This window comes from Pipra filicauda, unplaced genomic scaffold (assembly GCF_003945595.2).
Source record: "Pipra filicauda isolate LSUMZ 115617 unplaced genomic scaffold, ASM394559v2 scaffold286_size1242794_pilon, whole genome shotgun sequence".
NCBI lineage: Eukaryota > Metazoa > Chordata > Aves > Passeriformes > Pipridae > Pipra > Pipra filicauda.
In genome coordinates this window covers 294,236-839,171 of record NW_024104405.1, presented here as the reverse complement: position 1 = coordinate 839,171, position 544,936 = coordinate 294,236, and the positions used below count along the sequence as shown (strand labels likewise).

The window sequence follows — 544,936 nt, the reverse complement described above, 5'->3', positions numbered from 1 at the left end:
GTGCTCTGCTTTGATAGTTTGGGATATTTCTGTAAACCTGTTTGATTGAGAACATTTAATGGAACTCTGATACATAACATTATTGTAATGAGGTTTCTGTTATATCTGGGTCTCAGTCACTTTAGAGATGGCACTCTGGTTTTTAGTTCCATTTCATCCTTTGGTTCTCAAATAAAACCAGCAGACACAGGACAGCTCCAAATGATCTCAGAAGAACAGTCTGGAATGCTTTTTTAAAGTTCAGAAGAGGTTTCTTGTTTTAGCTATAGAATGAGGAGATTTAAATGCAAATTTAAGGCCTTTGTTTCAACCACAGAGGGTGAAAATTTTGATGACTGAAAGAAAGAAATATATCAATGCTGTATTCAAATTTTGAATGAAGGTTGCTCTTGCCCACTCCCACGCCTGATTCTGCAGGTGTGACCCTTCTCCATCACTGAAAACAGTTTAATTCCAATGAATTCAGTGGGAGTCAAGGTTACCTATCACCTTCCAGAAAGTTCTAAAGATCTTCTAGAAGTGAAGTCTTGCTTATACACAGGTGTGAGCAGTCTAGGCTGCATAAGATAAATCCTATTATTTGTAGTCAGCATTGAAAATCTGCAGAAATTTCTAACTTCTGTAGATATCTGGGCAGCTGCAAAAACAGATACATTGACAAAACAATTTGCTGCCTCCAGTTCTCCATCTCTCTCCCTCTGATTGCCTCAGAAAACCCCCTCTTTTTTATTGCACAAGGGGTGAAATCAACCTCCTGGTTCTGTTTGGGAATTTTGTCCAACCCAAACAGTGAACTCGCAACTGAAGAGGTTTCAGAACTCAGCCTCTCTGCTTTATGGTAGCACACGACAGATTTGGTTTAGCAAAGTGCAATGATTTGATATTATGATATATGATATTATGATGCAGAAAATGAACATGAAAACGTGTACTTTGCAACAGATCCTTCCACAGGTGGAATCCTGGGGTTAAATATATATATAAATATATATAATTACCACAGCAAAACAATCACATTCCAGCTGATTCTGCTGCTGCAGAGAGGCTGCTCTTTGGGCCCTTATAAGGATTTTTGATGAAGTTGAGCTCAGTTCGTATGTAACTGGCTCATTTCCAAAATATTTGCAAGTACTGATACCTGGTTTTTGAGGTCCAGAAGGTTACATTTGCCTTGCATGCTAATATCCTATTTCAGGTATCTCAGCTGTTTCCAAAGGCAGCTACTTTGTATTCCTGTCTCCCTCCAAAACTTCCCACAGAAGTCTCTTTTTATAACCCTCTCTGTTCTGCATCAACTCACCCCGACCAGCAGTTAGAACACTAAACTTGGTACCAACTGGCTTTCAAACAGTTTATTTAAAAACCAGGTAGGGATTTCATGTTTCAAACATCAGAAAAACAAACAAGCAGAAAATATTCTACCCCAAAATATCCTAACTAAACCCCTCGGTTCAGTGATGCCCACCCTGCCAGCCATTAGCTCATTATAGCACAACAACATATTTAAAGATTTTTGTAATTACTCAAAGGAGAGTCTACAAACGTATTAAGGATTTTTGTAATTACTTAAAGGAGAAACCTTCTGATGATCACGCACTGCAACACCCAGTAGTGCAGTATCACTGATCAATGGCAGTAATTTGATTAAATAAAGAGTTTACAGTGAGACACAGCAGAATAAACTTTGGAACAATGAGAATCCCTGGGAGAAGTAATCTAAGATTTTCTGTAAACACTGATTTTAGTCCTATGAAATTATTTTACAAGGAATCATCTTGATTCTTTTTATGCTCCTGAGTTTTTGTCTTTATTATCTGAATGCTTAAGCCTTGCTCTTGCCAGCATGAACCAGGAGATCAGAAGAAAGGGCACTCAAGCCCTCACAAGGGGAAGAGAAACCAGGCCATTTTCTGCCTACTTCATGGTGACAAATTCATTTAATTAGTCCAATTTATTTTATTTGACACAATAAGTCAATTTTTTTTTTTTGACACAATAAGCCACGAGTGAGTTAAACAGAGTGCCACGAAGCTGGGTTTGGGAAATGATTGTCACCCTCATGTCCTCCCTGAGGATAGTCCCACATTCTCCTTTTCCAGGGTCCCAGTGCTGTCAGTCAGCAATCCCACCTGGGATTTTCCATGTGTTATACTACATAACCCCCTAAACAACCCCCCTTTTCTTTGAAAAGAACACACAAATGTGCAGCTTATCTTAAATAAGCCTTGCAGTATGGAAACCATGAGGTGTACAGACTGGCTTTTCTTAAGCAGAGGACAGGTACTGCGAAATAGTGGAGTAAATCATCGGTCTTTTTATATTAATTGGATTATTTGGGAAGTCTCCTTGAACAAACACGTAAGGCTTTCAGAGCAGGGTCCACAATATCGTCGTGGAAGTGCCCAAGGGCAGGTTGGATAAACTTGGAGCAACCCGGTCTAGTGGAAGGTGTCCCTGCCCACAGAGGGTGGGTGGAATGAGACGGTCTCTGAGGGCCCTTCCAACACAAACCATTCCATGATTCTCTATGATGCCACGGGGGATACTCCCCTCAACCCTGCCCGTGGTGTCCCTGGCGCTGGAACGCGCTCCTGGGGGACAGAGGTGACAAGTTACCTGCTGGGGTGGCGGCGGACGCGGAGCTCGGAGCGGGGTCCCCCTGAGGCGCGGAGGGGCACGAGGCTCGGGGGTGGTGAGGCGGCCGCAGGGAGGTGCCCTGAGGGGCGGAGGGGTACGAGGGGCGGTGACGCGGCCCCGGGGCGGTGCGTGAGGGCGGAGGGGTTACTGCGGGCACGGCTCCGCAAAATCCCTGGATAATCAGCACGGGAAGGGACCCTCAGCCCAGCCCGCTGCCCAGGCAGGCGCAGGTGACACAGGGATGTGTCCAGCTGGGTTTGGGATGTCTCCGCAGAGGGAGAATCCACGCCTTCCCTGCATGGCCTGTTCCAGAGCTCTGCTGCCCTCAAAGAAGTTCTTCCTCGTGTCGAGGTGAAGCTTCTGGTGTTCTAGTTTATGGCCTTTTGTGTGTGTATTGGCTGCGAGGTGTGTTACAAATGCACCTGTAACTTCACAAACACTCTGAAAGTCGCTTTGAAGTGATTTGCGTTACAAGTGACATTGAAGCTCTTGGTTGTGCCCTCTCAGAATCAAAATGCAGTTTAATGCTCGTTTCAGTGAAAAGCCTGAAGACTTGATGTGGCACTTAGTGCCATGGTCTAGTAACCATAGCAGTAGTGGATCAAGGGTTGGACTTGACGATCTCAGAGGTCCTCTCCAACCCTGCTGATTCTACGATTCCATGGCTTGGTTGTCTCCCAAAGCCTGCATTTCCAACATTATGTTTGTTTTTGCTTACAAAGGTGGACAGCGTTCCTCAAAATGCTGTTTTTCTAGTTCAGCAGGTCCATACCTTTCAGGCCACGTGTTTTTCTCCCTGATTCCCACCGTGTCCTCTGCATCCTGGGATAAAATTGCTCCAGAGCCTTTGGTGGCTCATGTGGGCTTTGCTCAGTAAGGCAGGACTGGCTTCTCCAGGAAACCTGTGAATATGCACAGTCATAAATATGTTCTTAGTACAGTTGTTTAGTAATAACTTCATTGTTGTTATTGTTGTTGTTTAGTGATAACCCCGGTAGGGTTGTACAGTGACAGGGCAAAGCTCCAAGGGGCTCAGTGTCTGTGAGACCTGGGCTAAAAATGAATATTTTCCACAATGAAACATTAAACAGAGGAAAAGCAGGGTAGTGATGAGAAGCTGGAGGGGTTGGGCAAGCCAGGTGTGACCCAACAAATTTATTTATAGGAGAATTGTTTCACATAACCTTTTTGGCACTTGTTTCACATAACCTTTTTGAATCTTACTTGAAGTAACATCATTCCTTATATCTTAATTACCTGTCATTTCTACTGTAAATGAAGTTTTGGGGGGTGATTATGCACTAACTACAAGGGATTTGTTTCTATAAATACCCTGATAGAAGACTCATTGTTACAATTCCAAGTGGAGCCACAGCTTCTGTTTTAACAGAACCATTTGTCAATATAGTTTCTAAGGATTTACTCATCCCTGAGGTAAACTGGAAGCAAATTGACTGGTGTTTTGGTTTTTTGGGGGGATCTTTTTTGTTTGTTTGGGTTTTTTTTACCCATTTTTAATGCATCTATATTAGGGTTGCAGGGGTAACTGTCTCCACACCTGGCCAACACCAATGCTCTCATGCAACCTCTAAGTGTAGGCAAGGTCTTAGTCCTCCATCCTAAATTTTCACTGTGTACCTGTGCCAGTTATGAAATTAGTCAAAACACATTGTTCTGGAGAGCTGAATGGACCTCCTTTCGATGGAAATGGGAATTTTGGACCGATTTGTTTGACAGCACAATTTCTAATTGCAAAGTGTAGTGAGAAATTTTTTAAGGAAGGAGGAGAAAACGTTTAAAGCTGAAAGCTCATGTTTCTTGTGGTTTCCCAAACAGTTGTGGCTTCATTATCAGCTGTTTGTTAGTCAAAGAGAGTTGTTAAAAAAGAAAACAAAACTTCTTTGTGGGAATTGTTGCTCTTTTGCTTTAACATTTGGAAAATATTCCTCGATATTATATTGAGAAATGTTATATTTCTTCAGTGTTGATAAGTTGTTTGAATTTAGAGGATCCAGATATGTCAACTGAAATCCATTCAGATCCTGAGCCAGACATAGATGCAATATGTCAGTTGCTTTAAAAAGAGGTTTAAAGATAGTGTAAGTGGGCTTTCCTCTAACTAATATTCCTAGTTCATTCTCAAGGTGGGAAAATCAGGTAAATAAGTACTTTAGCATGGTATGAACAGTGCTAAGAACAGCCCTTGTTCAGGTCCTGGCTGCTCCCACTGGGAATCATCCCCAACAAAATGATAACACGAACCAAGGCCTGGATAGCACCTGTGAACTAAGAACACCCCGTGTGTCGATGGGGAAGTGCCTGGTGGTTTTAGCTTAGTCTGTGAACTTAGTCTTAGTCTAGACCATGGTGGATCCCTGCTGGAAGAGCTTGGCATGGGCTGGTGCCACATGGTTCCTGCTGCGAGCCCTGTGGCTGTCACCTCATCCAGAGGCAGGGCTTTATCCCAGTCCTGCCCCATAGCTCCTGCTCATCCAGAGGCAGGGCTTTATCCCAGTCCTACCCCATAGCTCCTGCTCATCCAGAGGCAGGGCTTTATCCCAGTCCTACCCCATAGCTCCTGCTCATCCAGAGGCAGGGCTTTATCCCAGTCTTACCACATAGCTCCTGCTCATCCAGAGGCAGAGCTTTATCCCAGTCTTACCACATAGCTCCTGCTCATCCAGAGGCAGAGCTTTATCCCAGTCTTACCACATAGCTCCTGCTCATCCAGAGGCAGGGCTTTATCCCAGTCTTACCCCATATCTCCTGCCCCAAATGCCTCGTAATAGAATAGGCCCTCTGTGCTCCCAAGCAGCCACAGTGCCCTATAGAGACTCACATGTTCTCCTGATTATCCAGCACACTTAAACTTTTTGAGTTATAAGGGTGACCCCAGCCAGTTGGCTGAAAAAATACATTTGACATCATTGAAAATGTATGCTGCTGCTGAAGCATGGATTTTAATTTGAGGAAAACGTCGGCCGTAATCTAGCATACATTAAAAAATATATCTTTTTATTTCCATATGGGTCACGTTAAGGAAAATATTAAAAAGAAAAAAAAAAAAAAGCCAACCCCTATTATATGAAGTCTCATTAAAGCAGCCTGGAAAAGTTTAGCCAATTTACAGGCTATACATCTTAATCTCCCCAAATTACAGGAACGATAGGAAAACGGGTGGTTGAGAGGGAAAGCGGGCCCAGCAGAACCTGGCTGAGGGCCAAACAATGGATCAAGTAGCCCTTGCTTTCACTTGACTGCTACCCCTTGTTATTTAAAGAAAAGAAAGGATTTTCAAAGAAAGGCCTGGAAACGGCAAGGCATGGGATGTACTTCCTTCTCCGGATGGAAACTAAGACCCAAAGCTTGGCTATTTTAACATGGTGCTTTGCCCCAGCTCTCCAGTGCCTGGAGAGTGAGATTTCTGAGAACTCCTGAGAGAAAACAAAGCATCTGCAACTCTATTCTTTCTATTCTGGGGTAAAATGGGAACGGGGGAGGCAGCGTGGCACACTGGGAGGATGGCACCCATGGATATCTTCCTTGTAGCTCAGGGAGAGAATGGAATAGCTGCACATTTTCTGCTTGTTTGACTTTTTGGCTACGCATGAAATGTTTTTTTTCTTCTTCTGTGGTTGTTAGCAGGAAGGTGGTTTAAGTACTGATTGTACCATCTTGGATGGTGTCTGCAGGGAAAAGGGTGGAATGGGTGTGGAGATGCTAAAGGATGCAGAGGCAAAAGGCAGGAAGCAGTGAGGTATGGAATGGCAGAGAGGTCATTTGTCATCACTAAATTCAGTGCTGTGTGTGTGTAAAACTGTCCAGTCACTGCTTTTGCTGCTGTTGCCCTGTGTTACAGGGCTTTACTCCAAACACAGAGGGTCTGTCAAGGGAGCATGGAGAAGTTGGGCATAAAGACTGCTGCCCCATGCACTGATCTGAGAGACCAGACACTGCAGAAAGCAATAAAAAGAGGTGAAGCGTCCAGATGTGAATTAGTGGATGTGTTAAGAGCCAGCAAAACCAAACCTGATTAGCAGAAAGAGGAGGAGAGAAGCTACAAGATCTTAAGTGTTTGCAAATCATCCTGCTCTTAGCTCAAGCCAAGGCTGGGCTAGTGCTTACATCCGTGAGGAGAGTGGGGTATAACTGCTGCAAAGGTACTGGCTGGTCAAAAAAAGACACGCTGTTTCTGTGGTATTTTCAGTGAATAAGAACTTGCCAGTGCAGCTCAGACCAGAGCTGTACGTCAGAAATCAGCGGTGCTTCCCCCTGTGGGTAGGATTGTAGCTGACCAACCGTATCTCCTGTTTCTGTGGTACCTAAAAAGCAAAGTGGCAAGCTGGCTGGCTACCTGGGTAGATGGAGGTGCTCACTGTTCACCTCCCTGATGGATGTGTCTGTGCCCACATGAACCTGCTGTGCATTTATGTATTTATTAGGCAAATTATAGATGACTGACAAAGCAGTTCTGGACTTTTTTGAGAAGACTTTATCTCACTGAACCATCTAGTTCATGCTTTTAGATCAGGGTATCTACTGCAGGGGGAGTTGCTGGGGGTAGGGTTTTTTTCCTGTGCTCTGGTAGGGACACTGTGCTATTCCATGGGCTGGAGCTTGACATTTCCTGTTCCTGCTTTCCTATTCCTCAAGCCCTCTGGCCAGGGATTGCCCCATCACTACTGTAACAACCAAAGGGAGGGGTTACAGTGTTTGTGTGGCCAGCTCTGGCTTGTTGGAGGAGTTTCCTGCCGACTTGTTTGCTCCAGGAAACCTGGAGCTTGGCAAAGGGGCGGCTTTCTCCTGGATTTGGGAGTGATTTCTGCGTGTGTGTACCACTGTGTTTGCCATGTCCTGCCTATTCCTTCTTTTGCATAAGCACTTGGAAACATTTCCCCGCGGGGGCTGAGGCATTTTGTGTGCCTTCCCCGTGAAATGGGTGCATGTGGGAATGTTAATATGGGCGTGTCTTGGAGGCAAGTTTATTAACACAGCCAGAGATAATGGCCCTGGCAATATTTTGAAGCATCCTGCTCCATTAAATGATAGACTTTGTGGAGACAAAGAGATTAGGGAGAGCAAGGGAGATTATTTCACAGAGCAAAAATATCACTGTAATTTGCTGGTCTTAAAAACTTTGCAGAATTCGGTGGGAAAAATTAGAGGCCTTAAATATGCTGAAGTTTCTACAGTTGGACTTGATGACTGACTCGCTCCACCTTCCCAGTTAGTGTCCAGGAAAGCACAAAACAACATATGTTTGTACACTCATATTATTAAAAATATTTCTCAGTGATCAGTGGCATATTTTGAAAAAAAAACAAAAAACAAAAAACAAAAACAATTCTTGGCTTTGTAGAGGTCTGATGGGATAAGTAAATAGTGCATATTTTCTCCTGATTAATTTTATTTTTTCCATCCCTACTTTTGTTCATGGTTTGTCTGCAAACAGACCGTGGAACATCCCAACCACTCAGCATTTATGAATTCCTTTCATCATCTTAAATGCAAATACTTCAGGGCAGGGCCAGGACTTCTTATGTGTTCCCACCATGCTTTAATACCGCAGTGTCTCAGTCTGGATTGCATTTGGTTCTCTGGGCAATGCTTTTCCTGTGTATAGTAATTTATTTTCAATAGAGAATTTTGGGCCACTTTACCTGTTCCTCATGTACTCCATCCTCTCGCAATTTCTTTGTTGGAGTAAACGTCTAAAATTTTCCCAGCATTCCCATTGGATTTTCATGACTTCCCTCCAGCTGTTCCAGCTGTTCATATTCCCATTCCACAGCTCTGCTGTGGGCTCAGTGCCTCTCCTTTGAACCAACTCCTAACACCTCTCAGGGAGGGTACAGACGTCAGAGATTCCTACTGGTTTAATTTGCTTTTAATAGTTCTTTTTACTTCCCATTTCCATTCCTCCAAATGTACCTCAGGTAGCTGACAGATGCATAAATCTTGTCAAGGTCTTCTGGCAGAAGGAGTAAATATACTTATTAATTAATTAACGTCTTCATTGAAAAGCATCACCTCTGTGATGTATTTCTCTGAGCTGATCATGATACCATCTTCCATGTGTTTTCTTCTGTCTTAACTTCCTTTTGCTGTTTTATTGTGTTGGGTGTTTTTTGTTTTTTTCTTTTATTATCTTTTAAAGAGCATTTTTAGACAGCCTACAATTGAGTGGCTAAATGGTTGAGAGAGATGCTAGGGAGTAGAAAGTCTCTGAAATTCCCCCTGAAACACTTCAAGCCCATTCTCAGACACGGAGCTTCTGGGATGCAGCCTTCCTGCTGTGGGATTTGGCTGAGGTGGTCACCAATCCAGAGCTTCTCTTGTCACATGGGGAATCCCAGTGAATGCAGGTGTGGGAGCTGGCTGATGGCACTGCCATTTCCAGAATAAATCTGCATTTAGGCTTCCTGAACTACCCCTGGTGTTTTATGCAACTCTCAGATGGCACAATTACCTTCTGGTAATTATGACTGATATCACTGACATTTACCCTCTCTGATATTTGAGTGCCTTGTGCACCAGAGCTTGAGGTGGGAAGTTCAGTGGTACTTCCCTTGTCTGTGCTGGCCCCAAAGATCCCTTAGAAAGTGCATTTTACAAATAGACCATAATGGATGAAATGCTGATCATTCCTAAAAATCAGTGAGGCTGGATAGCTGTCAAACTGGTGTTTGAAAGGTTCCAGCCATGAGTCAGATTAAGGGAGAACCAGGACAGTGCTGTCTGCACAACATTTGGAATTTACAGGAACTGAGGAACTAGAATGGGAACAGAAGTGATGTCACTTGTGACTTCTGTTAAACTTTGAACCTGTTTCTGGGATCTGCTCATAGACATTCAAAAAAACAACATTAAAGGATTCCTTTAAAAAAAAAATCTTTTACTTAGAGGAATGTGGAAGAGCAGTAGCTCGAGTTAATATTTATTTTATGAAATTCTCGAGAGTCAAATCTAACCCACAGAAGGTAAAGCACAGCCACAGGAGCAGGAACGTGATGGAAGAGGAAGGAAGCACACACCCCCACACACACTGGCTGGTGTTGCATTGGTGGTTGTACATCAGCAGGTTTGAAGGAATGGATTCAAGCCTGGGACTTGGGAAGCACAGTGTCTGATCCAGCTCCATGGATGGCATGGCACAAATCCCATTACTTTTTTACTTTCCATTCTTCCAGCACTGGAGCAGACACTTCCCAAAGCATTTGGTTGTTCAAAAACAAGAGAGAACTCTTACATACTAGTTAGAGTCTTGTTACTTTAAACTCCCCATACTCCTTTTTGGAAGGGCCTTTAAAGCTCTTTGGCTGTACTATGGAGCTTTTTCTGTGTGTAGGAATCTTTGAAGAACAGGTGATTGTTAATTGAGCACTAATTGTTAACCTCGTGCAGGTGTTCTTTGTTCACACCGTGAGTGTGTGGGAGCAGCAAGGGACTGTAAGAATGCAGAGATGAGCTACACCAAGGACCTTTAGTTTTCTGTTTCTATTTCTTCATCACTCTAAAGGGAACCCTTTATTCCAGAGTGTTGGTCCTTACAGGTACAGCTCTCGTGTTTTATTTTACTTGGAGCTCCTGAAATCTTTTCCCTATACTAAACACCACAGCAAGGCATTCCAGGCTACACCTCTATTTATGATTGTGTGCTTGAGTATTTAGGAAACAAGGACTGTAAAAACTGGTGTGTGAATGTATATAGATACATGAATATATGTTATATGTATACTATAAATGGGGAAAGTTTGAAGTCTTAGAATTCTTTCTTCTATATGTTATATTTGCTGCTAATTAGGGATAAATACCCTGTACCCTGCATGAAATTCCAGACACTGTTTAATGGGAATCTTGGCTGTTCTCTGCAACTAAAAGTTGAAACCTGCTGTTTGGATGCAGAACCCATTTCCTGGGGCAGCCTTTCCCCAGGGTGGAAAGTTTAAAAAGATTTTGCTGGCTGCCCAGGGCTGGAAGAACTGTCGTGCTCTCCTGAGGCAGCTCTGCCTCTCGTGTGGGAAGGAGGTTCATCCAAGTTCCCCAAGATGGGCCTGTGTCTTTTGGAGTACAGACACAGATAACATCCCAACGTGGCTGTGCTGACACTGAGGTTGTTCTCCTCCACCATGGAGATGAATGTAGGTCATTTGGGCACAGCCCAGTAGCACACTGGCAGGAAGGAAACAGGGAACCATTTGCTTGTGATTGTATCTTTACTTCTCCTGTAGAGGTACCACAGGCAAATGGAGGGTGTTTAAGGCTGGTATCTTGATAAGATCTGGTCTGATTTCTGCTCTGCTGCTGTGTGGTTTGCAGCCCTGATGACTTTGCTGCTGGGTGGAGCATTGTGACTGCTGGCAAAGGGGCACAGGGGGGGTGCTGGACCTCTTGGTAGGCTCTGCTTCTGTCTGACAAGGGTGTGCCACGTTCCCTGGGCCCTCTCTCCACAAACTGATCATTCATCAAAATAGAAAGTTTTAAGTGATCCTGACCTTGAGAGGTCTTAGAGCTACTCTTCCCACTTGTGATTGTACCTCCTGACTTGCCTTTGGCATCATTACAACCACTTGAAGGCACGTGTGGAACTGAGAGATCTGTATTTGGCTTTTCTGGTCATTATGCTCTTCCCTGCCTGCTGGTCTATCTAACCAGCTCTTCTTTTTAGTCAAGAGAGGGATGAAAGAAGAAAAAAAATCCAGTTCTGAAAAATGACTGTGTACTCAGCCCTGAGGAATCCCCTTTGATGCTAAAAATACAATGCAGTGGTTGCGAGAGAAAAGAATTTCCATATCGCGTTTTCAGCTCTTCTGATTTTGAAGAACTTATCTCGCCTCTTTTCCCACCAGTCGTTATTTATTAAAAATAATTGATATGGTCAGCATTAAAACCAGAATTCAAAGCATCTTTCAGTGGACTTCTGCCTTGAACATGTGGGCACTTTTGAAAGTGTGACCCTGTCAATACATCCCGTGCCCTTCTCTGAAGCTTTTCCTTCTCTAGAACGTGAAGTATTCTAGGGGGAGAAGATACCACTGTACATGTTTGCACAGTGCCCAGCAATCCCAGACTCACCCTCAGAGCTCTGGAAGCTGCTGTCACGTTGCTGTACATCCCTCTTGGGAACTGAACCTTTCCCAGGCCTCGCAGGCAAGTTTGTGCAGATCAAACGTGCCCTTGGACACCGTTCCCCTCCGAAGCCCTTGGACAGCCCTTGCAGTGTCCCCAGACTGGCAGGGCTTCTGGGGCCAGCGTGGAATGGAGACAAAGGCAGGGAACAACAGACCCACCTTAGCTAGTGCTGCAGGAAAGCAGGTAGGGAATGTCTTTGTGCTGTGCTAGTGCTGGGAAGTTGGCACAAGGAGTCAGGCACACAGCTCCTGGGAGCTCCTGGAAAGCAAGAGGAGTGAGTTTGCTTTCTTCCTTCCCTTCTTCTCTGTTTTTGTCAAAGTTTAAGTTGATTCTCTCTTCTACTCTCTTGCCCCCCTTCCCCCTCTGCTCCCTAAGCCTGCTTTTGATTTGGTTTTATTGGCTAGTGAAAGGAATCATTTACTAGTCAAGGGCCAAGCAGTGACAAAGGAATGCAGGTAAATTAGTTTCAGTTCCTATTTCTCCCCGTCTTCCTCCTTTGGAATTTGAGCTTTAGAAAATTAAGTCCTTTTAGCCATACCGCCCCCCTCTTTTTTTTTCTAAAAGGATTTCCCCCCCCCAACCTCTCTTTCAAGAACTTCGTTTTTGTAACTAAGAAACCCCCCATTAAAGTACCTTAAATGTCAAGGTGTACAACACATTCAATGAAATCCAACTGAAATGCATTTTAAAAAGAAACCCAAAGAAACCCAAAATGCTTTTTGCACTCACCTTAAAAATGCAGAAATAAACTGAGAGTGCCATAAAGCTCGTTTTAATGAATAACTATGTACACACTGGCAAGTTTTACATGCACATATATCATGCTTCAAATGCTAAAATATAGTTAAAGTTTAAACGTTTTGCAGAAGAAAATATGCAAAAGAACTTGCAGAGAATCAACGTGGAGAAAACTTGTATGTTCAGTCTTTCATCACCGAGTATTCTTGAAGTATTAAGCACTAAACTAATAGCAGTAGCATTCAAACTGTCCTTTTTTTTCTCCTTTTTTTTTGCTTTTTTCCCTTTGCAGTTTGCCTTCTTTCAGACAAAATGCTTCAAATGTACCTGGATATTTCACCAACTGTGCTCTGACACAAAAATCTTTAGAGACTGAGGCCTTCTTGTTGCATCTCATTGGTATTCTTGGTAAATAACATAATCCCAAATGCTCTGTGATCTTAAATAGTACAAGGCACTGTGGCATTAATTGCTAGCTATTCCTGTTAGTTATTTCCAGGCTCTTAACATGGAAATAAAACCATGTTTTGTCTTCTTTTGTTTTCTAACACAGCAAAAAAAGTTGCTTATTCAGTCTTTTCGCTGCCTTCGTAATTAGATACATTTTGTGTTTATGCCTGCACAACACAAACCTGAAATAGAAAAGAACTCAGTTCTGCCTAAACAACAATAAGGTTTTGGACAGCAGCTGGAAGAGGCCAGGAAATGTAAGTTAAGTCTGATATTCCCCACTTGCCTCACTCCATTGTGAGTACGTTTTGTGGGGAAAGCACACAATGATGAGAGAGGTAAGTCAGTCCTAACACTGCATTTCCTGGCCTTTGTTGGTTTGTGTCACAGCCTTAAAAAATTGTCTTTAATTTCCTCACAAAGGGGGCAAATACATTTTCCAGAATGGTGTATTATATACAAACATAATTTATCTGTCCAGTCAGAACATCAGCTATCGGGGGAGCAGAACCTGAACTGGAGAAGAATTTCTTAGGGAAATCTCTCCTGTATTTTCCAGCTGTATTTAAGTGAAGCTGCTTCAGTTTGTGATTTCCAACTGGTACTTAAATAACTGTGAGGGACCAAAGAATTCCTCCTGCCAGTGGAGCAGAACCTTTCACTAAACACCCGCTAAAGGTGGTTTTCCAAATGATTTCTAGGCTTCGGTGGGAGTCTGCTTGTGCTTGATTTAGAGCCACTGAGCCAGCTTCTTTTCTCCTGGCAGATTTAGGAAGTACAGACCTTGCTGGGAAGTTGTGAGATCAGCTGGAATGAGATCTGTTGTCTCTTTAGCAGAACAACCCTTAGTTTGGATCCAGGGGCCGTCGTAGCGACTGGAAGTCGTGCACCAGAAATGCAGCTCCTGGTTGTGTCAGCACTGAAGGATGGGATGCTTATTCCTTGCTTGGTGTGAAAGGAAAACGTAGATTGTGCTCTCAAAATGAGTAAAGTTTGTGTATATTCATAACCACACAGCTGACAAATTGTGGAGGCTTTTATCTGCCATGGCTGGGTTTTTTCTACTTCATGACTGTGTCAACAGAGACCGAAATACTTTCACATGTGTTTTAACTCTTCACATCCTATACAAGGCAGACACCTCTACTGATTAGATAAATATACTATACAGATATTAAACCCTGTTTAAAGTTCTACAGATTCTTTACAAGCATCACTGCAAGCACAAATGGATGTTTGTGCACTGAGCAGGTTCATACCAAGGGTGTACGATATTTATACAAGTTTCCACTGGAAGACATTATTATTATTAGTAGTAGTAGTAGTATTATGCAGCTGTTTGGTATGCTTTGTATAAGCATTTTGAAATACCAAAATGAAAAATATTAATTAATGCCTATTAAAAGATTTTCTTTAAGTACATACAGAGGAGAAAACATCAGAAATATCGAAATCGCAAAATATTCAAGTGACTTAAGAATTCCTGAGCCTGGTGTTCTCTTTACCATTGGAAATAAATATATGTGTGCCAGTAATCTAAAACTTAAACAGTCAGTCATATTTCCTGCTGCAGTGAACTTTTGTCTAGTTTTCCCTGAAATGTTTGCTTGGGAAGGAAGTGTTTACACAAGGTTAAGGAAAACAGTGAAGGCAATAACAGCGAAATTATATAACAAACAGCAAAAACTGTGCGATGTGTTGGCTCAAATGTGTATTAATTATACATCTTAAAATGTAATAACACGTAACAAATGTATAACGACATTATAATTGAAGTCTTTCTGCCTCTATAGCAATTGTTACCAGATAAACAAAAGACTTGGGATCAACAGATCTTCACGTCTCAAAAATATACTGATCAGTTTTCTGGTTCGTCCCCCCCGAGGCACTTTGCATAAACTGGATCCTCATAGTCTACCACACTTTAGATCTCTGTATTACTCAGGAAAACAACTGAATTTCACAGCGTTGAGCCGCAGCTGAAACAGGCAGTTCTGTATTAAAAGTGTTTAGGTCGGAGTGTGGCTCCTGGGTTTTTACTCAGTGCGTTTTAAAAACGATTCTATACAAATAGGACGGATTTTACTTTGCGCGGTGAAAGCTTTCCCCGCTCGAGTGCCATCCTGCTAAAGATAAGAGTTTAAAATATTTTCGGCAAGTCTGTAGCGATGAGGGTTAAGCCATCGGGGGAAAAAACCGAGCGGTTTTTTGGGGCTCTTTGCGCTAATTCGGCTGCTCCGCCGCGTGCCGGCGCCTCCAGGGGCCGCTGTGACACCACGAACCTGGGAGGGCTCCTCGGGCCAGCCAAACACCCAACCTCGGGATCCTTTTTGGCTTCAGATGTTCCAAACCAGGATTCCAGCAAAGGAAATGAAAAAGGGAAACTAAACGAGCTTTTATTCCTCCCCCCCCCCCGCCCTTTCTCTCTCTCTGGTTTCTATTTGTAAGACTTTATTTCTACAACAAGCACAAACCACTAGAAAGGCACAAAACAAAATATGAATTTTTCCTTCTTTTTCTTTTCTTTTTTTTTTTTTTCACTGTAAACCTCTGTAAAAACAATGAAAAAAATTCTGGACTATATTAGATGGTATGTTTCTTGTTTCTTGTTTTTTTATTATTATTCTTTCTCCCCCCCCCTTTTTTTCCCCCCCTTTTCCCCCCATTTTTTTTCCTCCCCCTTTTCTTCCCTTTTCTGTTATGTTCACTGAGCTGTTTGCACTTTAATTTTGGAGGAGGAGGAAAAGAGGAAATAATGCTTTGTAGAAATACACAGTAATTACCAGTTGGACTAAACTAGAGGCAGCAACTGATGGCATGAAATGGTTACTTTTTATGTCAAAATACTTCCAAGCAGGGCAGAAAGTTGTACTGGATTTGGTAGTAAGAAATCTATCAGAAATTATAGACTTCTAAAGAAGGAAAGAACATGTAATATTCAAAAGAAAAATGACATTTGTTTTATGATAAAGATTTAATTTTAAGCCTCCATCAAACATTATCTTAGATTCTGAAAACAAATAATAAATTATATAAAAGAACTATAGTTGATGGATACATTTAATTAGAGTTTATTTACCGTGGGCTGTATAAACACTTTTGTTTCTATAAGGGGGAGGATTTGTATCTGCAAGTTCTGTCTCGAACATTTCAAGCTAAAAACAAATGTTTTAAGAAAAGGAACTAACATAAAACAGCCCAGTGTTGGCTTTTGTGTCTTTGTAAATGTCTGTGGCGGTTTCTTCTTGTCTGAGGGGAAAGAGCCATTCATTAAATTAAAAGTGAACCAGTTAAACTGGACCTTTCATTGAAGAAAGTCTCCCAGTGATCCGTGCTTTATTTGGTGGATTGTCTTACAACACAAATAAACCGAGGGGTTTTTTATCTGGGGATCTAAAAATACTAGAAAGAAAGGAAATCCAAAGCAAGGCAGAAAATACTAGGAAATAATTTCCTATTAAACAGACCCTCTGCCTCCATGTATCTCAAATCATGAAAGTACACAAGAGAGAAGGGCTCATATTCCTTTTTCTCTGGGGTTAAAAGCCAGTGACAGAGGAAATGGAATTCAAAGGTACCGTCAATGTTTGCAGTGTTCAAAAATAGACAGAAAGGAACATGCACTGAAAATGCACCACGACTGCTCTGACAGCACGCTGCTGAATGCAGATGATGGTGCTGCCTCCAAACCCCAGTGCAACAGGACCCTCTGTGCACAAATATACTTACAAATGCAGAGATATTCAGGGCAGAGTCAAAATATATATATTTTTTTTTTTTTTCCTAGCAAAATTCTTGGGTATTTATTTAGATGCCCGTTTTGGCTGACTTAAAACAAATTCACACTTGACATTCTCTTTTTCTTTTCCAATCCTATGCATGGCTTTACCAACCCTGCTTAGGGACATTGTGTGATAACAGGCAACAAAGAAACCAGTATAGTTTGGAAGAACAATTACTGTGAAAAATGCAAGATAATTTAAGAAGTATTTTTCCTTGTTTTGTTTTTTTTTTCTGCTGCAATTGAAATCTTGGTGGTTTTATCAATTATTTTATTATTTTTTATTTTTGTGAGATATTTACGGGGAGTATTTTCAAGATTAAACTTTTTTATCCTTGTGTGGCTAATGAAAAATGAGCAGAGTGAGGTACTCTGAGGTGCAGGGCCGAGATTCAGGATAAAATGGAGTCTTGTGCACTGAAATTGCAGGATTAAATTTTGGAAGGCTACCGGTGTGGCTTGACATAATTTGTGTTTCTGGAGGGTGAAACTCAGATGCTCTAAAGGGCTCCAAAAACGTCCTGACAAGTTTGTTGATGCTCGTGCTGCTGAGCACCCAAAAGGCACTAATTCTTCTACACGTTCTGTACAGGCACCTACATTTATGTACATGCACTTCCACAAATTTTATCTTCTGTGAGCACTAAAAATAGCTTTGCCTTTTATCTTTGCTTGCCAGCAGAGTCCATACATAAATACAGCACATCTCAGAACGTCTCTTTTGCGCCCACAACGAGCCTCTAATTAATTCTGCCTATAATTCCATAACATTTATTATTAATAAGTATTAATACAATTAAAAAAACCCAAACAGAGCCATTCTCAGGATTATGACTCTGACCCAGAATATCCGGGATGGAAAAATGTACAGAGATGATAACTGCATTTCTTGTTTTCTTGGCATAAAAACGGAACAAAACTAAATGAAATGAGGCAAATTGTCACCAGGCTGTTGTAACAACCAGATCACTGTATTGTGCATGTGATTTTTATTTTTAGTGATATAGTTATGATTTTACTCATGGTGCAAAAAGTATTTGCCACTAAAGCCTACTTTTGTGAGTAGTGTGCCCAAATTTAAATATATATATATATATTAACAGATAGTTGTGATAGAAAGATTTGGAAGTTTAACCCCTGGTGGTTTCCTGGACATTCCTCTTGGGCAGGGCAGAGGGAACCAGCTGGGAAGGGCTGCCTGACCCAGAGAGGGAGCAGTGAAGTGTGTGGGGGAGAATTTGGTGATAAAAGCACAGGGAAAAGGGAAAATATCTGTTCTCTTTTTCTCCCCAGAAGTCTGTGATGTGTCATTCTGGGAGCAGTAATGTGAATTTTCTTGTCTCTGTAGGTCTTCTCCAAACAACAGGGGTGTGGAGTTGTGCAGGGCCCTGCCTGGAGCTGCTCAGCATCCCGGGAGCCGCTGCTGCCTCCGAGCTCCTCCCTGAGCAGGTACTGTGGGATGGGATGATATGGGATACCTTCTGTCACTCACTGCTAAAACACAGCTCCTTCCAGGAGAAAACACAGCAGCTCTGAACTGGGACAATTCAACAATTGTTCAAAAACGTGCTTCTCCATCTTTTATGGGACTTGTAAGACTGCAGCAGTGAAGCAGGGAAAGATAATCTGTGCTAAAAATCAACTTATAAAACGAGTTCACACTCGTGGCTTACCTTGAAAATTCAGTGGAGGTTGGAAGTTAAACTAATACTTACCAGGCCTGATTCAAAAGGATTTGGTTTGTCTGACACCAAAACAAAGTATGTTTCTGACTTGCTGTTTGGCAATAGGGGAGCACATTTTCTGAAGGCTTTACTTCTCACCTGGGCAAATAAATAAGGATTCAAAATATTTTTTCCACCCAGGGCGCATCAGATAAGTTCTGCTCCTTCCAAAAATGTGGCTGCTTAGCCATTGTGAAAATCTGGCAAAATGGAGCAGAGTGCAAGTGGGTTCACTGGTGACAAAACAGCAGTCCTGGGCTGCCAAGGGCTCCTTTTTTCCAAGCTGTGATCACTTGGAATCCATGGCCTATAACTGTCAGTGTGGGCTACCATCTATCTGATTCATCCCAAACGTTGTTTATAGATGGAAAGGAACTTTGTGCTCTGCCTCTTTGCCCAGGATTTCCGGGCATTCAGCAGCCTGGCTGGAACTGCAGTTGTGCTGTGGCTGCTGGATGTTCCCAGGTGAGGGAGAGGCAGCTGCTCCCGGCGGGATGTGCCACCCTGCACAGGGCTCTGAGCAGGCAGAGGGAGCCCAGCACCCTCACAGTCCTTGCCAAGACACTGCATGTTGCTGTCTAGAAGCCCTTTCTGTCCAACAGTACAGTTGGACCAGGTCACAGCAGCAGTAAGAGAAAATTTCCAAATGCTTTGCACACTTGAACTTCAGACAGTTTCCTGCTCCTAATTAAAGCTGCAGAGTGGGAGTGCACGGATCCTCTCCTGGCACATGAGTGTTACTTTCTGACTGATACACATGAGAGGCGTTTGGGGCAGCTTAATAATAGCTGTGCTTTGAAGAAATGTTTGGTTTATACAGTTAAAAAGGAAAAATTGGTTGGGGTTGTAAAGGCCTAAAGGGCATAATCTGCACTATCTGATCTATTTGCCTTCCGAGCTACTGCACTGAAGCACAAAACAGCCACTTGATTTCTTAAGCACCTGAAGAGGAGGAGAGGCAGGGGCTTGAGGGTGGAGGAGAAGGGAGCAAACAAACCCCGCTCAGGGCTGGCACAACAGAAGTTCCATTGTTTTAATTTACAAACATTTAACACATGGAAAAGCTGCCCTTCTCCCCAGCATTTCCATTAACACGTTGAAATTGCAGTTGTTGGAAATCTTGGTACAGGTAAAAATATTCTTTTCATAAGCTCTCGGAGAAGAGTGAGGGAAGTAAAATAAGAAACAAAAACCTTTTTTTCCCCCCGATTTCCCCACCCCCTTTTGGCAAAGTCACCTAAAACTGGGGGGATTAACTATTATGAATCAATAGGAGGCACTTTTGAAAGAGGAAGCATTGCTATCCAGATTTGAGGGAAATGAAGTGTTTATTGGAACAAAAATATCCTCTTTGTTCAAATGTTACTTCATTGAACTGTGTATTCCCTTCTGAAGAGCATGAAAAGCAATTGAAGAAAATGTTTTATGCCACTCTTCCTTTCTTTTACCACTCACATCTTTTGTCTTCCTTTAACCTCCTGTTCTCTGTGTCCATCTTTCCCATTAAATCACTAACTGATGTTTTTCTAATTAATGCCAGTTTAATTTCATGTGTAATGACGCTGTGTCTGTGTGGGGAGTTTGATTTCTTTTTGTGACTCTGGCCTGACCACTGAGATTAGCAGCATCTGTACAAAGCTGAGAAGTCCCTTGGGGCACCAAGCAACACTTCCAACTCCCTTTTTTTCACAAAATCAAAGTGACTGGCATGCAGGATTAATAGAAAGTATCTCTCCATAAAATGACTGTTTGCTTTACAGCTTTCTGAATCGCTTCATACTTATTCACTTTCTTTCAAATTATTGAAGATGATAGAGTTAGGTACAACATTATTATAACATAGCTGCAAATTAAGCTGGAAAAACTGTTTTTAAGAAAAAGGATGACATAATGCTGGCAAATCATGTCTATCAATATTCCATAAGCATTTATATAATTATACTAGTTGTTGGAAACCACTAAAAAATGTTGCATGCGAATATATTTCAGCTTGTGGGTTGATTACAAACAGTTTTCAGAGACTTTTTTCCTTGAGTATTCACAACTTTTCATGCAGGGGGGTCATCTAGACCACATGATGCTCTTTGTGTCCTCTCATATTTCTCCCACTCATATTATTCCTTTCTTGTCTATTGGTTTTTCCAGTGGGATTGAAAAGAAAGTGTCACGTTCAGGTGTGTGATGAACTCTGTCCCTCATAGTTGAGCTCTTGGTGACTTTATGGCTCCTCCTGTCGTGGTAATTAAGTTTATCCTCTGCTGGCACCATCCTGCATCCTCTAGGTGAACACAGAAAATTAAGGAGCATCCTCACAGTTTTCCTGTGAGATTATTCATTGAAGCAGAAAGTATTTAGGGGACAGTTTAATTTTGAGGTTTGTTTTTTACTCCAGGAGAAAGATTTGCAATGTGATTATGTCTTTCTGCATGGTAACGTGCAGGAGCAGGATGCAGATGAGAGTGTTTAAAGGGAAACTAAGAAAACACACATACTTTGAGACATGTACATGCCTCTTACATGACTTCCACCCATTGCTTCATACAACCACTATTTACATTTGGAGCTAGTGGTTTCTTAAATGCTCAGAGCCTACAATTGAGCCCAGATTTCCAAAAGTGCTTGGCACCCAGCAGTTCTCACTGAGACATTTTTATGGCCAGATAATCAAAATTGCTCAGCATGATGGCAGCTGGGGAGTTTTGAAAATCTAGCCACTTATTTTAATGCCCAAGTGGAGGCTGGGTTCTTCAGGAAAGCTGGTTCATATCTTGTAGTTCCAGTGACTGTGCATCAATCCTGTAAGTACATTTTTTTTTCTCTCATGGCCATACAGTCTATCATATATGTGCCCACTTAAAAACCTGCCCACTCATTCTTCCATATAGATCGTAACTACATCAGTTACACAGCATTTCAAAAGTTGTGGGTACCACAGGAATGAAGCAAAAGTTCAAATGAAAATCAGATCCAGCAATTACAGGATTTTTTCTACAAGCGTTTTTCTTTCAGGCTTGACTTGAAGTGAAATAAAGACAAGAGACACCCGTTTCCAGCTTAGGAAGCAAACAAAACCAAATTGTAGAGGGTGAGAGTTGCTTATCTGAGCTGCTTTTTATAAAGCAGCTTGACAGCTGAAAAGAAAAACACTGGGGTAACTTGTAAAGTGAATAAGTTTAGCTCTTACATTTGCAATTTTCCACTCAGTGTTCCCTGTCCTACTGAGCTGAGAAAGTGGGGAGTGTGTAATGTGCCAGTAATAATAGTGAGCATTTCCTTTGTAGCCTGAAGGCATTAATAGCTCCCCCAACACCCCTGTGGGGCAGGGAAATGGTGTGATTGCCACCTCGCCTCTGGCACAGCAAACACACCAGCAGAGGTTAAAGCTGAGGTTTGCCAGGAGAACTGCTGGCTGTGTTGTTCCTCTCTCGTTTCTTCTCACAGTTGCAGAACCACCTCTTAGTGTCCCAAGAGATGTGGCTCCCCTGCATTACCCAGGGACCTGATCCTGACCAATAAACAAGAAAGGAAATCCTTTCTTGGGACAAGAAAGGATTGTCAGGAGTGTTTTGTGATGGTCAGGGTGCTTCACAACTGCCCACAAAAGGTTTGTTTTGCTCAGGTGATCGTTAGACGTGGAGGGCAACTCCTGTACTTCCGAGAATTTCAAATAAGCCCAATTAATGGCAGTCTCTGTGCCTCAGAAAATCACTTGGCAGTAGGCACGGGGAAGGGCAGAATGTCTCCCGTGCTGGAGGAGGGTGTGTGGATGCAGAGCCAGCACAAGCCAGGACTGAGACAGAAGCGGGGGATTTTGGGGGACCTGTGTCACGTGAACCTCCTCGTTCCCCCCACTGGCACAGCTGCCAGGAGCTCAGCAATCCCCCTGGGAGACGACCTGGCTCCTGGGAGTCCTGGAACAGGCAGCCCCTGTTTGGGAGGGTCTGATCTCTGTGGAGGAGGCTCGGTGTTCCAGCTCAGGTTCCTCACCCAAGCAGAATGCCTTAACTTGGACCTTTGAGTGAAAATCAGCTTCCAGTGTGTTCACCCTGTCAGTTCTACCCAGCTCTTGTTGAACAGCACAGCTCTTCACTCCCTGCATCTGCAAACTGGCCCTGGTTTTGCTAAAGGTTGAGCAGAACTGGCTTTTCAAAAGCACTCAGGTCATTTTTCCTACCCTTCGTACCCAGGAGTGGCAGAGATGCTTTTATGAGTTGGAGTCCCATTAAAAATCAGCAGATGGAAGCCCAGCTCTTTGAGTATAATCAGGTACCTACTTCTTGCTGATTCGTGGATTTATAAATATGTTTAATGTATTGGACTGTGGCATGTCTGAATTAACAGTTAGAGAGGCTTTACCATCCCTTCACACCCAGCTTTCCTTGCCATGTGCACTTTGTGCCTCAGAGCTTGACCACCAGTTCTTCTTTTAGGAAGCCCTGAAAGCACTGTGGAATAGTGTTTACAGGGTCTGGGACACATTTTCCTGGGAAACCCCTGGCCTTGGGGTTGTCCCACGCTCTTTATTCTTACCCCACAAAACATATTTGTCCACTGTCCTCTCTCAACTGCTTGTAAGCAGCAAATCTGGGAGACAAGCCTGGGGAGAGGTGGACTGTTCACAAACCTGTATCTAAAAACTTCATTTGGGTACTAAAGAGCAATAATGTGAGTAACTGCAGGGAAGAGGTAGCCGAGAGGTGACTTATGTGGTGTGGATTGATGAATTCAAAAGGAATTGGTCTTTTCATTACTTTGCTACTTTTGAAAATATAAATCTTTCCTTCAAACAAAAGGAACTTAAGCTTTCAGACAGGGAGGTTTCTGACTGACTGGAGGCATTATGACATTAACTGGTTGCAAGTTCATTCTGCTGCTGGATCAGCTTCCTTAAATGGTCTTGTGAAGAAACCTTTGCCAAAAATCGTGTTCGAGGCTGGCTGAACGTGGTGGCAAATGAACTCTTTCATCTGCTTTCTTCCAGTAACAAGTGCCAGCTTAAAAGGAGGGTGCTGAAAAGGGCAAAATAAATGTTATGTCAGTACACTTATTTTTAATAGCATTACTGGTAGTGACTGGCACTACAGTGTGTTAAAATCCTTTGTGCTATTTGCTGCAGGAGGTCCAGAAAACCAGTATTCGTGTCTGCATAATTTGTGGCAGCATCTGATATTCTGAATAATAGGAGCCTCCAGGTCTCCATCCCTACCTCTGTGCAAAAAACCCCAAACAAATAGTGTTGTTTATTTGACAGGTAAACACACTGATGACTGGCAATTGCTGTCATTAAAAGAAGACCTCAAACAGTGGCCACTTCCTTGGGGGGTCATTGAAAATCCATTGGCAACTGCACACAGCTTAAATTTACAGCTTGAGCTCCTGCTCTTGCCTTGTGCCTCCTTTTGCAAAGTTATTCACTCTCCTTTTGCAGAGTAATTCACTTTCTTATCTGAGCTGTTTAATTCCCCAGTGGGATGGAAGGCAGGCAACAGCTCCTGGTGCAAACAGTGGTCCAGTGATATCATCCACCTTAATGCATTTACTTCCAGCTCCCCTTGCACTGTTGTCCTGTTCTCTGCCTTTTCCTACTGGCAGTTTCAGTGAGAAGACAAAGTTAGGTTACGAGGTTGCAGCTGAAGCCCCAAGCTCAGATCTTTCAGTGTAAAACTTTCACGTGATTTCAGTGGAGAATCTGTCTCCTGTGCAGGTTTCATGCAGTGTTCAGCCTGCAAAAGGAATGATTTAATTGCCCTGCGGGGTATGCAGACCAAATAAAATTAAGTCCACAGACCAAACAAAATTAAGTCCACACGAGCTACTGTCATCTCTTTTGGCTTGACAAGAAAAGGTGATGTTAGTTTTGCATCTGCCTCAGTGTTATTAAATCTTTCAGTACTGAGGGTGTGTCATATTCTGGAATTTCATTAAAACCTTATTGTTAAGTAAAGGGTCAGATTGCTGGTCTTGATCATTGAAGAGAATAGCCTGAAAGAGTGTTCCCTAAGTATGACAATGGCTGAGGAAAGAGAAAGCAAAGGAGAACAGTCCCCACTTTGTTCTTTTGGAATCTGAAGGTACTGGTTACTTTTCATTTATTTGTCTCTTAATTTTTAAGATCCTGTGACTGACTTTCCTGGAATTGTCAATTTACACACTGGTTTTGCAAATATGGGAAGGGGCTGTTCCTAATTCTCTAGATGCTTAAATTTGAGCAGGGTCCTGCTGGGAAGTTAGTGATGGACACCCTGGCTCTCAGAGGTTCAGTCTGGGAGCAGATTTGTGTTCTGGAGAACGTAGACATTCCCTCTGTTATAGCTTCTACACTCAGTAAATGAACACAAGGAGAAGGACATCCAGGATTTAAAACACTTGGTGAGGGAACGACAACTGTGTGGTTGTTTTATTGTGTCTTCCTCATTTTTCAAGCTACTACATAATCCTTGGTGGAAACCCCAAATGAATTTGTGTGATTAATTAATGGCTTGGTTCCTTACCAGGTATGATTTGTTGTTAATGGAGCTATAATAGGGCTGTGTTGATTTGTACCATGAATCCAACTCTTTGAAGTAAAGAACTATAAAGTATTAAGTATTCTCCGTGGGTGCGTAGAACTAAGTACTGTCCAAGAGGGTTGTGTGTGTTACATAAGTTAGAATTTATTTTTCTGAGCCCTCACCTTCTTTGGGGTGTGTTGTAAAGAGAAGGTCTGGGAAATTCCCTTCCTACCCCACCTCAAAATGTTCAGCAGTTCTTTCTGTGCTTTGTGGTGAGTGTTGTACTGGGAACAAATCAACCAGGTTTATGTCTGTATTTTTTTTTTCTTTCCCTAAATGGTTCAAAAATGTCACTTTAGGCTTTTCATTGTCAAGGTTTTATTTGAACCAACAAGGAGAACAGGCAAGTTCATCAACCAAGAAGCTCAGCCCCCTTGGCTGAAGCCCCTCCTGGGCTTCAGACAAATTTGAAGCAGCCTAGATCTGCAGTTGTAGCCTGGCTCAATCCCTGGTTGAAGGGAACCCTGAGGTACCTGGAGCTTGGAATGAGCCAGTAACTGGATGCTTTTGCTGTTTATCTGAACTGACCCTTGAATTTAAAGCTCGAGGAAAACCCAAGATGAGAAATACAAGGATCAGTCACTGGAATTAGGACTCCCATTCCTTCCCACATAGGTCTCTGTAATTCCCTTTGTTCCTCTCTGTATTCTCTGGGCAGCCTGTTTCACTCTAAATCACCACACTTCTCTGTGTCTTACCTGTCACTGGTAGGATGGAATTTGTTACCTGTTGCTGTTAAACTGGCTGTTCTTCTCAGCTGGCAATTTAAGAGCCCTGAAATGCTGTTTGAAATGGATGCATTTCAAATGTGTTGTATCAGTTCTACTCACTGTCAGTTAATACTCTGGTCCCCCCACTAAAAACAAACCAGCCAACCCTTCTCAACAGAACTATTAAAACATGTACTAAAACTAAAATAATTCTTTGAAACTGAGGCTCTAATGTTCCAATCTGGATTGCAGTTTTACAGGGAGAATGAAACCCTCGGGTGAAGGGGGTTTATAATCCAGCTCCACAGTTCACAGGGCACTACTCTGAGTGGCAACAGCTGTAATTAGGAGATTCAGTGGGTCTGAATTGTTCTGTGATTTTATTCTCTAGTAGGCTTTATAAACACACAGGGATGCAATAAAATATGAAATGATCCTAGAAGTGAGAGTACTGGAGACTTTCAGTTTAGAGGGGGTCTCTAAATACATTGATAGTGTACTTGAAAACTCAAATTCAGGGATCTGATACAAAGCAGGCAATAAGCAGAGGGCACAGAACTGTGCTACTTTATCCTTCACAGGCTTTGGTTGAGCTTTGCATCCTTGATATTGCCCATGGAAGGCTTGGAAAACTGAATGGCAGGGAGAGGGCAGTGGTACAGGAGTTCCTGGCTGTTGGACAAGAAGTAGTTACCATCTACAGGGGTCATCTGAGTTTTGCAAGAGTCCACAGCTGATGTAGTTCTTAAAAATGATTTCTGTAACCAAACTGAAAGTAACTTGAGCTTGGCTTTGGCAATTACTGGCTCTGCTGTCCATCTGAAGGGGGCAGGGAAGGAAGTAGGTGCTCAGCTGTTTGTTCTCCTTAGAAAAGAGACTCTGGTGTTGGTGTAATCAGTAGAACACTTGGCCTTCCCTTCCCCCTGCATCAGGACCACTTTTCCCTTGCAAAGCTTTTATATAGAGCACAAGGACCTATAAATAAAAGGGAGCTTATAAATAAATACAGCTGGGAGCCGACAAAGGCTTCTGACAAATGATGTTTATTGAATTTCTCACGTGTGGTCCAGTTTGAATCCAACCACGGGGCTTTGCTAAGTTTCTGAAAGTATATTTTGTGCCCAAGCCCGTGTTGGGCAGACCAGGGAGCTCTGGCTGGCTGGGGAAAGGACAGGAATGGGTGAAAAGAAGAGGTTTTAGTGAAGTTTATGGTACTAACGTTAGACAAATCAACCCAAGATCTGCTGCCTGTTGGTTGTGTGAGAGGGTTGATGAGAGAAAACAATCATATTACACACTCCTCTCAGGAGTTAATCCTGGTGTCATTGTCCTGGAAACACAGGAATCCACCCCTGGATTTAAGTACATTTTGTTGTAGCCTTCCAAACCCGTAGCCAGTGATGTAGGCAGGTCTGGCCTGCTGTGGGAGGTGCTGGGTGGACGAGGGCACAGAGAGCCCTGCTCCCGAGGAGCTCGGAGTGTTCCCCTGGAGCAGGAATTCCAGGCCTGCTGGGGGCATGGAGCTCGTTGGGTCTCACCCCGAGCCACCATGGGAGCTCTAGTCAGGTAAATTGACAAAGCATTAATTACTTCAAAGGAGAGCTAATGAGGCAATAAACCACAAGGGTGAAGCTCCAATGGTTTATGGTACCATTAGTAGACTGAAATGGAATTATAATTAGAGCAGGGCAAACGATTCATAGTCCACAATTTATCCAATGGATTTAGTGCTTGTTTCTGCTCATGAATTATGCACAAGGAGACATATTTTAGGAATGTATTCATTGTTTGAAATTGCTCAGCAGCCACTTTATGTGGAGGTGTTCCTGCCAATATGAGTAGCCTTGTACAGTTTGCATCTGGTTTCTCTTTGCTTGGGGGGCTTTGGGGATGTATTTGTGCTCTGTAGTGGGTCACTGATATACTGTGGTGTTTCTACTTCCTGGAATGTTACAGAAAAGCATGTTAATTGTTCTGGGATATTAGCAGTTACCTAAATTTGCTGGAAAAACCTTTCTTGATCTTCAGGGATGGGGTTTTTTTTGCTTGAGGAATGGTCCTTTTGCAAATAACTCAGCAGTAGAGAAGGAAATTCAGCAATACTTAATCAAACATCCATCCCCCAAAATGGATAAAACTTGTGTGTCCAAACAGAATGTTGTTCAGAAATGATGAAACAGGCTCAGGAGAGCTTTGTTCCACTGCTTAGATCTCGACTTAAGTGCAGAATAATTCAAACATTTGTTGAGTGACAGTCTTATCTCAAGCTTTGAGGTGGTGTGGGGCTGAGCTCATAAAATTCCTCTTGGAGCTCTTCCAGTTTGCATAAAATACTCGCATAATATAAGGAATGATCCTCTGTTGTGTGATATCTTTCCTGTCCCTGCTGTCATTAACTTGGAAGTATTTATACAGGGGAACAATGTTGCTGGGAGGGATCTGATGTTTGGAATTGGCTGTGTATACTCACGGATGCTCCTTGTCCCTGCAGGCTGTGTTTGTGCCCCCATCTTGCTGTGCACATCTAGTGTGTAACAGGCTTTGTTGATGACATCCAGCTCCCTTTCAGACCAAAAAATATAGGGATGCTTCTGAGTGTACAGTCCCTAAACTATCCATTAAGACTCTCTGGTGTGTCAACCTGTCAGTCAAAATGTCTCGGGGCCTCTCTGCTTTCCATTTCCCTGGTCTCTTCTGTGAAGACCCATTCAGAAGAGGCAGAATTAAGCCACAAACCTTTATCTTCTTCTAAAGCTGCTGCATCCACCAGCCTGGTAATCGAGCCTTTCCTTCTTCTCTCAGGTGATTGACAAGCTCAGTGTCTTGCAGTGCTTTGTGCTGCCCCGTGCTTGTCTGGCTCCACGTTTGTCTTCCTGAATAAATCATGAATTCTCCTTTTTGTATGACATGTTAAGCCCATGATTTAAGAGCTTCAACATATAGCTCTTGTTTGTTCTTGCTTTTGTTAATAACTAATCATGAATTATCCATGAATGGGCTAATTAAGGCATTAACCATATATTATATACCAACCAAAGAATGAGATCTTTCAGAGACATCTATGTAGGTAGGAACTTCTTGGAATATCCCTGGGCTAGGGATGTCTGCATGTATTAGGGAAGATCTTCCAAATTCTGGCCTGCAGGGTAATCACAGCATAGCTCAAAAATCAAAACAAGTCATACACAGAACAAATGCCTTGTAGGGAAAAAGCTCAGGATCCCAAAAGATGCAAATGGTGAAATACAGATCAGGAATTTTGTAACATCCTTTCAGAGAGGTCCAATATTATTGGAATTGATTTTTGATTTTCATGTAAAACTTCCTATGAAGCTCAGGTAGAATGAAACGAGGAATAGAAAGACTCACAGCCCGTGTGCTGTGAGATTGTTTTCTGGATTCTAATATTATGAGTTTATTAAAAGGGAGACAGAGAGAGAGATTTCATAACAGTTTGTGTTGTTTTATACCCTGGATACCTGCTGACACTGTTCTGCAGGTTAGGATTTCTGTTAGCAGTGATGAAAACCATTAGTGTGGAGGAGAAATGAACAGCAGCTCAAGGAAAGAGCCTTGCAGGTGGCCAAGGTAGAGCCTGAGGCAATGGTCCAAATATCCCAGAACCAGGACTGAGGGATGCTGATGCCAGGAATGCCCTGGGTGACATCAGCAGTGATTCCCCAGTGTTCTTAAATAAGCTGGGTCAGACTAATTCTGGTTCTGTTGCCACAGTGGGCCTCGTTGGTTCTGTTGGTCTTCCCTTATCTCTCTCCAGAAGTCTGCAGCACCCCCTCAGCCTGCCCTCATCCCAAAACATCTTCCCAAGTAGCCAATACCTGCTGGGCCTCAGAATGGCCCTACAAAATCCACTCTCTGGGTCCTGCAGTGGTTCTGAGGCTCAAAGGTTTGTGCTGCCCAGCTCCCCACCAGCAGCTCTGCTCTGTCCCCACTGCGAACTCTCTGTCTGATGTTGTGCATGACCCAGCAAAACCCAGCTCTGAGTCAGTGCACAGCAAAATAACAAAGTTGTCATTTAGATGTTTGAATTAAAAAGATCGTGGAGACTGTTTCTACCAAATGACTTTTCCATCAAATATTAATAGACTTGGCTGGTTGGGGTTTTTTTCAGAAGAAAAAAAATCCAAGAGACATAAATCTATATTAAAGACTAAGTGCCTACCAAATGGAACTTTATGCACATTTGCTGTGGTTTCTCGCTTTCTTTTTACTCAAGTGTTACAGAGGAAAGTCAGCAAAACCCACAAAATTGTTATTTTCTCTCTTCCATCTTTTAGCCCCGAAATTTTCGTTCGAACGCTGCTGTTTTCCACGGCATGGATTTCTGAGTGCCTGCTAAAGCACAGATGACATGATCCATGATGAAAGCCAAAGGGTTAATCTTCCAGGGACTCAAGACTAATGGCCCAGTAATGCTCACCCAAGAGGGAATTGTTGTGGCTGTTTCAGAGCTCAGTCCTGGTCACTTTATAATAATTTGGAGATTTCCACCAGAACTTAGGTGGCAGTAGGAGCAGCTTTTAATGAGGGACAGCAGTGCTGAAGGTGGATGTCTTGTACCTTGGATCAAAACCCTGCTCCTACCTCTCCTTCATCTGCTCCTGAAGCCTCCTGTTGCAAATCTGTACGTGGCAGAAATTCAGAAGGGACTTTTATCCCTTTCACTGTGGCCTTGAGTTTTCATTAGAGCTGCTCCTTGCAGCTCCCCCTCCTCAGTCCTGATCACTATTTAGGTGCAGATTACTTTTGGGGGCATACATGTATGTGGTACCCAAGTACTTGTGTATACACGTATATTTACAGAGATGTATGCCTTATATAGACACAAATATATATTTATATGCATCCAGACAAGTCATGGGAAGTATAAATGTCCATGATTTGTGAGCAGTGCATGGGGGAGTCCGTGCAGGTGCCGTGTGTCCCGCAGGTAAACAGGGGCAGGTATTGGATTCCTCGCTCAGATTTTTGTTGCTGTGAGAATTCTGACTTGCATCAAACTCTTCTGTGCAAATGGTTTGGATTTGGGGACTCCCCCCCTGGCTAATGTGCCCTACCAGTCTCCCTCTTATTGAAAGAGAGAGGAAGAAAGATGGAAGGCAGGAGAGGGAGCGGTGTAAAGGTCAGGCAGCATTGCAGCCCGACGCCAAGATTTATAACCCTCCAAATTCTCCCTCTCTGGGGCAGCATGTCTTTACAGACTCACATTATCTCTATTAATACCAGCCACAAGGTCATTACTCAGGCACTGAGCCTTCCTCCAGCATAAATATTTATACAAGGCTGACCTGCGGCTGCTGCGTTTGCCTTTTATTTGATTTCTGCCGCCTTTTGTGTCTGTCAGATAATGTCTTTAGCTGCTCTGTCTGGGACATGCAGAGGAGCCGGGGAGGGGTGAGGAAAGGAGGGAAAGACAAAGAGGGGCAGGGAGATACAGAGGATCATTTGATATGATCCCCATCGATGGGCACATAATAAACCCTTTATTTCACGCCAGCTGAGGATTTTTAAGAAGTTTGTGTTTTGCAATGAGATGGCGAAACTTGGGACAATTTCCTTTTATCTGCTCAAGGAGTGCAAGAGTCTTTTATGTATCAATGTTGCTTTTGCTGGAGGTTAATGGGATTTTAGAAGCCCATTCCAGAGAACAAGCTGGGGATGGTTTGTGTGTAGGCATACAAGTGAATAAATAAATATGCCATCTCATGTGACTTCAGGGATGTGCATCTCTGCTCACCTTAACACACTAACACTGCTCTGCACCTTGTTTCTTAGCCTCTGAGAGGCAGGTGCAGACACCTGTAGTGGCTGAAGGGGAGTGGAAATTCCTGTGCTTCTTGGGAACACGTGTTCCATGGGCAAGGACAGTCTTGGTGTGTGTGCTGTGGATTGTGCTTGTCCTCTGGCACAGCTCCATCTGCCAGTGGTCAGGGATGTATGAGGAGTTTGGGGACAGGAATGGAAGACTGAGACAAGTGTGGTGCATGCCAAGGACTGGATGAAGTTTCCAAGTGTGATAAAAACAAGGGAGCTGAAGGGAAGAATCCCAAGTTTAACCATGTGCTCAAATGTATAATGGCACAACCTGTCTGACTTCCAGAAGGACTGGATGTTCAGTGGCATCTGTAACTGCTGCCATGTCCCTGTCCCTCCAGGGAGGGCACCCCGTGCAGTGGTGGGGGAGATTCCCACTCTGAAACCAGGGAGCTTTACTGCAGGAGCAGTCTAGTGCTGCCTCAGCATCCGCACTTTTGAGTAACTTTAAGCCTGGTAATTTTGTTTAATTAATTTTGCTTTCCCCCAGTTCCATTAGCAGACTATAGCTGGGAGCTAGGATAGCAAATGTGCAGTCCCCTGTCATGGGCTTTTTGTTGTTGTTGAAGAAACACTGTTCAGTGTTTGCACAGGATTCCCCACAGTACCCTTGAAAATAGTAAAAGAAAAAAAGTAAAATTAGACTAACTTAAATATGGCCTTCAGATATGTTTTATCTACTTTCTGAAAGATTCCTTAATTTTCTTCTTTACTCCTTTGGAGAGTTTGATAAATTTAAGTTTTGCCTTCCTTCAGGATGCAAATCCTGCTCGTGCCACCGTGTCAGTGCTGATGGGGAGTCTCAGTGCAGAGGAGAGTGAGGGTCTGTCCTTAAACTAGCACGTTGTCTTTTGTCATTACTGTAAGTGAGGATTTTGGAGCTTGAATCCCACACAAACATCCCTCTGTGTGGTCTTGGTCTTCCAGCCTGACTGAGTTGCCTGAATTAATCACCTGGATGTATTTCTGAGAGACTCCTGGGTTTTACTGTGTGCAGCTGCCCACCCCCCCACCCCCCCGAATACAAAGGTCTTCAAGTCTTTGAACTGTTTTGTCAGTGCTGGGGAAGTGGCTTCTTTCCAGGATCTCTTCTTTTCCTTGCCCCACCTGAGGATATTTTCCCTTCATACCAGTGGTTCAATAATACTGAATTTGCACAGGAGCAAAGCTGCCTCTTTGGCCTGAGAGAAGGTCACAGTTTTAAAATTAAAACTCAAAAAACAGCAACAAAAAATAGACCAAAACCTGCCCCAATCTGGTCTCATTTTTGTAGCTTGTTTTTTTCTATAGAAGAGGAGGTTCATGAATGTCTCTGACCAAACAGAGTTTTCAGCTGCTTCCCCAAAAACAAGCGTGCATGGCTTGTTGGAAACAGCCTGGATCCTCTCAGATTCCCCCACAGAAGCATTGGCCAGGTGAAGCTGAGGATCACTGACTGCTTGAATCCTAAACCAGGGAAAATATGGAATGCAAGAGTGTTCTTGTTTTTCCTCACGCACTAGGTGAGAGTATAACTGAAGCTGTAGATGTGGTCTCAGAGGCAACCACTTTGTGAAAGAACAGCAGAAACCATTTGTGCTTCAAGTAAGTCTTTTTATGATAAATATATATATTTACATAGTGATATATACATGCATGTATACCACACACAACAGAAATAATCTAATTTGCACAGTGATACCTCCACACTTTTCAGCAACTTCTGCAAATTAAATTCCCTTCCTTGCTGCCCCAATGAAGAAGAGGAATAAAAAATACCTGGTGTTGTTCTCACTGCTGGTGGGTACAAGCTGCCTAGGGTGGCAAAGGGAATGGCTGGGCAGGGTTTAGGATGGGTGTGAGAGGGAAAGGCAGTTGGATTCTGCAGATGGTGGAGGGAACACAGGGATTTAATGATGCTCGGAGTGGCTCTCTGCCTCCCTGGGGTCACTGATGCTTAGTTTCTGTAGGTGAACTGATATTAGTGAAGAAAAAGGGTGAGGGGCTGTTCTGGCATCTCCCCTCAGGCCCTGCACCAGCACGAGTTGAGGCAGCTCTGTTCTGTGGTGCTTCATGGCCACACCTCTCCTTCCCCACCTGGCAGATGGAGCAGTGGGGAAGGGAATTCCACAGGGGAATGGAGGGAGGGGAGTTGTGTGGCAGTTCCACTGAAATTAGAGAATTTGAGAGGGGTGGGGAGTGTACAGTGTCCATGTTACAGCCTGTCCCCTCTTACCCATTGGGATATTGAATACTCTTAAGCTGTCTTCACACTTTCCTTTTTTGGTTGCTCCTGTCAAAACAAAAACCTACATCCTGAGTATGAAAACAGAAGTTCCTGTTGAGAAGCTTCAGCTGGAGCTGTGGGAATTCTGCAGCTGAGACAGTTTGTGTTGTGTGTATGTGCAAGCACATGGAAAGATCCCTCCCTTCCTCGTTCATGAGGATCTGCACTGATGCAGGTGGAAGAATTGATATTAAAGCTAAGGGAAAGAAAAAAAAGAAAAGGGTGGATCCATTCCTTTTTGGAATTTGCATAGCATTTCCATACCAGCCTGTGAAACAATAGTGGTCACTCCTGCTCAGGGACATAAATTTTAGCAAAAACTATTTGAGTAATGATCAGCAGTGAAGCAATCCAAATAAATGTGATTTAAATTGTCCTTTTGGGGCTTGAGGATTAAAAATGAGAGAGGTGAACAAGGATGGCTCCTCCCTGTCAGAACTACTGCACCAGTTTGGCTGGGTTGAGATTTCAAACAGGTGATTTCACGCAGTGTTAAAAATGTGATCTTGTAATAAGGATCACAGACCTGTGAAAGGAAGGGGCTGTGCCAGCCTCAGATAGACAGCAGGGAACCCATCCCGTGTGCAGCTAGGCAAGGTTCCATCACCTGGCAACTTTACGTGGAGCTGACAGGGAGTTACTTCTTATTTTGATACAGACACTGCATCTTAGAGAAGATGGGAAAGTCCAATTTCCTGCTTTTTGATCTTAGAACTTCATAAAGCAAAGCCATGAAAGGTGATTGCAATATTTCCTGTGCAACATTTCTCGTTGAAAAATTCCAGATCTTTTGGTTAAAGGGAAGAAGTCTTAAAATTGTTAAAACTTATTCTTTGCCCAGGATCTTTTACTTGCTTCAGCTGATCAGCAAAACCATATTTCAGTGCTTCCTTTAGCACCGAGTGACTCTTTTCTTTTTGATTTTTTTTTTTTACTAGTTTACATTTTTTCACAACTTCAATTTTTCATCTTTTATTAAGATGGGTGGAATAACCCCCCCTGCCAATTATTCCCAGTGTGACAAACAGTTTACTGTCTTCCCTTTGGTTTGCCTCAGTAAGGTCACATCAGACTTTCCTTGGCTGTCTGTCCGGGTTCATATATTCTGAAATGGCTGTGGTTGTGCTCAGGGAACGTGTCACAGCACCAAAGAAGTGAGGTGAAATACTGAGTTGGGCTGGTGTGCACTGATCTCTTTGCTTGGTAATGCACGAGCACACACTCACACACACACTGAGCTTTCCTTTGAGACTCTCTGTGTGCTCACTTGTGCCCACCCAGCATGTTTGTCCTTTGAGTTTGGCACAGCAACTCTTCAATTCCCTCTTTTCTTTTCTTTTATGAGCATTTTTCCCATTTTATGTTATTTATCTCTAAAACCTGGAACTGCTCTTCCTAGGCCAACCTGGGGTTCTTTACAAGAAATGGTAGTAATTCATTCTGGAGCTCTTTGTTCTGGTTATCTTGTCTGCTTTTATTCCAGTGATTTAAGCAAGTTCTGGGAATCCTTCCCTGTCTGAGAGCGTGTTAACAGACACTTTGCAATCAGAGAGCCCTTGTCCCATGGAACAGTTGTAAATGGGGAAAAAACGTATTTCTTATCCCTATTCCATTTTTAAATTGCACTATGGATCTGGAACTCTGGGGGCCAGTGAGATCAGTGGAGGATTTAGAGAGCCTGGAAAAGCGGCTGCATCTTGCAAGACCAAGTTTTTACTGACTAAAGAGTAAAGGCTCTTGACCACCAGATTCCAATCCTAGCATTCTGTCTTTGGCTGTGCAGTAGCACAGTGCAAATGTGTGATTTGAGGCTGTGGTGTCTGAGGAGCTGCTTTCCAAGCAGCAGTTCTCCTTTGAGAGGCAGTGAAGGAAGCAGCTGTGGGTGTAATTTCCCAGAACAGGTTGGCATGAGGTGAATGTGGAAGAGTCTTTAGGTGATTTCAGTTCTGGTTCACTCACACAGTTCTCAGCCAGTGATTGAGGCTGCCAAGTGACTCCCACCATCTCTCCCCCTGAGCAGATGTGGACTTTAAATCTCTGCAGAAGGAGTTCACACTGAATGTGCTGCCAACACGTTGTACCTTGACTTGGAGAGCCCTGTGGAGTTCTGTGGAGTAAAAAGCTTCCTTAACTGCATCTCTGGGAGGTTCCTGCTTGGCTGAGATTCCTGGGTTTCAGGTGGTGAGCGTCACTGTTACTTATTTTTTCTTTCTTTTTTTTTAATATATATTGACAATACACAGCATCCAAGCCTGTTAGTAACACAGACCTGCATAAATCTGCTGCTGATTTTTATCTTGACTGGTAAAGTCCATCTGCAACTGGCCAGAACAAAGTCAAGGTGGAAGCAAATATTTTAACTGCATCTGGGTCATTTTTATTAGAAAGTGGTGCTTGGGAACTGGAGTGGTGGGCAGGCACTAAGAACTTACACCCTTCAAAACAGCAGCATCGCTCCCAAGTCCCTGTGCAATGGAGCAATTCCAGTGCCTGTATGATGAGAACTAACAGTGACTTGTGAGCCAGGAAACACGAGTTCTTAACTTGCCTGTGGTCATGCAGCACATTGATTTCCCCTCTCGGTGTCTCAGTGGTTTCATATGGAATGTGGTGCTAAGGACACTTACCTGGCCCTGGGAAGCTCCCTCTGGTCTGTACCTGTTTAGCAGTGTTGTGGCTGCACAGCATGGTCTGCTCTTAACTGCTTTGCCTCTGTGTGTGTAATAACAGGGAAAACACAGACAGGGAAAAGAACCATGAACACATTGAGAATCGTGAAAGAAAGCCTTGCTGTGTGGTGGTGAAGTGGAACGTGGACGTTTTGACACTTAATGGTTTAAACGAGAAAATGAAACCATCCATTTTTTTATTGCTTTGCTTTTTTGAAAGTGTGACAACTGCAGTCCGTTTCAGGTATAAAATCTTAAAATAAATCCCTCAGAGGCACCAAATAAAGCAATTTTCTTGCTCTAAACTCCACTCCTGACTCTGGTGTAATGTGAACCACATGCAGTTGCTGATGTGTATGTGAGTGCACATTATGTGTTCCTGTATGAGTTGGGAGGTGGTGCATTTTAAAATTACATATGAAGGATGCTGAGCTTGTGTGAACAGGACAGGCCTTTATGGCTTTGAGCTTGAGTTCTGAAGTGAGCCATGCAGGAAATAAAGGTTTGAGCAGCAGTTCTATTCAGTTCACCCATTTGGTGGATGATGCAGAGTGATCTCTTAGAAGAACAACTCAAGTTGTAGGAAGATTCTAATGAAGAAGTGTTGAATTAAGACAAAACCATGAAACAGAACATAGAATCTGTAATTGCTGCAAAGTGCTTGCTCATTTGGTGAGAAATTCTGTTCTCTGCAAGCATTTTAAGCTGCTACTTTAGCAACCCAAAATGAGCACTTCTTGGTGGGCCTGATTATGCGAGTGAGCAAAGGATGATATTCTAGAAATAGTGTAGTATTCTAGATAGTTTTCTAGAAATAGAAATAGCACAGGACTTGGCCATCAGGATTTCCTGCTGTTTCTACTCCCCTACACAATTTAAAGTGCTAGACCAAATGTTTCTGAGGATCAAAGTTCAAGCAGTGTTTTACATGAGCTACAGGGTGGGTTTCAGTGGAAGTTCTCTCTAGCACTGATGTGAACCAAGCTGACTTCCTGGCATTTCTGTAGTTCAGGGATCCTCTCCATGATCTGGGATAAGTGTATTTGCAGGATTACAGGGGGGTTAAGGAGTTGAACAGCAAATGCTGAGAAGATTAGAAGAGGAAAGAGCTGATAGGGAAGGTGCTGATACTGTAATAATTAATTTAGCTGAGTAACTGGGGAAAGGCCGTGTGGGAGGGAAGGCTCAAGTGCCCATTGCCTGCATCTCCATCTCCCAGGGAAGGCAGCTGTGGAAGCTGCAGGGCCAGGTCCTGAAATGGAGAGCACGGACACAACCGCCTGCACAGGTCCTTCCCCTGCTTTGGGAGCAGCTCGTTCTCACAGTCAGAGGCTGGGTCTAAAACAGTGCCAGTCCCTGCTGTCCCTTACGCTGAAATACCATCTTTGCTCAATTACTGGAAAGTCCCCCCCACCCCAGGGAGCCACGGAGCCGTAATGGAGTTGAACACAAACATTTGCTGTGTTTAAAAACCCTGGTGTAACATTGCTGTGCAACTTGGGACGTGTCAGTTCCTGTAAACGCTCCGAGCCCGAGCCCAACAGTGCAGAAAGCGCTGGAAGAACCCGTTGTGGGAGCGAGGTTTACCAACCTCTTCAATGTTTCATGCTGGCTCCAGTGATCTCCGTGGCTCCCTGGTTCTGCCAGGGCTCCCAGCTCCCCGGTTGTGACATCTCCGCTGATGCGCTCAGACAGAGGGAATATGCAAAAGGCCGGCTGCGGCTCCGCGCTCAGGAGATGTCAGCTCCGATGCACGTCAGGCGGGGGAGCAGCAATTAAGGCTCCAGCAGAGTCTCTGCTCCAGCTCCAGGCACACTGGGGGAGGAGAGGAGAGAGGAAGAAGGTATAAAGGAGAAGTAAGATAATGCAAAGCCGGGGGAGAGAAGGAGAGAGGGAGCAAAAGGTTGAGAGGGGGGAAGAAAGGGAAACTACAACGTGGAAGAATGGGAGATGAGAGCAGCATGGGAGAAAAACTACGAGAATGTCCTAGAAGGGGAGTGATGAAGAGAGGGGAAGCAGGAAGGAAATAAAGGAGTGAACATGTGACTTGGAGAGGTGAAAGAATGAGGAGGTGACAGAATGAGACAGCTGGCAAAGGCAAACAATGAAATAGGAAGGTGAGGGCAACTCGTGTGCTTGTAGCTGTTTGCTGCTGGCTGGTGGGAAGGGAAGCACATTGTCCCAGTCCACCAACTGTGGTGCTGGAGAATCCCTTTATTCCTGCCTTCCAGTGAGCTACCAGTGTAAAACAGCTGCTGTTTCACAGTTGTGTCTCAGTGGGGAAGAGCATCTTTACAGAACTGAGAGGTACATGGGCAGGAGAGAAGGAGAATGACTGCAGTGCTGTCCATGTGTGCCTGGAGAAATCATCTCTGCAAGGCACAAATGCCTTCAGTGCCTTAAACCAAGGCACATCCCAGTCAGGCCCAACTGTGTGCACAAAGGACACTGTGTGTAAGAGGTGGAGCAGGGAAAAGATTTGTGTGTTCAGCACAGAGGATGCTCTTAAAGAGGTGAAGGATTTGCACGTGGCAGTAACACATAATACCTGTCATTCTCCTCTAGGGTCACGGGGCAGCACAGTCACAGAATGCAGCAAATTTATGATTCTGATTTCTTTCTCCTGGGAGATGATGTTGCCTGTGCCTCACAAAACTTTCCCAGTGCAGCTGTGCAGAGCAGTGGCACTCAAGTATTTTGAACTTTAAGCCCCAGTTCAGAAGTGCTCATGACACCAAATGCTAACATAACCTTTAGGCTTTCTTTTGATTTCTTAACTCCAGTTTTGTCACAACACTGTCTTGTAATCTTTATTTAGTAACTTCTGGTCTAGAGGTATGACCCTACTGATGATCACAGTACCAGCACACAGGAAGAAGCAGGCTGTGGGGTTCTGTTCTGCCCTGTGTATCTCACTTTCAGCCTGTCTCAAAGAGTTACTATAGGTTCCTTTATAATTAACAGAGAGGACCATTGAACTACTTTCAAAACCAATTCATCAGATACATCCAAGAGCCCAGTTTGACAATGGCTAGCTCAGAATTAATGCTTAAAATTAAGACTTGGAAGACAAGGCAACTTCTATCTCACCTGCTGTGCCATGAAAAAAGTCTTATTAAGTTACTAGAACAGACACAGGGACCAGCCCCTTGGGAAACTAAAGTACTGCAAGATTTTGAGATTACAGCTGAATCAGGGCTTGAATGTGCTTTATGAACCCCAAATGTTTTCTTACTTAATAGCATTACTAGATCTTTTCTATCTTTCCAATTACGGTGCTTGAACACAAAGGGGGTTCATTTCTTGCAGCTGTTAGTTCTCTGTCTAGCTTTGTTTGGGGTTCTCTTGCCTTCTCCCTGCTGCTTGGCATCATCATGACTTTCTCTTTTATAGGAACTCTGGTGAACTCGGATCTTCTGTTTTGTAGCTGTTTTGAACTTCTGTGCTTGAGCCGAGCACTGGATCCTCCATTCTTTGTCTTCATCTATTTTTATATATATCATTACTATCTTGAGGAATCCAGTGTCTTTGTCCCATAATTCTATTTCAATAGCTGATCTAGGAATGGGTGAAAGGTCATAGGTCATGACCATCACTTGGGATAAAATCATGGAATCGTTTAGGTTGGAAACCACCTTTAAGATCACTGACATTAGTAGCTCACTCTTCCTTTGCCCATTCTGAATTCCTGCCTGGCCAAAAGAAACCAGCTTCTCAAAGACTTTTTTCCAGAGTCTCTCAGCGAACCAGCTATTAAACCTTGAAATACAGCTTGGAACATAAACTATGATGGGATTATTAAACCTACAAGGTTTAGCTGCAAAGAGCGGGGCCGTTGCCAGAGCTCCGTGCTCCAGCTTATTAATAGTTCCTAAATTGGGGTGAGAGCTGGCAGAGGGCAAGCGGGGAGCGGGATGGAGAGAAGCACAGCCCTTGTGCACTCCGGATCCTTGGGAGTGTTTTATTTTCCCCATCTGGATTCCCCCGCCGAGCAGCGGGCCGGGCGCTGCGCCGCGCGCGGTGCCAGACACAGCTAACTAGGAGTCAGGAGTCAGCCCGGTGACGTTTGGCATCGCTGGCCTCTTTGTGCCCAGTGCTTTAGTGCCAAGAGTAATTGTGATTTACACCCCTTTGCCCCTTTGGTGGCAAAATGGTTTTGATTAAGTGCATACCACGTTTATTAAGTCTTGCACAACCGAGCGCGGGGTCTCGGCTGGGACGCCGTAAAAGGCAGCGAGATTTACACATCTCGCTGCAGGATTCATTTAATCTCTTGGGGATTTACTGACCTTCAATTAGAACTGTTAAGTACTGTTTACTTGGTACCTAAATCATGTAAGGCCCAGCCGGAGTTGCCTTTTTTTTTGTTTGTTTGTTTTCATTAGTAACGTTGTGATTAGATGTGGGAAGAGAAGGGAAAAGGCCCAAACACTGTGGATGCAGTGAATATACGCCCTAAGGAGAAAGACTTTGAAGGTTTTAAATCAAAATGCTGAACAAACCAAACTCATTTTTCCTTAATGATCTCTGATATGAGGCCATCGGTTCAACTGAAAGGCAAAAAGTGACTTTATGGGAGTCATGCACATACTGAAGGACACCTTCCCTTTCTTTGCATTCACCTCATCCAGTGTCTGTGGATTTAATGGAAGGACAATTTTTAATTTCAGAGAACTTCCAGATACGTGTTGAAAGGACTTTTTAGGTTGACCATGGAAAATTTATCTGCTTTGCTGCCTGAAGTCACTGGAGTTATCTCCAGTTAAGGAACTTTTCACAAGTGAACCAAGTAAAAGCAGTCATTTTGGGAAGTAGGATTGCTCTTATTCAGTGTTCCTAGAATATCATCCCAATCACTTCAGAAAGCCTCCTGTGGTTCTAAGGAAAATATCTTCTCTCCTTCGTCATCAAATACTTAGAACTTTGAGATGGCATAGAGTGTTAAAAATGCAAATTAAGTTTACTTGAGTCCTTATTACAGAGCAAAAATGTCAGTATTTCAGGTCTAAGCTACCACTGAGTGATGTGCCCTTCCGGCTGATCATCATCACAGTCAGAAAGGGAGGTGAAAGATGTATTTGTGAATGGAGCTCTGGTTAATGGAGAGATTTTTCTAAAAAAAAATCTTTGTAAATAGCTTCTGGTCTTCCAGAACACGGTGTTTTTAATAATTGGCTGGAAAATGTTGGCAGATGATGAGCATCTGGGTGTGAATACTCAAAGTTCAGAAGTGAACTGATTTGGTGTAAGTTTTGTTGGGCAGGTTGATCATGTGACATCTTTCCTGTGCCCTGACTAGAGGAACACACAGAGCAGCACTGAGGACCTGTTTGCTAGGATGAAAGTGGAGTTTGACAATCTGAAAATCCCTTCTCCACAAGTCTTCTCTAAATGTTTCTTTAGAACTTGGCTGCTTCTGAGATTTTTCCTGCCAAGAAACTGGTCGGCTGGACTGCTCGTGGAAAGTGAACCCCAAAGGAATGGGAACACAGGCAAAATGAGTTCATGGGTTGGAGAACAGAGAACGTGGAGCATTCGATCAGCTCTCATTAGCAGCTCGGGCCTCTTGCTTCCTCCTGACTACTCAAATTAATAACCCAGCTCTCCATCCTGGTGCTTTCTCTGGCCTGATGTCAAGAGCAAGGGAATGAGGTGTGGAGGGGGTCAAGGAAACAGTGAAATGGCACATGCCCTCTTAATTCAAGGTGTAGAAAATTCACTTGAGGCCTGAATCAGAAACTGAACTCACATCTCCTGTCACAGCCAGAGCTCTACAGCATCTGAACCAGAGCTCTTGGAGAGAATTCGCAGGTTTTGGTTGCTGAGCTTAGTCAAATCAATCACTTGTTTTTAAGGTGCATCAGTTTAAACCAGGTGTGAATTTTGGATTGTGATTTTTACACGATTTCATCTGTTTAGGGACCTGTGTGCACTCAGTGGTAAATAACTGAAGGAAAGGAAAAGGTCCTTTAAAGTGTTTTCCATACTGGTGGCATTAGTCAGCCCAAGGCCAGTGTGAAATTAAAAGGCAAAGAAAGGTGGTAGAGGAGGTCTCAACATGACCATGTTTTTCACCTTTCTCTCTAGTTTAAAAAAAAAAAAAAAGTAGTATGTATTTTCTGTTCTTACAACAGCATCACCTCCTTGTGTTCTGGTGACTTTCTTTGGTTGGGTGAACATGGAATTGTCCCTCCTGGAGCTCTGGTTTTACTGAGCCTCCTCTAAGTTGGGACTAGTTTTGCAAGTGCTATGCTGTAAACATGTGGAAGTTTATAAAAGACTGTAGTGGTGCACAGCAGAGTGCTGCCAGGTGTATAATGCTGGGAATTGTCCCCTTGGAATGAAGTGGAAGCAAAGCGTATCCAAGAAGTTCAGCAGTTCCCAGTACTTTGGATGCCTCACTTACAGTATCCTAAATTTTACGTGGCTTGGTTTGCACGTTTTCTTTGTGTGGAAATACTACACCCCACTGCCATGGCTCTCGTGATTTTGTTTTCAAACTGGGACCTTTAAAGCCCAAGCTGCAGGTCCACAGGGGCTTTCTGGAGTCCCAGATCCAGCACACATCATAGTGGTTTTTGACCAAGCCTTAAATAAGTCTCTAGACTTATAACGGGCCAGAACAAATGCTCAGGTCCAAATTGGTTTGAATGCTTGAGGTGCTTGTGGCTGTCTCTGTTTTGGTGGTTGTGGTGTTGATCAAGGACTAGGGAATAGGTGGGTGCAGTTTGATGCCCTGGTGGTGAAGATAAACAAGCTTAGGGGTATTTGAGAAAGCAGTGTGGCAACGATTTCAACAACTGGGTTTCTTTACCCACTTTCAAGCAAAAGGCAGAGGGTAGTTGCAGGACAGGGCCCTGCCACCCTGCTGAGATGACACCCTGCCACCCACCCCCGATGACAGCAGGGCCCTCTGTCCTGTGGTGGCTGCTTGAGATAGGCCAGGCAGTCCTACAGCCCCCGAAAAGCCGCTGCTCGTTGATGAATAGGAGGTGCTAATCTCCTTCTTCCTAAGAGACCTCTTTGTCAGAAGTGTTGGGATTTAATTGGCTTGTTCACACTTTCTCCAGCAGACTCTGACTTCTAACACTTCCTCCACACCCCGCCCCCACTCCCTGGTTCATGGTGTCAGCAGGGCTGGAAGTGTTTTAATTCCTTTACAGACAGTCCTCCTCCACACCAACTGCACGACTGGGTGCACTGCTGGGCTTGGTGTGCTGGGAGTTGTTAATCCAAAAGGGCAGTTGGTTTTTTTTTTTGTCTGGAAGGATTTAGTCCATTGCCCTTGAACACTTGCAGGGAGTGAAGCATTTTCTGTGACCAAACCAAATTCTTGACCGGCGGTGGAACAAACAAATTAACTTGTACTGAATCCATTTTTTCTTTCCTTATTCTTGCTCAAATCTATACTAGCCTGACTTGTCTTTACATATAACAATTGTAACAGCACTCATGGTGCCACTGAGAGATTCAGGCTCCGCTGTGCTGGGTGGTGGGCACAGACCTGATGGAAACCAGGCTTCTTCTCTATAAAGAATTTGTCCTCTGAATAAAGGTGAATCAGAGCATAATGAATGAGAAAGAACTACTTGTTCTCCCACTCGATAGAGAAACTGAGTCACAGAGAGGTTTAAATACATTTTTTGTTCCTGTTAACTCAGTGTCCCAGGAGCTTCAGAGTCTTCTGAGCCCTCTGTACGTATCAGGAACTTCAGGACAGCAGGGTCTGTTCTGGGATCAGCTGTTGCCAGAGGATAGGGCTGGACAGAATCACTTTTGCTCTTATTCCTTCTCCCTACCTTGCCTTTATGGTCTTGGAGCTTCCTGGGACAGGAACTTTCTAAGTGTTTGCACAGTGCTTACTGTATGGCACACTCAGGCTTTTGTGATCCCACTGAACAATAACACCAGTAGCAAAACTCAACTTGCTGGTGCAGGAAATCAGGGGGAAATGAGAAATTAGACACCAGTGTGGGCTTAGGCAACACCTGTTGAATTTCTGATGCTTTTTGTTTGGATGACATATTCCCTCTCACTCTTCCATTTTGTGTTTGTGCAGCGTCAGCCACCTTAGAGATTCTGAGAGCAGGTGCTGCTGGAAGGGCCTCGGGGGTAGGAATGAAATGGGGGTTGTGGTCAGACTGATATCAAGAAGAGAGGAGGTAAGAATTCAGAGAATGGCCCTATGAAAATTAAGATGGGAAAGATGCAGGGCCAGAGCAAAATCAGGTTTGGGGAGAGGAACCAACACAGATGTGGCAGATCCAGTCATTAAGGGCCAGAAGGAGAACTAAAAGTGAGATGGTCACAGTGCTGCTCAGAGCTACTGGAAAGATTTACCTCTGTGACTCTTTGAGGAACATTCACTAATTGCACCAGAGGTCTGGAATGCCTGGGAGGACTGTTACACCACCCTGGCAGTAGTGTGTCCATGTGTAGTCCTTGCACTCTGTTTTAGAGCTGAGAGCCTCTGCAAAGTCTGTGTCGCTCCTAAATCATTGTTCCAAAGAAAGTAGGGGGCTGCTTTTTCTTTTTGTTTTGGTTGGTTGAGTCACGGCCAACAAATAGAAAACTCATTCCATGGTTATCTGAAAGACGATGTCACATACAATGGCAATTAGAAATATTTCCAAAATTAAACCTCCAAAGGAGGAAGTGAATTACAATGCAGGCAACCTCTGACCCTGGAGAATCATAATGGCTTCCTGGATTTGGAGATATTATGAGCTAAAGCCAGAGAGGTACTGCTGCTGGGTCGTAATAAGTGTTAAAATTAGAACACAATGTGGTAACCTTGGGTGTGTCTTTCTGATCTGAATTCTCCTCCCACCCACACCTCTGTTGAATAACGATGTGTTTTGAAAGGCCTGTGTCTGGCTGCCTCAATGTCTCGGCACCCGCCCCGCGTCCATCAGCTGTGCTGGTTATCACTCTGCCAGACCGTGGGCTGCAGGCCAACAAAGTACAACACCACTTGTTTACCCCACAGTGTGGGAACAAGTCTACAGAGCAAAGGCAGCTACTGTGCTGGGGGCCAAGGAAATCAGATGTGGGTGCACATGAGCTCTCCATCTCTGAGAAGGCTTCATCTCAGTTTTATTTTGAGGTTTTAGCTCACTTTCTGGGCCTAGACCAGCATGCTCATCCCTTTGGGAAACAGGGATCTTCTTGTTGCATACACCCCCGGCACAGGCTTATTATTTCTCCAACAGCAGTACCCAGAGGGGGCTGGTCTCACTGTGCCAGGAGTAAAAGACAGCTCCAGAAAAGAAAAAAATTACAGTCTAAACAGACAAGGCAGACAGCAGGTCTCTCCTGGGCAGAGTGACAGAGATAAGCCGGCCTAGGAAATGTTAGGACATTTAAAATCTTTTCCTGTTCTCTCTCACAGAAGAAAGAACATTATATTTGGCTACATACACGAATCCAGATTTAAAAATAGCTGGGTTCCTTCCTGACTGAGGGAGAAAGACAGAAATGACTCAAATTTATTAGCCGCCTAGCAAGCTTGCATTGAATTTTTGCTTGTCAGGACTCCCCCAAGTAATTGTGTTTTTATATACAAGTTGGTTGGGGGAGTGTTTCACGGGCAAACACCTTGATTTATGCGTGGACATGCAGGAGAAAAACAAGCCCAATGTTTGTGCGAGTAAATTCCAGCCACATGAACATTTGAGAAGTGAAACCAAGGGGGCAGAATTGTCATTAGACTGATTTGGGAGCCGGATTTAGTTGAAGGGCAACATTTTAAAAGCACCTAAGTGACATGGGAGCCTCGGGGCAAGTCTTCCCCAGGTGGGGCTTGTTAGGGGGAATGTGGTATCCCGCTAATGCAGCCGGGCTGCCGCTGGATGCCGGCACTGCCGGGCTGCGGGCTGGATTTAGCAGCTTAGGGACCTCTGCCCCGGGAGCTGCGCCGGGGTATTGCCTTTCACTGTTACCATTTTTAAAGGTGACTGAGGCGTGAGCACTGGATTTACAAACGTATTAAGGTGCCGATCTTCCACTGAAGACAACCGAAGGCGGGAGCTTTCAATGCCTTTTTGGAGGGTCTGAGCCTCGGGGCCAGATTTGTGGAGCTGGAGAGATATTTGAAATGCCTGGTGATCTTTACAAAAGCACCAAATGAGTTAGACCTGTCCCCTCTTGATTTCAAAGTGACTGGCTAGCAGAGATAAGGAGGTTGGTCCAAGATCTGTGTCTTAAGCTGCCTGTATGGCTTAGTTGAGTTGATCTTTAGGAGAGCACAACTTACCTTGAAGCCCAGCTCAGTCTTGCTGAAGGTCAGAGTGTTGTGGGTATTTCTGAAAACGCTGCCTGCCAAAATTATGAGCAAACAGAAGGGGTTTGCTGCAGTGAAACTGTTGACCTGCTTGAAATCCACGGTGCTCTGCGTATGCTTTACTTTTGTTATGCAAGAACCAAACCCAACGTGCCAGAGGCAAACGGGATTCCTGCATTTCCCCTTGGAGTACAAGGGATTTAGCAGTGGGACAAGGTGTTCAACATAGAAAAACGGGGAGAAGCAAAAGCAGCAAGGTGCTTGTGGAGAAAGAGTAAAGGGAGCAGCATCATAATGGATTGGGGAAAAGGAGAAAGGAAGGGAAAAAACATGGTCAGAGTAATTTGTGCAAGATATTCCTTGTCTTTGCCTGTAACTGAAGGCTTTGAGGACAAGGGATAATGTTCCTCATGCTTTTAAAGCTGTGTAAGAATCTCCAGGTCTGTGCTACTGGGCAAGGAGGTTTCCTACCGTCAGACTCGATGGCTGGATTTACTGTGCAGCCAGGGAAGCTCCAGCAGCACCACTGCCAGTCGAGCAAGCAGCCAAACCACTCAAGTTCTCTTCCCCCGTTGCTGTTGCCATCACAGTCACAGCTGGCCCTGGAGCCTGTTCTGCTCTTCTGAAAGGATGTTAACAGGAGAATGGATCTGCTATTCTTCCTGACAGCAGGGGGAAAGAAAGCAAGATTTTTAACAGGCTTTCCTCATGTCCAGCTCGAGGAAAGAAAAGATTCGGCTCTTGGTCTTGCCCCTGTGGCCTGGCTGTCTTAGATCTGATTGCTAGAGAACTGTTGCAACAGATCCTCAGCTAGTATGGAAAATCCCATCTCCTGATAGGGCTGCTGAGCAGTTAAAACCAAAAAGGCTGTGAAGAATGTTGCAGAGAATATTCCATCGTGCAGTGAAGTGGTGACAAAGGCTTGCTTCAAACTGAAAGGGATGTGGGTGAGATTTAGACTGGTCTCCTCCCCTCAGGTGGGTCTCTGAGGGGGACAGTGTGGGCCGAGTAGTCCCCAAGCTCCCTTAACTCCCCTGGGATTACCCGGTGGTCAGCAGCAGTCAGGGCAGGGAGGAGGGCAGGGCACGTCCCCCTGACCCGCCGGAGCCATCGTGCTGTGCCAGCCTGTCCGTGGCTGTCGCTGGCAGGGCAGGGGCAGCTCGGAGGGGCAGGGCTGCCTCACCTGCCTGCAGGGCCGAGGGGAGGGCAGAGCCTGCGGTGGCTTCCTGACACATCCTGCTCTTCCCCGTGCCAGCGAGGGCGTCGGAGTGAAAGAGAGCCCAGCAGACAGGGCTGAGTGACGGGTGCCACTCAGCTGGCTGCAGGGGCTGCAGAGGGAAGGAAAACAACTCCTTCGTGTCCCCATGTGTCCCCCTCCCACATCCCCAGCTAGGGAGCCACCCCAGGGCTTGCTCCTGGTGCAAGCAGCCGCTTGGTACATTCTCTTCCTTTCAAGTCCCTCCTCAACACAGACCTGTTTTGCTCCTGTTTCCCCCTTTAGCTGCTTGCTACAATGTCCATATTATTATTTCTCAGTTGAGCCTTGAAATACTCCTCCCGCGAGTGCTCGCGGGCTCATTTCCACACAATAAGGGCAGTTAGCAATTTCTTCCCATCCCCATCTGCTACCTGCCTGCTCTGGGGGACTCAGTGAATAGCAAGAGGCAGTTCTGCTGGATGCCTCTGACAATTTCTATTAAGGAGAGCTGAGAGCGTATCAATTAAATAAATATATTATATAGACACGGGCAGCCTTTAGGATTTGCTTCTATTTTCTGCAGTACTCCTTGATGTCATGCCTCGAAGACATCTTACCTCGGGGAGCAGCAGCTGCCAGCAGGATGAGCTGCTTTGGGTCAAGGGAGCCTCAGCTCCTGTGAGAGGATGAGTGGAGCTGAAGGAAGAAGGGAAGTGGCAGAGAAAAGATCCCCCTTGGGTACTGGGTAACAGATATTGGCTCGGACTTGGGAAAGAGCGTAGAGGAACCAGGCTAAATTTAAACAGATAAAGAGGCAGATAAAAGGAAACCAAGCAAAGCGTTAAGGTTTCTGAAGCTAAAAACCAGGCTAGTCTGCAGCAACCCACAGCATTTCCCCAGCAGTTCCAAGCAGGCTGGGTAAAGCACTGGAGGAGGAGCACTCTGGGCTGCCCTTGTGGGCTCTTCTGGCCAGGGCAAGTCACTGAGCTGTGGGGAGGCTTTGGGCAGGTTCTTGTGTAGTCCAGAGGGTGCATGAACTTGGTTAGCTTGGAGCACTCATCTGTGAGAGGAGGCAGGGGGGTTGGGTTGGTAAAGCTGCCAATCTCAGGCTCTTTACAAGAGAAAACTGTCTGAGCTCCTCCTGTGAGTTGCCAAAGCCAGTTCATGGTGTGATAGGAAAGCCTGGGAAGGTGCACAAGGAGACAGAGGTACATGCTGAGGTGAGAGCTGCTTATAACCATGGGTGCTGCCTCAGGAGGGAGGAAAGGGGACAGCACTGAGATACCAGAGGCTGGAATTGCAGTTGTTCAGCTCAGATCAGGTGTCTGATACCTTTTAAAGTCATCCCATCGAGGTGGAGCCTCGAAATAGCACCACTTGATGTCTTAGGCTAATTGTGCAAATGGGGAACCTGGAAGGATGAGGCAACAGCTTCTGATAAGCTTGACTGCTGGAGGTCTTGTCAGCTCCCTCAGAGGCTGGCAGGACTGGCACATCAGGAGGTTTGCTTCTTCTGCAGCTGCAAAGAAGGAATTTGGAGGCTCTTTTCCATCCCTGTTATTTCACCCAAGGAGGGCCTTGCAGAGCTCAACCTGTAACCTCACCTGGTCAGTGTGAAAGAGGATGGGGAAGGTTTTTGCTTGAAGGCTCTGGAAGCATCAGCATTCTATTCACTAAAAAGGTGATATTCAAGCCCATTTCTCTCTCCCTGAAAAGCCAACTCCTGCTCTCCTAGTTTCTGATCAAAGCACAAGCATGAACAGGAACAACATCCTGTGTGATTCCAGACCTCAGGATGGTATCTGATTGTTGCTGGGCCAGAAGTGAAGATACTTATCTGACATTAGCAACTCAAAAGCTTAGAGTTGTCCCATAGCCCTCTCTGCTTTTGGCCTCTCAGGTGATAGCAGAGGCAGGTATTGCCTTTTCCCTGGGGGCTTTAACTGTTTGTGTGGTTGTGGACCTGCCCCTGCAGTGTTGCAACCCCAATGACCCCAGGGCTGGTCTGCACAAGCACCTCAGCTTTCAGAACAGCTTTGATTGCAACTCAAATATCACACTGCTGGGTTGGCTTTGGAGTAAAATGTAGGGAATTATTGTTTAAGAACACTAAGTATGGGATTTTCCTGGTGCCTCATCCTTTGTGAATACAGCACAGGGCAGGGATATGGCCTGGTTCACTGTGCCACGTGGGATCAGAGCAGGTATCTGAGAGCTTCCTCCACATTTGCGCTTCACCAAAGTATTCGTCAATAAGGGTGTTTATTGCCTCAGATTTTGAGGCTTATCCTTCCAGATGTGGCAGACAGGCTTATTCAGAGGCACATTCCCAGCTGCTGGGGCCACTTTCATCCTGTGAGGCAGCAGAAATTGTGCTCACTGATAAGAGACGTCCTTTTTCCATCCAAACTCTTCTAAGTTCACAGGAGTGATCTGTTGTGGTCAAAGTGAAATGGAAATAGTTGAACTGGTGATAGCTGAGCTTTGTTAAGGTTCTAATGATCATAAACTTCACAATAATATGTTAATATAGACATAACTACACTTGCTCTGTGCCCTAGGTCTGTGTCTGAGTTACCCAGATTGTGTAATGTCTGATATCATTATAACATCTATTTTTTCTCGATGTCTGAGTTGTGTCCTATCAGTTGGATGGACTCAGTAATTTCTTTTTAACAACTCCTGTTTTTCATAAGTTTCTTCAAAGGAGATTAAAAAGAGGAAAAAAACCCAAACCCAAAAACTTGAGTGGATAAGGCAAGTAGGAGCCATAAACAGGGATAGAAGAGAAAAGTCATAAATCTAAAGTAGTTTTACAGGTTGAATCTTTGCCTTTTGGATCTTAGTTTGTATTGCCCAGTGTGTTACAAAGAAGAGCAGATATTTTTGTTTGACTGAAAACAAGAGAGAGGTGTTTGCATGATTCTTACGTGCTTTTCTTTGGTGTTAGTCCTAAGGCTGGATTTTTCATGGATGAAGCTTTCTTTAAAACTGTAGGGAAAAAGGAAAGTTGTTCTCCTACTGCCTCTGCTGCTCCATCCCTTTCCCTCCTTCCCCCTCCTTTCCTCTTGGGTTCCTTGCCTTTCATGTCTTTGTTTGACATCTAGGAAAGAATCATGAGGTGCTGAATATTATTAACTTCTAAACACCTAAGAAATCAGTAGGAAATCGCAAACATTTTGGCCCCCTGACAGTCTCCGTAAATGACCTGTCCGAAATCCCTCCCCTTCTGAGATGAAAAGAGGGAGCCAGGCAGAACGGAGGAGAGAACCGGGAGAGCCAGGGAGTGAGAGGGATACACAAAATAAATGAGAAATATGATTAACTTACTTCCTTGGCTGGGTCTACAGCTGGTTCTGGGTATTTAATAAACAGGTTGACACTCCAGGTTCCCCTCATTAGGTGATCACTAAGGTCTGGGCTGTCATAAATCAAAGGGCCAGGTTATCAAGGCCTGTGATCTTTAACTGTACAGGGGCGCCCAACTGTCTGCCATAATGAGGGCTGGGGAGCACAAGCTGTAAGGAATTAACCAGAGGCACTTCATACCCTGCACAGGCACCAGCACTGCCCTGGCTGAGCAGGGGCTGCCCAGGCACCGCTCCGGGCTCACACTTTGTGCCTCACATCAGCACCGAGGTGTGGGGGGAGAAGTTAAATGCACCGGGGTGCAAACGTGGCTGGGAGAGGGAGAGGAGTCATCCCAGCCTATGGGCTCCTGGATGGGAGCCACTTCTCTTCATTTGCTTCAGGGAGGACACACAGCACAGCCCAGTCTGCTCCCTGTGTGCCATCCCAGCACTGGGCTGGTGCTGCAGAACCTCTGTGTGCTCTGCAGCTGTCGTGGTTCAAACCCGGCCAGGAACCCAGCCCCAGCAGCACTGGGGAGAGGACTGGGAGGGTAAAAGCTTGAAAACTCAGGGCTTGAGATAAAGGCGGCTTAACAGGGAAAGCAAATGTCGCACATACAAGGCAAAGAAAAACAAAGAATTCATTCCCTGCTTCCCATGGGCAGCAGGTACTCACCCACCTGCAGGAGGGCACGGCCCCATCCCACGGAGCTCCACGTTAGAGGGTGGGAATCCACACAGTTCCAGAGGAGAGCAGTGCCTGTGGACTTGAGCAGTGCTCTGCAGCAGGTGGGGTGGCTCTGCTGGTAGCACCATCCATGGAACAGGAGATGCTGTCAGTGCATCTTTGGCTGCTCATGAGGGCTGGGGACACTTGCAGTGGGGTGTGTGTGAGGAACACATCGGTGGGCCAGGGAAGAGGCTGAGTTATGCTTGTTTTCCAAGTGATCTCCTGAGCTGGGCCTCAGTACTGCCTCCTCCCTTGGACAAGAGGATGATTCCCCATGGAAGAAAGACTGTGGGAGATGAGCTGGCAGAGAGATGACTGCTGTTTTCAGGGATTGAATGCCCCTGGAGCCTCATCCCAGCAAACATGGATTCACTGAAGCAGCTGTACACCTTGTCACATCCTGTGTGAAGGCCCACATCTACCTGTCTCCCAGATATTCAGCTGATAGCACAAGTGATGTCCCTGCAGTTAAGCTGTGGCTGAAATCCCTCCAGGGGCTCAGAAAGCACAGCCCCAGCTCTGCTGCTGCCACTCCAGGGCATTCCATGACTATTTATAATGGTCTGTGTGGGTTTAGTCCTTTACAGACTGTAATGCAGCTCAGTGCCAGGGGGAGGAAGATGCAGCACTAGAGCAGGACGTGCTGCCCCTTGGCCATCAGACCGAGGTTCGTGTCAGGCTGTGAGGTGGAAGCGTCTGGTTCACAACAGTGAGTTCAGGGTGTTCTCCCGCCTCTTTCTCCTCCTGTTTCCCTCAGCTGTATCACATACCAGCCTCTGTTCTGTCTTTAAGCACAGGAGCATCTCTGTTGTGAAAAATCAACTGAAGCTGTGCTTGTAAAGAGCAAGAATTGTGAAATAGTCTCTTAATCCACGTGCACGTTTTTTTAATGCTGCCTCTGATTTCAGTCAGTCCTCTACAGATTTTGGAGGAGGTCAGACACAGATCTTCAGATGTTTGCATAACAAATGTTTTCAGCTTGTCAGATTTACATTTTGACAACAGAATCAAGTGCCTGAAGTTTCAGAAAGGCTCAGCACCTGATCTGCAGTCAGTGTAGTTTGTCCTTTTGAAAACTATGTTCTTCCTCATAACCATATCCAACTTACCCAGCTGGAGGCTCACACTGGAATTTTTTGAAGTGCTTACTCATTTTAGGATTATGAAGAGAGGTTTTACAAATGGCAGATGGCTAATTTAATGCCTTCTTGAGAAAGCTGGTAGGAGTAGGATGCTGAAATGCCCTCTCTGACTCCAAAAATCACTCCATAGGCCCTCTATCATTTGAGTGATTTTGAAAGTGCCATTCTAATCCTAATCTTTGCTCATCTCTGTCTTTACACTTGGACATAACCCTCATTGTTGTGGTAGCTTTTCTTGGATAGTCCATTTTCTAAGCCCCTTCTCCAGTGATAAACATTCCAAAGGTGTATTGAAATAAAAAAATCTGTGTGAAAAGCATTTATGTTACACCTAATGTAGGTATATCGTGAATTTGGCCCTGTATAGTCAGGTTATTGTATACACAGTCTATATTATTAATCACTGGATTTTGTGTCAAGACTTGAGGCTCTTGAATTTCAACCTAAGGATATGAGTTACCAACCCAACCAAACAAGTGAAAATCTTCTAAGTTATTGCAGGAAATTGCCATCACTACCAATTTGTAAGGAGTTTCCTGTGTTCTTGTTAACCAGTTCCTTTCTGTACCACATATTAAGGCAAAACACAAAATCCTCTTGGGCAGTGTTTGCTGTCCCATCAAAGTCATGGCCAGTGTGGTGCATGTCAGTGTTCCCCACCCTTGGAGAGAAGGTTTCTTATCTTCAGATATTAGGGAATAACCACCTTGCTCAGTATGTTCACCCTGTCCTGTTTTCACCCAGTGAAACGCAGGGATAGTTTGGATTTGAGTGTGAGGGCATACTAAAGGAATCAAAAGTTAAGAGTTTCTTTGAAGTCCTTGTGTTTTCTACTTAGCAAACCACTGAAACTTCATCTCAAAACACCCATTTTTTCTAGGCTGCTGCTAACTCAGTGAGGTGCTGCCACAGATGTTTCAGCTCATTTTGTTTCCCCTGATTTTATGTGAAACAACTTTGTATTTTTTCTGATCAAGACCTGTGTTGTGGAGAGCATTCCTGCTCAGAGGGCTCCTAATCCTGCTGATCCAGTGGCAGAAGGATGATGTGAGTCAGCAGAGGTCCCTGTGAGCAGGGAGGGCCGTTGCTCTGAAGGGGTCACCGAGTGACAGTGTTCACACCAGGCTGACTGGGTCTTCTCTGGGCCCAGTCAGCCTGTTTGCTTCTGGAACTCCACACTTCCAGTTCCAGGGTTGCACAGCTGAGCTCAGAGTCTGTGAACTGTGTTTGAAAAGCTGGGGAGTTCTCCTCACTAAATGCATGCAGCAATGGGGTAAAAACCCAAATCTGCCAACATTGTCCTTTGTAAAGGGCGAGTAAAGATGAGTTGAATGCAACAGCTACTTATAACACTCAAAAAAATCCCCAAAGCCAATTTTTGGCATGGCATGACTGTTCCTTCTAATGAAAAAGAAAATAAAAAGCACAAAGCACCCCAACTAAGTAATCTTCTTGCATTGCTTATTGAGTATTGTAACAGTGGGGGAAAAAAAAGACCTTCTGATGTCCTGAGTGGAGTCCCAGACTTGGGCATTGGCTGTTATGCAGGGGTGGGTTATTGGCTCATTCTCCTGCCACTTGCAGAGTAACAAACTGCTGGATGAAATCAGTTTGTTGTGGTACAACATCCATCTGGGCAGAAGGAGAGGAGGGTTTTACCTCAGGCTTAGAGACAGCTCAGCTGTCTCACAGGAGGGACTGGAATATTCGGAATCTGTGTTTTGGCTGAGCTGGAAGGCAGGCCAGGCTACAAATGAAGGTTCTGTAAATCTAAATGGAGGAAAACTAGTGGGAGAAAAGGATTTGTAGGGCTCCAGAAGACATGGACTGTGATTTGAAGCACTGGCAGAGCTCTAGGTCCCCATATTCTGCCATGACTGCTTTTCTTTCTCAGCTTTTCCCTCCTAACTCTGTCAGTGTCCCACTCCCTGGTGATTCTACAAAGCTCTGGATTTAGTTGAATTCAGTGCAGCAGAGTGAGTTGGATGGTTTGAGGCACAGTTTAATCCTTTGTTTCTGTAAGGTACTAACGAGCTGTTTCCAAATCCTCTGGTGCCGCTGCACAGTAATTTCTTGGCAACTTCTCTGCTGAAAGACAGAGCTCAGGTGATATAATTACATGTGATATAATTAACACCAGGCTAAGTGCTACTTAAGCACCTGGTATTGTTTATGTGATTCTGAGTTATGCAGACCTGACTGTGAATTTTACCATGAGTAAGCACATGTCACCATCATATTAGACCAGCAAACCTCACTGTGAGAAGGCCCCTAAACCTGCCTTCTTTAAATGATTTATTCTTCCTATCTTGGAACTTCGTTGTTTTTCCCAACTTAGGACCTGAACTGATGAAAGTTTCATTTCAGCTGCAGCTGTTGCTATTGTTACAGTTTTTAAAATTATATAAAGGTTGCTGAATGGTCATTCATGGAGGCTGGAGGCTTAGTGTGAGCAGAAGAACGTGGTAAGGTGTCTGGCATTTGACATCTGCACCAGGCTTCAGGTTTCTAGACTTTTCCTCCTCTTTATAGATGTTCTCAGGAATATTTGTCAAAGAATTCCCCAGTCTGTCTTATGCTGTCTTGCCTTATTTTTTAATGGAACTCATTTGAGTAGTTCAACTGATTAGAAAGATGTTCTTAGTGGGACTAAACACTTGCTGGGGGAGCCAAAGGCGTGGGTCCTGCCAGTTCTGCTCTTGAGGGGGCTGAACAGGGGAACAAAGTGAAAAAGGGGAATTCATGGTCAGGATACTGTGGTTATTTAATAACTGTAGAAGTATTTTATACACCTTCTGACAGTTCACCCAGAGGCTTTTCTAAGCTCAGTGTTTGCTCAAGTTCTATTTGTAAGGAAAGTTAGAGAGCAAGTGGGAAAGAAATGAAGAACAAACCAGAAACTTATTTCAACATATTTAACTTGTTACTCGTTTCTTGATGTCCCCTACTGGAAAGGAAATAGGGGGAACCTTGGAAACCCAAGCATTTTTGGCTGTAGTTAAGTTAGGAGCACCCTGGTGAATTATTTTTCCCTTCTCCAGTCAGGGCTGTGGCTTGAACTGCAGATCAAAGAAGAGCAGCACTTTGGTTAATCTGGCATAAAAATCTACTTTACCCCAAAGAGACAAGAAGAAAAAGAAATTGTGGCCCAGGCTCCATGGCAACTGTGAGTTAGGTTGTTCAAATGCTTGGTAACTGTAACAGTTAAAAAAAAATAGTACCTGGGGAGATACATTGCTACCATATTGGAGAGGACACTGCATCCCAAGCCAGGGTTGTTTCCTGCTCTTCCAGGGAGTGTTTGTAGCAGTGTATGGATAAGCTTCCATCCTGTTTTCCTCACAGTATTGCAAAAAGTAAAAGGTGACCAGTGATGTGACTGCAGGCCAGCTTCAGAAAACGTGTGCTGAGGGTGCAAGGGGGGCTTTTCTCCTTTGAGCCTGCTCTGCTTCACATGGCACCTTTACATCCATGGAGCCGGGGAGATGTGAGCGGGCAGGGCACCGTCTGTGGGGGGTTTGAGCACAGAGCAGACAGTGCCTGCTCGTGACACTGAGACAGAACACTGTGTGAGGAGCAAATGCTGCCCTGTGACCCTGTGTGGGGCTGTGGGTCCTGTGCTGTCACACACAAAACCCACTGCAGGCTTTGAGGGGGGACTTGAAAGCCGACCCAGGATTCCTGAGTCTCTATTCCTGGTGAATCCCATAAGTCTGCATCTTGCTCATCAGACCAAAACCTTGACTGCCTGCTGCTGTGTGATCTGGGATTATCAGGGTGTTGGTTCAGGCCAGTCCAAGCAGGGAATTTACCCAGAGTGTGGGTCTGTCTGGTCAGAGCACAGCTGCCACAGCCAGGGTCGCAGTCGGGATGCTCCTGATTATTCCTCTGTCTTTCACCACACAGGTTTTTTACCTGCCTGGTACAGTTACACCAATCACCCAGCCCTTGCTCAACTTTTACCACAAAGTGATTATTTATCTGCAAGCCTAAGTGCTGAGGTACCAAGCTGCTCCTTTTCAGAGCTGGACAAACACTTACAGGGCAGTAGAAATCCCTAGAATGATTTTATGGCCATTACTTTGGCCCTTGTGCTGCTCATGTCTGTGAGTGTGTGCTCAGGCTATCCTGTGGCAAAGGTCTCTAAAGTCCCTCTTTGAAGGGAATCCTCTTTCCTGCCTATGTAGCTGGATCATTTTATTGCTTAGTTCTCTTTTTAATTCGTGACATTAAGGTAATAACAAACCCAAATATTGTTGCCATCAGCAAAGCTGGTAACGTTTTGTTCTACCACCAAGTGGCCAGAGGAAAAAAGGAATGTCAGTCTTCTTTATAACCACTGCTTATCCACTGCAAAAGAAGAGTCATGTCCTGTTCACTTTTGGATGGAAATTAACACAGTTCCATCGATCTTTTCTCTTCATCCATGTCTTTGAACCTTCTTCTCATTCCTGGTGGTCTCTTGTCCACCTAGAGCTGTGTTACAGTGAGGTGGCCAAAGCTGGATATCTTGGCTTAACTTGAGGCTTAACTACTGGGAGGATGACATTCCATTTTTCACCTGTCAGGACATTCTGGGATAAGATGTTTTCCTCCTCCTTCTCCTTGTTTTGGTGACATCAATTCGTAGATCAAAGTTCCATTTGCATTGTTGAAGCTCCTTCTGTGAATATTGCCGATAACTGTTTGTATCTGTTTGAATTTGTTTATTATAGATTGAATTTTTGCCTCTCTGTTTTGTTCCATCTGGACACAATTGATCTTTTTCCCAATTTATTGGGATTGTTGACTCCTGATGACCTGGCAGAATGGTGGCAGTGGATCTCCAGGGGCTGTCTGTGCCAGTGAAGCTGGAGCTGCTGTGGTTCCCCTGTGGAGCTGCATACGAGGAGTTTGACAGCAAATTGCTGTTAATTTAAGAGGATTTTCTAGATAGTTGTACACCAAATTGTGGTGATTTTAATCTACATTTGATTTCCCTTCTGTGCTCTGAAAACATTATGTGGGCAAGGATTAAAAGCACTGCTTTGTTACTTTACTTTTCAAGGCAAATCACCCTAATGCTTCCCCCTAATCACGGGGACTGTTACCCCATTAGATGCAACATAGTAAATGGAACATAATTTGTTCCTGGCCATTCTGTATTGACAGATTTTCATCATTCCACCCCCTCCCAGTTACTTGTAAAATGGTTGTTTAATTCATTTTTCTTTTTGCGTGTTCTACATGTTGCAGCTGAGTAACTTGTAGTTTGCCGAGTTGTGCTTTTAAAGATGGGCCCTTTGTTTGCCTTCTGTTTGTCCAGAACCTTCCAGAATTACACCAAAGTTAATACTAGTTATTCACAATTAACTATTACAGCTACTTTTGAACTCTTTAGGGCAGACTTTATCAGCCCTACGTGCTTGGTTGTGTTCCATTTAAGTAGCTCAGAGTGGCTTCAAATGTGGCTTCCACGGGGTCAGAATTTTTGGTGTTCTCTCCCCAGACCCCATTTTTACAGGAAGGTGCCTGCTGCCATTCCCAGTTCCTGGCTGTATGGGCATGTGCATAGGATCTGCTCCACAGCTTGGATAATTTATGATGTTTCCTTTTCTCTCCGGGGAAGGAGGATTTAGCACACAGCCCCAGTTGGGCTGTACTGACAGAAGTGTCATTTAACCTGCTTTGTCTTTGTTCTGGACTGTGTCTTTCTCTTGGTAGGAGAAATTACCTTGAGTCACCATTAATCTTTTAGTGAATTTGGAAGTGAAGAAGGCATCGATGACTTTCTCATTTTTTTCCTCTCTGCTTTTTATGTGTGGTGTGTGCAATTTGTTTTGCAGTTCTGTCCCAAATTTTTTTCCCTTCCTCATATGCTCTTCCTTGGTATAAACTTGTGTGTTGCTATTTCCATGTTAGTGTTTTGTTGTTTGTTTTTTTTTGCTTAATTAACATCAGAGCCATTCCATTCCATTCCACTCCACTCCATTCCACTCCACTCCATTCCATTCCATTCCATTCCATTCCATTCCATTCCATTCCATTCCATTCCATTCCATTCCATCCATTGCCCTTCTGTCACTTTGCTCCTGTACTCTTTGTATAGTCTGTCCAGTAGGTTCCAGCTTTACATTGCTTCCCATTGGAAGTCTGTCCAAGAGACCAATTCCCTCAGCTTGCTGTTTGTAGTCCAGTGTCCAATCTTACCATTTCTCTTAGAGGTGATGATTCTCTTTCATCCAAGGGACCTTCTGGTTGCAGTTTTCAGCCAGTTCTCTCCTGGTAGGAAGGAAGATGTTGAAGGCAGCTGATGATGGGGTTCAGCTGATGGAGGTTCAGCTCCTCCACATTCTGCAATAAATGCTGTTCCTGCCACACTTTCAGAGTGGGCTGAACAGCCTGTGACTGGCAGTGGTGCTTTTCTTGTGGCTCAGCAGCTCATTTTCCACGAGCTCTGGATGACTCCTGTTACTGTGTGGAAGTTTCGAACCGTGCTGTTTGCCTTTTCCTGCCTCCGACTAAACACAGGATTTTGAATTCCCAGACACTCAACCTAAGTTGACAGTGGGAATCATATTTACAAAAGAAAAAAGTCTGCCTGAGCTGCCAAGTGCTGTTTTGGTCCCCCCATGTCTGTGATCTCTGCTGTTGGTGAACAAACTTGGGTTTGGATTCGCATAAAACCCCCAAGAACGTGGTGTGTGACCTGAGCCTCTCAGCCCCAGGAGAGCAGGGAGGATTTGCTCTGTGAACAAAACTAGTCACTGTTCTGTGGGGTGAAGGGCTTTGCACATCCACTCAGAGAGCAGGAACAGCAGCATATGAGTGACATGCCCAACTACACACAGCGTGGAACCAAAGAGCTGAACCGAGCCGTTCCCAAATGCTCCCCGGTCTGAACACAGGCAGGTAAAATCTCCAGCAAAAGGCACGGATTGAGGGCAGTGGGGCTGCTTTAATGCTCTGTGGAACAAAAAAGGGCTAAATTTGCAGCCATCCCTGAGGAATTATCTGTGAGCGCTATCTGCAAATAATAATTTAATCAGCTTATTTGGCTGCCCGTGGTCACAAAGCTGTAATTGATTAAAAATGATCCTTGTTGTAACAAAATAAGGGCGCACGATAAAAAACGAGATTCTGAGGTGGTTCTAATGTGCCCTGCTCTGGCAATACGATAAGGAGCAATTCTGTAGAAAACCAAAGCATCTCACAGCAAAAGGTTTGGGGGCTGTTACAGAGAAGTCTTTTTTCAGACTTTAGAGTGGTTTAGACTGAATTTGGACTTCTTTTTTCTTTCTGGTTTTTTTCTTCTCTCTTTTCTTTCTTTTTTTTTTTTTTTTTCTTTTCCTTTCAGTGTATTCATGTTTCCTCAGGAGCTGAATGGGGGAGAGGAACTTCTTTCAAAGGCTCCATGGCCCGTTTCCAATTCTGATAGATAAAGTCAACCCGCTTGGCCCCACCAAGAGGAAATAGGATGCTGCCCCTTTAAGCAGGCTGTAAGGAGTATGGAATTACGGCTAACTTGGTTTGGAGCCTTTGTGTAAGGCTTTCAGGAAGAGATAAACCATTAATCATGCACAATTACTCTGACCTTGCATGAACTAAAGCCTCTCTGAACACATAAGATTACGGTCCCGGGGGACCTTGAGACACTGACACGATCAGCTCGGGCCGAGGGCACGGAAACGGCTGCACAAAATGGCTGAAAGCTTGGCCTTCCCTGCCTTCCCTTCAACCAGAGCCTTGCTGCCCACCCGGGACAGGGATTCCTCTCTCCTGCAGTGCAGACAAAGGGGAAGGCCTTTCCCTTGTGCCAGGGTTGAAGGAATGCACTCACAGAATGTGAGTGGAAGGGATGGCGGCGCTTCAGAGAATAAATTACGTTTGGGGTTTGATCAGATGGCTTTTAAAACTTACTGAGGTGGAGCATTCACACCTATTTCTGCTGTCTCCCTCTGGGGGACCCTCTTTTTCTCTGGGGTTGCTACAGCTCATAGTCCAAGTGTGGTCAGTGGCAGAGATTCTTAGGTAGCTCTGCAGTGCAATTCAGTTTTGTTGGCATTATTACTTTCCTGGTAACATCCTCACCTGTTCTAAATAGACTCTAGGTGATCATTTTTCAGACCTTAGTCTTGTTTAGGATTTCTTTCACCTCTTAAACTCCTTAAACAACCACGTCTCACACGCCTGCTCTGATATACTTTGCCCTGTCTCTTCTTTTCCCCTCCTCCTGGCACTAGCAGCAACATGTAAAATAACATTAATAATGATGATGATAAATCAGCAATTAAGTATTCACTCATTAAGTAATTATTGATTCTAGCTTGTGATTTTTCAAAATTAGGGTGAGCTAAAAGTGCACATGAACAGAAGCTCAGCTGACTGACTCAGTGAAATGCAGTTCCTTGTTTGTTTGACCCCCACAGCTTCATTCACTTACCAAATTTATACTGCTGGAAATATTTGTTTACATATGGGATCATTTGATGTTGTTATTTACTGAAGTGCAGCATCTGTTTTGAACTAATTTTACATTGCTATGACTGTCTTTTCTCCTTTCTCACAAAGGAGTAATTGTATGTGTGCATTTGGATCTGCACAGAGAGAAAGTCATGCTGATTTAACTTAGTTACAACAGTTAGTAAGTAGCACTTACATGAGTAGTAGAAGATTTGTGTGTGAAGCCTTGCAGAGCACTTCTAATAACCCCAGTTTACATCTTTAAAAGATTAAATACCTTTTAAAAACAAGCGGTCTTTGTGTTTGAAAAACTGGAAAAAGGGTTTCTTTTTAGCATCTTGATTTTATACCTGCCTGTGAGCCATCTCTGTTATGAGGAAGGCTGACATGAACAGGAATTCTGCTGGTTTAGCCTACATTTTTCTGCAAAAAGATTCATATTTTTACCCAAGCCTTTCCCTGTGTACCTCTCAGTTGGCACAGGCTGCTGCCCCTTCCTTCACTCTATGTGTGACAAAGACTTGGAAAAACTAATCTTGCATGGACTGTACTAATCAGCATTTTAAGGTTCCAGTGATAGAATGTTCTTTCCACTGAAGCAGCGAATTTCTGTTCTTTCAGAGTTGTGGTTTTAAGAAGACGGAGGTGGCTCATCCTGCGTTAAAAGACAGGACAGGGGATTCCAAACCAAAACATGTGCCCAGTTCTGACCAGTGCCTCTGTGCTGCTCTGGAAGAGGATGGGTAAGTCCAAAAGCAATAAATATGCTTTTCATAGACTGAATGTTGCAGAGAAGGTGTATTAGGAACTTCTTTAAAAGGGATTTAGAAGGTAGAACCATGACATCACAGAAGACCCTGAGTTGGAAGGGACCCACAAGGACCATTGGAATCCACAGGTACAGGGGTAAGGAATTATTTTAACAGGTCACATCTCTGGCAGGAATGCCAGACCTGCTGCATCAGGTCATCAGTCACTCTTGAGCTACTGAAGGCAAGAAAAATGCTTCTATAAGGAAAATTTCTTTAGATTGTTTGCTGCAAACCTTCTGCACAGTGTTCCTGAGCTGTGATCATAGTCACTGTTATAGACTGGGGATGGTAAGAGCTGATTTGGGGTTCTGCCAGAAGGGTATTAAAAGGCTCCCTGTGCCACAAGGCATGGAGGATGAGAGCCTGGTTTGAGGGAGCTGTCCAGTACTAGCTGGAGAAGACAGACACTGTGCTGCTCTTCTCCCTGGATATTTTATTAAGTTCTTTTCCCCCTCTCTTTTACATTTTCCCCTAACACATTCTAGAAGTACTGCCAATGGCTAAAGGGCTGTTGGCTCTAAGAAATATTCAGAGAAAGTAAACTCATTGAGAAAAACAAAATGAAAAAACCCTCTCAGGCAAACTAAAGTGGAAATTTAATGAAGAGCATAGAAATGAATAGAAGGAGGGGGGAGCATCTAAGGGGAAAAATACCATTTAGCTGCCATCAGCCAAAATATAACAGCCTGTAAGGGCAAGTTGGTTTTGTCATCACTAAAGCCAGATGTTTCTGAACGTTGCACTTGCTTCAGGAAAAGAGATACTGGCAACAGAAAAGCAAGATGTGACTGACTGGGTGAGCCAGTCGGGAATAGGTGAGCATAGGATGTGGTTGATCCATGATCACACGGAGAGTGCAAACTGAGACTGCATGTCTGGCTCAGGGCAGTCTGCATGCCAGCCCTGAGACACTGCTTTTGGTAATGCTGGGTTTGCAAATGGGGAAGGAGGATTCCTTTCCCTGCAGGAGTTTTGAGCAGTCCATGTTTTGCAGGATTTCAGGCCACCCGAAGGTGTTGGTCCCTTGTGGTGTTGGATGTGTTAATCAGTGGAATTGTCTCTGGCTGAAGGGTGGTGCTAAGGCACAGACTTGCCCTGATTGTGGTGCTGGGGGGCCACAACTGCCCAGGGCACTCTTGGGCAACTTGGATGCACAGCCAGTTCTCAGAGAAGCATGGAATCTTAACCCTGCTCCTCTTTTAGGAATGGGCTGTGGAGGGGATGGGAATTAGTTGTGAGGGGGAAAAAGCAGGAGCTTGGTATTAGGAGGGGATGAGGGGGGCCTGTGCTGAACCACATTTCACTGCTTCAAAAAAAAGGTGGATTCTCATCTGATGTAGCCCAGCTCCAGTCAGGAGTGAAGCAGCTGAAGTTGATGTCAGGGTTGAATCAAAATCAAGCCTGAAGGGAGCGATATCATTCCCACATTGTTTTTCTGCTCTGTTTTTAGTCCTGTTGCACCTCATTGTGACCGAAGGTGTGGAAAGCTCCATTGTAAGAGGGTTTAAGAATGGATCAGTTTGCCATTTGAAGGGAGAAGCCCACTGCTTTGTGGTTGCAGTGCTGTATCTACACTGCAGTGCTGTCAGTACAGCTGTGGAGCTGTTCCTGAGGCAGCTGCTAACAAGCTTTGGTACTGTTTGTGCTGCCAGAACCACAATATAATCCTTACAGGCCTGCAGCTTCATCCTCTCCAAAAATATTACAGACTCTGCCTCTCCCTCTTGCCATACTGCAAGGACCACTGCTGCTCACTCCCTTAAAACCACCTCAGCCACGTGTAATCAACCTATTCATCCTTTGGACTGAAAAGTGGGGATATTTTCTTTAGTTTTAGATTTGATTTTTTCAAAACTCTGAAAACCCGATCAAACAGATCCTGCAACTCCTGAACCCATCCTGCTTTTGCCATTCCCCATTTGAAATCCGAATTGTTTGTGTGGGTCAGGGGGATAAAAATGAGGAGAGAGACACACTCAGGCAGCACAGATCTGTGTAGCTTCCCTGCTGCTGCCAGCCCAGGTGACTCAGACCAGTGGAAGAGCTGGCTGAGGGCTGTTCCACACTAATAGGGAAGAGAGAACTCGAGGGGTTAAGGGCAAGAGCATCCCTTTTATAATTAGGACAGATCAGAAGTGGAGCAAAATGTTCTTGCAGCTGAATCAGCTGCCCTCTAACCAGCCTGGAGTCTGGAGCTGGGGCCTGATGGACACTTGTACAGAATGCAATTTAATCTGTAATGGCTGAGGAGGACTCCTCAAAGTCTGCGGCAAATGGCAATTATTGTCCCTTTTTGTCACATCCCCCCCAACCAAAACAAAAAAAAGAGGAAAATTAATGAAAATAACAACAGGGAAGCATCCTAACTAGCATGCCCTGCCTCCCCCTTTCTCTTTAAAAATCCTCTGCAATGTAGTGCCTGAAATGAGCTGCCCAGTATAATAAAATCTCTGGAGCACCAATGTGAAAGCAGAATTCCTCCCCCACACACATGCACACACCCCCTTCTCCCTAATGAGCAGGGAGACGCCAGCTCGGGGGCTGCAGCCAGTGTTAAATTAGCAGAGAAGGCCATCGAAGTGGGCTGACTCCAGCCTAAACTGCCTTAAGTGTCTGTTTATTAAATCACACCAGCGCTTAGAGTCTGCCCTGCTGCCACATCAGAGCTGTCTGCACACAGACAAACCCTGGGCAGTCCCGGGGGATCCTGGGCCAACTGGATCCTGGTGGTAATAAAGGCAGGGAGAGGGAGGAGGGAGCAGCCCCTCACCAACAGCCCCTCCTTAGGCTCCATTGGGTGTCATTCTTCAAGAGCAGGAAAACCTCTATTTAGGGTCTCTGTTTGCATTTCTGACATTGGAACCTGGACCTCTTGAAGCTGTGAAGTTGTCTTCCTCTCTCCTTGGTGCACAACAAGTCATGGCAGGCATTTGCTTGCTAAACTGGTGTGTGTGAGCCTTGGAGAGCAGCTTCCCTGGGCCAGCTCCTACTGGGAAGCGTGGCCTGCAGTTTAAACCCTCCTGAGCTGCAGTGTGAGCAGGTTGGCAATGCCTCACGATTTTCTATCAGAATTCCCTGGTGTCAGTCTATCTAAGGCTTTGGAAATAGAAAAATGCACTGTTCAAGCCTCAAACCATCATATTAAGGCAGGGGAAAAAATCAAAATGCTTCTGTATCTTTGCACGGTGGGAGGTGCAGTGAGGGTTTGATTCTGGAGGGGATTTCAACATTCACTGCAAAGCACTAATATTGCATATTCTGCAGTTAGGGCAGGCAGGAGAGAGATATCCCAGCTGTAAACCTTGTTCTGTCAATCAGGAGACATCACCACTATAGCTGCTACTTCTGAAACAAGTTGCTCACCAACAGCCCTACTGCTGTCCCTTCTTTCTCAAGGAATAGTTTTTAAATACAATTGGAACCAGAGCTGCTGGTTTGTGACCCCTACTGCTTATTTTCCCCATGGGTCTGTCTTGCTCTCTACCCTACACTTCCAAGGCAAGTCTTCTCTCTGCATAAATCCATGGAGAGGAGTCTTGGGGAGAAATGGGATAACCTTTCCATCCCATAAGGAAGCCTAGAATGAAGTTTTGGAAAAGTGTCTGAAACAGTCCAAGTTTGTTCTTGTGAATTCCATGGGTTAGCTGAACAGCTCTTAAATTTGCCATCCTTCCACTTAGCCCTGATCTTTCTCTGCAGTAAGATTTTTAACCTTCAAACAAGTTTTCCCCCGCGTGTTGTCAGGTCGGGAAGTTGGGTGTACAACACGCAGCTCCAGTCGTGTTTATTTTAACAAACTGGCGATACTTCCATGCTTGTGTCCCCTGCTCAGCCTGCAGGTTTGTGTCTTCCATGAGGGGTTTTTGCTGCTCCTAGGCTTCCATTGTGCAGCCCAGATGGCCATCCTGTGAAAGCAGGTTAGGAGTCGTGGTCAAGCATCCTTCTGTGAGGTGGCCCATTGACACTGGAGAAGAGCAGCGGTTGTTGAGCTAATTTGTATGAGGAAGGAGCCATGTAAAGTTTAATATGAAGTGGTTGGTTTAGCTGGCAGAAAGGGAGAGGTGGGCTGTTTTCCATTTCCCTTCAAAATGTCAAACACTAATAGTCTCTTCCGCTCATCCCGAGATTGCCAAATAATTGACTCCCGCCTACAGCAAAAACCTCCCCGATCCACAGGGCAGGAAGCTGATGACAGCAATTGCCTGAACGTGTCCAAATTAGCCAACCCCTTGCAACCCCAGCAGGGTCAGCAGTGGCAACCCAGAGGTCGTGGGGCAGCAGGAGATGGAGGCTGAAGATTGCCCTGCTTCCTCTGCCCTCTCATGCCTCCAGGACATAGCAAGGACATGAGGGATTCCCAGCCGGAGCAGCCGGCACCTGAACTGCATGTCCAACAGAGAGGTGTTTATTCAGAAGATCTGCTCTGAGTTAGCCAAAACAGGGCTTTGGGGGAGAGCAGGGGAAGTGCCTGGCCCTGGAAGAGGCAGCAGAGCACGTGTGTGTGTGGGGTGACCCGGTGTCACACGGCCCCTGCCGTGTTTTCTCCAGGGTTTCCTTGCTTTGCTGCTCGGGACTGACCTGTTTACAACTCGCTGGGGTCCGGCCCAGTGCTGGATTGTTTTTTCTGTGCCTTCATTTGCTCTTCTGCAGCTGTGCAAGCGACTGCAGGAAAACTTAGGGACAGAGAGAGACATACACAGGGAGAGGAGCCAGAGAAGGGTGTCCACCAAGCTGTTCCTGAGTTGGGAGCCTCATCAACACATCCAGTGAGGTGTGCTGGGCTGTTTGCTTTTATAGAGTGATGGAAATAAAGCAGCAAAGAACCTCTGGCCCCGTTCCCCTCTCTCCTGTCTTTGAAAGGACTGCAGTGTGCCTGTGACTTCCTGAAAGCACCTCAAGCATCCAAGTGTTGTGGCCTTTTCATAAGATTATTTTAGGACTCGGAGAGAGGACAGAGGGAGAGAGAGGGAAGCATTGTCTCAGAGCTGCCAAGCAATGCCTCTGTTGTTACAGGCAGGATGAGAAAGTTTTAAGAGCGGGCTCTTTGTGTGCTAGGCTGTATTCCTGCGTGTGTTTCCTTCCCAAAGCCGAGGAGCTGGGGCTGGGGAGCCTGCCCTGACAGCTCCCTGAGTGTGCTGCTGCAGGTCAGGACCTCTGCCCAGGGAGGGAGCACTGCCCGTGGGCCTCCCACGTCTGCGCACGGAAAGCCTGGCTGGGCGCTCTGTCACACTCTGACAAAGGTCACTCTTACATCCCGTCTTCTGAAAGGTCACAGCATGACCCCAGGTGCAGGAGAAGAGGAGGAGGGAGAAGGCAGCTTTCTTCCTTATTTTTATTTGTCTTTAATTCGTTACTTCTGCCTGAAAAGATATACTTTACCTTTGCTCTTGTGCTGCCCCCTCTCTCGACCCACACTGGCACCTTCTCTTCCTAAATGCTACTGCATAAGCCTTCCCTTTAGAGGTTTCACTGGCTGGCTACTGGATTTTCTCCTCTTTCTCCACTCTGTTCTCTCTGCAGAGCTGTAGCTGTTACCCCTCAATGAATAAGCAAACACTTCCAACCTTGCTGTGCCCTCCAGATGTAAAACTGAGCACAGTTTGCCACCACAGCTTGTGTAAGATGCACACAAACTACTCACTACACAGGTAGTTTTTCCCCCAAGGGCTGGGAAGGGGGGAAAGCAACAATCCTTTTCTGACTTATCCTGCTGTACTGTGGTAAATGGATACATCTCCTGACGGGAAAACTCCCTTCCCTTGCTCCTTTCTGTCAGTGAGACAGGGAGGGGGGTGAGGGCCAGATCCTCAGGTGTCACACCCTGTGCTGCAGAGTTGTTTCCCAAACTAGGATTTACTGAACCAGCCAGAGGATGACAATAATTTGCTTTTCTTGACTTAAAGAAGGCCCAGTGCTTAACGAGACATTTATGTTCAACCACCCATATGGCTTCAATTCAGAACTGATGTCTTTCACTGCTGGATCATCCTCCCAGTGTGATTTGAAGTTTTTTCTTGTCACAGAAATTGCAGCAGCAATAGAATTATTTTCTGCATTTCAGGTGCTGTTGGCAGGGATAAATACAGGAGGTTTCTCTGTCTGCTCATTTTAATAATTCTTTTCCTAAGGACTGGACTGTGTCCCCAAAGACAGAGGTGCTGGACGTGATTCTCTGTGAGGGTGGTGGAAACAGGGGAGATGAAGTTTTAGAGACACAGTTGACTTTGTGAGGGTGATAACTCGATACAAGTCATTTGCAGCATTCACTCTCCACACAGAATTTCCTTAAGATGTTTAAGTAGAGATATAAAGAGTTAGAAACATGGAAGAGTCACTTTTCAGAGAACTGACTGTAACTATTGTGTAGGAGACAGCCTGTCCCTGGCTGGTCTTTGAAAAACAGATAACCAAGTTTTCCCTTTGCAATAAAATGTAGTCATGTACATCTGTCTTAGATACCTGCAAGGGCTCTTACTGCTCACATAGTTGGGTCATGTCTCACAGTATGTTTTTTAGGACAGTGTTCCTTTAATAGAGGTACTTGCTGTGAGCCCAAAATAAATAAGTAGCCGAAGACTGTCTTACTTTCAGTAGTGTAAATACCTTAAAAAAATCCACATCTAATTCCCAGGATCTCAGAGGAAATTCATGCAGCTTGCAGACTGCCCACCAGGCCAGTCTACCTGTTCCCTGACCTTTAACTAACCAGATCAATAGAATTCTTGTATATTGGCCAGACCATAGAAAAGTCAAAATCTGTGGAGAAGCAGTGAATTGTATAAGGTCAAAAACCAGGTCATGGTCGAGCTGGGAATGCTGATGAACTGGGCTACCTGTTGAGGAAAGAAAGGAGGAAACAGCCATGAGATGAAGAGTACCCAAAGCTGGTTTTCCAGGTTCCCAGTGAGAAAGGAGACTGTTCCACTAATTGGGTCTTAAAAGGTCTTTTCTATTCTGTTTAAATTCTTATAATATGCCCCTCACCAAGATGTGAGAGTGTCTGTCTAAGGATGTCTCTCTTTTCATCCTTTTCAGCTGTGTTTGTTTTCCTCTCTCCCCTTACCCATTCTTTGCAAGTTCATGAAGAGCATTCAGACCCCACGAGGGGGTCTCTACAGATCCCCTAAGAAGATTAAGCTCTCTGAATATTTCATGCCCCTGATTGACAGTTCTTGAGGACCTCTTGTAAGCCTGGCGCCCGTATTCTTGTTCAAAAAAAAAAGAGAGAGGGAGAGGGAGACAAGAAAATCACATCCACAGAAAAAAAATTGATCCTATGGGCCCGACCTCTGCTGACAGAAGGCACTTCACGGAGGCAGCTCCTCCCGGACATCTCCCCCTCCTTCCCCTCCCCACCAGTGAAATAAAAGGAAAGTAATGGGATTTTAAGAGGCAAGGAGCAGCCAGAGGAGGAGGTGGCTGTGCCCCCTCCGCCGTGATTTGGCTCATGGCCCCTCAAGAGCCATTGTGCCTCGGTCCCTGACTCATTCTGCACCGTGCCTGCCCTTCCCTAACGAGCTGGCCCTCATTAGGGCTGAGCTGGGAGCCAGCCCTGCGCTCTCCGTTCCGCCCCATTAAGGGTTTGCCCCTGGTTGACAGCGGGGAAAGGGAGCCGGCGACCTGTAAATCCTCATCAGGCTGTTCAGAGCCTCCCTTCCCCCTTAATCACCCCGGAATAGGCAGCTGAGAAGTTTCTCCTTTATTTAGAGAGGCAGGGCCGAGGAGATCCACTCACGGGCTGGGTTTAGGAGACATTCCTTGGTGGAAACAGGAGGGTGAGGATGAGGGGGAGAAAGGCAGGAACAAGCAGCAGGAACAAGCAGCTCCAAGCCCTTCCTGCAGCTGGAGCACAGGGAGATCATTTGCTGCTGTGTTTGCTGCAGACACCAGTGTCACACTGCAATGTCCCATGTGCTTCTGAGCTGGTGCTGGGGCAGTAAGTGGGGTGCACAGAGTCTGTTCTTGTAGCCAGGTGACATTTAGTGTGGGAGCTGTTAAACTTACCTGAGAATTGTAAATCTCACTAGGGATAGTAGCTGTAACTACAGAAACACTGACTGAAAGGCCCCCATGCAGCCAACTGCTGTCTGTTGGCTCAGAGGGTCACTTGGGGTTCTCAGGATCTGCCTCTCCTGCTTTTGGGGCTTGTTTGAGATATAGGTGTAGATTTCTTGGTGTGACTTATCCAAACTTGGGCTCATAGGCCTTTTCTTCAGCTCATTTTCGGACCAAAGAGGAGCAACTTAGAGGAGGATGCTGCCAGGGCACGTTGCAGTTCTGCCAACAAGCGTGTGACAGGAGAGAGAGGAGAGGGAGCTCAGCCCTTCTCATTTTGAAAGAGCTGGGAACAGCCATGGTTTTGACTTCCCCTGTTTTCTGAGAGTAAATTAAGGTCATAATTCAGAGCTTTGTTTGGAGCTGCTCCTGAGGCAGAACAGGCTGGGTAGGGGAGGAGTGAGAGAGCCATGTCAGTACTGAACACAGTTCCCCACAGTGCTTGGTGAGAGCAACATCTTTTCACGGCTTCAGCACATCTGCACCTCTCAGAGTGAGGGTTCCTTGCCTTCTTTGAACTCGGCAGTGGTTGTGGTTATTGCTCTCTTACTCCAGATTGAAAATTTATTTCCGTGATGTTGTTTACAAGCTGTTTTTGAGCCCAGAGCATGCAGAGGGAAGGACATACCCACTGCTCTGAAACAGGGATCTGTTGGCTGTTACTGTGAAGGAAGCCATTAATCTATGGGAACACTGACTTTGTCCAAGATCCCTGTTTTACTTATCCCTCGGTGGGCTTGTAGAAGTCCAGAACTAACCAAAGAGCAGGGAGTATCAGTCATCTCAGATCACTGACAGGTTTAGTCAAACAGACAGGACCTGCCTAAACACCTTACAGAATTTTACCCAGGCATTTCAGGCAGGGAGCAGTCGAGTTTAGGCCACAGGAAGTCAACCTTCTGCTTTTATCCTTGTAGTGCAGGGAGGGCTAGTGAGGAATCCCTGAAGTCCTGCATTCCCCATGGTGTTCACTCATCAAGAAAGGCAGATGCTCAGGTGGGAGCACATGAACCTGATGGTCCCGACAGTGTTGGTTCTGGACTCACATTATTTAGGATGGTTGGAGGGAAGGACAGAAAAAGGAAAGCAGATAAGTTAGAGGCCTCTGTGCAGAAATTGGCACAGCTTCCTGTTGGGAAGTTCATGGGAATCATCCCTGGTGCTGGGGGTACTCCCCAAACGTGGTGCAAAGGGATTATGGCCCTGCAGGTCGATGGAATGGTCATTGCTGAGGGATTAGGAGACTCGACCAACCTTTGCAGTACTCTAATCTTTTCCATGCTCGAGACCCCAGAGTTGTTGGACTCAGCTTAAAGTTTCCTCACAGATGTTAGACTTGCCTTCTCAGCCTGGCTGATCTGCAGCCTAACACAGATCTCTGTTAAACCTGAACATCTTTTGAGGGGAGGTTCAGTGTTTCTGTGTGAGGTACAGCTGGGCCCTCCAGTAGCACTTTGGACCATGTGAGAAGGGGACTCTTTGAGATACATGTAGGATGCTACATGTCAGAAGCATAGACAATTTTATAAAGCATCTGTTGAGCCAGCAAGTTATCCAGTAAGATAACCTTTTTAAAGTCAAGTATTATTTTTAACAACTGACTGATGTCCTGTTTCTTTGCAGTACCACCTTGGTGGAATGCCAGTGCCATTCCTCAGTAGCATTTATTCTGCCAGTGTTCTCTGGATGGGGTGTGCAGCTGATCTTGCAGCTCATTATTTTGGTTTGGGGGCAAAAGCAGAGCCCCTGGGTGTTGATAACCATCATAGAAAAGATTTGTATGCAAAAAGAATCAAAGGAAGTGTAAGCTCTTAATTAGTCTCTCGCCACTGGTATTAAACTTTATAAAGGCTCGACTGTTAGGGCACAATCTTGTCACCCTCAGTCTAGTCCTTGTCATTTGTCACTCCTGGCACTGCCAGGTGGAGTTCAGGGTCCCACCCTGTGCCCTGCCTGTGTGCTGGGAATGCTGGGCAGACAGCAAACCATTCCAGGACTGTGCCAGGGGCTTGGAGGAACTTAATCCTCTCCCACTGAAATGAAATGATGGGACATGGACTAGACTTTAATCTTAACTGTAGCCACTGATATGAAGTGGAAAAAATTAGGCAGACTTCCTGGTCAGGAAGAATGAATCCTAGGTCTGGGAACTTTTTTCCTAAGTTTTGAAAGAGGAAGAACCATACCCACAGTTTTCCTGCAGTGGGTACAATCTCTACAGACAAACCCCTAGATCTGAGGTCAGGTTTAATCCAGGTCTGCAGTACAAGGATTTTTCTGTCTGGTTCCTTAAAAGCCCTTCCTCTACTCAGCTGCTTTGTCAGGCTGAGCAGAGCAGCTGAGAATGACAGAGCCTGGAGACAAAGCTGCCCCTGAGTCATTCCCAGCTCTGCCATGGTTTGCCCAGTCTCTCTCATGGACACGGAGAAGGAGCTTTTCAAAAGTGACTGAATGCCTACCATCCTCTCATCACTCCTCTTTCAATTCCAGATGAGCACCAAATAAAGCAGGGGAGGCTGAAGGTCATTTTCTTGATGGCAATCTACTGGCAGATTTGTGCTTCTCATCAACCACACTATTTCATCTGTAAAAAGAGATATTTTTTGTTGTTGGAAGGAGTCTGCTCTCGTTTGGGACTGATGGTGTGTATTCAATGCCCAGCTTTCAGGTATCTCCCTGCATTGATAAGAGTAGGAGGCTCTTCACATGTGCTGTTCTCCTGCTCTGAGTGCTCTGGAGAAGCCTGTTTGCCTCCCTCTTCTGTCTGCACAGAGACTTGAGGGAGAAATCCTTTCCTTGACTTAGATAGCTGGGGTATAAATAAGCAGGCAGTGAAAACATCCCTCAGTTCTACAAACTCCTTTGCTTCAGGAGGACTCCAAAGGTCCTCATGTGCTGGGGTGCTGCGATGGTCAAGAAAGTTCTGTGTCTTTTTCCAGGAGCAATTTCTACCTCTTATATTAAGCACAGTGCTATATACAGCTTGTTGATAATATCACATTTTTCTGGTCTGGTCTTTGCACAGAAAAATATTTACAAAGACCTGCCTCATCTTCTGTTTCTGGACACCTGATATGGTTCAACATATTGCTCTGCACAGCATCCCGAGCTCCCTACAGGACTGGGGAATAATACAAGTTGGAAGGGACTTTTGGAGGTCATACATCCAAGCACTGCTCAGAGAAGAGGGGAACAGCACTTCAGAATCCTGCTACCTACCCATACAAGTCTCTCTTCCCATCAGGGTTTCCAGGAGTCAGAACTGCTGCATCCTGCCAGCCCTCCCTGCTGGAGGGGGTTTCTGAACTGAATGTGGCCAAAGGAGGCTGTGTGACCTCTGTGGGACAGAGCTGGGCTGGGTTTGCTGGGGGGGTGTCTCAAAATTCAAATTCATGTCACCCATCCAAGTGGAAAACTGCACAAAGCTGCAGTGCTGTGTGTGTTTAAAAATGATTATCACAGTAACAGAAAACTAAGGGTTTTCATAAGGTAATGGAAAATCTAGGTTCCCTTTTGGAATGCTTATCCAGGTTCAAAACCAGAGTGGAATTTGTACTTGTTTTTTAGGGTTCTGGAATTTCTGGATAACTTTTTCCATTTTAATTTGTGGTTGGGAATAGAACCAGAAAGACCAAGATACCTCACAATTTATTCAAGCTTTTGGAGTTGTGAGCAGAAGTAAAAATGTCCTAGAAATCTCACACAAGCTCCCAATTTCCTCAAAGGTCTGGAGCCCAGTCTGGCAGAGTTGGGAAGCTCCAAAGAGATCTGTGTGAGTGGGGCCCTGTAAAGGCAGGATCAGGGTCTTTAATACTTTCTCCCCATCAGGTTGCACTTGTTGTTCCACGGGGTCCAAGCAGGTTGGGAGAATCACTGCCTTCGCCTTCCCTCACACAAGAGATTTTTCACTGAATGTTGTCACAGGTCTTTGAGAAAGTGAAGATATCACCAGAGAGAAACACTGGCCTTTTCATCCAAAACTGAGTTTTTTCTATAAGGAAAGGGATCACAATTATATTTGCAGAGGCTGCATTTTGCCTTGAATAAGCTGGCTAAAATCTGGAGCTGAAATCCATAGACATTTTCTTTTGGGTAGAGAGAGAGATTCTTCTTAAATCTATTTTGCCAGTAGCGAGAGCTGTACACGTGCTGTGACCCAGCGTGCTGCCCAGTGGAGGTGTTTGGAAGCACGTGGGGAGGAAGGAGTTAAGGATTCTGCTCCATGAGCCATCCACAGCAGGGAATGACCCAGTTTAAAAGGGTTAACAGTATTTGGTTTTTCAGAACTATTTGTTATATCAAGTTAGTGCAGCAGAGGTCACACAGGTCACTGTGCCTCCCCCTTCCCTTTCCATCCCCAGCCCCTGCTCCACTCCTTGTTTCTCCTCTAATCTGATGACCTCAGACACAGCTCTTTCCTTATGATGTTCTTGACAGCATCTTCAGACAATGTGCAGCTCGACGCCAGTTGTCTTTCCCCTTTTCTCCTGTCCCTCAGGAGAAAACCTGGGATGCTAAAAGGCACTTTGTGCAGTGGGGAAAAAGCCTCAGCAATTTGTTCTGTGGTTTTTGGACAAGAGCAGCTCAGAGAACAGTTCTCCCTGTATGTGCCCTGTACACATGGCTGTCTTTCCTCCCCGTGTGTGTATTTGTCTCTTTCTGCTTTGGTTTTTGTTTTTTGTTTGATGGTTTGGTTTGGGTGTTTTGTTGTTTATTTTTTGTGTGAGTGTGATTAAATCCTCATTTATTTGTTGTACCTTCTCGTCTCTTCCATCAGGATTGCTGAGTGTATCTTGCTGAACTTCTGAGCAGATGCTTTTTTGGGAGTACAAGTTAACACGTTACTGTGTTTGCAAATGGGAATGGGAAGGTTTGGCTGGAATTTGCCCATGGGTTTAGTAACCAAATGAGGTCAGATTTGCCATTGTAACTGTGAGAGTTGAGTACAGAAAACCTTCCTGAGAGGGTTCCCCTCTGTCACCTGCCAACTGAAGCTTGTCTTAGATTTTGGTCAGATTATGGCCTATTTTCAAAGGTACTGAAGGTCCACTGAAAAGGAGAACCTCAGGTGCTTGGTGTCCTTTGAAAATCAGACTAGAATCAGGTGATAACCATTATACTTCTATATTTTTTCATCTTACCAGCATCACTGTGTTAACTTTGTCATACCATCCATGAGGAATAGGATATAAAACACCCTATCTGATATGAAACAGGGAAAAGTCTCATTTTCCTGCTTCCTCAGCTGCTTGTTGCTGTTTCTCATTTTCCTCCACCTGTGCCCTCCATCCAATCAGCTGGGGTTTTTTTAAAGAATTTTTAAAAGAATGTTCCTTGCTTCTTATTTTCTTCTTTTGCTCAATATGCAGCCAGAGCTTGAGGAGTTCCACGTGCTCTTGGGGGTCAGCTCAGTAAGGGTGGAATGGACTGTTTTTCTTCCTCTGCTATGGTTGGACTGGTCTCTGAGGAATGTGCTTTGCCTTCCTTAGGATGGGGGTACTCTAGTCCTGGATGTCCTTAATCTCCTGAGGGAAGTGAATGGCCACCAACAAGCAACTGCTGGTGATGGTAAAGCTGTTCCTTGCAGCCTTCCCAGAGCTGGGGAGCTGCCAGACCTCAGTGTTTCTAACAGATCTGAGGGATCAGTGAGAAAAAATGCCTGTGCATCTTTGCTTGAATTGAAAAGCAAATTGCAACTCAAGTGTGCGTGTGTGGCTTGCCTTTGCTTTGTGGTCATGTTCAAGTACATAAGGGCTATTAGTGTGAATGTTAATTAGAAAGCAAAGTTTAAGCCTGTGTCTTCTCTTAGAACTTTTTTGGACTACAGAAAGAAATCCAAGATTTTTAGTTCAGTCACCACAAATTGATGTATCTGGAAAGCAGACTATATTCAGAGTTTCATGTAACTGGCAAAAGCAAGGTTCAATTAATACATTTTATTGCCAGCTTTTCCAATTCACAACTTGCCTCTCTGTTGACATCACAAAGTCCCTTTCCCAGTGGCACGAGCAGTGACACTGGTGTAGCAATGGAAATGGTTATTTTGAGTTGCATTGCTTTGCTGGAGGAGCCATAAAAAATGTTGGCTAATGACCTTCTTCAGCTGAGCAACTGCTGAACCTATTGGAAGAAAAGGTGCTGAAGTTTCACCTTTTCTAACCTTGGGTGGAACATTCCTGATGTTTCCATTACCCAGGATAGTGCAGCTCTCGAAGGCAGTAACTCTCATGTTTCAGAGCTTTGCTCTGGACTCTCTGGGAGGGTTCCAAATCTTTGCTCCAGCACCTGCCCAGGTGCTTCAGGATTTCTAGAGAGTCATGGAGTTGCTGTGTCATTTATTATGCAGTTCTCTCTGCATCTCACCATTGGCCTCGGGACCATGGGTTTTTGGAAGCACAAATGTGATGGAGAAAAGGAGTATCTGGAGGCATGAAACACTTTCAAGTGTTGTGGGTTTTTTTGTTGTTTTGTTGGAGTTTTGTCCTTAAAGAAAAAGGCAGGACCCTCGCCTGTCATTGCAGCATTTGTCTTACCCCCCAAGCCATCCAGGCTGAAGGACACTATTGTAACAGGGCCATTCCAAGTAAGGAAGATGTCCAGTTTGTGCAGCGGGGGTGGGAGAGCATCAAAACAGGAATGGGAATTGGCAGCAGGAGCTCGGAAAGGCCAGAAGTTTCCAGCTCCGAAAGACAGCGGGAGAGGAAGTCAGTGAGTGCAAAAGGATTCCCTCTCTCCCCACCTCTCAGCCCCCACCCTCTGTCCTTCCTCCACACCCCACCCGGGGAGATGGGAGAAGAAACTTGGCAAGCCATCTTGTCGCCAATCAATCTGTGGTGTAACAATTAGCACTTAAGCAGCACTCACGCTAAACACAGGCTCAGAAAACACTTAAAAAGGAAAAGAAAAAACACACACACACACACCAAAAACGCAACAAACCAACAAACCCCAAACCCCAACACAACAACAAGAGGGGAAAGCTGGAACAGATCAATGCCACGCCAACCAGGAGGCACCTAATACCCCATTATTGACGGGGGCGCTCAGCAATTAGGCAGCCCCACCGCAGGAACGCACCCCCCCGCTGCCCAGCGCGTCCCCCCAGAGGTGTTTGATGACAGCTTCATTTGTTAGCGTGATCCCAATAGCTGCCGGCGCCGGCATCCTTTCCATTACGGGAGAGTGCGAGGGGAGCCGGGGCTGGGGCCGCTCCCCCCGCGCCCCCGGCCTGCGGTAACAGAATCCAGTAGACACGGAGTCTGTCTGTGCGCTGGCTAAATTGATTGTAATGGCTTTCTTAACGTGCTGAAAGAGCCGACTGTTTTCTCGCCTCTAAGAAAGGCTGGAGGAAGGAGGGAAGTGACTCCAGCGGCTGCGGCGCAGTGGATGAAAGTAAACTTTTGTTTAGTAAAGCCCGGCCGACTGCAGACTGTCTCTGGCCTTTCAGCCGGCTCTCAGCGACGCTGCGCTTCACGAGAAAGGAGAGGGGGCAGAAAACAAACTGTCAGCTTCCTGCCTTGGCTCTCGCTCCCATAATAACCCCGCTGGTCTGGCTGCGCTTCCCAGAAGCTCGCTGGAAGCCTCTTAATGGCGTGGAGTCTGTTTGCAGAAGGTGCCTGTAGGATGAGGCTTTCCAGGGGAGTTTGGGCACGTGTAGGGCGGGGCGTGTGCGCTTTCAGATGCTCGGCTAGGCTGAGCCTTACCTCAGAAAGGTGTGCCGTGCTTAGGAGAAGCTAAGCCAAGCCTGGAGAAGATAGGGCCTCCTGAAGAGTGTCCAAACAGCATCTGCTATTGATAAACTGGTGTTTATCTGGAAGGCCAGGAGCCATCCTGGGACCTCCCAGGTGGAGAGATGTGTCCCCTGTCAGACTGTGTGTGCAGTTGGATCAAACCCTCCGTCACTCACTCAGACCTGCTCGTCAGGGCAAACCCAGCAGGTGCCACTCGGGGGCTGGAGGTGCCCACTGAGCTGTTCTGAGGTGTGTGCAGCCTGTCCTGCTGCTCCTCACTGCACTGCTGCCTAGAGGAGCTGGGATCTGCCCGAGGAAAGCAGTGCTGGGAGCTGCCCAGAGTAACCGGGCCACTTTTATCCTTGGAGAATTGTGTAGTAGCTGAGCAGCCTTTGGCAACAAAGTAAACCAGCTAACACACAGGTATTTAGGCTTTCCTGGGAGGCAGTGTATGTTGTCATAGCTCTGTTCAGGTCGTGTGGGCCATCCCCACCCCAGCATGTGGGGCTGGGGGACCAGTCTCACTCCTCAGTTACTCATCACTAGAGATACGCTTTGGGTCCCTCTTCTCTTTCCATGGAATGACTCTCCTTGAGATACCACGGACCAGTAGATACCACAAAGGATGAGAAGGCCCAAACACCAGGGGTGCATTGTTAGGGCAGAGCAAAAGGGTCGAGGTTGGGTGTTGCAGTGCTGTCACTCAGGTTGCAGGTGGTCCCACACCTTCACACCCTTGCCCGGCTCAGAACTTGTATTTATCTTCAGTTCTTGTGAGTAGAGAAAGAGGCTGCAAAGTCCAACTGCTCGTGCTGCTGTAACCAGAAGCTGCTCTCTGCTTCTGACCAGGAGGCTTTAAGATGATGCCAGATGGGGCCACTAAAGCTGTGCAAACAATAGGGAGCACATAGGGGAGTCTGTTAATGGGTTTCTTTTGGAAGCATCAGCTGGAGCTGCTGAATGGGGCACATGACCTATTAAAAAAAGCCACTTGAGAAATGTATGACTGCTGAAACGATGGGATTTTTTTACCTTCCCTGTCTATGCCAAGCCACTAAGGGTCTGGCATGCTGGATGCTCACACACTTGTGTTTGCAGCACTTGCCAGTACACTTCATGGCTCGTGCTCTAAAGCTCTGAGACCCACGGGCTGGATGAAGTGTCCCAACCACATCGGGGAAGCCACATTTAAGGAGGTGGCTTCCACAAAAGTGTTGTGTGATTACCACTTCTGGGAAGGGGGAGCCTGCTGTTAGTGCAGATTCTTTCCATGGTCACAAACCAACATTTTACATGGGGAACAAGCAGCACAGTCAGAGTTGGCTGACAGAAGGCTGTGAGTGCAGAAGTTCCTCAGTCCTGAGTTCGGGGGGGGGAAGGGGGGGGTTGTGCTCAGGGATTGTGGGATCGCTTGGCAAAGCTGTGGGTTTGACATGAGGATCAGCTACTGATTCACTTTTTGAAGGCAAATGCCTCTACCTGCAGTGGCCAGAGGAAAAATGGTGTGATGGAGAAGTGATGTTAAAACAGAAAATACAGATATGCTCCTTAGCAGAATCCAGGTCTTAAATTGCTCCAGACTGTGAAAGTATTTTCAGTTGATCTTTTTTTAAAGAATGCTCCTACTTTCAGTTGATCTTTTTTGGAAGAATACTCCAACACCCTGGCTTGAGTCTGAGCACAGGGAGCTGATGACTCAGGGGAGGATCAATTCCGTGGTGGGCACTGTGTGCTACTTCACTGGATTGGGCTTGAAAGAGGAGAATTTCCTGAGAAAATGTCAAACACTAATTTCTCAATTGAGATTTGACTCACTCTGCTTGATACTTTACTATTTGGAGCACAGTCTTATGATTTTATGATGGGCAGGTGAGTCATTTTACAGTGCCATTCAAACAAGGTGGAAACTGCAGGAGAATGGTTGAATCTTCATTCCCATGAGGATGTAAGGCTTGTTCTTTTCAGGTGACCCTCTCCTGAATGCTGCTGTTGTATTTATTTCATAGATAGTGCAATAGAAAGGAGTTGATCTTGCTGTGATAAAGGAAATGAGAATAGAATCTGCCTTGGAGAACAGCTTTAGGAAAAGTGAATGAAACATTACATTTATGTGCATCTGTGCACAATACTGGAATAACCATGGGAGAGGAAGGGGAAAGAAAGGACCAGCAAGAGCAGGGCTGTTCTATAGGGGAAAAGGAGATGGGAGCTGAGGGCAACCAGGGCAACAGGCAGGGACAGTGCCCTCAGTGAGCAGGGTACAGTCCCACAGCACCGGGGCACTGATGGCAGGGTCGGTGACATCAACACCTTCCATTCACAGCCTGATTTGCACAGAGAAAGGCAAGGGGTGAATCACGTCTGAGGTCCAGCCAGGAAGCCCAGCCAGTGAATCAGGATCAGCAAAGGACAGGCAGGACACAGGTATTTGTGTGTCACAGCTCAGGCAAGAGCTGGGGGCCTGAGCTTACCTGGACCTGCAGGACCATGGAGTGGAGGTACCTGGACAGTGTTCCCAGGTCAGGCTGTCAGGGCTTGGAAGTTGGTGCCTGCATCTCTGCAGTGATGCCTCAGTCCACTTCTGCACAAACCGAGCTAAAGACCAGTTTGAAGTGGCATGAGACACTCAACCAGTCTGCTGGAGACACAAAAGGGAGTGTGTGGTTTGAACTGGGAGCGTGTTTTGCCAAATTCTCAGGAATTCAGTGACAGATCATTAAACTTGGAGACAAACTTGGAATATTTCACGTGGCAAAATCAAATCTCCCTTCAGAGTAGTGGTGCTTTACATTGGCATGGCAGACAGAAAATTTCACTGTGCCAGAACCTCCTGAAACATAGATTTGTCTCACTTCAAAGGTGTTTTCTGGAGTCTTTGTAAGCAGCAGAAAAGGAAACTTCCCATGTGTCATCATTTCTCCTTACTTTTGGTGTGTGGCTGTAGCCAAAGGAGGGAAGAAAATCTGGTCTAGTTCCTAAATCTCCGAAAGGGGGGGATATGCCATCCTGCAAGTCCTTCAGGTTCTTTGCCTGGGAGCCTTTCCCATCTGATAGGAAACCTCTCCTGAAGGAAAATCAACTTGAAGTGTTTTCCCTCCCATTTGCCACCTTCCAACTTTGGTTGCTGAGAGGAGACGAGAAAGGCTTTTAACACCATCCAGTGACCCAGCCCTAAGTACAGTCTCCTGGATTTGATCTAGCTGGGGAGACAGGAGGTCAGCTCCAGGGGCCAGGAAAAGTGAGAGAAACCATGTCACCAGGCTGCTCCCGCCGTGCCGGAGTGCTGAATGATGAGCGTGTGACACGGGAGAAGGAGCGAGGGTGCTCACCTGGAAAATGTTGTGGGGAGCCTGTCATGGGTGTTTAAGTGCTGACAAGATGTGTCTGAGATATCCTTGCAGTGCATTTAGGATAAGAGTAACCTTTCTCGTGGTTCCTGACTCGGAAGGGAAGTTGCTGCCCCGGTTCACGGAGGGGGAACGAGGAGCAGCTTGATGGGGGGACTGAAGTTCAGTGTGGAGCAGTGCTGCTTTCCTTGTGTAAGGGCTGAAAGGGCAGGGGATGGTGATTTAATCCTGCCATCATCCCTTAATCCATAGGTCTGATCCCCAATCAAGTGAAACCAGCAAAAACTGCCTTTGCCCAAACAGGTTTTGCAGCAGGCTCTGCTTCAGGAGCATCTCAGATCAGTAAATCCTTGCGTATCCAGTAGTCTCTTCTCTCTGAGTAAAATATCCATGGGATGAAGCAGCTGCCTTACCTGTGTGCCTTTCAGTGGTCAGGTGTACCCTGTGTTACCTCCAGGGATGTCACAGGTCAGGTTGGAGATGGCATTGGGCAAATCTGATGTCCTGCTGTAGTAGCTGCTGTGCCAACATGTGACAGAAAAACCAGACCAGCTCCAGGTTTTATAACGTAGAGCACAGGCCCTTCCAGGGGCTGTGATGGTGTCTGTGGGGCAGGGAAGTCTCATCCAGACTAAACTGTTCTCTTTGTGGTTGTAGAAATGGTGCAGCAGTGGTGACATGAATACAGTGCAGAGCTGCTGGTGCTGCTGAGGAGCTTTTGCCCTGGTATCCCAGTGAGCCTCTTCCAGGTCAGCCCCATCCCTGCACTCTGCTCAGCTTTGGAAATGGCCAGGAATGTGCCAAGGGATTATTTGGCCTGACAGTTAAGAACCAAAGTCATGCTAGAAGTTTCTAGTCATGTCAAGGAAAGGAGTTTGCTTTTGGAACTTCTTTTTGTGTAGTACTTTGTAATTGTCTTAAATAAAGACTCACTGGGTCTTAGAATGTACTGTCAGCAAACACACATGCACTATGGAACAAGAAGTGTCTTTTGAAGAGGTAACCTGTTTAATAGTTCTGGCATCAGTTTAGGTTGTAAGATGAACTGACTTCCTTGCAGTTCTCCTACTTAGGATACGATAAAAAGAAACAGAACAAGATCCCGAGCTGCAGCAGGTCTTTTCCAGTGATGTGCCATCAACACTTCAGTGACATCAAGGTTAAAAATTGACATTTTCTACTAGTTATATGAGGGCAGAAATTTGAATCCGTTGTTGTTTCATGTCCTTTGTTTCTCACACCATTAATTGCTTGACTTCTGTCCCTCTGCAAGAGTCAGCGGGGAGAGCTCGGTAATGTTTAGCCCTTGAGCCTGACCTTCCAATCCCTGCAAAGTCCAGAGGAGAGGAAAGAGTTGTAACTGAATTTAATTGGGGTCGTCTTTGCCCATCAGCCTCTTCCTCCTCAGCACCTGGGGGGTTGGAGCTGGGGCCCTGCTAAGTGGTGGAGAGGAGAAGATTTCTCCACGTCAGAGCCGGGCAGCTGTCACTGCGGGTTACTGGGCAGGCAGGAGATGGTGCCTGCAGGAAACAGAGATGGTTCCCACCTGTCCAGAGCTAATGAGGATGTTTCTGATGTCAGTAAATGTTTCCTGATCACAACAAAGGGCCTGTAATCTTCACAACCCACTCAGGAACAATAGGCAAGGAGAAGAGGTGGAAGACAGCAGTGGAGGAGTTGGGGATTAGGATGAAGATGAGACATGGAAGAATAGAGAGGAAAGGGAGAGATTTGAAGAAGGGAAGAGAAAAGACAGGGAAAGAGCTAAGGAAGGAAAAGAGAAAGTAGAACACGTGTCAGAAAGAGAGGAAACCAGGATGTCTGGGTGGTGCAGGGAGGAAATGGAGAAATAGATGGAAGGGCCTGAGGTGAGAGGTGTTGAGAGCACACTGGAGATAGACCAGAAGAAACAGAGCTACAGGAATATGGAAGAAAGCACTAACAGGTGGAGAGATGTGCTTAACCAACACATCCTTTGCACAGAAAAGTTTGAGAAGCCCAGAGTGATTGAAGGATGGGACAGAGTTTATAAGAGGAATCTTGGCCATAGAGAAGTTAATGGAAAACAGAAGGAGAAAGTGTTTCTTACTTACAAAATTTTTAATCCTACTCTTGAAGTATCTATTGACTGAAGGGAAAAAATAAGACACCTACTTCCAGTTAGAAGATGGGAAAAGAAGTGCAAATGGGCAGGAAGCCTGAGCCAGGCACTGTGTGATAGGTGCTGGTGGAAGGACTTAGAGGATGGATGTGCCCAAACCACACCCTGGGAGTGGGGTAGGAGTGAGAGTCAGGCAGCTCTTGGACTGCTGGAGATGGAGATGAGGGGCTTGGACTTTGCCTGCTTGTTACACTTGGCCTTGGGTGTCCACTGTCACACGTATCCTCTGTCTAAAGTCTGACAATATTTTTCCAAGAGGAGTTTGGAGGCAGCAGAGCCATTTTGAAAGTCTGGCCTGGGAGCTGAAATGGCTCTTTTTTTGTAGGAATGGAGCCAATATCTGCACTCTGTCAGTCTTGGACTCTGGGCAGGTGTCTCTGCTCTCAGAGGACACCATTAATACAAAGGCAATTTTACAGCTATAAATGCATGTGTGAATATATCATATTATGTGATATATATATATATTTTAGATAGGATATAATGGAGAATTTGGTCCAAATAACTCTGAAAATCACCATTTGACTGTGTGACTAAGCAGAGCACACACTGTGTGTTCAGTCACACAGTTCAACTTCTTCAGTCACTGACCAAAACAAATGTACCTAATTCATTTTGGTTTGTTAATTTACAATCTAAACATCAGGAACTTTCGGCTATTACAGCAGGTGTGTGGTTTGAAGTGGTATTTTTTAACAAATATTATGGTAAAGTTGGGACAATACTGGCATATTAGTAGGATCTGTAAGTCATTTCAGGAAATTCCCAGAATTCCCAAGGCTCTCTGGAAGGTAGGAGACCTGCAGAGAGTGTTTGTTGGCAGTTTCTTCTTTCTTACTCACAGTGTTTCTTACTCGTGGCTGAAATGCTTAAGCAGAATTTTAAGAGCAGAAATGTCTATTAGGCTCATGTAAGCTGACCAAAAATGTAACGCAGGGAATGAACTTCCCTCAGCAATTCCACATCAATCTCACCATTTCCTTCTTGCCAGCACCTCAAGGAAAATCCTCAGTTTTGAAATACAGCAAAGGAGAATCCATTTTAAGTATTGCACAAACGATGAACATCAACTCCTGGGTGCCCTGCTGGGGCAGCAGCTCCCACCTGGGACTTACAGGTAGAAACCAGGAGCTGATGCAGGAGATTTATCTGGGAATGTGTAGCACTTCAGTAGCTGCAGGAATAAAACTCTGGCTTTATACCCCTTAAAACTGTGATTTATTCTCACAGCCACTCCCTACTCCTTTATCCTTTAACATGAGAAGCACCAACAGGTCCTGCTCACACATTTTTGCCAAAATAAGGTTTGGGGTTATTTTTTTCCTCTCCCAATAGTAATATATTTTACTGTCAACACTTTTCTATGTGCTGATATTGCTTTAAATTCTATGAAAAAAAATCTTCCTTTGGAAAATCGATTCTTCCCTTTCTCGGTATCATGTTTAGAAGTTCTTAAGTGTTTTCCACGTTTCTGTTGGTTTTAAGTTGCAGTGCTTGGAATAACTGTGATACATGTTGCCTTGAGGGTGTGATTTATCTCATGGTGGCCCAGCTGATGATCCTCTGCTGTCTGAGGAGATCAGCAGCTCCAGAGCACCACTCAGTTCATCTTAAAATAGGTGTCAAAGCAGAAATGACTCCTATTCAGAGTCACACTGTCCTGTTAAAAACAGGAAGACACTTGAATCTACACAAGAAGGACAAATATTTACAGTGGTGCTAAGTAGCTGTTGTCCTTCACGAGTTTAAAAATAAAATGAAAGCAGAGAGTATCCCATCAAAGTACGTCCTGTTGTAGCACAGGGAGCAGCGTGGAGTTATGAAACTGTGTACAAAAGGTGCAGGATTTAAGAAGGGAATTTTAAATTAACTGGGAACACATGTAAATTTTCTTTTTCTGTATTAAAAATTATGGAATTGCAGTCTCATTAGATAAATAAAACTGTTCAAGTAGAGCTGTGCAGTGCTGCAGTGGCACAGAGGAGTAACTCCAGTGAGGTCTGCCAGTTCTCCTCCTCGTGTCCCAGCATCTGCCACTGGCTGGGAGCAGGGATGGGAACCCACCAGCTCGTTTCCTAATCCAGTTTAGTTCCGAGCTCAGGACACGTTATTAGTGTTCATCCCCCCCCAAGAGCCGGTGCTCCCCTGTGAAATGCCAGTGGGTCGGATCCAGGCAGGGTTTTTCCTGGAGCTGTCCTGCCATGTGACAGTCCCAGCTGAGCCCTGCCGAGGTCAAAGCCACACAGCCCCGGAGTTTCAGACCCTAAAACTTCCAAACAAAGACAGTGGGGTCTTTCCTGCCCAGCCCCTTCTGCTGCCTTTGCCTGCCCTCCCCCGTGTCCCTCGGAAGGAGCGCGCTGATGGAAGTGGACAACACAGGGAGTCAATGCCGGGGTATGGGAGAGCCGGGAGGAGGTTGCCTGGAGCAGCAGAGAGGACACAATTACTGCAACCACCGTCCAACCAACCCCAGCCAGGAGACTCCACTTAATCTAATTGAGTGTGAAGGCAGGCTGGAGACACAGGACCCGCTCCTGCAGCCCCCCCTGCCACAATAGAGACACTATTGGCTGCTAATTGGCGCCAGTGGGCTGGTGCTAATTGTGCTGATGTCTTGGGCTGAGGACAGGCATGTGAGGGATGGAGGGGTCTGCTGGGAATAGGAGGAGGGGAGAGCCAGGGAGACAGTGGTCATAAAAGTTGGAACAGGGCTTTAATTTCATATCAAATATTTAAGTAAGTGAGTGGAAGATCTGTGAACTCTCTTTGTGGTAACCCACAAAAGGCCTTGGGGAATAGCACCCCCCAGTCTGAAGGGCTCTGCTCCTCTTCCTCCTTAGCTTGGTTTAATTAATTGTGAGAATTGCTAACGAGCCTTTATTCCTCTTCATACCTTCTCTGCTTTCTGCCATTGCTGCTTCTTCATTCTTTAATTCAAAGGTCCAGCTTTTCCAAGTCCAGGGCCGTCAAATATTTAGTGGCCTTTGTGGCAGGGAAATTTTGGCTGAAGAGAGTGACAGCTCAGGCTGTGATTGTGTTCATCACCCTCAAACTGGACAAGGTCTGATTGGTGCAAGCAAGGCCAGGATGAGCACTGGGGACTTTGTGGTGTCTCCTTGTCAAGGTCCAGCCAGGCTTCTGGAGGTGCAGGTTCACATGTACCAGGTGTTGGCAAGACTTTCTCACATGGCAAGTGTTGGTGTGTTAAATGCACAGATACACACGGAAAAGTTAAACCAGCTCTTTGTGCTCCCAGTGTGGGTATGACTGTGGTTGTGTGGGTATGTGGGAGTCGTGTGTTCCACATGGGCCCTTCCTTTTCCCACCTCAGACAGAATGCACTCCATCTGCAGGGTAAGATACTTATTTTCTCACTTTCTTGTAGCCAAAATCTGTGTGCTGACCCTCTTGCAGCTCCTTGTGCCCACAGTTGGTGCTGGGGCTGAACACTGTCTGAGATCTGCCTGCAGGGGTGCTGAGTGGGTGCTCTCCAGCCTCTGTAGGTGAAATCAGAGTGGTCATTTTGGTAGGAAGCTCCTAAAGTGTGTGTGTGGGGTGAGGTGAGGGCAGAAAGCTGGGATTGGAAGCACTGATCATTCCTGCCTTTCAGGTGCCTTTGGCAAAGTGTGTCTGTCCTCTGTTGTTTCCGTGCTAGGACTTAGTTGTGATAACCAGACAGATAAAAGTCACATTTCTTGCTCTAGAGAAGTGCAGATTTTAGCTTTATCCCAAGGTAGAGCTGTCCCCGTGCCCTGCCCTGCAGGAGGAGCAGGGCTGCTGTTGGCAGTGGCAGTAAAGCCCACAGTTGGGTTTGCAGGAGGTAGGTTAACTTTGGTGTTTTAGCTATTTGATCTAGGCTGATCATATTCCAATTATAGCATTTTTCCTGCTGACTCTGCCAAAGTTCTCAGCCTTCATCTGTCCAGGTCCTGAAGAGCAGCTCTTTGTCCCAGCACAAGTTGCTCTTCCAGAACTCTTCGTTGTTGGCTTGGGCATTTCCCCCCCAAATCCTTTGTTCTCTTTGTGCTCCCAGAGAATTCTGCTGCCATTCAATTTATCCTTCTAGGATGCAGATTGACAAGGGCAGAGAATGACACCCTACAATGTATCTGTATTATAAATAACTTGTTATTTAAAAATACATCCATATATCAATTTTTAGGTGCCTTTGATTTGGAGAGACCTGGAACCTCGTGATGCAGTTTTGTGACTGATTTAACTCAGTGTGATGTGGGGAGCAGGGCCCATCCACAGGTACCTGGGATGGGGGTTCCTCTCATCTTGTTTGAATAACCTCAAGGAATTATGAGTCACCTTTGAAAACAAGTCTTATTCCACTGAAAGCAATTATTTTCTTTCTTAGTTTGCCATTAGTTTTCAACATGATCAGGGGTTTAATGTGGATCATTCCTTCCCAAAGGAGAGGAAGGAAAGGTGTGATTAGGAGAGTGACAGAGAGCAATGACTGGTATCTTATTTTTATTAGAAATCACAAGATGTTCCTGCCCCCAGTTCCTCTTGAAAATGGACCATAATTGTAGAAATCACTTGGGCCTTGCAGTGCTGCACCAAACAATGCATAAATAGCTTTAGAATTAGTATCCTTGAGCTGCTGTAATTGTGTTACATGTCACACAAATGTAACACAGTGATGACTTGTCTGGCCTCGAGGCACTAGTGCTATAAAATGTTCAGTATTAAATAATAATTACAAAAAGTACTTTAATAGGTTCTCTGGGTAGGATGTTCCGAGTTCATAATATAACTCACAGGCCACTGAATTCAGATAACAATTTTAACCTGAAATTAAATTTTAATGTACTGATATCTAGGCAATTTTAAGCTTTTTATAAATTATCACAATGTGCAGATTCTTGGGTGAAAGGCTTAGGCATCCAAAGTTCTCTGCCTCTTTCTTCCTCTCAAAATGTAAGCCCAGAACTGATGGATGAGGCCTTTAAACTCCTTTGACAGCCCGTCACTTTGGCTAAGGCAGGCACAGAGTGAGCGAAAGCTCTGCAGTGATTTGTTTCAAAACCTGAGTTCCAAATCCCAGGCTCACGAACAATCAGTTCTGTCTTACAGTCAAAACACTCCCACCTCTTCCCTGCAGACACCAGCCCCTGGAATATGGCATCCTTAGGATAGCCTGTAAGCTTGGGAGGGAATGAAACCATTGGAGGGCAGGGATATATTGGGCCAGACTTGTACCAGCTACAGAAAGATGCTGTACATGGCTTTTCTCAGTTCAGTTTTCCCCTTCAGAGGAGTTGTTCATGGCTTGTGAGGGTTCATCAGATCCTTTTCTCAGATGATGTGACATTTACTCCAGGGCTGCTGATGGATCCTACAGGGTGTACAAAGTATCTTTAGCACCAGGGCTTGAATTCTGCTTATTAAATGTTGTTTTCCTTGTCCCTCTGCAGTGCAGTGCTGAGACACCCAGGCTGGCTCCTAAAAACTGCAGTGGCCTGGTTGGTGGAAGCCCTTCTAAGACTGTGCTCATGTTCTTTCCTTCCTTTCCCTTCCTTCCTTCTATTGTGAGTTTTTGTGCTTTCCCCTGAGTCAGCACTGGGGATCTTAGAGAGGGGCAGTAAATCAGCTCCCTGATCCAGCTGAGAGCTCAGATACCTCCTTTTTTTTCTGTCTTTTTTGTTTTCCTAGTTTTGCTCTGCTGATTTGCAGATCAGAGAGCTGAGCTGGCTGGTTGGGCAGTGGTAGGATCATTAGTGCTGATGGAAAAAAAGCAACAGGAACATGTAGTTAGGAGCTCTGAGACTGTCCCTTTGTGGCCTTTGTTTGGCTTGATCCAGCCATAAACTTAATCCCAGAAATGCAGTTTGGTTTAATCCAAATCCCCCCTGCTCGACCACAGCATGGGGATCATGTCACAGAGGGCTGGGCTCACTGAGCTCAGTTGGAGGTGAATTGATCTCTCCCATAATCTGTTGTAAAACTGAGATTGTGTGACTAAAAGAGCATCACTTAGGATGTGCTGAGAGGGGTCTCCTTGCTCCATGGCACCTGGATCTGAGTCAGGAAACATCTCCTGCCAGTGGGCTCATGAAGTGCTTCCAGCTGGGCACGGACTGGTGCTTTGCTGAGTAGGACTGGACACGCCGTTACCTGTCAGATGGAACATCAGGCTGAATGTCTGTAGAGCTGTGGGGCCCTGGGCAGGGGCTCTGTGGCACTTCTGTCCTCTGTCAGCTGCCAAGTGTAGCACAAGAGACAGCCCAGAGCTCATAATTCACATCTTCAGGCACGAAACTCCCCTTTGGCATCGTGCTGAGCCTGCGTTGAACCTTTGAGTCTGTCTGACTGTGCTTTAGGAAAAGAGAATATCTGAAAAGCTTCCTCCAGTTCAGCCCAGGGGCTGTGTGGGGTTATATCTGTGAGAAAACAGATGGCACACTTCACTGTTCTCTGAATTGGGAAAGCAAGAAAAGCTGCCACTCTGAGGGATTCAAGTACCAGCAACTGCTTCCTCACTTTTAATGAGTTAATTCCTCAGAACAAAACAATCCCGAGTCTCTGCTCACTTCAGCAGGCTTGAAATTGGGGCTTCAAGCAGAGGACAAGGTGGTTTCTTCTCTGTGTATTGTCTTCAATAGGTCAGTGCCAAGTGTGGGAAACTGAAGAACTGAACATTTCTGTCAATGTGGGTCTTATTTTATTTCCTTCAGAGGTTTTCTACATTTTATGTTGCAGCTCTGCTTTGAAAGGCAACTGTGACCAAAGAATAAAGGGGAAAACCCAATTCCTCTGGCTTAAATTGCAGAATACTTTTCCTTTAAAGCCTCTCCCTCCATCCCAAGCCTTCCCTCTCTGCACACACATTTTAAGTGAACTCATTGGTGCTGAAAGAGATTGGTTTGACAGGGCTGATGATTCACACCTTCTGTTCAGCTTCCTACTCCAAACCAGCCCAGGCTGAAAAAGGAGAGGTCAACTGCTTTAAGTAAGGCTGTGATTGCAGTAATTTTGACAGGGTAGGAAGTATCTGAATCCAGGACCTTGCTCTTCCATTATCCAGTGGAAAAATTTGCTCCCTGTGTGTTTTGTTGTGTGTGGTTTGGGTGAGACACTCGATGTAGACCTCAAAATGTGTCCTGAAGTCATGTCTGGCTTCCCTTTTAGACAAACCAGTTCTCACCGAGACACTCAGGCTGTGTGATATCACTGCTGTGAAGGCTCACTTTCCCTGCACTGCAATAAGATAATTTTTACATGGTGAGTAGCTATTAATTACTGCTGCTTTAGTGGCAGTGCACAAAAACACTCTCACTGAAAGCTGGAGTGCTAAACGTGGGCGAATATTAATGGCCGAGGAGCTCGCTGGGATGGAAGGACTGAGGTTTGCTGAGTGTCTCTGCAAAGCAATAAAATGAAAATGCATCTTTGTACTCAGGGCACGGAACAGCACAACAAACACAACTGTACATGCAAGGCCACTCAGCCCAGCTGATGGATGGACAGTCCCTGCTGGCCACGCTGAACGTTTTCCTTCTGGAGGCACAGACACCAAAGTGTATCTTTGGACCACTGGATGTGGAAATGGGGCTTTCACAGAAATCAGTGTCTGTGTGCACCAAATCCCAGCCAGCCGTGTCCATCGCTGTGCCTGCCCACAGAGATGCTGAGGCCACGTGCAGCACACGGGGCACGGCACGCACAGCGTTCCCTTCCTTCCTCGGCATAAAAACTCCCATCGATTTTTCCTCTTCATGCTTCCGTTCCCAGCCCCGGCTAACAACTGCCACTGCTGTTCCTCGTCAATATTTGATGAGCAGGGCGAGGTGCAATGGAGAAGCCCTGTGAGTTTCTCCTTCTAAATGGTCTCCGTGAGGGTTGAGGTTTTTGTGGCTGATGTTTATTTTCTCCGTCTGTTTTACTCGGTTGGTTCAGGCCCTGAAGGTGACTGCTGCTAAAAGATAGGATAGAGACAGGGCATCTCCCTTCCCCCCTGCCCCTTTCCCTGTTCATGCCTTTATCTCCCTGTTTGCACTCCTGAGTGGGCTCATGGATGATTTTGTGGGGTTTTGAGTTTTTAGATCCTCTGTGAGATTCAGCAGCAGCGAAAGGTCAAGCGACACTTGTCTGTGTGTAGTCAACATAACTTCTCCTTAAGTTTTTCCCAGGCTTTATCCAGCTAAGTGTTCTCAGGAAATGAGCTCTCATTTTGAAAATTATCTTTCAACTCACAGAATTAATGACTATCCTAGTACCTTCCTAAATTGTGCCTAAAAAAAGAGTCACTCCAGAACAGAGTGGCATGCCTTCAGGCCATATCTCTGAGTTATAACTCTTCATTTATTCCTCACTTGCTGTAAAAAAGAAGTTTCCATAGTACCTAAGAGAGAATCTTCTTTTTCTTGTGCCTAAGCAGCTATTAAAATTTACTCTGTGGGTGTGAGCTTAAGTCAAAATAAGGTCAAAGGCTCATTCATTACTAAAATGAGAATTCAGTGCTTTGCTTAAAACAGCATTTCTGAAAATACTTTTCATTCCAGAGAGCTAATTAGAGTTTACAAGGATGGAGTCCTTGAGTGCCATTACCTAGAGAGCAGTACCAGAAACACGAGAGTCACCACTGCAGTGGTGAGAATATCTGAGCAGCAAACAAGGCCCCGCTCACAAACGCAGCAGAGGGAGGGTGTGAACCTTGGCACATTGGGAATGCTGGGCTACCCCCATGGGGAAGGAGGCTGCCAGCTCTCCAGCTCGGCATTTGCCACCTGATTCCTGGGTTGGGGAGCACAGGCACTCAGGTCCTTGGTGCAGTCCAGTGCCAGCTGCTGGCATGAGCTGGGATGTGCCGGTGGCATCCCAGCAAACCCTGACAGATCCTGTGCAACAAGGTGGTGCTGGGAGTCACTTCCTGAGTGCCAACATGAGGGAGAAACACCCCCAGCAGTGTCACTGTGCCTCACAAACCTGTGGATCTCTTTGCAGCGTAGCTGGTGTCAGGATGAAGGAGGAGAGGGAACAACCCCACCATCCTTCCCTGAGATTCAGGCTGCAAGGGCTCCTTGCAAGGAGCTGGAGGTTCACCAGTTGGGTTAGATGTAGGTGTAGGCATCAGGATCCCGTCTTATGGGATTAGAACTGCTGAAGGAGGAACTTGCAAGTCTAAAAAACCCCTTGTTTTTGCTGTACCAACAATAGGAGTGACTGACAGGTCACTCAGAGACCCGTGCAAGCCTCATAATCACATGAGGCAAAACAGAGTAGGGGGAGTAATTTTTCAGAATTATTGCAGTGAACATGCCTTGTTCCTGTGCCAGTTTAATTCTGATCTTGAATTGTAAGCTCTGTGTAAATAAAATGCAACCTGGAAATTGGGGAAGACAGGAATGAGAAAAGGACAGATGGACTTTCCTCTTCAGTCCCTCTGTATTGCTGGAATATGTTCTTTGTTCTTACAGCTGAGCAAATTCTACAGAGAAACTGGAAGATGAAGCTAAAAGATAATTGTTTTCCTTGGTCACATATCACAATGGGATGATGTTAGCAGTCATTATTCCTGGATTTCTAATGTCCCTTCACCTCCCTGGGGTGCAGGGGTATCCTGGGAGTCCCTGCATTGCTCTGGGGCTGCAGTGGGACTGGCTCTGACCATGGGATCTGTTTTCTTTCCAAAGATGAAAGTTGAGTGTCTTCCTGTACCTTACATTACATGCTCCCCAAAGCTTCTAGAGGGTTTCAGATATTTTTTTTTCCTGTTGGAGAGAATAATTTTTATATCACTCTCCTAAGGTCTAGTAGATTACAGTTCAAAAATGTCTTTAATTTCTTTTTCTGTGTCTCCCCTCCCCCCCATATTTTATGTCACTATAGTGGTGGAGAAAGCAGGAAAAGGCATCAGTTCCTGTGGAGGTGACTCATAATTCATCTCTTCCTCAGATGCAGGGGTTTGGATGATGAGTTAGGGAAATGGGATGAACAGCAGATACCCAGCAGAGCTCAGTGCCCGTTCAGTGCAGCAAAATAGGGGTCAGTGTGTTTGATGATGGATTTCTGTTTCTTTGCCCTCCCAAATAAGCTTTCTGTGTCAGTTAAAACTCCCTCCTTGGCTGCTGAGCTCTTGGAAACCCAGATGAGCTCTTTGGAAAAACGTGGCCCCCTGGACTCGAGTGATGAACCCCCAGGTGCTGTGTGGTGCTGGCAGGGAGCACAGCAGTGGGACAGAGGGGCCTGCAGCTGCCCTTGCAAGGCAGGCAGGTTCTTTCCAACGGTTTGGTGATGGTTTTGCAGCCTTTGTCCAAATTTCCAAGTGATGTAGGGACCCTTTGGAAGGGCAAACACTTTGCTGTGGTTGTATAGGACTCTTCAAACGAAAAGCGTAAGAGAATTCCCAGTCACAGGTCTGGGAGTTCTGGGTAGGACTTTTCCACGTGGGTTTTTGTGCTCAGCCCTCCAGCAAGCGTGTGGTCTGATCTGTTAAGGGAAACCAGTGTATCATTCTTCAGTTTGTGGCAAAAGAATATAAATCAGGGGGAAGATAGTTTGTATTAAGCAAAACACTTTTTTGCATCATTTTAATGCTGTTTTTTTCATCTGGGAGTGGCATAAAATCGGAAAGTTATATAAGTCTGGGCTCTTTTGAGAGATGTGGTGGCTTCCCTTCAAATACAAATACCTGGGGATGTCTCAGAGTTTCACGATTGTGTTCCTGTGGGGGCAGAGTTCAAACCTCTCCTTGTTCTGTGCTGTGCTCTGACCGTAAGAACTGCTTTTGAAATGAGCATTCAAAGGCATCTGGAGGACAGTGTGAGGATCCAGGTAAGTCACTGAAACATCTGCAAAGGTGTAGGAGGCAAGAGAAACCATGAGCACGTGGCCAGCGACACCACGTGCCTTCTAAATGTGTCACTAAATCAGCTGCAAAACAAGCAGCAGGAGAGAGAAGGGCAGAGCTGGGCAGAGCTCTTGGGATGGCAGCTTTTCCTGGGCAAGGCATAAATTTGGGCTTGTCTGATGTGTGCCGTGAAGTGCTGCTGGGGGGAGGGAAAGCAGGGATTCTGTGTCTCAGAATGCAACTCTTGCCAAGTTCCTGGGATGCTCCCGGGGTGACACAAGGCTAAGCAAGAATGCAGAACTCCTGGGTGTTGTTTGATTTGTTTGGGCAATTTTTAGGTTTCTTAGTTTGCTTTTATTTTTTTTTAATTTTTTTTTCCCTTTTCCTGGAGAGCACCATTTTTAACTCTCATCTGTTGCCCTCCTTCTTGTGTTGGTGATTTTGGGGTTGCTGGTGTCCGGCATTCTGGCTCTGGGTTCATCTGGAAACCCTTCATCCAGCACAGGACAGTTGGCTGTACTCATTTCACATCTACACATGTTGACAAATCTGATTATCCATCTGCTGTACATCTCACAGAAAAGCTGTAGCTGAGTCCTTGGAATTCAGTGGCAGGACTCAGGAGTTTCAGAGGCTTTGAAGTTGGCAGTGCCTGTGAAGTGTCCTGGCTGATTGTTCTTGTCCCGTGCTGTCCTTTACCCTGTGCTGGTGCTGCAAGTTTTGGGAGAGCCAAGTGTGGTTGAACGTGGCTGCTTCTGATTTACTGATCTGATACCCCTGATTAGAGCTGCTGACTGCTCTGCCCATCCCTGGGAAACCTAAGGAATGTGCCAACAGCCTGGGACAGCTCTTTAATCCTCCAGCCTCAGTTTAGGATTCACAGCTGCTTGTTGACCAAAGAGCTTTGGGAGGTCTGCAGGCCCTTCTCCTCACAACTGCTGTCACCCTTTTTCCTTCTGAGTCTCTTTTAGTAGTGATCAAGCCACTGGTTTTCTCCCTGTGAAGTGAATGTGAAGTCTGTGGGCAGTGTGAAGTCCCTGGACAATGCTGGGAGCAGATGTCCATGTGGGATCAGTCCCACTACGGGGCCAGCTTAACAAAGAGAATTATGTCATCTCTAACATACACCTTTCCCTGTTCCTTGAGCCCTAGGTCTGGTTTGGGTAGATACACACTTTATTCTTCTCCTTAGTCTTGCCTCTAAAACCTCCAGCAAGTGCAGCTCGTGGGCAGCACATGGGCATGTTTTTGTGGGCCCTGGTTCCCCTCCTGGGCACGGTGCCCAGAGCCCATTCCCAGTGACACCAATCCAGCTCTGTCTTCCAAATGGCTCAGCAAACCACATCCTTTCCCTGAGAGAAAAATGATCTCTCTTCATTTGTAATATCTTTCCTGAAATGTGCTGTACAATCATGTCTCTGAAATATATGAGGCGACAGAGCAACTATATTGAAAAATAGCACATACTTGGCCAGTTGTACTAATAAGTAAAATATACAGGTCTGAATATGACAACTGTATGTGTTGAAATATATTGGAAACATATTTGGATCGTTCCACGTAGACTGAAACATTGAAAGCTGGCCAAAAATTTAAGTCTGTGTTTTATATATTATACATTTTAAAAGCATTTTCACAAATAGATAGCAAGGAACCTTGCTACGAAGATGTGGGAAATACTAACCAGGCTTGATTTTTTCCTGATGGCAGGCAGTGATCATGGATGCTGTGTCATTACAGACACTGTGGGAAGAGTTAACGTGGCTGCTGGCTCATAATTTGTGTGCTGGGCCCAGCACGGGGTTCATTGATCTTCACAGAGACCACTCAGGAGCGGTGGAGTCCAACAGGAACGGCTCCCTCGGCAGTGCTGGTGCTGATTGAAGTCCCAGCATTTCTTCCTCTGCAGTCTCCTTGGATTAGCCTGGGAATGGACAGGGAGTGGGAGTGAGAGTGGTTCTGACAGCTCTGAGGTGGAGTTGCTTGCAGTTTGTAAAGAAATGAGAGGTTTCTGGAGTCTGAGTATTCAAACAGTGAGTCCTGGAGAAGGGACAGGACCCTTAGAGAGTGCAGTTGTCCTGGCCTTTCCATGAAAGCAGGCATCTCCATTTACTGTAGGCTCCTGCTGGCATTCCAAAGCGTTCTCTAGAGAAGCCCAGAGATGTCTGGATGCCCTCAGTCCTCTGGGAAGTGCCCTTCTGAGCATGGCAAATACCTGTGGTTAGGGCAGGGGTGCTGGCACAGCGCAGCTGGGATTCCCCCGTCCTTTGTGTTTGCTGGGTTTGCTGTGGTGCCCTGCTTTGAATACCCCAGTAAATGCACAACGACTATAAATAGTGGATATAGCCCTCCAAATCAGCACTACCACATTCTGTCCCTAAAACCAGCAATTGCCCTTTTCTGGAATGTTGCCAGAGTCTAAATTATCCTTTACACCTTTGGGTGTATTTTTACATCTGGGGGCAGGAGACCCTGATGTTTTGCCATGGACAATCCAGGGTTTTCTCTTCTTCCCTGTGTGCTGTAGCAGCAATTAGATCCCCAGTGGAGATGGAAGGTCCAGCAGGAGCTGGGTGCACACACCGTGTCCTCAGGACATGCACTGGCTGTGTGTCGCTGGGTAGGGTGGGGATGCTTTGCTGATGTGTTGCCAGGGAAACCGTGTTTGTGATGACGGCAATTAAAGGCAAATTAGTGTCCTCAGTTTAGAGACCAGTGTTCTAGAGATGGTAAAAAGGCACAGAGGCTGTTTGAAGACTTGTGAGAGAACTTGTTCTGTTTGAGTGTTGGTGGTAGGAACCATCAAGGCTTGGCTTCCTCATCCAAGTTAGAGCGAGTTGAGGGAGGAGGAGGAGAGCAGTTTGAAAGGAAGAGCACTGTCCCCCGAGCTGACCTTCCTGCCTGGTCTGCAGGTGAATGGAATTTATCCTGATGCTTAAAATTGGCCAGTTCCTTTGTTAGGAAAAACATTAAAGGCAACTTGGGGTCCTCAGTCTGGCTCACTGTGTAAATAAATCATCGTCTCAAAGAGGAGTCACGAATCCCGTGATCCTGTTGACCAGGTGAACGTATTCCTGCCAACTACACAATACAGAGTTTGTGCAAACATTCGTTTGTGTGCAGAAAGGTGGAGAGAGACCAGCCCGAGACAGAACTGAAAGCCAAATACATCAGGGGTCCTGCCACGAGGTGGGTTAGGAGTGTCAACACGGGAGTCGTGGCTGTTTTACCCTTCTGGGATCCCTCGTGCCCTGGAGATGAGCTGCTCCCAGCGGTTGTTCTGCGAGCATCAGCCCGGGTAGAGCTGGAAGCACCTCAACATCTCACAGCCCTAATGAAAACAAGGAGCAAACCAGAATTCTCCCGAAAAATAAACAAGCCCACTTTCCTGACCTCTCCCTGACCTCCCAATGAGGTGCTAATTACTCGAGGATTAGCACCTCTTCTGTATCACAATGCACCCAGCCAAGGAGCAGGAGGCGACAATACTCGGCACAAAATGCAAATCCAGAAGAATTAGTCCAAGGGCAAGAGACAAGTCCCAAAGTTAAGGACAGAGAAACCTTCTCCACTGTGAGTTCAACCTGTTGTGTGAAAAAAAAAGTTCCAATTTAGTGGTTTTTGGAGGAATTAGGCAAGAATGTGATCTTCGCCCCCCCTTCATGTTTTTGACTTCACAGCTCAATAGAGATTATTTTTTCAGAGAGTGGCTGCAGTGAGAGCAATATCAAAACAGGCTTATTAAAAATTAATTGCACCAGCAGAGGTATCTTTATGTATCTGTATCTGCGTTGAAATACCATCCCCGTTACACCCCATGCAGTGGCAGACTGATAAGCTGGAATGAAAACTCCGTGAATTAGTGCTTGCAAAGGAAGCCCCGGCAGAGACCCCTGCGGTTCAGGGGTGATGTCCTGCCAGGCTGAGGCACCGGGAGCTCATGAGCTGTGTGAGACGGTCTCACAAGGTTGTATTTGTCACATGGAAGGGCACGGCACTTGAAAGGGTTTGGGATGGGCTGCTCTTGTTCTCTGATTAGGCATTAAGAGCACAAAAATCCTCTGGTCACACTGGACATGCCCTCTCCTGCGTGGGGTTGCACTCTTGGCTTCACTATCTCATGGCTTCCAAACCCTACAGAAGCCCTGCTGAGCAGGGAGGGTTCAGAGCTGCCCTGGGATGTGTTCCCCAGGCACAGCAAGTTTTTATTTGTGTACTGCTGAGGAGTGAGATCCTGATGGACAAAACCTGCACACCCCAGGGAACTGCTCCTTGGGAGTACTGGAAACCCAGAAGATCTTGGTGCCTGTTTGGTTTGATTTCTGAGAATCAGCCCATGTTTGGGTCTCAAACACAAGGATCCTGTGGTTATCTAGAAATCTGCTGCCTTGTGGGGATTATGTGAAGTGATAAAGTCTTTATGTGGTGGCTGCTCATCCCTGGTTGGGCATTTTCACCTGTTTGGTCCTGTATGGGATGAGAAATGAATTGCTCTGGTACAAGGCATCTGGTACCAAGCTTTGCACTGGTGTTTTTATTTCTGGTAGAAAACATAGTTCTCATTAAAATTTTGCTCTCGGAAATAATTTAAACGATAAATCAGATTTTTAGGAGCTGACTCCAAAGATGCTGCTGGCATCCTTTTGGCAGCAAAGGTACAAAGAAGGGAGATCCCTGGTAGGCAGCAAATGCCATTGCTGCTGCTGCTGTTGGAGTATCAACAAAGCACATTGTACTTGCAGTGCATGTTAGAAGGAAAGGCTCTTCTTTCACCTCTCACCTGTCCTCATTCAACAATTGCTTCTCTGCACAAGAGAACACTTAGGTGTTCTTTGGTATAATTATACTGGTATCTCTTCATTTGTGCAGGTAACTTCATTGTAAAAGGGAGTGATTTAGGCTGTTTCCTAACACCAATGGAAACTTTGCCCTAGGGGAAGAGGTGAGAGATACAGGGAGACCGGAACAGCCCAACATCTGGTGGCCAAGGTGCTCCAAGTGCCTTTGCTGGGTGAGACTGGTAGATGAGCAAAAGCCCCCTGGGAGAGAACTGGCCCAGCTGTCTCCTAAAATAGGTGACAGCCCAGTACTTTTTGGGGGGAGAGAAGACAAACTGTAAACTGGAGTCTCCCGGAGCTCAAGGACCTCTCCCAGGCAGCAGCTCATTAACTGTTGTGGTTTGGTTTTTTCCTGAGTGGAAGTTCACTCCTGAACCCAAGAACGCTGTTCCCACCACATTTTCCTCAATGGCACTGCACTCTCGGGAGAGGGGAAGTTCCTGGTGTGGATAATTGGCTTTTCCAGTGGAAGATCTTCTCATCAGTGAATTCCTGACCAGCTCTCCACTGCTTTGCCTCTACCAGCTTCCTCAGCTGAAGTTCTTAGGTGTGAATGTGAGGGCTTATACAGCAGTTCAGGAGAGCTCTCTTGGGATGAAATTTGTCCTCTTCACCTCAAGTCACACTTTTCAGAGCTGTTCCTTGCCTTGTTCGTGGCAGTTTGTCCTCTGCTCTTCCCTTCCCTGGGTGCAAATCACCATGTCTCTGTTGACTCCAGCACTGCAGAGGAGCTGTGGTTGCAATTCCTTGGCTCCGTGGCACAGCCCTGTCAGTGCCTGGTGTCATTTCCCGGTGGGAGAATTACCTCCCAGGTTTTCAGATGGGCCAAGAGGCTCCCTGTCCACATTGTTCTCCTGCAGAGGATATGTGCAGTATGGGGCCAAGGTGACACAGTCAGGATCTCCTCGGTGTAGTGTCTGAGTGGAGCCTCAGAATAATACCCAGATCACTATCTCCAGCTTATCCTAAACATGCCTGCCTCCTTTTACAGTTTTTGTTGCAGAGTATTGTTGCCAGGATGGATTTATGCTGGGCCATTTCCCACTCCAGCTGCGTCATTACAATCATTGTCATGAGAACACAAAAGCAGAGACTGAATGCCTTGTGCCTTCCGACAAATATATTTGTCCCGTTGCCCTGTGGTGACCTTTGCAGTGCCATGTGGCTCGATCTGCTGGTGGCTACTGAAGCCAAGACTTCCTGATGCTTGATTACCAGGGATCCTCAAAGGCCAGGGCCACTCCTTGCTGTCTCAAATAGCCTGGCTTGAATTTGTAAAGCAAAGCTGCCAAGCCAAGACCAGTTCCTAGAGGACAGGAATCAAGTCGTGTGCCCACAGCAGTTTAGACCTAAATAGGTATTTTTTTTGTTCTTTGTCAGAGTCTTGTGCCCACCCCTTTCCATGCACAGATCTTCTCTCTCCACCAGAAGGCACTGTTGGACAGGGCACAGACCGGGGGGTACAGTCACTCTCTGGGGTGAGGTCACCAGGGTCCCCTCCCAGTGCCTCAGTTTCCCCATCTGCCCATGGTTGGTGCTCTGGGAAATGTTGACCGACGTGGTGCAGAGCAACTGGATGTTATTAAACCACCAAAGGAGTCGGTCAAACCATATCCGTGCTTTAGGAGAGCGAGATCAAACCGGATGCCTCCAGGCTCCTCTGCATGACACAGAGCCACAGAAGGTGAAGAAACTGTTTCTGCATTATTTCATTGGTTTCCCATTGTTCTGTGCCCCGCTCTCATCTCCAGCCTCCTGTGACGTTTTGCCATGGGGCTCGAAGGAAAACAACGGCCCCGTGCTAATTTTATAAGCTGATGTGGCTGTAACATGCAGCATGTGGGGTCGGTGCAGAGCCTCAGACACAGCCTGGCAGGGCAGGCTGTGCTGCTGAACCCCGCCTGTCGTGTTGGTACCAGTCAGAGACCCCTTTTTGCAGCAGAGAGTGGATAATCATCTGCTGCTCGTGGGTGATGGATCCCACAGCAATCAGGTTCCCGCCATCCCTGTGCTGATGCTTTGCTGGGTCCTCTGAGCCTCTCCTCGGACAGGAGAAAGGTCTTTGCCTTTCATGTGGTCTGTTTGCAAGGCTCTGTGTGGTACAAGGTGGTTTTCTCTACTGCTCATAGAATAATCTGAAGAAACTCTTCGAGAAGAGTGGCAGTTCCTGCTGGAGTTCTGTGCTCTGCAGGAAGAATGTACGATTTCCTACCAGTCTGTGCACCCACCTGCAGCCTGGGTCTTGTCTCAAGGTTATGGATCTCCAACCTGCCTGTCCCCCTGAAGGTGTCCTGAGAGCAGGGAAAGCCTCCCTGGTTACCACTTCCATTGTGTCCAGGGGAGCTGGGATAAGGCTGCAAAGCCTCCAAATCATTTACGTTCTGTTGTTCTTAATGTGACATCAGCCTGAAGTGCGGGTCTCCAGCTGGCTGAGCATTGCACTCTGCCACTCATTCCTTCATGAGGGATGGACAGGAGGCTGTGGTGCCTTTTCCCAGCTCCCCAGGGGCTGCACACCCACCCTGGCAATGACATGTATCCCTGTGTGAAAGGATCCCTTCCCTTTCTTCTGGCCAGGGCTTTGGGCCTCTCTCAGGTGCTGTGTTTCTCTTCCTTTTCCCTCATTGTCTTGTGTTTCTATCCTGCTCATTTCTAACCTTTTCCCAACACAGATCTCCTAAAACAATGGTTGAAGTGACCTGGCCTAGGCCTCACTTCTATTTGAGACCAACCCAGTGAGGAAGAAGTTCTTGAATGGGAAATAATTTCATATCTGGACCCCACTCCGAGACTCAAATCAAGAAACAAGCTTTAGGATCCCTGTCTTCTGTGCCATGAACAGGGACACTCTGGTACTTTGTGCTCATCACCTCTGTGATTCCTGGCTGTCACTGCTGCTTGTTGCTGGCATCTGATGGAGCAGAACCAAAGATTTCAGGAAATGATGTGAACACAAAATTCTCCCTTCGCATCTCAAGCTCCAACAATCTCATCTCTTCCTTCCAGCCCTCGGGTACATTAAATGGTTTGGCCTAATGAAGCTCTCTGATCTGAAAATCACTAAAATCTCAATGACCTCCTGTGGCAATGGGTAATATTTAAAAGCCTTATGTGCCTGCAGAGGCTCCTTGTCTCTCTTTTGGGTTAATAGTTAAAAATTCATGGTTGTTTTTCAAAACCTAAATTGCTTTACTCTCTGCAAATGATTCCCCTTTCAATTCAAAATCAAACCTTTGTCTAGACTCAGCAGACTCTTGGCTAATAGCTCTGGCAGGCAAAGATACCAACACTTTATCAAGATATTCACTTTCTGCCCCAAACTCACTCAGCTCAATTTCCCGCGGTGGTTTTTGTTTTCTCTCTCGTGGCGGCAGAAGAGTGTTTAGCTAATTGGGTTAAGGAGCCTTAGATGTTCCTTGGCTCTCCACAGAGTGTTTCTTTTTTAGCAGTGCCAATTTCCTTAACAAATGTATTTCATTGTGTGGCGCATTTGATCCTCATATCCGGAACTGTGTGTGAATCCTGAATCCTGAACCACCCCGGAGCCGCCTCTCCAGCTGCCGTGGGCCCGCCTGCAGCTATGCCGAGGCTCCACTGCCTCGGAAAGGGACCTCAGGATTCTTCTAAAGACAGGAGAGTGTACTTAAAGATAAAACAATGCATCTCCTTCAAGTCCATGGTTGTGCTCCCCCCATGGAGCTGCTCCTGAGGCTCCTTGGCCCTCACCCACAGCGGGTCTGTGCCGAGGTTTTCTGGAGTCGTCTCCCAGTTGTCTGTAGAGAACGACCTTCCCCTCCTCTCAAGGTTCAGAGGAGCCCAGCAGTGACTCCCAAGCTTCTGCACTCAAATTTTGAGCTTGGGAAACACGTGTGGGTGTCAAGCTGGGAGTTTTGAAAGCCTGGCTGTGGATGTCAGCAGTGCCCGGCCTAGGCAGAAATAGTTTGTCATGGATAAGATCTTGGCTAAAATTATTTTATTAGAGGAACGGCTTTTATCTGAGATTTTCTGTCTGTGTTTAGGGTCTGACTCTCGTGGGTAGAGGCCTCTTGGTACCTAAAGGAAGCCTTAAAGGGGCATGCTCAGGTCTCAGTGAGCACTCAGTTTAAAACTCTTCTATTTTTGCATCTCCTCAAGAGACTTATTGTGAGCTAGGCAGATATTCAGGGTCCAATTTGCCTTACTGCTAAACCCCTGCTGCAAGTAGTACCAGAGAGACTTGAAGTCTTACTTACACTTGAAATCTCTTTTATTTTACTGCCAACATGGTATAAAGGAGCCTTAGCGTAAATGTGAAGCAAACCTTCAGTCTTTGTTGTAGTACTGGGTCGTATAAAGGTTTGGTTACACAGTGTTTTGTTCTCACACAGGGAAACCTCCACTGGAACTGGAAATTGCTGTGCAGCCTTAATCCTGACACAGCTGCCTGTGCTGCTGGAGGAGTAAACAAAATAATACTTAGCATGTATAAATATTTTATTTGCATGCTGAAGCATCCTAAAACTGTATTTCTCAGCCCACCCAAGGTGAAAATAAATACTGGTTTCTAGATAGGGAAGCCGAGGGAAAGGAAAAAAAATTAATTACTCTGTATCACAAACCATTTTAACCACCATCACAATTTTAACAAACCATCCCAAACACGAGATAGAGCTGAGAGTAGTGACTGCTCTATGTGTTTCTGGCAATCCTTTCTTCCACAACACTGCAGGTATAAGCATTGCTGTTTCCATATTGGAATGTGCTTCTGGGAAAAAGAGGACTAGCTTTGGGTAGGACAACTGCTTTCTATGATTTTCTTTCAGGATTAAAGTGGGCAGCTTCCTCCTGACTGCTGATAATCACTTATGGCTAAAAATAGCCACATGTTAAAATGTGCAAACGTGGTTCAAATGGAAACAGAGCATGATGTGGGATTTTTGAGTGGTCTGTGATTGGAACGAAATCAAATGTTAAATGAGCGTCACGAGTATTCAGTTGTGGTGAAGGTTGGTTTGGTTTTGTGTTAAGGGCAGAAGGGTGGGCAAACAGCACCTGCTGTGCTGCACAGGGACCCCTTCCCACCTGGCCACACAGTCCTGGCTCCAAACTGGGCACTGACTTCCAGCAGAGCAGGCTGCAGGAACTTCCCACACAGTCACAGGGCCATCCTGGCCTTTCAGCTGTGCAGCACTGAAAACCACAAGCCTTTGAAAGTGTAAATCAGGCTTTCCCAAATGGAGACTGGCTTAAAATGATGAGATTTGAAAAAAAAAAAAAAAAAAGAAGACATCTAAAAACACATTTGTTGTTTTTACATTTGCCTCCTGATTTTTCCTCCTGCTGGGTCATTTGTCTTCAATCTGTTCCCTGAAACCGTGACCATTAGAAACTCTTTTATTTATTTCCTGATGAAATTTGACAGTCTTGTGCAACCACATCAGTCCAGACACCAAATACTGTGAGGAAGAGAAGGAGGGAAGAACCAACACTGAATTGAAGTATAAAGTTGTATAATTCAGTGCTCCGGGGAGTTCTTTTTTTACTCCCCAGACCCAAATATTGCCTTCCCTCACTCTTCCCAGACAGGGGGAAGGTAAGCCTGGAGTGGGAAGGGAAATGGCATCTTTTCAGACTTCTCATATTCAAACCTTTGGGGCAAATCAGTCCAAATGAATGTGGTTGAGGTTCCCTGGTCCTCACTGGGTGTTTGAGGGAGGGTTTCAGTGGACAGCCCTCGCCAAAGATGAAGTTAGAGACAAGAAGCAGCACGGTCCTGGTGCCTCTGGCACCTCCTTTCCCCAGGTGCAGGCCTTTAGTTATCAGAGCTTTCACAGCTTAGCAGAGCCAGGCCTGGGAGGGAGCTCCTGGTGGGAACTGAAGCAGCGCTTGGTGCAACCAGAGCAGATGGCAAAGGTAATTTGTACCATCTTTATTTCCCTCTGCTCCGGATTCACTAGTCCCTCTAAAGGCAGAAAAGCTTCTTTTCAGGCTGCAAGAGGTCTGTGTGATGTGGAGGTGAGTGCAGGGATTCAGTACTACCCAAGTGTCACCTTTTTGGGAGGACTCCCTGTTGGAATTCATGGAAGAGCTGTTGTGGGTCACAGAGGGAGGGATGAGGACTGTACTGGGAACAATGAAGCCCTAAAGGCTCATGTTCACTGCAGGATTAGCTTCTGCCTTGTGTGTTGGAGCATGAGCTCCACTCACACAGGAGAACTCCCCGCTCAGACGTAGGAATGCCTTTATTCCAAGGGTTGGATCCAAGAGGAGCTGCTGGGGTCTGGTTAGTGCACCTCCAGCCACTAATCCTGTGTGATCACAGGATCACACCCTGTGATCCTGACTCAAGGTGTCTCCATTTGAGCTCTCCCACAGCTTCTCTTTGGGTGTGATGGGAAATCCTCCTGTGTGTGCCTGGGAAGGAATCCCTGGAGCAGCCCCTCTGTGCCCAGAGTGATGGTGTTTGTCAGGCAAGCGAGCTTCAGATGCAGTAGCTGGAATATGAGGTGATGTAACTGCTCATCCTTATGGTTCAGGAGGAGTAATTTGAGGTAGGCAGATGAAGTGCACTGTGCAGCTGAGGTGTTCCTTTAAAAACCTTCCTTGAACTCAGGAGTGATGCCCAGTAGAAGCCCCACGGCCCTTTCAAAAGGCATATTATTGTTGTGTGCAGGATCAGTAGACAAGGAAGAATCTCGCAATACAGGAGCTTTGTAAGATGTGCTAGTGGTTTGAGGGTATCATCCACATCTAATTCTGAGATGGAGCTGAACTCCTCAAGTAATTCAACATGGAAAATTCGCTGGGAGAAGCGTGGAGCAGAGGAGGTGGGAGTCCCAGGGCGGGGATGCTGCTAACACCCAGCAGTAACCGGTTACCCTGCTTGGCAACCCCCTTGCTGCTCTAGGTAAATGGAAATGACTTCATTATTTGTTTGTCCCTTGTCCCAGTGCCTTTTATTTTTAAGCCTGCCTAACGCAAACCGCAGCCCCTGGGGAGCTTAACGAGGGTCTAAGTGGCACCACCGTTCCCCGCTAACAATGGGCTTTTGTTGTTCACACTTTCCCTATCAGAGTGTCCCGGAGGAACGTCCTTGCTTAGGGGAGACTATATTGTGATGTTATGACCTCAGAGAGGGGTGGGAGAGGAAGGGAGGGTTCAGGTGTATCTTTAACTTACTTGAATAACTTTCTTCTCGTCGTGTTTTCTTCCCACCAGGATCTTTAATAACTGCTCCGAGGGGGCTGCCTCGGGGCTATAAATAGCGGCGCGTTATCACCCGCCTGTATTGTGTGCGAGCGCTAATTTCTGTGCTGGGCTTGAACTTGTTGACTTGTGCTGCTCGGTGTCAGGAAATGTTGGGTGGGAAAGGATTAAAGAGCCTATTGATGTGACTCGGAATCTCGGGCCAGGAAGGCTGGTTGTATCATCTTAGATCTAGAGACTGCCGTGTTGATATCCAGCTTTGGCTTTTTTTTTTTTTTTTTTTTTTTTAATAGAGTGGCTTTAGTCAGCTCCCTGTTCCTCCCTCCCACCCCCCCATGGCAAGCACACTGACTCCGGCACTCCAGGCCGGAGTCTCCAAGGAGGAAGTAGACCCTGTAGGCGAATTTCCTGGTATTATGCCATTTTAACAACCTCTCTCTTGATTTAGGTGTTGCAGGCTGGCTAAGAATATTCCTTGACACTTGAAAGGGACCTTTATTGTTTTCTTAATTTGTGAAGAATTGCCTTTTTTTTGTGTGTGTGTGTGTATGTGTGTGTGTCTCTCCAAACTTTTCTTTGTAGGGTCAGACTGGAGCCATGTTATTGTTGTTAAATTTAGATCTGAGACTATATTAAGTCCTCTGGCAGTCTGCCCCAGCGCTTTCACTTCTTAAAACAGGAAGGCAGGCCTTGGCCTACTTGTGCTCATGTACTTAAAAAGGGTGAGAAGAAGACTTTTTACACTGCTGGGAAATAAATAGAAAACTGCACGGTGTGTGTACAACCACTGTTTGCTGGAGCCAACAGGGAATTTCAAAGGATTAAGCTCCTTGAGCCTCACAGTTCTTCAGCAGAATTAGGCATGTAAGAGCCTTTTGGGAAAGTTTGTCCCCAAAATAATTCTGTCACATCAAGAAAGTCTCGAAAGGCAGTAGGTGGGTGATGGAGTGAGCCCCCTAAAGGTCTGAGGGATGGCTGGGTACAGGATGGTTGGGTACCAGGGCTCTCAGCTCCTGCCTGCACTTGGGGCAAGACCCTTGGGGAGGGTCTCCTTGGAAAGGTGCCCACCGTGACAAACAGGTGAAACAATTCCAAAAAATATCCAAAGTGCAGAAAAATCAGTGTTTGGGGAGGAAGGAATTGCTGTGTGCTGTCAAACCCCCTGAAGTTCTATCTCTGACTTTATGTAGTGACTTAATGTGGGACTTGGAAAAATTATTAGGGATTTGTCTCTGCTCCTGTGGTTGTGCTGTTTGGCACCCAGATGTGAACAGCAGTGTCAGCCTGCCCCCCATCCCAACACTCACACAGAAACATGGTGCCCATGGTGCTGCTTCTGTGTTTTCCTTCTGCATCAGGGAGAACATCCCACAGTTCTGTTTGACAAACTGCCTCAGGATCCTTTTCCTGGTAAACGTGGAGCAGCTGTGGGAAGGCACCAGAGGACCATCAGCACCTGAATGATCTTTTCTTTGTTCTCAAAGCAAAGTGGATACACTCCATGATGAGTGAAAACATTGCTGAGCTTCTAAATAATTCTCTCTCAGCTGGGTGAGGTAGTCCAAGCTGAAGGCAATTCCAAAACAGATGATGTGTGGTACAAATAGTAAAATGTAACTTCCTTGATTGTTTTTTGTGCACCTCAGAGAAGGTAACCTGGCTTCTAAGATTCCCAGGATTCCTGTGGAAGGGAGAGGTGAGGGAATGCTCAACACTTCAGGAATAATGACTAACCCAGGTTACAGAGTCTGGGTTTGTGATGTCTGGCATCCGAGTTTGGAAGCTGCATTTGGGGTGAAAACAGATTAAAATATCTGTCCATGTTTGTAAAGAACAACTTGAAATATTAATCCCTAAACCAAAAAAAAAATAAATGGTGGGAAAGGGAGAAAGCATGACTACATTAATAACTTTAAATTTTCCTGTTTAGTTTTAACCTCTCTCAGAATTTTTGAGCACACTTGGTCGACTCTTGCCCTTTTTTAGGGATGGCCCAGCCAGAACAAAAGGCAATATTGCAGCCCCTGCAGTTTGTTCTTTTATGGAACTGTGGCTGGATGTGCACAGATGGCTCAGTGGGCTGCAGGGCTCTGCTCCCCTCGAGTTTTGACTCTTTCCCTGTGCCATTTCTGTAGCTAATCCTTCCTATCAGCAGACAGCCAGGAGCCAGCAGTCCATTGAAAAGGGAACCAGGCTGAGGACAGGCTGCTGAGAGGAGGAGAAAAACTGTTCCTTTGAGGACTCTATAGATTTTATTTTTTTTTCTCTGTGTAAAAGCATTCTTATTCTGATATATATGATGGGGGTGGGGGGCCACAAACTGCGATAAAAATACCTCTGAGCTTCACCAAGGCTCTTTCTACCTTTTCATAATTCAGGAGCCTGTCAATCACAGCCAAAGCAGAGGCTGGCAGAGGAGGATGTGTGAGGATGTGTGGGGAGGGCTGGGGACGGGCAGAGACAGCAAATACCACTGTCCTCCAGCCTGCTGACAGCCCTGCTTCTCAGGATACCACTGCAAAGGGGTGGGCAGGAGCAAGTGGCCCCTTCTGTGGGACTGCAAATACTTCACTGAGTTCCTGGTTAGGTGCAGCTGGTCCTGGAAAGGTCCAGGTTCTGTCTGTGGGTCCCAGTCCCGTGTTCAGTGACACACTGGTGCGTGTGCAGAGCTGAGTAATTGGGTTTATCAGCACAGACGTGCTCAGCACGAGCTCCTCCAGCACATGGGAGAAACTTGCTCAGGCAAGGGCTGTCTTTGACTGCCTGTTTTGGAGCTGCACAAAACTGAAATCGAAAGGTCCCAAGCCCCACCTCTTGCACAGCGTCTCAGCTCTTCCAATTTTGTGGCAGGTGAAACACAGGAGAGGAGGAATTCAGTTGGGCAATCAGTCCAGAACACCCTGAGCAGTCATTTCAAGGAAGGGATGGTCAGAGCAAGCCAAGGCTTAGTAAGAAGTCAGCAGGGTCTGGAGGATTGCTGGAATTGTCAGTAATAATGACAGCATGGAAGAGAAAGGAATTGGAGGCTCTTGGGCTGAAGTGCCATTCCTTCTCTTCTAGGAAGGCTTATAGCAAGGGATACTGTGAAAAGATGCTATTAAAATAATATTCTCCTCTTTTCCAAAGGAAAACCTTGTGATGTTGCTGAATAATCTGGTTGGTTTTGCTTTTGTGTGTGTGGCTTTTTTCCCCCCTTCAAATCAATGCAGCTTTCCTTAGTTTCAAACAGTTCTTCACCCAAAAGGAAAACTGCAGTGCCAGAACTGAGTGTCTTTTCCCTGGGTCCAGTCCTGCCTGCTCTTATCTTCTGGCTCCTGCAGGAAGGCCAACAATAAACCAGGACTCAGAATTCTTTAGTTTGCACAATCTCCCTGACAAACACTTAGATGAGCGACAAGAAAACCTGAAAGAGTGTAAAAAGCTCAGGCTTTCTGATCCTCTCAATCTCCAGATGGATTCAGGATTGTTTTAGTTGAGCTGACTTTGGAATTGTATTACTCAGGGCAGTTGGGAGGGGAGGTGAATAGGTGGAAAGGTTATTTCTGTTTGTACACGGGATCTAAATTCCCCAGATCCATTTTCTAAGGATTTTCCTTCTTTATCTTTAGTTTCTCCTGGCCCTAAATTCCCCTGCTGCCTAACTGGCTGCTGCCTTCTGTCTGAGCATCGTGGGATGCTCTGGAATGACATGCAGCCTGTGTTACTGTCATTACCTTGGCCTGGAGCCTGCAAGCTTTGCAAGGCAGAGCAGTCAGTTATTTAGTGCCTTCCTTCCAGAGACAGAAGAGGTGGAATCTGTGATCAGTCTTTTCTAGTGTCTTAGATACTTTTAACTCGCTGCCTTCTCGTTTACCCCGTGGCCAGTGTTGTCTGAGCAGACATTCCACTCCTCTTAAGTCACAATTTTTGCCTCTCTGTCCTTTGCTGTTTGTGTCTCGCTCACCTGGCGGGGCCGTGGCACGTTGTTGCAGTTTGCTGAGCAAGGTGTTGCAATTTGATGAGTGTGTTGGTGTCCAAACAGACAATAAATCGATTGCTGTTGGAGCCAGGCCTGGGGATGTTGCCTGAGCAAACAGGCTCTGGCTCCATCTGCCAGAGCACACCTGTCTCCTCAAACACAGGGGTTTGCTCTCTGTGGAGCCAAGTCCCTTATCCATGTCCCTTCCCAGGAAGGGACAGGTGTCCCCTGGGCAGGCCCCAGTGCCTGTTATCAGCCCCCTGGCTGTTCCACAGGGGTGTGCTCGGGAGCAGAGGAAGGAAGGTAGAGAGTCACAGATACTGAGCCACGGCCGAAAAGCCCAGATCAGTGGACAAGATGTCTGAGGCACACGATGCTTATCTGCTGCAGTGGGTGGAGGAGGAAAGGGCATCCCTTATCTCTTCTCTAGTTCCCAGCCCGCTCTGGCTGCTTAAGGAGGCTCGCTGGAGTCTTCCCACATTCCTGTACCTTCGGGTTCCTGCTGGACAGGAAACGGCTGCTGCTCCAGCCCCCATTACATCTCAGCTGGTAGTGTCATTTAGGGCCAGATTCCCAGAATCCCCGGGCTTTGGGCTGGAGGGGGGGAGCGGAGGGGTGGAGGGGACCCGGCGCTTGGTCGGTGACCCCCGTGCCAAAACACCTCCCTGGGAAAACAACAAAGGCATTGAAACCTGCCTAATTTCTTGAGCAGTTGGTGAGCCTGGCCCGCATCCTTAGGCACTTTGGGAAATAAAACTGACCCTCTGGGAAGAACTGGAGAGCTACAATATGTGTAAGGCTTAAATAGTACAAAAGGGTAACCACTCTTCAGCACTGCAGGATGAGACTGACCATTCCATTATTGTTTTATCTCTGAAAGGACCCTGGCAATAGAACATTTATAGGTCAGATTTCTACTTGTGCAGACGCTCTTGTGCATTCCTTTGGTTTCAGGTGCAGGAAGGTAACAAAGGCTGCAGGGTGAATGAAAACAGAGAGATACAGGTGACACCTCAGTGACACCACCCATGAGCTGCCGACAGGGCTTGCAGTCTTTTAGGTCTGACATTTAGTCCTGTTGAAAGTGATGCTCCTGCCAGTGGATGTGGTGGCACTGTTAGAAGAACGTTTCCTGAATTAAAATGTATGTTTTTTGGTTCGTTTAGATCAGTAGAGTGTTTGCTGCTGCAGGTAACATTAATTGTTCAGTGTTTTGATTTAGGCAATCTCTTGAAAACTATTGATACCTAACACAGTTAACAGGATAAAATTAGATTTCTTCTTTTCTCGCCACCCAAGTTCTTGAACGTTTTCCTCCTGACCATGCTCTGCTTAAAACACTATTTTAGTATATGTTATTTCTGAAAAGCTGTTAGAGGTGCTCAGAGTAGGTGTCACCTTGCACTGGGATTATTAGAAAATAAAAATCTTCAAAGTGTCCCGAGGACCTGAAGGAACTGAGATGCTTAAAACTTTGGGTCGTAGTCCCATCTCTTGGCATCAATATGATTTAATTTAACTCACCAGGGTTACTAATCATTTTGCTGATGATAAAAGGGGAATCAACCATGTGCTAATGTGAACCTATTTACATGCACAAAGCTGAGTTGGAAACCTCATTATCCTGCTCTGGTATTGTTGTGTTGGTCACCAGTGCCCAGCCATTCTCAGAGACTCACAGGATGGTTTGGGTTGGGAGGGACCTTAAAACCCATCCAGTGTCACCCCCTGCCATGGGCAGGGACACCTCCCACTAGCCCAGGTTGCTCCAAACCCCGTCCAACCTGGCCTTGGACACTTCCAGGGATCCAGGGGCAGCCACAACTTCTCTGGGCAACCCGTGCCAGGTCTATTCTCCATCTCTTTTGGGGGGTGTGTGTGTGTCCAGTCTGAGTTGGCAGAGCCAGCATGTGATACTTGTGATTTGAGATCATTATCACATATTTAAAATTTCATTTTTCTTGAATCAGTTCTGGTGGACTTGATAGACAAAGACCCTTCTATACCTCGTACAGTGCTACCTTCTGCCTGTTGCCCCCCAGACCTGTAAGAGGTGAACTTGTTGGCAACCCAGACTAGTGCACAGGTTTCCCATCTTTGTAGCTACAACCCCACTGAGGTATTTAAGCCTGGATGCACGTGGGGAACAAGCTGTCCAGAGGATGTGGTCCCTGGACATGGGATCTGTCCCCACTGGTGACCTTCAGCAAATCTCTTACTTGTGCCCCTCTGTTTCCTTTGGTGTCCTTTGCACCTCTCTGCGGGCTTGTGGAACACCCAGGACAGTGAGATTTGCCATCAGCTGCAGGTTCAAGGTGCCAGTGATACGTAAATCAGTACTGACAGGAACTTCCTCAAAAGTGACTCGGTGACAGAAAAGGGTTGTTGCCTGTAGGCTGAGCTACTGTGCTGGGAAGAGACTTCTCTGAGCTGCTGGGAAATGCATCATCTTCCCTGTCCCTAGAAAGGCTGCCTCTAAGAAAAACAGAACCAGGAGCCTGCAAGCAGAGAGAATCCCAGGAGCAAGCAGCAGAGAATCCCAGCAGAGTTTCCATTGCAGGGAGAATCCCAGCAGAGTTTCCATTGCAGGGAGAATCCCAGCAGAGTTTCCATTGCAGGGAGAATCCCAGCAGAGTTTCCATTGCAGGGAGAATCCCAGCAGAGTTTCCATTGCAGGGAGAATCCCAGCAGAGTTTCCATTGCAGGGAGAATCCCAGCAGAGTTTCCATTGCAGGGAGAATCCCAGCAGAGTTTCCAAAGTGGAGCTTTGCTCTGTTGACTGGAGGGTTGTGGTAGCTCAAGGCTGTCACTTGTGGTGACCAGTGTGAGCAGTGTGTGGTGTGGGCAGTGGCCTGCAGCTGGAAACCAGCCAGCAGCTGTAACAGATGGTTTTCTCTCATTCTTTCTAATGAGTTGCTGGGGTTCTTTTTGCCCAGTCTTTGAAATTAATGTCATGTTCTAATACAAATCTCAGGTGAGGTGTTTCTAGACCTTTTCACCATGGGATTTTATATTCCTGCAGGTGTGTTGCAGTCTTCCATGGTCATCACTTACTTCTCAACCTTCTTGAAACCCATGTGAATGGAATCAGAGGTTATTTGCCTGGTCCTCATGGTTAAAACCTCAGAGTATCCTGGGTCTTATGTTCAGTTAATAATTTTTAACAACTCTATCTGCATGCAGGGGACACTTAGAGCCACAAATTGAGAATCCTGTTGGAAAGTATTTGGATAATTGTGGAGCTGGAAGGTCTTATAGACAAAACAAGTAGTGTGGAGAAAGACAAATAGGTCCAGAATCTGAACCTCTTTTGGAACTCTGCCCCTGTTATGACAGTTTCCTTTTAGTTGCCATTAAGACTACTAAAAATTCCAAACAAAATATGTGGAGGGAGACATGAAATGCAGATGCTGTGAACTGAGCTCGTGCAGTTGGATTGCTGTTTCTGTCAGTACCATTTGACTGTCTCAGTGAGGGAGATTGGCATGCCTGTGTTGTCCATCCTGCACGTGGATATAATTAACATTCTATTGCACCCTCGTCCTCCCCGTGACCTTGGTGAGGTTCCAGTTCTGGACTCGCCTGTCTATTGTCTGACACTGCCTTACATCTTCAAATACATCCTTCCTTCCTGTGGGAAGGAGAAGCTCTTGAGGCCAAGTGTGTGGCTCCTCCTGTGCTAATTGGTGTCTTGGTCTTCGTGGAAATTCCAAAATGACCTAGAATTCATTTTCCAGGCCCGTTTTCCTACCCGAGTTCTTCGATATCTTTAATTTGCTGACCTCTCTCACACCTTCCATCACATCCACTACCTGATTCACACCCTGTCAGAACATGGTTTGGGCAGGGTCACACTTCCCTGTGTTGGGTAATCCTGGATTCAGGTCTGTAGGAAAGCTAAAGGATTCAAAACCTCTTCAAATGGGGGTCACACATGAACAATCCAGGCAGGGCAGCTGTCAGTGGCCTGGTTTGTGTGTGTTTCAACAGAGAGAGCTCTTTGAAGAGCATGTTTTCCTCTCTTTTGTGCATAAATGCTCTCTTTCTTTAGAGGGTTAAGGGAGGAACTGGTGGTTGAGGGGGGTGATGGCAAAGAGGTGAGAGTACAAATGAAGAACAAAATCCTATATTCATTTATGTTCTTGAGTTAATGTGGTTGCTTGGATATTGCAGACTGCAGTCAGTGCCATTAGGGTACTGAAAGTACCAGACTGGTTGGAAAAAAGAGAATTCTATCAAAATGACCCTCCCAGGAAAATGAATCTCATTTGAAATGAATATTTTTTTCTAGGAAGTATCTCTTTTGTTCATAAAAGTATCAGTGTCTCTGTTGGAGGGCAATTTTTATTTATTTGTAGGGCAATTTATTTATAGGGCCCCCTATGCCCGTGGAGCAGCTCCAGTGGGATTGCCCAGGATCCATGAGCTTGGATGAACAGCTCTGCTGCACAGATCCTCTCGTGAGGGTCACTCTTTCCAAGTGAAGCAATAGTACAATCTCCCTTTTTTCCCCCTCGCTGCTTGTTTGCATGAAATTTTAGAGGAACTGAGTGTTTTGGGGCTCCTGTGCTTGTCTGTTCAAACAGGCATTGAATGGGCACAGTGGTTTGGGAATTGCTGCTGGAGAGGGAACAGAGTCCCATGCCTGGGATGAAAGTAATTACTACTGTATTTTAGGCTGAACTGAATGAATGGGTTGCCCAAATACCCTTGTTGAACCACTCACTTGTCACTCCCAAGGCTTTTCAATTTTAGAGACCCAACACTTCATTCTAATTGACAAAGTTTCAATGACAGACTCCAAACCAGAAGCAAAGCATTCAAAACAGGGAAAATGCAGGAGGCTCCGGAGGTCATTCATATATCAGAGGGTCTGGACATCACTCATCTGGAAAGAATTCAAAATGTTGCCATACGTTTCTTTTGTCAAATGTTTGTCATGATATATCACAAATATTTAAATATTGGAAAATTGGCCAATTTCCATGGTATTTAAAATATATTACATTGTACCATGTGAGCTGAATTGTAGGGAAACCAGCCAATTTTCTAAATTATTTCTAAAATCTTCAGTGCCTTATGATGTACACATACCATAACATGCCTAATAAATATATATTTATGCAGTATGGTTAGGGAAACATATACCCCTAAATGTGTGTGTGTTATATATGTATATATAAGTGGAATATATATTGTTTTTCCTTTAGAGTTCCTTTATTTATTCACTGAACACACAGATGACCCTCCAGATGCATGCCAGAAATACAGGGTTGTTTAGCCCTTAATGATGATGTTAGTAATGTGAGTAAAAAAACCCCTGAATTTTAGAATCAAAAGTCATTGCTGACATGGCCTGAGAGCAGCAGAGCTCTGCTTGTGCATGTACTGGGATGTGGGGGTGACGTGTCACTTCCCAACTTTTTAAATATGATTTCTGGAGCTTTAGTAAGCAGAATATCAGTCTTCAGGCTTCAGGAGGAGGAGTTGACAGGCTGATCTGATCCTGCCAACATACTGGCTTTTGATAGCTGAATAGTTTTGTAATGTAAGCTGTTATAAAGGAGGTTAGAGTTAGCTTTTAACTTGGTGGGTGTCCATTTTTCACACTTGGAGCTTATGGAGCTCCCCATTGTATTTATTGGGCAAAGCCTTTTGAGTTTTACTGAACCACTGTGGGGAAAAATGGATTCAGTGATGGGCACTGAACAGGCTCTGCAGGGTTTGGTCCCAGCCCCAAGGCTGCCAGAGCTCCAGGAGTGTTTGGACAAAGCTCCCAGGGACAGAGCGGGATTGTTGGGGTGTCTGTGCAGGACCAGGAGCTGGGCTGGATGTGTGTCCCTTCCAGCTCGGGTTATTCCAGGATTCTATGACAAATTCCCAAGTGGTACTATCCATTCTTGCTTCATCTTGGCTTTCTGTGAGAGCAGACACATCTTGAAAGGATAGGAGTGAAGAAGGGAGACTTGGGAGGTGTTTTACACTCGTGGAAAGGAGGTGGTGAGTGTGAGTGTCAGTGTGGGCACATGGACATGTGTAAGGGTGAATGGCCAGTGTGGCCCGCTGATAACTCTGATGTGCAAAGGGTCTCCTGTAAAACTTCAAGGGGAGTTCCAGACACTGATCAAGGGCAATCTGTATCCCTAAATTCGCCTTCTGACCCGTTCCTCTTGACTCGTTAATCCGCAGTAATTTAAATTTATGTCCTGTGCCTTCAAATATTGTCCTCCCCCCTGCTCTCCGGGCATCTCTCGCAGTCTGCCCTGTGAAACATCCCAGCTTGGTTTCATTGGGTGGAACATTCCCTTTCCTCTTGCACCCTCTCTCCCTGGCAGGAGTGACCTGCCCCTGCAGCACGTTTTTCCACGTCTCCTGTTCTCCCCCTCCCTGGGAGAAGCCGGTGAGCTGCAGGTCCGTGGCACCGCTCCGGGAGCGCGTTGGCAGGCACATGAAGCAGATTCTCCAGTCACCCTTAACGCCGACAGTGAGATTTATTATCGCCACTGCTCTTGGGGAAATGAGCCCGGGGAATTAATTTATGGTGTTTTGAAATGCTGTTGTCTTATCGAGGCGCTGCTTGCTCATAGCCAACCTCCCTGTTACCTTTGGCCACAGGGACTGCGTGTTTAACGTGGGCTTTATCGGGGGCAATTAAAAGGGCACAAGCGAACACAGTCACACTCTGGGCCCTTTATGGGGTTTGATCCTTGTACAGCAGGAGTGACCCCCTCCAGCTCACCTTCTCTCTCAACATTGTATCTGGGAGGGGAGATAAATTCACAGTTAATAAAGATAAGGCTGGAAAACTCCCTCTGTGAACTTGTGAACAGCTCACAAGTTGCAGTTGGGTTTGTAACAGCAGGATCTCGTAATTCCGTGAACCAAAAGGAACCACCGTGCAGGGAACAAGAGTTGGGAGATCTGAAATACCTTGTTTTCACTGTACTGGACAGAAAGATTTAAAGGGTTATGGTCCTCTGCATGAGCATACTATTGATAAAGTCCTTTCATTTCCCGTGGTACGCACGGCAACCTTTGTGATTCTTCAGCATTTCTGTGTAATGGTGCTCTTGGCAGGGAGGCTGTTGTGGGCACATTGCTTATCCAAGCATCCAAGGCGGTGTTGAAGATGCAGTGGTGACTTTTGCCCTTCTGTCTCCTGCATTATTCATGTTTGTATTATCATTAATTAATGATTTATGGAGCCCATTTTGCAAACCACAAACCCATTTACGGCAGGATAAAGCAGTGTGTATGTAAAACATGCACACACACACACAGGTGCTTTACTCTGTGCAAAGATCCCACTTTTGGGATGGAGACTGGCAGGAGTTACAAAAATGTACAGAAGTTACTTAGCCAGAAAGCAGAGAGTCCTGTATCCCAAAGAGTTGGAGAAGGATCATGGATAAGTCGAACCTAATTATTCTGAGTTGTATTTAAACATCAGCTTCTCTTGCAGAGTTTGACCCAGTCTCTTTACTGCACAAAATGGCACAACATCAAGTGGATATTCCCCTTGCAGGGAGTTCCATCTCCAGTGCCTGGCCAGGATGTTGAGGGGGTTATTTCATCCCGGTAAAGGAGCTATATGTGCAAGATACAGTGCTTTTCTCCTGTGAAATTAGACACCCCCAGTTAAACAACTGGGGTTTTCTATCAAACCACACATCTAGAGGTCCCCAAAGGGCTTGTTTTCCCACAGTTCCTGCAACACCTCTCACCGTGTTTCTCTCCTTTCATCCCAACTCACACATACAGTTGTTTGGCTGGAAAGGTGCTCCAGGAGCTCTTCTTGAACTTCCTTTTTCTTTGAATCATAGCTCACAGCTGGTTGGATCTGTGTGTATTTTGAAGGGTTCTGTGTTGCCCATCACTATCATGTGATGGCATCAAACAAAGTTTGAGTGAAAATCCAGCTGATCTTGAAAACATACAGTATGAGAAACTCTGAGGGGGTGACTATGGTCACTTGTTCTTCATCCAAACAGGTTGTGTCCCTGTCATGGACAAAATGTACCGGGCACTCTTCGCCGTAAACACGAACTTTTAGGTCTTCGTGTATCGGTATAAGGATAAACATCCTCGCCTGTATTTAAACCTACATCTTCCTCTCTCAATCAGATAATGCAGTGACAATTGTGTGGGGATTTTTTTTGTTTGTTTATTTTGATTCTGCGGTGTGGAGCCCTCGTGGGGGGGTTGGCTCAGGATGGGATCTCTCAGTCCCTGGCGCATCGCGCGCAGGTTACATCAGCGCCGCTGAAAGCTCCCTCTGTAGCTGTGCCACACAGGTTTACCCCCGTGCCCATAAAACCACATCCACCAGGGACCTCATCAATGCAAATACACTCAAGGGCAGCTAATGAGGATTTTAATTTAGCTTTAAATGCCTTTGGTGCTGGGTAGGCCTTTACAGCACCAGACGGGGAACTCTCCGAAGCTCTGGCGGCTTTCACCATAAATGTCACCGCGCCGTATTTATTATTTGTTTTAGCTGCGTTTCTAATGACCAAAAAAACCTCGTTCCTCGGATTACACCGATGCTGTGTGTTACTTCCCAGCACCCTGGTTTGTTTAAATACAGTGCAAAATGCAGGAGCTGGCCAGAAATAATTTTCCCTTATGAGACCAATGTGCGAGTGGGGGAGAACCGAAAAACATCTTCGGAAAGACTCTGAGGGAGACCCTGGGAAGGTCCTGACTTCACTGGGTGACAGGATTTTATGGAGGTGTGGGCTGAGGTGTTACAGGTACCTGTGATCATCTATCAGCATGGATCCTTTGGAGCACTTTCCCCAGGGTTACTCGATGAAGAACGTTTTGCTGTGTGTAGCTGAGCCAAAGTTGTAAGATTAAGGTTTGTCTTGCCAATGTTTTATAACTGCCCAGACCTTTGCAGGCAGCGATTACTTATTAATGCTGCTGTTATACTGAGCGTCACCTTTCCTTCTAATTCCTTCAGTCCTCAGTGAGTCGTTACAGACTTCAGAGCTGACTTCAACCTTTCTCGAGGCCTGTGTTTGCCAGACCCTATCAATGGGAGATTTATTGCCCTGAGGTGGTATTTTCCAGCCTTGGTCCAGAACTGGTCTCTTTTATGACAGGGTAGGGGCAGACTTTTCATAGGCTCACAGTCTTGGTGCTTGTTTGAGGTTTGAGGCACCTGTCTCAGGGTGTTACATGTTCACATTACGAGGGAGTTCTGGTGCTGCTCCTCCTCTTCTTTTTCCCTTTTTCTGGTTTTCTCTCCCTCCCCCTAACCTGCCATGTTCTCTCACACCCTTTCCAGAGTCCCCTTTGCACCATCTTTTCCAGCTGATCTCCTACCCTTGGAGTGCCCAGAAATTCCAGCTTTTCTTCGCCTTTTCTCCCTCTGCAGTCCTCTCCTTCCACAACCTCTGTCTCTTCACCATTTTCCACAGCCCCCAGTTTCTGTAACCCAGTTTGTCCTGCATGAAAAATTTATATCTGGTCATATTCTGAGATCTAGCGAAAAATAATCTCAAGTTCACCAGCTGGCTGTGATTTAAGGCTGCAGTATCTTATGCGTTGTATAATTTTTTTAAATCAGAGGGAGAAAACCAAGATCCCCAAAGCCCTTTTGTCCAGCCCCTGGGATGCTGGTGTGTACCATCCCATGTCAGTGCTCAGTCCCACAGTAGTAGGACATGATGTGCTGGGCAAAGGGGCCTGATGGATTGCTGGGATAATTGTTCTTTGCTGTATTCCTCCAGCTAGTTTGGGATTTGTAGTGCAAGCTTCCAGGAGTTTGTTTGCACAGCTGGAAACCTGCTTTGGCCAGCATGATTCCTCCATTTATATTGTCCTGCTGACTGACATGTTTGGTGGCTGCGGTGAGGTGCCCCTCAGATCTTCCACCGGTGCCTGGCCTTGCTGTCAGAACTGCACCAGCCCTTCAGTTTTGTGGCCATACTCAGCAGAGACCAAGGATTAGCCCATTCCTCTGCATAAGCTTTGTGTACAGACAGAAATGAGGTGAAAATCCTCCTTCTGGCTTTTCTTAATAGAGTTTGCAACACCTGCCTTCACTCGGGTGACAGGACCAAGTGTCCAGTGAACATGAGAAATACCCTTCTGTGGATACACATTCAGGCACTATTAAAAGCTCACTACTAAGAGCCTGTGCTCCAAATTGCAGCTTTCTCAGCTGTTTAGGTGAGAGCTGTTTTGAGCTGTTAGGGTGGTTCCTACACCCGAAACACTTCCCTGCTTGACAGCTGCTCTGTGGCCTATATAGAAAATGAGTCAGAAGTCTCAGTTTGATCATTACAGGTCTCACAACTATATCACAGAATCCACTCCCAGAGTTTGACAGCCTGGAAGGAGATGCTTTAGATTTGGATTAATTCCTCTTGGAGTGTCAGAAACAGGCCTGCAATGCCAGGCAGAGGTGGAGAACCAGAGACTTGGCAGGGAAAGCTTTCCCTTCCCAGGCACGTACGTTCTGTTTGAAGGCCTGAAATGAAAGCAAGTTTTTCCAGCCCTTTACAACTCGGAGAAATCCCTCCCTCTGTCCCACCTTCCAGCATGAAATAGTTTCCTTCCCAACACCTGTTTGAGCCCGACACAGGAGCCTGTGTGTCGACCCGTCCGGGGAGACACAGCGGGCTGGCAGGAGCCACCTCCCAACGCCCCGGCAGTTAACACTTCAGCCCGGAGTGAAAGCAGCTGGTTTGCTCCGTGCCTCATAAAACCCTGAACAAACTTTTACACATTTGTGCTGAGAGGAGCGAGAGATATTCCTTATCCGCCTCCCTGCCCCTCCGCAGCACGGCCCAGCGATTCCGGCCGGGCCCGTCGTTATCAGGGCAGCACTGAGGAGGAGTGTGAACACCGACAGGGGCTGGGATGGGCACTGCAGTAATAACCAGCAGGTTATTGCAGGGCCGTGGCGCCGGCGGGGCTGTACCGGCGTTTCCGTGGCCCTGCTGGGGCACAGGGCCCTCGCTGCAGTCAGGTGGCTCCTCACGCCCACGTGGGGATGAGTAAACAGCACCCAGCAAACACCACCCAACGCGCACATCGATCCCAGCCCGCGCCGTCGCCGTCCCGCCTTTATGGTGGGGAGCTGAACTTTCCCCCGCCGCTCGTCTGCCCCGTCTCCCGCTCTTATTTTCACTGTCAAAACACAAAGCGAGGCGATAGCTGTGGAGCCCGTGTTGGAGTCTTGCTCCTCATGGCCTGTGCGTCCTCCCCAAAATATTTCACGTGATGGTTTCCATCCCTTTAAAGGGTCCTTGTAGAAACTCACTGTCCTGCTCTGCTGAAAATCAGAGCCTGTGTTACCAGATGTGTGAAGACAAGGAATTCAACTTCCAGGCCAAGGTTGTCTTTGCTACTCCAGCTGTAAGAACTGTGGTTCCAAGTCAAGTATCTTGCAGCACAGTAACCACGGGGAGATGAGAAACATGGGAATTTAATATATCAAGTTGTTTTGGTTTGGGGTTTTTTTCATGTGTTGTGATACCAAGATGTGCAGAGAGTTAAGGGCAGAGCTGGAGGCAGGATTGGGTTGTCTGATCTTGGGAGAATATATTTAAAGATTGAGGGACATTAGATGACTGAATTCTCTATTTCTTTGACAACCTCTTCTTGAAAGAGTCATCTCTTTTCATTTAAAACACCACACTGTTTAAATTTCTAATGCTAATTAAAGATGTCACTTGTTATGTTTTCAAGAACCTTCTTTTAATGCTGTCAGCTGGTGTATGTTCAGAGTTGGGTTTACTGAGAAGATTGAAATAAAGCAGTTGTTCTTAGAAAAGGATGCAGGAAGAATCTCCTCACAGAAATGAGGAGGGATGCTCAGACAGTAGGGCTGTGGGGGTGTGATCCAAAACCCTGGAAATGCAAAACCTTCTCATGAAAGCTGGGAAAGTTTGACTCTAGTTCTGGTCAGGGTGAGGTAGATCTGGCTTTGTTATCCAGAGCATTTCTCCATCCCAGGAGTATTACTGTGTGCTGATAGTGTAAGAGATGGGAATGACAGATGATTCAAAACAAAAGGCAGTGCTTAACTCAGACATCAATTGCCCTTCCCTTGGTTGTAGGAAGTGCTTTACTAAATGGTGCTTCTAAATACACTTTCTGATTTTTCTGTAGACTCCAATGTTCTCAGGAATTCTGAATAGATCTGAGATACTGAGTTCTGACAATCTTCAGTAACTAGGAATGCTCCATTAGCTAATTGCTCAGTGACAGTGACCTTTCTAAGTCCACATGACAACCACATAAATGCCACCCTACTGCTTCCTGATTAACTTTATAAGCCATTTGCTGTATAACTTTAGTCCTCAGCTAACAGCACCTTTGGCTTCATGTGACTTTGTGTGTCACAGCTGGTCCAGGAGGCTTTGCTTGTTTAGAGTCACCAGGGAATGTCAGCCACCTTTATGGGAAATACCCGAGGAATTTCTTCAGGGAACCCAACCAACACTGACTGCTGCTCCAGCAGTGCCATGGGGTGTTCCTTAACACCCTGCCCATGACCTGGCAATGGAGCAGACTGTTCTAGATGTAGATATGAGGTCAAAATTGATGAGCAGAAGAGGAAATATGGGCTGGACTGACTGGTATTGTCCAGAACTCTGTTGCTTGGCTGGCTTGGTGTCAGGAGCAGGGTGGCCTGAGGCAATCACAGAGAAACCTGGAGTGTGTGAACTGTTGTCCCTCTGTTGCAAGTATTTCCAAGTCTCAGTGGTTTAAGTGTAGAGTCAGGCAGTGCAACAGAAGGGCCCCAGGCTCTGATCCTCACTCTCACTTTTCATGCACCTCTGTGATTTGGGGTGATCAGAATTTCCCGTGTTGGGTTAGTCCCGAGGCCCGTCTAGGCTGGTATCTAATCATGGATCTCTTGGAAGAGAGTATAAAGACAGGACAATTATAACTGGTCCATCCTAGCTCCCTGATCTTGGTAGCCAAGATATCAGAAGAGTTTGAAGTCCTGTGCTGAAATGCAATAGCAGTGACCTAAATAGTGGAAAACCAACTTAATCAAACTGGGCCTTGTTGTGAGGGCAGTTGATGCTTCAGGTCTTTTAAGAGTTTTCCTTCCTCTTCAAGCCATTGTGTTTCCCTTTTGACAGCATCTTGAATAAACCTCTGCTATTTTTTTTTTTTTTAATTTTCTTACTATTTTTAATTTTACTGTGTCCGGGACTCTACTTAAGTATTTACCCAGCTGATTTATGCCTAGGCCAGATATGTAAGCTGTGAGATAACACATCTCCAAGGTTTGTTATCCTTCCCTCCTGTAGTTTAGTTAAAGATATATGGGCCATGTCGTGGAGTCAGGATTTAACCCACCAGCTCTGGGTGAGAGTTTGAACACCATTGAGTGCCTCAGCCCTTTTCTTCTGATCTGAAGATAAGGAGGAGGTTAAATAACTAGAGACAGTCTGGATGGAGATCACAACTATGGCTCATGTGGGTGTGGCCCATAAACTTTTATGATAGTCTTAGATACTGCTTAGAGGTTTGTGGCTATCTCATCTTGGATCTTCCAGGACCTGCCTTTCACAGGGAGAGATGCAGTTGCAAGTGGCTGTGTTGTGAAAATCCTTAATAATCCCAGGTTTATGCAGAGGGTTTATGCTTTGGGCTTTGCTCTTGTATCTGTGGAGCTTTCAGTAGAGCCAGGAGACAAATGAATGCTGGCAGTCTTAGAAGAAGAAAAGTCCTCTCTGTTTATGGTCTCACGCTGTGCTTGTTATCACACGACTTGTGATGTCCTGGTCACTGCCTACACCCCCCCAAAGCACTCATCATCCAGGGGACAAAGCTCAAGGAAGAATTAAGCATGTAGGATGGAAAGCCTGATAGCTTCATCGAGCATTGAATCAGAATAAATCTAGAGAGAGTGGGAGAAAGAGAGGCTCAGCAAGTTATTGGTGAGGAAAAAAGACAACAGTTTTAACTGAGCAGTTTTCTTATTGTTTCTCTTCTGATATCTTCTACTTCTTCTGTTTTTTTAGGCCCCTCTCTAGTCCAGTCTTGCTCAAGCTCCTGCAAGGAGCAGTTTTATCTGCCCAGTGTAAAGCATGGTTTAATCCTGACAACTAGATTTTTAAGACTGCTTAATTAGATGTTTCCTTCTCACCCTATGGCAAAGTTAAGTTGCAGGTGCCATTGTAAAGGCTGCTTGGGAGTAACTGTCATCCCAGTGACAAGGACTGTGATCATACTGGGGTTTTTTTCCTAGTTCTTTCATGTGTCCTGTGTCAGGCATTTGCACAGAGCAGATTGTCTGGGCCTGTGTTTCCTCACTCTCTTGTGCCGTGTTGCTCCACACTCAGCACTCAGAGTTGTTTTAAATTTGGTGATGGTTGATTTATGGTGAGATGTGTTATGGTATAACCAAAAGCAGCGTAGGCTCTGGGGTATGAACCTGGTGCTGTTCCCTCTGAAGTTGATAATAATAATAATCCTGATGACTGGCTGAAAAAAACCATGCAACTGTTCTGCCACCCCAGAGCCTTTTCCTTCTGGCAACATCTCTGTGGACTTCAGCACAGAAAAATTATGTTCTCTATCTCTTTGCCCTTTTTATTCTCCTGGGTTCTTTCTCTTTTACTTCTTATGCCTCATTTGCTCCACTGTTCTGAATCATAAATAGTTCTGGTAGTGAAACACATCTACTGGGGGGATGTATGGCTATCCTTGCAGTTCTTGTTCCTTTGATGTATTCTTTGAATCTGTTATGTCTTCCTCTGAGCCTGAAGAGATGTGACAAGACAAGTAATACAGCTGGTAAATATTTTAGCATCCCACTTTGAGCACTTGAGACAAGTCTGTTAATGTTCTCAGTGTCGTTGAGCCATTTTCACATGGATAATGCCGTGTCTTCAGTGCTCAGAAGGGTCTGAACTCTCTAACAGCAGCTCAGATTTTGGGTGAGGAACACTTGAATCTCTGTCCCTGACTTTGTTTGGATGCCTGGCCCCGGAGTCCTGCCTTGCTGAGCTGCTGCCTGGCTTCCCAGTGCTGCTGAGGGAAGAGAAAACGACTGTTCCTGTGTGTGCTTGAGGAAGTTCATCTTGCATCAGAGAGCCAGGTGGCCCAAGGTTTTGGTCACAGCTTAAGAAGCTTTACACTTGACTGATTTTTGGGTAGGACCAGTGCAGTGTAGGGCTCCCATTCTGCTGCAGCCTTTGCTGCACAAACTTACATTTCAGTCCCTCAATTCAGTTGAAACAGCAATGATTGGACTTAACCCATAATTCCAGATTCACAGTCATTACCCAAGAGGTTTGAAGGTGATGCAGCCTCTCCAGGTGTGCAGTTCTTGGGGCAGGATGGACCTGCAGGGGTGATGGACTGTTAGTGATGGCCCCAGGAGGAGTGTGGCTCTGTCACACCATCAGACATAAGTGACATACTCTGGCAGAGCAAAAGCAGAGATCTGACTTAGCTGAGCCAGATCCTGAGCTGGTCTAAAGCCATTACAGCTTAACCTCACTGGTGACATGCCCTGACTGAAGGTTCTGTCAGACATTCAGTGGTGATAATCCTGGACTTCTACAGTGTTCTGAAACATTTCTGTCGAATTTAACAGGAATGCAATGGCCAAACTTTTCAGTTCAAGGCTAACAGTTAAATATGTAAATGACCCAGAGAAATAAGTGGGCAGTGTTCTTTGTCCTAAACTTTTAAAATTCCCTCTGTAGAATAATTCAGCAAGAACATAAATAAGAGGTCAATGACAGGAACATGAATCCATACCATAGTTTTTGCTCTTGGCAAGTTTATGCTTTGCTCTTCTGTCTGTATGTCTTTGCTGCTGCTGTACTTGGCAATGCCAGTCTGAATAGCACAGTGAGCCTGTGGCTGGGATTTTCAGTGTTCTTAATTTGTTAGTGCTGAGCTGACAGAGGGATTTGTACCTTTGGAGTCCATACTTACCTTTGAAAAGCTCCCTGTGAAGTGCAGCTGTCAGGTCTCCACACAAATTTTGGGTAACTGTGCAAATGTCTCCTCACTGGCTTAAACCACTCCAAAATGTGAAGTTATTACAGTAGCAACGAGAAGCCATAGCTAAGCTCAAGTCCCTGTGATATCCTCCTAGAATGAGTGATGGCCTCAAAAATGGAAAAATCCCATTTTAAAATGAGACAAAAGTAAGATTCTTACAGCCATTTCACGGATAGGAAGCCTGAGGAACAGTCACGTCCTTGATGTCACAGAGCTGAAATTGGTCTCTGTGTCCAGTTTAAGGCTTTTTCCTCTTGCTGACTTATTCCTTCCCAGAACTGCTGGTGTGTTACACATTTGGCTCTCATTTGACTCGTTCTGACAGAACACTGTGTGCTACTTCTAAAAGCCTCCAGGGCTTGGGGCCTTTGGAACCTCATCCCTCCTGGGGACTGGCAGTGCCAGCCATGCTGGTCCCTGGGGCAGTGCTGGGGAATATTGCAAAGGGGTGTAAAGAGGGTGTAACTGGTCTGTTTGTGTGATGTACGTGGTGGAGGGCAAAAGAAAAGGGCTGGAATTAATATTCCCACTCAGGAATGTCTCCTACTCTCCACCTTTCTTCTGTCCCCACTGTTGGTCCATTAGAGGCAGCTGCTTCTAGTCAGTATTCCCAGTGAGATGTTGATGTACATGTCAATTCATGACAGAATTTTTCTTCAGGGCAGAAAATCTTTTGCAGGAAAGGTGGAATTTTAAGGGTTCTGGACTGGAAAAAAGAAAGAATGAAATAAAAAAAAAGGCCATAAAATCTTACTTGAGTGACTGAGAAAAGGAAATCTGGTTAGAGAAGGCACACTCTGGGCTGGGGAGATTCTTCATGTGCTTCTGAAATCACATTTCCCAGAGACTGTGGCAGACATTGTGACATTGAATTTCATTTTCCTTTACATTTGTATACCAAAAATAAACCCTGCCCAAGTCATTCAGCGTCTTCTTGACGTTTAGAAGCAGTCAGGATGACAACAGCTACTGGTCAGAATTGTCAGAATCAAGCCTCATTATCACAGCTTGCAGTACTTGACCTGATGCCCTGGCCAGGAGGAGACATTCAATAGGGTGCCAGATTCCCTTTGAATTAAGATCTTGCATATGGAATTCGTGCTTCCTAGAAAGATGCTCTTCCTACTCATAGATATTATCAGGGTACTGCTGTTACTGAGGTAAAGTGGGTGATGAGCTGGGCACCTCCAGTTCTCTGTACTCCAAAAGCCTTAAAGGGTAACCAGGGTCACAGAATATATTCTTTCCTTTGTGAGAGAGGGTTCAAATGAATGAGGAGTGTGGCAATGTCTGAGCAGGTTTTGCAGAGCCTTTCTCTGAGAACAGGTTTGCAGAGAAGCTCCACACTTGTATTTTTGCAGATGGGAAAAGGCTTGATTTTCAGCATTGCTTAGTTTTAGCAGCGTGGACACATATTCCCATGACCAATGTGAGCTGAAGATTTAACAAACCTAAACTGGAGTGCAGCTTTATGCTCCTTGTTCTTCCACATTTTTTGTGTCCTAGTGCAGGGAACAGAGGAGTGAATTGAAAGCTAAACAGCAGCAAAACCCCAAAGTGGGATATAAATGAATGGGAAATACGGTCCTTGCAGGAACAGCCAGAGGGCATCCTCTGAGGAATGCAGAAGATACTCAGTCCCATATGGAAATTTGAGGCTTAGTAGGTGTTCAGATGGCTCATTCCTGGTGGAATCAATGGAAGTGAATCATCTGGAAGCTTGTGAAGACCTCGTGGACCAATGAATTCTCCTGTCCAGCCTCAGTGTCCACTGTAAGCTGGTGGTATCCAAGGACTGGTCAGTGCTCTGTTACTGGGACCGGCCCCTCGAGGATTCCAAGAGCCTGGACATCGTGTCCATGGTCAGTGCCTGCCTTCCTTGCCTTCTTCCTTCCTTCCTTCCTTTCATCCCTCTGTCCATCCCCTCCTGCTAAATCTGATCAGGACCTCAGACAACATCTTGGTACATCTTTCCTCCAAACTCCTTGTCCATTTTTTCTGTCGAAATCGGATTTGTTACCAAGTTTTTAGTTAAAACTACTTCAGGTGCTCTCAGCCCTCTAAATTGGGAGTGAAATGTTTGAAAATACTTGTAGGAAGGCAGAACAGATGTCACAGAACTTTGGACTTCCATATATAAATCTTTTATCAAGGTCTTCAGAGCTGTCCAGATGTAATCGGGATCTTGTGGTTTTGAGAATCCTGAATATTTCTGTGGGAAAATTCTTCATTTTCTATGCGCCCTGGGTTTTCATCAGCACAAAGAGAAGCTAAAAAGATGTCGTTTTAAAAATACTGGCATATCTAGATTTTTATCAAGCCTCCCTAAAAAAGGAGAGGGTTTGGCTAAAAACTCTATACAAAGAAGATAAATCTTATATCAGTGCACAGCTTAAAAAAAAAAGTCATTATTTTTAACCAAACATAAAATACATGCCTTTTTATTTTTATGAGTTTGTTTTGGTTGTTTTCTTTTTACATCAAAAAATAAACTATGGACTAGCATGGGAAGCAATAAATCTGGGTGTGTCAGCAGTAAGTGCTCTAACAAGTTCACATTGCAGAGTGGTATGAGATTCCTCTGGGAACATATATTTTTATATACATGTCAGAGGTCTAAAAATAGGTTACTAGAATTAACTATAGCGTTAGAAGAGAGGAAAGGGGGTTTCCAATTTGTTTTATTGTTCTGTTTTGAAATGAGAAATCAAAATCTGAATGGGAAAAAGGGGTTTTATAAAAAAAAAAAAAAAAAAAAAAAAAAAAAAGCAGTCACAGAAAATGAGGCAGATTAGACTGGGATTAGTGGAACTAAGACTGCTGGACTGATCCATAGGGAATGCTTTATGTTCCTCTGGAATGGCTGGTGGTCTTTCCATTTGCTTTAGGCAGAGCTGTGTCAAACCCAGCAGTGCCAAGGGGTGGTTTTCCCTTCAGAGTGGGCAGGAGATGATGGGTCATGGAATGGTTTGGTATCTGCTCTTCCCGGATGGCTGTGCCTTGGATGGTGAGATAGGATCCAAACTTCCAGTGAGATAACGTGGATGTTTAGCCCGTTGGATCTGTGGCCTGCAAAGCATTTCCGAGGGTGGCTCTGCTGGTGCTGCTCCCCCAGCCTGGAGATGGTGCTCGAGGGCTCAGACACACGAGGCCAGAGGTGCTGTGCTGCTCTGACAGCTCTCAGGGCCCGGTTTCCCATCCCTGGTGAAGCTGGGGGTCACTCTCAGGTCCAGCAGCCCTGGGCACAGGTCGTGTGCCGTGGGGAGCTTTGGGGAGTCCCCGTCCCCATCCTCGCCGTGTTCCCGCGGCTGGAGCGGGACGGCCCCGGTTTGCGTGTGCTGAGGTTCCATCCCGGGGCAGTGGCTTTGAAGCACAGCTCTGGGATGGGATTTGGGCAAGGGGACAGGAGTTCCTTGCACGAGTTCCAGTGGAAAACAGGAAACGGGCAGGGTGGTGCCTCCTGTCCATGCCAGACTTCGGGCAAGCGGCTCTTTCCTCACGCTAACGCTTAACCTTGCCTTTGATATTTATGTTTCCTTGAGGTGCAGCAGGGTGAGGAGGCTCCATCTGAAAAGCAGCACGTTTGGGGGGCTGAACACATGTACCCACACCTGGGTGCACGTGCACCTTCACTCACTGGAGGCAGGAGAAATGGCCAAGTCCTCTGCATAACTGCTCTGTGGATGAATGGAAGACTGATTTTGAAACAGATTGTCTGTCTTATTTATAATAGCCTAATCAGGCAGATCAAGAGAGCCTTTTTACTTGTGTTTTCTAATCAGAACATACCACAAGGTCTGTTTGCTTATCTCTTAAACGTCTGCTCTCCAAACAGAACATTCAGAATCTTTGCAGTGGCAAAGGTGAAGTCCTCAAGCCCTGTCATCAGAGAGAGGGCTCAGGAAGATTTGGAAAATGGTGGTGTCATTCTGTGGCAGTCCCTCAGTGAAGTGCTGGGGAGGTGGATGTGGCTCCTCTCTTTGCCAGCACTGGCCTGCACCAGAGGGTGGGATGTGCAGTGGTGGGTGACCCCCACCTCACCCTGAATGGTGTGTGGGACAAAGACATGGTGGGAGACTCCTGTAACTTCAGGAATGGTGGGGAATGTTCAGGTTGGAAGGAGGAATACAGTTACCAGCTTCACTGAGGATGGACCCTGCATTAGCTTTACCTTGCTGTCATGGGTGGAGTCAGTTCTTTCTAATTTTATCTTCCTTCTGCATGTTCTGGCAACGAACCTGCTTTTCAAGAAACTGGACCGGGACAGACCAGCTCTTTTTTTTGTTAAGAAATGGACAGAACAGATCTGTGTGTGTGTGAGTGAAGAAGAGGCAAGTGTTCACTTAATTACCTTTCAGCTCCACACAGCACATGTCTGTGGTGTATAAATAGCATGAAGAGTTAAGCCTCCTTAGTCCTTCTTCTTCCCTTGTACGCTGACTGAGTGATGACTGCGGTGACTCCCCTCAAACAAACACCTCTCCCCCTCCTCCCCTGTGCAGAGATTCTTCTCCTTCCCTTTCTTTTTTTGCCAAGATAAACTGTGTGTGTAAATTGGATGAGCACTGAGTACATTAAGCGGGAGGGGGTGGAACAAAAATAAGACCCTAATTAATAGTTTTGTAACCGAGGGAATGAGAGGAGAATAATTCGAGGAATAACAAGAACAGCTTTCCAATCTGTTACTTGCTGTGTGTTTGTGCATGTAGTTGTACACTAAAATAATTCCAGCTGTCCTTCCTTCTTTTAATAATGGTTCATTGCTTTCCCGTTGTGGGGCCATATTTGGACAAACATTAACCAGATCAAAGCCTAATGGATAGTTATGATGGCTCTGATTCAGCAAAGCACTTAAGCAGGGTTTCATTGTAACTTCAATGGGACATGCTTTGACTTCAGCAAGATATAAGCATTGCTCCAGCCAGTGACAGGAGAAATGCCTGGGTGGCTTGCTGTGTTAAAACTTGAAGGTAAAATGAGTTCTCGTTCTAAAGAAGGATAATGGAGTGTTCTTCCTGCACTCCTGAATCGTGGCCATGCCCATCAGTGTTTTAACAGCTGCAGTACTAGAGCCAGAGGAGGTTGTGGAAACCAAGAATTCCAGTCAAAGCAATGAAGGACAGAGGAGCAGCACAAAGGAAGAATGGGAATGTGCCCATGGAGCAGGGCCTCAGACCTGGCAGTGAGCATTACAGCAATGTCCCCAGGAATTGTGTCTGGCAGTGCCCTGCAGCAGGTGCTTAGAAAAAGTTTTAAGAAATAGGAAAAGTGCTGGAGACTCCCTTCCCTGGGATGTGCTGAGCTGGATGCTGCACGTGGGCTGTGGTGGTTGTTTTGTGCCATGATCCCAGCAAGGGTCCCTTCACCCTGACAGGGTTTAGCCCTGGTGATGGAATGATTTCATAGCAGAGAGTTCCAGTGTTTAGCAAGACATGAGGCAAAGAGGCTGAAATTATTTTTACTCCTTCTTGCTGGTGTAAAATCTTAGAGTACAATTTTCTTGTCTCATCCAGGTCATTAAAGTGTAATAAATTATGGCAGCTTCTGGGATTAAAGATGCTTTTTTCATTTTTAGTGGCTGGGCTACACCGCCTTGGAAACACTTGGAATTCCCCTTTGTGATTGTCTGGGAGTTATTTATAGTAAGCCCTTGCTCTGATGGCAGAGTCTACATCACAGTTGGGGAACTGCTGATGTGAAGGGGGGGTGTAGTTTCATTTAGGAGTTTTACTCTCTGTGTTTGCCATTTCACGTTTCTGGTTTTTAAGGTGCTGTCATGAGTGAACAGAGGCAGTTTGTGGCACATTGAAGGCTTGCTTTGCTTTAAGAACTCCCTCTGGGGCAGCTTTCTGATGTAAACAGCATTATCACCAGCCTAGCCACATGTATTGGGCCTGTGATGGGCCAGGCTGTCCTGAGGTACAGCAGTGGAAGCCTGGAGAAAATGGAGACATCAGGGGAGGAGAGGGAGGGGAATTTAATTTCCTTTACCCTGACATTGATGTTGTTGTAAAGTCTCTGAAACAGCACCTTCTGGCTCAGAATTAAGCAGCCACAATGACATGTCTCAGTTTGTCCAGACTGGTTTTCTTGTCCAGTTAAGTGGGAGAGTCTTATGCCTTTAAAGCTTCCTGGCTCCCAGGAGCAAAATGCCAAACTTGTCAGAGAAAACAAACAGTGGCTTTCCCAGCCTGTGTGTGTTCCGATTAACGAATCTATTAGGCCATAAAACCTGGGACCCCCTTTCCCAGAGAAAGAGCATACATTAGGAAGCTGTTGACAGTTCCTAAGTCTGACCCCTTGCACAGAGCTGGAGACCTCTCAGCAGCTCCGAGGGCTGTGTGTTCCAGGAGGTCCCGGGAGGTGTTGGAGCTCCGTAAATGCCAGATGCGCCCGTGTTTTCATCTGTAACGTGGGGGGCCAGAGGCAGAAAAAGGGAGGAGCTGCAGCACAGCTGAGAGTTTCTGTTCTTCTGGTGTGATCAGAATGTGTTTGGAGGCACCATTACCTTGGGCTTGGATGTTGTTGGTGTGTCCACAGACCGAGCAGGGCCTGGTTTAGCGGGAAGTTCCTCAGTGGGTTTATTGTTGTCACGGCAAAGTGTTGGATTTGGTGGAATTCCCTGCTCTTGGCTAAAAGGGAAGCAATCCCCAGGGTTGCATTTAGCCAGTACTGTGCTGGTTACAGCATTAACTTCCCGAGATGACACTTGAGGGGGTACAAAACCCATTCCACAAGAAAAGAGGTGTTAAGCCCTGTGCTGTTGGTGTGTTCCTGTGACAGCAGTTACATCCTCCTTGTTTCCCCCTGCCCCTTTCACTTGGGCTGCTGCTCCTTAGAGATGCAGCATTTTTCTCTGGCACTGTGGTATTCATCAAGCTAAAATGTAAATCACTCCTGCATTCCTTCATGCACTGCTGGGAGTTTTTTCACATGGAGTGTTGTTGGAACATCTCTCTTACAAGGGAAGGCTGAGGGAGTTGGACCTGTTCAGCCTCAAGAAGAGACAACTGAGGGGACCTCATCAGTAGCAACCAGGATCTGCAGGGAGGGATCAGAGGTGCCCAGCAGTGGGACAAGAGGCAACGGGCAGGAACTGATGCCCAGGAAGTTCCACCTGAACATGGGGAGGAACTTTCTTTCACAACTTCTTTGTGAATGACCCTGCACTGGAACAGATATCCCAGAGAGGGTGTGGAGTCTCCCTCCCTAGAGATATTCCAGAACTGTCTGGACACAATCCTGTGCCATGTGCTGTGGGGTGACCCTGCTGGAGCAGGGAGGTTGGGTCAGACAATCCCTTCCAACCTGACCCATCCTGTGAATATTTTGGAGTTTCAGTTCACTGCTCTGTTCTTGGTTGGGTACCCAGTGCTCTGTCTGTCATGGACTAAAGGGAGGCTGTTCCAGAGCTGGCTTTTGCTGCAGTTATTCCCAGCCAGCTGTGCACGTGATTCCCAGCCCAGCACACGCTGGGAGCAAGGCTGGTCCAACCAATGGTCTCCCCAGCCCATCTTGTAAGCGAGTCATCCCGCTTTCTGTAATTACTAATTAAGACAACAAACACGTGTCGGTGTTGAAGAGTTCCCCCCACGTGACCCAGCACACTTTGGACAAATTGCTGCAGTGAACTCAGCCTGTTCCTTGCTCTGCCAGACCACGGAGAAGCTGAGGAGCAGCCTCGCAGTGCCAGCCTCTCGTGCTCCTCGGCCACAGGTGGGCCTTGGTGGTTGGCAGCCCAGGCTTGGTGTAGCAGGTGGCTTTTCCCCCGATACAGCACACGCCGGTCAGGTCAGTCCCCGGGAGGCCTCCGAGCAGGAATCCTGGAATTCGCTGTGGCGCGTTTTAATTTGCCGGGTGAGATCTCTGCGCCCCCCGAACACAAGCCTTGTTGTGGCTCACAGCAGGATATTCTCTTAAGGAGCCCGGCAGAGAGCCGCTGACAGTGTCACCGGCGACGCTAATCCGACAGCACATTGGTCATGGCTCCTCGGGTTACCCGCCGGGTACTGTGGGAATGAGGGACCTCGTGCTGCAGGGACACAGCCGGGGCATTAGCAGGAAGAAAATCTATCCTCTTCCCATCACTTCCTGAAGGGTCTGTGTCAGAATGACGCACGAACTCCGGGCTTTATTTGACGAGGGGGAGCGAGAAAGGAATGAGCCGGTCCCGAGGGACACACGGTTGGGCTCCGCGGGGTCACGACGCTCTGGAAGTTCATTTTGAGTTGCTGAAACCGAAGGAGTGGAGAACGGTCCTGGCTGGATACACATTTGTCATCTTCGTGACTCAGGAGGGCTCTTGTGGATATTTTAGACAGCCCGTGGATTATGGGGGGGGTCTTGGTGGCTTTTCTCAGCCTCATAAACAGACCTCAGGAATGAGATGGGAGGATCCAAGTGATGGTGGCATATTCTGGGGCCAAGTACATTCTGCCCAGATGCTTCTGAATCACGGGAGAAGAGACTGGGAGTAAAAGCACCCCTTTGCCCGCATTCTGTGCTGCCCTGACTTCCAGGTTAAGTCACAGTGTGTGCCTCAGTGTCCTCTCCAGTCTGACCTGATGTTGACACCAGCAGTGGAGCTTTAATCTTTTGATGAGATCCTCGTGTCCTTTGGGTTTTCTTGCTCTGAGAGATACTTTTGCACACTCAGGGGGACCTGATGACGAGAAAACTTGGGGTGTAACCTGTTGGGGTTCTGTGCCAGCAAAGCTGCACCCAGGCTGTGCCACCCCCTTGGCAGAGGGTCTGTTACAGGACAGTGGGTGAGTCCAGTGTGGTGCCATCGGGGCAGCCCAGAGGGCTGTTTGAGTTGTAGGAATATGGGCACAGTCAAAAAAATGTGCAGGAAAGAGGGACTTCTGGATGTCCCTGTGTTTGTTCTCCCCAGTGCAGGGCTGTGCCAGCAGTGAGGAGGGCAAGTGTGACCTGCACTCACCAAAGCTCAGTCACTTGTTGGCCAAAATCTCTTCTGTTCTGTTCTTTTCCCCCCTCAAGACATGCAGATTTTTGGTCAAATGAAGAATCTCAAAAATAGGTGCTGAAATCCACTGGTTAAAGCAAAGACAATGTGCCCTACTACCAGTTTTGGAAACTGGTCAGAACACTTGGACACAGGGAGAGAAAAGAAGCAATTTGGTATTTTTGTTTCAAATGAGAAACTTAGAAATTAACCTCTAAATTATTTTTAAGTATTTTTCCTTGGGTCAAATTAAATGTTTAGTTTGAGGCCAAAATGTTTCTAGGTTCTGTTTTTCAGTTCACTGGAAAAAAAAAAATTGACAAAATAGTGTTTGTTTTGGGTTGCTGCCCAACTAATCTCTCTTCCTTCGTGTTTCTATAATACAAGCAAATACAAAATCAGTTATTTATGCATCTCAAGTTTTAGCTTCTGTTTTAACCATCCATCAGAGTAACAGGCTCCACAGTACAGTAGTTTTTTTCTTTACTCTTCAGAGCTGTATTTCTGTGCTCTGGTGGCTTGTAAGAGTTGCACAGGGAAGGAGGAAAGTCATGAAATCGGTGGGATCTTGGGTTCGGTTTGCAGAGCTGTTGAGTGATTCCCCAACTGGATGGAGAGCCTGGTTGAATGAAGGTGTTAACCTTGATCTTAATACCTATGTCCCCCTCGCCATCTGAGGAGCCAACAAACGGTTTGTTTTAACTCTGGAACGATGGTTTAGTCCAGGTGCTGCTTCTCACAGCAACCCTCGTCTGAGAACAAATGGGAAGGAGGCCGTCGGTGTCCAAAAATGAAGATTTGTTTAAAGTGGGAAGGGAAGAATTGAGTTAAAATACAAGAGGATCACATAATCTACCATCTCCTGCAACCTCGCCTGGTGGCTTAACCTTTGATGCTTCACTTTATTTTTCTTCATTCCTGTTGCTGCTGCGCTCGGAATTTCTCCCTGTTTTCCCCACGGCTCCAGGGAAAGCCCAGCAGTGGAACTTTAACCTGTGTGAGACAAAACCTCAGCCCTGATGGGCTTTGCCTGTTGTGGGATTATTGTTTCCCTTTGTAGCACGATTATTTCTTGTGCTCCTTTCCCCAGGACACCTCCCCTGGGTCTGCCTGGGTGCTCGAGGTGCTGCTCTGGACGCGGTGCCCGGGTGGGAATGGAGGAGATGCTCACATTTAGAGCAGCTTGTCTCCCCTCCTCGCCGCCTTTATGTGCCACCGCTTGGGCTTGGGAAATCATTCCGTGTTTCCGTGCCTCTGCCTGGCTGAACTGCCCTTCCTGCAGGGAATTTGGGCACGGCAGCACCTCGCAGAGCAGGTCTGCAGTTTCAGCGGGTGCCTGTAGGTGCTACCACAATACAAACAATAATCAATCACCGGCCGACACCTCCGAGGCTCTCACTGAAACCAAACACAATAAAAAAGCCTCCCCGGGGGCCGAATCTGCCAGGCAATGTAAACGATTTTTTAGTGAAAGTGGTAGAAACCCCATCTCCTGGGACATTTAAACCCCGCTGCAGAAGGCAGGAGCAATCAGTGTGTTGGCAGGAGGATCAAATAAAGAGGACTTCATTATTCTGGACTGCCTGTCCAGCACAGATCACCAGGAGCAAACACAGTGACTTAATAGACCTCTTTCAGCTCCTGTCCTCCACTGCAGGTTCTCACAACTCACGAAGAAGGTAAAGGAGGCCTCAGCCAAAATGGAACATGTATTTTTAAGCTTCCTGACAAACTCTGATCTTTTTCTAGATTAGTGTATATTTAGGCCATCTCCTGAGCTCCTTTGCTTGGGTCGTTGGCTCCAGCAAAACACTGGGTAAAGGTGTGCATTTGGAGAAATATTAGTAACTAATTATAGGGAGATAATTGCATTAAATCAGAAGCAAAACATGATGAGGGAGTCCTGTAAAGAACTGCTGCTCAGTGCAGGGAGAATCAGAGGTAGATCCAGGTAAGAGAGGTTCCACAGAACTTGTGTGTGAACTGCAAAACTCAGGTTTGATTCTCATTTATGCTTTGGCTTATTTAGTTTCCCCCATTCAACAGAACATAAATTTCCCAGGTAGGTGAGCCCGGGTAGGAATGGAGTGAAACCACCCAATGGATTGAGGCAGGATCCCTCCACAGCCTGTTGGATGTTCTTGCTCACCAGGCTAATTCGCTGTTGGGAAGCTGCTCCATCCTGGATGGAAACAGTGGCTCCCGCCTCGGAGCCGGTGCTAATCCCTACGAGAGGCATCTTTTCCAGCGAGCCCTGCAGGTGGCACAGCGAGCCTTGTCTTTCCAAGCCACGGGAGCAGTCTCTGCCTTCCCTTCCCATCGTTTTACAGTGCAAAAGCAGCTGTGGTGGGAGAGACCTTTAATACAGAGGAAAAGACTGCCGTGATACTCTGGCTGCTGAAATATCCTGTCTTTTCCCAGCCTCTTTCCAAGGCTTTGCTTTAGGCAGGTACAGAGAGACCAGATAATTTTCTTTTTGCTGCATCAAGATGCTTTGGATGCCCTTATGCTACTTCCAAGCCAACTTCCTAAAAATCAAGATAACTCTTTAAAGTCTTAGTTGCACTCCTGATGTATTCCGTGTCAGGCAGGTCTCCTTATCATAAAATCTCTTCTGAAGCCATTGGAATCAAGTGGAACTGATTTGGGAATTGTGAAAAAGGTGGACAGAAAAGGGCCTTGTAGCCTGCAGGGCTGCTGGGAATTCCTGCTTATTAGTCCTTGTTCTCACTTTGCTTCTCTTCATGGCCTTGGGCAAGTCACTTAACTTCTTAATCTCTGGCTCAGTTTCTCTGCCTGTAAAATAAGATAACTATTACTGTCACATACCTGTCTGACAGGATTTTCTCCCCTAGTAATAATTAACATTTGTAAAATGCTCTTTGACTATGTTTATTTTTATTATAATACTTCCAGATTATATTACAATACTGACGCTGTTGCTGTTGCAGATTTGAGGTCCTGTACAAGATTACACGGGAAATTAAGTCATTTTTCTAATAAGATATAAAACAACTTGTGGTCGGTGTGGTTAAGCTGAGTTTAAAGCTCGTTTGCAGCATGACAACAGTGTGAAGTAGCTGAAGCATTGCAGGGAATCCAAGCCCAGTATCTGTGACAAGGTGAACTACATGCACAGAAGATTATCCATGATCTGATCTTAACTCTAACAGAAAGGGTAGTTATTTGAAGGGTTTGATAAGCAGGGCTGAAGGTTTGAGGCTTCCTTTGCATTACCAGAAGGTGTAAAGTCTTGTCAGGTCCTGTCTCCAGGCACACTGGGATCCTCCTCCTGCAGCACAGACTGGACTGTGAGGAGCTGAACTGAGGGTTTGTGTTTGTGAGAACATTTGTGAGACTAAGGAATCTTTCTTTGCATTTCTCTCTCTTTTTTTTCTTTATTTTTTTGCCACAATCACAGAATGGTTTGTGTTTGAAGGGACCTTAAAGATCATTTCATTCCTCAAGCAAGAGTTGCTTAGAAATAACTTAATGTTTCCTCTCTGTGTGAAGGGAAACAAGTCAGGCTCCGACCTTGATTTTATGAACCTACTGTTGCTCCAGCAAATCAGCAAGAATTCAAAGTTTGATTTTTGTGGTACACCTTTGTCTCTGCCCCTTGAATGCTTTAGATTCAAGATTGATTCCTGCCTCCTCTCCCTCTTTTCTGATCTCATCTGTACCCGTGTGAACTCTTGGTGTCCCTCAAACCCGTGGCAATGAGTTCCATTATTTAACAGCAGTCTGGGTGAAGGAAGTCAGCCTTTGTAATTCTGAGCCTGGTGTCTGCTCCCTCCATCTGATACCCTCGAAGTGTTATGGAAAAGTATTATGAAAAAACAATGAATGTTTGTTTTCTACCGTGTCCAAAGTTCTCGTGGCCTCTGTCACAGGCTGCTGAGATGATGCTTTTCTGGAGATGAGAAATGATGGAGATGAGATGTGAGGAGCAAAGACAGTGAAGAGGAAGAGGGCTGAGGTTTTGTTCGTTGGTTTTTTTCCATAGACACTGCCATGGGTTGATTCCAGATGATACTGAAAGAGCAAATGGTGGGATATTTCTCAGCACCTGAACTGCTTTTGGACTTTTCAAGCTGTACCATGTCTGAGATTAGATTAGCACACCTTCCCTCTGCCCCCCCCATACATTTTTCAAACCAAAATGTATTGGCTGAGTTTAATTAATCTGGGAGAGAAAACATGTCCTTAAAGGCTCGATTGATAAAACCTGTGAGGTGGTGCCAGGGGTGGTTACTCTGTGTTGGAGAGTTTTTTGTGAGCATCTGCCACCAACCAGTGTTGGAGGGAAAGTCTGGATTGGGCAGACTTTTGTGTTGACCATTGAGATGAAGGATGATGCTGTTTGGGCCTTTCCTGAGCCAAGGGAGGCTTGTCCTCCTGGTTCAGGAAGACCATCCAGGAAAGGTGTAAGGCCTTTTAATCCAAAGTCCATTTCTGTGGTGGGAGGAGGTGGGATGGAAAGGCAAAGACTCCTTAAATGGCATCTTCTCTACTTGCTCTTTAGCACCCACACACATGTAACCTGTCGAAATAACAGTAAGGGTAGTGTAAGATAAGCAGGCATCAAATGCAAAGAGGCAGAAAATCAAAAGTGACTCCTTTTAACCTGACAAAGAGGAATCTGTTGACGAAGTTCCAGGCTTGATTAAGTAAAACACAGAAGAAATATCCTTTTTTTTTAAACTCATCTTCCCCCCCCCTTCCCGCCCTCTGCTCCCCTGGAGAGAAGTCTGGATGTAACACTATTGCTAGGACTAGGCCTCTGATTAAGTTCTGTTTTTCAAAGGTGATCCCAGCATGATTAAGACCAGGTGGCCCCACGGCGCGCACGGAGGGAGCCAGATGTGCTCTGCAACTGGATTGCCATTTCCTAGCCCAGCTGCAAACATTTGATTGTCCACTCGCTCTGGGTATTACATACCTGACCTCCTCTCTTCCTCACCTCCCCCGTCTCCTGTCTGCTTCCCCCAGCGACATTTGAGAGCAGAGAAGTCCCTTTAGACTTGTTTGTCACTGTTACAACCATCCCTTTCTCCCTTCACCTCCCCGCTCCCAGCCTGGGTTCCGCACCTCCATTGCTCACAGATGTTGGAGGGTAGGAGCTGACAGCGCTGCCTTTTACCTCTCTCTTGCCTTTATTTGGATTTTTTTTCCCCTCTCCGTGTTCCGGCGTGTGTGCACTGACCCCAAAGCACTCCCAAGTCAACTGGCAGCGTCTGAATCCACTTAGAGGTGAAGGGATAAAGCAATTTTCTTCGAGATGTGGCATAAGCTGTTTAGTTTTTGCTGTCTCTGAAGGCCTGTAATGAGAGGGTGGCCCTGTCCCAGAACAAGCCCCGTCTCACCCTGGTCTATAAAATTTGGAATAGGTTAATCTTTTCCCACAGCACAGGCCTTGTCAGCCCGTTTGTGCTGAATTAGGGCTCTAATGCAGGGGTGGTGTCAATAATTGCCTAGTAAGCCATACTTAAAAAAAAGAGTCACAATCAATCGTCCCGACATTAGGATGTCATAATGCATCAGTCCTGCATTAGGAAGTTGTAATCCATCAACTTGACATCAGAAGGGACAGTGGATGGTGGGAGCTCAGTTCAGGCCTAGTACAAGCTGGAACTACTCCACAGGCTTTACATCAGCACTGGATTTGGTCTCAGAGGGTCACATTGTTTTGTTTTCCCAGCTACCCTTTGCAGTTTAATAGCGAGTTTGATAAATATTGGAATCTCTGGGAAGAGAAGGGCTGGTGATGCTATTTATAAGAGGTCTGGGATAACACAGAGTTTCAAAGTTTCTCATCTCCTTCTGTCTAGCAAAGTTTCTTTTTTCTTCCTCTAACACACAGATTAAGTCATCCATAATCATTCCTGTCCCGACTGGTTTCCACTTTCCCTGGAAATGCCTATTTGTGCTAGTTCGTAGATCACTGTAAACCACTTTAAGTCTCAGCTTCCCCAAATCAGACCTCACTCTGGTTTGCAGCTCCTTTATATCACTTTCCCTGTTGTTTCAAATCTTTAAATCTTCCTGTTCAGGGCAGAACCCGCTCAGCTGAGTTGATTGTTGCTTCAGTTTTGTGGCACAAGCCCGAGGATGGCAGTTGGTGCTGAAATCCAGGTCTGACTTCAGCTCCACGCAGAGGAGGCTGAAGGGTTCCCTTGATACATCACATGTGTATTCAGGCCTCAGTTTTTTAAAAACATCCAGACATTCCCTGTCAGGTGAGGTCTCAGGTGTGCAATTCCAACAGAGGCACCAAGTGTCTGGAAACCTGCCCACCTTAACACTTGTGTCCTCTCTTAGCAGGGGTAGTCACTGAGCTAATGAATGTTTTATTCTTACAAGCTTTGAATGGAAGAAAGAGCCTTCAGCCTGTGTCCTGAAAACAAAACAAACAAACAGAAAATTAACTATAAGATGTTACACAGATCAAATCTTTTCGGTCAGTGCCTATGGGGAGCTGGCTCTGGGGGTATCTCCTCAGCTCTTCCTGCCTGTTTGGAGATCCTCAGGTGCCAATAAGGTGAAAGCACAAGGTCTGGTTAATAGGAAATTCCACTTGCATTGTCCTTCCTGAGGTGTTTGATGGCTGGTGAGGAGCTGGGTTTGGATGACGTGGCTGATGGCACACGGGGTGCAGGAATGGCAACGTTTTCCCCCAAATTAGGGTTGAAAGCCACTAAGAAGCTGCTTGTTTTGGCATGCAGAACTACCCACACCAGCTGGAGAGGGGTCAGCATGGCCAGCAGAGTCTTTAGTCCTTCCTAAAGGTGCTGTCAGAGGCTCCAATACAACATCTTTGGAGATGAATCCTTCTGCTGTAGGAACATGCCTCGTGTCCTGCTGGGGGTGTGTGGAGCCTGGCTGTGTGCTGGGAACTGGGAAAAATGCAAAAGAAAGGCACAGCTGGTCCCCCAGAGCAGAAAAAAAGGAGAGGATTCACAGAAGGTGAAGCCTTCTGCAGTAATAATTTGATTTCGAGTGCGCTGTAATTTCTTCTGGGGACGAGGAGGGAGGAGCACTGAGGATGGAAACGTGAGAGCAGTAAAGGGCAGAGTTTTGGGCAGTGGCAGTGGGCCAGGTGGAACGTCCACAGGGCCAGACACAGACCACAGGCTGTCTCCACAAGTGTTGGTTACTGTTGTAAAGAAAACAATCAAAATTGTTGGGTTTATCTTTGCGTGTTTCTCAGTTGTCGTTTTTGTGTGAGGAAAGGTGAGTTTCCTGTGTGAGCCCAAAGGTTTGTGAATCTTTACGTTTTCTTGGCTTGAATTTAGCAATTACTGGTCTCACATAGAGCAGTTTCTGTGCATGGACAGTGGATAAACTGAAAAAATGTGCTTTTTTTTTTTTTTAAGTGAGGGACAGCTTTTGATGTGTGACATTGGTTAAGTAGGAACTCCTGGCTGAGATTTTCCCAAACTGCAGGGAGCCATTTGGAATGGGTGTCCAAAGGCTGGAAATCCTTAGTGCCTTGAAACAGGGCTGAGATTGGCAGAGTAGATGAGAATAATAATCTCTTCCCAGCACTTCACGTGCAATCCCTTTGCTTTCAGCCCTACACTGGTGAAGGTCCCCATGACTGAAAACACCCCTGTAGTGGCTGAAGGAGTTGGTCACTCTGCCCAATTGCTCCCTCACAGCTCTGGGGCTGTGTCTGGGAGGAATCCATGGACTCTGGAATCTCTTCTCTTTCGTGCCATTGTATGTCACAGATCCTTCATGGGTGGAGCACCGAGGTGGCCCCCAGGGAGAAACACAGTGATTTTGCTCCTGAAAAGTCCACACTGGCAAGACTCAGCTTAAAGGCTGAGGCCTGGGGTCAGTTTTAAGCTCAGCCTCTGGCCTGGTTAATCCTTTGGGGAGGGTTTCAGCCATAGTCCCGTGCCAACAGTGACCACTAAATTCAACTTTACTGGCTGAATTATCTCTGATGCCACGAGAGCACCACTCGAGAGTGACCTTCGAAGTTGATCTGGTTCTAATTATAATCCAAGGAGTTTCAAACATTCATTTAAATGTCTTCTTAATTGCAACCTAATTTCTTCAATTGTAGCCCATTCATCAGTTGTTAATCATTTTTTAATTGTGTGGAAAGTTTGAAGGGTTAGTAACAAGTCATTTGTTAGCTAGAGGTCATGAAAAGGGTTATAAAAATTGCTTGACTAATTTTAAATAATAAATTAACAAATGAATGTGTTCCCAAATTGTAAAGTATTTCAGTATTTGCAATACTGCAAAATTATTACAGGTCAGGAAGGATGGATTGTATTTCTTGTGCAAATATGGATATTAGATGTGTGTTGTGTGCAAAACCACGTTGCCCTTCCTTCTCAGGAAAACAATGAATGACAAAAATGCTTTTTAATGATGTTTTAATTGGAATTGGATGGAAATGACTATGAGAATTCTGATCCTAATCTTTTAAGGCACGAACATTATGCGAAGGAAACAAAGAAAGAAAAGCAGTGCCTTTTTCAAGGTATATATTTTTTTAAATCAAACCTCTTGACTGTTTCTAATAAGAGCAGCTGTGAGCAGGAGTCGCTGGAAGAAGAAAGGATGTGAAGCTGAAATGAAACAGTGTTTGGGATCCCATTCGTCACATCCGCGGGGTCGGGTCTGCTCTTTCGGTTCGTGCTTGGCTTGGTCTCCCTCACAGGGGTGACCTTGCTCCTCGCTCCAGGCTCATTCCAGCAGTGGGGCTGGGGACTGGGAGCTCTTAGGGGTGTTTTATTCCAGAAAACAAGAGACTTTCTGCACCTCGACGGTGTCAGGCTGAGATTCAAGGTGATACGAAGATGGAATAAATGACTCATCAGCTCCCTCTCTTTGGATCGAGGATCATGGGGTCAGTCCAAGCATTGGGAGTTTGGGAAAAATCCCTGCAAGGTCGTAAAAAAAATTTACAGGAGTAACAAGAGTCTAAACTGTGCTGAAATAATCCCCAGAGCATCACACTCCTCACACTGCAAGAGTTGGAAACAAAACTTCTCTGTGCCTTCCACGCTCTGAAAATAGGAAGAGTGATGCTCCATCTGGTTGTGTTTTCCTAGGAGAGGTGGTGTAGCAGGGAAAGGCAAATTGCTGCACAATGAGGCAGCCTTGCTAAAAATTGTCCTATGAAAAGCAGAGGGCTTCCTCCCTCTTTCCCCTCCCCCCCCCAAATACCAGCATCCCCCAAATCATGACATTTTCACAAATTGGCTCTTCTGTACGGGTGAAATTTCCCATTTGTTTCCCTGGTCATCCTCCTTTGCCTCACTTCTCAGCTTCATACTTTGCAACTTTTGCTCCTGATAAGAAATCCCACCTTCCTCTGCCCTCAGAGCTGCCTCAGGGATGTCTGGCAGGTGATTTACTGCCAGGCTGGGGGAACGGTCTGTATGGGAAGGTCCCCCCATCCTGCTGTAATTTAGAGCCATTTCTTAAATCCCCCAGGAAGTTCAGCCCTGGGAGCTTCCCTGCTTTGTACCCAGCTCGGAAAATAAATGTGCATCATCTTCAGAGGGAGTTCCAATCAGCACATGGGCAGGAGTGAAGGCAGTGCTTGGGAATGGGAAGCGGCTCTTTGCCATATATCAAGGAGGCATTTAGGATATATCATCTTTCCTGATGGGATGGGAAGGGAGCTGCAGGCAAAGCTCACGTTTGGAGCACTCTCACCGGAAGGAACAGATTATCAGAGGGAAAAACCCTTCAGACAGTGCTCAGATGGAGCAGCCCAAGCATATTTTGCTCTGTTGGGACTTTATAACCTCAGTGAACTATAATCTTACTTTTTTTCCCCATTTTTTTCCCTCCCTGAGACTGGCAGCACTGAGAAATTTGTCTCCTCTGAAGAAAAAAAGAGGAAAAGAAGGGAAAAAAATCCCAAGGAAGGGGTAAAGGCTGATTTTCCTGACCCTGATAGTTCACACAAATCCTTATGGGAAGGGCACTTGGAGGGCTCCATACACTGTATGGCAGCCACAAGGCAAAATCCAGTGTGAACTGGATCCAGTCAGGAAACCAACAACTTCACAGTTAAAGATGGATCTGATTTTATTGGTTTGAGTGTATTTTATACCTTGTTTTGTATTTCCCAATACAAAACATTTGTTTTTCTCCCTCTTAATTTATTTTGCATGGCACAGAAGGGTAGATTTTCGAGTGAAAAGAGAACTTCTCTCCCTTCTCTGCAGTGCTGCCTCATCCGTGCAGAGGATGGTGGATGGAGCTGGAATCCAGGACAGAGTTTGAGTCAGTTTCTAGAAAAATGGTGGTTATTCCATGAAAAGAGGAGTTTTATTGGGGTGACTTAGTGCAGACAGCCATGAAGCAGATCTGTGGTTGAAATGACTTGCAAAAGACTGCTCCTTCATTTTTATTTGGGTTTGTTTGTTTGTTCGTTGTTGAGGTTGGCCTTAGTTGCTCCTTCATAATGAAGGCCTCTAAGGGTTCTCTGTTTGTTTTATATTAAGAGAATAAAAAGAAGAAAAGTATATTGCTTGTGTCTTGAAAATATCAGGAATACAAAGTTACCTTGTTTTCCTGGCAGACTGGTTGTGTTTGCCAGAGACACTGTGTGCTCTGGAATCTTAACTGGAGAGACAAGGGAATTTTTAAGGAAAGTTATTAATGTCTGATGTGTTGATATTAGTAGTGTTAAGTATTGACAAAAAACAACCTCAAAACCAGAGAACACAAAACAGTTTGTTGCCAAGTCTCTTTTCTTCTTGAGTTCTTCCAGCCTTTTGTGTCACTTGGGCCACCATTTCAGTGGCAGTGAGTTCTGATTGTGGTAGGAGGAAAAGGTCCCACAGGAGAGGTCAAGGTGAGGGAGTAAATACCTGTTGTGAGCAGAGAAAACCCAAGAGCAGTTTATGCTTCATTTGCACCTCAGTGGAACATCATCGGGGCATTTGTGCTTCGAGGAGTGTTGGGCTTTGAACTTTACACCACCACTGCTCCTGTGGAGAGGGTTGGAATGAAAAAAACCCTAAAATATGTCTGTTGTGAAGGGTCATCCCAACTTAGCCCACAGCTGGGACCAAGGGGTGAGGAAATTTGGGCAGGAATAGGTTTCTGTGTTGTGTTGTCAAAGGTTCTGTACAGAACATACAGGTACCGTGTTCTCTTAAATGTGTAGAAGAAATGGAGATGTTTCTAATGGGGACTTCATCTCCAACTGTGTGGGACAGAGATCTAATGGAACAGGTCTGAGCAGCCAAAAATGCTTCTTTGGGCTTTCACCTTTGTAACTGTGTGAAAGGGGAAAAGCTCCCACCCCCCCGTGCTGGTATCAATCTGTAAAGCTGCAGCTTTTGTGTAGCTCTTAAACATAGTGCTGGTCATATATAAAGAATGCAATGTGATAGCAATCTTAACTTCTGAACATTTTTTCTTTGTATGTGCAGTTTTTCTTTTTCTTCATCTGGTAGAATATAAGGCTTACTCTTTATGGAATATAAAGATTTCTCTGCTGCATTCTCATCAAGATGCAGCAGTTGGGGATGAAGTGAACTCACTGTTTTGGAAAAGCTCTTTCCTTTTTCATCCTTATATGTCTTCCTGTGTCTCTGAGACTTATTCTTGGCTACTTGTTTAAATTTGGGGGTTCTAACCCACCAACTTGTCCTTTATTGCATGTGTTGGGTTTGTGGATTTGAAATGGAGCCCCCAAAGGAGCTTTGGGGTGGGCTCAGGTTGTTCCTTCTTCCCCCCAGTGTTTCCAGTTGCAGCATCTGGGAGTTCCCCAGACTTGAATTTGGCTGTGCAAGTAGCAAGAAGAGTGGTTTTAAAATTCTGACTTTATCCTGATTGATAAAAGAGAAAGAGTGAGAAAAGATGATGAAGTGAGAAAGGACAAGTGACTCCAGATCACATCTTTGTAAGAATTAATTTCCTACAATTGCTGAATTAATGTGATCAGTAACCAGGGTCTGTAATGGACACAAACATCCAGAGGGATTGGGGCAGGACTGAGCAGTTCTTATCCAGGGAACCCTTTGGAGAGGAGAACTTTATTAAAGCCTCTGCATTAATTGTCATGGATTGTGTTGGGATTCCTCTGTAAATATGAATATTGGCCATCCCTTAGAGATGGCTCTCTCTGGCTCTTTGCTGAGGGATTGTTCTGATTATTTAAGATTTCAGGCATTTACTGGGGTGTGTCCCTGTTCACACTGTGACTTTTGAGTATGTGTGTTAAACACAGTTGTTTTTAGTGGGCAGTGTCAGTAGTGGACATGTAACGTGTGAAGGTGCAGAGTGACCCAAGGCTCCCCATGAAGGAGGAGGCTGTGAAATGTTGCATCCTGGCTGCCTTTGCCTTTCCCTCCAGGAATCTCCAGCCTTCTTTAGGCAGTGCTGGTGCTTGTAGGAAAAAAACCTCTTGCTTTCAGAGGCAGTAAATGCTAAACAGACCAACTGGTGATCCAGCCCCTTTCTCCCCTGAGCCTTTCCAGGGGAAATATTCTGGGAATGACTTTAGCAGAGCCTCTTGAAGAGTCGTGAAATACAGAGCGATGAGATCACAAGGACTCTCTTTAATAGGATTTCTTTTTTGGGGTCCCAGGAGTAATGTCATTCCAATAATTCACCACTGCAGCTCCCTTTTCTGTTTCCTACCAGCAGTAAAGAACCCTAAACAGCTTCCTTTGGAAAAAAGCATCCTGAGTTCAAGGGCCTGATCCAAAATGCACAGCAGTCAGTAAACACTAATTTCAGTAATCTTGGTACAAATCTGATACCAAACCTGTTTGACACCAGTGGGTCTCAGATCTGTGCCTGGTTCAGGTTTCAGTGTTTCACCCTTGTCAATTAGAAAACAGAAACGAAGCAGAAGAACTCAAACCCAGGGAGCTGCAAGGAAAATGATATTTTGAAGGATGGACTTGGGCCAGACCAGGAAATGTTGAGTTATCCCACCAAATCCAGTAAAGAAAACATATTTATAAATACAGCTCTGGCTTTGCATAGAGAATTCACGTAGTAAACGGGGAAACAGAGCCATGTCCCAAATAAAAAACATTTCCTGAACTCACTTAACTTCTCTTTCTGGGGGAGAAATAAAATCTAGGGGAGAGGTAAACCTTGTAGCCAGATCTTGCAGGTCATTTGAAGGGAATGTGAACAAGGCGAGTGTTTTCCAGATTCCAGACCCGAGGAAGGACCTGTCCTGAGGGGTTTGTGGTTGGAGCCTTTCAGCTGGACTCTGCTGCAGTCTGTCCACAGAACTGAGATGCTTCCTGCAGCTCCCCGGGCTTTGTGTCACACCCAAAGGAGAACAGGACCTTTCTCAGGGCACCTGGTGATGTGTCTGTGTTGGTTGGACTTAGAGGGTAAAACGGGTCCTTCAGTCATCAGGTTTTATTGTCAATTTGAGGCAAGCAAAAAAAAATGAGGTAAAGTGCTTTTTGACACAGTTTGGCTTCTTCTACTTCTAAGCCTGAATCAAAGCGCAAAACTCAGGGGCTCATTATAGGATGATGTCATTTGAAAGGTCTTGTTCTGCTAACACTGACATTTGTGAGGGCAGGCCAAAACGGTGGGAATTAAATCTATACAGTGAATTTTGGATGCCTGAGCTACCAGGCTGTTCTGCTGAGGGTAACTGGTGAGAGGGATGGCACTTGTCTTTCACTGCCCACAGTCACTGTCCTTTGGCAACCCCCCGAAGCCTCCGCCTCGCCTGTCAGCTCTTCAGACAGATCATAGACATCTCCCCCGGTCCATTCTGCTCTTAAAGGGGATGTTAAGCAGGAACACAGGATTAAAGAAAGTGAAGTTTGCTTGCAGCTGCTCTGTCCTGTCTGTTCCACTCAGCGTCAGTGGGATTAAATGCCTTCTTTTGGGTGTCAGGTTCTGCGTGTGCGCAGCACCGAGCTGGCAGCACAGCCCAGTGCCCCCATCGCTCTCCCTTCCCAGATTGGTTCCACCTTTGGATCTGTTTCCCACCCCACTGCCTGGTGTCAGCAGCCTATTTGAAGTGGAATGAATTAGCACCAAAGAAATAACTGATAAAAAATACACATTAGCACCAAGCAAACTACAAAGCAGGGCTTGGCTTCCTGACGGGAGAGTTCAGTAGCATCTGGGAACTCTCAGTGTCCAGGAACAGGCTACATTTTACCACAAAAATTTTAGCTTGATTAACATTTTTTTTTTTCCCCCAAAGGAAAGAACCAATTCCAACACACAAATAGTATCTTGTGCTGAGACATTTGAAATAAATATTGTCCATCACGTACGTTGCCTTTCATTCAGGATGGTCGTTGCAGACTTGTTATCTTTTTTTCCTCTGTGTAAGTAGGAATTTTCCCCCGAGAACATGGATGTTGTCAGGGCAGAAGGATGTGTGTGTGTCCTGAGCTAATCTTTGGAGAAAAAAAGCAGTGATAGTAATGAGAATGGGCAGCTTGTGTCCATGAGCTTTTTGGGGACCAACACAATCCTGGCTGCTGGGGTGGACTAAAGCCAGAGAAATTTCTCTTATTTTGGGTCATTTATGGAACATCCTGACTATTGTTTGCAAGGGAACTTTCTAGGAAATATTTCATAAGTGTTTTCATCTGTAATCTGCTGTTGAGCTGCTGCAGAGCCTGTCTCTGAGATTCAGAACTGGTCCTGTGCCTCTTCATTTGTGTTAAAGCCTTTAGCCCATTTCTCACCCCTGGTTTTAGTGAAAACTAAAGTTTTCACTAAAGAGCTCCAAAGGGTCTCACACACCCGGGTATGTGGCACCTCTGTGAGAGAGTTCCCTTACCTTTAGGGAGGGGAAAATGACTCTTTGAGAATCCTGATGGCTGTTTTGCTTGGTTTCAGACACATGATTCTCATTTTTAAGCATTCCCAGGAGCATCCCCTCCTGCCAGGTCACCAAGCAGTGCTTTTAGCTCTGAACACATTGCAGCCTATGGCAGATAAAAGTGATTTTTTTTTTCCCTGGAGAAGATATACTTGATATACCTAAAATATTTCCTTAAAAAACAAAGCATCCCTCTTGCCAACACACGAGCTGTGGGTTAAGGTGTCTCCTAACGTGGATTCTCCCATGAACAGAGCCCCATGTTTTTTGCTGCTGCTGCATTAAAACCCCTCAACCTTGTCTTACTGATATCTTTATCAAATTCTTGTTGAAACATGTTTTTTAAAAACACACACACACACACACGCACAGAGACACAACCCAGCAGTGAAAGCTCTAACTTAACGCCTCATGTTCTTCTCAGATTTCCAAAGCGCTGAGGCCTCGAGAATATGTTTCCAATATCCTCTCATCTCTCTCTGTTAGTGTTTTACTCAGCTCCATGCTGGGGAGGTCCTGACCCCGGCAATCTCCAGGGGAAGGGGTTGGGAAGGGGGGTCAGGCCTTGGTGGAAAGCTGCAGGCCACAGCCTGGGAAATCAGCCCGCTCCCCTCCGCTCCTTCTAATACGTTTAACCTGGAAGAGGCCGTTGCCGGCCAAAGATTAGATTACCAATGTTGGCATGTTTGGCCTAACAAATGGCAAATGGATGACGTGCCAGGCAACAGCTAATCACTGCTGACACAGATCTATGGAGAGGCCTTTCAGAGCAGGGGATAGTTCACGTCTGCAGAGAAGTTTTGTCTTGCCGGCTGAAAGCAGAGTTGAGAAGGCCACCGGAGTACCTGTCTCTTTGAATCTCAGGGCTCCCAAACCGTGTGTCATTTCTTAAAGGTCTCACTGGCCCTCTCAGAGGACGATCTAAATGTCCCGTCCTCCTCCAGGCGATAGGACAGGAGAGCTTGAACCTGCTCTGTGTGTGTGTATCTGTGTGCACCCGTGTCTTGGCTGTCACCGATTCCCGGGCAAAAAAGGAAGATGAACCCTTCCTGCAGTGTTGATTTGAAAGGATGGTGGGGTCACCAACCTCACTGAGTGAGATGTTTTTTGAAATGTTTTTCAAAATGCCTTTCCCTGGTCGTGGCTCTCGGGGTGTTTCCTGGCTCCTTTCCTGTGACGTGGCTCTCGCAGCAGGGAGGGAGGGGGAGGTAATGGCTGAGGTGCCACTGGTCTCTCAAGGCTGCTTCATTTCTTGAGTCTGATTTCAAATTGCCTGATTTTTGGTTCCTCTAATGCCTAAAAGTCTGTGTTACATCTATATTCTGCACGCTGCTGAGTGTTTTCACCTCTGCTCTTGGCTCACTGAAGAACAAAGGTGTTAATTCTCAATCCAGGTGCTCCACCTTTTGTGAGTTCTAATTCCAGGTTTATACTCTTTTAATTTTTTTGGAGAGCAGAATGGACAAGTTTTTGGAAAGACTGTGGTGACAGAAAAAGGTCTTTCTGAATGATAGGTTGTCTTTACTGTTGGTGCTTTGCATCCAGAAGGTTCTTTGTGTTATTTTGCTAAATCTTGGACGTTTTCAAACCCTGCTTACAATTGTTCAGTACCATTGCACAGCAGGAGGGCATTTTGCCCCCCTCTATATTCTGGTGGAGCTCATCAAAGCGTGTGGCAGAACCTGGTTCATCGTTCTGGCCTGTGAGCTGCTGGCTCATGTTCTCTCTGGCTCCTTTGCTCCCACAACAGTATTTTCCCCGTGACTTTTGCAATGTGTTTTGCACCGTTTGGTCTCTGAGTTTGCTCTTGAGCTTTCCCATATTTCTAAAGTTTCTCCTCCGGGGGAGCAGAGCACAGACACTCAGTGCTGCTGTGGTTTCCACGCTTGGGTACAAGGTTCCTTTTTGCATGGCCATAATGACCATGTGTGACACACGTACCTGTCACTGGTGTCCTCTACTCCCTTCTCGTGTGGGCCAGGGAGGAAGAACCTTCTCTGAGTGTAATCAACTGAATCAACCTGAATCTTGACAGGAAGAGCTGTCTAATTGCTAAAACTATCCCTCACAACATCCCAGTTCCTAACTGCTATTCTCTAAAGCCTTACTCAGACTAATTGTCTTTTAGCTTTGCAGTTCTTCAACTCTAAAATCAGATTGAGTGTCTTACTGAATGAGGGAGCTCTGAGGGCAGTGAGGAGGAGGAGCAGAATTGCTCTGAACCACTTAATAGTCTAAACAAGGGGAAAGAAGACTGCAGTGAGGTCCTGTTTGAGAGCTCTGACTGTTGTCTGGGGTAAGACCAGTCTATTTGGAACACTCTGTGCAAAATCAAAGAGCATTTAGATGAGATACCTGTCTCTTAGGAGGAACATATGCTGTGCTTTGCTTAAGGAGTAGGACATGGAGGCAGTAGGTGATGGAAGGGGAGAAGAAGAGTACTTTAGCAAAGTGGAAAATGTCACAGGCTGAAGCTTGACATCCAGTGAGCAGCAGAGTTAGGTGTCAACCAGGAGATTACTAGAGATTCCACTAAGAGAGCATATGTTCTGTTTGCCTCATTGAACTGATGGCATTAGATCCAAAGCCTCTCCTCCTGCTTTCCTGTGAGCATTTAGAGCTCATATGCTTGATGGCAGGATATCATTCTGGTACCTCTCTTAGAAGGCATCTGCACAGTTGTGGTTGATGCTGTTGACAGCCTGGTCGGCTGCCAGTCAACTTTATCTTCGGTGTCTGATTTCAGCTGTAAGAATTTCTGTTGCAGATCAATCTTGTGCACCTACATTGCTTCATAAACCTTGTCAGGCTAGGATATAGCACAGATAATGTTTCCTTGGTCCAGAACTCATCATACTTAATTTTAGACAGAACTTTCGTCAGGTCAAAGCGAACTGTCTGTATTTCTAATACAGTCAGGGAAGAAAACCAGGCTCTTCTGCAGGGAGTGTTCCTGCTCTCCTGAAATGGGAGATGCACGATTGAAATCGAGGAGTAGCCCTTTGGAAGCTGTTCTGCCTTCTGCAGATAAAGGGAATCTAAGTGGCTAATTTAGATCTGGAAAGCTGTTAGTCATGGGAAGTGAATCCCAACTTTTGGGAGGAAATTTGCGCCAGAAGGTGAAGACTGAGTAACTTCAGAGATAATGTAAGATCTCCAGGTGCCTTCAGGGCCATTAAAAGTAAAGTCCTGTGAGATCTACTATGAGCAGGAATGGCTACTGCTGTTCGAAATTGCTTTTCTTCATATGTGTTCCCAGATTTTGGATGTTGGCTCATTGTTGGAGGAGGACGTGCTCCACCTTGGCTCCTTTCCTGTTCCTGGCTGTTGGGGTGGCCAGTGCTTTATTCTGTTCACACTGACAAGATGTACTATCCTATTTCATTTCCAGCAGGGCCATCCAGTATCAGAAGTGTGAGATTTGTCTTTTCTGAACCCAGTTACAGAGCAGAGCACTGAGCAGGGCTGCACGTTGATGAGGCTCGTGCATTTGTGAGGCCTGATCCTTTCTTTACATATAATTTATTTACGTTCTGCCTTTGGAGTTTTGGTTTTGTATCCATATTAGGATGAAATTCTGCCCTGTGAGGGTGGGGAGGCCCTGGCACAGGTTGCCCAGAGAAGCTGTGGCTGCCCCTGGATCCCTGGAAGTGTCCAAGGCCAGGTTGGACGGGGTTTGGAGCAACCTGGGCTGGTGGGAGGTGTCCCTGCCCATGGCAGGGGGGTTGGAAGGAATTAAGCTTTAAGGTCCCTTCCAACCTAAACCATTCCATGATTCTATGATAATCATCTATGATAATCATTCTAGGATAATAAGGTGGGCTTGCTTTTGTTCTTAAAGTGACGATGGACCTGCAGGAGGAAGCAGCCAAGAAATTGTAGTAGTAGACACACAGAGGTAAATCTGAAGCGTTGCATTGAAACCAATAAATAGGTGTCTAATTTGTGTAAGAGTACCTCAAAATACAGCCACGAAAGGTAATTCTGAGTTTGCATTTAAGTGTGTTCCTGTGTCTGGGGTTATGTGTGCTGGGGCTGTGTGTCCTCAGTTTTCTTGGTGTGCGTGCCCTGTGCATGGAAATGTGTGCAGTCATAGGGCCTGATGTTCCCTATCAAATTTAAAATGCTCACAATCCAAGTAAAAACAAGGGAGGGAAGAAAAATGGAAAGTTTTGGGGTTGTGTTTTGTTTGTTGTTTGGTTTGTTGTTGTTGTTTTTTTTTTTTTCCCGGGAGTTGTTTGCTGCTTTTGGTTTTGTTTTTTCTTTTCAGAAATTGAGAGGGGAAAAAAAAAAGGGTGAGGAGGCAAAGCAGGGCTAATTTGTGCATAAGGAGGCTCGAGTTGGGCAAGACAGAGCCTGTAGTGCTGTGTAGCTCAGGAAAGTCTCACAACCTCTGTCTCAGAGGCTGAAAGCTGTGCCGTGGTCATGCGTGCAAAGGGTATGAGATGGAGGCAGAGCAGGACCTGGGGGAAGGAAGGGAAGAGAGCGAAGACGTTAAGGGGGTGGGGAAGATGTGGAAACAACAAACACAGTTACAGGGCAGAGGGAAGGGAGGATGGGTTTAGTTCAATTAGGAGGGAACACGAGAGGAAGCTCCCAGAGCACACGTGCACACACCCTCTGCTCCACACCCTCACCCCCCAGAGGAAAAAAAAATTCATCACACCGATTTTTTCATGGTCTGGCAGTCAAGTGATAAAATTATCAGATGAGGGTCCCGTTCTCCTTTCCCGCAGTCACTTTCGCCAAGTGCACCACGTCTGAAATAATGAAGCAGATTTGATTAAATTTTCGCTGGCTGGAGCAGCCACGCTAATTTGGAGATGGGCTTATTAGTTTAATGACCGATCCGAATAATCAGAATTCATTAGCATTAGTGCCACTATTGTCAGCTCAGCGCTAGCCCAGGGCTCCGGTACACAGGGATGGGTGGTTCTGTGTTTGTGTGGAGGGAGGCTGTGTTTATACAGGGTGAAAGGGAGAGGGGGGAAAAGCGACAGAAAAACTATAGATGTGCATTTTCCATTTGATACTCATCTCCTTCTCGTCCCTTCCCGCGTGCCCTTGTCCATTGGCAGCCTGCTGAGGGAAGAATCCAGACAAAATGAGGCTTTGTGAGGGTCAGCCTCGGGCAGCCCTGGGCAGTGCAGGCTCGGGGCAGGTGAACTTTGGGGCCCAATTTGCACATCGAGGCAGTGGGGGTTGTTTTCCTGTAAGATGCTCTTGGATGGCCACGACTGGGATCTGGAGATGCTCGGGAAGTCCTTAGGGTTTGGAGCTGGGAGAAGCCACAGGGGAAGCCTGGAGATTTTAAGGTATTTACTCTGCTTCTCTCTGAGCACATTTGAAAGGAGCGAGCTGTCAGTTGGTGGAAGTCTCTCAGGAGGACTTTGGGCCTCATTTTCTGTCACTGCGAAGGTATGATCTGGTAGTTCTTCTACCAAAATCACTGAAGCTTGTAGAAGGTTGGCTTAAATGAAGAGAAAAGGAATTCAGTTCCCAGAGCTCTGATGGTGGTAGCAACTTAGCTGTCAGCTCCAACTACTGCTCAGTTAAATGCAATAAAACAAGATTAATTTAACATTAAGGCTGCACAAAATGTCAAAAAATACAAATTATGAACCCTGATGTTTACTCAGGCTGACTCTGTGTCATGTCTGTCTTCTGATAAACATCTTTTCATGGAGAGGATACTGTATTAAGTCCTGTACTTAGCAGAAAATGCGGGAACATGCAAGACAACTTATGCTGTAGGAAAGAATAAATGTTGTAGTTGTTAGTAGTGTTTGCATTTCCTTACATTGTCATATTTTAAAATGAAATCGTATCACTATTTCAGTTGCTTTTATTTTGCTCTGTTGGGATGTTTTAACCCAATATTTTGGTTCGCATTTTAATGTCTTTTATAATATCTGGGTAAATATGGAACACCTTGGAGCTGAAGTGGGCAGGAAACCTTCACTTTCCAGAGCATTTTTCCATTATTGCTCTAAAAGTTGCGAGACAAGCAGTTGTATTAGTGCAGATTTTATTCCACCGTGCAGGGTTAGGGCTGTGGTGGGGAGAGCCTGGGAGATGTAAACCTGACAGGCCTTGTACCTACATCCCTTTACCTCCTGTTGGATTGCAGGTGTTCCCGAGACAGCATCTAACACATCCTGCTCCTTTGCTTTCCCTCATTTCTCTGCTTTGCTTTTCACCTGAAGGGGCATTCCATCACCATTATATTGACAAAGTAAGATATATTCAAATAATATCCCAGAGCCTGGGAATAAATCACTAATATTTGGGGAAGCGTCATTAACACCCATCTGTCTGTGAGCTCCGTCTAGATATTGATGTATTGAGGAGAGCACAGAGCTGGAGTCAGGTGAGTAATGGCAAAGCCAAAAGCATTCACAGACCTGGGGATGATTGACTACACAGAATTCCTCTCCTGCCTCATTTAAACACACCCAAAAGTTCTGTGCTGCACGAAGATAAATTCGTTTTAACTTTGCATCTTCAACCGAGATGCCCAAAATGGGGTCCTGGGCCCTTTGACCTTCTTTGGAGAGACCAGTAGAAAGGTCCATCCCTAAGTCACGGGACTGCTGGTTGTTAAAATGTGTGTAAAGAATGATGAGGAGACTCTTCCCTTGCAAGTCTTGTGTCCCAGAGGAGTAAGTCTTTTGGAGAAAGGACATCTGCTATAAATGGGCAGTACAGCTGCTTTCACATAACCATGGGCATCACGTGCATTAATCGAGTGTGGAGAACTGAAAAAATTCCCACCTGCCTTTGCCAACTTCTGTTCCTCAGTAGTTACACTTTTTGGGATGGTTCCTTCCACTCTGCTCAGCATCACTGATAATCCCACTGTGTTATCCTTAGGAAAATGAAGTTAGGACTGAGCTTAAAATCCCAGCAGCATGGTATTGGTGGGCATCTGGAACTGAGGCCATGAAGTGTTTCCCTCTTTTCAGGAATATCAGATAAAGGAGGATTCAGTGCTGGTGTTTGGGGTCACTTTTCCACTTGTTTCCATTGGGTGCAATTTACCCAGTGCTCTTGGATTCATTTGATGAATCCCATCACTGCATCACTGTGATTATTGTCGCTCCTTGGGTTATGTCTTTGGTGTCCCTTCACGACTGCCAGATGTGGGAATGGGACTTTTTAGAATTCCTTATTCCTGTTTTAGCCATTTGAATAAGGGAGTAAGCTTTTCTGATCGCTTAGTTTGCCAGTGTCTGACCTCTTCTGGAAATCTGCCCTTTAAGAGATTCATTAGATATTAAGTTCTTTGAAATCTGGTGCTGACTCGATGCTTTTTTGAGTCCTTTAAGAACGTGACTCCTACTCATTCAATAGTCTGACTCTGTGTTTCAATTCTGGATGGAGCTCAGAGTGACAGACATTAACCTTGAATAGCTTTTGGTGTCTCAGTTCGTGCAGTTTTGGGCATTGGAGGTATCAGTCCTGGGTTCTGCTTCGTTATTAACTTGTTGTTCAGAGGAGTCATTGATTTTTCCCCATGATCCATTGTCCTGGGGAGTCTGACTGAGTCCAGCTTTCACACTGGGCTTGATACTGTGTTGAATCCAGAATCAAACAACTGAAATTGGAAGTGGACTGGGATCATCTTCCTTTTCTTGTGTTTTCTTCCTTTTTCCTCCCACCTCACCCCTGTCAGAAGATAATTGCTGTTTAGATGGGAAGCACTGGATCTGGTCAACAGCCTCTGCAAATGCAACCAATGCCAGATGCTCTAGATGGAAGTGCACAACTTCCAAACGAAGAATTTTGCAGCTGTGTGCCCACAGATAAACTCATTTGGTAGCTCTAGGTCTAGCCCCAGACGTACAGAAGAGGAGAGTCACTGTCTGGGCACTCCTACTCTCAAACTCCTTCCAGGAAACTGGATGCAGGAAACATTAGAGGTACCTCTTCTTTGCACTTCACATGCTCTTCCCGTGGCAGGGAATTCTGGCAGTGTGTTATGAGTTTAACTGTGATCCTGCCTTTACTGCACCCACACAGATCCTCACAAAGTCTGAGGCACTTAACAGCTCCAGAACTGTAAAGGTGTGGCTTAGCCAGGTCCACAAAGAATGGTCCCAAAGAGCACACCTGTAGAAACATCTTGGTCTTTCTCGTGTCCTCAGCTTTGTTTTCTGCCCCACATCTTGCCCAAGCACAGAGTGCCTGAAGCACAGCTGGGCTGCAGCTTCAGGATACTGGGAAGCACGTAAATCCTGTGGCCTAATGCTTTATAGGGTGGGATTGTGTTTGCTTTGCTAGTCTTAATTTCTTTTGAATGGAGACTGTCATAAGCAAGGTGCACAAAGGTGTTTGTGCTGTGATTTTATATCAGTTTGAAAAGAAAAAGCGTCTTTGGTGATATGGATCACACTGAAACTCTCTCTCGTGGAGCTGTGAGGTTTTAGCCTCAGTTAGGGTTGGTGAAGCTGTGTCAGACTGGGGCCACAGCTTTCACTTACTGGATGCTTCATTATAACAGGGTTTGCAAGGTGCACCCTCTGGTTCTAGGAAACAGTGACACTGCTTTCACTGTAAGTAGATGTGCATTGCATATAAATTCACCACCACGAAGTTTTGCAAGCCACACAGAAAAAGCCTTTCTCTCCTCTGTTAATTTTAGTTGGTATTCCTGAGCACTAACATTGAAATTCTTCAGATGTTGAATTGATCTTGCTGGGTCAGCATTGGCTCCAGCTTCTCCTCGTCACCAGTGAGGCTTTTCTGCTCTCTCAGGTGGATGCATGAGGGTGGTTTGGGCATTTGCTTCCACTTTGGGGAGATATCTGCACATGCTTGCTTGTTCAGGAATTGGCTGTTGAGAAATACAGAAAAACTGGCACTGAGGGTGCTCCCTGAAGAGTTAAAATGACTGCTGGCATCTGTCCCACCTTTCTGTGAGGTCAGGTTCTTTTTCTGGTACTGTGTGGAAGACACAACTGGCATTAGACTGGCACTGCCAAAAGGACCGAAGGACCTTGAAGTGTCCACTGAAGTTTGGATAGCTAAAGGGAGTGTCCTTGGCTAATGTGTCCATGGGGATCCTGAAGGGGCACAACACTTCTGTGATGAATGAAATGGAGGAGGAAGCTTGAGAGACCTGTACTTGAGGATGGGGAGGGCCCAGAGGTGATCACAGAATCAATTAGGTTGGAGGTCTTTGAGATCGAGTCCAACCTGTGACTGAACACCACCTTGGCACTGAGTGCCATGTCCAGTCTTTCCTCAAACACCTCCAGGAGTGGTGACTCCACCACCTCCCTGGGCAGCCCCTTCCAGTAATGCAGAGTGGAGTCAGGAAATATTTTGTATGCAGGCACTTGTTGAGGGTCCAGGACACTGGAGGAAAATGAGTCTCCCACAACAGGATATCTGCTGAAATATGTGACATAAGAAACCCAGCACTTCAGAAATGTGAGAGGATGACTGCAGTGTACACAATTCCAGGGATGAGGCAGCACTTTTGTTCCAGCAGAGGTAAAGCAAAGTTTAAGCTCCGTGTGGGATGTCTGTGTGTCAGTTCTGTTGACTGCACAACCACCGGGAATGAGTCAACTGGAGCTGACCATGTCTTTCCCCAAGCCATGCCAGCTCTAGTCTGGGCAAATCAAGAACGTGTCAGCTTGATGGTATGAGGATGAGTAAGTCTGCAACACCTCAGAGCTGGCACGAGAGGAGCACAGAGCGGTTTCCTACCCAGCTGGCACAGATCCGGGGCCAGCAGGCTCGACGGGAGCCAAGCACGGAACGGAGGGAAACTGTGAGTTAGAGCCTGGTTGTCCCAGTGCAGGGGTTTCACACAGCATCCTGCCAGAGGTGGATGGTCCCTGTGCTTCTGTGGGAAGAGCTTGGAGTCCATAAAACACCTGCAAATAACTGCCCTGTTCATTGCCTGACACACCAGCCTGTGTGACAACTTGTCTGCGTGTGGGTAGAAAGGTTTCCTGGGGAAATTTAAAAGCTATTCTTGGTGAGACCAGGAGAGCACTTAGAACAGCCTCATTTGGTGGCCAAAACAGTACCAGGACATGGTATCAGCCCAGTATTTTCTTCCCTGAGCAGTTCCTTGAGCAGCAGTTTCTTGTGATTGGCGCTGGAGAACTGGCCTGGGAGGAGCAGCTGGGGAGGGTGGGTTGGGAAGGAGCTCTGCCAAGCTCCTAAATTTCCAGGCAGTGTGCAGTTCTCCTTGTTTAGAAATCTTTGTTCTGTCCAGTAATCCCCTCATTTTCATGCTCTTCATACTTTCCTGTAAAGAAAGAATTTATTTCCAAGGACCCGCAGGTTGTGCACCAGTAATTAAATAATTACAATTTCTGGCTTAGCCCTTTGTAGACTTCTGATTTACCTGGTGTGTGTGTGTGTGGACAGGGTTTTATTCACTAGGAAAAAATGCTCTGCTACATAAAAATAATCCATTTATAACACAGGCTATTGCTTCATAGAACAAAGTGTGAGAATTACCATCTAAACAGATTGATGAGCTGCCATTAGAATTAAAATGCACATTCAGGTGGAACATTATTTACACTATAGACAGCTGAATTTAAAATAGACCAGTGAAGGTTCTTTCCCAGTTTTTTTGAAACTGGAAACCAGCCTGTTACATTGCATCACTCCCTGGGAGCACGAGGCAGCCACTCAGGTTGGAAACTACTTCAATTGTGCCCGTCTGCCCCGTGCTGTGGATTCCTGCCCACACGGAGGGGGGAACGGATCCTCCCTGGGGTGTGTCTGTGCCCTGATTTCACCTGCAGCCCCTCAGCTACCGAGCCCAACTGTTCATCTCCCCGTGGCCCACACAACACCTTGCTCAGCCCTCCCCACCTGAAGGCACTGGGGGAGTCATAAAACAAGCTGCTTGGGTTGCTAGGGAGTGGCAGCAGGAAAGCTCCCTTTGGAGTGGGATTATGGGATATAAACCAGGTACCTACGCAAAGCTCCGTGTTTAATTGCCCTGATTTATTGGTGTGAGCTTCTCGCACCTTCAGGGATGGTGTATTATCTCCTGTTCCTGGAAAAGAGGAATGCCTGTTGTTCCCTGCTCCATTTTCTGACTGAAAACCTCTGGAAGGTTAAGCAGTGGTTTGGTAGCAGAGCTTTGGGAACAGATTGAACTGCAGTGGCATTGCTGCTCCTTTCAGCCTTCCCAGCTCAAAGGTGCTGTGGGATACAGTGGGGATTTAGAGCCCTTATAGTCCCTGATTGCTCCACAACAGAGAGAAACTTCCAGGAGGAGCTTTAATCCAATGGTTGGGACTTCCAGGCTCCCAGTTCTGTGGGAATACTCGGAGGGAGAATTGGGTCTGACTGTGGCTTCCTGGGGTTTGAGGCTCTGCCCCGGGCAGAGGATTTGCCCTGCCCCGGGATGCTCCCTCCAGGATGAGTCCCAGCAGGAAGGAGACTCCAGCAGCCAACAGAACTTCTGCTTCACTGTCCCTTGGGCAGAAAGGGAGAAGGGAAATTCACTGGGAATACTTGGGATATGACTCTGCAGGCTCATGGCAAATCCTGAGTTCTGGTCAGCCACAGTGGGCGGGTGCAAATCATTCTCTGTGGGTGACCACTGACAGCCACGATGTGTTTGTGAGAGGCTGTTTGAGCAGATGAGAAACTGGGAGGGAATTGGCCTGTTTGTCAGGAGTTTTCAGTGGTGCAAAATGCAGCTTTGATATTTCTCCACGGCTGTCCCAATTTCCACTTAAAAGGAAATAATAAAAAAAAAAATACTCTTTTCAATGAAGAGGCTCCTGACAGGCGATTTTTGTAGCACTGGCACAGATTTTCCCTTCCCAAAATTGGCTGACTACAAGCCAAGATTGCAACACGTTTGGAATCTGCTGGTCAGAGGTTTGGAGCTGGCTTTCTTATGAGGTTTCTAGTTCTTCTTGGCTTGGGAGCAGAGGTGGGGTGCCAAAAGGTAGAGGCGTAAAAAGTCTTCCCTTTTGAAGTTAATCAAATAATTTGAAGGTTTCTCACCTCTACCTTAAGACTGTTGGGATTAATCCAGTGGCATATGGTAACCTTGAAAGACCTCCAGCACCTGTATCAGAGTTGTCTCTCTGGTTTTAATATGTATGAGTTCTGCCCTGCAAAATCTTCCCCCGTTCCTGATGACGTTCACGAATCCCTGTGCAGCTCTGGAGGGTTTCTCTGGAGATTCCCCAAAGGAGCAGCAGCCATGGCCATCCCAGGATTGTGAGGGATTGTGGCACTGTGTGTGCTCTCAGCTCTGTGTGTTTGCAGGGGCACAGGAGAGCCTGAGCAAGGAGCCTGTGATGAAATCTTGGGGCTCACGGGTGAAGTGGAAAGTTTATTTAAGGTTTATTTGCAGCTCTTCGTGCTTTTGGTGTTTACTTACAAGGTGTCAGGGAGAAAAACCTTAAAATGACTCTGAGAGCACTGTAGGGAGACAAACAAGGATTTTGGGAACTCCTGAGCTACAGAACACGTGCCTGTCCTTCTGAGCAGGCCTTGCTGGCAGTAGTTTAAACCCAAAGGACGTGGTAGAGCTGGATGGTTGAATGTTGAGGTGCAAACTTTGGCATTGATGGATTTATGACCAAGTGGTTGTCACTGCTTTCCCACAGACTTTGGTGTGACCCCAGGGAAACTGCTGAAAGTTTCTGCAATTAGGATTGGGAGGTTTGAAATATATATTTTAAAAAGACCATTAAAAAAAGAAAGGCCACTATGCTGGAGCAGAACAGCCTGTTGATACTTGCACAGTAACTTGAGCAGCAGCTGGTTTGTCCATAGTTAAACTTGCCAGACTTTTAGTTCCTCAGCTCAGGAACAGGACTAATTGTTTTCTTCACCTGACAAAAAGCGTTGAGAGGATGAAAGGTTGTGAAGTTGCCTTTGAATTTCAGGTGTGGGGAGAGTGAAACGAGAGAGAAAGCGGATGTATCACACCGAGTCAGGGAGGTGAAGACAGCTCCTTCAGCCACGAGGATATTCTCCCACCTTGGTGCAAGACAGCAAAGGTAAGACAAAGGTGGGGGGAACAGGCCACGAGCAGCATCTGAATTACTGCTTTTCCTGCAGAAGAACTGTTAAATCTCTAAGATTTTAACAGAAAAGACCTTTGAGGTCGTCTCGTTCCAACATGGGATAATTGGCATCAGAAGGCACGGAGATCTCAGACCCTTGGCTTTGCTGTGCCACCCAAATAAGGAGTTTTTGCTGCTCCTGAGGTGGGAGGATTTACCCACCGAGCTCCTGGAGCAGCAGGATGGGAAAATTGAAAGAGCAGTGATCAATAAAGAAGTAAATGGGAAAGGAAAACAGATGGAGGCCGAGAACTAAACTGATACAGAACAAATTGTTTTTTCTTCCCATGACTTGGAAAACAGTTGTAGCTGTCGTGATTATTCCTTATGGGTTTTTTTTTTTGTGGCTGGCTGGATCCAGCATAAGAAGGTTCTGAAGCTCTTCAGGAAGGTTCCTGGTGGCATCAGCCACGCCGAGTTCCAGATTACACAGCAGTTAAACTCAGATAGAAATCTGTGCTTGCTTTGATTCAGCAGAGCAATTAAACCATGTGCTTTAGATCCACTTGGGATTTGAGCGTAACCTAAAAGTTAAGCATGTACTTAACATTTTGCTGAGCTGGGGCCTGAGTCTTTAACCCTTGCTGGAACACAAACTCCTCCCTAATGAGTGTTGGCAGATAACAGGCCTGTTTCTCAATAATGTTTGATTTTTTTTGCAACCTAGGAGCCTTTCTCTCAGCTTCAGTGGGCTTTGGATTGGGGCCCAAGAATGCAATCCAGAAATAATAATTTACCGTATTTACATTGCATGTAAATTATATATGAAGAAATGAAATGGCATAATGAATCAACCACAGGGGCTTTTCTTCCCCTCTGATACCAGAAGAGAAAAAGCCTGTAGGCAGCTCACAACTTTTCTGACTAATACTCTTGAGCCCTTCTCTTATTAAGTCTTCTGTTTTCTCTGGCAAAGCCTCCCCCGAATGTTACCCTCAGAACAACCTTCTTAGTCCATAAATGAGATTTTGATTCTGCTGTTATTAAAATGTACCACTGAGCACAAGGGTTTACTGGTGGGAAAATCCCATTAAGTATTTCTGAAATACCCTTTAACTGCTTGATTTTTAAGATGATAGGCAAAACTTAACACTCCTCACAATTACGTGTACAATAGCTGGTACACTCACCAGTCTGGTGATATGAAGGGGAGAAAGCAGATATTGAGTCTTGTGTTTTAATGGCTTTGCTGTCTGGAGGGTGTGGAGGGCCCTAATTTTAATATAAATTGGTGTTTATTGAGGCTTTGAACCTGGTCTGTTCTGTCTGTGAAAATACATTTCTGGGATGGAGCAGTCCAGGATCCCTTAGAGGTGTAACAGGGAGTCAGCAGGTAGAAGGTGGAGCTCTTAAAACAAAGATGTGTTTTGTATTCAAAAGGCTTCATCAATAAGGTGACAGTCCAGGGGAGGTCTCTGTTTCTCTGCACTGCCACAGGTGCATCACCAGTTTTGCCACAAAGGAGTGTTTTATGTCACTCAAAAAAATCACCAGCAAAGGTATGGGCAAAAGCAGGTTTTAGTAGTAAATGAAAGCATCAAAAGGTTCCTTGTCAAAGTTCACTCTACTGCTTTCTAGGCGGTTGAAACACACAGAGAGAGAAATCAGACTAAAATTTAAATCAATCAGTCTGAAACTAAAAATCAACCCAAACCTAAAATCTAAAATCAACCTAAAATTTTCTACATGGAGGCTGGGTATGGAAAAGGGTCAGGGTATAAAGAGTAAGGATAAAAGGGAGTAAGGGAGAGCCTCCCGTTGAGCCACAAGGTTCAGAACAGACCCCTCTTGCCAAACTTAGCCCAGGACTTGACCAGTGGTTTAGGCCTGAAGGTTATAACAGGACTTGAGCCTAATTGAAAAAATTTAGCAAAAGATACCATGGAATTTACTATAGCACAACAGTAACTCTCTTGTGGGCCTGACTTATCTATGAATCTAAATTACCTGAGAATCAGGGAGAGCACCTTCCACTAGACGGGGTTGTTCAGAGCCCCACCCAACCTGACCTAGAGCACTGCCAGGAATGGGGCAACCACAGCTCCTCTGGCCATCTTGGTGTTTTTCTTCCTCTGTTGTCCACCCCTGAGGTGGCTGATCCTGTTCCCTCTGACTAAATTTGGGGAGTCTCTGAATCCTTTTAGCCCGAACTAATGCTTCAGATCTAATCTCCGGGAGCGGGTTTGAACTGAGCCTGTGATTCAGGATCTGTTCCTTGGGGCAGGTGAAACGTGGCTGCAAAAAGCCCAGCTCTTCTTCTTTGGCCAGTTGTTATTACTCCATTTGGTGAAACATTAGAGTAAGAGTATATTCATAAATAAATTTAAAAGGGTTAATGCATGATGAATAGACTGTGTAAGCATATTACAGGCATGGTTATTATGTGATACAGGTGATCATAAGTCATGGTTAAATGCAACCTATTGACCAACTGGACTCTGTAAAAGTCTGTAACAAGACATTAGCCACTTGTTAACAGAGCTAGTAATCATTTATTGATCTGACATGCAGCATTTATACATCCGCCACCCTGGAAAGTGTGGAATTCAATTCCAGGACCTCCTTGCAAGTCCCTCTGACTATAATGGGTGACACAAATCTCTCACTGGTGAATGTTTAGCTGGTGAGAGGCCAGTGCTGTCCTCAGGTAAGGGCCTGGGGCTGTAACACCAGGGGTGTTCTCAGCGCTGGGCTGCCCCTGTTGGAGCTGTGCAGAAAGAACTGAGCATTTGCAAAGGGTGTTGATATTTTTATGTTTGGTTTTGTTCAGATTAGCAATGAAATACCCACATTTTGAAATTTATCACTGAGAGGTGTTGGGACCATTGTCAGGGACAGTCCAAGGGACTGGGGTTCCTGTTGTGAAATATTCAGGCCCTTGTGTCTGCCAAAGTCCCAGCCAAGGCTCAAACAGATCTCAAAACTCACAAGCAAGGTAGACTAACCCATCCCTGCTGAATCTTTCTGTTTGAAAGAAGTAGTAGTTTCCAAGAGAAGTGTTTAGCTTGAATTTGTCTCCCAACCTTCTTAGTCCCATCCAAACACAGGTGAGAAAGCAGAATGATCCAACTGTCCCAACACAGTGACAAAAGGCAAATCAGGTCCCCAAAAGTCAGAATAAAAGTACTCCAGGGGTTTGGTAATGGCCTGCCTTTAAGAAATGGGTAACTGATGTTAAGAGAGGGGCAAATTGTTGGAGGGTTAGGGAGGGAGAAGGAATAAAAAGGTGAAAGGTGCGGGAAAATGGAGGAGAAGGGAAGAGAGAAATAAGGAGTGGGAAAATGGACAGAAGCTGAGGGAATCACCCTTATTAAAGGGATTAACAGGTAGGGATTCCTTCCTGATCCCTAGGTGTTAAAGTAAGGCACTGCAAAAATAAATACGTTGGAAAGCCCACAGTGCAGCCCTGCAGTGCAGAGCGACACCGAGAAAAGGCCTGCATTCCTCTCCTCCTCCTTCTAGTGGGAGGAAGGAGTGATTTCATCAGGAGAGTGAGAAAAAAATGATGGAATGGCACATTCATGAGGCAACATAGTGAGGAAATAGAAGACACAGAGCCCTGGAGGCTGGGAGAGGATGGCCCTTAATTCCCTGTCTCTCCGTGTTCCTCTGGCTCTGGGACCCGGAGCACACACAGCCCATCTGATTTAATAAAGGCAGGAAGCAAACGGTGCTGGAGCCATGAGAGACTGCAGATAGGGGTTGGAGAAGGGTCAAACTCATTAGTCATATGATGTGATGTAGAGTGTGGGGAGGGGGAGACGCTTCGAGGGTTAAGGGGAGTGGAAACAGTTACAGCACTCGAGAAATGGATGTTAACACAGCTGACCCGAGTGCTGGGCTGCAGTGTGACTTCTGGGGGTAAGGACAACATCCTGGCCTTTCATCCTTTCCCTTTTCTCGCTTTGGGTCATGGTTTTATAGTTCCATTCTTTACAGCTTATTCAGTATTCCTGGGAGCTGGGCTATATTTGGTGTCTGTAGCACCCAGGGACTCGAATCGGGGGTCCCTGCGGGGCCGTTGCTGCTTCGGAACATCTGTCCCTCCCAAAGTGATGCTTCCTCCTGGCTGTAGCAGGAGCTTCTCAAACTCTGTGTTCCCCCTTCAGCAAGACTCCAAATGAACTTTCCACTGGCGTGCTGAGGAACTTCAAAGGGTGTTTGTTGGCCATGGCAGGGGATGAAGCATAAACTAGAGAGATAACACGGGAGAAAATGCACAACCACAGCCCACACATGTATTCCTCTTGCCCTGTGAGGAGCCGAATGAAAGATTCCAGGATAGCCACAGTGCAAAGGGAAGTTTTCCATGTGTTCTCGGAGCAGGAGCAGCACAGGTGGTGCCAGGTCTGGAGGGAAGGGGGTCAGTTAATTCCCAGTAAAGGGGTGCCTTTATTGGGTACCTCGTTTGTTCTCGAGCAGACACCAAAGAGCTCAGGAATGGTCACAAATAGATGCCACTGCCATTAATGAGCTTGCCTGAATATATATTCATTAAAGGCACAGTTTAAAAAGTGGTTTCATTCCAGGAGGAAGTTCAAGAGTTCTGTGTGATGTGCTGCCTTGCAGGACAAACTTTGCTCATGGCAACAAATCTGTTTATTTCTAACGTTGCCTTTTTTTTTTTTTTAATTAAAAACAAGGATTTTTTTTTTCTTTTTTTTTTTAGCATGAAACTAAAAACAGGCATTATAGGCACCAGGTCAGCAAACAATGAGAACAGATTTGAACTTTCCCTCAGAGATGTTTATTGAAGTTCAAGGGGTTTTTATCACTCCCTCTTTCTTGCTGTGGAAGGAAATCCTAAAATAGAACACAGTCAAAACTTTTTTCTCAGCATGTTTCTGGTTCAGCAAGGAATTACAATTATTGAGTCATAAAGGGTGGGAAAAAGCAATTTTTAAGTGAAAATGTTTTCCTAAGTTTTCTCCTTTGTAATTTCTCTGAAGTTTTGAAGATATCTGCAAAATTCAAAACCTTACATACAACTTTTGGAGCTGGCTGAGCATGTTACGTTCCCTGAAATGTCTCCCTTTCTCTCCCCAGTTAAAGAAGTAAATTTAATTTGCCAAAAACTCCGCCTGCACCAAACATTATAAACTCACCAGTCCTAGAGGTAATTTTTCATCCTTCAGTGGCTGCTGCATCCATATTGTCTCTAATAAATGGGCTGATGAATGAGAAGGATCAGGCTGTGAGTTGATACAGGATTAGGAAAACTATGCAGATTGACACCCTCTGAGTATCTTGTCCTGGGTTTCCAAGAGCAGCAGCAGTTTAATGTGGTGTCTTTTATAGATATGTGATATCTTCTCTCTCTCGGGGTTCCCCCATCAGAGCAAAATGCCTTGGAACCCAAAAACTCCCAGCAGGCTGCAAGCACTGGCTCTACCTGGAGTAGGGAAGCGATGGGAATGACAGAATCTCTGTTGTGCTGACTGATGGGGGAAGGCTGTGTTTTCATACTCACAAATGCTGGTGATAAATGGTGAATTAATGCTTGTCAGAGATGCTGAACAGTTTAGAAATCCTGGGAATGCAGATACTATCAATTGATGGATTAGTTATAATCTCATAACAGGCGCTGTAGGACTGGGCTGTTTGAAATGCAACATTTGGAATAGGTTTCGTTGCTTTTTTTTTTTTGGCCTGTTGTGTGTTCAGATACACCAAAGGTGCCAAACAACAGCTGTGGATATGAGTTCTGGCTGTTTCTGTGCTCCAAAGTCTAGTTCCTGCCTCAGGTAGGAAGTGCCTGTGTAGCTGTAGAATCAGGATTATGACAGTGGAGAGTGAACACTTTGATTTGGTGCTCTGATTACGGTGATGTTTTGTCAACCTGCTGCTTGTGATCTTTAAACCAAACATTTATCCACAAAACATTATACCACTGAACACATTTGTTCCTTATCATCCTGTAATCTACTCTGTTTACCTCAATTTTTCTCTGTCAACAGTGTAAAGATCATATTAGTCTCTTTATATTGTTATACGTAATTATTTTACCTGCCCTTCAGTGAGGCACCTGCAGCATTCTGGGGGCAGAGAGATGCCCTGAGCAGCAATGATTTGTGCTGTTCACTGCCTCCTCCTTTGTAATTAGGGTTTTCTCCCTTCCTCCTTCCACCCCTGGCCTAATGTGTCCTCTTTGCTGCCTCCCCTAAGTCAGACAAACGTGTTTCTTGGAAGGTCAGTGTAACCTGTAGGAAATTCCTGCTGTCTCTGAGCTGGCTCATTCATCACTAGTCATAACCATTCTGGAATGTGAACTCGTAGCCTGTTATCTGGCTACTGCTAGTGATGATGCCTGGAGACAACAGCTTGGTTTTCAAAAGCTGGGTTGACCCTGAGGGGCGAGGAAAACTTGTTTTGACAGAGCAAACATGACACGGAAGCAGCGCAAGTGCCAATATGTGCAGGAACAAGGTGTTATTTTCTCAAGGTGGATATTTTTTCTCTCCCCCCAGCCGGGGAAAACACGGCAGCTTATGGGCAAACGAAATATTTCGTGTGGTTTTGCCTTCCCCCAAAATGCCATCAAAGCAGAAAGGCCATTTGTGTGTGTTTTGAGTGAGAGAAAAAAGAACTCAACGGGCTCATCAGGGAAGGGAGTGAGGTGTGTCCTCCTCCCTCTCACCCGTCCTGCAGCAGTGGGTCAGGTGAATGGTGCAGTGGTTCATGGGTTGGTGGTCCTGAGACCTCTCTGATGCCCTGCCCTTGTCCTCTCCTCCCCTTCCCCACCTGTCCCCTGCAGTTTGTTGTCCCTGGATGGTGTCTCAGGGGGCTGCTGGCCCAGTACCACTTCTCACACTGCAGTGTGTAAAGAACACTGGTGTGGCTATTGTTTCTACCTGTTCTGCTTTCCTCAAAGACATAAAAGAACAGATGACTGTGTATATTTTAAAATGTCACACTGACATTGTGGCATTAGGGTAATTTAAGCCAAACGTTGCCAGTGAATTCACTTTGCTTTCTGCTGTCTCAGTGTCTTGTGTTCCTTGTTTGGGGGGCTCAAAGTCATGTGGTTTCATGATACCCTTGATCCTGCTAGGCCAGGGGTTTCCAAATGTTCCAATTGGAACAGCCAGATGCTTCTTCCATCACTTGGCTGTCCTGTGTCTGGGAGCTGTGACTGTCACTGTGTGAGAGAGGAGATGTCTCTCCTGGGATGTGGCTCTTTTTTGAGAGGAGAACTTCTCTGTGGGAACCAGAGTTGTCACTGAACTGTGAAGGAAGAAGCAAAGTGCTGAGGCAAGGCACCCCACAGGTAAGAATAATGTTTGTGAAAACCAGGAGTGGAATTTGCTCTTTCCTTTCCAGTGACATCTGCCATAGACTGTTTATAAAGTCTCTGGTTCCGTGTGCTGCCACCACACGTGATGGACCTAAACGGTGCTTTACAATGTGAGTCACAAAGATGATCTTGAGTGTGTTAGCAGCAGCTTAGGTCTTAGAGAAATCTGTGTTTGAAGGCAGAACCTGAAAATATTTAGCTAAGCAGACAGGATGTAGTAGCCTCTTTCATAGCCCCCTCCAAAGTACTACAGGAGTCTGAAGACGTCTTTCACAACTTCAGTGTGAAGTCGAAAAACACTTGCTGAAGACTGAAGACACGCTGTGATTGTGATAAGTTAAGATGGTTTGTGTTTTAATGCTGACAACCCGCTTCCTTTTCATGCTAGAACCAGTTCTGACCTCAGAGCAGTGTCAGGGGGAGAAGCAACATCTTTCCATGGCTGGTGGGAGAGAAGCAGTGGGAAAGTGCAGTCGTGGGCAGTCCCATGCAGGATCCTCCTCTGTGTAGCTCACAGTGTCCTCCAAGGTTAATTCCACGGCACAGCTGCACTGCTTGGGGCGATAAGGATGCATTAAATGAAAAGGGATTTCCCTCTTTGGGAATCAAATTAGAGCAGTCCAGATCAGGCCAGTTCTTTTATCTCTTTCTCACCCCAACAGGAAGTTTAGACACAAGTCCCCCAAGGTCCTTTTCTGGTCAGAAACATCTGCAAGGCACTGAACTGAAGGAGTGTGGGGATAGTGCTGATATCCTCGCTGTTAGCTGGGGAGATGGACACTGAGGAGCAGTGTCCTGTGAGAAAAACAAGAAGGCTGAACGTACAGACCATGGAGATTGCTCAGAGTCATGGATTAATCCCAGGAGTGAGTGGCAGAGTCAGTCCTAGGGAAGAGAGCTGCCAGCAGTAGCACTGTCCCTGCAGCACTACCTTCTCTAGCACGTGGGAGGCCCCCAATCTTTGACCTCTATGCAAAGATCTCAAAATAGGGAAGGAAAAAGAAAAGTACAGCTGAAACAAAACCTATTTGTCCTGTAAAGTTTCCTGCCTGAGATGGATCAGACACGATGTGTTCAAGAGAGTTCTTGGGTTTGGAGCTAATCTGGCTGGTTACTGGGTGGGAGTCTCAGCATGGAGCTAACTCCCAATAAAAATGAATGACTGTTGATCTGCAACTTGAGTGAGAGGAATTGGTGTTCTCAGTCCAATCCTAATTAGATCAGAGCTCACAGTATTAGAAAATCAGCAGTGACCCTGGTCCTGCTGTCAGGGAGTTGTAACAGCTGATGGAGAGTGAACTCCCCTGCCACAGAACTGACCTGCTCTCTGAGTGGGGCTCAGCTTCCAGGAGGACTCTCTTTCCATCACACAGGCAAAGCAGCTTTACAGTGCTCCTTGTACTGGTACTTTATGTGTGTTAGCTGGCATCAAGGCTTGTAAGACTTTGCTCTTCCCCCTGTATCAGACCTATAAAACCCCTCCAGGGACTGGCTGTATTCACCATGAAATCCTATAGAACTGTCTGGTAGCTGATGTAGCAGAACTTCACTCCTGTAAAGAAGCAGCAGTGATGAGGTGCCTCTCTCTTGGATTTTTTTCTGTGTGCAATAAAACCACCTTTTAAAGTTGGTTCTGCTCAAGGTCACTTGAATATGGCCAGTGCTATAGAAGCCTCTAATGCTTTTTGCAACAATAATGCCTTCATTGTCTATGCAGCTAAATTGCAATCAGTAGAAATCCAGATGTTTGCCTGAAAGGGAGAGCATGCTGGAGCATTATTTACCTCACAGCTCACGCCAGAGATGCAAAGCAACAGCAGCACATTTATGGCTGTTTTGGCATTAATCCCATGAAAACAATGGACCAAATTCATCACTGATACAACTCCATTGTTTTAGTGGAGTCACACAAGAAGAGACATTGCCCTGGTACAAAGATGGAGTTGCCCCTCTTGGAAAGGGTGGAAAAAGATTTTGTCTGCTTTGATACCAACACAAACGGTCTCGTAATCTCCACTGGCACACAAGAACAATTACCAGCTTCTCAAAACCAATATGTACAGAACAGGACAATAATCCTGAGGTTGCCAAGTGACATCCTTAGATCATTTCCACAGGCTTTTGTTGTCTTCTGTTTTTGGCCCGAATTCCTCCGGGCTCGCCGATGTTGCTCCCTGCGCATCCCGTCATTCATCCCCTTCGACAGCCGGCGTCGTACACTGAGAAATCCAGCACAGAAAGGCAGAGGTCAGGCTTGTGACATCTTCTGAGCTCTGCATGTTTGTGTAACCCAGCAGGGTTCATTTCCATCAGGGATGGAAACAGCAGGATTGCTGCTGCTGGGAGTTGCTCTTGGTGGGAGCGTGGCTGGGAAGAGCTGTGAGGAGGCAGCTCTGCTGTGCCTGCAGCCCCAGAGCTGTTCTGCTCTCACTGGTTTCTTGTGAGGGTCCATTCTCTTTATGTACTGCTTGTTAGAAGTTTATCTGCTAAATAAATGGGGGTGGAAGGGGAGAGTGAGAACCTGCAGCAACCCAGTGGGAAGGCACGAACACTTCCCAGTGAGTGCATCTTTGTGGTAGCTCCTCAGTGGCTGCAGCCACAGAGGGGAAGGAGGAAGAGCAATGGGAATATTTTGGGCACGTGCTGGAAAACTGATGGAACTGCTGGGCCTTGTATGTGTGGTGGAATTTTAGATGCCTGTTCCTGTTTTTTTTCCCAGACCTGGCAGCTGTTTGGTTCATAGCCATGGCAGAGGGACCTCAGTCTTTGCTTCCTATTGAGAGCAAATTGTCCTTTTCTTCTCCTCACTCCCTTAGTGAGGAAACTCCTTAGTTTTCCTGAGCCTCAGTTCTGCCCACGGGAGCTGGTGCTTGTCCCTTGGGAAAGTGTGGCTAAGTTGGTTTTGTTGGAGGAGGCAGTGGGGTGACAGTTCCCTTACTTTGACATGTCATTGTTGGAACTTTCTGGCCTTTTCTGTGCCTTTCAGGAGGAGACACTCTACAAGAGTACTCCTAAAGATTCTCTGGACTGATGTGCAGGAGATCTGATTAACTGGGCTGATTTTCCCCCTGATTTCCTAAGTTAAGAATTGGTAATAACTAAGTAGTTATTACCTGCTTCTGATTTGGCTAAAACCAGGGAGGTGACTCCTGATCTTAATCCTGACTTCCATGCACAAGCTGTGACACTTTCAATGAAACATGTGCTGGAAACAAAGATGAAACTTTCATTTATGAAAGCGTTGGGAACATGTCTGTGAATGCCTGAAGTGTGCTTTGAGAGCCAGGCATAGAAGCTGCCAGATATATTTAATATACCCAACATCCCACAATGAATAACTCAAAAACATAAATAGTTTTTACATTAATCTTGTTCTCCTCGTGTTCTTATTAACAGGAGTAAAGGTTTATATGTGTTACCATCGCAGAAAACCAACACCAATGAAAGTGGAAAGCTGGACACAGACTCACAATTCATTCCCTGGAGTTTGTTATTCCTTCTTTAGGGCCTCTCCTGGCTCTAAGCAGGAGAGGAAGCTGGAGATTGCCCTTCAAGACAAGCACTCAGGTGACTGAAATACTGCTCCTCCAGTTAGTTTAGTTAGTTAGTTCCTTAAGGTTTGCTGTCTGCCCTCCTGCTCTACTCAGCCTCCAGCACATGAGGTAATGGTCCCCATGTGAAGTCAGCTCAGAGTATGTGCACTCTACCAGAACCTCCCTTGCAGGCAGTAAATCACCATCGTGAGCAGGTTGAAGACAGCCCGGTCAGATAACAGCTCTCTGTGCTGGTTGGGGACTCACAGTCCCTGCCACGGCCGAGTCTGGCTGAGTAAACATCCAGGGAAGCATTTTTCTTGTCCTCACAGAGCTTGCAATCCCAACGGAGCAGAGGCAAAGGGGGGAGTCTGAGGGAAAACAGAAGCTGAAGTTGCTCAGCCAACCACGCCCGTCATGTCTGTGGTGGAGCTGGGACCCGAATGCGGGTTACCTGAGTTAATACACAGGAGCAGGATCCCTCCTGGAGAGTATTTCTTCACTGTAGCAGACCTGGGGGGACCTGAGTGCAGCTCTGGTTTAAGGTCACACAGGCAGGTGGATGTGATGGCCTCATATGAGTGTAAAAGGTGGATCTATCAGGAGATGAAGCAGCTTTGCCATGAGCAGTAGGTGACCAGGAAAGTGGGAATCAGCTGTTCCACATACAGAGCAACTCTAGACTGGACACTGGCATTGGCTGGGCTGTTCTCACAGCATTTCACCTGCCCTGAGAGCCCTGATGCTCCTTTGTAACTGTTCTCGCTCGTTCCAAAATTATTCTGAAAACTATAAAAGCTTTTTTGGTTTTTTTTTTATGTAGAACCATTTCTGTGAGCACACACAGTGGTCAGAGGGCTGATTAAGAGAGTCTGAGCATCTCAGCCAGTTACACAGCCAGGGCTGCTTTCCTGCAACTGGAATTAAGGATCCAGATGATGTGTTCAAGATTTATGGTTTCCACTGGGGTTTGTGCTGCTGATGTTTGTTCTGCTTCACACAACATATTACATCCCATAATGAACTCTGTCAGGAGAAGAGAAAATAAAGCCATTGTCTCCTGGCAAACCCGGCCTCTGGAGTCACCCTTCAGTGCAAGGTGTGGATGTGTAAATGTTCCAGGCTGGGAGGAGTAGCTGGAGGCTGCTGAGGTTGGTTTTGGGGGAAGGAGAAGGGGCTTAGGGTGTGTCAGTAAGGGAAGGAGATATCCTGGAGAAGTCAGAGATTACTCACAAAAACAGGCTTTGGCCTGTAGCTGGAGGAAGATTGTGAACAGACATAGGATGGTTCCTCTCCAGATTTCTTGAGCCCTGGATTCCCTTCTGCAGCATTCAGAGAGTGATTTTGTGAGGTCAGAGATTGAGTCCCGGTTTTTGTCTCTCTTTGGATACTGAAATGGCCAACAAAATGGGCAGAGGACTGTGTTCACCCCCATAATCACTGTGCATCAAGGTGGGGTTTGGTCTTGCTGTCCTGCCCCTCGTGGTGGGATACACACAGTGTAATTCCTGTGATAGAACACGAGGAAAGGGAATGGAGCTCCATCAGGGAAGCTCAGATTGGACACTAGGGGAAAGTTCCTCACCCAGAGGTTGATCAGGCACTGGAACAGGCTCCCCAGGGAAGTGGTCACAGCACCAAGGCTGCCAGAGCTCAAGGAGCATCTGGACAATGCTCTTAGTCCTGTGGTTTAGTTTCAGGTAGTCCTGCGAGGAGCAGGGAGCTGGACTCGATGATCCTTATGGGTCCCTTCCAACTCCAGGCACTCAGTGACCTCTGATTCACTGGGACTGTGTGGGAATAGGGTGGGTGAGGGGATAGATGCTTCCTGCTTTTCAGTGCTCTCCAAGAGAGGCACAGGATTTCACCTGCAGAGTGTGTGCACTTAGAAACACATTGTCCTGAGTAGAGCTGAGGGAAGTTGGAGATGGGAACCATTAAAATACCACAGCGAAGGTTGTTCTTGCAGTATTTATGATCAGAGTGAAAGCAGAATGTACCAGAAAGCTTCTGTTGGTGTCTCTCAACTCTTCTCACGAGGTTTCCCATCCTTCATCCTCGAGAGCCTGGGAGAATTTGGATAGACTTCAACTACACACCCAAACTTTGTGTGATTATCTGTGCTGAACATCTGACCCCTTTTGAGGTTTGGGCATCTTTGGGCAAATGGAATCTAAGAGAGATAAAATCAGGCTTTTATTTTTCATGCCTGAACTTCAAAAGTGCCTGTTTTGGGTAATGAAGCTGTGGCATGCCCGTGGGGGGCTGTGTGCCTCTGGGGCTCTCAGCGTGGCCAAATCTCTTGCTAAGACTAGTGCAGGTTGCCAGTGTGCTGCCCATTATTTTTCACAGCTCCATCACTAAAAAAACACTTTCTTCTATTCAACTGGAAATGTTCTCCTTGTTTGTATTTCCTGGATACCTTATGGGACTGAATTTTAGCCCACGGTTGTGTTTCAGACCCCCTTTTCTGTTGCTGGTCCATTTGTATTTGTGCTGTGGAGTTTATTGCCTCTCACAAGAAAAGCAGTTCCTGAGTTTTTGTAAGTTGTTATCAATCCAAAGGCCTCAATGAAGCTATGAGAAACCAGTATGATTTCTGATTTCTAGCTGAGGCTCTAGGTACTCAATGGGTTTCTTTAATTCCCCAGTTTTAATTAAGTGAAACAGTTAAAGGAGGGTGTTAAATGACCATCAGTGAGTAGTGAGAAATTGCTGTTATGATTCTTTCTGTCATACCCAAGGTCCTAAAACTTTTCTGAATGCTCTTATAAATCATCTCAGTATTTGCAAAGTGTAATTGCTTCTTGAATTACCCCAAAGCAAACTCACTGATGGGATTGGTGGGCCTTTGACCTGCAAGTTGCAGGTGTTTATATCAGAGTGAAGTGGAGGTGAAATCAGACCTTCTTGATCTGGCAATGTTTTTGCCTCCACTTGGAGCTGATTTTACTGGAGGGAAATGACCAGGCAAGGCATTGTACATTATCTGTGATTCACTGAGCCCTCACCTGGCCTGTGGCAGCTTCTCTAGGAACACAAACAGTCCCAAAGCCTCCAAGAGAAGCTGAGCAGATGGGGGGAGAAAAGAAACCACCGTGTCTGGGGCATATTTTTCTACTTGCTTACACCACCACAGCTCCACTGAGCCCCATGGAGCTGTTCTGGAGTAAAGGGGTGTGAGATCAGCACCTTCAGCATGTGCAGATGCTTGCAGAGCCCCACACTACTGGAATTGCACTGGATAAACAAATCAGGGATGGGACACGTGGCAGAGAGGAGGTGGGGGGAGAGAGTGGCCTGGACTGACAGACAGACAGACAGGGCTCCATAGACAGCCAGACAACAATTATAAATAGCACCCTTTTAAGCTCTGTTTGATGTGTTACCCAAGGCCAGGTGGAAAATCTTTCCGTTGCTGCCTCTTCAACTAATCGCTTTCCCCTCATTTTTCAATAAAGATTCCAAGTTTGGTCACTTCTTTGGCACATTTGTTTCCCATTAGAATACTTTGTGCTATTTCACTGTGTTATGTTAGATAATTGCTCTAATAACAAACCAAGGAAAAGCTTTTGAACATTTTAGGAAGTAATTTTTTCCCCTTATGAAAATTCAGCGAACGCTGACGGAGATCTGGGGAATAGCTAAGGGAAGGCAAAGGGAGAGGAAGGGGGAAAGGAATGTATGGACTTTTAGTGATGGTATTTCTGCACTTACATACGAACCACATGCCAAAAATTTAATTGCAGTCCAACTGAATATTTATACAGCACTTTATCACTTTCAAAGCTCTTTAGTGCATATTGTTCTAGAGAACCTCACGGTGTCCTGTGAGTAGGGACACGAGGTTATTGTGTCCTGCTGCCGCTGCTGGAGAAGTGAGACAATGTCTTTTTTGGCTGGCAAAATGGTTGCAAAGGAAAGATAGGAATTGAAGAGGTCCTCACACTGCTAAACTTCCCCACTTCCTATATATCAAGGGCATGATTGCTTCAAGTGCCTCAGTAATTGTCCAGCTCGGCTTCCGCTCACGGCAGAGCGAGTTGGAGCCGAGTAGTGCAGGAGAAAACAATTAGAACATGTTTAGTACTTTCAATAAACTCCCCCTCTGTGTTTGCATAGTGCCAAGATGCCTTTAAGAACTTAGTGTGGTCAAGGGGATAGGGAGATAAATAATACAAGCCGAGGAGAGGAGGCTTTGGGCTGATTTACTGAAGCCTCTTAGCTAAATTCTTTCCACTCATGCCCTGGGAGAGGTGGAGCCTTTGCTCTGCAATGTCTGTGCATTTCCCATCGTACACAAAAAGCTCCAAGTGCACTCAGGGCTCGAAATTAATTCTGGGATGGAGGTGTCTGAGGTCAGAGACAGATGTTGATGAGGGTGCAGGACACATGATATGTGTGCCTGACCTGCCATTAGGCCTTGGCTGGGTCTGTGTGTGCTTTCCCATCATCGGGAGCTTCAGTTCCCCTGTTTCACAAAGGAGGAAGGATGGCACTTACCTCCCCTGCAGAGTGCTTTTAAATCTAGTCTTGAGGAACACATAGCAAGAGCTGGGTTCAGGGCTCCTGGCTTCTCCTGGAAGTAACCTCAATTCTTGCCTTAAAGCAGGATTTTCACTTATTTACTGTCTTCCTTCTTTCAAACCATCTTGATATTCGTTGTGGGAGGGGAAAGGAAATAGGAAAATAGTCTTCTGCCAAATTTCACTCCACTTGACCTCTGTATTTGCTGCAGATGGCCCAGCTCAGATCCTTCCCCTGCTGTGGTCTGTACTGATTGCTTGGCCTTAGGTGTGGCCTGCCTAGATTCTGGATTTCCATGCTGGAGTCATCCTTCCACTGAGCCAATCCTGCCAAATCCCAAACACCAGCACAGTGATTGCTCCTGCTGACCCATCACCACTGCTTTCCCCAGGGCCTCCTTGGTGTCTGGTTTTCCTTTCTCTCTCTCTCTGTGTTGGCTTTGAGTTTTCCTCAGCACAGCAGCTGCTGGGTTACACTGCCTTGATCCTGGTCTGGGAGAAGAAAGAGGGAGAGGCAACAAAAGTCATGTGTGTCTCCCCCTTTCTCTCCCCTTCTTTCTGGGGAGCTGTTTGGATGTTGCAGGATCCAAGGCAGGGGATGCACATGCTGAATCCATGGGATTCAAAGGGACACTGCAGCTTTCAGCCACTTCTCTCTTCTGCAAATTCCTGAGCAGCTGACAATCCTTTGATGACAGCCCCAGAGAGTTAATGAACTAAAAGGGCTGTGGGTTATCTGTTCCCAGAGATTGGGGAGCATGAATTAAATGGTCTTTTGGAAGATGGGAAATAATTATTCTTCTGCTTCAGAGCCATGTCCAATTGAATGATGTCGCCAGCCCGAATCAGCAATCACAGCCTCTGATGAAGACCCATTAAACAGATTGGGCTGAGTAATGCACAGGAAAAAATGTCAGGAGCATCTTTAATTCTGAGTCTCTCAACCCTACAATAGTTTTTTTTTCTTATTTTCTTTTTTTTCTCTTTTTTTTTTTTTTTTTTTTTTTTTTTTTTTTTTTTTTTTTTTTTTTAAAGACACTCTTTAAGTGCCTTGAGCTTTTCTACCTCAGCACTTCCAAGCTGGAAATAGCTGGGAATGCATTTCTGCACCATCCCTGATGGAAAGGCGAGGACACGAGTAGCCAAGTTTCCTGGGTATTGTCTGGGATATCTGAAGGGTATTGTTTAGGGTCCATGAAGTAAAGAAACCTTTTGGGAAAAGGCTTGGGCAAGACCAGTTGGCAGTTCTTCCTCTGGGACATTGTTTTGTGGGGCACTTCCTTCTGGCAGGGGTTGGGAAGGAACAGGCTACACATTTGTGCACTTCAAGAGAAGGGAGAGTGTTGAGTGATCCTTACTGAAAGAAAGACACATTCTTCTGTACTTTGGCTATTGCAAAAGTGACATAATGAAGTCAAACATTAGGGCATGATCATTAGGGGAATTCATTAGGAACGCTTGGCTGTACAGTGAATTCAGTTGGAAGTTATGAACTATAACTCCTTAGTGTTGTTGGAGGCAGGAAAATCTTATTCCAGTGGTTTGCTTTTTCACCATATGAGCTGTGACTTGAGGAGTGTTGCACCAAAGGTAAACTTTGCCACTTTGTGCACACGCCAGAAAAACAGCTCCATAGGTTTGGCAACAGGTTAATCCACTGGGTGAAGTCCAGGCTCTCCTCCAGAGGACAGCAAGTTACAGAAACAGTAAAAGGAGACTGAGAAAGGCCCATATTTAGGAATAAAGGAGTTGTCACTTGTGTTTGGACCCAGAGTCTACCTAGTCCCCTAGTGTGGCTCTTACTAGCTGTTGTATGTTCTGCCTCCCTGTTACACCTTAATCCCTAATAGATCAAATCTGTTATATCACAATATCCCCAAAACAGATCTGGGGAGGGGCAGTGGCACAGGTGTTTTGCAGAGATGTAGCAAAGCCCAAATATTTTAGGGCTGTGCTAAATAACACTCCTGGACTATTTTTGAGGATATTGCTCTGGGGTTATGTGAGGATGCTGAGGAGTGACAGCCCAGCCTGGAGCATCGTCACTCTGAGACCCTCCCACCTGGCTGGGTTTCAGCTGTCCAGCTTTGCACAGCAGCAGTGTGGTGTCTCATCTGGACCAGCCTCACTGGCAACAGTGAAAAAGACATTTCTGAGGCAATTTATCTTAAAAGAGCCCCCCCGAACAGGTCAGCTGAAGTATGGTCTGGAAATGCCAGTTTCCTTCCATCTGTGATAAAATGGAGTGCAGTTCACTGGCTCGGTTGCAGCGATCCAGGAGCAGATGGAAGACGTCTCACCTCTCGTCTCAGAGGTTAATCTCGTTTTCCTTCCCTCCCCGCAGATACCCACAGATTTCCATCTGTCACAGATGGAAAGAAAAGTTTGAAAATATGGCCTGAGTGGCATTTTCCTGATTGTTGAGCCTGCCTGAAACAAAATGCAAAGCATGGCCCTCCCATTAAAGACAAGAACACGGACGTGTGTGTATGGGAGGACCATGTAGGTTCTCCCTGGGACTTGGCTTTGCTTTACTTCAGCTCAGGACCAGTGAGGGGATCTCCACAGAGACTGATCAAACAGCATGTCCTTAATGCCAGTAGTACATTGGCCATGTACAGCATGTGTAGGAATGTCATTTGAGTAAAAACTAGTCAGTGGTTCACTCGGTTGAGAGCTCAGGAGGGTTTACCCAGCTCTGGTGGGGCAACCCTGTTATTTTTGTGTTACGGACAGATTGCACGTGTTCCCTGTCCTGTTGAGGACTTATTTGAAGCCCAGTAGCCAGAATTTATTTATTCAAGAACCAAAATGCACTGATGGCCCCCTGGATGTTCGGATGTCCCACTCAGTGCAGTCTCTGAGGTGCTGCAGGGGGGGCTCAGCAGCTGGTGCAGCGCGACAAGAAAAGGCTTCACAACAGAAATGTTTATAAGCCCTGAAAAAAATATCCTGGGAGGGCACAGAAATGATCTGTGGACTTGCAGCCTGCACTGGCCTATGTGGTGCTGGTGAGTGATACAGGTGTTGGATGAGAGCCCCATTCTCTCCCTGGGATGGGATGTCTGCGGGCAGCCCTGGTGTCCTGCACCCGGATGTGGGCACGTTCCAGCTCAGTGGCAGGATGGCAAACAATGCCTGCTTGTTTGGACCACAGGTTGTTAAAATGCTGCTCTGGGGGCTGTGTCATGGTGTTGGAATGTGACTCAGTGTGAAAGACACAGCAGTGTTTCAGTGGGGTGTCCTGCAGGGCCCTGCTCAGGGTGGGAGGGGAGGCTGCAGGGCACGGTGCTCGTGTTCCGCTCCTCTCTCAACCTCTCCTTGGAGGCTTTGTTTTCTAAAGGACTTGAGCTTTTATTTTGCTCTCTGGTGGGGTTTATCCACCATTCTCTACCCTTCTTTTGACATGCAGTAGCTGAACACTAGATGCTGTTCTCAGTGTGCTGAGAACTGACCTGTGCCAGAAAGAATCATTCTATGAACACACTGCGAGATTGGTCTTACTGTGATAATCAGACAAAAAAACAGGGGGGTAAAGTAGGAAAAAAATAATTCCCTGGGAAAATGTCTCTTGAGGAACCTCTGCTGCCTCTGAAAACTGAAATGGCAATTCTTGGAGGCCGGGAGAGCGTTCTGCAGTGGAACATCCCATGCTTGCCTGTTCTTTGGGTCTTTCCTAGAAATTGTCACAGTTGTGTCCAGGACACTGCACTGAGCCGTGGCCTCCCGAGAAATGACTGTTCCTATGACTTGAGAAATAAAGGAGACAGGGACACTGTGCTGCTGGTGGTTTTGTGGCCTTCCTGCAAAGAGGAATAATCGAGGGTTTGGAGCAGTTTGTCCACCAGTGATCCTGCCCAGCTGCGTGTAGCTGGGCAAACACTCACCGGGGTTAACGGGATGCATTCCTCACGATGGCTGGATGGGAGATTTGGAGATGCTGGAAAATTGTCTTGTGCCAGGCTGGAGTGCAAATCCTGAGAAATGCCATGTGCTGACAGGCTAAGTGGAAAAAATGTTAAGTTCTGCTCGGTTGAAATGTTTTGTTTTGTCATCTCTATGAAAAGCTGAGAAAAAGGGAAAAATGAAATATTTCAAAATTTAATTGAACTGCACAGAAAGCTCTTTTGAACAGAAAGCAAATGTTCAGTGACTGTTCAAGCAGCATGTTTTGATTATTTGGGATTTTTTTTCCCCCAAATCTTTTTTTTTTTCTTCTTCTTCTTTTCCCTTGTGTCTGGAAATTTAGTGACACCAAACCAGTCCTAGGAAAAAAAAAAAGGTTTTGGTTTGGATGAATCTAAGTTTTTCAACAACAACATATTTTGTGAGAAAATTCCCTGCTGCTTTTGCTCATCAATAAAGTTGATGAGTTTAACCAGTCTCATGGCTGGCTGGGGAAAAAAAAGATCCCCCAGTTAGAGAAGTGGATAAATAACTTGGCACAAAGTCCTTTTCTGTTGACTCAGTTTACTTTGTGGACCCGGGCACGATTGTCATAATAAATTAAAGCATGAACATTCCCATTTGTCACTTCACCACTTCCTTTTGCTGCCTTCCAACATGTGGTAAAACCATTAGTGTTAACACAGAGAGAGAAAAGAGCAGATGAGGGGAAAAGGATAATGCTGGAATTAAGGGGAGGACTTTCAGGGTGGAGGGAAGGCATTGCTGAAGCAGACACAGTTGCATATTTAGGGGGGCACAGCCTTATCAAAGTCAGGGGGCTTTGTCATCTCCTGAGGAAAAAAGATGTTGGTTCTCCTGGGACTTGCTAATAACCACCTTTCAAGTTCTTAGAGTGGCCCCAGATTTCAGGATAGAGGAAGGCTCCTCCCAGTCCCTCCCTGTCCTGCTGTCTTAGTGAGCCACATCCTGGACTCCTCAGGTGTGAGATGTTCCTGCTGTCCCTTCAGCTCTGCACAGCTTCTCCTGGTCCCTTCAGCTCTGCACAGCTTCTCCCCGTGGTCCCTTCAGCTCTGCACAGCTTCTCCTGGTCCCTTCAGCTCTGCACAGCTTCTCCTCGTTGCCCCATCGTCTGTCCCCTTGTCTGTGCTGATTTCCTGCAGCTGAGGGAGGATGAGTTCAGATCAGGCCCCTCGTTGACAAGGTGTGAACAGATTAATGGCCATCCCATCCCACCTGGAATAGACCTGGCCCACGAGGGCTTTCCGGGGAATCCCCCAGCGAGGGGGAGCCTGCAGGAACAGAGGTCACATTCAGAGAGGGAGAAGGCTTGGGGGTGTACGTGTGGTGGGAAGCTCAGAAGAATGTAAGTCTGGGATTTGAAAGCATCCCACTCCTGAATTATGATTATTTATTGCCATGATAGTGCCTGGAGGCCCAGCCTGGTTGTGCTGAGGACTCTGCAGACACAGAACGGGGAGACAGTCCCTGCCTTGAAGGTGGATGAGGAAAACCTCCCTCCAGGGGGCTGGGAACAGGTGTGGCACATATCCATCAACCTGATGGAGCTGTTTACGAGGGGTCTCTGTGAGCTGGGCAAGTGTAAGAGGGACAGCAGGACGAGGAGAAAGTTGGACGTCACTTTTCACCTCCCTGGCTCTAAAGAAGGGGCTTTCCCTTTTTTTTTTTCATTAATTATTTTTATTCTCACCTTTCTTCTCCGGTAGTGATTATCTCCAGGTAAGATAAGAATTAACAGAAAATTTTTAGTGATTTTGCTGAAACTCTGGATGCTGAAAGATGTGATTCAGTAACTTATTCTCTCTCTTTAAGCAAGTCACTTCTACTTAGACTTTTTTGAAAGGTATTTCAGTACCTAGACCCCATAACTGCTCTTTAAAAATCTAGTGCTTTTTATCTTTTAGTGCCTCAGTCTTACTTAGTCTGTGAATAAGGAATCAAATGAGTGAAGAAATAAGTTTTTGCAAGTTTAATGAAGCCTGGTGTCCCCATGGACTTGTATCTTGTGTCTTACAATGCAGAGAGCTCATGACATCCCTGTCCTTGCTGTGCCCCCACCACCCTGGTGTTGGGCAAGGCATGAAATGTGTAATTTGGAGGGTTTTGGGGAGGAACCTGCTGCTGCTTGTGCCAGGGAACTGCTGAGTTTTTAATGCCTCTCCTTCATTTGGGAAATTCACTGAAACCCTCTGGGTCAGATTTGTCCAAGATTGGACTATGGGACCCAAAGTTGGGAGATCAGGAGGGAAATCAGCACCACAGAAGGTGTGATTTTTGGGGGAGTCAGGCTTGAAAAAGGGATCACTTCCCTTGTGGAAACCTAGGGATAAAAATTGCTAAATATTGAGGAATGCTGTGCTCATTAAGGGTTAATGAAGTACCTGCTCTGAAACTCATAAAAGAGGGAAGGAGAGCATTCTGCACCTCGGTGGGACATGGTGGTTCTTGAGTACTTTAGGCAGGAAAAGAAGCAGGAGAGAGATGTATAATTTTTTTTCTTTTAGTTCTTAGAACAATCACCACCAGGACGAAACTTGGCTATTCTTAGTTGCATCAAAGGGCTCTGCATAATCTTTCCTGCTGAATTATGGAATATGATAGCTTTTATTAAATCCATTACAATTACAGCCTCTCTGCTGCCCAGGTTTAGAATATGGAATAACTAGGGTGCATAATTTCAAATAAATATTTAAGATTTTGATGCGTGATACAGTTTCAGACTCTTAAGAGATCGAATTATATTTGGATGGGGCTGTTTTCTTTTAATTCACACAAACTTTCCTATCCAGCTACTTCAAAGTGCTGGATACTTTAAAAGGAATTCTTCATACTGGGGAAGAAATCAAGGCAGAAATCAAATCAGGATTTGTCTGTAGTGCTGATTTGGGTCTTCTGTAAAGTAGATGATTAAGTCAAATTTTTTTTGCAAGTTGGAACTAATCTTAGGATTAGCATGCAGTTGGGAAAATTACTAGTAAAAATCTTGTCAAAAAAATTAGGACATACAAAAACTGGACAAATTCTGTTGAACAAAGAAGTAGCAAGTGATATTATTGCAGAATTTGGATTATGGGCACAGAATTAACTGGAGAATAGGAAGTTTGAACGTGGCTGTTGAACTGGATCTCCAGCAAGCAGCTCCTGGTGGGTTCTCCATTGCTCATGGACTTCCTCCTCTGTGGGAGTTGCTTCCCAAAACCCACTAGTAATAGGAATCCCTGTTCCCCGTGTTAACAAGGAACCAAGGACAGTCCCCAGAGGAGGAGGCAGGCAGAGCTCACCGTGCAGGTTGTCCAGGCAGTTGTCAGTGGAGCTCCCGAAGAGCCGCTCACCCACCACCTCTTTGGAGGAGCAAGGACGGAAATTTCTGAGGGAAACCCCCCTGTGGATGACTCTGTATTCTTCCTTTGTCTTCCCCACACCTGCTCCCTCTTCCCACCCGCCCTTCCAGCCAGAAGATGCCCAAGGTGTTGGCTGTGCCTCGGCTGCCAGCGCTCTGCGGGGACGTGTTAATGATGACTGGCAGGTCTTAAAAGCGCCGTTTCAACACCTTGCTGTCACCACACCTCATACTTCAGCAGCTTAGCACATGTTCCAAGGTGTTTAAAGAGCTTCCCGGGCAGCCCTTTTGCAGGCACCAGCCCCTTGCCAGGAGCAGTAGTGCTCCTGACCGCACTTTTCTGGCTGCGACCTTGTTAGTGTTTGCCTGCGACATGTAAATGAGCAGCGCGGTCGTTAGCGAGAGAAAAACGTGTAATGTTTTCCATTGTGTGGCAGGCTCGGAGCTGACAAGACCAGAGCTCGTGTTCCAAAGTCTAAAGCAGTTGGCAGGTTTCTCAGTACCAGTTTTTTATGCCCCCGAGTGGGTCGCGGAGCGGAAAAAGGGGGTGGAGAGGAGGGGAGAGGGAGGAATGTGTGTGGATGTGTGGTGGGGGGAGAGTTAGCGGGAGAGAAGGGCCATTTGCAAGCCACCAGCTCTGGATGTAACTCGATGGGCCTTGTGGTGGTGCTGAAGGGCCCGTTGGAGCGTTTGATTGACTCGAGGCTTGATGCTGCTTGCCACTTACCAGCACTTGTCTTTGCTCATTAGCAGGGGGATTGTGGGCAAATATTTAGATATTCAAGAGAGGAAATGTTAATCTTTGCAGTGTTCACTGAATATTTAAATGAGGCAGCAGGCAGCTCCGCTCTGTGTTTGACCCAGACTTACAGCCTGAGCCTTGGGATGGATTTATAGTCCGGTGCCTCCCTGCTGTGGGGGTTCAGGTCGTGCAGTGGAGTGCAGACCCTCTGAGAAAAGGCAGTGTGGTCAGTCTGCACAAGCCCTGTTACATATAATTGACACAGCAGCTTTGATCTGGCCGGTTTGAGGCACAGAGAACTGCAACCCCCATGAAGTTCGAGGGATATTGGCTTGCTGTGGACCCTCTGCTCTGGGCAGTGAAGGTTGTGACAGCTGGTAGGCTGGGAAGTCAAAGGAGGAGCACTCAAGGTGCTCTGTTTGATGGAAGATGAGAAAAATAAAGACATTCTCTTGAGGTTTGGACAGGCAGATCTCCCAAAGAACAGTATTAATTAGGAACTTCATGTGCTTGGAGGTGAACATGGTATTTGTGCTGCTGTTAGGCCACCTTGGAGTATGGAATGGTCTCAGTGGGGTGAATCTGCACTGGCAAGCTTGGAGCAGGTAATGGGAGGCCTTGCATCATGTTATTACCCAGAGCTTTTCTCTATATTTACTTATTTCAGTTTATATTTCTTTTCATTGCTGTCTTCTAGAACGATTCCAGACAACAAACATGGGAGCAGTAAAATTTAATTTAAGAGTGTTTTAGCTTTGTAGGAAATGAATGTTGAACCAGCAGTTCCTGATGCCTGCACTTTGAGTCTTGATTGTTTTGTATCAGAATCAGATCAGGAATGTTCTGTGTAACATCTTTATCCTGTCTGTATTTTGGATATTTAACATCTACAGTAGTTCCTCACACAAAAGGTCTAGACTAGGAGTTACTTATGGGAATAATATGATTAGATATGGTTAAAAGACAAATATATCTGTATACATCATAACTGATAAAGGGCCAAGAGAATTAAATCTGGCAGCTGATTTTTTCACCCATGTCTTAAGGGTTTTTAACCTAAAATGCCCATGGCACAGGCTTGAACAGGGTAGGGGAGTAGGTGAGTTCAGATCCTGCCAGGGGCTGAGGACCTACCCTGACCTGGTTGTATTTCTGTAGGTCACAGCCTCTATATTTAAGGCAATTCAGTCAACCTGAAATTCTTCTCATTTTATTTTATTTCATTTACAGCAAAAATCGCCCAGGAAATTATTTCCTTATTCCTAAATACAGTCACTGGCTACATCCTGACAGGATGAGGTGAAAAACATTTTTATGGATTTTATTATTGATGGAGTTCCTAAACACAGTTTACATTTTCTGTCTCTCATGTTCCAGTAGCTGCCAGTCAATCGAGTATTTCTCCAGTAAATTTAAGGCTTAGAAAAACACTTGGCAGTTGCAGAACTCCTTTTAGTGGGAATTAAAAGCCAGTTTCTGTAGGTTTAGGCACACCTGACAGTTCCAGCCCTCTGCTCTCGGCCGTGCCCTCCTACCTGGGACCTCTTCCTGTTTTCCCTTGGGCATTTTTTTCTTTTTGTCTTTATTAGTCTTTTCCTTTATGTCATATCAGTGCTTTGGGGAATTTTGGGGAGGACAGCTTGTTCTTGTTCCTCTCTCCACGTGACCTTCACACAAGACAGGGGGTCAGCAGTGAAAGCTGTGGTTTTATTCCTCATGGGCCGACTGTCCACCGGGAGTGAGGAGCAGCAGATGGATCTCACTGGAGCCAGCAGAGAGCAGTGACTTCAGTCACAGCCACTCTTTTAACCACCCCACTGGCTGCAGCCTGGCAAGCTGGTGGGGTTAGGCCCCAGATCCCATGTTTACAGCACCTGCTTTGGCTGTGGCTCTCTCAGGCCGTGGGTGCCGGGTCGGCTGTTCCGTAAATGGCCGCGTGCGCTGGGTTTTTGAAATGCCCTCTCTGAGCCTGCTCTCATTGTCAGGCTTTTTTGCTGTTGTTCCTCCTGACTAAGCCTGGCATTGTGTTCAGAAAGCTCTGGCTCCTGGCTCTGTGCAGATATAGGGCACTTGCTGCTCTAGGGTGACACAGTAATGGGCGAGAGCATCAGAGCCTCTCCTGCGGTTGGGTTTGTCAGCTGCGCTCGAGCGCATCACACCCAGCCAGGAAAACCCCTGGGACTGCTGCTTCCAATGATACTCCCTGTTCAGAGCCTTCCCTCCTGCTCCATTACCTCTGCCTAGAGCCCCAGTGTCAGGGAAGTGGTGGGACTGGGGGGCAACATGAAAATAAATGGGGAAGTATTACCACCAAACAAATTCCCAGCACTTCGTGGAAGCGTCCCCATCTTTGCACTCTCTGAGGGTTGTTCTGCAATTGCTGAGGTTGAAATTATGTTAGGTGTAGGGCAAATAAAAGCATGTTTGACTGGGGTTTGTGTCAAAGCTCCAGTGTAACATACCTCTCTGGGTGGAAACAGGCCCTGTGTCTCCATCCACTGCCTCTTCCTCTGGAGCTTCTGTCTTGGCAGGTGTCTGCAGAGTAGATGCTGAACTGTGGGGGCTTGTGCTCAATAAAGTTCAGCACAGCAGCAACAATCCTGATAAGAGGACAAGGCAGAAAGCTGTGGGATTTCATTCCCAGAGGCTAATCATGGAATGGTTTGGGTTGGATGGTCTAATGGTCATCTAGTTCCAACCCCCTGCCATGGGCAGGGACACCTTCCACTAGATCAGGCGTTTGAATTTAAACATTATACCCCTTTTCTGCATTTTTCCCTCCAGCTTAAGGTGTGTTCCAGCTGCTGGTGCCAGACTGAAAAGCAGATGGGCCTCTGCCCAGTCAGGGAAAGTTTCATCTCTGTCACTTGTTCAATTCTTCCTGTGATGATTCAAAGATAAAAGTAATTCTTTAATAGGTTTTAGAAGCTGGTGTGGAACAGATCCACATATGTAATGGCTGATACCTAGAAAAGTTCATGTGATTAAAAATTCTTGCCAGGTTGAAAAAGTTGAGGCTGTTCAGGCTGTAGAAATAAAGGTTGTGTGGAGACCTCACATCACCTTCCAGGATCTGAAGGGGCCTGCAGGGAAGTCTGAGAGGGGCTGTTCATCAAGAACTGTAGTGACAGGACAAGGGGGAATGGCTTCAAACTGAAAGAGAGGAGATTTAGTTTAGATATAGGGAAGAAATTATTCCCTGTGAGGGTGAGGAAGCCCTGGCACAGGTTGCCCAGGAAGCTGTGGCTGCCCCTGGATCCCTGGGAGTGTCCAAGACCAGGTTGGACGGGGCTTGGAGCAACCTGGGCTGGTGGAAGGTGTCCCTGCCCATGGCAGGGGGTGGGATGAGATCCCAACCTTTAAGGTCCCTTCCAACCCAAACATTCTGGGATTCCATGACTGATTGGGATGGGCAGTAACATCCACTAGGACGGATTCAACGTTGGCTTAAAGACCTGTTTTCAGAGGCAGGATGGATTCTGTGCTGCTGCAACTATTCTTCCTAAAGGAATTTACTCACCTTTTAGCCCTCACTGCTAATTCCCAAGAGGAATTATCACACTGATTTTACATAGCAATGAATTTCAGTCCACATGCAGAGACACTCCTGTCCCCAGGATTGTTCCTCTCTGGTTCTTTCACTCCATTATGCTGCCGTTGGCTCATTGATCTGGGGGTTTGTTGTTGCCGTTTTGGTTTTGTTCTTTTACAAATGAAAAAAGAAGAAAAAAAAGAATAATTAAAAAATAAACCTTCCCTTCATCCCCAACCAAACCCAAAAACCAGAAACAAAGGAGGCAGTTTGTGATTCTTGATTGCATGTGGCAGGAAGAAAATATTTAATTCAGTTTGCAGTGCGAGCCATTGTGAACTTGAAAGGGACGTTGTCAAGTAATTTGATTTTCCCACAAAGTGTTGCAACGTACCGAGGAGAGTGTCTTTTTGGTGTGGTAAATGCCAGGCTCCAGAAAGGAAAATGCTACTGAAGCAGCTCCAGCTGGCTGTGATCCCAACCTCCATTCCCAAAGCCAAGGTAATGGCATCAGCAAGGCTGGCAGGAGAGTGGAAACAAAACAACCTCGGTGTCTTGACTGCAGGCTCCCTTTGGAGCAGCTTCCAGGAGAGGGAGGGGAGGGGAGAGGAAGAGGTGGGTGAAAAAAAATAAATGTTTGTCCAAGTAAAAACTGTTGGGGGAAAAAAAAAAAAATTAAAAAGAAAGGCCCAGTGAAGGAAGGTGTTGACGAACTGTGCAGTTCTGGGGAAATCAAAGCCTCAGGGGAGCTGTCAGTCTCAGAGAGAGATTTCAGCAGGAAAAAAATCTAAATCCTTAATTTTTACAAGTAGCAAAACGGTAAAGGTTGGCAGTGTTGAAAGATGATATTTTGATAATAATCCCACTTCGGGGGTTTTTTTATGGCATGGTAAATTTCTGATTCCGAGGTGTAAATATTTCATTCCTGTGTGCCGTATTTATTATGTCAATATTCAACCCAGTAAAAATATAACTGTTGATATCAAAACGTAACCTTTAAGCTCTACCAAACAAGCTGTTGTTCCCCCAGGATTGGTGGAACTGGATAATTTATAATTTCGAATGTTTCATGTTCTGGTTCAGAGCAGTTAAGGAGTTTATTTCTTTGATTATGAAGATTCCTATGGAAACTGCTTCTGGACCAGTTTCATCAAGGTCTGCTATGGAAGCATTTTTAGCTGTGGGGAGACAGTTTTATCTTTCTGTGTATTTTAGAACAATAACAGGACCTACATAATAATATGAATAAAACACTTGGGTTGTGTCATGGGCCTGTGCCTGAGCTGATGTTCCCTCTGAGCAAGGGTCACACCACCTGAGCTACAGCCCCATTTGGGTGCCTCTGAAGCACTTTTTAGTAACAGGAAAGGTTTTAATTCCGCTAATGAGGAGCGCAAGGAAACGAGCTCCTGACTACCTGCATCCATCTGTTTGGAGTTGTGTGATAGCAGAACTGGCTGAAAGGATTTTGGGGTCATTTGAGAAGCTGGAGGGACTCAGAGGTGCTCTTTGGTGCCGTGGGTTGCAGTTCTTAAGATGTTTAGGATGAACTATAATCAAAGAGTCATCATGGGTTTTCCCAGGCTGACACAAAAGCCCCAAAACTGCACAGCCATCCTACCTGTGCTGCTTAAACCTCCCCTGTGCCCCTACCCTGCCCAGGACTGGTTTGCCCTCGTTTACTGCACTCTGTTCATCTCAAAGAAGCAGACTGCAGGTCCATCCAGAGCCAGCTGTGCATTGCCAGCTCTGTGAGAGCGTCACAGAGGGAACCAAGGAGCTTGTTTGGATCCTCCACTCCGTTCTCAGTCAGTGCCAGCAGGAGCAGATGAGGTTAATCCTTTGTTGTGTGCGTGGCAGGAGTTATTCTGTTACGTAGGATGGGGTTTGCCTTTTGTTCTGTGTTGTTGGGCAGGAACCAAGGGATTAGTGCAGGCTGGAACATCATCCATAGCATGACACTGCATGGGAGGTGTTGAATGGGGTACTGGCAGATACTGGTTTATTCCTGGCCCACCCATGGACTCATTTTGTAGCTGTCTTTGCCTTCTCTGTGTTATGCCATTTCTCTCCTCCCTGGAAACATCAGGTAGTGGGGCTTTCTTGTGCTGCAGGTGGATTACCAGGCTGGTTTGATGGAGAGAAGTGTCTGTGAGGTGTTCCTCGGGTGTCTGCAGGAGTTCCAAGTGGCACATTGTGCAATGGCTCTTTAATCTGCCTGGTGAACATGAATTGAATATAGAAAGTCACAGAATCCCAGAACGGTTTGGGTTGGAAGGGACCTCAAACTTCATCCAATTCCACCCCCTGCCATGGGCAGGGACACCTTCCACTATCCCAGGTTGCTCCAAGCCCTGTCCAACCTGACCTTGGACACTTCCAGGGATGGGACATTTTCCTTCAGCTGTTGCAGTGGCTCCCAGCTGGTCCTCACAAAGCAAGCAACTTGTGAAACATTTTCCCTTTGCAAAGCCTGTCTCACAGCTCAGGCAGGGCTAATATGAGGCTTGGGGATGTTAAAGGGTTTAATTCTGAGTGTTTCTTTTTTTTATTCTTCTTTTTTTTTGGAGGGAGGTAGTGACTGAATTTTAAAACGAACACAGAACTTGTACCTGCTGCCAAATAGCATTTGAAGGAGGGGTTTTTTTAGTCAGGAGGGGTCATGAAGGAGCAGGAATAGCTGCAGAGATGGCCCCAGGGACCAGTTTTATTTCTGCATGGCCAGTAACAAACTCTTCAGAAACTGATATCAAAGTGATTTCCGTAGCAATGAGCATCCCAGTTCAGTCAAGCCTTGTGTGGGACAACTTTTGTGCTAATATGTTTTGAATTTCCTAAATGAATCCAGTGGTGCAGGCCAGCAGTTAGATGGATTTACAATACGTGGGTGAGATGACAAGGTGGAATACTGGTGGCATCAACACTTAGTAGGAGAAGAAAAACAAAGAAGGAAAAAGTTATTCAGCAGGGCTTAGAAATAACATGTAAGTTAAGACCTAATATTATAAATACAGAGGAAATAAATGTTTCTAGAGGAAAAAGTGTCAAGGTTATTGAGGTATCTCTTTCTATTAGTGTTAGAATTGTTAATATGGCTCAATGTTAAGTAAAGTTCACCCTCTGTGTAAGGAAACAAAACTTTATGAGTGTGGAAATAATGTCATTTTGTAGAAATGCATAGGAAGGATGGAACATGTCCCAAAGTTCCTTTAGGTTCTCAGAGGCAGGAGGTACCCTGAGGGGTTAAAAGGTATATTTTGAGTCACTGGAGGAGGAAGGGGGGCAGTGAAAGGGAAGAGGAAAACTTGGGAGCAGCTCAATATTGCAGTAAACACTGGCAGTGGCTCCTGCTGCAACTGAACTCTTTTCAGGTGATAAAGGTGAGTCCCTTGGATGTCAAGAAGTGGGAGTATGGATGGATTAAATGGATCACATCCAACAGCTCTGGAGGAATAAAAGGTCCAAGGTGTGACTTAAACACCCTCCATGGGATTTACTAGTGGTTTACTAGAGCTAGTTTCTTCCAGCTCTTCATGCAATACTCCAAACTGCAATTTCTACAAGTTTCTCTTTGGGTTATCTTGGGTGGTTTTTTTTTTTCATTTTTGGCAAACTTTTTGCAGACAAGAGAAGGCAGGATTGGGACAGACGGGACTGTACTGAGCTCTACAGTTGAGTGCTGTGTGTTGTCTGGGAAATCACCCATTCCTGGGCTGTATTTCAGTCCCTGGTAACTAAAAATGGCTCTGTGGTCAGAAAGCCATTGATGTTTGCTTCAGAGGTAGGAGGTATTGGCAGATGCCCAGTAAAAGGCAGGACAGTTTTATCATCTGTCAAGGAGACAGGATGGTGGGTTTTCAGGACTGCTGCCTTGTTTTATAATGTAAATGCCCATGTCTATTAATTCTATTCTTAATTAGCTGTATCAGTCTGGCTTTGCTGCTTTTGTTTGATGCTGGGGTTTATCTGTAATTGACTATTTGCTTTCATTTTTTTGGAAAGGGAAAGATGTAAGAGCAGCTCTTGGAGTCAGTCTTTATCGACTGCCTGTGCAGTTCCTGGTGACCCTGACCCACACCAAGAGACTGTGCCCAGGCAATAATTAGTGTGTCCCCAGAACTCCCTGCTGATCACACCAACACCCCCCAGCAGCCTCCTCTGCTTTCGGGGGAGCTGAGCAGGGAGGAGGAACAAACAGAACTTTTAATTCCCTTTTTTTTCCCTGCTGTGTTCTCAGTCTGCCCAGATCCGTTTGTGCAACGGATCCCAGTGTTTCATTCCTGCTGGTATTTTATTTAGGATTTATTTAGCACCCAGCCCCCTGCTCAAGAAAGAGCTCGTGCAGAAGGACCACCTCGTGTTTCCTCCTTTGGGGTTGCAGCTCGTTGGCCCTGAGCTGGGTGGGGGTTTTATGGTGAGGAGACTCCGGCCCTTTTTCCTGTGTGGGGTTTATGGTGGGGAGGCTCTTTCTCCTTGGAAGCCCCAGGGAATGCTGTGAGGGCTCCCTGCCCAGTTCCTGCTGGCAGTGAGGTGTGGTGCTTCTCACCCGCTGTGTCACTGGGGTTTATGGCCCTGCAGTGACGCAACCTCCTGCAACGTGCAGGCCTTGGAAGATACGATCAGGGCAAACTGAGATCTGGGAGGCCAGGCCCCAACAGGCAGCTGGGGATCCTGATCACCTGAAGGGCAGGTAATGCTGTGCCTGCACACACACCCTGTTAACCAGTGCATAGTCTGTGAAATTCCCACTTTTACAAATCCTTGCAGGTTGGCTCTGAAATGGCTCTGTTGAAAAGGACCTTGGGTCTCTAATTCGTGGACTGTTGGTAGCTGGCAGTGGATCCACCTGCAGATGCTGGTGTAAAAATGTCAGGTCTTTGAGAACTAACCCAGAAATACCTACAACTCTCACAGGAGATGGTGTTGGCTCTTTGCTTCTTTGCCTGGATTTTTTAGTCTTCTTTTATGAATCTCACTGAATGCATTTCGAGGATCCTGCCACTGAATCGAGCTGCTGGATAGGTCAGGACATGCTGGGCCAGGCCTGGGACTGTTTCCTGGACATTCACCAGCCCTGTCTCCATGTATCCCTGCATTTCCACATTCCTTTCTCTTTTTATGCTGACATATTCCTGTGTTTGTCTCTCCCTTCTCCCCAGCCCCAATCCTCTGTCTGTTCAGACATCACAGCAGCGTGTGCATTATTCCCCAATACGAATGATTTTATTCTGATAATTCTCTGTCAGAGAAAGAAACTTCTTTTTCTTCTGTTTTTCCTCTCCCTGCTTTTCCTCGTTCTTCCTTCCCTGCTTTCCTTTACCAATCCCTGTGCTCCTTTTCCCTGTCCCTCCCATGGTCTGAGCACATTACTCCCTTTAAAGCTAATGGCTTTTACCTGCTAATGGGAGAGCTGTTCTCTCCTGTCCTTTGCTCTTTGGCAGCCCCTGAACTTTGCCATTTCCTGGGATGTTTGATAAGCCTGGAAACTCCTTTAGCAAGCACTGGAGCAGTGCAGGACTCGCCTGCACCGTGTGTTTGAGTGGATGGTCAGAGGTCCTCTTTGGATCCTCACACCTACACACTGTCCCAGCTCAGCCCTGACTGCCTTGCAGAACTTTTACTAAACATCCAGCTACAAAGTGAATTTTATGAGCCATATTAAGGGTATGAAGCAGCTTTTACAAGGGAGGAATAAGCCAGGGAAAACCCTGCAGTTAAGATTTCCCAGTAGGAATGCACACTGCATCCTGTTTTCAGTGGATGTAAGAGATAGCTCTCGCCACCCAGGCCTCTTTTAGCCCCCTGATTATTGGGGCAGGATGTGTAAAACACTCAGCCTGTACTCAGCATCCCAAGTTCCTGACTTTGTGACTGTCCCCTCTGCCCTCACTTATTTTGTGTTCCTCAGGGCTCTCCAGCATCTTGTAAGTGGCACATCAGGCTGGCAGGTGCAGAATAAATGCACTCTAAGTGGTCCTGGTGATGTGGTACCTTTGGCTCGGATGTTCAAGCGGCTCCTTGTTGTGCCAAGGAGGGGGAAAGCCTGGGGGGAGACCCCCAAAGCTTGGGCTGTGGGGCAGAGAGTGCCTGGGATTGCCCCTGTGAGGGCAGGACATTCCAGGGTCTGTCTGGGGAACAACTGTAGGCAGCAGACGAGTTTTAATGTGTCATTTTACAGCAAGGACAGTAAAGAGAGTGAAGTCCAGTGGATGAGCAGCAGCCTGGCATTTGAAGATGCAGGCTCTGGTTGAGCAAATGGCTGGGTGGTGTTGGCTTTATCCTTCCCTGATGTCTTTTGGCTTGTTTAACAACATCTTCAGGACACGAGGGATCTCCTCCTGTGTCTCTGGCACCCTCAGCACGGGGATCTTGTCTGAGAAGTTCCAGGCTATTGTGTGTCCAACAGGCCTCTGCACTAAGGTGACCATATAATTCTAATGAGAACTCCAGCTCAGAGGCTGGATGCTCAGCCTGTATTTTAACATTTCTTTCTCCTCTTCAACTCACAGTTTCCTTGGATAATTTTAGCAGCAAATTGGTAGCCAGCATATTTATTTGAGGGAAGGAAAACCTACCTGATCCTTCCACTTCCCTTATTCCTACGTTTCATGAGAGCTGAACAAGGTTTGCATTTTTTAATCCCTTCTCCCAGCAGGAGCCCTGCTGGGGCAGGTGCACTGGTACAGGGTGATTGAACCTCGGTTGTGTTTGCTCCAAAACATGAAATCAGCAGGTGCTGGATGATCCCTAAGCACTGCTTGTGTGCTCTGTGGTAATAAAGTCTCCAAAAAAAACAAAAAAAAAGGAGGAGAGAGAAGGTAAAAAGCAGCTCTGTTTCCTTATTGCCTTTGAATTCAGAAGGCAGCAAAAGGGTTTGGTTTGCTGGAGAAAAGCAAGGTCAGCTTTAGCAATGTCTCTGAACACAGAAATATGTTTCTGTGTTGGTATTTTTTTATCTCGTGTGTGATATATTTTTATGGAGTTTTGACTTACTTTATTTACATATATTATAACCTCCCTACTGAGTAAACAAGAGATGCCCAGCTAAGCAAACAAGCCCCAGGGTGATGGGAGAGAGAGAGAAAGGAGAAGAATAGCGAGAGGGAGAGGAAAAGAGAGGTGGCAATAGGAAAAGGGTAAACAGACAAGCACTAATTAAGGCCTTCATCACAAGCAGGGAGATGTGCGAGGCTGACAGTCAGTCAAGCAGATAAGGGGAGATGAGTTAAAATCTAGCCCCAGGTTTTGAAGGCCCCGGGGCCCTGGCAGACAAGAGCACAGTGAAGCACAGGAAGCCACTGAAAGGTCATTTGCATGAAATGATGTTCAGGATCTTTGCTTTTGTTGTTGCCCTGATGGCTTTAACCCGTTCCTGGCCCGGGAAAGGAGCAGAAATAAGACACTGCACATGGCTCAAAGGCTTCTTTTCGTGGCTTTTTGGGGAGCACTTCTCCAGGGAGCGTGTGCTTGGCAGAGGGAGAGGGGGCTCCATTCCCACTGGAGGTAAGGGGAGCTGGAATTCCTTGGCACAGGATGTGCTCACCTTCCAGCAGAGCATAAAAGGGAGAAATCACCAGAATGGGAGACTCTGGGCATGAAATGAGCCACAAGCTTGCCAGGCTGAGGGAGGATGGAGTCACCTGCACTGGTCAAAGGCGTTCAGGTGTTCTTGAGATTGAGTTCTGTTCCTCTTTCCAAGAGCTCTGGACACAAATCTTAGGAGTTCCCATTATGGAGCGATGTCAGAACCTGTCGCCACTTGCCCTTGCTGTGGTGTCACAAACATGTCATGGCTGTCAGGAGCACTGTGCAGGTGGCTCCTGTCTGCCCCTTCAGCTGGAATTGAAAATACAGCCAAAATTTTTGGCTTAGGAAAGAATGGGCAAATTGTAGTTGCAATCTCTTCTCCCTGAGCTGCTTCAGGAAACGAGATCTCACTCAGATCTCCAAGGGAATTCTGACACTATAATTATTATTATATGTTCTCAGTGTGCTTAGGCATTTAGGCAGGTTGTAATTCTTAGTGACACGGCAGGAGAAATGAACACAGAAGCACTCCCCATTTTGGAATAGTCAGCCCAGCACACTTTTCCAGCCCCCTCCACTTGTGTTTAGGCATTTGGTAAGTCACAGTCATTGCTCTTCTGCTTTTCCTTCTGAAACAAAACCTGGTTATGGCAAAGCTGAGTAGATTAAATTGGGGTCTGGGCTACTGGACTTGAAGGTTCTGCTCCAAACCACGGCCACTTCATTACTGCCTGACCTTCTCCAGCTCGTGTCAACTCACTCTGAGTGATGTATCTCTCTGCTACAGAAGGGCAATAAGCTGCCAAGACGGGGATGATTGGAATTGTTCTCTCTGGGATCCCTGGAGTGCCCCAAGATCCTTGGGTGGAAGTGCAGGTAAAGCAGTGGTTAACAGCAGAGCAGGGGGTGGTAAGGCTGGATGTTTAAATGCCAGGCTTAAGGCCAAACCTTGTTGGGAAGCCAGTGAGCTCTTGAGAGCTGTCAGCCTGTTCAGGTGCCCGACATCCCGAGGAAAATCTCACTGAAGTTTCCCAGTGGGGTGGGCTCCATTCAGATCAGTGCCAGGCACAAACCCCTTTCAGGTTCATATCAGAGCTGGAAGATTGCAATGTGAAGCCCATCTTAGACCAAGACTGAACAGAACTGGGGTGAGATGGTTGGCAAGCTCTTGGGTTTTCCCACTGGAGTCAGTGCTGTCCAAACCAACACATTCCCAGTTCAGGTGGCTCAAGCCCGTCAGGAGCAGATAATCTTGTTTAGTGCTGTGGCCACAGCTTCCCTGGGATGATGGTGTAACTAATTCATTTCTCTGCTCCTAGGACACAAATCATCATAATAGAGATATTTTGTTTTATTTGAAAGATGCAAAAAAATGTTTCCAAACTTTCCTTCTGCTTCCCTTTGCTTTTTTCCCCCTTTCCCTTTTCTTACAGCTCATCCTACATTCCAACACAGTCTTACATCCCATTTAGAGGGATATTTTTAAAAGTTCCTGTATGGAATCAAGGGAGTTGATGGCATGTAGGGTTACAGGTAATTGTTCTGTGTTAGGAATACAGTGTCATGATTGAGAATGGGCTTTTCTAAAGCAGGAGCTGTGAGCACATGTAGGAGTAGCAGAATATAGATAGCCTTTGGCTAACTGCTCATTGCTCCTGCTCTCAGTAGCGTTTTAAAAGGCCACTGTCATCAAGTGATTTTTCATCTAATTCACTGTGTGTAATAGCTTCTTTAAGAGCCTGGAAATGATTTTATTTGCCCTTTTACTCTGGACAAACAGCAGTTTCTTTTTCTTGGCCTAACATTCCATCAGGAAGACAAACCCAAGCCCTGTTCAGGGTGTTTTTGCTTCAAATTCCACATAATGCCAGTGCTAGCATCAGCCTGAGAGGAAGAGGGTTCTAAAAGTGTGATTAATCTGTTCAGTGTATGACCTTGAAAGCTGAGCAAGTGGAAAGGAAATATTGATTATTAAAGGTGAGGTCTATGGTTTGGAAAGAAACTTTATGTTGGTGTAGTAAGAGAGATCAGTGGATTCATATGTTGAAGGAAGTCATTTGTATGAAAGAAGAGTCCTTGTGCTCATTTAAGGGGGGAAATATGTGTCATTCCATCCTGTGTTTTATGGGACCTGGCTGCTGTTGAGAGACAAACCTGTAAAAGTCCCACAGGGAAATATTCCAAACTGATCCTGTGCCTTGGGGCAAAACACAACCTGGAATTGCAGATTTCCCCTCATACCAACAGCAGAGATGGCTGGGGATGAGGATGTGGCATGGACTCTGTAAAGCAAAGGGGAAGAAACATCATCCTGCTTCTTTTCAGCCACTGGATTTGGTTGTCCAGAGTGAGTGTCTCCAAGAGGAGACTTCACCCTCCCGTGCAGGGTGGTCTCGTTCTCCAGGGAAGAGCAGCCTGGGCATCCAGCACAGCTCAGAGTGAACAGGGGGAACTCCCCATTCCATCAGGTTTTAAGTAACCTTGGGAGCACAGCTGAGCAAAAGACTTGCCAATGGCAGCAGTGGAAGTTGGAAAAACACCGAGGTGGTTTTTTTTGTCCTCTCTTTGCACTTCATCTTTAGCACCAAACTAAACCCCTGTGACTGTGGGTCAGGGAGGAGAGGCAGCCAGAGATGCTGTTATGGACCGTGACTGTGTTAAAAACCACCGAGGTATTTCCAGCTCTCCATTTTTAAATTCTCATTTTAAGACAAGGCCAGGCTCTGCCGTGCCGGCGTGGTGTGATCCGTGCCCAGCAGTGTGGCACAGGGTCGGAGAGGTTCACTCCCCGCAGGGAGCAGCTTGTGATTTCCCAAAGCCCAAGCAGGCGATTTTTCTCTCTTTCTTTCTCTCTCTCTCTCTCTTTTTTTTTCTCCCCCTTTCCGCCTGGGAAGGATGCAGCATCACAGACCTTGTCACCCGGAGCTTAGAGGACAGCAACCATATGCCTTCCGACCTGCCCTTGCTTTTCTAGGAAAGCTTCAGCCTGCTGGGCATTTCCCATCAGAATCGTTAAGGGAGAAGGGCTGGGATGTGGCCCGGGCTGGCGTTCCTCTGGTGCTGAGCAGGGCTGGAGGAAGGGGGAGGGCGACAGGGGAGCGTGGCAGGGGGAGGAGGGTGAGGAGACTGGGCTGCCAAAGAGGAGGAGGAGGGACGGGAGGGAGGCAAGATTGGCATCTTCATGTGCACGGGGCTGGCCAGCTCCAGGACAGCTTGATGAGCCCGCAGGCTCCCATCTCCCACAGTTGTTCTGATTGCAGTGATGGGCTTGTCTGGTGGCTTGGACACCAGCTTTCATTATCATGCTCTGCAACATTTGCAGTGGCGGGGAAGGAAGGGAATGGAGGAGGTAAAGAAGCCCTGGAGTCACACACACACACACACAAAGCAGAGACAGGAAAGGGAGAGAAACAGCCTTGGCTCCAGGCTATTGATTTTGTTCCGTGACACTTGCTCATTTCCCACTTAGTGCTGCTCGGTGGTACCTTCCCACTCCAGCTCCAGCAGCTCCTGGAAGGAATAGTGACCCGGAGTGGCAGGGGCTCAGCAGCTGTGGAGTTGATCCAGTGATTTGAAGCCATTTTGGAAACAATCCCGCGTGCTTGCAGCAGCACACAAACACTCCAACATGTCTCCATGCTCTCCATGGAGACATTTCCACGTGCTTTTCTCCCTGACGTGCCCAAGCATCCTCCCCATGTGTGCCCTGGGCTCCTTACATCTTCCAAACACTCCTTTGCTCCCCCAGCCTCTCCATCAGTCTTGTCTTGCTATCAAGGTAGAGGGATCTGGAGGCAGAGCTGTCCAAACTATCATCCTAGAGAAGTGATTTTTTTTTGGAGGCCTGGCCCCAGTGTTGCACTGTCACTGCCAAGGCAACAGCTCTACCCTCACCTGCACTACAAGCCAAAACACTGGGACAACATTTCACAGGCAGCATCAGCCTGTTGTTTTTCCTTTGGTTGCAACTTTATTCCTTGTGAGCTGGGCATTGTGGCAACAGCAGTTCTGATCTTTGCCCATGTTTATTTTTTTAATGGAACCAACTGCCTGACCCCGTGGGAAGGGAAGGAACAGGAGGGGCTGAGGGGACCAGGGCTGTCACTGAATAGCACCAGCCTTGGTGCTCAAAGCGTTTGAACCTCTGCTGTGACTGCCAATATTTTATATAGACCAGCACCGAGAAGTTTAGGGGCACAGAGAAGATGTGCTGACTTGATGGTCCTTTGCTGTCAGCATCACTGTCCTTTATTTAGCTGCTTCTGCCAGAGCTTCTCCTCTCCTCTGCTTGGAAGTTTAGTTCAGCTGTGAGAGAAGAAAAGGGCTCTTGGGGTAATGCAGTTCCTTGGTTTCTGTCTCCCTTTCTGGCCTGAGCACACACAGATGCACAAACACACACGTACGTGGGCAATTTTCCCCAGCTTTGTATCAGGGGATGTTGGAATGCCATGACTGGCAGGAGCTACTAACTGGATTAGCTGGTAAATCCATCTGCAGCTCCCAGTGGGAGGGATGGACAGGTTCAAGATGAATAACAGCTTGTCTGAAGCAGCAAAATGGATTATTTTATGAAAAAAAGAAAGGGGGGAAATACCCTTTTTCTCCTTCCAGACTTTTGCCTGAGACAGGGAAGTAATTTCAGGAAAGAGGAGATGGCTTTTGGAGAGAGGGTGATTCTTACTGTGTTGCTAAATACAGTTGTCCATCCTTTTTCAATGTATTTAACTGCATCTTCTTCCTAGTAAACTGTTCCTTTATTTCCTAAAACTTCAGAATGAATTTGAGACTGTAAGGGGTGATGCAGTTAATTTTTTTTGTCTCTTCTTGACCTCCTTTTGTTGTGCAGGATGTAAACCCCTTCCAGAATCATGCCTTGGTGCTGCCCCCAGTGCTTGGGGTTCCACAGGGCACTGTCCCTGCTCTCAGGCTGGTGTTTGACATGGACTGATGGAGGGAAAACAGTGGCTTGTTTAACAAGAGCTGTGCTGAGATCAGCCTCAGCTGGGGCTCAGCAATAACCTCACTGCAGATCTACCTGTGCAAAGGGAGCAAACCAGCAGGATCTGAGATGACTACTGATAGACTTCAGCAAAGCTGCATTTGCTGATGGATTGCCCAGATAAGTGGCTGAGGAAATAAAATTACCTTTTCCTCTGCCTGCCCTCATCCTGTTGCATAATGTTTCCCACACAAAGCCAAATACGCTGGAATGAGAAGGGAAGAGCCTTTCCCTTTTCTCTCTGGTCGTTTTATCCATCCACAGTGGTTCCAGTTGTGTTGCAGGATTGCAAAATGCTTCTGGCATTTTTTGGCATTCTTTGTTATCATAGAAAGGCTTGGGTTGGAAGGGACCCCAAAGATCATCCAGTTCCACCCCCCTGCCACGGGCAGGGACACCTTCCACTGGACCAGGTTGCTCCAAGTCCTGTCCAACCTGGCCTTGGACACTTCCAATATTAAGGGCAATATTCCTGCAGTGCCTACAGAGGTGTAAGAGGAGCTGAGAAGAAGAGGGAGAGGTCCTGAGGGACCTCTCATGACATGTGTGTGCTCACATGCAACACCTGGCATAGAAGGGTCTGTGCTCTTTAAAGTTTCTTGGGACCAAGGGTAAGAGCTGTAGTTAATAACAATGGTAATAATAACAGCAGCAACAATAAAAATCCTTTGGGTGCCATTAAGCAGTGACCTAAAAACCAGAACGGCCGATGAGAAGTCTTTGGTCTGATCTCTCCCCCTCCTCCCCCTTCTCCTCCACCCACGTCTCTATGCTTATTTCTCTCTTTCTTATTTTTCTTTTCTTACTGATATGTTTTTTTTCTGCTCTGGACATATCCTTGAATCCTGGCCATTCCCCCAGCTTATGGGATTCCCATTATACACACTTGATATTTAACAGCTTTGGCGTCTTCCATAGCTGGGAGTGAAAAGAGAAAAAACAGCTCAGGAACATAATGGAGCAAAATCTGCATACTGAGCCCTGGTTCCATGTCCCTTTACACTGTTTACTGAGATCTTAAAAGCTACGAGCTGTGGCATCTACTCAGACTTCATCAGCCCACGCTGCCCTGATGCTGGCCTGGGAGACACCGCCAGCTCCCGCTCCCTCCACAGCCACCTCCTCGCACCGGGAGCGGTCTGTGCTGCCTTCCCTCTGCTCCCCCAGTGCTGGGGAGCAGGGAGGAGCCAGGGACCGCTTCTGCTTTTGTGGGAGCAGAACATATTCCCTTTGCTTTAATCAGAAGTCCTGCTGGTGCCCCAGAGCTGCGTTTCCCCCCACGTGAATGTTGGCTGCGTTCGCTCCTGTCGTGCGAGATGTTGGTGTCCTCTCTGCAGTGCAGATGGGGTGAGGAGGGGATGGGGGTTTCAAAATGGTTGTCATTGTCTTCATATAAAAAGATGTTGTGCCAGAAATGAGTGGAAATACCTTACCTGAAGTCCTGCCTCCTTACATGCCAGCCTGTCTTTGCTGCCTTAAGGAGTCCCTTGAAATTCCCTTTTTTTGGTGAGCCTTTCTTGGTGAAAAAGGGTTGGGGTCAGGTGGATCTAAACATCATGAGCAAAGCAGTAATGATGTCCAGCCTTCTCTCCCACTAGATTTATGCTTCTCTTTATTTTTAGTTTGTTTTCTTTTTTTTTAATATTTTTCTCTCTCTTTGCTTCTTCTATTCCATTTTCCTTCCTTTTCCCAGTGAATTGTGAGTTTTATGGACAGGCAAGGAGCAGCCCAGCATTCACAGTGGCCTGTCCATTATGTTAGAACTGGAAAAATGTCTTAGGAATATTTAGACAGTCCGTTTGATCTCCCTCCTTTGCCTGATAAAATTCAGGAGTCAGTCTGAGAATTTTAGTGTTGCTTTTTGTCAACCAGTGGGGACAATCTGACACTTCCAGAGCTTTAGATTTTTTTTTTTAGATGTTTATTTTACAATAAGGTAGATTGCTTGTTTACCAAGGCTATGAAGAAAACACAGGGGAGTCAGCTCTGAATTAGACACCTTGGTTTCAGACATCTGAGTGAGACCTGACTCACCCCGTGCTTTAATTCCCTGCAGCTTTGAAACTCTTACCACAACTTCTCCTGATGAAGCGCCTTCTTTTCTATCTTCCAGCATCTTTCTTTCCTCTTCCCATCTCTTCCACCTCACATAAGTCAGGCATTTCATTTTCAGTGCAAAAGCCAGAAGGTTTTTTTAAAATTTTAAAAGTAACAGTGGCACATTTAAAGCTCATGGAGGCAGATGTGCTTATGACCCAGTGGCTGGTTGCTGAATTGGAACCACTGCTGCCAGTTATCAGGAAGATTTCAATTTTTGTAGTATGGGAGATTTTATATGGCTTGTGGCAGCATCCACAGTTTTATTAAACAGATCAAAAGGGCATCAGCATCAGGATGTGAGACAGCTGGTAATTGGTGGGTGTTAACAACAAAATTCCCTTCGAGTCATCCGTGGTGGAGCATGGGGGAGGTGTTCTTGGCTCTTTATGGGCCCCTTTGAGGGCCTTGCTGTACATCCACTTGGCTTTTTTCATTACCTCTGACCCAGCAGCACAGAAGGAAATTATCCTCTCTTAATACAACTTCCTCCTCTGACAAACTCCACAGAAATGTCTCAAAGGTGAAAATTTTGACCTGTTTTCCCAAAGGACTTTTTCCCTTTGCATTAAGGGTGAAGCTCTGGCTGAAGCCCCGTTCCCCTGGGGAGGGACTTCTCTGTGGTGCTGCTGTCTTGGGCTCCTGCTGAGCTGCAGAGTTGGCATTTGGGGTTTGTCCCGTGCCTTGCCCAAGAGTTGTGACCCCAGGAGAGGCTTGCTTGCCCTATTTTGGGGCTATATTTGAAAAGCCATTGTGGACCAGAGCCATCCAGGCTGGAAGATCAGGATATCCACAGTTGACTCCCTCCTCTCCCAGGACAGCCCTGAGCATCCTCAGGCAGCTTCCTGCCCTGCACTGATCAAATCTCCTCTTTAAGGACCCCGTGAAGAACCAAATACAGACTGAAGTCCTTCCACACCAACTGCTGTCAAACCATTGTCCTCTGGGACTGGAGAATCCCTGTGTACTCAGGTGGAATTCCTGATTTCCATGTGGGAAGTGGGGTGACGATGTGGTTTGCTGGGTTAACCCCCTTTCCTCAGCTGCACCTTTCAGCATGGGAGATGGTCAGATATTTCCAACTCTGCACAAGCAGGTCAGCATATTCTTCCAGGGCCATTATCCTGCTGCTCCCACAGCCTTCCTTAGGAACACAGCAGGGAGCTGCATCAAGGAAATGCATTAAGACGAATCAACAAGAGAGAAGGGTACCTCTGGGCCAACTCCCTGCTTCTCAATTATTTATACTTCATAATTTCCAGCAAATCACTGGCTGTTTATTGGTGCTCATCTATAATTGAAGAGTTTCCTAGATCACTGGCCAGCTTTGCTTAAGTTGTAGCTGGCCCTGCTTTTTGAAAGCTGTTACGAAAAGCCCGCAGGGAAAGGCAGGGTCTCAGGAGTGGCTGGTCATCCATTGAGGATACACCCTTTTAATTTTTGGCTTTTGTGGGCACCTGGGACTGGGAGGTTTCCAGCATGTGGTTTACCATCTCCATCTGACCGCACCACAGCGCGCTGCAGTACCAGGATGACCCCGACCGGGAGGTGGTTCGAGGATTCTGCCTTCCCAAGGCCTTGCTCACACCCTGTGCTGCTTGCTCTGCCAAAAAAACAAAACAGTGGAAGGTTTTGATGCTCCTGAAATTCTTGGAGGGGCCGTGAAAAAGGAGCTACTGTTCTGAAGGGAGATGAAAAGCCAAAGCCTTGAAAATTTTCAAGAGCTCAAAACCTAAAGGGGAAAATAATCAAGTGCATTCTTGTGCAGGGGACAGAGTTGGCTTTGCATGCTTGGGATGGCTCCTTCATCAGGCCTGGCTGGTCTTTCTCCAGTGACATGTCAGCTTAATTTTTCTCTTTTAACTTCAAAATCAACTAATTTCGGGCGAGGCAGTCGAACACTTTTGTTTGAAAGCACCGAAATGTGCTATTTGGAAAATTTTTTTTACGGTGTCGTTTTCAGATTAAAAAAATTCCCTGGAACCGGCTCTTTCAGCGTGAAGAACTTCACACCGGAGCAACTAGGAAATTCTACTGAAAAAATGTTTTGTTGAAATGTTCCCAACCAGCTCTATCCATCACTTCCTTTCACTACTTACCCAATAAAAATAGCTCCCACATACCGCTGCAGTCAGGAGTGCCATGTTACAGAAGAAGAAATAACTAAGCCAACAAAATGACTCACATTCCAAAGATAATATATAAGGTAGGGCCTGGCCAACTGGTTAGATTCAAATTAGAACCAGCCTCAGCCTTCCTGCCCGAAACAAACTGATCACAAAATATGATCTGTTGTTATTTTTTGATGTTTGCCCGTTTTATTTTCGCACACTTCTACTCATGATCCCACTTCTGCCTCACTGGGAGTGGACACGCTTTTAATGCTGCCTTTTCTCCTCATTTTTAGCCTAACTAAAAGCAGGAAGCAATAGGACTGTGGCAAGGGGATTTGTTCTTGGAAAGAGATTTTTTTTTTTTGAGCTCTGTTTCAGCTTGGAGTTTGGTTAAAGCAGATCTAGACCCTTGCACAACTGACATTTTACACTGCCGGGTTTCTCTTTTTGGAGGGATCTGTGTTGAAGCAGCAGAGTCATGGACCTCACAGAAACCAGCCAATATAACTGTGCTCCGGACCACTGTGCTCCCACACGCCCTGAGAGCCTAAAATATCCTTCTTAATTTGAAACGTATAAATCAGAGGCATAAAACTTTTAATTTTATCGTTGTTGTGAGGTACTGAACTAATACCCCGAAGTTTTTAGCTCGTTAATTCTGTCGATCTTCACAAAGGCTCCCGTTCCAGCAGAGTGAGCCCCTCATGTGAAGCACAACTTTTCAGCCAGGTTGGTAGTGCTTGCTGGAGCAGCTCATGGTTTAGGGTGAATGCATTTTAAAGCAACCTATAAATCTTTATGATCTTTGTTTTTCTTTCTCCTGCGTGCATACTTGGCAGGCGTTTCCAGTTTGCATCACCGAAAATTTGATTCACCTATGTACAATGGGCGAGGGTTGCCCACATCTGAGAAGCCAACATCAAGCCCTTTGCACCTTTTAAATCTTCAAAATAGGACTGGAGGCAGGACATTATGGTTTGCCAAACCCTTGCAGTGCCTCCCCCTGAAGCTGAACTGAGTTTCAGCCAGGCAGAATGAAGGGGGTGAGGGTGGAGAATGAATTACTGTGACCTTGCAGTGTGCTGTGAAAGAAAAAAAGTAATTTGGGGGCTGCAGAACTGATCATTGCTTTCTTTTCTCCGTGGCTTTGGCACTTTAGATGGCTGCTTGGACTATTGCATTGCGTTTTGGGCAGCCTCTTATCAAAATCTGGAAGCTTAGGAGAAAGTAAATTAATGTTAAAGGTCTACAGAGACCAACTTCTGGGGAAGGGTTTTGAGTCCAGCAGGTTTGGTTCAGATGAGCAGCACACAGCAGTAAGAGGCTGCAAGGATAGCTGGGAATGGTCAATAGATGTGGAAAGGGGAGATTTTTCTGGATATGAATTTGTCTGCTGGAGGAGTCTGTGTGTACCAGTGGGAGTTTTCAAAGGGAGACTGGACAAAACCCCGGGTGATGTGGTGGGCACGGCCACAGGATCACACTGTGTGGGAGTTTGTCTCTAGGCTGGTTCTGTGGAGTCTCCCAAGAGTGTAAAGAGCTGGGTAGCTGAAGGTTTGGGTGTGTGGTGAAGGTCTCAGCAGTACTTCAGGGGCAGTCAGTGTTGGGGGGGGGGCAGTGCTGCCCTAGAAGGTGGCAGAGTCCCTGCCCCACAAGGGAACAGACCAGGCCAACACCATCCAGCTGCCTGCTCTCCATCCGAGTTCCCTCTGCATGTCTGTCTCTCTGGGCTCTCCCACTCTCTCAGAAAAGAAAGGGAAGTGCTGTTTTACACAGCCAGGGATGGAGCTCAGGCTTTTCCTGAGCACAGGCAGCTCCCAGCCGGGGGCCTCTGCCACGACTGCAGCCCCGTCACACAGGGCAGGCACCTGCCCAAGGTGTGTGTGCACCTGAGGAGCCCCAGGCTCTGCCACCACCCTTCTGAAGGAGGAATGGGAAGAACAAACAGCCCTGGAAGCCACAGAATCATGGAATCATAGAACAGTTTAGGTTGGAAGAGACTTTAAAGCCCATCTCGTTCCACCTCCTGTCCTGGGCAGGGACACCTCCCACTAGCCCAGGTTGCTCCAAGCCCCATCCAACCTGACCTTGGACACTCCCAGGGATCCAGGGGCAGCCACAGCTTCTCTGGGCAACCTGTGCCAGGGCCTCCCCACCCTCACAGTAAAGAATTTTTTCCTAACATCAAACCTAAACTTCCTCTCTCTCTGTTTGAAGCCATTCCCTCTTGTTCTGAGGATTGCTGTACTTGGGAGAGCTGGAGTTTGGAATTGCCCAAAGTCCCGAGGTGCTGCCGTGTGTGTGAGAGGGACGAGAGGGTGGGAGGATGCTGCAGATGAGGAAGGGACAGCCTTTAACTGGGACTGGACAGTTTGCCTTGGATCTGAATGAACAAATCCAAGCAGGGCGAGGGCACGAGGCACTTCACAGGAGAGCTGTCAAAAAGCCTTTTGTGCCAGATACCTTCAACTCCTTCCAGGCTTTGAACCAAGCCTGGAACTGCCAGTGTTTATGGTGCTCAGTGGTGTTTAGTGCCTGGCTGTTATTGAATGTCTTTGCTGTGTGTTAACGTGGTGGTTTCTGGGGACACTCGGAGGAGTTAAGGAAAACAAGCTGGAAGTTGGAAGTTAAAGAGGACGATGGGAGTGCTGCAAGGTTTGTTAGAGTCCTTCTTCCCAGCTCTGTAGTTGCATCAGTGCCTATCCAAGGCCTGTGGAATTCCCACATGGAGCAGGAGATGCTCTACCTATCCCTGAAGTGTCTGGTAGCAAAGTTTCCTTTGCTCAGGTGCTGGGGAACTTCTTAACACTGTTGTCCAACATCCCTGGCAAATGTACTGATTATTGGAATGATCTGCACCAGGAAATAAATATATAAAAGCCATAAGAACAGAAAATGCACCCTCCCAAGATAGCTTTTATGTAGCTAGAAAAGTGAGGTGGTTTCCTGTTCTAAATATTTAACATGATGTTTATGATACGTCCTCTGGGGAAAGAGATGCTTGAAAGCTAATGTTTATGAAGTAAGTCTGGAGGGGTGGAAAGGGGAGGGAGGGCACACTAACTAGGAAAAAAAAAGAGGAGGGAAAAAAAAAAAAAGAACCTCAGGAGATGTCCTGATTTATGGCTTTACTTGCTGGAGAAAAATCTCTGTTTTGTTAAAAAGGTTGCAACTGAAGGAAAGCAACTTCAACTCTGCTCCTTTTGAAACCAGAAACCTGTTCCCTCAGTCCAGACAGGATCTGAGCCCGGGCCAGCAGGAATCTTTCACTGGCTGCTGCCTTTGTGCTTTGGAGCCCTGCAGAAGGTGAACGTGTGTCTGCATCACGTGAGGGCTGGAGTGATGGGCTGATGCCTAAGAAGCTGAGCTACGTTTCAGAAAGGAGGGGTGAGTTCAGTTTCCTACTCTGCCAAAGGCTTCTAGTGTGATATTTGGGTGTTTAATCTTCCTTTGTCTCTGTTCCCTGTCTGGGAATAGCAACAATTTCCTGATTCACCGGGAGATTGAAAATAAATCACTTTATTGTTATATAGTTAAAAAATAAAGGCCTGGATAGTCATTATTTTAGGAGGGATGACTGAACTCCTTGTGAAACACACTCAGAATGGATGGTATTTTTCAACCCAGGTTATTAAAAGTAAACCAATGCTTGGCTTGTTTTACCTTAGGAATTCTGTGTGTGAACTGTAGCAATTCAGGACCAACTTCAGAAGTCCAGGGAAAAGCAATGGAGCTGGGAAGGGGCTGGAGCAGCAGGAGCAGCTGAGGGAGCTGGGGGGGCTCAGCCTGGAGAAAAGGAGGCTCAGGGGGGACCTTCTGGCTCTGCAACCCCCTGACAGGAGGGGGGAGCCGGGGGGGGTCAGGCTCTGCTTCCAGGGAACAAGGGACAGGATGAGGGGAAACGGCCTCCAGCTGTGCCAGAGGATGTTTGGGTTGGATACTGAGGAAAATTTCTTCACTGAAAGGGTTGTCCAGCCCTGGCACAGCTGCCCAGGAGTCCCCATCCCTTGAGGGGGCCTGTTGATGTGGCACTTGGGGACATGGGTTAGTGGTGACCTTGGCAGTGCTGGACTTGATGGCCACAGAGGGTCTTTTCCAACCTCAATGATCCTGTGATTCCTGATGGCTTTGCCAGCCCCACCCCAGGATGTCAATCCCTCGTGGAAAGCTGTGGGTCAGAGAGGTGGGAACAGCAAGTGCTCCCTCTGCTCTGAGTTTCAGTGGGGGGGATCCTGACACCTCCTTTCCCTGGTTGTGTCTGAGGTAGGGGATGCAGTTGGAGAGGCAGGTTTGAAGGAGGGCAGTGCAGCTCCTGCCCCTGGCACTGGCACATCTGCTGGGTCCTCAGCGAGCCCTCGGTGGTCCCTTGGAGCACCAAAGGCCTCAGATCTCGGGACTGGGGAGGCTGGAAGGTGAACACGAGAAATGTCCAGCATGATCTTGTCTAAGATAGAACTCCCTGTGGCTTTAGCACTGGCCTTTGAAGGTTTCAAAGAAGTCAGAGGCCAGGTAGAAAAATCCCATGTCTTAATCAATATTTTAGGCTTTTTCTCTGCGTTGGGCTCAGCCTGGCTGGGAGTCAGGCCGTTTGTTTCAATTATTAAATCCAGATTTATGACCTGTTGTTTTTCTTGGAAATAGAGCCAGGCTTGGGACCAGTTTTCTCCTTGCAAATAACTGTGGCTGCAGACATTTCATGCAGGTAGAAACGTGTCAGTTGTGTTTATAAACACCCAGTTTCCCACTGGTTTTCTCTCTGTCCTTGTGGCTCTGACCTCTCTCTTCAAAGTGTAACAGTTCCACGTCCCTTTTTCTGGGATTACTGTGTTTTGCACAGGATTAATCTGCATTTGATGGCTTTTCTTTGATTGCTCTTAGCAAGCTCTTAAAGGACTTTCCAGCAGAGAAAATCCCTGCACTGTGACAGTGCATTGCTGGGCAATCCTGGTTTGATGACAGGCAGGTCTGATGATTCCAGCATGGGAATATTTCCACTGGTGTTGATAACAGCGCAGTACTTCTCACTCAATTCCCTGGTCTGCTGTAACAACTATATTCCAGTAACAAGCATGGATATTTTCCTTTTATTTAGATATTCGTGTCTGATTGTTATTAAATAAAGTAATTTTGATAGTAGGGGTGGTCAGAAAGGCCTCTGAACTTGGGTAGAGTTCAGATGTTTTGGGTAAAATTTATTCAACAGTGAAAGATGATAATGTGTGACTGTAGTTACATGTTAAAAAAGCAGGGAGACAAGTCTGCTGCTCCTTCCAGCTAATCAGTGGAGCTGCAGGAGGAGCTGTGAAGAAGGTTCTTTCTTTAAACCTTGTTGATAACACACAGAAAAGGCTGTTGTGCACACGTGGCATTTAATTTTTTTTATTTTAATGCTCCCCTTTGCCCTTACAGTTGTGAATCTCTTAAATTCCAACATGAGAAGTTACTAAACATAAGAAAAACAGCAAACCCTTCCCCTCCCCACACCCCTGCCATACACACCCCTCCAAAACTTCATGTATTACCTGAGCATCTGGAGCACTGAGCTGAGGGGAACATGGTTTTTAAAGTGTTTTTTTTCAAGCAAAAAATCCCTAACTCTAATCTATAACCCCCTTCAGACCTGCCTCTAGGGAGAAACCCACCAATTACTATTTACTTTACCAACCTAGAGTGATTTGTGGACGTATGTAAGAATTATTTACGGTTTCATGCAGGAAAAACTTTCAGCTCCCTATTTGCCCTTGTGAGTAATGAGTTGCCTCAGGGGATCAAAGGTCAGATTTTGGTTTTAATGCCCACCTCCTTTTAAAAAATAAATAAAGCAATCTATGTGAAAAGAAGAAGAAGGGAAAAAAACCCTCTAACAGTCTGAAAAGGCTCTGACTCCTGCTCTGCTTTGATGTTTTAGGTCTGGAAGGGATCATAAATTTGCTGGTGTGAGATAGAGTGATAATAAATGTAGCTTTTAACTGCTGGGTTTTTAGCTCACACAGCATCCATTATCACTGGCAACTGCAAAGGGAATGTACTTTTTTTTCCTTGTTGCTCTTTAGAAAGATAAATATTAACCCCACTACCCACTGATGTCCCAAAAGCTCAGATGAAGCCTTTCCTTGTGATCATTCCCCAACACCTTTCATTCTTGGCCCAAATGACTCAGGGGTGTTGATAAGAGCCCAGGGGGGTTAACTTGCCACTTAGTTCAGCATTCCCTGTGTCAGCTCTTCATTGCATGGATACTTTTCCAGCAGTTTGAGGTGTAGTGAGAGGGGAAAAGCCAAGGACCAGCTTGAAACAGAGAATTTGTTTGTGGTTCAGAGCCTGAGAAGCCTTGAGGTTCCCAAGAGAGCTGGAAGCAGAACGACTGTTTGGTTTTAGAAGGACTTTTGCATCTCTGTTGTCCCTCCTCCTGTGAAACTCCAGCCCTGGAGCCCTTCCTTCCTCCTTCTTCCCCATGAATCAGGCCAGGACGGTGCCCAGGCACAGTGCCACTGTGTGCCCTGTCACCACAGCTTCCTGCCAGCCCCAGGGTGTGTCAAGCTCAGACAAGGGGCACTTTTGGAAAAGACTTTAGAGGTCTGGTGGACACTCAGTGCCTCCACGGGGCGGTGCTTCCAACACCACGGCCTCTGTCGAGTCATGAGATTCTGAAATGATGCTGTTAATAAATTATTGCAGCCACTCAGATGTCTATTAATGTCCTTTTGCTGAATGCCAGCAGCCTCATATTCCAACAATTTCCACAAGCACTTATTGATCAGGTATAGATTGGGAATGAATTTTGCCAAATCAGTTTATTTTCCCTATCTATCTCTTTCCAGCTGCTTTGCTGTGTGGAGTAAACACTTCAGCTATTGTTTTTATTTTCCCCTAGATCAGCAGTTAAGTCATTTTTACTCAACTCTCATCCATTATGGATCACTTCTGTTGGAAGTATCATTTATTATTATTTTTTTTAAGTTCAGCCATAGATTCTTTCTTTGGTCTGCTGCAAAACTTAATGATTTTCCATATATTCTCTCAGGCTTCCAATCTAAGTGAGAATGTCATCCACTCTAAACTGTTGGAAAACTCTGGGAGTAGAACAAGTACTGAACAGCACTTTTAAATAAATAATATTCAGAGGGTGTATTAAAAAACACTGGTTGGATCTTTACTTACAACTCACATGCTGTTAATACTGTTATTTATGATACCTCTTGCTCTTAGTTCTTTTAAGTGGTTTTTTATGTCTTTATTGAAACTGCATCTATCAGAGGATACCTTTTCTCACTTGGCCTTTCTATTCCAATCATGGAAATCAGCATTTTTTCATAGATTCAAAAAAAAATGTGAGGTCAAAGGGATGTGTCGTGTACTCTGAATTCTTCAGGCCCATTTAGTTACGAGTGGCCAACACAACTTCCAGAAAAGTGCTAACAGGTAATTCCTGTGGCTTCTGAGCATTTAACTGCTCATTTGAATATGTCTGGCTGCAGCTTCTGACTAAGATAATCCACATGGTTTTACTTTAAGCTGCAGTTCTCTCTCTGCCCTTTCATGGTATCAGCTTTACTTTGTCTTTGGGGCAGACAAAATTTTTACCAAGTTCATCATCTTGTTTTTCTGTTGAGCCTGTGTCTTTGAATATATCTGAGGATTATTGTGGAGTGTTGTCTGAGTTCCTCTCACAGGCTTTGGCTGCTTGCTTTGACCGTGCCTTTGCTCCTCTCTGGGTCCGTGCAGGTGGCCCCACCTGTCACCCTGAGGTGTGTTTAGCCTGTACAAGGTGAGCCATTTCATCCCCAAAAGTTATCCAGGGCGAATGGGTTGTGTTACCTCGGGGAGATGTCTGTGCCATTGGCTCAGCAAAGAGCCTGGAGGATTGTCTAGGCCAGGCCTCATTTCCTGACTACTAATATTAACCGAGATGGATCCTGCTCAGATGCACCTGGTTACAAATTTCTATAGCCCCAGAAATATTTTTAATAGAAAATTTTATCTTAACCATCTGATTTTATTGAAAGAATCTTACTTCTTGAAATTGGCTGTTTTTATCAGGTCATTCTCAGTTCTCTTTTTTGATTATCCCTTCTCAGATTGTCCCAGCTATCTGGGATGCCATGTATGAAAGGCTATTTAGTTTCAAACAGCAAATGGATTGCTCATCCCATGAGTAATCTCATAGTAAAAAGGAGACCTGGATTTCAGTGACCACCTGGAACTGAGTCTGGGAAAATATCTCAGCTTAATGTAAACTTGAGCTGGACTCTGGTGGCTGTAAGGCTGGGCTCTAGATAAGGTCTGTTCTGGAATTGAAAACATCTGCTTCCCTGGGCTGGATCTTGTCCATGCTCCTTGGAATGGGACAGCTACTCATGGGAGATGTCAGCCAAGCTCTGGATGCAGCTCCGGTTGTAAAATCTCTCAGGAGGCTCCTGCTGTTGTCCCTCAGCACACCCTGGAGCTGGAATGCTTTGGGAAGGTACATCTTTACAGCTGCTCTTCCAACTGCAGCCCCGGGAGCACGCTCAGGTGGGAGGAACTGGTGGTGGCTGTGTTGAAATGACGTTTCAGTGCTTGGGATGAGGCAGCAAAGTTCAGAGAATATGAGGAACTGGAGCTGGGCATCCTCAGCTCACCTGCAGTAGCCTTTGGAGAGGTGGTTGTACCCGTGTTTGTGCATCCCAGCTGGAAGCTGGATCGCTCTGCTCAATAGCAGAGTGCACATCTACCTCAAGGAGTCATTGCTGCTGTGTAATCATGGTGGCCTGAGGGTGGCCTGAGAGAGGCAAACTTTTGTTTTCAGGGCAGAAGACACTTTCATTCATTTATTAAAACTAGGGAAATATTTAGAAAAGCAATCAAAGTTCTGGTCTCATCTCTCTCGAGTCTTTCCCTATTTCAGGCAGACTAGCCAAAGCTGGATACCTGCATGTATTCGTGTGTTCTCCAAGAACGGTTTGGAAAAGGGTTCCAAGGGAAAAAACCCAAGAATTCCTGTTTGACCTTAGGAATGTCACCTCAGCACGCCGTTTCCTTTTGTTATCAGTGACTAATACCTGTCCCCCCGTGAACAAAATAATCACTGGGGGCTGTTGGATCGTTTTAAACGGGGGAACAGGGATAAGGAAATCTGAACATCAAAGCAGTGGTGAGGGAGGGCTTATCTGTGGAGCAGAGGTGGAGTGACCGTCCACCAAAGCACCCGAGAGGTTTAACCTCCAGCTCTGACAGCCTGCACCAGGCTGAGATGCTGTTGGATCTCAGCAATCAAATAGAGACAGATGGAAAAAAAACCAACTTAAACATTCAGCTAATCAGGATTACACCCAGCTAATGGAGAGAGGCTGTTTCCCCCCCCTTCCCTATCATCCTGGTCGATTCCAATTGATCCGAGTTGTGCTGAGCGAGAGCAGTCCTTCAAAGTTTATTCTGGTGTCAATTTTTATAGTTTCCCCCGCTGATCAATAGAATGCATAATCATTAAGGCAAAGTTTGTGAAAGCTAATCCTTCAATAGGAGTTTTATGAATGGCTCAGAGTCATGGCTCTAACCATTTGGATGTAAGTGGAACCTTTAATCAGGTGAGTGACAGGAGACAGTCAATAGGATTTGCTGAGATTGGATTCTGATTTTCTATACAGCTCTGCAGAGTGAGCAGGAGAGAGGGGAGTGGGGATGGCCAGAGGAACACACACAGGCTAAAATGGAAGGTTCTCCTCTTTTATTATTTATAAAATGTATTTCCAATATTTTTAAAAAACACTTTGCACTCGCATATCGTTTTTCACCTGGAGAGCTCAGATGGGGACATTTGCTGATTAAACACTACATCATCTTCTTGTGAAGGTGAAGAATTAGTGCTGCTTTACACTGTGAGGGCTTCCTGCACCAAGTTTCCAAGTGCAACATCTTTGTAGCTTCTCAGCAAGGTGAGAGAAAGCAGAGACAGATGGAATGACTTCCACAGAGTAGGACAGTGACAGAGGAAAAAGGAACTGGAAAAGGAAGTGGAATTGCTTTGACTTTGCCTACTAGACATGTGGCTCGAATGTGGATTTGTTTTTTTCTTTTTTGATGCATCCTAATCTCCTGAAGTTGCACGGGTGGGATCATTTGACTTGTGTAAACTAAAAAGAAGAGTAAGGAATTATCTAAAACAGGGAACTGGAAAATCAGAGGGTGGGTGAGATGAGCTGCTGCACTGAACTCCTCACTGCTTAACTGACCAAAAAGCACTTGGTGACAGCATTAATACCTTCCTTCTCTCCTTCTCTGCCATTTCTGCAGTGAAATGAGCAGAACAAACATGCCAACAAAACACCTTTCCTAGCAGCAAAAGCTACTTTTGCTTGGGCAAACAACTTCTTTCTGCTGAAGGATCTGCCTTAGAGTGCCAGAAGGAGAAGAAAACAGCCAGGGGAGAATCTGTTTCCATTTGGTGTGTTGAAAAGTGAAGGGCCAGGTTTCAGTGGCAGCACAAAGGCAGCAGGATGCTCTGAGCATCCCTTACCTGGCAGGTTGGGCAGAACATTGAGGCAGGAAACCAGACCTGCTGAAGAGCAAAGCTGGGGTTTCCATCTGCACTTTCCAAGAAGAACAGAATAACAAATGTGAGCTGTATAATGGTCCTTTGCAGATGGCAGGTTGAGGGTCTGATAACAACTTTTTAAAGAAATTTTAAAGTTTCAAGAAGCCACCTGCTCTAAACTGATGCAGCTCCATTGGCTTCCCGTGCTTTGCGTGGGCTCTGCGTTGTCCTTGGGTTCATAATCTGGCTGTTCCTGTTCAGGGTTGAACAAATGTTTCTAAAGCAGGTTCCCATTTGGGTGGTTGAGCAGAGTTCCCTTGGGCTCCATCAGCTGAGCACCTGGCACCACACCTGGGAGCGACCAGGTCATGGCCCTCCGTGCGTGAAGCTTGTGTGTGTCCTGCTCCTCCTCTTCTGCCATTTTTCCATTGGGAATTTGCCATTTTAGCTGAATGTGTTTTCTTTATTAATTGCTGTTTCATAGTCCCCAGAGAGTTCTGTCATTATGAGTGCACAGCAGCAGGAGTAGACAGGTGACAAGGAAGAAACTCTGCTTATGGCAGCGTCTTCAGGAGTTCAGGGAAGTCAGATCCGTGCAGGAAATACCCCACCACTTGCTAAGAGATGATCTTGGAATAGATTGTGCCACAATAAACTCAAGGATTGGGGGGATATTGGCTCCGTGTGCTGGCACTGACCTGGAAAACCAGGCTGAAATGCTCTCAGGTATCCATGTACAGGCAGGGCTGTGATAGGGCTGTGCCATGTGTGGTAGAAGACCCTATGGCAGGGTCTTGAGGGAAGTGTGTGATGGATGAAAGTCCTCTTGCCTCACAGAGAAGTTATTACCCAGTGACTCTTGGTACTTTCACACCCAGACCTAGAGCTGAGCTTTGTTTCTTGACCCCATTTGCTGAAAGATCGTTTTTGGAGATTTTCTGTGAAATGCTTGCAAGCCTCTGCCCTGAATTTTGAGTGACAAACAGAGATATGGGGGCAGTTCCAATCGTGGAAATTATTAGTTGCTGGGATGTGTTTCAAAGCTTTTGGTCTGAGAAGAGCTAACCTTTGATCTGGTAAATGAGAACTTTACCCTATGGAGGCGAGGGAAGGGGAGGAGAAGGGAGGATTGATAGATAGGGGAAGGGGAGGATGACTTGGGAAAGGTCAGTGGGACCTGAGAGCTGGGTTTGTTCTTTCCAGCTCAGGTGGAAGGAGAGACTGAGGGAAAGGGTTATACATCCTCTGTGGGGTTCAAGTCACCTTGTAGACTGTGAAATGCTTCAACTTCCATTCCTGTCCCGTTCCCTGACTGCACTGATCTGCTTTGCTGGTGCAACTGGGGAGTGGACACCAGCACTTGGCAATGGGGTGTGCAAAGTGTTGTCCCACTCAGTGTCTGCCTCTGGGCTGTGCTGACCAGCTGGGTGTTGTGTGGAGCTGTGTCTGCAGAGGTTTCGCTTCCAGGGTGGTTGGGGTTGTGATGAGGCATTTTGGGAGGCTCACTGGACCTTCTTCTCTTATTGACCCTGAGTGTAGCTGTGCTGTCGTGGAGCTCACGGAGCCCGTGAGAGTCAGAGGGCAAAGGCAGCCGAGTTCACGCTGGCCTTGGCAGGACACAACATCAAAGGTGCTTTCCCAGAGTTATTTCACCAAGACATCAGGGGAGTTTTATGAGTCTTAGCTCACCCCAAAGCTGGAATGCTGCATTTATGTCACATCGGGTTTTCCTTCTCTTTTGTCATTGCTTTCCTCCTGGCTGACCACGTAGTTTTCCTGTTACACCAAATGCTTCATTCTCTGCTGGGCCCTTCCAGAGGCTGATGGTGCCACTCACCAGCACTGCTGAGATGCCTCTTCGTGAGTGATGACCCTGTTCCCAGTCCTTCCCCACACCCCCTCCCCCTGCCTTTCACTCTGGTAAATATTTTAGTACTCGTTGAAATCAATTGAGCCTCATCAATTGGAAATAGAGTGTAAATCACTGGGACTTTTGCGTTCACCCCAGAAATCAATTTTCACACATTAGGGCTATTAGCTTATTGAGAAGTGTGTGATAAATGGCTGTGGGCCATGGTGGAGCCACACTTGCCAGCTCTACATTTTGCATCTGAGATAGGCTGGGAAGCAGGGGGATGCCAAGGGGAGGCAGATCTCGGGCGGGTGGAGCAGTGTGGGGTAGGAGACACGAGGACCATGCAGCCAGACAGTCCATGCCTGGAGATCAATAGCAGCACCAGCACTAACTCATCCTCACAGGGGCTGCAGGTGGCTCCCAGCCAAAGCTGTGGTCAGGCATCTGATTCTTTTTCTCTCGCAAAGATGAACATAATTTGAGGAGGAAAGGTGAAATGTAGATTGCAGACATTTAATAAAACTGATGCAGCAGTTTAAAAAAGATGCTCCTATGTGTGAGTAAATGTCTTTCTTTCACACAGCAGCTGCAGGTAGGGGGTAGAATTACCTCTCCTTCTGCCACCCCAGCGCTCGGGGTAAGGAGGATGCACAGCTTACCACCAGCTATGATCCAGGGATAACTGGGATTTCCACTCTCACTTTTTAATTCCTTCCTATCCCCTTAACTTTCTAGTAGTGGCAGCTAATTAGCTTCTTCTGAATAAGTCTGGGAGAGGTGAGGGATGAAGTGTCCAGTGCCCAGCAAGTCCTTCTGTGGCCATCTGGAAGACCTTGGTCTGTGTTTCCAGGATAGGATATAACTCATTCTTCTCAGTTACTAGTGCCAGCGAAAAACATGGGTGACTCCAAGGACTTGGAGGCTCTCCAGTGCTGTACTCTGTGTTTATGTGCTGTGTAGTTTGGCATTTTACACATATGAGCCACCCCTGGAGCTGTGGCAGTCATGCATAAGTAGGGCAATCTCTTTGGCTAGAGATCTTATCTCCTCCCTGTCCTCACAGAAACCTCTCCTAAAAAAGCATATGTTTCCCAGTGTTGGATATTGGTCTGTACAACAGGAGAAAAGGGAACACCAGGTCACCAGAGAGACGGTGCAATGTCAGTAGCAGTTGATTTTCCTGCTGTGCAGGGAACACTGGGCTCATACACCCCTGTCGTTCTAGGAATTAACAGCAGAGTTACTTTAAGAGACATAGAAGATCTGTGTCATCAAAGGTTGTTTCTTAGGATGAGCAATGTGGGCTTAGAGGCAAAGCTCCTTCCTGTGAGCATTGGGAGGAGGCTGACTCAGGTGCTCCTTGCTCGGCCCGTTTTGATGAGGAAGCCCAGGCCAGAGGTGCAGTAGAAGTTTCCTTGCTCAGACACTACAGATGTGTGCTGTGGGCTGGTTGGTTTTGTGAAAGTGCTGTTGGATGGACTTGATCAGGAGCATCCCAAGAGCGAGAGGCAGCAGAGAGAACAAAGACGTCCAGTAGGAAGTTCTTGGCTAAGACTTACAGGTGGCTTTGACCTGCCCATGAGATCCACTGTTTTGATGCTGATGCCTCATCGCCCCATGTGCCTCTTTCCTTCTCACTTGGTTGCTTTGAAAGACCAAACTGAGAGTCCTGATTCATTTTTGGATATCCTTGCAGGGCAGCTGGAAGCAGGAAGCAGTGACCTGCTCCCCCAGGAGTGCCCGCGTGGTTTGGCAGCTCCCGCGCCGGGAGACAGCTGCTTTTAAAGGGTTCACACCTAAAAGCTCCTGTGCTTCATTCAGCCGCATTTCTGGAACATTTTCCAGCCTCTCCATCCAAAATATTGTCTTTCTTCTTCCTCACAAGTTTCATATCAAGCAGCACACCCCATGCTGCTCAGACCTGTTGGTGAAGTGATTCCCAGGATGTGGGTTTGAGGCCGGCCGGCTGCGATCGAGACTCCCGGGCAGGGGCTGCAAATGCTTCTCTGACAGTCCTGGGCTCTCACCCTCAGCTAATTACTTTGATCCTTTACACTTTGTAAAAATTCTTACAACACAAAATAAGTCCCCCCTGGCTTTAACCTTGTGACCTGACTGGCCCTTGTAAAAGGGAGGGAGAAAACACCCAGTGGTGCACACCCAGACACTCGCACACTCCCGCATGTGCCTGGATCCACATCCCCACAAACTGCCTAAAGCCTGGGGCTTTATTAGTTTCCTCCCAGGACTCCCACAAAAAGGCAAATAAAACTCCTTTTACAAGATAGCAGAGCAGCATGAAGGATCAACTTCACCAACAACAAGTTCTTTCTTCAGTTCATTTGTTTTAAACCTACTTTTCGTCCAGGTTTTGATCCTCTCAGTGCCTCTCCCTCCTCTCCCCTTCTCTCTTACCTGCCCTGCTGCCAACAGCTTAATGGCTGAAAGAAGCAGTGTATTTTTTCAGGATCTGCTTGTTCACAGGGAGTAGCCTGTGTGTGAACACATGGTTTTAAATTCCCTTTCCACAAACAGGGAATGTTTCTCCTTTCTTCTTCACAGGACCCAGCTAAGAAAAGAAGTGCAGGGGCGAGAGGGGGAAACCCATCCTATTTATGAAGGGCAGTTAAATAGACCAGGGATCTACAGTCAGCAAGGTAGCTGAGGAGAGATGCAATACAGGTCTATAAAATCATAAGTGGTCTCTGGAAAAATAAATAGGTTGTAACTCTTTTACCTCACTTAGTACAAAAAGCAGAGCCAGTTCTTCACACAGCGTGTATGTCCCTTTCCCCAAGCTGGGGGAAGCATCACAGGGAATGGTAACTTGGGGAACAGCATAAAGAAATTTAAGTTGCTCTATGGTTTAGATTAAGGATGGGGAAACAAATTTGTATCTTGCTCCCTTACTGGCTGACCTGTGTTTATAAAACTTACAGACACTTAATAATCTCGAGAGTTTTTTTCCCCTGACATATTTAGTGAAGAATGCTCAACATTTTCTGAAGCTACCATAAACCAGAACGTAGTGCAAGCTGCACACACATCAGGATTCAGGAGCCTTGCCTCTTCAGGAAAACAGAGAAAAAAATAAAAACCTTCATTTGCCAATAAAACCCACATTTGGATGCCTTTATCATTTCCTCAGTTAAGCCAAAACCAAACTCTTTGAAAGCTTTTAGGCTTCCATTTATTTCTCCCTTCTTTCTAGTATTTTCTGTTTCCCGTGCTTGGATTAGAACTGGTAAAGGAAGGAGCTGAGGAATAAAATCCTAGATAGTCTGTTCTTCTTAATAGATCACTTGGGTATGACGGGCAAAAAAAATCTCCAGGCTCAGATGGAACCAAGGGTGTCATCTCATGTTCTGTGGGAGCCAGGAAATGGCTTCTGGAAACGTTGGAAGGGGAAAAAACCCTATTCCCTTCTGGTGAAAGGTCTGCAGTGACTCTGCTGTTCCATTTTGCTGGACATCAAGGTCTTGGATTCGAGGCTCAAGGCAGGGAGTGAAACTTCCACAGCACTGCTGCAGGATGACTGTGCAGGCAACACCTGTGCAGGAACGCGTTGTGTGTGTTCTGTAGTGAGAAAAAAACCCCTGTATCGTGAATGTGGGCAGTTTCTGCTGGTCCATCTAGCAATTCTAGCCCTGAAATAAAAGCAGAGGCTGTTTTTAGCTCCCCTCATGAAGTCCCTGTGCATCTGTTGCACCCCTGAGGGCGAGGCACAGCCAACAGTCTCTGGTTGAGATGCCATTCAACAGGTAGAGGCACAATTAGGAAGTGTGTGTGTCTGCAGCAAAGGTGGATTTTGCTGATTGCTTGGGCATGAAGGCTTTGGGATCAAAACTGTGACTGAGAGATTATGAGGGATCAAGGGGGAAACTTGGTAGGATTTTCATAGTCACCTTCCCCTATCCCTTCTTTGAAGAGGAAAGTTGTTTAGATGGGGAATTCCATGGGCTGGGATCTAACTTGTTTGTCCTTCTTTGTACAGCACCTAGCACAGGAGTGCCCTTTGCTACTTGCTTGGGAATCTTTGGGATTCCTGTACTGTGCTTTGGGAAGAAACTATTCCTGCAGCAGAAAAAGAAGGATTTTCCCCACTGCCCCTTCCCCTATGAGAGACTCTCTGTGGGTTTCCTCATTCCCTCCAGCCTCCTGAGCACGATTTTATCCCATGTCAAGGGAGACTTGAACTTCCCAGCACTGCGGTTTTCCTCTGTTTTCGTCTGGTTCAGCTTCCCACACGTGTGAGTCTGAGTGGAGCCATTTCTAGGCTCAGTCTCTGTAGGGTGCTCCCCGTGCCAGAGCTCTGACCACAGCCAAACCCTAGTCCAGGGCTCCAGGATGGGCTCTCTCCCCCCAGGTTGCCTGCTTGTACTAAATACTGGGGCAGCTCTCTAAAATACTGAAGGAACAAAGCATGCAAGGCAGTAAAATGAGGCAATTAAACCTATAAACCCAGGGTTTACAAGGGAATTTATAGTGTCAGAGGCTTTTTATAGCTTTTTTAGATTAGTTTAAATAAAAAAAAGGGGGAGAGAGAAAGAGAGAAAGAGAGAGGGAGAAAAAGAGGACCTGAAACTTGAGGAGACTTAAAAGTTCAGAGAGAGGCTTTTAGGAAGCACGGAGGGGTAATAATTAGAGGCACATTTTCCATTTCACTGTCTTTGCAAATAGAAATTAAAGGAGAAAAAAAAAAGCATGCACAGAACAACAGGCAGTTTGCTTTGCTCCCACTTCCTCCAATGGTAGCATTTGATTTTTCTGTTTCTGTCCTTTTGTTTCTCTGGCCAGGTGAGAAGCATCTCAGCACCTGGGCAAAGGGACTAAAGGGAAGGAGTGGGGAGAAATTTAGGTTTGGTTGTTTTCCCCTTCCGTTGCGCTCGCTGGTAAAGTTCAGTGTGTGCCTTGCAGATCTGGGAGCTCGTGTTCGAGAGGTGAAATGGAGCCAGCACCTGATTAGGGGCAAATTTGGTCAGGTGAGACAATAGACCCTGTGTTTTAAAGAGCTGGTTGTGTTTCACTGGTCCCTCCAGCTTCCTCTGGCATTCCACAGGCACAGCACACACACCCCCACCCCGTGAGTGAGCTTGAGATTGCCTTTGGTGTGTCTGATCAGACCCGTTGCTGGCTTTGACTGCTTCTGTGTGATCTAAGGGAAAGGTGGCTCACATGCCCCAAATCCTGCATCCTTCTCGGTGGAAGCATCTCCTTTATCCAGGCCTGGTTTCCTCCCCCTCAGTGCTTTCCAAGTGGTGTTTGTCCTTTGCTCCATTCCTACAATCACAGAACAGTTGAGGTTGGAGAGGACTGATGGAAGTTTTCTAGTCCAGTGTGCTGCTCAAAGCAGGCTCAGCCAGTTTGGGTTGCTCAGGTGTGAAGTGAAGAAGACAAGGAGTAATTTGGCCTTATCCATGTCTTTATTTTACCTTTTACCAGTGAGCCCATCTTTTCCTGGATCTTTCTCTTGCTGCTGCTGTGCCTGTGGAAGCCTTTCTTGGTGCCCCTCACGTCCCTCACCGAATTATACCCCAGGCAGGCTTTGGCTTTCCTAAATCAATCCCAGCATGTTCAGACAGTGTCTCTATGTTCCTTCTGGGTCACCTGGCCCTGCTCCTACCTTGTGTATTCTTCCTTTGAGGTGTGTCAGGAGCTCCATGTCCATCCACACAAGATTCCTGCTGCCTTTGCTTGACTTTCTGCTCGTCAGGATGGACCATTCCTCAGTTGGAAGAGGTGATCCTTTCAAATCAGCAGCACTTCTGGACCCCTCTTTTCTCCAGCTCTGTATCCTGTGCAATTCCTCTGAGTAGATCCTTGAAAAGTCTGCTGTCCTGAACTCCAAGGTTGTGATTCTGCTTTTTGTTTTGTTGTCTTCCCACAATTTTGGTCCCCTTAGAAGTGGCCCCAAAGGCTGTGCTCGGTGATGGCATGAGAACAGTCTCACCTCATACACATGGCCACTTCTTCCTTAAATAAAGGGGAACGTCTACTGGCCAATCTTGTCATCATCACGCTCTCATCTGAATTTATACCATTAGTAAGATTACCCTTTCCATGGTGTTTGCAGGATTTTGCCTGCTGCAGTGCTGCCAGGGAGCTTGGAGTGTCAAATACTTTGCTTTGTTCCTTCTCTTTACACTCTTCTCTAGCCAGTGTATGGAATAGTTTTGGATTGTGGAGGATAGGCCCTGGGTTGTTGCTAGAATATGCAATTAGTAAATTACTCATTAACCACAGCAATTCATCATCCTTCTGCTGTGCAGCTTTTCATGTAAACCTGTCTGTTCTCTCAGGCAATGTAAGAAAAGGGCCCATCCTTTGAAAAATAAACTTACAGGAAAATAGGAACCAGCAGCCTGCCCTCCAGATCAGCTTGAACACCTGAGTGGGGCACTTTTGCTATTGGAGGGGGCGACACAGAGGAGAGTTCCACCATCCTTGGGTTCTTCAGCAAAAGGGGGGGTTGCTCATGGTAATCTTTGGTTTGTCTGAATTAAATCGTTCCTTTTGTCACAATGCAAAATGCAGGGTGAAAGGCAAGCAGGGGAGACAAAACCCTAAAATGAGTATGTGTGAAAGAGAGAGAAGGTGGAGGAAGAGGAGTAAATTCAGATCTGATATGGGCACAAGCAGCTCCAAGATGTTACTCCGGCCAACTTGCAAAAGGCATGAACTATTCTGAAGTGTATTTCCACACAAGTTCCCATCTGAAAGAAGGTTAAAAATGAAGCCCAAAATTACCCATTTCTGATCCCATTTACATGGGGGTAATTATCTTCATTGGAGATGTTATCATTTTACAGTGAGATTAGAGTCAAGCCCAGCATTTTTGAAGCTGCGCTTCAGTTTTTGAAGTCTGCAAATGTGTGTTATTGCAGTCACATGATAAATAGTTCTGCAATCAATAGAGAAAGCTATTAAAAATGTGGGTTTGTCTCTGTCTAGTATGGTACATTAAGACACACGTATCATTCTACACTCTCTTTCCCTCTTTATCCTTATGCACATGTAGGGGCGGAAATTTTAAAGTACTCAACGTTGGACAAACTGTCCCTGATGGAAAATATAACATTGACCTCAAATAGCATCCCATTTTAGGTCAGTGATGAGTGATTTTAAAAATGCTACCGTTAAGTATATATTTAAAGAGAATCACTGGTGGAAAAGTGAGTCTGCCTTCCCTGATCCTAAAGTTCTGTTTGAGAAATGGTGATGAGAGGGAGAAGGTGGCTGGGCAGAGCTCACTGTGTTGGTCGTCCCAGTCCAGTACTGGTTTGGTGTTTCTATCGTGATCTCCCACCTGGGACTTATTTTTTGCAATCTGAAGAGCCGCTCAAGAAAGAAAGTGAGCCTGCAATGACTCGTTTACATCTTCTGTGTTGTCAAATGCATCAAGAAACAAAGGGCTGGCTGCCTGAAGCTTTCATAAGAATGGGGGGGGGGGAAAGCTTTACGTTTGCTAGTTGCTAAACACAAGTTTTAGGAAGCACTGAAGTCAAACAAACAAGTTTTACGAGCGAGAAGATCCATCTGCTATCAGTGATCTTATAGATCGTCCTGTTCTCTGATACCTCAGGATTTCAAATAACATCTAATGGGCCAGAACGTACAAAGCAATCAATGTTACTCAACCTCCACAGCCCTCAGCTGCAGGTGTTTGCTGTCCCAGCACCGTGGGCTTGGAGCCAGGGCCTGGGCTCATTTCAGCCCATGTCAGCAGTTTACAGCCTGCTCAGGGCCCGGCCCCAGATCCTTCGAAGAGAAAAGTCTTGGCCAGCAAATAGTCTTGGTCTGCTCTAAAAAAAGCTCCTTCGTTGGTAGCACCGGGATGCAGAGCCACTGTGCTGCTTCAGTGCTCTGACCCCAAAACCTGAGCCTGCTCCCCGTGGTGTGCAGCAACCTTGGGAGAGAGGTGGACCCTCTCCAACAGCACAAAAAGGAGCTAGCAAGGGAAATTAAGCCTGTACTTCACGCATGTTTGGTCTGGTTTGCAACGCCAGTGCTCCTGGAGACCTTTGCTGGGAATGCAGCTCCTCCTGGCAGGCTCTGAGGTGCCATCCCACGGGCAGCATTGATCTGGAGCAGCCCTCCCGGACCCAGACATGTACCTGGCTGTGCTGAATGCCTGGCAGTCTGTCTCCCCTCTGCACCAGGGCAGCTCTTACCACTCTTGGCTGCAGACTCGTGGTTGGCCTGAGAGCCTGACGGTCTGTCTCTGCCTCTCCCGCTTTCAGTTGGTTGGCTCCACGTGTTATATCAAATATCTTTAAAGAGCACAGTTTGAATGATGGAGTTATAATTCCATCTCGGGAGTTCTGATGACTCGAGCTCGGTTCTTGTGGTTTATGATGTCACCGGGACCCATCGATGGAGCCGTAGCCCCATAATTCACCGTCGCCCTGTTATTTATTCTGTGCCATAAATGGCTGCAGTTTAATCACCAGAGTAAATTGCTGAAGCATCTTTGTGGAAACTGTGATGTTACTGTAGCAGTAACTATGGCAACAGCCATTCCATCGTGGTGGCTGGTGCAGAGGGAACCAGTAACTCTGAGCCCTGTGCACCCAGCGAGACAGGAGCCAGTGCCACCCTCAGAGAGGGGAACCTGAGGGACAAGCCCAGACACGCTCTCAGTGGAGAAAAATCCATTAATTGCTGCTCAGGTGCATGCACTGCGTGTCATTTGTAGTCTCTGGGAAACTGGGGTGTGGATCCAGACTTCACCAGCCTCAACAGACTTCTGGTATTGATTTCATGCAAAGAGATTTTTAGGGAAAACTCCTGACTCCTCTGTGGAAGTGGAAAGCAAAGCCATCTTTTCTGTGCAGTTTTTGGTTTGTTTTATTCTTCCTTTTCCAGGTCAGGTAGAAAAAAAAGAACTGAGGGCACTTGAACCAAATGGTTCAGCACTTCATACAGTTCAGGTTTATGTTTGGGTTTTGTATGACAAAAGAAGCAGGAGATTCATCTGCACTGTCCTAATTCTTCTTGCCTTGTGGACTTGTGTCCCTCTCCTTACAAGGCCTTGTAGGATCTTAGATTTTAGTGCTGGTGAGGCATAATATACCTTGATGGTACATAAGGTTCCTTAATTCTTTTTGGTAAAATGCATTTGCCAACCTATTTAATGTCATCTGAAGATGCCTGGTGGTTGTGGATGTGCAGTTGGCATTGGAATAAGCACAGGGCTGTGATGTAGTATCATAATAGAGCATTATTACAACATAAATATTATTTATTGTTTCTTAGTGAAGTGAGATTTATGAGAAGGTTTTGCTTTCCAAATCTTAAGTTTCCATTCAAGCCACAGATTTTGTAGATTCCCCCATTCCCCCCCCAAAAAAAAAAATAAACCTCTAACTAAAACCTCTGTTTTTTTCTGATTTTAAGAAAAAAGTAAGACACTTTCCAAATATATCTGTGTCTCCCTTCCTTTCTCCTTTACTTCTCTCCACTTTCTGCATTCTTTAATTTTTCTCCTTGGGAAAGAAATGAGGGGAAAACCCATTCTCTGTCCATCCTCTTTCAATACCCTGTGAATGTTTGCAGTGCTCAGCTCTTTTTTTCCCCCTCATTCCCTCTGCTGAGCAGCCCTGGAGAAGTCCCACAGCACATGGTATCAGTGCCCTGACAGTCTGCTGCTTATGGGAAATGTCATTTTACAATGTAACTTATTATTTTTAACTAAAGGTTTATGATTTTCTACAAGGATCCATTGTTTTAAGCCACGTAGCCAACATGTGTTTCTTGAGGTATCACTTACCTTTTAAGCAAGTAGCAGTTGAGTTTTGGTCAAGCCAGGCTTGGCTGTCTCTGGATTCCTACAATTATTCTGTCCTGGTAACCTGATACAGCCAGAGAGGGAAGAACAGAAAGAAAAGCCTTTTAATTTATGGTGGGTCTCAGTTCTAATCTTGTAGTTACGTAGACTTCGACTTTACCGTGAATCATTTTTAATGACAGTTGAAGAGAAAAGAATTGAAAAGCAAATCTTACCTTTCTCATCACTGGCAGCTTCTCATGACAAATCAGACTTTTTTATGGCACAGCCTTGCAGTGTGGGTATGATGCACGTGAAGGGCTGTCCAGCAGGAGAGCAGAGCCTTTTCCTGCCTAGCACAGGATAGATCTTTGCAGAAGCAACTTCAGAGCTGTCTGTGAGCTGCAGTTTTTCAGCTTGTGGAGTCCTAAATGCTGTTCGTGGAGTCTCTCATCAGGAAACTTGTGTTTCCTCGTAAGAAACTTGACTTTCTTGGTCACCTTTTAGAAGGCCTTTGGAAGTTCTTCAGGAATGTGTCTGGAAAAAAGGGTGGAAAAAGTTGATGTCAGAAGCCCTCACGGACTTGAATGTAGCCAGAATGTCCCTCCTTCCCTCCAGCGAGCCTGGTGCCATCTGCATGTAAAGAGAGATCCCTGAGGGGGCTTGGGGGTCACCAGTTACAGCCCCAAGGCTGCCAGAGCTCAAGGAGTGTTTGGACAACACTCTCGGGGATGTGGTGGGATTGCTGGGGTGTCTGTGCAGGGCCAGGAGTTGGACTCAATGGTCCCTGGGGGTTCCTTCCAGTTCAGGATGTTCTATGACTCTATTTGCTTTGGAGCCCATGCTGTTGGTCAGAAAAGAAAATGATCTGCAGCAGTGGCTGGTTTGGTGGTTTGATCCCCGTATGGGCCATTCGCTCTAGAGTTGGACTCCATGATCCTCGTGGGTCCCTTCCAACTCAGAATATTCCGTGATTCTCTGTGATCTTGCCAAGAGACCCGATTTAAAGGGTCACCCTTCTTCAGCAGAGCCATGGCTGTGCACTCAGTAGTCAGAAGGCAGAAGTTTAATGCTGATGCCCCGAGTGGGGCAGGAGAAGGTGCTGTCAGAGCTGCTGCTGTGGTGCCCAGTGGAGTTAACAGAGAGATGCTCTCACTGTAACTGGATACTGGCAGTATCCTGCAGTGCATCCACGTGGCAACTTCCCATCAGCACTAACGTGGCTTTCTGAAAGCTCCTTTCTGTTCCTGGCATGGTCACTCCTTGTTGGTGCTGTTGGGAACTCCCCCACCCTTTGTGAGCTTGGCCATGCTCTGGGAGTGTCACTGGCCTGGGCCAGGCTGGAGCTTTTCAGTGCTGCTGAAAGAAAACCACGACATTTCTTGGAGCCCAGAGGAGCAATGAGATGCCCTGCATAGCGTGAATCCCACATCACCACAGGCTTTGCTTGGCTTCTGTCGTTCTTGCGTTTCTTCCACGACCTCCAACTTCTTCCTGTATGGAGACATGATTCCAACTTAGGTTGGCTACACACTGTGTTCTTTCTGACACATTTTGACAAATTGGGTTTGATTTTACCCTGGAGGTCTTTCCATACTTAATTTTATGATTGTGGAAGGTCATCAAAAGGGTAGTGCTATTTAAAGACCAAATCGTGTCACATTTACTCACGGGACTAATGCTCTTTTTCTTGAAGATGTCCATTCATTTCAGTGGAACTACACATGGAGTAAATGGCACCAGTTGTAAGCAGAGGCACTTGAGCCTGTCTTACTCATCTCAGTGGACTACTGAGAGAGTGAAAGTCAAGTCCTTGTCCTTGCCATTGATTTTCCAGCCCCTGTTATTTGGAGGCGGTTTTCTGGCCCCCTCTAGTGACTGCCCACATGGGGATTTATGGGTGAGATCCAACCTTTTCGCAGTCAGAAACAGCCATTTCCACCCCAAGAGTAAATGGCCTAAATTTTAGAAGTGGCATTTAAAATCCTGAGTTTGTTCTCCTTTGCTCACAACACTCTCAGGAGCATCACTTTCCAACTTGGTGGATCACATTTCCAACCTGGTGGGGCTTCTTATGGCACTGGGAACTGCTCACAGTGGTTAAGGGTGAGGCAATTCATACTGATGTTAATGTGGTGGCACAGCCCTGGTTATACTCCCATAGTCCAAAGGTTCACGTTCCTTAATGGAAGCTGGAGGTTTTTGGGGTTACAGCTGCAATACCAAAGGAAGAGCCACGAGTTAATCAGAGAATCATTTAGGTTGGAAAAGCCCTCTGAGATCATCGAGTCCAACCATGCCCCCAGCACTGCCAGGCCCACCACTAACCCATGTTCCCAAGAGCCACATCCACAGGGCTTTTGAGCACCTCCAGGGATGGGGACTCCACCACTTCCCTGGCTATTCTGTGCACTGCCTGAGCACCCTTTTCATGAAGAAATTTTCCCTGATATCCAATCCACACTTCCCCTGGCACAGCTTGAGGCCATTTCCCCTCATCCAGTCCCTTGTTCCTTGTTTGATATCCTCCTGGCTCCCCCCTCCTGTCAGGGAGTTGCAGAGCCAAAAGGTCTCCCCTGAGCCTCCTTTTCTCCAGGCTGAGCCCCCCCAGCTCCCCCAGCTGCTCCTCTGTGAATCAGAATGTGTGACCTACTGAATTACAGTGAAACCCAGGGTGAGGCTTGGAGTCAATAATGAAAAGGTATTTTTCAAAGACTTTCTTTTTCTTATTCTTTTCATACTACTGGAACTGCAAAAGGAATCTGATTTAAAATATGAATTAGAAATTTTATACTTCTTATGGCTCTGTGTTCTTGAGAAGCAGATACTTATCACAGGCCTGTTTTCTTGGGGGAGTGTGCAAGGAGCTTTTGGAACAGGTTTCCTACTTTTTGGCTAACGAGGAGTGGGACAATTATTTATTCCAAGAAGCTGGAGCAGGGTTGACAGCCTGGGGGTAGACCTGAAAGAACAGTAACACTTTAGGCTTTAGTTGCTCTGAGATCCTTTAGAAACAACTGCCTTGATCTTTTAGTGCCCTGGTAAATCATTTATTCTGATCACCTACTTCAAATTCCCTCTCACCCATCCTATGGGATGGAAGGAGCTGGGTATAGAGCTCCTGGCCATAACCCAGCAGGTGAACTGCAACAGTGCAGAGCTTCAGCCGGGCTCCCAGAGCACCTGGCAAAGCTCCTGGGTCAGGAGCAGCCCCAGAAATTCAAATTCCTCTGACAAACAGGGTGTCTGGAGCTGGAGGTTTTGGACAGGATTTCTCCCCTCTCAGGTTGCAGGCTGCAGCCAGGACACATGCTGTTGAACACACTGCATCCCCTCTGCCTCTCCCTCCTCCCACACTGTCTTGGTGCTCCCTGACAATCTGTTTCAGTTCCCCTTCACTTCAGCATGACCAGGGTCCCCCAGGTTACCCAGTGATTCATCTCTCTGGAATTTGGGAGTGCTGCTTCTCTGCTCCTACCCAGACTGGCAAGGGGGTTATTAAAGCATCAGAGATTAACTAGAACCTCTTTTGGTGAATATTTAGGTGAAGAGCACTTGATGCCAGACGTTATTTTCCGTGTGTGTTCTGACACCAGACTTCATTACTGCACCTCACGTTTCTCTGTGTGCGTGGGTTTGAACACCTTTTCCAACCTCAACCATATTAGAGGACCCCTGCTGCTTTGGGAATGCACACTGGGAATGACTTCAAGTGGAAGCGTGTTTGGATTGTCCTACTTCTATTTCTGAAGCCCTCTCAAGGGAACTCGCTCTCTCTTCTCACCCCATCGCTTCCGATGGGGCCGAGTCACTGCATTCCGTGCGCGCACAGTGACACCTCAGAGAGACTTGGACTGTTCTCTTGTCTCACTTCCACTCTCTTCCAGGCTGGATGCACACCCTGGAGGTATGTGGTTTGTCTCAAGATATAAGACTTCCCCCCTCAGAAACTACATTACTTCAACAAGCCACAAAGGGCTGGCAAGAGGGAGAAGGATTGTTAGCGCAGCTTTCCTGGGAGATCTCCTCTGTGGACTCCACGCAGCTGGAAACAGCCTCTCCCTCTCCTGAGCTCACGTGCGTGGGCAGACACACGTTCCCTCATGCAGCAGTTTCCCTGATGTGTGAGCACAGACACAAACACTTGCTTACAGAGGCACAAATACCTTCCCCGTTGTCCTTGCACAGGCGGAAATTCTCTGAGCGCGTGATCGTCACCCCCTGCAGCCCCCAACCTGCTCTTCGTGCAGGTGCATCAGTGCCCCAGAGCACGTGCACCCCTCTCCTGCATGCACAGATATAGGTGCATCTACACAGCCTGCAGAGGTGTTGCAGAATTTGGAGGGAGAGATGAGCAAACTGAGCCTGAAGGGACCTCTTGAGGTTTAATCCAACCACTGTTCCAAGGAGGCTCACACTGAGTTCAGAAAAGGTTGCTCAGGGCTCTGTCCAGTCAGATGTTTAAAACCTCCTGAGGCAGAGATGTGATAACCCTTTTTTTTTTTTCCTTAGACTGAGGCAGAACCTTCACTCCTTCAATGTTTCTCCTTTTTTTGACCTTTAATGTGTCTCTGACCCCCCCTGCCACACACCTGAACAAAGAGCCTGGGTCTGTCTCCCTATACATGCCATGTGATCAAGAAGGCTACAATTAACTGCCCCTAAAACTTGAACAGGGTGGACAAACTCCCTTCTCTCAGCTTATCTCCATAAATCCAGCCCCTTGACTGTCTTCTTGGTGGCTCCCTGTTGCATTTGTTCAGGTTTATCAGCATCTTCCTGGTACTTGGGAGCTCACAACTGGGAATACACCAGATGGGATCTAACAGCTCACAGAGGGATAACAGTTTCCCTCGACCTGTTGGCACAGGTGAGTGTGCTGTGAGTTTTCCTTGCTGCCAGGTGAGCTGGTTGTCCAAGTGCTCTTGGCTGGAATTGAAGGGATAACAAAATACTCAATACAAAATCCAAACGCCGAGCTTTGCTTCTTACCTGTCTGGGCTCAGATTTAATGGATCTGAGACCTCAAACAGTTCCAGGACCCTCTCCAGGAGATCACAGCAGCTGATCCAGCTTTGGGAGAACAGGATGACCTACCAGATCTCCTGCATGTTTTATTTCTATGATGTGACCATTTTTGCTCTTTTCTTTTTTGGCCTTGGAGATCCACTGAACATTTTCCCTTTCCTGTATTTGGAGGGATTCAGCCATTTGAAATCCTCCTTTCCTACTATCCAGTGTCCACACTGGTCACAACCATAACTGCCCAAATCACAGGTTTAAAATCTTGAAGTAGTTAATTTGGGGAAGAACCTCAGACTCCCTAGAGGCTCCTACCTACCTGTTACCTTGTGAGGCATGTGCTGAAGGGGAAGGGTATTTTTTTTCAGCTTGTTTTCAGACCCCAGTTGGGAGATCCCCTGTTCATACACTTTCCAACATAAAGCAGAAGGGAATCCTGAGCAGAGTCCTTCAGGTGAATGGGAAAAATGGAAATACAACTTCAGGGTTTCGTTTTGAGAAAAAGAATCTAAAGGAATCTTTCACTTTTTCCAGCCTTTTCCCATTTTTTTGCAGTGAAAAGTATTTGCTAAATTTTGCAAATGCTTTTGGATAACCCAAATCTGGCTAATCCAGTATTGTGGTGACTAAAATAGGAGGCTAAAAAATTCCCCCAGCGCCAGGCTGTGTTCTGTTTGTGAGGCTGATTTCATGTAACAGGAACTGTGGTGCAATCCAAACACCTGCCAGGTGGGCATTAAGTGATGTGACCTTGTGACTGTCACAGTCAGCTCGGTTTCGAACCAGGAGAAAATCTGGATCAGGGTGTAGTTTTTGGGGAGGTGTTTCTTTCTCATTGTAGTTCTTATCTTCACCACATTTTTGTGATTTATTTCTTTTTCTTTGCCGTGAACCAGCCTGCTGGTGAGAAGATGACTTTATCCAGGAACTCTCCACTGCTGAAGGAGCTGAAGGCCAAAGACTCTCATCTGTCCCCAAAAAGCAGGAAGCACAGCCATGGATGAGGTAAGCACAGCAGCCTGAAATGGCTTTGAGTGTTTTATTCAGTGCAGTGCAGGGACCACCAGTGTGTAGAAGTACGTGTTGTACTGGTGGTTAACCAGCAGATCATGGAATGGTGACCTGGGAATGCTTTCAGTCATGGACAGCTGTGGATTTGTATTTATATACACCTGTTTTACCTACCTAAGGCTCAGAGTCAGGGAGACTGATTTTGGGTTTGCTCAAGACCAGTATTTGCTGGAATGACTTAAGGCTGATAATATATTAATAGAAAAGAGCAGTTGAGATCTATTATATATTTCCAAAGATGCTTACTTGTAAGACTTCAGTAACAATTATTTGTGAACTATCTTTAAATTCACACAAATGTGAACACCCCTCTCTGTTCATGTTCCCGTGTGCACCCTCAGTGGGCAGTGTCTGAGGACATCATGCACGTGTGAGGAGGGATTTCTTGTTTGGTGTGGACATCCTTCCACTCAGGCAGTGCCAGGGAGATGTTCATAGAATCACAGACTGTGTTGAGTTGGAAGGGACCTTAAAGTTCATCCAGTTCCACCCCCTGCCATGGGCAGGGACACCTCCCACTAGCCCAGGTTGCTCCAAGCCCCGTCCAACCTGGCCTTGGACACTTCCAGGAATCCAGGGGCAGCCACAGCTTCTCTGGGCAACCTGTGCCAGGGCCTCCCCACCCTCACAGGGAAGAATTCCCTCCCAGTATCCCATCTAACCCTGCCCTCTGGCAGCAGGAAGCCTTTCCCCTTTGTCCAGTCATTCCAACCCCTTGTAAAAAGTCTCTCTCCAACCTTCTTGTAGGCCCCCTTTAGGTACTGGAAGGCTGCTATAAGGTCTTCCCAGAGCCTTGTCTTCTCTGGGCTGAAAATGCTGTCCATGTTCATGGGCAGGGTTGCAGGCTGTGTTCACCTGTGTCAGGATGTGCCTCTGTCATTTTGCACAGTTCCTCCAGACCGTCACACGGGTGCATTTTAGGACAGAACAAGCCCTGGCCAATTCAGGAAGTGACACATGCTTTTACATTCGGGGGCCAAATCCAGATTTTCCCACTGAAGCCAAAAGTATAAGCAACACAATTCCATGAGCATGTTGCCTCTGAGTGACAGTTTGAGTGCAGGGGGGTGACTGGGTTTGGCTGAGCTCTCTATTGCTCTGAAAAGAGCAGTCGATGCCCTTGACTAGCGAGTGATGCCAAGTGCCACATGTGTGATAATGGCCAGGGGCCTGGTCACTCTGCCCAGCCAGTCCCTGAGGATTTGGGTCTGGCCAGTAGCAGCCAGAATGCTTGGGAGACAAGTTTCTGTATGAAATTCTTCTCCAGTGGAAGGTATCCCTGCCTCTGGCAGGGGAGCTGGAGCGAGATGAGGTTTAACCCAAACCACTCTGTGATTCTATGTAATTTGTGTTGCTTCTCTGCAGGGACTATAGGGTTAAATCTCTCCTTTGTCTCAGATACAGAGCACAAAGTGAAAATCTGTGACCCTGCAGGTTCCCAGGTTGCTGTCTGTGTGTGTGGATCTGGGTGTAGGGTGGGTTATCCTGCTCTTGGCAGGGGTGAATATGTGGGAGAGCAGAGCCTGGTCACACGTCTGTGTCGGTGCAGCTGCTGATGAACACGAGGGTGTTTGTGTCGGAGCTGTCTGGGGCAGGAGGTGCATGTGCTGTGTGTTATTCTCACATCCTTGCTAGCAGCAAACAATGTCACGTCCCTACCTGGACTGCAACATGACACACACCTCAAAAACAGCAGCAACAACGAGCTCCAGAGCCACAGGAGAAAGCAGAGCTGCTCTTTTTTTGCTCATCAGCCAGGAAATCCTGCCAGCCCCGGCAAAGCATGCCGGGATCCAAACCGGCTTTTGGGCTGGGGCTGGAGGGGGGGAGCGAAAGAGAAGCAGTAATTTGTTTGCCATCGCCCTGGAGCCAGGAAATCCAAACCTCAAGCATTTCCCAGGCCACAGCACATGGGTGTTGGGGGAGAGTGTCAGGAGTGGCTCCCAGGAGCACACCCACCCGTGTGCACACGCACGGGGAAGGGGCTCCACTCCAGCACCATGGCTGAGATGCTGAGACAATCTCGAGTTTTCAGGCCATAGCTGTCAGGATGCTTCGGTATATTCATCACCCCCCACTCCGTGGTGATAAAAATTTACACAGCCAACGAAACGAAGATTAATTTCATGTGAAAAGCTGACAGAATGGCCCATGTCATTGCTTTATTTGTGCCAGCACTCAGTAACTCGGTGCAAGTTCCATCGAGGTGGCAGACACCCCGTCCCCTTGAGCCATCTCGTCTCCTCTCTAATGATGCCACCGTTTTGACAAAACCGAGCAACACAGCCGGTATGTGCGAATTTGGAATTAATTTTCCTCGGAAAGGTCAAGTATGTTAATGAGCTTTTGGCTGCCCACGTTTTCTCTCTTGTGTTTTTCCCCCCATTAATGGGGGGAAGAGGGTGGGAGGGGGAAAAAAGAAGGGGGAGAAATAATTACAGGAATAAAAAGGAAGGAAGGAGGAAAAGAGAGAAGCTGTGAGGATTTGGAAGAGGCAGGATTCAGCGTGGTTTTTCAGGGGCTCTCCTTTTCCAGGACTGAGGCGGGCTAATTGTATCAGCGCAAGTCTGTGCAGTTTGCTTGGAGCTGTTGAGCAGGGCCAGGGATGTCATGGATAGCAGAGTTGGTGTAACCTGGCACGGAGGGGGTGAATTGCACCTCCTTTGCACTCGGGGACTGAAGGCAGCCCTGTGTGTTGGCAGCTGCCTTCGTTTTCCATCACAGAATGGCTGAGCTCGGCTCAACGCGGGGCTCTGTGTGCTGGGCGAGCAGAGAGCAAGGGAAGGTGAGGGAAAGAAGGATTTCCATTATGAGAGGAAGCTGGGAGAAAGCTCAGCTACTCTGGGAGAAAGGCCAGGGCCCACTAATTCATCCAGTTTAGAAACAGGACAAACAGGCAGTTTAAAGAGAAATTGTCCATACAAATGGCATGAGATGTTTGAACTAACTATGATGCCAACCACTGTGTTCCCCAAATTCCTGCCTTTATTCCTGCAAGTTAGAATTTGCCACTTTCTGGCATCCTCATGGCAGGAATTGCTTTGATATCTCAAGGAGTTGGGTGATGATCAACGGGAGGAAAGGTGGTGAAAACAGCAGATGATGTGTCAGGGCATAAGGGAGCAAAGCTGAACTCCTGGCTCTGTCCCACACGAGTCACACTCACCTGGATAGGACATTTAGGGTAGGATTCATCTCACCTAATTTTAGTCTTCTTAAGCAAAGTATCCAGACTAAACTAATTGTCCAGGTTTCTCTTCTTGATAACAGAGAACAGTAAGGAGGAACACATATCCCACCTAATTTGAGAGAAATTCCATTCTGGCAAGCAGTTTCTTTCTCATTGAATATAAAGTGAACTTAAGCAATTAGTTTGGACTGAACCCCTACCTTTTAGAGGCTTAAAATTATGGGGTGTGATTTCCTCCTCATTCTCTTCTCCCTGCTCCCATTCTGGCTCTTATTTCCATATAATCCTGCAGGCAGAGGAAATCCAGTGGGTCTCATAGTGGCTGTATTGGCAGGGTAGGATCAATGCCTTTCCCTCAGCTTGCTCAGGCTGGCTCCATGCTTATCCACTCTTGTGGCAACACAACCTTTGGCTGTGATCTGGTCCTTCCTGCCTCACACTGCTGGAGCCAGCCCAGCACACGGAATCTTGGGCATTGTCCAGGAAGCCTTTGTTGACTTTGGAGGGTGCATGTTTTGCCATCCTGGCCACAGTGCAAGGAGAAACGATGTGCAATGTAACAGTGCCGGTGTCACATTTAAGGGTGTCCTTAATTAGGGGTTTGCTTTGTTTTGCACCTTACCCAGCTGGTTCTGGTGTGTGGGTCCATCCGTGCGTGGCCCTGGCGTGTTCCCCACATGACTCATCCTGCAGCGGGGCTGCCTCAGACTCGTGGCTGGGACACGGATTTCCAAAGCACTCAAGTGGCCAAACTTAATGATTTTCAGCTGACTCCCAGCACTGTCCTAAACAAGGAATTCCTACCCATAAACCACTGTGCTGCCCACGCTCTCCCCCTCTCCCCCAGGCTCTGTGGTGTCCATGGAGGCACATTCTGCTCTGCTGACCCTGCTGCAAGGTGGGGTGGCAGCTGGGGACAGTGAGATTCACCAGAGGAGCTTTGGGCTGTCCCTCTCACATGTGCTTGCCCAAATGGTCTCAGAACATTCATGGGCATCACCAGATGTATATCTTTTCTCTCTAGAAGTTGTTGTGTTGTTAAGAGGTCGCTTTATTCCTCCTCAGAGGAAGTTTCTGTGATGGAAGGAAATTATCTGTTAAGCTCTGCTAAGGTATAAATTTAACAGTAAATACTAATTTGTGCACAGGACGAAGGGGGTACAAGAGAGATTTAAAGTATTTCGGTGGCAAATGGGATTTTGAGTCCTCAGTTCTGGCAACAAAAAGAACACAGGAGGTGTCTGCACAGAGATTACCTCGTTCATGGCCATGGTGAAGTAGGGCATCCCTGTCCTGTGGTTGCCTGGGGTATCAGAAGAGGATGAGATCTATAAGAACTTGAGTTCTTAGGGAACTTCTCAGCCAGCAGCTCCCTGGGGCTTTAGCTGAACTGTGGGATATTCAGTGTTTCCCAACTCTCGTGTCAAGGACCATCTCCTCTCTTCCCAGCTGTGAGATGTGGCTCTGCACCATTTCTGTGTCCTCCCCTCCCACGCTCTGGTTTCCGTAGGGAGGAATCCTGGGGATGTGAGTCAGGGAGCTGTAGGGGTCTGTCACCAGTGGGAATGATTCAGGCCTGAGACAGCACAGCACACCTACCCCCTGATTTACAGATCGCCCTAGGGACACTCAAAGCCACATTTTCCCAACATGCCAAATTCTTGAGAAAACCCAGCCACTTGTTTTGGTGCTTAAATAGAAACATAACCCCTCAGAACAGGCACAGAGTCTATGAGATGCATCAGGGCAGTGAGTCTGCTCTCCCCTCCTAGTGCTCCTCCCGTGTTCATGGATATCATGGAGCACGGTGTCCCTTCATCCCTGTGTTGTGGGGATTGTTTGTGCCATCTTCTCTCAGCTTCTGTTTCTTTCTGTCCCTCTGTTTTTCCCCTGTGTGAGAGCACTGGTGCCTGCAATGGGAGGTCACCAGTGAGGTTACTCAACTGGCTCCAAGTATTAAGGCTTCCTGCTCTGCTATGAAGAGCTGCCAAGTCCCCCCTCCCCGCCGCTCACCACAAACCCAGTGCCTGTTTGTCTCCCTCTCTCCCCTTCTCATCCCTCCTCCTACCAAGACATTCAAATCTCTCCCCAGCAGACAGAGTGGGAGGACAAGGCACCCCGAGCAACCTTCAGATGTGTTTGCCTGAGTTCCCAAAGCAGTGTGGCCACAGGGTGATGTTGTCTTTGCCCCTTATCGATGTTGCCAGAGGGTGAACTGTCCCCATCTGTCCCTCCAGAGTCTGTGGCAGGTTCCCATCAGGACCTGACCCAGTAGCTGGGCTGACAAAAGGCTTTTATTTCCACTGGAAAATGTCATCAGGTTCTTCTACCATCAGGCTGAGGGGATCCACGGATAAGTGTGAAGGGGTTCATGAGCAGTGTTTGAGGAGAATGTGAATTTTGTCAGCTGGTGGGAATGGGCTGCACAAGGACCTGTAGCTTCCTCACCAGTCTGGTAGGGGAGTACAGATATATAAGAGTTAAAAATCTCTGCCCTAGGCATGAACCTGGGGAAAGACAAGGAATCTCCTGTCCCAAAGGAAGCGAAATTTTGCCAAGGGCAATGTGGCAGTGGGTGATCAGCCTAAAGGGAGAGAGCTGCCTTTGGTGGGCATCTGGGCATGTGGGGAGGGAGCAGAACACAGGGAGAGCTTTATTTACAGGAACAGAGCATGAACCAGAGATGAGAAACAGTTAGAACAGGATCCTGTGAGGAGCAGAGGACATAAATAAGGTGGGAATGGGGGGAAGATGGGAGGGGTGGTCACAATTTTTGAAACAGCCAAGGGGAGTGGGGATGCTGCTCCAAAAAGCACCGCAGAGATCAACCACATTCAAGTAAAAACACAATTTTCTTTAAGAATAATACAGAAGCCCCACACACTAATGGTTCAATAGGATGAGGAAAAGCTGCCTGCTCCACCCCACTATATGCTGAGGTAAGGGTAAAACCAGAGCCCCTCGGGCAGGAGCCTGCCAGTGGTGCACAGTCGGCCTTGGACACATCTGGGGTGCTCCAGTTGGCAACGATCCTGCTCTCAAAGCAGAAAAACAGCTGCTTTGGAAGAGGATTTTAGGCTCTCCAGCCGTGGCTGACTCCCCTCAGCTCCTTGTCCTTGCTTCTAACTCCCTTTCTTAAAGATCTCCCAGGAGATTTCCCACTGCTGTCAGTGCTGCTGGGGTCACCAGCCAGGAGCTCTTGTCTTTTTCCCAGGAACTGTGAGGCTGCAGGAAACGTGCCCCGAGGAGTTCTTTGTGAGCATCACACCTGAATTTACCCCACTCTCTCCCAGTTTATGCTAAATGGAGACCACAGAGACCTCATTTAATGACCGGGTTTGTGTAGGTGTAAAGCTCTTTGAGGTCTCCATAAACATGGGTGTTTATTCATTTGGAGTTCATTTTGATTTTCTTTTAAGATGAATTCATTAGCAGGGAGAAAGCCAAAGCCTCACTGCTAAAAATCCAAGTCTTGGTTTTGTTTTGTTTTAAGCCATGAAACAAGTATAAATTAACTAATTTCTAATTATGATCTCATGGGGCTGGTCCTTCAGGCTGCCCCCATCCGTGTGGTCTGTGTTCTGGGAGCTCACAGACAAGGAAAAGCTGAGAAAAGCATTGAAATAGGAGGACTGGGGGCAGCTCTTGCCTTGTTTGATGGCACCCTGTATTAGCTGCTCCTTTGGTTGTTAGGGATATCACATTCCAGGGACGCATTGCTGTGGTTAAGGGGTGAAGTGAGACAAATGAGAGGACAGAGGTTACACACATGAGCTACAAGGATGTCCCCATTTTGATGCCAGGTAGAAAATCAGATGGAGTGTGTTTGCTCCTGCCCTGGGGCTAAGAGCAACAAAGGGAAAGAGCAGGGGATTTATCTAACTACAGTCTAATATTCCTTTGGCTGCAGCAAAGGCTGCAGCACTTCCCGACTATCGGCTGGCGCTTTCACTCACACACATCTGTGATTGATGGGCAGAGAGTATAAACACCTCATTAGTGCTATAATTCACTGGTTAGGGCTCAGACTGGGCTGTGGGAGGGAGGGGGGGGGAAAAGAGTTGAGAAAGTTTAATAAAGGAAAAAAAAAAAATGGAAGAAGGGGAAGAGCGGATGTAAAGGCCACACAAATCATTCCGGGGAGTTATCTGACCTGCTTTGAAAACTTTAATTGCTGATAATGGACAACCTGTTGGGTGGTATTTTATTAACACTAATAGATTTTTACGGGATATTTCTCACATTGCTCTCCCAGAGCCCAAGGAATACATTAAATATTAAAAGTTAATGCTCTTGGTTGCTGTTTCAAGGATGCCCCGCTGATAACGAGCTTTCCCGCAAGTTAGAAACCAGGAGAAAACATGAGCTGCCTTTGCCACTTACGGCCTCTGCAATAATAATGAGGAAAACACTTGAAGCCTGTGTGCACCTTGCAGCTGAGCTGCTCAAGTCTGGCCTAAATGCTCTGTGAAGGCAGTGCCCAGCCCAGAGCTGGTAGCTGCATCTCATCTCCAATCCTGGATTTACAAGAGCTGGATTCCAGAGTCCCACGCTGAAATGTTTGTAACCCCCATATGCTACTTTACATTTCAGTTATTCAAAGCAGAGGCTGAGCCGACAACCCATTCCTGTTTCTCAAGAGAACTTAGGTCTGAAATGGATGATATTTTTCTTTAATGTGCTGAATGGTTTTATAAAAGTGTTGCTTCTGCACTGATCTGTTACAGAAATGACCCAGCTATCTGGAGCAGAAATGGAAGCACCTCAGGAAACATCTGTAGAGGCCTCCAGGACTGTAGGCACCAAGGGAAATTCTGGAGGAGGCTCCAAAGTCCTGCACACAGCAGACAACCCTCAAAGTATGGAAAAAAAGGTCAGTTCTGTGCTGTAAAGAGATGGATTCAAGCAGCCCAAGAAAGAAAAGAAGTTAATGCAACACTGGGGAGGTTTGCTGGGGGGAAAGTAAATTTGAAACAGGATGAGCAGTAACCAGCTTGTGTGGTGAGTCGGGGGGCTTGTGTTAGGACTGGAAAGTCATAATGCACTTTTGTGCTCGTGGGTAAAACCTGGACTTCCCCTTTAGTGCCTTCTTTGGGTGCACCAGCACGGCCAGCAGTGATGCCCTGGGCCTAGAAAGCCAAGTTAAATCTGTTAACCCTGCCTGTGGTGGCCTTCCTCTTTGGAGTCGTGTCATCTTCCCTGGCGGCAGCAACGGGCTCGGTTTTGGATCTCACTCTGACCTCTGTTTGTGCAGCCACCTTCTTGTGCCAAACCAAGCTGGGCTGGATGGCCCCATCCACGCTCCGTGGAACAGCCCTGGTCCAATCCTGGTGAGTAACTCAGCTTTCCAGGCCTGCTTGGCTGGAGAGCAGCTTTACTGTCAAACCAGCTAGACCTTACCAAGAGCCTGGTTCCAGCTGCCAGGCCTTTCTGTAGGCAGCCTACAAGAAGATGGATTTCCATACCTCCTTTCTCAGTAAGTGTTTTCTTGTAGTCATGCCATGAACTGTTGGAGCTGGGTTATCTTGGTCTCCTCACTCTCCTCACCGTTGGTTTTTCCAGACAAGGAGGAGAAGCTGTCCAAACTACCTACTCACCCTTGGCAGCCACTCCCACCCTCCTTGCTTAAAACAAGACATCTTCTGTATCCCTCTGTATTCCATGCCCCATTTCTGTGGAAGTTTTTCAGGTTAAGTAAAGGGTTCAGCTGCTCTGGGATGGTGCAGGCAGAAGAGGAGAGGCTCCAGTTCAGTCTCCTCTAAGTCTGGCTTTAATAATTGAGATCTCATTTTGGCATCTTGAAGTCGAGCTGCTAGAGCCAGTTTTCTGAGGAGTTAGGGACTGATCACAGAGACTAGTTGTCTTCTCTTACATATGGACCTGCTCAGGTCAGAAACATGCACTGCAGGTTTTAGACTTTGCTGGGGAATATTTCATTAATCCTGTCTGCACTGGGGGGTGTTAAGGGCCTTCAGGGACTGGACACCAGCTTGTCTGTGTCAGTTGAGTTAAATGCCATTTTTTTTCCCCTAGGACATTCCCCAAGGAGTCTTAATATGAATATACAGATGGTTAGTAAGTGTGTGTTTTGTCCTACAGTAAATGACATCACAGCAGCCACAAGGTAGGTGCAAATCAAACTGGGAACTTCAGTTTCTGGAAGGTCTTACCTTTTGAGTTAGACCAGGTGCTGAAGCCATGATGGGGCATGGGCAGGGCCAGTCTCTTGCTTTCCTTGAACACAGAGTCTTTAGATTGCTTGGACTGAACTCTCTCCAGGTGGTTTAAGAGTCTTTTCAAATCGTGTATCTTCTGTCTCTGAAAGAAGGATTTGAATCATGGAATCACAGAATGGGTTGGGTTGGAAGGGACCTTAAAGTTCATCCAGTCCCACCCCCTGCCATGGGCAGGGACACCTTCCACCAGCCCAGGTTGCTCCAAGCCCTGTCCAGTCTGGCCTTGGACACTTCCAGGGATCCAGGGGCAGCCACAGCTTCTCTGGGCAACCTGTGCCAGGGCCTCCCCACCCTCACAGCCAGGAATTTCTTCCCAATGTCCCATCTAACCCTGCCCTCCCCCTTTGGCCATTCCCCCTTGTCCTATCAGTCCAGGCCCTTGTCCAAAGCCCCTTCCCAGCTCTCCTGGAGCCCTTTTAGGCTCTGGAAGGGGCTCCAAGGTCTCCCCAGAGCCTTCTCTTCTCCAGGCTGAACAATCCCAATTCTCTCAGTGAATTTGGGAGGAAGTTGCTTGGAGGGTAATGGGGAAGAAGAGCCAGGAGAACTTGGTACAGTGATAAATCCTTTGGCTCCCACACTCCAGGATGTGCTTTGTTTCTAAACTGCTGTTTAGCGATAAAATGGTCTTAGTTACTTAACGGGAATTGACTTTGTCCCTTCTCCTCCCCCTGGCAGCCCATCCGTTCTCCCCGTCTCCCCTCCAGTAAGGGCAGCTTTTCCTGATTGACCCCACAGGCTTACGAAAAACCTTTTTACTTAAACGTGTATTGACCTCAGTCTTGCTGCCCAGTGAATTATGTCACAGCTGGCAATCTGAAAGCCATAAATCAGGGCTCCAACCCGGGGAGCTGTCTCCTGATGACACGGATCTGAGCCTTCATCGATGAAGGTTGTACCAGGTGCCTTCGTGTCTCTGACAACTGGGGAGGGAATACCCTTTTTATGTTTCTTTTCTGTCGCCATCCCCTAGGCCCTGTGATATTTTTTTTTTCTCTGCCCTTTGGTTGTTTTTTTTTTATTTCCCTTCCCCGTCTGTCTTTGCGCCGTGTATAAAATTTCCTTCCTTGCCTTAACCCACCCTCCAAAGGGAAAGAAAAGGAACCTGTCAGACTTGGCATCTTGGGTAGTCTTAATTCTTAGGTAGTGTTAATTTTGTCAGTCTTTCCTTATTCCCTTCCTGTTTGATTTTTGTGTTGATTTGCTGTTGTTTTCCCTGATGTGATTTTACGATCCGGACAAATGCGCTGGACAAATGAGAAATTTAATGACACTGGAAATATTTCTCCCATATTTTGTGAAGCAAAGTGATTCCAATAGATCTTTTGCCCTGTGACTTGGGATGTGCTGGCTCGTTGTCACTTTGTGGATGAGGGAAGGGGAATACTCCATGAAATGTGAAGCATCATCACAAATTCAGTCAACCCTTCTGTCTCTATGCAAGTATTGATCAAGTGGGAAGGAGGGAACTCGCTCCCTGACAGAGTTTGTAAAAGGAAGATCTGCGTCGTGCTTGACTTAAATAGTAAAAATGCCACGAGTTTTCATAATTCCCTGTTCCTTTGGGGAATCAGGGAGGCATAGCTTCATCTTCCTCTTCTCACAGACAAGTATTTCACATCTTGCCTGGGTGGCAGAGCCAGAAAAGGAGGGATATTTGCTTGCTTTCCCACATCTCAAAATAGAGCTGCATGAACAATTTTTGACTTTATTCTGTCTATGCTGGAATACAATGCTAGCTGGGAAAGAAAAAGCATATTTTTTAGTTCTTCTAGGATTAGTAGAAATACTGCCTTGGTGACAGACCCGTTGCTTGTTAGAGATTTTGCAACCCTGATTTTATATCTGTGGCACATTCCTCCGATGTGCCACGTGAATTCTTCAGCTCAGGAATGTCTTGACTTTAGGAGATGTTACCTTTTTGTCTGTGTCTTGGCTGACTTTAGGAAAGGCAGACAGATAAGTTTGGAGATAGCTCTGATAATGTGCCTGGTGCTGAGGCCAGACCTGGCAAGGCTGGGATCAGTCCAGGGCTGATGTTGGCTCTGAATGTCACTGGGGAAGCTGGGAGGGCCCTCGGTGGGTTCAGTGCTCTGGATGGAGATCAGATCCCGAGATAACAAGGTGATGACAAGCACCTTCAGAAATACTGACACAGAGACAGATAAAAGAAGATGCAGTAATAGTGTGTAGAAATAAATCCTTCTCGTTCTGCTTTTGATCTTCTGCATTTCGTGAATGTAAGAATTTTCTTAATATCAGTTTCTTACATCATCCATAAGCTCATGCCCTGCATTTTAACAGCCTTACAAAATGTTACTCAAAGAAATGGATCCAGGCATTTATTTTAAAGACACTGGATTAGGCACTATCTGTATTTAGATTAAATTCCTCCCCCACAATGTTTGCAATATAATGTTTGTGGTACTGGCATGTGCAGCACTGCCCAGAGAGTGGAGCTGGCTGGAAATTCCCTCATCTGCATAAATGCAAATGACTAAAAACTTGGACTGGTGGGAGAAAAATTAGTAGATTATGGGTTTTATTCCTCCTTTATTGATGTAAATCGCAGGCATGTGTAATGATAGCTGTGATTTTAAAGTGGGCTGTGCCCCTTCAAAGAAAATGTGAGCTCATAAATCCTGTGAGATTAGAGATCCTGGGGCCCGATGTGGCAATGGCTCCGGGTTTATGGCATTCCTCAGGACAGCCGGGATAGGATGTTCTGTGACCCGGCTTTTATGAAGATCAAAAGGCTTAAAAACTGTTGAGAATAAGATTTCCACGTCGTCCAGGGGGGAGACACCGAGCTGTCAAGTGGGAGGAGGCTCTTTGAAGTGTGGAGATAAGGACCTTTCTAACCCCCGGTCAGGTATGAAAGCCATTTCCAGGCGGCAGAGGAGCGTGTCATTCCACTGGATGCTGTGCCAAGGGAACTCATGGAGCAGGCCAGCTGAGCTGAGCCAGGTGAACACCTGGCAGTGCCTCAGCCAACCCATAAACAGGACCAAAGCCTGAATGTTTGAAGAGGCTTGAAAGGACTGGGAAAACGTAAAAATTAATGTATTGGAGGAGGTGGGAATTATAGGTGGGAATATCTCCCTGTGCTCCAACCAGCCTGAGTCCAGCAAAGCACCCACTGCAGGGAGTTGGAATAAGGAGTGTACTCCTACAAGGATTATCTCAGCCTTGTGTCTGGGGCAGGTGGGAATGCTCCCAGGGAGCTTCTGGGTGGGAAAAGGGTGAGGAGAGACAGAAAGTGGCCTCACACCTCTGTGTTCTGGCCAAGAGCTGAGCCACTGCAGGGCCAGGAGGGAGGAAGCAATTCACTGCTGCTGGAGGCCAGGAATAGCTTGTCACTGGTGGGGAATAGCTGTGGGAGAGGCACAGCACTGCTTTCCCGGCTGTCCCAGGGCTCACCATCCAGCACAAACACTTACATGTTTGTTCCTTCCCTTCTCAGATTCCTCAGAGGGGTTGGCACTGGCAGCTGGATTATCGTGGTGCCTTGAGAAAGAACTTCTGCACAGCATTTTTCATGTAGGCAAAAGCTGTTAGTGCTGAAAACCTTCCCAAAAAAGGATTCCCCTGAGCTGGTAAGAATAATTTCTGGTCACATTTATAGAGGTTTAAATGGCATCTAGACAAGATAAATATCCTTAATGTTTTGTCATCTTCTTGCTGGTGAACTAAAGATACATTTGCTTTCCTGTAATGACTTTCTAAGAGAAAACAGCTAAACTAGACAGAATAAAAGTACAATTTCACCACAGATGCTGTTGATACATATGTTTCCTCTGTAATAAGCTCAGTCCTTGGCTGACAATAAAATAAGAATTGTCCTTAGCCAACATCTTGAAAGCTGAAGGTGAAAACAGAGTGGTAGGAATCACATGGCTTTATCATCCATGTCCAAGCACTGAATTCCCTCACGGCAACAAATTTGGTTTAAAAAAATCTTGTCGTAATTATCACAGCTCACATAGATACTCTCTAGGAACTGTTGTATGTGGAATGTTGTATGTGGAAACACTTTGATAGTCTGGTTGCTATTGAAAAATGCCATTTCCTGTTGGAAATGGTTGAGGAAATCGCAATGATTTAATTATTTTCTTTTTTTTTTGTTTTCAGAGGAGTATTAGAGAGAAGGCCCTGACTGGGTTAAAGCCATAGGTTTTATTTAGGTGTTCTTTTTCTTTTCCAATGATTTGTTGCTTCTTTTTCTAGTCACACTGTGTATAACACATTTCCAGTGTATTTCAGTGGGTCCAGAATGAAATCGTGGAGGGAATATTGAGATTTTGGGCGTCCTTTTCCAAAGCAAAACATGAGTAATTAATCAAAGTAAGAAATCGTGTTTCAAATGGAACATCCATTCTTTCCCTCATCCCACCAGTGCTGTTACACTCAGAGGCCGACCCGTGCAAATATTTTAGTAGTAGGACTGCAGAAGGAGCTCCCTGTTTGCTTCTTCTTTCCTCCTGACTGTTCAGGTTTTCTCTGTCATCCTTCTTAAAGCAACAACTTCCCGAATACCAGAGTGGAGAGGAGTGTGTTGTCAACCTTCCCCTCAGCAGCGTGATGTAACGGGCCCACTGGTCTGATTCACAGGGAAATTACTGTGTCCCTGTATCCTTTTAATTGTAGGGTTCAAAACCAAAGCATGGAGACACACATAAATTATTACATTGTCATTTAATCTGGAGTCAGTCCAGTGTGAACCCTGAGCGCCTGGAGCTGGTCCAGCCGAGTGGCAGGAACAGGGCTGAGAGTCCTGGTAAACACCACATGATTTCTGGTATTTGCAGGGCATCTGCTCTGCCTGCCCTTGCAGTACCTTTGGCTGCTCTGGAGAAGCTCCTGGGTGACTGGTGATTTTATTAGGGCCTGGCCCATGGGAGGGTGAGCCATTCAGCTTGTCAGCCCGCTCCCAGAAGAAAAGCTGCAGCGGGAAAAAAAAAACCCTTGCTCTGGGCTTTGAAACCTGAACTGCAGCCAGTTCCAGCTGAGGGATGTGATGGTCGCCTTCGCTGTGAAGTTGCCATCTGAACAATGACAGTGTTGTGTGGCTTGAAAAGACCAGTGGAAGGGATAAGTGTCTGTGGTGGCTGTGATGGGCCAGGTCTGTGTCAGAGAGCAGCCCAGACCCCTGGCCTTGCCTCAGACCGTGCACCTCAACATCCACAGTTAGACCTGTTTCAGGGGGACACATATGCATCCCAAATTTTCTCCTTTTCTAGCCCCCTTTGGCTGGGCCATCTGGCCTTGCTTCTGCTCCTTTGAAAGCTTCGCCTCATTAAACAGCCCTGGGAGCTCAAGAAGGAAAGTCACGGGAGGAGAACAGGAAGGGGGATTGCTAAGAGATGTGCTATTCCTTAATAAAATAATAGCCTGAGAGGAGATCACAGCTTGTAACAACCAGTGAGATCCTGCTGCTAAGATTCCCTGCAAAGCTGCTCCTCTCAGGGCCAAGCTTCCCATCCCCAAAGCCAGCTGTGCTGTGCATGTGCTGCACAGCTCCCCCAAAGTCATGGCATGGAGGGTGAGAGTTATAATGTATTCATCCAAATCACATCCAAATCTCATCTTTTGTTTTCAATTTGTTGGGACAAACAGCTCCTCTCTTTACTATTTATAATTTGGCCCTCCTCTAAGGCTCCAGCTGAAGTCATTGCACTGGGTCTGAGCTAGTTCAGCCTGTGAGATGCTTGAATTAACAACACAGTGGATGGGCAGAGGGGGAGAAGGAGGTTGGTACCTGCTGTGTCCCTTTTGCGGGTGGGGAGCTGAGGCCTGGAAATGGAATAACTTGCCCTGAGTCTAAAAAAGAGGTGGTGGCAGAATAAGACAACAACTCAGCTCTTCTCCACTCAAGACAGAAACACCTTTTTTGATCAGTGTTTTCCACGACAGGTGAAATGCCTGACCTGAAGGTTGGCTGAGAAATGGTTGCTTTAAAGATCAGTAATATTTATGAACAAAGTCCTGCTGACCTTGGGTTTGCTCCTGCACGGTCGTGTTGGAGGTGAGGATTGCTGTCTTCCCACCCAGGAATTCCAGTGCACCTCAGACATCTCAAATTTACTGTTTGTGAGGTTTTTGCTTGGACTGTTCATGCAGGTCCAACCAGAGATACTGCTCCAACAACCTGGAGAGAGTGTCTGAAGCATTGAAATCCCATGAGGACAAAGCTGTGGGTCCCTTCAGAGCTGGGTGAAACCAAAACTACCAACAAGGCCTTGTTGACATTTTCCTATGGACAGGATTTTGGATGAAGTGAACCAACACCCTTGGCTTGGGGTGATGGCTCAGTGTAACCCATGGGTGACTAGAAAGTATAAATAGTGCAAAAATAGTAGTTCTTATTTTTTAAAAGAGTAAGAAAGTATTCAAATGTTCATTCAGGAAATGTGTAACCCCAAACACCAAGACACCAGCTTCTCTTCTTCACTCAGCTCTCAGTTTATTGTATGGATGTGGCATAAACTTCTTTACAAATCTGTTATATGCTACAGGTATTTTCATCTGTCCAACACTGTGATGTAGTAAGAAGCAACACAAATGCTATTTGGTATTTACCAGTAAAGAGTGGGGTGAAAAAGCTTGTGTTACAAGAAGAAACATCCCTGTAGAGGCTACACCTCATTCCAAGAGGCTGTCCATACCCATTTCCCAAGGGTTAGGACTGTGCTATTGCAATTCTTCATGAGATCTTTCTTACACAAGCTGCAAACCTTGCAGCATCTTTCATTCCCTTTGTGCAGACTAGGAGCAGATGTTGGGAGAGGATCCAGGCCTGTGTGTTGCACTTGGGAGAGGCCACATGTATAAATCCCACTTCTTTCTGCAGCTGTAACATACAGTGTGTGCACCTTATTATCAGAGAGACATTCAGAGTGCAGGGCAGAGCATAACCAGGAGAATGAAGGGTCTGGGGAGATTTCTCACCGTTCAGAAAAGCTGGAAGAATTTTGTTTGGAAAGCCAGACTTGGGAGGAAAAGGAGTGAAGAAGGAGGAACCACTTTAAGTACAAAAACGTCTGAAGGGAATAGGGAAGTGCAAGGTTTCAAGGCTATATGAGCTGGTGTCACATGCAGGGATAAGAGAGCCTTGATTCAGGCTAGAGATGAGCCAGCAGGCAAGGAATTTGCTCCAGACAGAGTCCTTCCTAGCTCCTGCATGCTACCATAGCTAACAATCATGTCAATAGGGTTTAAAAGGTGCTTCAGAGGAATTGGGAAGCAAAGACAAATAAGGTGGGTGGCTGAGGGAGGAATGGAAAGTCCAGTGGTTACTGAGTGAGGCTTGAGTGTGATGAAAATCCTGGCTGTGCTCCAGTACAAGATTTCCTATCACATTAATTATATTGCAACAGGCTCCAGGGCTTTCTGTGATACAGACTCTGAGTATCAAAAATGCTGCACAGACACCAGTGGTGGAGTAACAAGATAAACTTGCTGTGTTGTCTCCCAGCCTTCCACGAAGATGCCCTCAAAGATGAAGCCTGAAACTCCTTGGTGCTGTTCCCTCTGTGCCCCTGGGCAGAGAGTGAATGATCTACAGGGAACAAGGAATAATTAGCTCTTGGAAATGTCAGGTTTCTCTCAAAAATTAACTCCATCCCCTTTCTTTTTGGTAACATACATGTGCTCTTGGATGACATTTTTGTGACACTTAGAGGTGTTACTTGAAAAGTGTTTCTTTGAAAATACAGATATGTGGTCACCTAAACCGAGGTGATGATACTGGGAATATTGTGGTACTGCCACTGTTTGTTGTGGGCAGGACTCTTGGCAGGTATCTCATGAAATTGTATCTGTTCAAACCAGTAGAACTGAGGGGAGGACTCTCTCTCTTCCCCTCCAACTCTCTCTTTTCCCCCTCTTTTTCCCTCTGTCTGGGTACACTGGATGGCAAATGGAAAGATAGAAAATCAGTGTGGAAGAAGTGTGGTCTGGGAAAGAGAAGTCACAGCAGGTGTAGTGCCACCCTGAACAGCAGTGAAACAACAGCAGAAGCCAGACAATACTGACAAAAAGAGAAGGAAGGAGCAAGGAGCTGCCCCAGCATGGTCCTTCTTTTCTAGTGGAAAAGGAGAGTCTGATCCTTGTGTTTTCCACTCTTGACAGTGCCACAGTTGCTTTCTGTCACCTGGGTATGAGGTAGATGAGGTGGAGTGTCTGTAGGTAATGCCTGAGTCACCTTGGTGGCTTCTGTAGTGGGGGAAGATCTGAGTGTAACAGCCACCCTTCTCTGGGAAAGGCTGTCCTGCAATATATGGAGCCAGGATCACCTTAGACCTGGGATGTGAAGACTGTAAGGCCTGGTTTTCACTCAGACAGTTGGGGTAGGAATGTGATTGGGTTTGAAGTCTCCTTTATCGCTGAAGTGTGGAGATGTAACTTGAGGAGGACAAAAACCCACCGAAGCCCTGTTTGTTATCACCGTTCTCCTTTGTGCTAGAAGTGAAGACTAAAGCTTTGTGCTGGCCAAGGAACTCCTTAAATCAGGAAATAGTCTTAGGAGGCTGATTCCAGATGCTTTTTTTTTCTAACCAAAAGTGTCTAGAAGAGATGAGGTCCATTCTGGAGTACCCACCTGCCCTCCCAGCCTGGTGACACATTGGCTGTGAAGATAAGACTGTCCCCTACTGCTGCCTCCTCTCGAATGGCCAAAGCAGAGTTAAGCCTCCTTGTCCCTCTCTCCTCCCCCCCCCAAAAAAAAGTGCATTATGGGATTCTCTTTCCTGCCTCTCCCTCCTCTGTGCAGAGCTGTGTGTTTGAAATGATATCTATTTCTCTTTGTGACAGCACACCGTGACTGCCGCCTTGACGTTCTGCCGAGCTGACATCCCAACCGGTGTGACACTGATGCCTTTGGGCAGAAATCAGAGCCGGTTTGCTGCATGGCTCTGTGCAGCCACGGTGCCTGTAGCGCCTCGGAGAGCCCCCAGTGCCCTGCTGGGGAAATGGAGCGAGCACGTGGGCCCCAGATGAACCCGGAGCGGAGCGCGGGCGTTATCCGCAGCCGTCCCGCTGCCCGTTCCCGGTTTTAAATGTCCACATTGACATGGGTTTATCTCTTTTTTTTTTTCCCCCCTCTCCCTTTCCTCTCCCTTTTTGCCTTGCCTGCGAGAGGGTTGGTTTCCTGTTTCTCCCCCCGGCTGCAGAGTCCTTGGGGACCTGGGTTTCCGTGAGCTGGAAAAGGAGCGCGCAAGCGTCTGATCAGCCCTTATTAGTGTTGAGAAAGACCTAATGGTTCCTGGCTTCTGGGACCATTACCTGTCATTTACTTTTATTAAGTCGGTGATGAGAAAGTTTAAAATTAAAGGCTTTGTAAATTGGATTCCAGTTCTAAAGGGAGGCACCGACCAGGAATTCAGTGCCAGAGCCTGCAGATGGGCTGCTGGGAACAACACTGGGCTGGGGCGTTTGTGTTCAGCTGCTTTGGCAAAGGTCCTGTGCCAGGGCATGGAGGGGAGGTAGTTTGGGCAAAGCCCTGGGGTATCTATCAGCTATATGAACCATGTAATCCTTCCTTTGCCAGGCTACTCGTGTCCAGACCTCCAGCTCCTGGTCAGGAGGAAGGGTGGTCTTCTGGTCGAGCCATTACCCAGCCTGTGACTTCTGTTCCAGCTGAAATGATCCCAGGCAGGTCATGTCATCTCCTCATGGTTCATCTCTTGGTTTATAAGGAGCAAGAGGTGGTGTTAGTATTGATTTTGTTTCTTACCTGTTGCCTGGTTTGGGCAGTCAGCTCTTTGAGCCAGGTGCTGTCCTTGGCTCTTGTGCTTAGAACAAAGGCTCCAGCTCCTTTGAGTTTCAAGACTGAAAAATAAAGACTTTGGTTAAGCCTGGAGCAGAAAGCAAGTAAAAGAGATGAGCCACCTAGTTAAGAGAAGCATTTTATTCTTAGGGCTTATAACACTGTTGCATTCTCTGCTTTTGGGGCTTTATCTTTGAATTAACCATCCAAACATGTTTCCAAATGAAACACCCAAATTACACTAAAACAATCAGCTAATTATGGTGTGACAAGGGAAGCTCAGGGGCCAATCCCAACAAAGAGCTGCTGTCACTTCTGCTCTCTCAGCTGAATAAAAGTCTCATGGTGACATTGCTCTGATGAGAAGCAGCATGAATGAGTGGTTATAAGTACAGTCTGGGAATCAGAATTCTTGGTTATTGTGTCTCAGTTTGTCTTTGACTGGAGTGACATGGGAGAAGTCACCTGAGGTGAGGATTTTAAGGTTGCCTCCTGCCCATCCTTGCATTGTTAAATACACAAATTTTGCCTGCACAGCTTTACGTGAAGATTTGAGGTTCCCACTGTGTCTCTGAGAGGCAGAATACAGTGCAATACAGTGCTCCACCAAAGCACAGGGCTTAGCCAGTTAGTAATAGATTGCAAAATTTAGTGTTTGTCTCCTGAAGGCAGAATGTACAAGGATGAAACAGATTCCTTTTAAACTAATGATTTCTTGGGAAAGTTTACCTCAGGTTCTCCCTGAGTAGCTTGGCAGGTTTTGGTGTGTTTTGCCATTTTTATCTATACTACTATTATTATTATTATTATTATTATTGTTATTGTTGTTGTTGTATTATATCATATTATATTTATTTACATGAGAGGTAAGATTTGTGAAGATTTGGAAGGGATGCCCCCTGCCCATCCTCTCTGACACCCCCACAGCCAAGCTCCAGGTGTGAGTCCCCACTTTAAGGAGGTTCCCCTCCTTTTAAAGAACCAGGACAGAGAACAAGGTCTCACACCCTCCAAACCCACAGGCCTTTCACCTTCTTTCCCCAGAGAGATTCCAAACCACACAGGCAGGAGGTGGGATAATATGCCCAGAGGGAACTGTGACACCGAGGGATGGATAAGGAGGGGCCCAGAATTCCTGCAAAGTGAGGCTGAGCACATGTTAACTCCAGGCCATCCTTCCTGTCCCTCCCTAGGCATAGCAGCTCCTGGACTTCAGCTAATTGCACCATTGCCTTGAAGGAGGAGTGATGCCTCTCCCAAGTTTCCCTGGGAGGAGCTGATCTGTGAGCTGTTCCGTGGTCACTGACATCATTCCCGCGTTCCCAGCCCTGCCACCCGACCGCAAGGCTCTCACAAGGTAATCCGGGGAGATTTTATCAAACGTGAAACCTTCCTAGACATTACTGGAGCCATGATGTAATGAACCAAGGTTTTGTTCTCTGAATTCCGCCGAAAAACCACGGGCCCCAAAAAAAACTGTTGCGGGGGGGAGCTGATGAGTTTTGAGCGGGAGGCTGAGATCTTGTGCTGGGCTGAGCCCTCCTCGCTGCAGGAGAAAGGGTTTCCAGCTCAGTCCTGTGTCGCTGGCTTGGTGAAGTCTGGGCTGAATTTCTGAGGTGGGCAGTAACCTTTTCACAGCACCCACTCCCTGGTTCCTGCTGCTGTGCTGGGAGGTGTTGCCAAAGGAAAAGGTACCGGGCTGTGTCGTACCTCCCTGCTCCAGGTTTGTTGCACGTTCAGAGTTCTGGCATTTGTTGTAATTGTGGCTGTTCCCACTTCTGTGAAGACAATTCCAGCCCAAAATCTTGCTCAAAAAGACCAAAACCCCTTACATGAGGTGACATGAGGTTCCCTCATGTAACACTGCTTTCTTAGGGTCATCCCTGCTGGAACTGAGATCTCAGTGCTTTGAAAGACCTTTAAACCCCTTTTTTTTAGAGGGACAATGATTCCTGAGTCACGTGAAGCCTTCCTGGCATATTTATATCTGCCAGACCAGGATGAGGCTGTCCATGCTTTGATGCTTTGGATTTCAGTACCTGTTGAAATCCCCTGAACAAATGGTGCTATTAATTACGGGGCCTGGCTTTGATGAATGATGCCTAGGGGACAACATTTCATTTTGTCTGGGGGGAGTAGGCGGGATGGGGCGTTTTGGAGTGTTCAGTGATGCAGGAGAGGTCCTGGGTGTTGCCTGATCAAGGGGAAGTTGCTTCCTCTCTCCAGAGTGCTGTAAAGTCAGTGTCAAGTCACTGTGGCATCTGGGTTGTGTCACCTGCTGATGGGGCTCCCCCTTTATACATCAGACTTGCTCAGACAAAAACCCATTCAGCCCTTTGCCTAAGAAGCTTTTAGAATTGCTCTAGAGGTTACAAATAATTTTGTTATAAATGGCTCCTGCCTGCCTGAGGCACTGCCCCATTCCCCAAGGCATTTTAACAGAGCAGTGAGTTTGGGGTTCACGTTAGACACATGAGATGGGGGGAGGCCATGAGGTGTTCTCAGGGATCCTACCACCTTTCCTTTCCCCACATCCTTTTGAAACTCTCAAAACCAAAATTTTTGACAAAGTTATAAGAAAGCCTTGTTCCTGCAGTGGTGAAAGAAAGCTTTTTCCACAGCTTCGATTTAGTTTCTTATTTATGTGGGTCATTATGTTTTGGTGCCTTGTTTTTCACAGGGTGTGCAGTGGCCCATCCTTCCTTCTGTCAGTGCTTCCCAGATTCCAAAAGCACAGAGAAGGGGATAAACTCCAGCAATGTGTTTTCCAAATAGACTATGAAAAAAAAAGGAAAGAATTAAAGACAAGTGTGAAGCCTCCTCCAGCTCCTCCTGTCGCTTGGGCAGTGCTCGTGCCACGTGTCAGGACAAACAGAGGAGACATCTGGAACGGGTTCATGTGAGTCCATGGGGTTTGGATCCCCTTGCATGGGAAATCCCTCATGCTCTGCTCATTCCACTGACAGGCAGCCCATTCCTCCACACGACAACACAGAGACAGGCCCTTTGCACAGCTTAATGGAGGAGGATGTTGTGATTGTGATCCAAAACTGTTCTCACAGCAGCATCATCTGATGTTTAGCCCTCCAGATGGGGAAGGCTCTTACATCCAGCACAGAAAACACTCTTTCTGTTAATTCAAGGCAAAATCTGTTCCCATCCCCTGTGGTGGTTTTACATGTGTGGAATTCCAATGATCCAGTTTCTGCCTCACCACCACTGGAGTCTCCCCAGCTGAGGGAAGACTCTCTTTCACACCTTTCAGCTGGCTGAGGTGGGCACACACCTGAAATCCAGCCTGAGCAAGGGATTTCAACACATCCTTGCCTGAAACTGGGCCTAAGAGTGGGTGAAACCTGGCACTGAGGGGGCACATGAAGTGAATGCCCTGTGAAAAACACATAAAAATTAGGTAGGGTCTGAACTTGGAGCCAGTGTTTGCTACACTTTTATGTGGTTATAGGGCAGCTGTCTGACCTCCTCACCTAATTTGCAAATAATCTTGTCAGGACAAATTAGTCCATGCTGAGCCTGTGCTGTTGAGCCTAGATCGTTATCAGGACCCGTACAAGTGAATTTTAAGGTAGTTCTGGTGTCTCTGCGTGCAATGGAGTCACAGTGGCAGTGACTGCAAGTGCAGAGATAGGCTTTTGTATTAAACAAAATATACACAAAACCCTCTCCTACAGAAACCTGGAATTAATGGGTTTCCTAGCTGGTTTCTATCAGGCCATTTTCGGTACCAAAGGGTGAGTGTTGAAAACAGAGATTTAAACTGCATTTGAAAGTGCAGCTCTGAACACTGTGAATTGCTTAATTCATCTTAATAGAGGTGTTCACTCTGAACCCGAAAAGCTTTTAGTTGAGATTTAGCCTGTGGTTTGATATTACAAATTGCTTGGTGGTAACATTGGTTTAAGACACTTGTTGTCTCCTGGCCTCTTGTTCCTGCTGCTCTGCTGGCACAGCTACTCCTGTGGTTGGGAACCGAATGGGAGGAGCCATCCGGCTTGGAAAGGGGAAAAAAAAGAGGTTTCAGATGTTTGATTTTTTGTTTGTTTGTTTGTTTGTTTGTTTAAAGCAGGAAAGTTCCTCAGTCTGGTTCAGCTCCTGGTCACATGGAGTTTTCCTGGCACAAACGAGTGGAAAGAGCACTTTGGCATGGAGGGGAAATGAGCAGCAGAGGGTGAAAGGTGAGCAGCAATTACTGGTTCTGGGAATGCCCCGGTGTACTTTAATATCAGCCCATGATCTGGAACTGATCTCACCACGTGAAAAATGCTCAAATACCTTTAAAACCCTTGGGTTTAAGCTTTGCTTTTAGGTGTCTTGGCAGACACTTCCCATTTGTGTCCTTATCTCCCAGTCTCCAGCCTCTTTCAAAGGTTTTCCAGCTACTGTTTTGTGCAAGTTCAAACCCCTGCAGCCCACTGGGACTGCAAATGTGTGAATGAGCACAGTGATTGGAGTTGAATGACAGTGTGAGTATCAGTTGTCACTGCAAGGAATGTTTCCTTCATTTCCAGAACCAGTTCCTTGAGAAAGAGCCCCTTTTAATACAAATGAAAGCAGGGTTTCCACGGTGACTTTCTCAAATTTAGAAGATCTTGTCATTTAAATCCAGTTTGCCATGGGACATAAAGTTCATTTGTTATAGACCACATCAAACCAGCTGAGTCCAGAGGTACCGTGAAGAGTGTGGTGATGTGCCCGGAAAACCAAAAAAAATCTATAAAAAACAGACTTTCAAGGCACTAAAAGTGGGAAATTTATCTCATTGCAAGTTTGCCACCCTGCTCCCAGAAATGGAATTGTCTGATAATTAAATTCCCTGCAAACATGGAAAAAAACCCCAAGCCAACCCAGAACAGTGGAATACCCAAATGATTTGGTAAAGAACTTTTTGCTTTATTTAATTAATTATGATGGTTTTGATGAAATTTCCCTTTATGAATTCGAGTTGTACTTGACAGGAGAAAATTTGTACCTCCAAAGCCTGTGAAAAAAAATGTGGGCCTGCCTTCTGCCCATCTGTCCCTTCATGCACAGAGCAAAATTCAGATAGTTTCTGTGGCATGAGTGTGGAAAGGGAAACTTAGCGAAGTCTCTTTGGCTATAAATAGCAATATATATGTGATATTATGGTGCACTGACTCAGCTTGAAATCTCAGATCTCTCCATTGATTAATATCTCTCATTAATGGGACTGCTGGGCCCTGCATGTGGAGTTTGCTCTGGAGTTCAGTGTGTGACGAGCTGGGAACCCCCTTTTTTCCTCTCGAGCCTTTCACTGCATCACCCAATACTGTGAAAAAAAAAAAAAGAAGAAAGATAAGGAGAGAGGAATCTCTGCTTTGATTTCTTCACAGAGACACGCAGACAGAGGCAGCTCAGGGGAATCCTGCCCAGCAGAGGTTAATGTGACCCACATATAATTGTGTGAAAAGATGCCACTCTGCGCCTTTGTCAAAGAGGCTTCTCGTTACAGCCCGAGCTCCCCAGTCCCCAGCCCCTTCAGCAAAGCACAGTTTTCTTGCATTAAATCACCACTGCCCTCTTGCCAGCTGCTTAGAGTTTGCACATTACACAGGAGGAGCTATCTAATATATATTTGTATATTTTTAAAGCGTGACAGATTGTCTCGTAACATATGTGGCATCGCCTTGAAATGAGCTACGTGCTTGTGATGGCCGAGCCTGCTCTGTGTGTGTGTGTGTGTGTGGGTTGTGTTTTATTCCTTCTGCTGGGAATCTGAGAGGCTGGGACACTCGAGCTTTTCACGTGGCTTTTTCCCCCTGAAATATTCATGGCGAGTTGACGACCTTGATTCTTTGATACCTGCCATTTATTTCTGTGCCACTGCCGATAACTGCCGCTAAGTACATATGTCAGTGACATGCCTGAGCGAGCTGCACGATAAGGAGAGGGAGGGCAGCCGAGGAATAAGATTACTTTATAAACTCCGAGGGCATTTTAGGAGCCTGCCATGCCATCTTATTCACCCCACTTCGTTTTTCTGACTAAAGCCTCTTTGCTTTGCTGCTTCTCCAGCTTTTTTTTTTTTTTTTTTTGCTTCCGACTCGGAAATCTGCTCGTTCGCTGCTGCTTCTCTTGAAGATGCTCCCTGGCTCGTTGTCAAGTGAATTGCTAATGAATTAGTTACAACTTAGATTTTTTTTAAAAAAAAAAAGAGATGCAGGTCTGGGGAGACTCAAGGAATTCTTCTCCAGCCAGAAACAGATCCTCATGGAAATGTACTCTGGGATTAGATGATCAGGGGGCATTTTGGTACTCTGTAAAGGGAAGGAAAGATGAGGGTAGAGCAGGGGAAGATAAAAAAAGAGGAGTAGGCAAGCAGGTAAGCACCAGTATCACCTTGTAAATGTGACATTTAAGCAGGAAAATCTCACTGACTTGTGTGATACCATTCTTTGAAAGGATTATAGCCTGCAAGGCACCAAGCATAAGGTTTTGAGGGTGGGGGAGTAAATTCATTAACATAAAAGTTACAGAAGTGATGAAATAATGAAATATATGGGGGAAAAGTTCCTGAGTAAAAATTAAGTGAAGTCCAACCTGAACCAGTCTTCAGTGGCATTGCTGGATCAAGGGGGAAATGTGGCTCCTTTTGACTGCAAGTTATTCCATGGGTTTTCAGAGGCGTAACTCGTGTCAGGACCTGGATTCATCCTGCTTGGTTCAAGTTGTTTGTCTGAAGGAAGGGACTGGGATACCCTGGGCTGGCTGACTTGCTGTAGGTGCCTGTGCTTTCTGCAGTGCTGTTGTGGGGAGTAAAGGCTGGTGCTTTCCTGACTGGGATATCCTAATTCAAGCAGGGCTTTGGGTGGGAATTGGAAAGGTCAGATGGAGACAGCTGGTCCCTGTCTGTTGGATGCTGAAGAAGGGACTCTGAGGGGTAGAGGTACTGACAGAGCTTTCCTTCACCTAAACTGTGAAGTGAGGGAAGCCAGAGCAAGGGAGGCAATGGAGCAGGACCTCTCCCATGGCTTTTTCTTCTCACCATATTTCATATAGGAAATTGCAGCTCTGCCTCTCTTTTGGACTATCATTTTTCCCTCTCAGAAGTCACAGCACACAGTTGTGTGGCAATGTACATTCTCCTGAAGATAACTTCCCCCCTCTGTAAGAAAATAGGGGGAGAAGAAAGAGGACACAAGGGTGGAAGTAAAATTAACAAGGCCTGAGGGGCTTCTGCATGTGCTTCCTGAACTGCAGCCGTCCTGGAGAGGCAGGAGACAAGGTGGCTTTGGGAATGCAGCAGGGTCCAGAGAGGCATTTATTTAAGATTGATATCAAACCTTGGAATTGCGAGTGGGAGGATTTTTGAGGGAAGAACAGGATGTTGCCAGGAAGGAGGGAGGCTGGCTAGGGTGATTTATTGCGAGGGTCAGTCGCAGGAAGTCGCTGGAGATACGTGATGGTCTAAAACACAGGCCAAGGAACCCGCACGAGGACACTGTTTTATGCTCTGAGATCCTGGCTCCTCTAAATAGGGCCAACAAAGTGGCTGGGTGGTCTAATTAGGGTCGTCCTTGGTGGTCCTACACACATGTGTTCTGGTCAGCTTCCCTGCCTGTGTGTGTCTCTCCGTGCACAGTGACCCATCCGGCTCTGGGGTCTGTTACAGAGGCTTCTGCCTTTAAAAAAAAAATTCACTGCACTTGGAAGAGAGGTTTCAGGCCTTTTTAAAGTCATTTGGTGCTTACACAGATAACTGTGCACATGGGAACACGAAGCAGTCGTATTTATCATTAGGCTTCCCTCCTCCCTGTCGGAAAATTCCCCGTGACCCAAGAAACGAGAAGACTGGCAAGAGCAGGGGAGTCATGGTTGGGAATGACCTCTCAGGCCATGAGCAGGATTGGAGAGTTCAGCTGGATGTAGAGCTTTAACCAGTTGTCAATCTGAAATCTGCAGCTCTACATCATCATAACGAGCAGGACTCCTGCAGGAATCTGTGCTTTTTTACACTGATGGCTGTAAATAAATTATTATTGATCATTAAGCACAGCCACCTTCTGTCCAACTTACTTCTGAGTGTCATTTAGGTGTGTTTTGCCGTCTTGTCTTCTGACCTGGAGTCCTCTGGTGTCAGGAGCAGTTGTCCTTCCTGAGAAGACACATGTTGTCCCAGAGAACCCTCAAGTCAAACAGGCAGGAGCGTGGAAGAAGGATTTAGGCTCTCTGGGAAACACAGCATGGTTGGGAAGGCAGCAGTGCTTTGGAGTGAACGGGAGGGTGCACTTTGACTTCAGATGACCTTAAATGACTTGTCAAAGCTCACACAGCAAAGTTAGTGCCTGGGGACAGGGCTAAGTTCATCCCTTCTTTGCAGGGGTGAATATCTAGACAATTCTGCTATCCCTGTTCAGCCTCTCATTATTGCAGATTTGGCTGTGTTGTGGTTTCCTTCAGTGCATTCCACCCCTGCTGCTCTGCTTTTGTTCCTTTCTGCAGCTCTTCTGGCCGTCCCCACCGATAATAGATTAGATCTACACGAGGGGGTAACATCTGAGCTTTTCATGCTGTCCTTTTATCTAATGTCCTCCAGCTCGTGGTCCTGTTGTCCCTGCACAGCTTGGCCTGTGGTGATGTTCACTCTCCTGCTTACACTCAGTGAATGATTTATCATGTGTTATCAGTAGGACTCTGTACAGTGTCCAGGGACAATGTTTTCTTCCATCTGGTTCCAAGCTGGTGGAACACCCTTCCATGTGGTTTTCACATGTGGTTCTCCTAGTACCTCCTTTCTATTTTTCCCCCTCTGGATTCATCATTATGCAGTTTGTCTAACAAGTACACTTTGTTTCACTTTATAAATTAACCACATGCAGGAATTAAAGCTTCAGCTAATGTGGCTATTTCTGAAGTGACAGAGGAAACCTTCACAGCTGAGTGAATCTCTCTTCTGGAAGAAATACCCAGTCCCACGAAATACTGGAAGTTAACTGCTGCAGCATTTCATGCCATCTTCAGACAGACATTAACTTCTGGATGAGCCTTACAACGTGTGGGGAAGTCTTCAGTTCTGTTCTGTATTTTGGAGGTGCTGGTTGCACTTACAGGTTCGTGATGTGGGCAGGACAAAGACCACAAAAATATCTTTTTATGCAAATTGCCTTGAGACACAGGCAGAGATCTCCAATGACTTGATACTGGGAATTCCAAGAGACCAACAGCTGTGTCTCACCAGTGTTCTGGGTGATCCAACCTGCAGAAGGGCTCCTCTGTCAGGATCCCTCGCTGCTGCATTTGTTGGTCTTTGCAGGTAACTTTTTTCCTGCGGTCTTTGTTGATTTTATGTCGTTAGACCCGGTAACACACTTTTATCTTATCTGCCTTTTTCTCTTCTTTGCTTTCCCTGTTGTTTGCCATTCCAGAATAAATACTGGAGGCCAGTGCACCGTGTTCCTCCCCCCCCCCCCCCCCCAGAGCGTGCAAATATTTGCAGCACAGCAGCCTCTGAGCCCCGAGACGTGAGCGGCGACACGAGGAGGTGCAGCCGAGGGCAGGGGCAAGGCCAGAGGGTGTGAAACCAGCACACGGCCCCCAGGGCAGTTGGCCTGGACAGTTTAGGAAGCACTTGCCTTGCCTTCATAGCAGCAGGGAAATGGGGACTGGGCTTTGGGGGTGTAGGTGTGATGTGCACACGTGTAGGTGTGTGTGTGTGACACTGAGGGACTTCAGCCAGTGAATGTGTAATGCATATAATGGATGTGCACAATGGTGTAAGTCATATGAGGAGCAGCTGAGGGAGCTGGGGGGGCTCAGCCTGGAGAAAAGGAGGCTCAGGGGGGACCTTCTTGCCCTCTGCAACTCCCTGACAGGAGGGGGGAGCCAGGGGGATATCAGGCTCCTCTCCCAAGCAGCCAGCGACAGGACAAGAGGAAACAGCCTCAGGTTGTGCCAGGGGAAGTTTAGATTGGACATCAGGAAGACCTTGTTCCTGGAAAGGGTGGTCAGGCATTGGCAGGGGCTGCCCAGGGAGGTGGTGGAGTCCCCACCCCTGGAGGTGTCCAAGGAAGGACTGGACGTGGCACTCAGTGCTCTGGGCTGGGGGACAAGGTGGGCACAGGTTGTGCTCAGTGATCTTGGAGTTCTTTTCCAACCTGAATGATTCTGTGAAAATAAGAGGTTCTTAAAGCTCCATGATGAAGTCCCCAAAAATCTCAGAAAGGGATTACGGCTGGTGTTACCTTGGATCTGCTCCCTAATTCACTTCCTTGTGGAAGGCCTGTTTGTGCCAGTGATGTTCATTTGTGGTGGAGTCACTCTTCCCCCGTGGGGATGCACAGAAGTGTAGGTACCACCAGTTCTGTAGTTACCACTGGTTGTGTAGGTGTTGCTGGTAGAGACGTGTGCGATTTCGCCCTTTAAGGGCACCTCCCACTGTCCCCCTTGTTGACTCCCACCTCTCTCACCTCCCTCACCTTTGACTTGGAGCCGCCACTGGGTTCGCCAAGAGAGGCTTTTTTTGTGTTGGTTCTGGGGTTTTGCTGTTTGCTCACGGGTGCCTTTCCCCAGTTTGAAGTTTGAAGTTGCCGCCCGCCGGCCCCGGGGCCGGTGACCCCTCTGGGAGCTGTCAGGGCGCCCGGCACACGGTGGGTCATCTCCATCCAGGGAGGCTGCTCCCTTTCCACCTGGGGCTGTTGGTCTGGACTGGATCCATCCTGCTGGCAGGGCTGATGGATGGCCTATTGACAAGCAGGGTGACCCTTGCTCAGCAGACTGACGTGCTCCCTCCTCACGGCCGGCGTTTGATGCGAATCAAAGAGGTGGTCAGGTCATCAGAACAGCCAATTAAAACGATAAAGAGGGAGGAGTGGAAGAGGAGGTTTTAACTCTTTCCACCCCATCGTAAACACCTTCATGAAGCAGAGCCAAAATGAGGCCTGGGGTGGGGGCTAAAACTGAAGATCCATCTCTGTAAAATTTATCTGTGGGAACTCTTTAAAAATTGAGCAAGCAGAGATCAGGAAACAATTAACTGTCTCTACAGTTGTCAGTTATTTAGGGCCTGGACTGAGACTGGATCAATTGCTTTCCTTTCCATTTTGTATTTTGTTTCTGAACAGCAGATCATAAATTGGACCGTGAAATACAGCACAGGGTAATGAATATATAATAGTACATCTCAAACTCAAAGGCTGCTTGGAAGACATGAATTTTCTATCGTTGCAGTCGCTACCTGAAAAGGAGAAAGACACTCCCATTACAGTTGCTGGTAGCTGACAGCTGGCAGGAGGCAATAAATTTAGGAGTTATTTAGCATCAGCTTCTGAATAATGGAGTCACAACATGCTCTTCACTTGAGGAACCTAATGAGGGAGAAGTGCTAGAGCTGGGAATTAGGAGTGCAGCTGGGATCAGGGATAATAAAAGGTCTCTGATCTGCCAGGAGCTGATGTTCATACCAGTGCAGGGTCAATCCCACTTGCTTCAGTGTTAATTTGAGGGGCTGTGTTTTAAGACAATGCAATCTTTCCTAAGATGCCAGCAAAAATGCACTAGAACCCAGATTTTTTTTCCCTGATGAGCTTTAATCCACACTTGCTCTGAATTTTCCAGGTACCAGTTTTAATGGAAATGCCCATAAAATAAAGATTGGATGAGAGTTAAGAGTAAGAATGTTACTTTTTGAACAGTTCATCCCATCCACACTCAGTTCCTGGTTCAGACACAGAATTTCAGAGCAGCAGCATCGCTTCTGTACTTCAGTTTCCAGCCTGTAAAAAGGGGAACAACTACCTTGTTTTCCCAAGAATGTTAAAATCTGTGAAGCACAATAAGGCCAAAAGCCATCTTGGTGTCTTGAAGACAAAAAAAATCCCCCTACCTCCCCTCAGAAGATACCCTGCTATCCTTGAGTGCAGCACAAACTCCTCACAGACCATCCTTCACCTGCTTGTACTTGTTCAGTTTTTGCTTTAATATCGTCATCTAACTAATGCAAAGGCATTGAATCCATTTTCTGACTGTTGGGTAAATGATGGTTAAGTGTCAGGAGATTTATTTAATTGTCTAGCTATTAAAAAAAAAAAAAGATAGGTTTGCTGAGTGAAAGCTTTTATGCTTTTAAACGAGGTCTTGTTGTGATTAGAGTTTAAACAGCACTGATTTCCTCAAAAATGCATTGGCAATAATCTCTGGCTTGTTTGATTGTCCACATAACTGCACCACCCTCACTGCCAAGAAACTCATCTGACCCACCAATGATAAGAATAGCTATTTTTTCCCATTAAGTGTGCAGCAGATCTCATATTCAGGGCCAGGAACATCTTCATTAGGCAGTACGGAAAGTGAACACATTGTTCACAAAGCAGCCCCCAGAATAATGGACTGGAGAGACTTCAGAGGTGAGGGATGGAGGTTGTGGGGGTGGGAAAGGGGCTTAAAGCTTCACAAACCACAGACAGAGAGGATTTTAGTGGGATACGGGCAATTGATTCCCTTAAGTGTCTTTGAAGAGGCCGGTGTAGAGGTGGAGAAACTCGGGATGACTCACTGTAATCCTGCTCAGTCTCCTCACGGCATCTCAACCCTCATTTTACTCTTTTCTAGTTCTTTAATGCTCCTTTTACTCTTTTCTATTTCTTTAATTCGAAAAGCCAAGAAAACAAAGCCCATTCAGCTGGCATGATCCAGACCCCCAGCACCACAGTGGCAGGTTCCCAAGGAGAGGTGATGACCTGGAGGTGGAACGGCTGCTCCTCAGTTTTCCTGGATGTCTCAGAGACCGTGGAACATCTGGGACATTTGTGACATACAAACAGGCCAAACCTTTTCTTTAGGATTTTTTTCCACGGGAAATCCACTTCCCTGCTAGCTCTTGTCCCAAAATCTGCTGTGTGCCAAGCCTGCAGCTCAGGATGAGCTGTTTTGTGGGGTGTAAAGGGCCTGGCCTATGGAAAACACCTGTACCCACAAGCAAAGAGAGAGGTTTTTCTCTGTCCTTCTTCATGTCTTCCTTAACTTCCTATTCACTAATACATTTAGGCACTGGGAGCTACTGGTTCCAGGTGTCAGGCCTGGGTAGGATTAAGCCTGACACTTGCCCTGAGTCTCAAGCAGCAATATTAGTTTCCCATTTCTCATTGCCACCCCCCCTGCCTGGGAAATCCCGGCGAGGAGATCCCCGTTGTGTCCCTGTCAGCACCCCACACAGCAGAGGAGGGCTGTGTGTGAGCAGGGCTAAGTTCCTTTCCCTCCTCCTTGCCCTCATCACTCCTAAGTGCCATTTAGCCACGTTGGCTGCCTGCTCCTCCCGGCTGGACACTGATTGCTCCCTGTTGGAGAGCTGTCAGTAAGGGGAAAGCCATCCATCCCGGTGGGAAGTAATCTCACCCAGCAGGAGGGCACCTCTTTCCAGCCAAAACAACGTGGCTTTGACAGGCCTGATGTATTTATTATCTTCTTGGGGCAGAAATGCTGCCACAGCAGGCAGGAGGGTGGGGGGAGGATGCTGCTGCTGGTGGCTTGGAAGGGAAAACAAGGACTACAAAGTGCCAAGGAGCTGCCTGCAGGGAGCAGGGGACTGGAGCTGGATGGTCTTTTAAGGTCCCTTCCAACCCAAACCATTCTGTGTTTCCATGATAAGGAAAAAGGAGGGTACATAGGAAAGGGAAAGCTTATTGTAAAAAAGGCAATTCCTTTTACTCATGTGTTTAACTCGTCTCCTGAACTTGAGGGCTGAGGGAAAGCAAACAGCAAGTGAAGAAAGAGAGGTTGCAGCCCAGGTGGGCTGTGGTTTCCCAGCCAGGCTGAGCCTTTGGGGGGGTGGGTTTAGAGGGCTGTCACCCTGATGAGGAGCATGAATCCCTGCCTCTTGTGCTCCTTGTCCTCAGGGCTTGGATCCCCTTTGGTCTTACACTGTGCTCTGGGAGGGTTTCACACAAATGCCTGTTTGTCAGGTGGTTTGGCCAGACCCAGTTTGGGTCCATTTTGCCTCTGCAAAGGACATTTTGACTATAAGGACAAGCAGTCAAAGTATTTCAGGGGCAAAATTATGTCACATCCTCTGCAGCTGTGCCAGTTCATAAGATTCATCAAATTTAAACTCATCCTGGTTAGCAGGCTTGACCTCCTGAGGGTTGATCAGGAGCCTGGGCTTTGGGAACACAGCACCTAATGTGGCTTGAGTGACAGGTGACTCCAGTCTTCCAAGAGTTAAATCGCCTCATAAAAATCTAGAACTTTCTCTAGCTAAAAGTTCCCTGGGCACATCCAGGTGTTTTCTCTCAGCAGTAATTGATTACAAATTGGCAGGGCCTGAGTTCACCCATGGGGTGTTGTTGCCCTGACAAGCCTCACCTGGGCCCATCTCACAGCCTCTGCTCATTGGTCCAGGAGCTGTATTTAAGCTCAGTCCCCTCAGTTTTGCTTTCTTTTGCCAGCCTGAGTCCACCTTGAGCTTTTCCTTTTGTGGCTCACATGGAGGATTCAAGTTCAGTGGTGATACATGGGATTTAAACCCTGTAATTCTGTGACTGGGGTGTGTTACCTGGTGACTGTGCTGTTGGGAGAAGAGGAAAAGAAGCCAAAAGTGGCCATAACTGAAAAGCAAACTCTTTGCTGTATGTGTGCCATGGCAAGTGGGGAGCATGCAAGCGACTGTGGAGTCTCCTCAAAGGCTGAGAGAAGTGTTTGCTGTGCCATGAGGAAAACCCACTGCGGGGTGAGGTGACTTTTGCTGCAGTCTGCTGGCACAGTGGCTGAAATGAACTGCTGCTTCAGAGCTGCCTCTGCTGCAAAGGACCCCAGCAGGAGCGACTGGAGGAGGTGGGAGGGAAGAAAACCTGCTCCTAACTGTGAGTAAGCAAACTTTTCACGTGTTTGGGAATATGGTGTGCAGAGACTGGTGGAAGAAATGTGTGTAGTGGGCAGCAGGACTGCGGAATGGGGCCTGCCTTGGGAAGGTGTCGGTGTTCCCTGGTTGGAATGGGCAGTGGATGCCCTTAGAGCCAGCTGGCTCTTTGCAGAAACTTGTCTTCAGAGGAATGTTGAAGGTCGGGAGCTTGTAAGTACTGAAAGATGCTCACCTGCCTCTGGTTGGAGCATGGCTGAAGGGAAGGTGCCCCAGGAGCTGCTTTGTCTATGTTGAGCTTTTATTTTTGTTGTACTGAACTTGGCTGCTTGCTTGGTTTTCTGGACAAATGTGGAAGGTGGGGAAGTGTTTTCTTGGCTGGAGGGAGGCCAGATATAAAAATCCTTGTATGTTAGACTTGAATTCTCAAAAATTGCTTTAAAGTGGTGAGATTGTTTTGGTAGTTCACAAAACCATGCTCAGGTGGAGAGCTGGGTGTGGTCCTGCTCAGACTGGCTGAATAACAGAAACTGGACTAAAGGCTGTGGTACAGTGAACAACCAGACTACCACTCCTTCTTTTTCTACTTCTTTCTCTTTACATATCAGTTGTAGTGCTAAGAACTTTGTGACAGTAGAAATATTACTGTTGTTGGTGCAGCCAGCTTTTGAGATGGGTTATTGAATGAAACCTTTGTGTTTTGTGGGGATTGCTGTAGTGCTACGGGGCATCTTTGGTGCAGGTGAACCTTGATTTGTAAGAGAAAACTGTGCCTGTGTTACCAATGCCTTTCTAGGTGCTTTGCAGCAGTTGTTTTACAGTCTATTATGAACACTCACACTGGTTTCTCCCTTATGCATGACCCAGGTTTCTTCACAAGCACTAAAGGGCTCCCCCAGCTATTGATTGTTCCAGTTGCAGCCTTGGGTAGCTGAAATCTAGGAGGCCACAGCAGTGGTCTTTGTGGTGTAAACTCTGCAACCCCAGCAAAGTATCTCCTCCTCCTCTTGGTTTCCACCTATACAGGGGAAACACTGTTCTGTACTGTCCATCTTAGGATGTTAGATGATCTGCAGAAGTCATGGAATCATAGAAATCACAGATTCTGTCATTCTGTGAATGGCCTGGGTTGGAAGGGACCTCAAAGTTTATCCAGTTCCTACCCCCCTGCCGTGGTCAGGGTTGCCACCCAATAAATCAGGTTGCTCAAGACCCCAGTGTACTGCCTGACAACAGTATTGGTTCCTTCTGGGATTTCTTTATCTATTCAGCTCTTATTTTGGGGAGTAAAAACTGTGGTGAGGGGAAAGTGTGATACTGGTTCAGCTCATTAAAAATGCTTTGGTTTTTTTTTATTTTAATTGATGTTAAATATATGAAAGGAGGGGGTAGATGCAGTCCTTTGGGGTAGAAGCACCTGTATAAATTTTCTGCTCATAATGCAAGCCTTTAGGAGGAGCAAAGCCTTGCAGTGTGCCCTCAGGACAGTGAGGTGCTGGGCTGCTCTCCTCTGGAAGGCTGTTCCACAGCCAGATTGTTTTCATTGGAAACACTTTGTTGCCGGTGTGATCCATGCTGGGCTTTGTGACCCGTGAGGTGCTGGAAAAACATCTGCATTGGCAGAGCTCTGGGTGAGGGAGGCAGGAGTGCTCCAGCCCAACTCACTCCTGGGCCATCACCAGTTCTCCCACCGCCTTGGTTACTGCAGAGAGGCACAAGTTCAAGTGGGAATTATGCAGTGGTTTACTCCTGTAGCTGTTAAATGCATGAATTAAGGGTTTGTTTTCCTTCTCCAGCCCTTCTGTCAGCCCAGTACCTCCTTAACCCCCCAAAGTCAGACAGATGCAAATAGTAACTCCTCGCTAAGCACAGGATTTTTTTTGTGCATGACCAACCTTGGCGCGGGCGCTGGCTCTGTCCTGCTGTGATTTCATCCTTCCCTGGTTTGATCAAGTGTCAGTGTGCCCTTCCTTGCACACCCCCGTGGACCCTGCACCACGTGCTGCTCTAATGGCTTGGCCAGTCCTGCAGCTCCCGTGGCTGCGCCCGGAGCGCTCACCGGTCCATGCCGGGGGTTTCCTGCCGTATTTCATGGCTCCTGATGGCAGCTCAGCTGAGGAGTTATGAAATTCATATCCTCTCTGCCTAGGAGAAAACGGCAAGTGGAAGATTTAATATCCCACAGGGTTGGTGTAGGAAGTTGTACCAGAGGGGGGGAGGAGGCTGGGGCTAAAGCTTCGGGTCCTTCACAAATCTACGCGAGTCAGGCTTTCCAAAGGCTGGAGAGCTGGGAATGACTCCGGCTGAATTACGTGCGTGGCACAGCGTTACAGCACTTGGACTGAATTCCCTTCCCCACCAGTAATTCTGGGATTTATGTTTGGAGGAAATGGCCTTGTTTCATTTGGTGATGGATTTCACTTACCGGCACGCAAGGCTGGGGGGTCAGGAAAGACAATCCCATGGTAGAGTCTGTCACTTATTCCTCTGTGTTGCTTTGGGGTCACGGATTAGGATCAGGTCCTGGTATCCACAGCAAACATTGCATTTTGGGGTTTCCAAGGGGGGCTGGAGAGGATCCTTCTGTACAATACGTGGGATGGAAGTGTGTTCTGTGTGTTGGGCTGAGGACACAGTGATCTCCAGGTCCTTCAGCCATGAATGCTGTGCTCAAGCTACTCCTTGCAGTGGAAGGGGCAGGGTCATGGGTGAGGATGTGATGTGATCTTCTGGCCAACCTGGGCCTGAAAGGCAGCAGAGGCAACACAAGTCACATGTACAGTGTTGTATCAGCAGCACAGTTCAGTGTCAGAGAATCACAGGATGGTTTGGGTTGCAAGGGACCTCAAAGACCATTTAATTCCACCCTCTGCTACAGGCAGAGACACCTTCCACTAGGCCAGGTTGCTCAGAGCCCTGTCCAGCCTGGCCTTGCACAGTGTCAGGAGTAGGAAGGCATCCTGGCACAGCTCCCATCCCACTGCAATCACTGCTCTGTGCTGAAGCAAAGCATGAGGTGGGAGTTGCTCTGGGTGAGGAAAACAAACACTTAAGGGTGTCTTAGAAAGTCCTAAACCCCTCTGAGTCTGGAGCAATGCAGTGACTTCTGCAGCCAGTTCTTCAGGTGTGCTGGCAAGAGCCTCCTTCAGGCCAGGCAGGAGAGGTGATGGCTTGGTCCTGCTTGGTGGACACACCAACCAGCTTGTGGGGGAACGTGGGGACTCTGGGCTGGAAACCATCAGGGACCAGATAAACTCAGCCCTGGTCATTCACATCCCCTGCATGGAGCACGTGGTGTGTGTTGTTGTGCTGGCACTGGATCCTGAACAGGCTCCCTGCTCTATCCCTTCTCTAGGGGCAGTCCTTTAGTGAGCAAAAAGGTTGCTTGTGGGATTTTTTTTTCCTTTCAACCCTCTAAAAACAAAACTTTACCATTTACATGGCCTGCATCCCAGAGCTGCAGCCTGGCTTTTTGTGGCAGCACTTGTGGTGAAGCCAAATGTCAAAGATCAGCAAAGTGGTGCTTTTGGTTAGTCAGGCTTTACTGATGCTTTTCCTTTAAAAAAAGAAAATCAGTTTCATTACAACCTATAATGAAACAGTAGCTTAAAAAAGATTCCTGTATTTTCTTCCTTTAGAAAAAGTAAAGGCTTCATCTCCCTTCCAAACTCACCAAAAATGTTTCAGCACCAAATTACTTTAAAGTCCACAAAAAATGGAAAAAGAATTTAGAGGAGATGGAAAAAAAAAATAACTGAAAAGCTTCACAGATGGAAGATTTCATTAAATGAATGAAAGCAATTTAGGGAAAGGCAACCAAAACTAAAATATTAAAAACGTTGATGTTCAGATGGTAACTATTTTTGGACAAAGAAACAAATTCAGTCCTAGAAGAATGACAGTTGCTCTCTCTGGCTCTTGGAGCCTTTTATTTTCCTTGTGGATGTGTTGGATATGGAGCTGTCTGGTTTGCTTGTTACCAGAGTCATTTTAGAGAAGCTGTTTCTGCCACGTGGTCCTTTCTCATCTGCCCCTTCTGACAGGAGACATCAGAAGCAGGAGCAGAAGCTATTCAATCATAGTGACAGAACCCCTTTTTTTGGATGTAAAATGTTCTGTTGGTTTCATGTATTTATAACCTCATGTTTGTCTCTCTGCTCACATCCAGCGTGTCTGATGAAATGGAGCTCCAAGGGTGGTCCTGGGAGGTTCCTGCCCCACTCTGCAGGGCTTAAAGGGGGGGATCCCAACCCCTGAGTGCTTATTCTGGCTGGTGAGCAAGCAAGGAATAGAATCATGGAATATTCTGAGCTGGAAGGACCCACAAGGATCGTTCCAGCTCCTGGATGCACAGACACCCCAACAATCCCACCCTGTCCCTCAGGGCATTGTCCAAACCCTCCTGGAGCTCTGGCAGCCTTGGGGCTGTGCCCACTGCCCTGGGGAGCCTGGGCAGTGCCCAACCAGCCTCTGGGGGAAGAACCTTTTCCTGAGATCCAACCTGCCCCTGCCCTGGCACAGCTCCAGCCATTCCCTGGGGTCCTGTCCCTGCTCACAGAGAGCAGAGGTTGGAGCTGCAGCCCCCCATGAGCTCTGCCCTCAGTCTCCTCTTCTAGAGGGTGAGCAAACCAAGTGACTTCAGCCACTCTTTGTATGGCTTTCCCTCTAGACCCTTCATCATCCTTGTAGCTCTCCTTTGGAATAGGTGGCTCACTGGGAGACTGGGGATTGTCCAAAGTTTTGGTCTGTCACTAGTGGGAATGCTGTATGTGCCACCTGGAACTCTGGTAAGCTCCTCAGGTAGATGAGTGAGCAAATGTGGCTGATGGTGATACCTACAGGTTTTGTCAGCCCTGCACAAGTTTATCTTCCCCAATTTCACAATTTAGCCTTATGAACATGGTGTCACCTGGTTGGTGGTGTGGAGGACCTGGAGCTTTATTCCCAAACCAGGCACTGGCCTGCAAAGTGGCCTCAGCCAAGTCACTTCACTGCTTTGTGCTTCATTCCTCCGGCTGCAAAATGGGGCTGATAACCAGCCTGGCCGATGACAAGTGTGAAAGGAGAGATAAACCTTCTCCTTTGATGTTTGTCAGGGTGCTGACCTAGATCTGCACAGTCAAACTGCATGTAAGCTGCAGAAGTGTAGCTCCACAGGACAGCATCTGTGCAGATTCAGGCTGGCTGGCAAGTCACTGCCATCCACGAGGGTTACAAGCATCAGTGTAAGGCAAACAGACTGGCTGATGCTCCCTATTTAAAAGGGAAGATGTGTGGTTTGTCGGGCTCGAATTCCCTGGCAGGATAAAAGGAAATTTGTAAGGTTCAAATCTGTCGGTGGCAGCGTGTGGTTGGAGTGACGTTCATCGCAGGGTTGTAGTGGATATGTAATATGTGGATAGGGATCTGTAATATATGTCTTGTGTCCAATACATTTCCAAGCCCTGTGTCCTTAAATCCTGTAAGGTCCTGTGTTCCTGTGGAGCAGCTGGGTTCCTGCCCTGGCTCAGCTCAGAACAAGTTATGTCTGCGTTGGGGTGTTACAGACTTTTCACTCATTTGACTTCAGCTCTGAGCTTTTCCCCTTCTCTGTCCCAGGTGAAGAGAACTCCTCCCTTGCCCCCTACATAGGGGCAGGGGACTTTATAAGGGTCTTTTGTGTGGATCCTGTGGCTCCAAGGGTACTGGCAGCAGTGCTGCTGTGTCTGTGCTGTGCTGGCCAGTCTCTCATTGCTGACATCCAACTTCTCCGGGAGCGGGATGAAATCCAAGTGGCAGGGCAGGCACCTCTGAGGAGATAGCTCCTAACTGTTCCCACAGAGCTTGAAGAAAAAGATTTGACGGATTTACAGAGGAAAATGGCTGAGAAGGGATTGATAAACACACAGAGAGATCTAACTAGTGTGTCCCATCACTCTGAATAGCCGATCATAGCGAAAGTGCTTCGGGGCAGTGTCGGGAAGGATTTGTTGATGTGAACTCGTGTCTCCCTGAGAGAATCATGCTGTTTCGGGGAAGGGACCATCCAGGGAAGGTTGTCGTGAAGAAAAATGCAACAGCAGCGGGGTGGGCATGTGTGTCAGGAGGAGCTGGCGAGATGCTCACCAGTGCTTTCTGAAGGCAGGGCTGTGAGGATGCCAGCCAGGACTTGATAGCTGAGCTTCCTCACAGCAACACCGAGGCAAACCTCACTCCCTCAGTGCAGGCATTTGCCACAGTAAGCCCTCAATGCCAGCTGGGAGCCCAGGCATGAGGAATTGTGCACTGCAGTTGGGAATCTCCTGTAGCTCCTGTGCTTAGGGCTACCCTGAGGCAGCTCTCTGCACAGCAGCGGAGTGAGCAGGCTTAACTTCACATTCCTGGTGCAATCTACTTCCTACAGTCCCTTCAGTGACAGGAAAGGAGAGAAAACATGATTTCTTCAGTGACCTCTTCAAAGGTCAGCCTGCTGTTGGAAGTAGGAAGAAAAGTTTGGCCAGCTCTTGCTTGAAGATCTCGGGGTAATTTAACATCCATTGCTAGGTATTAATAATTTAAGGAGGACCCTGTGTCACAAACACCCAATGTCTGGACACTCGGTGGGCTCAATGAGAGCTCAGTTTGTAGTCAGTGTGAGCATCTGAGTGGGAGGTGTATGGGGTGTACCCTGCCAAAGTGCCCAAATGTGCAGTAAATATTCCCTAAAATTCTGCTTTGGCTTGTTACAGCTCACATAAACCATTGGATGCAGCACTAGGGAAGGTGGCTTTTTGCTAGAGGAGAATTTGGGCCAAAATGATTTTGTGAAGTCTTGCCTTATGTGGAAAACACCACTGCCACGGGAGTTGTGTCATTTTTTAATACTGAGTTTCGTTTCACCTGGATTGAGATATTTTCTTGGACTGAAAATATATTTTCCCAGCAGGGTACAATCTTTAAAGGGATGTTTCAAAGATTTTATTAGCAGATATCATATGTTTATTGATCCTTTAAAATATTTTACCTTTTGCATTCAACTGTTCTGCATGAAAGGCATCGTCAGAGTTAATAATTTCTGGTTGTTAGCAAGGGAAAGGATCCAAAGTTGCCGTGTTGGTGGAAGCACCCAGACAAATATTTATACCCTGCTTTGAATCTCAAAACCAGGAAATTCAAAGTGCAAGAGAAAATAAGAGATACCAAGGCTCTGAAACTTTCAGAAGTGTGAATATTTTATTGTTTGCTTTACTGGGAGAGAGGCATCCAGCTCTTGGAAAGCTGAGTTTAGCGGAACACAGGATTGTCAGGGATACTTGTGTGCCTCAAAGAAATGTCCTAATTGTCTAACAAACTCCAAAACAGGATGGCAGGTGGGGTGGCCACTGCATCCCTTCCCCTGGGAAGGCTGAGGTGAGCCAGCCCTTTGTAAGGGTGTTTTCCAGAGCTTTTGTAAACAAGATGTGTGTGTCTCTCTCTCTTACACTTCCAGCAAGGCTGCACGAGCTGAGCTGAGCCACAGCAGCTCTGTGAAGGCTGGGTATGCACACACAAGGGCCTGAGTTGATTTATCTTGATGTTTGGTTGAATTCTTCGCATTTTGGGTCCCTTCTGTAACCTTTTCACCTCGTTCTTTTTTGAGGTGGCTGCCTGGCTGCTACAATTTATCATGAACGCATCTCACTTCACTTCTGGCTCCTCTGACGGAAGGAACAGCCGGTCTCCGGGAGGTCAAAGACATTATTTTCCCCTCATCTTTCTCAGTTTCCAGCACATATTTGTCACTTTGAAAAAGCATGAACTCCGGATTTGATGCACTTTAATTGATTTCACCCTCAACAAGTCCAACTGTCCATCAACCTTTCCTTTTTCTTTCCTCCATTTCTTTCCTCTGTCCCTTTCCTTTGGGAGTGATGTTTTCCCCCGCCTGCATGTCGAAGCTGTTGCAAAGCCCATGACCCTATCAAGGCTTAGTGTCACTAGCCATTTCTCTCATTTTCCTTGTCCTCCAAGTTGAACTTTGGATGCTGAGTGAGAATGAATCCGCCTTGTAGGAGGACTGGTCTTGTGGTATCTCAGTGTTGTGCTCCTCGTCAAAGTAAAAGGGATGTCTGATAGCAAAACATGCTTGATGGTCCACTTATTTTGAGACAGCTGTGTAGAATTAGACCTGCAAGGGAATTAATAATTAGTTCTTGATATTCAGGCATTGGTATTTAAAATAATTTGCAGTAGGGTGGCAGAGATGCTGTTTCTTCTTTCCTCCTAGAAGGATGTGCATTCCCAGTGATGTAGGTACATCCAGTGTTGTGTGGTTGTGAGTTCAGTGTGGAAAATGGCATTGGCACCTCGTAAAATGAGGTCATAGAATCACAGAATATCCTGAGGTGGAAGGAACCCGCAAGGTTATGAGGTTCAGTTCCTGGCTCTGCACAGGACCATCCCAAAAATCATATGAGATGCCATCACACTCTGGCTTATTTGGTGAATTCTTCTGGCATAAGTGGAGTTAGGGAGTAAATTGGGTATGTGGGTGGATAACAACTTGCCCTTTTCACAGGAATCCTTTAAGTGTGTCCTGGAAGCCAGGGGCTGGTTACAGTGGAGCCTGAGAGGTTAATAATATTTCATTACATCCTGGTTGTTCTCAGGACCTGGGCCGGGAAAGATGCTTCTATTTACAGCAGAGCAGGGAGTTTTCAAGCTCTGTGTGCTGTTCTGTGGTGTTCAGCAGGACTCAGCAGAGAGAAGGGTGTTCTTTGGGCTGATGTGCTCTTCCAAGAGCTCCAGCAGTCGGAGTGAGCAGAAGCGGCTCACGATGCTTTATGTGAGTGTTTTCAGGGTGTAGCCCAGGGTAACTAAGGAACGCGAAGCTCCTGCCGGCGTGTGCTCGGTGTGTTGGGGAGCGGAGCGAGCCGGGCGAGTGGGAACTGCTGTCCATGGTCCTGCGTGTCGGGGCCGCAGCGCTGGGGCTCGAGCAGGGGGTGGCTCGGGCTGGGGGCTTGGAGAAGGTGCAGATCCCTCCCTCCCTCTCTTCCTGTGCCAAACGGTGTCAGCCAGGTCAGTGTTTGCCAGCGAGTGTGATGAGGGAACTGAGCGTTCTTTGAGGGGTTATAAAGGGCTTCCACCAGTACTCATGGACCTCGTGCTGATCCTTTGCTTTCTTTAAACTTGCAGAGGGTGGGTTTAGGTTAAATATTAGGATGAAATTGTTCCCTGTGAAGGCGGTGAGGTCCTGGCACAGACTGCCCAGAGAAGCTGGGCTGCCCCTGGATCCCTGGAAGTGTCCAAGGCCAGGTTGGATGGGGCTTGGAGCAACCTGGGCTAGTGGGAGGTGTCCCTGCCCATGGCAGGGGAACACAGGGCTCAGAATAAAATGTTATTAATATGACATTAGGATGTTTCAAAGGACATGCAACGATTTAATTTCTTTTTCTAAGTGGGTACCATCCATTCCAGATAAGTTCAGTGCTATGTGTGTGTGGGGAAAATTTGGTAAGCTCTGAAAGGAGTCCATTAAGCTGCTCCAGGCACTGCACTGAACAGGAAGAAAGATTACCTGGTGAAGAGGTGAACTGATGGCTTACTGCCTTCTGAAGAGTCTTTTCCATGGCCTTTGTCTCCAGCTTAGAGCTCCAAGAGATACTGATGTGACCGGTTTCACACATGTTGGGAAATCAGAGTTGGAGGATTTGTCTGACAGTCTATTTAAAAAGAAAAAAAATACTTTATATCTCTGCAAGAGCTCCTCTAGGAGTGGTTCTACTGAAGAAGAAATTGGAGACCTTACTCCTCACTTATAAAGTAATCAATTTAACTGATTAGAAAGGTTCTGGGAGGAAACTGAGATGTTTTCAGGTCACTGGACTACAGCATTCTCATCTCTCCTCTACCAGACACTGGCTGAGTACAGAGCTGGGCTCAGAAAGTGGGGAGAGCTGACTCCCTGGCAGGCTTTTCACACTTCATTTGGGGCAACATCAGCAAGGTTTTAATGTGGGGGTTTTTCTGTGCTGGGTAGATGGGTTCTCTTGGGGAGGGGCAGGGAAGGACTATCATTTACTGGAAACAAGAATTCAGAATTGTGTAGAATCACACCAGTGATAAGGTTTCCACTTGTTTTTTCAATACAGGCTACCCAGGGAGGTGGTGGAGTCACCATCTCTGGAGGGATTTAAAAGATGTGTGGATGTGGCACTTGGGGATATGGGTTAGTGGTGGCAGTGCTAGGGGGTGGTTGGACTTGATCTTAGAGGGCTTTTCCAACCCAAACAATTCTGTATTCTGTCAGGAATTATACAAACTGAGGAAACTACTGTGTTAAGGTAACTTGGCATGGCAGTACTGGAGCTGGCAATACCACACACCCAGTCTTCCCATCCCTGGGATGTAAGTTAGGAAAGCAGGAAACACCAGCACTCCATCAGGGCTGCTTACAGAAGCTTTCAAACAGTCCCAGGATTGTGGGAATATTCAGATAATGCTGGAATCATTTTAAGATGTGGGCTCAGGTTTGATGCTTTAGATGAAGATCATCCTTAAAACTCAGTCCAGTCAGTGTTCAGAGCATCCAGCCCTAAGAATCCCTTTGATCTCTAAGAACCCTTTGCTTGGAGGCCTGAGATTTTAAGCAGCTTCTAAGCAGATTTTAAGCTCCCTTCCACTGTATCCCACGGACCTGAAGCAGCACTTGCTCCTGAGCAGCTCCACATCCGTGAGCAGACACACCTTCCTCTCCCCAGCCCAAATCCAGGAGATAATGGGATGTGAATTCACCCAGGAGTGGCTCCAGGGGAGGCTGCACAAGCCATGGTCTGGCAAAGCTGTGGAAGTATTTCAGGACACCTATTTTAATAGATAGTCAAATGAGGAGAGGGAGACAGAGCTCCTGCAAAGGCAGTGCAGAGCAATTGCATTAGGCTGTTGATAATTTCAGTCTGAATTCCCCTCTGAAATCTTCTCTTGGGAGTCTTAGTTCTTAAGTTAAATGACTAATTAGAGCTCGTTCACACCACAGATCAGCCCAGCAAGGCAAACTTCTAAGAGCTAATGCTGCTTACTTGCTCCCAGAGGAAGCTGAAGGTCTCAGGAGCTTGCAGAGGAATTTTCCTCCTGGAAATCTGTGTCTGCTACCAGGACATTGGATAATTTAGGTGGGAGGGAAGCAAAGCAAAATCCTCCCTCACCAGACAGGCCCTCTCTCAAGCCAGTTTCTTTGCCTTGTTCTTCCTCTGCTTCAACATCTTGTTTAGTGGGAGAAAAAATGTGAAACTAAGTGCCCCAAGCTGAGAGATGTTGGGCACCCAGCAGGACCCTGACCTTCCTTGTAGGTGACAAATTGGATGGCATGTAGGCTGAGGAGGGAGGGAGGGGGATGGCCTGCAGGGGGGTTAAAGTTACAAAGCCAACATCTGTTACTGAGGGTATGTACGGGCTGCAGTGCTCTGCCATTCCCTTTGGGAAGGCACGAGGGAATGGCCCTGGGGTCACCAGAGGACAAAGGCAGGAATGGGCACAGTGGGTGGCTCTGAGTGGATACAGAACGGGTATAAATACACAAAATAGATCCTGAGGGGTTGGTTGCAGAGGGGTGGAAGGTGGAGAACGAGTCTTAAGAAGAAGGAAGGATGTGTTCATCTGCGAGGTACAAAAATCTGGGTCTGGTTTTCTTATCTCAGGGCCCCCACAGGAATTACTCATCTCTGAGTAATGGAGGGCAGCAAAGCTGTTTTTCATCTCTTCCAGTTACCAGAAGTCCCTCCTCTGATCATCTCCTACATTCATATCCTCTTCTCTCTGTCTCTGACTTGGATCTTCCTTGTTATTTAGCACTGTGAGCCACTGCAAAAAATACCAGGTAGGACTGGCAGTCTGGAGTCATCTGGAGAGATGTTGTACCCCAGCTTCTGTGGAGGAACAAGAGAGCCTGGGCAAGGCATCTCTCCTGCATTCAGCTGTGAGATTTTGCCCCAAATGCCTTTTTGCTTTAATTGATTCTGTCTGGCTTTAATCTGATGTGAGAAGGGACCTCCCACCACGAGCACTCGGGCTGTGCACGGGGAGCTGGAGCTTGGGTGTGGCTGAGGGAGGAGCAGGGTGGGTTTGTTGTAACAGGGAGACAAGGATGTGTTGGGAAAGACACTGTAAACCCACTAACAATGGAAGTGAGGCCTTTCACTCCCATACTGGGTTTGTGGGAAGTGCCTGTATAACAACTGGAAAGCAAAATGCCGGAATAATAATTTTTCATTATAGCCGTGTGTAGGGTTTCCTGAAGCCATCCACAGCCCTGTTGGGCTGGCTCCATGCAGGAGTGCAGTGGGAGACAGTCCAGGAGACCTGGCCATTCCCTTGGGATCCAGGGGGGAAAGGAGAAGGGAATGGCTTTGGCTTTGCTCACCTAACTGTGTGATGGCAGAGATGAGAATAAATAGGGAAGTCGAAAAGGAAACCTCCATTGTGAGTCTGGTCAGACAAAGTCTAAACAGTTGTTGAGTTTGTTTTGTCAAATCAAAATATTTTGGTTCAGTGGTGTGTTGGATTGGGTCAGTGTGTCTGGGCTGACACAGTGTTGGAGAAACACTCTGGTTTGAGGGGGTTGTATCCCTGTCCCTGGGGGATCAGGAGCTCTGCTGTCTCCCCCAAGCCACAGGAGAGGGGAGCAAGGGGAGGCTGGATGAGAGCAGTCCCCTTCCCATGGCTTGGGTTTAGAGTTTTCAGATATTTTAAGGCCTCTTCAAAGCTGCTCTGCGGCCCTGCTCGGTCTGATTAAGTGTGCTGCTGCTTGGACCACAAAGAAGGGTTTTAAGTGGAATGGTAACATTTTTGAGGGAAAATAGATGAATAAGTATTCAGAGTTAATTATCTGCAAAACCCTGAAATGGCATGAGTAATAAAATATAGATAGGTACACACTTATTCTTATGATGCCATTAGTGGTCTGTGCTTCTGTGGCAGATGGTGGTGTGCTGTTAAATGTTGCCATGCATAAGAGTAAGAAGATACTCCAAAATGCAGAATTATTGCCTGCCATCAGTGAAGGCTCAGGTCTTTGAGAGCATGATCTGGTTGAGGTGTTCTTCTAAAAGTATCTTGCCCAAAAACATGGTAGTGAGGACCTAAGAACAAAACAAGTAAAGCAGTTGAGGTTAGGCTGGAATAGATCCTATGTAGCTCCCGACCTCTCCCACATCTCTCCCAGGCACAATTCCCAGTGAGACCTCATTGTTCTTCTAAAAACAACTTTGTTCCTATCTGGTAGTTTTGTTTAGGATTTCATAGAAGCCGTAAAAAATAATACCATGTAGTTGCTTTTGTTGAAATATTTCCTCCTTTCCTTCCTTGCCCTAGAAATTTTCTTTTTTTTTTTTTGACTTATTTTTCAGCCATTCCACCTGACCCTTCAATATTTCCATATTTCAAGGAGATTTAGCCAAATGGTGTGTTTCCATGGCTGATACGCAGCAATAATGCAGGGTTAATACCTAATTAGTTCCCAGGGACATTGAGCTTTTCACGGATATTCAGTAACAAAAGCGACAACAAACAAGCTGAATTCCTAGGTCTTAATTCATCGAGGAAATAGGAACCTAAAAATGCAGGAATTATTCAGCGCGGTATGAAAGCTCCGTTCTTTCCCTCACGAAGCCCAGAGGATGCTATAGTAGCTGACAGGGGAAATATAACCTCCTCCTTCCCTCCCTCCCTCCCTCCCTCCAGGGGGGCTGTATATGTGTCTGAGTTTGCAGCCCTGACATCTCCCAACAGGAAAATTCCCAGTTCTGCAGCTCACTTTAAACAGCTCCTCGCAGATTCCCCTCCCTGCCTCAACCCCCAGTCAGGCTGACCCTGTTTTTTTTTTTTTCCTGACATCCAGCCATACCTGATCAGTTGTATCCTGAGCAGCTGGATGTGATCAGAGCTGGCCTTCCACCTCCCAGGATGGCGAGCATATGGGCCCGCGGGCTCCAGCCATTATGTTCCTGAGCACTGAGCTTGTCTGCCTGTGGCTACACAGGGGTTTCCCCCCCCCATCCCCCTCAAACAATCGCAAATAAACCTTTCTGATAAGTAACAGCAAAAACAAACAGGCCCTTTGGCTCTGCAGGCAGCGAGAAGGAGGGAGGAATGAAAAGCCAGCCCAATAACAAAATCTTTGCTGTGTTTAGGCAGCACAGGCAGAGTTGCCTCCAGGAGGGAGGAACTGTCTGCCCTCAGCCAGACAGAGCTTTTCTGGGAGCAGGAATGGCTCCTTTCAGGGTGATGAGCCCTCAGTGCTTTACAGTCGGGCCCTGGTGTGGGAGCTCCAGGGGATGGAGGAGGTTTGACTCTGAGAACAGCCCTGGAGATCACCCAGACCAACAAAGTGAGGCTTTGAGCTGACCAATGTGGGCAGTCTGGTATCAGCCTGGAAGTCACAGAAGATTGAAGGCTGAGAATGGCTGTAGTGAGGGTACTCAGCCTTAGCCCCTGGCAGAAAGGGAAGAGCAGGAGGCTGGTGCAGTGCAAGAGTTCAGGGCAGTTGTGGGAAGAGGCTGTGGTCAATCCCAAACAGCCTCTTCGTGTCCTTTCCCATGGCCAGAAAGTGTCTTGGCTTCTGGAAGGGGTCACAGGAGGCCTCTGGCACTTTGCACTGTGTTTGCCAAGGGGAGCATAACCAAAGCAAATCCCCACTGTGATGCTTGGAGAGCTGAAGAGGGGTCCCTGAGCGCCTTCCCCCACCTTAGTGTGTCCTGGGCTCTGATCACTGTGTAAAACTTGAGGCAACCAAGAGATTTTTGCTAAGAATGTGTGACAGAAATGGCAGGTCTTGCCTTCCTTGTATTTTCCTTTGCTCTGTGCCAAGGAAATAAGGCTTCAGCCTTCCCAGACAGTCCTGGCTTCCCAAAACTACATGGCTCAGTGGTCAGAGGTGCACACTAGGGCGTCCAGATTGGACCTGGCATGGTCTTAAAATCATGGTCTAAGCCTAAAGATGGAAGGAACCCCCTCACTTTGCCCTCTGAACCCCATCAATGCAACACACAGGCTGTTGCTGCCCTGTGTGTTGAACACATTTGGGCCACAAGAAACCTGTAGCTGTGCAAAGTGGGGGGGAAAAGCTTGTTCTGAGGTGTTCAAGAAACGTGATGAACTCAAAAACTGCCTGGTAACACAACACCTTTTAGACCAGGAACCTGCGTTCTGGGTAGATGTATTGAGGGGTTGAGCCTCCCAAGTGCTCTCCCAGCTGGTGGTAACCTCGTTCCCTCAGTCAGTAAATGATGGACTTTTTCAGCTTGGGAGCCAGACCCATGAGGAGCCTTAGAAACCTTTGCCTGGGCAGATATGACCAAGGTTACCATCCTGGCACGTCCCCACTGAACTCAGACACTGTCTTGAAAGGCTACCAGAGTCTGCAACACGCTCGTGCTGAAAGGCTGGAACCACATGAAGGGGCCCTGTGGCCCTGTCACCTCCTCCTGCCCCTGGTGACAGGAGCCAGAGCACCAATGTCACCACACAGTCACAACACGTGGCACCAGGTACAGGTCCTGTCCCTGCCGGTGTGTCTTCTCTGAGGTCTTCAGTGGGAGTTACTCCTACACACCAAAGGAGTTCTGTGTCCCTAAATGCTTGAACTGTGGAGAGGAGCAGCAAATCCATCTGGGAAATTCATTCAGAGAGGAGAGAATGAGAGCCTAAGCCATGGGATCAGCACCAAGTGGGCCAAACATCGCTGTTGGTTACAGCCCAAGCAAACAGCATTAACTGTAGATTTATGCCAGCCTTTCTGAGAGTCACTCCTGGGGCAGAACCACTTCTGGTAGAGGATTAATCTCTCTGGAAAACTCCCTCTTGTTCTTTGCCTGGTCCCTGACACTCGCACATGCACACAAACCAACCCCGGTGACCCCCCGACAACCCAGTCAGCTCACAGGGAAGGAAAGGATGTGAAATCCAAGCTGCCCCTCCAGCACAGCCCTGCATCTGCCACAGCCCTTTCGGAAGGCAGGACCAGCCACCTGCTAGTTGTTTTGCTCGGAGAGAAAATGTCTATTGGACACATAGGAAACAACTAATCCGGTCCCCCGGGAGGGACTGGCCATTTGTCATTCCCACAGTCTCAGCACAGGTACTCAGCACCTCCCAGGGCTGGGGCACTGTGGCTTTTCTCTGGTTGTTTTTCCACTTGGCAGTAGTTTTGTGTTTGAGTTTATCTAACTGTAGCATTTCTCAGCATTTACACTTGGTCATCCACATCAGGACAGTGAAAAATACAGTGTGCCATGTTCTCACACATGCACCCCTTCTTCTCAGCTTAAAAATTAATGGAGGAAGACATGATTGGATGTGCTGGATGTATGTCTCCTTTCCATGTGCACACAAACTTTCTGATGAGGCATTTGTGCAATTCAAGATTTCCAGAAATGGGAATCTTCTCTAGTTCTCACTTGTGTCTCTCTGTGCCTAAAGAATGGTCAGTGGCATCCTCTCTCCACACTTCCATGATGTCGTTGCACTCCATGTGGCACAGGAGTGTGATTTTATTTTTCTAGCCAGATTTTCCAGTGGAAGTGCTACAGATGCTCCCCTGGAGTCTCAGCAGCAGAAGGGATACTCTAGTGGTCTGGAGCAGCAGGCTAGGAATGCCTCCATTCCTCAGGAACAGCAGGCTCAGCTCCACAGGCTGCTCAGCCATTCCCCTTTCCGAGGGCAATAAATGGAATACCATTCCATTTACTGCCTGCCCACAAGTTTCAAGTGAAAGAGGTAGGAGGGGGAAAAAGCCAACCCCGAGGCCAGTTAGTCCGTGGGTGCAAATCAGTGTGGCTGTGCTGGCTTACACCAGCTGTGGGACTGGCCCCGAGGTTTTGTGTTCCCATTATCCTGGGGCTCATATTGCAGGAATGCAGGGTTGGCCAGATGTGCTGGCCACAGGATCCCCTCCCCTCCCTAAGTGACAGGGTACCAGCTGCCACTCCCTGCCCTCGGAGCAGCCTGCCTGCAGCATGGAAGGTGCCGTGGGATCCTTGGGAATGGCCACCAGCACATCAACGCCAGCCCAGTTCCACGACACAGCTCCGAGTAAGAGCAGTGGAGGAACTTTTCCCCCTTTGGAAGTGATGTTCATCTCCTCCCCCCAACCCAGCATATGGAATTCTGGATCACATTTCTCTCTCTTGCCAATAAATATTGCAGATTTATTGCTCTCTACCTGGTGGGCAGTAAATTGCATTCCACCTCTGTTATAAGGCTCTTTGCTATGACACAGCCTTGCAGCTCCATTAAACCTTAATTACAGCAACACTTCATTGGGTCGCCGCGATGGCCCGGGCGCCATTGCAGTAGGGAGGATGTTATGGCCAAAACAGGCTGATGCAGAGAGGCTTTGTTTTGTTTTCTTTCCTCCCTTTTTAAGGATTAGGGAGAGCTGAGCCCAGCAAGGGGAATAGATGGAGCCTGAGCCTCCTGCTCTCTGCTCATTTTCCACGACAGCTGGCCTCACCTGCCGCAGCCCCGGCGGCTCCTCTGCGCCCTGATGAAGTGCTCAGCAAACAGTGCTCCGAGTTGCCTCTATTAAATGCCTTATTTGCGTTTGTGCTGATGAGATGCATCCTAGGTGGAGTTGTCCCGGGGTTTGATTGCGTGAGGAGAGCAGGGTTTGGCCAAACAGAACACCAGGAGCAAAACGGCTCTTGGGTTTCTATGGACTGTAGCGAGACAAATCTGAGAGCAGCCTCACGGCTGTGCAGGCTCCTCCTGCAGTGGGCAGATTGCTCTGTGTCAGCTCAAGGCACTGTTTCTGGTGCCATCTGTCCTTCCCTGCAGCCTGTGACAAGGAATGAGGCTTTGCAAGTGCTGGCTGCTGCCACGGCTCCTCAGAGGCCAGTGTCTCCTGATGTTTTCCCCAGGCTCCTCTGGCCCTGCTGCCTGAGGCCACAGGGAAGGCTGGGAGAGGGTGGAGGGCTCGGTGCCTGTGGACACTGGATGTGTGGATAGATGGTTCTCATTTCCCCTCTCCAGCTGGACGTGGAGAAAGCACAGCTTGGAGCTCCAGGAGAGGCTGTCCAGTGCCTGTGCTCCCTCTGGACTGTTCTGCTTGGCCTTGTGGCTTTTGTTCTGGAGATCATTCCAGGTCTAGGATGAGTCCCCCAGCCCCTCAGGCAGGTTCAGTACGAGTGTGCATTGTGCAGACACCTCTCCTCAGATGGATGCTCAGACCTTTCTGGGGGATGATGAGCGAACCAGAAGGCTCTAATGGCTGCACCAGCCCCTTGGATTCGGTGCAGGGTTCCAGAGGTGAGCACTGAGTCGGCAGATCTGCCCAGGAGGAGGACTGTTTCGTTCCCAGTTCGGAAATTATTTGCCTCCCTGGCCGTACTGGTGTGATACCAAGTGTCAGATGTGGTGTAGCTCTGACAGGAACTGGGACTGCTGGGATTATCCTCGGGATTCTCTTCGCCCACTCGTCAGTGCTGATTGTGACTGTTGTGGTCACTTTGTGTAATGCTCATGGTCCTTGTAAGTCCGCTTGTATGAGTAAGGATGTTTATTTGACTGCATTGTACCACATCTATAACTTTATCTGGTCAAACATCCTTCAGATATCCACAGGGAATTGTAGAGAGGCAGCACAGAAAACGACACCACTGCTAGTGCAGAAAGCAGCTACCAGAAAGCAACTAAAATCTTTCTACCAATTCAGTTGCTGAACTCTTTAACAAATAACCAACACATGGGAAATACTTGCCTTTGGGGAGCCTGTGTCAGAGCCTTGTTTGTCCTTACTCTCCCCTCTTGCAGCAACCTTGAGATGTCAGACGTAGGAAACGCGGCCACAGCTGTTTATGCACTTAGAGGGTTTTTTCCAAGGCCACATCCTTCTATTCTCCCCTAGATTGCTTGAAAAGACGCTGCAGGGACTCCACAAAGCCAAGGTCCATGTGCCACGTGCAGGTGTTGCCAGGAGATTGACATTCTGAGCGTTTGAAAACTATCAGAGAACTAATTTGGTGGTGGTTTGTTGGTTTGTTTTTTTTTCCTCTCCTCCTTCCTTCCCTCTCGAACTGTGCATTAGAAGACTTTGTGCTGTAGATTGATATTTCTAACAGAGCCACATTATTCAAGCCATAGACAGCCATGACAGCACAGGTTAGGAGCAAGATGGGTATCTTGTCTTTTGCAAAGTGTTCAACTTCTCTGGATCCTGGACTGGGATAAATTGTCCCTCACCAAAGCCCTGTCCAGCCCTTGGCTTCTCTTCCTCTATAGGAATTTAAGTCCTACCCACCCTAAGTGGGTCAGAAAATGCCACTGCTTCATTTTCTTCTAGGAAAATGCCATCACCTGGATGAAAACTGATTATTTTTCTACGTGCAAATGGATAGGTTTTCTGGAATTCTCGTTTTAATTAACATTAGGAGGGAAATAATACCAGAGGTCTGGCTTTGGTAGGTGCAAACCAAAGGAGTTTGTTCTTTCTCCACGAGGGGAAAAATTTTCATTTTTAAAATGCAGTCCATCTGTAGACAAATTAAAGATGTGTAAAATTAAATGGGAATGTTTTGAAGGGATTGAAAATAAATATTTTGATTAACTCAAATGAATTTAAAAATAAATCACGGGGAAAATGAAATGTTGGGGGAGGATTTTTTCGGTCCTCATTTGAAATGAAAAATAATTTGCAATCTTGACACTTTTCATGGAATGAAAAGTCCATTTGCTGATTAAGGTCCAGATTCATCCTGGCTAATTTCAGGCACTATTGAACTGCTTAGTGCCAAAGGGCATTTTAATCCACCTGAGATTTAAATTGCCCTCTGGAGGTACCTATTTCTTCCGCTGATAAGACAAGGGCAACGTGACTTCTCCTCCATGTGCCCGAGAGAACCACCTGCAGTTGGGTGGCACGAGCAGGGTGCAGTGCTCTGCCTTGTCTAGGTGACCTCCCAGGTCCCTTCCAACTCAAACCATTCCATGATTTTATGAATTTGGCTGCTCTACACGCTGCTGTTGTGTTCATATGCCCTTCCATCTTTCCCAAAAAAGTTGAGGGACTTGGGTTTGGGTTGGACTCAGGAACTGGACTCGATGGTCTTTGTGGGTCCCTTCCAACTCAGGGTACTTAGTGATTCTACAATTGCTTTTTTTTCTGAAGGGGAAGGAGATTTCAGCTAAAATACAGCTTTTTGTCTACTTGTTTCCCGTTGGTGGAAATAGAAAATCTGGAGGACTGGCAGGACCATACCTGATGAGAAGCAAAGGAACAAGATTTGTAGTCAGGATTGAGGGGATCTTTGGTCAGGTTGTCCGTTCTCTTTCAAACACCACATACCACGACTTCCAGCTCTCACATCTGGTTGGCAGAAGGCAGGTCCTCTTCAGCAGCTCCTCCACAATGTGCTGAACACTCTACTCCATCTTTAGTACTCCTTGACCCAGAACAAAAGTGAAAATATTTGGCTTGCCAGGAAAGGTTAACAAATAAAGTGATGCACAGCCTTCTCCAGCCCATGACATCACTTCCATGTGAGAGAACAATCTTCTTCGTGTCACACCTGGCAGTCTGGTGACAGCAAAGGGACACATCTGCTACAGGCCTTTTTCTGTGCTGGGGGTCCCACAGTGCTGTCCTGCCTGGCTGCATTCTCCACTCTCCTCTGGGCTGAGGTGGAGGGTCTGGGCCACTTTACACCACAGCCCCAACCAGTGTAATCCTGTCACGTTCATGAAGGCTTTTGGTCATCTGTCCACTCGGCCAGATGGATTTGCTTTAGGTAGCCGGACATTTGGGAAGTATTATTTCTTTTAAATATGTAGCCTGTGCTGTTCTTATTTTGGGCTCATAAAACATAATGAGATATGGGTCAACATTTAAGTCGTGTGGAAAATTACCTCCTTTGTGGAGACTTTGTGGAGCCAAAAGCTTATCTGGTATTAACTCTAATTATACTCCATCGAGCTGTACAGCAGCAACTGTGGCCTTGGACCTTTTTCTCCTCCTAGAGAGCTCCCTATTGCTATTGCATCTGTGCAGTGGGATGTGCACTGGGACACGATCCCAGGTGAGCATCATTCCTCCTCTGCTGCGTTTTGGTGGGAGTCATGGAACTGTTTGGGTTGCAAGGGACCTTAGAGATCATCTATTTCCAGCTCCCTGCCATAGGTAGGGACACCTTTGACAAGGCAGAGCATCTCACTGCATTGAGCTCTTTTCTTGCCCACAATGCAGCATTCTACTCACTTTTCAAGTTTCCAGCAACTACTGCAAACTTCTTGCAGCAGCTCCTTGGCAAAGCTCATCGGATGTGTCTGAGCTCTTCAGTCTGAGCGTGTGCTTTTGGAGGCAGCATGGGAGGGTGGGGGAAGGAGATTAAAATACAGTTGTTGGCTGATATGAAGAACAAAAAAAAAAAAACAACCCTTAAATAAACCACAAATTACAAAAAAAAAAAAAAAAAAAAAAAAATCCTGTGAGAAAGAAAGAAAGTAACAAGTCTGTAGAGGATGGATGTTTGGAACTGTTCAGCCTAATGCATGCCAGATTCCTTCTCTCCTCTCTTCCCCCCCGCCCCCTCCCGCTGCCTTCCCCTTACCAAATGCTGTCTGCTAAACTTCTGAAACACCCTTTGCCTTTTTGACCCTTCAACTCATCTTGAACTTAGGAAAAATTGGGGAGGCGGGAAGCAATGGTTGCCTACGCAGTGCGTGTGGCTGTGCCGGGGCAGGGGGTGTGCGCCGGGGGTCTGGGGGCAGGGGGGGGCTGACAGGGCTTTGTGTGGTTGATGCTCCCCTGAAAACAATTTGTATCCTGTTAATAGAATTAGTAAATATTTGTAGCTCCCTTTGAAGCCTGTGTCCCCAGGGGAAGCATGGGGGTGGGGGGGCACACAGAAATTAGAGACAAGTCCCTGGTTTAGCTATCCCAGCCCCTTCCCCCAGCCTCTCTCTTTCATTTTTCCCCCTCCTTTATGAAGACACTAAACAGACAAATTGGAGGTTTGAAACGAGGCTTGTGCTGGTGCCTGCGGAAGTGACAGGGGTGGTACGAGGGGGGCTGATATCTGCTAATGCAAAAGCCATTCACAGCTAATGAACCCATTTGGGAGCCAAGTTCCTGAGTGGTGGGGGGGCCAGGCCAGGCACAGAGCCCTCACCATGGGCAGGTGCCCCGGGGGTGCTGGCAGGGCTGTGCAGCAGGGCACTGCCCCGTGGCACGTGGGGGTGGCTCTGGCTGGTGGGGTTTGGCTTGTGGGACTGTTTGCCATGGTCTTTCAGCTCCATCACACCCCAAGTAACCCTAAAGGAAGATATGTCTGTACTTGTATAACATCACTTCTTGAGCTCACAGGATGGTTTGGGTGGGAAGGGACCTTAAAGATCACCTCATTCCAACCCCCCTGCCATGGGCAGGGACACTGCCCATAGACCAGGCTGCTCCCTCTCTCTTCTTCCTGTGTAGGATTATAAAGTGCTAAAGGACAAAGGAAGAAGAAAGTGATCTTGGATCGGAAAACTGAGTCATGTAGGGCTGAGACGTTTCATTTCCCGTTACTATTTCCGATTCCCTTCTTTGCAGAACTGCCCAGATGCACAGGCTGAGGTTAGATCACCTGCAAGTTTTTAGGTGGTGGATGTGTTCCAGCTCTCTGCTTCCAGCAGCTGGCAGTTGAAGTCCATGTGAGTGACAAGGGCCACCCAAAAGGAGGATCAAGTTTGAAACAGGGGAAATTCAAGGAGCCAGGAGCATCTCCAGGCATGGCAGCATTACTTGGGAGGGATTTTGAGAGGCTTTGGGGAGGAAGTTTGTACAAGTTATGTTACTTTAAGTGCAGAAGGAGCCTGTGTTGTGCTGTTGTTTAGAGAAACATCCTCTCAGTGATTTGCCAAATCCACCCAACACTGTAGTCCTCTGATCATGCAAAGCTCTTGGCAAAGCAGCTGAGCTCTTACAGGTGAAGTTGCTTCTGAAGATGTACATCTGAAGTCAGCTTTTGCCTTATACACAGTCTGTAAACAAACTCTTGGGTGGGGGGAACCGAGGAGGGGGCACCAACATAACTTGGAAACCATTGGAGTTGGGTTGGAAACGCTCTGCTTGGGCCAAAGGAGTTGCTGTGCTCCAGGTGTAGTAGAATCAGATAACCTGGATCTTCTTGAAGCTTTTCCAAATGAAACTGGTTGGACTTGAATGCCTGTATTTTGAGGGTTCACTGTTTGTAATATCAATGCTTTCTATGAAGCCATGTGAACCCTGACTGGGAAGGAGGGCATGGATCCCTCCTCCAGCCCTGCAAGTGTGAAGGCAGGTGGGAGAAGGAGCAGCTCTGCTGCTGCTGGAGGGTCAGCCCGTGCTGGAGAGGAGAGGCAGAGAGCTCTAGGTGGGAGCCAGTTAAAAAAAAACACTAGTCTTAGTGCATGTTCTAGAGGATCCATTTGTTCCTTGGAAACAGAAAATAAGCAATCCTAACTGGTGGCGTGGCTGCCTGGTGGGTGAGACCAGGCTGTGCTGGCATCTCATGCCAGCTGAGAACATGGGGGAGGTTAGGAAGTGACTCCCAAAGTCTGGGTTCTGAGGCTGGAAATTTGCTCTCTGCAATTTGGAGTCTGTGAAAAGTACTGAAGAAACCTCAGGTGGGTAATTTCTGCATTGAGGGAAAGAGTGAGCAAGGCAGGCTCTGTAATTGTTGGATGTTGGGTTGTCTGTGTGCCAGGAATATTTAATGGGATGGACAGGCTTGACTTCTCTAGCAGTAGGCAGATAAGTGTCACCCAGACAATGTCACCTCAACAAGTGCCACAAGCAGGGGGTCAGAGGGTGATTCCTCAGCGTCTCTTGAGTTTTCCAGTTCTCTCCACGACCTACCAAGTCACCCAGGATTACTAACTCAAACATGTGCTCCAAGTTAGGATAGATAAATCCATTTTTCAGCTGGGAGTTTGGTGTCTTGGAAGATTGCAACCCAGATAAAATGATTTCATTGGTTTGTGCGTGGTTGAAGGTTGGCATTCAAAGTTTGCTCACCTAAAGAATGAAAACCTTTAAAAAGCCCTGACCTTCAGCTGAAACATAAAGTTTACATAAGAAATGAAACTATAAATTGTTTTAAGCTCATGAATTTTCCTTTCCTGAGAACAGGCTTAGAAAGAGAGAAACAATTCCAAAAACTCTCTCATGTCTTGTTGGTTTTCTGAGCAAAGGCAACAACAGAAATGTTCACAAGTCTTTAGACTTTGAGGAAAATAGTTGCAAAACATATTTAGTGTGCTTCAACCAGCTGGCTTTTCTGGCAGCTCCAACGAAATCTAAACAAGGAAAATGATTGTCCTTTTTTGTTGTGTTTTGCAACATTTTTTTATCCAGACTGGACAGTACAAAGCACATCCTCTGTGGGAAGGTGTCGAGGACTGCAGAGGAGATAAAGTTCCCTGTGATTATATGGGGTGTTTCTCAATTGAGAGTCAGCACATGTGGAGGTCCAATCCTTTTAACACACACATACAGGGAAAAGGGAGGAAGTGGAGTCCATTAAGGAGAATAGTAAAACCAGGAGTCAAGTAATGAACGAGCGACCGATCCAGTAACGTCATGTGAGCGCCTCTCACTCCCACTCCTTGCAGGAGGTATTGGCCAGTTCTGCAGGGCTGAGCCCCAGATCCTGTGAGCAAGGGCCTCTTTTGCAATTCTATATGTCTGCTCTACCTTTTCCAGACATGCATCTCTGGTTTTATTAAGCACACGGCTTGCTGTGGTCCTTAAGTTCCCAGCAGCTCTTTCCACTCCCATTCCCACCCAGAGCTGAGAGAACTGTTACCAGGTAATGATGTGTCAAGCAATAGGCAAAGTGGGGGAAATCACTGAAGGAAAACGCTGATGTAGCTGTGGAAGCATCCATGGCTTTTTTTTATTCTCTTCCATGAGCTGGTTTTCTACACCCAAAGCCTTTAACTTGCTGATGTTTCTCCTTAGGTGAATGGCTGGGTTTGGGCACTGGCAGAGTGGCAGCAGGTCTGAAAAGGGTTGTAATGTTACTCTTGTCCCAAGGTGAATTATGTTTTCAAATGCTTTGAAGTAACAAGGTTTAACTTCTCTTGGGTCTATATGTGACAGTCAAATTACTTGTAATTTTGTGTTTATCTGAAAACTGGCCATGACTTCCTTAGGTGATCCAGGTCTCTGAAAATGTGGCTTGATTTCTTCCAAAATCAAGTCCAGTACAATTCAAAGCTCATCCTGACTCTTTGTGGCCTGACTTGTCGGGGTCCAGGCCAACAGTAGGTGACTTGCCTACATTTCCTCAGGGATATTTCAGTCCCAGCAGAGGCCAGGACTGGAGGCATCTTAAATCATGGTGTTTAGAAAGCTCTGCAGTGCCAAACCTGCTCATGGATGAGCTCCCTGGGGAGCATCAGACATCTACAACCTGGGTCTGCCTGGGCAAAACCATCCTGTGATCCAAAGCCTGACTGGGGGCTGCACCTTCTCCTAGTGCTGACCTCAGCCTAAACCAGGGGTAAAACTTGCCCAGCTTCTTGCTCCATTGTGTACCATTGCAATGGTTTCCCATATGTTAAATATTCTGTCAGTAAGTGAGGAATCCAGTGAACCTGATATTTAATAAAGCCATTTGAAAATTATTCCTGGAGAGCAGATCTGCAAATGTTCAGAAACTCCTCTTTTTACATCAAATGCTCAGTGTTGCGTTCTGAGATTCCCTGCAAAGACTCAAGCCCAGACTGTAAAATGTAGTTTGAAATTTAATTTCCATCAGTATCAATGTGGAAGAGATTAAAATGGGAAAGTCCACCAGGAGAAAGATTTTCTTGGTAACAAAACAAACTCCACTGTGAGCTGGTGACAGATTTTATCAAAAATATTTTTAAAGCTGTCATTTCAGATTGTTTCTGCTTTACAAGGTTGGAAACGCTCTAGAAGCTGGAGCCATTTTAAATCTCTTTAGGAAACTAATTTTACAAATCAGCCACTGTATCTTTGATTGCAACAAACTTCACTTTCTGAAAGCAGCGGCCGTGGTGAGGGGGGGGGAAAAAACATTCTTGTTTTGCAAACAATTTTAGTAAGTTCAATAAAAACATAGATAAACTATTCCAAAAGGATCCAATGGTCTTTGGAAATGCTGACAGTAAAGAAAAATTCCGGCTAAAAATTTTTGGTTCTGAAGAAGAAAAAAGCCTGGTTTCAACACAAAACACTTGCAATGCCAAGAATTAAACCAGCTGTCATTGTCTTTTGTATCCATAAACAAATGCCTTGGTCTCCCTAACAAATCTCAAATGAGTAAAAGGAGAATGGGAGAAGTAAGGGCTGCCTGTCTGCAGTGCATGTGCCAGCCAGCGGGTCTGACATGGATTTGGGGCTGTTTCCATGAAACCCTTGGCGTGGTTGGAGGGCTGCTGAAGGTTCCAAGTCTGCACCTCCAGTGAGAGCACCTGGGAGAAGTCAGTCCCTGTACTTGAGAGCCAGGGAGAGGAGGTGCAGCTTGGCAGTGGTAGCTGTAGAGAACTCACTGTGCTGGCTGGTGTCCCACCACCCCTGACCAGGGTCCCACCATCCCTGACCAGGGTCCCACCATCCCTGACCAGGGCCCCTGACCAGGGTCCCACCACCCCTGACCAGGGTCCCACCACCCCTGACCAGGGTCCCACCACCCCTGACCAGCCATTCCAGGTGTTCAAGGCCAGGTTGGACGGGGCTCTGAGCAAGCTGGTCTAGTAAAAATGTCCCTGCCCGTGGCAGGTGGTTTGGAACTGGGTGATCTTTAAGATCCCTTTAAGGTCCCTTTCAACCCAAACCACTCTGTGATTCCATGATTCCCATTTTCCATGGCTGTGCTGTGGCGCTCGCCGGGAAGAGACTGGGCAGTGTGATGTGCCAGCAGAATTTTTAACATCTTGTTGGAACTTCTTACCAGCTGCTATTTGCTCCTCCATCTCCTAGGTCCCAGTTCCTTTATTATTTTATTTTTCCTCCTTTAATGTCTTCACCCCAGCTGATGGTATCCCTGGAATGTGGGGGACAGTATCCCCCTGTATCATATTTCTTGCAGTGCTGAGAACAAAGCCCTGGAAATGTGGATGAGGATTTGGAGTAGTGCATACACAGCTTGCAGATGGCTGCATCTGATCACTGTTTATTCTGTCCAGTAGATTCTGAAGCCCGAATTGCTGTAATTTTCTACCTTGTAGGATTCTCTGGTGGGTGCTAAGTTTGGGGTTTCCCTCTTTCAGGCTATTATGGGAACTCTTTTCTGCCTGGCTACCTTGTAGTGTGATACTTGCAAGAACTATGTAACTCTGAGACCTTTATTGAAAAATTTAGTATTTCATCTAAATAAAGATCCGTGGCTCAAAGGTGGTGAGGTAACTGTGGGAGGACAGGCTCTGATCACACCAACCTTGTCTCCATAGGAATCCAGGCCAAAAAAAAAAAAAAGCTTACATCATTTCTGAGTCTTCTGCCTCTGTTTAGCTTCAAGTTGTTGGTGAAGGTTAAACAGAGATGTTCACCAGATGGTTCATCTTACCAAGCATCACTTCTTTCATGAGGGTATTTATATATTTCTGTACTTCTTGCCTGATCAACTTTGGAGTTTTTTAACTGATAGGGAATGTTTGGGGGGGGTTAATCTGAATTTATCCCTGTGACTCCACCTGGATTCAGGGAATCACTGGACATACCTGCTAGAGTGACACAGACCAAGTTATTTGGGTCTGTCAGCTGGATACAACATCCATATGTTAAACACTAATGTAAACAGACTCTCCCCTTCCCTTTGGAGTCAAACTCAAGGTCGGGAGAACATGAGGTGCTCAGCTGCACTTCATTCCCAATGTGACAGAGCTGCAAGAGACGTCTCCAAGTGGCTTGGGACGCACTTGCATTTGTGTAGGATCCTGTGTGGATCATTGTCCTGCTCATCCTTGGGCACAGAAGCCCTGCCAAGCCCGGGAGTCAATAAAACATCTGCCTTTGCACCGAGGAGACGCTGCAGACACGGGCAACAGTGTCACTGAGCTTAAAGATCGAGGCTGGCCAGAGCACGGGGCGGAGTGAAAAACCTCCCAGGGTAATTAATCCAGTCATATTACTCCAGCTTTCAGCTTTGTGTGTTTTTTTCCAAAGCTGGCCTGCAAAACCCAGGTCTCAATTAATACTATTATCCTGGGGATGACATTTCCTCAGTCTGTCGTCGGTTATTTTTTAATTCTCTAATTTGTTCTAATCTGCGCATTGCCTGCACATCAAGTCAGCCATGAAGACGCTGCATTTCCAGGTTCCTTCCTCTCCATCCTCCCAAAGAAATTAAAGCAAGGAGGCTGCGGGACCACAAGTGCAGGAAATAGAATTAGGGAACATATTAATTGGGGCATCAAGTAGGATTTTGTTCCAGGCGGTTTCCTTCCGTGAGCCACTTTGATGCTTCCCCTTCGCAGCTCTGTTTCTCATTAAAAGTATCCCTTAATGGCAAATGTTGTTTATGCATGTTGCAATTATGTCATGCTGTAACCCCTATGCTGGCAGGCTTGGCTGATTGGCGGCGAGGAGGAGGAGGAGGTCAGTTGTGGGGAGGAAGAGGGGGGAGGACGTGGGGTGGGGAGGTAAACAACAGACAAATAGTTTCAGCTTTGTGGTCGAAGGCGAGGGCTGCTCCGAACCCCTCGGTGTGTTCAGCCAGGCTGGACCCTGTGTGAGAGCCAGGCCTTGTCTCTGCTCACTCCAGTCGGGTTTAAATCCTTCTGCTATTCACTGGCTTCGGGGGTGGTGGCGCTGCCAGAAGAGATGGCCGGGTAATATTAAAGCTCTGCTTTGCAAAGCAAACCCTGAGCTCCCTTTTGCTGTTTTAGCTACTGTTTGGTTTAAGAGAAGCAGGATATTGGTTGGTTAGTGGGTTTTTTGGGGGGAAGGGAGTGGGTCTCTTCATTATCGTGCTTTTCGCTGGCCTCTCGTGCATCTCATCCCAGCGAACCTTCCATGGGGATCCTGTCAGGGCACTGAGATTTGCTCTGATCTCCTCAGACCCGTATCCTTGAGCGAGGCTGCTCCTAGGTGACTTTTGCCAGTGCTAATTCAAGGCTGTGAGAATAGCTCATTTGTGGGAGGGTATTTATTTTTCCATCCAGGCAGCCAAAACCTCCAACTTCCCCTCTCCCTTCGCTCGCGCACCGGGAGTGCAGCGGGTTCGTTCTGCCCTTGATCTCTGAGCTTATGTGATCAGCTCAAGGCAAACCTGATGGTGAACTTAACGTTTTCCTCCCGTTCTTTTGATCGCTCCTACTCCAAAATGGATTTGCCCCCCTTGTCTAGAGCTCAGAAGCAAAACAATTAACGGCCACAATGAAAGAAAACAACTCCTGTGTGCGGGGAGAGCAAGCCAAGCCATGTCCATGCCCAAGCAAGTTCAGAAGCCAATACAAATACTGCTGGTGTGTTTTGGAAACTCTTGGCCTCTCTGGATTTTGGGAGCCGACACACAGCGACTGAAGCTGATGGCGAAAGCAGTGAACAAAAACCTCAAAGCCATAAAAAACAGAATGTAAAACAAATCTAAGAGGGGGAAAAAAAAAAAAACCAAATATACTCCCTCCTTCCTTCCTAACTAATATCCTACCTAAAGTGACTGGAGTCTGAGCAGGCAAACAGGCTGAGGAAACCACAGGAGCTGGTGACTGAGGGGAAGCAGACAAGTGTAGGAGTCACAGAGGAGAAGTCACTCGGTGCCTAGAGCCAGAGCTGCTGTGAAATGACTCATTTTCACTTTGCATGTATGATATTTGCATGCAAAACACATTCTGCGAACCGTCACATGGGTATTCTGCTCATGGGTTTTGATCCGGGATGAAATTTCACCCTTTCCTCCAGCAAAGTCGTTTATCTTTCTTTCAGGGAGGAGGGAGGAAGTGGGAGGGAACTGCAGGGGGAGAGAGAAAGAAATTGTCCTTCAGGCATAAAATTCAGGGATTTATCCCTCAAGTGGGGTCACCCAGCTGCTTCTGAACATGGGAACCCAAGTGGGAAATGCTGGTGAGGGCACAAGGTCGGGGCAGAGATGGTTCTTGGCTCTGTTACCTCCACCCACCACTGGCCTGAGCTGGAGCAGTCCCAGTGCAGTCCTTGGGCAGGAACTGGGAGCCCTTGTACTACTTTGACTTTAATGCTCATTCAATTAAAAACTACTCTGGAATGAAGTAAAACTCCAGAATTAGACCCGTGGTGCGTTCTGGGAGTTGTGAGAGGTCCAGGGATGTGCCCTGACCAGAGCAAAGAGCTGCTTGGCCTTTGATCCATTCCCTGGGAATGGGTTGGAGTGTTTTGCCAGGTTGCACACGGCAGACTGGGGACCTGATGCTTTTCACTAGGTGAGGATCTGTGGGTGCTGTGCCATACTTCCTGCTCAGGATGCTGCTTGTGCATCCTCCTCCCTCACCTCAGGAGGAAAATAAGCCTCAGAAGAAGCTAGAAGCTTAAAAAATTCATGAAGGAATGAATGCAAATATCCCCCTACCCAATCCTGTCCTTAGACTGAGCCTTATGCCAAGGGATGATGATCCCCCAGGTTTGTTCTTGCAGCATCCCTCATTTAGGCTGCTCTTTCTCTGCTCGTCTCTTGTACATCTTTCCTTTCCCTTTCTTTGAGCCTTAACCCAGGGGTGGTTTGAAGGGTTCAAATAGCCACTGAGGATCTCAGCAGGCAGCTGTGATGTGAGTCCTCTGCTGCTGATGTGGGGCTTTGTGCTGGCTCTCCACTGCCTGTGAGGAAAATAACTCTATAAATGACCTTCACTGCTGTTTTGGGCAGAGGAGCAGCCCTGGACCATAGGGAAGCTTTTTATACTCACTGTGGAATATTTATGGTGTGCTCATGAGGTTATACAGCATGTTCTGAACCAACTTACCTTTAGGGACCTTCTAGATCAGTCCTAAGACATCTCTGTGAGAGGGGGTATGTTGGACAATGTCATGGTCGCTGCTGGGCCTGGTTTGGGGAAAAATATCAACCCAGTTATGGTTTTCAGGTTTTTGAGATGTTTTGGTGTGTATCCCTCAGCAAAGGGACTTGGATCCTCAGTTACAGGCAGACTGTAGTGTAATGATATAAGAAGTGCCAGCACATGTGCCAGGCTGGATGGAGGCTGGCTCTCATGGTCAGGCTGACAACCACAGGGAACCCTAGCTTGGGAATGACTGAAGCAAACATAATCCTGCAATAGGTCTTGGTGCTGTTCCTGAGGATTTCATTGCTCTGGGCCTTGGACTGACCTACTGTTCCTGTAGGAATAAGTTTACGGCACTGTCAGCTTCCACTCCAGCCATACTGAAGGGACGGAGTTTCCCAGGAAAAGGCTTGCATTCATGCAGTCTGTTAATGTTCTCCTGCCACTTTTTCTCTGCTAGTGCCAGTTTCCAAAGCCTCCCAGTGCACTGTGTAGCCTCCTGGGAGGGAAAAGCAAACCTGTGGTGCTCTGGTGGTGCGAGTGAGTGAACCGAGCCTGTCAGCAGCTTCTGTTTGCCCTTCCAGGTCTTCCCAAACCAAAAGGAGCAAATCCAGAAGTGGGAGCCTGCCATTCCTGATGCCTTTCCGCCACACCTCTGTCTGGAGGCTTGATGGCCCTTTAACTTTATTTAGTGTCTTACACAGGCAGAGGAGTTTCTTTGGCGCAGCTCCTCTGCGGTCCCCGGTGCTTACGAGCCAGATCCTGCTGGGTTTGGCATGGCAGACAGGGAGAGGCACGGGATGAATGCAGGCAGGGAAATGCAGGCAGGCTGCCACCGTGGGCGTTGGGTTACGGGGCTTGTGCTCTGGGAACCTTTTCCCTCCAGTCATGGCACCAACCGGTGTCTCCACTTCGGGATCCACGGCCTGAGGGCTCTGTGTCGCTCACAGCAGGTGTAGTGCCTTGCTCAGGTGGTGCAGTCGGGTACAGGGGCCCATGCCAGGGCAGGTGGTGGTACCAAGAAGGGGATTTTTGGATTTGGTCTTCAAGATACTCCTTAGTAGTGATTGAAGTGGGAAGCTCACCCGTGTAACCATCACCCGGTCCTGTGCGACTGTGAGGGTGGGTAAGGACCTGCCTTCCAGTTCCTGCCTGTGTTCAGCCCCTTCACCTGCGTGAAATGATGTCTCTGACGAGTGTGTAACAGAGTTAAATCTGTCCAGTTGCTCTTAGGATATACCTGGAATTTAGGTGGTGCGCTGACCCAAACCCGAGCTCAGATCAAGCTCACCGTGTTCTGAGCAAGGGCTGCTCTCCAAAACGGAGGGGTGGGGAGCTTTGGGGCACTCCAGCAAAGGGAAAAAACCAGCCTTCCCCTTAGCCTGAGCTCAGCTGTGTGGGTAAGGGGCCAGGCTGGAGGCCACCAGCCTGTCCATGTGGAAGCTGCTGCACTGGCACAAAGCTTGCCAGCATTTTTTAATGACATAACCCAGCATGGCTGTAGTGGGGCACAGCCAAGCATCTGAAGAAACATGGCAGCAGATCACTGCAGTAGTCAAAAAGGCTTTGAAAGGACCTATTTTAGTGCCAAGGTAGAGGAAGGACATCCCAGAACTAGCACATCTCATAAACAGAGGCATAACAACTGCCTCTGGCACCTTTCTCTGAGCCGGTGATTTTTACAAGGACTTGTAGCATTTCCCAGCTGTTGGAGATGTTGAATCCCGAGTTGGAGGGTTGCATGAGCAAAGGAGTGAGGCTGCAGTGGGTCAGTTTAGTTCTCTTTCTCTTAAAATGTAGTTTTCTCAGAAGCCTAAGCAAGGAAGAAGGTGGTATCAGTTGGTAAACAACCTTAAATGAAGGTTATTTTGCTGGAAATGTTGATACATCGTTCCCAAGAAATACACAAAGCACTGATAGCTTAGCACAGAGTTCAGCTTGTGCAATCAGGAGTGTGTGTGTGTATAGTTATCTGTATGTTTGTTTCTGAGATACATCCTTCCCTGAAAGTAAGTTTCGGAAAACAGCTGCCAGCAGGTGAATTTCTGTGTTAGAATTCCCTGAAATATCCCAATCTGTCTGCACTAAGTCACTGGGAACAGCAGTGATAAACCCCAGTGCTCTTGTCTGTCTGCCTGGGTTTCCTGACACAATTACACAGGCAGATGTGTAGGGGTGTGTGGATAATAAATCCAGCTAATCAGCACTGGATGCAGGCATGGATTGGCACCACTGCACGTGTGCTCTGGGTCTGGCATGTGCCAAAGGCTGCATCTGCCTGATGGCACTGTGGCATTTCCAGATATCTGGGTGTCCAGTTAGAGCTGCTGCACAAACCAATGTCCTGGTACCTCTTTCTTTGCTGAGATTATTTTTAATCTCTGGCCAAAAGAGGACATGTGAGGCCATGTAATGGTGTGGTGACCTTAATTCAACTCCCGACCCGGGGCTTGGGGTATTGGAAAGGCCAGGGCAAAGTCCCTCATTTGGTAGTAGAATTTTAATCAGATAACCCCAGAAACCCCTGATGGGAGATTTTGGCTTGTCCTTTTTGTTGTCTCATAACACCAGGGAGAAATGCTGAATGTGCTGCTGTTGGGTGATGCCACAGTGTTGCCTCAGGATGCTCGTGAGGAGATAACACAGAGGCAGTGCCACTTCTCTGCATCCCCACCAGCTCCTTGGTCTTGGATGTAAAACAAATACGATTCAAAGAATAGGAAAAGTAAATTGGGCTGGAATTAACCCCGTTGCAATCTGACTATTCCAGTGTGCTGTGCAATTTTCTGCCTTTTCTCTTGCCATGCTGTGCTTTATTCCCCTAAATCTCCATTGCCCCCACTTATGTAGCCAGAGCAACACGCTGCTTGTTTCATATGCCCTCAAAATCACGTGTTCCCGTGTTCTGCTTACAGCCACCACACTTCACTGTCCCTGCGGTGCTGGAGATCTCTTCAGATGAAAGATTTTCATATGAAATTTAGTCTGCTTATGAAGAAAAAAAACAATGGGAACGCCTAAAGTCAGCGGAAGAGCTTTTACAACTTGGGTGGCCAAGGGTTACAGGTGGGGGGGGGTGCCATGGTAAAACAAACCCCAACTTTAATTACAGAAACCTCTGTCAAGGAGGTTTTCTTTTTTTTTTTTTTTTTCTCACAGGCACACGTACGTACATACATGTGTGCACTCATCTCCTGCAAACAGCCCTTCCGTGAGGCTGCGGCGAGCGGGACTCGCTCTAACACACGAGCTCCTCTCGTTGCCACAAACCCTCTTGGCTGACTCAGTCCTTGGAATCCTGGTGTGAGCGACGCCAAGTCGCACTGGGGTGTTGCTTTTGATTTGGTCGCCGCCGAGTATGGGGAAAAAAAAAAAGTAAAATCTACATCAAGGCACTTTTCTAGCAGAGAGATGGGAACCCCAGCCTCAGATCTCTGGCTGTGTTTGCTCCGTGAAGGGCTCGGTGCACCTGCTTGGTCGGGAAAGGCACCTGGGTGAACATTCCCTGTGTGAGCCTCCTCGGCCGAGCAGGAGTCACACAACTGAGTCAACAGCATCATCCAGATTCCAAAGTGTGGGCGGAAGGAAAGAATCGCCCTTTGTTGCCGAACCCAAAATCCCGGAGCTTTCTTTTAATTTGTCGGTGTCAGCGGATTCTGGGTGTTTTACTGCCAGCAGCCGGATTGAACTTCCTTGAAGTTGCAACATCAGGAGGGTTAATTATGTACAAAGTGCTGGCCAGTGCGGGGGTCTGGCACGCAGGGATCCAGCTGTGCTGGAGAGATGATCCAGAGGTGATTGTCACGGTCAGTGTTTGCGTGTTCCTGGGGATTCTGGGCCGGTCGTGTTCCCGGTATGGGGTCGGTGGAGGCAGGGGAGAAAGGCAGGCTCTGGAAGAAGCTTCCCTTTCTATGAAAGGCCCTGGTTCAAAGGGAATCATGTTAGTGTGTGGAGGATTAGCATTCCCAGGAATGGAGCTGCAGACCTTGTGCTTTTAATCTGGTTCCTTTTCAACCCTTTCTAGGGCTGAAAATGCCATTTTTGGCCATTTCAGAATTCTGCTTTTCGAATATAAGAAATAAGTCGGGGGGGAGCAAAATATGTCAATTTTTGGGCTTTTTTTTGTGTGTGTGTGAATGAATGGTGGCTTTACAGCTGAAGGACTTCTTTAGTGTTACTGGAGAACTGTTGAATTGAACTCGGCTGAAGTGTGGGGAGCTTTTCCTGTAAGGCATGGCGTGAACTTGGTGTTGAGGAGATCCTCCCTCTGGACTCCTCCGCTCCATTTGCCAGGTCCTCCAAAGAGGAAAATAGTTTTGCTCTGCTCTTTCCAAACAGGCCACAGCTCTGCCAAACCTCCATCCTCCCCCCCTTCCAGCAGCACTTAAAATACGGTTTGTGCATTTCCCAATATTTGTAACCTCGTCAGTCAAAGGGCTTTATCTCCCTGACAAATAAAGGGGCAGAAAGCACACACGGGCCTTATCGGGGAGCCAACGGAGCGCTGGCGGTGCCGCGCCGGAGGCGCAGACATGGGAAGTGTTCTGTCAACAATTTAAACAGTGCCATTAAAATATGGATCCATTCCCTTTTCGCTCGCGCTCGTGTCGCGTCGGTTTGCTGCCAAAGCTGTTCTTTGGACGCCAGGCTTAGCCAAGATGATGGTGGTGGTTCTTGAAGCTTTTTAATTTTCTCTCTTGTCGTCTTCTGCCTGGCATCTGGCAAAGCCCGGGGCGCCACCCAGCCCGGTTCAGCCTCTTCATCACAGCATGGTTTGGGTTGGAAGGGACCTTAAAGATTATCTTGTTCTACCCCTCTGCCATGGGCAGGGACACCTTCCACTAGACCCTGTTCAACCTGACCTTGGACATTCACAGGGATGGGACAACCACAGCTTCTCTGGGCAACCTGTGCCAGGGCTTCACCACCCTCATAACCAAGAATTCCTTCCCAGTATCCCATCTAGTTCTGCCTTCTGTCAGTGTGAAACCAATGTGCAAAATCTGTCCTTGATACTTTCAATTTAAGGTCCTTTGCCCTAATGGCCAAATATTGCTCTTCTTTGCCCAATGCTGGGCACTCCAATGTCCCTACTTTTTATTTTAATACAGTTTTTACTGAATTATGACACAATTCAGTTACAACAGCAGCAGAGCAACAGACGCCTTAAATGTTTGGCTGTCCTTTGTTTGCCCTTAGGTCAGATGTCAGAGCTGCCAAATATCAGCATTGCCAAACAGGGGAGGGGATGGGACTTAAGTGCAATATAAAGTAACTTTTTTTTCCTTTTTTTGGTAATTTGGCCATTTTCTTATATGTTGCAACACTATCAGAGTCCTCTAGCCCCCATTTTCCTGTTAAAAATACCTGACAAGTGAAAGCACAGTGTTTTTGTGCTGCCAGTGGGATTTTAAACAGTAGTAGAGTTTGACTCAATTCCTGGCTGAGATGGGCAGTGCAACCATCCCGTGTCTTCCTCACTCCAAAGTGAATGGCTGTTTAATTTCCATCCCAAGGAAAGAAAACAAAAAGTCAGGACTTTCTCGTCCCCTGAGATGGGCTTTTTAATTGCTCTAGCTTGACACTCCAACTTAGTGTCCTCATGGCCACTGATTGATTTCAATTAACATTCCCATGCTCCAGGCACTATAAATAACCCTTGTCTGGCCGGCTGCTTCCCCACTGCCAGCTCAACCTTTCTCCTTTAGCTGCTGCTGCTGCTCATCTTGCTTCTTGGCTTGGCCTCAGGCTCAGTCTATAATTCTTTCCAAACTTCCCTGTATAAAATAATCATGTACATGAAGTAAAACAGGAGTCTCATATACACACTTAATAACTCTTGTGTACTGTATGAGTGGGAATTCCACTTTATAACCCCCAGAGCTTTCAAATGGTTCTCATTTTCGGCAGCATTCCTCCTGCGAGATCTAAAACTTCCCATTTTATCCCAAGCCGTTTCTTTCCCTTTCAACCTTTTCATTTCTCCGTTAGATTTTCAGGGGACAGGCGGCTTCATCCTTCCTTTGGGCTGTGGTTTGGGAGCTGATAGTGCTGCTCTTGAGCTCTTAAGCCAAATGTCAGGGTTCTCTTGCCGGTGCCACATTTTCCAAATTAAAGCTTCGGCTCGCTCGCGGTTCAGAGCAAAAGGCTCCGAGTCGAGATTTAGACTAAACTGATAAGATAAGCTTACAGGGACCTAGAGCTAATGTTCTACATGTGTTTGTCTGTCTGCCTACCTGTTATCTCTTTGCCAGTGAAAAGGAGAAGAAAGAATATCATGTGTATTTAGACTCTCACTGTATGTGACAGCTAAGATAACATCTGTGTATATCTATATATCTAGATAGAGATATATGGATGCAGGAGCAAGGCTGACAGATAAGTGAGAGGTAGCAATCCACGGATTTCTAAGGCCAGAGGGGACAGTTGCATCAAAGACATGTGGAACTGGGGGGTTTCGATTTTGGGGGGTGTGTTGTTTAGATGACATTTTGAAAGCCAAGGGCAAACAGACACCTCTGATAAAATACACGTGTACTTCTCTCTTTCTCTGGCAGCTGGAGGTAGGGTTGGAGTTTCCCAATCTTGAATGGAAAAAAAAATAATAATAATTCATGGTTTTCTACCTGGCAACACATTTGTTGGGAGATCTCGAAACAGCACCCCGGGTTATTGAACATTTTAAATCAGGAAGGTTTGTATTGATTCGGGATTACTCCACAAATGTGGCAGAAGTAAAGAGGCATTGCCCTCAGATGCTCTGGCTTCAGAAATTCCTGATCCCTGCAGAAAGGGGTAAGGCAGAGATATTATAAAATCAAAGGCAGGAACTTCTCCACGTCCTTTGCTACAGTTGGCAGAGTGGGATGTGCAGGGACACGTTCGGGTGGTGGAGCCCAGGAGAGCAGGGAAAGCTCACGCGTACGAGGGGTCACGGCCGGTGTCCTGAGCACCCCTGCGACGTGCTGCCTGTCCCCAGCTCCCCTCAGGTGACCTGCCCTGCTGGCAAACACCTTTTGCCATGCTGGCAAACACCCTGTGCCGTGCTGGCTGCTGTGACTTTGCTCTTCCCTCCTGTGCCACGACCCCGCTGCGTGCGGAGCCCATGTGCTCCGTGCGTGTCGTGCAGTCGCTGCTCACCCCTGCTAATTGAAACAGGGTTTGCAATGGTACATTCTTTGGCTTTTTTTCTTTTTTTTTTTTTCCTTCCTCCTCCCCTTTTTCCACATTTGGAGCCTGGCCTTGGTCCTTCTGTCGTGCCCCTGGCTGTTTGCTGAGCTCTGTGTCAGTGCTGTGTCTCTGTGATGGTCAGTGCTTGGCCAAACGAAGTGATGGTAAATTTGTCGGACTCTTGGCTGGCTGGACCCAAAAACTGGAGCCTTTACTTCATGTATGGCCTCACCAGTGCTGAGTAGAGGTGGACAATGTTCTTCCTTGGTCTGCTGTCCACGTTTCTTTGAAAGAGCCAGTTGCCCTGTATTCAATGAGAGGATGCTGGTCCATCCTGGGGCCCAGTGCAGAGCTGGTGCTGATGCATGGGCTGGTTCTGAGCTTTGCCTGCTGCAGCTGCATCTGCTCAATCCACGGACCACACCTCAGTGCTGGCAGCTAAATCTCCCCCTTGTTTCTAGGACCACCTGCCTGCCTTACTTCTGTCAGGTTTGTGGTGCTTAGGTCAGTGGAACTCGTTTATGAAGGACAAGATACTGCTCCATGTTTTTAATTCATATTCATTTTTCTACCTGTTCTTTGGCAAATTCAAAGTTTGTTTCCAGCCAGTGCCTTCAGCTTGTGGTTTGTAGCTGATGCTGGGCAGCACCAGTGGAAAAATTAAAAACTTGTGTAAAATAATTAAATGCATTGACAATTAAAAAAAAAAAACCAACTTGAGCGGTGCTTAATTTAGAATTAAAGTTAAAAGCACAAAAATAGGAGTGAATTTTCATTTGTGTCTGGTACATTGGCAATAATAATATTTTAATGCCATTTAATGCTATTCAAGGGAAAAAAATACAAAGAAGGAGTCTTTTCAAATAGGAATTATATTTCTGAAACTTGTTGAAATTTGCCAATTTGATGGGTTGGGATTTAGCAGAAAATAAAAATATCAACCCCCTAAGTCAGCAATATCAACATGCATTTATGGTATGTTGTAGTCCTGAAAAATTTTTCCTTTTCCACAAAAAGCAGTGCTGGAAAAAAAAAATCCACATAGGTCTAATCACACGATCTCCCAAAGCTATTAGTGGACATGCTTATAGATAAACAAGAAACAAAACATCCTGAGAGCAGTGGGAGAAATAAATAGATTTTCTGGAAGGGAGAGTGAGTGTGAGAGCAAGGGGAGTAACGGGGCAGATGTGTGCGAGCTTGAAAACTGTTTTTTGCATTACAGGATGTCATTTATTTAGTTTGAAAAAACATGTTTTTACGGTGTTATTCTGTGCCTTTCAGAGTTCTCATGCACTGGAAGCCAGCTCTGACTTCTGTGTCAATGGGCACTTGGGGACTTAAAGCCCTAAGTTATTTGACTGTCAAATGCTGTTACTAAGTCACTGGAAATCACTTTTCTTTTTTTTTTTTTTTTTTTTTAACAAAATTAATTTGTTTTACTCCAAGATGCCCAGAGCAATCATTTATATTATAAAGCTGCAAGTGGCAGGAGGATGTCTAAAAATAGCACATTCCAAAAGCTCAGATGCAGACACTGGAGGACAGGTTTTTCCCTTATTCATATTCTGCATTGTTACTTAATCTGAGAAAGCCAAAATAGGTGACCTGTGGGAAGTCACGTGGTGTACAGCTATACATGCTATAATCTTGTCATTTGTGTCAAATTAATCAATCACAAAAAGGTATTGGGCCAGACCTTGCCAAGTTCTCTGTATTGTCATGCTGGGCAAACTGCTGTTAAATATCAGAATGGTTTGGGTTGGAAGGGACTTTAAAGGGACCTTTATTTCCAATCCCCTGCCATGGGCAGGGACACCTCCCACCAGCCCAGGTGGCTCCAAACCCTGTCCAGCCTGGCCTTGGGCACTTCCAGGGATCCAGGGGCAACCACAGCTTCTCTGGGGCTGTGCCAGGGCCTCCCCACCCTCACAGGGAACAATTTCCTCCCAATCTAACCCTGCCCTCTGACAGTGGGAAGCCATTCCCCCTTGTCCTGTCCCTCCAGGCCCTTGTCCAAAGCCCCTCTCTGGCTCCCTTGAAGCACCTTTAGGTGCTGGAAGGAGCTCTAAGGCTGCTAAATAGGGATGTTGGCATTTTATCTGTTAAAATGCACAAGTTGCTCATGTGCCAATCTGGGGTGAGTTGTCTGGGTCTGCAGAAACACCCCTGTGCTGTGGGAATCTCTGTATCCAAGAGATCCCTCTGGGCTCTCTTGTTACTCACAGATGAACAGGACACGCTCAGGGGGCTCTACCCTGCAGCCTCCTTCAGGTGTCTGTCCTAGATCTGAGGGGCTGCTCTTCTCTGGCCCTTTTTCTCTCTGATTGCAAAGAGAAAACTTACCAGTCTGTGCTGTTGGCCTCTTCTAGGGGTGGAACACCCCACCACAGTTGTCCACAGCAGACTGTGACAGGTTTGTTTCTAAAGGGTCAGAGTCCTGGAATTGCTGCTGGAGTCTGAAGGTGGGATGAGCTCTCAAACTGAAACTTGGCCCCACACCTCTATTTCTGCCTGGCTTGAGGGCTTGTCCCCGGTTCACTGGGATCTCTTCCCAAGCTTCTGGGAAATGTGGTCCACCGGATTATGAAGAGGTGTGGAGATGTGTCTAATTCCTGACCCACTTGCCTTGGCTTTCCTTACATGAATGACTTCTGTTACAAAACTTACACAAATCTAATTAAATAGTTGAGCCTCTTCTACCACCTGGAAATCTCATTGAGAGGGGAAAGAATTTGACCTTTTGTTTCTCCTTCTGGACTTCAGCATCCCGAGTCCTCCTTGGCTAAGCTTCGTCATGGCCATATAAAGCAGTACCAAAAGGCTGACTAGACATCACTCCCTTCATGCCACACTTCGTTTATAAGCCTGGATTATGCTTTTGTCCTGGACAGCTTGCCCTACCCTGAAATACTGGCAGTCTAGATGAGAGGAAAATCAGATTAACTGTTCCTGATAGCCAGGGAGCAGAGAGCTGGTGTGAGGAGCGGCTTCCGCTCGCAGCAGACGCTGCCAATCCAGCAGCTGAACGCGAGCACCCCGGGCTGGGGTGGCCTCGTGTGATCTCATCTCCCATCCCTGCCAGGGCTGCTCCAGCACAGAAAGCTGGAACCCCTGTAAAAGCAGAGGTCATGAAGGAAATGTTTAACAAGTGTTCAGCTGCTGCAGCGAAGCTGCTCTAAGAACCTCCTGGTTGTGTTTTGGGGCTGGCGCTCACCTGCTTTAAACCATGTGGGACTTCTGAGGAGTGAACTGCTCTCTGTGGGACAAGGGAGCTGAGAACATCCATGGAGTGGGATTGTGCTTTCCCTGCAAGGTGAGACCTGCAGAGTGCTGTGGCCTTGCCTTTAATTGTGAATGAGCTACTGCTGTGGGCAGACCAGATTCACAGAATATCCTGAGCAGGGAAAGGACTCAGGGAAAGGGATCTTTGAAGTCCAGCACTGACCCTGCACAGGACAACCTCAAGAATCCTACCATGTGCCTGAGAGCATTGTCCACATTCTTCTTGAAGGCTTGGGACCATGACCACCTTCCCAGATTCAGCTGCTGAGGCTTCACTTGATGATGTCCCATGGAGGAGAGTCCCAGTGAGGATGGAGAAGGGCTTCCAGTAGGTGCCTGGTCAGTATGGTGGAGCTGCAGACCCTGGGGTCAGTTTGGTGTGGTGAACTTAGTGAAATGCTGAGCATTTTAAAGAAATCCTCTGCTTGGCCTCTTGATGCCAACATGAGTCACATCTCTTTTTTTCCAGGCAGGGGATGTGCAGCAGTAGGAAGGAAAGAAGGGAACTTAGGTGTAGTTAGAAAATACAATAAGGAGAATAAGGACATGGAGTTTTGGTCAGTGAAAGGGGAGACCATCCCACTACTGCCACTCTTTGTGTAGTGTCAACCCTCCCAGCCCCACAGGGAGGAAGGAATGAGGCAGCCAGGCTCTGCTTTGCTGCCCAAGCTCTCTGGACTGGCACGGGGTGAACCACTTGGTTTCTAATCACTTTTCTTTGACTGAACCCACAGAGAAATGGTTTATGCAGGTTAGTGGACCATTTTGACCTTTTGTCTGCTTTATCAAAGACCAGAGAAAAGATTTTGCAGTTTATTTTATGTGGGGCCAGAGACTGACTGGCCATGCATGTTCATGGCTTTGATAAAAGCCGAAGTGCCAGCTGAAACAATAAATTAATTTTGACAGCTTGGGTACATATTGCTCTTCTCATTCAATAGCCAGTTAAGTGACTTTTCCATTTCCATCACCTAGCCAGTGGCAAAGGGAGGTTTTGAGTTTGAGAAGTCCTGATGTCCTGCCTGAGCATGAGCTACTGGGGCATGGCACCTCCATCCTGCAGCAGGGCAGGAATGGGCTGTGGAGCAGACTCAGGAGGGTTTTGCATGACTGACCACACGGATTCAAGCTGCAGAACACAGTAAAATCACACTGATGGATTGTCATTCACAAAGCCTTTCTAATACGTTGTTTTTTCTGTGGGGAAAAAAGATTTATTTTGAGCTTTGGATGCCTTGGTTGTACCTCTCATGCACCATGTGCAGCCCTGTTCTGCCACTGTCAAGGCTCAGCTGGTGCAAAAAAATCATGACTATTTCCATTCCTCCTTTTGGTTGATCTTCAGATGATAATTTTAACAGTGCTCAGAATTTTCCCATTTCCCTTTGCATTACCCTTCCAGATCTATGACTCTGCAGGCACCTAAAACACTCAGCAGGCAGACTGGCTGCTGTGACTCAACCCCTGCTTCTATGGGAGCCATATTTCATTCTTTGCATTCCCAGCTTCTCCCCAGTTATTTGTTGTTACACGTGAGCTGGTCTCATCGGTCCCAGCTGATGATAACTTAAATTCTTGTTGCTGTATCCAGTCATCCTTCCACGTTTCTGGAGGTGGTGACCACACTTACCTGGCAGGTTCTTCCCTTTCTTCAGGGGTTTCCCCAGCTGACCCTGCCACCCATCTTACCTCAAAATCCAAAAGCACTTAGGCTGAGAACAAGGAGCATCTCTTCATTTACTGCCTGATGTGTCCTTTATTTCCCAGCTGGTCAGGAAAAGTGATCACATCAAGTGTTCTGTTATCACCGGCCACGTGTTTTTCCCTTTTTATAGGACAACAGTAGTAAATATCTTAGAGTTTCACTTTAATTCTCTCCTAGGTTGGGTATTTTCTTGGCTGATCATCTGAGATGAGTTACTGGGAGTTTTGTGCTGCGGATGTGGCTGACAGTCACTCGATGTGCCTCTCAGGGATGGAGGTTGAGGCTGTAACCATCGTTTCTGCCTGTGACGCGTGGCAGTGGGTTTGTTGTTGTGCTTGTTGTGTCTTTGGCTGCTTGTTTGTTGTGGTCATTGTGTTTTCATGTTCTGATTTCGGGTTATCGTGTAGCCGTGGGGACCACCACTGCTCTGCCTCCTGTTGTTGTGGCTTCCTGCAAACCAGTGTTTGTTGTGGGGGATAAAATGTGGTGATGTTTTTCGGCTTGTTCCTTTGCTCTGCCTGCTTGATGTTTGCGTTGTAGCCATAGATTTCCGTGGTAAAAAAAAAAAAAGAACAAACAAGCTTTCCCTTTCTAGTCATTTGTGAAACTCAAACATGATCTTGTTCAGCATGACCACGAAAACTTGGAGATCAAACCGAGTAAATTGAAAGTGTCCCACAACACAGAAATTCCCTTCTTCTGCCTTTCCCCTCTTGTCTCTCCACAACCAGCAGATTCCTGCTGCCAATTCCTAGCAGAAGGGAGATTAGCTCAGTGCTTGTGCTCCCACTGAGTGGGGTGGGACAGTGGTGATGGACCAGCACTGAGCAGAACTTTATCCTTTGAAGTAGAAGACTTGAGGCTCTAAAATGTAAATTCATTCCTCTGTCAGCCTTATGACTCTATAAATCCATTATTTTTATCATAGAAGAATAAGGTCTATGACAGGGAAGTGGAGAGGAGAGATGGGGGGCAGTGGTATGTGTTTATATCAAGCTTTCCCATGCACAGAAAAATGTAGATTTTAAAAGGCTCCGTTTTGGTGATTTGCTTACAAGCTCCGTTCCACTCCTCTTGTTTCCCCCACTGCTCCAGTGCCAAACATCTCCCTTTACCTGCACAGATTAAAGTGGGGGGATCAGGGTTTTACAAACCCGACCTCTTTCCCTAAAGATAAACCCACTGGATAATCCGGGTGGGAAAACAGAGCTGCGAGTCGCTTAAAATGAGCCATTTGAGAGCTGCTCGTGAAACCTTTTCCCCGAGTCTTTTTCCTTCTTAAGAGTTGGAAAGCCCCCTTTTCCCTCCCCCGGACATGATCAACAACACTGAAGTTCAGACAGTTGTAATCAGCTCTAATAGGAGCAGAAAAGCCAAGTGCCACGCGTTATTATGCCTCAGCCCCTGTAGTGCCGGTATCCGGAACCTCACTTGTGCTGGGATAACAGTAAACAGATGTGAGGGCAGCACTTGCAATACTGAGTTACCCTTTTTAAAAATCCAGCTTGCCCCATGGATTTTTACAGTTCTTGTTAGGGCCCCTTCTCACTGAACGCTTTTTCTTCCCCTCTCTCTCTCTCTTTCCTTCTCCTTTTCCGTGAGGTTGTTTCGTTTTTTGCAGGATCAGCTCCCTTGGCTGAGTCACCGTGCGGCTCCATAAATAGTTGGATTGGCATAATTGAGGGGTGAACAGGATTTGGGAGTGAGTGGCTGGTGATTGAGAAAGGAGTGTGATGGGATGAGCTGGGCTTACCACGGAGAGAAATGTTTGTGGAACCACGGCTTTTCCACAAGGAGCCACAAGTCTACTGGAGAAGCAGAGAAATGCTCCGACCACTGGAGGAGTGAAACTCTGCTCCCTGGGCCAGATACTGATATCATTACTCTGAGAATATTGACTTTGGCTTTAGTCTTGACCTTATGCAGACGTGAGTACTCTGAGTCCTGAAACACTGAGCTTTTCAACAGGAATGGGCACAGGAGTCCTGCTGAAGTCTGTTGGTGAAACTGCTCTAAATATCTTTGGCATCAAGGCACAGAACCCCATCGGCTCTTTGGGTGCTGAGTTGGGTCTAAAAGTCACATTAAATATCTGCCTACAGTGTTGCAGAGTTGGGACATTACACCAAACCTAAACCTATTGATTTTGAGGAGAAATAACCATCTTGTCCATGATGGGGTCGGTTCCTGGGGTCACACAGATGTTTGGTCAGTTGGGTGTTCATGCCAATGGAAGAAAAAGGGTAAAAAAGAGAGGAGGAGCCAAGGATGGAAGCACAGATTTTTAGACTGCTTTCAGCTGATTGTGAGATGGCACCTCAAGGATTTGGTTTCCCAGAACATGCAGCCTGGGGTGTCTGTAGGCAGGTGCCCTGCCCTTCCCCCCTGCATTTCCACTGCCCCCCTCGTGCTGGTCTTGCTGCCACAGGGTGAGCTGCCTAAATTACAGACTCGCTGAATGGTTTGGGTTGGAAGGCAACTTTAAAGATCATCTTGTTCCAACTCCCCTGCCTTGAGCAGGGACACCTTCCACTAAATCAGGTTACTCAGAGCCCCATCCAATCTGACCTTGGATGTTTCCAGGGATGGGGCATCTATCACCTCTCTGAGTGACCTGAATCAGCTGATCCTGTGAAAAATTAGCCCAGCAGAAGAAAAACTTTCCTTTGGGATCAACTTGCTGGTCTGATCCATTCTGGACCTTCATCACTGCCAGATCTGACCCTGAAGAGGGCAAGGGATTATAGGCAGAGCAGCAGGAAGGCGAGTGGGCAGTGGTGAGCTCTTCCCGAGCGGGGAGAGGTTACATGAGTGTGCTGTGAGTGAAAGAGGGTGAGTCTGGCCTTTCCAAGTGACTAGTCCAGCAGTCAGCCTGCCAACACTTGGGTTTTGGCAGCTTCAGCTCAACGTTGTCGTCAGCTCTGCCCACTTCTTTGCAGGCTTCCCAAAACGTTGTAATTTGTAGGTGTAGTATTTTTAACCATGAAATGGGTGTCTCTAGGCACACCGTGACCACAGGATGGCTTTTAACAGAGGGGTGTGGGTGAAGAGAAAGGGTTTGGTTTGGTTCATGAGTGCCACTGAGGGGCTTTCTCCCCGGAGAGGGAGGGCTGGGGTTCCTCTGCAAGAGCTCTCTCTCCTGTTCTCTTGGCTGTGAGTCCACAGGGAGAAGCTGGAGAGCTGGGGACGTGCGTGTGGATGTGGGCAGTGACGCATTCCTAGGGCATGTGCAGAATTCCTGCGAATGACCACAGCACTCTGCTGAACAACTATGAGAAGGTTTCTCACCCGTCCTCGAGGGAGAGGATGCTGTGCTTCCAAAAAAGCCTCCCAATGGATGTAACGCTATTCATCCGGCTCCGTTACGACCGTTGCTCTTCCTGTGGCTGTTTTGCTCTTCATTATCTCCCTGGGAAGAGGTTGTTCTCTTGAGCAACAATATCCCAGCCCCGGTTTGGTTCCTGTGGTGTCCATATTTAGTGGGACTGTTTCTGATTTAGCAGCCGCCTTTGCCCGGGTGTGAGGACGCTCAGCGCCGTGCGAGCGACGTTACACCAGGCTTTGCCCCCTGGTCTGTAGCTGGAGAAAATGTGTGAGAGATTTCCCTGCTGCTAACAGGCATTGTGTTTGCCTCTTCCTCTTTGGGGGTGGGAGAGATCTGGGAAGAGAAGAAGAAGGAAAAAAAAAAAAAGTCTTTCCAGTGGGACATTGGGATGGGAATGTTCCTGCCTGTGTTCCCACATTGTTCCCAGCCTTCTGCCGGAGTCCAGCTGTATGACACAGGCCTCCAAAATGCAAGGGAGGTTCTCTGATGAGTGACACACATGACTGCAACTCGCAACAGCCATCTGGTGGGTGGTGGAGCACGTTCACTGGCGGGGAAGAGGGTGCTGAGGGCAGCGTGGCCTTAACCAGCAGCGTGAGTTGGACCCTGGGCTGCTGCAGGCCTTGGACCCAGACCCATCTGTGGCCCTCAGGGTTTGTGGAAAAGCTTTAACTTCTTGACAGCCCCTTGAGAAATGCTTGTAGATACCTAATGGGGGTCATCATGGACAGGCAGGTAGCCCAGTGTCCAGGGATTTCTGGAGAGAAGACCAAAGAGTGCTGAGTTCCAGGGAGATGGGAGCAGAGGAGCTGCCTCCAACAGCAAGAGTCTTTGCTGCTAATGCTTCCAGGGGAGGGAATTTGAGGAAATGCTTGCATAGGAATAAGTAGAGCTGGCAACAAATGTGCATTTCATTTTATGAACATTTCATGGTGAAACTTAAAACTTCCACAAAATTTGGGGGACTGGATAGCTCAGGGGATTAGTAATGGGATACAGAGCCTTTCATCTCACCAGTGCCTTTTCAACTGCAGCTCAAGTCAATACCAGCGACTGAAAGTTGTTACCATCTGATGGCTTATGTGTAATGAGTTGATGGTCTTACTCCATTTCCTGGTAGTCAGGTATCTGTGGCTGACGCACACAAACACACCAGAGAGCCTTGGCTGCTCTCCAGCCTTGTTGGCAGCCTCTGGATGAGTCCAAGAGTGAAATATCCCATTTGCTTCTAGCTGGGAGCTTTATCAGGTAGTGTCCTGGCATCTGCAGCGCGTGAGAAATGTGTAAGGTGGGGAAGCAGGAGGCAATTTTAGAGCAGTGGGTTTATGGAGGCATCTTCCATCTGTTTGAGGTCTACCAGGAATACTGTTTTGTTGCAAGGACCTCCTCTTCAGATGCTCACCCCTCAGCAAAGCTGTGATGTACACAAAATTTATGATTTCAAACACAGGAAGTGCATTATGGCACAGGGCTTTCTGTTTAAAATAATGTCACTGGTTTTCTCCCACTCCCCAAAGTGGTTCTTACTGGAACATGGAGCTCATTTTAACAAACATTTGTTTCTTAATGCATCTGTGATGTGACACTGGCACAGGGCTGTGCACCAGCATCCCCATTTCCAGCTGGGGAAACTGAGGTAGAGGGAAACCAAATGAAGGAGCAGTTATTCCAAGATGAAAAATTCAGGAGTTTGTGGGTGCTGGCCCTGTGCCAGGTGCAATAATGGATTTAGACCATCAGTATGCTCTCTGCCTCTCTCTCAGGACATCTGCCCTTGCTCTTTCCATCATGGATCTAAAAACAGCCCCTCAGATGGAGCCTTAGAAAAGGCTGTTGCTTGGGTCACATGTTCCTTCCCATTTTGTGCTCTGGAGACCTCGTAGTCAGGGCATAGTTTGGAACAAGGAGGCTCCTAGTGGAGGTGTTTAAGTGTAGATTTTGTTGATTCTGTTCAAAGTCACAAACAGACTTTGTTCAGGGGTGTTCACAGGGTGGGCTGAAGAACTGGTTACAGATATGACTGAGCTGTGGGACTGGTTGTGGTGCTCCAGTGAGACTCCCCCAACACCAGTCAGTGATCCAGGGAGAAACCAGTCTCCTGACAGGGCGTGCAAGACTGAGCATCCCTCAATACCACCATTCTTCAGGGATTTCCATCGCTGTGTATAGGAGGAAGATCCCCTGGCTTTGCCCTGTGGGAAATGGGTACCATGTGGTGGAAGCTGTTCCCTGCAGGAATCTATGGACCTAAGTGGCAGTGGGGTGAGCCCCATGTGCCCCACTGGCCTTTCCACAATTACACCAAGCCAACCACAAGCAGGCCATGAGTAAACAAATGATGTCAGCTCCCACTGGCGTTATTTTTAAGCACATTGTATATATTACTTGTCTGTATGTATCTCTGGACTGTTCTTTGTCCCCCTCTCACTGGCTTCTCAATCACCCTCCGAGCTTTTTTTTTTTTCTTTTTCCCCTTTTGGTTTTAACCAACATCTGTAGATTTGTTCTTGACAAAAATAAAGCCATCCATCTCCCTTGGCCTGCCAGCCTGTCATGTAAGCTCAGGAAAACTGGCTCAGTCAAGGTTTACAGAAGCTGTCGCTGCCTGCAGTGGGAAAGGCACTTATCTGTCGAGGAGGGTTCACAGTTCTCAGGAATGCATCCTTCCCTGGGACCGAGGGGGTGGCTTTTGTTTATCCTCTGGCACACAATGAAATGATGGGAAAACATGCTTGGATGCACTGCAGTAGTAAGGTGGGGCAGGGCAGCGGTTAAAAATGGAACAGAGCCTTTGATCCCCGGCCAGAGCAGATGACTCCCAGGGTTTGGGTTTTAGGGTGGACGTCATGTTCTTTCCCTCCATCTCCGTGTACAGATGGAAGAGCTCCCCTCCTACCTAGGGAGCGGAACTAAGCCTCCTAACTCAAGCTGGAACGAAGGAAGGGTTTGGGAAGCCATGCCTGGCTCAGGTGGGCGCTGGAGGAGGGGGTGCAAGTCCGAGCCTTCCCGACAGCCGATTCCTGCAGCTCGACGTGGCACATCCCAAGATCTCAAAGCACCACACAGAGAGCAGCTGAGCCTCTGAGCTGCTGCCTTGGTGGGGGATACAGGGGCTGGCTGGGGCCAAGCTGTGAGTCATGACAGTGGCTGGGGCTTGGGACAATGTTTTTCCTGTTAATCTCCCCCTCCATCTCCCCCAGAAAACACAATGGAAACTCCTTAATCCAGGAGATAGCCTGGGGCATACCACAACTCCAGAGGGTCCTCGCAGGAGGCTCCGAGTCCTCCCCAGATTTCCCAGAAGCCAGACCAGGTAGTAAATAACCACACCAGTCCAAAAGATCGAAGGGGAGTGATAGAAGTATTACGTGCTTGCGCTTAGTCCTGCTCTGTCCCGGATCTGGAGTGGGACGCTCAAAGACTCTGGAGCGCTGACTCCTTGGAGCCAAAGTATATCATCTGTTAAGTCTCTGGCACGCCAGACTTGCTTTAGAGTGAGCAAATTGAAGGTCATCTCTCAAAATCTGGTTAATGCCAGATGCCAAAGTAGACAGAGGGAGAAGCAGAGGGATGATGGATACTCAGATGTGTAGATTAATCTGTGGCTCAAGGCATGTTTGTTTCTGCCTTTGGTTTGCTTTCTGTAGCCTTAGTATATTGTTTTTATTATTTATGGTGTTGGGGGGGAGGAATCCCGTGTGTTTGAATTTATTTGCTGTGCTGTGTGGCTGATTTGGAACACGTCCTGTTGAGGGGTTTTTGTTATTTTTTTTTTTTTTTCGCTAAGGAGCTCAGCAATCATTTGGCTCTGACTACAGGAAAAATAGAAGTAAAAATAAAAGAATCCCCAGATTTCATTTTCATTACCTTTTCAGCACTTGGCCACCGTGCACATGTTGGGGATGGCCAAGGGGACCTGTCTGGCCTTGATTCAGGAGGTCTTTGGTGGAATTGTAGCACATGCCTGAGGCTGAAAAGGCCGTGCCAGCCCTGGGCACGGGGAGGATGGCTCCGGCCGAGGCGGCAGCGCTGCTCCGGAGATGGAGCGTGGCAGCTGTTGAGCAGCAGCACAGGAGCCTGAGCCAGGAGGGAAAAAGGATCCATTACATTGCCAGTTTAGCTTTAAACTCGCCTCGGTGTTTGAATGTGAATCATCCATTCCACTGGGGAGATGACTGAGAAGTCTGGGCAAAAAAAAAAACCAAACCAGCAGAGTGCTGCAGAGGAACATCTAAGGGATGTGAGTGGGAGATTGGACCCAAGGGCTTGGGCAGCTTGGAGGCATCTTTCAGATGCTTAACCAGAAGTCTTGCTGTTCCCTTTTTCTTGAGCAACTCAGGGTTCTGGGCTGGTTTTCTCCTTGCATTAGAGGGTTTTTTTGTATCTCCCTGGCTGGCAGAAAAGACCTGTCACGATACCCTGGGGCTTTGCTTCTGAACTGAGCCACAGCTCCCGTCCATGGAGCCAGCTCCATGTCTGCAGCACAATGGGAAGTCCCAGGAGGAGGGAAGGCAATGGCAAGTCAGGGAGGGAGGCAGTGTGAATTCCCACTTTGGGGTACCAGATGCAGACAGAGCTGCTTATGTAGCCCTCTGAACAGCGCTTGGAAAGATCCCTGTGCAGATGTTGACATGGTTTTTGTCCCTTTGGCCACAAGGCTGAGTCTGACTCAAGAGACTGGAGCCCAGTGGGTCCAAGTGTAGGGCGAGGGAAGGAAACTTCCTCTTTTGCATAAGACTTTGCTATGAAATCAGAACTCTGGAGGCACTGAATGTAGACTTGTGTGATTCTGGACAGAAGATAAGAGTCATCCTTAAGCCTCAGAGCTCCTCAGCAATTCAGTTCTCTAGTGAATTCCTCCTTCACAGCGCCCCGTGTCAGGGATTTCCCCCGTCACATCTCCCTGCAACTGGAACTAACAGCTCAGGCTGTGCAGCCAAAAGCCAAATTGGACACTTGTCCTCTGAGCACAGGGGACAGTTCTGGCCTCTTACATTTGCAAAAGCAGTTGAAATGCAGCGCTGAGGCCAGGAAACCCAACCCACATAGCCTGGAAGCTTCGCGTTGTGAGCTGGCTGAGGCGTCGTTAATTCAGCTGCTTTGCTCTCCCATAACTCTGCTCGTTTCCCTTGCTATGTGTAAACCTTGACACTTGGCTATTTCTGACTTTTCATCTGTACTGAACCTGACACCCAAACACAGACACTTTGGCTGAGTGGGCACTTCAGCAGAAACCCGAGTTTGTGGAATTGCCCACCTTCGGTGCCGTTTCTAACTCTGAACTCGGACTTTGGGGGGTTGTTTATCATTACGGTGCTTTCAGGGAAGAGATACTGCTGCTGGTTCCTTCTTTGTCCCTTCTGTTGTGTCATTTCCAAGAGATTGGAGGGGAAGGAAGTGTACAAACGCTTGGTTTTTAAAATATGCAGTGTTGCCCTTCCGAATGAGTTTTAAGGTGTGTGACTGGCAGCACCAACACGTGGATTTGAATTATTCTCCCACTTTGACTATTGCAAATATAAAAATTCCTACCAATTTCATTACTGTTGTAAAAGCAAAGTATGTCCATGGAGGCTGAGAAATGGAGACAAAAGGTGGCCCTGGCCCACTTCAGACCATTTGGATGGGAACCAGCTTTGCACCCCTGTCTTCTTTTGGAGTCACCTCCTAAGGTGTATTTATATTCGTGTGGCAAAATTCAGTGCAGTACATGGTATTGTGGGTCTCTGCTGAGTATATTCCCAGTAAAACTGGTCCAACCTTTCTTCTCTCTTTACTCTGTGTAACAGGTTACACTGAAAAGAACAAACAGATTTTGGCTAAAATCAAAATGTTTTCCAGGAGTGTCAGCTTTAACTAAATTTCCCGGCAGATGACGTTGGCATGACTTCCTTTAGCTTTCATGTTTTGTTTGGATAACATCAAAAGGCTCTTGTTTCAATGGACTGGGATCTTGTCATTTCAGCACCGGCATTTCACTTCATCTCAGTTTCTCTATTACTGTAAATAAACTCTTTTGGTGTTACAGCGAGCGAGGGGGGTTGGTGACCCCACACGTGGTGTAACAGACCTTTAAAGGGAAGGGATGATGCCTGTGTGCCCCTTCCTAAAGGAACTCAGAACCGTGGCTTTTTAGGATGGCTGCAGGAGGGGTAGAACTTCAAACCACAGTGACTTACAGAGAGGGAGCATGGAAAAAGAACTTTATGGTCTTCAGTGTTCATCAAACTGTGACTGAGTTGTTCTCACCCACAGCAGGACTTTGGTTTAACCAGGAGGGAAAAGATGTGATTTTCTTCCTAGTGAGAAACTCCAGAACTTTCTACTTTGTGGAAAACTTGGCTGGGTTTTCTTCAAATGGGAATCTGAAGCGAGTTTTGTCACGCTGGAGGTTGTGGCAGGGGACGTGGCTTTCTGCCTGGCTGCAGCACCCAAGAGCAGCCAGTGTTGAAAACCCTGATCTGCTCCTCAGGAAAGTCATCTTGGACTGCAGCAAATGGTGTTTGTTTGGGTTGGAACCCACAGCAGTGTTTGAAATGAAGGTTTTCCCCAAGGCAGCTCCTCCAGCTTTGGGGCTGTTGAGTGTGTCCCATGGGTAAACTGATGATCCATTTTTTCATCCTAAGACTCCAGTTCAAGGGGTTTATCTAAATAACACTTGTTTCAATGCATAAAGCTTCCCTGGGAGGGTAAAGAAAGATCCTTCCCTCATGTCCTTGATGGGGGGGGGGAAAAGACTGAGCTCTGAGGAGCAGGGGAAGGTTCCTCACACTGATGTGCAGAGGGTTTTCGTTGCTCACTCTTTGTTTTCCAGACCCATTGGTGTTTCCAAACTAAACCCCAGAGGATGATTTTCCCATTTATGAGGCTGAATTGCATGTCTGTGTCCCTAAATTCCTTGTGTTTGTTTGCTTCTCAGCCAACAGTGTTTCTCAGCAGGTGCCTCTGGTAAAACCACAGCCCTGTGGAATGAAAGCACGGACAGTTCTTTGGAGACACTTTATCTCCCTCGTTGGTGCCGGTGGGGAAGGTAAAGGGAATTCTGCTGCTTTCTTTCCTGGCTTTGGTTACAGTCTCTTCTCAAGGCTGTGAGCCATTAAGCAGGGCATGCTTCTTCCCTCAGTGCCTGTGCTCGAGGCTTGGGTTTGCTCAATCCCAAGATATATGGTTGCATTTTGAATGAAAACTACATCTGAAACCAGTTTTATCAGTTTCCCGGAAGATGACAGGGAGAAAAATATGTGAAAAATGTCTTTTCACCACTGTTGGGGCTTTTTTTTTGTCCTTTGTCACTCATTGCATCAAGCTTCCTTATCATTTGGCCATGAGAAAATGTTTTCACCCAATAAAACAGGGGCCAAACCCTCCTGGGTTCATTAAGGGGTGACTGGTGTGACCGGAGATTCCTGATCTGGGGTGTGAGGGGAGCGTCAGCTCCGGGACCTGAGCTTTGGTCTGGCATTTATTTGCCTGGTGGTGATGGTTTGGGGCAGGGAAGGAGACACACATTTTTCCTGCTTAAGCCAGCTCTGCTGGGCTGAGCTCGGTTACTGTGGGCGAGCTCAGCTCTGCTTGCAGGTAACTGAGAGGGGCAACTGGTGTCATGCTGAGCTCCTCATTCCCCCATCCCTTGGACAGGGAAGAGCAGCAGGTCTTGTCCTTCCTCAGCTGCTCTGGGGCTCCCAGAATGAGCAGCCACGTGAAGCAATAAGGGAGCATTTGACAGCCTGTGACCATCTTGCACAGAAACAGGGCAAGAAACCTTCTCACTTTCATGACATCCCCGGTAGGCAATATATTTTTCCCATTTCTCCCAGTGGATGCAGCTTTACTATCTGTGTAACAACATATTAGTTAGGTCACTTCACAGCTATGAGGCTGTTGTGTGGATTCCCTCTCTTCTAGGAATTCTGCCGATGAATCATCAACACTTGCAGCCATAGTTTGATGTCTTTATTCACACTTAATGCTGGTACTTGGCCGCAAAAGTAATCCTGTGGAATCCAATGGGACTAACTGTGGAGTTATATACTATTAAATCTTTGGCCTTTTAACAGAGTAATGGGTTACAGCCAGATTTGTGAATTAAACTGAAATGCAGTCCTGGCTTTCTCAAGGGTTAGGAGGAGTACAGGGCAAAAATTTTCATGATGAAACCTAGACCCATGTGAAAATTCCCTGCTAGCTGGCTTTGTTGTAAACCCTTGGATGTGATCCTCTAGGGAAAGGCGGTCGGGCCCACCTGGCCTCGCTTCTCACAGCGACCGCTGGAGTTGGGAACAAATTACAGCCCAGGTTGGGGCTTCTGTAAGGTTGATTTCTTTTGTGTTAGTTTGTTTTGTCTGTTCACTGTTGTTGTAATTAAGAGGTTTCAGAACATAATAAATAATTGTGTTTCCAGAGTAACGGCTTTGTAGCGCTGGATGTGACAGGATGTTCTGTCTCGTGCTGAGTACCAAGGGCTGTGGGAGCTGCAGCCACAGGGGATGCAATCCCATGCTCTGGGAAGGGATTTGGGATCCGATGAGGATGCTGTTTATTTGTAGGAGAGCATTGCTCTGGTCTCCACTAAAATTTTAGGTGGTTTTTCTGGAGTTCTCTGAATCTGAAGTTTAGCTTCATTGGAGGGCGAGGGAGTGAGTAGCATTAACCAATTTTTCCCATATGGAAAAAAAATGTATTTGTTTGAAAAAGCAGCAGTGTTATCATTGGTCTCCACAGGATCTGGGTAATATGGTGCTTGATGAACTTCAGTAACACTAATTGATTTAGATCAGATATTGGGAAGGATTTCTTCCCTGTGAGGGTGGTGAGGCCCTGGAACAGGTTGCCCAGAGAAGCTGTGGTTGCCCCATCCCCAGGAGTATCCAAGACCAGGTTGGACAGGGCTTGGAGCAAGCTGGGCAAGTGGAAGGTGGGATAGGCATTGGAATGAGGTGGTTGAAGGTCCCTTCCAACCCAAACCACTCTGTGGTTCTATGAACACTGCAAAAAGAAGAGATCCAGATCTGGTGAATCACAACATTCCTGTGCCTTAGTGTTATCTAAGAAACAAAATTAACAGAGGTGTGGATCACAAACCTCCATGCAATGAACTCTTAGGAGTCAACCTCAACCCAGTGACGGGGAGGGGGTGGTGCCATTCCCCATGCAATGCCCTGGTGTGATGAAATCCTGCCCAGCCCCGGAGCAGGGAGCAGCTCCCGGAGCGCGGCCGTGCCCCGGGCGCCACGACGGCCCCTTTCCATGTGCCCAAGACAAGAAACACCAGCGAGGAGCAAAGACACTCCGGTGCAGCTGTATAACATTACACTGCAGGGGAGGAGGGTGGGGAAATGAGGAACAGCCACACATCCTCCCTCGGACAGGGCTTGGTTTACACTGCCCCGCTGAGGGTTTGTTTTCTTTTATACCAGATTGGGTTGCGGCGGTGGGGGCTGTACATGAAAACATGACCCGCCGTGGCAGCTCTGTGGCTCACGGTGCTGCTGGTCCACTTGCCTCAGCTCCTGCAAAGGACCCAGTGTGGAAGCCTGGAAGTACTTTTTTTTTTATTCAACCTCTGCCTCTCCCTACTCCACTCCCTCTCCTCTTCCAAGGTACTTTTAATGCCTTCACGGTTAATGTGAAATTAAGATAATGAGTCAAAGAGAAGAGAGGACTGGGGAGGGGGAAAGAAAAGAAAATAGAAAGAAGAGAGATTCTTCTGGCAGATAATTAGGGAGATTGGTTTACCAGCCAGGGACTAATGCTGGCTTCCCAGCTCAAACAGTCCCTCGTGACTCATTTTGTGACTTTAATTTCTATGGGGTTCCTTAAGCAGGTGCCCTCTGACAGGTAGTCAATAGAGGACTTCTGGCTGAGCACCAGCGCCTCTTTGCAGAGGTCAGACCGGGAGGTCAGAGAGCGGGGCCTGGGAGGTTGGCGGGTCAGGAGCCATCACGGTGACAGATGAACCTAAACGTGTTCCCTTCTCCCGGGCTGTCCCTGGCCGAGCGGCAGCCCGGCGTCTCTCGGGGCCGGCCCCCTCCTCGCTCAGAGACGTCCCTGTTCGCTGCCGCTCACACCTCTCAACTGCTCTTCATTAGCCCCGGGGACAGAGGCTTGTTCGCAGCCCGCGATCCGATGGGGAGAGGGTGCTGTCTCCATACCTCTCAACTGGTCCTCATTAGGTAGAACAGTCCCCTTTTGTCCTGCATGAAGCCCCCTTTGTTTCTGAGCCGCAGCGGGGCTGCGGGAGCAGAACCTGATACAAAACAATGCGGCATTATTTAGCCAAGGGCCTAAAGTCAAGGAGGGAGCAGCGTTTCGGGAAGCTCTGGCTGCCGTGGCGTGAGTGTGTATGAACACCCATGGATTGTAGCCGTCCATCTGTCTGTCCTTCCTGCTCTGAGCTTGGTTCCTCTTGCTGGAGTTTCTAGCTGGAGTTCATATCGTGTGCCACCAGCCAGGAGTCCCCTGGGAATGTATTTCTAAGGTGGTGTAACTACTAGGAGCCCCTCCCTTCAATTTTTCTGCTGTCAGGGAGCAGCTTTCACTCTGTTTCTCTGTGTTCTGGGGAACTCAGTGCTCCCCCCCCCCTTTCTTTGAGTGGTTTTCAGGGGGTCCCCTGCTCTGGCAGCAACTCTCTGCTTGGTGGGGGAATCTGGGACCATCCTGCTTTGCTTTCACCCCTGCCAGGCTCTGCCTCCCTGCTGCCAGCAGCTGAGCTTGTGTTGGCTGGAGCCAGATCAGTCATTCTGTCCGAGATTTCTTTCGGATCGAGGATAATGATGGCAAAAAAAAAGAAATTAATTTCCTTTATAATTGGATTCCCGCTTTTCCCTGAGGAGCTGATGCCTTTTTAAGAAGCAGCGTCTCTCACCTCGGTGTTGGTGGCTGCGATGCTGCTGCAGAGTGGGATCACCACAGGAGTGTCTGGTAGGTTATAAATCGGGTGGCAGAATTAAATGCTTACATGCCTGGAGTGCCAAGGTCAGGTCCCTGATCCCATTAGCCGCTTCTTTCGCCTCGAAACAGCTGGAGCAGAGCTGAGCATCAGCTGCAAAATACCTCGTTTCAAGTAGAAACTGCAGAGGCAAACTGGAAAGGAATGATCCCAACTGTTGTGCTTTTGGGTCCCTTCCACTGCAAACAAGCAGAGGACTGGGATTAAACGGGGTCCTACCCCTGAGAAAGAAAACAAAGCCTGACTTGGGAGCAGTTGGAGGAGCCAAAACGCTGCTTGCAGGAAAGGGTGTTTGTAAAATTAAGGTTGTCTTTAATTTTTTTCAATAAAAAAGAGGACACCCAATGTGCATCAAGCCACAGCAGAGTTTCACAGAGGCATGGAGCGAGGACAAGGAACTCATTGTCCATGTGCCAGTGATCCAGAGAGAGGAACCTCTCTGTCCTATGCCAGAGTCTGAATATGAAAGTCCTCTATAAATCCAACCTGATTTGAGAGCTAATTGGAGTGGGAAAACCAGGACAGCAGCATGGAGAAATAGGGCTTTGTGGGTTTCCTGGTACACCTCTCCCAGAGAGATCCTCCTTCATTTGGAGAATGTTTCTGTGGCCTGTGGGGCGAGCATTTACACCGACATCTCTGCCAAGGCTGTTGCGTCACGTTGGCCAAGGTTTATCTTGATAGAACCACAGACGGCATCATGTGTTGAGCAACAGTCCCACCAGCATTTTGGCCACCTTGGGAAGCCCTTGCCCGAGCTCTGCCACCGAGTCCAAAGGGTTCTGAGGGAACTGGAGTGGTGGCTGTTGTGCTGCATCTACGATCCGTTGGATGTTCCCACCCTATTGTGCGCTTTAATTCCGTGCAACCCGTGCAGAGAAACTGGTACCGGCCTCCCGTGGGAGTCAGAGAGCGGTGACACACGCAGGCTTGGATGTCTCTGGCAAGCAGATGTTTCAGTGGGCAGCTAAGAATTTTTGTTGGGGAGGGATGGTTGGTGTTTTTCCTGTAGAAGCCTCCAGGGCCACGTGCAGAAGGGCTGGGAATTGCGCCGAGGGGCTGAGCAATGGTCGCATCCAGCGGTTTGGTCGCAGGCTGGTGCCTTGCTTTCATTTTGTGCTCCCACCTTGCTGGTGAGTGTTTCGGCACCACCAAAGCAGCTCGTGTCGATGCCCAGGGCTCGCCACACCTGCAGCAGGGTGGTCACCACCAGGAGCAGGGTGGTAACCAGATCCATGCGGAAAAACGGGAGCTGTTTGCTCCTGGAGTTGGAATTATTCTGCTGGCCAAGCCAGCCCAGCCGAGATGGGGCCTGGCACAGCTCTGGGCTCCAGGGCTGCTCCCTGTTTTCGGCTCTTCCAGCGTGTGCAGATGCCGTAGCAGGGTGGGACTTTCAAGTCTTTCAGTTGAGGGTTTTGTGTTTTGTTTTGAACCGTAAATATAACACAATTGTGTTTGTGTAGTGCAGTTCTGTGAGATGCTGCGTACGAGTTTTAAATAGAATAAGGGTTAAATTTAGACTCTTTTTTTTTTTTTTTCTTCCTCCTCCCATTGATCTTGCAGAGATAGATTTGTGTTTAAAAAAACTTCTCACCCTCGAGTTTACTGGGCTCTGTGCTGCATGATCTCATTGCTGGTATCTCACTCTTTCTCCACCCTTCCCTCCCGTTGTTTGCTATTCTGACTGAAGATGAGACATAAAAAGTTAAACAAACTTTTTTAAGACGGGGAACGCATCATCCTATGTGTTTATGCAGTATTAAACACAACAAGATCATTATCTGGAGACACTGGAGACCAGATTCGCTTTGGATAGAAATGAGCAACGTTCCCATCAAGGACATGATTTACACCAGCACAGGGTTTGGCGCCAGGGTGTATAAAGATGAGCAAGGGAAAAAAAATTCACTTATGCAGACTTGGACTTATTAAGCATGTGAGCATTTCTTATTAGCTTCCAATTAGGAAGTGGAAAAAATGATTGGAAGAAGGAAAGCAAATAGGCCGAACATAATCACAAGAGCAAGCTTTCAAATTATCAATATATTTGTATTTTTAAACCTGACTCCATTCTTTTCCAGCCAGCAACAAAGTGATGGGCTCAACATTTAGGTCTGAATTTCCCCACTTCTCAGAGGTCAACACTTAGTATTTACCTCCTCATATGAGCTGAAATGATATCTGGGATTTGGAACCAATAGCCAGTGATGCAGAGGGGCTTGGAGATGGCCCTGGCTTTGTCATACGGGATATTAGGAGCAGCTTTTCTTCAGTCCAGCCTCTCCCAAGGTTATTTTGAAGTTTCTGTTGTGATTCACAGGTCCTGGGATCTCTGCAGCAAAGGACTGGAATTTTGTGCTTGGAGGCAAATCCTCGGGTCAGCCAAGCTAAGCAATAAACAACACTTCATGTTTTCAGGACTCTCAAATAGCAGCATCCCCTCAGAAGTCTTTGATGCAAAGTGATTTTAGGTTTACAAACAGCATTTCTTAGGAAGGAATTCATAATCTACCCAGACCGGGCAGAAAGTCAGAGCAGGATCCCAGCTCAGGGCTGTTTCTGTCCAGCTGTTTTCCTGCTGCTGCTTCCATCCAGCTGCTGCTTCTGTCCTGCTTCTGGGACACCACAGCCATCCTTGTGAGAAATTCCCTTCTTTTAGAGCCTATCAAGAAGTAACTTCCCCGTTGAGCAGGTGAGGAAACTGGGGAGGTGGGGTTAATTCAGCAATATTTGGGAGGAAGAGGAGGGATGGCACATGGTGCCTGTCCCTGTGTACATGACCTGGATCATATCCCAGGTGTGCTGATGCAAAGGGGACAGCAGGACATTGTGTCCCATCAGTTGTGCTCCTAATTTTGTGCCTGTAGGGTGATGGAGTGACCTGACCACAGGAAGGCAGGAGCTCTGCTCCAGCTGAGCTTTCCTGGCACTGTCCTACATGACTTAGATGAAAACTAGCTGGTGAAATATTGGTATTATTCTGATTTCTCAAGAGTTAAAAGGCTGGCTTTGTATAAAATATTTATTTTTCCTCTCAAATATTTTCAATGCTGAAAACATTATTAAAGACAGTACCAACTTCTTTAACTTACTGAATCGAATTTCCAGTTGAAAATCAAGACAAAGTGAGGTTTTTCAATAAGTTGATGGGTCTTTCTGGAAAAACAAACAAACAAACAAAAAAAACCCAAAACAAAACAAAAAACACCCAACAACCAAAAACATCAATGTTGGGTTTTATTCTCTTAGGAAGGAAAAAAAGCATCTGAAGGATTTTTGGAGGAAAAATTGACTGGTGAACCAAATTTTTTAGTCATATCTTATTCACAGTTTTTATTCAGCCTGGAAGAATCTTCCAGTTTGTCACTGGTTTTTCACTTGTATCTCTGAAATAAGTACAAGTCTCAGCTTCTTCCAGCTCTAACAAGGATGGGATATATCCAGGGAGCTTGAGCAGGCAAAAGTAAGTTAATTTTTTAATCTAACATGGATCCAAGGCTTAAAATATTCTGTTCACCCTCTGTTACCTCACTGTTCCTTCAGGAGAGAATTGCCAAGGCTTCCTGGCAGCAGAGGTTGGATGCACAGAGGAAATGGGAATAATTTCCCACTTTGTGTAGGGTTTAAGCTGGTGGATGGACTGGCACTTGCCTCGTTCTCTTGGCCTCCTGGGGATGTACCAAGTGTACGTGACATTTATGGGTTTGAGGCCTGGGATTGTTTGTGAAGGTGGGGCAATGCTGTGGTTGAATGGGACAGAAGCTGATGCCCGTTTTTGCCATTTGGGACTGTCTGTGGTCTCTTCCGTTGCTCCTTTCCAGGACTCCCTAAACTCCAGGCTAATTGGGTGCTGGCTCCAGGCTTTCTATTTTAATGCTGTTTGATGATAATAATCATTCCCGCAGGATGAATGGGGGAGAACAAAGACAGGAAACGTCCCCCTGATTAGATAGAGGCAGGGGAGCCATTGGAGGAAAACAACAAATGACAAAAATGACAAATGAGGGTCCTGTAACTTCTGCCATCCTCCTGGGGCATGTGGAAGGGCCTGGAAGGATACATGAATTAGACAGTTATTTAGTGGTTTGGCAAACCATTCCTTGGAAGTCTCCAGGTATCATCTCCATCTGCAAACAAAGGCCAGAGGAGAGATAAGGCCAGGCAGCTACCAGAACTGAGCTGTTCTGGGCACAGTTATGCAAACCCTCCTTCATTCCAGTCATGTCAACACTCGTGGTGACCTTTCCTGTTGCATCAATGCCATTGCTGGAACACTCAGATGTAGGTTTAGGTGAGGAGCAGGATACAAGCTACACCTACAATGTATTCACAGCTCAGACCTGACCCCCACTAGCTGGAGAATTACCTTCCTTCATGTTGACTTGTGTTGACAGAAGGCCATGCCCAGGCTAAGCTTGGTGCGCTCCTTGGGAGACACCAGAGGAATGGGCCATGCTGTTCCTCCCCAGGGATCCATCCCAGAGCAGATGGATGTGCTCTGTCTGGCCTCTCAATTTATGGATAACCCTGTCTTTGCAGTCAAATATTTCCAGGATCCTAAAAGGGCTTGCAAGTGTCTTGCTGGAAGGGCAGGAAGGTTCTGCAGGAGCCTGTGCTGGGCTTTAGGTGTCAATCCACGCATAGAAACGTGATGTTGGACCAGATAATACTCAACCCTGTCTCATGGCCAGGTACCAGAGATACCATCAGGGTCTAGTTTTACTTGGGCCTTTCTCTCCTTCAAATACAGAAGTACCCTGTAAACCAGTCAGGAGCAGTCTAGTATTTCTTGGGGGAAATGATCAACAAAAGCAAACTCTTTGAGTTCATTCAAATTGTTGTCAGAATATTGCAGCTTCTTAAAGATGGAAAGGTTTTCATTTTCGCTGGTTGAAAACTGAGTGGGAGCTGGAAGTACAGGGGAGCTGGTTCTGATTAGCCCCAAATCCCCACATGCTGTTGTGCGTTTGGGTTGTATTTTTGTTTGTTGAGCTTTGTTTCAATCAATTCTATTTAGTGCCAGTGCTGAGAGCAAGGCCTTGGGTTTGTTTATGATCACTGTGCACTGAGGGTATGAACAGAGTCTGGGCATCCCTGGGAAGCCTCCAAAACTTGGGAACTTGGGCTGGAGGGGGCTCTGAGGTGCCCAAGGAGATTGACACTTCCACAGCTTGGAGAACACCTCCAAAAGGTTTTCTGAAGCTGAATGAAACATAAAGGCCCAATCCCTTCCTTTCTCACTGTTTTGACTGTAATAGAGGCAAAAGCCTGACCTGGAGAGCAGCACTAGGTCATGTGTCTTTGGTTCATCTTCACTGATGGGAACTTGTCCTGCTGACCCTTCAAACAAATGGTTAAAGTGGTTCTCAGTGGGGTTTGAAGCCAATAGAAATCTGCTAAAAGGAAATGGAAATATTCTGATTTGAACACCTTTCACTTAAGCTCTGGGATAAAGTATATTTTCTAATGCTGCAAGATTTCTGTTGATGGCAGTTTGGAAAGAGAGAACGACTTTTGAGGTGGGCTCTTACAAAAATAAGTCTTCATCTGTGTTTAGTGCTAATTTATAACTGCTTTCTAAGACCTGTCCTGTGAACTTAATTAGGGACATGCCTGGAAAATACTGGATTGGCTTAAATCTGCTGCAGAGTCTTTTTAGTTTCTTTTATCCTGCGTTTCTAAATTAAAGAAATGTGATGATTTGAGGCGTTTGATCTCCGAATGTTGCAATTTTTATTAGCATTTGTTTCCAGTTGTGCGTGTTTTCCCAGTAATCGGTTTATGGAACCTTTCGCCCCCAGATCTCCTCCTCCAGTGTCACGTGCATTGCTCAGGTCCAGCCATCTGGCTCTTCTCTCCCATCACTGGGCAAATGGGGGGGTGGGGGGGAGGGGTGTCACTTTTTTTTTTTCTGGAGAGGGAGAAGAACAAAGTCTTCTGCAACTGTTGCTCTGTTGGATGGTCTCAGCAGGGTCAGGGACTTAAAAACTGCAGAGTGACCCACTGGTCCCTTCCTAGGTAGGATATTCCAGCCTGGAACTGAGATGTACTAAGTTGCTGGAAGTTCTGCCAAACAAGTCAACCTAGTGAGTGATTTCACTTCTGAATCAGATATTCTACCCTTCCCCCCCTCCTTTGGAGGGTCTAGTGAATCAAGATGTGGCTTCAAACCACTCGTTTCAAAATTGGGCAGATCCATCTTCCCCATCTTGGGATCAGTTCAAGCTCCATTTGGAGTCCCTAATGTTCACAGGCAACAGCCCAACAGCTGGCCTGGAGCAAAACTGGAGGCAGAGCTGGTCTGACTTCTGAAGGGAAGTTTTAAACAGGTCACCGGAGTTCAGAAGTCTCTAAGAATTTATTCTTATCCTTTATTTCCTGGAAAAACACACTTCCAAAAATGTTTCTGTGTCACTGCCATTCCCTCGTACCTTCGTATGCGTACGAGAAGGGCCACTATCTCTGAGTTCCAGCAGACCACGCCGCTTCAGTTGCTCCTTACGTGCCAAATCTCCCCGTGAGGAATCCGCTCCTCCCCGGAACGCCGTCCTGGCAGCTCTGGTGCATCCCAGCTGAGCTGCCGCTTGAGCAAAGTGCCATTTCCCCGTGTCAAAAGGGAAAAGCTGCGATTTGGTTCGAGCAGCCACAGCTCTGGGGCTTGGATTGCTCTCCCGAAAGCACAGCCCGTGATTCTGACCCCGGACAGGCTCCGTAACATGTCGTTCCAGCCCCTGTGTGTGTGCGCGCGCGCTGTTAACTGTTTCCATGTTTTTGACAGATGGCTTGGTGTACCTCACAGCAAAGCCAACATCCTGTTGAACAAACAATGAGGAAAGAGGAGGGAGGAAGAATGGGGTGTGGGAGAGAACACAGGATGCCATTTATATTTTATTTATGCGAGTGTTGGATTTTTTTATTATTATTATTATTATTATTTTTAAATCTCGTGTATGCGGCAGGCTGAGAATTTGGGGAGAAACTGGAACTTTGAGGCTTCATTTATGAGGAGTCTTCAAGGAGGAGGTTTCTAAACCTCCCTCCAGAGTCTGTGAGACTTGCCATTACTCCTGTTTGTACTGACCTCATGGGGAATCACGCCATTGAATGAGTGGAGTTACTGTGTTGTAAGTCTTTTGTCCATCAGGCCCTGGCAGTGATGTTTCCTTGGGAGAAGCTTCCAGGGTTCAGGCTGTACAGTGCTTTGCTTTCAAGGTTTATGTGCATGTTTGAAATGCCAGAAGCCCTCATCAGGCTTCATGTCTCAGTGAATTACTTTGCTAAGCGAGCCCTTATTCCGCGACCCTGGAGTTGCCATCCATGGTCCAGCACATGCTTTAACAAGAGCAGTTTCTCTTATGCAAGATTGGAGTGATATGGTTTGGTTTTGGTCAGAACACTGGACTGGGACTTGGACTTGGATCTGGGGGCTGAACTTGGAGAAGCCAGGGCAGAGTCTTGTCAATCTGTAATATAAACAGGAATATTTGGCTGCTTTTGCCAAGTATTTTCAAGATCTAGTGGTACAGAATGCTTGGAAGCATCTCCAGACAGCAGACAGCTGTCTGTTACTGTGATGGCCAGCACAAGACTGTCTCAGACCTGTAGGCAAGTTGTACCGGTGGCACTGACCGAAGAAGAATCCCAGGTCAGCAAGAGAGTAGGGCCCAAGTGATGGGAGCTTGCTCGATGAATGGCTTGAGCAGCAGCACAGCTCCTTGTCTCATTGTTGAGATCCTCACAGGCCGTGACTCCTGTTCAGTCTCTGCACACACGGAGTGATCACACAGCGATTTCCAGAGGTTTCTGACGGCTGTTGTAGGAGCTGATCCTGTCTCGACTGTCCCCTCTGAACAAGGGCTGCTCTTGCAGGATTTCAGCCCTGGCTGGCACTTGCCCTCCCTGCTCAGTGTGATTGATTTCGATGGACACAGAGTTCAGCTGACCCCAACTCCTCAAAGAAAAGCCGACTCAGCTCTACACCTCTTTTTCATCTGTGCCTCGCTCTACACATTGCTCTGCTTTCTGTCTTCTGTGACCCAGCTCTTCTGTTTGCCTTTGGATCATTTATTTTCTTCTCTCTCACATGAACCATATGCAAATTTAATATCTTCCTCTCCTCCTTTTATGTTTCTGCATCCCTCCCTCCAGTGATCTCGTCCTAGTTTACAATGGAGTTCTCCCTGGTCAGACACTGTGCAGACTGTGACTGATGGAAGTAAATTAGGGTTTTTCCTGCCATAGAACAAACCAGATTTTGCCCCTGAATCTATACAGACCCTCTTAGGTTCTCAGCACACAGTTTGATGCACAAGGAGAGTGGAGATGGCCATAGTTCTGAGTCTGATACCCCTCTGCTTCTGTGCTTGCTCTTTAGTAACTCCAGGTAACCTCACCTGTATGATCCCTTCTGAGATGCAGTGAGGGTTTCTGAGAAGCTGAACCAGGCCACCAAGTGATTGCTAGAGGCATTTGGACAATAATATTCTGTTGGAGTATCAAGATACCCATCCTGAATTGCCGCTCACCACCTTAGCCCAAGGCTGTACCCACATCCCAAAACCAGGGTACATCAGTACTTTCCCCCCAAAAAACTGCCAGTTCCGAGATGGAGAAACATCCCCGTAACCCCCCAGTTGTGCAGAGGCATTTGCAGGGATCCCAAGTGGTTCCCTGTCCCTGAAATAGCACGGCCTGTTAAATGCTCCCAGCTGAACGAAACCCACGCGCGGTGGCAGGAGGTTTGGGAGGCAGCACGATGCCAAGTCCCCTTTTGCAATCCATCATCCCCCTTTCCACAAGTTTCCCAGGCGATGGGGATGTTTTTCCATCCTTCCCTGCTAATAATGAAGTAAAGCATAAAGTGAGTTTTAAAGGAGCTTTTGCCCTGGCCTGGCCTGGGAGAGCTGAGGTCATTCCCAGTGCACGTTAGTAAATATGTGTAGGGTCTTTGGAGCTTTCTTCCAGAGAAACAGCTAATAAAGCTGCCTGTGTTTGTTGTTCATGCCAAGACACATTCCAGCATCTGATTATTTTATGTCATTACTTTAATGTGGAAAGAAAGAGAGAAGCATTGATTTTTCCAGGTGGATTGGCCCGGTTTGGGGAGGTCACAGTTTATGGGTAGGTGAGTTGGATTAAAACTGACCCAAACTACCCTGCCAGTAATAAACTTAGTGCAACTGAACTTTAAATTTTAGTGTAGCTAAAGCTGAAGAAGGAAGGGTATGGCAGCAGAACCACCAACTTCCATTCGGAGGCACTTCTGTGTTTGCAGATTTGACGTGGAATTGAAAAAGGAAAAGAGACAATGGTGTCGTAATTGCTTAAGTGGCTCGAACTGCAAAGGAAACGTTAGAAACTCATGTAAAAGACCTCCCTGTAGCCATATGCAGTACAGAAGGTACCAAAGAGGAATTTCTGCTCCCTTGGAAGTTCTGTAGTTTGAGAGGGAGGAAGGGATTGTTCCCCGTCAGAATAAAATGCCAAACTTCCCTGTGTCCCACAGGCCTACTTAAAAAAGGGATTTAACATTACCAAGACACTTTGTCAGAGGGATTAGTTGCTTGCACTTTTAAATAACACAGAAATGTAACAAACATTCTGACATTTCCACGAAAAAGAAGTCATCAAAATCAATATTTCTCTTTAGATCTCTGTTCTTTTAAGATAATTACCCTGTTTCAGCTCTTTTAAACCAGCTGTGCTCTCAGTCTGAGGTCTTGGTCCTTGGATATGTGACCAGTCTGCACCCGTGGGAATAGGGAATAATGATTTTGTGAAACTGGATACATGAGTATGGACTCTCTATAATCAGAAAAAGTCATAGATTCATGTTCTGCAGGTCTGGTTTAATTTTTCACTTTTGTGTCACTTCATTGGCATTTCTCTTAATTCTCCCCAACATCGCCAGAATTGGAAACAGGACATCTAAGTCTGGGAATTTGTGGCCAGCTTCTTATCTCTCCTTGGTTTTCCACTACTATAACTTCAGTGACGGATCATCTTTTTTTGTTTAAATGTTCTGGTGTGAGAGAAACGAAGACCAAAGGACCTCGGATAGTTTATGATGGGTTACTGGATATAAGTGGAAAATTAGAAGTGATCCATATCCGGTCTATCTAACTCTGTTATCCATTTAATCATGGCAATTCCAGGCACTGTAAATTTCTGAAATGTTATTTGAAAGTGAAGTGGCTCGTTACGACTGATGTTGCTAATCCTTCCGCTGGCAGTAGCTCCACTGCTGAAATGACATAATTTGTGACTTGCAGTGATCAATGGTGTTGTAGGCAGGTTAAATCTAAACCCCAGTTTGCAATGGTTTTGCTCATATCTTACAACACAGTTGTTAACTACTGCATGTGGCTGTTATGTTTGACGTTAGATGGCGAAGGGAAAATAAATATTTAAACCCCGTTTATGTGTGGTCCTGCCAAGCAGAAGGGAGATAGCAGGCTGGGCTCCAAATCTCCTGACTGGAACTACACGGCTTTTGGTTCTAACTGAACATGGAAATTCCTGGGTTAGGCTCTGCATTACGAGGGCTTTCCTCCTTGTAAAGAGTATCCTAAAGAGAGTTGTCATTAATTTTCCAGGTCTGAGGATAGGCGAGAATTAATAGGTGTCATTTTCGAGATTCTAAGGAACACTTTTCTCTATGGGCAGCAGAACAAAGTTGGCTGTTCCCAACAGCTGTTCAAGTCTGGTCTAAATTGTAACGTAGGATTCCTGTCCAGAAGTGGTCTGTGTGAGTAAGTTTTCCTCAAAAATTCTTTTGAGATCCTGTATTCAGTGTTTCCTAAACTTCTGCTGGAGATACATTTCATACTGCAGCAACTGCAGCTGTGAAGGTCGTGGGCAGTGCCTGACCAGCTTGCTGAAATGGTTTTGTGAGCAGGCACTAAGTTTATGCAGAGCAGCCCATTTTCCAAGTCGGTACCTAAAATGTAGATGAATTTGTTCGAAACCTGAATTGGAATATATTAACTTCAGCGTTTGGTGGAACATTGCAGGGACGAGCCCAAGGAGATGGATTCTTTAGATCCTGATGAAAATTTTCAAAGTGAAAAGATCAGATGTGTCTTAATCCTGAAGAGCTGGGTCTAGTGCAGAGGGTGGAGCATCATTACTGATCTGTTGGTACGCTCAGGTTATTTAATCCCACCTTCTAAAAATGGTGTTTAGTACAGCTCTCATTCCTCACCCACATTTTTGGTTCCATTCTGCATTTGCAAAAGCTTCTTATCAAAGGATAAAAATTCAAGGACTGTATGTAGGTTTGAGAAAGGAAATGAAAATTCCTGGCAAGCCAGAAGTGAGATGTTGGGTTGGTTGCTCAGCTTTCTTAATGAACTGCTGAAGTTTGAACGTGGCCTTGCTCCTTCAGCCCAGCTTCTCTTCCTGGCTTCAACTGTGGAAAAAATAACAATGAAACTGTGTATTGTAATGCAGAATGTAATGTTCACAATGCCATAGAATCATTGCATTCACCCCTCACAAGCACAACATGACCATGGTCGGGATCTTGGGTGGGCTCCAGGGGGTGAATATCGGCAAACCCTACGGATCTGTTCGGGGGGTTTTTGTTGGTCTCTCAGGCAAAGAACTCCAGTCTCCAAAAAGAAAGCATTCCCAGCGTCTCAGAAACAGCTTCACACCCGTCCTCAAGCTCTAAGGAGTGTAGGAAATGTACAGAGCAGACACAATAACGTGGGACAGACGTGAAAATCCCGGATGAGCTGGGATGATTTGTCTGCTGGGCAGCACAGGGATGCACAGTACATTATGCCATGTATCTTGGAAACCCTTCCAAACCTGCAGGGCTGGACGTGCCTCCAGAGATTTGAAAAACTATTAGAAAGCAAGGAAGGATGGAAGTATGTATGTACTGGAAAACATAAGACTTTTGGTTCCCTTGAGATGGTTTTGGTGGTGTTTTCTTGGGGGTGAGCGGTGAAGAAGAAAATTTGCACAGTTTAATGTTTCAGGAATCTTCAGCTTTTTGATGATGATATTGGTAAAAAAAATGAGAATATTCAAAGCAATCAGCTTGCTCTTTTTTGTAACCTTGAGCCAATTTTGAGTTACTTTTTTAACAGCAACCTCCACGTTTTTCCCAAAGCTTGAAAGTTCTCTGCAAGGACTGTTCTGGACTTACCCTGGGAATTCAGGATGCTCTTGTTGCATAGCAGTAGACCTTTCATACAGTCCTAAAGCCTGCTGGAATGTGGGAACCTAAAAACCAGGCTTGCTAAAAGCTGGGAGAAAGAGCTGATTGATGATGCAGTAGATTTCCATTGGAATCCTAATAGTTTCTGGTGGGATTTTGTTGAGACCAGCATGTCCCCAAGGCACATCTCAGAATTTGGCACATTTGGACTCTGCAGTTTTCTGAGGCCATTTCTGGACCAGTTGGGGTCATGGTTCCATGCCTTTGGTGAAGCTGCAGCAATGAGTGTCACGACAAGAAAGGCTCTTATATCCACTCAGCTCTGCCCCACTAAAGTACGTCCAGATGGACAGATGACCTCCAGGGGTCCCTTCCAGCCTAAATTATTCAGTGCCTCCGTCTCCAGCATTCCAGAGGGAGTGTTAGGTGAAACTGGGACTGTCCCATATGGGGGAGGAGGATAGAGTTATATCTGCAAGTCCTGTATCTTGACCCCATCCTCTGCCCTGCCCCATCCATCACCGGGCAATGGTATTTTATTCTACCAGGATGTCAATCACCGTTTCAATTAGGGAGTGGGAGGAGAGAGTGTGGATGATAGCACCCGATCTTCCATTTGATTTAGGATGAATCACACTTAAGAGGGCATCTGAGGTTAAAGAACACAGGATTCTGGACACATGTATAAATCAACAGGCTTGAGGTTTGCATTATTCACCTTCTGGAGTATGAAGTGATATGACTCATTGGATCATAAAAGAGATCAAATAGCTTTGTTGCTAATAATTCTTTCCTTGACCCATTCCCTGGCACATTAGGTTTGTAAACAGAGTTTTAATGGCATCCCTTGGAAGTAATAACATCACGCCTTTATAGCACCTTGGCTGACTGTACACTCCTGGCTATAACTGTGCTTGGGTTTAATCCTCAGCCATTTGTGGGAACTAATGTGCTTTCATATCTTGAGTTTGCAGTTATTGCCTTTTTGAGATTGATCATCTCCAGTTACTCTGCCTCCCGCCCTCCTCTTCCACAGATGACATTTGAACCCTCCCAGGAGCCCACAGCTCAGCTTTTCCCAAATGATAAGCGCTCCCTGTAACATTCTGGTGGAGATAAAGACGCTTGAACTTCAGGGTGTTGTTAATGTCTAATGACCTCATGGCGCCGTTTGCTGTTTTATGGCCAAATCATGATTGTTCATTAACACAAACAGCGCCAGGCCATGTGCCAACTTTGGACAGAGGAAAAGGTAAAGCAGAGTCGTGTGATGGAGGGTGATAAGGATATGGCACCTGTGGTAGGACACACAGACACTTCTTGCTGGCTCCTGTGCCTGTTCCGTGCAGCTGCTGCTGTGAGAAGCCTCAGGTGGAGGGAGAGCATCTCTCTCCAGTCCAGGGCTCTGGTGTTGGGATCAGTGAAGTACCAGGCTCTCACCACACTGTGGCTTTAAAGGGACATGTTATCAAACAAATCCCAAGTTATTATGCTCTGATGTGATGGTGTTTCTGTCCTGCCTTTGCAGCCTGCTTTGTGTTGCTTCGCAGAGTCATTAGGGTTGGAAAAGGCCCCCAAGATCACTGAGTCCAACTGTTAACCTGGCACCACTGTGTCCACCATTTAACCATGTCCCCAAGTGCCACATCCACATGTTTTTGAACATAGAATCACAGAATGGTTTGGTTTGGAAGGGACCTTAAAGCTCATCTTGTTCCAGCCCCCTGCCATGGGCAGGGACACCTCCCACTAGGACCAGGTTGCTCAAAGCCCCGTCCAGCCTGGTCTCGGACACTTCCAGGGGTGGTGATTCCACCACTTCCCTGGGCAGTTTTGTTTGCCTCTGCCTGCCTGTCTGTCTGATTTGCTGAGTGCTAGAGCAGTGCTTCCTTGCACCTCACCAGCTTTGCTCTGCCTGCCCAGGCTAGAGGACTTGCATATGGGATTAGTGGTTCCCACAGTAGGGAAATGCCATTTTCAAGGGGTAGAGGTGGGAAAAAGAAGGTTCTAATCTCCATTAAAGGGTTGAACTCCTCGAAACTGGTCCCAGCCCTTGTGAGATTGATGGGAGAATGTCTGGTGGTGGAGAGCTGTGGCTCAGCTGGTTCACTGTCCAGAAGAGGATCCTCTCATGGTGAATCCCTGTGATGGGCTGGTGGTGGTGGTGGGAAAGGTTCAGATGACAGTTGCAGACCGAAGCCTTCAAGACCTTGGTCTTGGTCCCAGGTGCCTCTGGACTGAGAAAATGTGTAGAGAGAGCAAGGGTGCTGTAGTCAAGGCCTGGGGTTGATTTAGGCAGCATTGCCTGTCCTGTTTGAGGCTGCTGCAAGTCTCTGGGTGCCTTTTTTGCCTGTTATGGACTGTTATGGGGTTGATTTAGGCAGCATTGCCTGTCCTGTTTGAGGCTGCTGCAAGTCTCTGGGTGCCTTTTTTGCCTGGCTTATGGACTCATCTGCCCTCAGTTACATGTAATGGAAGGAGATTTCTCCTTTAAAAATGGTCAATTTGTAGGGAGAAGACTAGCTAAATGTAAGGCTTTTTATTAGACTTCTCCATCTTCCAGAGGTTTATTCAGATACCAGAAACAGGCAGGCACGGGGAGGAAAGGATGGAGCTTCCTACCTGCCCATCCCTTGTATTTCTTTCCCTTTCAAAGAAATGAAACTATCTGGGAGGAATAGGGTAAAGGACAGGAAGGAAAAGAAAGAAGGTTGGGAACTGTCAGTGTAGAACTGCTTGTTCCTCAATTAGTCTCAGGTCATTGCTGAGCCTACAGCAGATAAGAAACCTTTGTAGAGATAAAAACTGGAACAGATTCTCAGAAGTTGTTTAAGAACTGGGACTTTTTTTGGTAGCTAATTTATTCATGAGATGGTGGACACACAAAAGCAGCAACAAATCCTGTAGCTGTGGTGATCATTAAAGAGGAGTTTCACTGCACCAGAGCTGAAAGTCTCTCATTGGAGCCTGGAATCTTGACTGTCACAGGTACACGGACCAAGGAACTTATGGAGAGTGTTAGAGAGGGAAAACAATGTGAAGGATGGGTAGGAAGTGGGAATCTGGGAGAAGTGGGGTTGCTCCACCTCATCTGAAGGACACTCTGTGTCAGTTTTTTCATGTTATCACATGGTCAGTTCCTACAGTTAACACAGAAGTTCTTGCACTGAGACCTAACAAAAGACTGATCAGGGGCAGCATATAAATAGCTTTTGAACTGCCTTATATTTACGTATGTTGGTTAAGCAAACTTACATGGATAAACAATAGCAATATAAAGACCTTTTTATAGATATTGCTGTGTACATGCAACAGAGCAGTCTGATGTATTTACTCCAGCTTGTAAACCTTGCGTGTTTAGGACAGGATGTGTACTCTTCAGCATTTACAGTTGTTTAAATGGAGGCTTTTGTGGTGGTGCTGTCGTGCAAGAAAACACCAGGAGCCTGGGGCAAGAAGTATTAAGTGTCAGGGGAGTGGATGTATTAAGCAGGAGATTTAATTAGAAGACCATCATGATATTTTGTAGCTAAAGAGTATATTCAGTCAAAAACTGCATATAAGAGCTGAGTAACCTCTGAGATCCATGAAGAACTTTTGGGTGGATGCTAGGGCAGTGAGATACCCAGTACCTATGGGATTTTGTAGGATTTTGTAGTATTTAACTCCTCTAAAGTCTCTGCAGTGATTAGTAGAAACCCGAATATTGAATTCCTCCCTGATCTTGTAAAATCAATGCTCTTTGCCAGGAATGGACTTGGCTCAGGGAGGAAAAACTGCTCTCTGATGTGTAGTGGAGGGCAAACAATGAATTTGGGATGCACACCAGCTCTGCTCTGGAGGATTGTGACTCAGAGAGCAGCAATGAACAGCCCTTGCAGGACTAACAGGGCTGAGATGGGGAATTTCGCCTCAAATCTTCTAAAGCTCTTGAAGGGAGAGACTGCTTCCCATTCTCTTTTCTCTTCCCTTCCTTGTGAGTATGGATGGGAATTGCAAGAACATCCCCAGCATTCAGGAACACAGAAACCTCATGTCTGAGGACAGATGGTCAGCTTGTTTATGCTGAGGGATTTCCCCCAGGGGTGGTTTGTTCTAGAACTGCACGTCCGTGCAGAGCCTGGCCAGTAATGCCCAGCTCTTCCCAGCCACTGGACAGCAGCTCTTTCCAGAGGAGTAATTGCCTGCCTGTTTTCATATGAGGAAAACCAAAGAGAGTACAGTAGCTGAGTTACCCAGGTCAGAAGTTGAACACCAGGCTCCAGAAGCCATCTGCGTGTTAGGGGATGGTAAAGTTCCCCTTAAGCAGCTTCCAGCTTGGATGAACCTGCTCTGGGAAGGTCATCTCTGGACCCTCCATGTAGGTGGACACCCTAAAGCTGCTGTTTGCTCAGCCATCAGCACTTTTAGTGCCTGCTGAGGACACTCAGTCTTCATTTTATGAACTTCCATCCCGCTCCACGATGTTTCTCCATCGCAGCAGTTTGTGTCTTCCCCCCTCTCCAGCTCCTTCTGCGCCTGTTCCACAGGCAAGGCCAGAAAGGCCCATTCCAGTGTTATCAACCTCTTCTTTTGTATCCTACGGAGTGAGAGCAACCACCGAGCCCACTTTGCCTTCAAATGTTTAACGGATTGGCCCCCGTCTAATTTGTGCCGCCGTGTTTACAGAAGGTGGAGGACGGAGGGGAAGGGGGGCTGCTGTGTGAGGGAAGAGGGCACGGAGAAAAAAGAAATTACTAACCCTCCATCAAAGAGCTGCTTTCCTACTTGTGGTTTCAAAATGCTTCCTCCTTCCCCAGCTATCCTGTAATCACTCTCCAACATTCACCAGAGCAGTGTTTACATCCAGCCCTATTACCGGCAGGGGAGACAGGAGAAATTAAGGGCTCCCATGCCCCATTATCTCCCCCTCTTCCCCCTCCTCTCCCCCTCCCACAGGCAGACACACTTCTCTCCCCTTACCCCTTCTCATCAAACGCCTCCAATTCATGAAGGAGTAAAAGCCCTTTAATGGGATTCTGGTGATCTTAAAATCCAGGTGGTTTGTTTAAAAAAAAAAAAAAAAAAAAAAAAAAGGAGGGAGAGAGGGAAAAAAAAGAAGAAAAAAACTCAGAGGAAAAACCACCACCAGCTCACTGTTTCGGGCTTCTTTGTTCCTTTTCCACGTTTTCTTGAACCTTTTTCTCCTCCACAGCTCCGCTTGGCAGCCGGGGTGAACTGAAGTTTGACTTGGATGGCGAGTGAGACCACACAGAGCTCACCCTGGCTGGAACTAATTTCCGATGTACAGCTGAAGAATCCCATGCGCACACACAGACACAGCGAGCCCTTGCGTTTCCTTTTGATTTCCTTCTGGTGCTTCCTTCCCCAGATACCCCTTTTTTATCAGAAGCAGAACGAGCTGCAGTGCCAGCGCCGGCGCTGTCGGGGCGAGAGGCTCTGCCCCAGCGTGGCAGCAGAGCCGGGGGAAGGCGGAGGCTCTCAGATGTCGGGCAGGCGAAGAGACGTGTGAAAAATGGCGAATGTTGGACAACAATAAACGTGGATTATGGCTTTTTTTAACGAAGGGTAAAAAAGGATTGTCATCTGGTACTGGCACTTGATGGGGACTTGAGGTCTGATTCCAATTCCTTGTTTAACCACAGATTTCCTCTAAATAATTCTCGTAATCTCTTGATTCCCTAGCTGAGGTCAGGGGCCCATTGTTCTACACCCTGTAACAACACAATGGGACACAGTTCCTGCCCCAAAGAGCTTACAGTGAAAACAATCAAAGAATGAAAAAGAAACCCAGGCTTGCCTGGAGTTACACCCTGGTGTTAAATCGAAGATTAGAACCAGACCTCCTGACTCTCTAGGTTTCGAGTCTTCTGCAATTGTAACGTTTTTCTGGCACCTATCTTAAGATTCACACTGCAGTGTTAAAGACCATCAAAACAGAAAATATTGAACCTATTACTCCTCGGAGCAGAGGAGAGGGAGCTGTTTATGATGGACAGCTCTACTTCTATAGGAAGGAACTGGTTGTTGGTTCGTACTTAGTGTCGCTGGCAGACAGAAAGAGGTTGGGAAGTTTGGGAAGCTTGGTTAACCTTTGAGGTTACAGGATTGCACATGAACCAGGGCGATGGCCCAGTGCTGTGATGGGCTTGGTGGCTGGTGAAGGCATTGCGACAGGCTGCAATTGAAGTCCCTTCCTCAACGGGAAGGGAAGTGGCCGTATGGGGACGTTTAAGCGGAGAACATTCACTCCCACATGTAGGAGTTGTTGGAACAGCTCCGCGCCCGGAACTCGCTCCCCTCCCAGGGCAGGGACGCATTGAATGCGTGGGGCGGCGCACACGCGTGTGAACTCGGCCCAAGCCCCCTCGGTGCTGGCACGGCAGCGCTCGCGCCGCGGGGACGCTCAGGGCCCAGGGAGGACAGACTTGAATGAGGGTCTGGTCGTACTGGCAGGGCTCTAAAGCATCCGAGCACGACACGCTCTTCGTGCCTGGTGGAGTAAAACTAAAGCAGGCTCGGCAAATACCGCCCTCGGTATCGCTCGGTGAAGAGAGGATCTCGCCATAAGTGCTGCTGGAAACCTCACAGTGTTGTTGCTGGAATGACCTGCTAATATGGCAAGTTATAATTTGTGTATGCTCAGCCATATACTCTGAATTTTCCTTTCTTTCCCAGACTCGTATTTCCACCTCCAGAGTATTCCAGTGGCACTACTTGGGCTTTGGATGTTGAATATTATTAGTGGGGGAAAATGCGAGTGCTCGTATCCTGTGTTTTCCTGCTTGTCAGTTTATGTGAAACTTGTAGTCACTTTGAGATATTTAATTTCATCTGGTGGATATCAGTTTCCAGACTTCTCAGAGAAATGGACACATGCACATCTCAAGGGACTGTGGGATTCATCATCCCTAACTGTGGGCATTGTACATGTGTTGTACATTGTAAATGTATTGAACGTGTATTGTACACTGTAGGTGTACAGATTTCCTCTCCATGTACACAAGCACAGAGATCACCCCTTAAATGTGCTGTACATCCGCTCAAAGGTGTGGAAATCCACGTTTTAGCCTGTATTTTATGGTCAAGGGGAACGGCTGCTTTTAGGGCCAGGCTCGACAGCTTTATTTCAGAGCTTCATTAGGATGAGAACTTTCCTCTCAAGCTGATTTACTGACAGAAAAGGACAATATCTACAGCCTGCTGGGGTATTTGGGTGAGTCAGCAGTGCTGTGTGGTTCTCTCTGAGGGCAGTCAGTGGTCCCATGTGGTCCTGCTGGATGTGCAGTCCTTGTTTCCAGATCCTGATGGAGAAGACTTGTGCCCAAGAGCCTTATAAGTCACGTAGTTGCCACTGGGAGATGTGTTCCTTGGCACTGTGTCTGAGCTGTTGAATAAGACTTTATTCTTCAAACTGAGGGATGACAGGTTTGACCGTACAATGAAATCAGCTTCATCCTCCTGATACTCTTAAATTTATTTTCTTTGTTTCAGAAAAATGTGGGGAAATTACTGCATTTCCAAACATCTCTTCCAAAGGGAACTGCACTTTAGACCTCAATTTCTGTAGAAGTGCTGGCAAAGGGTAAGAGAGGGAGCAGGGAAATTATCTAAAGGGTCATACTAAGATTCAGTAATCATTTCTGCTAACATAAAATGCTCCAGAATCAAGGGATAGGTATCAAAACTGATAAGATTTAACATTTAAAAAAAATCTTTTTGGCTTCTGGATTTTGGACATTTGAGATGTACTTGGGTCACACTTTCAAGATTCTCCTTGCAACAGCAAGGGAACTTCCTTCTTTTAATTTATTTTTTCTGTTAACGAGAGCTAAGACTCTCCTGTAATTGCTTGTTTCCTGGAATTGGGGCCTTTAAGTAAATATCAAATATCCAGAGATGTGTGTTAAAGTCGTGAGTTGGCCATGCAGTTTTATTTTATTTTAGAGAAGGCTTTGTTCATGTACAAGACCTACACAGCTTTGAAATAGCCAAGGAAAAAGAATTATCATTGGTGTTTGTTAGTTCTACTAATAGCTACTATAACAGCTGTTGAGAATTTTTTTGTTTTTTTTTTTTTTTTTTACCCTGTGTGAATTTATTTTACTGGAAAAAATTTGGAACATACCGAAATGTTTCTTTTTGGAGAAGTTGAAAAGCCTCCTCTTGACTTAATTCTGCCTTCCATTATAGCACACATTATTTATAGTATAAGGGATGAAAGAGCTGAGTTCCATTTGAAATGCTGAAGTGGAAATTAGACAGTCAGTTCTTGTTGAAATGAAGGATTGGGGGGAGGGGGGGTCACAACAAACTATTTTCACTAGTTTTCATCTCTGAGGGTTTGGGCTTTTCATGCCAATTTAAAACCAAGCCAATTATTTGAAATGTAGATATCTCAGAAACTTTTGCTGTACAAACATTCAACTGTTGACCATCCCTTTCTATTATTTCAGAGGAAGATTATAATAGAAACACAGTGGTACAATTTGTTATTTTCTTGTCCTCTGCTTTTCAGTTTCATTGGCGACCCATTTCAAAAACAGTTGTTGCAGGCCAATACCTTGATGCAACATTAATAAGAATAAAGAGGCTTAAATTATGGAAATAGCTGCATATGTGACACATTAGTAGTTTTACTCTCCATTTGGCAGATCTATGGTGGATAAAATTGTGTGTGAAGGGATGAAGGGGAAGAAACTTGGATAAGAATGGTAGTATCTGCTCCAGGATAATGAAGAAGACAGATCCATGCAGAGATTTATTTTATTTGCTCTTGGCAATTAGCATTAACAATAGTGTATCTGGGAAGCTGGAGCTGCCACAGATAATAATGTTATTGCTTTTGAGAGGGTTTATCCAGCTCTAACAACAAGGGCTTGAATTAGTGGGGGCCCAGCACCTCTGGAGGTGTTCTCATACGTGCTTCTAATCACATAACATTTTAGGCATCCAACACAAGGAGCCCAGGGCGAGAAAAGTTTGCCTTGATGCTGTATAAGGATTCCAGGGCAAGAAAAGTTTGCTTTAACACTGTAAGGTGAAAGCAGAGCTGCTCTGAGTTGAATAAGCTGCACTGCTCAATATGTGTGATAGCCACTCATTCCCCAGCCCACACTTGCCCTCCTGCTTTGCATGTGGGGTTGGTGGCAGTGACCCCACTGCCCTCTGTTGCTTCAATTCCCAGCTCAGGTTCAACATCCAAGCTCCATCTGCCTGCTGGAAGGGCTGAGAGGTGACTTCATGGTCTGTTCTGCCAGCCCATCATGAGAGGGAAGAGGATTGCTGAGGGCTGCAGGGTCTTAAATCACTTAAAACATCATCTTGCAACAGCTCGAATAGAAACCAAGATCACAAAATCATAGATTGGTTTGGTTTGGAAGGGAACTTAAAGACCATCCAGTTCCACTCCCCTGCCGGGGCAGGGACACCTTCCACTAGCCCAGGTGGCTCCAAACCCTGTCCAACCTGGCCTTGGACACTTCCAGAGATGGGGCAGCCACAGCTTCTCTGGGCAACCTGTGCCAGGGCCTCACCACCCTCACAGCCAACAATTCCTTCCCAATATCCCATCTAACCCTGCCATCTTTCTCTGTAAAGCCATTCTCTCTTGTCCTGTCCCTCCATCCCTTGTCCCCAGTCCCTCTCCAGCTCTTCTGGAGCCCCTTTAGGCCCTGCAAGGGGCTCTCAGCTCTCCCTGGAGCCTTCTCTTCTCCAGGGGAACCCCCCCAGCTCTCCCAGCCTGGCTCCAGAGCAGAGGGGCTTCAGCCTTCAGAGCATCTCAGTGGCCTCTTCTAGACTCACTCCAACAGGTCCAGATAGTTTGTTTTGCATTTGTCCTAAATACCCATGGCTGTACAACAGACTGTATATTTACACCATTTACACCAGAGTTCCATGCAAACAGGGTTTGGTATATTTGTTACCACAGACATGGCAGCTCAAACACTTGGGGCTGTGCTGGTCCATCTTCTTTACCCACCTACATGACTTCAACTAGTTCTTGCTTTGATCTGAGATGGAGAACTGCTTCTGATCTTCCTGAATTTCAGACAGTTCTGCTCTGCTGTAAATCCCCTGGCTGTCAGCGAGCTGCCCTGATTTGACATAATGCAAATGACACAAGAGACGGGTCTGAGAGGTAGAAGTAGCCCAGTGGCTGGTGTTTGGCCGGTGTGGCTGCTGTGAGCTGGCCTTGGCTCAGCCTGTGGCAGCTGTGGTAAAATCCCCCCAACACCGGTGTGCTCACGTGGCATTTCATGCATTTCACGATGCTTTGCAGCTGTAATATAGTCCTGGTGACAACTTCACAAGGACAACAAAGCAGGTATTTCTCAAAGCAAGTAAGGGGCAGGAGGTCAGCAGTGCCCTGAGCCACAGGACAGGTTAGAGGAGGGACCGGAACCGTGGGTTTCCCATCTACGTGGCAGCTCTGAAACGCGCCGTCCTGAAACCCTGCCAGGGCAGCAGAGCCCGGAGGTGTCTGGGTGCCCTGAGCCAAAACACAAGCTGTTGGCTGACTTCAGAGCAGGAAACTTGGGGTGCAGGTCTGAGCTCGCACAGCAGCGGGCTGTGCAGTGCCTGCAGCCAGCTCCTCGTGGCACTGGTGACGCAGACGCCCCGGGCACCTGCCCCGGCACCGAGAGCTCGCGGCGGGAGTTGTGTCACCCATGCCTGGGAAGGTGGCTGTGTGGGAGTGCTGAGTAAGATCCCAAAGCTCAAGGGAATGTAAAATCCTTTCCCTTCCCGTCTGTGCTCTTTTTGGTGCGTCTGGGAAGGAGAGGCGAGCCCGTGCTGTCTCCGCTCGCTCGCTCCTCAGGAAGGGTCGGGGAGTTGGGAGCCAGGGACTCGCGCGCCCCGTTCTGTCACAACGTCCCAACATCAACACCCTCTGATCTATGGTATCTTGAGAGTTTGCAGCTCTTGTGTGGAGATGGAGTATGAATAAGGGCCCCCCAGTGTATTGGGAATCAGGCCTGTGGGTCTCCCGTGTCAAGTGAGTCATAATGTATTAGATCCGAGGACTTCCCCCACGGGTGTTTAGTCTCAACAAACCCAGCTAATTCAGATTTAACTTAGCTCTTAATATGCTACATTGCTGAGTCTTCTAATTAATGCCACATGTTGCAGTCAGCTGTCATACTGAATAAATGTTTACAAAGCTATTAATGTACTGTATTTGTAAACCAGACCGGCTCCTTTTTGGAAATCATGTGGTATGTGTTTTTCCCTCAAAGATGAAAAAAGTTTTTTAGCAATAACAGATACTTTATTTTTGCAGCAACAGCCACTTCCCAGGAATTCATTGCTAACTTTCTTGGGCCACAGCCATTATCCCGGGGAAGGACATGGGGGAAAGCGCCATCTTTCCAACGGGGATGCTGAGCCGTGGTGGGATGAGGGGCTGGGAAGGAGGTCTGTGCCTGGGGAGTTGCTGGTGAGGAGGCTCAGTCCCTGTGTGTGTGTGTGTGTGTGTGTGTGTGTGTGTTGGTGGCTCTCCTGTCCCCAGCTGCTGCGATCCCAAAGCGTGTGCACGCGAGGACCGGCGCTCTCCCTCCCCTCCTGCCACGTGAGCGGGGACAGGGAGGGAACAGGGAAGGAGCCGTGTTGTCAAGCAGTCTGCAGGCCATCTGCCTCCTGCTCAGGGGCCCTCACAGGGCTGGGGACACAGGCTGGCCACCACCATCCCCACATGGCCAGCACTTGCCTGGCATGGGGACTGGGTGACTGGAGCAGCGGGATCGTGGGGGTGGGAGATCAGTCTTCTCCCCAGAGCCACTCCCGAACAGCCTGCTCTGCCCAGTTCGTGTCTGCTGTTTTCTTAGTTTGTTTGGTTGTGTCTTTAATTCCACCCTGGGTCTCCAAGGAAACAGCTTTCTTCTGCTGGGATTCCTGCACTTCTGTTTCATCTCTAATCTCCTGCAGAAGCCGTAGGAGAGGCCAAAGGACTCGCAAGCTTAGGGAGAGTGAGGGTGGGATCTGTGCACTGCTCCTGGGTCCCACTAGGCAAGGCATCTGGCTCAGAGAGTCAGGGGCATTGTCCTAGTTGAAGCCCATGGGAAGTGAATATCTAACACTGAGCTGAGCCTCCATTAAAAAGAAGTACTTAGAGGTGCTGTTTACATGTCCAGTCTCTGAACAGGGCTGATGGCAGAGCCCCCATGACAGGGGTTGTGGGCTCATGGGTCAGGATGGCAAAGGGAAGCAGGACAGCTACAATCCACATGAGTGGTGGGATCATCCTGCCCTTCAGTGTGTGGCTGAAGATGCCAAGCCCATGCAGGGAGGTGGCCAGGATAACTCCCAGGCTTGTCTTGATGTACAGGAGGTTTGGGGATGAAGGCTTTCCATCAGCTCAGGAGAAGAGTACGAAATAGAACCTCAGGGTTGGTGTCTCAAAAAAGCTGAAATGCCACTAAGAAACAGGGAGGGGAGAAAGCTTTTTTAATAGTTTTTCTTACATTAATGATGTACAACTGAAAAAAGCTGAATAAAACCCAAGCAGCTCTCTGCTCTCCTTCCTGACCCTTCACAAATAAAACACTTTAGTTGAAAATCAGCTAACAGGCAAAGGGCTGATGCTCCCAATGCCTTGAAAAGAAACTGGATGGCCTTCAAAGAGCTTACTGAGAAAGTTTTCACTCCAGCAATAAGTAAATTAAAATGGTGTTTTCTCTGCTTTTAACTGGGTGAAATTTAGGCTAACACTATTTTGGAAGAATTAATAGTGAAGCCCATCCAAGTAAAACAAAGCAAAGCAGTTAAAGCATTTCTCTAGTGGGGCTCAACCTTTTGCCCTCTTCCTGCGCCAGCTTTGACTGACTTTCCACACACAGGGATTAGCTGCAAACCTGGACATCCAAACAGGGCAAATCCAGCCTTCTCCTGGTCACTGTGCCTGGGTGAGAAGCTCATTGCAGTCACAGTAGAAGGACGAGTCAAAAAGGAAAAGCTGTTCTTACTTAGGTACTTCATTCATCCTTCTCTCTCTGTGCATGTCCTGCAGCCAGCTAACAGGACTGAGCCTGAGTGTGGGTTGTGTTCTCCACCCAAAAGGGGAGAGATGATCCCTTCAGCTGGAAAATGTTTTGAGTGCTTTGTCAGGGAATGGTGCTGCCTAAGTTAAAGACTGCACCTTGCAACCTTCCTGTCTTGTTTGGTGCCTGTTTATGGCTAAAGTGTGACCAAGGGAGTGGGAGGCCTTTGCTTCCCTGGTGCCAGTGGCTGGTGGAAGGTCCTGCTGTCACACACAGCCACGTGCTCCAAGCACTCTGTGCCCCACCAGGCACCCAGCGTGCCATCAGAAACCACCCAATAGCAGGACTAGATACACATCACCCTAAGAACTGTTTCAGGAGATGGCTTACACACTTTGCATGAGAGACAGCAAGGCTGTTGTGCCAGTTAGTCCAGGCTCAGCTCTGGTGTGCTCCAGTTTGTGTGCAGTGAACAGGAGCTGAAATATTTTCAGTGTTGCCCCTCCTTAGGAGCAATATCCCTGCTGGCTGAGTTACCAGTGTGTTACTTGTTAATTCCCAGCTTGGTGAGCCCCCAATAGAGGCAGCGAGGGGTCGATGGTGGCTGATGGGGCACAGCCACGTGGCTCTCAGAGCCTCACACTTGCAGGGAAAAGGGGAGGAAGTTAAGCTAAGCTGGCTTTTAAATTAGGATAATGGTTTCAATGCTGGACCCCTTCAGGACTGGGTTTTGAGGGGCTACCCCGAGCTGCAAACCTTGAAACATCTTGCCCTCACTTCAGTCAGCACTGCAGCCAAGCACACACCTGCTCTTGCTGTGGAGGCACCTCTTCCTTTATCTCTGTCTTTAATCCCCTCCTTCCCAGCCCGCCTCACCAGTGGAAAGTGTGCTCACAACGTTAAACTTCCCTCATTAGGCTGAACATTCCTCTTTTTAACCTCTTTAACCCGCAGCATTCCCGTTGGGAGGACCCTGTCTCCATACTTCTCAACTGCTCTTAATTAGATTGGGCATTTCTTGCCTCCACTGTATATTTACAATTTAGGAACAGGAAAAAATACAGCCTGCACTTAAGGGCTTTCTTCCCTTCGGTCGCTTCCCGTGCTTGATGTGTTGGACAGCAGGAGGTGGAAATTTTAAAGCCCAGAGGAGCAGAACTTGTCTGGGAGGACAATCCGAGGCAGTTTAGGTCATTCTTTAGGCAGGACTAATTTCATATCTTGATGGATTTTTACATCAGCTCCCACTTTTTTCATTTCCATCCCCCCATGTGCATTTGCACACACACACACACACACACACACACCCCTATTGTCTGTCTTTTGCTCTTCTCCTGCCATCAGCCTTTTATTATTGTTGATGTCTTTTCATTCCTGATGCCAAACTTGATTTGGAGATCGCAGCACTGAGGGTTTCATTTGGAGCACTGTAGATGGAAAACTGAAGTCCTAAGTGACTGGAGCCCTTGGCCAATCTAATTGTTATTGACATTTGTGTCTGATTGTTCATCAAGGGGGATTTGACTTGCAGGCCAAATCATTCTATTACCAGGGTTCCTTTCAGCCTTTTCTCTAACTAAAAAAAAACCAAAAAAAAAAAAAAAAAAAAAAAAAACAAACCCACCCCAGTCAGCAGCAGCAGAATCAATGGCAATATCTTGAGATGTGAGAGGGGGGAGCGAAGATGGAGGAGATCACGTCCGTCCCGTTTGAAACGCGCGAGCAAAAGATCGGAGAGCCGGCGGTGTTGCGTTACAGGGGGAAAAAGGATCTCATTAACAGGCTACCGTTTTCGTGGCAAGGTGAAGGAGGCAGAGGAAGGAGGGGCTGGCAGGGCTAATTATATTAAGGTCATTTCACCTGTCAAAACTTTCCCTTTAGTGGTGTCCCCGGTGCCCTGGGATAACATCCAGATTTGTCCTGAATGGTGTCTCTGTTCCTGCTTAGGAGCCTTGACTGGTGGATGGTGAAGCGAAGCTGCATGAAAGGAGCCCTGAAGGCACCCTTTTGCCTTCTTTTCACCCCCTGCTCTCCTTTGATTTTGCTTTTCCCCCCTCTTGGGTTTCACGGCGGGTAATGATGAAGCCCTGCTGTGCTGCTCTCCCCGGGAAGCACTGAGGCAGCTGGCACACCAAACACCCCGTGTTCAGCCAGGTTCTGTTCTCTGTGCCTTTCAAACCCATCTACACCCTGCTGCAGTGCCGATTTATCCCCCCTGAAAGCTCTCCTCGGGAGCAGAGAGGGATGGAGCGAGGCTGATTTTGCTCATTTAGACTCATGGTGGAAAGCGGAACGATGCAGATGCAGGGATTAGAACAGAAACAGGGGAAATATTCTGCTTATTCATTTGAAAGAGGCAGGGGTGAGGGGGTGGCTGGTAAATTAGAGCGTCCTCATCCTGGTGATGAACCCTAGAATTACCTACCCTCCTTCAGGGGATGGTTCCGAGCCATTAAGTTATTTCATTTTCCAGGAGTTTGGGGGGGTTGGAAGGCAAATTTCTTCAGTTAATCTTTCTCTCAAAGTAGGTGGAAGCCATGCAGATGGCCTCACTTCACTGGCATTAGCAAGCAGAAGTAATTTGGAGGAGAAGGTGATGGGAGGAGCACAATGGGGTTCATTCATGATCACGTAGGTTATACAGGTCGCCACAGAAACAGAGCAGAAATTTCAGAGATCAAAGGCTCCTCCACCAAAAGTTGCTGCCTAAATGTGTTGGGTAGAATGAGAGAGAACTGCAGATGAGGAGGAAGTGCACCAAATTCCCCTGGCCTTCAGCAAACAGCTCAGTGAGTCAGATTTATCCTGCTGAAGTAGCATTCTTGGGGTTGAGAGATGGATTTGGCTTAACATGCCCTGCCTTTGAGAGATGCTCAGGAGCAGCAGTGAGTCATGGACAATTGTGACGTAGGGTAGAATTTGATGAGTTTCCCTAAATTGGGGCATAATTGGATCCTGGGATTGGCTTTTGAGTAGGAAAATATGCAGAAGCACGTAGTTACTAATAGTACATGGTTACTATTGCTTGTTTTTAATTAATTATTTCATTGGAGAGACAAGTAAGAGGCATTAAGCTGTGGATGCAGAGTGGAACTGCCTGATGGACATCACCATTAAGGTTGAACTGTTGGACACCTGTATTTGATCCTATCAAATGTTTTTATGGCCCTTAGCGTGTAAAAGGATTCTTGGGAGGCAAAAACCTGCAGTTTGGGTTTCTGAGAGTGCCAGAGGGTGTTGTTCAAACTGAGATGTGTGTAACTCTCTGTCACACCAACCTCTGTCATCCCCAGAGTTTCCAGCAGATGAACAACAACCACGTTGGCAGCCTGTCCCCTGTTTCTGTCTGTTTGGTGAGTGCTCTTCTACCCTCCTGGCTACTGACCCAGCTTAATTCAGCAGCAACATAACTGACCAGACTTGTCTCTGACTCTCTAATTGCTTTATTTGGTTTTGGTGAAGTCTTTTGGGAGGTAGTTCTCAATAAATACCACTTTCTCCTTCGGGGAGGCACACGGGTGCAGAGGTTCCAGATGATGCTTTGGCGCTAAAGAAAGAGGGAAAATACCCAAACGAGGAGAGTGCTGTGCATCCCCACTCCAGCTAAAATACACCCTTGGGCCCTGCCCAAGTTGCTATTCAAAAGTCTTCCAGATTTATAAAAAACATTGGCAAAATCCTCCTTCTTCGTAGCACAGCTTGTAACTTGGGCCTTGAGGAGGATGAATGAGTGATTTTAAATGCTTTTAGGAAAAAGCATTTACATGCCAGAGTTTTGATCATATCAAGGGCAGCGGGAAGCGAAAATATGTGCTAGGGCTGGCACTTGAGTACCCACCCTCAGCCTCACTTCTGCCAGGTGTTCCTGCCCTCGCTCCCAAGGCAGTGATGCTTCCAGTGCAGTAACCTGAATCATTTTAAATAGCAGAGTCAGAGACAAAGCACAGTATTGTAGGCAGCAAAGGCTGAATAAGAAGACCCTTGGGAGCCCCGCCACTTCTCCCTTTAATCTGATCAGCAAGCAGCATTCTTGTAATTCCCTCCAGGTCACTCTGAATTCCTGCAGTTTCTCAGCCAGGTTGAAGCCTTCCCCTTGGATATTAAATAATCTGTAGGCTCAGAGAAAACAACAGAGCAGGAGCAAGACAAGGCTTAGTTTATATCAGAAACCAACAGGAAACTCTGTGTCCTTCTCCCAACACCCCTGAGACTCAGTAATTTCAGAGTTACCTTGTGTTGTGCACTCTGCTTTTAAAACACTTCACTCTGCTTTTAAAACACTTTGCAAGGGCATTCTGAGAGGATGTGTTGTGTTTTTAACACAAAAGACACAGTGCCCTTATATCTGTTAACTTCAGTTGTTCCTGGCTTGGTGAAGCAGCAGCCTCAGTGGTAACTCAGAGATGTGGGACTGCTCTGTTTTCCAAAGGGATGAGAGTTACACAGCCTGAGGCAGCTCAGAGAGAAGAAAATCTTCTCATCCCTGGTCAAGGAAACAAATCTGACATAGTGACTGCTAATGGCTGGTCACAGCCTCCTCCCTGACCAGCTGCTGCAGTGGCCTCTTAGAACGGGGTGATTTGTGAAAAGACTCATAAAGAGGAAAAAGATACCTTATTTCTGTGTGAATCCAAGGTGTCTGTACCTTTAGAGTCATGAAACCTTCTGTGTGGGAGAGCTGGCAGCAGAGTCTAGGGATGCATTTGCTCCAAGAGCTGAAGGCAGGTTAGCAGGAGCTGTGAATAAGCTTTCTGTAGGTCCTACCTGCAATAAACCCCCGGGGTACAGTGGTACAGAGCAACCTGGGGGCTTGTAGTGCCCTGTCCCAGTCACATCCTGCACTGCCAGGTCTTTGCTGCCCTCTTTACTCACAGAAGCCAGAGCAGTGCTGAGGTGGGTCAGTGAGCACAGCCACAGCTCCAGCTTTACCCAAAGCTCTGGTGCAGGTTCGGTGTTGGGGGGATTGAGTGACTTCTTTCACGGAGCACAGGGATTGCTGCCTGCTCCCTGGGCCATTCCATGAGGAAAGGCTGTGCAGTTTGCTCTGCCTGTGCCCTCGCAGGTCTGCCAGAACCTGTGTTTGAAGAGTGAAGGTCAAGCTACAAAACATATTTATTCTCTCAGGAAGCAGACAAAGCTTTTAATGGCCGGGAAGGTGGATGACAGTGAGGGGAAGGGACAGGAGACTCCTAAAGCTAATGAAAGCAAGGTTGGCTTGGTTCAAATTTCACCTCTGTGATACAGCAGAGCCCACACTCACGGAATAAGGCAGGAAGATGAAAAAAAAATGATTAAAACTACTTTTGTCCCTTGCTGGGAAGTAATGGTCTTTCCAGAATTCCTTGTTTCAGCTGCCCTGGGAAGACACTTTGATTCACTTCAGCAGATGGTAACTCCAGCCTGATGTGAAACTCTGAAGGTTTTAAATGATGCTGAAGAGATGAGGCTGTTTTGAGAAGTGAAGTGTTACTGGTTTTGGGGGGGAACTTTATTTAGAAAAAGAACAAATTTTCTTCCAAAATATACAAAAGAAATATTCCTACCGTGGAAATGCACAGCCTGAAGACTCAAATGACATTAGGTCACTGCTTTCTTTTATCAGTAACTTTGAAGTCTTGTCCTAGTTTTCTAATTTAGATTCTTATGATAAGGAGTTCTCAGCCAGCCTGGGCAAAAGCCAAGACCCTCTCCTGCTAATAATGTGTTGGGAATACAACCACCAGTAGCAGTTCCAGTTTTGAGGATGGGCCAGGTCTTAAAAGTGGCTGTGGGGACTCTGCAGGGACAAAAGCCAAGACTTTGGACTGCTTTAGGTTTCAGCCAGCTCTTGGACTCAAGGGTATGAGCCATATGCTGGGGTTGATCTTTAAAAGTTGTTGCTCCATTCCTGGGTTCTGCTGTGCCAGCCTGGACTGCATGCACAGGGTGGATTTCACTGTGGCTTGCAGAGCTCTCTGTACACTTGTTCTTTAAATTCTCTCCTGCTGTGTCATGGTCTCACCTCAGCTACTCACAAAAGGCTGTAAACTTTCAAATAATAAGATGGGGAATTAAATGAGCAGCTTACAGTTCCACTTATTTTTGAGCAGGTGCTCTTGGGGATGAGCCAGCCCTGGGCAGACCCCATCTGAGCCTGAATGACATGGAGATCTGTGGAGGGAATGGGAAATGACACATTTCTAAAGCAAACAGTGGCTGATTTCTACCAGTGCCAGAGTCCAGCTCTTCCTATCACATCGGACTAGGCAGTCCTGGGGGCATATTTGGATCCTGGGATTGGCTTTTGAGTAGGAAAATAAGCAGAAGGTGGGTAGGTCCAAAGGCTGCCACTTCCCAGGAGTTACCTTCTCCCCTGTAGTCTTGGGGGCTGCTCAGGGACAGCAGACAAAAGCTGGAAAAAGTGCTTTCCCTGCTCCAAAACCCAAGACAGGCTGCCAGCTGAGCACAGCATATCCACAGTCTCCCAGGTGTTTCAGCAATAAGAAAAAATGGAATTTTTGTGTTCAGGGGAGCTCTCTGGAAGTCCCACCTTGCAGGACAGGTCACTACAGGGGATTGAGCACTGGGGAATGAAGGAGTTGGGTCATTTGTGCTGGTGCCAGCCCAGCACTGCCCTGTGCCTTTGTGAGCCATCTCCACCTCGTGTGCTCTGTGTGCAGAGCAGGACCTGAGCCCCAAAAGCTACATTTCATTTAGTAATTAATTAGTGATTCCTGACCCCGGGCGGCTTCAGCCCGCTGACAATAATGAGATTGCAGCTGTGTGTGAGCCCTCACCGCTCTCGTTACAGTGACTGAGATCCCTCACAACAGACAGGGGCTGCCGGGCAGGGCAGGGGTAAACCTCTTGCTCTTCATGCTTTGGGTCTGTTTCCCTGTGGAATTAGTGCTTGGCTGTTCCCCCCACCCTCAGTGGCTCCTTGCCCGGGGGCGTTGCCCCCAAAGGCCTTGGCAGTGCCAACAGCACAAATCACCCAAACTGCCCATCCAACCCACTCGCCAGCTGGGTCGGGAATTATTTGGGAATTCTCCACAATGCCCTCTGTAGGCTCTGGAGGAACAGAGCACGAGCTTTCCAGTGCCAGGGGAAGCGGGAATGGGCTGGGGCTGCAGCGGGATACGGCTGCCTGGGAGCTGGAGCAGCACCGGGAGGACCTGGCTGTGGTTCCTCGGCCAGGCTGGGTCAATCCCAGCTTTTCCAGCTGCCTGGGGAAGCTCGGCAGCGAGGAGGTAAGCTGGGAGCCGGGTTAGCGTGTTTTCCATCTCGCACGGGGGGGGCTTTCGCACTCAGAATGTTTCTAATTATTTGTTGGAAGATTTTGAGAGCTCCCAGGGAAATGGAGAGGCCTCAGTCAGTGTTTCCTAGCTGAAGGCATCTATGGATGTGCGTTCCTCGCCTCACTCACAGCTGAACCTTGCAGCAAGAGAGTGGGGCTCGTGCCAAGTGCCTGGGTGGTTCCTTGGTGACTCTGGTCGTGGGTCTCAATGGTTGGCAGCTCCGGGCGTGTTGGAGTTTGCACCAAGCTCTGTGGAATTTGCAGCAAAGTGGCTGTTTGTCCTGAATTATCGCTTATAATTTTGTCTCACAGCAGCAACGGTGCACATATAACCTTGCAGGGGTAAGGCATCATTTGTGGGAATGGCAAAGTAGCTCTAAAAAGGGGGGGGTTGGCTTACTGAGGTGAGTTGTGGCTGTAGCTGCATCCCTGTGCTCCTGTCCCTTGTTGCACTGTGCAATTCCTAATGCTCAGGACCTGTTCAGTATCAACACTTGAGCAGGGAAAGAGTCTCCGCTGCTTTTTTCCTGGAAGAAAATACCAGCAAATGCTGCTGACTAACCAAACCCACACTTCCAAGCAGGAAAAAATCAGAAGGAACAGATTCCCTTCCCTGCTTGGTCTCAGACTTCATCTCATCTGGGTGAACTGTGTAAGGAACTACTCCAGAATTTTTTTAATAGGATTCTTGAAATCGTGATTGTGAGGGAGGTGGGAGCAAAGGGTCACAGATTAATGACCCTGGGGGTGATAGCTCTGGCTGAGGACATCTCAGCTCCAATGTGATCCACGGGTTCCCACAGCACAAGGTGCTTCACAACTGCCTGTTGCACTGCACAGCCACTGCATAACCCGTGTTGTCTCCCTGTGAGGCTTTGGAGCTCAACTCTGAGATTTTTCTCTGTCCCTGTGACCCAAGAGCATGTTCCTGGAGACCCCAGGAAACTTCTCCTCAAAGCTGTGGTGCCGTTGTCGTCCCCACCAGCCTGTGCAGCTGGGAGGGCACGGGGGACTGAGTGTGGTACAGTTGGGTACAGCGTGAAAGGGGAACACAATAGAGCTGGTCCAGATGTTGCCACATCAGTGGGGAAGCAGAGTGGCCAAGAGCTGTCACCAGGACAACCAGAACATTGATGTATCGGGCCAGCCCTGTCCCCTGCTCTCTGCAGCTGCCTCCCCACCCTCAAACCTCCTTCATCCCTCCCGTGTCCTCTCTCACCCGTTCCTCACATCTTCTGCAAGAGAATGAAGGGGCTCTTTCCATTTCTCTCCAGCACCTGTGGATGTTTTACGGGAACAAGATGGACAGACTGGCAGTGGGTAGCTCGGAGTGTATGTGGGCAGTGCTGGTGGGCTCTGCTTCTCTTTCCTCACACCCACCCTGCAAATCCCACCCCTGTGTTGGTACTTCAGCAAAACATGTGACACGATGAGATCCGATACCGTTCCATCCTCGGGGAGAGAAAAAGCACTGAGTGATTTCTTTTGTTTTAAGCTGTGTAATTGGTAGGGAAAACATATCCTCATCTAGTGGCTTTTCTTTTATTGTCATGTTTAGGAAGTCTTTTCTCATGTCATAACATTTTGTCTGTTTTTACTGAAATCCTTCCACGAAGGAATGATTGTTTGCACAAACAGACTGACATGTTGATACAGGCTGACAACTGCGTGGCTAAGACCAAAATAAAATGTAAAGTAAACACATTTGCATAAGTTTATAATATGACCCAGTTCTTAGGAAGGGGAGGAAATGGGGAGATGTGAATCTAAGCAGCTTATCTTGCATATCTCCCCTTTCTGCTGTGCCCCTCATTCTTAACCTCTGCTCCGAGAGTGCCATGGGAGAGTTGTCTGATTTTTCCATTCAGATTTGAAACAACAGGTCCCTCTTGTAGTTCACTTGTGGTTTTGTTTTGCTTAGAAGGGAGGGCACGGAGGAGGGAGCATTCCTGGTTTTCCCTTCATGTGAAACTGGTTGGTCTTTTCATCCTTTTCTTCTCAGTTACACTTTAAAAGGATTCTGTCAGTGTATTTTCCATCACTTTAAAATTGCATTGACATGCTGCTGTTTTGTCATAACTGTGTAGCATCACAAAATGCTGATTTGGTACTATCTATTTCTTGATCTGCTTGTGGCAGGATTTCCTTAAGGATTTTGAGACCAGTGCCTCTTTTTCCAGATGAGAAAACCAGAGCACAGAGCAGTGATTTCCTTTTGGACTCAGATCACTGCTGTCCTGGCTGAGTGAAGTGAGATTTGTTAGTTCTCAGCTGCCTGGAAATAATTCAGCTCCCTTGTCAGTGTGTGACCAGCTGAAAACAAGCCCTTACCCAGAAGCCCAGGGGTGTTCAACCTACAGTTCATGGCATCAGTCAGGTCTCAGTTTTCACAAAACAACTCCCAAAAAATTATGTGAATCCTAAAAATTCCTTTTGAATGGCCTCCTCTCAACCTGAGAGGGAGCCAAAGGGTGCTTACAATTAAAACTGCTGTGAACCCATGCTCCATAGTTGGCTTGAAGGAATGAAGGAGGTCTTTTAACAATAATGTTAAGTCCTTGTAGCAGAAAAAAATGCTTAAACCCAACTGTCAGATGGCAAAGATGGACTCAAGGTCCACCAAAGGGCATTTCTTTGACTTGCACAACTTCTGCTCACAGTTAAACACCCCTTTGGCTATTGAGTTTCCTACAGAGGAACTGCTGAACTGAACACAGTGGTGCCACCTGAACCTCAGAGGTTCCTCAGCCTTCTGCCAGCCTTTCCCCTCTGATGTCCATGGCCCTGATCATTAAAGTTGGTAACAGTTAGTGCCAAGTTAACTTTTCTGGCAGCTTTGAACACAGCCACTTTCTTTTTGATAAGGAGGAGCCAATTGGTGCCGAATTATCTGAGTAACAGAGGCCTTGTGAGCAATCCTTGCTGTGGACAGAACAGAATTATAGTTTCCAAAATTCTTGAAGGGAGCTCGAAGCCCTGGACTCCTCGGGCACGAGCAATTCAGATGCACCATCATTTAGGGTGTGAATTCTGGGGGAGAGTGTGATTTCAGGGAGTCCTTATTTCTGGGTTTCCTCTTGCCTGTTTTGGGCAGTTTCTGGGTTGCTGAGTTGTCTTCTGTTGGGTGCTCGTTGTTTTAGGAGCTGACCTTCAGTCCTTGAAGCTGTGAGGTCTCACAGTGACCCTCACGTCACCTGTTTTGGGGGTCCAGCTCTCCATCCCTATGGATTGCTCAGCAGCCCGAGCTCCCTCCGGAGCTGCAGAGCCAGCAGGGAAAAGCAGCTGTTTTCCTGCTGGCTCCTCTGGCTCCAAGTTCCAAAGGGAACTGCAGGGTCAGAGCTCAGTTTGTCATCAATCTGACCTCCTGGTCATCTGGGGGGGACTTTGCTAATGACATTGCAAATGAGTGGAGTGGCACGAGGGTGCTTTGCCATGGCAACATCACCCTGGAATAACATTGGGGAATGGTATTTAGGGGTTTTTCCTATGTTGTTACGTATGCTGGTAAGAGTCTAACAAGAAAAATATGTGTTTATGAGAATCCTAGACACAGTGTCCCCACAGCCAGACCCTTCATATGTCTTTATTTTGTTGGATTTTGGGTGTGTCTCTCTCTTTATGGGATTTGCACACCCAACCTTAAAGAAAGGCAAGATATTCAGGATTACAAGGCCCTAATTTTGATTTCCAAAAAACAGTGATGGGGCTGTGACATCCAAATTATCCACACACTATAATTGTCTCAGTTTTGGATCTTCTGAAATGGTGGAGTTTGGGTAAATACCCGAGAATAGTTAGAGCAAAAATGCTGGGTATGAGGGAGAAAAAAAACCTGGGAAGGGGCTGATTTACATTTGTATTTTGTCATTCTGGGTATTTTTATGTGACACACATCCACTTTAGGGCACTGGTGTTAAGCTCTGATGTCAAATGTTGCAGATTTCATGGCTTTTACAGTTTTCTTAGAAAAGCTGGGAAGAGTTTTGGTGTATGTGGGAAAAACATGGCAGGGAACACTGGAACTGAGCTTGTGAAAACACAAGTCCCAGCAGGTGTGTTCCTGTGGCCAGGATGCTCAGAGGGATTCAGAGCTGAATGTGGCTCCCTAATCATCTTAATTAAAATGAGAGTTGGGGTTGTTCAGCCTGGAGAAGGCTCCAGGGAGATCTCAGAACCCCTTCCAGTGCCTGAAGGGCTCCAAGAGAGCTGGAGAGGGATTTGGGACAAGGGCCTGGAGTGGCAGGACAAGGGGGAATGGCCTTAAACTGCCAGAGGGCAGAGATGGGATATTGGGAAGAAATTCTTCCCTGTGAGGGTGGGGAGGCCCTGGCACAGGTTGCCCAGAGAAGCTGTGGCTGCCCCTGGGTCCCTGGAAGTGTCCAAGGCCAGGTTGGACGGGGCTTGGAGCAACCTGGGCTAGTGGGAGGTGTCCCTGCCCATGGCAGGGGGGTGGAACAAGGTGGTCTTTAAGGTCCCTCCCAACCCAAACCCCTCTGTGATTCTCTGAAAATGGGAGACCTAAGTATATATTTGCAGGTTTTGGAGGTGATCAGGAGTGGAAGGGAAAATGTCGTGGCCGGAGCTGAACTAGTTTTTTCAAGCACCAGATTCCCCTCCTGGCCTTGCTACAGGCTTTCTGAGAAACTACAGACCAGTCACATATTTCCCTCCTCTGCCTTGGTACTGTTGTTTGGAAATTAGGAATAATTAGCTGTTTTTTGCCTGTTGCATCTGTTCAGACCACAGCTAACTGGAACTTGACTTTCAGCTATGTGGCCAGACGTGAGGGCAGGACGTTCGTCTGAACATTTGGCTTGTCTGCTCATTTTCATAGCTAATGCATCAGATAAAATGAGCACAAGAAGAACATGTCTCGTTCCTGACTCTGGTCTAAAGGGTGGCTTAATAGTCATGTATTCTATACCAGTGGAGCTTTTTTGTTTTAAGCCAATGTAATTGTGCTGCTGCATACGTGGGCGGGAGCAGTTTTGGACTGGAGGTGTTAGTAGCTCAAGGTGTTAGTAGTGATGTAGGACTCCAAGAACAAAGGACAGCAAAATTGGACTCCCAGATCACAAGTGGGAGATGATAAGGATATTATTTGAGTCCCCTGCATCTTATGTGATGTATATCAGGCTATCTGAGTCCCCTGACGAAGGAGGTGGCTAATAAATCCAGCTAGTGGCAATTCTACCACCCCAGCTTTCAGAGTTCACTTTTTTGTGCTGGTGGATAAAAAGATGTTAAAGAGATGTGTCCCTCTCCTTTCTTAAAAATCCCTTCCTCTTACCCTGTGTCTCACAGGTCACCTGCACTGGTTTTTCATGTCATTGTGCTGGGGAGGAAGACAGAGCTTGAGCTGGGAATTGCTGGGAAGCATCACCCTGATCATGCTCACGCTTCAGATCATTTACTCAAGCTTTGTGAATCCAGTGCTTTGGGAATATGGTTGTCCCTGCTGGGATATGCTGGAATGAGCTCAGCGTGCCACTTCCATGAAGTGGGGGAGCAATGAGTCACGTTACACAGAGCGACTTACGTAGAAGAACTCCCTGCTAGGTGTCAGAAGAGAATGTGTTTTGTGCCTGTAGCCTCAGGGGTTGGGCAACACATGCTGTAAAAATGTTCTGGATATGTGGGAAACCAGCTAGAGCTGGGAGCTCTGACCAGATCACAGGAACACACAAATCCTACACAAATGTCCAGGAACTCTTCAGTGGGAGAAGAGGACACGAAATAAACTCAGACTTCTGGCAGTGTTTGACAGGGCTATGGTTTGTTCCTTATAAAGAGTGTATTTTTTAGATATACCCTGATGCACGTTTGGATGGAGCTGCTGCCACTCATGGCAGGACATCCAAGATCACAAACTCCTTCCTTCCCCATTCCCATCACAGAACCCCCTGAGGAAGGGAATAGCCTGATATTGAAATTGTCTGTAAGCTAGTTAGATCAGGATCCCTAAACTGCTGCAAGGGCTGTTAGATAATGTATGTATAATTTTTTTTTTATGGCTTTTTATGAAAAAGGAAGTCAGGCCTGGGCTGGTGAGACTGGAAGAGCAGGGAGTGGATTGGCTGTCAAGGGTCAGCCTCCCAATAGCCCTGTGATCAAAGGCTGCTCTCAGCAGCATGAGTTTATAGGCAGCCAAGACAAACAATGAACAACTTTATCTCCTTTCAGAAAAAAAAAAAAAAAAAAAAAAAAGACTTAAGTTCCAGGAAACCATTTCTGGACCAGACAAATTTCTGTTGTTATTCCTTCTCTCTCTCCTGGTGCAGCTATTTCTAGATGAAGGATGATAACGGGGAGGCAGCAGAGCAAAGCCCAAACATGAACCACGTAGTGCCATGTTCTCTGTTGGTGTAAGTTGGTGCAGACCTGGGGAAGTGCAGGCAGCACCAAACCAGCTTACTCCAGCTGAGAATCCAGCCTTCACCAGCAGCTGTCACTGGAAAAGCAACAGGAAGCTCTGAGTTGAGTCGTGGCCATTTCCCCCGGTTCGATCCCTTCTCCGAAGGTGTTGCCTCATTTGTTTGCAGCTGGAATCTTGCCTGCTTGGCTGTCCCAGCTGCAGCCTCCACTGTCAGCTGGTCAGGACACAGCTGGCCAGTTTTAAACATGCTGGCTTCAGCCTCAGCTCGCTGAATGAAGTGAGCAGAGGGGAAAGACATTTTTGGGCTCCTGTGTACTTGATTATTTGTTTGGGAGGAGAGGAAGATATGAGAAGAAAGCCTCTTATTCCTAAAATGGAAAAAGTTGCACAGCTTTTACTTGGGTTTGGAACCGAGGGAGAGGAATCTTCTCAAAATGCAGAGTGTTCTTGATTTAAGATTTCCTGTTGGATACATTTCAGAAAACTATTTAAGTCATAAGTGGTCAGATTCTCAGCTAGGATAAGTCTGTAAAGCTCCACTGATAGGAATCAGTGTAGCACACTGACCCCAGAGTAAGATCTCGGGCCGAGGTCTGGTCATGGGTTGCAAAGATCTCTCCTTGTTCATGGGCTCAGAGCAGGACTAAATCCAAACAGAAGTGGTAGTCCCGAGGTTCAGAGCTGCATGTGGGTGTTTAATCCCCTTGCAATGCCAACCCCCCAGTGATCTGGGGGTTGGACTGTTCTTGGAAGATGTAAATGCCTTAATTCAGCGTGGGCTGTAAGGTTTGTTTTGGTGTTTTGCTAAATGGGCCTGGTCAGGTCACTCTGGGGGGAGGCAGGAAGCCCCCCAACCTTTCAACCAAACAGCCCTGGGGGTTCCTGTAGACATCACTGCTCTCTGTACTACATATTTCTGCCCTTCTACACACTGAACATGGAAAATATTGTGAGAAAAGCTTTCTGAGCCAGGATTTAGTGCTGAGAATAGAGGCAAAAAGCCCTGGGGGCTCAAGAGTTTCCACAGTTTTTCCAGATGTCCATACAAAAAAGTAGTGGAGAGTTGGAAGAGCATGGCCATTTCCATTGATGGGTGCTCCTGAAATGATAGCAGGGATTGTTGTCCTTGATGTGTAGGAACAGAGCCATGGGAATGGAGCTGCTGCCGAAGTGAAGGATGAAGTAGCAGGAGAACTGCACCTTCTCTTCTTCCCTGGTAGACTCAAATGGATAAATCTGATTTCTGCCATGGATTTTGGGACAGAAGTGGGAAGAGAAGGGGAAATTGTGTCTAGGCCAGTGGCATAATCAACAGCAGGACAGGTCTTCTGGTTCTCTATCCTGGAGTCTTGCTCCATGGAGTTAATCAAGCTGTGCCAATGGTTCCAGCCTGGGGAGGAAGGGCTTTCTCCAGTAGGTTTCTGTGCTCCAGCAGGAAGGTCTGAGCTGAAGCAGAGAGTGACTTGTTGATGGTGTGGGTTTGTTTTGAGTACCATTTGATTTATTTTTTGTCTCTTCCCCTTCCTCCCACCACGGGAAGGAGCAGCTGCTGGACACCTACATACGAGGAGAGGATTTCCAGGGCTGGAACAGGAGAGCCCTAGATCTTCTTTCCTTGCCTGGCACCGCTGTTCCAGGATATTCCCAAACCCCTGACCTCCCTTTCACACCCGTCAGCGAGGGCTGGGCTGTGTCCACTGCTGTGCTCTCCCCATGATGTCTCATTCTCTCTGTTCACGTACTTTGTGTTCCTCTTTCTTTCTCCCACCCTTCAGAGTCAACACTGCAGCAGCCTGTGAGTGACAGCAAAAAATGAGTGATTTATTTTGTTGAACTTTATTGACTTGCAGGCCTTTGTTTCAAACCCACAGCGTTCAGTTTGCTGCCTGCTGCTCCTGCCTCACAGGAGCCCTTGAACTCCAGAGGCATCAAAGCTGACAGACTGGTATTAATGTACCCGGCACCTCCGGAAGGTCTAAGAGAATGAGGTACCCACTTCCCCAGGGATTTTAGGGAAGCTCAAATCTCCCGTTCCTAGAAGGTTCCTATGACTCCCCCAGCCAAAACGTGCTGCGTTTCCATAACGTGTTTCATTATTTATGTGGTATTTCTGCATAATTACCAGACTCGTGTGACGGTCTCAGGGTGCTCTGCGGATGCCAAGGGGTGACCTCATCTGGAGTTAATGAAACTCTGGTGACCGATAGACCTGTGGCTTGCCCAGAGCACAAAGCACTGGGCAACGTGAGCCGGCTCCGCATCTCCGCCCTGATGAGTTACCCCCATTCTGCTGCTCCAGAGAAGCTGGAAATCCAGTTTAACCATCTGCTTGGGAATTCCCCTGTAGCTGGAGGGGATGGAGCATTCTCACACCCCAGCATGGAGGGTGCGGTTAAGGGGAAGGACGCATGCGTGGGACTCGTGTGCGCTGCCTCAGCCGGGCTGACCCCCAGACTGCCCCTCGGGAACTGGGACAACTGGTCAGGACCCAGCGTGGCATTCTGGACTGGCTGCTTTTTCCCAGGGTTGGACAGCGTGTCCTGAGCATCTCGGGAACTCGGTGACTAAGTTTGTGCTGGGATGTAGCTGGAGGAAAGGGTCTGACCTGGGACTGTTGGGAGTGTTCCCCATCTCTCTGGGTGTAATTTGCTCAGGAAGCAAAGGGCAGAGCCAGAATGCACTCGAGCAGAACAGACTTTATGGGGGGAAATACTCTCAAAAAGGGCAAGAGCTCCCTCTACAAGTAAGGACCTTTCTAAAATATCTATAAGCACCCTCAAATGTTTTAAAAGTGCTCTGCAACATAGCTCTGGTTCTCCAGAACCCATAGTGGAGGTTGTGTCATCTTCCACTGTCAGACAACAAGCTGGAAAGCCCCAGCTGTTGAACGACATGTGGCAGCAGCATGTGCTCCAAAACTGGGGAGAAACCCATAAATCAGTGACATCCAAACCATGGTCTGGGCCACCATTGGTCTGCAGGGCTGGGGCTGGGTTTTTTTTAGCAACTGTGTTTGGCTTTTGCATTCATCCTGATTTCCTCATATAAATAGTTTTTGATGGCGAAGTGATTTGTTGGTGGAGGAGTTTGCTGGCTGTGAGCTGGAGAAGCCCTGCTGCTGTGGCAGGGCAGGTGAGCTGCTGGAGCTCTGTGGTGGCTGGTGGCACAGAATGAGCTGAGACTTTCACCTGGAGAGAGGTCTCTTATCCTGCAGTAGGGGGATCTATTGCCAAAACCTGGATATTATTGCCTGGAGAGGACTTTAGGAGGCCAATAATAAAGTTATCTCTTGCAGCAAGGGAATTTTTTATCTATTTCTCTGATAAAACTACTGGTGAGAGCAGCTCCACAGAGCTGACTGAATCCCAGTGGGACATCACCATATGGAGAGGGCAGCAGTTGGAGACTTGCTCTGTGCTGGGTGTGAAGGCCGTTCTTATGACCCAGTAGTCAATATATTGGATAAATCCATATCCAGCAATGAAGTCTGGATTGAGTTAGAATTGCCCAATGGCCTATTAGTGCAGTGTACTTGGTTTTTTTCCTGGCATGCCCAGATTTTTCTCTACCCCTGGTGGTTTTTTTTATTCTCCAGTTCACAGATAGTTGGGAAAATACGCTGCCTTTATTTTCTGCATGGCAGAAAATATCTTCATCTTCTGCTTTTTTTATTTTTTTTTTTATTTTAAGCATAATTAACAAAGCAAAATTGCTTGCAGATTCTGTTTTTCAACGGTCAGGACATAAACCGTCGGTTTTGCTCTGGGGTTTTTTTATGGCTGAATTTTGAGAAAAGGGGGGATAGAGGAATTAAAATTACCTGCTTTTCTCTAATGGGTAAAAACAGGAACCTTTTCATGAAAATTGACTGACGACGGCACTTTTTTAGGGGGAGGAGGGAGGATTAGGGTAAAGAGCAGAAAGAATAGCTCTAGTTAAAACTCATTTTTGGCAAGTAAATGCACATCAGCACACTCAACAAAATTCCACCCTGCCTCTGGTCTTGCTGGATTGAGTTGGATGCTGTTAACCTCCCAACTGCAGTTTCTCTTGCAAATATGGTTTTCATTTTGCATGTTTTGCTGCTGTTTAGGACCTTATCAGTTCCTTGCTTGACAAGAGATGCTTCTGCTTTTTCTCCTTAGCTGTAATCTCCTTCCACAGTCAAACTTGAGCATTTCCCATCATTGTCGTGTTGTTTCATCGCAAATGAAGTCGTTTTCTTGCCTGTCCCCCCTCCCCTGCTGTTGAGCTTCGCGATGGGGAGTGTGGAGGAAGGAAAATATAGAGCTCATTTATTTTTAAGTAACTGTAACTAATGGCTTGATCAGCTAACGTAGTGGAAAATATGCAAACTGCTTGGAGGAGAGTGGATGTTAAAAATGTAACTTCAACATTATTGAGACATCTTTCAGCTCTAATGACAGACTGAATAACAAACATGTCAGAAACTTTGTTGCTTCTCTAAGCAAAACCAAATAATTGAATTTATTTTCGGTGATGGTTTTGCCTTTTACATATTCAGCTCCTCATCCATTTTGCCGTAACCCTTGTCAGATGTCCTTGTATAAACAGATCTTTTTGTTAAATGGCAGAGTGAGCAGGGGAACGGGACTTCTTCGTGCCTCCCTCTTTTCTCTGCCACGCACTTTTTTGGCTTATCCCATGAGACTTAATTCTCAGATATTCCTGAATATCCTTTTCTCAGATATTCAGGTGCGTGGTTGGTTGTGGTTGTCTCTGCTCCTCGAGCAGATCCTCGGTTGATGTGAAGTGGCACCAATTTATTAACTTCTCCACAATGAAGACACCTTGCATCAGCTGATGGTCTGGTCCCCGTAGTCTGGAGCTGTGAAACATCTTGCCCAAGGCTTTGTGTAAATTCAGGGTTGCTCATTCTGCTGTGGACAGTGGCCTCACCTCTGCAAACCTCCCATGGCGGCACGGGCTGAGAACAGCACGGCAGAATCTACCATGGGATCTTTTTTCCCAGTTCTCACGGGAAATAGGGGAATAAAATCCATTTGCCTCGTGGGACAACCCTTGAGAAAGCGTGTGTTCTCTTTTGAGGTATCCTCCAGTGCCCGTGTGAGGCAGGCTAATTGAATTTCCATCCTTCCCCGTGGAGGGGCTGGGGAGGCCCTTCATGGCTCCGTGCCGCGCCGCACCTGCCAGCCCCTGCAGCTCTCTCTTCCAAACTGCTCCTTGCCCTCCTTGGCACAGGGAACTAAACCTGCATTTCTCCCTCTCTGGAAGGGAATCGGACCCCGGAGCTGGCCTGCAGCTTCCCTCCACGCTGCAGCAGGGACACGGCAGCTCAGACACATGGTTTTTGCATGTGCCTTCCTTTTTAATTTACTGCAGAGCTGCAGCAAGCCATTCCACCCACAGGTGAGATCCCTGGAAAACTGACTGCCCAGAGCTGTGGAGCTTTCAGCCTTCACGCTAACGCACGGGCCCAGCTGGCTGCAGATTAAAGAGCGCAGTCGAAAACCAAAAAGCATTTGAAATTGCACCACTGAGCTGGCAGGAAATTCCAGCTTTTTGTAGATGTCGGAGGCGTTGGAATGGCGAGGAAGCAGAAGGTAATGTTGAGAGGTGAATCGCACCATCAGCGTTTCAGCGGGGAGGACTGTCCCACCCGGAGCACGGGTTGTGCATGGTGGGGACTATCCCCTCTCCTCCCTAGTTTGGGAAGAGGGGAAGAGGAGGGAAGAGCATCTTGGCTTGCAGCCTGGCTCACGCTTCAGCTATCTATCCACAGAAGAGGCCTCTCAGCTTGGTGTGAATCCCAGCGTGGTGCTCAGCACTTGCTCTGCGGATGGAAGTTCCAGCCCTGTCAGCCTCAGCGAGCCCCAGGCGTGCCTGAGATCTCCAGGGCAGATTGGAGGCTTTTGTTGTGCCCAAGATAAATGCTCCCTTTGCTTCTTGGACTGAATTGCTCATACTCTTGGAAGATAACTCAAAGATTAGCGGGGTTTTAGCTGCTCTGAAAGGAGTCTGTTTTGTGTGGACTGATCCGAGAGATCTGCCTGGAAGGAGCAAGGGTAGGAGACCAAGAGGACTAGATGGTTTTCTGGACCTTTATCCTTTATTAGTGCAGGCGTGCATGGGCCTGAAATGAGACTGTTGGTGAACATTGGTTCTGAAATCCTATTGAAAATCCATGCGACCGCTCATTCCCTTCCCCTCCTAAACGGGCTGCCAAAGATTATCACTCCAGCAACAATGCTTAGAGGCATCTGAAGAACTCGAGGCCTCCTGTGAAGCCATTGGCACCAATGGAAGACTTCAGCTTCCTCTCTCCTCGTCCCCTTTCCTCCTCCCCCCCAGAGAGAGCAGCAGATCTCGGATCAAGCCCTGCCAACACGAGCGGTGGAGAACAGAATCTGCATTGACGACAGATGGAACGAATGTTATGGATGCATCCCAGGCCCCGAGCTGTTGCGCCACATAAATCAGTAGTAAAACTTTGCCAGCTCAGAACGCTTCGCAGGACTAGACTTTCAGCCAGCTTAATGTCTGGCTTTGCAACCCCAAAACTGTATGGTCCAAAAAAAAAAAAAAAGGAAAAAGAAAAAAAAAAATAGTGAATGTGTGTGAATGTGTGTGCCCTCACTTGAACTTCCAGCCAGCGCAGCTGGGTTTGGTCCAGCTCGTGGAGATGAATGTGCCTCTGTGATAAGTCACTTCTGAAAGATAATTTATGGTTTGAAAGCCTCACCAATGGGCCGTGGATGCTGCAGATGAAGTGTGAGGTTCCAGGCTGCAGATGGTCTCGGAGCTGCGCGGGTGGCTGGACGTGTGCGATGTGGCCAACCCCAGCCAGTCAACTCTGATTAGATACCAGATTATCAGGGGACCCAAAAATACTTCATCTTGCTCTCCTTGCTCGTGTGCCAGTGGCTGGACCACTCCTTCTTGGAGAGAAGCTTGAACCACACGCAAGCACCGTGTGTGAAAACTCGCTCCCGTCATGAAAGCTGCTTCCCATGCACTGCATAAATCCCAAGTGCTTGGGATTTAAGACCAAAAAAAAAAGGCAAATAAAAAGGTTTGCTGTTAAAATTATGACTTGGCAGCCCCATGGATGTGGGGGGGGGAAAGTGCCTGCAACCTTTTTTAGAGGCATACTTGCCCTTTGGAAAATGAACTTCCATTAAAGGAACAAGGCTTCACCCTTCTCGGTGGGTTTTTGGCAGCATGAGGGGGAGAGGAAAAGCTGAGCCGATCCCTTCAGCTTTCTCACTCCATTTCAGCAGTGATAAAATGAAGTATTTTAATGCAGCACTTCAGATCTCTGACAGCTGTGGTAGCCTGGTGTTTACAGAAGACATCCTGTTGTTCAAGGGAGACACTTCTGCCCCAGTGGAATGAAGTTTTTTTTTTTAGTTTTTTCCTAACTGCTGTTTTGTGCAATTCCCACTCCAGCAGGCCATTACAACGGTGGCTCTCTGCAAATTCTGGACTTTGTAACTCCATCAAAAAGCAGATCCAGCTTGTGGAAAAACTGCCCCAGCACCCACCCGGGGCTGGGAAACACTTGGAACGGGGGGAAAAAAAAAAAACAAAAACTTGATGGTCATGGAAACTCTCACTGCAGCACTCAGTCCAGCACGTGAGTGTATCCTTCTGGTATTAGCATCCCAGCCCTCGGCAAAGCGGGATGAATCATAAGGAAATGCCACCCCAGGGAACAAATTGGTCATTGTTTGAAAGAGCTGATGGCTCCTGGACAGGCACTGGGGTAACTGTGGAAGCATCTGCAGGGAGGGAGGCAGCGTCCAGCTCGCCGCGTTCACGGCAGCGCTGCAGGAACACGCCGGCGAGGCTGGGCATGCTCTGCTGCCTTCCCAGGAGAAGAGCCATTTCCCCGTGTTTTTGGTTCCTTGATCTTTCTAAATAAACAGTTTCTTTGTACTGAGAAAGCAAAAAAAAAAAAAAGGGGGGGGGAAAGAAAGAAAAGCAACCGTTGGTGTGCTGCAAAGCTTTTTTGGGGAAGCAGGGAATGTGGGGACTTCCATCTGCTGGCAGCCCCTTTGGCGCTCCACAGGGGCTTGTTGGAGCCTTCCTCCTCTGAGCAGGGTGATGGGAATTATAGCTCCAAACCTTAAATAGCTTTTTCAGTTCTGGATCTCCAAGCCTGCTGCGTGTGTTAGGATTTTCCCCAGGCCTGGTGGGGGTTGATGGCTTTCTTTGGCTGTTGCTTTCCCTGTGGATCTCAAAGGGCTCACAGGGACTCAGTCAAAGGCTCAGGGTCACTGGGAAAGTTAGTGGCAAAGCCAGATTTAGTGGCTCATGACCCAGCTACCACATGTGGTGGAGGAGCTGGAGAAGGGTGAATTTTGATGTTCTGGTGCTGCTTTGCTTGGCAAAGGGTTTAAGACCCCAGGGTAAAGCCTGGTTTCCCTCTGTGGGGTATCTTCACTGGGAAACCAGGTAAAGATCCCAAGTCTTTCTGTGATGAGACACCAAAGAGGAAACCCTCTGAACACCACCCTGACATTTGCTGCATATTCCTGCACAAGAGATCACCGGAGCTGTGACCTCAGAGGCCCGTGATGTCACCGGGGAACAATCTCTGTGGATGCTCGTGCGTGCTCAGTTGGGTTGGGTGGAATAAAGGCTGAGGTGAATCCCACAAGCTGATGGATATCTTGCACCTCCAGCCACTGATTTAAGGGGAAATGTGTCGCCGTCCTCCTGTCTCCCCACAAAAAGCCTTAGATGGAAGAAACCGAGAGATCTTATAAGATCTCTATCAGAGGACTTGCTTTCAAGTGACAGCCTTGTCTTTAATCCAGAGAAATCTTTCTGTTTCTATTGATGCCCTACAATAAAAACAAAAGTAAAGAGAGAGAAGAATTAGGAACGGGGAGACTTGCTTTTAAAAGGCTTATAAAAATACGTATAAAGCAAGAGACGACGAGAACAAAGGGGTAATGGAAGCCGGCAGACAGTTCTCGTGCCATTAAAACTGCATCTCAAAAAAAAAAAAAAAAAAAAGCCAAAAAACCCCTCTCAAAAAAACCCCAACAAACCCTTAAAAAAAAAAAAAAAAGTTAATCGTTATTTGGGGGGGGGGGGGAGAGTGTTTTTATTGTGAACATGTGCAAATGGAGGCTTCAGCCGTATAAAACCCATGCCCACAATAAGTATATTTGTGTAGCAATTAATGTGAGATCACAGGCTCGGCTTTTGCCAAATAGTCGTGTCAGCATGGGGTATATTATGTGTGTCAAGAATCCAGTTTCCAAATGTGGAAGACATTGGGGCTGGTCATAATTAAACGTTTTGTCATCGCAAGGGCAGAGCCGCGTGCGCTTCAGCTGAGCTGCACCTCCAACACCACCGCCGAGGGTTTGCTCTTTTGGCAGCTCTTTAAGGAAACTTTATGCAGAAGGAATTTCAAGACACTCGTAATTAGATCTCAAACACACCACCACCCCCCCCCTTTCTTTTCTTCCTCTCCCCCCCCCCGACACCCCTGAAATGCAGAGGGCGATTTTGATTTTTCTCTCTCAGTAAAGGAAACCGAGTTTAAGTTTCTCTTTATGGTCGCAGGGATTATCTCCCCGTTTGGTTGCGTTGAGACATCATTTCCATGGATTTCTGTTGGGGTTTCTAGTAACACTTCTGTGAATCCAATACTTTCTGGGAAGTTTATTACAGCAGCTGCTAAAGGCAAAGCAGAGGCGTCCAAATAACGCAGGAACACGCATTTACCACACTTACAACTCCAACAGATTTAGTTACAAGAACTGCTGCAATTCTATTTTCTTGGGTTTTTTCATCCTTTCTTTTTTTCCCTTTCCTTTTCCTTGCAGTCTTATTAAGACTCAGCAAAGGCTGTGGTCCTTGGTACTATGTCTCTGAATTAATTTCAAGTAAAGCAGAGGCTGGAGTGGTGTGTGGGAAGGTTCTTGGCATGGATGGACTTGGCTGGAATTTTCTGTAAAGAGACATTTAAGGGATGGGGAAAGAGGAGTGTATGTGCATGTGTGTGGAGGGGCAATATTTTTTATATGCTCCGTACAAAAAGCTATCTACAGAGCTATCGGGCTTTCACCACCCCAGGCTGATCCAAGGGTGTTCAAAAAGGGCAACACATCGTAAATCTGGAAGGCTGGCTGGAACTTGGAAAGGTTTTAAAGGCTCTGGGGGGTGGGAGCATCCCGGCTGGGATGGGCTGGTCAGCACAGCCTGCGGGGGGGGAAGCACCTTTGCACAGCTTAGGGCACCTCGCTGGAGTTTTTACCTTCCTGCTAAGTGGATATCCCAATTATTCCAGCCCCCACCCCCTTCCATGGAGATGGGAACAGATGTGTCCCACTGTAGAAGTGCTGAGTGTAGTGATTTTTTTTTCTCTCTCTCTTATTTTTTTTTTTTGTTCCTTAATGGTTTTCTCAGTGGTGATGTGAGACATCGCTTTAGAACGAGGAGAGCAGCACAAGTCAGTCTTTATTCCACCTTCCCCATGCTGCTTCAAGTGATTTTCCACTTGATAAGAATCGGGAGAACAGTGTAAAAGATGGATAAAAGATGAATGACAGAAATGCTGTTGCTTCCCCACCCTCAGTGCCTTTCTCTGCATGAAGTGAGTTAGATGGAGATGGGGAGTGCTGGATTTTGGAAGCTTTCTCCCGCTCCACTGACTGCGTGTTCCTCCGTAGTCCTGGTGAAATCAGAAGTGAGGTCATTGCTGCTCCACAACCGCAATAATCCCTCTTGTTTGCAGATCCCACGTGGTGGGCTGGGATGGGTGGCTGGCCTGTACCAAAACTTATTTAAAAAAATTTTCCCAACTGTTTTCAGACCTCACACTTTTCCAAGTGTGACAGGAACATGCACCGGCGATGGGAACACATTTTACTTTAAATGAGCAAAATAGCCATGCTTCCACCTTTGCCTTTTATTAACTTTAACCACAACTCTTCGGGAAGGACCGCAAATGAAACACCAGCCATATTAACTCTGTTTCTTAAAGACACCTGCTAATTTATTACACCCAATATCATAGCAAGGCTCTAAATGAGAGGGGTTCTCACCTCCCAAGCAGTATTTTATAGGAGGTGTGTAGCGTGCAATGACACGGCGAGCCGAGCTCACGGATGGCTTGGTCTGTTTGTTTGTCTTGTAGGTGTTGCAGCGGGACGTGAATTCTTGTTATTATTAAAAAAAAATCCCCTTTTTTTCTGAAAATGATTCATCAAACACCTCGTCCTCACTGCATGTAACGTCTTGTTGGTCCTGGAATTGCTCTCTGCCGAGCGCTTGCACCGCAGGGAAGGCGCTGGGTTCGATGGGAGCCGGGGCACCCAGGAGAAGAGCCTTTGCTCAGTCTGTGCTTGCCTCCCATGGCTGCGTCGTGGAGAAGCAATCTGGAGGGGTAGAGGCCAACAGAGGTTGGTTTCAACTTGTTTCAAAGAGGTGAAATCCTTGTTTCCTCTAAATTTTGCCAGTGATGTGGGTTTTTTTTTTTTAACACGTTCCCTGAAAAAGCAGCGCAAAATTTGTCCCCGCTTGGGAAGTCCACTGAAAGGGAAGAAAGCAGAGTGAACTGGGTGATCCTCTTCCCAAGAGGGAGGCAAATTGTTTGGAATTAACGGTGGGGCCACCTAATCTTATTAGAGCTTCTCCTGGAAGGCAAAATCTCAGTGAATAATTCCGCAGAAATCTCAAATGTTAACAGCTAGGCCGGAGGGAGGAGGGCAAGGAGCAGCAGCAGCGATTTGGGCTGTATTGCCCTGTGAGAGCAGGGGTGCCCTTCCCATCCCCACTGGGATGGGGGGGGGGGGGGCTTGCAAGTTGTTCTGTGCACTTTTTGTGCCTTCTACCACACGTTTGGAAGAACCTCTCCAGATGGAAGGGCTGAGGGCAGTGATGGTGCTGCAGCTGCGCAGCATCCAAAAAAGCAAACATCTGGGGGGGGGATACCTGTGTGAAACTTGCCCAGGGTTATGATGGCACTGAGGTTTGTGCAGGAGGTGTCTGTGTTCCTGCTCCTCCGTGGACAGGGACCCCACAAATTCACGACTCCTGTTGACACCAAACAAGCTTTTGGAGTTGGCGTTGGAGCTGTTTCCAGTGCAACACCCAGGGCTGCTCTTGGAGGTTGAGGTGGGGTAATCACATCCAGGCAGCAAAGGTGATGGCATCTGCATGGTCTGCATGCTCCAGGAGTTATCCAGGGTGGAAAAATCCGCCCATGCCAAGAAGGGGGATTTAAGGCCACACTTGGTTTCTCCGGATTGATGGAGTGAGTGACTCTGTGATGGGAAGAGGTTATCTGGGTCTCTTCTCCAAAGACAGGCAACGGGTCTGACCCACACTGAGGACTGAGTGCTGGCTTTGCAGTCAGGGGAGGTCATCCTGGTGGTTTAATCTGCCCTTCCCAGAAGCAGTGCTGCTCTTGTCCCTCATGCTGGTAGTGCTGCAGGGCAGGGGCTGCTTTCTGCACCCCAAAAGTCCCTTGGGACCAGTGGGGCTACTGCAAGTGCTACCTGGAGCAGCCCAGCAAAAAAACCTCAGCTTTTCCTTCACTCCCTACCAAGTCAGAGCTCCCAGTGTTGAGCAAGGAGCCGGGCTGTATCCCCACTCCTGAATCCTGGCCCTGTGGATTACAGCTCAGTGACACCTGGGCAGACCTTTCTGCCAGCAACCCCGACCAGCGCTTCTTGCAAGAAGAGGATTTTCCCCCATCCTTTCCCTCAATCATGGCTAGTCTCCCTGTGGAAAGCCTGGCTCTCCGTTTCCAGGCTGAACTCTTGAACCTTCCTCCTCCAGCCCCAGCCAGGTCATTATTTTTGACACTCTTTACCCGACTTACTGCACAGCTGAAAAAGAGATAGACAGCCCGACCTGGCCGTGGCTCCAGCAGAGCTGGCTGTTCCCAAAGCTCCTTGCCAGCCACTGGCACCCGTTCAGGTGAGCTCAGGGTGGTGTGGGACTTGTGACAGCACAGTGGACAAGTGCCATCGGGGAGGGAAGCAGCCTGACATCTACTCTTCCTACTTGTATGACTTAGTTGAGCGTATTTTTCTTGATCTGGATCCCGCATTAATTGTTTCCCGGAATATTTTGCTACACGAATGTCACGCTTCTGTCTGCTTGGCTTGCCCCGAGTTGAGCAGAGGAGGTATTTATGAGTGGTTTTTTGCACATATTTTTCACCTTTTTTTAATGCTTGGCACCGTCCTGGATGCTGGAACAAATCCTTCCTGTTAAAAATACAGACCTAAGTTGGCCTGGTTGGGGATCGGAGGGAAAAGCTCTGGTTTAGTTACTTGGCTCCAGCTTAGATGATGTTGAGAGTGATGGAGAGCCCTGTTGCTCCTGCAGAGGTGGAGGTGGAGGTGGCTGGTGCAGAGGTCAGGTCTCTTTGCCCATGCTGGTGTAATCCAGGAGTAAAAGCTGGGAAAAGCCTCCTCCTCTCCAAAAAGAGGACAGAAGAAATCTGTCCTCCCCGGGGCTGCTGCAGAGTCACGTCCCAGGTGCCAGGGCAGGGTGGGAGCCCTGGGCTTTGGCTGCAGATCTTCCCCCCCCCCACCAGCACACACAGGTTTCCTCTGCTTTTCCCTGCACATGAGACTTACTGTGGGGTTTATTTCTTGTATGACAGTCTCTGAACTGGGTTCAGGCACACGATCAAGTTACTGGGGCTCAGCTGCTGTGCATTAACCAGCCATGGGGGTATTCCCAGCCTAGGACAAATACAGGGTAAAACCTGTTCATTTAAACATCTTTCATGGAGTTTTAAGCAAACCACCATTTGCCCTGTGTGCAGTTAGTGGGACTGGGCAGTAGTTGGGTTTGAACCCTGAATGGGTTAACCTACTCCGATAGTTGCTTTGGACCACAAGAGAAGCATCCCAAATTTGAAGCCAAGCAGAAACCTGCTAGCCTTGAACCTGAATAAAGAGCCTTTAAGAAACTTGCTTGGTTCAACCAAAGAGACTTCAAGCCCTGTCACTGGTGGGACTTTCTGGCATGGACTGACCCCAAGCCCTGCCAGAGCAATCACAGTTTCTGTGCTAGCACAGCTCAGCCTGTTTGAATAAACCCAGGTAGTCCTGAGCAGAAAAATGAGAGTAGGAGGGAGAGAGGTGTTAATTTTATTGGATTTGTGCTCCTTGTCCACACACCAGCATCCCTTTTGGGGCTGGCAGGGAGGAGCCAGACTGGGAGCTGCAATCAGAGCCATGGTGTGTGGGCCAGACCAGCCTGTCCCTCAGTGACATCCCCACACCACAGCTCATTGTGCAGCACTGCCGTGTCCTCACTCTCACTGGACCAGGAGCAGCTGGATGAAACCTCCATTATGTTTCTGATATATTTGTGGGAGAGGGAGAGTAAGAGCCACAGTGGAAAAATTGAGTGTAGAGGATTGTGGATGGTGAAGGAACAAGCAGGGTCCCCATGCTGTGGCGTGGATGAAGGCATTCCCAGGATTGTTTTCCCTTGGGAATCTCTGCAGAGAAGCTGCTGGCAAGGAGTAACTCAGCATTTTGCCAGGGTCCAGTGAGCTGGTCCCTCCATCTGCCCAGATACCCAGCTCTGCCCGAGGTGGCAGGATGTGTCCATGGCCATCCCTTTTAACACCCTGCTGTTGCCTTGAAGTTGCCTGGCTGGGAAGCTGAGGTGCCTTTTGGGTGAGACACGAGACCAAGAGTGTTCCTGATCAGGAAGGATTCCATGGCACCCATCCCGACAGAGCAATGTCAGCCCTCGAGCTTGGCCCAACTCCAGTGGCAATAACACGACACAGGGTTTATTTAACCCTTCCCACCTCCCTCACCCTCTCCTGCCATTTCTACCAGTGGTGTGAGCAGCAGCAGGGGTATTTATTTGGCACTGGCAGGCTGTCCAATAAATAGGGGAGCAAAGATTGTAGCTGGGCATTGTTTTGAATGTCCCACTTCACCCCCAACCTCCCTTGGAGGCCAGGGATTCATATTCTCTTGGAAGGAGAGGTTTTCAGACCCACCAAGCTCCTCTTCCAGCTCCAGCAGGAATCAGGAGGTTGATGGTGAGCATGAGGCTGTAAACCTTACTGGGAACATGAAAGGGTCTCTGAGGATCCCACGCTTCCCCTAGAAGAGATACCCACTCATTTTCACCTTGTAGAGAGGAAGGATGCTGGAGCACAGTGTAGAGTGCTGGGTGTAAGGTGTAAATTTAAAGGCTCAAAAATTAGTCCAGAAGTAGGAAAAAATAGTTCCAAAGACCCATGAGGTGTTTATAATGTAACAGCCCTTCTCCAAGGGAAGGTTTCTGAGCTGCCTGTCAGTCACAGCCCCAAAGTGCCCATATCCCAGTGCACGGAGGGCCCGGCTCTGCCCGGCTGTGGGACAACTGCCCTCGAGCCCTGTTGCAACTCTTCAGCTAAACAGGAGCTTAACTGTGTCCTACCACGGGCCAAGAGCTTTAGAGCTGGCATAGCAAAACATGATTTGGAGATGATTAAGCATCTGCCTACGCTGTCTATTATTGGAACTGCGTCGTAGCCGAGGCCGGGGAACCATTTTCCGAGCAGCCTTCCCGGCTTCCTGCAATCGATGCTGAAAGGGAGCAAAGCAACGTGTTCACGTTCCTGTGCGCCCAGAGCTGAGCGAGTTCTCGGGTGCCACCTCATCATTCATCTTTCTTCTTTCTTTTCCCATATCCCCCAAAGTACTGCAGAACCCCCCAGGCCGTCGCTCTCGCTCTCCTTCGGGGGCGTTCCTTGGGGTTTGCAGAATTTCAGAGCTGGCTGCAAACAAACAAAACCCCCTTCTGTGCATAAGTGAGTGTCATTTTTGACCAGAATACTTGCTGATTCCTGTTATTGTGCTGATTCCTGTTTGTTTTGGTTCTTCTAGGTCTATTAACCTGCTTTTTGATATGTTGCACAGAAAGATAAATACCAGTTTCTAGTCGAGACAAAATTCTGGTTTGGTGTTTGGAAATGCAGTACCCCAGCTAAAGTCCTTAATTTTCTGCCTATTCAGACTCTCGAGAGTTGGCAGTGTTCAGCTCTGAGCCTTCAGACTAGACCCTGAACTCAGACCAGGAGCTATTTTCTACTTCAGGGAAAGCAAAGTTAAATCTAAGTACAGGGATAAAACTTTGCAGGCTGGAGATTTACAACTGTTGGGACTTCCTCGCTCAGCAACATTTCTGCAATGGGTTCATGAGCATTTTGTCCTTTTCTGCTTTTATTATTTCTATCATTCTACTTTTTGGAGCTCTGCTGCTGTAGCTGATTTCCTCCATCCATACGAAACCACGGCTTCATCTGATGGAAGAAGCTGCAGCAAATATCTATTTAGCTCTATTATTTTCCAGTAACTGCCTGTAATACCAGCAAAGGGAGAAGTGCAGTACAGCATCTTGCAGACCAACCCTCAGCTCTCACTAGTGCCATAAATCAGAAATAAGAAGCTCACCTAAAGTCAAGGTGGGGGGGGGGGGAAAAAGCCACAACAGGACATTTCTGTAAATGGAAACGGCTGCAAGTCCCATATGGATGTCCTGGTAAAGGTCCCCTGCCCTGGCAGGAGGTACCTCCCTCCCTCCCACGCTGGGTTTTCCCCCAGGGGGATGGGAATTCATTATTTTGCTTTTTCTGAGCCGTAACAACATAATGTTTTGCAGAGCAGCTGAGCGGGGCTGCAACGCTCAGCCGACAGAAATGCCCTGGCCTCCAGAGTAAATCAGAATATTCCCTTTGATTTTAAGGGGGGAAAGATGATTTGTACAAGTAAATTCAGGGGTGATCTCAAAGCCACCATCTTCTCCCTGTGCCCCAGTGTATTTGGTGATATTCCCAGGAGAGCAATACTAGAAATACAGATGTTGGGTTTGCCTTTCATGTTTTCTTGGTGTAAATATCTGAATAAATATTTATCAGTAAACAGAGCGGATTTGTTTCTAAACTGGAGTTGGCTGTGTTTGTGCATAGTTCTCTGTGAGGGGCTTTTAGGAGTGGTGGAGGGATTCTCAGTCTCAGGGACTGAGCTCTGCAGAGAGAAGAAATGCAACAGGATTGGGTTTTCTTTGGAAAATGCTGTTTAGTGGAACCAGTTTTTATCCTCACAAAATATGCTGATGGTAAAATATTATGTAATAAAATCAAACAACACCCTCTCCCCCACCCCCCCCAAAAAATGGGAATAGGGAGTTTCCTTGCAAAACGTATTATTTGGATATTTTCAGGGTGAAAAAAGCTCTGTTTTATTTCATTTTTAGCTTGTTTCAGAGGAGAATCCGTAGAGAAATAACTGAACAGAGGCTCCAAACCCAGATGAAAGAACTTGCCCTGACTGAGACGAAACATTTTGTTGAGCTTGAAAGTATTTGTGTGCTTGGAAAGCAGCTCGTTGTGTGCGTTCAGGGTTTGTTTTGGTGCTGCACGAAATATTTTTAAGATTTATGGGACCTGCTGGTGACTTGGAAGACAAGAAAGCGCCTTTTTCGGCGCAGCTGCGGCCCTTCATGTCCCCTGTGTGGGCACCGAGGAGTTATTAAAGCAGTAAACACATTTTGCAAATTATATTGTTTTCAAATATAGGGTTGGGGGGGTTTTTTAAGTAAATATATGTATAAAATAAAACATGTATGTTTTGATGGGAGCAGAGCATGTGTGGGTGCATCCCACAGCCAGCTGAGGAGGGATTTAAACACAGAGCAGTGGGGGAGGTGATGGGGTTAACCCATTTCCATCATCCACGTTACACCATTTGGAGGGGAGATGTCCTGACTCCTTGATCCTGACTCCTTGATCCCATTTTAACCTCCCTAACTCGGATATCATCCTGACCAGTGCAAAGCCAGCTCGCTGCTGAGCTACTCCCTGCGCTCCCTGGGCTTGGAGTCTCCCCTCCAGTAACCCTTATCCTGATAAAATAGCTGCGTTCCTCTGGGAATACAGAGCAAAGGAGGAAAACTTCAGTCCGTCCCCCCCGCCCCCTCACACCTATATCAAATACCACCTGCATCCTTTCCCTTTGGGAATAGCTCCTTTTCAAATGGGATGCCCACAAGCGTCCTTATGAGTGAAGAGAGGGATGCCCCCTCTCCCCCATCCCGGGGGGAGGTTTTAGGGCTGGGAGAGCGTTTGCTGGAGCGCGGCTGGAAAGCGATACACCCTCAACTCCTCTTTGGAGGGGAAGGGAGGGCACCAGGGAAATGCAGGGCATGGTATTTATAGCCTGGTGCATGATACTCCATCCAGGGAACGTGGCGGGATTTTGCTCAGTTGAAGGATTAAACCAGAGCGAGCGATGAATCTGGAAGGTGGGAGCGTTGTGCGTCCTCCCGCTGTCCAAACCTCAGGGCTCACGTTGAGCCTTTTGCAGGCAGAGCTGGAGAAGGGTGGCAGGAGGATTTGTGAGCGAGGAGAACGGAGGAAAAACCTGCTTTTATGGGAGCATTTCCCTCAGAGCACTTGCACGGCGCCCGTTTAAAAGACGCGTTTGTCTCCGCGCGGATTTATGTGTTCAAAGCTGAGGGGCTGGATGGGTAAATCCTGAGAGTCAGGGGCTGACTCATGTCTGTGTGTTTGAGGCAAAGGGTTTTCCACCTCCTTAAAGCTGAAAATGTTGAAGAAATCTAATATTTCTATTTCTTTTAGCACTTCAGGGCACGGCAAAGAGAACAAAGTCTGGGGGAGAGGCACAGCCCTGGGCTGAGCCTTGAAATCAGTTGCCTTGAATCAGGCAATGAAGTAAGCTCAGGAACAGGAAGGGGGATTGCATCCAAATGGCTTTATGTGATGACAGGGACATAATGTGTCCCTTCCCTCTCTCTCTGCCAGTCCCTAGAGAGCAGCAGGTCCCAGGGTGTGTGGAAGGGCGAGGGAACACTGTTGCTGCTCTCCGGTAGATCTGGAGGGACTGGTGGAAAACGCGTGACCTGGGGTTCACATCACTTCTGATGATGATCACAAGGAACTCCCCTGACCCTGGGAGACAGGGCTTTACGTGCAGCGCCTCTCCAGCACAAACAGGGGAATTCAAAGCTACTGGATTAGGAGCTGGTGTGGCTTCCATTAACCCAAGGGTTTTGCTGAGCTGACTCCTGGAAGAGCCGTGCATCAAACGTAACGAATCAGAAGGGAAGCCCATAGATCAGACGAGCCCCGTGACCTCTGGAGTTAGATAGCATTCCCGACAGCCAGCGTGTTGGGAAGGGGGGGGTGGCAGAGAAAACCAGGCTGGCCTCTGATTTATTAATTTCTTTAATGTCTTGATACGCTTTCAGGTCCAAACTTGTTAATTTTCCCCATGTATGCCTATGTTTTTGCAGCAGGGAGGGCTGGGGGCTGAGCCTCTGCAAGTATTAAAACAAGAAAAGCAGCCAGGGAAGAAACGCTGATTTGTGAGCAGGGAAGGTTTTACTGCCTTACAAGCGAAAAAAAATGCCGAGCCCTTCCAGGGAATTCGCCTGCTCTTTGTTTTCCCTTTGCATGCTGCAAATATATGAAAATATTGATGCATTCCTCAAGCATCCATCTCAGCCTGGAAATGCATCAGGGAGCCCAAAAGCGATGCACGCACGCGGGTGCGTGTGTGTGTGTGTGTAAATAGATATTGTTACACTGAGATCTTTCCTCGCTGGAACCAGATTAGTTTTCATCCACTGATTGAGTTCATTTGCAGGCCAAGCGGTGTATAAACTACTGGAGGCATTTCTTTTTTTTTTTAACCTTAAAAGAAAAAAAAAGGAAAGAAAAGAAAAAAAAGGAAAATCCCTAAACTAACTCCAGCAATGGTTAGGTGAGCCCCTTGCCCGCTAGGATGTGCCTGCACATACAGACACACAATAACTTTGTCCATTGCTGTCATAAAACTAAAGGCACTTATATGAGGGTGAGAGGTCAGGGGAGACCTTGATTTAATAACAGGGGAAACATTATTTTTCTGTTATTAATTACGCATTATCCATAGTACATTTGCTGCACTCACTTTAGATAAGGTTACATCTATATTTTTGTTAAGGGAACTTCTCGGGTCACACGGGGGAAGTTGGGAGGGCAGGGAAAAATTTGCTTTAAGAAGCTGGGGGAAATGCTGCGTTGCTGTACAGCCTCAATCTGCTCTTCTGGGGACTGATCCTCGCACATTCCTGGAATAGCTGACTTGGTGAATGCTAAACAAATTGAGGTGCAGAAGAAACTTGGGGCAGCACCAGCTTGGAGTTCCCAGAAAGTCCAGAGGGATGGATACATCCTCACATACGTGCTCTTTTCTCCGTAGCTTGTAGCTACTGGATCAGTCAAATTCAAAGTGAAAAGTTATGCTCGGCGAGAGGGAGACTTAAAAGTTCAAATCCAGGTCTGGTTCAGTGCATTCCTTCTCATTTCCTTGCCTTCAGCTGCTTTGGAGGAGTCTGCTGGGAGCACTTACCCCGTCCCTGCCGGGGGAGACTCGCAGCCTACGGAGATGATGGACAGTGGGTGTCGTTACAGGGGGAAATGTGGGGTCAGCTCCAAGAACCGGCCCCAACTGAGAAGTGCAGGTGCCTCTGTGCTCCCTTCCCACCAGAGATTTAGGAGATAACCACGTTGCTCTCAGGGGTGGATCCATCTCCAGTTTCCCAGCTGAGACCCTGCATAAGAGCTGGGGGCAGGGAAGGGGCAGTTGATGTGAAAGAAGGAAAAAGGAGTGAGGGAAAATAAACAACCCTCAAGGAATCCCCTCCACGCAGATGGATGGTTTGTGTTCCAGGGAGATGAAGAACCCCTTCGCGTGGTGTCAGCGCTTGGGAAATCTTTCCTCCAAAAGTGGATTTGGGGAGGAAGAAAAGAAAAATAGAAGGTTTTGGTTTTTTTCAGCGTAGCAAGGCTCAGTGTTGGGATTCACCCACCTGAGACCTCCACCCCTGGGAGCACAAAGGGCCAAGGGAGAAGCTTGCTTCTTCTCTGGGAGAGCAGATCATTCTCTGGGCATTAATCCCAGAGGAAAGGGGTGCTGCTGCTCTGTGACTCCATCTCTGGCTCATTAAGGTTGGCAGGTCAGGCAGTGCCAGTTGTGGACATAATCCTATGGGGACTCTCTCCTGCATGTAAGGGACAGCTCAGTGTCCCTGTAATGCTGTGCCCCAGCTCTGCCCCTGTCAGTGCACGGGGAAAGTGGCAAACAGCAACCATTCTATCCAAGCTGACCTCAAACTTTGCTGTTTCTTTTCTCAACCCCCTTGGGACATAAGGGGATGAAACTCTGGGTCTGTCGAACGAGAAAATAAACATGAAAGTGTTTGCTGGTTTGGGTGATATATATGACATGGCTGGGGGCTGTATGTTTTTAGCAGTAGTTCCTTTTTTATGAGCTTTTACATATTCCAGCAGTGCTCACTGATGTCGGGGGGGATCTCTGCTGGGTTTCCCCCTTGGGGTGCAACCGTGGGGTGTCCCACAGGTCTCGTACAAATGCAGGGATGGAGACCCTCTGTTTCTGCTCTGGCTGAGCATGTTGCCTGGCCCTAAAAGCAGGACTTGTCCATCTTTGTGTACTTGTCTATTTATTCCACTTCTTTCAAAGTGGCTTCAGGTACTCGTGGGGTCTCTTTGTTCTCTGTGAAAGACACGAGTGGAAATGACTTTTTGCCAGAGACAGCGAAACTCTGGTTCTGCCTTGGTGACACAAGTCAAACACCTGATAAGTGTGGGGACACCAGTTTCTGTGATTTGACCAAATCAGACGGGTATCCTGGCTGAAGACAGCACAGTGACTTGATTAATTAATTTACCTGATTCATTTATGTGAACACGACGACAGCTCCCTACTCCGGAGTCCTGGCCCCAAAGCTGAGCGTCACTTGGACGTCCCTTTGGAATGTTTGCTGCCATCTCCCCCCATCACTTTGCACTAGTGCACTTAATGGTTCTTCTCTGGGGGGTTGTTTTATTCCCCACTGCACTGTTTCTTAGTGGAAAAATCAGTCAAAACCAGCAATCAGCTGCACAGCTCAGGATGTCGTGCTTGGGTCAGTGGTGTGTCTGTCAGGTGCTCCGGAGAGTGATGTGGTCCCTGGTGCTCTGTCCAGTCAGGATCTGCTGTTGCATGTGTTTTGTTCTGGGATATATCCATTTATATGGGAAATTATATATCCGTTTTTGTTGCTGGCATACTCGTAGCAGGGCAGTTTGTGCAGATAAAGCCTTGGAGTAAACTTGTCTCAAAAGCCTGGTTGTGGAGTTTCTCTACTCGCAAACGCTCGTGCCTTAAATCAGGGGATTGATTTAAGTATAGTTCTTAAATCAAATTAATGTTCCTGCTACGAGGAGAGTTCATGCAACACTCATCTCAAGCCCTGCAACCAGAGGCTCCAAGCTTTCCTTCAGAAGTAAATAAGAAAAAAAAAAAAAAGGAAAGCAATCCCTGAGCTGAATCACAGCTCTCGCTCCCACGCAAAGTGGAACGATTAAAAAAAAAGGATGCTTTTGTTTTAAGTGTAGAACCAGTCATAATAGGCACAACAGGGAAGTACTTAATAGGGTTTCAGCTTGCAAAACAGTAATTAGAGATGATATTCCTCTGATTGCTCAAGGCTGCGTTTGTGATAGGTCATCCCTCAATCGGGGCTGAATATATGTGATGTGGAGGCCCATACTTGCAACATTACAAGGCAGGCATGCTTTTCTTTAATCATTATTATTTCAGTTACAACCCAGATGAGTGATCCCAGCTGGTAGATAAGAATCAAACACACACAAATAGGGCTCATCTTTCTTAACATATGGAAACCTGACTAGCAGAAGTAGTCTCCATCTCAAACCCTGCTCAGCCCCCGTCTGCCCAGGCAGTGTTTTTGTGCTGTTTTAGCTCCAGTTAATTGATGAGCAACTATCTAAGCTGAGCACAACTTCTCACTGGCTGTAAGGGCAGGGATAACTTCATTTATAAGGGCTTGGAGTCCTGCCTGACTCTTCCTTTCTTCTGAGCTTGAGGTACCATCTTCTCCTGGCCAGCTCAGAAATGTATTTTCCATCTGCTCCTTCTTCCTCTTGATAACAACTTCTTGTCCCGACTAATCAGGTATATGAATAGTTTTTCTTTAAATTCAGGGGGGAATAGGTTCTGCTTTTATGAGATATTTCATGTAGAAGCTTTAGAGGGGATTTGCATTTGTTTAAGGGGGTACCTGCACTGTCAGAGCAGTGACAGGACAAGCCCGAGGCAGGCACTCATCTTCCATATGTGAGCATAGTTTGTCTTCTACATTAAAAAATAGAGGGGGTAGAAAATCCCTGATGAAGGGGAAGGGGCAACAATGTCTAATCACTGCAGAACCATCTTGAGCTAATTGAGTTTGTCTAAAATTCGTCCAGCCTTTAAGGTTTAATAGAAGATGATGGTCTTAATGCATCACATGCCTTCGAGTAAATGGATACTCTGCTTTAAAGGCCCTGTTGATGTTACGTGAAGGGGAACAACAGTTGTTATGATTCTGAAACTCAGATTGAACCCAATTAATCAATGCTGAGATGATTTGAATCATGTGGCATGCATGGTCACCTCTCTGATATTCTATCCTTATCCCTCCCTAGACTGAGACATGATTGATGTCAACTGTACACCGAATTTTCAGGGGGAAGGCTGAGCCAAGTCATTTGGACAGAGAAACAAATTAGATCAAAAGTGTGATCCAGGGGAAAGGAGATCAGGTTCAGAGCAGAAGCTTAAATTTCTTTTGATACCTTGGGTGCTCTGTCCAGGGTACACATGCCCTGGGGACTGCACATGTGTGTGTGTGTGTGTGAGTGTGAGTGTGTGAGTGTGTGAGTGTGTGAGTGAGTGTGTGTGAGTGTGTGAGTGTGTGAGTGTGTGAGTGTGAGCACCGACCCAGGGGCAGGACACTCCGCGGGAGATGCCTCGGTCAAACCCCCAAAGTGCAGAACTCATCAGAAGGCACGTTTGCATCTTCAGGCAGCTCTTAATGTAAAAATAATCTCCAGCCATCCTCAGTTCTTAGGTTACAGCCAGCCGTGGTTACCTTGTGACTTTCCTTGGAGAAAACGGCTCTGGAGGAGGGCAGAGGGAGGGGGGCGGCGGCCCCGGCCCCCGCACTGCTCTTCACACCCGCGGTCCACCTTTGGCTCACGCCTTCAGCGCCTTCCCAGCCTGCCGAGCCTTGGCCGGGGGTTCGCGGGGAGGGGGGGGATTTTTGGTCTCGCCTTTTATTTCCTTGGGCTTCTCCTGCTGGATTACAGAGAGCAGTGGGAGGACTGGGTGGCTTGATACGGGTGTTTCTAAGGACTGGGGGTTGAGTTTTGCTTCTTTTTTGTTTCTTTCTTTCTTTTTTATTGCTGTCGTTTCTTTTTTCTTTTCCCTTTTCTCCTCTTCCTTTTTTCCTTTTTCTCCTTTTCCTTTTTTCCTTTCTCTTTTCTATTCCTTTTTTCTTTCCCCCCCCCTTTTCCCCCATTTCCCTTTTTCTTCTTTCTTATTCTTTTTTCTCCCCCTTTCTTTCTCTTCTCTCTTTTTTTGTTTCTTTCTTCTTTTTTTCTTTTTTTTTTTTTGTCCTTTTGGGCTTTTCTTTTTTTCTTCCACAGATTCCACCGTTGCTCTCCTCTTCCCCCCCACCCCCTAAACCTTGTGCAACCAGTTTGAGGGTAGACAGACTACCCTTGCCACGCGTGGGCACCCAGTTTCGCCCCAAAGGGGGGTCTCCGGGTGAGCATGGGGGGGTCTCGGCGCTGCCCCCCCCGCATCTGCTTTATTCCTACTTGGCGGTGAAATAAAAAACTCGCCGTTCCTTCACACGCGGCTCCATCCCGAGCTCCCCCGACAGCTTCACAAAAACTTGGGATTTGAAGAAAACTTGCCCAAACCCCTGCGATCTGAGCAGGGGGGTTGTGGTCCAGCTCCCCCCTCTCCGCAGCCCCCCGGTCCCCTCCGAGGGACGGGCTGAGGACGGGACTCTCCGGGATGCTGCGGCACGAGCCGCTCCCTTATCTTGTCCGAACGCCCTGGCAGCGGCAGGATGGCACATTTCTTTCCTACAAGGAGCTAAAAATCACTTTCGCTTCATCCCATGTCGCCTGCGGGAAGAGGGGGGGGACTGATTGGGACCGGGATGTCACCACCCCGCGGGGCCGGGACCGGGCAGCGGCTCCGGAGCCGGCGGAAGGTGAAGGCACAGGAACCCCCAGTTCCTCAGCGTGTTCCTAATAAGGGGAATTTTATTGCGACCGCAAATTTTCGGTGTCTGTCTCCAGCTCCTGGCGCTGGGAAGGCTGGAGGACAGCGGGCTGGGAATGCTGGAGTTCGCCGATGCTCGGAACTAATTTTTTTCCTATTTTTTTTTAATAGGAGCTTTCCTTAATTGTGATATTAAGCGATTCCGTCTAATTTTGATTAAAGCGAGCGTTGTAACAGTCCAATACAACCCCATCTCATCTCTTTAATAGCTCTAAAAGCGTCTGCGGGGGGAAGATACCTTAAGGAAGTTAAATGATGTCAAGATTATTTTTCATTACTGCAGTTTTGTACAGCTAGAAAAGCAACAAACACTGTTAATCTGGTTCAGTGAGGGGGCAAAGCCTTTAACTACACGGGTTTTTTTACTCATTAAGTTCATTTGTGCAAAAACTCTTGTGATATAATTGCGTGTTTATACTACCTTTGCTCGTTTTCCTTTTTTTTTAACCCCCGATCGAAAAAAACTCACTGCTGCTGAAAATCGCTGATTATCCTGACACATTTTTCCCCCCCAGTGGAAACGCTGATGAGTTGAAGCACAAGGAATAGGAAATTCTGACGGGAGATCTATTGTTTTTCAGAAAGATCTGAACAATAAATGTCATGGAAGGCTCTGCATGTGTATATGTGTTAATTAGAGGCTGGATAAATAGGTGCACAGAGGAATAAAAGTAGTTTCCTTAAGTTTCCAGAGCTGGGTTATAGTTTAGGTTACAAACAAAAGAAAATTCGGGTTGGGTTTTTTTGTCGTGGGTTCGTCGTGTTTGTTTTTTTTTAATGACAGCGCATAAAACCTCGCTTTTCTCAGTACCGTCCATTCAGCCCTTCCTGTCTGTCGTCCCGAAAAAAAAAAATAAAGAAAAAAAAAACAGGGAAAATGGGAGGTGAGCGTTGCCTGAAGAGTTTTGAAGGTATAAATTCATCCCCGCTTCCCTTACAGCCGAAATTCTCGGGAGTTCGAACACCGGCGGGGAGAAGGGGGCGAAGCCCCCGCTTTTCCTTAACACCTGGCCAAGAGGGGTTTGGGGTGAAAACGCTGAATTTTGGGCTGCCGGGGGTGGCACTTTTCCCTCCGCGGAGCTTGAGCGGCCGCGGCGGGGGCTGAGCAGGGGGTGGGGGCCCCCGCTGTCCCCCCGTGTCCGTGTCCCCACCGCTGTCCCACTGCTCGGAGCTTCCATCCCTCTGCACCAGCATCACCCTTTCGCACCAAAAAAAAAAAAAAAAAAAAAAAAAAAAAAAAAAAAGCTACTTTTGTCTTACGAACCAAACCACTCGCCTCAAAACAAACAAACAAACAAACCAACCCCAAGTCTTGTGGTGAGAGCACCCGCATCCCACCCCCCTCCTACTCTCGGAAGCCGCCCTGGGTTCCTATCGATTTTATTCCTTGCCCAGAGCCTCCTACAAAATGGCATTTGCCGGGATGTTTTTCCCTGCGCAGCCTGCGTATCGTCACTCAGCGGCAGAGCTCCCTCCATCCTCCCTCCTTTTGTGTCCTTCCAGCCCTCTGCCTAATTGTATTCCCAATTGCATTTGCTTTGATGGATTTACTTCCTTTCATAATTTCCCAGTTATGGACCCTGGTTTTGCCTTCCCGACACTTAATGTGGAATAAAATGTCCTTTATGTGCTCGAGTTGAGGAGAAATCGCTGGCTTTGAAGGTCTCTGCTGGGGTGTTATAAGGATTTCTCCCCTTTTTTATCAGGCCTTGATATTTCCCCCCTTTTTTTCAGCGGTTCTGTCGTGCCTCCCCATTCCCTTGCTGATGTTTTTTACAGCTATAAACCTCCCGGAGCTCCCCAAAAAAAGACAGGCAGAGAGCAAAAGTGGGGAAAACCTTAAGGAGAGGGGTGAGGGGAGCGTGTGAGGGAGACGGAGGGAGAGGGCAGGAGTTAATGCGGGCGGGGCAAAATCGGGGGTGACCTGCCACTCCGGGGGTGCTTAATGCATAAAACATATTGTTATGCAGATGGTGGGGAGGGTGCTCGCCCTGGGCGCTGATAATACCGATGGGGATGGAAGGTTTTAGGAAGCAAGTGGGCAGCTGGGGCTTAAAAGACCGAGAGCTGGCGGGGTGGGCAGGGATCGGGGCTCTGGGAGCATCTCGGGGCCCGTCCCGGAGCATCCCGAGCCCGCGCAATCCCGGGATTGCGGGGAACCCTCCAGCCCCGCGATGAGGAGCAGCAGCGCTTTGCTTCCCGGTCTGTGGGACAGTCCTGGCGCTGCGGGCTCTGGGGAGGGCGGGACAGGCGGCCGCGGGTGTGGGAAGGTGGGGTTCAACCCCCCTGGGAAGCAGCCGAGTGCCAAGGGGCACCAAACCCCCGCTCATCGGAGAGGGACGTAGCGGAGGGGGAGGAAATCCCGAGGGAAGGAGCCTGGTTATATGGCAGTGAGGGGGCTCGGGAAGTAGAGCCCCCCCGGGAGACCCTGCCCGCGGGGGGAGCGCTCCTGTCACCCCCTCGGAGGTGGCGATTTCGTTTACGTCCCTGAGGAAACAGAGGCGGGATGCTCCCTAACCCGGAGACAGCGGTTCTTGTGTTGAGCTCCCCCCCCCCCCATAGCGGAGAAGGGCAGGAGGAGACCCCCGCAGCCCCCTCGCCGTGGTTTTTGGGAGAGGGATGATGCTGTTCTTGTGCCTCCGTAGAGCTGCTGCTTTTTTCCCCGCTTTTGGGAAATGCTGTTTCCCCCCTTCCGAGCTCGGCGCCGTCCTGGTTTAAAAGATTTGCGGCGTTATAGGTTACAGACGTTTTCTCTGCGGGGACAGACGTGGGTTAAGCGGGGACGAGCGGGAGGAGACCGGGGGTGCTCAGGGGGCTGGAGCCCATCGCCGTCCCCCCCGAGCCCGCTCCCAGCCCGGGGGGATCCTCCATCCCCCCCCCCCATCTCTATCAGCGGCCCCCGCACATCCCGGGGCTGGAAGAGGAGTCTCCGAGGATGCTCGGGTCGAAAGGATGAGGGCGATGGGGAGGTGGATGCAGATTAGGGTGGGACTAAAAACCAGTAGAAAACACTGAAAAAAGAGCGGAGTTGAGGACTAAGAAAGGGAGATGCGGGAGTAGCTCGGCAGGGGGGACATCTCGGCAGTCCCAGAGGAGCTGGCTGTCCTCACGGGGTGTGTTTGGGGGGAACCTTCGCCTGCCTTTGGGAGCGGAAAGAGTCGAAATATTCCCTTCTCTCTTTCCCTTCGTTCCCTCCGTGTCCCTGTGCTGAGCAGGGATTATGTGGGGCTTGGAGCGGGACACATCTTTCTGCAGGGGGCTGAGCCCTTTACCTGCTCTGTGTGTGTGTGTGTGTGTGTCTCGTTTTGCGAGTTCATCCCCAGGTGGAGGGGGATGCCCGATGCATTGGACTTGGAAAAAATGTTTTCAAGCCCTCTCAGCACCCTTTTCCCCGTCCTCCCTCCCTCCCCTCCTGGGTGAGCAGCCGACTCGCCCCCGGTGAGCTCGTACGGGGGAAGAAGGGGCGGGCAAAGAGGGGGCGAGAGGTTATTGAGGCAGGAAATAAATCCCAACACCCTGTTCCCCCCATGTCCTTTCTCCTGTCCCATGTGTCAACAACAACAATAACAGCCGGGTTGACACTCCAGCCGTTTGGGGAACAATCCTTTTAATCGGGGAATAATCCACGGGACACTTTAAAGAAAAGCTGGAGCATTAACCCTGTGCCCCAGTATAATTCTTCCAAGAAGCATCTGGTACTTATATCACAACATGGGATTAGCTTTCTCCTTGCAAGTACTGCAGGATCAAAGGGGTTTTCCTGTGCTCTGCAGGGACCTCAGTGAGGTGCCCCTGCTACTCCTCTGTGTCCATGGCAGGCAATGTCCCTACAGGGCACTCATGGATTCCTGTGGTGTTTCTGTGAGGAACAAATTCCACGAGCCCAGATGAGCCTCCTGCCAGGGCAAAAGGGAGGTTCAGGGCCTGGCTGGGTGGGGGATGTTTTAGGGCTTATCCCACCCCCTTCTGTGCTGCCAAGAGCTACTTCTGGACATCATGGCCCCAAACTTCACAGCTCTCCAGCTCTCAGGGGGAAAGACCAGAGCAAGAACTGCTCTTCGAGCAATAGGACAAGAGAACATGGCCTTAAGTTGTGCCAGGAAAGGTTTAGATTGGATAACAGGGAAAGCTTTTTCACTGAAAGGGTGGTCAAGCATTGGAACAGGCTGCCCAGAGAAGTGGTGGAATTACCACCCCTGGAAGTGTTCAAAAAACATGTAGATGTGGCACTTGAGGGCATGGTTTAGGGGTGAACCTGGCAGTGCTGGGTTGATGGTTGGACTCAATGATCTCAGAAGGCTTTTCCAACCTTAACAATGCTATGATTCTGTGATTCCCCTGTCCCTCCTCCCCTACTCATCCTGCCCCAGCTCCAGGTTAGGCCTCACTGGTGTTCTTGGGCCGGGTCGTAAAAAGATTTACAAGACACTGTTAAATCAGCAATAAAAACAATTAACTTTAATGGCACCTTGGTTGGGTTTTTCTCTCTTCTCTTTCCCCCTCCCAGAGCCTGCAGCAGGCCAGGGACAGTGCAGGACCTGGTGGGGAGAGACCCCAGGGAGGGAGGGGGCAGCTGACTCCCAGCACCCTGCCTTGGGGGTCTGAACAGGGGGTTGACTCAAACAACCTGGTTTTGGGGGAGGTTTGGGGTGTGTCCTCCTCTCAGCAGCCTCAGAGATGTTCCTGAGCACTCCCCACACCAGCAGTGGGACCTTCCACCACTCCCTGGGGATCCTCACAGGGCATTCCCGTCCTCTCCCAGGGCAGGGATGGAGGAGCAGAAAGCTGCTCCCATGCCTGGGGCTCTTTCCTGCCTGGCCCTGGCTGAGCCCCATCAAATACCCCACAATCCTGGGCTCAGTCAGGGTATTTTTCTTTCTTTAAAATACGGGAATTCATTTCTAAGAAACTGGAAATGCCAACAGCAGCTATAAATCAGAAATGGCCAGAGGATGAACATTATCCAAAGTGAAGCAATTTAGTAAAATCATCTCTTTCCTTCCAACTTCCTCCCCCCTTTCTCCCCACTGAAAATTCAATTATTAGCTCAGCAGTATAAATGATAGTGTGGCACCAGTTGGAGATGCTGTTTGGGGTGAGTTCATTAGATAAATGGCAGAGAGAAAGATTTGCAAAAATACAAATAAAAATTGATGTTTACTTCTGCTGATCACCAAGGGGGGTTATCCGTTAATAATGTGATAGCAGACATATTTCTTGTAGTGACAGAAGAGAGGACCTTCTTTTCTTGGAGTACTTTTGTACTGCATTTGAACATCTGGACAGATTGTACAAAAACATTTGCTGAAAATAGCATTGCTTCGTTGAGCTTAGAAGTTATTAAAAATAAAAGAGCTGGCAACAGAAAGGAATCATAAAGTACATTTGGATTTCATATGAAATTTCCACCCCCAAATAAAACCATAGTGTTTTACGGAAGATGAGAGATCCCAACCAAGTCAGGCTCCGTAAAAAAATCATCAACCTAAAGATTTCAAATATCCCTCAAGTGTTCATTTCTCCAAAAGCTTTGCTGATGGAGAGAAAACTTGTTTGTAAAGATAAATCCCTCCCGAGCAGAAGCCTGGCTGCAGCAGCACTGCCGTGGCTGACATTCCCAAGCCAAAGCCCTGGGATTACACCTGAGAACCCCATGAACTGCGTGTTGAGAGGCTTCAGCCAGGAGTTCACCTGCAGGAGATGGGGATGAGCTAACCCAGACTTGAAACCTCCCCTTAGCAAGGACACCCATCCCCCTGGGATGAGCGGGGAGGACATTTGTCATCCCTTCACCCTCCTGCTTTTTCAATCCCAGCCGGCCCATTTCTCACGCTCCCAAACGCGGAGGCATCTTATTAGCACACAGATGCCACCACGCAATTTGCTTTGGGTTTGTGCCTCCAGCTTTGCCTCTGTGCAAGTGTCCAGAGAGAGAGAGAGAGAGAAAGAGAGAGAGAGAAGTATAATTATCTGGCTGCAGCTCTGCTGACACAGGTCAGGGCCACGCCGACAAGCCGCAGCCTGTCAGCTGCTCCACACTAACTGTCCGTGGGGCTGCTCTTACCCCATCCCAAATGGGAAGTCACCCAGAGCGGCGCCTCCTCCTTCCCTTTTCACCCCACACACAACTTTTTCTGCCTTCCTCCTTCCTAAAAATATGTGCTGTGCTTCACAAAACGCTTTGGAAGCATCGGGGTTTGCAGCAATCTGAAAAGAGGGAGATTAAAAATCGCCGGGGCAGAGTTTTTCTCCGGAGTCACAAACCCTCCGTCTCCGTCGGTTCCAACAGCGTGGAAACTTTCCTCTGAAACGGGCATATTAATTGCTGGCTCATTTATTTCTTTCCCCTCTGTGTGTAAAGCAGAGTGGCTGCTGCAGCCTCCAGGAACCGCTCACACGTGGGGAGTAAAAGCATGGACAGGTAGTTGTGTGCAATTAAACATCGGGATGATACCACGTATCAGCAGGGCTGTGCTCCCTCAGTGCCTGCTCTTGGCATGCCCTTGGCCCAGCCAGTCCTCCCTCTGCCAGCCCTTTGACACTTCTTTTTCCCACTGGGCGTGGATCCCTGAGTTAGTGGTTTAACCCTGGTGACAAGTGGTTTGTTTTCCAGTTACCTTCGCAAACCTCGTAGGCTCTTGAGGCTGGAAAACGCTGTCCCAGCCCATTCCCGACACACAGGGTTTGTCCCAGCTATCCATAGGGAGCACACACACACACAGGCAGTTAATGTGCTTCAGCTAACGAGCAGTAACTCGTTAAGTTTCAGTGACTTAGTCCTTTATGTTCGTCTGTCTATAAGGGAGAGACCACACAGAAGCAGAAAGAGCAGCCAGCTCTGTGGCCCCGCTCGCCAGAGTCAAGGGGGAGGTGATAATTATTTGTTTGGACTCTCCTGTTTTAGGAGAGTCACCCGATTGTTTATTTTTAAGCCGATCAGGAGTTGAACTGTGTTTGCCTTGTGGCTTTTAAGCCAGACTAGTGAGGGAGCAGAGGCATCGCCTACACCCTTCGAGCAGGGGGTAGAGGCACAAGGAGCGCGGGGGATGCTCGGGATGAGGGGATGGGACTGCTCCGGGAGTCATTTGGGAATCTGGGCTAATGATAATTGTGTCTTGGAGGTGTCACATGCGGGCTGCCGGCAAGCTGGGGAAGACAGGCACCCCTGACAGCTATCTCCACAGTGGGAGGGGGATTAGGGGATGGTTTTACGGCTTTTAAGTGCCCTCCTCCCCCAGCTTCATGACAGATAGCCAAAGGGGGGAAAAAAGGATTCTGTTCCCTCACCCTGCTCTCGCTGGAACTCGGAGCAAAAGGGAGACAAAGCCCAGGCTTATCTCCTAAGTGTTTCCCACTGCCTTGCTTAGCTCTTTGCCTCCTCTAATTCCAGTTGTAGGCCCCCTAATTCTCCTCTGGTGTTGTAGATGAGGCTGGAGACAAGGCTGGGCACTTTACAGGACCAAGAGACCCCACAGCTTGACCCGTGTCAAGCTCCCGCTCCGACGTGGGGATGTGTGGAGCTGCACAGAGCAGGTCAGGAGAGAGCAGGGATTGGAGCTGTGGATTCATGGATCAGGCTTGTGGCTGCTCCCCTCTAGCAGGGACACTAAAGGTTCACTGTCACCCGCCCAATGTTCCTGCCGGTAACTTGAGCCCAAACTTTCTTATCACCTCCCAAGGGAAGGCAACAGCAGCCTCACACATAACTCCTTGGGGCAGGAGAACGACAACATGGGATTGCTACTTTAAAAAGCCAGTCAGAGATAAGCTTCTCTGCTTTTCCTTCGTTGGTTATACAAGCCCTACTTAGGGGAAAAAAAAATAAAAACAACATTGGAGACAGACTTGAAACAACTGCTCTCTGCTGGAAGAGCGTGTGTGGGAGATATGGAGTAGATTACAGCCTGACATGGCACGTAAAAACACTCTTTCCTTTTAACACCTTTATTGCAAGTTTTAAAGGGCAATCAAAATACGTTCTTGGCTGTTTGCTTCTATGCTATAAAAGGACACTCATACCTGTGAAATCTTATGACCTACAAATAGTGAAAATGGTGTATTTTTTTGCGTCATTGACCTTCTGAGCGAGGCCACACAAATAAAACGAAAGCGAAGCGCCGGAGGTGCGTTGTACAACAGGAGGATGGTGGGGACGGTGCTGGTTTACACCAGAGTGAGTGGGGGGAAAAAAAATAGAAAGGCATCATGAGCATTTGCTTAAGGAAAATTAATCCAGTCCCGAGGTAGCACTGTTTCTCTGAAGTCGGTGGAATGATGCCAGCGTGCGTTGGGCCTCGGAGAAATGCACAATCCCGCTTGGAGGAAGGCACCTGTGCATGGTCTTAGATCCTTCCCTGCCTCTCAGATCTCCATCCCAAGGTTTTCTTCACTGCTTTTTCTCTGGGAGGTCTGGATAAGATGGATTTACATCTGAGGGCTTAGAAAGGATGGGTATTTAAAAAAAAAACATGTCCCCAAGAGCCATAACTCCAGGCAGGAGGGAAGGGCAGCGAGATTTCCCTCCCTGCAAACTCTGCTTCCTTTGGTGTTATTTTTATTTCTGCTGCGTGTTGTTTGGTTGTTTTTTTGGTTGGTTTGGTTTTGTTGGGTTTTTTTTTTCCTGAGTCAAACTCAATGAAAGTCTGAGAATGAAGTCAAACAAGTGAATTTTGTGGCCTTGCCTACACAAGGTCATGAGATTTTGCAAGAGCCCAGGGCCTGGAATGCCTTGAGCTCTCAACAGCAGTGCCACACTTTGATTCCTCGGTCACACTGGGGCTGGGGAAGGTGGTTTCCTGTAAGCAGGGCTCCTACAGGCACCTGGCCTGTGTGTGGTGTTTGGAAAAAGGTGCTGGAGCAGTGGTAGCACTGGTTCAACCGGGTGGAGTCTGACTCCATCCCTCTGTCTGGAAGCGAAGCAAATGCCTCTGCCCCCACTATCAGCTCTGTGCATCATATGATTCATGCTCGAGGAGTCCCAGAATTACAGCTGTAAGGCACGTTGTGTTTAGGCTCACTAAAATCATTCTGTCATAAAAGGGCTGGCGTTGTGGGCGCACTGGGGAGGGAAAAAAAAAAAATAGAAGGAGTCACAAAGGCAAGGCAGGCAACCAGCCATCTTGTGCAATCAATATTCCTGCAACTCTTTCCTTACACAGAGTCCAGCTCTCTTAAAATGCCAAGCACCTTGCTCAGGGCAGCTGCCTTGCTCTTCCCTGGGGGTACGGGGAGGGCACGGACCCACTGTGAGCCACATCCAGCCTTTTCCCTGCTCTCAGCATGCCTAAAAATGTATCAATTTTCATTTGTTTCCGAATTATCCTGGCATGACTTGATTAAAGGCTGGTTGAAATGTACCATGCAATCTGGTTCATCTCCACGCTGCTCTTTTTTTTTTTTTCTTTTTTTTTCCCTGTGGATAACAAGGGGCTGGACTTGGGGGGTGAAGGATCTTTCCCAAGCCTGTGTCTCAGAGCAGAGCAGAGGTGGGGGGCAGCGAGTGTGTGGAAAACATCCCAGGTAGTTGATGTTTTCCTGTGTTTGGGAGGTGAGAAAAGGAAGAGGCATTTCTTCTACATCATCTCTTCTACACCTATTTTGATCAAAGGTGCCACAGCAACCCTTTGTTTGTTCCTGTGCCACACGTGGCACGTGCCAAAGTGCAGCATCTGCTCGCAGCGCCCGGGAGAATCATTCCAGTGCCAAGCTGCTGCCAAAGAAATCCCCACCCTCACTCCTTGAACAGCACTGGAAGGCTCCTTGCCCAAGCCGTGGGCTGGGGGGCTCCCTCGACGTGATGGGAGCAGGTCCTGAGAGGCAGCCGGTGGCAGAACCGCTCTTCTCTCATCCCTTTCCAACTGGATTTGGGAAAGTCCGGTTTAGGCTGATACCCAGCTGCTGCTCAGCTGTATTTCCAGGCATCCCACCCTTCTGCATGATACTCCTGGATCCCCCTGGTTTTTTTTGCAAGCACTCCCACCTAGGCTCGACTTAACCAAACAGTTTTTAGCTGCCAGCGAGGCACGAGGCTTCCCTTTCTCCCCGGGGTGTTTCCGAGCCGATGGGTCACAGCCCATGCAAGCTCAGGGAAAAAACAGCCAGCGAAGGGAGGGAGGAGCGAGGGGGAGGGAACCGCTGAAAACTTTATTGCCACCGAAAGCCAAAAAAATCCTGCTCCTCCGCTTTCCTGGTGCCAGGTATTCCCTGCCGGCGCGCTCTCGGAATGTCCGCCCGCGGAGGGAGTGCGGGGACGGAGAGGTGTCGCTGAAACGCTTCTGGTTTTACTTTTACGGGGAATGAATGGGAATAATAACAGGTTTTTGGTGTTGGGTTTTTTTTTTTTTCCCCCTGAAGTGATCACACACACACAAAAAAAAGACAGAGGAGTTGCCCCAGATCAGGCTCTTCTCTGCAGCTCAGGATCAGCGTTGTTAGTGTGCTTCTGTTTATTTTATTATCCTACCAGGTCTAATTGCTATTAGTCATAAAGTCATACTACAGTTAACGACTCTCCAAATTCATCCTGGGGACACCTCTCCTAAATTATTTCCATGCTGGTCATTTGCCATTTATTTCCTTCTCCTCTGTTTTCTGTCTCAACAAGTTTTTAATCTATGACAGCACTTTATCTCCCAACCCCATGATTATAAAATTTCCTTCAGAGACTCTACTGAAGGGCTTTATCAAAAGCCCTTTGAACCTCTCCATAAATTAGAATCTCTGTTCTCCTTTTCCTACTATTTTGTTAACTCTTTCAGGGGTTCAGAGGGATAAGGAAGGTTTAATTCACCTTTACCAGGACCCGATTCCCATCTCTTCTCCTTTACTCAAGGCAAATTTAAATCACTATTTTGGCATTATTTTCTCTTTTTATCACCCCTCTCTCTCCCTGCCCAACACATCCAGATCCCTGCCTGGGACCACATGTTGGTGCTCTCCTAACTGGGGTATGGCCTTGACTGAGCTCCCATCTCCCCTCTGCTCTGCCTGGCACTGATGATTGATAACGTGGAGCAGACCCTGCTGATGCTTAGTGAGGGACGGTGCTCATTTACTCCAGCCCACGTGTGACACCCTCATTTTTTTGCTGGCAACAGACACTTTATTCTCACAACTATTTGGCATTCTCAGATAATCTTCTCCTGATATTTCTCCAGTTGCTGCTCTTTGGCTGTGGCCTGGCTTCTTGTTTTGATAGGAGGTGGCCCTTGCTCCCTGCTGTTATGAGCAGATCAAAGGGGTAGGTAGGAGCAACCTTGTCTGAAGGACAGAGTGTTGGACTGGCACTCTGGAGCCTTGGATTATTTCTCCCTGCCTCTATTCTTGACCAGATAAGTAACCCATGGTGAGTCAGTTCAGTTCTCCTCAACCCTCCCATTTTCCCTCCCACACTCTTTCTGTCTCTGCAGCTTAGCTTTTAATATATCTAGTGCAGGAAATTGTCTCTCGCTGTGTGTTTGCACAGTGCCTTTTGCAATGAGATCCTGCAGGAAAAATCATAAGTCAACTTGGAAATCTTTTTCTTGAATATCTGAATCTCCTTTCCCTCTTTGATGGATTCTTTCCTGTAACTTATTCTCTGGCTGCATGTGGGTAATACACAATTATTCCTTTTTCTTCAGACAGTTGCTAGGAAAAGGAGATTTAAGTGGCTCTGCCCTTCCCCTCCATTCCCTTTCCCTGGTATCTTTTGAGTGCAAATGGTGGTTTCAGTCGAAGTTGACTGAAAGTTTCATAAAAGTTTTGTGAAAATAGACAGCAGTGGGATAGAGGAGGAGACCATTAGTGATCCCCACTAAAGCACTGGGTATTAGAGCAGACACTTATATTTGGGGGGAGGCCTGAGGATCTGCACTGGGAGCAGCTGCTCGGTACCCAGAGCAGGTGGTGATAAAGCATCCCTGGTGTCCATGTGCTAGTGGACACTGGATAAACTGCTCGACAGAGAGTCCATCCCTTGTGCACAACCCTGGAGGACAAAGGAGGGATGAGTTCTTACCTGAGCCTCAGTGTGCCCTAATTAAAATGGGAAATCAGCCACGGATCCTGGTTCAGATGTGGTGCTCGTGGCCCTACGTGCTGCTTGTGACAGAGGTGTCTCCTGGCAAGCCCAGGCACTGAGCCTCCTGTGAGGCTGTTTGCAGACACCTCCCCTTTGCCCACACACTGAGCTCTCGGGCAGAAGAGGGGGAAGATATTGCCTGCTTTGCTATTTTCCCCTCTAGATATCTCTTCAATGAAAATACAGAAAGGTTGAGATTTGGGGCTCATTAATAGCACACCCTGTTATCAGCTGAGCGTAACAAACCGCCAGTTTTGGATGCCCTGGTTTTTTCCGAGTGGGTGGTTTGGAAGATGATGGAGTTGGCTTTCTGGAGCGCTGCAAAATCCTTCCTCTGAATATCTGGCTGCTCAGCAGCCCTGAATACTGCAGCCTTTAGGGCATTTTTTGAGCTGGGAGTGTGGAAAACGAGGAATCCTGAATGAAGAGACTCGCGAAAATTAGAGGTTTCTCTCTGCTGTGCCTCAGTTTACTCATAAGTAAATTGGGCAAAGTAATCCTTGGGCTTTCGCCCCAGGGGCCCCCGAGTCAAAATTCTTCAAAGTCCTTGAAGGCACTCGAATGAAAGACTCTGGACCTGATAATTACAGAGTGTTGTGCTTGCATGAGGCTATGAGATAGGGAAACCTGTGCCAGGCAAGGTTTGGAGAAGAAAATCAGCATCGCCCTGCTAAACCCTCCGAGGGGGGAAGGGAAGATTTACTGTTGTGAGCGTCAAAATCAGCTGTTGTCATTTAAGGCCATTGCAAATGGATTTGTGGCAAGACTGTATTTGCAAAAACCTGGCTACCAGGAGGAAAGAGCAGCCTGGCCAGGGTGAGGCTGGTGGTGGTGGTGGTGGTGGGATTTGCATAGGAGCAGGTTAGGAGGCAGTGCCTGCCTGGCCAAAGTCAGCTCAGCCCTCCCAGCCCAGCCAAGCTCTGCTCATTTCCCTAAGATGAATTTTTGGCTTCTTTCCTTAAAAAACATCTTCTCGGAGAGAGAGAGAGAGGGAGAAAGGAGGTCAGCTGTGTCAGAGGATGTTTTGCCTGTCTCCCTCAGGACTCGGTTATGGATTTAACACGAGATTTCCTTAAAGCCCTGGGAAAAAAGCAGGCTTCGAATTGTAGGTCAAAGCTGTGATTCACCTCTTGGTTTTAGCTTTGGTTTGGGAGGGAGGAGAAGCAGTTTGGGTCAGTTCTGCCCTGTGCAGGGACATCTCCAAGCTGTGCTGGCTCCGAAGTGGTCGTGGGATGCAGGAAGGAGGTGGGGAGCAGGGCTCTCCTGCCCATGCTCCTGTGTCCCATCCCTCTTGCCCTTGCTGAGGAGGGAGATGTGGCCCTCAGAGGTTGATTTTCATCCACTGTGCTCTGCCTGGCACTGTAGAGAGGCTAGAGAGGAGAATACAGGGTGTCTGCTACCATCCCTGATGCTCCTGTTTAAAGGTACAAACACGCCTCGGGACTTCCTTTCCTTGACTGCAGGAAAAGCTACGAGACCCCTCACGGCTCATTGTGCTGACACCTCTTTTAGAGGTGCCATTCAGGAGCTTTCTGCATCAAGGGAGATGTCAGCACAAGATGATAAATGATGAGGTGCCGGCGTTATTGCTAAGGGCCCATTAAAAACGAGACACCTTTGAATTCACAGGGTAATAACAGGCACGGGGTATGGGTTATTGGTCTCTTTTTCAGCAGAGAAATGATAAACGTTCCTGTGGAAAGAAGCGCCACACCCCCTCCAACAAGTCACCCTTCCCTCTCCCATCAAAATTCCTGGGTCAAAGGGAAGGGTTTGATTTCACTGCTAACACTCGGCCAGCACAAATATGTGCTAGGTGCGAAAACCACCTGTTCCTGGTGCAAAGCTGGCAGGGAGATGTGCAAAAAGTGAAGGCTTCAAGGCAATTTGGCTGTCACTCATCTTTTCAGGGACTTTGGAGTGATGTGGTGTGTGTGTGGAAGTGAGCGTGTGCGTGTGGAAAACTAAGAAAACTCTCACTTGTGGTGAAAAGTGCAAACAACTTCTTTCACAATTTCCCTTCTTAAAAGAAAAAATAATAAAAATCAAGAGTTGCCTCACTGCAAAAAAAAAAAAGGGGGGGGGAACTAAAAAATCTCGGTCAATATTTTTTTTGCCTGACTACTTGCAAGGGGCTGATTGTGGCCTTTGGAAATCCCACTGCTGATGACTTGGCTCAATGCTAATCTCCAGGTCTTTTGATCTTTATACATTTAGGGCTTGACCTGAAGTCTGGAGAAATTAATGGGAGCCTTTCTCTCTCTCTCAGCGGGTATTCGCTCAGGGACTGATTAATTGATTTTTAGGTTTGTTGACTGTGCCTCTATCATGGACTCAAAGTACACCATGAAAGTTTAATGAAATATTAAAATAGGATATTTGTTGACAAGAGTGACCCTGTGTGTCATGCAAGAAAAACTGCACATTTGGAAGTGTCTTCCGAACGCCCTTAACTCCCTCCACATCCCACGTTTCCCAGCCATGTGCTCCATCTTCAGGACTCCTCTGGCTGGACAAACCATCTGACCGTGGCAGGTCTTGAGTCGGCTCAGAAAATGTCTGGGGTTTCTGAGCACGCCCTTTTCCATGCCTGGAAATCATGTGTGGGCTTAACACATCCAGTCTTCCCAGCCGTGGCCATTGCAGATACGCAGATGGGCTGCAGCAAAGCCAGCGCTTCTGGGATGCCCTGGATGTGTTGAGGATGTTGGGTGGAAGTGGGAAGGAAATCCAGCGTGTCTGGGATCTGGCAGGGCAGCTTGTATTCCCATCTGGGAAATCCTTGATGGACACAAAGGGGATCTCCACCAGGAGGTAACCACACCCAGGCTTGGTAAATGGAGGTGAGAAGTGGCCTCTCACCGAGCAAAGCCAGCTGTCAGCACTCTCCCCTTTGCAACCCCCTCCTGGAACAAACTCCAGCAGCTCCAGTGACCCCAGCACACAGGAGGGGAAGTGTTTTTTCTGAGAGGCAGGGTCCAGGTCATTTAAAGCAACGGGGATGAGACCTTGAACTTGACTTTGGGGTTGATCTGAGATCACCAAACACACACAGCGTGTCTGAAATTCTGGACACAGTGGCTGAGTAAGCACCTCCATGGAGAGATGCACCAAGGTGTAACCCCGTGTGGTCATGCACCTTAAAGGGATTGATGCCTCCCTTTAAATGTCATCCCATCAACTCCAGAGTGGCTGGAAAAGAGGCAATTCAAAATAGCATTGAATTCCATCCTCTTCCCCCTGCCAATTCCAAAGCACATCTCTGTCTCTTAAAGAAGCATTTACTGTACAGAGCAGTCATGTGCAAATTCATCTGCATATTCACACTGGAGAGGGGAAAACAGAAACCAGTTTTTTTAAGTTTCCAGAGGATATTCTTGGCCTCATCACTTCCTGCAACGTCTTTGTTGGCAGAATCATCCCAGTGCACCTCAGCCTCCCAAAGGGAATGCAGTAGGGAGAGGCACCTCTGCTCCTTCCAGGCTATAAAAGGTTTAACTCCTCTCCCTGTCCCCCGTTACTCCTTTGGGATATCCTCATCCATCTTCTCTGGGATGAGTTTTACCACAAACGATATTATCTCATGATTACTAAGCAGTAATAGTGTGTATCATAGCTGAAATGGTGAGTTATTAATCTTAATTATCCCAGGGAAGGCACTCTGAAGTTGCACAGCCTATTTTTCTGGCCAGAGACTCAAAACTTAGCTATTAAGATGAGGCAAGCTGTGAAATCTCTCTCCAGGCATCTGAAGAAGCCTCTAGAGCTTTTTAGAAGTGCCGAACCTTTAGATGTTCCCAAAGATTTTAGAGGAATCTCGAGTGCTTGCCTCTGGCTATAACCCCATTCCAGGGCTTAGGGCTGTCGCCAGGAACAGAGGGACCTGTTTGCAAATCCCCAGGCTTGCCTCATTTGGGACAGGTTCTCTACACTTTCCTAGCCCCAGGGAGGCAAGAGTCCTCCTCTGAGGCATTCCCAGTCTTTTCTGTTGAAACTGTTTGACTTTGTGTAATTGAGAAATCATTGCTGCAATGAGCCTAAGAATAGACACGGGGTGGTGAGAAGCCTTCTCTGGTTTGTTGGGGTTTTTTTTTTGTAAGAACATGTGGCTTTGGCTTCCTTGCCTGTTGCAGGAAGAGGATTCCAGCTGGAGATCCCCAGCAGAACGCGGCACCTTAAAAACTTGGGGTGAAAGTGCTTAGAGCAGCTTAGGACCTGGTGTTTCTTCTGTGCGTGGGGTCCTGTGTGTGCACCCCGTGTCTGAGCACTTTGCTGCCCAGGAGCTCTGTCCTGGGAACGTGGTGGGCACGTGGGATCCCTCAGAAGACCTCAGTTATGTGCTGCCATGTCCTGTGGCTTTTCTATTTGGCTCTTTGACTATAACTTTAGGCACCCACGCCAGGAGTGCCTCCCAAGGTCCTGTTAAGCGGTGTTTGCTCGAGGTCGGGTGATGAGATCTTGGGCTGAGCTGCCTGCTCACGAGATGGTTTTGGCTGGGGGCTACTGAAACTCATTCCACCCCTCCCTCCAGAGGGGCTGGGACCCTCAGCAACACTTCCCCGTGCCCTCGGGCAGAATGGCTCAGACAGCCCTTCCTCCGGGGGTGCTGAATGCAGGGCTGAGTGGTCGTGGCTCCACCAGACGCCACACTGAGAGCTGGCTCTGAGGAGGGCTTTCAGCAGGCACTCGGAGGTGGCAACAGGCCCTTGGGGTGGGAGATGGGGAATGCAGCCTTTGTCCTCTCCACAGATGAAGATGGCAGCCAGGTCCAGCCAGATTCCAGAGGCATCTGGACAGCCTCTGTCATCGAGGTGGGATGTTTGGGGGGGGCTGGGGACAGGACATGAGGGGGGTTATCTCCTCTCTGCCTTCTTGTCTAGGGGGGGACAGCTGAGAATCGGAGGAGGCTGTAGTGTGGTGGTCACAGACCTTGGGCACCCTGCACAACCAAGGAGGTGCCAAGAAGGGGCTCCACGAGGTCAGCTGTGATATTTGTCTTCCTGGGGCAGGGGGTGGCTCGGGGGAGCCTCTCAGTCGGGCCCATCTCTCTGTGCTTCATGTCGTGCCACAGGAAAAGAGGGGAAAGGGAGTTAGAAGCAGGAGGGGTGGGGGGTGGGGGTACAGAGAGAAAAAGCAACAAAAAAGCCGAGTGAACCTGCTGACTGCCCCAGACTACGCGGCACCACTGGTCATTTCTGTAGGCTATAGGGGTTGTCAGAGTAAGCTGTAAGGACAGGACAGGTGTAAATCTGTCCTGTCATTCCACCCTTCCAGCATCTTCTCACCTGAAGGGCTCCCATTTATTGCAGAGAGCAAGCAAATAAACCCGGCCATCGCTTTGACTCGCAAAGGGCATGAAAAGACACCCCGTGCCGCCGGTTAACCTCCATCCTCTGCCTTTCCCCTCCCGTGCGGAGCTTTTACAGCCCTCCTGAAAGTAAATCCCCCCCCCAGCTGTTTGTTAAAGCAAAGTAAATAAGGGCTATTACAGCTCAGACCAAAATCCACTTGTTTGCTGTCTGATTTTTAACTGTCATTCCAGCAGAGAGAGGGCAGGGGGAGGGCTGGAGGCTGGCCCCAGCCCAGGGCAAGAGGGGCCATTTGTCTGCCAGGAGGAGAGGGGTTTCGGCAGCTTCCAGGGCACTCTGGGGCAGGCGAGGGGACCCTGTGGGCCTCTCTGAATCAGGGGAACATCTGCAGAACGACCCCAAAGTGTGTGTCGGGTGGGGACGTGACCTCTGGCTGCGGTTTCGCTGCTCAGCCAGGCAAGGCGGGTCCCTTCTCCCGGCTCTTTCCTCTCCTTCTCTTCTTCCCTTTGCAAATTGTGCCGTCGATTTTTGTCCTCAAACCCGGAGCGAGGATTCCTCTCCCTCTTTAAGAAGCCATCCGCAGCGTCGGTCTCCCCATGGTTTTCATTAAGAAGGGCATGGTGTGTTTCCCATCAAGAACAACTTTAATCTTGACTGAGTTCTGAAAGCTAAAGGTTTGCAGTTTTCTTCGGCCACCTTTGATTATTACTTCTTCTTGTTTTCCAACTCAATATTATAGATCCTCCCTCCTGGCTGAAGTCCTTAATGGCCCGGTCCATCCCCACTCCCCCAAGTACCCATTCTGTAGATGTAGCAAACTCTAATTAATTATAACTTATCTCATGACTTGTCAGCATCACATGTTTGATCCTGTTTAGAAACCATATTCCCAGGGGACGGAAAGACTCGGGAGTAGGTTGATGCTACTCAACAGTGATTTAATGGACGCATTAATGCCGAGACAGATAACTGTGTAGCCATGTTAAGTAATACATCAAGAATCTTTCCAGAGAGGCAACTTTACAGGTCACTGCAGAACTGCTAACTGATATTAACCCGCTTTGCATTGTGCTGTGCATATGGGCGCTGGGAGTTCACACACTTTCTTTTGTTTGTGGTTTTTTTCGAGCAGCCTCTTCCCATTCCCCCCTGGAAGCGACGGAGATATTAGACGCCTAATGACAATGTTTCACACGCGGGGGTGGGGTGAGGAGGACAACAGGCTCGTTAGCGGGGTTGATTTTAAGCACACCCAATTACTGGCCCGGAGGAGGCCGGGGCAGAGGCTGCTGCCCGGCCGCGGGGATGCTCCGGGCTCTGCTGGGCTGTCACCGGGATGCTCCGGGCTCTGCTGGGCTGTCACCGGGATGCTCCGGGCTCTGCTGGGCTGTCACCGGGATGCTCCGGGCTCTGCTGGGCTGTCACCGGCCCCGCGGCCACCGCCGGTGGCTCCGCGCCGCCCCGCGTGGGAGGTGAAGGCAGCTCCCGGGCACGGACCGGGATGCGCTCCTTTTCCAAAGCTTCCCTTCCCAAAACCCCAGCGGCTTTCGCCTTCCTTCCTCCCTGCCCCTACTCTGGGAATGACGCCCTCGCAACCTTAGGGGAGCTGGAACATCCCTTCTGCTCGGGATAGGGGAATGCCGGGGACTTGCACCGGTGGCCCGGGAGGCGGCCGGGAGAGCGGCAGCAGCGCCCGGGCGGCTGCCCCGACCCCGGCGGGCAGTTCGCGTCCCGGGCCCGTCCTTGCTCAGCCCCGGAGGAGGGATGCGGCGTTCCCGGAGGACGGGGATCGCCCTGACTGCAGCAGCGGGGTGCAGCGGATTTTACTGGGGGCCAAGGTCCGTCTGTTCGTCCCTCGGGTTCTCCCAGCCCCACGCGGGATGGTGGGGTACCTGGACCCGCGCTCCTCCCATAACCATCTCCTCCCGGTCCGCCACAGGCTGGTTCTCCCGGCCCCGTCCTGCTTGGTTACACGGACCGACCCCCCAACAGATCTCTCCAGAGACCCGTCACCCCCTCACAGGGGTCTCTTCTCCACCTGGGAGCCCGCGAAGAGGCTCGGGGGGGACACCCACACCCAGCTGAGAGTTCCCGTGGACTGAGGGCTCCCCCTCTCTGCTCCCCTCGCTCCATCCCGGCTCCGCGCTGGCTCCGGGCAGAACTGGGGGACCTCGGAGCGCGGCTGCCCCGCCGGAGCCCCCGTGCTCGGGACATCGGCACGGCGGGAGTAACATTTGCCTTCACTGCTGAAGGTTTTCCTCCCGTGAGGGCTCCCCTCCCGCGGCTGGAGGGAAGGTGCTGCCGGATTCCTCGCTCGTTCCCATCTCTTTTCCCTTCTCCCTGCCAGCCGGACCCTTGAGGGCAGGCGGAGGGAGGAGTGTGCCTGGGAATTCACCTTGCTGAGAGCGAAGGGAAACTCCCTTCCTCAGCCCGGGGACACCCTGGCAGGGCTCCGCCGGTCTGGGGCCGCGGGGCTCCGCCGCCTGCCCGGCGGGGCGGCCCGGAGGACCGGGAAACCAGCGGGTGGCAAGCCGTGCCTTCCTTGAGGAAAGCAGGCCGGGAAGAGGGAGAAGCCAGTCAGGCTGTCGGCAGGGCGGGCGGGGAGCGGCGTCCAGGCGGCTCCGCGGGTGGGCAGCGGGGACCGCCCCGTCCAGCGCCGCGGGGAAAACTCCCTCCGGACACGGGCCCAACTCTTTCCCGGTTCTGTGGGGAAAGGCAGGAACCCAGGGACCGCGGAGACCCAGCCCTTCCAACGCGAGGACGGGCAAAGCCCCACGTGCCCGGCTGGGGACCCGCTGCGGGCTGCCCCGGCTCCGGCAGCTCGGGGGGTTCCGTCGCCGCCCCGGCTCCGGGATCTTTGGGGACTCCGCCGTCGCCTCCCAGCTCGTGGGATGGTTTCACCCACTGGGGAAAGGGGGCTTCTTATGTTTTTCTCTCTCGGGCCGTTTGCAAGGAGGAGGGAAGGGAAGGTGGTGCGGTTTGCCCAGGTTGCGAGGGAAGGATTGTGTGCCACTGTTGATTAAACGCTCTCCCCGAAAGATGGTATCCGACATGAGATAATGAGGCTCTGTGACCGGCCCCAGGTTCCCTTTAAGTTTTCCCATGGACTCGAGCTGTCGCCAGTTCACAAAACGACAGTGTAAGACAGCACCACGCTACTCAGATCCAATTTACGGCGCACAAAAGCTGATCCCCAAATCCCCACTAACAAACCGGGACCCGCAGACAATTCCGATAATGTTTAGTTTTTATTCATTTCTCGACTAATTAACTGGAATCCCACCTCCTCTTCCCCCCTCTTGACAGTGCCCAATTAATCCGCAATGTATGTCAAAGGTCTGGAACCCACTGTAAACTGCTAAACCTTTGCAAAGATTTGTGTGTCTCTATATTGATCTGATTAGAACCGGGATGCTTTTTCCTCGCTATTACTGCGTGAAAAATAAAACTGTCGCGGGTTTGGGTTGGTTTTATTGTTGCCCTAAAAGCTTTGCTTTCCCCGACTCTAATAGGATTTCTCCAAGGCGCTTTCAAACCTCCCTGCGTGTCCATGAAAAGGCTTAGAATTTTTTTTTTTTTTCCCTAGCAGTGGCTCCAGAGGGAATCAAGCGAAATAAAGTTATCTGCGAGACTGGAGTGGAGCGTGTGTGTGCGCGACGGGGGGGGGGGGGGGGGGGGGGGGAAGTGTTAGACTAAATTTGGATTCGCTATAAATTGGCTCGCCTTGAAAAATAAACAGGAGTGGGGAGGGATAGGACTAGGGAAAACTTTCCCCCCCCCCTTTTTTTTTAAAAAAAACTTTTTCTTTTGGCCAGCAGCTGGGTTGGTGGAGGGCTGGGAGCGCTGCTCCCCGGCGGAGAGGAGCGATCCCCGCCGGCCGGGGCTGCCGCCCGCCCCGCTCCGCTGTCACTGGGGCTGGGGCAGCTCGTTTCTAATCTTCGGAGGGAGCGAATATAAAAGAGGAATTTATTAGCTTTCAGGCCATCAGAGGAATAAACATTGATTTTATTGACCTAATTATGGGCCAAATGACTCCTTCCATCGATCACGTAAAATACTTCATTTGGAGAAAACCAGGCGCAGGCGCCCGGAGGCGGGGAGGAGAGCGGGTGGATGTGCTGCGAGAGGGGAAGAAAAGCAAAAGCTCGAAAATGTATGGAGGGGTTTTAATGCAGTTAACGTGCCCGTCGCGCTGGAGCTCGAGCCCTGTGTCTCCTAGACGTTACAGCGCGGATGTTTTGCAAACTAAAGCTTTTATGTCGAATTCCAATCCGGCCAGTCAATTTGGCTAAAACAGCATTAAACAAATGGACAGCGGTTTATTTATATTCCCCGCACTCACGCTGTATTTTATAGACAGAAAAGAATTACTTGAAATGTATTTTACAAGCACAGGACAACACGTCGTTTCAGCCCGAGAGCAGCGATTTCTCGTAATTAGAGTAGGCTCGACACTAATAAAGAAGTAAACAGGCTCTTTTTTTATGCTTAAACCCAGCTACTGTCCCCAGCGCTTTTGGGATCGTGGTTTGATGGTAGGAGCGGGCGGTGGGCGCACCTGCCCTGGAAAGGGGGCAGCGAGGGGCGACTGGTGCCTCTCCTGGTCTGACGGGGACGAGTAGGGCTCATGAAACGCGATTTTAAAATTAAGGGGTTTTTGTTGGCTGGTGGGTGACGGCGAGACGTGACTTCGGATTTATTTTCTTGAGGGTTTTATTTTTTGCTGGGAGGGGTGGTGGTCACTGTGTTTCGGGAGAGGGGGCGGTGATGGATGAGAGATGCTTTTGGCAGGGTTTTTGCTCCCTTCTTATGTCACCTGAAATATTAGATCTCATACACCTTCACCCAGCCTTCAGTGTAAGAGGAGGGGTGGTGGATATTTTTAGTCCAGCTGTTTTGAAGACCGGATCTTTCCCTTCCCGGTCCTTAAACTCGGTTTAGCGCTTCTCTCGCCCCGCCGCGTTATTCCTCCCTCCTGGCGAGCTTTGCTAACTCACCGCCTGAATCTGAACTTCCCCCCGTCCCCTTCGCCCCCCTTTCCCACCACCCACCCCCGGGACAGGTTATCCCGCGTCACCCGCGGGTCCCCGGCGGAGGAGCGGGGATGCTCTGGCCGTGGCACGCATTGTCTCTCAGCCCATAAACGCCTGGCTGTCACTTCCAATAGCTCTTGTGTCGCGATCCGTTGAGATGAGCGGTGCCACCGCTCCAGCCACTGCCCCACTGCGGGCACCCGACCCCCTCCCCGGGGCAGAACCGGGGCTGGGGGCGCGCCGGGCCGGGCCGAGGGAGCTGGGCCGCCCAGGTGAGCCCCGCTCCGGCAGGTGAGAGCCGGTGGCCGCGGCGCCATCCCGTGGCCGGAGCCCACGGAGCCGTTCCGCGGGGCGAGCCCGGCCCTCCGCGGGGGCGGCCGGCGGGGACCCCCGCGCCCCCTCCCCGCCCGCGCCGGCAGCGCGGGGTTCACCCGGCGTTCACCCCCTCCCTCCCTCTCCCTCTCTCTCTCATTAAGATAGGGCTTTATGCAGAACATCTGTAAGGGAAGGCAAAATAAATGACAACACTTTTACACCACTTCCTACTTAACTTCTCTTTTTATGTGGCTGCTCCGGATTTTCCGACGCTTTGTACTTCTCGAATCTTGTTTGGATGTTTGTACATGTAATACTCTGCCCACTCCAGCTCTTGGGACGGGCTTGTCTTGTATGTTCTTTCTCTTTTTCCCCCACTCTCCCACCCCCGTCCCGGCGTGCAGAGGCTTTCACAATCTGTTCTGCTCACTTCGCTGTCGGGGGACGAGCAGCAGGATTTGTGCTGCTTCTGCAGCATCAGCCGGGGCAGGGGCAAACGGCTCCACAAGTGGCGGGCATTAATCACACCTTGTCTTTGCAGAAGGTGAGCTCCAGGCACTATGCACCCACTTACTCGCTCTTAAAATCCCCCCTTCTCCTTCCAGCCCGTCGCCTTCCTGTCTCCACTGAACAGCATTTTTCCTTGACCCGGGATCTGGACAATTGTCCTAATGGTATTTAAAGAAAACAGGGATTAAACATTCATTAATGCTTTTCTCTCTTATTTAGACTGTAACATCAGAAAGTTGAGTGCCCCGTGAACGGAGTGCGTGTCAAGCCTCACTCTGAGGAGGAAAAAGCTGTTTGAGGGGGGTGGCTCCCGCGGACCCCGAGGTGATTTGGGCTCCTGAATGCCCTGAACTTGGCAAACAGGGAACCGCTTTCCCGGGTGCATTTACGCTCCCAACCCCGTAAGAACTGGTACCAAAATGAGGAGGATGTAGCTGTGCTCTATGGGAGCGCATTTCCTTTCTCATCCCGAGCATCAGCAGTGATGCCCCGGCTCCCTGTCTATTTTGTCCTACCCCATCTCCCGCGTAACCGGAATTATTTTCTCCCGCCGCCGCTTTTCCGAGATCGCTTGTGAGCGATTTAGCTTCCCCTTAAAGCCCATGCCATTAAAGAAGCGGCTGCAGCAACAGGTGAGCAGCGATTTTTCAGGGGTAGGAGGTGGCGGCCGGTGGCCCCGCGGGGGCTGCAGGCACCGAGCCGCCCAGGCGCGCATCGACCGCGGGGAAGGATGCTCCGCGCCGCGGAGCCCGGCGCCGGGGCGAGCCCGATGGCTCCCCAGCAAAATCTCCTGCGGGGGAAAAAAAAAAACACCAACCCAAACCTTTCCTCTCTAACCCCAGTTCCAGCAAGGGGAAGGATCCGCTCCGGGAAGCGGAGCGAGAGCTGCACGAATACTGTTTACACCTGCGACGCGGAGCTGGCTGTATTCTGCTCCGCTCGGCTTTAATTGGAAGTCTTTTCCGTCTGCCCCGACTCCCGGATCATCTGGGTTTAATAAATTTTCACAACGCTCCTGCTGCTCCAGAGAAACGCTGTGGCAGAAGTCGGCTCTGCCCGTGTTTCCGAATCCCAGCAGAACAGTAATTACCGTAGGAGCAAGCGTGGCCTGGGACTTGGTTTTGGTCCAGGGGAAAGGGTGGAGAGACGAAACGTGGCCACGGAGTGGGGGCTGTAAGGCTTAGAGATGTATGTACACACACATACACATGTACAGAAAAGCAAGGAGCAAGTGCAATATCGAAAGCAGATCCCGTCTTTGCTGCAGCCACGTGTGCCATTAAAAGCAAATAATTCAAAGTACTTTTAAACTATAAAAACATGGGATCTTTCCCCTTCTGTTACTTTTTTTTTTTTTTGGGGGGGGGGAGGATACAGATCCCGTCTCCCCTTCTCAGATGACCTCGAAGGACCGGTTTTTTCACTTTCCCATGTGTGCGCGTTTGCGCTTTCCGGAAATCAATCTAAAAGTTTGTTCAAAATACTAAACTAAAATAAAACAGCGCTGCAAAACCTCCCACGCCCTAGAGACAGAGAGGAGCCCCTGATTTATTTTTTTGCCTTTTTTTTTTTTAATTATTGTTAGTTATTTCCATCTCGTCGTGCTCCCCACGGAAATGATCTCCAGAGGGTTTTCGCTGGATCGTGTGTGGATGTGTGAGCGTGTAGAAGGAGCTTTTTTTGGCGAAGCGCAGCGGGCAGTGCCCTCACAGGGCAGGGGATGGAGGGTGGGCTGCCTGGAGACCCCAGGGCAGGGGGGAGGGTCTGGGCTACCGGTCCCCGGCCGGCTGAGCCCCCGCGGGATGGTGTCACCTGGCAGTAGGGAGAGTTGGGAAGCGGTGGGGAAGGAAGAGAGGACTTTCTCCTCCACTCCCACTGTCTGGGCTGCCGCTCAGAGGGAGCCCCTTGCCATGCAATGTCGGGTGGTAGTTTTAGGTTGACCGGAGCGGTCAAGTCCTTTAGTGAAACTTTGCCGCTACCCAAAAGTTTCCCAAAGCTGAGCTGGCACATTTCGGCTGCCTTTTGCAGCCTCCGTTTGAAGGCAGGGAGGGTGAAACCCTTCCCTCGCCCTTCGCAGGCAGATGCCAAGGGTCAAACATACAGAGAAGCTGCAAGAGACGGGGGAGGAAAAAAGTTCCCAGCTCCTTTCCCCTCATGAACCTCCTAACTGGGACACTGGAAAAAATTAAAACTCTTCCCTTTCCCCCCCAAAAATCGGTGAGGTTTGTTAAATTTCTTTCTTTGCGCCGGGGATAATTTAGGATCTGTTTCCCGCGAGGAGGAAGGAGTGAAATGAAGGTATCGGGGACACGGTCATGCTGTGGGTGCCCCACCGCTGTGCCCCGAGCATCTCTGCTGACCAGATGCCTCGAGAACATCCACCCTTAGCAGTTTTTTAAGCCCTGCAGCCCATGGCGAGAGGGAGGGAGCGGTGCCGGGCGCGGGGTCCCGCCGCCCGCAGGGACGTGGCTCTGCCCCGGCCCGGGCGCTCGGGGCTGGGGGGATTCGCTTGGGCACGTCAGGGGCTCGGGGCTGGCAGGAGTTTGTCCGTTGCCTCCTCTTCTCTTTCATGTATCCCCTGCCTTGGGGTGTGCGTGTGGGGGTTATAGCTCTTTAATTGAAACCTAGTAAGGAAAATAGTAATGAATACCAGGCTCCGATGGAGAATACGTGTCCGCGGCTGCATGATGAGTGTTAGTTCAGCAGACTTTAAGAAGCCGATTCTTCTTCCCTGTCATTTCTCTATTGACAGCAGCCCCTATTAGATTTACCATGTCCTTTTGCAACAGCTGTTCCTCCCCCCGCCCTCGCCCGGGCCGAGGTATCAATCGATGACCGGGTGACTTGGTGGCATCTTGAAGAAAACGGGAGTAAAGTGTGTGCGAGTGGCGGTGCCGGAGGCTCTGGGATCCCCTCTTTGCTCTGCTTCAACCCCGGCGTCTGCCGTGTGCCCGGTGGGGCTCAGCACCCCTCGGGATCCGGCCCTGCTCCGAGTCCCGGGGATGCTGCGCCCTCCCCTCGGGGCCGGGGGTGCAGAGCAGACGCCCGGGGGCCGTGTGGAGATGGGAAAGGCTCCAGTTCTGGGTTGTTAAAGAACACGGCTGATGGTCAAAGAAGATAAAATCGGTTTCTTTGCCGGGTGCTCTCGAGTGCCTTGTTCTACTGGGTGTGCGGGGAGGCGGAGGTGGGGGGGCAACGCTGCATCTGGAGAGCTGGAGGGCTGCTGCGGGAGGAACCGGCCCTTCTCGGCCCTCTTGTTGTGTTGTGTGTGTGTTTAAATAATTGAATAAACGTATCCACTCCTTCCCTCTTTCTCCCTCGCACGCAGACACACAAAGACAGCATTGAAAAGATAGATCTGTTTGACTATAGGAAACGACAATTAGTGCGACTTCCTGAGAGGCAAACTGTATGTATGGCCCGGGTACTTAAAAAAAAAAACAAAAAAAAAACAACCCTTATCCAAATAGTGAACTCTATTTACAATTTCTGCTTGGCCAACGGTGGTGGAAGCAGGAGGACGGGTGCAGAGAGGGCGAGGAGGGAGCAGGGCTTTCATTTCGCCTCTGCCAGCAACACACTGGTGAGAAGAACAAGGCCAGGGGGGTGGAAAGGGCCACCGGGGCCGTGTGTGCAGTGGGTGTTGGTTTGTGGCGAGGGGAAACTCAGTGTTGCAAAAATGGCTCTGAAAAGGTAAAAGGGATGTGAGCTGGGGAGAGAAGAGGTCCGGCCCCAAATCTTGCTGTGCCCTGACATGCCCTGGTCGGTGAGGCCGGGCCTGGCTGGTGGCAGAGGGGAGAGCTGCAGCAGGCAGCTCTGGGTGCTCCTTTATGTTCTTTTCTAGTCCATGGCAAAGTGGAGGCGACTGGAGACTGTCAGAGCAGCTGGGGACAGGGACAAGGTGAACACAGGTCTTTGTGGGGAGGGGAGGAACCTGAGCGATCTGAGCACGATTGATGTTTGTCATCATAATCCCGGAGCCCTGATGGTTGGGCTCCCACCAGAGCCAACACCTGGCAGGATCCGGGACCAGGCCCTGGGGGCTCAGGAGGAGCCAGGAGTTGTGGGCTGTTCCCGGCAGAGGCAGGGAAGGGTCGCTCACTGTCGGCGTGGTGGTGACCCCATGCTGAGGGACGGCTCTGCCACAGTCAGTGCTGCACTGCTCCCACCAGGCTGGGCCACGAGTAGCCTTTCCCAGAGGATTGCAACGAGCAGCCTTTCCCAGAGGATTGCATCCCAGGGAGCCGTGGAGGAGGAGAAGCCTCTCTAACTGCTGCTTTCCTCTTTCTTCCCCAGTGTTCCAATAAGGCACATGTACCACTGTCTCTGGGCTGCCCCCAGCCCTGCAAAGCCCTGTTGGCTATGTTGGAAGGGGACCTGATCCCCCTGTCTCCCCCCTCTACGTCTGTTCAGAGAGATGGGAACAGCCCCTTCGATTGTGGTGGGACACGATGGGGTCGAGCCTGCCCGGAGGCAGACATGTTTTTTTCTCTTATTGCTATTTATAATGCCTCACAACGCTTTTTTTGGACGCTGGCAGGTTATTTTTCAAAGTTTTCGGGCCAGACTTTCCATGAAATCCAACTGGCAATTGGAGGAAGGGCTCTGCCAAAGGGAAAGGCAAAGAGGTGCTGTAACGATTCCCCCCCCTCCCCCTAGCAGTTTATATAATACAAGTACATAGACTTGGCTCCCTAAGAGACCTGCTTCGTTCCACTTGTGGCCTGCAGTGCCACTCTGGGATGGAGCTGTGTCAACATGGCCCCCGTTTGCTGACACCTTCTGTGGGGCTGGGGAAGGGCCTGCACAGGGCTGGGAAGAGTTTCCCTGGGAAGGAGCGTGTCATTGCCGCTCACCAGACACCCCCCGCGCTCCAGCCGGTATTTACTGCAAACCTGCCAAAGTAAACCAGCCCCGCTGCCTTTTATTTCGGATAAACACAGCGCGGCCACGGTGGGGTGTTGCCTTCCGAAGGGCTGGAGACAGGAGTGGAGGCTCCGTCGCCGGGGGAAAAGGAGGGAGGAGGGCGATGAATCGTGCAGGGTGCGGAGCTGCCGGCACGCAGGATGGGTCTGGGCCCCCTGGGGATGCTTGGAAGCGGCAGCGCGATAAGGAATAAGCACAGATAGGATGCAAAACCCCACTTAGGTTGTGCACGTTGTTGGCCCCCGCTCGCCGCGCACCACCAGGGCTTGTTCTTTCCTGCAGAGCACCCACGAGCACACGCAGGGGGTGTTAGGGACACCTCGGGTTTTGCTGTCGGAGCGAGGATTTGCCGTGTGCCCCGGGGCACGGATCCCTCCCGGTGGCACACACCCACACAGCATCTCCACGTAGACACGCCGAGGCCGCGCAGCTCCCACACGAGCCCTCCACGCACGCACACACGCCTCGGAGCCGCTCCCGCAGGCCTGGGAGAAGACGTGTGGGCCCGAAAGCTGGGCTGCCTTTATTTTTCTCTTGCCTCCTTCCTCCAGCTGGCTCTTCAGGCCACCGGGAGAGAGCCAGAGCCTCTCTCCTCCCACACCTCCAACACATACGCACGGGGCAGGCTCGCTGCAGCCCCGAGCTCTCGTGCGAACGCTAAAAGTTGCTTAGGAGGGTGAAATCCGAGGAAGCAGGGCTCTCCCAGCCGCTCAGCCACCAAAGGGTCTGGATTGAACCAGGGAAAACCCAGTGAGGTGCTGGCGATGGTGGAGCGGGGAAGACTTGGGGAAGATGGGAGCCGCTCCCCCCCCACCCTGGCCTTTAGCTCTTGTGCTCCGAGATTAGAGAGCCCCGGCCTGGCCGCTCTCCGGGGAGACAGCGGAGACCTTTCATGCCTCTTTGAAGAGCCAAGATAGTGTCGGCCTTGGTGCAAGCCCAGGCTGCAGACGGGCCGGGAGGCGCGGGGGCAGCCGGCTATCTCAGCGTGCTATCACCCTGCCTCCCCCCGCCACCAGCCCCATTCCCACCTCCACCCCGCTCCCGGCACTTCGCCATCGGCCACCCTTATCTCTTTTTCTTATTTTTTTTTTTTTTTTTTTTTTTTTTTTTACTTTTTATTTTTTTCCCTTACCCCACTTCCACCCCTTCGCTTTGCCATTCATTTCTGCGGGCTTCCTCATATATTTATTTATTTATTTCTCCGCCTCGCTTATTTATTTATTTCTGGCAAAGAGGCGGCTAACAAGTAGCTGGAAGCACTGGCCAATATTTAACTAAGATGGCTGGCCATCAGGTCCCTTTTGTTTGCTTGCAAATTAATCATCCAGCGCGCAGTCGGCGCCAGGGTAGATTTATCACACACAGAAGGGGGAATGAGGCGGCCGAAGGGAGACAAAGACTGTTCGCACCTTCCCGCTTTTGATCTTAGATTAGTGCAGCCTCCCTTCATAATACGAGTCTCCGGGGGGCTTCGTCGGGGAGGTCACTCGGAACTGGCGGAAGTTTGCACGCCATTAGGCAGACGCTGGAATTGGAAATCATAAGCGGCAGAACGTTTTATTTCGCTCCGCGGGTGGGTGCGGAGCGCGGTGCAAGGTGCGGGGCGGGCGCGGAGGGCGGCGGCGCCTCCGGTGGGTGCCGCGGCGCCGAGGGCGAGCTCCGGCGGGGCGGGCGCGGGGCCCGGGGCGCGGCGGGGCCGGGGGCGGCTGCGCTTGTCCCGCGGGAGCCCGCGGGCACCTCCCGGTCCCCGTGAGAGAGCGGCGGCCCCGCTCGGGGTAAATCGCGGCGAACTTCTTGGAGCCGCCGGGCGTTTGTTGCGGGCGCTGCTAAAGGGGAAGGCGTAAGGGTTTGGGGGTTCCCACCGAGGCGGGAGCTCGAGAACCGGTTCTGAGCAGAGGTTGGAAAGGCTCGCTCTGTTCGTCGATAAGCAGCTGCACAGCGCAGCGCTGCGCGGGTAGCCAGGCTCCTGGCTCCGTGAAACACATCAGACTTCCCCCCCCCCCCCATCCTCTCTGAACGCATTACTCCCGCTTCCTTTCCTCCCTCCTCCTCCTCTCTTCACCCCCCAACCCCCCACCAAAGGGGAGATATTTTGGTGAATGCAAAGCGATCCTAGACGCTGGTTACTACAGGGACTTCACCAAGCTGGCGCCAAGCGCTCTTAACCATGTGCGTCAAAAATGCAATGTTAGAAGAGCTAATCACTTTAGAGGTTCCGCTCCCATCTGCGCGCAGCCAGCGCCGAGCCCCCGCGCTCCCCCGCTCCGCTCCCGGAGGATTATCCTCCCCTCTTTAACGCAGGGTGGGGGGCGTCAGGAGATCCCCCCCCTCCCCAGGGGAGAGTAATGATCCGGCACCTCCCAGCGGGGAAATATCCCCCCTGACACACGGGTGGGCGCTCCGAGCCCTGCATGCCCACGGCCCCCACGACACGCACAGCCGCAAGCCCCCTTTCGCTTCCCTGTACTGTCACCCCCCCCCCCCCCAAGGAATATGTCTCCCCAGAAACTTCCCAGGAGGATCCTGCCCAGTTCTTCCTTCTCCGCGGGGTCGCATCGGACCCACGCGTGACGCTCTCCCCAGGGGGGGTGTCTTTGGCTCCACGCGAGCCCGGGCACGGGGGTAACCCGGGGCTGGGCCCCCCCGCCCGGCGCTGCCCCGGCCCGGGTGCAGGGAAAGCCGCACTTCCCGTCTCCTCCCCGCGCACCTCGTGGAAGAGGAGGGGTGTGGGAGCGTAACCCTCTCGGCGCCAGCGCCAGCCGAGTGGCCTTAATCCTCAGAGCCAGAGAAAGGAAAAAGGGGAATAATTAATAAATAAAAATCCCATTTTCCAGCCGTCGCCGTCGCCCCTCTTCCCTTCCCAAGCCCCCGCCGCGATCCGCAGCCGCCGGGTCCGCAGCCTCCAGCCGCCCACCACAACAATAATAACGGCGGCCGCGGCCGCTGGAGCCGCCGGAGCCCAGCCCCGAGCCGGGGGGAGACCCGCAGAGCCACCCCCCGGGCCGCCCCTCCACCTCCCGGGGGTCACCCCCGGATTTGCGGGGGGAAGGAAAGCGCCCGGCTGCCGGCGCGGAGGGGTCGTTTAAAGAAAGCGACTTTCGCGGCGGAGCGGAGGGGGGGGGGGTGGAAAACGAGCGGGGGAGCGGCAGGGAGGGGAGGGTGACACCGACCCGGCGGCTGCGGGGATGGGCGTGCGGGGCGGCGGGGCCCGCGGCCTCCCGAGGGGGGTCCGGGGCGGGGGGGACAGCCGGGGTGCCCCCCGTTACGATACCAGCGGCGTTTTGGGGAGGGAGGGGCTCGCAGGCTCGGACCCCAGCGCCAAGCGTGGAGCCCCCCCCCCCGGTCCCGGCGCTTTGGAAGCTCCTACCGGGGGAGAGCGGGCGGGCACTGCCCGGGAGGCCGGGGCCGGGGGGCGAGGCGGCCCCCAGTACCCCCCTAGAGGCGGGCGCTGCCGGCCCCTTCCCTCCTCCCTCCCTGCTCCCTCCCCTCTGATCATGTTGACATATTCACACGGCCCGGAGTACTAGTGATGCTTTGCTGCAGCGTTACAGTTTCCGACACCTTCTTTTTATAACTCGGCGCTGTCCCCCTCCACCCGAGCTGTCAGAACCCCGCCTATGGAGCCTCACAATTGGTCCGAAAGCGTCAAAGAGCCAATCAAGGCGGCTCCAGCTCCCCTGTAACCCACAACACATCCCTACGATCGGGTGCACGCAGAGCACAGACTCACAGGGAATTCTCAGAGCCGAGAGGCTCCTTCTCCCTCTCTCTCTCTCTCTTTCTCTTTTTCTCTCTTTCTCCCTCCCCCCTTTTTCTTTTCCTTTCTCTTTCCCTCTCTCTTTCTCCCTTTCTCTTTTGCGGAGACAACAGTATAATTCTGCCAGATTATTTTTTTTTTTTTTAAGGCAGAACGAAAGAGAAAGAGAGGGGGGAAAATTTAAAAAAAAAAAAAAGGAGGAGGGTGAAAGAAAGAAGAGATCCTGATGGGAATCAGGGCACCCTGACCAGCTCCTGCTTGGAGAGGGGGAAAGGCGAGGCGGAAACGAGATTTCCCTACAAGTTTTTGCTGCTGAAGGTTGCTCAGGAGCCTTTCTCGGCCGGCGAGGGGGGGTGGGTTTGTTTGCTTCTTTCTGCTTTCCCTCCTTTCCCAGCCTCTGCTCTGCAGCCTGACCGTACGGAGGAAAGGTGGAGGGGTGGGGGGGAGGGGGGGCAGAGCCAGCCACCCAAAAAGAAAACCCAGCTTCGAGCCGTCACCCTCCGCCACGGAAGGAGAGAAAGGGGATTGGGACTAAGAGAAAAAAAGAAGAAGGAAAAAAAGGATCTCGGCTTGTCCAGCCCTTCTGCGGCAACAGGAGCAGACAGCGAACCCGGTGGATTTTTTTTTTTTCTCCCCTCTTCGGCGTTCCTTTTCCAGCGCAAGGACTTCCACTCAGGAAAAAAACCCGATCAACTAAAAAGCAAAACAAAACCTCAGAGACCGAACACGAAAAAAAGCAAGACTAATAATGAACAATCCTGTTAATCCGCTGTCTCGAGGGCTGGGGATGTGCCCCGGCTCGGAAAGTTGTAGGCTGTAGAAGTTCTGCCTGTCCCCCATGTACTGTGCTGTCTAGAGCTTCTTTACCCCACCCTATTTTTATTTTTTTTATTATTATTATTTTTTGGTGCTTTATTGCTGTTGTTGTTATTATCTTAATTTTTCTTCTTCGTGATGTGCTGTTAGAAACCACTCCGGGACTACTCCAGCAGTAGGAAGACCGAGGAGTGGAGTGGATGAATTTACCGATGAGAGATCCAGTAATCCCTGGGACAAGCATGGCTTATCATCCTTTTTTACCGCACCGGGCACCGGACTTTGCCATGAGCGCTGTGCTGGGACATCAGCCTCCCTTCTTCCCGGCTCTGGCTTTGCCTCCCAATGGGGCAGCCGCCCTTTCCCTTCCCGGGGCTCTGGCTAAACCCATCATGGATCAGTTAGTGGGGGCTGCAGAGACTGGTATCCCCTTTTCTTCCCTGGGTCACCAGGCAGCAGCCCATCTGAGGCCTTTAAAAACTCTGGAGCCAGAAGAAGAGGTGGAAGACGATCCGAAAGTGCATCTGGAAGCTAAAGAGCTTTGGGAGCAGTTCCATAAAAGAGGCACGGAGATGGTGATTACCAAATCGGGAAGGTAGGTCTGGGTCGGGGGTTCGTGCCTTTTTTTTCCCTTCCCCTCTCCCCCACCCCTCAGCCTCTGCACCCCACCAGGCTGCTCCCAGAGCAAGGCTTTCTCTCCGGCGCCTTTCTCCGTAAATCTCCTTTCACCTGGAATTATGGAAAGTGTTAGGCAGCTGAAGGGCCGAGCCCATGTGGGGCACCACGCTGCAGGGAAAAGCCCAGCCACGAACCGGCCCTGCTCAGCGTGTGCAGGGGGCGAGAGGGTCCCTTCATGGTTCAGTAGCTTAATACTTTCTGGAGAAGACTGGGAGCGGGAAGAAAATAATTTGGGGTTGGAAAAGGGGCTGGCCTGGTTTCAGCCTCGCTGCACGCAGTTTTTCTTCCGTAAGAAAGAGAAAGGGGAATAAAGGAAAAATCCTTTGGAGCGGCGTGTGGCTGCTGGTGGGGCGGGAGCTGCAGGAGGGCAGACAGGCTCGGTATATCAGCTTGTGCCTCTCTCAGTGCACGGATTTAGGCGGCGTTTGTGGTGACTGATTATATCTAGAAATGCACAAAAAGCTGACAGAACTCCCCAGCGGTCCTGCAGCCGCTGCTGGAGTGGCAGGGAAGGGTTTGCAGCTCCGCGCTGCCTGTCCCTGTATTTATATAACCTTCACGTGGGAATGAATGAATACACACGGCGCGTCCACGCTCGGCATTTCTGCTTTTTATAGGTTTACCCGTCTGAAATCCCTCTCTATATTCGCTACTCATTGACATCTGGGCTCTTTTACAACTCTGCCTATTGCTGTGATGACACATAGGGTGAAAACCCCCTTCGCGCCCGGGTGTTTTTCTAAGGGGCTCTCTGAGAAACCTCCCCAAGTCTCCGCGTGTGATTTGCCAGGAGAATTACTCGAGGAAGCCACTCCTGAAAAGTCTTCTTAGATGGCCTTCAGCTGCCTTAGCAGGAGCTTCACCTACTTGCAGAGCACCAGTTGCAGGCTACAGGCTCAGGGAAAAAAAAATACAAGCCCTAAAAGCAGCAAGGAGGGGAAAAAAAATTCCCCTCGCCCATTTTACTGCTTTCCCGAAGTTTTCTCTGTTAATTGTGGTCAAAAGTTTTTGCGTGAAAGCCTCGGCCGGTATTAAGGGCTCTTACGTGTTGCAAAGTCATGTGTTTCCTTTTAAGTTGAGATTTGCTGAATGCCAACCGCTCGATATAATAAACAGCAAATTTGTGGTATCCTGTTGCAGTTTGGAGCCGGACTTGGGAGTGGAGGGGAGCGGGGTTTGCAGGGAGCCCTCGGCACACGGGGGGATCTCCGGGAGGCTGGAGCAAGGGGAGAGAGCCCCGGCAGCCACCCTGCCCTCGCTGGGGCTTTTTTCCTCCTCTGCGAAGTGAAAAACTCCCCTCCCTGCTCTTCGTCGTGTGACTGGGTTATAATAATGCAGAATATTTATTTTACCGGGGTGCGATCTGTTCCCATTTCTTTGTTTAGCAGGCGAAAAGGAAACTAATGAGACATCAGAGAGCCCAAAATGGGCCTTTGCTGTTTAGGAATGGCAGAGGTAGGCGCCTGCTGATTTCTAGGGAACGAGTACCTCTCCCATCCAGGGACCATTTTCTCCTGAAAGTTTTAAGCGTTTGAGAAGCCTTTCGGCCGGGGATGGGGGGGGGGGAAGCCTTTTTGCTGGACACACGCTTACTTTTCTACTTTTGAGAGCTGAAGCGATTGTTTGGTAGACACACTACCGAAATTCAGAAGCTTATTTAAACGCCGTAATTAATTTTATTTTCATCGTTTCTTTTCTTTCTCCTCCCCCTCTTCCCCTCTCTCTGCCCATAGGAGAATGTTTCCTCCATTTAAAGTGAGATGCACTGGACTGGATAAAAAGGCCAAGTACATTTTATTGATGGATATTGTGGCGGCTGATGATTGTAGGTACAAATTCCATAATTCCCGGTGGATGGTAGCCGGCAAAGCTGACCCTGAAATGCCAAAGAGAATGTACATCCACCCGGACAGCCCGGCCACCGGCGAACAATGGATGTCCAAAGTCGTCACCTTTCACAAGCTGAAGCTCACTAACAACATCTCTGACAAGCACGGCTTTGTGAGTGCCTTTTACACCTTCCTTTGCCACCCCCCTCCCCACATTCCCTCCCTCTCCAACCCGGCCGGAGCAGGGGGGTCCCAGCGCGGGGGGGTCCACCCGGAGCACGGCGACTGCTCGGCCCGGCTGTACCCGCAGCCCCGCTGGCAGCTCCCGCGGGCTCCCGAAATGCGGGGAAAACAGGGAATAAATACCCCTCCGCGCACACGGGGACGAGCATCTCTCCGGTTTATGATAGCCCTTGATTTTTCCCCCTGCTGAGGTCAGGATTAAACGCTGGAGTTTACTCTGTAACCTCTCCGTGCCACTCAGCGTTAACTTTAGAGGTATATTTCCAGCGTAGAGCAACTCGATATTTCTCGGGGCTGCGGTGACTTTATATATCTATATATATTTTTAATAAAGTCGATCACACTTTTTAAGCGTAGGAAAACGATATGCATATGTGTATAAAGGGCTTAAAGGCCTAAGTACGCAAACCTTTAAATCTATATTAATCTGGATAATGTAAAGCAAGCAGGAGTGAAAATAAACAGGGACCAAAAGCAGAGGTCAAGTTGCCCATTCATGTCTATCCACTCCTTTACATTTACCGGGTGTGCAGAGATAAAAACTTACCCTAAGAGTGAAATCAAACAAACCTGCTGATAAGTGCTCTGAACGATCCTTGCCATTTCTTTCTGTTCCTGGGAAAGCCTCGGCCTCGGAGCCGGGGCTTGCTGGTGGTGTGGCCGCGGCCGGGGGATTTCTAATGTGCCGAAGATTGCATTTGCTGCCTGTGATTTGATTAGACGATACATTTTTGCCTTTCGCAGAAGGCCTTAAGTGAATTGGGGCACGCAATTAGACCGAGCCGAGGCTCTCGTGGTGGTGTTGCTATTGTAGCTGCCGCTGCTTCCTTAGTTGATTTTATTTTTATTATTCTTTTTTTTTTTTTTACACTTTGAAATCAAAAGACGTTGCGGCCGGAGCCCAACAGCTTCTCCCCAACAGCTCCGATGGGATTCCCCCCCTTCCCTCCTTCCCTCCGAAAAGGTCCAGCGAGAGCCTAACTCCGGCGAGCTGGAGCTGTCAGTACTTTTAGTTGGATGCTGCAAGGCGTGTGCGTGTGCTTGGAGTGTGCTCGGCGGGGAGGAGGAGTGAGGGGAGGAAGGAGAGGGAAGGCAAATTAGGAGGAGAAAGTGCCGAGGGCTGGGGGAAGTGCGAGGCGGGGGTGCTGCTCCTGCTGACCGTTTTCTTTCCCCCCCTCCTGCCCTCTCTGCTGCGGCCGCTGCCCCCCCATAGACCATTTTAAACTCCATGCACAAGTACCAGCCCCGGTTCCACATCGTCCGAGCCAACGATATCCTCAAGCTTCCCTACAGCACGTTCAGGACCTACGTTTTCCCGGAGACTGAATTCATCGCAGTGACCGCATACCAGAATGATAAGGTAAGGAGATTAAGGGAGGATTTGTTTTACGTGTTTTGGCTTTTAAGAGAACTTTTACTCCGCACTGTTCCCTTAAAAATCACGAAGCCCATCCCGTTCTTCTCTCTCTCCCCTCCTCATCTTCCCCCCCAAAACCTCCTAGATCCAACTTGGGGAAGGCGCCGGGGGAGGGGGTCGGGCACTCTCCTAATACCGACCTCGGGGAAGGCAATTAAAAGGGAGGACTGGGGGTAGGGTGGGGGGAAGAACGCTTAGGGGGGTTTTACCATTTTCTTTTCCCGGTATCGCTCCCCACTATGGGGAAAGGGACGGGGTGGGGATCGCTGCTCTCAGTGTGGATTTAATCTAAGACGCATCAGGAAAAAAAAAATAAGAAAGACTCGGCTCCGTGTGTCGAAAGACAGAGGGGGGAGAGCAGCGGGGCTGAGATTTTGTAATTCTTCCTGGCCTTTGTGCTGTTTTAGCTCCTTTAACAGCAATTGGCAATAAGGCTGGAGCACACGTCTGGTTCCTATTATTACTATGATATTTTTTTTTTGCATCCTGCAGTGTTTTATTATTTTTTGTGGTGCAGAAATATGCTCTGATCAGAGAGGGGTATCTCGCTTGAATTTAGCTGGAAGGTCTGAAAGAGCCCGGGTGAGAAAGTTTTGCAGCGCTGCAGACGCTGCCTTTCCATTTCTTCTGGTTTACTGTCGCTTGCGACCAAGGTGGTATATTCGGGAGAGTGGCAAATGGCGAATTTTACGATAATTAAGTCAAGTGGAAGGAAGCGAAGGAGCCGGAAAAGAGGCTTTGATTTTTGTTTTTTGGTTGGTGGGGGGTTTTTTTGTCTATAAATTATAACTTGGAGCTCGCGTGCGTTAAGTGTGGAAGGTCTGGATGCGCAGCGCCCGCTCGCTGCAGCTTCCTCGTGTCTCTCTTTCTGCCCCTCGCATCCTTCACCACTAAAAATTAAGGGCTGAAGAGAGGGGGATCTGCACCTTTCTGCCCTCGGTTTCCAAAAAAGCCACTTCCCCCTCGGAGCTCGGGCTGTTTCCCTCTCTTTCTGCGGCCCGGCGCTTGCAAGGAAAATGAAAGAAAATGAGTGTACAGAGAGTAGACTTTGCTTTGGGACTTATCAGCAGGGCTGCTCGCCCCGGTCTATCAGCTGGGGCCGGCTTGGTTGAAGGACAGAAAGGAGCATATTTGTCTGATTGCCATGAAATCGGCTGGAAAGCGGCGTGCGGGAGCGGCGGGGAGCCCTTGGCTCGGCGCGGGGGGGGAGCAGAAGGCACGGCCGGGAGCACCTGGATTAAAAGTCCCGCTGGTTTTTAGCAGTGGGTTTTCCTGCTCTTTCCTCATCCCGTGTGTGCGGCGGGGGGGGGGGGGGGGGGGGCGACTCGGGAGCCGGGGCTGGTCCTGCCCGCACTCGGACGCGGGCGGAGTTTCCTTTTCGTGGTCCTCCTCTGCTCCTAAATTGGAGGTTGCTGCGCTTCCAGCCCGGTCCAAGACCGGGAATGGAGCGACGGGGAGGCGGCATCCCCGTTCCCATCGCCCGCATCCCCCGCATCCCGTTACAGTGAGAGGAGACCCCGGCCAGGCTCTGAATCCGCCTCCGCTCATCGTATGCGCGGAGGGACTTAGGGGATGCCCCGCACCCCCATCGCTCCAAGCAGCCATTCCCTGCCATAACGTGAATCCCGAGGAAACTCAAACCAAAAAACTCCCACCCGCCCCCAAAAAATACGAACTGGCTCCCTGGCACCCCCCAACACACACACACAGGCAGAGCATAATGCGATTATATAAAGTATTTTATTATAGCGAGGGGGTGGGTATGATTCCTTTGCGGTTTAATTATGGCATTTAAAGAGTTTTAAGCACAGGCATAACTTGCATGGATCGCATTGCACGGCTCAATTAATTCCGATGTGGTGGCAGCAACACGGGGCTCTTTCATTGCCACCACGGCCCGGGTCAGTGGCCAGCCCGGCAGGGGACTGGGGGTGAGCTGCCTCCAAACGACCCGGGAAAACACAGAGATTCCCCTCAAAAACGGGGACCTTTTGCCCCCTGCCCCTGTCCTGCTCCTGACAGGATCCTACCAGTGCTGGGGGGACTGGGAAGAGGGGGTTTTGCTGTTGTTTTTTAATGCGAAAATCCCCTTATTCTGCCCCCCCGCCTATTTTTTTTCTCTCTGCGCTCTAGATCACCCAATTAAAAATTGACAACAACCCCTTTGCCAAAGGTTTTCGGGACACCGGGAATGGAAGGAGGGAAAAAAGGTAAGTCTGGCTCGATTACATACAGGCACCTCGTTTGGTTTTCATGTGTAAAGCTCAGAACACGAGCAGAGGTCAAAATCACCTCGACTTGCCTCCAAACCACACTTCCCCCCGCCAAAATCCATAAGGATCTTGGCGTTAATAACCCCAAACGGATTGCATGGGAATTCTTTCCTGCTTTCCACAGTTATTTTTCACGTTGCAGGGGATGACTGGCCAAAGGGAATGCAGCACATTAAGCAAATATCACAGGAGAAAGAAGTTTCCCTTAAAAATCTGACAGGGAATGTTCCAGTGTAGTTTGTATCTGGGATTGGAGAAGAGGGAGAAGTGAGGGCTGAGCGCTGGTTGAATCTCCTCTGGCATTTTTCTGGGGGTTGTATCGAAAAGACTAAAACGTGGAGGAGAAACATATAAATAAACTGCTTTGACAGAGATATCTCGTGAATATGGAAGTAATAATGATAGAAGATTCTTTATTTTTTCCCAAAGCAGCAGGACACAGTTGGTGTCCCAGGCAGATGGACAGAACTCCTTATAATGGGAGTGAAGATTTTTATTTTTAACGTAAGAAGAAAATACAAGGAGAAAATAGAGAAAGGGACCATTTTTTTTCCCTTTGATGAGGGATATGTCTGTTTTGTTTTGTTACAGCAGACAGGATATTTTAGCCATTTGCACTGGGGTTTAGATAATGAACAAATCTGTCTGTTCCTCTTTTTTTTTAAACAAAAAAAAAAAAAAGAAGAAAAAAAAGAAGGGGGGGGATGTGATGTAAAACAAGGGGCCTTTCTCCCTGCCCAGCACACACACACAAACATGCACACGCCAGCTCCTCTTGTCCGTCAGTGTGAAAATAAAGCCAACGCTGGAGCCACAGGACGGAAATGATTTCTAATTTCTTTCTAAATATAAATAGGTTTTTACTCCGGGTTAATTGTTGGTGAAAAGATTACACAAAGTGCCTAACAAAATAACCACTTCCTAGCAATCTTAGCAACCATTAGGATGGCTCATATCTCTGGAACATCCTCGGTTATAAAAGCTAATCTCCAGGGAATGCTTCCCTCTCCCCTCCGCCCCTTGTCTTTAATATCTGCCCTCGCCGAGGAGCCGCTCTCCGCTTCCAAGAAATCTCCTCTCGTTAGCAGCCAAGCCCTGCCTGCCAGAAACACGCTCCCCTCCTCGAGGGGACCGTGGCCCTTAATTCCCCTGTCCCACTCATCCCAAAACCAGGAGCTCGGGAAGGGGCTGGGGAAGGCGGGGGGTGCCGGGTGCGCTCTGCCAGCGGGTTCCTGTGCCCGCAGGAAGCAGCTGACCCTGCAGTCCATGCGGGTGTACGACGAGAGGCAGAAGAAGGAGAACCCCACCTCGGACGAGTCGTCCAACGAGCAGACGGCCTTCAAGTGCTTTGCCCAGTCCTCCTGTCCTGCCGTGCCTGCCGTTGGCACCTCCAGCCTCAAAGGTGAGAGCTGTGGCCCTTGGACCCCACCCAGGAGAGCCTGCTCTGTGGGGTGACACATCCCAGCTGCTACCACTGCCCTCTGGCACTGGCCTGTCTTCCTTCCTTCCCCCTTGCCTTCCTTCCTCTTCTTTTTTCATATTTTTTCTCTCCTTGCACTCTTCTCTCTCTTCCTTCTCTCTTCTCTCTTTAGTTTGTTGCTTCTTCTCTTCTTTTCCTCACTCTCCTTCTTGCTTTCATTCTCTTTCTTTTTCCCCCTCCCTCCTCTTCTTCCCTCATTTCCTCTCGGTCTTCCTCACTCTTCCTCTCCTTCTCCCTCTCCCCCCAGCCTCCCTCTCCCCTTGCTGCACATTCATCCCTCCCCTCCTCGGTTCAGAAAGGAGCCGGCTCCGAGTCAAGGGAGCAAAGACAGACCACGGGGCAAAAGTTCAAAACTGGAGTCACTCCATTAATATTCCTCTCTGAATCTGTTATTAGAGGAAGGATCTTTCCCCTGGATACAGTCCCGAACTTTGTTATAGAAAAGTCACCCTGGGTTTCTCTCCGTGCAGGGTTGGGAGCTGTCTGCAGCTCTCTCACATGTATTAATCCATCCAGGGGCAGGGAGGAGGGTGCAGGGGGAGGAGGAAACAACCTCTTTTTTGTAGTTGCTCTACTCGTTTTTTTAAAGGGCTGCCGAGCTGAGGGGGGGGGGGAGCTGGGAGGGGACCCAAAAAGCAAACCAGAGCTTCGCACCTGGGGCGCTGAAATTAGGAGATGAAGTGCAGAGGAATCCATTGGAGCCGTGCATGCGTTTGAGGAGGAGGAGAAGGGGGGTCCAAGGGGTGATGAAGGCGAGTGGGAGGTCGGTCTCTCTCTCCGTTTCCAAAGTTTGCCCATTGAAAGGGATGAAGACTTTGTAAAACTTCGTAGGAGGCACGTCCCCAAGGCCCTTCAGCCCAGCCGCCGCTGTCCCACCGCTCCGCTGCCTTTGCTGCGGCCGGTGGGGGATCCCTGGGGGGTCCCTGGGGGCTCCGGGCAACCCCGGGGAGCGGAGCCGCTGGCCCCGGGCCCGCCCGACTGGAGGGTCTCTCCTCCGGGCTGTCGCTTTGTTTCGCAGCCAATTTTGCTGCGTTGTGTAAAACTCGGGCTGGCTTGTTCGGGGCGGGCGGTGGGAGCCGGAGGCTGTATTTATTTATGTAATAATAATAAAAAAAAAATAGTATTTCCATACAAACCTCTGGCCAGCCAGGAAGCGTCTCTGCCCCCTGTGGCAGCCCGATGGGGATTTCGGGATGTGCAGTGCCGGATCCCAGCCCCGGGCCCCCTTTGTCTTGCAGATCTCTGCCCCAGCGAGGGAGACAGCGATGCAGACAGCAAAGACGATCCCTTGCTAGAAGGCAACGAGTCGGGCAAAATCAGCACGACCACCGCCGGCACCCCAGCGCCGGCCAGCTCCGCTGCCACCGCGGGGGACGACCCCCGGGAGAAGGGGGGCAGCCCCTCCAAAAGCCACTTCTTCCCCGGGGACTCGGCGGGGAGTAGGAGCCGGGAGAGGACTGAGAAAGCCCCTCCGGACTCCAGGCACAGCCCGGCTGCGATCTCTTCCAGCACCCGGGGGGGAAGCCTGAGCGGCGAGGAACTGAAAAGCCCCCTCAGGGATGGCCCCAAAGTAGATGAGAACAGGCTGCTGGGGAAAGAGCCCTTCGCCCCCCTGACGGTCCAGACCGACAGCACGGCCCACCTGAGCCAGGGACACTTGCAGAACCTCGGCTTCCCCCCTGCCCTGGCCGGCCAGCAGTTCTTCAACCCGCTGGGGAACGGGCACCCGCTGCTGCTGCACCCCGGGCAGTTCGCCATGGGGGGGGCTTTCTCCGGCATGGCCGCGGGGATGGGGCCCCTCCTCGCCACCGTCTCCGGGGCATCCGCCGGGGTCTCGGGACTGGACAACACGGTCATGGCCACGGCGGCGGCCCAGGGACTCTCGGGAGCATCGGCGGCTGCTTTGCCTTTCCATCTGCAGCAGCACGTCCTGGCTTCGCAGGTACCGCAGCCTCCCCCCGCCACCCCCCCCCCCGGAGCAGGAGGGTTTCAACCCCGGGGGAATAGAGGGACAGCGGACACCTCCTTTAACTTCCCCGCTGTGGCGAAGTGCCTCCACTGCCTCTCTCTGCAGGGGCAGTCACAGCCTTTGGGAGAAAGTCAGAGGAGGGAAAGTCGGGAGGGGGTGGGGGCCGGCCCAGCTCGACCTCCCTGAGCTCTCCCACCCTCCCCGCGGTCGTCCCACTCCTGTGCTCCCTGTGACACTGTGCCGGGGCCAGGCCTCTGCATCCCCTGCCCCCGCCGGGGGCGCAGCTCCGCGGTGTGGGGCTCGTTCGAGCCTGTGGAGCTGCCGTCGGGGGGGGGATGAGCCCGGGGCTGCCCTGCGGGGCGGGGGGGCTACACCTGCGGGTACAGGGCACTCGCCCCAGAGAAAGAGAGTCTCGCAGTGAGGAAGACACATGCCACGGCCCCCGCAGCGAGAGGGGGGCCGGCGGGGTGGGCGCCGCGCAGGGCAGAGCACGGGCAGGGTCTGCCCCGTTGGGTCCTCGCGGTTTTGGCCTCGGCACTGGGAGGACGGGTCTCCTTCCCCTCCCGTGGGCAGCAGCAGCTTGGCCGCTGTCAGCTCCCCACTGAACCTGGGAGGTTGCTGGCGTGGGGGTGCCGCGAAGCATCGCCGGGGGTGGCTGTGCAGGCCGGTAACCCTTTCTTTCCCTTTTCTCTCCTCCCCTCCCGCAGGGCCTGGCCATGTCTCCCTTCGGAAGCCTCTTCCCCTACCCCTACACCTACATGGCGGCGGCGGCCGCCGCCTCCAGCGCCGCCTCCAGCTCGGTGCACCGGCACCCCTTCCTGAGCGCCGTGCGGCCGCGGCTCCGCTACAGCCCCTACCCGCTGCCCGTGCCCCTCTCCGACGGCAGCAGCCTCCTCACCACCGCCCTGCCCGGCCTGGCCGCCGGCTCCGGCGAGGGCAAGGCGGGGGGGCTGAGCGCCAGCCCCGGCTCCGTGCCCCTGGACTCCGCCTCGGACCTCACCAGCCGCTCCTCCACCCTCTCCTCCGGCTCCGTCTCCCTCTCCCCCAAACTGGGCGCAGACAAGGAGGCGGCCACCAGCGAACTGCAAAACATCCAGCGCCTCGTCAGTGGGCTCGACCCCAAGCAGGACAGATCCCGCAGCGGCTCCCCGTAACCCCCCGGGCCTCCGGGAGCTCATTTCAAATCAGTCTCGCAGTGCACTTTGTTTGAAAGAAACCACATCCTCCACCCCGCGAGTGTTCTTTTACCCTCTCCTTTTTTTTTTTTTCTCTCTCTCGTTTTTTTTTGGTTTTTTTTGTTTTAATATAAAATCCCGCGGTTTATCAAACAAAAGGTATCTGGTGGAGGAACGGGAAGAGGGGTCGGGGATGGGGGAGCAGAGCCGAGCTGGGAGTGCTGGGTCGGAGCAGCCTGGCCGGGCCGAGGCAAACGTGGGGTTTTGTGGCATCCTCCTTTCATTTTTTTTTTTTTTTTTTTAAACAGTGTAACAAGAAACATACCAAACACCCAGGAGGAAAAAAAAAAAAAGGAAAGAAAAAAAAAACTAAAAGAAAAAAAAAATTAAAAAAAATCAAACAGACTTACGAATAAAAATTAAGTAAGAGAAGTGATTTTTTTTCTTTCCGAAAGAGAAGTGTGTAAGTAACTCGCATATTGGTTCTTCAACAGTTGTGTCTTGGGCGGGTTGTTAACGACAACCCCCTTAGTCGATATTAAGGGAAGCTGTGTGTTTAAAATATTATTGTGATGTCTGAGAGCCAGTCGGTGGCTTTTTATTTTTTTTTTTTGCATGTTCCATAGTAGTCTGCTTTTTTTTTTTTTTTTTTTTTTGGGGGGGGGGGGGGTATTTTTTTATTCCGGTGGGGTTTTGTTGTTTATTTTCAATGCTCGTTTCAAATCCCAGGGAAAAAAATTATTAATAATAAAAACAAAAATAAGACTTTCGTCCCTCTACCTTAAACATCCTCCCTGTAGCAACAAAAATAAGAAGTGTAGTTGGAAAGAAAAAAAAAAGTGAATTTATTTTATCTAAAAACCTCTGTAGCTTGACTGTAGGTTTATCACAGCTTTCCCTCTTTAATTGTATATGCAATAACAAGGTTTAAACATACTGAGAAGAAGAAAAGAGCGGACACTATTATTAAAACAAAGTATTTATGTAATTATTTGATAACTCCTGTAAATACGTGGAATATGAATACTCGAAATTAAACTTTAATTTATTGACATTGTACATATCTCTGTAAATATGACTGCAGCCGTCTTCTTTTTTTTTTCCCCTTCTGTTTTCATTTTTAGTCGTTTTCATTTCAAGTTTGTAATTCCTTTAAACATACACCCCCGATCCAGAGGAGAAATTCCCCCGTTTCTGAGGGCTCACTTTTTTAAAGCGGAGCTCAGCCCAGAAAAACCTGACCTCGTCCTTTTGTAAAGGAGCCGAATGCAAAAAAAAAAAAAGGCAAAGCGGAAAGAAACCAAATTAATCAAAGACCTTAAAAGAATTAAAAGAGAGAAAAAGAAAAAGCAACGTGCCATGGTAGCTTTTAATCCTCAGTTTCTTCGGTGTTCAAAGCACTACTTGCCGTATAAAATGTCAACAGCAAAATAATAATATACATTAAAACACGACAACAGGCTTCTCCAGTGGCTTGAGAGAAAAAAAAAAAAAGGTGAAGATTCTAGGATTTTCTTTACTTTGTTATTATTTTTCCCTCTTTCCTCGGTATGTCAGAACAACCCCGCGATGGAGTTTTACTACTGTGCTTATTGTTGTCTTTGTTTGAGTGAGTGCATATTTTCTTGGGTTGAAAGTCAGGTGCTCGGAGCTGGTTCAAAGGAAAAAAAAAAAATGAAGGTATATTTTGTGTTATATAAATGTTGAGAAGTTCTTGCTATTTTTTTTCCTGTAATTTTTTTTTTCCTCCCCTTTTAAAAAGTCACTGAAGTTTCAATAAATTTTTATTGAAATGTCTTGGGCGTACTGTGAAATGCCTTCACCCCAAACCCTCCCCAAAGTGCCTGGGAGGATGGAGGGGTTGAAAGATATATATCTCTCTTCTGCCGTTCTCCTCCACCTCCCCCTTCCCAATATTAAGATATTTCTCCTGGAAGGAGCTAGTACGAACCAGTCGGGATGGTGTCGTTTGAATTGTTGGGGGGGGTTGGGGGGGAAGGAGGAGTTTTAAGCAAACTGTTTAATGTACCTTTTCCGTCTTTATCCCTCTCGCTTTTAAAGTCGATCCAGAGGCTACTAAAGTCACCTCTTTTAATGGAACAATATTAAGTGGCGTTTGAAAAGTTAATGAGAAAGGCTCAGCTATGCTTTTATCTGTCATAAATTAATAACGCAAAAGTGAAGAATTAGAGAATAGATCAGTTAAATTTTAATGCAGAGCCCTCCTTCAGAGTTTCCAGGTAGAGTGCTCAGGAGTTGATGGTGTTGCTGGGCTCTTTTCTCTCCTGTCCGAGCAGAGGATTTCGCTTTTCCATTAGTTATCACCTGAAAATACTTTATTTATTCCCTCCCCCCTCTATTGGAATCGTCTCTTCTCGCCCTTAGGCTCCTGATATATTGAGATTAAGCTAGAAAATGGCTGAAACGGGGACAGACATCCAGGCTTCGGGCTGGACCAGTGGCCTGGGAGGTCACTGAGAGGAGAACTAAGGAGAACTGGCAGCCCCTGCCTGTACCTTTGCCAGTCCATGAGCACATCATTTAGCAGAACATATATATTTCTTGTTAATGAGATTTTTTTTTCCCCCATCCCTTCAACAGTTAGTGGCCCGTATATTGGAAAGTGATTCATCCTCCGCCAGTAATAAATATTATAAGGATGTACTTCCAGCCCGTATCCTGTTTTATGCTCTGCCTGCCCCTCGGCCCGCGGCCCCCGACTCCTGCGCCGGCGAGATAAAGGGAGGAGAAAGTGGCGATAAAGCTTTTTTCCCCCCGATTTTTTAATTAAAAAAATCCCCCCGCGACCATCACAGGTTCGGGTCCCCCTTGGTGGGGGAACGGGACCCTTCCCATTTCAACTTGGGGGTCGGGGTGTATTTTAAATCCACGGTGCTTGCAGCGGGGGGAAGGTTCGGGTTGAGCAGGATTTTTTTCTCTCCCTCTTCCCCCACCCTGGGATGGCCCAAGGTGATGGCTGCTGGAAATGTCACTTGAGCTGATGCTCCCCTCAGCTGGCCCGGGCGAGGAGGGGGCTTTTAGGGATAGAGGTGGCGTCAGGTCTGGCAAAAGAAATGAAGGAAAAAAAAAAAAAAGTCCACCCGAAGAAGGAGGCAGCGGCTGCAGCAGCCAGCCCCGAAGGCTGCAGACCCACAGGCCGGTTTCCACACACGGATCCTCCTCGCGGGTGGGAGCTGGAGCCTCTCCGGGAGGGGGAATCCGGCCCCGGGGGGAGCAGAGCTCTGCCAGCCCCTCCGGGCGGCACAACCATCGCTGCTGCCGCGCTCAGCTCTCTCCTCTGCTCTGAGCTCCGGCCTCAGCGGCAGCGCGGACACACCTTTCCACGCCAGACCCCCGCAGCCCCTTCGCTCCCATCTCTTTGGCTTCAGGAATGACGGGGGGAAACCTTTATTTTTTTCCCTCGCCACAGCCGCTGGTCCCCCCGATCGCTCTTAGAAGGGGAGGACTGTTGTGGGCTGTGTGCGGAGGGGAAAAATTTCCTAGTCGGCGATTAAATTTGCTGTTGATGGTCAGAGGAAAGCAACACACTCATACACATCCCCTCCCTCCTCGTCTCGCTTTCCTGCCGGCCCAGGAGCCCGGTAGCCGCTCCGTAGGCCAGGCGGGCACCGGCAGCCCCGGGGCGCCGCAAAACCCGAGCTCACGGTTTATTCTTTTTAAGGTTGAGGGTGCAGCGTGATTGATTTAAACCCCCCCCTCCTCTCTTTCCACAGGCCTAACGCTGACCTCCCCCTCCGCCATGCCCTTGCAAGAAATCCGTGTACCGCAGGTGTAACTCTGACTTGCAAATGGCTTTATCTCTTGTGTATCTTATTTGTATATAGTAACGTTAATGAGTAACTCTTGTGGCGCTTGTGGATGGAGGTAAACAGCGAGCAATCTCTCTGGATTATCCTGTCTATTACTCACCTGGCGCCTGTCTTGATATCCTCAATGGTTTTATGGCTGATGCAGGCGACCCGGCGCTGGGTGGGGGGTGGCCGGCGGCGGGGGGGGGACTCCGGCGGGGCGCCGGCGCCATCTCTCGGGCAGCCTGGGCAGCGCCGAGAGACCCCCGAAGGGACCCACGGCCCGTGGGAGGGGGGCACAGCATCCACCGTGGAGGGGGGGGGGAGCTCGGGGGGTGGTGGTGGGGCGCGACAACATCCCGACACCCCCCCATCCCACCCCGACCCCCGGCCGGGCAGCGCGGCGGAGCTCCCCGCAGGCTTCGCTTGGAGCTGAGATAGGTTTTACCCACGGGAGTTTTTAGCCCCGAGTCCAAAGTCTCTGGGAAAGCGGTGCTGGGGCCGCACCGTCGGGATGTGTGTGTGTGGGGGTAAAGGACGACACACGCTGCGGAGCCGCAGCGACCCGGGGAGGGGGGACAGCGACAGCGACACCCCGTCGGGGCGGGCACCCACCCTCGCCGGCGCGCTCGGCCCACGCTCCGCTATTAGTTAATTATTGATTGATTACAAGTGAAAATTTATGACCCTCTTCCCCCCCACACCCCCCGCAGCCTCCCGGCCCCTCGCACGCACACACGCTCCTGCCCTCTGCAAACACTCCGGGGGAGGCGGGAGGCGTGTTGTTGTTTTTGGCCTTGACAGCTTCCAGGAATATGAAATATTTAAGCCCTTCGGTCGATCTCCCGTACCCTGGACGCCCTTTTTTTTTCTTTTTTTTTTTTTTCTCCTCTTCCCCCCCTTTCATGTCCCGGCTCGGAGGGGTCCCGCGGCGGCCGAGCCCCCTCCCCGCACACAGCCGGCGTGCGGGCCCGGAGCATGCCAGGCCTCGCAGATCAAAGGGACCTCTCCGGCCTCCGCACAAGGGGAAGAGGAGAGAAAAAAAAAAAAGGAAAGAAAGAAAGAAAGAAAAAAAAAATAGGTTGATTTCTTTAACGATTGTTCGTAAAAAGTCTTGGAAGCGGGGACTATCCCGCCTCCTCCCTCGCCTCAGGCTGCAGGATTGCACCGGGAAACGATTTTGGAAGGGTAGAAAGAGGGCTTGGGAGAAAGGAGAGGAAAAAAAAGTTAAAAAAAATATTAAAAATATAGAAGAGATGCTTGAAATTTAGCAGCCGCGTGTCTGCAGGAACGCACACACCGTCCCGGGGGGGAGCTCGAGTCGCAGCCCCCGGTGGGCAGCGGGTCTGGGCCGCGCTCAGACGTGTGCCCCCCAAAATGGGGCGAACCCCAAGCCCCTCAGGGTGCCCGTGTGTGCGGGGGGAGGAGGCAGGGCGCGCCCCCCAAGTTTCTGCAGGTCCTGCTGCCGGGAGACCCGGGGCGGGGGGTCCTGCACTCCGGTGACCGCAGCGCGCTGCCCTGTCCGCGGCTGAGGGACGGACAGGCGGAAGGATGGACGGACGGACGGGTGGGTCGGCTGTTTGTTGTCTCGGGAGGGTAAATGGTCTGATGTGGCGATTGCCTCGAGGCGCTGGCGCTTGGCACGGCGGAGGCGAGCAACCGTGGCACCCTGTGGAGACCGCCCTGCTGCCCCCCCGGTCCCTGTCACCCCGGTCCCTGTCACCACGGCCCGGAGGGACAGCCGGCCGGGCGGATCCGTGCTGGAGGCGCCGGGACGGCGGGGTTGGGATCAGTTTATGGGGGAAACGGAGCGGGAAAAACCTCCCTCCTTCGGCATCTACAGCCGCGCCTTGCAGGGAAACCCCCGTCCACGGGGGCATGGAGGCACCCCCCGAGCCTTCAGCCTCTTACACACACTACAGGCACATACCGGGACAGCAAACAGATCCACACCGGGACATTCCGGCCCGTGGAGATGGGGGCTCGCATCACATTATCCCCCTGACCAGCCGACCTCTCCCGCAGCCCGCCCCGCACCCATCTCCCTCTGCACCTGAAGCCTTTTGGCTGCTTGTGGGGAGAAAGAGCCAGCGGCTCCCAGGGCACCAGCTCCGCAGGGTGATGCCTGGGGATGGTTTGGGGGTTTTGGTGTTGGCGTTTGTGTTTTGGGTTTGGTCTGTTGTTTTGGTTTTTTTTTTTTTCCCCCAGTCAGCCCCAAACTTCCCACGTGCTTCTCCCCAAAGCCCGCATTATTACGGAATAATTAAGGCGTGTAAAAACACGGCGAGGCGAAGCCTTTTAGCTTGAAGTGGCCGTTCAAGGCGCTGTTGGAGCTCCCGGCCTCAGTTTCTCGCCCCGGGGCGAACAGGGTGAGCCCCGAGGTCGGGCCGAGACTCCGGGGCTTCTGCGGGACTCTGGACCTGCGCTTTCCTCATCTGCCACCGCTCCTTGGAAGCACAGCCGCCTCGTAGGCACCACCTTTGGGTTTTCTCTTTTCTAATCCATCTTTTCTTTTTTTTTTTTTTTTATTTATTTTATTATTCTGGAGTAAACACGTAATCATTATTTTTAAACACTCTCAGCCGAAACAGAGTTCGACCTCTAGCGCAGGTAACCGCGGCCGTAATTCCTGCTGAATTTCACCTCGGTCTCGCTAAATTAAGACTTTCCTAGACATGGCATTGAAAAAAAAAAACCCAAACCAACACCAAGCGAGCTGGGCTGTGCGAAGCCGACCCGACCCCACGGGCATCCCGACCCCCTCCCCTCCCGAGGCAGCCCCCCTCTGTCTCCGGCTTCTCTCCGAAGTCCTTTCAAGCTTTATTTCATTTCAAGCCGCCAAAGCGGCACTGACAGAATAAAGTTATCAAGGAAATAAGCTCGACGGAAAAAGCCAGCGGTGCTTTTGCCCCCCGGACCTGCTCCTTGCAGCGAAGGTACGAGCGGAGCGGCTCCGGGGAAAGGAGGGAACCGACCGAGGATGGGGAGTGGGGTCGGGCTTGGGGCATCCCATCGGCTGGACTGGCGGGTCAGTGAAACAAGGAGGTTTTCTTGGGGCAGGAGGAGGCGGCAGGAGGGAGCTGGAGGGATTTGATTCAAGCTTTTGTGCCAGACCTGGAGTCTTTTATCTGGTCCCTCTGAAGGAAAGGGGGTCCCCGCCACCGCGCTGCCGGATCACGCTCCTTCGGGAATGTGCCACCGCGATCTTCTTGGCAGGATTATTTCCCTTCTGCCGTGAAACATTTCCTAGGTGCTCACGCATTTATTTTTCACAGGTTTCTTAAAAATATATATTTTTTTCCAGGTTTCCCTTGCTGTCCATCCGTGGCCTTCCCCGCGGATTTTCGAGGGGCGCTTTTTAAATCCTCCCTTCTCCCGAGTCCTTTTTTCCGCCGGTTTTCATTTCTCCCGTCTCCGATCTAAAAAGCAAGCAGAAAAAAAAAATGTCGAACCTTAAATATAAATATAAACCAGGTCAGGAGGCTCCCCCGCTCCGCTTGCTGGAGCGGGTGGGGGTAGGGGCTACCCCTAGGAAAAGTGAAAAGCTTGTTTTAATGGGCGGTCATTGCTAAATCTCACCTTAGGGCCAAAACGACTCGCGACCCATTGCCCTCCTTACGATGTATTTATTTGTCTCAGTGGCACCAGCCGTCAGTCATTAGTGGGGGGGTTAACCCGAGAGCCGCCCCCGGTGGTGGTGGTGGTCTTGTGGCTTTTTGGTTTGTTTTAAATATGATTTCTCAGCAGGAACCTCTCCAGAAGAGAGGGAATAACCTGTCCCGAGAGGGCTCCTCGGTGGACCACGGGGGGAACACGCGTGCAAGCGCAGCGAGCGACGACCCTTCCGAAAAACGGTTTTGGTCTGAGCCAGAGGGATTCGGTTTGCACCCCGAAGGGTTCGCTCCCAGGAAAAGCGGCGCTTGGGCCAGCAGAGATGTTACTTAATGAATAACGACGCTTTCCAGCATTAACAATAACGGAAGGGGAAACAAATGCAGAAGCCCGAGCGCAGGAGCAGCCACGGAGCCTGCGGGCAGCCGAGCGAGCCGTCGCCGTCCCCGGCACCCCGAGTGCAGCCGGGCAGCAGCTCCGGACCCCCGCACGCCCACGGCTGCGCTCGCATGCACGCAGGTCTGTGGTTGCAGTCACTCCACGAGCTCCAGAGCCGCTCCGTAGCTGTACGTCCCTTTATTTAGATACAGCTTTCTCTGCACGTAATGCGTATAAAGCGCTAAGAAGCTTTATATAGGTTTCCAATATTTATATAATTCAGGTACATATTGTGTGCGTGTCTGTCGTTATATAAAGATGGTGGAAAGAGCTGTGGCTGTGAGCGCGTTATTTCACTCCGCACAAGACGTGTGTGCTGTGGGACACCGGGCATGGGGCGTCCCCGTCCCCGCTGCCCGCACACGTCCCCTCCGGCCCCGGCTTTCCCAGGCTCTGTCCCGCCTGGCCGAGCACATCCCGGCTGGGACCAGGGGGCTCTAGTTGGTGGATTTGGGATCTGTTAGCTCGGTTAACTTTACCATATTTTCGTTATCGCACAACCAGCATTTCGCCGAGCAGTCCCGCGCTCTCCCGCCACCCCCGGGGCAGCTTTGGGGGTCCCTGATCATCGCCCTTCGAGGAGGGGGAAGCATGTCGGAGCCTTCCCCGTACTTGTGTTCACACCTCTTTCACAGCCGGCTCTGGTTTGTTCCCTGTGCCAAATATTTAACCGGCGGTGGGGAATAGAGATAAACCATGAACTTCATTCTACTTTATCCGCCAACTCGGCATCCTGCAGCTCCAAACTTCTGCTGTCAGGAGGATGGACCGACGGCGCGGGAGTGCTTGGCCTGGCTGGCACCGGGCAGGGAGGGAGGGAGGGATGGATAGACGGCCGAAGGGATGGATAGATGGATGGGTTGAGGGCGGAGGGGGTGGTGGTGGTGTCACGTGTGGCCTCCGTCCTCGTCCAGCGGCTCATGCTGTCCTGAAACCGGGAACTAATGAAATTAAGGACTCATGAAATCACGGCAGCAGGCAGGACCTGGATGCCCGGTGCCAGCAGCCCCCATGTTCGGGAGAAGGAGAGGAGGGTGCCTGGCTGCTGGGGGTGTCCCCCGGGGCCGGGGTTGCTGAAGCCGGGGCCGCTGCCGGGGCCGTTCCGGTGCCAGGGTTGTTCCCGGGGCCGGGACCGCTCTCTCCCGGGGCCCGGTGTCGCCGTCAGCCGCTCCTGGAGTGCCACCTGGTGGGAGCAGCCCGGCAGCACGGGCAGGACTCGGCTCCAAGGGTCCCCGCAGCCCCCCGGGAATCTTGCCCTCGAGGATGGCAGGGGGGAGAGGGGCAGCGGCGGGATGGGGGGGAGGATGTGTCCTGGGGATGACCCCGAGTGCCTGGGCACGAGGGATGCAGAGGATGCCAATAGCAGCATCCAAAAGGAAAAGACCAAAATTTGAAAGTGTTACTTTTTTCAGAGTCAGAAAAAGAAGAGTTTCCTGTAAACCCTGCGAGGCCCCCTCCTGCCGTTCACCTGTAACGCTGAGAGCACGTGTGCCAGGCTGCCCTCAGCACCCCCAGGATGGCTCCTGGGGATCTCCACGTACTCCACAGGAGAACCCTAGTGCTGGGCATTCATAGGGAAGCAGCACTAGGCCTGGCATTTTTGTAGGAAACCTCCCAGAGTGTTACAGGTGTGTGTGTAGCTGTGTTCTGAGAGCAGACGGGCTCCTAAAATGAGTTGTCACCCTCCTGGCTGTGCCCGAGGGCTGGTTTGTGTGGCACAAGGTCTCCTGGCTCTGTCTCCTTGGGTTTTTGTTGCCTTCCCTCACATATTTACACACACAGCTATTTTGCTTCCATGTTTTTGTCCTTGCTCATGTGTCATGTTCACTGCTTGCTCACTCACAGACAGATCCAAATGCGGGCAAGCACCAAACTAATCTGTTTACATTTTGTTTCAGAGTTTTATTCATATTCCTCCAACTCGTCTTGCACACTACACAACTATCCTTCATAAGCAGTTTATAGTTCTTCTCTCTGCCTCTTCCCTCATGACAAAACTATTCTGCACCAGAAACTGCCATTTCACATGAAACACTTCTCTCCGGGCCAGAGATTGACTTGCTTTGGTGAAACCGGGGGGCACTAAAATGTGAGAACAAGGATGTAAAAGCAGGAAGACATGCATCAAACTTCAGGGGAAACAATGGGAATGATATTGATTGCCTTTTAATGTGCAGTGATCACACAATGGGGAAGAAAGCCTTCCCAGAAAAATAAAAAAATGAGACACTCACCCCACTTTAGAAGCTGGTAGCAGAAACGTGTATGTCAGTGTAACTTTGGGGCTAACTCAGAGGGGACCTCATCCCAAGGCTTCTGTAGGGAAGTGGCTTTCCAGGTCTAGCAGAGCTTCCAAATAAAGTGCTGTCCTACTTTCTGGCTGTCTCTGAAGGGTGATGAGAAATGCCCATTGTCTCTGCCTAGGCTGGTGCGTGCTCTCATTAAGGCCTTTGAATTGTGTGTGTGCATGTCGGCGTCAGAGCTGTTTGGCAGGGAGGGACGGGCAGGGTTTCTGTGCAAGGTAATTCCCTGGTCCCAGTGGTCCCAGAGGTTTCTGAACGATTTTTAAACCCTTGGAGCCTCAGTGCCTCCAGGAGTGGTGGGTAGGGAAGGTGGTGGCGGGTAGGGTGGTGGTCCTATGGCTGCATCACAAAGGTTTAGTGGAGCTGTGTGAACAGAGCTCTGAGGGAATTCACAACTGCGAGGGCAGAGCCTTCCCTGGGAGTAGCAGCATTAATCTGAGGTGTGTCAAAGTAACCCCACTTTGCTCCTTGGTGTTGGGTTCTGATCTGAATTGACAGGGGTTAGGCAATTCAGAAAACAGCCATCCCTGCCTTCCCTTAATGACTTATCTCAAGTCCAAATCACTACATTTTCAGGGAGGATGGTGTAACACACAAGAAAAAGTGTCAGGAAACATGAAGGCACAGCTGTTCTTTCCACTTGGGTAGCTGCAATCGGTTTGAATAATGGATATTCTGTTCAGCTCCTTTGCGGGGAACTTTGAGTCTCCAGCTCCTCACTAAGAGGAGACACGCTGATTTATCATTTATTTATTGGATTATAACCCTGTTTTACGGGTAATCAATTGTTGCTTTTTCGACTTCCTCTTAAATCACATCACCCTGGTGCAATCAGGGGGTGAGACCACTCCAAGTGCACAGAGGTTTCCCTTGGAAAAATATTTCCACCAGATTTTTGGGTGTTAATGTGGGCAACTGATGGAGGAAATAATAGGCAGGGTCTGATTTGTCCCTGTACTCTGGGGTTGGTGAGGACCCTTGAGGGGGAGGGGAGGATGTGTGATGGAGGGTGACATTTTCTAACCTGCTTTGTGGCTTGGGGACCTCGGTGCTTTCCCCAGCTCTCCTTTTGAGCACTGTGCACATTGGGTTCGCTCTGCTCTCTTGCACTGAAAGATGCTGTGACAGAAATAACACCCATTTTGGGGGCCAAACCCTATTTCTCATAAAAAATAAAGGGGGATGCACACTCTGTAATGTCAGACAGCAGGAGCTATGAAGGCTGCCCTTTATTCCTGGCCTATCACTTGAACACCCCCCCAGATGCTTCCCTGCCTTTGAGCGGGACCTGACGTGCCTCCAGTTGTGTGTACACACAAAATTTAGTCTCAGGGCCTTGCACAGCAGCATGGACACTCTGCAAGGCCACCAAGTGCCCGCCTGGCACAGTGCTACCCCTCCTGGTGCAGCTCTCAGGCTGTGCCCAGGTGCAAACCCTTACCCAGCAGGAACAGCAGGGACCAGCTGTGGTCAATAGAGAGAAAATTAAGGTTTGAACTCTCTGCAGGAAGAAAGAAGGGCCTGAGTCTTTATAAGCTTGATTCAGGCCAGGTGAAGGGTTTTTTCCACAGTGCTGCAGTAGCTGTGAGAGCCTGTCTGGGAGAGGACCTGAGATGGGGAGCTTTGGATTCGCTCTGGAGGTAGGAGCTGTGTGAGAAGCGATGGGGACGTGGGGTGGGCACAGGGATGGAAATGGTTGCTGTGTGGTTTCCTCTCTGCCTTTCAGAGCTGCGAGGTGGGTGTTTTGCTGTTTTAGATGTGCCTTCCTTGTGACTCGGAGGGCTCCAAGGACTTGGCAGTTCTGGTTTCTGCTTCTTTGGGGACCGGTGTGATGAGCAGACACAGAAGCAATGTGATTTACATGGAACTGAAGGGTGGGGGAGAAAGCTGCTTTGTGCAAATCTGAAATTTGTGTGTGTGAAAGTCTGGGAAGGGCTCGTAGAAGGTTCCCTGTGGTGCTGCTTCTCCTCCTCCCTGGTCCTTCAGCTGATGCTGGGTCTGCTGCCCTCCACCCATGGCTGCAAGTTCTGGTCTGGAAAAGTGTTAAGTCGAGGGGTCTGGGGTTTTCCACGGTGTCTGTGCAGATATCCAGCCGGTTTCATGCTTTGCTGAGGCTCTTCTAGGCTTTCCCTTGCTTGTCTGTGGGACTCAAGCTAGAGCTAAGCAAGCCCAACCTGGTTTTTGGTCCCCAGGTGCCAATGTGTCCCCAGAGAGAGTTTGTATCCAATCTGCACCTAAAAGTTGATGTGAAAGGGTTTGAGTTATGCATGGGGTCCTGTCTTATCAGTCTCTGTGCTCTTTGATTTTTGGAGTTCCTTGGCTAGAGAACAAAGGAGGCAGCCTGGGTTCGGGGAGGATGTTGAAACTCGGGGATGAGTGGGGCAAAGATTCTGCTCCAGAATCAGGAGTATAGCTGGAAGGGAAGGAACTTGATAAACAAGTGACATGCTGCCTCTGGCTGGCCTGGCAGCTTTTTATCATCCTGCATTCATCTGCCAGCCTGGCTGGTCCATTCAACACCTGCTTTCTTATGTGAGAAGTCCCCAAACTACCTGCGGTGTTTCTTATTTTGAAGGACCTCAGTCAGGTACAGCATCAATGTGTAATTTTCCATTCTTGGCAAGGTACACCCCAGGAAATCTGGGCCAGCCATCTGCTGGTAATGATTGTCACTTGGGGCTGTGGGTGCTCTGGGACAAGTACAGCCAGTAACCAGCACACAGGAATATGGCAGGAGTTGTGAGGGGAGCTTCTGGCTGTTACTCAACACTCTGGTCTTGTTCAGTCTGAAATGGAGTAGAAATAAATACTGCTTTTTGGAAGCTCTCCCTGGGGAAATGTGACTTCCTGGCTTTTAGGCAACCTGTTACCCCCTCTCAAGATTTAATGTAGGAAAAGAAAAAAAGGTTGAAAGTGTGTGGTGGGCGAGAGTGGGTGGAATCACCTTATTTTCTGATGTCTGTTTTTGTCAATCCTACCTGTCCCATATTGTAACCTCCTGAATATTGTTTGCCTCTCAGTGGTTGAGTTTTCCTGTGCCCAGCTTGGCCAGCCAGGTACCCTTTCTATGATGGGAAGTTTAATTGCAAAACAGGTTGGGAGCTGAGTCCATGACTTGTGCTGTGCCTGAGTGGAGGTTTGAACCAAGGCCTCCAAAGCTGGGGTGAAACCTGGGCTGCTCAGCTGTGGTTCTCACTACACTGGTTATTGGTGTGCTCCAAAGCCTCAGTTTCCACCATTTCATGTAAAACTGAGCAAAACGTGGGGAAATAACCCTGAGTCCTTCTCCTAGAGTTGCCAAATGAGGCTCTGTGTGAGTAACACCTGTTTGTGCTGGTGTTACTGCAAATAAGGTTTGTTCCTGCAATATTTCTGAAATCCAGCTTATCCTACACGTACAAGGGCTTGGAGTTGGGTTTAGGAGTGTAATGGACATCCTCCTCACCATCTGGGACTGATGGGTCATCAGTAAGTCAGCAGGAGGCCAGCATTTGTACAATGGATTGGCAACAGTTGTGCATGTCCTTTTGCAAGGAAAATAGGCTCCTAACATGAAGATAGCAGGTATTATGTTTCTAGTCTTTATGGAATTTATGCAGATACAGACTGTTGGGAACATAACCCAGCCTAGAAAGTTGTGGTGTTCACTCCTATATAAAACATTTTGTTTGATGATGAAATCATCAAATGAAAAATTAATCCAGTGCAGTAGCTTTCCTGGAAAATAAATATTTCCTCAAGGATCGAGTATCTGGTATTGTCTTGTGGCAAAGATGAGCACATCCTTCAGCCAGGTGACATAAGGCACAGAGGTATATACAGCTTTGAAGATTGCCATGGCAAATCAGACCCTTCAGAGGGGTTATTAACCACCAGAACTAGTCAGAGAAGTGGAGGGTTGTGTCTCCTATAGTCTTGAGATCCAGTCAGGACGGATCTCTGGAAGATCATCAGCCTCAAACAGGAGCAGCTGGATGATGCTGGGAAACCCATAACACTGAAGGTCGGATTAGAACAACGTGGTGCCTTAGTGGAAGCACCTTTCTGGGTTAAGAAACGTGCTGTGATCATAAATATAGTAAAGAGAGGAGAAAAGGGAGTATGTGCTGCCCCTGGTCTGCCAGAGGGAGGGCTGGATGCTGGTGAAGCAGCTGGGAAGGTGCTGCCGGAGGAGGTGGCTGTGCTGGGGATCCTGCTTTGTGCTCAGATGCAGAAGGATGCACGTCAGGCTCCCATAGAGCCCCGTTTGCATAAACCCCCGGTGAACGTGCTCGCGTTTTAAGGAACTGTATGAAAATATGCCACTAGATGGCCCCAGGAAGAAGGCGGATCAGGCTGCGGGGCCCGAGGGAACGAGAGGAGGGCAGCAGCCTCCAGCAGGCACCTGGGCACCCGCCGCAGGGCTCAGCTCCCCGCTCCGGGGATGGGCTGGGGTGGCACAGTCCGACCGCCGAGACACCGCTGGTGGGAAAGAACAAGGGGAGCACTCCGAGCTCCCACACGGCCTTATCTTTCTCAGCACCTTCTGTTGGACTTCGTGCCATGGGAGTGTGCTCCGGGGAGCACACAGGTGTGGTGCCTCCCCGGGGGAATGGTGGGAGCTGCCTGTCCTAGTGGCATGTCCCATAGGAGTGCCATGAGCTGCCTGTCCTATTGTTGTGCCCTATAGAAATGGTGTGAGCTTCCTTTTCTAGTGTCATGTCTCATGTCCCATGGGAATGGTGTGAGCTGCCTGTCCTATTGTTGTGCCTTATAGGAATGGTGTGAGCTTCCTTTTCTACTGTCACATCTCATGTCCCATGGGAATGGTGTGAGCTGCCTGTCCTATTGTTCTGCCCTATAGGAGTGGTGTGAGCTGCCTGTACTAACGTGGTACCCCATAGAATTGTTGGGAGCTGCCTGTCCTAATGTGTCCCGTAGGAATGGTGGGAGCTGCCTGTCCTATTGTTGTGCCCTATAGGATTGGTGTGACCCGCCAGTCTTACTGTGCCCCATAGGAATGGTGGGAGCTGCCTTTCCTACTGCTGTGCCCTATAGGAATGATGTGAGCTGCCTGTTCTAGTGCCATGTCTCATGTCCCATAGGAATGGTGTGAGCTGCCTCTCCTGCAGTGTCCCATAGGAATGTTGGGAGCTGCCTGTCCTAGTGTTTCCCATAGGAATGGTGGGAGCTGCCTTTCCTACTGTTGTGCCCTATAGGAATGATATGAGCTGCCTGTTTTAGTGCCACGTCTCATGTCCCATAGGAATGGTGTGAGCTGCCTCTCCTAGAGTGTTCCATAGGAATGTTGGGAACTGCCTGGCCTATTATTGTGCCCTATAGGAATGGCATGAGCTGCCTGTCCTGCTGTGTCCCATAGGAATGTTGGGAGCTGCCTGTCCTAGTGTGTCCCTTAGGAATGCTGGAAGCTGCCTGTCCTGTTGTGTCCCATAGGAATGCTGGGAGCTGCCTGTCCTAGTGTGTCCTATAGGAATGTTGGGAGCTTCCTGTCCTAGTGTGTCCCTTAGGAATGCTGGAAGCTGCCTTTCCTATTGTTGGTGCCCTATAGGATTGGTGTGATCTGCCTGTCCTAGTGTGTCCCATAGGAATGCTGGGAGCTGCCTGTCCTAGTGTGTCCCATAGGAATGTTGGGAGCTGCCTGTCCTAGTGTGTCCCATAGGAATGTTGGGAGCTGCCTGTCCTAGTGTGTCCCATAGGAATGTTGGGAGCTGCCTGTCCTAGTGTGTCCCATAGGAATGTTGGGATCTGCCTGTCCTGCTGTGTCCCATAGGAATGGTGGGAGCTGCCTGTCCTGGTGTGTCCCATAGGAATGCTGGGAGCTGCCTGTCCTGGTGTCATGCCCTGTCTCAGCACCCATCAGTGAACTGGGTGGCAGCCCAGCAAAACCTGGCACATACTGGTGACTCCATAGCCTGCACAGAGGTTGTGTATCTGAGTGCTGCAGTCCTTATCAGGTCAGAATTATGCATATTTCTTGGATAACCCACAAACAGCACTTTGCATCTACAACAACCACCCTAGCAGCTATTCCCAAAGTAATGTGTTAGGGCCAGTGACACATCCAACCCTGTGATGAGCAAATCCCAGGGGTCTGCCAGCCTGGATGGTGGGACTTGGATTCAGAGCTGCTCTTCAGGGGACTGTCTTCTGTCTGGGCTGCTGAAGCAGGGTGCTTTCCTTTCTACCACTGTGCAAGGGAGCCTTAACTTTAGAAGGGGACACCAAGTCAGGTTGGATGGGGCTTGGAGCAACCTGGTTTAGTGGCAGGGGGTTGGAAGTCTTTAAGGTCCCTTCCAACCCAAACCATGCTCTGATTCCAAGTGTCTTGTTCTGCTTATTGTTGCTACTTTAATTTGGAAGTAGGAGCACAGTCCTGATACAGGTATAGCTCTAGTTAATCTGGAAGGAAAGGTGGTAGCTGTGCTCAATTCCAAGGGAGCACAGAGCCTTATCCCAGGATTAGAAGGGGGGTGTAGAGCCTGCATTGTGCTTCTGGCCCGTACTTCAAACCTCTGGGAGCCAGGAGGGATGTGAGGCTGTGGAGTTACAGCAGAGCAGCACTTCTGTCTTGGTGTGCTGATGAGCTCCTGTGGAGGATTTAATGAATGGAGCTCCTCTGATGGACGAGATAGGAAAAATTGCTAACCTGGGGAGGTGTAAAACAGCGCTGGGCCTTGCCACAGAGCGAGCCTGGCCTGGTGGTCCTTCAGGAGGACGTGGCCGCTGCATGAGCCAGTTCAGGAGGGGAAGCACAGACAGGGAAGGAGCCGAGTGGAGCTGCCACCAAGTCAGCTTTGTGGGACGTGCTGGCACGAAAGTCTGCGCTGCAATGAGCTCTCGGAGGCTCTGCGGTGCCGGGGGCGGGTGTGAGCTCTGCCAGGCAGGGCTGCAGGGCAGGCAGGCAGCTTCCCTGCCTCTCACCTCACTGCCAGCCGGGGAAGTACCTGCTCTCCTGCAGACAGGGAAGCTGTGTCCCTCTTCCCTCTGATATGGAATTCTTGTGGGGCCCGAGGCGAGCAGCGCTGCTCTTCCAAGCCAAGCTTTGCTCCTGAGGCAAACTGGGACGGGTCCAAGGGTTTGTCTGGTTTCCTTTCTAGGTTTCCTGCCCTGTTTAGTGGGATTAATAACACCTAAGGGTGTCAGAGTTGATTATTCATCAGGCTTCAAGCTCTCTGAAAAAAAAACACAACAGTGTGCCATCTATTGTTTGCATTTACAAGACGTTGCTGCCTCCTCTCTCCCAGGGGAGTGACTGATGTCAAAGGACTGAGGTCTCTTCTATGGCTTTGCTGTGGCCCTCAAAAGCCCCCAAGACCTGTCTGTCATGCCTGCTGATGCCAGTTGGAATTGATGGTGCACAGGAGGGAATCACAATGCTCTCGGGAGCAGTTTGATTTAGAAACTGGTCAAAGAGAAAGGATTAAACTCCTCCACAGGAGCCTCTGATTTTTGAACACCCAACCTTCAGCTGGAAACCTCAGGACAAGCTGCAGTTTTGTATGTGGCCGTTGTCTGTCAGGACAGAGCTCAGTTTTTTTGGGTGAGAAGTGCAGATTTCTCTCCCTGTGTTTGAACTGGCACGACTGAACTTACTCAGTTTGGGACATTTTATCCAGATTTGAGCCACGGGACAAATATCCCTTTTTTGATCATGATATAATCAGCTTGAGCTGAAATAACACCTGCTGGGAAAACAGTCCCTGGTTAGCCATGGATAAATCCAGTTAAGCCTGGCTCAGAAAGGGATTGACAAGCCTGAGACATCTTGTCTCTGTAATCAGAAACTTTTTCCCTGCAAAGCTTCATCTTCTCCCTGCCCATCCCCAAATATCAATTCAGAGCCTTTATTTTCCTCCCAGCCCTGTTTCTAGAAAGCATCTTGAAAAACAGCTGTTTGCTGAATAAATTCCTTCTGACAGATAAACTGAAACCTGCTGTTGAGGCCTTTTGGGCTGGGGATTCCACAAAGCTGTGATGTGTCAGATTTTGCTGCTTTTATGTCTGGGAGGTTTAGTTCCAGCTGAACCGCAGCAAGGACCTGCTGAGTCAATCTGTCTCACTGCTGCTGTGTTTGATGGGAAGTGCAGTGCACTGCCTGACACCTGCTGATGATCTCAGCCAGGATTTTTTTACCTGTGGGAGGAGGAAATTCTGGAAGGGGAAATGCAGAAGGGAGCAGGAATGACTCCTGAGCATTTGGAGTCGAGCTGAACCTGTTCTGTTCCCCCACTAATTTTGTGGGATTAGGCAAGTGAACCTACCAACACATCCCTGAGGATTTTACTCCCAGACTTGCTGAGTTGATTAGGTGACAGTGGTGGTAGGCTGGGATGCCTTGTGATCTAGGCAGGATGTGTGCTAGGAATTCATCCAGCCAACTGCAGGTGCATTTTGAGGCTTTTGGTGTCTTGAATTTCAGGCCTTTTAGCAATGTGGGGAATTTGGGAGTGTTCTGTGGTGTTTCTGACGGATGCAGGCAGGGGAAGTGGGTATTCAGTGGGATGGAGAATAGCATGGATGGCTGTGCCTGGAGGAAATGGAGGCAGTTGCCTCAAATGGCTCCTTTTATCCTTATATTCTGTGTCATTCCCACCCTATAGTACCAGCCCGATGGCAACAGTGTCCAGAGTCCAAGTCTTTACTGCCATATTCGTAGAGTCATGGAATGGTTTGGGTTGGAAGGAATCTTAAAGCTCTCCTAGTTCCACCCCCCTGCCATGGGCAGGGACACCTCCCACTAGCCCAGGTTTCTCCAAGCCCCGTCCAACCTGGCCTTGGACACTTCCAGGGATGGGGCAGCCACAGCTTCTCTGGGCACCCTGTGCCAGGGCCTCATCAGGAATTTCTTCCTAATATCCAATCTAACCCTGTCCTCTGTCAGTTTGAACCCATTCCCCTTTATCCTGTCACTCCAGGCCCTTTTAAAAAGTCATGGGAGCCCTTGGAAATATCACAGCAAGGAAACTCTTGGGATCATAGAAAGGAGAAGACCTGTAAATACTGCCAGGCCCCTCCTGCATGGTTTGTGCATGGTGCTGGGATCCTGCTTTGGCTCAGCAGGGTGGGGAGGTCTGGGGCAGGAGAGGAACAGGCTGTGCTGGCCCTGTGCCGTGCCTGGGCTGGAGGAAGGAATGCTGATCTCTGCCAACAACACTGTTGGTGCCGTGGCTTCCTAAGCAGAGCTGCTCCCAGGCAGGGCTGGCATTGGCTTTCACCACTTCTGGAGCAGCTTTGGAAGAAAGCTGGTTGCTTCCCATCCCCTGTTTGACTGGGGGTAGCCTTGCCTAGGGGGGATCCCAGCTGATGGGTCCCACCGGTGTCTTTGCAGGTGGCTCAGGGTGGGATGCAACCTCCATGTAGTGCATCCCAAACTCTGCAGCAGGGGGTCAGGGCTGGGGAGGAGTGGGTCTTTCTTGCCCTTTCTCTCCTGAAATGGGTGTGGAAGGCTGGTCCACGAGCTGGCTGTAAATCAGTATGCACGAGGAAGGCAATTTTTTTGCAAGTGAAACCTGCCCCTTACCAAGCCCTGGGGGAGGGAGGAGAACTGCAAGTGTCAAGGTGAGACGGAAGAGCGACAGAACGAGATTTAATTTCCTTCCCAATAATTTTCTCAAGCTGTATAAACTTTCCTTATTTAAAATAAATACTCCCTGAAAACACATTCTGTGTCAGTGGCCCTGTGAAAACACCCCCAGTCACAGCCTGTGCCTGTCCCTTGCTTGCAGCCTCAGCCAAAAGCCAGCAGTTTTACATTTTGCTCTATTAACTTGAGCTGTAAATTTCCTTGTGCAAAGTCTCCCAGGCTGTGGAATGAATTTAAGTAAACAGGGTGTACAATAATAGACTTGTGTTAGGGCAGGTTTTTCAAGTGGCCTGTAACTTTTGGAGTAAGTTCGTCTAAATCTTTCCCTGTTATGGTGGAGAGTGTGGGAGCTTGTCCAGAAGGTGGAGGAAGTCAGAGAAAAGACCTGGCTGGTAGCAATCTCTGGCTCCTATCTGTGGTCCAGAGAAGAGCATCCAGTGTTTGATAAGCAAGGAAATCAGGTGAGAGAATATCTTACCTGGCCCATGGCAGGGGGGTTGGAACGAGATGACTTTTAAGGTCCCTTCCAACCCACACTTTTCTATGATTCTATTATTCTGTAATGTTTTTTGGATCAAGACCTCCATAGTTAGTTATTTTTTTTCAGTGACAGCATCATGTGAGATGTTTATAAGGATTCTGGGAGGTTTTTTTGGTGTTGTTTTGTTTTCTTCCCTTGACCTACAATATGCCGAATGCCCCCTCTAAAATCAGTTTTGTTTGCTTTGGTGACTACAGGGTTAGTTCCTTTTCAGAGTTATTCTCTGTAGGGAAAAAGACAAGAGGAGTTTCTCCTGTGAGTGTGATGGAAAACAATACTCTGTTTCAGGTCTGTGGGCATCATTGCTCTGAGACTCCCGACATTCTGCCTGCTCGGTGCACAGATGTGCTGGATCCACTTCTGCCTCTTATTGCCCAGGACTCTGAAGGGGCTCTGGGGATGTTATGAGGTGTTCACATTTCCTGCTGGTGCAGGAAATCATCTCTACTGTGAATCCAACCTGCTTACCTCAGATGGTTGTTCAATTTTCAGGTAAAAGCAGGCTCCAGGTGAACATGATCTAGAAGGGCTGCGAGTGAGGAAAGACTGATCCCACTTTGCAAGCTAAGCAGTTTTCCTGCCTGATGCTTCTGCAGTAGATTATGGCTTTTTCCCCCCATGAACTTGCACTTAAAATGCACATCTGGTTGGTGTCTTTGAGTCATCTTGTAAAGGGAACTTGATCATTAGATAAAGAGGAAAGGAACTTCTGGCTTGTAAGGCAGCCCTTTCCTGAAAATAAAAAAGGAGGTTGTAAGGAATAATTTGGCATAAAAGCCCACAAATAGACGTTTCTTTTGGCTGCCCTGGGCTTGAAGATGTTGTCTGGTTATCCAACCTTTCACCAGCTGGCTCCTGTAAAACTGCAGGCAAAGTGGTTCTGACTTTTGCAAAGCTGTGGGAGGGAAAAAGCAAGAAAATATCTTTAAGGTCCTTATCCAGAACTCAGTAAAACCAGTGGGAAACCTCTGAGTCCAGGGGGTATTGGATCATTTCCAAAGGGTAGAAAACGCTGGAGAAAGGTTGAGCCCAGCTTGTGTTAGATCTAGAAGCCAAGGGAAATTCTCTGCTCCTGGGAATGGAAAAAAGTCTTGGCAAAGTCTGGATCTTACTGCTGGAGCAAGTGATGGTCCCAAAATGGTAGAAATTTATGGGATAGAAGGAGGATAAAGCCCTGTGTACTGGGGCACCTGAGCAGCTCATGAACTGGGAATGTCCTCTGGATCTTTTTATGCTTTGTTGGATAAAAGGAGAGTGACCTGGCTCCTGCTGCTAACGCAGAGTGATCCTGCACCGAGGCTCAGTGGGGATGTTTCTGTGGCATCCTGCCCCAAGAGATGCTGAGTCTCACTCCTGTGGGACTGAGGGTCCTGGACCTGCAGTGGAACTGGCAGCATGAGAACAGATTTGCCCAGCTAAATGTGTCAAGGCTTTTAGATATAACAAAGTGTTTGCTTTGGCTTCCAGGAGCACGGAGATACCAAGGATGGAGAGTTGCCAGTTGGCTGATCACCAGCCACTGACTCAAAATGTAAAAGTGGAGTGTGAGTCCCCATTTTTTTTCTCCCCTCACTTCTTGACAAACTTTATAACTGGCTTTTTTTTTTTTTTTTTTTGAGAGGAGGAGGGAATTCTCATGGTTTTAAGCAAATCACAGCTGACTCAGCCTAAGCCCAAGGGTGGAATGGCGAAGGCTTGATGGATTAAGTGTCCTGGAACAACTGGCTACACAGCTCTTTCTTGTTTTCTGGCTGTGAGGATCATCCTTTTGATCAGATTCTTTTCCCTACCGCTTTCCGGGTTGTAAATCCAGATTAGTCATGGCAGGGTGGCAAACAATTAATATGGAATAGGAGGTTAAGCCCTGGGAGTGTGAGGGGTGGTCTCTGGGGAGTGAATACACCCTGGTGGCCAGGTGGGGAAGTGAGGACACTGGGAAGCCACATGAATTTGCTGTTTGGAAGGGTTGAGAGCTGGACACTCCTACAGCAATCCCTATTTGTGTGATCTGCTCTGAGATGTGTCTCTAGCTGCCCTACTACTGATCACCTGCTTGACTGGCTGACTTCCAAGGTCCTGTCTTGTTGTAAAGACTCAGACTTATGTCCTGTAGACAGAGAAGGAAGCTGTAGTTTGGCCATTTACCATCCCTCCTGTATGTCTGACCTTCTTTGTTTCCTGTCTGTGGTCATCGTTACCCTCAGGATCCACTGGGTAACTGGTCTTTGGGAGCTGCTGCTCATCTCCTGGGTGCTGATGATCCCTAGTGGAAGTGAACTTTCCTGCTTCTCTGGTCATCCCAAGGCCCAGGAAACTGGGGTTTTTTTTACAGACCTCTCAAACTTGAAGAAAACACTGAGTGACTTAGAATCACAGAATCATCAAGGTTGGAAGACACCTTTAAGACCATCAGGTCCAACTGTCAATCCAGCACTACCACTGTAACCCCTACTTGTCAGGTCTTTGGGGACCCAACAGAGTTGCCAGGCCCAACATGAGAAGGCAAAGGCTTGAAAAGCAAGGGACATTATCCTGATTCCCAGTCCCAGTGCGCTGAGGGACGAGCAGTGGTGTGCACAGCAGGGCCACAACTCTGGCTTGTCATTCATTGAAATCCCTCACCAGCTGCCATAGTTGAGAGTCAGACCAAAAGGCTTGTTTTAAAGGCCAGTTTGGTTTATACTTCCCCCAAACAGCTTCTGCTGTGGCTTCAAATGCAACTCCCACCACAAAAGGATCCGTGTCCAAAGGTGATGACTTGGTAAAAGATGAGGTGGCCATACAAAACTGTGATTGCCATGTCCAAGCCTGAAAATGGTATTTTAAGGCAGTACTTCAAAGCAGTAAACTTGCAACAGAATCTGTTTGCAGCGGGGTCCCAAAGGTGTAGCTCACTGGAGAGAGCAAGGGACGCTGTGTGAATTCTGCAGATTTCTTTGCAATGAACTGATTTGCCTGGTTAAGGTGGCTTTACAAACCCAGCTGCTGTTTGGTGCACAGCTTTTGACATCAGTACTGTTACAGCAGGGGTGAGATTGGCCTTGCCTGTATTGTTGCCAGTTGCAAGAATTTATCATCCACCTGTGCTCTGATTTACGTGTGTGTAAATCCCAAGTAGCTCCATTAACATCAATAAAGCTGCTCGAAGAGATCTCTATCTGAATTGCTCGCTGAAGGTTTCTCCTGTTGCTGCTAGCTATGCAGGTGCAGGGATGTGGTTGGGTTCAGCTGGGAAACATGATGCCATCCAAGTGTGTGTCTAGCATGCAAAACAAGAAAATGCTGAGCTGAAACCACAGTGCTCATTTAAAGGGGGAATGCTGTCAGGCTTGGGAGAGAAGATTTCTCTTTGCCATCTTAAAAAAATATTTGAACGGGCAGGAATTCCTGAAAAGAGTGTTGCCCTGGAAATATTTCCCTTGGAGGGGAAGAAAATGTCCTGCTCCTCTGTGGGGGCCAAAGGAAGATGGGCTGGTTCCAGATCAGTTTTGATGACAAAGTTGGGAAGAAAAGAGACATTGTTTGTATTCATCATTTGCCTCCTCCACCTTCACTGTACCTGTATATTCAACAACTGTTTGCAAGGACAAAGAACAGTAACTTGCTTTTTTTTGCAAGTGTTTGTTTTCTGGGCTTTTTTACACGAATTGTGCAAACTGGAAGCACGGGGTAAAGCCAAAATCCTTAGCCCCTAAACCATGGGCCTCTCCATACCCTTCATTCCCATACCTTTCATCCCACAGAACGCTGTAATCCTGTCTTTGCCAGGAGCAAAGCCTGTGCTTTCGGGTTGGAACCTTTGCAGCTGGTGGTCCTTTATTATGAAGAAGTGTCAGAAAATGTCAGTTTGGATCTGATACTCATTAACCTTCCAGGGCCCCTGAAGCAACTGGTGCAGTAGCTGCAGTTCAGGTGTCTCATGTGCCTATTTTTCGTGCAACAGGTTTCCCACCCGGGCTGTGTCTCCCATGGCAGACCGTAGCTGTAGGTCTCCATTGGGAATTCTGGCTGTTTTTTCCCACAGGCTAATGCAAAACACCACAGGGGATGGGAAGGGGGCAGGAGTCTGTCATACAGAGGGAAGCAGATGCCCTGCCTTGCCTCTACATTTGGAATGGCTTTTTGGCAATAATGCCTTTTGCCAATATTACCTTTTTGCCTTGATTTTCTTTCACTTGGGGGGGAATGTGTTGCAGACAGCTTTTCTTGGGGATGGAGAGTGGAGTGGCTCTTGTAGCAGTGCCACCTGTACAGTTGTGTGGAGAAGGAGACCATTAAAATGAAGAATTCCTTTCCAGCCTTAGTGCTCTGGTAGGTGTATGCAGGCTTTCTAAAAATAGGCTCCTTGCACTGACTGAAAATGGGATGCCTCAGGCATTTGACTCTGTGCAGCTCCCCTCCTTCTTTCCCTGCTTTTGAAGTCGAATGCTTATGGATGTTTTTTAGCTTATCATGAACCCATCACAGCTGGCGGTGCTCCACTGTTCCAGGGCTGAGGGTTTTCTTTCTCAGCCTCCACCCAGGCATGTACCTCTCGGGAAAAGATCCCGTGAAACCCTCTGCCTGCCGTGAAGAGAAGGTTGTCACTTTGCCCTGCCTCGAAGATCGTGCTTAGCATTTATTCCACTGAGAAAATTTCCCACCTTCTGAAGGACCTCAGACACCGGCTGTGCCCTTGATCTCGGCAGTTCCTGTGACAGACTGGGTCTTGTGGCCTTTAGTCTCTGCATTGAACCCTTAAGCTTGTCCTAGGGGGCTGGATCAGCCTGTGGAGAGGATGGTATTTCCAGGAGTCCTTCTGTTTTAAGTGTTTCTCTCCCAGAGATCACAGGGAGAGGAAAACTCGCTGTTGATACCTGCTGACAAGGAATCATGGAATAGTTTGGGTTGGAAGGGACCTTAAAGATCATCTGGTTGCAACAGCAATGCCACAGGCAGGGACACGTTCTGTTAGACTTCCACTAGATTTAAGAGACTTAAATTTCATTAGACTTAAGGAGCTGTTGCACCATCAGCAGCAAGAGCAGCTGGAGGTGTCCTGTACCAACCTTGCTGTCTGTGGGGCACTTCAGGGGACAGATCTGGCTGGGAACAATCTGGCAGAAGGAAAGGACACTTAGAAAATGTTGTTTGGTCCATAGCATGGCCCTGGGAGTGTGAGGCTGATGCAGAATCTGTGAGGCACTCTGAGGTGGGTGCTGATACAGCTGGTGTTGCCACCAGGAAAATGTAGATAGAGCTGGGTGACTTCAACAGATCTGTGCTGAAATATCTGCGTTGGATGTGCATGTGAGCACTGAAAGGCTAACCACAGACTGCTGGAGGCTGGGAAAACACAGTGGGAAAGATGTGTGGGCCCCATTGTACCTGCCAGGTGTGGCTGTAGTCAGGATGCTGCTCTCACCTTAGGCCTGACTGCTACAGAGCTGGGCTTAGGGGGGCTGTGCCATAAGCTGGATTTTAAGGAGTTGAAGGAACTGGTTTCTGCACAGCTGTGGGATCCCACATGGCTTATAGCTGAGGCCTGAAGAGGTGTGCAGCCTCCCAGCTGGTGCTGTGTGTGGCTCCATGGGTGGAAGTTGTGTGCAGAATCCGAGACGTGGGTTGACCACAGCTGGAATGATCAGCTGGGAATGGTTGTGCTCTTCCCACTGTTTGCCCACCAAAGCCAGGCTGGTGCCCAAGGGCTTGGTCAGCAGCTCTGACTCAGTCCTCATTTGTGTGATGAGCAGACAGAAAAGCCCCCCAGGTAGGCAGCATGATCGTGGTGGTGCCTTTGGAAGTGAATCCTGCTGAACAGGCCACGTGGACGATGAGCTGCTCCTCCACCAAACACCCCAGCACAGATTAACTCAGTCACAGGTTCTGGATAAAAGGTCCCTTCCCTGGAGAGGGGAATGGGATTCACACATTTCACACCAAGTGTGCAGGCTTGAGGCTGCCAGTCTCTGCACACAGAGGGGTTCAAAGGATCTCCTCTGGATCCTTTTTAGCAGGTTTCTACCATGGGAACCTTTGAGGAGGAGGAGAGGTGGGCAAGAGCAGTGTGGAGAAGTATGGAAGGTGGTTTGAGTATTTGTTTATTGATGAAAGGTGCTTTGTCTCCTCCTTGAATCCAGTTGAAGGCTCTCGGATTTGAGAGCTGGGTTAGTTTAAAACTGCTTGGCTTTGATTTCCTCTGAGTGAAAAGGAAAAACGGTGGAGCAAGTAAACCATTCATTTTAGGAAGAATTCTATAGGATTTCCAAAAAAATCTTCCAGAGAGGAACAAAGTAGAATGTGTGAGGATGGAGTTAATGCAGAGCCAGTGCACAGAGTGTGACCCTTTTGGATGGCCAGTGTTCCATTCAGGTATCCCCCAGGGAAAGGGACATCCCTGCAGTGTCACACCAAAGCAGCCTGCTCCATCCTACAGATACATGTAGGGAAAAAGCTCAGCTAGAGGGTATGTGCAGGTGGAGGTAGACCCAAATCTAGCTGAATTTCAATGCTTTGTGACATCCATTTGCTCCAGGTGTGTGCTCACGGATTTTAACAGGCTTGGACAACCATTCCAGACCCTATTACTGTGTCTGTGCCCTGTGTTGGCTGTACAGGTGGGTGATGTCCGTGGTGTGAGACTCCTTTGGTGTTCAGGGCAGTGGTGATGACTGGCTTTCCAGGGGTGTCACTGCTGTTAGTTCCTGAGGAGACAGTTTAATTCACAAATCTGCTTTGAAAACAGTTTGTCTCCCTAAGAGCATTGCTCCCTGGGTCAGGCTCCCCGATAACATCAGTGTCTGCAGTAAGGGAGGAATGTATTTTGGTGGATGGTGCGTTGCAAACAAGACAGATAAATAACAGCAATCCATGTAGACAGAGGTAATTAAAGTGACAGCCCCACTGACAAATAGCTGAGTAAATGGATGGGGCGATTTGCTAATGAAATGAGGATAAACGGATATATGGACGTGCAGGACGGGGAAAATGACAGAAATATGAATTTGGCTTATTCCCAACAGGCACTCTCAGGGCTGCTGTGGAATGATTTAGTCAAACAAGGCTTCGTGTCCTAAATCATGAAGTTGCTGCAGATTGCAAAGACTTTTTTTTTCCCCGTGGCTAGATGCAGGATTGATCCATAACTGGGGTAAGAGTGCAAATTCCTAACTCTCCAAGCAGAAAGAGGCAAAACAGGACAGCTAATCCCAGTACTGTGCCAGTGACTACAGGTTAAAGAGTAGGTTACCTTCAAGGCGAGGAGATATGCAAGTTATTTAAAGAAAATTCTAGGGAATCTGTCCCCTGAGCTTTAGTCCTGTATTTAGTGATGGTGAAAGGTGCAGGGATGTTTGGAAGTTGGATGTTTGAGTTGGGATGAAGTAAAAGTGAGAAGAGGAAGGACCAGGATGTCCTAATGGCCAGGTTATGCTCCCTGAAGGTCCCCAGGTGGTTCTGAAGTGGACAGGTTGTCCTAAATGTGGTGTAACCACCTATTTAAGGCTGAGAATCTGATGTGTATCAGTGTCTCTAGACCCTGAATAAGAGAAGCTTAAGCTGCTTTGCATCTGAGACCAGTGCAAGAATGGTTCAAGCTCACTCTTAAACAATTAGGAGTTGCAGATCTTCAGTTATACACAGTGTGACTGATAACCAGCTTACTTGTCTTAATTTTTTGGTTATTTGCTGGAAAACACATGATTTTTTTTTTTTTGGCAATATTGGTCAGCTTTGGAGCAGAATCTGAATAGTCAGCTCCTGACCTTACTAGCCATCAACACAACACTTGTCAAAGACAAATATCAATCTATTAATTGCTGTATGCTTATCTTATTCAAGCCATATAATGCTAAATAAAGCTATCCCTACCTTTGCAGCCTCTTAATGCCCTACATATATATGACCAGCTGACTCTACCTACAGCAGTCTATTTTGAGGGGGGAAAATGGGGGGAAAAAAATCAGAGTTGTGGAGCTGGGAGTGATTTCTGTGACTCAATGGAACAGGCACACAGCTCTGTGTGCTGAGCAGCACTTCAGCTTCACGTGCTCAGGGTGGGGAAAAAAAGATCCTTTAATGTGAAAATGCCGTGATGCAGCGTGTGCTATTGCTGGGAAAGGAGCACGTTGGGAGGGTACACACACATTAATCTTCATTAAATTAGTGTCCTGGAAATAGGGGTGAACAGAGGTGCTGGGAGAGGGAGGGGATGGGGCAGAGCAGAGTGTGACTCTGGCTCCGGAGCACACGTCCCCTGCTGCTTTGGGCAGCTCCCAGCAGGAAAAGTGCTGCTTGTCGGGACTTGAACTTGAGTTTTATGGAGGGGTAAGATGGAGGAGGCAGGAGAAGGAGGCAAGATAACTTCCCTGGGGGCAGCATTTCTTCTCAGAGGCTGCTTTGCTTTGCGTGCTCTTCCCTCCTTGAGATTAATTAATTTGCAGTGGCGGGGAGGCTTTTGAAGGCTGTGTGATGCCACAATCCACATGTCCCTTTGTGTCCTGCAGGAAAGGCAGATAAAACAAATAATAGGGCAAATTACTCTGAAGATGGGAGGCCTGCCTGCCAGCCTGGGTGGTGGTTTGCATTTCCAGAGGGGGAAGTAGCAGGTGTAAAGCACCTTCCCCTTGATGCAGAGCTTTCAAAGCACTGCTCCTGTGTGGAGCTGGGCTGTGTTGGGCAGTGTGGGCAGCCTTGGACTGGGTCCACAGTGCCAGGATTCCCTTCCCAGCTGTGTTTGAGCCAAGCCCTGGCCATGACGGTGCCTTGGCATCTCCATGCTCTTGCCTGGCACGTGAGCAGCAAGTCCTAAATACTGCCATTTGCTCTAGAATATTTTGAAGTCACCCTTAGCTGAACTAGGTGTATTTCATGGAAATATGTTTTACCTCTATATGTTGGGGCAAGTTTCTCTAGAGAGCTCACAGCCCTGGTTAATGGTGCAGAATTTGCCTGTTGGGGCAGATTCTTGTCCCTAGGAGTGAAAAATGAAGCAAGTGAGTGTCTTTCACCTTCCTCAAAGAAGTTTTTCTTGCCTTGTTTATGTGCTCCTTGCACTGAGAAGAAATCAGGTGTGATGATTTCCCCAGGCCAGGAGCTCCTCTGGCTTCCACTCGGCCTCTGCAGGACACAGCCCCTCTTCTTGTGTGTCTCTGCCCAGATGACATCCCTCATCTGAGGCTTTGTATTAACTGACAAAAGCTTAGAAACACTTTTCTTCACCAATTTAAACTTTTCTCCGTCAATTTTGCCCTACTGGCTCCCGTATGGACCAAAATCTAAGTGTTCAACACTCCAGACAGGCTACATTTGAGGGACAGTGCAAGGTCATGGTTCATGATTTCTTAAGGATTTTGCAATACATCTTTCAGATAAAAGAGTTGACAAAGCCCAGTTCTAGGTGCCTTAAAAATATTCCTCCCGCATACTATCTCTTTATTGTGATTTAACTCTCTCAAGATACTTTAAAGCTTTTCTGTTTCACGATTCAAACATAGAAGCAAGTGGATGCTCTTGCCTGTCAGTGTCTAGGATGTGTGTTATATCTTGAAGCTGCAGGTAGAAACTAAAGCTGGAATGGAATTTTTCAGCCCAGATCTTGTATTGTTGACGCCGAAAGACTGGACATATGTGGTTAAAACAGTCTAAAACTCACTTTTCCCACAGTAGCTGGGGAACTCCTCGCTGCATTATTGTAAGACGGCACCAGAAGGTTTGCTTTCTTCTTGGTGCCTTCCCCAAATTCCTGTTCATGTTGGGCAAAGAACACGATTGGAGGTAGGTGTATGTGCCACAAGAAATGCAAGGCTTGCTAACCAAGTCCAAGCCTGGAATTTAGGAGTCTAATCCTTACGTGAGGCTCAATGCAATAAACCACTGCAATTACAGAGCAGACTGGTGTGCACATGCTTCATCCTGAACGCAGCTGAAATCTGCCTGCTGAGTTGGCACAGTTTGTTTGTTTTTTTTTTTTTTTTTTTATTCCAGAGCACTGGTGGTAGCAGAAAAATCTGTGGGTTTTATTCAATTTGACCATAAAGCGAATATTAAGAAATCGCGGATGCAAATTTTAATCTTCGGCGGTTCATTGTGCCCCTGAGATGGATCCCATGCAAATGGTCTCTTCTGGCCTCTTGGTCCTGTTAAATATCTTTCTCATGCTATTGCAGAGAGGAGGTTTTTTGTGCCAGGCATAATAAAAATACAACCTATGCCCCAAATCCTGCTGCTTTCATGTGAGAGCACAGTAAATGTTTGCAGAGTTTTGATGCCCAACTGCTGGTATTAAACTCCTGTCAGCTGCGCTTTGCAGGCAGGACGAAGTTGTTTATCCCTCTTTCCTCTTACACAAGCTTGTTTAGGTGCAGCCTGTTCCTGTAAAAAGGAGTTTCTCCCCCTTTAACACCTCTCTCCAGAGATCAAATTATGTCGTGTATAGATTTTCACCTCCATATAACATATATAATACTCTCTGGTGCTTTAGGATGTTTATAAGTCGCTCTTAGCTGAATTAGGTGTGTCTCATGTTTTACCTCCATATTTTGGGGCAAGTTTCTCTAGAGAGCTCACAGTCCTGGTTAATGGTGCAGAACTTGCCTGTTGTGGCAGGCTCTTGTCCCTAAGAGGGGACATTGCAGGGCCATAAACAGTTAATCTTCGTCTTCATTCATGGATTTTCCCATCACGTGGAAAGAGGAGGAAGGACTGAGGTGCAAAAACTGGTGGGGAATGTGGCTAAAGGTGGTGGAGAGGCCATGAGTTGATGCCTGTAGTTGAGCTGAGGGGCAATGGGCAGCTCACTGGCAAATATGGGAGAAAATGGGTTGCCATGGTGATTCCTGTCAAAATACTCCTGTCCTTTCCCAGGCACTGCTGATGTGCTGTTGGCTTTGTGGCACAGGCTTGTTTGGAGCCCTCAGACCTGTCGGCTGGGAGGCTTCAGAGCTGCTCCCATAGCACCCAGATCAGAGGAGTTAAAAGGGATCAGGGGTGCAAATGACTGAGCAAGTCAGCAGCAAATTTAGTGTCTTGTTGCATTTTCCTTAGAGCTAAAGCAATTAGCTCAGGTGTGGAGCCTTGGGTGAGCTTTAACTCTCTTCAGGGTTGTTAAAGGTGTATTTTGAAGGCTTTTTGCAAATCCAGGGCTCAGGTGGCGTTCCAGGCTTGTGTAGTCTTCCATGCTTGGATTATGCTTGAGTTTGAAAGGAGCCCCTTCTCAGAGGGCCGGGTTAAAATATCCCAGCAGCGTTGGCACCGGCGCTCAGCTGGAGGTGTGGGTGTGCTCCCTGTCAGTGGCGGCTCGTTACTGTTTTATTGTCTGGAATAGGGATGGGGGGAGCCTTGTGGAATTGTCAGGGCTTAGCAAAAATCGATAGTTCTCTTCTGCTTTTAGCAGAAGCACCTCTGAACCTCCGTGTGAGGCTGGTCTCGTTGCCGAGCGCGGCCGCCACGACGCTCCTTCACACGCTCCGTTGGCTCTGAAATGCCTCCCGTGTTGGGCAGCGTGCTCTGATGTGAGATGAAGTGGTTTTGCAGTGCTCCCTGCTGCTTCTCTGGGCTCCAGGGGAGGGAAAGGAGCTTAACTGGTCATGTTCCACTTATCTCCAGCTGTTGAAACATCCTTTCCTAGGCGATGAGGAAACACGCTGTTAAGACTTGAGGCCTCGCTCTTTGCCAGGTATATCATGTCCATTTATCTTTCATAAAATGCTTCTGACTTTAATCTCGCAGTTCATCTTCATAACACCCATCACTCTGAAAAACAACACCTAGTTACAGGCTCAGCAGTAGGTGATGGAAAACAGAGGAGTGCCCTGCACCAAAGTGACTTCTAGAAGCTGGGGTTTATTGCTCCTATTTTGCAAATAAGCCATTAATTATGAAATAAAAGCTTTGCACATAGCTAGTAGTCCCATGGAAATTCTGGGAGTGCTCTTCTGGGCTCCAGCCTCATTTGTGGTGCTCTTGGTTCTTTTGATATTCGTTGGCACTGCAAAATGCCTGGCAAGCTCACAAGAATTGACAGAACAGTCTTTAAGAAAAGGCGGACCCGGGCGATGCCTTCAGCCTGCTGAGTTATGTACTGGGGCAAAATGCAAAGGAGAAATCTCTGTGCCATGACAGAACTGGTTGTGCTGTTACTGCTTTGAAGGTATCTGCAAGATCTAGCTGGGGAGTTGGGGTAGGATGCATTGTCTAGGAACTCCACACACACTTTGAGGAGCTGAGTGGATACAGCTTCTGACAAGATGCTGAAAGTGAAGATCCCTACTGTGTTAGGGAGAGATTAAGCTGTCACTGAGAACTCAAAACATTGAACTCCTGGTTCACTCTGTTGCTCTGGAAACCTCAAATCATGTTTGAGGTGACAGCAGCAGTAAATCTCAGTCAATGTTGCATTTCGTGTCAGGTTTGTTGGTGGAAGGAGGTGAAGCTCCTTCAGCCTGCTCACCTCGTTGTTGGGATGCAGAGATCCTCACTTTGCCTCAGTTTCCTCACACGTGAAGCACTCGCAGCTCATTTAGAGGAACCAGGAGATATAATTAGTGTTTATGAAACGGTTGGGGATTGTGTAAAACAAATCATAAAGAAAGGGGAGCTGTGCCAGAGCGCTGACAGTATTTACACAACATCTGAAGGCTGCCTGTGTTGGACTTTATCATAAGGAAATATGTGCAGGTGCCAGAACTTAAGCAACTGTTAAATGCATCCTTCTGGCTCGGCGTTGCCATCCATGAATCCTGTGGGAACGCTCAGTCCTTGAAGCTTAAACATAATGTTCTTGCTGGTTATCATCCAAAGCTTTCTGAAGGGGGAGACCACCTCTCTGCTGCTTGTCTGGAGGAGGGATGATGGATCCTCAGGGAAGCAAAAATATTTGAGGATTGCAAAAGTGGTTTAAATTCGCGGGGCTTTTTTTTTTCTTTTTGCCTTGTTCTCAATTTTCTGCTCTTGGCTTTCCCTCCTCTTCTCCTGCATTGAAGAGTGTTGGGGTGGGGAGGCTTTAAACCTTCCACTGGAACAGACTCAAGTGGCTTCCTTTCAGCATGGAGACAGTATCCCTCTCGTTTCAGATGGCACCTCCAGCCCTGTAGAAGGAGGCTGCATCTCCCAAGGGTTTCAAGTCTAAAAACTGGCTATTTCTACCTCCCTTTAAAAGCTGGGATTGAAGGGCTGCTGGGGGATACCACGGGCAGGGCAGAGTTAATTCCCTCCCGTCATGGTGAGACCTTGGATTCAGCATCCTCACGGTACAATGGGATGCCTGAGGAGCCCGGTGTGGGATGAGGCACATCCCAGGCTCTTGCAGGAGGATGATTTAGGGGCTCATTACTAGCTGAGCTTCCTGGGCTTGAACATTTTATTTCACCCTGACTTTCCACGAGACCCAGACGGTGCCTTTTGCAGCTGAGAGGCCTTATGTTCTTGGAGGATTCTCCCCCTCTGTTGCAGGATCACCTTTGGCATTGGGAAGATGCTTTTCCAGGAAGAGGGGGTGATGATATGTTAGGATCCTTGGAGGAAATACAGCCAGGATGGATGTGCTGTTTGTTTCTTGTCTGTGAACTGCCCAGAAATCAGGTTTTTTTCACTATTCCTTTGCTCAGCTCTTCTTTCCATGACCTGATACTCAGCTGCCTGCTGCAGATATTAGTTGGATGTTTATCAGTGACTCCTTTCCTCCACCCAGTTGTGTGTTCAGGGTGACTTTCGTACGTGTGTTGGCTATCTGTGAGGTAAACATGGAATATCCCTGCATTTTAATAGCATTTATGGCATCAAGACACATCCTTTTCAGCCCTGGCATGCTTTTGTGCAAATGCCAGCAGGTCAGTGGCAGAGTGTCCTTCAAAAAACATCTCCCAAATGAAAGACAAGAAGTCCCTGCACTCCTGAAAGTTGGATTTTTAGAGACTTGTCAAAGGCCTGAGGGTATGTGGGGAAGGAAGAAAAGGGCTGCTGCTTGCAAATTCCTCTGGTCTTTGAGCTCACTTATGTGATTTAAACGTAAGAATATGGTTTGGTTTAGCTGGAAGAGATTTATGGCTTTTGCAGGAGATAGGCTGAGCAGACAGATCTGAAAACCTTTTTGAATCTCAAACAAATAAACGCTGAGCATGGCATGTTTTATTATCTTTTCACTGAATGGTGTCCTGTGTCTCCCATAGGCTGCAGGTCAGTGCTCAGAATATTCAGGCTCTTTCTAAGCTTTTGGGTTATATTGATCACAGGGGCAAACCATAAGGGACTTGCAATGAAATAAATTCATTCCTTCTGTACATTTTGGTATATTCCTTAAGAATGAGGAAGCTCTCCCTTCCTGGAATTTCAAATGCCTTTAGATGTTTGATCAGATCCCATGCGAGACCAAGTGGTGTGTTTTGGCTCTGCATTCGAGTTTTCTTTTTGCTTTTCTTGAAGTTATTAGAGAAGCACAAAGCCCTGGCAAGAAGCGCATTTCTTTACATTCTGCTCGATGCTGAAACTCCTGTCTGTGCTTCCAGCTTTTAGTGGAAGCAAAACTGATGTGTGTTTTCAACAAAAATAGAAGTTGGACTAAGGCAGCTCTTCCTGCTCTCGTGTGTGTGGGCAGGGAGGGGATGGAGAGGGAGGGTGAGTGAGGCTCAGCAGCATTTCTAATCAAACCCATGGGCTGATGATTGTCTTAATCTAAATTAGTGAAAACATCCTCCGAGAGGCTGAGGCCCAGCTGTGGGTGCTCCCACAGGAATTCAGAGCCTTCTTTCTTTCTGAAAGCTGGGATGAATCTGATGTAAGCACCAATCTGGTGAATTGTGCTGGGCGTGGGGTGGCAATGCAGGCTTGCAGTGGGAATTACTGGGAGATGGGGCTTAAATGGACTTGAGCAATCCTTCACCCATAGCTGGATGGCATTGTTAAAGATACCACAGCCTTGAGTGACAGCTCAGGTCTATTTTTTGATGCACAGGGAAAGCAGGAAGATTTAAATAGAGCAGATGAAGAAAGCTTATTGTTTTATAATTCGGTATTTGCTGTTAAAATGGTGTTGGCTTAGGATTGTTGCCTTGAACTTCTCTGGAAGCTCATTGATTTCAGTGGGTATGAAGGACAGAGGGAGCTGGGTAACTCCCCACCAAACCCTGTGAAGCTCAGGCTGGCTGCTCATTTAACAATTTCACTCAGAAAGGGATTAGATTTGGGTCTCCCGTGCACTGGATGAGTATTTTACCCACTAGCTATGATACCAAAATGGTTCCAGCAGGTTCAGTGTGTGGAAGGCCTAGATCTCCAGGATAAGTTGGGATTTCAGGCCAGGACCTCTGCAGCACATCTGTGTTCCTCTGCAGTAGCTGGCTCTTTTTTGGGTCTGGGCTGCCCATACAGAGGTTGTTCTGCTTCTGAAAACACTGCTGGAAATATTTCCAGCTGCATCAGGCAGTGGATCACGAGCTCCTGTGTCAGCTGAGAAGTTCTTTTGGATCCCAGCTTTAGGTTTAACTGTCCAGGTTCTACCCCAGATGTCTTCTCCCCCCAGAAATGCTGGTACAGCACTGCTTGTCTGGGTTAATAAAATAAATTAGTGAAAACTTTGATTGTGTGCTTTTAGGCTCTGACTTGGTCTCTTCAACTGAACTCCCACGACTCCCTGTCAGAAGCTGCTTCAGGAGCTCACACTGGGTTGAATTTGTGACACTCCAGCAGTTCTTGTGTTGCAAATTTGTCACACAGGATGCTTTCCCCCTTTTCTAGTCTTCTCCTGCTCTCCCCCATCCTTCCTCACCTTGAAGCGGGAGAAAAACCCAAACCAAAGAAATATAATCCCACAGTTTTGCAGCAGAAATTGCACCTGAGGCACTGAATGTGACTCGGGGATATCCCTCAGACCGTGGGTGGCAGTTCTTGCAGCACGTTTGCAACCTGACAAATGCAGTGGCATTTCTTAACAGGGACCAGGGTTTAAACGGGTGTGAATGATCACACAGTGGTTGTGTTAGCTCAGAAATGGATTTAATTCACTGTGAAATCCTCTGAAACATTAAGGCAGGGTTTCTGAGCTGGTCCTCCTTGGAGAAGTGAGAGGTGAGAGAGCTTCACACTTCTAGAAGAATTAATGTCTCAGTTTCTTGACTGACATTTGTTGCCTTCATCTTTTCTGATTTTGTCCCTTTTCCTGACATTTACTCTGAAGAGGCTGCAGTGGTTTTCACACCTCGGGCTGACAATCTGCTCTTGGTTTATTGAATAACCTTTTGGCTTGGATTGAGTGAAATCTTCATGGATGAAGAACTGGATGAAACCTTCATTGAAGGGGTCTCTTCCTGTGGCAAGGGGGGTTGGAGCTGGGTGGTCTTCAAGGTCCGTTCCAACCCAAACCATTCCATGATTAGTTCTCTGCCCTAAAAGGCTGCCAGCTACAGCTGCTCAAGCAGGTGCTGTCTTCTGCTCTGCCTGGAGAATTGCATTTCAGCAATCCATACACACCTTTAAATCCCTTAATATACTTCACAGCTTTGCTGTACTTAACACACCTGTAGTTAAGTGTCTCTGTTTCTCTAATGAGCTCCTCACCTATCTCATGTTCATCATTATTTATGAGGATCGTGTCAGGAGTGTATTGATAGGTGTTACCCAAGCTCTCAGCCCTGCAGGCCATGTTCTGATCTCCTGAGTTATGGCAAGGAGCCTTTGTCCCACAGAAGGAAAGAGCCTTAATTGTGAAATAAGTTCTGCTCAGTGAGATTAGTGATTTAGTGTTCTGTTTGGAAAGTACCTTGGCTGAAAGAACTTTAAAAATAAAGTTTGCTTCAGGGGTTGGGTTACATGGCACAAAGAATTGGATGGTAGGAGCTAATCACTGGTTAATTTTCAGATACACATCCAGGCTGCTGGTTGTTAAGATGGAGCAGAGGTAGTAACACTACTGGTACTCTAAGGACTTGTTTTGCTGTAGCTTTGTGACAAGGTTAATTAGGCACTACATGAATTTCTAGGTTATTTGAAGAAAATCAGAGCTGGTTATTTTTAGAGATTGTTCCAAAATCCCCCTCCAGAGATGAAAGAGTCGTGTTGCCGTTCAGCTTTGAGATCTCCAAGTTCACAGAGGCAAAGGGATCTCTTCACCAGTTTACAGTAACTGAGCTGTGAAAAATTAGAATTATGAGGGACTGTGCTGCAGAAACGAAGCTGTGAAGCTTCTGTGATGTCAGTATTTTAAACCAAAAAATATTCACCCAGGATATGATGGAGGGGGGAGAATGTCTCTGCTCAGAGACGAGAAGCTTCTCTCTTATGGGTCTGCTCCATTGCTCCTCCTTGTTGAGCAGTTGCAGGCTTGTTAACAGACATTTATCTTTTCCTGCTGGCTTAGCAAATGCTTCTGTGGGGCTGCAGTTCCCCCCTGAAGCTTTGTGGTACCTCCAGCTGAAGGCAGAGGTTGTAACAAAGCTGTTGCAGGCCATGGAGTGGAGGGCTGGCCCAGGTGCACTAAAAGCTGGGCTCCCTGAACAAGTGTGGGGTGAGATCTCCGAGCTCTGGCTGCTCACCAGGAGACTTCCCTGCTCAGAGGCTGTTAATTGATTCTCCCTTCCTCCCTGAAATGAAGATGGCTGCATTAACAGAGCAGTTGGCTCTGCCACTTGACCCAGAGGAAGATTTCCATTAAGCTGCAGGGCCTGCAGTGTATCCATGTCCCTGGAGGAGCAGATGGTTGCCCGGCTCCTCCGAGTGCCTGAGCTGGAGAACAAAGAGCTGCTTCCCTGAGACAAATGCAATGAGCTGAGCCAGGTGTGTGCTGCTCTGTGCAGGGCTTTGCCTCTGCAGAGGAGGCAGAGTAACACTCTCTGGGCTCCAAGGAAGAACTGTGCCCACACCCAAGACATCCTTTTCATTACCTGACTTCACTGGTAGCTTTTTTCTTGCGTGTCTCGAGGCTCAACATTGTCAGGGAAAGACCAGATGCTCCCTGTTTACACACACTTTGCTGAAGTGTTTCCTTTTGTTTGGAGGATCCTCTTTGAAGCTTGAAATGAAAATATTTTTGATTTCTGCCTCTTAGCTTATTTTGAAGCAGTGTGGTTAGGGGAAGAAGTCCAAAGTTTAATCAGTGGGCCCTACATCTGTATCTGGAAAGCTGCAGGACATTGGAATATGCTGCAAGAGCAGTGCAGCTGTGGGTGAGAGGGTGTGTGGATGTGCTTCTTCATTCTCCTCTGGTAAAGCATCATGTTGAGGACACACTGTTCAATGTGGGGTGTTCAACCAGCTCTGAGTCTGAATAAGAAACTTTTAGGACCCCTGATAATTGAATTTGCTCATGTGACTTAACAGTAGAACCTTGAGATGGATTGTAATCCTGGTTGTACCCAAGCCACCTTTTTAAATGAAGCATCTCCTTGTGTTTGTATCTTTGCTCTGCCAGATGATCTTTATATTTTCCAGTGTGGAAAACACCTGGAGGTCTGATAATGCTGGTGTTACCTCCAGCTCCAGCAATCATGGGAATCCCTGGTCTGCTTAGTAGCCCAAGCCATGAGTCACAACATGGGGTGGGGAGAATAGAGGAGTATTGAAAAATACGTAATTAAAAGCAGAGATGTTCAAAGAAGCCTCGAACAGCTGGGTATGTGACTCCAATGGCAGTGTCCTGGAATTTGTACTCCTTGTGCTGTATTCATGACCACTCTGATTTCCTCTTCCGTGGATGCAGCTTTTTTAGGACTTACTTTTGTCACCATCATGTGTTCAGTGTGCAGGGAGTGCCAGAGCCTCTGCCAGAGGGTAACCAGTGTTGGTAGCACAGATGCAACTGGGACGGTTGTACTGGGGAGAAGCCAAAGGAGTGGTGGTCTCCAAAAGGCAAGGACTGAGTCGGGTCTGGTCCCAAAGCTCTTGCTTCAAGCCCCTCTCCTTCAATATCAAATCCATTTTGGGAGCTCTGGTTTCACAGGGCTCAGATTCCAAGCTGGGTGATGGCATTTGCTTTTCATCTCTCACCTGGGAAGTCTGTGCTGGCAGAGTCCATGGAAGGGCTGTGGGTGAGCTCAGCCTGCCTGGGGCCCTGTGCTGCCTGCAAGGAAGTGTCTGCTCTCTTCCAGCTATGGGAGGAGTGGGAGGGAGTGAGGGGAAAACACCTCGGCCTCTTTGTGCCAGCTGCAAGTCTGGCAAACTGCTGTGAGCTGTCAGAGCTCTGGTGCAGTGCCTGGGGAGCACCCCGGTGCCACAGAGCTCTTCTGCTCCTTGCTGCCCTTCCCTCCAGGCTCACCAGGCAGCTAAAGGATGTTTTTCCTCCTTCCCCAATGCTCCTCACCCAGCTGGCTTTGCAAAACAGCAAGGTTTTAACCTGAAAAGTGGTTTCAAATTGGTTGGCCACTGGTGTGTTTAAAATCTGGATGAAACCCTGTGTGAGCCAGTCCCTGTCCTGAAGGGTTTGGTCTGTTCTCCCCCTCTGCCTCTTGCCAGTCTGGTGACAGGGCAGGGACTTGACTGAGGTCACGTAGCTGGTTTTGAGGCAGAGGAGGGCGAACCTGTGTGGAGGGCCAGCAAATCCTGCCAAGAGCTGGGAGACAGGGCTGCAAATAAAGCATCTTATTCCTCCTGCCCCCAGCGTTGCACTGGCAGGGCAATGGCTTCAAGTAGTGCCTGGGAGCACCTCGTCTCCTCCCTGTTTGTCTTGCATGGCTGGAAAAGGCGCAGTGAATGTGGCAGTTTGGTGGCAAGCAGGGCTGTTTGAAGCCAGGTTTCCCTGGGTACGTCCTCTTACTCCACCTCTAACCTTCACCAAGGCAGAACCAGGGAACAAAGAGCTTGTGCAGGGCTCTGCCTTGCACAAGAACAAGCTTGCAGAAATCCCTGTTGCTGGCAAGGGCTGAGAAGTGGGTGGGATGGTGCAAACAGGCTGGAGATGGAGAAATCCAGCCTCAGAAAGGGACTTTCACTCTGTCCTGTGGTGCCTCGGGCAGGGATTTGGATCTCAGGAGTAGATCCTTCATCAAAGTTTGGAAGAAATGCATAAAACTGGGAGATTTGAGGAGCAGTGAGAGTGTAGCCTTAGGCCCAGCTCTGTGCATAGGTGCTGTACAACTGGCACTGCACGTCTGTCCCTGCCAAGAGCTTGCCCTCCCTCCTGCTCCTCCTGGCTGGATTCACTGCTGGCTGCAGACACGCTCATGTCAGTGTGTTTTCCTCTTGCCCATGTCACTGAGGCAAAGCTGTGCTTGGATCTCGGGCTTGCATGGATCCCCAGGCATGACTGAGGGCTGGAGAGCCTGGATCTTCCCCACACATTGGCTCTGAGTCCAGTCCTGCATTCAGGTCAGATGGAGCAAGGGCATCGTCCAACCCTTGTCTGCCAGGGAATGATGGATTTCAGGGTAAATGTAGAGGACTTTGGGGTGCCAAGGTGTTGCCAGCTGGCAAAAGAAGGACAAAGATGTGATCCTTTCCCTGTTTCTTGCTTTGAGTTGGGGGTAAAAGAGAGGGAAGCTAAAAATAGTCCTTAAAATAGTCAAATCCCAGAGATATGCTTCTTCCTCGAGCCTTCCAGGATCAGAGCATGAGATGACAGGCACAAACCAAACCCAGACCCTTTGTCCCTGCTTTTCCTCATGCAGGTGCTCTCCTCAAAAGGTCCTTCCTATTCAGCAGGAAGGACCTTCTCCTATTCCCAAAGCCAAGCTGAGCCCTTCCACAGGGCAGGATAATTGTGTCTGCAGGGAAGGATGTGAGGAAGGTGCTACTGCAGGAGAACCAAACTCACCCTGACCCTTCCTAGAGCAGCCAAGAATGGGGGCACCCAAAAGGAACTTTTGACCCTCTTTTTTTAGGGTCTTTGTACAGTTGTGCAGGAAAGCAGCTTTGCCTGGGGTGGCTCCCTCTCTCTTTGCCCCATTTCTAGTCCATTTGCATTGAAGTGGAAGGTGGAGGGAACCACTTTGTTACCCTCTATGTGTTCCCATGCAAAACCCCAAGACCATCTGTAATTTTGCCTTATCTAAATAGAGGATAGAATAAGATTTTTGCCCAACTTTTCGTACTATATATTTCATGGGAAAATTAATGGAGGAGTGACTGACCCCTTAACAGTGCTGGGAGGGGAATTTAAATGTGAATGTGGTGGCTAAGGGGAAACTGCCTCAGCTGTACCTGTGGACAGCTGAGCTTATGCCCTCCTCTCCCTCTCTAAAATTCCTGTACTGTTTACAAATCATTAGAGATGATTTTGAAGAGTAATTTGTAGTTGTTATGAATGTAAACAACAAATATAACACTGAAACTGCAGAGGGAAGTTGTTTTGGATGGGTGTGGAAAAGCCATGTCCAGGGGAGGTTGTATGAGATGGATTTTCAGCATGTGAACTCCTGCTAGGTTAGGACATGGACCTGTTCTTTCTGGGGGTAAATCTCGAGTCAGGCACTGCCAAGAGAATGGGATTAAGTTTGGATTTAATCTGTTCTCTTGACATTTAGTCTGGAGTTACTCTGCTATGAATCTGGAGGAAGAAAGGGATCACTGGCTATTAGAATTACATATAAATTCAAAGGCAGGGTATCTTTTCAGGCCTGTCTGCTGTGGAAATAGAGCAAGTCATCAAAATGGGCTGAAAGAACAGGCAAGATCATGCACAAGAGGCTTTGAATGCTGTTCCTATCCCTGGGAAAAGGGCTGGGTGATACTAGTAGTCAGCACCTGAGGTGTTTAGAACTGAGCAACCCATACCCAGATCATTGCTTGAACATGGTACAATGGGAAAAGGGGTCTTAGGGTCTTAATAAAATATCCTGCTGCAGAGGAAGCAGATCCTCGGAGTCCTCCCTGCCATCTTTCTGCTCAGAGCAAACGTGGTTTTAATTGCTTGTTGTTTCATCTGGTTGCGTGTCCGAGCTGTGCTGCTCACCCGGCTCTCAGATCTGGCAGGCCTGGGGGGGGACTTTCACCACTGGCTCCCATCCCAAGCCTCTCCCTTCAGCCCAGGCAACAGCTGGCTGTGGTTACAGCACCTCTGGAGCTTGTGCTCCTCGACCACTGACCTCCTTGGAGAGCCCCAACGTGCTGGGGGAAGAGGGAGGAATCCTTGCTTTGTTCCCAGCCTGCAGCAGCATCTCTCCGTCTGCCCTCTCTGCTGGAGCCCTGATGCTCCTCCAGATGTGGTCCCTGCTGTGTCACTCTTTGACGAGGCTGGAAGGACACAGCCTGGGATGATGTTTTTGAGGGGGTTGGCTCGTCTTGCGTGCAGTGAGGGTCCTGCTGCGTGCCTGGTGTGCAGTGAAAGATGGAATTACTGATGTTCAGGAAGGGATTAATACCAAGGGGGTTGGTTCCTTGCAGGCTCTGTCAGAAAGCAGGTGGAAAAGAACTTTTTAATGTGAGATTTAATGAGGTGCTGAAAGTCCCTGCTGCAGGAGGTGAAGACCCAAGTTAGTCTAAAAAGAGATGAGTTTGCTCAGAGAGGATAAATTACGCAAATACAGATAATGGCCTGGATTCTGTCCCGTATCGCGCTGTCCTTAAGCAACGTACGTATCCTGCCAGCACCCCTGGGACGATCATTCCCTGTTTTCCCCTTTGGGATGCGCATCCCTCGGGCTGCAGCGGGAGCGGCGGCCACGAGAGGGCAGTGGAAGGATGCGGATTTCGGGGCGATGCTGCGGCTGGTCCAAACCATCCCAGGGGCTGCCCTTCCCAGGAAAAAGAACTTTTTCTCCTCTCCCCCTCCATTTTAAGCATAAATCAGCAAACTGGAGCTCGAAACGAGGTCGGAATGGCGCAGCCCCAACGTCACTGCTCTGTGGTGGTTTTCTTTCCTGCCAGGATATTTTTCTCCCCGCGGCTTTCACGGGTCTGTTGAGTTTTGCTCATCTTCCTTCGGTGGTCAGGGAGTCCTGTTAAGCTGCAGCAGCCCAGGTCTTCAAGGGAACAATCTGGTTTCTGTATCGAGAATGCTGGCGATAAGTCTCTGAACTGAGACAAAAGGGATAAACAGAGGAGACGATTTCAAAATTGTATTTTGTTCTGATTGTGAGGTTACAGCTTCTGTCTGATTTCCCTGAATTTTGCAAGTAGGGTACACGTGGTTTCCCTGAGAAATAACTGTCTTGAGAAAGATGCTGTAGGAACACACCCTATTCAGTCGAGTGCCAGAGGAAATTCAGAAACAGTTTGAAATTGTTTATTTTCTCCTTTCACTTTAACCTTGTACTTATTCTGACTCAATCTGGTTCTGATTTTTGGGCCGCACATAAAAGTAAAAAATTCCATCTTAGAACATTTCAGAATTTCTGTTCTGCAAAATATCCCAAGAGCTCGACTTTAATTTTTTTTCCTTTCAACCTGAAATCAGGAGGAAGCGAAATCAACACCCTGTCATTTCTTTTGGAGAGAAAATCCTGTTTTCTGATCTCTTCTTGACACTGGCTCTCTGATTTTTGCTGGTGTGTTGAACTGGGATGGTGGCTTGGCTGTGCTGGAATGTGTTCATAAGAAGTCTCTCACTTCATCCTCTGCCTGACGTTTAGTGCTGAGGGCCAAGGCAAACCTAGATGCAGTTTGAGTCCTCGTTGAACACTGATCCACACTTTGAGATCTGCAGATGGGAAGTCTCTCAAGAATTATTATATCTGGCATCATTTTTTTTTTTTTTCTTGGAAAAAGAGCCCGAGAGCTGGGGATGGAGCAGGGACGTTGATGAGAATTTGCAAGTATAAAGAGGCGAGATTTTGGACCTCTAAGTATGAATATATTGAGAGCTGCACAAGAATGTGCAGTCCTTCAAGGAAAATAGCAGCTTAGACAGTGCTAAACGGCAAAAAGCAGAGCCTTGGTGGTACAGAGCCTAAATCCCCGCCCTGCCCCAGCAGTTCTCCTCCTTCCCCTGCTGATGGCAGTGCTCTGACTGCTAACTGTGCTGAGGGACCTTCGTGCAGCCCTGCAGAGTGATCAGAACCCTTTTGGGAACTCAGATGTGGCCCTGGCTAAACATTTAAAGGGGAGAAATGACTTGCACGATTGTTTTAAAGTTAGTGGGTTTCCATAAGAGCTTGAGGCTGGGGTATAGGTGAAGCGCTGGCAGATGGAGGGTTTAGAGTTGCTGTGCTTGAAGGTTCTCCTCTTCCTCCCTTCTCCACCCAGAGCTGAGGGTTTCATCACTGGCTGCAGGCTGGCACGGCTTAATTGGCCAGCACAAGTCTGGCATCTGGCCTGGAGATTGCCTTTAGTGGTCAGCTTGATCCTCAGCTCCTTCAGAGAGCAGCAAACAGCAGGAGAGCAACAAGAGCTCCAGGGAATCAGAATATGCTGAGTTAGAAGGGACCCACGAGGATCATCCAGTCCAACTCCTGGCCCTGCACAGGCCCATCCCCAGCAATCCCACCCTGTCCCTGAGAGGATCATCCCAATACTCTTTGAGCTCTGGCAGCCTTGGGGCTGTGCCCACTGCCCTGGAGAGCCTGGTCAGTGCCCAACCACCCTCTGGAGGAAGAACCTTCCTCTAATATCTAAACTTTCCCTGACAGAAGGGAATTCCTGCAGTACATGCTCACATCTTCCTAGGACATATGGAATGAGGGTGCCACAGGAGAGAAATTATTTTGTTGGCCATCCCATTGTTCATCTTTGAGTGAAATAAGTTTATTCCAGCAAAAATACGACACTTGGATTGGAGGGGTTTCTTCAAGCTGTTCAGTTTGTGTAAAACTGAAGGGACAGGTGTCACCGCTGGAGAGATCATTTTTCCAAAGTCTGAATCTTCAGCTCCAGGTCTGAAATTTCTTTCTCTTCAGTATAATCCTTTATCAAATAATGCAACATTCAAGCAACCCCCATCTCTTGGTTATAAATCAAGAAATGGGATTTTCACTTGCAAAATAAGGTTTGCTGGTGAAGCTTTGATAATTTAATAAAATTAATAAGTAGGGTGGTTTTTTACAGTTGGCCAGCACTTTCTGCAAAGTGGCAAATAAGCAGTTGAAGAAAAGACAGAGCCAGCTCTGAGCTGTGAGGTTTAAACCAAAACATGCACACTTAAAAAAAAAAAATATATATATATATATCAGGGTTTTAGAGGCCCTGAGAAGGAGGAAGGACAATTCATCTGCCTTTGGGCTTGAGCTGGTGGCTTGGGTTGTTCAAAGAGACAGCATGTGTGTGGGAATGCTTCCCCTGCTAAATGAAGATATTCACTCATCAAAGCAGGAACCTGCAAACGTGTGTTGCATAAAGGGGGAAATTCCAGGCATTCCTGGGGAAATTGCAACTTTGGGACCGCGGGATCGAGCCCCCGTACCAGGCAAAACGCTTGTAGACCATCGTGGGAGCCTGCCTGGTGCAGGAAAGGCTCGAGTGACCTGCAGGGGTGTGGCAGTGGGTCATAATGTTCCTGTGTGAGGAGGGAAGGAGGCACTTTCTGCTCCTCGTGGGCTGGAAGTTCCTTGCCAGCACAGCGTGGCAGCTGTACCGATAACCACAGCTCCCTGTGGCCACCAGTGATTCCCAGAGACCCCCCCACCCCCGGGAGCCTGCACACACAAGAAGCAGCAGTGTTTTAGCTGTTAATTGGATGGGTAAGTTGCCCTCTCCTGAGGGCCAAGATGAACTTCCCATTGACCCCAAAACTGGTTTCTGGAGGCTGGAACGGAGCCCGAGGTGCTCAGAGCAGGTGGCTCTGACCGGCTTTTGCCGCGCTGGCTCCGCGGAGCTGGTGGGCTGTGGTTGCTTCCAGGCTTTTCAGAGTAATTTGGTGGGAAAAAAAGGAAGGATTGGATGGATCCCAGGCTTGCAGAAATCAGTGGCACCCTAGTTCCCATGGGATCACCCAGCCTACTGCTTTGGTGTAGTTATGAGCTGCTCCTTCCCAGAATAATCTTTTGATCCTCTACTCTGTGGGAAGGGGGAGGTTTTTGTAAAAGCAGTGTTGGGCAGCTCTTGCCTTCTCTTTGCTCTGCTTCAGGCCGTTGCTGACTCTTTGGCTTGTTCTTTGGCCACTTGCATCATCCTGACTGTTGGCAGAGCTACAATGAAACTTAAAATTATCTCTTATTTTGCACTGAAACCACCTAAAAAAGCCCAGCTTGTCATATGCAGATGCAACTGGACAAGCAGCCCCTGAAGGAAGGGAGTTGTGTTTCATCATGCTGTGGGAATGGGTAGAAAAGGAGACAATCAGGCTGAAATGTTCTGAGCAGATGCCCAGTGATGCTGGAGATGGGCTTGTAGGGTTGGGAGCAGGTCAGGGCTGTACCCTGGTGTGGTGCTATGTAGTTGTTATTTAAAGCACCACAACCATTTTATCAGTTTTTCTTTAGAAAGGAAGGGAAACCTTCCAGGTGGGTTGTCTTTGTCTTGGACCACTCACAGTCATGTGCCTATGGTGGTACCAAAAGTGCTCGTTCCTCTGTGGAACCCACACGGCACCACACTGGGGGAGCTTTATTCCCACTTGTGCTGAGTATTCCCCCAAATTTGGCAAACCAATGGAACAAAACCACTGACAACTGTCAGGCAAGTCTTAATGTAGATCTGATCCATGTCCTCCAGCTCCTCTGTGGCCTCCCTGCTCTTATATGGCTCCTTTTTCTTAGCCTTTGGTGCTTGAGAGTCTTCTGCCCAGCCAAAACTGGCATCATCTAGAACTAGAGAGCAGCTCACACGCCTCAAGAGATGAACAGTGTCCCTCTTTGCCTGTTCACTGCAAAAATATTCCCCTGCCTTCCTCGCCTTCATCTGTCCAGTAGCCCTAAGTGGCTTTCCAAATGTGTTTATCTGGAATTCTTTACATTTTTGCCCTGCGTCCCGCGCATGGGAAGCGCCGGGGCTCTGGGATGTGCCCCGTGCTGAAACCAGAGCTTAATGTACATCTGGTCCCTGGCCTGGTGCAGAGTTATCTAGAGGAGATGATGCTGTTGAAGGAAGAGCACAGAAATCAGGGCAGTGCCCTCTGTGAAAACAGCAGGTGATAAATGTCCCCCGTGATTACATTCCTCCTCTCGGCGGCGCGTCTGGGCACCGCTGATCCCTCCGAGGAAAGAAGGCAAAGGAAGCGCCGGGAGCTGTAAATTACAGCTCGCCTTAATTGGTTTGGGAGGCCAGGCTGGGAATACACAAAATATCTTTATGTAAAAGAAGTGGTTATTAGCAAGAGATGCAATGAAATGGGGGTTTCAACCGGTTGGTGTCTTGTGGTTGGATTCTCTGGTGTCTAAGAAGGTGCAAACTCCAACCGAAGCTTTTCCTGCCGTTGGGGCCTTCTTAATATTTCTCTCTCCCCTGTGGATTCTCCAGTGTCTAATAATATTACTAATAAGCTGCAACGTGAGCTCAACAATTTCTTTCAGTGTGGGCATTAATAGGCCTCAGGATACAGGAGAGGGCCCTATTTTCATAAAACTTGTAGGAGCTGTAAGACCTCTGCCCCCTCCAGCAAGCTGGGCTGGAATTGGCCAACAAATTTGGAAGTTATTGGAGACGGGGGAGATGAGTATGTTTGTTTTATTTATATTTTATATATGTATCCCACGTGCAGGCTGATTGCAGAAACCTCATTTCTTAAGAGACCAAGCTTAAACCTTATGTTTGCCTCTCTATTGTAATAAACTGTGTCTCCTTTTATTTACCCACCTGTAGGATTTGATGATTTCCCCTTCCCCCCCCCCCCTCCACTCCTCAATTTCCCCCATATCCTGTTCCCGAAAGGGCTGGGGCCCCTTCCCAAGGGATCATTTCATGCTGTTTCCCAGGAGGTCTGCCTTGAAGGATGCAGATATGTAGGTGCACATATGTTATGCTTGTATGATTTGCTCAGCAGCGAGAGGGGAAAAGTATTTACAGAGATAACCTGCTCTGCTTTTCCCCAGAGGCACTTCAGATTTGTGGGGTTTCTTTTGACTCTGTCAGAGGCACCTATATCCCCCCAGGAGAAAAAAAAAAACCAAACCCAACCTGAAACAATGCAAAATAGGAGCAGCATGGGAATTTTAAATATATTTAGTCCAGAAGGCCACTTTTATTGACTTGGAGAGGATCTTTCTTTTGGGGACTGTTTTTGATGACACCTGAAAACCCAAGCAACGCCGTTCCCGAATCGGAATCCGTGAGCCAACATGCTTTTAATGCTCCTTGGGTCCTCCTCAGTGCGTGCACACAAATTATCCCCTCACACACGCAACGCTGTGTCCACGTTTTCCTCTCCCAGCATTCCAGCCCGCTCGGGTCGACCTTGTCTCTCCGGGTGATTTAGGTTTTAGAGAAGGAATGGGTAAGGATTTGCTTTGACATTTAAAGGCAATCCAGGTAATTGATAGCACTGGCAGCGTCCATCTCTCCCTCCATATATCTGCACAACAGTATCTATTTTTGACGTAGCTGACACGCCATTTCCTTTGGCAGCCCAAGGGCGGCTCATCTTTAAATTAAACTCGTCTCCAACCCTTCCAATCTGTGAGCTGTACAGAGGCAGACACGGGTGGGGTACATCATCTGGAGACTGTGCAGGCATATTTGAGCAGGGTGATGTATTATCAAAAGGGCTCTGCATTACTGCTAGCTGGAACCAAAACAAGCTCTAAAGTATTAACTAATGACATGGGAAGTCCCTTAGGTATCTAATCACCTTTAATGTTCAGATTTAGAAGACAACTTTAAAGGAAGAAAAAGAGATTAGCGGGTCAGGTCAGAGCACCCCTTCCCCCCTCCCTCCGCCCCCAAAATACAATTGGCTTTTTAAAGTCAAAACCAGATTCATATTTCACCTCATCAGTAAATACACCATTAAAACCTAGAGCTTGCATCTCGGAGCAAAGCTGTGCTGGAGTTTGGAGGGGTTTGAACCTTTGGTTTGTATCAGAAGCCAGGATGGGCTTGGGGGTCTGGAAAAATCCCCTTTGTGAGATTTGAGCTGCTGTTTGGTGCTGTCTGGGTGTAGGAATAGGAAGCCCCTGCAAAGCTTCAGCTGTAGATTCCCAGGTTTTCAGGCATATAAACTGCTTGGCTTCCAAAATGGGTTGCCCTAATCCCTGCAGTGTGTTTTCCTTGTGCCAGAGCTCCCTACCTGGACAGAGGTGCTGTAGGACAGGCCAGTGTCGTGTAGGAAATCTGTGCAGGGGGAAAGAAATAGTGATTTGGCCTCCCAAGGCTCAGGCCAGCATGTGGTTTGCAGAACTGACTCTGTGGACTGGAAAAAAAGAAAAAAAATCCTCGTAAGAAAAGGAAAGCTGTTGTCAGTAAATTCACTTTCCTGCATGGATGTGGACCCAGCTGTATTCCTTTGACTTGGAGCCCAGCAAAGCTTGGGGAAAAGACTTTCAACCCTGTGATTTACCCAGTGGGCCAATTCCTGCCTCCCACACCAGTCTCTCTCCAGCTCTGAAGGAGAAGGAGGTGAGGTTTTGTTTCCACTTGGGGATGTCGCTGCCGTTCGTGGCAGGAGAAGTTCTGCCTCCCAGGGCTGGTTCCAGTTTAGTTACCCAGCTTCAGACTGGGATTTCCATAGCAGATGAACAAGTTTCAGCATCCCAAGTCCTGCTGAACTTTGCAATGTGGATTTTTGTGCCGTTCTGAGGCCTAGCAGTGGCACATAAGACCTCAGCATTAGCCACATGCCTGAGCTACCTTGGATGGAAAATTTGAAGGAATTAAAGTGACTTCAAAATCTGGGTTCCACTGATTTCTTTTTCCTCTAGTAATGCTTTGACATCTGTGCCACAAACTTGGGCTTTCTGGAAAGTTTTCCTTCAATCCTTGCTCTTTTAAGGGTGGCCTGCAATCCTGAACCCCCCAGTGTTTCTATAAAACTAGTGAAACATGGAGTTGCTCAGCATCCCTCCAAGCCAAGTTCAAAATAAGATGCTGGGCTGACATAAAATCTGATGTCTTTCTCTTTTCCTTACTATCTTCACTCTTCAAAAACTGCTTAGGTACAAACCCAGTAACTTTCGTATCCTCGTGTTCTTTTATGGTTTTCATCCAGAAAACCTTTACTTAATGACCTTAAATTGCTAGTCCTTTCTTTTGAGAGTATAATTTGTGTTAGGGTAGGTTTCAATACCTCTGGAAAAAAAGGGAAGATGGTAAATATGGGAGCTGGCCTGTGGAAGGGAAAGCAGGATGGAGAGAAACCCTACTAGTGTCTTTTATTTATTTAAAACAAAAAAAACCCACACAATCCACCCCCAACAAAAGCTGTGGAATTGTATCTGAGCTTGTGCACTCACCCAGGGTTGTGATGACGACACAAGCCACTGGAGCTCTGTTCTCATCTCATTTGTTATGATGTCACCTCTCCAGACATATTTATAATTTTGCCATTTGTGGTTCCCGATCGTTTATTCCCGTTAGATAAATACACGGCCGGGGGCTCTGGTGACGTCGTGGTAAACCTTGGGAGTGAGGCCTGAGGGCTTTCTCATTGTGTCTCTGTGTCTGGCAGCTTTCCCCACGCTTGTGTGGTCACCCATGGGGAATGATCCCGATGGAAGGTTATCCAGGAATAAGGAATGGGAAGTGCTGGTGGTTTTTTTTCCTCTCCCTCTTTTTCTGTCACAGCCTGTGGGTTGGCATTGGTGTTATGGTATCAGCTGGTGGTCAGTTCACCTGAAGGGCCTCTTTGTAAGGAGCTGGAGATGTTTCCCGGGGCAGGAACTGAGGATTAGGGCAGTCAGCACACAGAATCCACCTGCACAGAGCACTGTGCACCCAAGCTCAGAAGAAGCAGCAGCGAAATTGGGCTGTTTCAGGGCTTTTCTGGTGCCTCGTGCCCAAGTGTATCCAGGCACAAGGATGGAAAGAACACTTTATCTGCTTGATCTGTGAAACAGCTTAAATCAGGTGTTTAAATGGTTAAGAATAGGTGAAGCCCTCTTGGTAAACCTATTATTATCACTGAATTATTACCACTTTGGCGAGATGAGACATGAGCACTGCAAGAGGGTGTCCCACACGGAGCCGATCCATCACTGACCCGCGCTCTCCGCCCTTCCCTCGGGAGGAGCAGATGAAACAAGGCACTGAAATCTGCTTGGCACGGCCTCTGCCTTCGCACCCAGCTGGAGCCCAGCCCGCTTTCATGTTTCACTTTTGATTATCCAAGTCCAAATTGTAATGGGAGATGACTGGAGTGGCAGAGGGGTGACGGTGCCCACCGACGTGAAACGGCGGCATCGGGCCGGAGCTGGGTGGGCAGGGGCTCTGACTCACTGCCAAAGTGGAGATCCTATGGAGAGGGGAGGACCAGACAGATGGCAGGTCAGTAGAGGCTCCAAGGAAGGTCTTTAGCAGGCAGATTACCGGCCATATTTGCCAGTGACAGACCAGTTGTTGCTTTTCTTTGAGCATGATGCTGTTTGGAGGGCTTGGGGCGATAGCACGGTCCAAGCTCTGCCTTTGCCTTGCTAAATGGACCCTGGGGAATATGGACCATTCTAGAAAAAGCCATCAAACTGCCTCGGGGTCTTCCATTATCCTGGGCATGCCTAGGAAGGATATTTTTTCTCCTGAAGAAGTCAGTGACAGGGGAAAAACTGGTGGCTCCATCAGCTGGTGCTCTGAGTGACACTGTATTAACATCATTCCTTGAGCTCTTGGAGGACTAATGTTTGCATCTCACATGCCTCTGAGCCAGCCCCAGGGATGCTGGTGTTCATCTCTCTGCGTCTCCTGAGAGTGCTGTGAAAACCACACTGGTCATGGTCCAAATATTCTCAGTATTCGAAGAAGGACAAATATTTTCTGCCTCTTTATGCCAAAAACAACAAGGGTGACTGGGGGCTATTTTCTGCTGCCATCTCCTCACTCCATTTAGGCTGTGGCTCTAAATAGGGCTTTACTGCCCTGTTACCAGGGGCTGTATGACTTGCCTGTCTCTCTTTTTTATCTCCCAGCAGGGAAGATTGGACCACATCGCTGATTTTGGGGGGTGAGCCTTGCATTTGTCCACCCCTTGTGTGTCTGGACACATCTGCCCTGCTGAGTGAGGGTGATGAAGGTGGGGATGACAAGGGGCTGTTTGCTCTGCCCTGGTAGATGTGGCTTTAGGTGCTGAGTGAAGGCATGGAAATCTCTTGGGCTCCCTGTGTGGAAGATTGCACCGGTTGTACAATCAGTACCAAGGGGGGAAAAGTTGTCAGCCTTTTTTATTCCCCCCAAAAAAGATGCCCAGTTGCTGGTTTGGCTGCCAGCAATTGGGCTGGATGGATTCAGAAGAGTTTGCACCGGGGTCCAGAGGAACCAAGGCAGATTTTCTGGTGCCTGGGCAGTGCACGTGCAGTGCAGAGCTCTCTGCAAACTCAGCACGAGGAGATGGATGAGACTCTGTGAGAATGTTGTGAGGTTCAGATAAAATCTGCAGTTCTCAGGGCAGGGTCTCTGTGTGGTGGTGTCGAGGGTAAATGGAGTTTACCCACTTGGAACGTGACTGACATGTTGTTTATCCATTTCTCATCTACACCAGGCAATGGGAATAATTTCTTTTAATATCCTATCTTGACATTGGGAGGGAGGGGGGGGTGTCTCCCCACAGGGGGCTCAGGAGCAGGTGCACAGGGGTCCTGTGGCATTGTAGGGGGCTCTGGACTTGCTGGAAAGACTAAGGGGGGCAGGAGGGGGCTTTTCACCCCAAATTTATACAAGGGTGTACTGCTAAGGAGAGGTCTGAACCCCCCTGAGTTATGTAGTGCACTGTGCAGAGAGCACCCTCACTTGTGTTCTCTCTCTGCTGGCATCTTCTCTCATAATCATTCATCCTCTCTATAAACAGATTTCCCAGTAATGGTTTTCATTTTCTTTGAAGTGTCCCATTCATTCTGCTGCTCTGCCCATTCATGTGCTCGGGGTTCCTTGAAAGGGAGACAGACACAAACATCCAAAGTGCTTGAAATATGCTGGGGGGGGGGGGAGTGGGCAGAGGCATTTCTTTTAAAATATAACTATTTGAGGGGACTTTCATACTTTTTACTTTTTCATCCATCTTTACTTTTTTTTTTTTTCCCACCTAAATAATTATCTTTTTGATTTTTGGGTTGCTTTCCCCCCCATACCGATCCCAGTGCAGCGGGGTTTCTAAATTCCAGCCCCTGCAATCTGTTCCTGCTGCTTTAAACTATTAATAAATTGAAAGCATGTTCTGGAGGCTGTTTTAATCCAGCCCCAAAGTTAAGCAGGTGCTGAAGTGGTTTGCTGATGGGGGTGCATTGCTGAATTGGGACCTTCCAGCCTAAGACACGACTGTCATCAGGGCTTGGTGGCTGAGCTCACGTGAAAAGAAGGTCATATTTGGCCCTGAAAATCAGGAATTTTGTTTGTTCTCTGTGAGGGCAGGGGAACTGTGAGGACTGTGAGGAAGGGCTGAAGGCATGAACACGAAATGATGGTCAGTTGTGGAATGCCATTCTCTGGAACACTTCACCTGCATCAGGATCCCTCCCTGATGTAGGAATAGCCCAGATTTAAGGTTGAATCGGTTCAAATGCTGCTTTGTTTCGTCCTAGTGTCCTTTGTCATATCTCTGTGGGGTCTGAACCTCCTGAGGCTTCCTCATGGGCCAAACTCCACTCATCTTTCTCCCCTGGTTGAAGAGGGACTTTGCTCTAAGCAAACCTATTTCATGTCAGTGGCAAGGCGACGGTTTGCGATTGGCTCTAATTGTGTCCTCAAAGATCTGTCCCTGTGTCAGAGGAGGAGACCTTGGGGTTCTGATTAAAAATAGAATCACACAGACTTTCCAAGGGAGATGGGTTTAGGTTTAGAGCGGGGATGAGCCCTCATCCCGTGTGAAATGTCTGCAGCTCCTCCTGAGCCACAGCCCTGAGAGCCTTTGCAAAACCAAGTGCCCCGAGCGAGTTCTTGTCTGTGCTTTTTCTCTTGACACTTGGCCTTTCTGCCCACACATTCAAGACTGCACATGGCATTTTTGGGCTGTATTTGTGGCCAGCCTGGGGTTCTTTTTAATTATTGTTATGTCATTATGGACTGGGGGTTTGGTATATGGGAGAGAGAATGGCTTTGCTGTTTCCCCACCAGATTTTTGCGTTGGGTTAGTTTTTATTAGGACATGTTTGGCTTTGATTTCAGATTTATATGTAGTTCTGTTCTATCAGGCTCCAATAGGCTTTTTGAATCCAGGCCCTCATATAAACAGAGAATTATGATTCCAACATTATGCCTAGTAGCAATAATAATAATAAAGAACTGGAGGTTTATGTTTGCAAGCCCAAATTCTCTTTCAAAGCACTGAACCTCTGCGTGGCTGTGGACCAGGGAGGACACTGTTTCAGGTGGAAGGTCTGTGCCCGTCTGACTGAGAGGGGTGGGGTCTGGACCAGATTTGGGTGAGGAACAGAACTGGGGGAAGGAGGGAGGAACAAGCCAGCCCCCAGCATACCACAAATGTGTTTTATATTGTAATATCAAACATCGACTTATTCTGTGCTTTCTGTTAAAACAAGTCATAAAAGAACTACTTAAAGGGGACTCCATTCCTATATTTTATATATACCCACAGAGAACATGTGGAGTGCAGATAATGGTGACCAACCTTCCCCCCCCCCCCCCCGCACCTCCTTCATCTCCACGATCTAATAAGAAAAAGAACAGAGCCGGTGTTAACACGGGGGGGTTGTTAATCTATTCGGAAACGGATTTTCGGGTGCAGGCATACTATTTTTTAATTTTTTTGGGGGGGGGAGGGGAAGCGAGAGGGGAAAGGAAGGGACGGGTCCCCTCGTTTCTCGGGCCCGGGGGGAGGTGCGGGGCAGCCGGGGCTCAGCCCCTCGGGGAGCCGGTGGAGGGGACGGGAGGGGTGGTCAGCTTGGGGTGGGATGTAATTGATAGCAGGGAAGAGCTGTCACAATAGCAGGATAGGAAACCGGCTATCCGGGACAGAGCCAGCTTTTAAAAGCCCCTAATCTGCCAGTCTATGTATTAAAGGGCTGATTTGAGGGGAGGACACGGGGGGGGGGGAGGGGGGTTAAAGAGGAGGCCTGACTCCTGTTAGCTCCTTCTAATGAGGCAGTTGAATAGCATTTAAAAGGGCTCCTGGCCTGGCATGAAATCTCACAAAGGAACCTCCTTATTTTAATGCACGCAACTGACTTTGCTTTACAAACACTTTTATAGTGTCCAGACACTTACAAATCGACCTTCAGTGATTCTTGAGTTAATACGAAGTCTTGGGAAACATTAATGCGCTATTAAAAAAAGGAAAGTCTCTCAATAGATCTTTCTAGTCTTACAAACACGCTCAGAGTTCTCGAGTACTCAACTCCCGGTATAAAAATGTAAAGTCGTTTAAGGCTATTAATGGGGGGAGGGAGTCGATCCTGCATTCCTTGCCCGAGTCTCTCATTTAAGCTATTAACCTCCCGCTTGTAGTTGTTTGGTTTGTTTTTTTCGCGAGTAAAAAGCAACGGATTTTGGCTTCGAGCAAACATATTTAAAACCTCGAAGAAGGGCTTGTGTGTCGGCAAGTTTATCTTCCCCCCCCTCGCCCCACGATATGTCAGTTGCTTTAATAAAAAATCCCCTATTACCTCTCCCTACAGACCTCGGCTCTCTAATTATCGAACAATGAGGGGAAAGAATTTTAGGGGTCCCATCCTGCCAAGCAAAAAAACTGGAGGAGATGGGAAGGGCGAGATCGGATGCTGTGTGAAAGCAGCTTGGAAAATACCCCCTTTCCCTTGAAAAAAAAAAAAAAAATTGAAAAAAAAAAATTCCGTGCAGCAGAAGAGAAACGGTTTAATTTGGCAAGCGAGATTAATGAGGGATGTAGAATGAGTGGAGTAAATCGTAGTGGAATAGCTCAGCGAGGCAGGAAATGTGTGTGTATGTGCAGTGTGGGTATGTGTATAGTGTGTACAGCTTGTGCTGATCCTGGGAGAGAGATGCTGGATTTTGGGGTTGGGAGCTGGGATTCCCAACGGGTTTGTCCCACAGACACGGAAAGGGACTGAGGAAAAACACAGAGAAAGCAGCGTTGTGAGGAGGAATGGGGCGAGATGTTGCGGGGGGGTTTTGGGGATGGGTTTTGAAGGGGGGAGTCGCTTTCCCGACCCGCGGCTCCCCCGGCAAACCCCGCCGTTTCTAACAGCGAAAACTCGTATCTCACGTATTAGTTTTAGGATTTTTTTTCCTCTTGCCGTGGCTCCTCCGCCGGGCTGACCGAGGGAGCGGCGGTGGGAGCCGGGCTCTGGGGCGGGGGGCTCCCCGCAGCCACCCCGGCGCTTCGGGCAGGGGGGGGTTTGCTCCAGCGCTTGGGTGGGAGAGGGGGAAACAACAAATCCAAACCCAAACCACCCCACTCTCACGGTCCAAATTATCTCCTCTTAACGCTGGGCTCCGATAAGGCCAGACTGAGGCGGCCGAGCCGGGGGGGGGGGGGGCGCGGACACCCGCGCTCCTCTTTTGTCTGGTTTCCCCCCCCCCCCATCTCTCGGTTTCTCGGTGGTTTTTTCTCCTTTTTTTTTTTTTCTTTTTTTTTTCCCCCTCTTCCCAGGGAACAAAGAACCGATTTAAGCCCGGCTCAAGGGAAAGAGCCGTTCGTGCAGGGCCGGCCGCGCCGCTCCGCGCAGCCCTGAGCGCGGAGGCTCCGCTCCAGCGCAGAGCGGGGAGCCCGGAGGAGCCGGGAAAATAAACAACTCTCTGTTTTATCTCTTTGCTTCCCCCTCTTCGGTTAAATTCGCGAGAGGGGGGGGGTGGGTGGGTTTGAGCATACGAACAGCTGCTTAAAATCTAATGTAGACAAATAGACATCTTGTACAACATTAAGTTTTAGTAGGCAACTCATTTGTTTTGAAGTGCGCTTGCGAATAGTTTGGCAAAGAGCTTTTCTCCCTTTTTTCCTGTTCCTGGAAAGTAGCTGGAGCGTTTGCTGGGATGAACTGGAATAGGGTGTTTGGAAAAAAACAGGGCGCTCTGTCCGTGAAGGCTTCCCAGCCCTCGGGTCGCTCCCCTCGGAGCCCCGGGCTGGGGCTGGATCCCTTTTACGCAGCCGAAAAACTAATGGGAACAAGTCCCAAATAAAACCAGACGTAGAGGGAAGACCGTGAGGATAAAATAGATATTTATTATCTGGATAATCGGCGCTTCTGCAAAGAGCTTTAGAGGATCTTAATGCTTGCAGAGAGCTCTGGGGCATCTCTTTCTTTAGGCTTGTGCGATATTAAACCGAAAAAAAACTTGGCACGGGGGTATCTTGAGTTTGTAAATTCGGGCTCAGCCGTGAGAAGCTGTCGGTGATGGAGAATTGTTCTCCCACCTCGGCAGGACGGACACACGGACTGCTCCGCGCCTCTGGCAGGGGATGGAGAATAATATTAATTATAATTCGGCTCCGTATTTTATAGGAACGGTGGAGCCAAGAGCACGGAGGCAAAAACCAAACCTGTGTCCGGCCAACCGTGAGGAGAGCAGCTCCAAATGAGAGGGTTAGAGTTCAGGGGGGGAAATTAAAATAAAATGGGCAAATTAACTGGAAAATAAAGATTTTGTTGTGGAGGGTGCTGTCACCCACTGAGGGTGCCGGTGTCTCTCCTCTCCAGGCGAAGGAGCTGCAGTCCTCCCCCAAATCCCTCCCTGTAGCAAAGCCACTAGGACTGGATACTGGGGAAAAAAGGGGAAAACTGCAATTGTTTGTGAGCTCGTAGGGATAACAGGTCCCTCTGCTTGAGCTACTGCCCTCTCCTGCCTTCCACGTTTATTTGTATGGACCAAAATTTCATAGGTTACCTAATTTTTTTGTTTAATTCGTTATGTACATATATATATATATATATTTGCTGATTCGTACTAAGACGATGTGTTGAATTACTAGATGGGAAACAATCTGACTCCCAGGATAAAGTTTTCTGCTTGATCAGAGGCTTGTTTGTCCAGGTTCTTTTTCTCTCAGAAACCAATTTGTGGAGCTGCCGGTGCGGCGGCCCCGGGCGAACACCCCTCTGGACTTTACCGCTTGGGAAAGATGTGATCCGGGGGTTAAAATACGGGTGGGTTTGGGTTGGGATCCTCTGAGTATTTTTTTTTTTTGGTTATTTAAAAACAAGCAAAAAAAGCACACACACACACACACACAAAAACAACCAAACAAAAAAACCCCAAACCAAGAAACCAACCTAAAAGAACCCCTCTATATTTGACCTATTTGGGGAGGGAAGGGGAAGTGCAGAAAGCTGCAGCGTGCTTGGAAAAGCGTTTTTGGAGCGAGAAGGGAAAACGCAGCTTGCAGAACTTGCGAAAGGGTATTAAATCCCCGTTCTCTGCAGCTGCACGGGGCTGTGAAAATCCCTTTTGGAAGGGAGCTGGGAATTCAGGCGGAGCGCAGCTCCAGCCGCAGAGAAGAGCCGGGGCCTCCGCGGTTCCGCGGGCCGAGCGCACCCGCGGAGCGGCCGGGCCGCGGCCTGGGGGTGATTTATTGTGTGTTTGTTTGAAATCGTTCCCCCAAAACAGAAACAAACCATTGATCTCCCTCAAAGGCTCTGGATCCGCGGACGATGCGCGGGGGGCGGCGGGGGCTCCGCGCCGCGGCTCAGGGATGGGGAGGGGGATGTTTTCTCTCGCCGCTCGGAGCCAGGGAATATAAATTTTTCTGCCCCAAGCCTTGGCTTGGCGGGGGAGGAACTCTCCTCTCGCTTTGAGTCCCGACTTAATTTTTTTTAGCTTAAGGAAGCCATCGAGCCCTCCCGAGCAGCGAAGGTGCTGCCGGGTCTGTTATCCCTCAATTATAACTCCATTAATATCTTCTGCTCGTGGTCAGCAGCGCCTCCGCGGAGCAGGAGACGGCCCTGCCTGCGCGCCGGGCGGCGGAGGCAAAGCGCGCAGCCGGTGCCAGGTATTGCCCTTATTATTCCTATTACTCCTTTTTATTTATTTATTTATTTATTTATTTATTTATTTCCATAATATCCGCTGCGTCCGCTCCTCTGCGCGCATCCCGACTCCCTGCGGAGCGCTGGGACCCGCACCGAGCCCGAGGTGTTAACGAGGGGACGAAAGGGCTGCGGAGCGGGGCGCGGGCGCGGAGCCCCGCGGAGGGGCGCGGGAGCGGCCCCGCACCGCCGGCAGTGCTCGGAGGAAACGCCTTTGGGTTTCTTTACGGGCTCGTTTTCTCAGAGGAGGATTTTACTGCGCGCGTAAAGAATTTCCAAAAGCAGCGGTAAATATTTTTCTCTTCTGGCAAGTTATTTATTGGCACGAAGAGAGGATTTTTTTTTTTTCCTCCCCCCCCCCCACCCCTCCCCTCTTTATAAAGCTACATGTGGTGACCATATAGGATCAGAAATAATGTGGCCTTTCTGGTTTTTGAAGAACTGCTAATGTCATTAAAGGTCTTCCTAACACGCCAGCTAGGAGTTCAAAAAGCCTCGCCTTTTATCCTGAGCATATATTTGGTTGTTTATAAAGTGCAGACTTCCTTATGCTTCGAGTGCATCAGGAGGATTTCTTAACTCTGTAGAAGGATCTGTTTTCAACTATATTCTTCTTTAGAAATTGGACTGTTTAACTGGTGTCTTTCACACTTCTTTGCTGGCTGCTATTTTTATACATTCAACCGCAGATGAGGTTTTCCCGCACACAGAAGCAAACAAAGAATTATCCCCTCTGCTTCGCGTTACAGAAAATATCTGCGCCGGCCACTAATTGTCCATTAGTGCTAATAAGTGGCTAAAACAATATTAGAAGATAACCCGAGCAACCTGTCTTCTTTATTTTCATTTGACTTACTGAAGTCGGGAAGGTTTTGACGAAGACCCGACTAGACGTGTCCAGGGAATCTGTGTACTAAACTTTTGGACTGTTGATTTTGAGGGTCACTTATCTAAGCTAAGTTCAAAGTGTCACCTGCTTTAATCCCTTTTCTGTCATGCTCGGAGAGACTCCACACAGCACACAGTTTTCTTCTCAGAGTGCCTGGAAAAATGTCTCTGTCTCGATTATTATTTTTTTTTTCTCCCCGTTTTCCCCTCACAAATACATTAGGAAATTTTCCCCCCTCTATTCTAGACTCTTAGGAAAAACTCATTTGAATTCAGTTATTAATATTTTCCGGGCATGCTCTTTTAGTGTGCCATTTGTAACATATTAGGATGAATTATATGGGTTAGGGGGTTTTTGTTTTTTTCTGGAAAAAAAAAGGGACGGGGGGAAAAAAATAAAAAAGGAAAAGAGAAAAATCCCGAGAAAGAAGGCCTATTCTATTAAATAGAAACAAGATGTTCAAATATAGAATACATGAATTTGAAATCTGGTGTTTTCCACTCTCGGATGTTGATGGCGTTAAAAAAAAAAAAAATCCACTTTGCTGCTTCTGCAATTTAAATCCTTACACAGAAACATAAATTATCCACTGGGATATTATTTTTAATTAAAATTCTCTTTCCTGAAGGAGTTGTTTTTAAACTTCTCTTCGGTTTTCCTGAAGATTTTTCTTTTCCCTCCGATTTAACGTTTTCATTAATTGAGGGATTCTTAAGCCGGGTCTCGCAAAGCGGGTTGGCGTTTTTGAAACTTTGACAGAAAACAGTCCGCTTGTTTTGTTTTGGTTTGGGTGAATGGTTTTGGTGAAAATGCATAGTTTTGAAACAACTCGGAGTGGAAAACTTCTTGCTCCTCAGACACGTCAATGAACAGTGTTCACACACACAAAAAAAATCCCATGTTTTTTTCAATGAGCTCTTGAATGTCAAGCCCTGCACTGAGGCTTTGGAGGGGCAAACCTAAATTTATGCCTCTCCAGCCAGTTTTAGGCGCCTAAATAGAACCGGAGCCATTCTCAGAAGTGCTGAACCCTCGCAAATCTGGGTGAAGACAAGGAAGACAGCTCTGGTTCATCGCCCCTAAAATCGAGTCCCTTTTCTCTCGCTGCCCGCATGTGACTTCAGGCACTTGGACTGGCTCCTGAGTTCAGCTGCCTTTATCATTTCCTCTCAGGGAAGACCTGGAGGAGCAAGGAGAAGTACTTCTGTATTCAGCGAAGCGAGGGACTTGAAGCACTTGGTGGACTTCAAAAGGTTCGGGAGGGGCGGGACAACCCACCTGCTTTGTGTTAGATGTGGAGATGGTCTGAGAGGAACCACCTTGGCCGCTCAGCCCGGCATTCCCAGGCAGTCCCGTAACGAGCCCCAGAAGTGTTCCTGGAGCATCCACACCACAAAACACCTCCCGCTACCTGGGAATAAATGTTCAGGTGCTGGAGGGAGAGACCAACCGGCTGCCAAGTGGTGAAGGACCCCGAGAGGTCTTGGCTGCATATTTTTAAGGCTCACGTTGTTGCAAATCTCAGGCTCGGCCGTTCTGAACACCCCCAGGTTTTTTCTGTATTTTGGCTTGGTGCTTTGTCTGCCAGAAGTGTCCCCTCCTGCCACTTCAGGCACTCAGGGGGCAAACGAAGTTTGTAGTAAAAACGAAGAAAAACTAAAGAAAATCAGCTTCTTTGTGTTCCCCTAGGAAATTCTTTTGGGAAGGGAAAGAGGAATTTTTTTGGTTACCTGAAGCTGGTGTGCATTAAGGCAACGTGTCGTCTTTTTCCATGGGTATTTCTAGATTTTGGTGGGTTTTTAGAAATGCTGGGGTCCTGGTCCAACAGCTGAAGCTCTGCTGACCTGTCAATCCTGCTCTCCATTTTATGTCACCAAACATGTGTCCCGTGTCCCAGAAGATAAGGAAGGTGAACGGGAACTGAGGGCACAGACAGAATTATTGGGGCAGGTACATCTGCTAATATGTCTTAGTGGTTTCATTGACTTTTTCCCTTTTTCCTGTAATTTCTGAATCAATCATTCTGCTATCAGTTAGCTCTAGAGATGGATGAGTAACACCAGTGAGATAAAAGAGTCAAGACTCCCTTTCCTGTGATTTGGCTGCTTTTTGTTAACAGTGCTGAGTGCCATTATTTCCCATAAAAGACATCTGGAAAATCATCGATGTGTGGTGGAGAAAGTGGCTCTTCTCTGCTTTGTACTCCCCTTTGATCCAATATGGAGCACAATTCACTGCCTCTTGAGATCAATAGCTGCCATCCTGGGACGTTTTTGACTCTCTTGTGCTGTGGGTGATTTGAACCACTTTAAGAAAATCTGAACGTTAACTGCTTTTTGTCTTAGAATGTGTTTATTTATGAATTTGTGACAGCAAGGCCAATGCCAGGAAGAGAATGGCATGGACCAGCTGGATATTCCCACTCAGTACAACCGGTTGAGTTGTTCCTCTGAGTTGGATTGGCTTCACCTTTGTAATACCACACGACTAAAGATTTACAAAAGTCTGGGTGGCCGTGGCTGGGCTGTAGAGCCACGGGGTAATCAAAGCAGAGACCTCCAGAGCCAAAAGCATCAGCTGCTCTAGGCTGAGTTTAAGCTGCCTACCTGGAGTAGGGATGGGTTCAAAGCTCTTTGGACAGGGGGTAAAAAAGGAGGGGACCAGTGTGGGAAGGGTTTTGTGGGCTTGGGCTCAGCAGAAGCCTAAAGCTCTGCTCTGGTCTTTTCAACCCAGAGTAGCCAGCCTGTGATTCAGGAGCTGTGTGTAGCACTCTGATGTTTTGGATGTGGCTCCTGTGCCAGGACTTTGTCCTGGTGAGGCTGTCTCTGCTCTGGGCAGGAGTCAGGGCTGAGGGGGGCTGGCATTAGACCCAGTCTTGTGCTCAGCACAGCCTGGTTCAAGGCTGGATCCTTTGGGTCTCAATCCCAATGTCCCACCAGTGACTCGCTCCCTGTTTTCCCCATCCCTGCTGTTTGATTCCTCAGTGAAAAGACATCTGGATGGGTGAGAGGGACTGTGTTAAGCTTTTCCTTAAGAAAGCAGCTCTCGGATATGTGAGAGGACTTGACAGTCCTGAACAGGAACTTGTGACCTACATATTCCATGAATGGCTCAGTCGGATGGACTTTGAGATGTTTGTCTGCTCAGTGCCTCTGCTTTCCAGCACTAAATCCTGTAGTACTCGACCTGAAAGGTCCTGCTAATATGAGTAGGATCAAGCACAGAGCTACAAAGAGCAAGGGAGGTCATTATTTTCACAGGAACTGAAAGCTGGACCCTAAATCTTCAGAGGAGAGCAGTGCCTAGAAACCGGCTGTCTAATATATCTGCTGTGCTAAACTGGTAGCAGGGAGGGGAGAATAAAAATGTGTTTTGCAGTATAATATTGCTTTGTGCCTCCAAAAAGGCTTCTAATTTTATGTTTTAAAGGCAAACATTACAGCTAATTGAAGAGCAGAGAGGGAAAAATGGATCTCCTTTTCTAAGTGCCAATAAGACTGGGTTCTGGGCCAGTGGTTCTGTGAGAGGTCTCCATTTACTACCTGTCCTAAACCTCAGGTATTTTAGAAGGAAAATGCCTGCCATATATTAAAGAGAAAAGTCATTAAATGGATGTCAAAAAAAAAAAAAAAAGGAGGACAGAGAAAACCCATATGACTGAATTTATGGCTTGCTTAAGAAGCACAAGGTAGCACTGAGAAAACGTGAATGGGAACGAGGGGGCGTCCATGCCAGGGAAAAGGCATTTACCACTTGCTGCCTTTCTAGTGGTGACCTCTGAAGAGGTCCACCAGGATGGCAGTGTCACTGTCCCATCCCTTCAGCCCAGCCCCTGCTCCTGTCTTTTCCCCCAGCCCTCCCTTCCTCGAACAGAATAATCCTCCTCCTGCTCCTCACTGGGAGTTGGATTAGGCCCTGTGCCCAGAAAGCTGCTCGGATTTTATTGCTCTGTTGAATGCACCCATTTGCCTCTGGAGGAAACTGCTGGAGCAGTCCTGAGCCAGCAGGAAAGTCAAGGCTTTGTGGGCATGCAGGCAGGAGCCAAGCTAAATGAGCAAGAGGCAAAGGGAATGCTCTCAGGGACAGCAGATTGGGAGCAGGGGCTCGGCTTTGGGAAGGAGGATGCAGGAAGAGAGTGATTGAGCCATGACCTCTATGGAGGCAGAGTGTTCAGAGTGTGTGGTGTCACAGCAGCAATCAGCCTGGGGGAGGCTTAGGAAATCCATGTGCAGGAGGAGTTGTCCTATTCATTCAAGCTTGGGTTGTTCTAGAGGTATGGACAGAGCTTGGAGCAGGAGGATTCCCTCCAAAGCAGTGAGAGGGACTGAGAGGTGGGAGGAGACAGGCGGGGACAGCGAGTTTGGCAATGCCATGAGCTCCTGTCGAGCTTGAGGCTCTCCTTTTGGACATCCATCCTAAATGAAAGAACTAGAAATCCTATCCTAAAGGGCATCTTGTCCTTCCTAACCCATTTCCTTCTTGTCTTCAGGCTCAGCCATGAGATGCTGTGATCACTCCATGGGACCAGCCTCTCAGACAGGCTGAACCCCGACACGGGGCAATGATTGTCCCCCGTTGTGTTTGCACTGTCTTGCAGCAATCCAGGTAACAGGTCTCACAGCAGATGCTGTGTGGTGCTGCTGCTCCTCATGGCTGCCTCCCTGCATCCCACTGTGCAAATCATCACCAGCTTTAGGTGTTTTGGGAGCAGGGAAATCAGAAAACACCAGGGTGGAGCAGTGACTCCCATTCCACACTGTGAGTAGCAACAGTGGAATGAAACCTGGTTTGTTGCTTTTTCTCATTATCTTTGTGCCTGGGTTGATGTCCCAGCTCAGTTCCAGTGCCAGCCAGCTGCTGTGGGAAGGGATGGGCTGATCCCTGCCTTTCCTCACCTCCACAGCTGCTCATGTGTCCCTTGCATCAGACCTAGAAGGTTCTGGCTGGAGGGTGAACAGGATCACCCAGCTGAGCTGATGGCAGATTAACCCCATTAAAATATGGTAAAGGAGCTGGATTTTGTGTCAGATCAGGTACTGGCTGGATCTTTCATGGTCCTGATCTTTTCTCTGCCTTGGAGTGGCTTTAGTATGATCAAGACAGGAGAGGTGACTGCCAGAGGTTTTTTTGTTGCCAAGCTACTGTGGAGAGGAAATGGAGGGGAAGATCAGTGGGAATCCTGCTCTGAACTCTGTGGGAGAGACACAGAGTTTGGGAGGAAGCAGATTTGTTTTCTCCCGTGCTACTGGTATGCCCTGTGGTCTTGGGCACCTCTCCTAATCCTCCTGTGCCTGCCTTGTCCCATCCTTCTGCCTCAGGAACTCTGGAGAGGCAGGGTTGGCCTCTCCCTGTGTGTTTGTGGGATGCTTCACACGGTGGTGTCTGTCACGGTGTGGCCTCTGGACTCTATCACAGCCCTACTACTATTAATAATCCAGAGGATTAGAAAGATAAGCCAGTTACAGCAAGACTCGGGCTTGTCAGTGCTGTCCACTGACTTGTGGTATCTCCTAGGTGAGGGAACTGCTCTGCTCTGTTTATTTACAGTCTATAACTTTGCAAATGGTCTAATAGCGGCTCAGGTTTTATTTCTTTGCAAACCCCTCAGCGTAGGAGACATCTGTGCTGACAGAATTATCTTTTTCTTCTTCTTTTTTTTTTTTTTTTTCCCCTTTGCCTACAATGGTGCCTTTAACGAGAGCTGGGCTTTAATTGGAGGCTCAGATGAATCCCTCCCCCTCAGCTTGGGGGGGAGATGCCTGACAAGCAGCACAGGAGTAATATATGGGCAGAGCGAGTACACATAGCTCAGCCACGAAGCACAGGATGTCATGCATTTAATGTGTGTTTAATCCCAAAGAAGCACAATTATTTCACTTACCTATAGGCAAAGCACAATAAAATTCTGCCTTTTTTTTCCCCCCACGTGCTGAGCTGCCTGGTTGCAGCTGAAGGCAGCAGTTGAGGTGTCCCACAGCTGAGGTGTCCCACAGTCACAGCTCCCCACTGGGCTTGGTGTGGCTCATCCCTTGCGAGTGGGGGGCTCCAGGCTCCTCCAGCTCCACGTGGGGATGCTGGAGGCTTTGCTGTGTAGGAGGGCTGTAGGACTCCCTGGGGTCACGGCAAGGTGAAAGTTGTTTATTCCACGGGGGAGGATCTAATCGAAGCTGGAGCGGAGGGACAACCCCGTGCTGACTGATCTCCCTCTAGGGGCACTTTTCCTTTTTTGATGTGATACTAAGTGGATTTTGTCTCCTGGCTGATACAAGAGGTTTTTTTTCCTTGTCAGAAGAGCCGTGGTGTTCCTTTTGCAGATGGGGAAAACAAAGCTCAGGAAAGTGAAGGACCAGGATGGGGGTTTTGAGAGCCAGCCCGTTGTTCTGTTCCCTAAGCTGAGCAGTCTGTATCCCTGTGCACCACCTTGGCATGAAAACAAGAAGTAGTGCAGGGATGATGCTCATACAGGCACAGATCAGCTGCTGGTCCTTCCCTCTGAGGAGTGTCCCAGCCATGAGGTTTGAGTGAAATCAAGCAGAGAGTTGCTGTCCTTGAGAATCCCAGAATTTATGAGACCATCGAGTTCCTTCCAGCTGTGAGACCTGACTTAGCCCTACCCAGCAGCCAAACTGTAACTCAATCACACATCTCTCTCTTCTCTTTCCTGCCCTTGTATTTTACAAGGGGGATTTAGGAGAGATGCTGTGTGTGTGGAAGAAGGGATGAGGTGTATGGAACGAGTTTTATGGTGTTTCAGATATTACCTGGGATCAGCACAGCCAGAGTGAGGCTTTTCAGTGCTGCAGGACAAATGAACTTGCCAGCCACACCAGAGAGGCTGAGGGCTGGCTTGCTTGTGCCATGGGAAAGGGGAGGAGAAGGAGCTGGCAAGGAGCTGGCCTTGGCTTGCTGCTGGCTGCAGCCTGGCTCCCCAGGGCTCTGGTGCAGAGCACAGCTCTTTGCAGGGTTGCCAAGGCACCTGCTGCATTCTGTGTGTCAGCCCTCTGCACTGCACTTGTTGTCGATGTTTCTGCACCTTCTTCCCACCCTTTGCCAGCAGTTCCTGCCCCGCTGGTGAGGTGCCAGCTCCCAGTGCCACTCTGGCTCTCCCAGTTACCGTAGTCATGCTCTTTAAGGTGTTATTCCTCTCTCCTGGAGAACAGCTTGTCTTGTGGTTCTCCCCTGACTCCTGCCAGCATGGGCAGTGGTGGACCAGCCCTCCCACGGTGAGAGCCCCCTCTCCTTAGTGACCTCCTCTGCCACAGTAGATCTTAAAAGCGTGTTTGGAAAGGACAAATGAGTAGTGAAACTTGAAAGAAACTTGATCGCCAAACATATTCTCAGAGAGGGATTTTCTGGTGTCTAGTCCAGAGAAGTCATTGCTGTGTGCAGCTTTCTAAAAGTGCTCTGGTTTGTGGATTCTCTGTGCAGGAGTGTGGCTGAAGTCCGTGGCTCTCTCAGTGAGGGTACTGATTTTTTCCTCTTCTGTGTTGCATAGAATTTTGTTTCTATAGGAGTGACAACAGGGTGGTGGAAGTGGGACCAAACACCCAACAACTGTGATGAGACAGGAGAGACAAATAATTGATGGAGGCAGGTACCTGCAGGCAGGGCTCGTGTCCTTTCCTTGGGGAAACAGGCTGAGCACTTGTTCTACAGAAGATCACACCAAGCTGGAGCCCTTGGGGATGACCCCAGGTCTTACAACCTGTACCACTGGATGCTGTGACACTAAACACATCTGTAAAAGAGAGGGCCTTTCACCCACAAATACAACCAAGAAGGTTTTATTTAGTTCCTGATTCTGCGATTTTGCTTCAGGGTGGAGCTCATCACCCTGAATGATCACCCTGCTCATGGCTGGTGAGGATGGGGGAAGACTTCCCAAACCATTCCTGCTCTGTGCTCTGCCTCTGGGGTCTCCAGAGGGTAGGAGTGGGGTTCTGCACAATTTCAGGACCCAGGTTTGAGGAATCTTGTGGGCACCCTTTGTTGGCATCTCCCTAGAAATGACTCTTCACCCCGTGGACTCTGCTTCTCCTTCCTTTCTCCCCAGTGTCTCCAGGCTCTTCCTGCTCCCTTTTCATACCACTGGGACAAGTTAATAAATAATCCCAGGGCTTCCCTGGTGTGGTACAGACCTGCTGACACCCAGCCTGACCCTCTCTGCTGCTGACTGGCAGGTGACCCCACAACAAGCAGGTACCATGGCGGGGAGAGGTTGTCCCCTGCCCTGGGAACCAGGTGTGGGACTCTTGTGACAAGAGCAGTGTTTACATGAGAGGGGAGGCCACGGGGTTTTCACACTGGGATTTGGGAATGTTCCCCCCACCCCGTTCCTCCTGAGTAGCTGGTCAGAAATGTTTATGAAGGGCTAGAAAGGAAACCTGTGTGTATAATACCCCACACCAAAAAGCCAGAAAAAATCTCCCTGAAACCACAGGGTCAGCCTGGCAGGTTTGCAGCATTAATTTACTGGGGGCTTAAACAAACAGAGGCAGATTTGCACTCCTGCCTCCTCCTCTGCCATCCCTGTGCTCCACAGGGTGGGAGCCACCTTTACTTTGGGATTCCCAGGAGGGGTGAGGCTGGATGGTCCTTTAGGTGGGTGTTGTCTGTTAGAAATGATTTCTGGCGACCACACTTCCCTTCCCCTCCCTCCGAAGGAGAAGGGGACTGAAGGGGCAGTCTCCTCATCAAGCCGCTGAGTTAATTGTCGCCGTCCACGCTCTCAGCCTGCGGTCTCTGCAGGGAAACGCCGCTTAGCTCTGACCCCGCTTCCTTTCTGGTGACGTTAATTCGCTTGACCCGGTGTTTGCTGATCTCCCGTTCCCCTGCAGCTGACAGGGGGTGTGAGGGAGGCAGGCGGGAGGCTCGGGAAAGGCAGGGCACGTGGTCCCACTGTCCTGCTGCTGGCTGAGCCCGCAGGGAAGAAGGGCTGTGCCCCAGGGCAGGGGCAGAAACTCGTTGCTCCGCGCGCGAGGAATCCGCCGTTCGACGTTTCATTTCGAAACGGGAATCCCGGTTCCCAGATTCCCCTCTGCGTCCCGTGTGGGGATGCTGTGTCTCCTGGGAATTCGCATTTGAGCCTCACCTCTGCCTCTGCCCACGTTAGACCCGACGTGCTGCTGTTGGGTGGTCAGGAGCAACTTCACGTTTAATTCAAGTTTGTGTTGATACTTCTGAAAACTCCCTCGCTGGGGGGGGGGGGGGGGGGGGGGGGTCGCTCTGCCTCTTTAGGATCATAAAACTTGGTCCCTCGTGTTTTCTTGGCCATCACTTTCCCGTCCACTGTCCCTATTTTTATGGTATAAAGACGGGGGTGTGAAGAGGCTCAGATATTTAAATATGTGACGTGGGGGGACGAATAGTTTGGGTCAGTGGCCAACTCTGAGCTGCTTGTCAGGCTGTGACAGGAAGGGTCTGTGGTGGTCAAAACTCCTGCTGAATATCCTGAGTCTGCCATTGGGAAGGGATTTTGTGCTTCCCATGGGAAGAGCTGACAACCTGTGGCATCAGGGAAGCTCCCCTGTGTGGGAGAGGGTGGGTGGCTCAGCAGTGGCCTCTCTGAGGTGACTTTGGTGCCTGGCTATGATGCCTCTCCACCTCCAAGTTATCTGTCTTTGCAAGAATTACAGGTCTGTGCTCAGATTTTTTCAGCAGCCTGCTGTAATCTCCTTGAAACCCCCCACCCCTCCCCCAGAAATTGAGATTTTGCTCCAAGGTGAAAAATTTGGGCTTTCCAGCAGAAAAAGAGGACCATCTTTGTTCTCCTTTTGTCTTTTCTTTAATGTCTTTCTCATCCCTTTAAATACAGCCCTTTTTTCTCCCTGGAAGGTGCTGTCACTAAGCTCACTTTTGCAATTCTGAGCCTCAAGAATCTGATAAACCTCAGCTGATTTTTCCAAACTGCTTGAAGTGGTGTCAGGGCCATCTGCTCTGCAGGTCATTCTAGGAATTTGCACCGTAAAGCTTTGCCATGTGTTCTCTGCAGATTACACACACCTTTGGCTGGGCTCTTGTTGTTAGCTGCTCATTATTGGTCGGTTTGAAAAGCTTTCCTTATAAATGCCCTGTGTCCCAACCACACGTGTTGTATCAGTGGTTTTATAATGACCCATTTGGAATTATTTAGCCAGGGAACCTTGCAGTTTTTCCTTTCAATGTGTCCTTATAAGATGCCCAACTTCTACAGTTAGTCTATGAATGTACCCACACTATTAGATCCACTTGTTTATAATAGCAACCAAATGTCTTCAAATATTCAAGCCTCCTTTTATTTTTTACAGCACTGGCAATAAGCCTTTACATGTTAACTCTTGGCCTCTCTGGGTAACCTCTTATTTAAAAGCAACTTAATTGACTTTACCAGGCCTGGGCTATTTTTCATTTCTTCCTAGAGGACTCATTACTGGAGATGGATGTTTATAAACTGGATCTGGATCCTTCTCTCTCTCTCTCTCACACACACACACACACACACAAACCCAACCTATTTTACCCCTTCCTGCCTGTTTACATTAGCAGGCCATAATCATATTCATGGCTTCACATAGTTTGGCTAAGATTTTTGTAGTGGTGACCCCAGTGTAAAGAGAAAAAGGCAAATAATTGAATAGCAAGTGCTGAAAGTAAAAATGCTGAAATACTCGAATTTTGAGGGGTTTGTGTCTCAATGAAATGGTCAGGCTTAGCATAGAGATTCTAATAATTAATATATATATTCTTTGAAACAGGTAGCTTTTATACTGGTACAGCTTTTTGTGTGTGATGTAAAACAGGTGCAGTGCAATGGTAAACTGGGTCCACTGTCGGGTCTTTTCCCCTTTCGTTGCCTTTGGAAGTAGTGGTATCATTACTTAGAGAAGTGAGATTTAAATCAGGCTACAGTCCTTGGCACAACAGATCCTCAAAAGTTGTGCCCAATAACCTGTAAAAGCTTAAGGCACGAGGGTTTAGTCCATGTGAGCCTGCTAAGAAGGGCACACACTTAAATCCACAGCCTTGCAGTGCACCATGCACCAGACCCTCTGTGGCAGGAGAGTTTTCCTGGTGCCATTGGATCCATCCTGATCCCCAGCAGTGGGACATCTGGTGCTTTGTGGTCGTGTCCCTGGCTCAGTTTAAATCCACAGCCCTGTTCTGGCAGAGGGGCTCCGAACACCCCCTGCATTTGTTCAGTGTCTGGGCTGTTCTGGGGCACGTGTGGAACCACTTGGGAAGCCCCTGGTGCCCTTGCTGTACATCCATCTTACATCCTGAAATGTCTCCTGAAGGTGAGGGAAGCAGAGACACCAATTATGCCATATTCTTCATCCTCTTTTTCCCAATTTCTGCTTTATAACTGATCAATCAGCTTTTTTTTTTTTTCCCCATGAGCCTCTGTCTTATTTTAAGTCTCATATCAGTGGAGAATTTCAACTCTTTCCACCTTCTCAGGCCAGCAGAGCTTTGGGGAGGATTTTCCTGCTTATTATTAGCTTTGCCCCTGTTTCATTGTGTCTTCTCTTCTTTCCTGGGCTGCTTTACTGCCAGGTTCTTGTTTGCCCGGCAGGAAGGAGCAGCAGGTCCCCACCAGCACCTTGTCACTGCTCTGGAGAACGAGCCAAGGGGTGAACAACAGTCATGGGATCGAGACATTTGATGAGGTGCTTATGGCACCTCACAGAGTCCTCATGGTTGAGGAGTGTTATTTTCAGATGCTCCACAAGATGCCCGTGGCAGAATTGAGAAGGAAAAGTGGATAGTCAAGGTCCAGGGTTATCATATTTATCCTATCTACATAACAGATCTATTGATGACACGTGACAGAACCCAAAAAGAGATGGGGGTTCCTCTGCACTCCCTGTGTGCAGCAGCTGATGAATCCTGCCCTCAAAATGAAGGGTCTTTTCTACCCTTTTCAGCACGAGTGGTTATTTTTACTCTTTTTGGTTTTCTCTGGGTGTTTTGGCAGTTGCTCAGCAATAGGGTGCAGGTCCCCCATTTCCCACCTCCGTGTGTGAGCAGGGCTCCTGCTGTGGTCCCTGCCCCCCTGGCACCCCTTACTGCAAACTTCAGGCTCTAACCTTCTGCCCCACGCTCTCCCTGGGACTAATAACTTATTTTTACTGGGGTTTTTTGGATAAAACCCCAACTGAAGAATCTGGATTTTGAATAATCTTTCAGCCACCTTTTCCTAAATTTAACCTTCACAAATAATTTCGTGCTCTTTCTCTGTCCTCTCTTCCTGCTTCTCTCTGTCATTCCCCCCTCTCTTTTTAATCCTCTCTGGCCTTTCACGAGTTCCCTTAACTGGGTAGCATCTGCCAATTTTATTAATGGGCTGTGTAATCCATTTACAGGGTCATTAATGAAAATATTAAATAAGGCCAGACCCAACAAAAGATCCTTGGAGTGCTCTGCAAGATACCTCCCACAAGTGTAATACTTGGCTTACTGCCTTTCTGGCAGGTTTGAATCCACAAAGCAATGTTCATATTATTATTATTATTATTGTTATTATTATTGGCACTAGGTGATAACTGGAAGTCCAAGCCAAACCCCAGGTTTTTGCAGCAATAGGAATGGTGCACATATGCTCTGATTATTTATTAGAAAACAGCAGAGTGCGATGGGGGCCCTGCTTTTGTCCAAGAGCTACACGAAGAAGAGGCAATTCCTGGTCCCAGGGTAGTTACAGTATGAAAAGAAGGACTCAAATGAAGGATGGGAAGGGTGACAGTGAGATCAAGGGCACTGCCAAAGGCTTTGCCCTCTGACAGCAGCCATGGAATAGCCCACACTGCCTCTCAGTCAGAAAGCACTTGTCTCCATCTGCTTGATTTTACCCTCCCCATTAAAGTGTGTGAGCACTGGGTGCTCCACAACCAGCTTTCAGTGCCCCAAATTACCCTTTTTTTGTAAAGCAGTAAAATCCAGGATCTTAAGGCGGATGGGGGGAAAAAAAAAAAGAAAATACAGAAAGCAGTCTGTGTCTTCCAGGCTGCTGCTGCTCGGTGGACAAGCTGAGTGCCTGATAGGAAACATAAGCAGAGGGGATCAGGTTGATTTTTAAGAATTCCAAGTAGATCCCAAATGAAGGGGATGAGGAGGTGAGCACAGTGCACAGTAGGTGGTAGCACAAAGCCACAGGGGAGTCTGGGCAGAGAGAAGAGGGGGAATAGAGCAAAATGCCCAACGGAAAAGATACCAACGGGTGCTTTTCTGCACTAAAAAGTGAATTTCCAGAGTTACTTACAGCACTGAAATAGCCAGCTCCCAGTCAAAATCCCACTGCTCAGGTTTTCAAGCTCTCAAGTTAATTAAGATCAATGCCTGGCTATGTAAAGTGTGTATGAGATGTGTAAGGAGGTATTTGTGTGCACACGCCCACGGATGTTTGCTGTGGGTTATTTTCATATCAGCACATTTATCAACCCTCCTGGTGGCTGCAGGTTTAAGGCCTTCAGCTGCATTTTGGGAGACCCGTCCTCGTGAGCGTGTCTGTGTGTGATACTTTTATATATTCCCCTTTCCAGGTGTGTTTTCCACAATGTGCAGTTGTCTACCAGAACCCCTGCGTGACTGTGTGGGGAAAACAAAGTCTTTTTGTTCCTTTGCAGCTCGGCCTGAGCAGCTTTCAGGACTCCCAGCCTCGCAGTGCTCTTTGCAGCCCCTGAAGTCCAGGCAAAAAAACAAACAGAAAAGGGTTAGGGGTTGGGGTTGTGGGGGGGAGAGGGAGAGGTTTTCTATTGAAAAGAAGAAATTTCTGACCATGTTCATTTTATTGGCCTGGAGGAACCCTATAGATTAACAACCAACAACTCCCCCCCAACACACACACCCACACCCACACACTCCTTCACTGCCACCCACCCCCACTCCAACCCGGAGACCTTAAACAATCCGGTAGAAGGTGTGACTTCAAACTTGGTGGTAGGGATAAAGAGAAAGGAAGCCGGAATGTAAGCACTTGTGTGATGTGATTATTCCCAGAAATGCCTCGACATCTCCCCGCTGTCCCGGCACGGCTGCCAGCGGTGCCGCGGAGCTCCGGGCCGAGGTGGTGACCGCCGACGGCAGAGACACTGCGATACCTTATCGGGGAGAGGCGCTGGGTCCCCCCGTAGTTACAAGCGGAAATAGGGCCGGTGGCCAGCGGAGCCTCTGCCAGGGCACCCATGAGACCTCTGCCGAGCCCACCAAGGTAAAGGGGCTCCCCTGGGCCCCCCCACGGCTGCCTCTGCCCGGGGACCACCCCACGGCTCCCCCGGTGTGGACTGCAGGGGTTGGCACCCATCGTGGGGGGACGTGAGCGGGGAAAAGCGTGGGGATGAATTCCCCCCCGTGCCCACCCGCTCGGGAGATGGGCTGACGTGCGTGGGGCGGACCCGACGGGGCGGACCCTGCGGTACGGGGGTGCTGGGGGCCCACCCGTGGGTGCGGGGGTTTGGGGTGCGTGGGCTCGGAGCGTTTCACTGGTGCCTCTGGGCTCGCTGTCCTCCAGGTGTCCGTACCCGGCAGAGGAATTTTGGGGGAGGTCTGGGGGTTGCCTGCGCCTCTGTCAGGTTTTGGATGTGAATGTGCCTAAAGATGCTCTGGTAGAACTTGCCGAGTCACTTCTCTAAGAGTCGGACTCGATGATGCTCGTGGGTCCCTTCCAGCTCAGCATTTTCTGTGGTTCTCAAATGCTTTATTATTAATTTATTCACCTGAAGTGATGCCCGGATCTCCAGCTCCGATCCCATATGTCAGGAGAGAAAAACAGTACGCTTATTCTCTCTCCAATTTTTTTTTTATTATTATTTAAATGATTTCATTTACAGTGGAGTGGAAGTGGGAGAGGGCTAATGTGGAACAGGTGTTTTGATTTCACGTTACTCTTTGAAAAGCAAATCTCGCCATTTGGACCCCGTGTTCACCCTTGGTTGGTAAAGAAATTAATAATAGGAATTGTTTAGGAATTCATCAAAGGAAAACCCACCCCCTTCTCCGCCTCCTCTTCTCTGAGCCGTCGGTGGGATCCAGGACCCCCTGAGCGTAGATGGCACAAAACTTTGGCGTTTGATTTTTTTTAATTTTTTTTTTAAAGTCATTACTAATTTTTTTGTTCGATTTGTTTTCTAAGGCGCTGTTTGGCGCGCCGTGCCTTAGGATTTTGGCGCTGTGCGTTGGGAGCTTGGCGTGGAATATGAGGAACTGGTTTTTTGCCCCCCCCCCCCCCCCCCCCGTGGGCTGCGAGGGATGGGGCGGGCGGGGAGATGCAGCCGCGGGTGCGGAGGATCAGCTCTCCCGCGCATCCTCCGCGGGTGACGAGGCTCAAGGAGCCGGGGGGGGGACACGCGTGGCTTTGCAGAGCTGCTCCCGAGCAGCGCCCGGCCTTTTCGGGACTGTCCCCTACATGTCCGCTGCTGTTCACGTCCAAGAAGTAGCTCAACACAAATACAGATATATATATTTCCTATTTCCTTCTGTCTCCCACCGCGAAAATAATGAAAACCGCAGGATCGTGTAAATCGCGGCCCGTGCTCGCTGTGGCCACCGAGTGACACGAAAAGCCCCTGAACGGTGTGAGGGTGCCGGGGGCGAGCGGGGACCCAGAGTGGCCCCGACGGCTGCGCGCCCGCAGCCCCCCGGAACAATCGAGGGCACGGGGATGGATAAAGTATTTGGGCTGGTTTCGGGGCTTTTTGTCCCGTTTTGTTAAGTATTATCCTTCAGGAAAAACGCGTTTCGATGCTATTCTCGTCGCCCGAGAACTCGAAGGTGCCTCCCCGCCCGTCCCCAAATTGGCAAATACGAAAAGCCGTGGTAGGGATGAGATGAGTCGTTACACCGGGAAAATAATGTCTTTGCACCTGGGGTGATCGGGAGTAAAACGGGGACTGGAGAATTTGGAACATCGGGTCTGGAAAGCGATGGTAGCGACTCTGTCACGCAGAGGGGTTTTTTGTGGCTGATTTTAAGATGGGGTTTCAAATACGCCTAAAATGTGAGTAATTTCTGGCTTATATTCGTCAGTGTCAGGATAAAAAGGATTCAGGATCCTCAGTAATGTTCGCCCTTAATTTGCCAAATTAACCAAATTTTTGGTTAATTTTTGGTTAATTTCATTTGGTTAATTCAAGAGCTCCGTTCTGCCCTCGGTTTCAGGGCTTGGGCTGCTGCTGTGGGAAACCCGTGGGTAAAGACGTCGCTACAAAATGTCATTTCTCCTGCCTGATCCTGCAGTTAAGTGCTTGTGCCCAAGCAAATTCCTGGTTGCCGTCGCTGACTGCTCCAAGAAAACGTATTTTCCTGGAGCCCAGGACAATTTTCTCCATCCTTTTCTTTGCGAGGCTGCTCCGTCCTGCAGAAACCCTGGCTAATTTCCCCCCATAATCTTAATATTCCCCACGAAGCCGAATGAATGAGCCGGCCCGCTCCTCCTTCGGTTTTAAAGGTTGTTTCAAAGCTTTGATTTGAGCTCAGCGTGGTTGGGAGGGGGCTCCCCGTAACCTTTTAGAAAAGCCAGGGAGGAAATCAGAAATGAAACATCTTCCTCCGAGATGGAGAAAGCCCTGCGAAAACTCTCCAGACACTCACCCCCGCCCTGGCCAAAGGCACCGCCGGGTTTGCTCCAGCAAGTGCATTGCGAGAGCTCCAGGAGCGGGAGATTCGTGATTTAAATTAAGGAGAAAGGAAAAGAGAATTGTTTTCCACGCGGAAAATTGGGAATTCGCCTCCTTTTCCAAAGGGAAAAATCATTTCCCCCCCCCTCTCTCTTGTAATTTCTCTCCCGAGCGGCTCTGCTTTGGTAGCGATCACGATGCTGGTTTTTAAGCCCGAGCCTAAGGGTAGCGGGCTTTGCCCAAGGCCAGGCAGCTCCTTCCCCTCGCAGCCCGGCCCCGCGTCTGCCAAAACCAGGGGTGCCTCGCTCATATTCCCTACAACCCGCTTTATTTCCCCCTCCCAAACCTTCAGCGATTCTCTCTGATGCCCCTCAAAATACCGCACCAAAAACCAGCCCAGCGCCATCGTTAAACCTGGGTTTACTGGGAGTCGCAGCGCGATTTGGGGGAATTTCTCCCTTTCCCGTATTTTTTAGAGTAAATCTTTTTCTCTCCCTTTGGACACTCCTGGATTCCTCCCCCCCCTCCCCTCCCGCTTTGACTGGGGGGGGAACAGTGTGATTTAAATCCGCCGTGCGCAGCCCGAACAATAGGAGCCGTAAACCCAGACTATAAGAAAGTTGTCGGCAGGGACGTAGGAACCGCAAACACATTTTTTTTCCCCCCAACCATACAATGTGGAAACTCTTAAAGGGCGCTATCTGTAGACATCTTGCAATCACCGGTCTTCCTTGTCATCTGAAGGAGAAAGGGGAAAATATATTAAGTGAAGACACACTTTAAAATTACTTATACATTTTAAACATGCTGGCAGAGGGAACTGCCTGATAAACTCTTGCCCAGATTTCCTTTTTCTGGGGTAAATTATTTCAAGTTGTTACACAAATACCTCCCGCCTCTCTCTCTCTTTTCACCCCGCTCCTTTACCCCGGGTTTAATTCAAACGAAAACAAGCTCCTGCAGCCCCGCAAAGAGCCCGAACGTGGAGCAAAGGCAGGGCCGGTCCTGCAGCCCCCAGTGGGTCGAACACCCACCTCAACCCGTCCTAGAAAAGGGGAAAAATTGAGAATAATCATTTAAATCGGTTAAAATGCTTAACAACAAGCCGGCACAGCACCTGGTGTTGCAGCCAGGTGGTAGCGGAGCTGCGCTTGGGTTCCCCTGAGCCAAAATCACCCAAAAGCAGTCGGGACAGCGAATTATTTCTCTCCTAACGAGTTTCCGAGCCCGGATTCCTGTGCCTGACGGCCGGGGATCCAGCCAAGAGCACGTTGCCTGCTGTAAAGCCGCCAAGCTGCAAAGGCGGAGGTTTGGCCCTGGAATAAGCGGTGCGACTTTCCCACAGTGCGGCCGCGCTCCCTGCCTTTGGAAAGGGATTTATCCGGAGAAGAGAGCGGTGTTAAAAGGAAGGGAGGGTCTGTTTGTTTTTTTTTTTTCTTTTAGTTTATCTGGGGTAACGTTGATTTTTATTGGTTTTTTTCTTTCTCGCTTTTTATAAAAATGGAGAAAGACGGGGAATTTAGTAGGGGATGCACCGCCTGGTCAGGGATGTCTCTTGGTGTGGAGAGGGAGAAATGAGAGGGAGTTGGGGGATGGAGGCAGCGCTGCTGGAGGAAGGATCCGGCCCCGATCCGAGGGAGTGCGGGGGTGGGGGGTGACCCAAAGGCAGGACAGGCTGGGACCGGTCACACGTTCGGGGAACGGAGGGACTGGATGGATGAAGCCTTGGGTCTGCTCCGGGTCTAAACCCAGGAGGGTTTAGGCAGGATCGGGTCCTCCTTGGCCAGCGGGGTCTCCTGCCGCTGCACCCCCACCCCCCGCACTTCCAGCGTCTTCAAACAACGTCCGTCGCACAACCTGAGGGTAACGGGGGAGGGAGAGGGGGGCTTTCTTCTTTTTTTTTTTTTCCCTTTTTTTTTTTTTTTTCCCTTAAGTCTCTTTCAAGCTGAATTTATGTTTGTGTGATGAAATGCCCCTCTGTGTTTAACATTCCCAATGATCATTTGTTTCCTTAGCTCCATTACTCCTTTATGAGAGCGCCTTTCGCCCGGGCATGTTTAATCATAACCGCTTACGCAATATTTTCTTTGGGATAGATTCACTCAGCCTTATTACATATCAATTATTTCCTTACAACTTCGTTCCACACCAGCTGCTTTGTTATCTGGGCCTGCCACCCCCTTACCCCCCCGGTGTGCGGTGGGAAGGGAGGGAGACGTTTGTTTTTCCTAGGATAAAATACTGCTAATAATAATGCAGATTGAGTGGAAGGAGAAGGGGGAAGCGGCGGGGAGGGGGGAGAAGCCCCGCAGCCGGCAGGGCCGGGGATGCTCCGCGATGCCGGGGGCTGCATCACGTCCCTGCCACAAACTGCGGCTCGGGGTCCCCTTCCCCACTCCAGGGACCCCCTCCCCGCAGTGGGGCTGGAGGGGGACTCCCCTCTTCCCAAGGCTCCGCGCTTTTGCGTCTTATTTTGGAGTCGCTCTGCTGTGTCTGAGCCTCCCAGGCTTCGTGCTGGCTCAGAGGAGAGCTTTTCTGCTTCACAGTCCCCGGGAGATCTTTACCCACCCGCCTCCCGCCGTCTTCTCCCGCAGCCGTCCGCCTGGAAAGGACATTTCCAATCACTCCGAGCCCCTCCCGCCCCCGACTTGTGTTCGGAATTATTTCAGTGCAATTTTTATCGGGATTTTGCATCGTAAACGCTCTGCCGGGCTTGGCTTCTCCCGTGCTCCTCCTTCCGCTGCCGGATTCCCCGGGGTGCCTCGGGATGGGCTCCCCCCGCCGCACCCGAGGGCGCTGCACCGGGGACAGCCCGGCTGCTCCTGGCTCCCGGTGCGTTCGGGGTTTTCCCCTCTTCTTCTAGTTCCCGGCTGGCAGAGACAGGAGGGAGTAATCCCTCGCAGACAGGGAGAGCTGAGGGGCTCGGGATCCCGACAGATCCCCCATCCTTCCGTCCTCCCTCTTCACCTTCTGCTTTTTGGCCCCAAAACTCGAGTGACATTTCCCGTTCGAGGAGAGCAGCACAGCCAGGATTTCTTTTCTTTTTCGCTTTTTTTTCCCCCCTTTTATAATTTTTATTCTCCCTGATGCCGAAGAACCCGCGATCCTTTGGTTAAGTCATGTCTTTATAGGGGAAATATATATATTCCTTTATGTGGGCTATAAAGCTGCGCTGGGGAAGCGAGAGCGGCCGGTGTGCACTGAGGTCCTGGTTCATGTGTGATCGTGACTCGCCGTGGCTCCCAACCACCACACGAGCGTGGGGGACACACACAGAGATTTGAAGGGTGGCAGGAGTCCGGACAAGGCGCACTGGGGAATTGAGGGGGGGTTAACGCCGAATTTCCTGGCTCTGGCGTGCTGGTCTCTCCATCATCTTTACGCGCGCACACGTATATGTGAACAGATGACTTGGCACCAGCGAAAAACACTTAAAATAATGCCTCTGCCTCTGGCCAGGCCTGTGTAAATATCTCACTCTCCCACATGCCCGCCTAGCTTTTCCTGATGCTGCGTTACTTGATCACAAATACATAATTTGCACGAGTGTGTGTATACACAGAACCGCTTTGATCTCGGCGCAGAAATGCCCCCCCCTCGCCTTCGGAGGGGCTGCAGCCCCGAGAACAAAAGCGGAGAATAAAAATGGTCAAATAACACATTTTCAAATGGGAAGCGTGTGTCGGCTTCCTTGAGTGGTTCTGGCACTTGGAAGGGAGGGGGGGGGGGGAAAGAGACTTTATTGAACATATAAATTTAAACTTAGTTACCGCTAACAGTTGCCTTATAAAAGGGGTCCATATAACCCACATCAATTTTTTTTTTTTCCTGGAGTCCCCAGGCGCGTTTCCCAGCGCACCCGATCTCTTGGCAGCGCCAGCCTGCGAGGAGCGGGGCTGGCTGCGGGCTTTCGCAGGGGGAGATGTTTATTTTTCAGTCATTGTTGGCTCCCTCCCCTGGATTATTTTACTGCTGCAGATTTAAGCCCTTCTACTTATTTCTTGATTCTCTGGCAGCGCTTTCTGCGAGCGCTCCCAGCTCTGCGCTTTCTCCCTTCGCCGTGTCTCGGGGTGGTGAAATTACAGGGTATGAGGGAAATGTGTAAATTATAGGGTTTATTAAAACGTAGGCGAGCGCGGCTCTCCAGGCGAAACAGATGCAGGACGGCTCGAAGTCAGCCGGCCTGACGAACTGCAGAGCAGCGAGGCAGGGGAATCATTAGAGGGACATTTCCCGCAGGGAGAGAGGAAGCGGCCCCGGGGTGGGGGAGCGGAGGCTCTCCCTCCAGGAGCCCCCCAAAAGCCGGACAGATTCCTCCCGGGTAGCACCGAGGAGGTTGGTCCCCGTAAGCTGGATGTAGCCTCTGAGTGCTCAGCCCCTAAACGCCGCATCCCCTCTCTCCCAGTCCCCGGGCAGCCCGAGGGGCTTCCCCCCCTCCTCTCCCCACCCGGCCACAGACCCGGCCCCGAAGGCGATGATTTATTTAGGCTAAAGCGTAATTCTCAGTTTATAGTTTGGCTTCTCCGATATTAACCTCAACTGCTTTTATGTGAATCTTAAGGATGATGAAGGGACTTTTGCGGCAGGAGAAAGCTCTCAGAAGGACCTTGAGGTTTGGGCACCGAAACTCCCTTTTCCCTCTTTCCCTCTCTGCAGGGAAGAGCAAATTGGCAAGAAACGGGGTTGTGATGTAAACGTGGAGCGGGGAGGGGAGAAGAGAGCTCCGGGTGAGGTGGTCTTGGTGTTGCTCCGGCAGCACACCCTGCAGCAGGGGCTCATCCTGGGAGATGGAGGTGAATAAAACAGGCTGAGATGGCACCAGGGCGTTGAAGGCTCATGGCAGGAGCCTCTCCAGCTTTCCCTGAGGTCAGGTGAAGGATGGGATGGGACTGAGATTCGCAGTGCATCCAGCGCACTGCCGTGCTCTCTGGGGCTGTTGTCACTGTAAGAGGACACACAAGTATCCAGTGGTCCCTTCTCCTCTCACTGCAGGCCCTGGGGGCTGGTCCATGCTCGTACCATCACCCTTCTGCCCATTCTTTTTGTCACTGCTTGTCCACCAACCCACAGTTTAACGGGGAATGTTGTCTTGAAGACAATTTCTAGTCCACGACTGGCTTCACACCCCACCTCCTTCCTCACCGGGGGTTGTGATGCCCCTGAAGCAGCGTTTGCTTTCACAGAAAGACATCAGGAAAGCAGGCAGTGCTGGTTGAGCCTCCTAAATTCAGTTCAGAATACGGCAGCCAGGTTTAAAACAAAGGTAGTGAGCCAGGAAGCTCCACTCAGCCTACTAGGATGTCCTCCGTGGATCCCAAGTGGTCGAAGATAATTAGTTTGGGCATTGTGTGACATTGAAGTCCCTGTGAGAGCTTTATCAGCCCTGACGTGCTGCAAGAAGCAGGGCACAGCCTCCAAGCTGCAGAAAACCATACAAAAATCACACGTGGAAAGATCCTGCAGCTCTCCTAGTCCCACATCTCACCATAAAAGATCCTGTAAAGGGACTTCAGGGGATGTTCTATCCATCAAAATAACGTGACTGAGCCTTTTCTCCCCGCTCTTGTTTCAACAGCTCGTGGAGCTGATGAAGCCTTTATTTATTCTCGTGTTTTCTGTTTGTTTTGGAGGGTGTCACGTCTTGGCAGAGCAGCAAAAAGTAGACAGAAAGGTTAACAAAGGAAAGCGTTATTTACTAATCCCTTCGCAGACTCCGTTTGAGGTAACTAAAACACGGTCATAAAAAAGAGTAATTAAGAAGGGCACTGAAGTATTTATTCAGTTCGTGTCTTCAGGAGCCAAATTTGGGGATCTCAACCAGCCTGTTATTTTTTACCACGGTGTGGCCGTCATCCCCTCCTGCTCCTCGGGCTGTGAAATCTCCCTGCACAGTAAAACCAAGCTTTTCTTGGTTTTCCAGTGTTGGTTATCAGTCTTGGCTCTCAATTTATGGCCTGAAAACTCATCTATGAGCTCATCTGTCATTCTTCCTCCCTCCCTTTTTTTTTTTCTTTTCTGTTTCTAGCTACTACAATAATTTAAGAGGAACACATGGAGTAGGAAATGGTCCTTCACAGCTTTGGGAGAAGCCCTCTGTGAGTGGAAGAGGAGACAGGTCTGGGTAGTAGAGACTGGAAGAGCAGCTGGATTTTAAATAATAATGAAGTGGAAGAGCTCAGGCTGAATAGTGGGAACGGGAAAAGAGGGCACGTCAGCAGGGAACAGGAGGAGAAATCCTCCTGGATGAGCTCCATTCCTCCTCTAGGGAAGTCCCTGCTCTAGACAGATGCAGGAATTGGTTTGTTCTCTCGTTCAGTGAAGTTTCTCAGCTAAAATGCCTTTGAAAGACAAGCAGATTTGCAAATAAAGGACTGTCAAAACCAGCTCTTCAGTTCAGATTTCTCTCCTCTTTGAAAGAGGAATGGGAGTCAGAAGAGGCTGGTTGCTGAATGGAAAAGTGCCTAATGTCATGTGGGGAGAGCTTATGCACTCAACAGTTGTATTCTCAGGGCAAAGAGGGGGCTTTTGTGCTGCTTGAGATTTCAGCAAAAGCTGAAGAGGAAATGAAGCAAACCCGTCTGCCTTTCCAGAGGGAATTCTGCAGTGTGCAGAATAGAAATATCTCCCTCTTTTCCCTTGGACTTTGTGGCTATTTTTACGTTACCTTAAATCATGATCCTGAGTTCTTGGACTGCTACTTCTGGGGTGCTATTCCTTTCTAAAAATAGAAAGACAGTTCTATGCCTAATATTATTTTCTTTCTGTTTTTGAGTGTTGGTTTTTTGTTTTTTGTTTTTTTTTTTTTTTTTTTTTTTTTTTTTTTTTTTTTTTTTTTTGGTGATTTTTTTTTTTCCTGAGCCGATGAGGTCACCTTTTCTCTTTCGCTGAGGGGAAGGAGACCTTTGCATAGATGTCCACGCTGCACCTCGGTGCTTATCTCAACCGTACACAATTCTTCCAGTGCTCTGCTGATTTCTGAGCCACACACACACACGGTGTGGCGAGTGCAACACTCATTCCTCGGCGTGGAGGACCAGGGGAGTGGGTTCATGTGTTTGGAAACATCAGGACAGCTGGTCAGGCAGTAGCTATCAAGTGTGAGGGTGATTAACTGAGCGGAGGCCTCCAGGCTGGAGCAGCAGAAGTACCAGGCTGAGAAGATGGAAGAAGACAAGTGTCAAGTGTTGGCTCTCAGCTGCACATGGAGCTCGTGTTATTCCATGATCTAATGCCCAGGCCAGTCACCCCCTTGCAGTCAGATGTCCCCCAACTAATGAACTAAACAAAGCAAAGGTGCCAGCTGAAGTTTCTGGTTAAAACGCTCCTGTTAGAGCTTTGGCTGCCCTTGTAGGACGTGTAAGGAATGTTTCTCACGGATGTAACCGTCGAGAAAAGAGCGCAAAAGGCAGGTTGTGCGCAGGAGGCAGCGATAAACCAGGCAGTGTTCAGTGGGAGGGAGATCCTGCCTTGCTACCGAGCAGGTCTGAGCTGCTGCTGCTGAAGTCAAGTGGCTTGGAACGTTGCCTGTGCTCTCTGCTTCCCTGGGCTGCTCCTTCTGCTGCAGATGGATCCATCAGGCTCTGACTGTTTCCATTCCTGTGCCAGCCTTGCCCATCCATGTCACGTTCCAGAAGCAGAAAAAGGTCACACAGCTCGCTGATGGTTTCTCTCTTCTGCCGCCTGCCTTTGAAGTGGCCGCGTTGCGATCATGGGGTTCACCTCTGCGGGTCCAAAGTGTCTCGGCTGCAGATCTGTGGCCACAACAATATTTTTGCTTCCCCGGGGCAGAGGCACTTGGCTCCTGCCTGGGGAGCTCTTGCCAAGCTGTGTCTCCTGCCTGCTTGAGGTGGGCTAGGAGGGATGTGAGGTTTGCTATCTCAGAGCAAAACCAGCTCCGTTCACTGGTATGAACTGGGCACCAGGGAGGAGTGCTGTGTTTACAGGTGGGCATGTGCCAACACGGGAATGCACCACATCCTTTATTCCTAAAAATGCCTTGCTCTGTTGTAATGATCCCTGGGGAAATGAGCAATGCGTCTCAGTCTCCTGTCTGCTGCTGTGCCTTCAGTTCCTCTTACAGCCACTTGGGACTCAACATCTATTTTATACCCAAAGACAGAAAAGACTTTAAGGGTTTTATTGTGTGCTACACGAAGGACGCATTGAGAATTCCCAGCCAAGGCTCGGTGGAGGTGCAAATGAAGCAAAACTGAAGCAAAACTGGAGCAGGCTCTTCGGGGGGAGGGATTGCTGCCGGTGGGATATCAGCCACAGTGGTACTGGCTTTTCCATTTGAAAGGAAGAGCAAGGATGTGGGAAGGGAAGAGTCCACTGTGGGAGAGCAGAGGCTGAAAGGAGGCCCCAGCATGAATTCTTCCCTTCCCACTAACTCAGAGCGTTTTCTCTATTCTGTACAGAACGTGATACTCTCTCAGGAGTGACCCTGCTGACCTCCCCCCTCCTGATAGGATGGCGAGTAAGTGAGTGCAAAATAAATGGCACCAAATAGACCTTTTCAAAGCGAACGAGGGAAATAAATCAGGTTATTCTGGTGCAGCATTGACAGCATGTCAAAACAACTCCCCAAAGCGTGAAACTTGGCTGGGGAATGGTAATTCCACTGCCATGATACTTACATGCCAGATGTATGGCTTATCATCATGTCTGTCTGTCTGTCTACCTGTCTGCCTACCTGCTGTTGCTGCAGGATCCACCCTCTGAGCACACATAAGCTATTTATGATCTTATCTCCAGTTGTGGAGCGGGAAGTGGGATCTAAATGTGTGAGGATTACTCGGGGAGAAACGTCTGCTAGATTGTAATAGCTGGTGACTCAGTGTAGCAAAACAATCCCCTAGTCAATGCCTTGTTAGATGGGTGGTTACGTTTTGCCTTTATTTTATTTGCTACAGAAGCCCTGTTGTCTTGCTGAGGCCCATCACGGGTGGGTGACAGCAAACCCTGATGGGTGCTGCACGCTCAGGCTGGCACTCAAGGCTTGTATTCTGCAGACCACCTTTCCAGCTCCCTAAAGAACGGTGACAAACAGATCTGGAGCTTTCCCTGCCAGAAAAAAATGCGCTGCACAGCATCCTGCTGAGACCGAGCCTTCACGGCGCACACAGAAAATCACCGCCGGGTAATTCCGCCAGGAAACCGGGAAACGAAATCCAAACATGATGAACCCCCTCCAGAGCCCTCAGCATTGATCTGTGCTGATCAGTAAGAGCTGATGAACGAGGTGTAAGGCATCAGGCTGCAGAGCTCCACGCCCTCTCCTCTGTGGAGCTCGCCAGCTCGCCGTGCACGGGAGCCTTTGAGAGGGAATGCACTTGTGGATTCCGTGCCTGGGAGCTTCATGGTTACCCCAGCGTGAGCAGAATAAAGGAGGCTTAGAAAGGCTGATGAAGTTAGTTAGTATATTGGAACATTCCTGTAGATTTCTGCAAGTCCAGAAAAACTGGAGAAAATTATAGTCCCCAGTAATTTCCAGGGCTAAAGTCTGAGCTCACTTCCAGTAGTGCAGCTGCTGTAAATTTATACTAATTAGCAGTCGGCTGAGTAATTTGGGGAGTAGTTAATGTTTTGGCATTTTTGTGCTTGTTTGTTTTTCTTTTTGGAGGATTAGGGGGAAACATATCTGTGCTGCACATTGGATCTGGGAGGGGGTGTTTCTGTTGCCAGTTTCGGACCAGATTTCCCGGCTGTGCAGAGCCTGTTTGCAGAAGTGGAGCTCAGGACACGGCCGAGGACTGGAGCACACAGTCCCCTTTGATCCCGAGCAAACCCTATGGCTTAGCAGCAGCAACCCAGCCCACCAGGAATTTTGTGTTTCTGGAGGTGATGCTGAAGTTTTTTCTCCTCTGGGTGGGGAATTGTAGGGGTCTGAAGGAGCATGATGTGCTCTAAACAAAATCGGTGCTGTCAGTGAGAGGTGGATGAGACAAGAGCTTGGATCAGCTTCGGGATGATGCCTCATCCATAAAGTATCCCGGATCCACAGGTGCTGGTTTTGCCTGGGCTGGAAGTTTAGTGATTTAGGACTGAGTTGCTATGCAGGATGTCTCTTACTTCTCTTACCTTCTGCTCTTGAAAACAACCAGGGCAACAGCAGGATCTGCCCTACTCTCTGCATGGAGACCTCAATAATGTCACCGGGGGTGAGACACAGCCCCAAATATGTGCCCCTGTGGCACAGAGTGGGAGGCATCGTGCTGTACCACTTCGTGCCTTGTTTGTTTTCAGAGGGCTTGTACTTAACCTGGATGAACCTGTCCTGGTTGCCTGTTCTGTAGGAGAGCCAGCTCAGGTGAGACTTGCAGCTCATCACGTGTATTCATTAGGACTGAGAGATCTAATAATTACACTCGGTGTCACATCTCTCTGTTACCAGTGGATGGGTAGGGGCAAGTCATCCCCAGTGCTGCAGGACTAGATAAAACCCCTTTCCTCTGACTTAAGATGAGCCTGGAGTAACCAGTGTGGTCTAAGTGTCTGATGGAGGGGGAGTGAAGAGGGAAGGGTCCCACTCAATCAATTAGCAGCAAGACAGGAGCAGAGCCCAGGTTTCATAATTTCCCAGTCCCGGGGCTTTCACCTGGTTTATTATCCTAATATCCCCTATCACCTCGGGTTATAAGCATCACACTTCAAATAAAGAGCAAGGGGAGATGTCACACACGACGGTGCTGGGGGTGTAATTGCCCTGCAGTGGGATGTCAGAGCTCTGCTACTGGAAGATAAGGGAGGGGTGACAGAGCAGGAGAAGGGACCACCTGCCTCATGGAGTCCAGGCCCTCACAATTACAGGTGACCATGTAATAGCTGCTTAATCCAGAGGGGTCCTCAGAACATCCACTGCATGCGCTGCAGGCCGTAAAACACTTCCCAACACCCTATAACAAATTTAAGACTGTTAGTACAAAAGACCAAAAGCCACAAAAACTTGAAGGTGCAGGGGAGATCAAGGGCATTGCCAGTGTCCCGGGTCCCAGCAGTAGCAGGGAAATTGTTAGGTGAAAATGTCCAGATGATCTTAGGAAGTGGACCCACGGCCCACCCTACAGAGGAAAGCAAGAAAACCCCACCAGTCCCTGCCAAATCTGACCCGAGGGGAAATTCTTTCCTGAATACAGGCCAAAACCCAAAGTAATTGCACATGTACTCTTTAAAAATGGATTTTATTTAGGAGAAACACATTGTCATCATCATCCTGTAAACTGTGCCAAATGTGTGCTGAGGACTTCCCGTAGAAGGAGAAACGGAGAGGCTACAGTGTTTCGTAGGGATGCTGGGATGAGTGAGGGACCTCCACCCCACCACAACCTGACTGGTGCAAGAGGGAGGGCCCTCTGTAGATACCCCAGATTTCTTGGGAAATGAGGCATTACTCAGCTGGAGCTGCTTTCTTTTTTTTTTTTTCCTTGCCAGAGTCCCCAAACAGCTGTGCTGTGTTGGATCGATGGCTTATCATCGATGTCAGCCTCCTGAAAGCAAGACAAAGCTTTGTGGAGGCTTTGCTCAAGGTCCTGGCCTGAGGAACCTTGCTCAGGGTTGGTCCATCCACCGTGACTGGTTTAGCACAAAGCAGCCACTCTCTGCCTCTGATGAAATGCTCTCTGATGCACAGGGCTTGTAAAAGTCCTAAGTACCACTTAAATGCAAGTAATGATACTGGAGGACTCGTTCTCAAGGCAAATTTGCTTCTGTTTCCTGCAATCCCAACCCCATTTTCTCTCTTTTCCATCTCTGCTCGCTCTGATTCCCCTTTCTGTTCTCAGTTAAAGCAGCAATCACAGCCTGAGCTCTCCAAGGCTGCACTTTAACCGTGTCTGGAGGAGCAGATGGATTTTAGAGCGTTTGCCAGGAAGACTTACCCAAATTAGAGGGTTGCTGAGCTTCCAGCCTTACTAATGCAGCCAGCTCTGTGCTCTGGATAGAATTAGGAGAGGGCTGGGAGGGAATGAGTAGAGGTTGTTTTGTTCTCTTCCTATCCTTTTGCAAAGCTGTGTGATGTTGAAGCCTCTTATTTCTGTAGAGGACGAGCCCACTGTGAGATCTCAAAGCACTTGTCCTGCCCAAGACCTTAGAACTAAATAATGGCATCATGAAAGACATCAAACTAGTCTGTCACTTTACAGGCAGGTCCACCATTTTTCAAAAAATTGTTCAAAATCACGCAGAGGTCTCGGGCTTTTCGTGCTCTTGGCCAGTGTCTGAGATGCAGGGATGTTGCCTTTACTTGGTGGGGTGGATCAGGGTTCACAGGACTGGATCTCCCCAGGATACTGGTCTGGGACACTCTGCAAGTGTGGGATGTGCTGCTGGCCCTGAGACCACGTGTGTAATAAGGACAGTTATGCACTAGGGACTGCACAGACTCCACTGATCCAGTTTGGAATCTCCTGACCAGGATGAGCAACAGCTCTTACCCCCAGGGTTCCAAACACCTGTCAGAAACGTAGGTTTTTGCGTCCCACTCAGGTTGAAGTGGGCACTGAACTCTCTTGATCTTCTCTCATGATTGTGTCATGACAATGGTGATACATGAAACTGGTGTTTCCAGCTCCGTGGGTGTCACCATGGGAGGGCAATTTGGGGCAGAAGGATCCTGGCTGGGCACTTCCTTAGGGTGAGGTCTTAGTCCTGCAGCTGGAGTGTTTGCCATGGGTGGATCTGTCCCCCCTGCTCCTTCTCCATGACCTTGGACTCTGTTCTGGCTGGGCTGAGGAACCTCTCTGGCCCCAGGAGGCGGCTCACAGGCAGCCAGGACAGTGGCTGCTCTTTGGAATCCAGCAGTGTTGCTGCTCCACTGAAACCTGGTGGCAGGAGAGCTTTGGCAGAGGGAGGGCTGTGAGCAGCACGGGGGTTCCAGCATTCCTGGCTGACCCACACTGAGCATCCAAGGCAGGGAAACTGGTTCAAGCCCCTGCAGCTTCACTGTTCTTCCTGGCCCCAAATCTGCTCTGGGTGGACATCCTGGGCCAGCCCCACTCTCAGGAAGTTCAGACAGATTTCTGAGCGTGCTGAGCTCTCTGGGAGCTTGGTTTTGATGGGAGCCTTGCTCCTGGAGAAAGCCAGGAGGAGTGTGGTCCATGCAAAAGCTGGGTGCCAGCCCTGCCAAGCTCCCATCCGTGTTCCCCACATGAGCCCTTAAGGGCTCATCCAGTTATTACAGAAAATCCAACAAGATACAATGACAGGTAACCTGTTAAAGTTGAAGAGCAAAGTGTTGCTGAGAGAGTGTTGGCACCTTTTTTTTTTTTTTAAATAGAGGAATTTTTATTTATATATATTTGGAAGGAGCAGGTTAAAAGCAAAAGTCAGCGTTAAGTTAAAGTGTACATACAAGCAATAAAAATAGCCCGTGTTGGACTAGGTGGGGAGAAGAGGAGGTTACACTATTTCCATTAAAAATGACATTTAAATGGAGGGTGAGCTTGAAACTTTGACAGGATGATGTAGAGCCCCTTTTGACTCTGCTCCTGCAGAGCCAGGGTGGCAGAGTTTTCCCTGCTGATGATCCCTTGCTGATTTTTGTGCCCCTTTTTGAGTGTGGAAAAAGTTTGCTGAAAAGAGGGATCATGGGATTTTTTTTTTCTGAATTCTTGTATTGAAGTCAGCTCCTACAGACAAACCACTTACCTGATGGAGATTTTATTTGGGAACTAATCGATGTACACCTCTTTTTTTCCTTCTGTGAGGGGAAAGGAATATTAAAGGATATGCTCGGGTGCCACTCCTGTTTCCGAAGATGCCCTGGGGCGTTTGTCTGGCCTTTTCTAAAGTTCAATTCCTCCATATTTCAGCACCTGCTGAGCCTCCAGGCCATGTCTGGAGCACATTTTCTGGGATGTGGGTCCCAAATCTCCATGGTGGGACCAGGGCTTGGCCTTGCCCCACACTGCTTGGCTGGAGAAGGTCCAATGGGACGTGAGTGGCTGTTCATGGGTTCCTTCCAGACCCACTCAAGGGAAATCATACCAAAAAAAAGTCATGGAAAGGCAAAAGGCATGAGCACAAGGGGGGAAAAACTAAATCAACCATAGAAAAATCATTAATCCTCCCAAAAGACCTCCAAAACCCCACCTCCCACCCTCTTCTCCGTGGTTTTGAGTGGATGGTTTAAAGGGGTGAGATCTGTTTTCACTCAAGGGAGTGGGGCCATCCTGACGGTGTTGCCGTAGTGGGGCAGAGCCTGGTCCATCCCAGGGGGGTGAGGTGGCTGTAACCCCAACCCAGAGGGCTGGGCTGAGCTGGGCAGAGCCCTCACAGGCATTAATAACCCAGGGGAAGGTTCAAGCTGCTCTGGCCAGAACAGGCCTCGCTGCTCACCGAGCCTGAGCCAGTGGTAGGGGTCAAGCTAATGCTGACACTGGGGCCTTTGATTGTGTTTGATTCATGTGCCTACACCACTGGTAGGTCAGATGGGCCGTTAATCCCAGAGTCCCTTCCCCCTTCCATGGGTTAAAAAAAAAGAGGAAAATGAGAAAGAAGTTTAGTGGGTGACTTCCCAGCTCCCTCAAGGCTTGTGATGCCAGCTGGCTGCAAGGTCTGGGTGCTCACAAATGCATTTCCTCCTCACTTTGGTTTTTTTTTGGGGGGGGGGTGGTAGCCTGCTGCATTGGGTGGAGAAAAACCCTCAGCTGATGTGTGGAGCAGAGCCAGGGCTGGTGGTGAGGTGGGCACAGTGTGCTCCAAGGAGACCTGGGCTGCCTGGGAAGCTGTGGGAGAAAGGGGGTCACCCTGCTTTGCTGTTTGTATTTAATCCCAGGGATTAAATTTCCATCTAATCTCGGCATCTGGAAGGTTGGAGGAGGCAGGGTTGGTGCAGAAGTGGGATGTCCACCCGTTGTCTGTCCAGAGCTTTTGTCTGGTTGAATGTCCGTTTGAATGTGATGGAGAGTTTTTCCCAGCTGATAAAACGTGTTTGGCGTCGATAAAAGACTCAGTGAACAGATTCTGGGTGTGCTCAGCCAGCACACGGAGGGTGGTCGGCGGGACTGAGCTGCGGGACGAGCCACCCTCGGCGGGCAATCCCTAGGGAATGATCCCTGCCTGGGAGACGGGGCTCTGCCCTTGTTTGGGATGCAGGGCTTCCCTGGCTTCCTCAGCGTGTGCGGGGGAGTGGGAGTGAGAAAAAGCCATCGCCGCGGATTTGGGAAAAGGCCGGGAAGCAGCAGCCGAGGGGGTCCCGGGGGCGCGACACCCCCTTTGGAGGCTGAAAATAGAGTCTGCCGGGCCCTGAGCTGGGGAGGCTGCTGTGGGCAAATGACCAATTAGGGAATCTTTGTCAGATTCGGGAAAGCCGAGATAAGTCTCTTTTATCAGCCTATAAAAATACCACTTTCACTTATCTGGAGCTACCTACGCCGCCCAGCTGCGGGAGCCGGGAGGGGGGAGCGGAGCCGCTCCGCAGACAGAGGAGGAGTCTCGGACGGGCTTGACAGCCGGGGCGGGGGGGGAATTTGGAAAACCATTTTCTGCCTCTTCCCTCTCCTCTCTTCCCCCCAGAGCCCACCAGCTCTCCCGGCCGCAGGGTGGGGAAACCTTCCACCCGCTCCTTCCACAAATCTTCCCTTTTCCTCTTGTTTCCCACCCTTTTTCCCGGAGTGACGCTGCGGGGGGGCGCTCGGCCAGGCAGCAGAGGAGTTGAAGAGTTATTAGGGCGATGCTGAGTGGGGAAGGGGCACCCACGGACAGGGGTGGTTTCTATACCCACGGATGTGTCAGCATGAAGCTGCAGACGGATGCGAGTGGGTAGAAGTTGGCTCTATGCCCGCTCGTGCAGGGATCTTCCCGTGTTTTTATGGAAATACTCAGGTCCACGCAGCCACCCTCACCCCGAGGCCACGGGCTGACCCGTCTGTGGGTCTGGCTCTTTCCTTGACACCCAAACTCGCATTCTGCGTCTGTGCATCTGCATCCGAAGGCATCTCTGCCTGAATAGCCACACGCAAACAGAGGATCAAGACGTGCAGAGAGTGCTAACATGAATTCCTACTGTGGGAAAACATGCTGCACTTTGATTATTTTCTCTGTGGTTTCCAGGCTGTTTGGGTTGTAGGAAAACGATCAGATAGAGCGTGGAGGGGGAAAAGAAACCCATCAGGCAACCCAGCTCACAGCACTGCTTTCTAGGTTTTCGAGAGGTTGTTGGGGGAGAGAAAAATGCGGGGGGAAATACGGTTTTCGTTAAAATATACCCCAAGCAAGTTTGTTGGGTTGTAGGAAAACCCCCTCGGCCCTCGTTGCCCCCAGGTCCAGGCCCACAGGACACCCTCCCGCTATTATTTTTTTAAGTCAGAACAAACAGATCTGTCTGACAGAGACAAAATTAGAGCCTTGGCCGCCGTGGGTAGTACCAGGGTTGGAGTTGCCTCTCTTGGGGTTTGGGCAGGCAAAACTTCGGGCCGGAGTTTTTCCTCCGGTCGTTTCTACTTTCGAGGAATAAACACGCGGGTGGAGAGGAACAGGACGCTGCCACAGGGGCGGCCCTCGGGGGGGGAGGCTGGGGGCAGAAGGGGCAGCCCCCGGGGCAGCCTCCCCCGGCGGACCGGTACCTTTCGCACAGTTTTGCTGGAAGGGCTTCCAAATTCTTTTCCAAATATAGCCCCGGGGAGGCCGCCCGCCTCCCACCTCCCCCGTGTGCCCTTCACGCAGCCCGGGGACAGGCGCGACAGCGGGAGCCGGGAGGAAAACCGGGAGCGAGGGACTCCCAGGAAACACGCGTGGAAGATGCGGGGCCGATCCCCATCGCCCTCCGCTTTCCCCGGACTTCAAGCAGGCTTATTTTTTAGGGACGAAACGGGTCTTTTGGTCCTTTCTACCCTGCTGTCACCTCCGGTGCCTTCCCCGAGGATGGGACCTTCCCCGCTGCCCTGTCCCGGGGCGGCGATAAGGGCCGAGGATTTCTCCCAGACCTGGGAATTCCCACCCAAAACGCCCTGGCAGAAAGGCGGGTGTGGGGAGAATATTGGTGTGTCCAGAAGTGCCCGAAGGAAGCGCTCAGCTCCCGTGGGGGGGGACACGCAGCTTTCGGGAGAGATAATCCCCCTTTCTCCCCAGCATTCCCATCCTGGAGTGAAACCCGGGCTGGGAGAAGGAGGCAGAGGCTGGGGGGCATCTGGGGTGAGGGAACCCCTCCCCAACAGGCCTGGGAGTCTTCAAAGATTATTTGAACAGCGATAAACGTGATTTCCATCCCCCGTTTCCATTATAAAAGGCTCCGCTTGGGATATTTCTCCCCCATCACGTTTTTATAGCGAGATCAAGGACAAACTTGTTGCGGGTCCTTGCGGTTATTTTTTTCTGATGTTTTTCTATATTTAAAAAAAAAATATTTTGAGGTGTTTTTTTTTTTTCTTTCAAAATGCTCTTCAGGGCAAAGCTCGGAGAAGTTTGCAGTTCTCCCGCTGCAATTAAGAGGGAGAGGGAGCGAGATCTTGATTGCTTCTGCTCGTTCTGATCGCTTCGGAGGTGGGGAAGGGGAGGGGGAGACGGGACGACGGGCGGGAATTGATTTTAGATTTCTCTTTTATGTCGGGTCTGGTTTCTGGTGATTAAATTTCTCTCTTATGTGGACTGAACCTCGGGATAACTGATTAATAACATGCCACTTGGCGCCAACACGGGGTCCCGAGGCCTTTAATCGGCAAGATGCACAAGAGAACAGAGAGAAACACAGAGCAGGACAAAACTCCACCGACTATTTCAGCCTGCTGGTCTCTGCCTCGGCGGACTTTTTTTTTTTTTCTTCATCTTTTCAGTATTTCCTGCTAAACTCGTAAACTTTATTTGATTTACAGCTATTTCATGAACCTGCTTAAACTAACATGTGTTCCATCTTGTCCGACTGAATCATAAAAACAATCTTGGATCCAAACGAGATTTTTTTTTTTTTTTTTTAGGGAAGAAACGAGTTATTAATGACAGAAAATAGACATTGTCTTGAACGGCGGCTGCTCCGGCCCCCGGAGCGGGGAGGTTGGCGGCTCCTGTGCCCGCAGCCTCGGGGTGGGGAACCGGGCTCGGCTCCGCAGGTACCGCCCGGGGCTCCTCGCTCCGCCGAGGGAGGTTTTTGCGCAGCGATTCGAGAGCTCCTTCCCCCTGAAAAGAATTATTCGTTGGAAAAGAACGATTTCCGAGCTCACAGCACCTAAAAATGCGCTGGCAAAGGCCCCTGCTCTGGCAGCCCGCAGACGCGCACAGGAGCAGGTAAACACGCCTGTCTGCCCCCCAAAAACCCAGTCAGGCACGAAATGAGCTTCTAATTTTCTGAAATGGGTGAAAGCAGGATTTTTTTTTTTTTTTTGTGCGCCCACAACCACTTCCACACCTAGACCAAAGCAGACAAACGCGTATCCGGCATGAACACTTAATATCCGAGGAACAGGTATAAATCTGCAGCGATGTGGAGATGGAGGCGCACGTGGGCTCATAAAAAAATCAGGTTCACCACGCCAAGTGCCAACAGCAGCACAGCACCCATCGCACCCAGATATTCAGCCCCCTTCCCCACCTCTGTTTGCGTGGAAAAACATTCCAGGGAAGCTACTTGCTACCCTCAGAATTGGATCCTTGGCGCTTCGGAAAGCAGGATAGGGTGATGCCCACATCTCTGGTGTTTCCCCGCACACCCATGGGGCTCTGACCCTCAAAATCCGATTTATCCTCTGTACCCGGGTAGCTCAGGGCCCTCGAGTTATATTTTGGGGCCTCATCCAGCCCTGGCCCAAGGGGCAGATCCCTACAATAGGGGAAATGCTCTTTTTTTCCTTTTCTCTTCCTCCTGTGAACATCTTTTGGCACTTTACGTTTTCTGAACACATGAAAAAAAATGTCTGAGGAGCTGCTCGAGTTTTTCACGTCATCTGTATTTTACCCGAAGCGGATAAAAGATGGTTTTTAGGATGCCCGTGGCACCCGTTCGAACCCGGGTTAACGGGGTTCTCATGTTGGGGGTCCTCAGTCATCCCTCTGCCTCGCTGGGAGCGTCTCCGGCTCCCAAAACTCGTGGGTATTTGTTAATTCCAAGGATAATATTGGCACAACAGATCGGCCGGGCTGCGCTGTCGCTCTGCGTTGTTCAGGGCAGGGCAAGGAAAGCGAACGGGGGCGAGAGAAGGGGAGAGAAACGGAAAAAGGGGCAGAAAGAAGGCGAGGTGGATTGGGAAGGAGGAAAGAGGGAAAAAAAAACGAGTCGGAAAGAAAGGGAGGAAGAAAGTTTGCCAGGATGAGGGAACCGCGGGGATGTCCCCCCGCCCAGGGCTCCTGTCCCCCGGAGAGCCGGGGCACGAGTAGGGCTGTAGGGGAAGGAAAAGAACATTTACAGGTGTTGCTTGTGCGGCCTTTTATCAGCGCGTGATTCAAAACCTTCGGGTTCGGGCTCCCCTCCCCACCTCCCGCCTCCACCCCCCCTTCAAGGTCATGGCAAGATCACTCTCAGGGAGAAAGGCACGGGGGGCGCTGAGGACTTTCCCCCTTCTTGCCCCATTAGTTTCTTCCCGGGGCGAGAGCGAAGGCCTTATCTGCCTTTATTTTCTCCTGCGATAACGCCCTGATTGACACCCTGTTTGGTAAGAGCAGATTAGCCTGTCCATCCCGGGATGGATAACGCGCCCCTCTCCACCAGGAGCATCGGGCATCGATCGGGGAGGGGGGATCCCTTGGGCACCCCGTGCCAAAAAATCACCCGGTGGCAGCGGGGGGAAGAAGAAATACAACCTAATTCCCTCTTGTGAACAGCACAGGAAAATTTGGGGAGGGGGTCGAGCCCTGTCTCTCCGTGTTGCAGTTAATTCCGGGAGAGACGCCTTTATGGAGGGGGAGAGGGAAAAGAGAACAGATCCCTTTAGCTCCAGGGATGCTCCACGCTTAATTTTGGGACTCTCTCGTCCTGCCCGCCGTCTAGGAGAAAAAGGGACCTCCTTCCCACGCGTGGGAGGCGCGGAAGGCCAGCGCAGTGCCCGCGCCACGCCAAGCTCTGCCTCTGCCCGGCTCCTTATTTTTCATTTTCGTCACCATTTTAAAGCCTGGAGTTGGCCTGGGAAATTAATGGGCTGCAGGGAGGGGGGACCGGGTTTTAATTGAAAACTTTTTTTTTTTTTTCTTAAAGTAGCCAGAAGGGCGGGGAAAAAAAAAAAAAGGAGCCGAAACCACAAACCTTTAAAAGAAAAACGTTATTCACCTGTAATTAAAAAAAAAAAAAAAAAAAATCATAAAAAAGCTCGACCCAGGTATCTAACCCCGAAGGCTCGTCTAAGTAGGAAATTCTAGAGCACTAAATGCAGGATTTTGTAATGGAAAAATGACACGAGAGAACTGTATTGGCGGTACTTTGAAACAAATATTTTGTTGATAAAGTCTCAGATCAAGGCAGTCAGCCCTTGCCTCCGTAATTCCGAAAAAAAATTAGAAGAAAAAAACCCCCTCAAAACACACAAAAAACACCCCCAACAAGTGAATGGACCAAAATACTTCCAGAGAGGATGATTATTTTAAATACTTGTTTTCTCCCAGGTGAGTATTTCACCAAAGCCAAACGCGGCCAACAAAGGGGAGTAAGAAATAAAAGAAGAGAGAACTGGTCGGAGAGGGGAAGTAAATTATCTAAAAATGGAAAGGAAAAAAATAATCCCTGCTATGAGGGAGCTCAGTCTCTGTGAAAATGTGGGAGGGAAAAAAAAAAAAAAAGAGAGAGAGTTGGAAAGCCAAAAGTGCTGATGTCTCTGGATTTCACAAGCCGGGCGGCCGCGCTGCCCCGTCCCTGGGCAGGGTGGCTGCCGAGGAGCCGCGGGAGGAAGGCAAAAGCCTCTTCGATTTGGTTAAGCCGACCCAAAAAGTGATTTTAAAGGGGTGTGCGTGTGGGGGGAGTGAGCGAGTTCACGCTCGGCACTATTTCTTACTGCTGACACCTCGACCCCACTGCGAGCCAGCACCCCGGCCATCCCCCCTCCCTCCACCCCTCCCGGGCAAAACCCGAAAGGAGAAACCTCCAGGGCGAGGGACACCCTCCAAAGGGAGCGAGAGGGCAGAGGGGCTGTGCAGGGCTCCGGCCATGCGGGCCCCTAAAGCGGGGGCTCCCCGAGGCCCCGGGGCCGGGCGGCGGGGCCGGATCCTGCGCTGAGGAGCTCAACCACCGGCATCCAGCCTGGGGGGGCCGCACAGGGCTCGGGGGGGCCCAGCCGAGCACCCCACACGCACGTAGGTAAGTGCCCACGGTGGCTGGGGCCGTGGCTGCGTATGGGAGAATTGATATTTATATCTCGAATATATAAATATATATATATATAGTGGCAGTGTGGCGTGCAGGCGGTGCGTGCACATCTATCCCCTCGCCCGCGTTCTGCGGGTGCGCGGATTTGTTCACACTCCCACTGAGCTGTGCGGAGGATGGGGCAGATCGGTGCTTGTGCGCACCCAAAAAAAAACCCCTGTTTAAACCGCGGGTAAAACGTAAATATCCGTATAAAACCTCTAGAGGACGGGGCAGGAGCGGCTTGAGCTGGCAGAAGCGCTGCTGTGCCTGAAGGTCTCATCACCTGCACATCCACGTCCACACGATTTTGGGGTGGGTTTGTGTGCCTGGGGATATTTAGTGCACAAACGGACGCGTATATTCACGTGTATCTCTCGGTCTCCGCACTCACGCCGTTATATTGCACGTTTGGCCCAAATGTATAAACGAAATAATATATAAAATACGCGAGATATAAAATTTGCTGAAGGACAGGAGCAAAGAGGCATCGTGTGCGGGGGCGTGTTTGCAAATGGCGTGTCCAGACTCCCGTAGGCACACCTATACTTAAATATGTGTAGATATGTATATATTTATCTGCGTTTACCCCTCATCTTTCGGCGGTGCCGGGTGAAAATAAGCCGGGTGGGTTCCCAGCGAAGGGATCCGGGCGGTTCAGGGCTCGGAGGCCGAGGGCGAGCGGTGCCCGGGCGGGCAGGAGAGAACGATCCCAATCCTCCGGCTGGAGCCGCCTCGGGGGCTCCGGGGGGACCTCAGGGGACAGCAGGAGGTGGGGTCGGGCTGTCGGCTACGGGGGAGAGAATTTTATTTCTGCTTTTGGGTAAGGTCTTATCCTGCTCTGGCAGCTCCAGCACCTTTGGGCAGTCGGTGCCAGCTGGAGAATCCCACTCGGTGGGGTTTTTTTCTCCCATCTCGGTTATTTGGGAGGACTCCGAGCTCAGGAGCGCGGCCAGATCCAGCAAATGGGGCGCATCAGGGCAAGGGGGGCTTTTCCACCTCCGACCCTCCTCCTTTTTCTTTTTTTCTCCGCCATCCTCTCTGGGTCTTTTCCTTTAGGCCTGGCTTCCCCGGGCGCCGGCAGAGCTCAGCCTGGGCAAGCCGGGAAGTGCAGGCAGGGTTTTCCCGGGCTGTGGGGAGATGGCTGCCTGCAGACCCTCGGCTGGAGCAGGGCTGGGGGCCCTGCTGGCAACACTCACCTTTGCAGCTTCCAGGTCCTCTCACTCTCCCTTAGGTGTTCCTCTTTATTTTCTTTCTCCCTGTTTCTCCTCCTCTCTTTTTCTGTTGGAGGAAGCAACGCTTTAACTTTTTTTTTTTTATTTTTTGGGGTGTACTTTTTCTTCTCTCTCTTTTTTTTTAATTTTTAATTATTACTTTTTTATTTTTTTGGTGAAATCTCCCTGCAGCGGCCGTGAGTGCATCCCAAAATTCCTCCGGGTTGAGGGAGAGCTGGGACACGGGGCAGCGCCGGGGCGCCTCTGCCGCCACTGGCTGCACTTGGAGGGATTTGGAGGATTTTGATTTTTTTTTTTCCCCCTTGTCAATCTCATTTGGCAAATAATAGCCTCTACTTACTAATTTTTTTTTCCTTTTCTTTTTTTCTCCATTTTTTTTTAAATCAGAGCAAATAATTGGTTCTCGAAGCACCCTTGAATCCGTACAAATAACCAGGTTATCATTTACTATATATAGCCCAGCGTGCTCTCTTCCAGAGGCGCTTAAGAATTCAATGGGCAAGTTTCCTGCTCGCCCTAATAAGATTATATGTTTAGAAAAATAAATTAAGCTGAATAATGCCAACACCGTTGGATTAATTTGGCTTCTGCTGGTGCAGCGGGAGCTTTGTTACTGGTTTCCCCATTTTCCGTTCCGGGTAGGAGTGGGTTTTCCCGAAGTTTCCAGCCTGCTTCGGCGGTACACACTCATATATGATATATACCCCCTCCCACCCGCCTATATACGTCTGCGATGGATTTCTCGGCGTGTGAATATATATATTTATGTGTATATGTACACAGAGGCATCGCACAGACATTGCACGCTCACAGCCGCGCTGTATTTTGCGTTGCACTGGATGGATTTCTTTGGGGGTGGGGGGTAGGGGGGGGGAAAGCGCCAGGAATCTCACTGATAGAGCTTTAAAAAGAGGAGAATAATACAAATTAACCTTCCATTACTGCTGCAGTCAACCATGACAGAATAGGCCAGTTGCGTGGTTGGTGACGTCTCTGTGTCCTATAGGAGCAAAGCTCGTGAGATAGCAGCTATCGCCTTGAACTCTCTTTATTTTATCGGAGTATGGCTGGTAATAAACAGTAATATTTAATTTGTCTGAGACCACAAATCGGCTTCTAGCTGGAAGGCTCCTTGCCTTGACATTCCAGTCCTGGGGAGCCGGGATTTGCCGTCTTTTTCTTCAGCTGCTTTATTATTTTTTTTCTTTCCCTCCTTCTCCAACCCCCCCCCCCCGCCCCAACCTGCAGACGGAAATAAATTCGATTTATTTGCATCGTTTTCAACTTGTCTTCAAGGTGTTTGAGAGCTAGTTTGGCACTGGAGAGGTGAGTGCTTTCCCAGGCAGCGGCCGTGCTCGGGTTCGCTCTTCCAAACTTCAGGGATTTTCACTTTTCCCTTTCTTTCCGGCGAGGGGAGGGAAGCTCGTGTTCTCTCTCGCCAGCAGCTGCGAGAAACCTTTCTTCCTCGTTGCTTCGTTTTCTTTCCTAAAGAGAAAAGCCTCTTCTTTTGGGGCGAGCTGGACGCTTTGGGGGGATGCTCCCAGCACATGTGCGGTGCAGGGCCGGCTGCACCCACCGCGTGCTTCCCCGGCATTCCCGCTTTATATTCCCTGCTTTCCATCCTTTTTCCCTTTGATTTGCACCTTTCGGAGCAGAGCCCAGGCGAGGGAAAGGGGCCTTTCCCCGCTTTCCCCAGGCCGGGGCTGGGGCCGCTCCCGCCGCCTTCCCCGCAGGGGAACAACCGCCCGGTTCGCTCCCTGGTTTATTTGTGTTTGGAAGGGCTCCACGGCTCCTTTCCCCTCTAAAAATAATGAAATATGGGACAAGCTTTGCTCTGTTTGTTTAAGTAGCATTCTCTGGCTTATTCTCTGCGGCTACAAGTGCAGTTATTTTATTATTCTTATTTGCAACCGTTTACTGTTGGCTGTTTCTCCTCAAGTAGCTGTTGGAACTGGCGTGCACATGGAAAGGGTTTGGGAGATGCCAAACTACACCCACATACGCGCCCCCCTCCCCGGTAGCCGCTCGCCCCCGGACTTTTCCCTTCCTCACCTCCAACTTTCAGAGGGCTCCGGTGTTATCGCGCCCCGCGAGCGCTGGGAGCGAGGGTGGATTTGCTGAAAACTTCCTCGAAATGCCCAAAAAAAAAAAAAAATATTACCGAGAGACAGAAAAGAGTGAAGGATTTTTTTTTGTTTTTTTCCGGTTGGGGGGGGACTGGACAGAGCGGCGAGAAGAGGGTGGGGGCAGGAGGAGGAGGAGGGTGGGCAGAGCAGATCTAAACCATGCCATTTATTCCGAGTCTTATCAAAAATCCGCCTCACCAATCTGGTTCTCTTCAGCCTGCAGAATGCGACAGGGAGGCTGTTTACCCTGCGCTGACCTATTCAACTTTACCCTCCCAATAATACATTAAAAAAAAAAAAAAAAAGGGAGCGAAGGAAGATGCAGATAAACCCACATCCCCGCTCCTCGCTGACGGGTTGATTATTTGAGCTCCGGGGGGCTGCGGCCCTCGGCCGTGGCAGAGCGGCGAGGGGTGAGGAAGAGGATGGGAAAGGGCAGGGGAAGGAGCCTGGATGCGACTAGAAGCGGGGACAAGGGCCACAGCCCCACGCACACCCCCCGGGGCCACCTTCGCTGGGTTTCGGTCTCGCTCGCCCGCGTTTCATCCCTTTTTTTGGGGGGTTATACCCCTTAGGAGAATATATTTAGGGGGGATCCCCCCCAGCCCCCCAATAAAAGGCCTCTGTGAGCACTAGCAAACATAGAGCTGGGCTTAAATCCCCACCTCTGGGCTGCCTTTGAGGGCGGGAGGGGGGAACTGGGGGTGGTGCGAGGTTAGCGGAGCCAGGGATTTATTTTAAGGGGTGTGGGGGGGAGCAGGATATTCCCAGGCGCTGAATTTTCTCTTTGGTTGGGAGAGATGGATGGAGGAGGGAGGGAGGGAGGGAGCGGAGAAGGAGGTAAAGGAGAGGGGGAGGGTTGCTGGGGAGTTTGATGATTGTCTTTGTGCCTTGTTCTTGTTTGCCGGCCAGAAAAATAGGCTGGAAAAGGAGGTTTGGGGGGGGGGGAGGGGGCGGGAGGGAGGGCTGTGTGAGAGGGAGTCTCTCCGGAGCAGGATCCCAGCTGGTTGGGCAGTGGGTCCCGGCACTTGGCGAACGGAGCTGGACGAGCCCACGTCACCTCCGCGCTCCTCTCCTCTCCTCCGCGCCCGGCTCCGCGCAGCCACCGCGGCAGCGCCGCGAACCTGCCCGGAGGAGCCACCCGAAACTTTTTTTTTTCTTGTCTCTTCTTTTTGCTTTTCCCGAGAGGGTGCTGCTTTCTTTTTTTCCCCGCTCTTTCGCCCTCTCCCTAATTTTTTTCTTTTTTTTTTTTTTTTTAATTACTATTTTTAATTTTTTTAATTATTTTTAGGTGGGGAGTAGAAAGAGTAGGGCTGGGGAGAACCGTGTCTTCCAGATCAGGCTGAGAAAGGGGTGGGGGTGGGGGTTTTATCTTGGTCTCAGGATCCTTTCTAGTGCGTCTGACAACCTGGAAGTGTTTGGAAAGAGCAGGAGAGAGAGAGAGAGGAGAGAGAGAGAGAGAGAGAACCAGGCTTGCGTTGGATAGATTTTTTTCTTCCAGGCTGGGTTTTCACATGCTGATCCGCAAATAAATAAATAAAAGGAAATATGCACACGAGAAGCCTGATCCCATTGTAATTTCCATTGCAAACGGGGAAAATAGACACACACATTATTTATATGGAGATGCATTGATTGCATGGAATTCAACAAGCAAGGTAACAGCTCTTCCATTGCCATGTATGTCCGTCGGGGTCTGTAGTCTGTGTGTGCGGGTGCGTGACCGAGGCAGAGCGAAAGTGGCTCGTTGGGGGCATTGTTGGCCACAAATCGGCTTCGCCGAGGAGCTGCGAGGCCTCGGGAGACGAGGGGGGGTGCAGGGGAAGGAGGGGGGGCCGCTCTCCCCAGGGCTCCCGCCGCGGTGTGTGGGGCTGGGGGGATGTGTGTGAGATGGGGCAGAGCTGGAACAAAAGCAGAGCGGGTGGTTATTTTATTTTATTTTATTTTTTATTCGCCCCCTTTTATATTTTTTTTCCTCCCGCAAACCCACTTGGCGTTACTTTAGCAGAGCAAGATGCATTTTTCATCCAGCCACCGCGGCCTGGTTCTGTCAAGCTCCATTTCTTCTCACGAGCTCTTTTAAGGGGAAAAAAAATTAGAAGCCACGGATCGCCAATTGCTCGTAGTTGTTGGGTTATTTTTTGTCGTCACGCTCGCGTATTTAAAATGATTATTATCTTTATATCTGCTTAATTATGTCTGGGCGCGGAGAGCACCGGGGAGGCTCGCTGGGGCAGGGCTGCGCTGCCATGGCCGGGTCCCTCTTTGTTTTAATAAACATGCTTTATTTTTTTTTTTTTAGTTGTATTATTTTCCCTCGCCCTCCCCGCTAACTTTGCCAGCTCAGGGGGAATAATAGCTCCAAGCTGGAGGGAAATCGATTAAAAAAATGGATAACCGGCACTTCCCAAGGAAGCAAAAAAAAAAAACCCAAAAAAAAAAAAAACCCCCAAAACAAAAAACAAACAACACACCACAACAGTCCAGGGGAAAAAAAAAAAAAAAAAAAGAGGAGGAGGGGAAGAGAAAAGCCTTAAATGGTCCCTGGAGCTGCGGCTCTGCCGCCGCGGGCCGGGCCCGGGCCCGGGGCAGCGGCTCCCGCAGCGCCCCGCGCACTTTCCGCGCTCTCGCAGCGGTTTCGCTTCGCCCCTCGCTCGGTCGCTGGCTGGGGTGCGATGGGAAAAGAGCCTTTGGGAAGGGAGGGAGGGAGCACGGCCCGCGTCTGTGTCTGATCTGTAGCTCCAGAGGTGCGGACCTGCAAGTCCCTTCGCTTTTTGTCCTTTTAAATTATATATACGTACATGTATATATTACCCACCACTAGCAGGGAAGATCATTTCTCCCCCCCCCTCCTTTCCACTCCCAATTTTCTTTTGCATTTAAAGGAGAATTGCCTTTTTTTCCTACCCCCCCTCGCTCTCTTTTATTTTTAACAGCTTTCAAATATTGTTGCAGGGCGAAGAACTCCTTTAAAAACATTCTCGTGTATTTAAACCCAGTATTGCCTCCATATGCTTGGCCTTTCAAAAGTGAATCCCCTTCTTCGAAACACGCAAGAAAGATTTTTTTTTAAAGCTACTAAAACTCTGTACTTCTTAAGGACAAAAAAACCCCCCAAACTAACAGATAATTCATTTGCTTTTATTTATTTTTTTTTTCCTAGTGCTGCGGTGAAACTTTTACCATTCCTGATAGAGCCTTTAAAGCTAAGGCAAAATACTGCTTTTAAAATTCGCTGTGGTTACTCGCATTAGATAGAAACCTTTTACTTTAAAGCTCTTTTACTCCGCTGGTGTAGTTTTACCCTAAATGTCATGGTTTAGTTCACTGCAGCCCCAATTCAACCCCCCCCCCGTTCACCAGCCGAGTGCACATTATTACCTTGCACAGAGTCTCGTCCGATTGATTTATTTTTTTATATATATATTTTAATTATCTCGTCCATCCTTTGCTTTTCTTGCGACTGCCCGGGGTAAGGGGAGAAAAGTCTTTTTATTTATTTATTTATTTAGTTAGTTAGTTAGTTAGTTAGTTCCTTGTTTATAAGAGAGGAAAGCAGTTGTATTTTCTTTGAAAACGGGGTGATAGAAGCGGCCTCGCGTGCCGGTGGTGTTTTCCCGGTCGGAACTGGAGTGGGGTGGAAGCTCCTACTTCCCTGGGAGGAAAGTGGGGACTTTAAACCCCCTGGGCCGCAGAGAGCCCGGGGGGATTGGAGGCGGTGAAGACACGGGGGAGGCTCTGTCGCCCCCACCTCGGACCCCTCGACCTCCAGAGTCATTTGTGTGATGAGCTGGCCGGTCCCCAGCCCCTCGGGTGCCTCGTTCCCCGCGTCCTGCCAGCCGGCCCTAAAATACGCTGTTTACCTTTTCCAAAAGATGCATTCAATAATACCGCCTCCCCCTTCCCCTCCCTCTCCACCTCCCCCCCCCACCCCCACCCCCCCAAATCCTATCATCCCTTGCGGGCTGCGATAATAAATAAAAGTCTTTATTTCTCCCTCTCCCAAAGTTAAAGGGCCTCGTTCCCTCCCCGGGCAGCTGGAAGTGAGTTGCGGGATTGCCGGGCAGCCCTGCCCCGGCGCGGAGCTATAGAAATATATATATATATATATTTTATTAAACGTCAGCGTTGACTTATGCGTCTCTTATCTCTGCTCTCTCCCCGATGTGTGCCTGCAGTGGGGGATTCGGCGAAGGAAGCTCGTAACATGGCGGATAGCGAGGAAGGCTTCGGGCTCCCCACCACGCCGGCGGACTCGGAGGCCAAGGAGCTCCAGGCTGAAGCCAAGCAGGACACTCAGCTGGGGGCCACCAGCAAGTCCCCCACCTCCCCCCAGGCAGCCTTCACCCAGCAGGTAAGGACTGGCGCTCCTCTTCCTCAACGCCCTCGTTATTTCATTTTTTGGTGTTATTTTTCCCTTTTCTCCGCGTTTTTTTTTTTTTCCCCTCAGCTGGGTGGTTGAGCCATTTTAGGCCCCACGGGGGCGAAAAGCCTCACCTGATCGCGGGCCTCATCCTGCCTGAGTGTTATTTAAGGTCGTGCTCAAGCGCTAAACCTGTGGGGAAGTGCGGGCGTGAATGTTGGGGTGCGTGGAGGGGCACGCAGGGAAAAGGACCCAAAATAACAGAGAGGGGAACCCGCTGAGGCAGCAGCAGACACACCCCCACAAGCGTCCACGCGTGGGTGTCCAAATGCACGTGTGAGCAGACACAGAGTGTATCTTTGCTGTGCCCGTGCATATTTGTGTAAGATATAAATGTGTAGTGTGAGATACAAATTTACATGTATTTATTTGTGTATATATGCACCCCTTGTCCAGCCAGGCTGGCACACACAGATACAGCCCATACCCACCCAACGGGCACTGAGGGCAGGTAGTTGCTGTCACGCGTGGGCACCCCCGTAACCACCCGGGGGCCAGACACACCTTGGGGTGCCCCTCATGCCCTCCGTCAGCCCTCGCCCCCCTGGTGCTGCGTGTTGCCGGGACACGCGTGGGATCCCACCCGGGACCCACCGGCTGCAGCTCCCGGAGGACTCCCGAGGAGAGCAGGACGAGGCGGCAGCGGGTCAGGCCATCCCTCGGCTTCTCCTTCCCTGGGAGCTCCCGGGGCTCGGAGCCGTCCCCCGGCGCTCGGCCCCAGCCGGCTCGGGGCAGCCCTGGGAATGCGGGGGGGAGAAAGGCGGGGAGAGGGGCTTTTCCACCGAGATTCCCTTTCCTTCGGCGGCTGTGGAGCCCTCCCGGAGAGCCCCGCTTCTCCCCTGGCAGGTAACCCTCCGGTGGAACCCCCCAGCCCGCTGTGGGTGCGGGCAGGAGGGTCGGCTGGGCCGGGGTGGGCACAGGGACTGGTCCCACCGTTTGTTTTTGGAAACCAACCCTCGAAGCGTTTGACGGGGCGATTTGGCTCCGTTTTGAGTGGAGGGGAATGGTGTGCTTGGCTTGGTGCAGGGATGTGTTATCCCCGCGGTGGCATCTGCCCCAGCCGGGGAGCTCGCAGTTTTTGGGTGGTTGGGGCCGGGGAGAAGAGAGAAAATAAGGCGGCGAGGGGAGCAGAGTAACACCCCCCCACACCGCCCTGGCTTGCAGAGCGCAGCCGGCGGGTGTAAATCGCTCGTGGGAGGGTACAAATCTCCTCCGGCTGGCTCCGGGAGCAGCTGGGCCGAGGCGCTGGGGGATTGCTCGGGTAGGATGCGGTCGGAGCCGGCTCCGGGGGCTCCCTCCCATCGCCTCCCCGCCCCAGGAGCACCGAGGCCCGCAGGACTCTGTTCCAGGCCCTCCCTGAGCAGCATCCCCGTGCTCCGGCCTGAAATCCCCCTCTCCCCGGCTTTGCGGCAGGATTTTCCCGGGAATGCCCCGAGCTCCGGGGCCTTTTCCCTCCGAGCTTCCCGCCGGGGCTGCCCCCGCAGCGCTCGGGGCTGACGCTCTGTGCCTCCCGCTCCGCAGGGCATGGAGGGCATCAAGGTGTTTTTGCACGAACGGGAGCTGTGGCTGAAGTTCCACGAAGTGGGGACGGAGATGATCATAACAAAGGCCGGGAGGTAAGAGGAGAGGGGTGTCCGCGTTCCCCGGCGTGTTTTGGGGGGGGAAAATCGCAGCCGCGTGGATGGGGGTGCGTGTCCACCTCCCCGACATTGCGACAGTCACGTCTCTCGTGTCCGAGACCCCCCCTCGGATCGAGAGCACCCTCTGAGCCCTGCCCGGCCGTGAAGAGCCCTCCCTGCCCGGATATATTCAGGAGAAACTGTTTCTTCTGGCTTCTTTCTTAACCAGAACAGTTGGATCGTTAATCCCAATTTCAGGCCTTTGGAAACTTTCCAAGAGAACGCGAGTTGCAACCACTTGGCCAAAAACAAACCTTGTTTAGAGCAGCTCGGTGGGCTATAATTATTATTAATTTAATTATTATTATTAGCAGATAGGCCCTTCTGCATTTTAAAAAATGTTTTCTGCTGTTTGACAGAGTTTCTTATTTATTTTGCTCACTCTGAGGTGAATATTCCCAGCACACCCACGCACCCCATTTAAAAGTGTATGCGGTCTTTAGCTACTGTTTATATAGCGATAGCAAAGCTGTTTAGATGCAGAGATAGATCCACATGCTATTTATTTGCGGACGTAACGTTTCTATACGTGTGTTTATCTGCGTGGGTGTGTAGAAAAATATACAGCCTTGCAAATCCAACTTTATTGGGGCTATAATCGATTCCATGACCGGCTTAGTAAAGCTGATCCGCAGATATTTATATATGTATGAGCGTGTGTTGGAGGGGGTTTAACATTATCCTTAATATTAATCTGTTAAATTGAAGAGTGGCCAGCGAGACCCAGTGAAAGAGTCTCTCCAGTCCCAGCGGCAAACTGGGGGCAGCCCGAGGGAGGCTTTTTCGTTGTAATTTTAAATTAGAATACTTGGAGAAGGGGGGGGGGGGGGGGGGGGAATCCACCCCTCCACGCGTAGCAATAGTAGTAGTTTTAGACTGTAAGGGCAGAATAAACAACGCAGAGTCAAACTTTCATTTTGCTCTGTCATCTGGTATTTGTTGTGGTCTTCCAAAATTTGCCTGAAGAGGGAGGGAAAAAAAAAAAATATGGAGCTGGTTGGATGAAGTTTTAGCGAATAGATCTGTCTCACGTCTCGCATTCCCCTTGAATCTCGCTGCTGCTGCTGGAAAAATCGGTTTTAAAGAAGGGGTTTGTGGCCAAGGGGACGTGGTATGGAGAGGAGAGGGGGGATAAGGCCGGTGCCAGGACCTCCCGAAAAAAACCCGGTTCACAGGGGAAAAAAAAGACAACTCTAGAAGGGAGACAGAAACCACCTTGCAGAAATTTCAAACAAATATCGCCGGGGACAGAAATCTCGTCTGGAGAGCAATAAACCAGACATTTACAGTGCAGGGGCTCGAGGGGAGATACGGGATAGGTTTCCTTATTTCTAGAATTCCCCACGTTTATCGTTGGCGAAATCCACGGTCCTGCTGCTCAGGTGTTGTCGGCGGAGTTACAGATCGATCCTCAGGTGGAATTGGTTTTTTTCTCCCTTAAAACTTTAAAGTTCAACCCCCGTTTTCTCCGTTGGTCGCTTTCCACCCCCTCTCACCTTTTTACAACCGAATTAAAGCCCAGCCCAGGTGCCTCACGGCAGCGATAAGATCCCGAGCCTCGGAGAAGAGCTCAGTATTTTTAGAGGTGTGGGTTTTTTCTTTTTGGGTTTTTTTTTTTTTTTTCTGTTTATGCGTGTTTTAAGTCCAGGGATACATTTTCATCGGCTTTATTTTTAAATATTTGGAAAGCTTCAAACTAAAATAACAGCAGTGTTTTAAGTCCCTGCCTTGCAGTAATGGAAAATATTTCGAAAAGCCCCTGTCTTGTGTGTATCCGAGGGTTTCCAAGGATTTGTCAGGTGTGTTTGCTGGTGTCTCGGGAGGCGCTCACGGCTGCAGTAGGTTTGCTCTTTACACCTGAGTGCGTGGAGGGTTTTCTTCCTCCTTATCTGCCCATAGAACCATTGATAGGCATAGAGGTGATTAATATTTACGGATTTAAACGTATACATTTCTCTCTCTATAATATATTATAATGTGTTTCTATAAATACATGTATTTCAAACGATATATAAAAATATATTTTTTTTCTAGAAGTATCTATATTTTAACTTTATGAAAACCTTTTTTTTTTTTTTTTTTGGCAAATCTCCCCTCCTGTTCCAGCGGCTTATGGACAGAGGGAAGTAACTTGCTTCCAAAAAGTTCTCACGGTCAGATTTGTTCAACGAAGGGGCAGTTGAAGCCTTGGCGAAACAAATAATTAGTCAAAACACGCGCAGGCACACGAGTAGGTGGATAAATAAATCCGCCAGCGTCGAAATTGCGATTCTGCCTCGAAAAATCGCCCGGTTCGCCTCGTTCGGGAGCTGGAGGGGGAACCAGCGGCACCCAAACATGTGCTGCACCCCGAGGGAAGGGTGCACCCTTTCGAGAAGGTCCATTTGAGAGGGTGGCGTTGTCCTTTTGCTAAATGACCCCCTCCTCTATGTCTCCTCCTCGCAAACACGCTCTGAAACCACCCTGGCAACCTTGCTTTTCACTGCTCTTATACTCGTGTTTTTGTGTTTTATTTTTTTTAACAGGCGTATGTTCCCCAGTTACAAAGTGAAGGTCACTGGACTTAATCCAAAAACGAAGTACATCCTGTTGATGGATATTGTACCAGCGGATGACCACAGATACAAATTCGCAGATAATAAATGGTATGCACGCGTGGGGGAAAGGGGGAGGGAGGAGACCTCTGTGTCGGGCTCTCCGGGCTGCCTGGTGGGGAGATATCCCTCAGTCAGCGGCTCGTCCTTCTTTTTCCCGTGCAAAAGAGAGATGTGGGGCTGCAGGAGCCTCACCTGAGCGTGACGGGATGCTCCCACAGTCCTCGGGAGAGCAATGCATCCAAAAAAAAAAAAGAAGAAAAGGAGAAAAGTCTGTCGCAATTAACGAACGATAACTAATCCTGTTTGAAGATGAGATTGTTGGCGATTGTGGAGCTGATAGTCCAGTGATATTAAGGAAGGGAAAATCTTTAAGAATTGGTACTTTATTCCTGGCTTGAGTGCCGGGAATTGGGGAAAGGGGGAAGGATGGGGTTAAACGGGGAAGCAGCGAGAGCCATCTCCGACGGGAAAGGTGCCAAGGAGCTCAGTAATTCCCGAGCGGTGTTTGAAATGCCTTTTCTCCCCAAGCACGGCGTGACCGTCCGGGCACCGCGCACCTGAGAGGGAGGGATCCCACCGGAGGGGCTGGATGGGGAGAGCAGGAGCCCACGGGAGGGACCCCAGGAGGGGCTGGATGGGGAGAGCAGGAGCCCACAGGAGGGATCCCACCGGAGGGGACGGATGGGGAGAGCAGGAGCCCACGGGAGGGGCTGGATGGGGAGAACAGGAGCC

The 544,936-nt window shown here is 48.1% G+C and overlaps 2 protein-coding genes and 2 long non-coding RNA genes across 11 annotated transcripts in view; 3 read left to right on the top strand and 1 right to left on the bottom strand.

The window, feature by feature from the left end:
• Positions 1-62,281: 62,281 nt before the first annotated feature.
• On the top strand, positions 62,282-254,284 carry LOC113982908. 6 transcript variants are annotated; one of them, XR_005564113.1, is made up of 9 exons: positions 62,282-62,377; positions 163,179-163,292; positions 210,219-210,376; positions 235,042-235,150; positions 243,134-243,279; positions 243,661-243,736; positions 248,103-248,235; positions 250,553-250,664; positions 253,451-254,284. It is a non-coding gene; the product is annotated as an uncharacterized LOC113982908 (long non-coding RNA). The 6 variants fall into 6 exon arrangements; XR_005564111.1 differs by lacking the exon at positions 250,553-250,664; XR_005564112.1 differs by lacking the exons at positions 248,103-248,235; positions 250,553-250,664; positions 253,451-254,284 and adding exons at positions 233,887-233,993; positions 244,440-244,665.
• On the bottom strand, positions 222,531-227,664 carry LOC120323561. Its single transcript, XR_005564116.1, has 2 exons — positions 227,529-227,664; positions 222,531-223,004 (listed from the first exon to the last, which is right to left on the bottom strand). It is a non-coding gene; the product is annotated as an uncharacterized LOC120323561 (long non-coding RNA).
• TBX3 (T-box transcription factor 3) lies at positions 254,283-434,417 on the top strand. Of its 3 annotated transcripts, none has more exons than XM_027711536.2 (11): positions 254,283-254,348; positions 255,599-255,762; positions 257,086-257,304; positions 258,490-258,598; positions 423,410-423,854; positions 425,671-425,938; positions 427,223-427,369; positions 429,560-429,636; positions 430,944-431,101; positions 432,418-433,121; positions 433,856-434,417. In XM_027711536.2, exons 5-11 carry the CDS (start codon positions 423,460-423,462, stop codon positions 434,300-434,302), a joined length of 2,196 nt encoding a protein of 731 aa, XP_027567337.1. In that variant the 5' UTR covers positions 254,283-254,348; positions 255,599-255,762; positions 257,086-257,304; positions 258,490-258,598; positions 423,410-423,459; the 3' UTR covers positions 434,303-434,417. The 3 variants fall into 3 exon arrangements, with proteins under 3 accessions (XP_027567337.1, XP_039238789.1, XP_039238790.1); XM_039382855.1 differs by having other exon boundaries at positions 258,487-258,598; XM_039382856.1 differs by lacking the exon at positions 423,410-423,854.
• Positions 434,418-537,129: 102,712 nt separating this feature from the next.
• TBX5 (T-box transcription factor 5) overlaps positions 537,130-544,936 on the top strand; it is a 41,577-nt gene continuing 33,770 nt past the window's right edge. Inside the window, exons 1-4 of the mRNA XM_039382851.1 lie at positions 537,130-537,163; positions 539,684-539,859; positions 541,450-541,544; positions 544,133-544,252. Of these exons, the coding sequence (XP_039238785.1) occupies positions 537,145-537,163; positions 539,684-539,859; positions 541,450-541,544; positions 544,133-544,252 (410 nt within the window). The 5' untranslated portion in view covers positions 537,130-537,144. The remainder of the gene's footprint in view (positions 537,164-539,683; positions 539,860-541,449; positions 541,545-544,132; positions 544,253-544,936) is intronic.

Bases quoted from the DNA above. Each gene is read 5' to 3' on its own strand.
- TBX3 (XM_027711536.2), top strand. From the start codon at position 423,460: ATGAATTTACCGATGAGAGATCCAGTAATCCCTGGGACAAGCATGGCT. The intron at 423,855-425,670 runs GTAGGTCTGGGT...CTCTGCCCATAG, and splicing joins GTGATTACCAAATCGGGAAG to GAGAATGTTTCCTCCATTTA. The intron at 427,370-429,559 runs GTAAGGAGATTA...TCTGCGCTCTAG, and splicing joins CCGCATACCAGAATGATAAG to ATCACCCAATTAAAAATTGA.